General features: G+C 37.8%; 2 protein-coding genes and 2 long non-coding RNA genes across 10 annotated transcripts in view; 3 read left to right on the top strand and 1 right to left on the bottom strand.

Annotated features, from left to right (window-relative positions):
• Positions 1 to 230,594: 230,594 nt before the first annotated feature.
• Positions 230,595 to 523,653, bottom strand: LOC134734052 (uncharacterized). 2 transcript variants are annotated; one of them, XR_010117455.1, is made up of 4 exons: positions 523,267 to 523,653; positions 401,701 to 401,782; positions 344,564 to 344,665; positions 230,595 to 230,805 (listed from the first exon to the last, which is right to left on the bottom strand). It is a non-coding gene; the product is annotated as an uncharacterized lncRNA (long non-coding RNA). The 2 variants fall into 2 exon arrangements; XR_010117456.1 differs by lacking the exon at positions 344,564 to 344,665.
• On the top strand, positions 361,694 to 387,124 carry LOC134734053 (uncharacterized). 2 transcript variants are annotated; one of them, XR_010117458.1, is made up of 4 exons: positions 361,694 to 361,896; positions 380,343 to 380,514; positions 383,501 to 383,569; positions 386,833 to 387,124. It is a non-coding gene; the product is annotated as an uncharacterized lncRNA (long non-coding RNA). The 2 variants fall into 2 exon arrangements; XR_010117457.1 differs by lacking the exon at positions 383,501 to 383,569.
• DEPDC1 (DEP domain containing 1) lies at positions 522,789 to 552,448 on the top strand. Of its 4 annotated transcripts, none has more exons than XR_010117454.1 (13): positions 522,885 to 523,204; positions 525,931 to 526,196; positions 531,010 to 531,166; positions 531,583 to 531,701; positions 532,121 to 532,251; positions 533,923 to 533,970; positions 536,821 to 536,961; positions 538,009 to 538,860; positions 539,299 to 539,471; positions 541,574 to 541,750; positions 543,051 to 543,236; positions 543,955 to 544,189; positions 552,260 to 552,448. XR_010117454.1 is itself a non-coding variant. In XM_063625274.1 (13 exons), exons 2-13 carry the CDS (start codon positions 524,093 to 524,095, stop codon positions 544,093 to 544,095), a joined length of 2,421 nt encoding a protein of 806 aa, XP_063481344.1. In that variant the 5' UTR covers positions 522,929 to 523,204; positions 523,961 to 524,092; the 3' UTR covers positions 544,096 to 545,716. The 4 variants fall into 4 exon arrangements, 3 of the variants coding, with proteins under 3 accessions (XP_063481343.1, XP_063481345.1, XP_063481344.1); XM_063625274.1 differs by lacking the exon at positions 552,260 to 552,448 and adding an exon at positions 523,961 to 524,122 and having other exon boundaries at positions 522,929 to 523,204; positions 543,955 to 545,716; XM_063625273.1 differs by lacking the exon at positions 552,260 to 552,448 and having other exon boundaries at positions 522,789 to 523,204; positions 543,955 to 545,716.
• A 16,303-nt stretch (positions 552,449 to 568,751) lies between these two features.
• Positions 568,752 to 576,716, top strand: part of RPE65 (retinoid isomerohydrolase RPE65) — a 22,845-nt gene continuing 14,880 nt past the window's right edge. The window contains exons 1-5 of one of the 2 annotated variants that reach the window (XM_063625289.1): positions 568,752 to 568,999; positions 570,186 to 570,268; positions 572,002 to 572,152; positions 573,999 to 574,106; positions 574,210 to 574,351. In XM_063625289.1, coding sequence (XP_063481359.1) covers positions 568,989 to 568,999; positions 570,186 to 570,268; positions 572,002 to 572,152; positions 573,999 to 574,106; positions 574,210 to 574,351 — 495 coding nt within the window. In that variant the 5' untranslated portion in view covers positions 568,752 to 568,988. The remainder of the gene's footprint in view (positions 569,000 to 570,185; positions 570,269 to 572,001; positions 572,153 to 573,998; positions 574,107 to 574,209; positions 574,352 to 576,716) is intronic. The other variant, XM_063625290.1, reaches the window with a different exon arrangement.

Below are 576,716 nucleotides of genomic sequence, written 5' to 3'. Positions count from 1 at the left end.
TATGATTGAATTTACTTAGATTTTTATAAAACTTCAAAACTACTTTGTTTCTTCAAAAGAAAATATCCTAGCTTGTCTTCATATTTTCAAGTTTAAAATGTTATTTAACCAGAAGAACCTGATGTAATTTCTCAGTATGTGCAATTGTTATGGGACAACTGAAACCAAAATAAAGAATATAGAGTATTTGAAAAATCTGAATGATAACGTTTATTTAATTTTTAGATATACATTATTTTTAGATATGCATTGAATAGTGAATACATTCAATGCACATCTAAAAATTAAATAAAGATTGCCAACCCCTCATAGAATGTTTTAAAACATATAAGAAGGGGCCGGGCGTGGTGGCTCACGCTTGTAATCCCAGCACTTTGGGGGGCCGAGGCGGGTGGATCACGAGGTCAGGAGATCGAGACCATGGTGAAACCCCGTCTCTACTAAAAATACAAAAAATTAGCCGGGCGTGGTGGCGGGCGCCTGTAGTCCCAGCTACTCGGAGAGGCTGAGGCAGGAGAATGGCGTGAACCTGGGAGGCGGAGCTTGCAGTGAGCCGAGATTGTGCCACTGCACTCCAGCCTGGGTGACAGAGCAAGACTCCGTCTCAAGAAAAAAAAAAAAAAAAAAAATAAGAAAAATAACCTCAATCAATTTTCAGAAGTAAAACTCATAAGGCGACAGTGCAATAATACCAAAAAATCAACAGTATTCACACTCACTGTAACAAACCATTGTTTTAAAAATTGCCAAAGTATTAGAAAATAATTAAGTTATATTATTAGCTTTCACCATAGACCACAATTAATTTTGATGCCTTAGAGAATAAAATGTTAAATTATAGAATTGTAAAAATTAGCATAGCAAAGACGATTTGGGTAGCCTTAGCTTGTCGAATGACTTTCTTATGATAAAAGCAATGAGATAAACTACACTGAAAAGATTTTAGGGGAGAGGTCAACATGGCTGACTAGAAGCAGCTAGTGTGCATCACTCTCATGGAAAGAAAGAGTAGCAAGTAATTACTAGCTCTTCAGTTGCAACATTCAACTGGAACACATTAGGATTCATCAAGGAAACAACTTGACCTGTGGAGAACAGAGAGGAGTGAGACAGGACAGCCTCCCACTCAGGTGTGGCATGGAGCCAGGGGAGACTTTTCTATCTTGGGGAAGTGATGAGTAATTGAGTCCCCAGGGACAGACACTTCCGCCATGGACCTTTGCAACCCTAGGCTCAGGCGATCCCCTTGTAAGCTCACCCCTCTGGAACCTCCAGACTGACACAGAGAGCTATGTGGAGTCTGGACAGAGCCTCTGCTCAGGCACACATGGCGTCCCAGGAGCCTTGAATCCCCAGGCATCCTAGCATTAGCAGCTGCAGCTCCAGGAGTGGGAAAGTCAGGCTTTCTTGCACACCTTCAGGAAAGGGGCCAAATCCGGGGGGCTGAGCAGCAACAGACTGCAGTCCTCACCTCCCCTGCATCTCACAGGATAAGGCCTTCTGGCCTGAGTCTCCAGCCAACCCCATCTGGGCTCTTGGGCTGGTAGCAGTTCTCTATTTCCTTGGGATGGAGCTCCTAGAAAGAGAGACTGGTTACTATTTTTGCTGTCTCGCGGCCCTCCCCACTACAGGCTCCAGTGGTGATTAAGGAGTGGCACAGATCCCCAGCACAGCACAACCATCACACAAGAAAGTGGCCAGACTACTTTTTTACATGGGTTCCTAATCCCACTTCTCATGGAATAAGACCCCCTCGACCTGGGACTCCAGCCACCACCCACTGGGCATCTTGGGCTGGTAGCAGCTCTGTACTTGCATAGGAGAGAGCTTCCAGAGGGAGAGACTGACCTCTGCTTTTGCTGTCTTGCAGCTTCCACTAATATAGCCTTCAACCTCTGGAGATAAAGCAGTGATTAGGGAGTTACATGGATCTCCAGCACAGCATAGCCATTCCAGGGAAAAGTATCTGGACTATTCTTCACATGGGTTGCCACCTCTGCTTCTGCCAACGAGGCAGGGCCTCCCAACCTGGGCTCCAGCACAGCTACCCTGCTCTCACATGAACACTTTAGTCAGAGGTAGCTCTGCAGTTCTCTGAGGAGGAAATCCCCGTGACAATCCACAGCCACTCTGCCATTGCAGTTGCAGTGGTACCACCCTAACGCCCTTGGGCAAGGGAAAGAACAAAGGGTCTAGTTGCTGTGCTGCCACCTGCAGCACACTGCAGCCACTGTAAGATAGGAGTGCAGTCTCTCTTTCCTGTGAGCCCCCACTCTCCACTCTTCACCAGGTCCCCCACCTTGGGACTGGAGAATAGCCATCCCACACACCCCTGAGCCTACTATTAGCGGCTCTGTACTTCCTTGGGGAGGGGCTCCCAGAGGCAACTGATAGCCCATCTGCCACTGCCACACAGTTTAGCCTCTGCTGCCTTCAGTCTAGGGAAGAAACAAAGAGCCTGAGGGTTTCACTGGAGCTTCCAGCATGCCACAGTCACTATATGGAGAGGAGCCAGTCTCTCATCTTTGTGAGCCTTCAATCCTCCTGCTCTTTACCAAGCAGAGCCCTCAGCATGGGCTGGCAGAGAATCTGCACCACTCCCTGGGCACTCCCAGTAGGAGCAGCTCTGCATTTCCCTGAGGTGGAGCTCTCAGAGGCAACCGAAAGCACCATTGCCACTGCCACTCAGTGCTACTCTCCTTGCTGCCCCCAGATTGGGGAAGGAGCAAAGGCCCTGAGTGCTTTAACCAAATTTCTAGAAAGCTGCAGTTGCTCTAAGGAGAAGGCCAGTCAGCTTCAACCAGGTTCCACCCACCCACCAATTCATCACCAGGCAGGAACTTCCTGTCTTGGCCCACATCACAGCTGCCCCATCCCGGGCCAATCACACTGATTGATAGTGGTTCCACATCTCTTCGGGATGGAACCTCAAGAGACAAGTGAAAGACCCTCTGCCACAACCATGGCTAAGGTCCTTTCCCCTGCTGCCTCCAAGCTGGAAGGGAACATAAAGCCTGCTTCTGAATGACCTTATGGTAAATAATGAAATTAAGGCAGAAATCAAGATATTCTTTGAAACTAATGAGATTAAAGATACAATATAAAAGAGTATCTGGGATACAGCTAAGGCAGTATTAAGAGGGAAGTTTATAGCACTAAACACCCACATCAAAAAGTTAGAAAGCTCCAAAATTAAAATCTAACATCGCTACTAGAAGAACTAGAAAAGCAAGAGCAAACAAACAAACACCAAAGCTAGCAGAGGAAAAGAAATAACCAAAATCAGAGATGAACTGCAGGAGATTGAGACGCAAAAACAAATTCAGGAGTTTCTTATTTGAAAACATTAATCAAATGCATAAACTGCTAGCTAGACTAATAGAAGAAAAAAGTGAAGATACAGATCAATACAATTAAAAATGACAAAGGGGATATTGCCACTGACCTCACAGAAAATAAACAAAACAAAACAAAACAAAAACAAAAACAGAGACCATTTTGAATACCTCTCTGCATGTCAACTAGAAAATCTAGAAGAAATGGATGAATTCTACACATACAGTCTCCCAAGTTTGAACCAGGAAGAAATTGAATCTCTGAATAGACTAATAAAGGGTTCTAAAGTTGAATCAATAATAGAAAGCTTACAAACCAGAAAGCCCAGGACCAGATGAATTTACAGCTGAATTCTACCACAAGTATAGAGAAGAGCTGGTACCATTTCTACTGAAACTATTCCAAAAAATCAAAAAGGAGGGGCTCCTCTCTAACTCATTATATGAGGCCAGAATCATCCTGATACTAAAACCTGGCAGAGACACAACACACACACACACACACACAAAAATTCAGGCCAATATTCCTGATGAACATAGATGTAAAAAGCCTCAAAAATACTAGAAAACCAAATCCAGCAGCACATCAAAAAGCGAATCCATTGTGACCAAGTAGGCTTCATCTCCAAGATGCAAGGTTGGTTCAACATATGCAAACAAGTAAATGTGATTCATCACATAAACAGAACTAAAAACAAAAACCACAAGATTGTATCAATAGATGCAGAAAAGTCTTTGGATAAAATTCAACATTCCTTCATGTTAACAGCCCTCAATAAACTAGGCATTGAAAGAACATACTTCAAAATAATAAGAGCCATCTATAACAAAACCACTGCCAACATTATACTGAATGGAAAAAAGCTGGAAGCATTCCTCTCCAAAACTCTAACAAGAGAAAGATGCTCTCTCCTTCACCACTCCTAGTCAACATAGTAGTGGAAATCCTGACCAGAGCAATCAGGCAAGAGAAACAAATACAAAGCATCTACATAGCAAGAGAGGAAGCCAAACTATCCCTGTTAGAAGACAGCATGATTCTATATCTAGAAAACCTCATAATCTCTTCCCGAAGGCTCTTTAATCTGATAAACAACTTCAGCAAAGTTTCAGTTTACAAAATCAATCTACAAAAAATCAGTAGCATTTCTATACAACAACAACATCCAAGCTGAAAGCTAAATCAAGAATGCAATCTCATTCACAATTGCCACAAAAAGAACAAAATACCTACAGACACAGCTAACCAGGGAGGTGAAAGATCACTACAACGAGAATTAGAGAACACTGCTCAAAGAAATCAGGGATGACACAAGGAAATGAAAAAATATTCCATGCTCATGGATAGACAGCACGAATATTGTTAAAATGTACGTACTTTTCAAAGCAATTTACAGATTCAATGCTATTCCTATCAAACTGCTGAAACAGGAAAAGTTCCCTTGTCCCCCTCGCAGGGCATGTGATGGGGTTGTGGCTCACTTCTTCAGTGTCCTGTTGCTCAAAACCCCTAAGGTGAGCAGGCAGATGGGCAGGTCTTGGGAAGGGTGGACTCCGACCCCATGGCAGCATCTAGGGTTAAGTGTTTACAGCTCCTGAAGCCCCAGTGTGTGTTTTACAGTGTGCTCTTTCAGCTTAGCCATCCACAGGTGACTTGTATTGAATCAGCTCAATTAGACCTATTGCCTTACTGCAAGGACAGAGGGCTTTCTGTATCCCAGGTTCTTGCCTTAGTATACTGAAAATATTGAATCACACGTGGGTTTGGAGAATGAGTGCAAGGTTTTATTGAGTGAAGGTAGCTCTCAGCGAGGTGAGTGGGGAAGCTTGAAGGGGATGGAGTGGGAAGGTGGTTTTCCCCAGGAGTCGGGCTGCCCAGTGGCCGGACTCTCCTGAGACCACCCTCAGCTGAATTCCACTTCATCTGCATAGTTCTGCAGTGGATGGCCTGCTGGGGTCTGTCGGTGTGTATTCTGACGGTGTGTTCTCCCACCCCTCTGCTTCTCTCAACATCCAGCCACTTGTGTCTGCCCAGTAGGGTCTCGGGGTTTTTATAGGAATAGGATGGGAGCGTGGTGGGCCAGAGTGGTCTTGGAAAATGCAACATTTGAGCATGGAAACGGGAGTGCCTGTCGTCACCTAGGCCAGTGGGCACAAGCCCGAAGGTGGTGCCCTTGCCAGGACCCCGCCTTTCTCCTATCTAGCACTTCTCCGCCTCACTCCGATGTCACTACCAATGACATTCTTCACAGAACTAGAAAAAAAATTTAAAACTCATATGGAACCAAAAAACAGCCTGAAGAGTCAAGTTCTAAGCAAAAAGTACAAAGCTGGAGGCATCAGGCTACCTGACTTCAAACTATATTAAGGGGCTACGGGGCTACAGTAACCAATACAGCATAGTACCGGTACAAAACCAGACACATAGGCCAATGGAACAGAATAGGGAACCCAGAAATAAGTCCACACACTGATGACCATCTGATCTTTGACAAAGCTGACAAAAACCAGCAATGGGAAAAGGACTCTCTATTCAATAAATGATGCCAGAATAACTTGCTATTCATACACACAAGATAGAAACTAGATCCCTACCTTAAACCACATACAAAAATCAACTCAAGATGAACTAAAGACTTAAATGTAACATGAAAAGCTATAAAAACCCTGAAAGATAACCTAGGAAATACCATTCTAGACACAGGACTTGGCAAGGCTTTAATGGCAAAGTTGCCAAAACCAATTGCAACAAAACAAAAAATTGACAAACGGGATACAATTAAACTGAAGAGCCTCTGCAGAGCAAAAGAAATTATCAACAGAGTGAAAAAACTACAGAATAGGAGAAAATACTTGCAAACTATGCATTCAACAAAGATCTAATATCCAGAATCTATAAGGAACTCAAACAAATTTATAAGCAAAATCAAACAACCCTATTAAAAAGTGGGCAAAGGACGTGAACAGACATTTTTCAAAAGAAGATATACATGCAGTGTACACAAGCCTATGAAAAACGCTTAACATCACTAATTATTAGAGGATTGCAAATCAAAACCACAATCAGATACCATCTCACATTAGTCAGAGTGGCTACTAGTAAAAAGTAAAAACAAACCAGATGCTGCTGAGGTTACAGAGAAAAAGGGAACTCTCGTACGCTGCTGGTGGGATTGTAAATTGGTTCAGCCATTGTGAAAAGTAATGTGGCAATTCCTCAAATAACTTAAAACTGAGCTGCCACTTGATCCAGTAATCCTTTTATTAGGTATATACCCAAAAGAATATACATTTTTCTACCATAAAGACACATGAACACAGATGTTCATTGTGGCACTATTTGCAGTAGCAAAGACATGAAATCAACGTTAGCGTCTATCAGTGGTAGACTGGATAAAATAAAATGTCGTACTGTGGTACATTTACACTATGGAATACTCTCCAGCCATAAAAAAGAGTGAGATCATGTCCTTTGCAGGGACATGGATGGAGTGGGAGGCCGTTATGTAAAACAGGAACAGAAAACTAAATGCCACACTCTCACTTATAAGGGGGCGCTAAATGATGAGATCACATCGACACCACATAGAGGGGAACAACACACACTGTGGCCTGTTAGAGGGTGGAGGGTGGCAGGAAGGGGAGGATCAGAAAAATTATCTATTGGGTACTATGCTTATTACATGTGTAATGAAATAATCTGTATACCAAACCCCAGTGACAAGCAGTTTACCTATATAACAAATCTGCACATATACCTCTGAACCTAAAAGTTAAAAAGTTTTTAAAAAATACGTAATCTAATATTTTTGAATATCAAACATATCATAAAATTTAAAGGAAAACTGAGAGACACATTCGCACCAAATTTTACAGAATAATAGATTAATGTTATCTTTCATATATCTCTAGACAACTGTTAAGGGACCCTAATGTTTTTGTTTCTCTAATAGTGCATATCTGTTTCTTTTACCACTGTGTTTTTATTGCCTTTAATCATACTTAAGACTGTTTTCTCAACTATCAAAGTTCTGCTTGTTCTAAAGGTAAAATGCACAGAATTAAATATGTCTCTTCAGTAAAATGGCTTCATTATAAGATGACTCAGATGGGAAAATGAACTAGCTTCTGACCTGTATGTGCTATTTTTAATCTAGATGGGCTTATTTTATGCAGTCTAAATCAATATAAATCACATAAAAGGTCTCGTCTCTTGCAAGAGCATCATTTTCCGATCAAAATATATTTTCTGTCTCTATGAGAAGTAGCATTTCATCTTGAGAATAAAATTTTGATACCGTCTAGTATAGTCATAAAAATAACAGGTACAAATATGAACACACTTAGAAATGAATATCATTAGAAAGTGAATAATGTATAGTTGTTAAAAGGGGAAAATTCCAGGACTATTCACCTAGGTTTATATACATTTAATATAATAAACACATTTGTTAAATTAAACCCATACATCTCCATACATATATCTCCATATCTATATGAACCCATATATATGGATATTTATTTATTTACATATTTACATAATAAATATAGGTTGGTGTAATAATTATTGTGTTTTTTGCCATTACTTTCCATGACAAAAATTGCAATTACTTTTGTACCAGTATAGATGTATATATACACACACACATACATACACACACATATACATATATGTGTGTACGTATGTATAAAATTTGTAATTGTACCTACTTAGAGGTATTATTATTATTTGGGTAAAATTAGCTAATTAGCTTTCCTCAGAGAAATTCAAAAGCATATGTATTTTATTTTCACAGACACCCAATAATTATATAAAGAAATATGTCAAGTTTATCAATAAAGACATTAAACAAAAATATGAATTACCTTAATTTACTCATAAATTATCAAATCTAAAACTAATGCTCACTGTTACAAAGGATGTTAAGATAGACATGCTAATATATTGTTGATGTCAGTACAAAGAGAGAAAAGTTTTTCAGAGAGCAATTTTCCAAAAAGTCTTAAAAATACCCATACCTTTTGGTCTGTGTATTCTACTTCTCAGAATGTACACTATAGAAATGATCAAAAATTCTGACCAAAATGTACAAGCATGTCAATCAAATTATAATTTGTAATATTAAGAATAGAAATAATCCTACATTTCCAATAGTGCTATAAAATAATAAAATAAAGTACAGTCTATCTGTATGTTAGACAACTATATAGCATTAAAAATTACATTCTCAAAAAGTCTTATGTCATGGGAAGCTAAAACTATAAAGTTAATTGAAACTAATTATAAATAATAATGTTAACTGCATAATTTTGACTAACAAATTTAATATCAGCAATGTTTTTAGACTAAGTTTTATTTGTATTTGAATTTTTTTCTCAAAATTTTCATATTTCTCGTTTGGGATAGCCTACTTTTATTAATTGTCTTTTTCCTTTCTCTTTAGTCTTTAGGTACAGAGAGTTAAATTAATCTTATTTCTTAGTTCATTGCTATTATTATCATCAATGTATTTTATTTTATTTTTCCCTCAACTTCATTTCACATATGTACACGCATACATGCAGATATCTATATATGCATGTACATGTGTAAAATCTTAGGAACACAGGTATTGTTATACTTTTTTTTTTCTTTTTTTTTTTTGAGATGGAGTCTCACCCTGTCACCCAGGCTGGAGTGCACTGTCACGATCTTGGCTCACTGCAACCTCTGCCTCCTGGGTTCCAGCAATCCTTCTGCCTCAGCCTCCTGAGTAGCTGGTGCTATAGACACGTGCCACCACTCCTGGCTAATTTTTGTATTTTTAGTAGAGACGCTGTTTCACCATGTTGGTCGGGCTGGTCTCAAACTCCTGACCTCATGATCCACCCACCTTGGCCTCCCAAAGTGCTGGGATTACAGGCGTGAGCCACTGCGCCCGGCCTATTTTGCTTTTGTAATGCAACAAAATACAAATTTGTAAGTAAAAATGTAGTCTATTTTTTTATATATTTTATTTATTTTATTCTTTAATTTCTGTGGGTCCAAGCAGGTGTATATATATTTATGGGGTACATGAGAGATATTGAAACAGGCATGCAATGCGAAATAAGCACACCATGGAGAATGGGGTGTCCATTGCCTCAAGCATATTACACTCTTCAAGTTATTTTAAAATATACAATTTAGTTATTAGTGACTATAGCCACTGTATTGTGCTATCCAATAGTAGGCCTTGTTTATTCTTTCTGTGTTTTTTTTATATCTATTAACCAACTTCACCTCCCCCATATTCCGCACTAACCTTCCCAGTCTCTGGTAACCATCTTTTTACTCTCTGTGTCCATGAATTCAAATGTTTTGGTGTTTAGATCCCACACATAAGTGAGAACATGTGATGTTTGTCTTTCTGTACCTGGCTTATTTCACAACATAACAATCTTCAGTTCCATCCATGTTGCTGAAAATGACTGGATCTCCTTCTTCATTACGGCTGAATAATGCTCCTTTTTGTTTACATACCACATTTTTCTTATCCATTCATCTGTTGATGGACACTTAGGTTGAACCATCTTTGCATCCCCAGGATAAATCCCACTTGGTCATGATAAATGACCTTTTTAATGTATTGTTGAATTGAGTTTGCTAGTATTTTGTTGAGAATTTTTGCATCAATATTCATCAGAGATAGTGGCTTGTAGTTTTTTTTTTTTAATGTATCTTTGTCTGATTTCCATGTCAGGGTAATATTGGCCTGGTAGAACGAGTTTGGAAGTATTTCCTCCTCTATTTCTTGGAATAGTTTGAGAAGGATTGGTATTAGTGGTTTTTTAAATGTTTGGTAGAATTCTACAGCGAAGCAATCAGATAACAGGCTTTTCTTTACTGGAACTCTTTATCATGGCTTTCATCTTGTTACTTGCTATTTGTTCTGTTCAGGTTTTGGGCTTAATGGTTCAGTCTTGGTAGGTTGTATGTAGCTAGGAATTTGTCCATTTATTCTAGATTTTCCAATTGGCATATAGTTGCTCATAGTGGCCACTAATGAACCTTTGAATTTCTTTGGTATGAGTGGTAATGTCTCTTTGTTCATTTCTGATTTTGTTTATTTGGATCATCTCTTTTTTTTTCTTAGTCTGGCTAATGGTTTGTCAATTTTGTTTAACTTTTCAACAAACAGCTTTTTGTTTCTTTGATCTTTTGTATTACTTTTTCATTTCAGTTTTATTTATTTCTACTCTGATCTTTATTATTTCTTTTCTTCTACAAATTTTGGGTTTGGCTTACTCTTGCTTTTCTTTTCTTTTTTTTTTTTTTTTTTTGAGACGGAGTCTTGCTCTGTCACCGAGGCTGGAGTGCAGTGGGATGATCTCGGCTCACTGCAACCTCTGCCTCCTGGGTTCAAGCGATTCTTCTGCCTCAGCCTCCTGAGTAGCTGGGATTACAGATGAACGCCACCACGCCCAGCTAATTTTTGTATTTTTAGTAGAGATGGAGTTTCACCATGTTGGTCAGGCTGGTCTCAAACTCATGATCTCGTGATCGGCCCACCTCTCCCTCCCAAGGTGCTAGGATTACAGGTGTGAGCGGCTGTGCCTGGCTGGTTTTCTAGTTCATTAAGATGCATCATTAGATTGTTCATTTGAAGTATTTTTTCTTTCTTGAGGTAGGCAGTTATAGCTATAAATTTTTTTCTTAGTACTGCTTTTTCTCTATCCCATAGGTTTTTGTATGTTGTGTTTCCATTACTATGTGTTTCAAGAATTTTTTCAATTTCATTCTTAATTTATTCCTTGACCCACTGGTCATTCAGGAGCATATTGTTTAGTCTCCAGTATTTGTATAGCTTCCAACATTCCTCTTGTTATTAATTTCTAGTTTTATTCCATTGTGGTCAGAGAAGATGCTTGATATTATTTCAATTTTTTTGAATATTTTAAGACTTGTTTTCTCACCTAACACATGGTCTATCCTTGATAATAATTCATGTGCTGTGGAAAAGAATGTGTATTCTGCAGCATGGATGAAATGTTATGTAAACATCTATTAGGTCCATTTGGTCTACACTACAGATTAAGTCTGATGTTTCTTTGTTGATTTTCTGTCTGGAAGATTTGTCCAATGCTGAAAGTGGGGTGTTAAAATCTCCAGCTATTATTGTGTGGGGACCTATTTTTCTCTTTAGCTCTAATAATATTTCCTTTATATATCTGGGTGTCCCCATGTTGACTGTGTACATATTTAAAATTGTTATATCCTCTTGGTGAATTGACCCCTTTATCATTATATAGTGACCTTCTTTGTCTCTTCTCATAGTTTTTGTCTTGAAATCTATTTTGTCTGATGTAAGTATAGTGACTCCTGCTCTTTTGTTTGGTTTCCATTAACATGGAATATCTTTTTCCATCCCTTTATTTTCAGTCTGTGTACCTTTATAGGTGAAGTATGTTTCTTACAGGCAACAGATCAATGGGTTTTGTTTTTTCATCCATTCAGCTAGTCTCCATCTCTTGACTGCAGAGTTTAGTCCATTTACATTCAATGTTATTATTGATAAGTATGGACTTACTCCTGCCATTTTGTTATTTGTTTTCTGGTCTTCTCTTCCTTTTTTTTCTTTCCTTCCTGTCTTCCTCTAGTGAAGATGATTTTATCTGGTGATATGATTTAGTTTTTTGCTTTTTATTTTTTGTGTATTCATTGTATGAATTTTCATTTGAGATTATAATAAGGCTTGCAAATACTATCTTATAATCCATTATTTTAACCAGATAACAACTTAACACTATTTGCATAAACAAAGAAAAAGAAAACTAATAAAAACTCTATGCCTTAACTTTGTCCCCCAACTTTTTAACTTTTCATTGTTTCTACTCATATCTTATTGTAGTGACAATGTTTAAAAAGTTGTTGTAGTTATTGTTGATTGATTCATCATTTAGCCTTTCTCATTAGTATAAGAGTAGTTTACACATCGCAGTTACAGCGTGTTATAATGTTCTGTGTTTCCCTTTGTACTTACTATTACCAGTGATTTTTATACCTTCAGGTGATGATTTATTGCTCTTAAATGTCCTTTTCTTTATGATTGAAGTACTCCCTTCAGCATTTCTTGTAGGGCAGGTCTGGTATTAATGAAACCCATCAGCTTTTGTTTGTCTGGGAAAGTCTATTTCACCTTCATGTTTGAATGATATTTTCAATGGATATACTATTCTAGGGTAAAAGGTTTTTTTTTTTTTCCTTCGGCACTTTAAATATATCATGCCACTTTCTCCTGGCCTTTAAGGTTTCCACTGACAAATCTGCTGCCAGATATATTGGAGTTTTATTGTATGTTATTATTATTTTTTTCTCTTGCTGCTTTTAGGATTCTTTCTTTATCCTTGACCTTTGGGAGTTTTATTACAAAATGTCTCCAGATAGTCTTCTTTTGGTTAAATCTGCTTGGTGTTCTATAGTCTTCTTGTACTTGGATATTGATATCTTTCTCTAGGTTTTGGGAAGTTCTCTGTTTTTATCCCTTTGAATAAACTTTGTCCACTATCTCTTTCTCTACCTCCTCTTTAAAGCCAGTGACTCTTAGATTTGCCCCTTTGAGACTATTTTCCAGATCTTCTAGGCATCCCTCATTGTTTTTTATTCTTTTTTTTCTTTTTGTCTCCTCTGTGTAGTTTCAAATAGCTATCTTCAAACTCAATAGTTCTTTATTCTGCTTGATCAATTATGCTATTAAAGGACTCTGATGCATTCTTCAATATGCCAATTGCATTATTCTGCTTCAGGATTTCTGCTTAATTCTTTTGAATTATTTCAATTTCTTTGTCAGATACATCTCATAGGATTCTGAATTCCTTCTTTGTGTTATCTTGAATTTTTTTGTTTCCTCAACACAGCTATTTTGAATTATCTGTCTGAAAGGTCATATATCTGTGGTTCTTCAGGACTAGTCCCTGGTGCCTTATTTAGTTTATTTGGTGAGGTCATGTTTTCCTAGATGGTGTGAATGCTAGTAGATGTTCTTTAGTGTCTGGGCATTGAAGAGTTAGGTACTTATTGTAGTCTTCACTGTCTGGGCTTATTTGTAGCCATCTTTCTTGGGAAAACTTTCCAGATATTTGAAAGGACTTAGGTGTTGCTATGTAAGCAGTATCTGCTTTACAGGTCACCTCAAGCCAGTAACCCTGTAGTTCTTGCAGACTTGTAGGGGTACCGCCTTGATAGTCCTAGGCAACGTCCAGGAGAATTATCTGGATTACCATGCAAAGACTCTTGTTCTCTTCCCTTACGTCCTCCCAAACAGATAGCATCTCTCTTTCTGTCCTAAAGCTGGGAGTGCAATGACACAAGCACCCCTGTGGCCACCACTACTATGACTGCACAGGGTCAGACCTGAAGCCAGCATGGCACTGGGCCTCACCCAAGGCTGGCTGTAACCACTTTCTGGCTACTGCCTATATTCATTCAAGGCCCTGGAGCTCTATAATCAGCCAGTGGCAAAGCCAGCCAGGCCTGTGTACTTCCCTTGAGGGTAGCAAAGTCCCCCAGACTCTGGGTGGATCCAGAAGTTTCATCTGGGAGTCAAGGACTTCTAAGGTTTTTAAAGTCTACCTGGTGTTCTATGTTACTGCAGCTAAGCTGACATTCAAGCCACAAGATGCAGTTCTTCCCACTCTTCCCTCCCCTTATCAAAAGCAGAGGAGCCTCACCCCATAGCCACTGCCACCCTAGGCCACGAGGAGTACTGCCAGACTACCACAAACGTTTCCTTAAGGCCCAAGGTCTCTTAAGTCATCTTGTGGTGAATGTTTCCTCGCCTAGCACTCACCCTTCAAGGCAGTGGGCTCCCCTCTGGTCCAGAAAGGGTCCAGAAATGCCACCCAAGAGTCAAATCCTGGAATCAGAGACCTCAAGAGCCCACTTGCCGTTCTCTCCTTCTGTGGCAGTCTTAGTATTTAAGGTGCAAGACAAAGTCCCCTTTACTTTTCCATCCACTTTTCTCAAGCAGAAGGATTTTTGCCCTGTAGCCACCACAGCTGGTAATGTGTTGAGTCTCAACTGAAGCCAACAAGGCTCACCCACGGCTCCTGATGTTGTACCTGGGTATTGTTGCTGGTTATTCAGGGTCCAGGGGCTCTTTAGTTAGCAGGTAATGAATACTGCCAGGACTGGGTCCTTTCATTCAAGGCAGTGGGTTCCCTTCTGGCCCAGAGTGTGTCTAGAAGTGTCATCTGGGAGCTAGGGCCTGAAACACAGGCCTCACGACTCTTAACAGTGCCCTATCCTGCTATAAATTAGCTGGTATCCTAGAAGCAAGATAAAGTCCTCCCCACTTTTCCCTCACCTCTCCTGAAGAGGAAGTAAGAGGTCTCTTTTGGAACTGCATGCTGTGCAGCCTGGGGTTAGGGGAGGGGTAATGCCAGCACTCTCTTTTCTGCCCCAACTGGTGTCTTAGTATGTTCCACTCCTCCACTCCTCCAGTCCACCATCTCTGGGCCTAGTTCAGCACTGACTCACCTAAGCATTGCAGTCCTTATAGCCTAGACTGCCTTTAAAGTTTACTTGGAGACAAAGAGTGCTGTAGCCCTCAGTGGTAAGGTTTGTAGGCACTCAAGTTTGTGCCACTGGGACTGGCAATTCCCCTTGGCTGGAGCTGGTTTAAATGCTACCTCCATGGGCAGACATCAGCTCAGTTTGGTCCAGTTTTCCTTCCTGCTCTAACAGGACAGCACTGAGTTCAGTGCCTTAAAATTGCTGTGTTCTCCTGGGTCCAGAGTTGCTCTCCATACCCTGTCACCACAGCTAGGGGGTTGGGGAGAGGTAGTGTTGGTGACTAAGGACTGTTTTTTCTATCTCTTCAGTGCCTCCTTCAATGACATAAAGTTAAAACCAGGCACTTGAGTGCTCAACTGATTTTTTGTTCTTATGATGGTATCTTTTTTATGTAGATAATTTTTACTAGATGTCCTTACAGGGGTATGATTGGTGGAGCTTTCTATTACACCATCTTGCTTTGCCTCCTCAGTTTATTTTTCTTTATCTTAAACTATAGTGGAAAGATTTTAATAAAGTAAATTGAAAAAGTACATTATTCAGACTCAAGGATCAGGGTTTATGTCATTCTTCTTCTTTCCAGTTGTACTACTCTACTAGTCAGGGTTCTTGAGAGGGGCAGAACTAATATACTCATATATATATATATGAGTATATTAAGTATGTTAAGTAGTATTAGCTCACACTATCACATGGTCCCACAATAGACCATCTGCAAGCTGAGGAGCAAGGAATCCAGTCCAAGTCCCAAAGCTGAAGAACTTGGGAGTCTGATATTCAAGGGCAGGAAGCATCCAGCATGGGAGAAAAATGTAGGCTGGGAAGCTAAGCCAGTCTAACCTTTTCATGTTCTTCTGCCTGCTTTATATCCTGGCTGTGCTAACAGCTGATTAGATGGTGCCCACGCAGATTAAGGGTGGGTCTACCTTTTCCAGCCCTGTGACTCAAATGTTAATCTCCTTTGGCAACACCCTCACAGACACACCCAGGATCAATACTCGCATTCTTCAATCCAGTTGAGTTGACACTTAGTAGATTAGCCATCATAACTAACTTGGCCAAATCACTCAACTTCTCTGAAACTGGGTCTCCATATTTGTTAATCATGCCTGTAATCTTGAGGCCTGAGGTAGAAGATTGCTTGAGGCCAGAAATTTGAGACCAGCCTGGGAAACACAGTAAGACACCATCTGTAAAAACAAAATTCAAAAATTAGCTGGGAATGGTGTTGCATACCTGTAGTCCCAGCTACTTGGGAGGCTGAGGTGAGAGGATTATTTCAGCCAAGGAGTTCAAGGCTGAAGTGAGCTATAATCACACCACAGTACTCCAGCTTGAGTCACAGAGTCAGTCTGCCTCTAAAATATAAACAAAGAAACAAACAAATAAAGAAATAGGAATCATAACACTTATATCACAGAATGCTTGTATTGATCAAATGAAGTGCAGATGTTAAGCATCTACTACAATGATTGTCAGTCACATTATGAGTACTCAGTAGGGATTTTGAAGAATGAAATTTAATTCCAAATTTACAATACAGAACTTGATGAAATAACCTGGGTTTCTTAGGTTTCTTTGAAGATGAATGTTCTTTCTTTACATCCCACAATCTTAATAAAATGCTTTATAGAGAATAAAGATTTATTACCAGTCAACAAAAATAAAAACAGAAGCAGTTTGCTTCAAACAACAACTACATTTTATTTCTTTGAGCTAATGGCATTCGTATACACCTGAACGTTTTCTTTATGAGCTGGAATCAAAGAACTGCATTCTCCTGAATCAGCTGTCAATTTAGTGCACAAGATATTAATAAATATTTTCATTATGTCATGCCTATCTTGAAACAAACATATTTCACCCCCATTCTATTCTTCTGCCTTTTTTATTAGAGATAGATTTTCATTCATGGAGGAGTCAAATATTTCTCAAGAAATATTATGTATTTAATATTTAATTGCATTCTCTTCTGAGTATGCAAAAATTTTGCATGGTATATAACATTTTTTGAATGAGCATCTTGATTACTAGTATCAGTGGGTCACTTCTATGTATATGGGGACACTAATTCCTCACTCACATATCGTAAGTGAAAGAGAAGAAAGCCTTCAGCTATTCCAAATTATTATACGGTGTGAGTCATGACGTTCTTCCGTTAATAATTTATTTTATATGATAATTGCTATTCTTTTTAAAAAGTGAACTTTCGTGAAAAGAATATCACATTGAATTTTTAACAGTTGTGCTTATACTTTTCAGCTTGTTACCCAAAATTCATAAGCAGCCTGAGATAAATAAATGTCCTGGATGCCTCATAGTTAGGGAAGCAGACAAGATAAAGGATGGTCAACAGGCAGATAATGAGAGAAGGCAGGCATGAGATGTCAAGGAAATATATGTGTGTGTCAGTTTTGTGCGGGCTAGATAGGATCTTCATCCTTGCCATGACTGAACCTTATGATTTAGAATATATTATGTTTATCTAGAGTTACCTCCTTTACATAAAAGTCTGGTTTATAAAAAAGTATAAGAGAGTCATCAGTTTTTGTCCTGCAGTGTGGTTTCAGGATTCTACAGCCACCAACAATATTTCTTTTTTCCATTTTTTCCATTTCTCTCAGTGTGTTCCAATCTTTTTTATCCATTAAGAATGAGGGTGGTGGCATGTGCCTGTAGTCCCAGTTACTCCAGAGGCTGAGGAGGGAGGATTGCTTGAGCATGGGAGAGTTAGGTTGCAGTGAGCCAAGATCACAACACTGCACTCCAGCCTGGGTGACACAGAGAGACCCTGTCTCAAAACAACACCAACAACAAAAACTTGGAAGGCATCTAATTCTTGTAATATTAGTGTATAGTTCACAGTAATGTTACAGAAATAAGGTCAGGTGCCTTTCAAGTTTTTTTCTTTACTACATTCAACATACGCATCATACGCATCTTAAATGTATGTTCTGTTTTTTTCTCCTCTGACACTCTGACACCTAGAATAGTTCCTGAGATAAATGTCCACAATTGTTTTGATATTATATAAATGAAAAGTAGCTTATGTCAGAAGTTTTCAACTTTTTGGTCTCATTATCCCTTTATACTATAAAAAATTGACAGACCCAAAGAGCTTATATTTATTTTGTCTGTATAGCTATATTACTTACATTAGCAATATAAAACAAATATTAATTCATAAAAAGTACTACTTGTTAAAATAAATGTATACTTTCCAAAAATAGTGAGAAAAATGGCATTATTTTATATTTTTGCAAACCTCTTTGAAGTCTGGCTTGCTAGACGTTAACTACACTCTCATATCTGCTGCATCATCCAGTGAGTTCTAGTATGTAGTTTTAGCTGAAGTAAATGAAGAAAATCAGTTTGACACAGATGTGAATTGGAAGGAGAAGTACATATTTCAGCAGCATTTTCAAATAATTATATAGGCTGTTCTTTGATACCACACAAAAATGATATAAGTAGTAGTTTTGTCTAGGTTACTTGCAATGTAGAATCTGAAACCATGTCAATGAATTGTTACATTAAATTTCATTAGTCTAACTGTAGTCTCAAGGAATGTTTGACTCATGTCTGATGTTGTAACATCATGCATGGATCACTCGAAAAATATTAGTTGATATTTAATATTTAATGATTGATGTGGATCTTCCATAGACACATTTTATTAGATAATATCATCACTAAATCACATTTGTTAATATCATTACTGAACTCCATAGTAAAGTTTTTAAGTATTGCAAAGTTTAAAAGTTAATACTGATGGACACAAGTTTGCTAAAATCTTAATTTTTGCTAGAAAGCCCTAATTTTATCATTGACTACAAATACTGGCCACTGTTTTCTTCAAAATGACAGGCTCACTTTGTCCATTTTTCAGAAAATGTCTGCCAAATACATCAGTCTGAATAACCATAGTCGCTCTATTTCTGTTCTATGAGAAAAGCAGTTAGATCAAAACAAAATCACACAGTGCTTTTCCTTGATACAACTGTTGTACTTTGGTGTGCAGAACAACTTTACGTACATTTCCCGTTTTGTCACACAAAATATAAATAAGAAAGTACTCAAGGGTCAATACCTGATAAAGTTAGACATTGCTACAACTTTATCAAAGATGGTTTTATGTAAAACTGGCATTTACTAGTATGATAGAGATAAGTTACCAGTACACCTTGTTGCCACTGTTGTACTAGTAATTTTACTTCCCATATAACCTCATGATTACCTAATAAAGTTATTATGTTGAAATTCCAAAATGTACTTTTTGTCTTTTTTATAAAATTGTAGGGTTTATCTAGGAATTTCAAAATGACTTTTTTGATGACAAACTTAGAGAGACTGGGAGGTATAATTGCAGATAGCAGAGATAGTAAAAGAAACGCACTGAGAACAAACTGAGTTAATCCCTGAGAAAGTATATATTTATACTACCTTAGAAAATTCCAGAATACGTAAATATACATTCCATTAGCTATCAGATTGATAATGATAATGCCATCACACTACAGGTAGCCTCTGGAAAATTCCATGGTTACACTCGTAAGAAAATAAGAGTGAAAAGGGCAAATAACATTTTAGTGTTATGTAAATAGTTCTGACTGCACAAACTCCTTTAAAGAGTTTCAGGAACAGTTAGAGACTCCTACATCAAACTTTGAAAACTGCTGGCTAATATTCTTTCTAGAAAATTCTATAGGTTAGAAAATGCTACATTATGATGTGCTAAAATAAGCTTCCTGGTCCTAGTTTTTCCCTTTTTTCATGGTTAGAAATCCAGGGCTCTTCAAACCTGCATTGAAACCGAAAGAACCTTTTTAGTCCACCAAAAAGAACTGTGTATTACCACCTTCATTCAGTGCAAGAGCCAGCTGAGGTGAAGTCGCCAGAGGCCAAGGACAGAAGCCGGGAGTAAAGCATCACCACATAGCCTTCAATCACCAACGGTTTTGAATTGTTTGATCAGGCCATTTCTTACGGCCTTTTCATCTGTCATTTTTATGCCTCTCTGTTTCTTTTTTCAAGATTTTGTTTTTGTGTAATGTTGCTGGGTGTTCTGTCCTCGATTTCCTTGTCACACAAGTGAAGAAAGTGTTCCATCTGATGTGAAGCCACATGTCAGCACCTGTTTTCTGGACTGATTTGTTCATCATTTTCATTTCTGTTTGCCAACACTGCAGGGTCTTTTCTGTCAAGAGCAACAACACATCTGTGCTCTCTGTGCCTGGTATTCACTTTCACGGATGTCAAACTCCAGGGTCTGATGAGTGCCCTTGAGGTTCAGCCCATCACTTAAGGAGTGCTTCTGTTTCAATGCCCAGTTTTTTGGCTAACTGAATTTGTGGTTAAGCCTTGTTGAAATATCAAATTTGACTGTCTATTTGGGTGGATAATCTCATGGGAAAATGGAGGTAATTTTTCTCCAACACCGGGAGAAAATTATGCTCTTACCATATTTGCAAAAGGACACCTTGTTTTAGGCTCAAACATCAGTGTAATCCATTGCAATCCCATCTGACATAGCAATTATGTATTAAGACCCCGCCAGTCACAGGCATTGTGTCTACATTGCACTGAGATCTTTGAAACATAAGCAAAGGATTAAATTTGGAGACAGAGGTAACACAGAGAGATTGGAACTCCTCACTTGCCTAGTGCAGGTGACTTTAGGCTTTTGTGGCACTTTAGTAAGCATAGTCCATAGGTATTTTCTTTAACTATGGTGGTTTACAGCAATTTATGTTGAGTTAGGCAGAATATCTTTTATAATCATGCAGATAGTTTTTAACCGATGTGGCCTAAGTAGCTTTAAGCCTCAGGTTCCAGTATGCATGTAAGACTTTAACCTCAGCAGATCACTGTAAGGTTTGGTACATTATTTGAGTAAGTGTTGTTTTTATACAGGGAAGGGTGCAGGTGCAAATTGTAACAAATGTCAGCTGTAAGGGCTTAGTGTACTGGCCAAATGGAGCTGACCTTGAACTACATAGTACTCCTTAGTTTGTTATTGCAGGCAAGGTTAGAATAAAGTCACGCACATACAAGATATCTTAAATCATAAAAATATCAGACAAACCAAAATTGAGGGACATTCTAAAAAATATTGGGCCCTTTTCTTCAAAAATGTTAATGTTAATGTTATGAAAGAGAAAATGAGCCTAAGTATCTTTGCCAGAGTAAAGGAGAATAAAGAGAAACAAAAACTAACATGGTGGTTAATCTGGGATTGGATCTTGTGTTGAGAAAAAAAAATTTCTATAAAAGAAAACATTGCTTTAATTTAGAAAAAGTTGAGTATGGATTGTATATTAGACAATAGTATTGAATTCTAAATTTCCTGAAATTGATAATTTAACTGTAGTTATGTAAGAGAATCCCCTTGTTAGGAGATACATTATCTATTCTACAGTTTTTAGAAATAAAATGTATCAATTTTTACACTTTATTCTCAAATGTTTTCTCAAAATTAATGAATATATTATATATTTACATATAGATTGTGTGTGTGTGTGTGTGTGTGTGTAGAAACAGGAAGAGAAAGAAGAGAGCAAATGTGGCTAAATATTAACAATAGGCAAACCTAGATGAAGAACGTGAGAGTGTGTGTGTGTGTGTGTGTGTGTTCCCTGTAATATTCTTACAATTTTCTTTCTAGGTCTGAGTTTTTTAAAAAATAAATTGAACAATTGAAAAACAATCTCTTTCTCTTCCCCTAGAACGGCTTACTTGCCAGCCAGCATTGTAAAAAATTAATTGCTGTTTTTACCCTGTTTTTAAATCAAATATTTGGCAGGGATATGGGCCTAAAACTGGATTAGCAGTTGAGATGCCTCTGCTTCAGAGCCCTTTCGAGGTCCTAGCTTTAAATCTTTAGTGCCAAGCCTTGTTAGGTACAGTTACAACATCTTTGCCAAATTCAAGAATCACCCATCATTGCATGATTATAACTTGTAATGGATTTTTCCTTTTATACAAGTTCTGAACTTGATTTCAGTCAACTGAAGTGGTGCATCCCTGATAATGTGAAGGATTTTGTTCATAAACAAATAAAAAATGAATGTGCTCCCTAACTTTAAAGATAATATATTTTACTTGGTAAATGTATAGCATGAAATCAAAGAAATTCTGGCAAATTCAAAGGTACCCAAGATATTTAAACATATTGTGTTTCTAACAATCACATTTGCCTAAAAAATAAGGGAAGAACTGGATATTTAAAAATACTCTTCGGTATTCTCATTAGAACAGATGCACAGAGAAGTATCTGAGTAAATGAAGGGGAGTAAATGAACCTAAGCTAGCTAGCTTGAAGAAGAAATAAATTTCTTTAGGGTTTGGAAATGATAAAGATCTTAGAGGACACGTTATTCATAGAAGGAAAGGAAAATGAGATCTTAAAGACTAAGGGAGATATAGGAAAAAGGATAATCGTAGCCATATCTAGTTATTCTTATGGAGGGTGTTAGAAGAGAGAGAGATGCTGTTATAAGCAGAAAAAGGAATTGGAATCCAAAGTAAACAGCAAAAGAAAACATGCAAATTCTCAGTCTATCAGCTCCCCCGAAGGAATCAGGTTCTGGGGGACTACTAAGAAATATACTCACAAAGCTGCAATTCGAGAATGCGGAGTAAGAACAGTTACAGATACTACCTATACTCCCAAGAGATAAACTAGAAAGTTACAAATTGCACAGGATTGGGACGGAGATATCAGAAAGTCCTGTTAGAATACAGACTTTAAGAACGGCTGGGTGATCTTCAAGTTGTCAACAATATTGTGGTTAGCTTGCAGCTGCTGAGTGTGTCCTGAGAAAATTATGCCCCCAAATGTTGAAAATATAACTCTAGGGTAGACATAGCTAAGATAAGGCAGATTAAGAGGAGACAAGAAAGTCAAAAATAAATTGACATCAGACCTAGGCAAAATACTTGTCCAGTGAGATAATAATCTCTGGGCGATATTATCCAGCTCAGAGAAATAAGACTGAGAAGTTATATTTCTTCACCAGTTGCTTCGGTCTGCTCAGAATTCACTGACTTTATATATCTCACTATAGGACAATAGAAAAGATAAATAAGAGGAATATGTAGAAAATCAAATTTTTCTCTCTTTGGGAATGAGGAGAAGAGAAGGTAAAACCAAAGACAGCTTTTGGTTCCGTCTCACATTACACGTATTAGGGAAACTAAAAGACCAATCCAAGAAGCAGGTAAAGCTATTATGAACACAATTCAGCCCTTCCTAAAAGGCGTGTATAAAAGGCACATATGGGAACAATGGAGAAAAAATAAAACACTGGAAGCAAATCTCATTCCAGAAGCAGATGTAGCGAAAGAAACTTCCAAAACATTAAAAAATAAGAAAACAAATGATTTGATGATTGCAGAAGAGAGGTCTTTGGTCATCACTGGGTCCTTAGAGTAACAAGATTTCTTCCGGAATCCACCAAGCATAATTATCTATATGGAACAAATGTGATCAATAGGAGTGTCTTTCCAAGAAACAGGTTTCTGAGGTGTAAGAAATCCCACAGCAAGACTGTTAATAGCTACCATAAAACTTAAAATGCCTTTTCAAAGGTACCAAGAAAGCTGTCACTAAACTGACCCTATAATCATTTTAGTACTGGTACCAGAAACATGGGAGCCAGTGGTAAAATGAGAATTAATAAGTTTTGACTATGCTAGATGGAAAATAAAGATGACTGTGACGATTGCAATTACAAAATCTGCAAAATAATGTAGCAATGTCTCAGATATCATTCTTCACCAGCAGAGGACAGAATGCATAGATATGGTTTATTCTACCTGTGGTAATTCACATAATCTTAAAATGACTCTCCTTACAGATTTCTCCCTATTGAAGTTTTATTCACAACTTATGCTATTAGGACAACTGGCCTAAACTGCTTATCATTCAGAAGTGGCCAAACTAACAGAGAAGACAGATTCTCTGTCTTCACCCAATCTCAGATCACTTTGAGTCTATGCTTTAGGTTCTAAAATACTATTGTGACTCTAGAGGTTAGGAATACACTTTCGTTACTTGTCTGAAAAACTGGGACAGCTGTGGTCAAATTTTATTTTGTTTCTGCTTCTGGGCATGATTGAATGACTACTGGTCTAGGCATCCCACTATAAACAGCTATGGAACGGGACAAAATATATGAAATGGCAGTTCAGACATTCAACAAAAAGCAGCATCAGATCACGACCCCCACATAAGAGAAACATCAGGTAAGACCCTTAGTCACTCTGGCTTTTTGTCTGCAGGTCCCTGTCTGTACTGTAGCACAGGAAGACATGCCAGGCAAAGCACGATATTCTCACTAAGCTGGTAAGACAGATACCAGCGTTTGGTGATGATGAGGCAGATAGAATGCATGGGACATGATACTGAAGAGAAAAGTACTGTGCAGAATAGACGCACCACAAACTCACAGTGGTGCTCTAATGTCTTTGATCAAATATTCGCATATGAGCTGAGGAAGTCTCCTTAAGGGCTATTATAGAATGATTTCTAAGGAAATGTCAGCTGAATGGAAATTCTTGAGATCACACCAAAAGTAGAAGTTCCAGGCAGACAGAATAGAGACCTCAGCAAACACCCTGAATATTCAGATGATACTGCAGAATAGCAGTAGGGCCACTCTGGCCTGAGTGTAAAAGATACTCATGACCCACCTTACAGAACTTTAAAACATGCTTGAAAAGCACCTAGTTGGTTCAGAAAATTAACTGGATGCCAGATCAAAGTACAGCACTCTTTAAAAAAATATAACACAAGCCAAGGTTACTTATAACGTACTATCAACAGGAGCAAGAAAGCAAAACAAAACAAAATACTACAAATGCAAAGGAACGGGAATATACTACCTATAACTAGAAAAAAATTAGCAATTGGAAACAGACTCAGAGATAATAGAAATGTCAGAATTAGCAGGCAATGACTTTAAAAGAGCTATTACAAACAGTTTAAGGAATTAAAAGAAAAAAATGAACAAAACCAGAGGTAGGAAATTTCAGAAAAGAAATTGACGTCATGAAAAATGAAAATTCTAGAATTGAAGATTTCAATATTTAAAATAAATTAAATAGATTAGCTTTATAGCAGATTGTGTAATGCTAAAAAAGTCAGTAAACTTAAAGATAATAAAATATAAATTATCTAAAATTAAGCACAGAGAGAAAAAATGCTGAGAAAAGATTAACAAAATAAGCTCAAGCAGTTTAACAAGCGGGAACTGTACTTCCAGAAGAGACAGATTGTGGCATAAAAATTTCGAAAAAATAATGTCCAGTAGCACATTTTAATGAGGGATATCAAGCTACAGATACAAGCAGGTTACTGAATTCTAAGTACAATAAATAGAAAGCACACCATACCTAGGTAAATCATAGTAGCATTGCTAAAAAAAGATGATGAAGATTTAATTTTTAATCATTTAGCAGAAAATATATATTACATCAAGAAAAACAAAGATAACATTGACTGTTGAATTCAAGCCAGAAACAATTTAAGGAAGAGAAAAATGGAATGACACCTTTAAATGGCTAAGAGAGGAAAAAAAATAACTGCCAAGCAAGAATAAAATACCCTCTGCATGTGTTTTTAAAAAATGAAGGCCAATAAGTAGTTTCTCAGAGAAAAGGAAGCTGATGAATTTTTGTTGTTGTTGTTGTTGCAGCAGACCTGTACTACAAGACATGCTAAAAGTTCTTTAGTCAGAGGAAAAATGACATTAGAAGAAAAATTGGATATACACAAATTATTTTTAAAAATTTTAAATAGCAAATATATGGATGGATATGAAACATTTTTTACTTTATATTTTGATTTACTTAAATGCTAATTATCTGTATAAAGAAAAATAATACTAATTTAATGTGGGGATTATAACACGTCGAATAAACTATATGACAACAATAACACAAAGATGGGAGGAATGTAAACAAAAGTATACTGTTGTGGCCGAGTGCAGTGGCTCACACTGGTAATCCCAGAACTTTGGGAGGCTGAGGTGGGTGGATCACTTGAGGTCAGGAGTTCGTGACCAGCCTGGCTAACATGGTGAAACCCTGTCTCTACTAAATATACAAAAATTAACTGGGCGTGGCTGCTCACTCCTGTAGTTGCAGCTACTGGGGAGGCTGAGGTACAAGCATCGCTTGAACCTGGGAGGCGGAGGTTGCAGTCAGCCAAGAACATGCCACTACGCTCCAGCCTGGGCGACAGAATGAGACTCACTCTCAAAAAAAAAAAAAAAGAGTATACTGTTGCAACATCTTGCATAATATATAAGGAAATATAATATTAATTTATAGTGGACTGTGATAAATTGAGGATCCATATAATATCACTAAAACAACCAATAAAATATAATAAATAAAAATATAGAGATATATTTGATAAGCCAGTAGATGAAATAAAATTGAATACTGAAAAAATTCAACGAACAATACAGGTATAAAAAAAAGAAAAAAAGAAACAAAAGCCATATCAGATCCTAAGAAAACAAAGAGAAAATGGTACTTATAAATCTAATCAGATAAATTTTTATACTAAATGTAAATAAACTAAACACTCCAATTAAAATGCAGAGATTGTCAGGCTGTATTTTGAAAAGCAATACTTAACTAGATGCTATTTTAAAGAGACACACTACACACTTTAAATTTAAGCTCATGTTTTAGGTCAAGGTTCTCCAGAGAACCAGAACCTATAAAAATATATGTATATATAGATAGATAGATAGAGATATAGATAAGAGATTTGCTATGAGGAATTCACTTGCCCATTTATGGGGGCTGAGAAGTTCAATGATGTGCCATCTGCAAATTAGAGACTCGGGAAAGCCAACGGAGTAATTCCACTTCAAGTCTGACAGCCTGGGAATCAGGGGAGCTGAGGTGTCAATCCTAGCCCAAGTGCAGAAGACCGATATCTCAGTTAAAGCAAGCAGACAGGAAGCAAAAAGGGGCAAATTCTTCCTTCTTTCTTCCTTCCTTTGGCCTTTTTGTTTTATCGAGGCCTTCAATAATGGATTGGATGATGCCCATCCACATTATAGAAGGCAATCTACTTTATTGAATCCCTGATTTAAATTACTCTCGTCTAGAAACATCCTCACAGACACCCAGAAATAATGTACAGTCTGAACATCTTATGGTGCAGGAAAGTTGATACAAAATGTAATCTTCATAGCACACTTAAAGTATGAGCTTATATTTAAAGATACAGTTTAACCATAAGTACTTTAAATGTAAGTATGAAAGTAAAAGAATAATAAAAGTATATAGCATGCTAAAAGTCAGAATAAAAAAGGCAAAGTGATTCTGTTATTATCAGCAAAAAAATAGGGTCCATGATATCACCAGAATTTAAGGGAGATATTTAATAACGATAACAGGGTTAATTCATTAAGAAGACAAAAATCCAGCCTGAGCAACATAGCATTCGTGTAGTCCCAGCTACTCAGGAGGCTGAGGCAGGAGTATTTCTTGAATCCATGAGTTCAAGGCTGCAAGGAACTTTGATAATGCCTTTGCATTCCATTTGGGGTGACAGAGTGAAACTGTTTCTGAAAAAAAGGATTCTAAATGTGTACACATCTGATAATAGAACAAAATACGGGCAGCAAATACTGACAGAACTAAAGAAATAAAATGTCAAATTCAAAATTACAGTTGGAAATTTTTTGCTGTTTTCTCAATTGTTAGAGAAAAGTTGTCATAATTCAGTAAAAATGTAGAAAAACTGAGAAACACCACTGACCAACTCACGATAACTAACATTTTCAGAGCATTTCACAAGTGTAGAGTACACATTTTTTCAATTATACATGACACATCCTTCAAGGATATTGTCTAATATAATGCATCTTAAAATAAGCTTCAATAATTTTTAAATTAAACGGTACAAAGTATTTTTCTAACCATAACAAATTAAATTAGAAATCAATGAAAAAAAATGACATGCTAAAATTTATTGTGGGTCAAAGAATAAACCTGAAAGGAAATTAGAAAACATTTTGGATTAAATAAAAATAAAAACAAATCCTATCAAGATTTCTGGGAATAAGCTAAAGCTGAATATTTAGAGAGAAATTTACACCATCAAATGACTATGACATAAAATAATAAAGGTGTCAAATCAGTAATTTAATATCCACCTTTAAAAACTTTTAGAAAAAGAAGAGAAAATTAAATCCAAAGTAAGTAGAAGGAAGAACATAATAAAGACAAAAGTGAAAATCAATCAATAAAAAAAAAATCATCATGACGAAAATGTTTGGTTTATTGGTTCCTTGAAAAAAATCAATAAAATTAATTTAAAAACTTGCTACACTGACTTTTAAAAACCCACAAATTACCAATACCAGGATTGAAAGACAGAAACCAGCTCTAGTGCCTAGGGCTGCTATTAAACATATAATAAGAAAATATTAAAGCTGGGCAAGGTGGCGCCTGTCTGTAGTCCCATCTGCTTGGGAGGCTGAGGCAGGAGGATTGCTCAAGCCCAGGATTTGAGACCAGCCTGGGCAAGAAGGGAAGACCTCATTTAAAAAGAAAAAAAGACAAAATATAGAGAAAATATTAAGATAAATATATACCAATATAGTCAACAAGTTAGTTAAAATATAAAAATTATTCGAAAGAATGAAATTTGCCAAACCTAATTGAAAGAAAAACTGAATATGAATGGCTTAATATGTGATCAACTATACTTCTTATCAGAAATGTTCTCACAAAGAAAATTTGAAATCCAGATGACTTCACGGGTGAATTGTATTACACATTTTAGGGAGAAATAATACCAATATTACTAAATGTTTTCAGAAAATAGAGGAGGAAATTATACGTTCCATTGCTTTTCATGAGGCTGAATGACCCTCATTTCAAAACCAGAAAATACTCTTACAAGGAAAGTAAATTAGTGATTAATATTCCTTTTGAACATGCATGCACAAATATTTAATAAAATATTAGCACATTAAATACAACAACATATAAAAAAAGGATAATATATTGTGTCCAAGGAAATCCAGGTTGGTTTACCATTGAAAAATCAATGTAATTCAGCATATTAAATAAGAATAAAAGGGAAAACCCATATAATTATGCAATGGAGGCAGAAAAACATAATAAATCCTCTTTCACCACTTCTATTCAAGATTGAACTGATGATTATTGCTGCCGCAACAAAGCAAAAAAATAAAAGAGTCAAAAGTCCTATAGATTGTAAAGAAAGAAATACAACTATTGAATAGAAGAGCATGATGGTGTCCATAACACCATGGAATACAATGCAGCCATAAAAAAGGATGAGTTCATGTCCTTCATAGGGACATGGATGAAACTGGAAACCATCATTCTCAGCAAACTATTGCAAGGACAAAAAACCAAACATACCATGTTCTCACACACAGGTGGGAATTGAACTATGAGAACACTTGGACACAGGAAGGGGAACATCACACACTGGGGCCTGTCATGGGATTGGGGTTGGGGGGAAGGATAGCATTGGGAGATATACCTAATGTAAATGAAGAGTTAATGGGTGCAGCACACCAACATGGCACATGTATACATACACGTTGTGCACATGTACCCTAGAGCTTAAAGTATAATAATAATAAAAAAAATCTCAATGCATCTACAAAAAATACTAAATCTAATAAGTGAATTTAGCAATGTGATAAGATTCAATATTAATAAAATTAGAAATTTATAAATTTCTAATTTATAAAAGCTTTATTAGCAGCATACAAATGGAAAATAAAATTTTAGAAAATATTGTTTATAATAACAAAAACAAAAGTATGCTTTGAAATAAATTTACTAAAAGAATGCAAAACTTCTATATTGACAACTGCTAAACATTGTGAGGCAAATTTTAAAAAACCTATATAAATATACATGCTTGTAGATCAAAAGATTCAATAATGTTAAAATGTAATTTTTAAATATTGATCCATCGATTCAATACAATCTCAATAAAATTCCCAGCAGACTTCTAAAAATATAAATCAGCAAGCTAAATCTAAAGTCTAATTGGAAATTCAAAGGGCTTAGAATACCAACACAATTTTTGAGAAAAGAAAAAAGAGAACTAAGAATTGTTCTATTTAATTTCAAGATATTTTGCAAAGTCATAGTAATCTAGACAGTTTGATATTAGCAAAAAGATAAAAAATAGATCAATAAAACAGAATAGTCTAGAGATATACACATTTTTGTGTGGTCAATTCACTAAAAAAAGTAGTCAAAGCAATTTAATGTGGAAAGGAAAGTCTTTCAGCAAATTGTAAAAACACTACTGAGAAGATATAAATGAAACCTTTATAGATCTAAGTATAGACCCCAAAACTATAAATCTTTTAGGTGAAAATATAAGAATATTTTCATGACCTTGGGGTAAGTAAATAACTTTTAAATAAGGCACAGAAAGCAATAGCCATAAAAACCAATAACTTACATTTACATAAAAATTAAAATATCTGCTCATCAAAAGGCAGTATCAAGAAAATGTGTAGGCAAATCATAGAGTGTCATACAACAGTAAGTACATATTTGGGCATACACACACACACACACACACACACACACACATAGACATGTATATAAATACACATACTTGCATCCAGAGTATATAAAGAATCCCTACAAGTCACTAAAAAATAAAGTAACCCAATTTTAAAAAAAATGGTTTAAATCTGTAAACTTCTATCACAAAAAAAGATATGTGAACGGCCAATAAGTATATGAAAAGGAATTCATCATTATTCGCACATTAGAATAATTAAAATATAGGAGTCTGAAAACATTGTGAGAATCTGGAGCATCCAAGTGTCTCACACATTTCTGTTATAAACAGAAAATAATATAATCATTTTGGGAAAATTACATACAACTACCCTATATCCCAGTAGTTCTATTCCTAAGTATTTATTTGAGAGAAAGGAATATATGTGTCAACAAAAACACTTGTATAAGAATGCTTATAGCAGTTTTATTCATGACAGCCAAACCTGGAACCAGCCCAAATGCCTATCTACTTGAGAATGAATACATAAAATGATAATATATTTATAATCTACTAGTCACCAACTTAAAACATAGGAACTATTTAAAATATGCACCATATGTTGTCCTGAGAGATGTTGTGCTAAAAGAAAACAATCATACACAAAAGTATGCACATTATTTCTTTGATATCTTTTATGTGAAGTTCTAGAACAGGAAAAACTAACTTATGGTGACATAAATCAGAATATTGCTTGCTTTTGGAGAAAGGAAAGTGTGAGTGGACTTGGATGATACACAAGGGAACTTTTTGGGGTGATGATAGTATCTGTATCTTTTTAGGGGATGTGGATTACCTTGATGATAGCATTTGTCAAAACTCACAAAATGGTAATGCAAGATCTGTGTGTTTCACTTTATGTCAATTGTATTTCAGTAAAATATTTTTAAAGAATGAACTTCAGCAAGATATTTGATAATGATGTGTCTTTTGGCCAAAATTGAGATGGTTACACTATATTGCTATTGTCAGGTAGATTTGTAGCTAATTAAACTTCAACCATTGAATGATACATTAGGGTCTAACTGAAGTGAGAATAGGAGAGATTTGCCCCGTAGTTGTGTTACAATTTTATTTTTCTCTCCTTATTTTAAGAGTGTTTTGAGTTAATATATGGAATGCTACTTCTTATTTGAGATACGTACAGCTGAGAAATTTGACTCGTGTATTGGATGTTGCAATTGAAACAGAAAATGTTATTATGCAACTGCAACAGGCACTGTGAAATTTTAGAGACATAAAGCCTTACATTTACGAGGGAAAATATTTACCCAAGTAAAAGTAGGATCATGTCTTCATGCTATTCATTTGATAAAAAATATTTAATTGTCTATGCATTACTAGAAAACAAATCCTCCATATGAAATGAGTAAATATCTGATCTGTGAGGGAAAAAAAAAAAAAAAACAGAAAGGACTCCTCACCATAAAGTGAGAACTTGGTAGTTGGAAGAGTTTTTCAGATGTTATGATTTTTGTACATTGAATGAGAGATTGGACCAGATGATGACTGGGTTTCTTCAAATAGTGCTTTTATTATTCTGTGGTCCTGACATCTGGCTCAACTTTTTTTGTTTTTTGAGACAGAGTTTCACTGTTGTTGCCCAGGCTGGAGTGCAATAGCGCAATCTCGGCTCACTGCAACCGCTGCCTCCAGGTTGAAGCGATTCTCCTGCCTCAGCCTCCCGAGTAGCTGGGACTACAAGCGCCCACCACCATGCCCCGCTAATTTGTATAGTTTTAGTGGAGATGGGGTTTCACCATGTTGGCCAGGCTGGTCTTGAACTCCTGACCTTGTGATCCCACCACCTCGGCCCCGCAAAGAGCTGGGATTACAGGGATTGCTGCCTTTCCCCTTCCACCATGTGAGGACACAGGCATGCTCGGCCCTGCATCAACTTTTGATGAGTATACTCTGTGAATAACATAATCAGAGCCAAGAAAGCAATCATACCTTTTCTCTTTAAGAGTATAATCTGTGGCTGGGCATGGTGGCTCACATCTGTAATCCCAGCACTTTGGGAGGCTGAGGCGGGTGGATCATGAGGTCAGGATATCGAGACCATCTTGGCCAACATGGTGCAAACCAGTCTCTACTAAAAATACAAAAATTAGCTGGGCATTGTGGCATGTGCCTGTAATCCTAGCTACTCGGGAGGCTGAGGCAGGAGAATCTTGCACCAGGGAGTCGGAGGTTGCGGTGAGCCGAGACACGCCACGTAATCCAGCCTGGGCAACAGAGTGAGACTCCGTCTCAAAAAAAAAAAAAAAAAAAAAACAGAGTAAAATCTGTGACAATAATAACAACACTAAATGGAATTACACTAGATGTTATTATACACAGTTGAATTAAATGGAAGGAATCAATCTATCAACAGATAATATCAAATATTTATATTGAACAAAAGTACAAGAAAATGTGCATTTGTGAGGCAAGAGAAGAGAAAAGAAAAGTGGTCCCTAAATTTTGCATGTTGGAGGGAAGAGAAGGCAAAAACACTTGTGAAAGAGTTGCCTTCTACCTTTTTTGAAAGGCCCTAAGAATAAAATATGCATTATATCTGCCAGATATCATTTGATGTTGATGCTACACCCACCTTTCAAAGTTCTCCCTTTTACTACAGTGGCTAAAAAATGACAGTTAAAATGGCATTTAAAAAATAATGTTGGGGAACATATTTAATATTTGGGAGGTGGAGAAAAAAGAGAAAAGCCATAATTTTTCTGTAGTAGCAATGGGCAGACATGGAATTGAGAAATGGCAGATGTGAGATTTTGCTAGCAGGTTCCAGCTGTTCTCCTGAGAATGCCGCACCTAGACTTTTCAGGAAATTGAGATTATTGACAGCCCTTTTCTGCAATCCATTCTCTTATGGATCTCCTGAAAAGATAGCAGTGTTTCTCATGCCTTCACACCTCCAAAGTTTCCAAAGGTTATGTAAGCCTCTAATTCCCTGTATTAAAAGGGATTTCATGCCTTTCTTCATGCCTTTCTTGCAGTGGTGGCAGATCTCCCATATGCCTGTACCAATAAAGGAAGCTTTCTCCGGACTCTAATTCCCTGCATTAGATCCCTTATCACTTGACATGTTTAGTGCAGTTTCCTTACCAAACCCTGACTACTTCAACCTAAGAGAAGTAATATAAGTTTTAGAGTTTTTGCCTCCTATTATGCCAAACACTAAGCTGTTGGGTATAACTGTGCACTCAGAGATGATGTGACTCATGTTCTCATTATATTTTCATTTAGTGGGAAAATCAGGCAGTTTAAAACTGGCTCTAAGAGCATCTCAGGTGCTTCTAATGCACAGTGTTGAGAGCCACAACTGAATTTTTATGTTTCTTCTAAAACTGCTTTGCATCTTGAATTACTTATTTCTTTTGATGGCGTATAATGTGGTCTGAATGACTGTGTTCCCCCCAAATTCCTATGTTGAAAACCTGATCACCAAAGTGATGATATTAAGAGGTGAAGCCTTGGGGAGACGACTAGGTCATGAGAGCAGAGTGTCCAGAGTGGGATGAGTGCCTTTATCAAAGAGACCCCAGAGAGCTGCCATGTGAGGACATGGCATGTGAGGACCATGTGAGGACACAGTGAGAAGGCAAATTTGTTGGTTGGCTGAACACTCTGTGTTTTGGTCCTAAGTAAAATCTATTATTTATTTGCTCAATTGCTGGACAATTTGAAGAGTAGGAAAGATATAGAGAGGATGTTTGGATGTTAGTAAATATGATGAGTTCAGAAGAATGCCAGACACATTGTGTAGAACAGTAGAGATGGAGGCAATACTATTCGTGCTTGAAAGTAAATACGCCTCTTCTTCAGCCAGGCCATTATTATTGGAAAATTGAGTTGATTTAGTCAAGAGTTAAGCTGGATTTGGGTTTTGTTTTTGCTATGGCTACCCTCAGGGTACTATAAAATTCAAATTCCTCTGAGGCTCTGCCGTAATGTGTGTGCTCCACGCTGAACTTTCTGCCTTCCTGATTTGCCTATACCCTAGAGGGGGTCTCTTGTCACACTTTTGTCCTTTCTTGGTATCAGACTGCTATTTCTTGGTACTTGGTGCTTACTGAGCTGATGAGAGGGAGGTTCTATGCTGTCTAGTTCAACTAAATGGAAGTAGGCTTTGTGTGCCTGGACTTTGTGGTGGGATTTCCAGTGTTCTTGTCCCTCTTTCACATGGCAGCTGAACTCTGCCTATTTCTGTATGGGTCATGGGCAGGTTTTTTGCTCCTCCTCCAGTGGTAGGAGATCTCTAATAGTTTTATAGTATTTTAGATAGAGGACTGTTGCCTACTGCTTCCCCATGAGTAGAGGGTGCTTTCCACACTTCCTCCAGGAGCAATGAATCTTCACTCCTGTTGACAGGGTTTGTTGCCCTTTCTTTATTTAAGGCTTTTTCCCATTGAGAGAGGAATCTAAGCAGGGAATGGGGCTTCATGCCTTTCCTGCTGTGGCAGCAGATCCCCTTCTAAACATCTGCACCCTGAAGATAGCTCTCTCTGGACTACTCACCTGCTCCAAATCTACAGTGAATACAAACTTCTTTTGCCTCTAGGCTTCCCAGTGGTCTATACTATAGTGCTAGCCCACATTTTACTTACCAATCCATTCAAATTTTAGCTGATCCAAGCCAAAAGAACAAAGCTGAGGCATTCCATTACTCAACTTGAAACTATACCACAGAGCTACAATAACCAAAACAGCATGGTACTGGTACAAAAACAGATACATAGAAGAAAGGAACAGAATGCAGAGCCAGAAATCAGACTGCACACCTACAACCATCTGATCTTCAAAAAAACTGACAAAAATGAGCAATGCAGAAAGGACTCACTATTCAATAAATGGTGCTGGGATAACTGGCTAGCTATATGGGGAAGATTGAAACTGAACCCTTTTCTTACACCATATACAAAAATCAACCCAAGATGGAGTAAAGAGTTAAATGTAAAAATCAAAACTATAAAAACCCTGGAAGACAACCTAGGCAATACCATTCTGGACATAAGAATGAGCAAAGATTTCATGACAAAGATACCAAAAGCAATCCCAACAAAAACAAAAATTGACAAATGGGATCTAATTAAGTTTAAGAGCTTCTGCACAGCAAAAGAAACTATCAACAGAGTAAATAGACAACCTAGAGAATGGGAGAAGATTTTTGAAAACTCTGCATTTGACAAAGATTTAATATCCAGCATCTATAAGTAACTTAAACAAATTTACCAGAAAAAAACAAACAACCCTATTTAAAAGTGGGCAAAGTACATGACAGACACTTTTCAAAAGAAAGCATACAAGTGGCCCACAAGCATATGAAAACATCACTGATCATTAGAGAAATGCAAATCAAAACAATGAAATACCATTTCATACCAGTCAGAATGGCTATTATTAAAAAGTTAAAAAATAATAGATGCTGGAGAGGTTATGTAGAAAAGGGAACATGTATACACTGTTGGTGGGAGTGTAAATAAGTTCAATCATTGTGGAAAGCAGTGTGGCGATTCCTCAAAGAGCTAAAAACAGAACTTCCATTTGACCCAGCAATCTCATTACTAGGTATGTACCCAGAGGAATATATATCACTCTACCATAAAGACACATGCATGCATATGTTCATTCACAATAGCAAAGACATGGAATCAACCTGAACACCCATCACTGACAGATTAGATAAAGAAAATATGGTATATATACACAATGGAATACTATGCAGGCATAAAAAAGAATGAGAGAATGTCATTTGTGGAAACATTGAGGCCATTATCCTTAGCAAACTAATGCAGGAACATAAATCCAATTACTACATGTTCTCACTTATAAGTGGGAGCTAAATGATGAGAACTCAGGGACACAAAGAAGGGAACAATAAGCCCTGGGGTCTACTTCAGGGTGGAGGGTGGGATGAAGGAGAGGAGCAGAAAAAAAATGACTATTGGGTAGTACCTGGCTGATGAAATAATGTGTACAACAACCCCCAGTGACACGAGTTTACCTGTATAGCACACCTGCGTATATACCCCTGAACCCAAAATAAAGGCTTAAATAAGTTTCTATGGATTAACAATTTTAAATTTCCCACTCTAAGTAAAACAATTTAAGTCAACTATAAATAACATTATGGAGATTGCTAAAACAATTTCTGGCTGATTTCCTCCTACCTACTTGTGTAGCTGCTATATAAGTCTCCTATTGTCTTCCACTGATGATCTAGGCCCAGTGTCCCATCTGTCCTTGGATTTCAGGCTACTTGGTTTTCTTACAATTCAGCTACCTGATGGGTTCAAGAAAAGGTGTGACTTTTAATTTTTTCTCTTGCTTTTCCTTGTTTTTAGCATGGAAGCAATGCTTTTTCCAGCTTTCTGCATTCTAGGGTAAAGCCTATTCTGGCTTTAAAAAATAACTTATCCAGAGTTAGAAATAATTTGTAGTGATAAAAATAAAAATAATAATCTGTATGGTGGAAACCAGAGGCCTTAAGACTTAATATAGAGGAAACTGATGAAGGTCTCCCAGAATAATCACAATTAGTGAGCAAACAATGAAGAAAGGATTTGAGTTCATGTGGGAAAGAACATGTTAGTGGCAACCTTATGATATTCACGAAATATTTTCTTCCTTTACCAGGGACATCTAGGAAAGAACAAGATGTTCTGGTCAAAGTCCTTTTTAAATTACTAGCAGAAAGATAATACAGAAAGTCCTTACATATGAAAAACTTTAAGCAGAGTACATCTGGTATGTCTAGGTTGCAATTGTACATACCCCAAGAATTCATAGATATATGGGTCATAGATCACTGGAAGACATCACATAAACTAGATAATAAGTGAAGTATAAAAAGCACCTGTTCAATAACCAAAATGGCTCCTTCTATAACAAGCAGTATTATGGCTGTATTGCCTAGAACATAACGTTTAATAAAAACCGAACAGTTCCTAATGGAACTGTACTATTGTTTCAAATCTTTCCAAAGGCAATGAAACACATTGCCAATGAATTGCTATCACCCATATCTTTTTAATTACTAGCAAAGTTCAGTAGTGAATAAAATATCTGATTCTGGCAAGTCAGATTTTACAGGTCAAACCATTCTTTTTAATCTCAATAGGTATTTCTGATTTCAAAGTGCATACGTGTTCTACTGTCCAGTAATGCCTGGCATGTAATCATTGAGTCAAAATTCAGAATTTATGTCATTTTATCACACAAATTCTTCAGCCATATTTAGGCAGTTTTCATTTGCTCCTCATTTTGAAATAGTACCACATACTTGATGGTATGATCTGTGGCCAAAATTCCAGGAAACCAGAAATATCTGTGTAACACATACAAATAAAAAAGGAAAGAAATATAATGTCAAATAAACAACAGTATATTTTTCTTGCATATAAAGTATTCATGTTGGCTATTTTATGATAGACCTTTGATTTGCTTTCAGTAACAGCAGCCACAGAAAATGAAGCATTCTCCTAGGCACTTCTTCATTTATGGTTTTATTATGTTAAAGGTAATAGACACTAGAAACAATAATCTCTTTTGAATCTTGATCGGTGCTTAACATAGGCAAAGTCAACACCAGGCTTCACAGCCAGACCCTACCATCAGTGTGACCAGAATTCTGATATTAAACAGTAAAGCTTTTCATCAGAATTGGCTCGGGACTGAGCCTGAAAATTAAAGTTATCAATTTTATGAAGCAGAAGGAGGGGCTACTCAGAGCAAGTCCCGATGACAAAACTAAAGCCGAATGAAAACTTGATTAATTAAGGTACAACTAAAATTAAGATCTCCGTTTATATTTTACATTACTTATGCTTTTAAATAGGACCATTTGTTTCACACATCCATTGGTCTTGATTTCTTCAATTGCTCATTGTATTTAATATAATCACTTTGTCTTTAATAAATATTTGGTTTTAATATTGGATACATATAGTTCTCTATTGTTAAAGAAATATCATTTTTGTTATTCTTTTTTTGGGGAAAATAGTCTTGCTCTGTTGCCCAGTTTGGAGTGCAGTGGTGAGATCTTGTTTCACTGCAAACTTCACCTCCCAGGTTCAAGTAACTCTCGTGCCTCAGCACCCTGTGTCACTGGAATTACAGGCGTGCACCACCACGCCTGGCTAATTTTTGTATTTTTAGTAGAGATGGGGTTTCCCCATGTTGGCCAGGCTGGTCTCGAACTCCTAGCCTCAAGTAATCTGCCCACCTTGTCCTCCCGAAATGCTGGGATTACAGGCATGAGTCACAGTGCCCAGTCTGTTATTCTTGAAGGATTTTATTTTTACCTTTTTCAAACCAACTACTTGAATTGACTACATATAAATTTGGAAAGCTCTCTAAATTAAGCAAACTTCATGCCTTGTCTTAAGGCCATTTATTTCCAACCAATCACATACAGATACAGATACAGACATATGCCTTTATTTTAGAAACCCTCATAACTTGACCCATACTTTGCAGCCCCTGGCATCACATACAATTATTTTTTATATGATAAAATAAATCAGGCCATCCAAAACAAATCAAAAATGATAGATCCATTGGTATTGAACCTGTCTAGAAGAGCTTGAGAGTGCTGAGAGGGAAGAGATTTGGGAAAACAGAAGTGCAGCCAGGATTGTGAGTTTCAGTATTGTCTTGCTTCCCGGAGTGACTGTGCCTAGCTAAGCAAGCATAGTAATATTTCTTGCTTTCTTGCTCAGTGATAGGGCTTACCATGAGCACCCCAGGATGACTTTTGAGCAGTTTGTTTACCCAAAAGATAATAATCAGCCAATATTTTGACAATAGCTCTGGAAAGCAACCAGTTTTTCTCTGAATCAGAAGACCTTTTCAGTTGTCTTGAATAAAGTTCATATGAGGATCTTGTTTTATCCCTGATGCCTTTAATTGGTTTCTTATCAGATAATAGAAAGCTTGACACATTATATTTTTTAACTTCAGAAAGTTTTACTCAGAGTCTTTAGATAAAAATTAATTAGGTCATTAGAAAGAAATTACTAAAAACCACTGTGTTTCTATAGAAAATATAAATAATTTGGAACCAGAAGACCAATTGTTTTCTATTTGTTAGCTTTATGATCCCAAGTAAGTCTGCAAGCCCCTTAACTTCTCTGTCTTGCTTTTTTAAGTCTGTAAGATGGGAAGAAAATACCTGATTTGCCTATTCCATAGGGATGTTGTGAATATCAAATGAAAGAATGTGCACTGATATGGTTTGGCTGTGTCACACCAAAATCTCATCTTGAACTGTAGCTCCCATAATCCTCATGTGTCTTTGGAGGAACCTGGTGAGAGCTAATTGAATCGTGGGAGTGGTTACCTCCATGCTGTTCTCATGACAGTGAGTGAGTTCTCACAAGATCTCATGATGCATGAGGGCCTTTTCACCCCCTTCTCACTGCACTTCTCCTTCCTGCCACCCTGTGAAGAAGGACGTGTTTGCTTCCCCTTCCACCACGATTGTAAGTTTCCTCAGGCCTCCCCAGCATGCTGAACTGTGAGTCAATTAAACCTCTTTTCTTTATCAATTACTCAGTCTTGGATATGTCTTTATTAGCACGTGAGAACAGACTAATACATGCACAGAATTCCTGGTAATGGGAACATGTATAAATATGTTTGATTCATCCACTTGAGTATTTACACTATCCCTTGATCCATCACTCAATTTTTGATGCGTTCCTAAATTAGAGTTTTGCCCAATTAAATCATGTCTTCTCTTAGAGTAAGGATGGAAAAGAGATTTCCTCTCATATATCAACATGGTGATAGTGGCTGCCAAACATACTACATTGAGAAGGATTCTGAAGAAGTTTTAGGTCTAATAGAAATAAGTATTGTTAATAACTGGTGGTATCTCCCATGAGGATCAATATAGAAATACAAGTAGCCACAGCACAAATTTGCAAGAGCTTCTTTAAAGGTTGAGGCAGTTATTCCAATAAATCTAGATACGATTTGCCAGCTAAGGACCAACATTAACACAGAAACATAAAAGATTTACAGGACTTAGTATCAATCTCTACCACCTGGCCAAGACAAACCTGACAGTCTTTTTGAGGATAATTAATAATACAACCTCTTTGTATGAACTTAATAAGCCGATTTTAAAATTTTGAAACAGAAAAGGGAAGTTGAACACTAGAGTGATCTACTGTGATGCTTTAAAACGCAAGGTGAACTTGGGTCCTCTGACCAGCAAGGTAAGCATCCTCCATTTTGCTTCACTCAAAGACAGAAACTTTCCATGATAAGCGACTGTCCTTTAGTAAAGGGATATGAATAGATATGTGCATCTCCCAGTGAGAACCCCCTAATGTGTTGTCAGGGACCATGAAGAACAAATTCATATCATTGTTTTTTTTTTTTTTTTTTTACAATTTCAAATTATTGTTAATGTATGTCAAGAAAATCAATCCCAAGATATTGTCTGCCAATGTAATCATCTGAGGAAAAAGTATGTGCAGTTTTGACAATTAGCTCTTAAAATGAGCTATTAAAACATGGTACATGTTAATATAGAGACACATACGCTGTGGATTCTACCTCATAGATACAGACTGACTCCAAAGGTATGGTTGATACATTTTCCTTGCAAACATTTATTCATTCATCCATTTATTTATTCAACAGATAATATTTGAGCATTGACTGTGTGCCAAGCATTGTGCTGGATACTGGTAATACAAGAGTCTATAGGACAAGCGTGTTTCCTTATCTTAATGGGACTTACCTCCTAATAGAGAAACAGTCTGGTAATCACATATGTGGGACCTGCTACCAAGAACACAGTACTGTATTCTAAGAAGACCATAATAGAAAACCTTAATTCTGTGAGATTAGGAGAAGCTAAAGCTTAAAAGTTTCTAGTGACTAACAGGGTGGAAATACATAAATAATTTCTAGATGAGAGATCAGAAAGTGAAATGGTTAACATAGCTAACTGAGCCAGTCAGCCTTGATTTAAAAAACATAGACAGGTAAATACGTTACTTAGAAAGTGAATCACTTAAAGTGATAACTACATATTTGTGATGCTGGTATTTTCTTAATTTTCACCCACAACTAGGAAATTTTGAGTGTCTGCTTTCTAGATAGACTTCAGAAGCATAATCCTTTTGTCTGGATTCTCCCTCCCCATTGTGCCCCCACCCCTTTCGAACATGAGTCATCAAAACCATCATCTATAACAAGAATCTGAAACAGGCTTTTCACATTCCTATAGAATAATGTCAACTGCCCAGAAATCTAGCCACATATCCTTAAAATGCATACACATCATCAAAGAGAATTTAAAAACTTTTACTAGGGCAGCCTACATCCAAGGACTGGTTGACCTGGTAATAAAAAGACTACAAGTCGAGACAACTCTAAATGGGTTTTAGAGTTCCTTACAGGGTTAACTGAGATCTTCAGTGAGTTTGCCTCATAGCCCAACTTCTCCTTCTCTTCAATCCTGTTTTCTTCTCTTCCCTTCCAGAAGTGGCGAATCTAAGCACTGCTAAATCAAGCTCTTGCAAGGTAATCTCTGTGCTATAGACTGAAATATGTCTTCCCTAGATTCATATGTTGAAGGCCTAACCCTAAACATGGCTGTATTTGGAGATAGATTAAAGTAAATGAGATTATAAAGGTGAAATCCTAAACTGATAGGACTAGTGGGCTTATAAAAAGAGGAAGAAAAAGATTCTCTCTCTCTCTCTCTCTCTCCATGTGCAAAGACAGATGAAAGGCAACAAGAGCAAGCCAGAAAAAGAGTTATCAGAACTTGGCCATGCCGGCATCCTGATCTAAGACTTCAAGACTCCAGAATTGTGAGAAAATAAATTAGTTGTTGAAGCCACCCAGTCAATGGTATTTAACTATGGCAGCCCAAGCTGACTAACACACTTCACCTCAGCATCTGCTTCCCAGGAAACTCAACATGTGGTAGTCACTCTCTCACCACTGACTATAAGACTAGGATACAGTCACATGTAGTCACCATTGCCTATAGGACTAGGGTTATTTTTTGGACTCCAATGAGTCCAAGAAACAAATGGATTATATATAGAGAGATTCCAATATGCTTAAGTACTTTCTGAGTTAAAACTTGAGCTTTCTATTTAGAAAGCATCTTCTCAACCTGAATTACTCCAACAAGATAATTGCCTGGTGAGCACAAGGCTATTCATCATATTCATGATATGGAGAGACGGTGCTGCTGGTCCCTGAGTTTCTGGCAGGTGGAAATGGAGAGATTGTTATTTCCAGTACGTCATGTCCGCAGTGGTGCTGAATCACTTGAAATTCCAAACAGCTGCATTGTCTCCTCTAAGGTTTCTCACCATCAGAATGCAAGAAACTGCAGAGCTCTGATACAGGCAATAAGGAGAGCCCACTGAGCCAAGAAAACAACAAACAGCTTTGTAGAAGCCTCTGGAAATTTAGCATTTCCAATGAGAGCCTTGTCTGCTCTGAGAACTGTCCTTCACTCCAAAATATTAGGGATGGGTAAGGTATCTATGGGAAAATAAGAAAATCTGAACCTTGCCTTGTAATCACCACTTCCTCACTGAGATTTCTGAAGCAGATTTACACAGGGACCAATACCACAAACAGAAATAAAGTACCACTTCATCATTAAAGCTGGGCTAGCACCTGACACCATAATAAGGACTCTCTGGTGTTGGTAGATTAAATTGACTCAGATGACACTGGAAACTGAAGCAGTATCTCTTTCTCTATTCCAAACTCAAACACAGATTTTTACGTTGTATTTCCTTTAGTTAGAAGCAAGAGAAAAAAAAATAAGAGCGATCTGATGGAGCCTGAGCACATCCGATCATATTGCTGGCTTTATCTGGAAAGCCTTCTTCAAACAACGCTCCCTCCTACAGCCTCCAGAAACCTCCACTTGCCATTTAAGACTCTCCTGAGTGAAGAGTTTCTGATTTCCATGGGCAGAAGAAGTTACTTCTTACTTTGTGCCTTCCACCTTACTGCATGTTTCAGCCTCTTTATAATTACTTATTGGATTATTTGAATCACCGAATAGTGAGTTTCTCAGAGGCAGGGACCATGTCTTACTATGTCAGATTAATCTAACATAGGACCTGACAAAGTGCTGTATATCCAAGTACCTGAAATCACATGTCATCTAGCCCAAACCTTTCTTTCCAGCCTCAAATCTTACCAAACCCATCAGTTCTTCACTTACCCACATTACCCTGCTTTATCCACAACACAAAATTTTGACCTGCAAACATGATGTATATAGCCATACCCTCAAGCTTCCACTTATATAGTTTCCTATGCCCAAAATGTTCTCCTATCATGTCAAACTATCAAAAAGTCATCATCTGCCTCCAAAATCTTTATTAAATTTTTTTTTTTTTTTTTTTTTTTTTAGATGGAGTCTGGCCCTGTCACTCATGCTGGAGTACAATGGCACGATCTCGGCTCACTGCAACCTCCACCTCCCCAGTTCAAGAAATTCTCCTGCCTCAGGCTCCAGAGTAGCTGGGATTACAAGCGTGCACCACCACGCCCGGCTAATTTTTTGTATACTTAGTAGAGACGGAGTTTCACCACGTTGGCCAGGCTGGTCTGGAACTCCTGACCTCATGATCCACCACCTCAGCCTCCCAAAGTGCTGGGATTGCAGGCGTGAGCCACCGCTCCTGGCCTTAAATACCGATTTCTTCACCCAGTCTCCTCGTTGCTTTCACATTATCACAATTATTTCACATTGACCCCTTTTTTCCACAGGCATCATACTTTATGTTCATATAATACAATGGAATGCCTCTCAGGAATAAAAAAAAATGACTTGTCAATACTTGCAACAACATAGATTAACTTGAAAATTATGCCAAATAAAAGAAGCCAAGCACAAATGAGTGCCTCCCATATAAATCCATTTATATAAAATTCTAAATAATGGAAACTAATGTGTAGAGACAGAAGACAAATCAGTGGTTACCTGTGGCTGTGGGTTACAAAAGGGCATAAGAAAACTTTTGGCGTGATAGAAAATACTTGTTTTCTTGATTGTGGTGAAAGTTTCATGGGTCTATAAATGTGTAAAAATGCATCAACCTGCACATTTTACATATGTACAATTGACTGTACTTTATGCCTCAGTAAGGTAGGGGGAGAAACCCTCAGTGTTTCCCTATCACCAAAGAGTAAGATAAAATCTGTCACAGGATATCTGACCTCACTTTGGCTTCCTTGCCAGCCACTTTCTACATATATTTCGCTAGTAGGACTGAACTGCAGCTAATCCCTTAAACACTTCTCTTCTTTGTCACATGTTGGTCACATGCTTTGTCATATAGAATGACTCCTCTCCAGAAAGCTCATCCTTTCTCCTGTCCACCCAGAAAATAATTCTCTCTCAAAATTCAGCTCAGTGGCTGGTATATACAGTAGTTACTTAATAAGTAATTGTCTTGTGCATGATTGTGCTAAGGTGTCAACTCCTCTAGGAAGCCTACTTTGACCCTTTATGAATATCTCCTGGAGTTAGTCTTTCAGTAATTCATTAGTACCACTTCTCTTTTAAGTGTCTTTATTTTATTTTATTTTACTTTAAGTTCTGGTATACATGTGCAGAACGTGCAGGTTTGTTACACAGGTATATATGTGTCATGGTGGTTTGCTGCACCTATCAATCCATCATCTAGGTTTTAAGCCCCACATGCATTAGGTATTTTTCCTAATGCTCTACCTCCCCTTGCCCCCCACCCCCTGACAGGCCCCAGTATGTGATGTTCCCCTCTCTGTGTCCATGTGTTCTCCTTGTGCAACTTCCACTTATGAGTGAGAACATGCAGTGTTTGGTTTTCTGTTCCTGTGTTAGTTTGCTGAGAATGATGGCTTCCACCTTCATCCATGTCCCTGGAAAGGACATGAACTTATTCTTTTTTATGGCTGCATAGTATTACATGGTGTATATGTGCCACATTTTCTTTATTCAGTCTATCATTGATGGGCATTTGGGATGGTTCCAAGTCTTTGCTATTGTAAATAGTGCTGCAATAAACATACTTGTGCATGAATCTTTATAGTAGAATGATTTCTAACCTTTTGGGTATATATCCAGTAATGGGATTGCTGGGTCAAATAGTATTTCTGGTTCTAGATCCTCGGAGAATCACCCACTGTCTTCCACAATGGTTGAACTAACTTGCACTCCCACCAACAGTGTAAAAGTGTTCTATTTCTCCACAGCCTCGCCAGCATCTGTTGTTTCCTGACTTTTTAATAATCACCATTCTAACTGGCGTGAGATGATATCTCATTGTGATTTTGATTTGTATTTCTCTAATGACCAGTGATGATGAGCTTTTTTTCCTATGTTTTTTGGCCACATAAATGTCTTCTTTTGAGAAGTGTCTGTTCATATCCTTCACCCACTTTTTGATGGGGTTGTCTGCTTTTGTCTTGTAAATTTGTTTAAGTTCCTTGTAGATTCTGGATATTAGACCTTTGTCAGATGTATAGATTGCAAAAATTTTCTCCCATTCTGTAGGTTGCCTGTTCACTCTAATGATAGTTTTTTTTTTGCTGTGAAGAAGCTCTTTAGTTTAATTAGATCCCATGTGTCAATTCTGGCTTTTGTTGCAATTGCTTTTGGTGTTTTCGTCATGAAGTCTTTACCCATGCCTATGTCCTGAATGCTATTGCCTAGGTTTTCTTCTGGGGTTTTTATGGTTTTAGGTTTTACATTTAAGTCTTTAATACATTTTGAGTTAATTTTTGTGTAAGGTGTAAGGAAGGGGTCCAGTTTCAGTTTTCGGCATATGGGTAGCCAGTTTTCCAAGCACCATTTATTAAATAGGGATTCCTTTCCCCATTGCTTGTTTTTGTCCTATTTGTCGAAGATCAGATGGTTGTAAGTGTCTGATGTTATTTCTGAGGTCTCTGTTCTGTTCCATTGGTCTATATATCTGTTTTGGTACCAACACCATGCTGTTTTGGTTACCATAGCCTTGTAGTATAATTTGAAGTCAGGTAGCATGATGTCTCCAGCTTTGTTCTTTTTTTCTTAGGATTGTCTTGGCTATATGGGCTCTTTTTTGGTTCCATATGAAATTTAAAGTAGTTTTGTCTAATTCTAAAGTCAGTGGTAGCTTGATGGGGATCACTGAATCTATAAATTACTTTGGGCAGTATGGCCATTTTCATGATATTGATTCATCCTATCCATGAGCATGGAAGTTTTCTTTCCATTTGTTTGTGTCTTGTCATATTTATTGAGCAGTGGTTTGTAGTTCCTGAAGAGGTACTTCATGTCCCTTGTAAGTTGTATTCCTAAGTATTTTATTCTCTTTGTAGCAATTGTAAATGGGAGTTCACTCATGATTTGGCTCTCTGCTTGTCTGTTATTGTTGTATAGGAATGCTTGTGATTTTTGCACATCAATTCTGTATCCTGATACTTTACTGAAGTTGTTTATTGGCTTAAGGAGTTTTTGGGCTGAGATAATGGAGTTTTCTAAATACACAATCATGTCATCTGCAAATGGAGCAATTTGACTTCCTCTCTTCCTATTTGAATACCTTTATTTCTTTCTCTTACCTAATTGCCCTGGCCAGACCTTCCAATACTATGTTGATTGGGAGTGGTGAGAGAGCTCATCCTTGTTTTGTGCCGGTTTTCAAAGGGAATGTTTCCAACTTTTTCCTATTCAGTATAATGTTGGCTATGGGTTTTTCATAAGTAGCTCTTATTATTTTGAGATAGGTTCCATCAATACCTAGTTTATTGAGTTTTTGGCAAGAAGGGATATTTAATTTTATCGAAAGCCTTTTCAGCATCTATTGAGATAATCATGTGATTTTTGTTATTGGTTCTGTTTATGTGATGGATTACGTTTATTGATCAGTGTATGTTGAACCAGCCTTGCATCCCAGGGATGAAGCCGACTTGATCATGGTGGATACGTTTTTTGATGTGCTGCTGGATTTGGTTTGCCAGTATTTTATTGAAGATTTTCACATCGATGTTCATCGGGGATATTGGCCTGAAATTTTCCTTTGTTGTTGTGTCTCTGCCAGGTTTTGGTATCAGGATGATGCTGGCTTCATAAAATGAATTATGGAGGAGTCCCTCTTTTTCTATTATTTGGGATAGTTTCAGAAGGAATGGTATCAGCTCCTCTTTGCACCTCTGGTAGAATTCGTCTGTGAATCTGTCAGGTCCTGGGCTTTTTTTGGTTGGTAGGCTAGTAATTTCAGAACTTGGTATTGGTCTATTTAGGGATTCGACTTCCTCATGGTTTAGTCTTGGGAGGGTGTATGTGTCCAGGAGTTTATCCATTTCTTCTAAATTTTCTAGTTTATTTGTGTAGAGGTGTCTATGGAATTCTCTGATGGTAGTTTGTATTTCTGTGGGATCAGTGGTGATATCCCCTTTATCATTTTTTATTGTGTCTATTTGATTCTTCTCTGTTTTCTTCTTTATTAGTCTAGCTAGCAGACTATCTATTTTGTTAATCTTTTCAAAAAACCAGCTCCTGGATTCATTGATTTTTTGAAGGGTTTTTCATGTCTCTATCTCCTTCAGTTCTGCTCTGATCTTAGTTATTTCTTGTCTTCTAGCTTTTGAATTTGTTTGCTCTTGCTTCTCTAGTTCTTTTAATTGTTATGTTAGGGTGTCAATTTCAGATCTTTCCAGCTTTCTGATGTGGGCATTTACTGCTATATAATTCTCTCTTAACAATGCTTTAGCTGTGTCCCAGAGATTCTGGTATGTTGTCTCTTCTTGTTGGTTTCAAAGAACTTCTTGATTTCTGCCCTAATTTTGTTATTTACCTAGTAGTCATTCTGGAGCAGGTTGTTCAATTTCCATGTAGTTGTGCACTTTTGAGTGAGTTTCTTAATCCTGAGTTCTAATTTGATTGCACTGTGGTCTGAGAGACTGTTTTTTATGATTTCCATTCTTTTTCATTTGCCAAGGAGTGTTTTACTTCCAATTATGTGGTTGATTTTAGAATTAGTACTATGTGGTGCTGAGAAGAATAATATTCTGTTGATTTGGGGTGGAGAGTTCTGTAGATGTCTATTATGTCTGCCTGGTCCAGAGCTGAGTTCAAGTTTTGAATATCCTTGTTAGTTTTCTGTCTTGTTGGTCTGTCTAATATTGATAGTGGGATGTTAAAATCTCCCACTATTATTGTGTGGGAGTCTAAGTCTCCTTGTAGGTCTCTAAGAACTTGTTTTATGAATCTGGGTGCTCCTATATTGGGTGCATATATATATTTAGGATAATTAGCTCTTCTTTTTGAATTGTTCTTTTTATCACTATGTAATGCCCTTCTTTGTCTTTTCTTATCTTTGCTGGTTTAAAGTCTGTTTTGTCAGAGACTAGGATTGCAACCCCTGCTTTTTTCTTTTTTATTTTGCTTTCCATTTGCTTGGTACATTTTCCTCCAGCCCTTTATTTAAGCCTATGTGTGTCTTTTCAAAAGAGATGGGTCTCCTGAATACAGCATTCTGATGGGTCTTGACTCTTTATCTTTGCCAGTCTGTGTCTTTTAATTGGGGCATTTAGCCCATTTACATTTAAGGTTAATATTGTTATATGTGAATTTGATTCTGTCATCATGATCCTAGCTGGGTTATTTTGCATGTTAGTTGATGCAGTTTCTTCATAGTGTCATTAATCTATTTGGTGTGTTTTTGCAGTGGCTATAACCAGTTTTTCCTTTCTATATTTAGTGCTTCCTTCAGGAGCTCTTATAAGGCAGGCCTGGTGGTGACAAAATCCCTCAGCATTTGCTTGTCTGGAAAGGATTTTATTTCTCCTTCACTTATGCAGCTTAGTTTGACTTGATATAAAATTCTGGGTTGAAAAGTCTTCTCTATAAGAATGTTATGCTGAGCGTGGTGGCTCACGCCTGTAATCCCAGCACTCTGGGAGGTGGAGGCGGGCAGATCACAAGGTCAGGAGATCGACACCATCCTGGCTAAAGTAGTGAAACCCCGTCTCTACTAAAAATACAAAAAAATTAGCCGGACGTAGTGGCAAGTGCCTGTAGTCCCAGCTACTCAGGAGGCTGAGGCAGGAGAATGGCATGAACCTGGGAGACAGAGGTTGCAGTGAGCCGAGATGGTGCCACTGCACTCCAACCTGGGCAACAGAGTGAGACTCTGTCTCAAAAAAAAAAAAAAGAAAAAAAAGAATGTTGAATATTAGCCCCCACTCTCTTCTGGTTTGTAGGGTTTCTGCAGAGAGATCTGCTGCTAGTCTTATGGGCTTCTCTTTGTAGGTAACCTGACCTTTCTCTCTGGCTGCCCTTAACATTTTTTCCTTTGTTTCAACCTTGGAGAATCTATGATTATGTGTCCTAGGGTTGCTCTTCTTGAGGAGTATCTTAGTGGTGTTCTTTGTATTTCCTGAATTTGAATGTTGGCCCATCTTGCTAGGTTGGGGAAGTTCTCCTGGATAATATCCCGAAGTGTGTTTTCCAACTTGGTTCCATTCTCTCCATCACTTTCAAGTACACAATCATTCATAAGTTTGGTCTTTTCACATGGTCCCATATTTCTTGGAGGCTTTGTTCATTCCTTTTCATTATTTTTTCTCAAATCTTGTCTTCATGCTTTATTTCAGTAAGTTGATCTTCAATCTTGATATCTTTTCTTCCACTTGATTGATTCAGCTATTGATACTTGTGTATGCTTCATGAAGTTCTTGTGCTGTGCTTTTCAGCTCCATCAAGTCATTTGTGTTTCTCTCTAAACTGGTTATTCTAGTTAGTAGTTCCTGTAACTTTTATCAAGGTTCTTAGCTTCCCTGCATTGAGTTAGAACATGTTCTCTTACCTCAGAGGAGTTTGTTATTACCCACCTTCTGAAGCCTGCTTCTGTCAATTCATCAGTCTTATTCTCTGTTCGGTTTTCATTTGCCAAGTAGTGTTTTACTTCCAATTATGTGGTTGATTTTAGAATTGGTACTATGTGGTGCTGAGAAGAATAATATTCTGTTGATTTGGGGTGGGATTCCCTTGTTGGAGAGGAATTGAGATCATTTGGAGGAGAAGAGGCATTCTGTTTTTTGTAATTTTCAGCGTTTTTTCACTGGTTTTTCCTCATCTTCAAGGATTTATCTACCTTTGATCTTTGAGGCTGATGACCTATGGATGGGGTTTTTGTGGGGGTTTTTTGTTGTTGTTGATGTTGATGCTGTTGCTTGCTGTTTGTTAGTTTTTCTTCTAACAGTCAGGCCTCTCTTTGGCAGGTCTGCTGCAGTTTGCTGGAGGTCCACTGAAGATCCTGTTCACCTGGATATCATCAGCAGAGGCTGCAGTACAGCAAAGATTGCTGCCTGCTCCTTCTTCTGGAAGCTTCATCCCAAAGGGGTGCCTACCAGATACCAGCTGGACTTCTCCTGTATAACGTGTCTGTCGACCCCTGTTGGGAGGTCTCTCCCAGTCAGGAGTCACAGACATCAGGGACCCACTTGAGGAGGTAGTCTGTCCCTTAGCAGAGCTGGTGCACTGTGCCAGGAGAATTCCTCTTGTCAGAATAAGCTGCTCTCTTCAGAGCCGGCAGGCAGGAGAGATTAAATCTGCTGAAGCTGTCTGTAGCCACCCCTTCCCCCAGGGGCTCTGTCCCAGGGAGACGGTAGTTTTTTCTGTAAACCCCTGACTGGGGCTGTTACCTTTCCTTCAAAGATGCCCTGCCCAGTGAGGAGGAACCTAGAGAAGCAGCCTGGCCACAACCATTTTGCCATGCTGTGGTATATTCCACCCAGTCCACACCTTCTAGCCTCCTTAGCAGTGTCAGGGGAAAACCGCCTACTAAAGCCTCAGTAATGGTGGACACCTCTCCCCATCCAAGCTTGATTATCTCAGGTCGACTTCAGACTGCTGTGCTGGCAGTGAGAATTTCAAGTCAGTGGTTCTTAGCTTGCTGGGCTCCACAGGAGTGGAACCTACTGAGCGAGAAAACTTGGCTCCCTGGCTTCAGCCCTCTTTCTGAGGGATTGAATGGTTTCTGTCTCACTGGTGCCACTGGGATATGAAAAAAAACTCCTGCAGCTAGCTCAGTGTCTGCCCAAACAGCTGCCCAGTTTTGTGCTTGAAACCAAGGGCCCTGGTGGTATAGGCACACGAGGGAATCTCCTGATCTGCAGATTGCAAAAAAAAGTGGGAAAAACATCGTATCTGGGCCAGGTAGCACAGTCCCTCATGGCTTCCCTTGGCTGTGGGAAGGAGGTCCCTCAGGCTCCTTGCACTTACCCCCCTGCTTCTGCTCCCCCACCATAGGCTGCACTCACTGCCTAACCAGTCCCAGTGAGATGAATTGGGTACCTCAGATGGAAATGCAAACATCACTCACCTTCTGCATTGGCCTCCCTGGGAGCTGCAGACCACAGCTGTTCCTATTCGGCCACCTTGGCCCCTCCTCCAAGAACAAGATTATCACATGGCACCACTTCTATTTCTTGTACCTGTGACTGTCCTTTATTGCTTTATACTGAGTCCCAAGCCTATTTCCCTACTGGTGAACTCCTTGGAGGCTGTGGTAGCAGAATTTTAAGATGGCCCCCAAGATTCTTGTCCTATATGTGCACAAACCTTCTCCCAGTTCTTTAAATCCTAATCTAGGTGTTGCTGTGAAGGCAGTTTTGAAGATGTAATTAAGTCCCAAATCAACTGATCTTTAGATAGGGAGATTATCTAAATGGATTTGACCTAATCATTTCAACTCTTTAAAAGCAAAGACTTTTGTCCAGCTGGTCACAGAAGCTGAAATCATAGATTTGAAGCATGAAGGATTCATTGCACCATTGCTGGCTAGGAGATGGAGGATATCAAACAGCAAGAAACGTGGGTGGCATTTAGGTGCTGAGGGAAGCCCCTTCCTGACAGATAGCAAAAAAACTGAGATCAAAAAGATCAATACTTCAACCTGAGGAACTGAATCCAGCCAACAGCCTGAATGAGCCTGGAAGTGGATTTTTTTCCTAGCACCTCAAGATGAGAACTGAGCCTGGCTGACACTTTCATTTCAGCCTTAAGATACCCTGAGCAGGGAGCCCACTCATGCTGTGAACAGACTTCTGAACTATAGAACTATTAGTTAATATATATAGGTGCAATTTAAATCTCTAAATTTGCATAGATTTGCTACAAAGCTACATAAAAATAAAAGAGGGACAGAAATCACATCTTACATATCTTTATAGTCATGGCTTCTGTGTAATAAGTTCTCACACCTGTTTTTAAGAAAGAATGGAAAGAAGGATGGGAAGGAAGGAGAAAGAGAGGAAGAAAGGAAGGCAAAAAATACAAAGGAACAAAAGAAACAAAAAGAGAAAAACATTTTAGCCTCCAGAAGAGTGGCTCTCTACTTGAGCTATGCACTATCATCACATAAGGAGCTTTAAAAAATATTAATGACTGGGTCCCACCTTTAGCAATCCAGATTTAATTAGTCTAGGTGTGGCCTGGGCATCAGAATTTTAAAAATCTCCCCAGACAATCCTAACATGCAGCCAAGGTTGAGAACTACTACTGCTCTGGTCACTCTTACATGAGTTAATGCCTAGGAAACTGCAGCCCAGCCAGGACTTCTGTCGATCAAGACCCCTGTGGAGACTGGTTGGGTTTTCAAGGTCAACCTCTAGAAAGCTCTTAGTTCCTAACTGTGTCCTATTCCACAGTTAGCGCTTCATAGGATGTTAATGGGCCTCACTCCAGGAGATATTCATTCTTCTCTCCTTTCACAGGCTCCTTAGGTTAGGTTTAAGTCATAATCCCTTGGTATTTTAATAACTTTCCAGCTTCTTTCACATTACAGGATTCTTGGGCCCTGCTGATCACAAAATTTTTCTCTGCAAGATTCCCAACATCTATCCAAAGAGAATCAGAGCATCTTCAGTAATGCTCTGATTAGAAAAGGTGAATGTCATTATCTGGGTACTATCCTTATCTATCATCAACACCTACATATTTTTCTCAGTTTAAAAAAATTTAATTTAAGAGCTAATCAGAATTCTTTGAGGTACGGATATATAATGGAAAGAAAACTCTACTGGGATTCTGAGCTCCAATTCTGGTTCTGCCCTTTGTTAACTGCATAATATTGGGAAGATAGTTAAACCACTATCAATGGTGGTTTGTCATCACTAAAATGGAAGAGTCTATATTTAACTCATATAATTGATATTGGACTTTTTAGGCCTCAAAAAGTACCATCCTAAAGTATGATGCTTTGGCATGCTGAGTACTTTGAACTAAAGGAGGCTGGAAAGCATCAGAAGCAGCCTCAGAAGCAAAGTGTCTCTGATCTTTTCCTGCCTTCCTGTCTCCTGCCCCCTTTTCTCCCCAGAAGCAAGTCATAGAAACCAGAATTTCTCCTTTCCGAGGTGGATCATAGAAGCTAGAACCCCTTTCTCCTAAAGCAAGGCATAAAACATAGAAATATAATTTTAACCTTTCCCCATCTCTCTGTGTAGATGGCCACAAAGAAACTCTCTGACCTAAATTGTCTGACCATAGGTCATAAGACCTTCATTCCAGAGGGCTCCTACCCTATACCCAGGAGGAAGGAATGTGGCAGAGAGAGGCCAAGGAGAACATAAACGAAGAGGTCTTCTGGGTTCCCCACCCAAGTCTGTTATCATTAGGTCATACCCTTTTGGTCCAGTCACCTTTCTACATGGCTATCCATTCTCCATTGAATCAAAGCATAAAAATAGACATTTTCCCCTGGGTCTTTGGCTTTTCATTTATGCCATATGGAACTTTGATGAAATGAATTTGTCATGCTTTTCTCTTGTTAACATGTCTTTTGTTATAGGAGTGTTAGTTGTGACCCTTATGATAGATGAGGAAAAGTATCATACCTTTCTGTTTCTACAGACTCATAACATGATTATATGAAGGTTTTTTACAACAGCTTAAATGTGTGTGTGTGTGTGTGTGTGTATACACACATATATTCAGATTGAACAAATCCACTTGAGTATGTTTCTGGCATTTTACTGAGACTTTCTTTAGAAAAAATGTAAAATATTTTAATAAATGCTTTTCTTGGTGAGGTTAATGAGTAGAATGCTGTACTTAGAATTAATATATCATATATTTAAATGGTGCTAATTCTTAAGTCCAGTTGGCTTTTCAAAGATAGCAGGAAGAGGGAAAGGGGCTTCCATGTAAGTTTTAAACAAGTCTCTCATAGAGCATATTTTATGTGTTAGAAACTAGGGGAATATAGAAATTAATGATCTAATTAAATATGCAGAGTAGCCCTCTGAGGCAGGTATTTTTACTCCCAGTTTTGCAGATAAAAACATTGAAACAGGCTGGATGCGGTGGCTCACACCTGTAATCCCAGCACTTTGGGAGGCCGAGGCGGGTGGATCACGAGGTCAGGAGATCAAGACCAGGGTGAAACCCCATTTCTACTAAAAATAAATACAAAAAAAAAAAAAAAATTAGCCAGGGGCAGTGGCAGGCGCCTGTAGTCCCAGCTACTCGGGAGGCTGAGGCTGGAGAATGGCGTGAACCCAGGAGGCAGAGTTTGCAGTGAGCCGAGATTGCGCCACTGCACTCTGGCCTGGGGCGACAGAGAGAGACTCTGTCTCAAAAAAAAAAAAAAAAAATTGAAACAAAGATCAATTTGAGATTGGTCAAGGACATACTTTTAGTTAGTCATGGGCCTGAGATTTCAACTCGGGGCTCTTTGGCCTGCCAACAAAACCAACATACATGGTTTGGGTTCCACTCTTGCCTTGGGGAAACATCAAATTATAAATAAAAAAACTAACGGAACACCATCCTTGAGGCTAAGAGGGAGTGATGGCAACATGATGGAATAAAAAGTTGTCCATTTGTAATGTGAAATCCAGCAGGGGAAGATTTCAGCAGCTGGAACCATTGGCCAGGAAGGATCAGAGTTCCATGGGAGAGGTAAGAGAGAGGGTAGCTGAAAAGAAGATTGAATAGAAAGACCCTTAGAATGTGCTAGGTTATTTTTGCTGTTGTTGTCCCTATATATTATTGTTGTGTTTCTCAAGGTTGAGGGTGCAGCAGGATCCCTTAGAGGACCTCTCAAAACATAGATTGTGAGTCTTGCTCCGAAAGCATCTGATTCTGGGTCTGGGTAAGGCCAGAAGATGTGCATTTTTAACAAATTTCCACTGATGCTGATGATGCTAACCTGGGGATCAAAGTTTGAGAACCACTGTACTAGAAACACACAGCTATGTCTGACAGGACCAGCAGATCTCTTTAAACATCCAGGTCACTGCGAGATGGAGTAGAGCAGAGTTGAACAGTAGGAGCACTGCAGCTAGATTGTGTTGCTTTAAAGGCCACACTATCATTTACCAGATGGTTGATGTTGGGCAATTTAGTTATGTGTGCTCAGGATGGATAGATGATAGATGATAGATAGATAGATAGATAGATAGATAGATAGATAGATAGATAGACAGATAGATAGATGTATCCCAATTTATGACACATTGCTTGGAACACAGGAAGCCAAAAGCTAGTTATCATTAAGCATCATGTGTCAGGGGCATGGTGTGGGGGACACAGGGATGACCCACCCAAAACTCTCTTCAAGGAGCACTTGTTGCTCAGTTATACGGGGTGCTGCCACCAGGTACATTCCAGTTGCCAGTTGCCTCAGCTGCAGAGAGCCACTTCATCTAAGGTACTGGGCTCCTCAGGCAGCAACATCCAATGACTGTTGAGGCACAGGTAAAAAGGCATAGTCATTTCGGCCCAACACAGGACAATTCTGACAGTCACTTCAGGTCAGATCTTCCTGTGGGATCAGCTAAGACCGCTCAGCCTTCTCCTTTGCTTGGTCCTACTTCCTTCCTTTTCTTTCATGGGACTTGGTCCCAAGAACTCTCCCATCTGAACATACTACACACTAAACTACATCTCAGGGTTGGCTTCCCGGAGAACACAACCTGCATCATTTTAATCCCTTTGAGGCCAAAGATGTGAGACTTGGGGGAAAGAACACAATATAAAATAAACACTTAAAGACCAGTGCAAGAGTGTTGCATTTAATCATAACAAAATACCTATAAGGTCATTGTTATTATCCATGATACAGAGATAAGGAAATATATTTACAGAAAATCCAAACTCATATTGAGTAATGTTCATGAATTAAATCTGGGTGTGCCTGACTCTGAAGGTTGTGCTCTCATACAATGTACTTTTCTGCTCTATTTTTTTTTTTTTTTAATTAAAGAAAAATAGAAGCAGCATTTTTCACAATGCAAGAGACTTGGGGCTTGGAAAAAGTTTCCCAATTCAAGCAGGTGAAGCCCTGCCTGGAAACCTGCTACAACCCTTACAAGAGAAATTGTTCTTTAGCGACAGGAGACTTTGGTATTGACTGGTGTTAGGACCTGCTAAGTTAAGTAGTACCCTCTTTACCGCGGGCTCTGAGAAAGGAGGGCTCTGTTACTCATGAAGAGGTGACATTTGACCAGGACCCAGGATCCATGAAGTTTTTGAATAGCCATATGTCACTCACTCAGATCCCAGCATAAGACACATAGAAAGTACACTCCAACCAAATGCATACATTTTATTACCCTGTGGGACATTGGCCTCTGACTCTGTATCAGAACTGCAGCACTGCTGAGCTAAAGAGGACCAACTTTGGCTTACAGTGGGCAGGTATGAGAGGCCCAGATCAAAGGAAGACTGTGGCCCCTCGCTACCTTACCCCAGAACCACAGCCACACCTTGGGCCTCTAAACATTATCACTCCAGTGATGAGAAGAGACAATAGAAGATAAAACCGGAGAAAGAAAACTCAGAGTAAAACCCAAAATCTGGGGCACTTGGCTGAATCCTTTTCCCATTCCCCCACACCTTATCATAATAGTATAATCTATTTTTTTGATTTTCTATTTATTTTTCTGTTTATTTTTTCTATTAGTTATATAGTAGGAAGGCAATATTTCATACTTCCATGTAAAAACTCTGGGAAGAGAAAATAAAGAAATAATTCTTGGGGATGAGACCTTCCCTCCCCAGCAAAGAAAGTCCCTACATAAAACTGACCTTTTTAATCCCTTTGTTCAGTACACCAAAAATTCTACCCCCCAAACACCATAACCTAAGAATGTACTTGAACATCACTGTCCCATATTGGCACTTTTCCTTTGGGAGAAAAGAGATGGCCATTTCAATAACTCCTGGAAGACAGGAGCCCCACAGGTGACAGGCATAAGACATATTGCTGGCAAGTGACAACAGAGTCTCATTTTCTGAAGAAAAGCAGGTGTGAGTTGACTTCAGGGTTGACTTGTATTTCTGTTTTCATAGCACAAATACTCTTCTTACCTCCATCTTCCCTCCCTTTTCTCTCCATTATGGTTCACCTCCCTCTCTCACTTCCTCTCTTTCTTCCTTGCATTCATCTGTTATTTCTTCTTTCTTTCCTTATTGCCAGTTCCTTCCTTCCAAAACCATTAGATAAATATCTTTGAGAAGAAATACTGTGTAGAGGTTAAGACTAGAGTTAAAATAAGAAGAACATCTGCTTTACACGTTTAATATGGGACCCAGTGCAAATAAGTTAGACTGGGTGACCCTCAATTGCCTTATCTGAAAAATGCACAAGATAATTTTGGTACCTACCTCCATAGGTTGTTTGCAAGATTAAACAAGATAATATGCATAATTTTGTACAATGCCTAATCCAGAGAAATCAGTTTAACTCAGTATTTACTATCATTATTTTGAATATTAATTGTTAATATGAATAGAAGCAATAGTAGTGTTATCTTTTTTTTTTTTTTGAGATGGAGTTTTGCTCTGTTGCCCAGGCTGGAGTGCAATGGCGCCATCTCGGCTCACTGCAACCTCTGACTCCTGGGCTCAAGAGATTATCCCTGCTCAGCCTCCCGCATAGCTGGGATTACAGGCACCTGCCATCATGCCCTGTTAATTTGTGTATTTTTGTAGAGACAGGGTTTCACCATGTTGGTCAGGCTGGTCTCAAACTCCTGAACTCAGGTGATCCACCTGCCTTGGCCTCCCAAAGTGCTGGGATTACAGGCATGAGCCACCACACTTGGCGAGTAATGCTATTATTGACCTGACACTGGACTAGGCACTGATGATAAAAAGACAAATAAAACATGGAAGTGACTTTATGAAACTTCTTTCTTAGTCCTGCCCTAACAGCACTAAACATCACAAATGTCTCATGTGCAAAACAGGCTATTTTATAATTCAACAGTCATTCTCAACCCTTGTGCATCAGAATAACCTAGAATGCCTTAAGACTACCTTTACTTGAGCTCTGTATCTCCTCAGGACTCACCCCTGGAAATCTGATTCCATGGGTCTGGGGTAGAGCCAGGGACTGTTATTTTTAATAATTTCCATGAGTGATTATGATGGAGACTCACAAATGTGCCACCAGGAGTTGGCCAAACCAGTGTGGGTAATGAATCTAAATGTGTGGGTAGCAAATCTCCTTTAACAAGTTTAACACTCGGTTTCATTGTTGCTGTTTAAATCTGTAAGATCTTTGGTCATGAGGCAGTACAGTGTTATAGGCTTTGGCATGCAAAAGGCTAGGCTTGCTTTCTAGCTCTTATTCTACTAAGTTTTCTGTTTATCTATGAAACAGGAAAAAATAAGAATAGGATCTGTATCATAGGGTTATGATAAGGATAAAACAAGTGGCTGTACAAGGCGACATCAGAGAGGTAGGTAAGCTTCCATTTATCTAGCGTCTTGCAGGATATAGAATGCACTTGGATTTTACATTTTTGGTAATTATTATTATTACTACTACACCCAGAAGTGTGTGTATTAAAAGAATCAGAGATTCTAGCTGAGGAAGAAATAACCATGTTTTCACCAAAAGAAAAAGTTTGCATTTATAGCAATTAAATAATTCCCTCTAACAGTTTGACAAGGTAAAGAGGTGGAAGATCATAATTTAGAAAGTCCAGCTGCATTTCTTTAAAATCCGTTGACTGTATAAGTAATTTAAATATAAAAACAGGCATAGCAGTTCTAATCTACAATACATCCCCCCTCCAAAACCCCCTACACACATTGCCAGCCCACCTGTGTTTGGCACATTTCCATGGTAACTGTCATGCTATTTAACTGCTGGATTGTGTTGTTAATATGGTGATTTAACATTTTCCATGTGGGTTAAACTGAGTACAAAAAGCTGCTACTGCTTAGTCATGTAGGATAAATTTTATGGAATTCTCAATAGTTTCACTAAACCATGTTTTTTCATCATTTTAAAACAGCTTATTATTATTATTATTGTTATTTTTTGATGAAATCAAGAATCAGCTTAGAATGGTGCTTGAAATGCGCTTGTCTCCTAGGGGAATATTTTTTCAAAACCGCAGTCTGGCTTTAAGCATATTCTAACCCCTTAGAAAGAGGAGCGGGGGAGAGGGGAAAGAGGTGGTACAGTCAAAGGCCTGGAAGGAGGTGTCAGGATTGCAGATACAGAACCAAGAGTCTGACGCTAATGATATATGGATGGGAAAGTAGTTGAAAACATTTACCAAATGATAGTGATAAGACTGGTTATTTCAAAATCACCTGGGGAACTTTAAAAAAGTACAGAATCTCAGGGTCCATCTTTGCCTGTTGCAAAGATTCTAATTCCATTGGTGCAGGGTGAGGCTTGGAAATCTATATTATTTTAGAGCTTCCCAGGCTATTTCAATCTTCTCCACTTTGATAACACTGCCTTCCAGCAGTGCATACTAAAGTATGGTCCCCAGAACACTTGCATAGATAGGGTCACCCAGGGAAACTGCTAAAAATTCAGATTCGTGGGCTCCATTTCTATTCTAGTAAATCATAAAGACAGGCTACAGGATCAAGAATCTGAATTTTTAATTAGCATTCTCTGAGTAAGTCTTACAAAATTAAAATGATTTGCTGCAGAGTTGAATTACACACTCTGCTTTTAGATACAAGCAGTCGATTCCTACAGGATCCCCTCAGCCACCTCAGATAATTGTTCTTTTTAGATTTTACTACTAATTTCCTGACCAATAAGGAGATCCTGAGATCTACAAATTAGTAGCAAGTCAGCTACTTGGAGAGCCTTAGGGGTACCTGCAGCCAACGGATCACTTTAGACCTGAAAGTCCTGGATATGATGAAAAGTGCAGCGGCTCTGATGTCAGAGAGAACTTGACTTGAAACCTGGCTCTGCAAAACTTCCAGGCAGTGTAATCCTACCACAGTGCTAAAACACTCAACTGCCCAAAGCTTCAGGTGCAATATGTGTTAAGAAGGGAAAAATAATACCTGGTAACAGGGTTGTGTTACGAGGAAGCTGTCCCCTGTCGCACAGTACTGTACGTGGTCCTCAATATATAAGTGTAAAAGAGAGAAAGAAAGAGAGGAGGGAAAGAGGGGAGAAACAGAGAAGAGAGAAACAGAAAGGTAGGCACAAAGGCACTTTGGGGACCTTCGGAAATATAAAGACAGCAAAGATCATTAAGGAGACTTCATGATCTTTTTAGAAGATCATTATAAGAACTTTTTAGAAGAACTTAAGCAAAGATCATTTTAGAACACTCCATTGATGACATAGATATTGCATCCATCAGATCACAGAAGTTAGATGAAGACTCCAGCTAAGTCTAAGGCTGACTGAGAGAGAAGATATTTCACAAAGCTTTTCTCTGAACCACAGTACTGCAATGCTTTATCTAGGCCACCGCCTTCCAACACCATGGCAACACATATAACAAAACAGATTGGAGAAGAGGTTGCTGATTCTTATCCAGAGGGGTGGGAGTGCTTTGTCTCCTTAGCTACTCCATGATCCACAGCACTAACAAGAATATCCAGGCTTGAGATTTGAAGATAACAAGTTACCTTAATTTTATACATCAATAGGAAATGGCAGTAAGAAAATATACCTTCCCCTGGCTACAATCTGAGTCACAAAAGGCTCAACTGACCACAAATAAAAGTGCTTTAGCTAAGGTATTCTAAGTGATAAGGGGAACAGAGGGACAAAGTAAAGGGGAGAATAGGACCAACAAGAAATCTGTCTATGGCCATTCACAGCTATTCTGTTTCAGGAGATGATGTTAGTTTATGTGGGTGGGATCAGGGCACACATTCAAATATTTCCTGTCTCATTATGTTTCAGCTCAGAATATTATGAATAATATTTAAGAAGCATCATTTTGCCTCTGCAACTTAAACTCATGAATATTTTTCAAGGCAAGAATGAAGACAAATAAAATGTGTTGTTCCAGAAACAAATAATCTACATTCATTTTCTTCCTTTTCCAAGAACCCAGACTGAAAACTTAGGGCTTAGAAAGCACAAATCATTCCCTAGTTATTTGAATCTTACTTTGTAAAATAGCCTTCTGTTGTTTCATTCAGCAGGCATGTATAAAACATTAAAGACCTTAATAAATAAGTTTTAATAACTTATTTAATAAATAAATTAATTAAATAACTTATTTTAAAAGAATAAGTTTTAATAAATTATGGAGGATGTCTTTATTGAACTTAATTATAAGCAATTAGATTTATCTTACTCAAAAATTATTTTCTTTTTTTGAATTCCCTCTGAAAATAGCCTGGCCTAGCAATCTAGAAGAAACTAAACAAACATTTCCCTGTCAGAGGCCGTGAAAGAACATGCCCACGGAACTAAATAGCTGATCACTATGGCATTTCTGAGCTGCTACTCCAAACAAAAATGGATTATTTTTATATCACTGTCTCTTTCCAGGTTAGCAGGGCAGCATCACCTGGGAACGTTACAGATGCAGACTCTTAAAGGATCTATTTATAAGGCACAGATGCGCAGCCCAGGGAGCTCAGCAGTGTGGTCCAGCAGGGAGCGTCAAGTGCTCACATAATGCAGTGCAAATGGCTTCTTCCACCACCGCCCTCCAAGCTCCTCACACCCTATGTGGCATCTTCAGGGGGGAGATAATGGTAGGAGGGAAGAGTGCACATTTCCACTTAGAACAGCCCCCTCAGTCGACGAATTTGTATCTTGAACAATGAGCGCTGCCCTCCTCTGTTGTTCAGAGCCATGAGCAGTGCACAAGAGCTGGGAAGCTGGGGGAAAGCTCTGGATGGTGTGGGCTGCACTGTAGACAAGCCTGCTCACGCCCTGACTGCTGAGCATGAAAATTTATGTATTTATTACCTTTAACAATACCAACTTGTAATCTGCCCAAGAGAATTTTCTTTTGAAGCATACAAAGAGAGTTAGTAGACTCAGGGATACGATCTGTTCTTCAAGCACTGGGCTCCCTTTTATCCTGAGGATACAAAAGTTTCCTCTTTTTGAAAAATCTACATCGAAGTGGTGGAGTCTCAGGTAACTCCTTGGGTTGAAGTTACTGCTAAAGCTACTCAGGTAATCTGACTAATGATCACAAACATTGCCTTCTTGTCATGAGAGGGAAAAGGGAAGAAAAGAGCAGTTACAAAGCATCTTACCTCTCATTGGATAACTCTCGGCTCTGTCAGCTTGCTTGGTCACTCACGGTGAGTCACTTAACTTCCCTGGGCTTCTGACTCAGGGTTTATAAAATGAAAAACATAGACGAGCTTACTTATTCGTAAGGTTTGTTTCTGCTTTGAGATTCCATACATCTGTGTTCTACTCACTTATATTTCCTTACCCCTACTATTGTTCTATCATCTTGCAGTAGTGATAACAATGCCTTATTCGGTGTCATTGTGTATTATTTTATTTACACAGACACACACACACATATATATGAATATGAACTAGATGGGATAAGGGTGTCCTCATAATAGATGAGAAAGCTCAAGGTTTAGAGACGCTAAGCAATTTGTTCAAGGTCACGTGGCCAGTAAGTGACCGAGCTTGAATCGAAACCTGTCTGTTTATCTTCAAGACCTATATTCACAGTTTCCATGCTAGGTCACCTCTCTTTTTATAGAGTAGTTGGTACATGAAGTCTTTCTCTGTATAATGTCTTTAATGGACCAGGCCAACTGTGCAGACATGTTTCTATGGGCTGAGCAAAAAGAAATGGTATCAAACGCAGGCACAACTTCAACTGTTCTGATTAAGCCTTCACAGGGTCCACCAGGAGGATAATGATTTCCAATAGCAAATACAGTATGAGTATCAAAAGTGCTATATCTCTATCAAGATATTTCTGTATCTCTATATATCATAGATCTATCCTCTCCCATATCCCCCTGTTGTAGAGGCATTTGCAGCATTCTGGGGTAAAAGTTTGTTTTGAAAATTGATTTAGTAAATATTATTTTGTGAGTATATTAGCTAGCATGTAGATTATTTAGGAAATATATTAATGTTTGAACCCCAGAGTAGAAATTCAAAGCCAGTCATCTGAGAAGCAACAGCTTGACTATTACAAAAGAAACCACATTTTTTTAAAAGTCAAAGCTTCTCCTGTATAAAAGCAACTCAAGAAATATTTGAGTATTAATTTAAAAAAATACTTTAAAAGCTAAATAGACTTTTTCTCCCAATAGACAGAAGAAGCAACTGATTGAAATCTGTATTAACAATATTATACTTTGCCAGAGGATAAACATAGACTGCCCAGGACTAATGAGAATGAAATCAAGCTCTTAGCATTCATACAATAGATGAATTACAGTGCTCTGAATTCTGCTCTATTATCTATTATCCCCTGACCTCACCAGTTCTATCTCAATGCAGAGGGCAGCTCAGCATTTCTCCAGCCAGAAATATACACTCAATCTTGCAAGAGAATAAGTGAGTGAATTATTTCACAGAAACATTTAGTATATCAACATCACTGGATCCTTTTTAATATCTTTGTTGTCGCTCTTTTTCATTTTCTACTGCACTTGTACATTCTACAATGTTTAAGGACTAGATAACATTATTGGCCATTGGATTTCTCAATAAGAAAATATCTATTCTAGAAAATACCAATTTTAGAAAATATATCTTTCTAAACAGACCAAGAGAATTAAAAATGACATCTATGCTTTTATTTTTTTCATTTTCTTTATAACGAGGGAAGAATGTGCTAACCTGTAAGCTCTGTAAGAACAGGAACTTTTATCAATTTGGTTTGTTGATGTTTTTTAAATGCCTAGAATGATGCCTGGCACACAATAAGCACTCAAAGAATAATCAGTGGAAAGCTGAATAAATATATTATCAGAAAGATAGGCTTATTCCTCCTGAGTCATTTTATGCCCAGTAAGCAAGTCAGAGATTTACTACATTTGGAAACATCTTGCTGTATAAAAATAAAGAAGAATCTGCCTGACAGTTTCAGGTCCTGCTGTCAACAAATTCAAATGACCATACCACCCAGGTACTAATTCTTAAAAGTTCCAGGAATAGTAGACAGTTAGTTTCAGTGTTATAGTCTCTCTGCCAATACAGAAAGTAATTGGCAGTTTCTCTCAATAGAATACTATATCCAGACTCATTTAGATACAAGTAATAGAAGCCATTTCTACCAGCTTAAGGAAAATAAGAGTTTTTATTATTCAGTTCCAGAGGCAATTTGGAGCAAACAAGGGAAGGATAAATAAGCAGACATCATCAGGTTCTGGAACCAGAGCCTCTGTCTCTTTGGAAACGTATGGAGTTTAGTCTTATCCCTGTGCATATGCTTTTATTATTCTTTCTCAGTTGAGTGAGCCAAGTGCCTATTACAGTGACAAGCACATAATGGATATGGCTAAATGTTTTTCAGTGAACAAATGGATTGGTATCTTTTGGAGAAAAAATGGCTGCATCTAATGGCTTTTGATTTCAGTACTACTGATTCACTAACTTATTTCTTTGCTTCAGAATTTAAAATTCTTAGGAAATAATCTGGTTGAATCAATTCTGGCAATGCATTGACCCCTTCTGAGGTAGGGGTCTATCTCTTGTCTAATTAGCTTTTACTAGGGGACTAGGGTTAGTCCTATCGCATTAACAAGGAGGTAGACTCCCAGAAAATGGAAGATAGATTCCCAGAAAATGGGACATTGACTAAACGGATGTTCTACAAGGTGTCTGCTAAAATGGTGGTCAAGTGTTTGCAAAGATTACAGCAATAATTCCTGTCTGTAGGCCCTCTGCAGTATGACTTTGTTGTTCCTACCATCAAGAATGAGAATCTATTTCCTGCCCCTTATATCTGAACTGGATTTGTGACTTGCTTTTAGTAACAGAATTTAGGGGAAGTGATGGCATAAGAGTCTATAAGTCTAAGTCTCAAGAAGCCACAGCATGTTGTCATCATCATGTGAAGAATCCCACAGTTGTCTGTTGGGTACTGGGGTCTAGGGATGGGGGGAGGTTCCTGTTGTGAGCCAGCAACCATCATCAGTTATGATAGCAAGGCTGTGCTAGGCCTCCTGGCTGCAACTGAGCCATCAGGTGACTGCTGCCATATGAACGACCCCAAGTGAGATTATTAGAAGTACTATGGAAAAATAAATCACTTCAAGCCTTCAGGTGGTTTATTATGCAGAAATAGATAATTAATCCAAATTATCATGTACTTCAGCAACCTTCATTTTTCGAGTGGCCAAGATACTAAAAGTTGAATTCTGAATTTGTACTAAGGTTCACATTTGGAAATTACTACTTATTGAGGTCAGCCTGATTTTAAAAACTAAAAAATTAACTGGAAAAGAATTAAAATTATCCTTGGCACTTCAATAGAAAGAGACTTAGGTTTATATACCAGTTCCTATGCTTATTACCTTTCCTGATACTTAAGCTCCCTAGACCTCAATTTACCATTTCAATAGGAACAATAGTGTGTATATTTCAGGCAAGAATGTGAATGTCATCTACTACACAATATGCACAACCATTGTGGGGGTCCCGTGAAAATGAAATGAGATAATTTATATAAAATTTATGTAAAACGTGTGGTGCGATGTGTGTTCAGTGTAGGCATAAGCTCTATTTCTCAAATCACAATGTAAAGTCAATTTTTCTCTCACAGGATTTTAGGTACTAACAAGTAAGTGGAGAAGTTTTGGGGACACAGATGTGCAAAGAACTTTTAACCAAAAAAGCACATCTGTGTGTGTCCTTCTCTATACCCCCCAATAAGATGAATCAGCTTTGCCACTCCATCCCAAGATCTCTTTACAAAAAGAAGTGGCAGCCAAGCTGTCCTTCAGACAAATCACACCCAGACAGCAAATAGTGTAGCATTCTCCTGAGCTCTCTCCTGGGAAACTGTATCCCATAATAGACTCTTTGAAAAGTCTTTTGGTGATCAAGTTGGGAAATGCTTTCAAGTTTATCATCTCTGGGAGATTAATAATTATATTAGCCTTTAAAGGCCCTGAAAAATCCTGCAGTAAAAAACACACAAAAACAAAAACAGCAAACCTTGTCTAAACAGACATTTCCCCACTTGTTTTAAAAAGGAAGTTATTTTTACCCTTTAATGCCTTTTAAACATACCACAGAGTTAGTGTGTATCAGAAAACACTGTGGACACCCTAAGACCATTTTACAGAGGAGGACACTGATATCTCAGGGGTACAAAGACTTGCAGGCAGATCGCACACTTGACTCTGCACCAGCCAGTCCCTCATCTGCCTTCTTTGGTAAGGGCTTTCCCAAAAAATTCCTTTGGAGGCTTATCCTACACCCCATTTCTCCTCCCCTGTGTGGTCATTCTCTTGAAGCACATAATGGCCGTGGAATCCCTTCACAACCCTGCTCCACAAATGGAGCATCCTCATGAACAGAACAGCAATTTCATTTGGGCAAGTGCAGAGTGATGGTTTGGTTGGCTTCATCTATCTCTGTTAACGACCTAAGCATATTGCTGTGGCTTATTTATTACAAACAGGGCACAAAAGAAAACCACAGGCCTTCCTCGCAGTCTGGATATTTGCATAAGCCCTGAATCTCTCAGCAGAGATGTTTTCTTTGGCCCTGTTGAGTTTTTCTGAGCAGCCAGACGTGACAAGTGTGCTTAACCCGCTAGGGAAAGACTAGGAGGTATAGCTCAGGGAAGATGATGACAATCTTAGGGGACATCTGAGAGGCAGGACTGCCTAGTGGTTAAGACTGTGGACTCCACAGTCAGCCTCACCTGGGTTTGAATGTAAACGCTAGCCTTATCACCAGCTTGGGCAAGTTACCCACCATTTCTAACCTCTGTTTCCTCATTTCTGAAATGGTGGTAATAAAAATTTTTACCTTAGGTAGTCACTGAGAGTATTAAGCCATGCATATAAAATACTTAACACAGCTTCTGGTTCAGTAAATAATAGTTATTAGTACTAATGTTATTATGGGGGGTTCTAATTTTCTTAACAATATTTATTCATTCATGTAATTTTCTGAATCCTTTCCACATGCCTGGTGCAGTGTTAGTTTGTGAAGACACAGACAAAGGTGATACGCTACCTTTCTATTCAAAGATCTCACTTTGTAGTAAAGACAGAAAAGTCAACTGACAATGCCCTCAGCTGGTTGCAGTTAGTCTAGTAAAGGAAAGCTAACAGGAGGAGTCCACAAGGTCACAGACAGGGAAGGGTAGGCTTCAAGAGGCTGTGACTCTGAATCCTGGAGGATTAAGTGATTTCAGTATCTTGTAGAGAGCTGGCCACATAGACGATGTTTTATACCTAGTGGTCATGTAGAAAAGACAGCCGGAGTTAGGCAACTGTGAGGAGAGGCTAAAGCCACATCAGGGGTACAACCAGCTTAAGGGGCAGCATGAGGTCAAGGAGTGCATGACTGAAGCTGCAGGACGTTTCTTCATAGCCAGGACAGAGTGGAGATGAGGCTGGGCAGTTCATATGGTCTCTATTAGATAGATACTTTTACCCGATGCAGAAGGGCTTGGTGTTTAAATTAAAAGATGGTAAGACCATTACAGGGTTTTAAGCAAGGGCAGGGATGTACACAGAGTTGCTTTTTTTAAAAAAATTTTACTTTAGGTTCTGGGATACATGTGCAGAACGTGCAGGTTTGTTACATAGGTATACATGTGCCATGGTGGTTTGCTGCACCTATCAACCCATCATCTCGGTTTTAAGTCTCGCTTGCATTAGGTATTTGTCTTAATGCTCTCCCTCCCCTTGCTCCCCACCCCCAACAGGCCCCAGTGTGTGATGTTCCCCTCTCTGTGTCCATGTGTTCTCCTTGTGCAACTTCCACTTATGAGTGAGAACATGCAGTGTTTGGTTTTCTGTTCCTGTGTTACTTTGCTCAGAATGATGGTTTCCAGCTTCGTCCGTGTCCCTGGAAAGGACATGAACTCATTCTTTTTTATGGCTGCATAGTATTACGTGGTGTATATGTGGCACATTTTCTTTATCCAGTCTATCATTTGTGTTGGTTCCAAGTCTTTGCTATTGTGAATAGTGTTGCAATAAATATACGTGTGCATGTGTCTTTATAGTAGAATGATTTATAATCCTTTAGGCATATATCCCAGTAATGGGATTGCTGGGTCAAATGGTATTTCTGGTTCTAGATCCTTGAGGAATTGTCACACTGTCTTCCATGACGATGAACTAATTTATAGTCCCACCAACAGTGTAAAAGCATTCCTGTTTCTCCACAGCCTCACCAGCATCTGTCATTTCCTGACTTTTTAATGATTGCTACTGTAACTGGTGTGAGATGGTATCTCATTGTGGTTTTTATTTGCTTTTCTCTAATGACCAGTGATGATGAACTTTCTTTCATATGTTTGTTTGGCTGCATAAATATCTTCTTTTGAGAAGTGTCTGTTCATATCCTTCACCCACTTTTTGATGGGACTGTTTGTTTTTTTCCTGTAAATTTAAGTTCTTTGTAGATTCAGATATTAGACCTTTGTCAGATGGACAGATTGCAAAAATTTTCTCCTATTCTGTAGGTTGCCTGTTCACTCTGATGATAGTTTCTTTTGCTGTGCAGGAGCTCCTTAGTTTGATTAGGTCCCATTTGTCAATTTTGGCTTTTGTTGCCATTGCTTTTGGTGTTTTAGACATGAAGTCTTTATCCATGCCTATGTCCTGAATGGTATGGCCTAGGTTTTCCTCTAGGGTTTTTATGGTTTGGGGTTTTATATTTAAGACTTTAATCCATCTTGAGTTAATTTTTGTATAAGGTGTAAGGAAGGGGTCCAGTTTCTGTTTTCTGCATATGGCTAGCTAGGTTTCCCTGCACCATTTATTAAATAGGAAATCCTTTCTCCATTGCTTGTTTTTGTCAGGCTTGTTGAAGATCAGATGGTTGTAGATGTGTGGTGTTATTTCTGAGATCTCTGTTCAGTTCTGGTACCAGTACCATGCTGTTCTGGTTACTGTAGTCTTCTAGTATAGTTTGAAGTCAGGTAGCATGATGCCTCCAGCTTTATTCTTTTTTCTTAGGATTATCTTGGCTATATGGGCTCTTTCTTGGTTCCGTATGAAATTTAAAGTAGTTTTTTTCTAATTTTGCAAATAAAGTCAATGGTAGCTTCACGGAAATAACATTGAATCTGTAAATTACTTTGGGCAGTATGGCCATTTTCATGATATTGATTCTTCCTATCCATGAGCATGGAACTTTTTTCCATTTGTTTGTGTCCTCTCTTATTTCCTTGAGTAGTGGTTTGTTGTTCTTCTTGAAGAGGTCCTTCACGTCCCTTGTAAGTTTTATTCCTAGATATTTTATTGTCTTTTTAGCATTTGTGAATGGGAGTTCACTCATGATTTGGCTCTCTGTTTGTCTTTTATTGGTGTATAGGAATGCTTGTGATTTTTGCACATTGATTTTGTATCCTGAGATTTTGCCGAAATTGCATATCAGCTGAAGGAGTTTTGGGGCTGAGAAAAAGGGGTTTTCTAAATACACAATCATGTCATCTGCAAACAGAGACAATTTGATTTCCTCTCTTCCTATTTGAATACCTTTTATTTCTTTCTCTTGCCCGATAGCCCTGGTCAGAACTTTCACTGGTATGTTAAATAGGAGTGGAGAAAGAGGGCAACATTGTCTTGTGCCGGTTCTCAAAGGGAATGCTTCCAGCTTTTGCCTATTCAGTAAGATATTGGCTGTGCATTTTGAAAGATCATTTTGGCAGGAGTGTGGTGCTTAGATTGTGAAGTGGGAGCAAGGAAATGAGACTTGGGTAATGCCTAGCTGGGGTAAATGCTTCCCTAAGGAGCTTTTCCTGTGTCTAGGCAATATTAAATCTCTGCCAGTGATGTGTCACATACTTCCCATAGCCTATTATCACAGTAAGTAATATACTTTGCTCTTCTATTGGGCTCCAAGTACCAAAAGAGGATTAACTGGGACCAAGACACTTCTCTCTCCTTGGAATGCCTTGCAAGGAACAATTGCCCAAAAACGTTTGTTGAGTGACCAAAAGAATACACATTAGACAAATTTTATTCCACCTCTAGATGACTTTTTCAGCCAGAACTCCATCCCCATCAATGTTAACCAATTTCTTAATACCAAGGTATTGTCTCATATCTTAAACCAAAATAGAGACGCCAGATAAAATAAAAATGCTCAGTTACATTTTAATTTTAGATAAATGTTCAGTAATTTTTAGTATGTCTCATGCAATGTTCAAGATATACTAAAAAATCATTATCTGAAATTAGAATGTACCTGGAGTCCTGTATTTTTATTTGCTAAAGCTGGCAGTACTAAATCAGGCAAAAGCAGTAATGTTAATTATGTCATTCTGGAAACAGCAGATTTTTATTCCTTCCATCTATGACATTTTATTTTACCCACTTAACCCCAGGATTCCTGAGAGTCTCCCTCCTACTTTAGAGCTAGTAATGAATAACCGTGTTTCCAAAACTCAAATCTGGAAACATTATAATATGAGAACTAGAGTAAAGGCTATTTCCAAACTCCATCACTTACAAATTTTGTACGAACTTTCTGTGAATGTAACTTTTGTTGTTTATTAAATTAGGTTGATGTTTTTTCTTAGGGTTGTGACTGAGATTAGAAATAATACAGTGAAAACCTCACATGGGCCTAAAATATAGATGACTCATTCAATTAATATTTCCCAGGTGCATACTCTGTGCTAGACAGACACTGACAATCCTCCCTGTTCTCATGGAATTTAAAGTTTGGGGTAGCGATGCTTATATTATTAATATGGGAAGAAAGATTAGAATCATGGGAGCTTTGAAATATTTAGGCAACTTGATTACTATACCCTTGATTTTCCAGTACTCACTCTTGTCTTGTTTTTACTTAACTGTGTAAGTGCACACACACATACACGCATTCATACATATACATACATATATCATGGCCGTTAAAGAAGCTCAGGGGGCCAGATGTAGAGAAATTGGCCAAGAACCAGCAAAAGCAACAGAAAAGGCCACTGAGGACTTGTCAGTGGACACATTTTGGCACCTGACTTCTGATCTGCTTCTCCCCTTAGAGGGTGACATTACGCTGTTCAGGGATGTTTTGTGAACACCAATTAGCCCTGCCCTACTCAGGTCCTCCAGCCCAAGTGCCAAGTACAGAGCTATTGCAGCCTGAGTTTGGGGCTTCCAGGACTGGCTTCCAGGTGGCTCCAGCTCCTGGCAGAGGTGCTGGCAGTGCCTTTTGCATTACTTCTCAAGCAGCTGCTCTCATTACTGACCTGAGAGGCCAGCCTGCTCTTCTATGCCCTCTGAGGGCTCCCTGCACAATTTGGACCAAACCTGACCAAGGCAGGGAGCAAGCACCTTAACAGCTTCTGACCTACCAGCTGGTGAGGTCTCAAATGTGTCTTGTCTTAGCCAGGTGGATCAGGGAGCCCTGACATTATCTTGCCCTGGATCGGGTTCACAGTGTTCCATCTGTATTTCCGGTCTTCAGATCTTGTTTCCCGACATACACTTCATTTCCACTGCTGAGACCCTGAACACGAGCCACTATTTAGTATCTGCCTGTATCCCCTCACCTTTCTGGGCTCTCAACCCCACCATCCATGCGAATAACTGTCTTTTATTCTTAGCTCTTGCATGAATTATTCGTTATTTCCATTTTCAAATCTCACCACAAGCCTTATGAGATAATTATTTTTTTCCCTATTTGTAGATGAGAAGACTAAGGTTCACAGAGATGAATTAACTTGCCAAAATCACAGTGCTAGTTACAGATAACGAGGAATTAGGAACCAAGTCTTTTTAACTCCAAAGCCTAAATCCCTTTCCATTATGCCTAACTCGCCTTTGGCTAGGATAAACTTCTCCAAATTATGCAAACCACTCACATTAACAAAGCCACCACCAGTCTGATGTTGCATGTTGCCAGTAACTAGGATTCTAATTTCTATGCACTGTGCACCAGAGAGAACTATCTTAGGCTTGAGACTGGTTCTCTTCTCCAGGCCACTGTAGAAGTGAAATTTTACTTGATGACCTCCTGTGTTAGTCCGTTTTCACACTGCTGATAAAGACATACCTGAGACTAGGTAACTTATAAAGAAAAAGGTTTAATGGACTCACAGTTCCACAAGGCTGGGGAGGAGGACTCACAATCATGGTGGAAGGTGAAAGGTACACCTTACATGGAGGCAGGCAAGAGAGAAATGAGAGCCAAGCGAAAGGGGTTTTCCCTTATAAAACCATCCAATTTCATGAGACTTACCCACTACCATGAGAAGAGAGTATGGGGAAAACCACCCCCATGATTCAATTATCTCCCACCAGGTCCCTCCCACAACACGTGGACATTATGGGAGCTATAAGTCAAGATGGGATTTGGGTGGGAACACAGCCAAACCAAAATCACCTTTTTTTCTAGTAGTCCTGTAGCTGAGCCAGTACCTCCAGCTCCAGTCTTTCCCCTTCCCATTCTTAGCTCTGTCCATCCTGCCTGCTACTAAGATCCCAGCATATCTGACAGCAGGGCTTGCTAAGAAAGGTACATGCACGACTCTAAACTGGGGCTGGAGTCTAGGAACTGAGACTTGGCCTTGGCTGTGGGGCCCAAAGCCAGAGCAAAGAGCAGCAGAAGTCAGCTTCCTGAATGACAGTGGGCTGGGGAAATGAAGAGTCAGACTGAAGTAAAACTCTGACTCCAACGTGAGGAGCAGAGATGAAAACATGAGTTAAAGGCCTGAGAACTGCTGTGGGAAAATGAAGGTGGAGACTGCAAATGTAAAGAGGTAGACGAGACAGAGAGAACTTTCTTGTGGCACGGGCACAGTTTCACAGAAGGTTTGTGGTTTTTCCTGTTGCCTGTAAAATATGGCTCCATTTGCTTTTTCAAGTACCAAGAAATACAAAGCGGCAAAGGCCACAGAGGAGGTTTTCTTCGAGTCTAAGACAAATTTACCTCTGGAGGGGCAGAGGTGAAGGAATGTGCACAGCTTTTAGCTCTCATGTAGCCCAGGTCTTCCGTGGCTGCTGATGCTGTGATCAAATCCCTGAGTAACACAGCACTTTGCTCAGAAGCCTGCAGCACCAGCCTGCTGCCATCTCCCCGCAAAACAGGTGGGTTCTTGGAAGGGACAGACACAATGTACTATTAGTACTGTTCAGAGGAACATAGAAATTATGCCATGAAAACTTAATTGCCACTTTATTCAGTAATCAGCATTAACGTGGAGAATATTTAAAGCTACAACACATTCTGCGGCAGCCAGGAGTTAGGCAGCAGTGACTTCTGGAAAGCTAGAAAATTAAAACCTGTGTAGAACGAGGCTAACTGAGTTATTTCAGGCTGTCTTATAATAGGTCTGGGGAAGGTCCGTAGCATGTGATTGGCCAATCTAAAGGCATATTGAGACCACCCCTTTGACTTCCCTTCTGCAAATTCCTTCAGGTACAATTTGATTGAATTGAACCCAATTAATTCAGTCATGTATTCAAGGACATTGTGATGTATTATTGGGTATGAAAAAGTACAATGATGATTATAATCAGTATATCATGTAATCAGGAAAGAAAATAAGTTTGGTGTGATTCCTAACCGTTGAACCTTAGTGGTTTGGCCTTGAGCAAGTAACTTAATTTTTCTGAGCTTCATTTTCTAATCTTTAAAATGGGAATAAGCTTATGGGTCTAGCAAAGATATTGAAAGTATTAAATATAATCTTACATGGCATATTATAATGTTTAGCACAAACTAGACATTTCTTAAATGGTTTTTTACCAAAATGTAAGACATAACAAACAAACAAACAAACAGGAAGCAGTAGGTAAGAAAAGCAAAATTAAGATGCTGAAGAAGTTTAGAAGACATAGAAATGGCATTGCTTTGCAAAGGCAAGAAAGACTTAATGGAAGAGGTTATAGGAGGAAAAGTAGACCCTTTATAGGTGAGAAATTTTGAAAATTATAGCAGATGCTTAGGAATTAGCGGTCGAATAAATAGATTTAAAGCATGAAGGTTGGGGATTGTATTTCAGGCAGAAGAAACTAGTAACAAAGGCACAAGGTGACAATGTGAGATTTGATAAAGGAATAGAAAAAGGATTCGTTTGTCTAGAAAATAAAAAATAATTGAGAGAGAAGTGCAGGAAGTCAGAATAAACAGACTGGTCACATGTAATATGAACGTGAATGTCAATCCAACTTGCTGATTACTTGGTGCCATAGGGAGTGGAGGAGCCATTGAAAGCTTCCAAGCAAAGTGAAGTATATTTGGAGGTGTCAGTGGCGTGGAGGAGAGATTTGTGTGAAGGAAGATGAGAGGTGGAGATATTGGTAGGGGGCTGTTATCCCAATTGAGGCAAGAGACAATGAGACCTGAATTAGGATGATAACAGTGAGGATAGAGAAAAGTAGACAACGTAAGAGGCATTGTGGAGTGGAACCCACAGGAATTGGTAAGGAGCCGGATACAGGGAGCCAGACATGCTCTGTTTGAGAGTCCTATGAATGTCTGGTATGGTAATAGCAAGTAACCTAATTGCCTGAAAGTGGTGAGAGAATCACACAGAGAGAGAGACAGAGAGGGGTGGGGTAGGAAGGAGGGGAGAGAGTGAAAGAGAGCACAGACTGTTATGAGGAGACTGGTAACAAAACCAGAAAGAGCCCCACTGACCTTTAGAATTTAGCACTTTTGTGGCTAGGTCAGGCTATTCCCTTGGCTGGCTTGTTCATAGCCATTCTGGCTATACCTTCCTGGGCAATTTGCATTGCCAATTGGCAAATGCAGATTTGAAGAAGTTGAATTTGACTGTGTGCAACCCACATCTCCTAGAAGCCAGGTTTGGACCACTGAGCATTTGCCCTGTTACACATAACCTCTCCAAGGCCTCCCAATCAACACAGACCATTCAGTCAATCCAAGTGTGTAGACCACTCCCTCTCGAAAGGACAGAAGGGCCCACCCACCAAGTCTCACTCACAGCCTCCTAAGTGGAATGTTCGAGATAAGCAACTAGAAAATGAGAAATAAATATTAAAACTTTTAACTTTTAATGTAAAAAGAATTAAAGAGAAAAAAACGCTAACATCTAATAACTAGAATGAGACCAGCCTCCTGACTCGAGTCTGTATGTTGTTAAAAGTAGTACGTACTGGAGGTTAGGACTCCGTAACTGGAAAGATTGGCCATGGTGCCTGCACTTAGGGATTGCTTTTGGGATATTGCCACAAATTATCCTTTACACACGGTAGGTGTACAGAATAGAATATCTGGTATTAAACAAACGAATCCTCACAAAAATACCTGTTTGGCTTATATGATACTCACTGAGGAATTGCACAGGTGGAGATCATATAAATAATTTACGTAGTATTCAACTACAAGAAAATGGTACAACTAAGACTTCTCCCTCCTATCCCGTGTATGAAGCTTTCATTAACCACATCAGAATTTAAAAATTGATGCTCAAATCAGATTTGACAACCATTTGGTCAAAATTATTAAAATTTTTAAGAAAACTATTTGCATTCACTGTAATTAGCTATTATGATTTTCCTGGATGTACATTGTGCATGTGTTACCTATATTGTATGTGCCTGCTCATTTTATGTATGTGAGGATATGGATCTAAATATATGTATATATATATATATATATATATGTGTGTATGTGTATTTATTTTATGGAAATAGATGTAGATCATAGCTGTCAATAATTTGACAACTCTGAGGCACTGTAACTATTTCAAAATACTAAGATTGAATGTTCTGGAGAGAAGACATTTTTGGGTGAAAAATGGAGGTATGGGAATGACCTGGGTGGAGTGGACAAATGGAAAGAGGATATTTTTATTATTAATAGGAGGAGGAAAACATACAGAGAGGGAGGCTGGGAGCATTGAAACCAACTAAATCTCCTTTCTTGATTTTCCCAAGAACCCTAAGTGGCAAGGGTGGAATGACTCATTTGCTGGAGCTGAATCGTCTTAGCAAAGCTGCCCCTTGGCTAAAGAGCCACCAGCATTTCTCATGATGTAATGGTATCAAGGGCTTGGAAGGGAGCCCTTTAGTGGATGCCATTTCACACAGCATCTTATGCTTTTCTCTTCTCCTCCCACTACCCAGAAGCTGTTGCGATGGGCACATTTTTAGAATATTTAAAAATAAATTACAGTTAGTGGTAAAACACATAAGCCAGAGAAATGCTGGGCAAGTGTGTGCTTCAAGCTACACAGCCCAAGGCTGCTGAGTATAAAAATACTCTATGCCTCCCATTTGGCTAAGTGGGGCTTTAGCAACTGGTAATTTTTGCATGTCATAGTCACTGCTAATTGTTGAATTAGAACATCTGTCAAAAATGGGAATATTTTCTTTAGAACACAGAGCAGGGGAAATTAATGCTTCTCTAGTACAAGGCACATCACAACTGTGCCCACTGCTGAATGCAAATACTTCCTTATCCTGGTGATTTCTTACAAAAGGCAAGCTTCCTAGCTGCCTTCTGAACCACCCTCAATTAGAAGCCAGGCAGGGCATTTGCAGACTCTGCATATCCCAAGGACAAGGGCAACTTGCAAGTGTCTGAAAAGGTCAAAAACTGGACAGTGTATGATTTAATAAGATGCCTCTCTCCAACCAAGGATGTAGAAACTGTTCTGGTTTAGACTTGTTCCAGGAAACATGAGTTCTATTTCTAGCTTAACTCCACTGAGTTAAAGGATATTTGTGTATGTGACTTTGAGCAAGTCTCATAACCTCTCTGTGTCCCTGTTTTACTGTGTATAAAATGAAAGAACTGGACTAAACCAATGGTTTCCAAACTGTGAGGTCTTTAGAAGGCTAAAATTTCCTCATAACTATCTTGGGTGAGGTGCCTTATCTCTGAGGTGGTGGGATGAACAGGGGCTAGCTCCTCCCCTCCATTGTGATAAGTTCAGTTCTCCTTTTATTTATTTTATATACTGGGATTCAGTGTTCAACTAGGACAGGGAAATAATTTGACAGCTAAAACATTTAAAAGGTCACAAGGGTCCCTGAAGAGATCCACTATGATAAATCAAAGAGGTCCATGCAAAAGCTGGATCACTTAGCATGTTCCACATGTGACCAGACAAGAGCGACAGCATTTCCGGACACACTAGCCTGCTTACAGTTCTCAATCCCAGCTCTGCCAACACCCTCAGCTCAATACCTTCCATTCTCCCTGCCACAAATTCCTTCCATACCCCTTCAATCTGTGTTTCCTTTTCCCAACTAAAATTGCAAATGCCACAGGAAGCCATCCAGGCTACCCTACCCCATCTCTCACATCTGAGGACTTAAACCACTAATATGGATCTATCATTTACTCCCAGACAACCTTAGACGACTACCTTTAAGTCATGTGTCCCTACCAAGAGTGAAAACTTAACGGACGGGGTCAGCATTACACACTTTTGAATAATATCCCAGCATAGCCTAGTACTATAACTGGTACATGGCAAGATTCATGAGATTTTGGTATTTGAGTGACTGAGTAATTTCACTGAGTAATCAGACTTATAGGAGTAAAAACCAAATGAAATGTCTGATACCTTATGCGATCCAGAACCTAATTCTTTCAGCATTTACATACATAAAATATTCATCTATCCATCCATCCATTCATCCAGCCATTAAACATCCATCCATCCATCCTTCCATCCAACCATGTATTTATCCATCATCCATCCAGAAAAGTATTTATCAATCTTTGATCCACCTTAGACTTGCTTTTTTTCTTTTTTATTGCTGTATTTAATGAGTAACCAGATCATGCCCATATGAACCTCTCCTTCCATATACATATATTTAAGAAATCAATTCCCGCCTCTTCATCCCTCCTACCATTATCCTAGTTGAGGTCTGGTCATCAGGCTGCAATTACCATATTAGTCTCTTAACTTTCCTTCTCCAGTCTGGCTCTTCCCAAATTTATCCTTCATGCTGCCTCCAGATTGATCTTAATATAATATAAATACGAACATGTCATCTCCCTGCTTAAAACAGCTCATTTGTTTTCCATCACCTATAAATACAGATCAAAAACATGCTGCCTGTAGTAGGGCATGTGTCTAAGTCTTTTGGGCTGCTATAACAAAAGTACCATAAACTGCGTAGTTTATAAACAACAGAAATTTGTATCTCACAATCCTAGAAGCTGAGAAGTCCAAAATTAAGGTGCCAACAGGCTCAGTGTCTGATGACAGCCTACTTCCTGGTTCATAGACAGTGCCTTTTCACTGTGTCCTCACATGGCAGAAGGGGCGAGAGGTCTCATTCAGGACTCTGGTGTGAGGGCACGAATCTCATTTATGAAGGTTCTGCCCTCTCATGACCCAATCTCCTCTCAAAGGCTCTCTACCTTCTAATACCACCACTTTGGAGTTAAGATTTTAACATGTGAATTTTGCAGGGAAATAAAGATTCAGACCGTAGCAGCACAGAACACTCAACATAACCTGGCCTTTCTCTAATTTTCTAGCCTCATTGTTTGACCCTACCTGACATGTCCTATATTTACCAATACTGAACTGCTTTTTGCTTCCCAGTAAAAACCATACTGTTGGATGCTGTTACAGTTTTGCTCATTCTCTTGCCTCTACCTGCTGTAACTTGACTCCCTCATTCCACTTTGCTTAGGCAACTAACTCCTCCCCATCTTTCAAAAAGCAACTTTGGACTTTCTTTATCCAATTCATCTTTTCATAACCTCATGCCTTGGTGACACAGATGAGACAGATGAGACAGATGGCTCCTCAACTACTGTTATATACTGAGCATAAATCTAACTTAATGTTCGCTGAAACAAAATAAATACAAATATACATATGAAATACATAAATATAACATACATACATAAAACTATATATGTAAAACATAAGTAAATTTAAAGCTCTGTTAAATATAATATTTCTGTAGTGTTTTACAGGTGAGAAAGAACATTCATATCCATCATCTCCTTTGAACCTCAAAATATTCTGTGATGTAATAATGAGTGAGACCATTTGTTGAGATGTTCCTTAATGGTAAGTGATCAAATGACTTTTCAAAAATTATGAAGGGAGTAAGTGGCACATAGGAGTTCAAAGTTGAAAAGGAATGATCCTAGTACCGTGCATATCACTATGTGTGGTACACACAAGTGCTCAGGCAGTGTTAGCTGCTATTATCATCATTAGCAGGTCTTAGTATCCCACAATTCTCTCCCCTTCAACACACACACACTGATACTAACGTGGTCAGTCAGCACCCCACCTGGCTTGTTTAAGAGAGGAACGACTATTCCAGACCTCCACAGAACAGACTCATGGCCCAGAATTGCCTCAAAACCAAACCCGCAATTAGAAGCAAGGGTGGGAGGTGATTATTTTAAGGCCACACACTCCTATCCTAATTTCCTTAGGAGACGTTGGAGCTTTCTTACGGATATGCTGTTCTATGGATCTTTGTTCTGGTATTCCAGAACAGGCTTGGTTTTTCACCCCTCTTTTCATTTCTTTATAATTGGCTTGGAATTACATCTGGAAAGGAAAAATTTAGAGTGTGTATTTATAGCATATGGCTTTGAACTAGGTGTGTGTGTCTGTGTTCTTGAAAAGCAATGTGCATCAAATTCTGGTAAATAAAATCCTATTTTAAATGCCTAAAGAAGGTCCGTGTTTAAAAAACTCCTCTGGAAACTTATTTTGTGAAGTGAAAATTCACTCCCTCCTTCCCAATCTGTCAGTATATTTGGATTTTCAGATAAATTTCTTAATTGGTGTGTTCTAAATATACATGTTTAAAAATAAACGTTTATAGATTGCTTAACATGTATCAAGCATTTGTTAGTGCCAAGCATACGGCACCTCAAGGAGCTTATGTTCTACTGGGGAAGAGACAGTAAACTGTAATTGTACAAGTAATCAGTCAATTAATTACAAGTGGGTATGTGCAACAGAAGAAAGTACCAGGTGCTCAGGCAGTTTGTAAGAGGGAAATGTATCCTAGGTAAGGGTTTCAGAGAAGGCAAGAAGCTGTGGTGCACATGGAGAGGCGCTAGGGTAGCTTTGAGGCTGGAAGTGTGCATAAGTCAGATGGTGGCTTGGGCAAGACCTATAATGAAATGATGTCCTGATTTTATAATCCAAACCTTCCCACATGAGAAGAGGCAGTCCTTGACACTTAGCTATGTCTCCAGCTCTTTTGTCCTCCACTTACAGTGCCTGACTAATGCAGTCCTGGGAAAAGGTCCAAGGCAAATCTCACCGTCCCAGACAGTTCTATTATTTAAGCCTTTAGCCAACACCAGCATTCTTTGAAAGTGGCCTATGGGTTGTTATTAATCTTTTCCAATATTTAAATTAAAATCCACTCTTTTGAATCCAGGCAAAAAACATGATCAAAATTAATAAGTTGATTTCTTGAAAATCTGCCTCCTTTAAAGGCCAATTGTCTAGATCCTATAGTATATTTAGGGTTAAAATTTTTTTGTGGGCTAAATATCAGGACTCATAAACTGGCACAAGATTGATTTACTTATATATTCACTAATTTTTTCAGTTAAGGGGAGAGAAAAAGTAGCTTTTGTTGAATGACCATCATGGCAGATACTGTCTGTGGGCTCCCCAAGATCTTCCTCACTGTACCGCCTCCTTCTTTTGTCTGATAGAACCCTAATTGTTTTAGAAATCTGGTCATGATTCCCTTTTTGCATATAGGTCAGATCCTTCCTTGTTCCAGCCCAAGTGATGAATCATGGTAATTTTATTACCCTTGGCCATTGACTGATTTGCAGGGATCATGTGACCCAGTTGGGCCTAATGATCTGTACAAGAGTAGTCTGCTGAGGAAGAATTCTACTGATGAATGCAAAGCACAAGTCTCCTGAAGAGAGGACTTTTTAATTCTCTTTTTGCTCACCTTCTTGGAACTGAAGTGTGATGTTGTTCAAGTCATCTTGTGATCATGATATAACATTAGGATGAAAGATAATGTTCTAGGCTGGTAGAAATAAAAGAGTTCAAGTTTCTGTCATTATTACTGTGTAGCTGATTCCATGCCAACATGTATCTTCCCTGGAAATTTTATTATCAGGGCCTCATTTGCTATGGCCTGAATGTTTGTGTCTCCCTAAATTTGTACATTGAAATCCTACCCCTCAATGTAATGGCATTAGGAGGTGGGGTCTTCTGGGAGATGATTATGACATGGGCAGACAGCCCTCATCAATAGGATTAGTCCCTTATCAAAAGAGGCCCCGGAGAGTTACCTCGCTTCTTCTACCATGTAAGGGCACAGCAGGAGGTGCCACCTGTGAGCCAAGAAATGGGTTCTCACCAGACATTGAATCTGCCAGTGACTTAGTCTTAGACTTTCCAGGCTTTAGAACTGTAAGAAATAAATTTCTGTTGTTTATAAGCTAAAAATTACCCAGTCTACGGTGTTTTGTTATTGTAGCCTGAACAAACTAAGACACCATTTGTTTAAGCCACCTGGTTTCCTGTTATTTGCTGCTGAAAACATTTTTAAATGGCACTTCTACTAATTGCCAGCTATTTCACATGTTGTTAGATCCTTTCAACATTTAATCCTCACAATAACCATTATCTTTATTTTACAGATTGAAAATGAGTTTTGAAGAAACTGCCCACGTTTAAACAACTAGAGAATGATGGTAGAGACATTTCAACCTAATCTTTCATTGTATGAATTCAAAATCCAAGCCCTTTCCACTCTAAGATTCTCTTTTACGACAGTCAAGTCAAACTATTTTCAATTATGTAGTTATAAATTACACATGTCATGAATCCTTAAATTTTATGGAACCAGAATTATCCTGAAAAATATATGATTTCGTTAATATGATAAAGAAAAGCTCTTGCTTCACAGAAAAATAAAATAATTTAATAAAAAGAATCCAGAATATGACTCCCAACTATGTGCTGGACTTGGGTGATTTGGACCTACATGACTAGTTGGAGATAATAATGACTCCAACTTGATCAATATATTGTATAATTTTAATTCTATCAGCCCTGTGCTGAGTACATCCTTTATAGAAGGCAATTTTTTTTAACAACTCTCTAAGTAGGTATTATAATTACATCCATTTTGCTGATAAGAAAACTGAGACTTAGTGGTCCTAAAATAATTTGCTCAAGATCACACAAATTTATTGGGTGTATTGAATTTTAAGCCTGAATCCACAGTGCCTGCTCCCATCCTCTGTGTTCTCTACGGTTCCACACACACAATCACCCTCCTTCTGAGGAGCCTTAGTTAAGCAATCCCAGATACACTATTTCCTTAGAATGCATCTTTGCATTCATTAGTGCTAATGTTGTCAGGAAACATGATAAGCTGCATAGACATTACATGACATAGTGAAAAAGCATAGCCTTTGGAATCAGAAAGATTTGGGTTTGAGCCCTGATGCTGCCATTAGCTATATGACAATGAGGTAGTCATTTATGCTAGACCTCAGTTCCCCCATCTAGACACAAGGGATAATGATGTTACAATGCAGAATTATTTTGAGGGTCTAAAAAGGTGATAGAATTAAAGTATTCTCTCTTCCCATGTTCTCTGCAAGTGCTATAGCAACTGCATTATTTCGGCAGCACCAAAATACGGAAGCCATTTGCCTTTGTGTGTTCAAGATGTTACATACCATAGACTGGATGACTTACAAACAACAGAAATTTATTTTTTACAGTTCTGGAAACCGAGAAGTCCAAGAGTCAGGTGCCAGCAGGGTCAGGCTGTGCTGAGGGTTGTCCTTACGTAATGAAACAGTCAAATGAACTCCCTTGGGACTATTTTATAAGGTCACTGATTCCATTCACAAGGGCTCTACCATCATGACCTAATCACCTCCCAAAAGACTCTACCTCCTAATACTATCAATCACATTAAAAATCAGGTTTCAACATAGGAGGTTTGGGGGGACACAAATATTCAGACTAAAACGGTCTACCATGGCCCAAATTTTATAGCCTTCTCACATGAAAAATATGTTCATTCTATCTCATTAGACCTGAAAGTCTTAACTCTGTCCAGGATTGACTCAAAATTCTGAAGTCAAGAGACTTATCTAAATATCTTCTATATCAGTTATGGGTGAGATTCAAGGTACAATTCATTCTGAGGCAAATTTATCTCCATTGTGAGCCTGTGAAATCATACAAGTTATGCACTTCAAAAATACAATAGTGAGACAGGCATAGGATAGACATTTCTATTCTGGAACAGAGAGATTATAAAGAAGAAAGAAGTAACAGGTCACAGCTAAGTCCAAAACCCAACACAGCAAACACAATTAAATCTTAAGTCTCAAAAATAATGTTTTTTGACTCAATATGTCATCTTCTGGACACACTGGGGTGGGGGTTGGGCCCCCAAGTCTCTGAGCCCACTGCTGAGGATTGATGAGCTGAAATACAGGGACAGAAGCCTTGAAATTGCTCTCAAGATCATTATACTCTGGGTTTGTGATGGGAGGGGTAGCTCGAACTATCTCCAAAAAGCCTTTGGAACCATTCTTCCATTGTCCTGAGGAAAAGCAACTGCGTTCCTCTGAATCATACAAATCTCCTTGTCAAACAGTTGCTTGGACACCTTTTGTCTTCTCTTCTAAGCACACTTTCTTATTTCCTTCAATATTAATAGGCTAAGAATTTTCCAAATTTTTCTAAGTTGCATTTCTCTTTTGATTAAAAATACCATCTCTAAATCATTTCTCTCTTACTGTATTTTACCATAAACATTCAATAGAGGCTGAATGGCACCTTCAACACTTTTCTTAGAAATTTCTTCTACCGAATGTCATGTTTTATTGCTCACAAGTTCCATCTTTACAAAACACTAGGATACAAACTGAATTCACCCAAATTCTTTGCTTCCTTATAAGAAGGATCACTTTCTTCCAGTTTCCAGTAATGTTTCTAATTTCCATCTGAGATTTCATCAGAATGGCCTTTATCATCCATGTTTCTATCAACATACCGTTCATGACCACATAGGTAATCCCTAAGCAGGTTGATGCTTTTTCTCTACAGCTCTCCTTTTCTTCTAAACCTCACCAGAGTGACTCCTTTTGGTCTATTGACAACAATGTAGACTTTTTCTAGAAAGCACTTAAAAACTCTTTCAGCCTCTACCCATTACACAATTCCAAAGCCATTTCCACATTTTATAGGAACACCCTGCTTCTTGATATCAATTTCTATTTTAGTCCTCTCAGGCTGATATCACAAAATACCACAAACTTTGTAGCTTATAAACAATAAAAATTTGTTTTCACAGTTCTAGAGGCTGGGAAACCCAACGTCAGTGTGCCAACATGGCCAGGTTCTCGTGAAGGCCGTTTTCTAGGTTGCAGACTACTGACTTCTCACTGTATCCTCACATTGTGGAAGAGGCAAATGAGCCCCCTTGAACCTATTTTATAAGGGCACTAACTGTAGCTCCAGTAGCACAATCGGTTAGTGCATAGTTCTTATAAGGGCGCTAATCCCATTCACAAGGGCTCCAACTTTATGACCTAATCATCTCCTGTGAAACCTCACTTCTTAATACTATAACACTGGAGTCTAGGTTTCAGTGTGGAAATGTAGGGGGGACACAAATATCCAGACCATAGCGCTTTTCTTAGACATTTAAGGATCAAATAGCTTTTTTAATCCTGGAATTAGTTTGCATTTCTCCCTGAGGGTAGTTCAGTCAACTAAGTTTTTTACAGTTTTTGCCTCCAGTTTGTTAGAGGATCATTAGTGTTTATTTTGAACATATTTTTTGTGGGGTACATACGTTTATTTTGAACAATCAGACAAATAAAAATGGTGATGATGAATGAGTAGTGGGTGCTAAGGATAGGCTACCCCCCTGGTTGTCCATAGCTTTGTGCATTGTCAACTGACCCTGGTTGAATACATCAAATAGGGGCATATGTAGGTGTCTTGTGGCCTAAATCCATATTTTTTAAATGCCTGACAATGAGTTGACTGCAAAGAATCACCTAGGAACTTGTGAAGGTACAAATTCTAGGTATTCCACTGAAATTTTGATTTAGTAGTTCTATATTTAGACATCTCACTATTGAGAAGCATTTTGTATGATTTATTATCCAAACATACTTTGGAAATAATGGCTTAAATTATGACATTGCTTTTATTTCGCCCCCACTTCATCCTTGTTCTGGTGGGTGCATTTATGTGTATATATTACGTGTATATCTTTCTATATAATTATCTTATTTTTCTCCAACACTTTCTCTAGAAACACACTAGAAAGGCTGTATAAGGAGAGCAAATAGCATTACATGAATGAAAGCATTTACAAAATATCAGGGGATCAATAAGAAAAATGCCAACTGGACCAGCAAATCTGCTAATTATCCAATGTTTCCAATAAACAAATGACCCCTGGACACAGTATCGAGCTAAAAGGGCTACACGTTGCTTGTCTTCCCCAAAGCCCTTAGGAGTAATTGTATATAACCTTTTCACTAGCAGACAGCTGTTTATCTCTCGCTTGGGTTTTCTCCATGAAAGCATTATTCCAGAGTCACTGCTACACAAAGGATTTTTCACCTTGGCAACCAGAAGGAGTACGAGCTATGATGGAACTACAAAGAACCCCCATTTCAGCAAATCCCATAAATCCCTCAAATCCTTAACCTCTTCTTTTACACTAATTTCATTGTGGTCAAATTCCATTTTGCTGCAGAACCTTTTCTGAAATGAATTATCACAAGGTTTCCTAGCAGATACAAAATAAAAGCATAGCTGCTCTACTTGCAGCAATGAGTCGGGGGCAAAAAGTCTGCCTTTTCTCCTCAAGGCACCTCCGCAGATATACAGCCATGATCATGTTTTCCGTTATTTCACAGTATAGAAACAACTGTGGGGGACCCATCCATCTCAACCTGTCTTTACTTCCTTCCTGCAAAAATAAAACCACATGTCTAACAACATTGTCACCAGCATCCATCATTTTCCACTTCTGGGACAGTCTTATGAGCCTTAATTAATACCCTTTTCTTGTCCTTTAATGATGAATCTGACTTTTGTCACACTTCCAAATCCCTGCACTAACAAGTCCCCCAAGTCAGTGGCTCTTGAAGTGTGATCCCCAGAGCAGCAGCACCAACATGATGTCTTCAAAAGCATCCTCAGGCTTTACCCCAGACCTCGGGAGTCAGAAGTCTGGTGAGGGGGTTTCACCATTCCCCACTCTGTGGTGATTCTGGTGTGCACTGAAGTTTGAGTACCACTGCCCCAAATCACTCTCGGCACATGTCTGTCATATCTCACTAAGAAAGAGATGTTCCCTCAGCCCTGTGACTGACCTTGTCATGTGCTTATCAACACAGATTTGAGTTTTCCATTTACATTTGGTCTTTCTTCCTGGATTCTGACAGTTTCTTATTTACCTTCATCTCCATATTCCCAGGTCTTAGTACAGTGCTTAGCATATATTACTACTTAATAGATATGTTTGAATAAATTAAATAGATTTGTGGCCATTAATAGTTGCTATCCTCTCAGATCTCAGTTTTCTCTTCTATAATATGGAGATCATTCAATAATTGATCTTTTTGCCTTAGAGTATTGTAGTAACAATCAAGGTTAGTAATAAAATAGATATTAAAAATCTTCTGAGTAGCTAAAAGTACCACATAAATGGAGCTATCACTGTTCTTCTCTACCACACTCTAAGAAGAAAACACAAACACTGTTTTATTAAAACTGAAAAGGCAATTGAATAAAATTTGAAGTCATGTGGGTCAGACTTCTTCCCTTTTTATTTTCAAAATCATATTTTCCGTCTACCTGAAAATTCAAGAAAGTATGTGGACTCGTTTCTGGAGTTTCATAGCTCAGATAAAGATCACAATGCTGCAATTATTTCTCAGCGAGCACAAAGTACAGTATTTTTTCATCAAAATGAACCACCATATAAATGTTTGATGAAAAGAGAACTGCAAACTAGTCTCCCTTTGAAACATTAAGAACGCACAAACATTAAAAACACACACCCTAGGACTTTAGGTCACACTTCGAGGCTGGGGATAAAGACAGAAGCGGATCCTGAGTGGGAGGAGAAACTCCGGGATTTCCTATTGGCTTGTGCCGAGAGGGAGGACCCCCACAAAATGACCTGCTGCTGCCTCCAGAGCAGCCGTATCAAAGCATTGCCAGAGCAGCCCCCACACAGCTACTCTCTCTAAATAGTTCTGCTGTTGGTAACAACTCTGGTGAAATGAGAAGGTATGCTGCATTCCCTAATTCAGTTCAATTCTCTAAGTACTGATTGAGCTCCTAAGATGTGCTCAGCCAAGGCTGACCTATCTTGAAGCTAGGGAAGCTGATTGCTATGCTTCAACTAGAAATAGGAAAGTTTCTGCGTCCTAAATAGTCACCACCCCATTCTCCTCTTCACAAATATCACCTACCACTCTGCTCTGTCTTTCTGGCTATAATGCAGCATTTTCCAAAATGTATTTGATAAACAGATCTAAGAGATGCTCTAAAAAATTCACTTTCATGGTCCAGTTTGGGAAATAATGCAGCCTATACCTACTCTTGAAGATTCTTAATGTTTACTAACAGGAAGACTCCCAGAATGCCTGAAATAATAGGATCTGTTTAACTTTAGTGTAGTTTTCCATTTTGTTTTCCTGTAGAACTCTTCCTTCCCCCTTATTTTTTCCCTTTTTCTTATTTCTAGGTAATGTACCATAGTATACACTTCAAAACAGCTAGGCAGGGGGAAGTCCAGTTGTGTACCCAGGCAGAATCGAATCGAATCTTCCTTCCAGCTCAGCCATCTATTAACTTGGAATGTAGGTAAGTTCCTTAACTTCTAAGTCTCAATATCCTGTTCTATAAATGCAGATAATAATGGTCAGTCCATTGAGCTGTGAACTTAAATGCAGTAAAATAGGCAAAGCGACTAGCATAGGACAGGGTGCCAAATAAGAACCCCATTAGTGACAGTTATCTTTCCATTCCCTTTTCCCACAGGCAACAGTTTCACTCATTAGAGATTCATTTGACTTGACATTCATTTTAAAAATTCAAATAATTCTTGGAGGGATAAAGGGCTCCCTTATTGGAGTGTCCTCTGCTGCCTCCTGAAAATAAACATTTTTTCTTATCTATGTCAACACTGCAAGGACCAGCTCAAATGCCACTTTCATGAGGCATTGGCATCTCAAGTCCAAAGCGATTTCTCCCTTTTCCAATTTCTCCTGTCTTACCACAAATTGGATATTTAATTCATTTCACCTAATTTTATAGCTCTTACTGCAAACACTGCATCTCCTGGAGTACATTATTCATCTTAAGTGCTTGGAACAATAAAGACATTCAATAAATGATTACTGAATGACTTCAGGCTTACTTGAGTTATCCTAATTGAACTGCTTTCCTCGATTCACCTGGCCAAGATCTGTTATATTAAAGTAAAGGAGTCTCCTACTGAAAGAAGAAGGAGCAAGTTATAATGTGAGACAATTATGACCAGGCTAGGTGGAAGACTACCCAGGACAGGTAGTTTGGAAAAGTACTTAGCAATGTAACCTGCCAGATATCTGAGATGCATGGATGGGTGTAAATGGGGGGTGAAGAAGGAACACAGCAGGTAGAACATTGGGCTAATAGTGTACAGGTTGCCTCTTGGAAGCCTTGTCTACAGGGAGGCCCCATGCCCAGGATTCTGTCACATACCTGTGGAGTTGCTTTAAATAGACACAAGACAGAGCTTCACCCTCGAAAAGCTTATATCTAATTAGAAGACAAAGTTTCATTGACATGATAATCAGAGAAGTGGTGAATCTCTAACTGTGTGACCTTGGGCAAGTAATTTAATCTCATTGATTAAAGTGAGATTTCCTCATGTGTAAATTAAATATAATTGTACTGTCTTAGTCTATCCCTGCTGCTGTAACATAATACCTCCAGCTGGGTAATGTGTAAGTAATAGAAATATATTTCTCACAGTTCTGGAGGTTGGAAACACCAAGATCAAGGCACCAGACAATTCTCTGTCTGGTAAGGGATCACTTTCTGCTTTCAGGATGGCGTCTTCTTGCTGTGTTCTCACATGATAGAAGGGCAAAAAAGCGATGAATGCTCCCTCAAACCCTCTTATAAGGGCATTAATCTCATCCCTTATCGAGCTCTCATGGTCTAATTACCTCCCACAGGCCCCACTTCTTAATATCATCACCTTGAAGTTTAAGTTTCAACAATAAAATTTGGGAGGACTCATACATTCAAACCATAGCAAGTTCTTATTTCATATGTTTGTTATGAGTATTAAATGAGATAATCCACATGCCATGCTTAGAATGTTACCATATGGTAAGCATTCAGCAGATATTAGGTATTACTACATTAACATTGTATTGCAATTATGTATTTAATAATGTAACCCATATATCCCCATGTCTCACCTGCCAGCAAGTATAACTATGTGAAACTTACAAAAATATCCCAAAATGCAATGGTCCAAGATTTTATACTCTTGACTAATAGGAAATATTGTCTTTCTCCCTAATTCTACTCACTGAGAGTCCTTGGGCATGGGGAGAAATATGACCCTCACAAAGAACCTCCTCTGCTGCTTGCAGTTCTGTGGCCCTTCTGCTCCGAGGACTGCTCCTTCGGAGGTTCCTCTGCTCACTGAAGAAAAGAGGCCACTGCTGGTTCCCTTGAAGACCTTGTCTGGACTGCTGACCTTGGTGCTCTTCTCCCTCTCCAGAAAGCAACAAGTCTTCTGCTTCTGGAGAGGAGCAGATTATTTGGGTAAGAATCTAATCTAACCTAATGATGACATTTGTCTTGTACCACTGTCCTCTCCTTCATAGGACACTTGGACACTGAGTAAATTGGATATAATTTTACTGTCTTAGTCTATCCCTGAGTTTCAGAGGACCATCAGCTTCACACAGCTGCATCAAGGCTTTGAGTTTCATGGATTCTGGCAGGGAGAGATTGCAAGGGGACAGGGAAAGCTCTAACAGTTATTTTCCTTCATATGATTTTCCTTCATCATCATCTCTTTCTCTATGTGCCTGAACCCCATTGCTGGCCAGAGTCACATTCTGTCAGGTCTTTGGAGTCCCATGTGAACTCCAAAGATGGGCATCTTTCTCAGCATCTGCAAATTTTCTCTGACTGTTGGAAGGCTGGTGCCCAGAGCACACTCAAGACCCTAGTGAGTGTGATAGTTTACTCACAGGTCTGTCTATCAAAGTCCAATCTGACCCACATGTGGAAAATTGCCTGAGTCCCTCACTACAAAGTGAGCTCTGCAGAGGCAGGCATTATTATGTCTATTGAGTTTATGACTTAATATTTAACACCTGCCATAATACCTGGGATGCTGTGTGTAATGGCACAATAAACATATGAGAAAGGAAGAACATAGACAGGGAAGGGAAGGAGGAAAGAAAATCTGGTTGGGTCTGCTTTGTCCAGAAAGTCATTTTGGGAGAGGTGGGGCTTCAGTTAGGTCTAAAAGAATGATTTTTCTTTAATACAAAGGGTTATTCTGGTGCTTCATTTACATCTTTCTATATTCAAAGAATAGAAATAAATTATGTCCTTGAGTTGAACAAATTTCGTAGTGAAATTTGTGCTTGTAGGCGATTGTGCTTCAGAGTTATCTCCCTTGTGGCTTATGGCATATTCAGCTGCTGAAAGCTATTTATATCAACAATGCCTCTCCAGCCTCAGATGCAAGTGTGGATGCAGATACAGAGCAAAAATCGACTAAGAACAAATTTCACTTCACAAAATGTAAAATTCATTTGAGGATTCATTCAAAAATCATTTACTGAGCATTAGTGCGATGCCGACACTGTATTAGGCGTTGAAATATGTGAATGAAAAGGCATAAGGCCTTCCTTCAAGGAGCTTAGAGTATGAAACTAGAAGACAAAAAGGGTTATATAAGGGAAGCATGAACTAGTGAAGTAGAAACAGAGAGAAACAGAAACTAAATACGTAATAAAGACAGTCAAGGAGAGCTTTGTGAAGTTATTTCTCCAGCTGACTCTAAAGAAGGGCTGCAACACCAACAACAGCAAGAGACACATTTATGGTTCACTTACCCAGCAACATATTAAGAACTTGATAGGAATTATATTGATTCAACCTAACACTAGCCAGTTGAAGTCACTGGTCTCATTTTCTTTTCTTTTTTTTATTGAGATAGAGTCTCGCTCTGTCACCCAGGCTAGAGTGCAAAGGCATCATCTCAGCTCACTGCAACCTTCGCCTGCCAGGTTCAAGCAATTCTCCTGCCTCAGCCTCCCAAGTAGCTGAGATTACAGGTGCAAGCCACCACACCCTGCTAAATTTTTTGTATCGTTGGTAGGGATGGGGTTTCACCAGGTTGGCCAGGCTGGTCTCGAACTCCTGACCTCGTGATCTGCCCACCTTGGCCTCCAAAATCACTAGTCTCATTTTATGGATAAGGAAACTGGAACATTAGGGAATTTAAAGAATTTGCCCAAGATGCCATAGCTATTAAGTTGCAATACCAGGACCCAAGCCCAGATCTCATTGACTCCAAATTCCATGTCTACAGTCACCAGGAATTTTATCCTTGGTGACCTGGAAGAAGGTGTGTTATGATCAAATGAGGTCAAAAATAATAAAGCATGTGAGAACTTTATAGTTCTGAGGAGTAGTGCTGTGATAGGCCATCTTTTAATTTGCATTGCTCAAGCACAAACCCCACTGGACCAGTCATTATTTCATTGCCTGGTGAGCCAGGCATAACACCTAGAATAAAACGAAAACAAAAAATAAAAAGAATGCTTGGAAATTAAAGGCATGACAACAGAAATAAGACATTTCACAAATAAGTTGGCAGATAAAGTTAAGAAAAGATCCAAGAAAATAAAAAGATTAAAACTTTGGAAAATAGTAGAGAAAAAATACAAAAATCTGAAGATTGATTCAGGAAGGTGGTTAATAGGATATCTAGAAACAGAAAATTAGGAAAAAAAAGGATGAAATTAGCATTTAAAAAAAAGAAATTTCTCAGAACTGATGGACATCTGTTTCTAAATTGGCAGAGGCCACCCAAATGACCTGCATCAATGAACATTATCTTTTTAAACATTTGGCATCAAGCAAAAATCCTACAAGCTTATAACAGGAAAAAAAAAGAGAGACCAGATACAAGGCTTCAAAAATTATAATGTATCAGATTTCTAAATATCAACATTATGGGTTAGAAGACACTATTATTTTTCAAAATTTTGAGTAAAAATTGTATATTTTAAGTACGCAATTTTATACAGAACGAACATCAATCAAGGATAAGGTACTGAAAGATAATAAATTAGTTAACTTTTGCTGCATAATAATATTACTGCAAATTTATTGGCTTAAAATAACACACATTTATTATCCCACAGTTTCAGTGAGTCAGAAGTCCAGGCACAGCTTAGCTGAGTCTTCTCCAAGGTTAATATCAAGGTTTTGGCAAAGACTGGGTTCTTTTCTGGAGGCTTGATTAGGGATGGATCCACTTCCTCTTGTATTTTTGTCAGCAGCATTCAGTTTCTTGAGGAATGCGGACTGAGGGCCTCAGATTCTTGCTGGATGTTGGCCAGTGGCTTTCCTCAGTTCATTGTAACATGGCTTCTTCATGGGGCAGCTGTTCACAATTTGTAACTTTTTTCTTTAAAGCCAGGAAAGGGGAGGTCTTCCAGCAAGACAGGTACTACAATTGTATGTAATGTAATAACAGAAGTGAAATCCTGTCCTTCTTATGTACTCTATTGAATAAGGGGAAGGGAGTGTAGAAGGTATGGATACCAGGAGGTGGAGATCATGGGGCCATTTTTAGAGTCTGTCTGCCATTGTCCATCATCTGGGCCTCAGTGATTCATGTCCCTTCCCCATGCAAAATACATTCATTCCCTCCGAAGATCTCCAAAACTCTCAGCCTATTACAGCATCTATTGGAAGTTCAGAATTTCATTATATAAATTAAGTCCAGGCATGGATGAGTTTCCTTGGGTGTAGCTCCTCTTGATGCATGGATCTGCAAAACCAAACAGACAAGTTACCTTCCCCCCACACACTCCAATTATGGTGATGGGACAGGCATAGGATAACAGCTATAGACATTTTCATTTTAAAAAAGAGAACAAATAGTATGCAAGAATCACTGAATCACAGCAATTCTAAAAGCCAGCTTCACAAATGTTGGGAGTTTCTTGATTAGCTTTCAAGATCTAGGAATTATTTTCCCTGGTTTTGGACTTTTAGTTCTACCCTCTGAGTCAAGAAAAGTATAATAAGCATTTGTTACTCAGCAGTTATATTAGCCTGCCTCTTGCCAATAGAATTTAAGTGGTTAATAGCCTCTTTGTGTTTGACACTGTCCCTCTACCTTTCAGTTCAAGCTGGCAGTGGTTTTGCTGAAATAACATTTTCAAAAATGTTTAAATCTTCTATGGTCCACTCCATCAGGCAAAAGCCACATTTTTTTCAAGTTCTTCTGCACTTTGGATTCCTTCTGAGATAGGTGAGGGACAATACCCTTAATATTTCTAAATGCCATATGGTTTGATTGAGAGATTCCAAGAAGCATACTCTTGGTCTCTTTCAGGGGCTCCTTGTGTGGTTGAGTACTACTATGATCCTTTGATCTGAAGTTTTAATAAAAAATTGTATAGGCATACACTTGGATTTTTGTCGAAACTATACTTTTCTAACAGTGCTTGGAAGCCATCTCTTAATTTTAGTGTGTTTTGACATATGGAGAGGCTAAAATTTTTCAGAATAATCAATTTCTGTTTCTTTTTTGTTTACTGTCTTCCCTCACAGTATGTCTCTCCTCACACATTTTACCATAAGCAGCGTGAAGATACTAGGTTGAAACTTCAAGCCTTTGTTTGGAAATCTTAGCTAAATAAGTCTATTACTTACATGCTGTCCTTCCCAGATGACTGCAGGTCACAATTTCACTAAGCTTTCTGCCACTACATAAGAGGGATGCTCCTTTATCCAGTTTCCAATAATGCGTTACTCGCTGCCTCTGAGTCTTCACTGGCAGGATCCTTAAAGTCCAGATTTATAACAGTCTATCAATATTTCTCTGTTATTCTTCTCAAAATTCTTCCAGCCTCCATCCACAGCCAAGTTCCAAAGTCGTTTCCACAATTTTTAATATTCATTATAACAATACCCCATTTCCAGGTTCTGAAATCTATATTCATTTCTTTTGCTGTGTAATAATATTACCACAAACTTAGTGACTTAAAACTGTATATTTTAACTATTCAATACATTCTTTGGAGCTGAAGCTTGGGCATGACTCAGCTGGGTTCTCTGCAAGGCTATAGCCAAGGTGATAGCTGGGACTTTGTTCTCATCTGAAGGTCTGACTGGGAAGGATTTGCTCCCACATTCTCATGTTTGTTGGCAGCATTCAGTTCCTGCAGGATGTCAAAATGAGGACCTCAGTTTCTTGCTGAGTGTCAGCCAGAGGCTGCCCTCACCACCTCACTATGTGACCCTCTCCATAGTACATCTCACGGTATGGAAGCTTTTTTTTTTTTTTTTTTAAGCCAGTAAGAAAGAGAGCCTTCTAGTAAGACGAGTATTATGCATTACAATCTTATGTAATATAATCATGGAACTGACAATCCGTCATCTTTGCCATATTGTATTGGATAAAAGCAATCTTCTACATCCCCACCAATGCAAGGGCATGAATATCAAGATGTAGGAATAATGGCAGTAACTTAGAATCTCTCTACCATGGATATGCTCTATCAAAATGAATGTAGTAAATCAACAAAGATGAAGATACAGGATTCAGGAAACAGTGTATAAGTTAGAGGAATCCTAGAAGGAAAGTGAAAGGAAATCCCAGGGTGGCAGCTGTGCGGTAAAACCAGAATACAGATTGTCCAGATTAGAAAAGAAAAAGAGAGGGCTCCGGGAGGGATAGTAATATTAAAAGAAATAGGGCAATAGATTACCCTACCACTTTGACATAATTGAGAGGCATTTCATTGTTGTATTGGAGAGTTTGGTGATGAATTCATGGTACATAAAAAGAAAACTGAACAAAGAAAAGAAACAATTAGCCACTTCAGGAAAAATTAAAAGTTGAAGAAAGAAAATATAATGCTAGTACACCCCTTAGTTGAGGTATGAACAGAGTTGAGAGTCAGAATAGTAAACATACTACATTTTTGTTCGATCTAAATGGTGATAGAAATATACTCAGAGGAGGGGTGGAATAAAACTTGGGTGAGAATATGGTGACCGGAGGGAAGTGAGAACCCTAAGCCTCATCTTCCATGAGTTCAAAATGCATAAATAACCTCAAAACTGGAAAAAGCAAGAAACAATAGATAGTTAATTTTAGAAATATGGTATTAAATACCAGAAGAAACAGTGAAATGTGCATAAAGAGACTGTCCTCATGGAGTGAGAATCAGATGAAAGGATATTTAGAGACAGAAACTCCTGCTTTTCCATGATCAGCCTCGAAGCGCTAACTAACATTTTGGACAATATACATGTATTACTGAAATAAAAATTTAAATTAAGTTAAAAATTTCAACAAACAAAAAGAAAAAGAAATTGTGATTTAATATACCTCTGCAGAAAAATTTTAAGAAGCCTTTACAGAATGTAACTAAATTACCCTTCCCTCTTCCCCCAGCCCTATAGCATTGGTGGTGTTATCACTAATGAATTATACTGAGAGGAGGTTTGGGTATGAAGTGTTCTAGAACCTTAGCACAACTCACCAATGGGGAGCAGAGCATTCTAGGATTAGATGTAGCCTCAGTCACTCCAGATTACTGCATGGGCTGGAAAAATCAGGCTGTGAGGCTGGTGAGAGGAATGGCAGTTTTACAAAGCCAGGTGTTGGGGGCCCTCATCAATGGGAGAAGAGAGTTAGAAGAACTTAATTTTATAAGAGAATATTGTGGGGAGAAATTCCAGACTGTTTTTGGAAAGATTCCAACTGATTACAGAGTAACTTAGAATGGAATACAGATCCTTAAGAGAGGAATTATGTGGGAGCGACCCAGTGGTCAGAGTTCCCATGAGAAGATGTGAGATTTCAGAAAGAGTTCCAGTTCATGTGGAGTGCGGGGCAGAGAACCCAGTTTAAAAATACACTCCTCTGAAATGGACCAGAAGAGAGGAAATGCAAGTAGAATTCTACAACTCAAGAGATGACAGAGAGCCATAGGCGTTATCTTTAACTTATCAGATAGTTAAACATAAATCTTCAATCTAATACTAACCATATTGGAGAACCATGTTCTCTGTCCCTGCCTCAGTTAGCTCAGAAATCTGGGTAGACACTGGGCCCTGACTTACTGATTGAGTTCATCGTTCAGTGCAATTCTAGAGGACTGAACAGTCATGGCAGAAGGAAAAAATGTCAATTACATTTTCATTACATTCACTTACAGCAAAGTAGTAACACCAAGTGTCAGCAAAAATAGCCTGTATGTAGTGAGGGTGAAATATTTAAACAGCACAATCTTGGGCTTCTAGATTTAGAGTAAAGAAATGATCTTTGAAAATATGACATAAGGAGAAATAACAACTTATTTCTATTCAGCAGGTAGTTATTATTGGTGTGGTATTCAGTTTGGAAATAGATATTTCTCAACAGAAATATCAAGAATATTTGTAAAGCAACTCTTTCAGCAATAGCTAAAGGTAGACACTGGAATGGATAAGTCACAATGGCAATTACAGTTAAAATTCCAAATCCCAGAGTGGACAGGTCACGTAAGTAGAATTCACAAAAGAAGGCAGCTTATAAAGCCAATTTCTACCCTGCCATTTGTCCCCCATCCTGTTTAAGTCCCAGGACATATGTAATACAGGAGTTGAGAACACCATAGATCAACCTTGTAATGATGTCTTGAGACCCACTTCTCACAATGTATCTAGGCATCCCAGCCCATAACCATCACTACTTGTCAGTTTGAGAAATCATGCAAGACCCTGATCTCTGACACACCAATTGAACCTGAACCTGGAGAGATTATAATGGCCTTGAACAAAGTGAGATCAAACCTACCCAACCAAGCAACAGCGACAGCAGTTCTAATTAAAGGCCATTTGGAGAGAAGAGTTATGGCTGTCTGAGAAACGTAGGAGTATGCAGTGACAGGTCCATGTGCTACAAGGATCAGGAGAGATATTACCTTTACAGGGCTGCATGAGCTCCTGCTTCCGACCCAAATCCCCATTGGCAGGCCATGTTCTACAATAACCTGCTGCCTTTAATAATGCTCTTTCTTCTGTTGCTTTTAACTCACCGGGTACAGTGTCATCACAGAAAGGCAGAGAGAACAAGAAGCTGAAAATATCCTTTTAGAACATCAGCACTGATCAGGACAGATATTTTTAGTAAGCGATTGTCTGTCAAATCTGAGTCACATGGCATGCCACTCTAATGATCTGAGAGTTTGCAATTCCCTAAAAAGTGACAGCTGCAAATGAGAATTTACGTGGTACCACCAGGCAAGCAGAACATTGATCAAACCTATTGACAGGCTCTCTAATCAAAGTAAAGTGTTGGTGGAGATGCCGAGTTTAAAATCCTCCTTTCAGTGATGAAGGACTTTCTGGCCAGGCATTTTCAGTGTTAACATGGAAGATCCATTGCTATGTGACTCTGGCTAATGTCTTCAAGAGCCTGTCAGGCTTTTACTGTTTACTATATTTAAGATATTTTTCCTTCTTATAAATATGTGATGGCACAACATTTCAAAAATAAATAAAATGTGAATCGCTGCACATTGTTATGTGAATTTTTTTAAAAATTAAAATTGATATATAATAGTTGTACATACTTTTGAGATACAGGTGCTATTTTGATACAATGTGTAATGAGCAAATCAGGGGAACTGAGGTATCTACTACCTCAAATATTTATCTTTTTTGTGTGTATTCGGAACATTACAATTCTTTTCTTCTAGATATTTTAAAATATACAATAAGTTATTATTAACTATGATTTCCCTACTGTCCTACCAATAGTAGTACCTATTTTTTCTCTCTAATTGTGTCTTTGTAACCCTTAACCAACTTCTCTTTATTCTTCCCTTCCCACTCCCATTCTCAGCCTAAGGTAACCACCATTCTACTCTGTACCTCCATGAAATCCACTTTTTTAGCTCCCATATATGAATGAGAACATGTGATGTTTGTCTTCCTGTGCCTGGCTTATTTCACTCCCATAATGACCTCCATGAAATGTTAAATGGAAGTTCTTGGTTCATCTGTCTCATCTGTTATTGACAGGTGGCAGCAAGAATCAAAGGAGGTACCCATTCTCCCCAGTCCTGCTCCATGCCCTATGCCACCTTGCCCATGTGACTAGTCACCTATAGTCTTCTAACAAAGAGATCTTTTACTTTGGCTTCATATTATCCATGGAGACATCTTGAGGAGTACCCACGAAGAACCCGTCTGAGGCTACTTCTTTTTGGTAAAGATACAGTTGAACAAACCTTTCGAGAAGGCTTCTTAAACGAGTGAATAGTTTTGGTTACAAAGCTCTGTGCTGCATCTCAGTTTCCCTCAAAGGCATTAACATCAAGCTAGAATCATAATAGCAAATTTTCAGGAATGCATCTGAGCTCATCCTTTCTCTTGTTCTCTACAAGGACTGTTAGTTTATGGCTCCAATTTTATTATTAATATCTTTGGATCTTAAATCTGCTCAAAACCATGACAATCACTTTCAGATTTTTAACCAACTTCCTTTTCCTAACTTCAGACATTCTCTTGCCCTGTTGGGTCATAAACAGTCCTGTCCAGAACTCTGGTTTTCGTACTACCTCTCGTAAACCACTGTGCTAACTCCTCCTCAGAATTTCCATTACTAACTCATTGACCTAGAGCTCTGCTAAATCTCCTAGGATTAAACATATGTTTTCTGCAATTCTTATTACATGATTTCCTGGTTCTTCAAAATGCTTGCCTATTCACATCTATATCAGTATGGTATACTTGCTCACAATGGAAATAAAATTATATAGTATTTTCAACAGTGAAATTGTTCATGAATTCTTAGGTAATCACTTTCACGAAAAAAACGGGGTTGGAAATCTACCCCATAGTTTGCCAGTACTCCTGGGAAAACCTGAAATATTAGATAAGCACTCTGAACATAAATTTATATAAAGGAGTATAATTAACAGAAATGCTACAAAGCACATTTATTAACACTCAGTGTATAGACCATGTTTATATGTTGAAAACTCCTCATGATCTCTACTCTGTAAAGCTAATCACTTTACCTGAAAATACTTGTGCTTTCCTGGCTGGAAATTTGGAATCTACTTGCTGTGGTTCCCTGGACTCCAGTACAGACGCTAAAATCTTTCTTTTGCCAGATTTCTGAATGAGAAAATGTTTTGGAATATTTTACTTAATGTGTCCCTTTCCCACAAAAGAACATATACTGAATTTTGATTCTGGGCAGAAAACCCTCACTGATCTCTGCTTCAGCACTGATTTCTTAGCTCAAGGAATATTCGGATGCAATATTTAAAGATAGTATATTTCTTTGGAATCATAATAGCCATATTAGTGCTAAAATATTAGTGCAACAGATATCTGTTATTATTATGCCAATCCCTCATTCTATATCTAAGCACTGAGCCAGCTTTGAGCTTTACCTCAACCTTTACCTCTTCCTCAGCCTCAGTACTTCCTTGAGTCTTCCTCATTACTCTATCCCTAATGTTACCTCTTTTCTCCATTTCCTTGATTCCATGAAGGCATGGAATACTATTTCACTCCATGAGTCTATCAACTTGCAATTTTTCCTATTCTGTCTCTTCAGTTCCAACAGCAGAACACCATCATTCCATTAGAAAAAGGGGATCTCAGTTTGTTTTCCTACTAGTTCTTATATTCATTTTGGGCAATTATGGGAGACTTCCATTCTCTCCATGAAGAGTCATTTCTGGCTGCCTCTGAGCCACTCTTTCTCAATATTCCTCACCCCTCCCCAGGCCTCTCTCCCTATGGTGTCACAATGACATGTGTTGCCTTTCCCAAAAAAAGTAACTGTCATTACTGTATCCACCTTATTAAGCCAGGGTTTTGAACATTTACTTGAAAATCAAAGTTTAACATGAGGAATTCTAAGAAGGTAATGATTACATCAGTGATTTGAGAAGGAAAATAAGCAGAAGAAAGGGAAAACCCTCAATTAGAAAAGAACCAGTAGGGCCCCTAAAGTAATGAGGAGAAATCTCACTGTTCTGATATGTATCTATTTAGTCCTAGAACTCTTTAAGTAGTTCTTCAACTTGGTATCCAACGATGCCAAATCATTAATAGCTTTCTAAGGATAAGTTTCTCTGCAGTTTTGCATATGCTATCCTCCTGAGCAGAATTCTGCATCCCTGGCCTCACTGATTGAATATTTCCTTTGTTGTGCTTTGGACCTCTTGATAAGCCACCACATCCTATTTGAATATTCAGCACAAATGTCACCAATTACTTGGTGACACTGAAGCCAACTATTGCTTATTCCAACCGCCTGGCATATATCCCTCACCAATGCGGCACTCACCCCACTCTACTGAAGCAGCTTGTTCATTTGCCCATTAGGTGTGAGCTTTTTGAGGTCACAGACTTAATTGTTGTGTCCCAGCTTGTGGCACGGTGCATGACATGGAGCATAGGCTCAATAAATGAACAGTCTCCAGGAAATATTTTCAGCAGCCATCAGTCTGCATGACTCCTTCAGGTTCCCCTTCAACCTTCCAGTTACTTTTGAACCTTTTTTAAAGTCAGTATCTTAGTCAGCTTGGGCAGCTATAACAAAATACCATAGCATAGGTGGCTGACCAACAACAGAAATGTATTTTTTACAGTTCTGGAGGCTGGAAGGAAGAGATCATGGTGATACCGTGGTCAGGTTCTGGTGAGGGATCTCTTTCAGGTTGCACATAGCTGACTTCTTGTATCATTACATGGTGGAAGGAGACTGAGGTAGTTCCTTGCCTCTTCTTGTAAGGACACTAATCCCCTTAATGAGGTTCCACCCTCATAACCTAGTTATCTCCTAAAAGCCACATCTTCAAATATCATCATATTGGGTGACATTACAGGTAAATTTGTAATGACATTACAGATAAACAGACACACTGAGTTATAATAGGTAGAATTAGTAATGTCATACAACCTCAGACATCTGAAAAGGAAAATTAATACGGCAGAAAAATAAGATATCCCATTAGAAAAGAGATAAGAATATTGATAGGCATTTGGACTCATAGTTTCCTCTTACAGAGTAAGCTTGACATAGTCAGGCATCTTGATGTTTATGCTTGGTGGATATATAGGACATCTTCTGACTCAGCATGTTAATTCTAGAAAGACAAAAATCTTTCCAGAAAGATGACATTCAATAAATTCCTCCAATGGTCAAAAAAGGATATAAAGATAGAAGAAGCATCAACATAAAAATTTGCATTAAGAAAAAAAATAAAATAACTCTGCAGCTGGAAGGGAAAAATGCCCAATACAAATTCAAGTTTTTTTACTGTCTTTTATAGAACAAGACAGCCCTATACAAGTCCTCACAGCAGGACCACAGCTGGTACCTCTAGCAATGCCTGGGAAGCCTTCATTCTTTGTATTTTAAAAAAGCAGCTCCTGAAAACCCAGCCTCCATTTCAAGCAATTGTAATTGATAAGAACCAAAACATGTGAAATTTTATTGTTCATGAAATTGGTTTTTCAAATAAGAAGCCTCACGCTGCAGAGAGATCTCTTGTTTGTGACACAAGAGTCTTCAGAGAAAGTTGAATGAATGTACGTGGATGGAGTCCTCGTAGGTCAAAATGGTTACATTGTCTTGAATGAGGACTTGGCCCTCAACTGCTCTCATGGTATTTGCAAACTACCAGTGACAGATTTTAAGAAGACTATGCTATGGATGCTGAATTAGTGGACATTATGCTCACTGGGAAAGTTTACATAGGGTGATTTAAAGGGATGTTTCCAATACTGCAAACTTTCCTCTTGAAAAACAAGTATAATGTACTGATTGCTTTTTTACCTCAGGGATGAAAAAGAATCTGTGTAGTGAGATGTGGAGAGAAACCTAAAGAGAACAAACCTTTATAGGTTTGTTTTCTTTAAAGCAACAGGAGAAGAGTAGTTCAAAGTTTCTAAGCAGCTTCTAGACTTCAAACTAAAATGGAAGATTCAGTATGGTTATGCCTGCAACCAACTCAAGTTACTGAATTCATAAAATTACAAAATAATAAAGTAGACTTTTCAAGGATGTACCTGGGAAATTTTTTAACCCCAAAATTCTATTTTCACATGTGAGGAAATTGAAGTACCAAAAGGTTGCGACTTTTCAAGAAAGTGACAAGAACGCTAACACATTTTCTCATTATAATTACCATGTTTGCTCCACTATGATATATTCAGTTGCAGGCAATTACACTATTTCTCAAAACCTGGTAAGGTAATTAGATACATTACTTTAATAATTACACATACTGGAAAAAGAATCAAAGTTCTGGTTATAATGGAAAAGACTATCATACGTAACACACCTGTAACATAATCCTACACATAAAAGTTCACCTTTTAGTGAATTGTGAATGAAACATTTTTATCTCCATGTTTGCCTTTTGTAATATTTTTCAACTTCTTTGCAAACAGATTAGAGAAACAAGGTGCTATCTGCTGGGGACATTCATCCGAAAAGAACATACAATGACCAACACAGGATCAGGCATTTTGAATTTTTATCTCCCTGGACCACAGCCTCAATTATTACTGAAAATCATTGAGCATTTACTATGGTTCATTCCTCATTTCTCATCTCTTGCTTATTTCTCAACGTTTCTCTCAGGAAAGAGAGGTTCAGTGAATGTACTGGACCTTATCTGTTGGTTCTCAGTATTTATTCCCACTGCCTTTCATATAGTTCAGCAATTACAAGCTAGAAAACCACTTAGCACTGGCTGTCTCGCAAATAGGATTGTGTATGCAATTAGGTTTCTTTCAAGGAAATGTACTCATTCAAGATTTGGGAGGTGGAAAGCATGTGGGGGTCATTTCCCCAAAGTTCCAACAAATGTCCATGATGGAGATGACTGTACTCTTTGCTCTGGTGTTCCATGGGTGTGAGGCAGCTGTGACTGTGACTGCAGCACCAGTAGAGTCTTCATGGTTTTCACCTACAGGAGTTAGATCTTGCAATCAGTAGTTCACTAGTAGACCTCCTGACTTTGCTTCTCCATAGACCCTCCAATCATTTTATAAGCACCTAATTCCTTACATTAAATCCCTTACTTCTAGAAAGACATGGAATTGTTTCTTTTCCTTGCACTAACTCCTAATAGGGTAACCATGGGAAAGGGAAACCTTCCAGCACCTCAAATCCTTTGCCTGATTTATTTCCATAAATAAACCAGGAGACTGGAAAGGATGGGAGGAAGACATTGTCACAGAAGCCTGAACCATGGGCAGAGTCTGGATTGTTGAGAGAGGGCACAGTAATAAACCAAGTGCCTGGAGTGGGAAGGCAATTCCTAGTTATGTATTACCTACTGATTTTTGGATAAAGACTCAAATCCTTAAGATGGCCCATAAGAAAAGCCTTTGTGCCTTCTTTCCTAGCTCTGTGCTCTGTAGCCACTTGACTTTGTTCTGGGTCCTTGAACCATCTTGTCTTCTCCCATTTTAAAGAATTTGTAAATGCTCTAGGCTTTCACTGAAATACATGCCTTACCTACCACTCCCCTCTCTTCCCACTCCACCTTTTCCCTAAAGCCCTGCTGTCTGCACTGGTGCTCTTTACATACTCCATTCCTCCTCTTTTTTTCTGATCTCATTTCGAATTTCAATTCCTCAAGGAAACCTTGCCCTAATCCCAGAGAGCAGAAGAAGATCTTCCTGTATACATTTTATAGCACTTAACACAGTTTGTATTTGTACTTTGTGTACAGGTACCAGCTGTTCCCACTGCATTCTTTCTGAAATCCCAATCCACAGAATCATGAGATAAAATAGTAATAAAATGTTTTAGGCTACTAAGTTTTGGGATAGTTGTCTATAGCAATAGATAAATGGAAAAACTACCTCATAATAATTGTTTTGATTGAAAGATTTATTTGTTGGCAAGCACTGGTTGAATGAATGAATTTTCAATTAAATAGATACATATTAAAGTAATGAGTGTCCATTCTATTCCTGACAGATTAGCAGTGATAAGCAAGGTTGATCGTATCTATCACATTAAAAAGACTACAGCAAAATAATATTCTTAGATATCATTGGCAGAAATGTAAATTGGAACAACCTCTTGGAGAACGATTTAGAAATCTCTGTTAGAAGGCTAAACACCTATTTGCTTTAGTCATGCTAGTCTACACCTAGGAAGGTATCCCACAGACATACTCATATGAGTGCAGAAGCATATGCTTAAGTACATTGCCTATGGAGTTTTTTGTGACGGTAAAATCCCGGAAATAATATAAATGCCTATCAATAGAAGACTAGTTACATAGATTATGATATATCTATTAAATGGAAGAATTTCCCTTTATTGATAAGTGTGAAGTAAAACCTATAAGTACTGATATCAAATTATCTCTGAAATGCATTATTAAGTGAGAAAAGCAAGATGCAGAATATTACTCATTGTAAAAGAAATGTGTAAAATAAATGGATAAGTGGTTTGTGTATAAGCATACTATTTTTAGGAAGCTAATTAAGAAACTGGTGACATTGATTGCCATTGGGAGGTGGAGCAGGGGTCTGGAATAGTGGAAAATTTACTTTTCACTGAGCACACATTGCTACTGTTAGTTCTTTTTCCACATATGCTTGTTTTACCGTTTCAATTTAGAAAGACTCCAGCACCTTATTAATCAAAATTATCAACTGATACATAAGAGTACAAAAAGCTGTTATTGCAAAGACATCATGCTAGATGTTTTCTTAAACTCACAACAGTCATCCCTAACAAAGAACAGACAAGCTAAGGAATGTTTCCAGTGAGAAGAAACTATTTCTCTCTGGAATTCTGGAAAATTAGTAAACTTTAAGAGTTTTGCAACCTTATTTCAAGCCTCCTAGCTCTTAACTTTTGAGGCTCAGTTTTTTTTTTTTTTCCGGAATATAATTCAGAACAATGTTCATATAATCACACATCTTTACATTTGTTTGCAAGCAAAAGCCCAAAAGGACTTGCAGGCAGCATTGTGATGCTAGATTTGCCTGCAGCTTTCCCACTTTAATCAGAGTTAGCACCAGACAGGCTTCTTTTCAAGCATTTCTATTAGTGCACCACAGATTAATTAAGTTTTAAAACCTGGCACAGATTTCTTCACAGTTTTTTAAAAATTAAATTACCAGCAAATCCTTCCTTCGCCATTACCTGCCATTCAGTGTCTTTGTAAAAATAATTGGCTTTATAAATAATTCAGATCTGTCTATTATTTTCATGAGTAAATGCAAGATCTCCACAAAGCCTATTTGTATTGTCTATTATTTTCATGAGTAAATGCAGGATCTCCACAAAGACTATTTGTATTATTTATTTTTCAAAAAGCTAAAATGATTACTTGGATAAGGCATAGAGGGAAGAAAAACTTCCCTATTGAATTAATGTAATGCGAAGATCCAGAACTGAAAGCAATGATAAAAGATGTTTCTTGCTCTATTATTTTTGTTTTCATGCTGCTTCCTTCTCAATAATTAAAAAAATAAGTTACTCGAATCTGCTTTCTTTTTTAAAGAAACATAGTTGAAAGTTTTTTCCTTTCCTTTCTTGTTTTTAGTTTCTTTCTCCTTCCTTCTCTTCTCTCCTTTCAGTTATAACTCCCAGCTATAATATGCAATCACATCCTATTTTAATAAGCCTTGATTTAAATTCATCCTTAAAATTCTTTATTTCTACATGAAGTCTTACTCATGTACCAAAATTGATACTGAATGCATCCTTTTTCTAAGTTCTGACCCTCTAAAGTACTTTCCAACAGGATGATAAGATGTAATTCTATCATTTTCTGGCATATATGTTTTAATCATTTTGTGCCTACAAAGGTGGTATACTAGTTTTCTATTGCTGCCATAACAGATTACCTTAAACTTAGCTACTTAAACCATATAAATTTACTATATTATAATACCTGTAGACCAGAAGCCTGAATGGGTCTCACGGTGTGTGTTAGTCTATATTGTCTAGAGACACAAATAAAATTAACCTTCACACTGGGCTAAAATCACCGTGTCAGTAGGGCCGTGTTCCTTTCAGGAAACTCTAGGGGAGAATCTATTTATTTTATTTTTCCAGCTTCTGGAGGTTGCCTGCATTCCTTAGCCTGTGGCCTTTTTCTCCAACTTCAAAGCTAGAAAAAGTGGGCTGAGTCCCCACATCACATCTCATAAAAATTGCTTTTATTGAAAAATATATTTGTTGACAAGCACTTGTTGAAAGAATTAATGTCTAATTAAATAAATACATGTTAAAGTAACTAGTATCCATTCTATTCCTGACAGATGAACAGTGATAAGCAAGGTTGATCCTACCCATCACATTAAAAAGACTACAGCAAAATAATACTCTTAGATACCATTGGTGGAAGTGTACTCTTACCTACTCTTCTATTTCCCTCACCCACTTCTAAAGGCTTCTGTGATTACATTAGGCTACCCAGATCATCCAATATAATTCCCCATGAAAACTTAATTCCCCGTTGCTATGTAAGGTAACATATTCACAGGTTCTAGAAATTGGGATGTGAACATTTTGGGGACCATTATTCTGCCTCTCACAGGAGACGTTGCACCATGGAGAGTGCATGGGTTTCAGGCTCAGGTGAATCTATACTACAATCCAAGTGTACTCTCTCACCCAGTAAATGAGTTTAGCCAGATAACCTCTCTGAGACTTAGTTTTCTATTTGCAAAATGAATTAAATAATTTCTAAATTGTGATAGTTTTTGAGGACTAGGAGTAATATAAAATGCCTAGATTGTGGTAAAAAGAAAGTTAAGAGTGGCCATTATCATTCTTATCTATTTTTATTTGATCTTTACTTTTTTATGACATATATTATTCAAACGATATTTATTAATTAGTTTATTATCAGATTATCACATGTAGAGAATAGTGAGAAGGAGGTACAGAGAAACCTGCATGGTAGAAGGGAAGGTGATTTCAATAAGGTCAAGGCCCTACGTGGTGGGATTGATGCCACAGTGAGTAATCACTGTATTTGTATTGGCTACTTCCTGGGAATATAAGCAGAAGCAAAAACAAAAATAAAACAAATACTCATTCTGGGTAGCCCAGTTTAATTAAATATGCCACTTCTGGCTCTACTCAGTACCTTCTCAATTAAAGACACTCAGAGTTCACTTAGTCTAAGTGAGGGACTACACAGGCTACTTACACATTGCTTAAAAAATTATCTCAGACAAAATGGATGATATGCTTGACGATCATGTTGTGCTAAACTGTATGCTCCAAGAAGGCAGGGGTTGGACATGTCTTGTTCAATACAAATTTCCTGGCACCTTTTCAGGTACCCACCACAAAGTAGACACTCCATAAATATTTGTTGGATAAAATGAAAAGCAGTAGGCATAAAACCTGGATATTTAGTCCGTTTACCTGGACTGCATGTTTGTGAAGTCAGCTGGTATCTCTCAGTTGCTCAGTTGACCTCCGAAAGAGTTTGTGCTATTACCCTAAGTCCAAATTAATAAAAGTTTCATTATCAATAATACCTAATATATGCAGACACGACAAAAGTTTTTCCTGTGCTCTGTAATTAAGTCTTGCAAATCTGTGTAGCAGGTGTTCCTTTCCACATTTGGAAGCTGAGTCACTCATGGGTCAGAGAAGTCATTCAACGTGTTCAAAGTCATCCACCTTTTAATGGCAGACCTGATATTAAGCCTAGGCTTTTTTTGATTCAAAAGATCATGCTGTTTGACTTTTGCGGGCTTTTATGAAACAGATTTTTTTGAGCATTTGTGTTATGTGTTAAGCCTCTTGTAAGTGCTGGGAATATAAAGATGAAAATGTAAGACCAGGCCATATCCTCAAAAGTACAACTGTAACATGATGTGTTAACAGGTATATTAGCAGTATAAATATAGTACTATAGGGAGCACAGAGATGATAGCAATTATTTAGCATTCAGGGAATTAGAAAATTTTCTTCCTCCAAATTTTTGCATGTACCTATCCCAGTTCCCAGAACACTATTCCTTTTCTTATTGATAGCCTACCCTTGGATTTCGGTGTAAACATCACTCATACCAATTATTCCACAACACTGAAAGCAAACCTAAATATTTCTGCTCACTATTTCCAAAGTTATAATTTCTCTATAATTATTACTTAAATCTATTTCGTATGCGCCAGACATAATATCACATGTTTGACATGAAGGATCTCTTTTAAGGACTAAAACCATAGTAGAGATAAGAAAACTGAGGTTAAAAGTTAGTAAATGTCTCACAGTTACACAGTTGGCATAGAATGGAGCTAGTATTTAAATCTAGACAGTTTGTCTAGATTATCATACCTGCCAAGGTACAGATTACACAGTTATATCATTGCTGATTGATGGCCTATCTGTTCTAAAATAGAGAACAAAAGCTGTGAGAAAAAGAATCCGGCTTATTTTGCTCACCTGTGTATCTTTACTTCCTAAATTTATGGTTGAAGGTAATCTGGACCTTGAAGAATTAGATGGAATTTGCTAGAATTTGAGAGAGAAAGTGATTTTGACATCAGTATGATTAATTGATTAGTTTTAGAGTGAGTAGCAGCAAGGAAACCAATGCTACAATTACCCAAGTGATGCAAGCATTAACTAGAACAGGAGTCATCAAACATTTTTTTGTGGAAAGCCTGATTGATAACAAATATTTTAGACTTTGCAACTACACAGCTCAGTCATTGTAATGCCAAAAAAGCCACAGACAATGCATAAACATATGAACATGGATGTGTTCCAATAAAACTTTCTTAGCAAAAACAGTTGGCATACTCCCCTACAGGCAGTTGTTTGCTGACCCTGAAATAGAATACTGGTAATGTAACTGGAGGGTATGTGTTTTGAGAGTCTGTGGGTTATGCTGTGGTGGAAGTGAGTGAGAACTAGAGAAACATTTCAATGACAAAACTGGCAAGACTTATTGACTGACTAACTATGAAGAATGAGAAAAGGAATAGCTGAAGATAATCCTGATTTCATAAAGCCAAAGAAGATTAATTAGTTTAAAAGTCAAGAATAATAACATGAATTCAAAGTCCAAAAAAGTGAGTTTCATATGGAAAATAGCATCCGATAATTTCTAAAGCCCAGAATAAAAGTGAATAGACATATATATAGAAGAGCTCTGTCATGTACTTTTGTAAGCCCATTATAGGACTCCATTATTACCCATCCCAATCCTTATATTTGGTTACTTAATTCTGAAGTCATTTTTTATGATTCATATTTTCTTCCCATTCTTATCAAGAAGAGCACAAGCTAAACTGTTCAAGCAGTAAGTCACATAGTCCAGTTCACAATTTAATTCACCAGGAAAAATTCCAAAAAGGTACCTTTTAAGATCTTTTGGGAAACCAGTGCTTAAAGAAAATTTTCCTTTGAGTTTTCAACAAACTCACAAAATTATAATTTCTACAGATGAGATTTTGTCCCTGACTGAAGGTTTTCTATTTGGCACAGTGCAAAGAGGCAATCTAGGTATTAAAAGTTATGCCAAAAGATGAATTCATCCCACTGCATTCAAAGGTATCTTTAGAAAGAATATGAAAGATGGGCCTGGGTGAACACTCATTGGTTTTGATTTAATAGTTACACCCCTTTGCATTACACAAAGGCTCTTTTTGAAATGTTCCTACCACAAAATCTTATTTTATGATAGGAATTTGGGTACCAGATGGACTTTATGGATAATATTAATAAGCAGTACTTGCTACAAGTTATTTTCAAATTGATAGCCTGTACTGATATCCAGGTTTAAAAGAAAACACATTTTCTTCTCTATTTTTTTTAAAGGCAGTTGAACGAACCAAACAATGTGAGGAGCTTGATCAAACAACTCCCTTTTTTGTGAGATGTAGTGATTGTCCCGAAGCACATAGAAATAGGAAGTGAAGGGAGAGGCTTGCCAATAAATGCATCATCAGAATTTATAAATTGGCTTGGGAAGAAAGGGATGGAATATCAGAATCTAGTTACTTGTCATCAGTCTTTCGACTCTTACAAAAATATGAGTCATCCTCTCACATAACTCATATGAACTCTGAGTAGCAAGAAATTCTAGAAACTTAAAAGTGTCATTAGGGGAGTAAGGAGGACAAGCCAGGGCTGAGAACACAAAGTGGGCTATAGGGCTGTGTCCTCCCCAGACAGTAGTCCAGTTGATAGTTCTCAAATGGTAGAATAAACAGGCTTTTGGGAGCATTCAGCCATGATGTAGAAAAGACCAGATCTGGCCTTCGGAGAAGAGATTTGGTAAAGCCCAGGTCAGGGGTCAAAAGGGGTATACCCTTTGACAAGGACATAGGCAGCCCTGGTAGAAGGCCTATGGAGACAATCAAACAGCAAAGTGAACAGCCAACACCACAAAGATGGGCTATGGAAGGCTGGACATCACTGGTGTCATAGGTGCCTAGGATCTACTCCAGATGCACTAGGTACTGATGCAATGGCAATGAAACAAATCCATAACCCTGGTTCTTTACCCTTCACTCTGATGGTTAAGGCTGATGCCATAGTTAATGATTGATCAGTTGTGGCTTTTGAATAAGTTGAGAAGGCAAAGCCAACTCTCTTCCTCCTCTTTACCTTCAGTCTTGAGGAAACTGTCCAGTGTCTCTTTGAATTTAGATAATAGTAGTGGCTAACAAATATTAGTTCTTACTATGTGCAGACACTATTCTATGTTTTTACATGGTGCCTAATTCTTACAGCTCTACAGAAAACTATTATACCCATTCATAGCTCAGGAAAGTGAAATTAAAAGAAGGTTAAATGGTTCATCCAAACCTAAGTGGTAAGGCCTGCAACAAGAATAGTTAGAACATTATTGCTGCTTTCTAGAGGCCCACTCTACTCTGGATGCAGAATCAGTACATATTAGTCACCCAACAAGATGGATGCTGTGGTAAAACAACGAACCAACTCCATAGGAGGAGAGCACAGCTTTTCCTGGAGAGATCAGAAAAGACTTCTCAAAAGAAGTTGACCTTTGATCTAAAATGCCAGGCCTTAACCTCCAGTAAGGGGAGGTCCTGAAAGTGGTGGGAGCCCAAAGAGGTATTACCATGATGGTTGTCTGTGAATAAGGGGAACAATGATGTAGCTGGGAAGGAAGCTGAATCCTGGAGTTAGGAGAACCTGAACTGTTTATAAAACAGAAGGATAAAAGTCAAGTAGAAAACAACCAGGGGGCTTGTGTGAATAAAACAAGCACAAGGAATGGAGTGAGGGAATTCGACCCCAGAAATAAAAACACTGAACAAAAGATGAGATATTTCCTTTTGCAAAAATGTTATTTGTAGACCAGTCACTTTGCATTTTATCTAATGGTCACTAAAAATACTGCACCACACCAGGCACGTGGTTTTGAAGGTGAGCATGGCTTGACCTGGCATGAAAATGGTGTAAAGATATCCTACATCCAAGAAATAACATGTGCAAATGTGTCCAGCCAAAAAGTAATGTGATATGGTTAGTGTGCCATAGCTAACGAAGTAAGTATTTTAACAGAGCTTGAATAAAGTATATTAGTGAACATGGAGCCCCAGAGGGATTGGAGAGGTGGGTGTTAACCATAGCATGTTGAAAGGCCTTTATAGTACATTATGGGAGTTGAATATATTGCATATTTGCTTTCAATCATGGAATGCCACCTTCTGGTTTGCATTTTAGAATGTCATTCTCACAGCATTGTGAGGTCAGGGAACATACTGGAGAAGAAGAATTAAGATGTGGTTGCAAATGCCAGGCAAGCTAAGAGTGCACAAAGAGGAAGGAGTGATAGCATTTCCCTTATAGAAATGCTACTTACATGCTATTGTTTTATTTTTGAAGGACTTTCTCCTTAATCCTAACAACTACACTACACTGCAAGGCAGACATATAATAACATCAGTTCACAGTATTGAACCATTACCATGCCAAATACCAAATCTTAGAGAGGCATTTAAGCACATTAGTAAAATTTTCAGCACTTAGTACCTCTGAGTCCTAGAGAAATGTATCTCCCTAACGCTCAATTTTCTCATCTGTAAAACTGGAATGTTTCATAGTGTTGTGAAGAATAAATATTACATTAAAAGTACTTGGAACAATTCCTTGCACATAGTAAGCAGTCAAAAATGTTAGCCTTATCATGTTTAAATTTTGCAGTGTCTTTTATTACTCTTTTAGTATCATATTACAGATGAAGAAATAGAATAAAAGAGAATGTAAATAGAACTTGCTAATGGTAAAAACACAGCCTGTTCTGATTTCTGATCTTACTCGGGAGAGAAAGGGTGCATGATTTTCAACCAGCACAACATCCAATTTTATTATAATAGATGAGGAGCTGTGGATGAGGGGAATGCCATCATCTAAGACTTATCTATTAGTGGCTTCAATGAAAGCACTTCCCAAGCCAAACAGGGATTCTTCTCCTTATCTAATTCACTGCACTGCTTCTTGGAATCCTTTCACAGCATTTTTATCTTCCCTGACATTTAATTTGTAATCCCAGGAAACCAGAAACTTTCACATATGCAGTTGCCTAGGCCCTCAAAGCAGGGAACACTCCCTTAACTAGGCAACAGATATTTCCAGCAGAAACCTCAGTCAGTGAACATGGCAATATGCAGTGGGAATTCAGTGAAGCTTGCAATGAGTCAGCCAGATTTCTCCGCCCAGAGCTGTTCAGGGTTGATAGCGTCATGTAAACAGAAAAATCAAGCATGTAGGTTGAACACAATTATGATGAAGGCAGAGGCCTACACTCCATTAAAACTGTTGTTAGTTCAGTAGTATTGTCTACGTAATATTAATCATAAGAGTAAAGCTAGTTTTTAGGGTTGATTTTATATACTGTGTCACACAGGCAAGGCTCCAACAGGCGTGGTGATTTGTCAAGGTCAAACAGCTAATATACGAGTTTCCTATGGCTGCTGCAACAAATTTCCACAAACAGCAGCTTAAAACAATGCTAGTTACTTTTCTTACAATTCTGGATATCAGAAGTCCAAAATGACTCTTACAGGGCCAAAAATAAGTGAGTGTTTCTTTCTGGAGACTCGAGAGACCCTGTTTCCTTGCCTTTCCCATCTGCTAGAGGCTGCCTACATAGCCTGGCTCATGGTTCCCTTCCTCAGTCTTCAAAGCTCACAACTTCATCACTCTAACCTCTGCATTCATGGTCACATATCATAGTCTCTGTTAATCTAAAAACCACAAGATCCACACATTTAGAAAAGGAGATTTTATTTCTTGTAAAGGGTTGCAGCCTGCACATGGCCATTTCACAGAGTGGGAAGCATAGTCTCTGGCAAAGACAAGAGATGGCACTTCAAAGGAGGAGAGGTTAGGCTAGGAGCTTTATGATGAACAGATTGGCTACACATACATATTTAACAGGATGTGGGAGAAGCTCTGAATATTCAGGAAGGTGGTCCTGACACATGTGCGCTGAATAAACATGCATGTAACATACTTTGAGGTGGAGACTTAACACTTAGATACATGACAATTAGATCCTGTATGTCTAAAAGTCTTCTCAGAACACAAAGGCACTCAAGTGTGCAGCCTCTGTAAACTGACAAAAACCTGTCCATGGTCAGTGGTCTTCTAATAGGGAGAAAGTTGCTGTCCCTAATAGGGAGAAAGTCTCTTGTCCAATCAAAGATTTAGTTAGGGCTGGTGGGACAGGGGGCCCTCAGTTAGTCAGTGTCTAATGACTGGTAAAGTGGAAAGTTTCAACATTGCTTATTTCAAGGCCAGTATTTGTTTAGCCTCTTGCTAGAGAAAAAGGAAAAATTTGTGACAATTAGAACATAATTTATTCCTTAAGTGTAGGGGTGGATAACTTAACCCTTGCCTGGCATGGCCTTAGGCCCTGTTTGTAATTTGGTATCTGACTGCTGCAGAGTCTGTCCTGTCAGTCTTATGATCTCCCGTTTAACACTGTTTTCTCTAAACTCCAAAAGGGAGGGAGTATAATCAGGTGTGTTGGACCCTCCCATCCTGTCAGTTTTCAAGTTTTTTCTGGTGTCTTCTTAGCCAAGAGGGAGTTTGTACAGTTGGTTGGAGCTTAGAATTTTATTTTTAGTTACACCTGACTCTGGCTCTTTTGTCTTCGCCTTGCACTTATAAGGACTCTATTATTACATCGGTTTTATCTGGATAATCCAGAATAATCTCTCTATTTTAAGGGAAGCTGATGAGCCACAATAATTCCATGTGTTACCTTAATTACTCTTAGCCATATAATCTAACATAGTCACAGGTTCTGAGGATTAGGCTACAGATAAGTAGCAGGCCATTATTCTGCCTTTTACAGCTAGGAAAACTCCCCTACACATTTACTTAGTACAGAGATGCTCATGGAGGCAAAAATGAATGCAGCGAGACACTGTGAAAGTATGCCCAGCATTCGCTGGGGTGGTACACCAACTCCTCAGGCCAACAGTCCATTCTCTACTTGTCAGAACCCTACATACACTTGGTCACTCAGTTAAGGAAGCTCTCCATATCCACCTCTATAACTGATGCTTCTTCCTCTTTGCCTAACACAAGCCGTTATTCTTCTGTGTCAACTTTATGCCTTGTAGAAGAGACTAATCTACATAACTCTCCCAGTACTTTAAGATCTGCCATCCATTGCACTCCCAACTTTCAAGAGTTCAGCACAGAAAGTAATATTAAATGTCCTATTGAGTGGATCTACAAATCTACATGTTAAAGGTGGTGATGATGCCAAGAGTCAAATACTGTCTTCCAGGAGCATGATTTCCATTTAATATCCATTCAAGGAGTATTTCCAGAGCACTGCGTTCCTGGTCCTGTGGAGGGAGAAAGATAAGGGCACTCTCTACACTCATAGAACGCACACTGTGATGGAGGAGGGATACAGATAAACAAACTGCTCTAAATTGTTACATGTGCAGGGTCCATAAGAGTGTGAAGGAGAGGCATGTACTCTCAATCAAGTGATCTCTTAGGGGAAACTGTGTTTTGGTTCTGGTTTTGGTTTCCTCACTTGCAAAATGAGACTGGAATAAATTGGAGGATGCTATCGGGCCCTGGACATATTAGTCCATAGAGGGGAGGCCAAACATATTGGCCCTGTGTGGTGGGTTTTTCTTTTCTTTTTTTGAATGAACATCAGATGTGCTGGCAACATGGAGCCTATTTACCTCCCAGCAATGATCCGAGCTGAGATGTGCATACTTCCAGCATGTGCACGTGCTCTCCAATCACCATCAGCCACTTCACTTGCTATGGCCCCTCTTACATGGAAGTCAAGCATCAGGGGCCATTTTTCAGCAGGCAGTAGGTCACCTCACTCATTCACCCTTAGTATTAGCTCATACCTAATGTGACTCCCAATTTTAATGGCCTGGTTTTCTGTTTGCTTAATTGTGTGAATAAATCAACATACCAACCTCAACCTCAGGAATTTGGAAATACAGAGATAAATAATAAACATATCTTGCCTTTAAGACAGACAGTAAACAGAGGCCAATTATAACAAACCATTGAAACAGTGGATATGTATTAACAAGAAAGGAAGCATGAAACAAAGGACAGTTCTCTAAGGAGAAGACAGGCTTTACAGCAGGGTGGCATCAGGTAAGCAAAGAGAAAACAACTTTGCCAGTGCATTGCACACATTTGGATACAATGTAGGTTCAAAATAGGTGGTTGCTGAAGAGAATGGAGCTAAATTGAATTCTACAATGAGAAACCTGCATGTCAAAGGCAAAGAGGTGAATGATAACTTTGTGTTCTGGGAGCCATAATCATTTGACCAGGGTTGTAGCATAGAATTTACATTCAGAAGAAGGGAGAAAGGAGGCTAGGGAGACAGAAAAAAATTCAATAATTGAAATCTTGTGTGTCTGGTTGATGAGGTTTAATTTATTCTAAAGATGATAGGATACCATAGTAGGAGATTAAGCAGGGAACACATGGATAGATTTGAAAAGTTTTTCAAAAGGTCACTGTCAAGAGAATGAGTGATCAACATTAGGGGGTTACACCATAGACAGAGAAATAACTTGGGAGACTGTTGTGATAACCATGGTGAGAGAAAACCAATAGTTAAGATTTCTTTGTTGCAAATGAGAGACATTCCAAGTCAAATTCTGTTAATAAATAAGTAAGCTTATTGGCTCATGCAATGAAAGTAGTGAATTAGGGTAGGCTTTGAAGATGGATTGAAGCACCTGTCTCAGATCCATTTCTCTTTCGTTCCTGGGCTATACTTTATCTTCTGGCTGGTTTTCCTCATGTGGTGAATTAATTCAGGCTTTAAGTCTTCAGAAAATTTCCAGTAGTTTTCCCCTTGCATCTCATTGGTGAAATGGATTATGTGCTCTTCATCTAATCTTTTGTTCACGGGAATATGAAAAGCTAGGTTTAGGAACCACTCTTTGGGATAATGATGGTAGAATTGCCGTTCAATCAATCAGACCTATCCCTGAAGTTGGGGGTTGGATTAGGTTTTTCTGAATTATCCAGGTCATATACGGGAAAGGTGTATATGGGAATAACATTTAGATTACTATTGGGAACAGGAAAGGTGTTCTTGGGAGACAGTTATCAAGAGGTACTTTGAATGATAATGGTCTAAGTTTTTTTTTTTTTAATTTCAGGAATGAAGCAATGGAGAGGATAGTTAAATGTTAAAAGGATGGAAGAATTGAGAGATGGTCACCGATTAATTATGAGAGGTTAAAAAAATAAAGAAATTGAGAAAGGAGCCTCAACTTTCTGACATGGATAACTGGGATTCCTCAATAATGAACGTATTTTGAAGTAAAGAAAATGAGTCGACAAAGCCCTGATTCTTTGTTATTCAAGTGAGGTTTAGAAATAAGTTTGATGGTTGTGTTAGAGGACCAACAAGTTCATATGCCCACTGCATAATAACAGACCTGAACACTGAGGCAGCTGCGTTTACATCAGAGAAAGTGATTAATGATCTCAGGGTAGCTGAGGAGCTGGAAGGAGACCCTCAAATCCATCTCTCCAAGGAGTTTTGGGCTGAGGCTTTATTTATTATTATTATTATTATTATTATTATTATTATTATTTTGAGACGGAGTCTCGCTCTGTCGCCCAGGCTGGAGCGCAGTGACGCAATCTTGGCTCACTGCAAGCTCCGCCTCCCAGGTTCACGCCATTCTCCTGCCTTAGCCTCCCGAGTAGCTGGGACTACAGGTGCCCGCCACCACGCCCGGCTAATTTCTTGTATTTTTAGTAGAGGCGGGGTTTCACCGTGTTAGCCGAGATGGTCTCGATCTTCTGACCTCGTGATCCGCCCGCCTCGGCCTCCCAAAGTGCTGGGATTACAGGCGTGAGCCACTGCGCCCCTCTGGGCCGGAGATTTAAAGAGATTTATGGAGGGCAAGGGAATGAAAAATTAAGGCCATTCATTGGTTGGGGCAAGAGGGATGAAATCATCAGGATGTGGAAACTGCATTGTTTGGGTAAGTCAGCTTCTCCTTCCTTCAGACCAGCTGATGTCAGTAATTTCACTGGTATGCAGGCCTTGAAAGAATACCTCAAATGGATAAATTTAATATTTCATAATGTTTAGGTTGTTGACTATAAAGGACTTAAGGGGGGCTATAATCTGTGACAGGGCTTATGTGATTCTGAGGCAGTAGGCTGTGAACAACCATGAGGAAGCAGATCGGAGAGCAAGCTGACCTAATGATTAATGCTGAATGTGCTGAAAGCTTGGTTTATTTTGGTTTCTCCCCCTCCCTTCTTCTATGATAAATTTTATAAAATTTATAAGAATGGTTTCAGTTGAGTCCAGATCACAAAAGAGAAGATGGGATTGGAGGTAAAGATTAGGAGCATCATGAGATCACAGATGAGATTCCCCAACGACAGGACTATGATAAAAGCAACCTCTGAGCATGTTACAATAAAATTGTTCTTTAAAGACATGATTCTTACAAAAGGGCAACTCTCCCCTCAGGAATAAAAGAGGTCCCACTAGCCCCTGAGAGCAGCTACTTCAACCTCAAAACCAAGGAGTTCCAGCCGAGTGGTTGGGAGAGTTGATGAGCAGCTTCTTCGCCTCCCCTTAGTGCTCCTTTGAGGGAGCTAAAATGCATTACAACTGCCACTGTTGTCTGCCCTCTGGAAGTTTACAATGTGAGACAAATGTTCAGTCTATTTGGGACAGGAACTGTGTCTGAAAATATGCCCCTCACCACACAAGAGAAGCAATGGATTCTTAGTGTCCAGAAATAGAGGTCTGACTGAAATTTGACTTGTGCTTAATAATACATGGCTTGCCTTGTTAGGATATTAAATATTAGAGAGGTAACTCATCATTGCAGATTAATGAAGTCATCAAAATCATTTAGAAATAATTGCGGGCCTAATTTTAATTAGAAGTTTGATTGCTACTATTGAAACGAAATAAGAGAAATGCACACTCCTCACCCTTTGAATGTTTTTCCTATTGAAGCAACAATTACTGTGTCAATCTTTAGCTCATTAGTGGGCCTTTTCTGAGATTTACATTAGATGGTTTCCAAAGAATAGAGTATTTTAGGCAGGGAATGTAGTGTGGCAGGACTGTAATAAAAAAAACTCCTAGAATCAAAAGAAAAGATAGAAATATCATTTTCTGAATGTAAGCTAATATAATGCAAGAAAAATTGATGGCTTTCAAAGAAGTAAGATAAAAAAGTATTCTAACAGGTTGGGATATTTTCATCAGTTTGGCAAGGAGAAAAAGAAGTGCCCCTAAAATGGAAAGCAACCATCTAAAAAGAAACAAATATAAAAACTTTAAAATGACTGTCTTAAAGAAATGTTGTAGGTAGATATAAGTTGTTGGTTAGCATGTTGAAATGGGAGAGTTCCCTGACTCCCTCGTGGGACTTGTGACAGGAGTGTGACTCATTTGCTCACCACTGCTCACTCAAGCCCCTTATGGGAGGGGGAGCATGCAGACGGGCAAGTACAAGAGCTGAGGCAAGTGCTTTTGAGCTTCAGCCCCATGGTAGCATCTAGGGGTGTGTTACAATCAATGCCCTTTTAGCAGTTGCCATCCATGGATGGCTAAGTGTTAAACCAGCTCAGTGGAGAGTCTGGGTAACAGCCTTTTACACCCTGACTACTTGGTACCCAGGTCCTTGTCCGGTGTCCAAGAAGAATCAGGTCACTCAGACTCGAAGGATGGTGACTGAGGGGATTTTATTGAGTGGTGGAAGTGGCTTTCAGTGAGATGGATGGGGAGCTGGAAAGGGGATGGAGTGGGAAGATGACCTTCCACTGGGGTTCGGCTGTCTATGGTCAATTCCCCTCCAACCGTCCCTAGCCAAACTTCTCTCAACATTCAGATGCTCCTCCTCGTCTCTCCTTCTCTGCTGCTCTGCTCTGCCACTCTGCCACCCGTCTGCTCCTCTGTTTCTCTGCTTGTGGAGCTTGGGATCTATATGAGTAGAGGATGGGGCATGAGAGGCCAGAGTGGCCTTGGAAAAGGCAACATTGGGACAGGAAGACTAGGAATGCCTGTTTCCATCTAGAGCTGTGTGTTTCCAGGCTTGAGGGTGGGGCTTTTGCAGGGTACTGTCCTCTTCTACCCAGTATTTTCCTGCCTTCTGTTCTTATCCATGTGATTTCAGAAAAGATACACCAGAGACCAGGAAACATCATTTATCAAGTCTTATCCTCACACGGAAAGAGAGAAGAGAGAGACAGAGAAGGAGAGGCAGGTGGGAAGCACAGAAACAGATAAAGAGGCAGAGATTATGTGGAAAATAAGCATGCTGCTCAACAAAGTGGTGTACTCTAGAAGAATGACAGTTCTCTGGGTTCCACATGGCCTACTTTATTCATGTCTAACTAATTTATTTTGCTCTGATTTCATATTTTCCAAAAACTGTTGTATTTCTATTTGTTTATTTATTTAGAGACAGGCTGTTGCTCTGTCGTGCAGGCTGGAGTGCAGTGGTGCAGTCATGACTCACTGCAATCTCAACCTTCTGGTCTTAAGCGATCCACCCATCTTCAGCCTCCTGAGTAGCTAGGACTACAGGCCCGCACCACCAGGCTCTGCTGATTTTTAATTTTCTTTGGTAGAGATAAGGTCTTGCTACGTTGCCCAGAACTTTCATATTTTGAATTTGGCTTTTCAAGTATTCCAGGATATGGTGAGAATGAAAAAGGTCAAGAGGCATGATTGATTGCTTAACAAATATCACAATACTGTTCTAAGTATTTTGTTTGCACTACCATGTCTAAGGGTACTTAGATAGTAGCAATTCTGGTCACTAATTTTTTTGTGTTAATAAAAAATAAATGTGTTTTCTGAGTATGTCTTTGAGTTTATTTTCCATAAATTAATAACTAAATTAGTAAAATCAAAGATTAGGATAAGACATTAGTTTTCAAAATAATGTTATCATAACCCATTCTATATTAAAAAGAAAACAAAGAAATAAACTCAGTGGTCTGTCTTTCTCTTTGTTACTTCTTATTGCAACAAAGTGCATTTTATATAAAATGTCATCATTGGGCAATTTCTCAAATGATAGCTGGAATTTTTTGCAGGTATCCAAGAGCTTTTTGCAAAGAAAACAAATGGTTAACCAAGTTAATTTATATAAACAAAGAAAGGGGTATACAGGGCAGACACTACTAGTGCTGGCTGCCTACCAAATTACTCATTCTCCTCTGTGTTACTAAGAGACTTATCCATCTGGAGTATCAGTGTTCCCAGGCTACAAAACAAACAACAAACAAAATCCCAGCCTTCCTTGCAATTAGAGGTGTCCATGTTACACAGTTCTGGCCCCCCCAAAAAGAAAAGAAATGAATGGAAACATGCTAGACATTTCTGGAAATGTTATTTTGGAAACTTTTATTTATTCACTCCATTATTCACTTAGTTTTAAGTAAAGTATACACACTGTGGCTCTTTATTACAATCAGCACCTGCACAAATTTGTAATTCACCCTCTCCATAACTCTTCTCAGTGGAATTAGAATGATGAGGTCAAGGCCAGTGCATTGCACAACTTCGGTGGGCACTGTATTCTACTCAAATAGTGTGTTCTGAGGGCACCAACACTGTCTCTGGAAGAGGTTACAGCCTGATTCCACAGAACCAAACTGTTGTCTTACTTTATGTATAAATGTCTGCAAAATGTCATGGTTCTTTTGGAGAATTAATCAAATTGAGGTATATATTAAGGGAGAAGATATGTTGGATTTTCATAGGAGCAGCCTTATCATTATTCTGAAATTTCTCATCAAACACTAGCACTTGAATATTTTTCTTGTGATGACAGTCCCTTACTTCAGGTGGTTTGGCTGGTTCTCCATCTCCAAGAGTGCTTTGTCCTTTATAAATGGCAACAATGACAATGGTTTGAAAAAGCCAAGTTGGAGGGAACAATTAAGAAGATAAATCTGATGATTCTGCAACTATTCTGGGCCATCAATGGAGATGCAAACACGAACAATTTATCTCACAAAACAAGCTTAGCACAAATGCACACTGTGCCAACAGTCTTCCTCATTATAATTGATGGTAACTCTGTCCTAGTTGCTCGGGTCAGAAACAGTAATTCTTGACTTTTCTCTTTCTTTCACACTTCACATCCAGTCCAACCACAAATGATGTCATCACCAACTACCATTTCAATTTCCATGTAAGTTCTTCAGTTCTGGTTTTGCTTTCCTGATTTCAGATACAGCTGGAACCAGGGTTTGCAGGATCCCTGACGTTAGATAGTTTATGTTTCTCCTTCCTGCATTTACTCTGTCTCATGCCCTCAAAGCCAAAGAGTTTTAAACGGCAACTGGTTTGCATACTGACTTTCACTTTTTTTTCTTCCTTTGATTTTTGTTCTCACTAGCTCCAGTGAAATGTAAAATACCCTGGAATCTTTAATGCTCAATTCTAAATTGACAGGTGTTCTAAACTTGGAATCTAGTCTGTGTGGCACTTGAAATCTCAGCAGATGTCTCCTTTTATCACCTTTGTAGTGAAGATTACTATGATGACCAGATATAGAAAGTGCTGTCATCATTGAGCTGATTTCTTCATGAAAGTGTCTCTCTCTGAGAAAGATTGGACTGAGACATCACCTTACTTCCATGGTAAGGTGGGTGACAATGAGGCAGTAAACATTTTTATGGTGAAAAAAGTGTGTGTTCTTTTATAGCACCCCAGGACACCCAAAGGGCTAAATCCCAAAAAGGAGGTCCAAGTACTGATAACATCAGTCTAGGGGTTCAAAGAGGTACACCTTGCCTGAGGCATCCAGTTCAGCACTTGTCTGGCTAGAAAATTTACAGAAACAATTAAAATTCCCTGTACAATAATAGTCCCAAAACTTAGGACAGTAAAGATGAAATGAAATTTAGGGAACTTTTTATTTAAATACTTCCTTTAGTAGAACTACAGGCATAATGTTCCATGACCAGATTTACACAGCAATTTAGAGGATGATTTGGAATGAAAACTTGAAAAAAGAAAAATCGTTCAGAGCAATCTGAGCTGTGTGAAGTATATAAAATGTATCAGGCCCAGAGAGACAGGAGTGTGGGGCTTCAGTCATGTCACCTCCTCCCCCATGCCTGAGGGCAATTGTCTAAAATAATTTTGTTCCTGACTAGCTGTCTCACCCATTATCTTCATATTTCTGGAATTTCAGTTTGTTTTTTCTTTTTCTTTTCTTTTCTTTCTCTTTTCTTTTTTCTTTTTTTTTTTTTTTTTTGAGACAAAGTCTTGCTCTATTGCCCAGGTTGGAGTGCAGTGATGTAATCATAACTTACTGCAGCCTCAAGCTCCCAGGCTTAAGCAATCTTCCCACCTCAGCCTCCCGAGTAGCTGGGACTACAGGTGTGCACCATCTCACCAGGCTAATTTATTTTATTTTATTTTTTATTTTCAGTAGAGATGAGGTCTTTCTATGTTGCCCAGGCTGATCTCAAACTTCTGGACTCAAGTGATCCTCCTGCTTTGGCCTCCCGAAATGCTGGGATTATAGGCATGAGCAGTTAACTGTGCCTGGCCATGGAATTTGTGATACAAAGAATAATGTATAGCTCATCAATAGATCATGCTATTTTAATGCAAATTATTGGTAAACAGTTCTGGAACCGCCTCTTCTTTTTCATTAAAAATGCTTTCGATATATCAGAAAGCTGAACTTTGAAAAAAAAAAAGGAAATCCATTGATAACTGCTGTTAATTGGAGTATATATTTAGGACAACTTGACTCTATCCTCCCAGATTGCTGTCCAAAGCAGGGTCCAAATGAACTCTACTTATATTAATTTTTCCTCAGTTTCTTCTTTTTAGTTTATTGAGAGAATACAGATGAAGTACTTAGTTCATTGTCTGTTATTGCTAAGGCAGGGATCTCAGGAGGGAGCTGTCATGAGTTCAGACAGTTTCCCTCTAGAGCCTCGAGAACATGAAAATAGATCTTCAAAGCAGGCAGGCTGGAGTCACAACGTGGACAAGAAATTTCAGGGTTTGAAAAACTGTAATTAATCCCTAGAACCTAATGGGAACCCGAAGTGACTTGAGTAACCTGCTCTTAACCCAAAAGGAAATGATAATAGTAATCAATTGGCCAATGATTGCTATTTTCCAATAGTTTTTAAAAATGAAAAAAGAGATCCATATTCATTTTCATTTTATTTTTAGAACTAAAGAATTTGTAGCTTAATTGAAGGAAAAACATAATTTCATTGTTTAATGGCCTTGAAAAAAATTGCAATTTAACATTATGCTGTAATTGGGCTTTTTATACTGCATTTTCATAATCATAAGATATTTCTTTAGACTATCACATATAATAATCCTCTATTTTACACTGAAGAATTATTTACCTAAAGTAGTGTTAAATTAGACAAATGTTCTGTTTAAAAAGGTTTTTAGCATATGTTTCAGTTGTAGAAAATCACCTACAAATGAATATGTGAACTTTTTGCAGGGAATTACACTGCAATAATCATCGCTATTTAAACACTACTTAAAACTGGAAAAAGACTAAAGTCGTCATCATGTCTAGCCTCACTAACTTCAGTAAATTAAAGATTAGTGGCACCAATTTACAGTAACTACTGGGGTAATTGTTTACTACTTTTTACATAGTATTTAAGCCTGTTATATACTGTTAGTACATTTTCTATGAAGATCGAAGAGAGAAACTTCCCTTTGGTCTCAGCATCACGGATAGTTATATTTCTCCTAAGCAACTGGTTTGTTTCGAGAATAATAGTATCATTTTCTCTTCTTTCTTATTTGGAACTTCCATAAGAAGTTCCATATACAGCTTTCATCTATATACCCAATCATTTCATTTATATACCCAATCATCTATTGAGTTTTATTATGTATTAGACGTCCCCTTAGGCACCGTAGACACTCAAAGCAAGATTCCTGCCCTTAAGCACTCAAAATCGAATGGGGAGGACAAACCAGTAACTAACAGAAAATCCCTTTGCTATGTAAGTGTGAGAAGGCCAGAGAAGTTTGCTATGGGAGCCCTTGGAAGAGGAATCTGAGTCACAGGCATCAGGGAAGGCTTTTCGTAGGAGAAGATGTCTATACCAAACCCTGAAGAATGAATAGAAATGAGCTGTTAGAGAAGTTGGCGGAAAGTAGGGAGATAAAGAGAATAAGAATATTTACCAGGAAAACAAAATGGAGAGCACCAAACCCCAGAGGAAAGAGACAGCATGGAGTGTGGCTGGAGCAAAAAATGTGTGTGGGAGGTATTAATATGGCGGTGGGATAGTCAGGTTCCTAATGGAACTCATGCATCAGAAAAAGAGACTGGGGCTGGACTATCCTAAGGCAAGGGAGAGCCATTGCAGCTTTTCATTTTTATTTATCTATTTATTTATTGAATTTTAGGAAGATCATTCTGGTGTGAAAATTGGTTAGGTTGGGGATCAAGCCTGGAGCACTGGAAACAAATTAGGAGACTAAATCAGTTCTCAAAATCGAAGGTGAATGTCCTAACAATAGGAAGAGATTGATTGGAGACAGATTAAGGAGATGGAACCCGTAAAAGACATAGTAAGTAACTGGATTAAGGTTGATGGTGTAAATGTAATATTCTGTTATCCTGTGAGATTTGTAAGGAAGCCTGGTGTTCTGTTTGCATTTCTGTGTGTACAACTTGCCTTTTATTGCAAAAGATTTGAACTGAAGCTAGCCTCATTACTCCGAGTATCTGGGTATCTGTATAAAGTCATTTAGGTATTTTCAGAAGACCTTCTGACCCAAATAAAATATTGTCCACTTATATCTGAAATTCTACAATTAGAGCTCCATTCTTTTTTTTTTAGAGCTCCATTCTTTTTAAGCTACCCACTCTGCTTATTCAACAAAGCCTAAATGTCACTTATAATTCAAAGTGAATGAGTTTATTATCTCTTTTCCTGAGAAAATTAGAAAGAGCATTATAAGAGGACTTGCAGTAAAAGAGCAGTGGTAGTAGGGGTTGGGAAGGAAGTATACGACCCGCAAGGAGAGGCTAAGGACACAGAAAGAAGCAGGTGGAAGGTGGGCTTTCTTAACCAGTCTCCCCTCTCCCGCTCTTGCCTTGCTTCATCCTGCCAACAACCAGAAACTGCAGGCATCATGTTAAAACATAAATTAGATAATATAACTTCTCTGCTCAAAAGACTTGAATGGCTTTGCTGTTCATTCTGACTAAAGCCAAAGTAGCTTCCAAGATCCTATAGATCTATTACACCCTACCCCATGCTGTTACTTCTCTGAATCTTCTGTCATCTTTCTTTCATCCACATGCTGGCTTTCTTGTTAGTTCATACACCCATTGAGCATTCCTGTGTCAGAACATTTGCTTCATCTCTCCTCTGTTTAAATAGTCTATCCCTAGAGAGACAATTGCTTGTTTCTTCATTTGCTTAGTCTTTACCCATATTTAATATTCTTTATTGAGGCCTCCCCTCATCATTTTATTTAAAGTATGTTCCTTTCTCCACACTCCCTACTTCATTCTTTCTGTAATTTACCACCATTAACATACTACCCATGCTACTCAAGTATGTTTTTTTTTTAATTGTCTGACTCTCTCGCTGGAATGAAATCACTTTGTTGCATCCCTAGATGTATACCACTACCAGACACACAATAAAGGTTAATAAATATTTATCAAATTTCACCTTACCAAAGTCTAGCTCTGTGGGTCAGGAAGTATTTGCAGATGGAGAAATAAATAGAGTATCACCAAGTAAGCCAGTAATAGAGTTGGAACAAGGGCACAGTTCATTCCTGCTATGTGACTTTTACCGGAATACTACATGAGTTATATAGTCATTGTCATTCTTTCCCCATCTTCTTACTTTATATAAAATTCTGGTTGGAACGGGTCATCTGGAGAATTCAAGTCAGGATTCTCTTTAGCTCAATATATAGGCAGATTTCCAGAAAAATTCCTTCGTATACTATTTCTTTTTTCTCTAATGTCCTTTTCTCAAACGTCCTGTGCTGGCCACACCAAGCATGCTCTGTTAACTTAGCTTTGCCATTCTCCAGGTACTGAGAAGAATCTTGCCAAGGGACTCACCTGGGGTGAAACCTTTTCGTGCTCTTCTGCCCCTAATATCAGAAGTGATTGGTCTCACTGACCCAGACTTTGAGTTAGGATTCAAAAATTATTTCCCCCATTTCTGTGAAAAATGCCACTGGATTTTTGATACGGACTTCACTGAGTCTGTTCTATAGATTTCTTTGGGTGTTAAGGGTATTTTAACAATATTATTTCTTCTAATCCATGAACAAAAGATATCTTTCCATTAATCGGTGTCTTCTTCAATTTTTTCATTAATGTTTTCTAGTTTTTCGTGAACATATCTTTTGTGTCTTTGGTTAAATTTATTCCTAAGTATGTTTTTCTTTTTGATATTGTTGTAAGTGAGGTTTGTTTTAATTTCTTTTTTTGAATTGTTTGATAGTAGTGTAAAAAATGATATTGATTTCTGCATGTTGATTTTGTTTCTTGCAACTTTACTCAATTTATTTATTAGTTCTAATAGTTTTTAATGGTGTCTTTAGAGTTTTCTATATATAAGGTCTTATCATCTATAAACAGATAATTTTACTTTTTTCTTTCTTTTTTGGATGCCTTTTATTTATTTTTCTTGTCTAATTGCTCTGGCTAGGACTTCCAGTACGATGTCAAATAGAAGTGGTAGGAGAGGGCATCCTTACCTTGTTACTAATTAAAAGAAAAGCTTTCAGTATTTACCCACTGATTATGTTAGCTGCAGGTTTTCCATAAATGGCCCTTATTGTGTTGGGGCATGTTCTTTATACACCCTTTTTGTTGAGAGTTTTTATCATGAGTAAATATTGAGCTCTGTTAATGCTTTTCCTGTGTCTTTTGAGATGGTCATGTGGTTATTTTTCATTTTGTTAATATGGTGTATCATATTGATTAATTTCCATGTGTTAAAACAAACTTGAATCCCAGGGATAAATCACAGTTGGTCATAGTGTATAATTTTCTTCATGTGCTGTTGAATTTAATTTGCTAGTAGTATTTTGTTGAGAAATTGTGCATCTATGTTCATTAGATATATGGTTCTCCTGTGGTGTCTTTGGCTTTGTTACCAGAGTGATGCTGGCCTCATAAAATGAGTTTGGAAGTGTTTTCTCTTTTACTGTTTTATAGAAGAGCTTAAGAAGAATTTTTGTTAATTCTTTAAATGTTTTACAGGATTCAGCTGTTAAAACTAGCAAAGTTCTGGGTTTTTCTTTGTTGAGAGGTTTTGTTTGCAGCTTAAAGCTTAATAACAAATAAGTTATTAGTCTGTTCAGGGCTCTTATTTCTTCTTGATGCAGTATTGATATATTGTATGTTTCTAGGAATTTATCCATTTCTTCATGATTATATAATTTATGGCATATAATTATTTATAAGTCTCTTATGATCCTTTTTATATGAGGCATCTGTTGAAATATCTTCTTTTACATTTTTGATTTTACTAATATGTCTTTTTTTCTTAGTTATTCTAGCTAAGGATTCAAGTAACTTGCAAGTAGTTATTATCATTCTTATTTTGTAAATAAGGAAACTGAGTCTCAGTAAAGTTAGTTCAATATCTGGCCATGCTATGTCACTTTCAGTTAGCAAAATGGAATCCACAGTGAGTAGCTCAGTAGAAAATATTTAATATGGAGAACTATTCTCAAAGGGGTTGGCAGAGCTGAAAAAGCAAATAAGAGGTAGTGAAGCAACTCAGAATTCAGGAATAGCAAAAAGCCACCATCAGCCCTGGGACTACAGTGCAGGAACTATAAACTACAAAGAAGATGGACTCCGCTGCCCAAGGACTCCCTGTAGCAGAAAGAGTGGGAGAGAAAGAAACCAGCTTTCTTCTTGTTTCACTTTTCAGTTCTCTTCCAGTGCCCTCCATTGGCTGATCCTAGCTAGCATACAATTGGCAAAAGAGCTTGTGAAATGCAGTTTGATGAAGTCAGTGACCTGCAATACAGAATAGAGCAGAGAAAGTACAAGGAAAAGATCGAAGAGCAAATAGGCTAGTGACCAGAATATCAAACAGGGACTCACAGCCAATAAGTGGCAAACCTGTGATTGAAACTCAAGTGTTTATACTCAGAAGACACATGTATACCTTGACTGTTTAAAAATGCTATAGTGTCCTTCAAGTGAACATAACTCTTTTTTTGTATGTAGTATATCTTAACTTTTTCCTTGTTTCTACTTTTTAAAAAACTGTTTCGCTCATAGGATGAAGAGACTGTTAAAAAGGGGACAGAAAAATGATGGGATACCTTGCTGGCACCTTTCCGGATACTTCCAGGTAAACATTAAACAATGGTGTGGATATCAGAAAATGACACTACTATAGTAGCAAGCAGCCAAGCATAGTATTGGTGAGGACAGGCTTTATTGTTGGACAAACTGGCTTTGGAATAATGTGACCGATCACACTTGCTTGTCGCGTAATCTTAGGATACAATTATGTAAATTATTTGATCTTCAGTTTCCTCATCCATAAAATGGGAATAATAACATGAACTGTTCATAGTTGCATTCATAGTGGAATTTATGAGAGATAAATTAAAGTATCTATCATAAATAGTTTCAATTTACTCATATATATATACATATACATACACATATATATATATAGTCACCTCATTATAATAGTGACTATTATATAATAGTCACCTCATTAAGTTCCTGATGTTTACTAGTGGTCAATCAGTGGCAGATACTGTTGGTGTCATGTCATGCAGTGTGAAAAGACAGCTAGAATTTGAATAGAATAGCATGCAGTTCAGAACATCCCACACTTCCTTCAAGGTAAAATTCACAGGATCCAAAAGTCAGTATTTTTGTGCTAGATCATCTCCCTCAAGTGTCATGCTACAAATTCTTGAATTTTGACAAATTTGAAAAAAAAACTTATTTTAGACACTAAAGTTTCAAATATTCACTTTGATTCACTCTAGTGATAGTACTTTGGAATAATTTCATCATTCGTAATGAATCCTCAGTAGAAGATGAATTTAAAGTGATTATATTCTAATGGAATAACGTGGCAGTTTATATAACCATATTCAAGAGGTTGTCAAGAACTTGGATCAATTTAGATTTATTTTGCTTTTTTTTATTTGGAAATGGAATGCAATATTATCTAAAAATTCTCACCTAGGGAATGTAAATTGGTTCAACCATGGTGGAAGACAGTGTGGTGATTCCCCAAAGGCTTAGAACCAGAAATACCATTTGACCCAGCAATCCCATTATTGACTATATACCCAAAGGAATATAAATTATTCTGTTATAAAGATACATGCACACATATGTTCATTAGAGCACTATTCACAATAGCAAAAACATGGTATCAACCCAAATGCCCATAAATGATAGACTGGATAAAGAAAATGTGGGGCATATACACCAGGAAATACCATGCAGCCATAAAAAGTAATAAGATGATGTGCTTTGCAGGGGCATGGATGGAGTGGGAAGCCATTATCCTCAGCAAACTAACACAGAAACAGAAAACCAAACACTGCATGTTCTCACTTACAAGTAGGAGCTGAACAATCAGAACACATGGACGCAGGGAAGGGAACAACACACACTGTCAGGGAGTCGGTAGGGAGGGAGAGCATGAGGATAAATGGCTAATGCACGTGGGGTTTAATACCTAGGTGATAGGTTGATAGGTGCAGCAAACCACCATGGCACACGTTCACCTACGTAACAAACCTGCACGTCCTGTACGTGTATCCAAGAACTTAAAATAGAATTTAATTCAATTTAATAGAATTTAATTTAATAGAATTTAATAGAATTAAATTTAATTTGAAAAAATACGTATATATGTATGTGTATATATAGACATATACACATATATGTATATATGTATATGTCATACATGTGTGTATATGTATATGAATATGTATTTAAAAAAATAAATTTTTTTTTCAAATTTGTCAAAATTCAAGAATTTGTAGCATGACACTTGAGGGAGTTGATCTAGCACAAAAATACTGACTTTTGGATCCTGTGAATTTCACCTTGAAGGAAGTGTGGGATGTTCTGAACTGCATGCTATTCTATTCAAATTCTAGCTGTCTTTTCACACTGCATGACATGACACCAACAATGTGTGTGTGTGGTATATATAGATACATGTATATGGAATATATATATATGTATATATGGATATATACATATCCATATATATGTATATATGGATATATACATATCCATATATATGTATATATGGATATATACATATCCATATATACGTATATATGGATATATACATATCCATATATATATAATTAAAAAGAGCCATTCCGGAGCCATGGCCTAAGATTTTCCAGACTGGATCAATAAAACAAGCCTCAACAAGTTCTTAAAATCTTAAATAAAATATTCTCGCCTAAATATGTTTCCACTGCTTTCTCATGGCACGGAATTTCCTAAGATAGATAGTAGATATGTGACTGTTTGTAAGAATAAATTGACAGATACAGTTTCTCTTAGCTTAACGCTGATATAAATTTAATTTGAATGTGGATAAGAAGTAGCTGTTGGAATTCCCTGGAACCACTGAATTCACGTCTGATTCCAAGAAAACAGAAGCATCATTATTAATTTCCTATTGTTTGAGACATGTATAGTCTCTTCATCACCATAAATTATTTTGCCTTTAGGCATGCTGTTGGACATAATAAATAATTTCCTTTTTGCCATTCTGCCTTGCATCTGTTAACAAGTTGAGCTGAATCCACACACCATTTTTGGCATATTCACATGCTGACCAAACTGTAACTTCCCCTTTGTTCACCCCTGAGCCTATCTCTCACTACCCATCTCTCTACTACCAAATACTTATCTCTCACTCTGAGGGCACAGATATACCAGTTCAAAGAAGAGAGAGACACCAGAGAAGAAAAAGCAAAAGTGAAAGGGCATTTCCCAATATCCGGAGTAAAGCTAGTCCAGGCTTCACACCCATGGCTTTCAAAAGTTGCAACCTCAAATTAGTAGGAACAGCTTCTGCACCTGTGTTCCTTCACCAAAAGGAGAACTTCAAAGTCACCTGAAAGGTCAGAATGTTCCCACTTTTGGTTTTTCCTGTTATTAAATAAAGTAGCTGAGAGCTGGGTCTGTGGTTAACCAGGACCACTGCTGTCCCCTCAAGAAAGGACATAAACAAATAGCCAGAAAGCCAGCTGGGCACAGTGGCTCACACCTGTAATCCCAGCACTTTGGGAGGCCAAGGCAGAAGGATTACATAACCCAGGAGTTTGAGACCAGTCTGGGCAACATAGAAAGACCCTGTCTCTACAAAAAATTTAAAAAAATCTGGGCATGGTGGCATGCCTATAGTCCCAGCTACTAGGCAGACTGAGGTGGGAGGATCACTTGAGCCCAGGAGTTGGAGGCTGCAGTGAGTTATGATCACGCCACTGCCCTCCAACTTTGGCAACGGAACGAGTCCCTGTCTCTAAGAAAAAATAAATAAGTAAAAGAGTCAGAAAATAGTTAACACCTCATAAAGCAGTTTCTCCCCTTCTCCCCGTTTTTGCTGTAACTCACAGTTATTGCTATAACTGGAGTATTCATTTTATTTCCCTCCAAGTTCAGTGTACTAATATAACCCTATTAACCAGACAGAAGTAGGATACTGCACTAGACTCCTGTATATCTTTCATTCATTCAGAAAATATTTATTGAACAACTGTTGTATGCTAAGGACAGTCTTGGTTTCAGTTACCAAAACAGGTAGAAGTCACTCCTCCTGCTGAGTTTACATTCTGGTGGGAGAAAGAGACGATAAGTAAGATAAATAATATATAATATGTTAGATGATAACTGTGGTGGAGGAATCAAACAAGAAGGTATATAAAGAATATTAAAGGTAGGGAGTATATCCAACATCTTATTAAATGCCAGTGTCACCCTAGGGTTTATGAAAGCTCTTGAGATTTAACTGAGAGTCATTCTCATGATATAAACAATTAATATATCAAGGCTTACAAAAATGACTCCACTCATTTGAATAGTAGAAGTTTGACATTTAATTCATAAGAATTTTCAGGACCATGTACTGGCTTATTTAATAATATAATTCTATCTTTAATGATAGATAACAGGGTCTTGATTATGACTAAAAAGTGTTCATTCTTTTTTTATTTTTTTTTTTTATTTTTGACTGAATTAGAATTTTTTTATTATACTTTAAGTTCTAGGGTACATGTGCACAACGTGCAGGTTTGTATACATGTGCCATGTTGGTGTGCTCTACCCATTAACTCGTCATTTACATTAGGTATATCTCCTAATGCTATCCCTCCCCCATCTTCCCACCCCACGACAGGCCCTGGTGTGTAATGTCCCCCACCCTGTGTCCAAGTGTTCTCATTGTTCATTTCCCACCTATGAGTGAGAACATGCCATGTTTGTTTTTCTGTCCTTGAGATAGTTTGTTCAGAATGATGGTTTCCAGCTTCATCCATGTCCCTACAAAGGACATGAACTCATCATTTTTTATGGCTGCACAGTATTCCATGATGTATATATGCCACACTTTCTTAATCCAGTCTATCATTGATGGACATTTAGGTTGGTTCCAAGTCTTTGCTATTGTGAATAGTGCCACAATAAACATACGTGTGCATGTGTCTTTATAACAGCATGATTTATAGTCCTTTGGGTATATACCCAGTAATGGGATGGCTGGGTCAAATGGTATTTCCAGTTCTCGATACTTGAGGAATTGCCACACTGTCTTCCACAATGGTTGAACTAGTTTACAGTCCCACCAACAGTGTAAAAGTGTTCCTATTTCTCCACATCCTCTCCAGCACCTATTATTTCCTGACTTTTTAATGATTGCCATTCTAACTGGTGTGAGATGGTATCTCATTGTGGTTTTGATTTGCATTTCTCTGAAGGCCAGTGATGATGAGCATTTTTTCACATGTCTGTTGGCTGCATAAATGTCTTCTTTTGAGAAGTGTCTGTTCATATCCTTCACCCACTTTTTGATGGGGTTATTTGATTTTTTTTTTTTTTTTTGTAAATTTGTTTAAGTTCTTTGTAGATTCTGGATACTAGCCCTTTGTCAGAAGGGTAGATTGCAAAAATTTTCTCCCATTCTGTAGGTTGCCTGTTCACTCTGATGGTAGTTTCTTTAGCTGTGCAGAAGCTCTTTAGTTTAATTAGATCCCATTTGTCAATTTTGGCTTTTGTTGCCATTGCTTTTGGTGTTTTAGACACGAAGTCCTTGCCCATGCCTATGTCCTGAATGGTATTGCCTAGGTTTTCTTCTAGGGTTTTTATGGTTTTAGGTCTGACATTTAAGTCTTTAATCAATCTTGAATTAATTTTTGTCTAAGGTGTAAGGAAGGGATCCAGTTTCGGCTTTCTACATATGGCTAGCCAGTTTTCCCAGCACCATTTATTAAATAGGGAATCCTTTCCCCATTTCTTGTTTTTGTCAGGTTTGTCAAAGATCTGATTGTTGTAGATGTGTGGTGTTATTTCTGAGAGCTCTATTCTGTTCCATTGGTCTATATCTCTGTTTAGGTACCAGTACCATGCTGTTTTGGTTACTATAGCCTTGTAGTACAGTTTGAAGTTGGGTAGTGTGATGCCTCCAGCTTTGTTCTTTTGCCTTAGGATTGTCTTGGCAATGCGGGCTCTTTTTTGGTTACATAGGAACTTTAAAGTAGTTTTTTCCAATTCTGTGAAGAAAGTCATTAGTAGCTTGATGGGGATGGCATTGAATCTATAAATTACCTTGGGCAGTATGGCCATTTTCATGATATTGATTCTTCCTATCCATGAGCATGGAATACTCTTCCATTTGTTTGTATCCTCTTTTATTTCATTGAGCAGTGGTTTGTAATTTGCCTTGAAGAGGTCCTTCACATCCCTTGTAAGTTGGATTCCTAGGTATTTTGTTCTCTTTGAAGCAGTTGTGAGTGGGAGTTCACTCATGATTTGGCTCTCTGTTTGTCTGTTATTGGTGCATAGGAATGTTTGTAATTTTTGCACACTGATTTTGTATCCTGAGACTTTGCTGAAGTTGCTTATCAGCTTAAGGAGATTTTGGGCTGAGACGATGGGGTTTTCTAAATATACAATCATGTCATCTGCAAACAGGGACAATTTGACTTCCTCTTTTCCTAATTGAATACCCTTTATTTCTTTCTCCTGCCTGATTGCCCTGGCCAGAATGTCCCACATTATGTTGAATAGGAGTGGTAAGAGAGGGCATCCCTGTCTTGTGCCAGTTTACAAAGGGAATGCTTCTAGTTTTTGCCCATTCGGTATGATATCTTTGGGTTTGTCATAATAGCTCTTATTATTTTGAGGTATGTCCCATCAATACGTAATTTATTGAGAGTTTTTAGCATGAAGGGCTTTTGAATTTTGTCGAAGGCCTTTTCTGCATCTATTGAGATAATCATGTGGTTTTTGTCATTGGTTCTGTTTACGTGATGGGTTATGTTTATTGATTTGCATATGTTTAACCAGCCTTGCATCCCAGGGATGAAGCCAACTTGATCATGGTGGATAAGCTTTTTGATGTGCTGCTGGATTTGGTTTGCCAGTATTTTATTGAGGATTTTTGCATTGATGTTCATCAGGGATATTGGTCTAAAATTCTCTTTTTTTGTTATGTCTCCACCAGGCTTTGGTATCAGGATGATGCTGGCCTCATAAAATAAGTTAGGGAGGATTGCCTCTTTCTCTATTGATTGGAATAGTTTCAGAAGGAATGGTACCAGCTCCTCTTTGTACCTCTGGTAGAATTCCTCTGTGAATCAGTCTGGTCCTGGACTTTTTTGTTGGTAGCCAAAAGTGTGCATTCTTAATCAGTAGGCTGGCCAGTTCTGGTCAGTCTCAGTCCTCCATTCCAATATGACTCCTGAGGTCCTAGGCGGTGCTCCTCACAGTGACCTTATTCTGGCTGGATCTGCCCAGATATATGACTTACTTGTGGGCCTGATAGAATCCTGCTTCTTATGAGCTGTTCTGTTCAAATGGTGCTTAATGGCTCATGATGGAAGCTCTGTCTTTATCAGGGTGCAGTAGCATATTATGAGTTGTCTATCAAATGGTTTGTAATCCATTGCAGCAGATGACATGACTTTTTTATTTAGAACACTCAAGGTCTGTATTGTAGTTTTTTAAACCACAGCTTGCTATAAACTCCACATAGCATTTTTTCTCATCATAGATATCAATAATGCTATATGAACTATCCAGACATACGGCCCAATGTCAGGGCTGCCTACATTGTATCCTGTATCAAGTGCTGAGGGCTTTATTGCTCTGGGCTCATTAATAGAACCATATTCTCAAGTGTGGAATATGTGCTTCTAGAACCCAGAAATGTCTACCCAATGTTATGATTCCCTCTTAGTTGTGAAAATTTCAAAATAAAATAATTTGTTCTTTAATGTGAGGGGTTTTGCGGCATACCCTTGAATCCTGAACCTCTAAAAATGTCATTAATTTGGCAGGATGCTTCCTAAGATTTCTCTTCCACTCTCTGAAGTACCTCTTGTCAGGCCTCTGAGCCCAAGCCAAGCCATCGCATCCCCTGTGACTTGCACATATACATCCAGATGGCCTGAAGTAACTGAAGATCCACAGAAGAAGTAAAAATAGCCTTAACTGATGACATTCCACCATTGTGATTTGTTCCTGCCCCACCCTAACTGATCAATGTACTTTGTAATCTCCCCCACCCTTAAGAAGGTTCTTTGTAATTCTCCGTACCCTTGAGAATGTAATTTGCGAGATCCACCTCCTGCCCCCAAAATATTGCTCTTAACTTCACCGCCTATCCCAAAACCTATAAGAACTAATGATAATCCACCACCCTTTGCTGACTCTCTTTTCGGACTCAGCCCACCTGCACCCAGGTGAAATAAACAGCCATGTTGCTCACACAAAGCCTGTTTGGTGGTCTCTTCACATGGACACGCATGAAACCTCTAAGGTACTTTCCACTTCTTTCTTATTTGATCCCATAAACATTATGCCTCTGATTCACTGAACTACAATGATATTCTGTGGAATGTTCAGACAATCCAGATCCCTTTGGATTATATTATGACAAGCCCAGTGAGTTAGCATAGCCCTGGGGCAAAACCATATGTAAAATGTTCTCCATCCCATGTGAATGAAAATTGCTTCTGTTCCTTCCTCCTGATAGAAATGGAAAAGAATGTATTCGCAAGATCAGTGGACACATTTAATGTCCTGAGGCAGCATTAACCTGCTGTAGCAAAGATACCACATCTGGCACAACAGCTGCAATCGGAATAATTACTTGTTCAACTTTATGAGAGTCCACTGTCACCCTCCAAGACCTGTCTGCTTTCTCAGGGCCATTGTGGTGTATTAAATGGTGGATTAACAGGATCAGCCCTGGCTGGGTGTGGTGGCTCACGCCTGTAATCCCAGCACTTTGGGAGGCCAAGGAGTGCGGATCACGAGGTCAGGAGTTTGAGACTAACCTGGCCAACATAGTGAAACCCTGTCTCTACTAAAAATACAAAAAATTAGCTGGGCATGGTGGTGGGTGCCTGTAATCCCAGCTACTTGGGAGGCTGAGGCAGGAGAATCGCTTGAACCCGGGAGGCGGAGGTTGCAGTGAGCCGAGATCACTCCATTGCACTCAGGAACTCTTCCTCAGGATGAGGTGGTTGTTGTTTCGTTTTAATTATCTTTCTTGGAGTGAGGGAGTTCCTGAGCCTTCCAATTTGCTTTCCCTCCTAGAATAACTATTACCCCACAGGCCAAGGAATTAATGTGGCTTTTTAAGATGATCTAAAAACATATAGTCTACAATATAAGCTCTCTTTTTATGGCTTTTTCAAATATGCCTTCCAAGAAATAATTTTCAATAGTCAAAATTCTACTGGTTAACAAATATTTTAAAATGTGAAAATGTACTCTTACTAATAATCACTTCACCAGCAATGACAAGAATATGGTAAAAATGTGCACTTTTGTGTTGCTGTTTCTGGAGTTGCTATGTTGACACAGGACAATTTGCAACATATGTCAAGAATTTCAAAAATATTCCACCTTTTGAACTGAACTTCCCAATTCTAATTATGTATCCTAAGGTAAAAAATAATAAATATAATTATACTTAAGAACATATGGATTTCAGTATTTTTGAAATATTACTTACATATTTTCATTACTTAAACAATACAGACTAAGAAATACGTGATTCTAATAAAACAAAAAATAGAGAAAATATAGACTGGGGGAGGTATGTAAAGTTACATCAGCCAAAATTTCATTCCCCAGAAATAATCATTGTTAACATTTTCTGCCTGATTCTTCCAGTTGTTTTCCAAGTGATCAGAAACATAAATATATGCAAAAAATAGATTATCATAAAATAACATTTTCTTAATATTTTTTCCCATTTACAAATAATAATTCTCCTCAATTCTGTGATACCATAACATATAAATGTACATCGTTTTACTTAGGAACCACATGGCTTTCTATTATGAGACCATGCCAATATGTTTTTTAACAATCTAGCATTGCTAGACATTTAGGTTGCTTTCAACTGTTCATGGTTTATATACAACAGAGATGAATATCTATCTGTACATACCTATGGATACTTCTTTAATTGCATGCTTAGAATAAATACAAGGAATTCAATTTCTTCTTTCTTTTTTTATTTTTATTTCAATTTTTTTGAGACAGGGTCTTGCTCTGTCACCAGGCTGGAGTGCAGTGGCACGATCATGGCTCACTGCAGCCTCGACCTCCTAGGGTCAAGCAATCCTCCTGCTTCAGCCTCCTGAGTAGCTAGGACTATATGAGTGCACCACCAGACCCAGGTAATTTTGAAATTTTTCTTTTGTGGAGACAGGGTTTGCTAGGCTGACTAGACTGGTTTCCAACTCCTGGCCTCAAGCAACCCTTTCATCTTAGGCTCACAGAATGCTAGGATTATAGGTGTGAGTCACTGTGCCTGGCCCAATTTCTTTTAAGTACCCAATATTTAGGGTCTTTGATATATATATATATTGTTATAGTATCTTGTAGGGAAGTTATATCAACTCCTGTAAGTGCTTGGAAATACCTATTTCCCCCCAGTTCTGACAGCACAAGATGTTACTAGTGTTTAGATAAAACAACATATTTTAAGTACATGTCTTTTGTTACTATATGAACATTTTAAATGTTTGTCATCTTTTCTCTAGTGTATCATCTATGCATCAAGCTTAGACAATTTTTCTTTTTTTGTATTTTTAATTATTGATTTCTAAGAGCTTTTTAGATAGTTTGATTTGTCATATTTCCATCAACATTATGTATGTATGTATCCATAATTAAAAGCAGCTTTTAAATTCTGTGCATTTAAATATACTAAATATTTTCTTTGTGACTTCTGCTTTGTTTCTCAGAAATTCCCTTCTATACCAAGATTATATAATAATTCGCCCTTATATTCTGCTAGCCCTTTTAGATACCATTTTAAATATTAAATGATCAATCCATCTGGAATTTATTTAGAAAAAAGTTAAGAAGGGTAATCTAATTTGTGTTTATTTTGGGGTGATGGTGTTCAGAACATTATTTTCATTTGCCCACTACTTTGAAATACTATCTTTATCAGATTCTAAATTTGAAATAACTGGAAATAACTTGAATATCCCATAGTAAAAGATAATTAAATGAAACCAACAAAATATTGGGCTGTAATTAAATACAATGTTTACAATGAATTTTCATTACCTTTTTCTTATGTTGGAGGAAAGCAAGCAATTAAATTCTAGAAACAATAGGCTTAAAACTGTATTTTTTCATATATTCAAAAATTTACTTCTAGGGAGAAAAAGGACTCCCCAAAATATACAGCAACAATATTTCTGTGTGTTAAGAATGTGGCAGAATGTTCCCTGCTTCTTTTGGCCTTTCTGTATATTATAATTTTTTAGATGAGTATGTTCCTCTTGTAATGGGAAAAAAAAACTTACATTTTATTTAAAAATATGATAAGCATACCTAGTTGTATTCTCCATCTTAAGGGCAAAATATCAAGAAAATGTGAATTAGAGGGCCTGTAGTTTTCAGCAAAAGAAGGAATACAGGCATTTTGGTTATCTCTTTTACCACTATGAGAGCTTCCATGCTAACTGGCTATTTGGGAGGATGAATGAGTCAGCATTCTCCAATGCAGGTCGGCACCTCTGAATCTTCTCCCCCAAACCCCACAACCATTTATCCTAAAGGCTCCCATTTCAGTTTATTATGGCAAGCTCCAATGCTTGCCCAAGGTCTGAGGGGGTCAATTTGCTGTGGAAAATCGATCAGGCATCATCGTTCCTACAGAGTACTTAAATTCCAAGGGAGCCTTAGACGAGGCTTATACAGAATTGTTCACAAGGTGGCTTTTAAGGGGTATGTGCTTTGAGAAATTGTCAGTACTGGAACTTTATTGATTGATCTGAGCAACAATTCACTGAAATTGCATAAGGTACTTGTACAACTGTTAATGTCGTGAAGAAAAAGAAACACGTAACTAGGCCAGAGAGAAAATACCTCTTGAAGGGGATACAGCATTCTGTTCTACCTAGAAAATGTGAGGAAAAACCCAATGCTGCTGTGTAAATTACATTGTATAAGATGTTTTTCCTTTTCTTATTTCTCCTTAACACTCTTTCAGAGCTTACACTTTGGAGAAGTAGTGAAGTGGCTACCAAATTCTCACATTTATTCCTGGTCCTCAAATTCACCCACTTCTCTACTCCGTTTGGAGAAAGAGTAACCACCATATACAGCAACCAGTGGAGATTCTCACTCTCAAGGCTCTCGCTGGGGAGACAATAGCTCAGTGATCCCAAAATGAATGTTCCCTTTGCTTTTTTAATTTATTTTATTTTTTTTTTGATACAGAGTCTCGCTCTATTGCCCAGGCTGGAGGGAAGAGGTGCAATCTCGGCTCATTGCAACGTCTTTCTCCCAGATCAAGCATTTCTCCTGTCTCAGCCTCCTGAGTAACTAGGACTACAGGTGCCTGCAACCAAGCCCGGCTAATTTTTTGTATTTTTAGTAGAGATAGGGTGCCGAGTCAGGGAGACCCTAACCCAGCGGCTCTAGAAGAATTAAAGACACACACACAGAAATATAGAGGTGTTGAGTGGGAAATCAGGGGTCTCACAGCCTTCAGAGCTGAGAGCCTTGAATGGGGATTTACCCACGTATTTATTGATAGCAAGCCAGTGATAAGCATTGTTTCTATAGATTATAGATTAACTAAAAGTATTCCTTACAGGAAACAGGGATGGGCCAAAGCAAAGGGACGGGCTCTGGCTAGTTACCTGCAGCAGGAGAATGTCCATAAGGCACACATCGCTGATGCTATTGTTTGTGGTTTAAGAACGCCTTTAAGTGGTTTTCTGCCCTGGGTGAGCCAGGTGTTCCTCGCCCTCATTCCGGTAAACTCACAACCTTCCAGTGTGGGTGTCATGGCCACCACGAACATGTCACAGTGCTGCAGAAATTTTGTTTATGACCCATTTTGGGGCCAGTTTATGATCAGATTTTGGGGGCCTATTCCCAACCATAGGGTTTCACCTTGTTGGTCAGGCTGGTCTCGATCTCCTGACCTTGGGTGATCCACCCACCTCGGCCTCCAAAAGTGCTGGAATTACAGGTGTGAGCCACCACCCCCAGCCCCCTTGCTTTTTTTCTACATGACTTATCCCATCCTAACCAGGTAGCAGGATAAGAGAATGACATTTTCAAAAAGGCATATCCACAGTGATACAGAGCCCAAATTAAATTAGAGTAATAATTTTTTAAAGTACGAATCTATAAGAATTATCAGTAAGTGTAATGAAAAGCCACTGCCTATATCTGCAAGATGAGCAGAAACAATGATTGGCTCCTAATAATAGGCCATGGAAAAGGAGAAAAAATAAGAAACATGAAATAGGTTTCTTTCTCCTGAGACTCTAATAGTCTTGAAATGAAACAAAAATTATGATGAATCTAGGTGGCCAGGGCTCATGCTGTAATGTTTGTTAATATTTTGAATGTCACCTCTGCTTTTAATGTTGCAGAAACTGTGCAAGGTACTTTTCATACCCAAGGAAAGTATCTTATCATTTTACAAGATCTTACTATTGTCCTATTCTTGCTCAACGACACACAGCTACTTAAGTATATAGATGGAAAAGGATTTTCAGTTAAAGATGTGCACTGAATGTACATATTTACTTTCAACCCCTTCCAAAACTCCATTAAACTGACAGTAAAGAAATTTTTAGGCATAATCACAAACGATAGGGAGACAGGCAGAGAGGACATCAGCAGCAAACTCATAAAGTCTAAAAAACAAATGGATGAGAGGTCAATATTTGGGAGATTTGAAAATACTAAACCATAGGCTGATGGGGTGAAAGTTAAAAACCAAATCAATTTGAGGCTGCAGAATTCCCAGTAGGTTCAGGAACTGGTAATATCAGTACTCTGAAAGAGGGAATGAATAGGGCTACAATTACAAAGACTAGTTGAATGTCTGTGTAGGAATCAACTATAAAAATCAGGCTATGTCCATGCACGGTAGCTCATGCCTGCAATCCCAGCACTTTAGGGGGCTGAGGTGGGTGGATCTCTTAAGCCTAGAAGTTTCAGACCAGCCTGGGCCACATGACAAAACTCCATCTCTATAAAAAACACAAAAATTAACTAGGCATGGAGGCACATGCCTGTAGTCCCAGTTATTCGGGAGGCTAAAGTGGGAGGATCGCTTGAGCCCAGGAAGCAGCTTGCAGTGAGCCAAGATTGCTCCACTGCACTTCAGCCTGGACAACAGAGTGAGACTCTCTCTCAAAAATAAAAAAAGATCAGACGGTATTCCATACAATCCATACAATTAGGTAACTACTTCTTCCTTCCTCTGACAAGAATCAGAAGATTTATTTTCCGAAAATGTAAAAACAGTCTTTGTGATGTGGCTCACCCAACAGAATTCAGACTTGATACATTGCATTGAATAAAGGAAGTGCATTTGGATGCTGAAATCCTGAACATTTTTCCCCACTGTGCTTCCAAACTTCTGGCAACCAGTCCTTGACCATCTAGGCAGGAAATTAGTAGCAACCTCCCTGAGAATCTGCTGATCCTAAGAGAAAAGTCTTAACAATATTAACATTGATGTATCATCAACTGCATGACCCAGCCAGGTCAATTTAGTGAAACTCACAGTCAGTAATGCCTATCAGCACATTTAGAGCCTTCAATTAGTATTTTTAGTCATGGATGATCCGATGTCTAATAGTTCATACAGTAAGGGAAATACTGTTACATGAAGTTGTAATCCCCAATGATGTGCAAATGTGTATTTCTCTCTCTCCTGCCCTCTCTTTTCATGTGTGTGTGTGAGTGAGATGTGTAGTGGGTACAGAAATAAAAAATACTTTTTACTGTACAGTCAAATGTGTTTAAAAGTCCATGCTGTAACTTCATTGATAATAACCACCAAAAAATTGATTATAAAATCCTGGAAAAATCAGAGTCAATGCACGTAGAAGAAAACTAAAATGAATTATGAATGAAAGACCCTTACTATATTCCGAAAAACTATAATTATATTAATGAAGTACATTACACACAAAAAAGGAACACTTATAATACCCAAAATAGTCCTTGGAAGTTAAGCAGAAGCATCAAGATTCAATAGCAATTTAGAACTTCATAAAACAGGAGGAAGGAAATATAGAAGAAATTTCCCAGAAAGCAAAGCAAAATAATTAAACTTTATTGATCACAACTTTAGATGTGTTGTCATTTAATCCTCACAACAATCCATAAGCTGAAAAGACTGAACTTTATAGCTGAAGAGACTGAAGGACAGAATGTTTAAATAACTTCCAAGTGTTCACACAGGTAATAAGTGGTAGACTCACGACCTGAAACCAATTTAATGCAATCCTCTTTTGCAGCCCAAAATTATATTACTGTTTCTGTTCTGCTCCTGATTTTTCTTTCTATTAATACACTTTTAAAAAGTGTTTTGTGACTGCTTCAAATCTTTTTCAGATGTAGATGGGCTATAAATGCATTCGGTAAGTAAATACACTGAGCTAAGCACCATATGAGACAATGAAGAACAAACGAATAAGCCACTATTTCAGTTTTTACTTGCATGCTTACTTCTCTCACTGTATCTAATTCTTAAAGAAAATAACTTATTTTGATCATCCGAAGTTCACCATACAACTTTTTGGACGTAGTAGATGCTCAGAAAATTATTTTAAATCAGTTGAATATTCAACTGGGATAAAATCTGAGATTTTAACCCAGAAAAGATTAGTTGTTACATCATTTCCTTCCTCCTAAAACCAGCAAACCTCATCCTCAAACATCCTCAAAGCCCCCGATGTCTCTTTGGTGCCTCTTGACTATGCAGAGCTCAGACCTTTTATTTCCTTGCCACACACACACACACACACACACACACACACACACACGCACACACACACACACACAGAGAGAGATGGCTTTTGGAAATCCCAACAACAGTGGTTTCCTCATCTAAGCACCAGAGATGAATGTGTGCCCATTAAGTCCTGGCCCCCAGACATGCAGGTTAGTCCCAGTTGGATTCTTGCTACATCTTCACGTGAGAGACTTCTACTTCTTGCTTGCCCTCAAGGACTCCACTCATTCAGGCCCACCTCCCTGGCCAACTACCACTCCTACTTAATTGAACTTGGCAGGTGGCTAGTTAGTCCCCTGAATGAAGACTTTATGTATTTTTCCCACGTGACTGTCATCCTGCTGGGACTCTTCCTGTAGATGGAGGGGCTGCAGTTCCATTATGAATATTTTCTTATTTTTATGGAACACTGGTTGCAAAAATAAAGTGGTAAGGTGGTGATTTGCTCAAAATGCAGGCTTTAAAAGGCCACTCCAACAAAAGCCCTGGGGGAGAAGTGAAGACTGCTCTGCCAGGATCTAGTGCAAGCTACTTACCTTCATATGACTCAGTTTCCCTTCCTTAAATAAGGCAGTTGGACTAAAAGCATGATTATATACTTCATACTTCATGCTTCAAAGCCCTAGGGTTTCACTACGGTACCTCAGTGACCATCCAAAGTAGAGGGCTGAAGGAGGCTGAGAAAGTAAGGCTCAGTGGCTTCCATCCCCGCATCAGTGTGAGAAATTCTGTTAACAATTTGCAGAAGGTTTTATCTGCCAGAAGAAGGTTCTGCTGCAAAAGAAAGCAAAATGAGAAATATCAGATTCCATAATCTCTAATATCCTTACTAGTTCTTTCAATGATTCTATAATATGTCTCTGGACATAGTAATCATAGCATTTTAAAATTGTCCTTATTTGGAAATAACAAAACAGAACTTATTTAGCTTGTGTATTAGTCTGTTTTCATGCTGCTGATAAAAATATACCTGAGACTGGGCAATTTGCAAAAGAAAAAAGTTTAATCAGATTTACAGTTTCGTGTGGCTGGGGAAGCCTCACAATCATGGTGGAAGGCAAGGAAGAGCAAGTCATGTCTTACGCGGATGGCGGCAGGCAAAAGAAAGAACTTGTGCAAGGGAACTTCTCCTCCTAAAACCATCAGGTCTCATGAGACTTATTCACTATCACAAGAACCACATAGGAAAGACTTGTCCCAATGATTCAATCACCTCCCACTGGGTACCTCCCATAACATGTGGGAATTCAAGATGAGATTTGGGTGGGGACACAGCCAAACCATATTAGCCTGTCATAATATTTTTCTCTCCCTTTCTTCTCTCCCTCTCTCTCTCTGCCTCTCTCTCTCTCATTATTCCCTTGTGTTTTAGGTGACCCATCTTAGCGTCAGGCCTATTCAACTGATGTCCTCAAATGAGTGCTGCTAACCTGAGTATCCAAACAGTTATTTCAATTTATGGTTGCATATCCTAAGATAAAATTCCTTAACTACAGAAAAAAATGTGTTTCAATTTGAGATTATAAGCTAAAGCAGTGTTCATTGCAAATGACTGAAAATGCAACAGGGAAGAAAGAGAAAAAAAAAAAGCAAGAGAAGTATTAGAAAGTGAGAGATGGAGGAAGTTAGCCTTACTGAGCATCTACATTGTGCAGATCTGTGCCTTATTAGAACTTCTTATCATAACCTTACACATAAGGAAACTGTAGATCAACAAGATTAAGTAAATTTCCCTAAGTTCCACAACATGCAACGAAAACGTCCAGGATTTGAATCCAACTTTGGAACACTCTTCAGCCCACATTCTTTCTTCTCCTTACCTCAGTTTGTATGTTACTAATAAGCACCACACATTCCAAGCCAAATGGCTTCACTGTGACCCTGCTGGTTGCCTTTTACAAAGATATTTAGAAAAATGTTTATTCAGGGTTACCCACTGGCTCCGCTTCTTTCACACAGCTGTCAGTTTTCTATCTCAAGCATTCATGTGCTCTTAATAAGCAATCTCCAGTCTCTCTCACGGTTTACCAGGACCTGTGTTCTTCCCACTCTCAATTATACCTCCAGCTCAAAACTCCCTCCTGAGTCTTTGTCAGGAGGTTGCCACCTGAGTGTCTTAAGACATGTATGTCACATTCAATGAATTTGAACGAAACCTCATTATCTCTTCCCAAATTTCCCCAAACCAGCTTTTCTGCCATTCCCCATCTCAGTTAACAGAAAACCATTCACCAAGGCAGAAACAATCAATCAGCTTTGACTCTTGCCTTCTTCAGTCTTTATATCCAGCCACCATCAGTTTCCAGCCAAGCAACCTCCTCTCTGTCTCTTTTTTCTTCATATCCTCAATTCTATAGCTTGGTGGAGGTCAATTCCTTTCTCTCAGTGTATGATAGCATCCAGCTCCTTTTCTCTCATTTTTTTTTCATTTAGTTCAGTTTCTAAAAGCAAAATTGATTATATTCGATCCTCGTTTAAAACCTTTCAAATTAACCATCCACTACTTGAAACTCTCTCCCCTCTTAGTCTTCAGGTGACACAGAATTTCCGGTTTCAACTTCTATGGCAACTTTTCTTTACTTATTCATTGGCTTTATTTATTTTCCCCCTTAATTGTTCTCTTCTTCTTCTTCTTTTTTTTTTTTTTAGAATTTTTCCTCTTTGTTGTTTACTCTTCTTATATATCTTCTCCTTTTGCAAGGCTGCAACTACCATCCATATGTTGATAACACCTATATCTTTATCTACACCCCTGATATCTCACCAAGGCTCTAAATCCATATTTCTTTCTACCTACTGAGCTCATGATTTTTCTCATAAAACCCATTCTTCTGGGTGATCATTCTCTCTCCACAATGCCACAAGTTATCAACTCCCCAAGCATAAAGAAAACGTTAACCCTCCTCATCTTACAGTCCCAGAAAGAAACTAGTCATCTACTACATTCAAATGTCCCTTAGGAAAGCCTGTAAATTCTGACTCTTTTTCTCATCCTTTCTGTGATTGTCTCTGTTCAGATCTTTACCTTTTTTCCTGATATATGGAAACTACTTCTCTGAATATTCCCTTTTACTTCTATTTATCTAATCTACTGATTCCAAAATTATCTTCTTTAAAAACACTGGCATAGCTCAACGATATGCAAATGTGTTTCCAAACCACCACAGTAAGGCAAATATTGCAATAAAATGAGTCCAGCGCAGTTTTTGGTTTCCCAGGGCATGTAAAAGTTATGTTTACACTATGCCATTGTCCACTGAGTGTGCAATAGCACTATGTCTAAACGACAACGTACATGCCTTAATTTAAAACCACTTTATTGCAAAAAACAATGCTAACAATCATCAGAGCCTTCAGCAAGCTGATGCTGGGTCTTACCACAGTGTTGATGTCTGCTGGACTGATCAGGGTGGTAGTTGCTGAAGGTTAAGGTGGCTGTCATAATTTCTTAAAATTAAACAACAAAAATTTTTCTGCAACTATTGACTCTTCCTTTCATAAAAGTTTCCTCTGCAGCATGTTATGCTGTTTGACATTTTAGCCACAGTATAATTTCTTTCCAAATTGGAGTTCATCTTCTCAAACCCTGCTGCTGTTTTATTAATTAGGTTTATGTATTACTCCAAATACTTTGTTGTCATTCTGACAATGTTCATATCATTTTCACCAAGAGTGGATTCTATCTCAGAAAACTATTTTCTTTGATCATCCATAAAAAATAATTCCAGTTCCATTCAAATTTTATCATGCAATTGAAAAAATTCACTTACGTCTTCAGGCTCCACTTCTCATTATAGGTCTCTTGCTATTTCTACCACATTTACAGGTACCTCCTCTACTGAAGTATTTAATTCTTCAAAGTCATTTATGAGGTTTACAGTCAACTTCTTCCAAACTCCTGTTAATGTTGATATTTTGACCTTCTCCCATGAATCACAAATGTTTTTAATGGCATCGAGAATAGCGAATTTTTTCCAGAAGATTTTATATCTACTTTACCCAGATCAATTAGGGTCACTATCTATGACATCTATAGCTTTAAGAAATATATTTCTGAAATTATAAAACTTGAAAATCAAAATTACTCCTGATCCATGGCCTACAGAATGGATGTTTTGTTAGCAGGCATGAAAATGACATCACGTCCTGTACATCTTTATCAGAGCTCTTGGGTGATCAGTGTCATTGTCAGTGAGCAGTAATATTTGGAAAGGAATCCTTTATTTCTGAGCAGTAGGTCTCAACAGTGGGCTTAAAATATTCAGTAAACCATGCATCAAAGAGATGTGCTGTCATCCAAGCTTTGTTTTTCTATCTATACAACACAGGTGGAGAAGATTTAACATAATTATTAAGGACCCTAGGATTTTGAGAATGGTAAATGGGCATTGGATTCAACTTAAAGTCACCAGTTGAATTCACCCCTAGCAAGAGGGGTCAGCCTGTACTTTGAAGCTTTGAAGCCAGGCATTGATTTCTCTTCTCTAACTACGCAAGTGCTCAGTGGCATCTTCTTCCAACAGAAGGCTCTTTTGTCTGCATTGAAAATCCATTGTTTAGTTTAACCAGTTTTGTCAATGTTCTTGGCTAGATCTTCTTGATAAGTTGCTGCAGCTTCTCCATCAGCACTTGCTGCTTCACCTTGCACTTTTACATTATGAAGATGGCTTATTTCCTTAAACCTCATGAACCAACTTTTGCTAGCTTCCAGAGTTTCTTGTCACATCCTCACCTCTCTCAGCCTTCATAGAATTAAAAAGCACACTTCTCTGAATTAGGCTTTGGCTTAAGGGAATGTTGTGGCTGGTGTGATTTTCTATTCATACCATTCAAACTTCCTGCATATTGGCAATAAGGCTATTTTGCTTTCTTATCATTTATGTGTTCACTGAATTAGCACTTTTAATTTCCTTCAAGAACTTTCCCTTTGCATTCATAACTTGGTTGTTTGACACAAGAGACCGAGCCTTTGTCCTATGTGGTCGTTAGACATGTCTTTCACACTAAGTTTAATCATTTCTGATTTTTGATTAAATGTGAGACATGTGGGAAACTTCCTTTCACTTAAACACTTAGAGACCATTGTAACATTATTAATTGATCCAATTTCAATACGGTTGTTTCTCAGAGAATAAGGAGGCCTGAGGAGAAGGAACGAGATGAAGAACAGTCATCAGAGCAGTCAAAACACACACTACCTTTGTTGATTAAGTTTGCCATCTTTTATGGGTGCAGTCCAGGGTGTCCCAAAACATTACAATAACAACATCAAAGATCACTAATCACAGATCATAACAGTTAATTTTTAATAACCAAATATTACAAAGTTTGAAATATTGTGAGAGTTACCAAAATATAACACAGAGACACAAAGTGAGCACATGCCATTGGAAAAATGGTGCCAATATACTTGTTCCTTGATGAGTTGCCACAATCTTCAATTTATAAAAAATTTCTGCAAAGCACAATATAATGAAGTACAACAAAAAGAGGTATACCTGAAGTTACTAAGAGTCAAAATTCTATCCTTGAGAAACTGAGTGATTATAAATTTGAAAATAAGCATTCAATTATGTTATGTTTTCTCTACTTATTAAGGCAAGGTAATGGTTACTAAATTTTAATTTAAAAATTCAATTACCTAGGTGCTCTGAGCTTTCCAGTTGACAGATATTTTATTGGATGTGACTTACATAAAGTTACAAGGCATATGTAGCCATCACTGGCAGCAGTAAAACTGAGTCATGTAGTGACCCAAACCACTGAATATTGATTTCTTGAAAGGCAGTGTAGTGAATTGATTACAATCAGGGTTTCTGGATTCAGCCGGCTAGTGGTTGCATTGTTTTTTCTACTTGCTGACAACAGGACTGGTGCATACAGCTTTAGTAAGCCCCAGTATTTTTATTTTGAAAGGGAGGATAACATCCCTTCTTACAAGGTTACTGTGAGAATTACGTGCAATATTTCATGTAAAGCACCTAAAACAGTGCCTAGTACCCAATGCATACTCAATAAATGTTAGCTTTTTCTGTCTTAACAAAGTAAATCATTCCTTTATCCAACCATGTCAGGTGCTGTGTTAGATTCTGAGAACAAAAATCAAGGACTAGATTTTTTTCTATGATATGCTAATAATCTAGTGAATACAATAAAAAATACACACTAATTTCTGCTGTACAGTTTGTTAAGAATTTGATTCTACAAAACACTGGAATAATTCTTTAAAAAGGAGTTAAATAAACCCTGTAGAGGTGGTGGTGCTTAGAGGTAAAACTTTTAATTATTCATTTAATGATTATTTGTTAAAATCTTACTATGTGACAAAACTTGTAGTAGAGGCAAAAGATAAAAAATTAACAGAGATGGTTCCCAACCTTAATAACATCTCGATATAGTAAGAGAGATAAACATACAATGACACAAATTACAATATGCCATGGTGAATGTTTTGATTAAAAAATGAGTAAAATACTGCAGGGTGTTATGCTTAACTCTGGCAGGAGTGTCCAGAGGTGATGTAACAGTTTAGCTGTGTATAGAACTATAAGCAGGAATATGCCTCAAAGGGAGGAAAGACTTCAAGGCAAAAGAAACAATGCCTGAAAAAGAACCATCCGAAAAAGGTTTATACAGAGGCAGATCTACCACGTAGCAGATGAAGCGTAAGTTTCAGAACCTACAATTTAGATATGCATCTTCCATTTCTCCAAGTGTTATTCTCCAAGGCAGTAGAAATAAACAGAAAAACAGGACACCTGCTCCTGGTGGCGGTGCTGATACTGTAGGTGGGATGACAGGCTTCCATTACTACTTCTATCTATGTCTGGTTCCATCAGCAGCCAGCCCCCAGTGTACCTCAACAATCATCCCAACCCTATCTTAGATTTCAACGAAACAATAACATGCTGCTGTGCGTCATCATGGGGCCACTACCATCTAGCTTATGGCAAACTGGTCCCTCAGATTCCCAGGATCATGATGGTGGAACAGTATGAGAGTGGCAGGTGGTGCTGAGGCAAGCAAAGATCTCTCTCTGTTCTGCTGGACGTAGGGAGAGCAAATGACTGGGGTTCTTTGTAGGCTTGTTGCTGAGCCAGAAATGCATTTGAGTAGAACCAAAAAGAAAATTACAGATGAATACTACCAAAAATTGAGTCTTGAAATTGAAAAAAATTCTTCTACTCTGTCAACAAGAAACAAACCTAGATTAACAATGCCAGAGGAAATTCAGAATAACATTATTATTCTACAGAAAGTATTAAATATAATAGCACATAAAAAAACTATAAAAAAATTTTTACAGCCTTAAAATTTAGATAAATAGGTATTAAAAAGCTTTGTCAGGACATTAGTTAATTAAAAATGTTAATTGTCTGGATTTTTTTTTATAGTTGTGGTATTTGTTAGCTTTAAAAAATTTATAATTTATCATAATTATGTGTTTATAATTTTATTTTCATAACAAGAATCCCTCACTTTACACAAACAACTGGACTCACAAAAACTAGATTCCTTCCTGATTTGCAGCAACTCAGTGTGAAGCAAGGTGACTGGCATTATTTTGCTAACAGCTAGAAATCAAAGGTGACTTATAATCCTTTGGGCACATACCCAGTAATGGAATTGCTGGGTCAAATGGTATTTCTAGTTCTAGATCCTTGAAGAATCGTCACACTGTCTTCCACAATAGTTGAACTAATTTACATTCCCACCAACAGTGTAAAAGTGTCCCTATTTCTCCACATCCTCTCCAGCACCTGTTGTTTCCTGACTTCTTAATGATCAACATTCTAACTGGCGTGAGATGGTATTTCATTGTGGCTTTGATTTTCATTTCTCTAATAACCAGTGATGATGAGCATTTTTACATATGTCTGTTGGCTGCATAAATGTCTTCTTTTAAGAAGTGTCTGCTCATATCCTTTGCCCACTTTTTGGTGGGATTGTTTGGTTTTTTTCTTGTAAATTTCTTTAAGTTATTTGTAGATTCTGAATATTAGCCCTTTGTCAGATGGGTAGGTTGCAAAAATTTTCTCCCATTCTGTATGTTGCCTGTTCACTCTGATAATAGTTTATTTTGCTATGCAGAAGCTCTTTAGTTTAATTAGATCCCATTTGTCAATTTTGGCTTTTGTTGCCATTGCTTTTGTTGTCTTAGACATGAAGCCTTTGCCCATGCCTATGTCCTGAATGGTATTGCCTAGGTTTTCTTCTAGGAATTTTATGGTCCTAGGTCTTACATTTAAGTCTTTAATCCATCTTGAGTTGATTTTTGTATAAGGTGTAAGGAAGGGGTCCAGTTTCAGTTTTGTGCATATGGCTAGCCAGTTTTCCCAATACCATTAATTAAGTAAGGAATCTTTTCCCCATTGCTTGTTTGTGTCAGATTTGTCAAAGATCAGATGGTTGTAGATGTGTGGTGTTATTTCTGAGGGCACTGTTCTGTTCCATTGGTCTATTTATCTGTTTTGGTACCAGTACCATGCTGTTTTGGTTACTGTAACCTTGTAGTATAGTTTGAAGTCAGGTAGCGTGATGCCTCCAGCTTTGTTCTTCTTGCCCAGGATTGTCTTGGCTATGCAGGCTCTTTTTTGGTTCCATATGAAGTTTAAAGTACTTTTTCCCAATTCCGTGAAGAAAGTCAGTGGTAAGTTGATGGGGATAGCATTGAATCTATAATTTACTTTGGGCAGTGTGACCATTTTCACGATATTGATTCTTCCTATCCATGAGTATGGAATGTTTTTCCATTTGTTTGTGTCCTCTCTTATTTCCTTGAGCAGTGGAACAATGAGAACACATGGACATAGGGAGGGGGACATCACACACTGGGGTCTATCAGGTGGTGGGGGGCAAGGGGAGGGATAACATTAGGAGAAATACCTAACATAGGTGATGGGTTGATGGGTGCAGCAAACCACCATGGCACAACCACCATGGCACGTGTATACCTATGTAACAAAACTCCACGTTCTGCACATGTACCCCAGAATTTAAAGAAAAAAAAAAACCCATGAAGAAAAAAAAAAGGAAAAAAGAAAATGCCAGTATGTGCAATAAGTAGGTTATTTAAATTAAAGTATATTGAGGTGCTGACATGGCCCTTTTTCAAGTTTCCCAAATGATTTTTATGTACAACCAGGATCAGAATCCCCACTGACATACGTTATAGTAAATGTTAAGTTACATAAACTCAGTCTTAATCTTGCTTTTAGTCTTTCCATCCATAAAATTGGTACAACGGTAGCTTTGTGTAGAAAAGTTTGAAGACTTTAATGCAGTGGTGGGTGTAAAATTGTTTAATTGTTTAGCACATTGTCACATAGCAAATGGTGAATAAATAATAGTTCATAGAAAAAAAAAAAGAAGTCAAAGGTGAATTCTTTCCCCCTGGTAACTTCCTCCTTTTCTCCATGGGATTTCTAATCAAAAGAGCTGAATAAAAGACAATAGAGAAATGTATATACATATATATATATATATATATATATATATATAAAAACACATACACACAGAAACACCCATATATAGGCATAACATTTTTTTTTTTTTTGAGATGGTGTCTTTCTCTGTCACCCAAGCTGGAGTACAGTGGTGTGGTCTTGGCTCACTGCAACATTTACCTCCCAGGTTCAAGTGATTCTCTTGCCTCAGCCTCCTGAGTGGCTGGGATTACAGGGGCATGCCATCATGCCCTCTAATTTTTGTATTTTTAGTGGAAACGGGGTTTCACCATGTTGGCTAGGCTGCTCTCAAAATCCTGACCTCAAGTTATCTGCCTTCTTTGGCCTCCCAAAGTGCTGGGATTACAGGCATGAGCCACCACACTCAGCCTAGGCATAACTCATTTTATTGTGCTTCATGGATATTGGATTTTTTCACAAATTGAAGGTTTGTGGCAACTCAGTGTGAAGTAAGGCGATTGGCATTATTTTGCTAACAGCATGTGCTCACATTATGTCTCTGTGTCATGTTATGGTAATTCTCACAATACTTCAAACTTTTTAATTATTATTACATCTGCTTTGATGACCTTTTATCAGTGACTTTTGATGTTACTATTGTAATTGTTTTGGGACACACCAAACAACACCCATAAAAGACAGCAAACTTAATCCATAAATGTTGCATGTGTTCTGCCTGCTCCTCCCACCAGCAGTTTCTTGTCTCTCTCTCTTCAGGCCTCATTATTGCCCAAGACACAACAATATTAAAATGAGGCCAATTAATAATTCCACAATGGCCTCTTAAGTGAAAGAGAGAGTCTTACTTCTCTCCCTTAAAAGCAAGAGCTAGAAGTGATTAAGTGAGGAAGGCATGGTGAACTGAGATAGGTCAAAAGCTAGGCCTCTTGCACCAAACATTAAGCCAAATTGTGAATGCAAAGGGAAAGTTCCTGAAGGAAATTAAAAGTACGGCTCCAGTGAACAAACAATGACAAGAAAACAAAACAGTCTTATTACATTTATGTGGAGAAAGTTTGAGTGGTCTGAATAGATCAAACTAGTCACAACATTCCTTTAAGCCAAAACATAATCCAGAGAAAGGCCCTAACTCTTCAATTCTATGAAGGCTGAGAGAAGTGAGGAAGTGACAGAAGAAAAACTGGAAGCTAACAGAGGTTAGTTCATGAGGTTTGAGGAAAAAAGCCATCTCCATAATGTAAAACTGTAAGGTGACGCAGCAAGTGCTAATAGAGAAGCTGCAGCAGTTATCAAGATGATCTAGCTAAGAACATTGATGAAGCTGGCTAAACCAAATTGCAAATTTTCAATGCAGACAAAAGAGCCTTCTATTGGAAAAATATGCCACCTAGGACTCTCAGAGCTAGAGAAGAGAAACTATTGCCCAGATTCAGACCTTCAAAGTACAGGCTGATCCTCTTGTTAGGGGTGAACTTAGCTGGTGTCTTTAAGTTGAGGCCAATGTTCATTTACCATTCCCAAAATGGTAGGATCCTTGAGAATTATGTTACATATTCCCTGCCTGTGTTTTAGAAATGAAACAACAAAGCTTGGATGATGGCACATCTGCTTGCAACATGATTTACTGAATATTTTAAGTGCACTGTTGAGACCTACTGCTCAGAATAAAGGATTCCTTTCCAAAGATGACTGCTCATTGACATATGTCTTGTCACCCAAGACCTCTGATGAAGATGTACAAGGAGATGAATGTTATTTCCATGCCTGCTAACACAACATCCATTCTGCAGCCCATGAATCAAGAAGTAATGTTGGCTTTTCAGAAATACATTTCTTAAAGCCATAGCTGTCATAGGTAATTATTCATCTAATTGATCTGGGCAAAGTACATTGAAAACCTTCTGAAAAAAATTCACCACTCTAGCCATTAAAAATATTTGTGGTTCATGGGTGGGGGTCAAAATATCAACATTAGGCCAGGCATGGTGGCTCATGCCTGTAATCCCAGCAATTTAGGAGGCCAAGGCAGGTGAATTGCATGAACTCAGAAGTTCAAGAACAGCCTGGGAAAAATAGTGAAACCCTGTGTCTACCAAAAATATAAAAAAAATTAGCCAAGTGTGGTGACGCACATTTGTAGTCCCAGCTACTTGGGAGTCTCAGGTGAAAAAATTGCTTGAGCTCAGGGGATGGAGGTTGCAGTGAGCCAAGATCATGCAACTGTACTCCAGCCTGAGCAACACACTGAGGACCCATCTCAAAAAAAGAAAAAAATCAATATTAAGGGGAGTTTGCAACAAATTGATTCCAACCCTTATGAATTGGGGAAGTCAGGACTACAGTGGAGGAACTGACTGCAGATGTATTGGACATAGCGAAAAAAAAAAACAAAACTAGAATTAGAAACAGAGCCTGAAGATGTGACTGAAATGCTGCACTCTCATGATAAAACTTGAACAGAGAGAGTTGCTTCTTATTCATAAGCAAGGAAAGTGGTTTCTTGAGGTGGAATGTACTCATGTTGAAGATGCTGTGAACATTGTTGAAATGACAAGAAAGGATTTAGAATATTACATAAACTAGTTGATAAAGCAGTAGCAGAATTTGAGACAATTGACCCCAATGTTGAAAGAAGTTCTACTGCGGCTAAAACACTGTCAAACAGCAGTATGTGCTACAGAGAAACCTTTAGTGAAATGAAGAGTCAATCAATGCAGCAAACTTCATTGTTGTCTTAAAAAAATTGTCACAGCCACCCCAGCCTTCAGCTACCACCACCCTAATCAGTTAGCAGCCATCAAATTGGAGGCAAGACCCTCCACCAGTAAAATGGTTACAATTCACTTAAGTCTCCAATGATTGCTAGCATTTTTTTTAGCAATGAAGTATTTTTAATTCAAGGATGTACATTGGTTTTTTATACATAATCTCATTGTACACTTAATTGAATACCATATGGTGTAAATATAACTTTTACATGCACTGGGAAACTAAAACATTTGCCTGATTTGCTTCATTGTGATATTCACTTTATTGCAGTGTTCTAGAACCAAACTCTCAATATCTCCAAGGTATGCTTGTATTGTTCCACACATGGTTACAGGAAAACATATTTGGATATCAGAAAACTGGAGACAGAATTGGATGCACTCAGAAGAAATGATCTAAGATGCTGCAGATTCTAAAAATTGTAACACACAAAAAGCTGCTCAAAAAGCTCTACTCACTCTGGATATGAGAAAACTTGGGTCATTTATTAAGTTAAACATAAAATGTTAGCATCATCAGTCCACTGAACACTGCTCTTTTAGGTCTCACTTGCTCACTTACACACTCACTGCTGCATTTCATTGCCTTTTTCTCATTCTCCATTTCATGTCCTTCCCACAAAGGCAGCATTTTAATGTATTTGTCCATTTTTTAAAAAGTATTCTATATACCCAAAGGATTATAAATCATGCTGCAATAAAGATGCATGCACACGTATGTTTATTGTGGCACTATTCACAATAGCAAAGACTTGGAATCAACCCAAATGTCCAACAATGATGGACTGGATTAAGAAAATGTGGCCACATATACACCATGGAATACTATGCAGCCATAAAAAAGGATGAGTTCATGTCATTTATAGGGACATGGATGAAGCTGGAAACTATCGTTCTTAGCAAACTATCACAAGGACAAAAAACCAAACACCGCATGTTCTTACTCATAGGTGGGAAGTGAACAATGAGAACACATGGACACAGGAAGGGGAACATCACACACCGGGGACTGTTGTGGGTTGGGGGGAGGGGGGAGGGATAGCATTAGGAGATATACCTAATGCTAAATGACGAGTTAATGGGTGCAGCACACCAACATGGCACATGTACACATATGTAACAAATCTGCACATTGTGCACATGTACCCTAAAACTTAAAGTATAATAATAATAAAAAAATGAAAAAAATCCTATTAATACATATTGATTTCCTTTAAGTAAAGACTTTAATTCCCAGTGGAAAAAAAAAGTATTCTTTTCAAGAAAATATTGATGTTTTGTCCTCATATATTTTAAATTCACATAAAAGGGCCAGCCACAGTGGCTCATGCCTGTAATCCCAGCACTTTGGGAGGCCAAGGTAGGTGGATCACCTGAACACAGGAGTTCGAGACCAGCCTGGCCAACATGGCAAAACCTTGTCTCTACTAAAAATACAAAAATTAGCCGGGCATGGTGGCACACACCTGTAATCCCAACTACTTGGGAGGCTGAGACAGGAGAATTGCTTGAACCCAGGAGGCAGAGGTTGCAGTGAGCCGAGATTGCACCACTGCACTCCTGCCTGGGTAACAGAGTGAGACTCAAAAAAAAAAAAAAATTCACATAAAAGTTATTTTATTAAATAGTTCGTTCTTTTCACTCAGCACTGTGCCTTTGTGATCTACCTACATTACTCTGTGTGCCAATCTGCTGTTTGTAACACTTGAATGGTTCATCATAACGTTCATTCATCGTATTTTACCTCCCCATTCTCCATGTTGCAAGCCTCTGTATTTCTCTGTAATTCTCTGCATTTCCTCCAACTCTCTGCAGACACAAATAACCTGGAGTGAACATCCTTTTTTCTACCTCTAATGGATCTATGTAAGAATTTTGGGGGGACATAAATGAAAGTGAGTGATGGTCTTCAAAGAGTGCTTAAAGAGCCTCATGTTTGTTTTTGACTCACTAATGAATCTATAATATTTAGAACAGTACATATTATACAGTGGTGCTCAATAATACATTTAATTTTGTTTCCAGTCTGCTTAATATCTAATATTTGCTGAATGGATGAATTAATGAATAAATAAATACAAAATAAATGAATATCCTGGCCTTGATGATATGGGAAGGGTAGAGAAGGGTGGGGTCCCTGCCAAGGGCTCCACCCTTGGGCTTGTGCCCTTGGACCTAAGTGAGAACAGGCACTCCTGTTTTTGTGCCCAAATGTTGCATGTTTCAAGACCACTCTGGCCTGCCACACCCCCCATCCTGTGCCCATATAAACCCGAGAGAACTTAGCAGGCACACACACAAGTGACTAGATGTTGAGAGAAGCAGACACCAGCAGATGCCAGCAGGCCATCAACAGTGGGACAATGTGGAATTCAGTCGAGGGCAATCAGAGGAGAGTCTGGATACTGGGTGGCCCAACTTCAGAAGAAGACCACTTTCCCACTCTGTCCCCCTTGTGTCTCCCCATCCACCTCACTGAGAGCAACTTCCACCACTCAATAAAACCTTGCACCTATCCTCCAAGCCCAGGTGTGATCTGATTTTTTCTGGTACACTAGGGCAATGACTCAGGACACAGAAAGCCCCTGCCCTTGCAATAAGGCAGAGGATCTAATTGAGCTGATTAGCACAAGCTGTCTGCAGATGGCATAACTGAAAGAGTACACTGTAATGTTACGGGTGGCTCTGTGTTCTTAGAGCTCCCAAGATGGTGGTGGGCCGCTCCCAACATGGTGGCAGTCACTCCCAAGATGGCGGCAAGTCTTTTGTTCTCTGACCTGGGGTTCTTGGCCTTACAGATTCCAAGGAATGAAAGCTTGGGCCATGCAGTGAGTGTTACAGCTTGATTAGAAGCTGTGGGTCACAGAAGAGAACCGTAGAACCCAGCAACTAGTATTCAGCTTGATTAGGATGAACCCGGGCACTTAGCTGTGCAGGAACAATGGCAAGCCTTTAGCCCAACTGGGAGTGGCAGTGGGTACCTCACTGGATCCGGAGCGCAGCAGACACCCAGCCGGATCCAGAGGGGTAAAAGTCAGTGGCGGGTCTGCAATGGTGGCCAACAGCAGTGGTGGATGGTGAGGGAAAGCTCAGCTTGAGCTGTAACAAACACGGACCAGAAGAATGTGCAGTTACAAGATTTAACAGAGTGAAAACAGAGTTCCCATACAATGGGAGGGGACCCAAAGGCGGCTGCCCCGCAAAGGGGGTTGCCACTCCCAGCTCAAATGCCTGGGGTTTATATGTCAATTATTGTCCCTCTCCCTGTGCTCTCAGATGATAGATGATTTGACTATTTCTTTACCTCCTGCTTTTAGCCTAATTTGTATTTTAGTGAGCCCTCTTTACTACCTGATTGGTTGGGTGTGAGCTGAGTTACAAGCCCCGTGTTTAAAGGTGGGTGTGCTCACCTTCCCCAGCTAGGCTTAGGAATTCTTAGTCGGCCTAGGAAACCCAGCTAGTCCTGTCTCTCAGTAACATACACCCACTGAGGCTTCGGGAGCTGCAAACACTCAACTCCAAATGCTGCTGTGGGGTTGGAGCCCAAAAAATGCTCCCCATGACCTGCCCATCTGCATACTCCCCCTAGGGGGTTGAGCAGTGGGGCACCCAAGAAGCGAGTCACACTCTTGTTGCACGCCCTTCGATAGGGATAAGGGAACTCCTCCCGTTTCAACTGGGGCCTCACCTGGGATATGGGAAAATGACTGCAAATACAAAACTGTAGGATCTGCTTCTTTTCCCAAACCCTGCCACCTCTCTCTCTTTCCTGCAGGTTAAAAAAAAAGCTCTGTTTCCCTTTACAGAGGCTTAACCACCCTAAGTGGGTTGGTCAAAACCCCTAGACTTCATATCTTTTCTCTCTTTCTCATGGTTTGAAATGGTTCTTATCTCTTCCTTTATAATGTTAAGAGTTTTGCTACAGGCTGCACAATGTTACTAAGTAAAATGAGCATATGGCTCAGCCACCAAAGGTGCAATCAGATTAGTCTTAGAAGTACCATCTCTACCTCCACCCTGACAGCCGGAGGCACATGGTTCAGGGTACCTTCCCTTACCCTCTCTCCTCCCAGCTCAGGTATCTGGGCATGTCCATAGCATGCAAAAGCCATGCCCAACAGCCACAAGGGATGGGAAAGAGAACTGTAATTACCACCAGGACCCCACAAAGCTGACAGGTGGGTCCTTCTTGCCCACAGTGCCAACAAAACTTTTCTCCACCGGCCAAGGAATTCAACCTGGTCTGAATGGAGGGAAGGATACAAAGATTAAAGAGATCCACTTGCATTAAGCAAAGGGTTCTTCTCCCAGGACCTCTCTCTTTTGCCCCTTTGTTTTTCTCTTTTTTCTTTTCTAAGTGAGAGGGCTCCCCCTCCCCAGGAATCTGATTCTGATAGGAAAGTTAATGGAACAACCCCTGCTGGCTGATAGCTGCAAATTCAGCAGGGCTCATTTGAGACACTCTAAACAAATACAAACAAGCCCTGAAATACTTTTTCAGTCCCAAGCTCGATTCCAAGCTTCAGGCTGAGTCCCTAGAAAGGAAAACCAGGTCTGAGGCATCCAAAGCCAGGCAATAGGCACAGTGTAAATGGGCAGGACCAATTCTTGCTGACTGAACCCCCACCCCATGGAAAGAGTTCATGCTCCATGGCATAAACAGGCCCATGGAACTCAAAGATTGTCAAAGCAGGGGGAGATGGAGACACCGGTCAGGGCAGTTAATTCCTATTCTCTAGGGTTTCCTGCTTCATGAATATATATCACATTGGTACCTATGGCCAGCACCTGCCAAGATCGCCAGGACTCAGGGATAAAAGAATGGCAGGGGAAAGGAGGACGCTCATGTTCTCTCTCCATCACACTCTGAGTTTTCGCTGAAAGAAGGAAGGGAAGTGAGGGATGCTTTTATTCCCTTTCTTTCAGAATGAGCAGCAAGCTCTCTTCACCACCCCCAGTTTGTACTCCTCGGGAGTTTATCCTGAACCATTGAGACTGCTTTGACCCTCAGAATCTGGAGGAAAAACATCTCGTAGGCCTCTGCACAAAGGTTTGGCCAAATTATGATTTACAGCAAGAACTGGCTTGGTCTCAGGAAGGAACCATTCGTTTCAATACTATCCAGTAGCTGGAAATTTTCTGCAGACATGAGGACAGATGGCCCAAGACCCCATATGTGCAGACTTTCTATACCTTGTAAGGCAATCCAGACCTTTGCTGACGGTGTAGAATTGATCCAGCCCTCCTGTTTGCCATCTCAGGGAAGACTGCAAGTGGCAAGCCCTGGGAATTAAGGATACGAGTCCCAGAGGCACCCCTGGCAGAGGAACCAGCTCCCTCCAGCCCTGCTTCTCTGGGTCTACCATGACCTCCCTACTCAGCTTCAGCCTCTCACTTGCATCCTATAGAAATCTTCATCCTAAACAAGCCCCAGTCTCACTCTTGCCCTTGCAACAGATGCCCAGTGAATTTGGGCCCAGTAAGGTCCAAGTTTCCTTCTCCCTACAAAACTCAAAGCAAATTAAGAGGGAACTTTGCAAGTTTTCAGATGACCCTGATAGATCTATAGAGGCTTTCCATAATTTCACCCAAATATTTGAACTCTCCTGGAGAGATGTTATGTTACTTTTGACTCAGACCCTGACAGACACTTAAAAGCAGGCCGTTCTGTAAGCAGCAGAGAGATTTGGGGATAAGCTTTACATCACATGTAGTTTAAGGGAAGGGGCAAATATTATCCAATTGGAAGAGAAGCAGTGCCAGTCAATGACCCTAAATGGGATCCCAGTGACAAGATGGAAGACTGGAAGAGGCGACACTTTGAGGTGTGTATATGGAAGGCTTACATAGAACTAGGACCAAGTCTCTCAATTATACTAACTTGTCCATGATTGACGAGGGATTTGATGAAAATCCTACTGCCTTCCTGGAAGCTAAGATAGGCCTTGATAAAGCATACCTAGCTATCTCCTGAGTCAGTAAAAGGACAGCTAATCCTAAAGGATAAACATTACTCAGGAAGCCCCTGATATCAGGAGGAAGTTGCAGAAACGGGCTCTGGGGCCAGATGGTACATCAGAGGACCGCCTGAAAGTGGCCACCTTAGTCTTTTACAACAGACAAAGGGAGGCACAAAAAAGAGGCAGAAGTATTAATGGCCCACAAACTCCAGAATTCCCAGGGTACATCAGTTAACTGCTAAAGATATGGCAAGAACAGTTATGTCTCTTCAAAACTTTAACCACTCCCATACAAGGTTTAATTTCTTTCAACAGGGCGAAACAGCTCGGAGTAAAATGTTGTTGTTAGTATATTTCACTTCTTATCTCTGTGATCCTTGGCACTAAATTCTTTCCTTGTATAATACACGTTTAATCCATGCATACTTAACCTGACTGTCATTTTCCCCAAAACAACCCCCCGTGTCAGCAGAAAGTAGCTAAGACCAGTCGTCATCCATGTTCTAATGGCAGTTAGATGTACCTCTTCAGAGACGGGAAATGACACGAGAGAGGGGGCAGGAAAGTGCTGGGTGGAGAAGGGCAGCATCCTTGGCTAGGGCTCCACCCTCAGGCTTGTGCCCACAGACCTAAGTGAGAACAGGAACTCCTGTATTAATGCCCAAATGTTGCATTTTCCAAGACCACTCTGGCCGGCCATGCCCCCATCCTGCGGCCATATGAACCCAAGAGAACTTAGTGGCACACACGCACAAGCAGCTGGACACCGAGAGGAGCAGAGGAGCAGAAGAGCACATCAACAGACACCAGCAGATGCCAGCAGGCCATCGATATGGAATTCGGTAGGGATGGTCGAGGAGAGTCCGACCACTGGACGGCCCAATTCCAGGAGAAGACCATCTTCCCACTCCATCGCCCTTCTGGCTCCACATCCACCTCACTGGAGCAAATTCCACCACTAAATAAAATCTTGCACGTATCCTCCAAGCCCACCTGTGATCTGATTTTTCTGGTACATTAGGGCAAGAACACAGGATACAGAAAGTCTTCTGCCCTGGCAATAAGGCACAAGGTCTAACTGAGCTGATTAGCACAAGCTGCCTGCAGATGACAAAACTGAAAGAGCACAATGTAACACATGCCCACTGGGGCTTCCGGAGCTGAAAACACTCAACCCTAGATGCTGCTGTGGGGTCAGAGCCAAAAACACTCCCCACAGCCTGCCCATCTGCATGCTCCCCTAGGGGTTTGAGCAGCAGGGCACCGAAGAAGTGAGCCATACCCCTGTCACACTTTGTGACCTGTGAAGGGGATAAAAGAACTCCTCCCATTGTATTGAGAGCTGGCATTCCAGCAGTGAGAAATAGGAAATAAACAAGTAAACATATATATAAGTGATAAAAAGTATGAAGGAAAACAGGGAAGAATATTTTTCCAAGATGGTGGATTGGAAGCATTGCTAACATGCCTCTTCCACTTGGAAAGACAAAATACTGTTTAGAGACTCATGCTGTGAACTTTTATTCAAAAAGCAACACAAGAACGTCACAGGAAAACTGAAATCACAGAGCCTTTGAAAGAATCAGTAGGCTGCAGCCTGCACTGTGAGCCAGGAGGAAAACTGTGAGTCTCCAGTGTGTCAGCAGAGGAGAGACTGACTCTGGGATACACATTTCTACTGAGGAATCTGGCAATCCAGGCCATGGTGGAAGGCCTTAACCCTACCCAGCACTGGAGCTGACTTAGTGAGCAGTGGGAGTATATGAGGAGTGGCATCAGAATGTACACTGCACACACTGTCAGAATTGAGTGAGGATAAAGGGAAGCCATTCCTGATGCTACCTCACAGGGAACCTTGTGGAAGTTGGCCACCTAATTCAGGCGGTAGACATAGGTTGAGAGAAGCTCCTAACTGAGATATGCAATATAGTCTTCAGTGGGGATGAACTCCTCTGGCTAGAAATGGACAAAGGGAAAGTGTACATACAGGCACAGAAGCTGGGCACCCTTGCTATGTGGGCACCCAGAGAGGAATGTGGCCTGCAACTGTGGTTTCTGTCCTGGTGAGAAAAGCTTATAGTCTGGGGCAGTTTTGAACTCTGAGTGCAACTGCCTGGAACCTAGCTAGCTACTGCTAGTGTAACACTATGGGTGTGAGATCTGCCCTCCCAAGTGCATGGGAGCTGGGTGGTGCTTACTGCTGCCTGCTACTCCCCATTCTCCATGCAGATTTTTCTGTACAGCAAAGGAAGCTGTGCTCCTCCTGGAACATTACCACAGTGGCCAGAGAACTTCCCTCTGATTCCCACTGCAGCCCCTGCTTGCATCCAAACATAGAGACCAGAGCACAGACTTGTCTGGCCCAGCCTCTACCTGGCTTTGCCCATCCATCCACCTTGATAGCTTAATATAAAGGACAGAAAACTTTGGGAGCTCCATGTCCCTGTCCATTGCCTGAGACACGAGAGTACCTCCCCTGGGAAACATAAGGCAAGCACAAATCCCACCAGTACCAATGCAGCTGATGCTCTTTTGCAAGTGCCAGTTTCTGACTGGAGGTCAAGTGACACAGCCCATGACAGCATCTGTAGGCAGAATAACACAGCATCCAAGAAGAAAAAAACGTTTTCGTGACCAACTCTTACCATTGCCTGCATCACTCTGGTTAACCAAGAGGTCTTGTCTGTCCATGTGATCAGTTCAGTACTCCTACAACTGGTGTTTGAGAAGGCCAACAAACTAAGGTTATTTATAACCAAGGAAATTTCAGAGTCTGCGTCACCACTCCTGCACCATCCCCATCAGAGCTGGTGCTGGTGCCTGCTGCTGAGAGACATGAGGACAGGTCACATCACCGAATCCCTTGCAGATATTCCCTAGCACCACCCTTGAGTGTGGCAGTCCCACTAGATGGCTAGACCCAGAGGAGCAGCAAGATTCACAGTAGTCTGGCCTTCAGGGGGCTCCTACTCCTAGGGGATGAAAGAGTGCACCACATCAAGGGAGCACCCCGAGAGATGAAAGAATTCATATGGCAGGTTTTGAGTCTAAGAACTTTCTGTTTGTGGGAAGTTTCTTTCAGCAGAGACACAGGTTCAGTGCTAGGCTCAGTAGGGAAAGTCTGCAGCTCTACCCCAACAGTCAGGTAGCCCTCGTGCTTGTGAAAGGTATTAAAGAAAAGGACTTCTTCCCATCAGCCACCACTGCAGACAAAGCTGAGGCTTCTCCTATGGGAGCTCAGCATGGGTGCACCTGTAAACAGCATTTCTGGAACACTTCATGGTGACTGCATTCCCATGGACAAGTGCCTTCCAGGTTCAGGCTTGCACAAGGAGTAGAATGAAAACAGCGAGTGAATCCTACACTGCAACTGAGTATCAAATAGATACAATAAAAAATGATAAAGAGGATACCACCACTTAGCCAGTAGAAAAACAACCATCAGAGAATATTATAAATACCTCTATGCAAATAAACTAGAAAATCTAGAAGAAATTGATAAATTCCTGGAAACATACATCCTCCCAAAACTGAATCAGAAAGAAATTGAATCCCTGAATAGACTAATAACAAGTTCTGAAATTGAGGCAGTAATAAATTGCCTACCAGCCAAAAAAAGCTGGATTTACAGCTGAATTCTACCAGAGGTGCAAGGAGAAGCTGGTATCATTTTTTTCCTATTCCAAACAATTAAAAAGGAGGGACTCCTCCTTAACTCATTTTATGAGGCCAGCATCATCTTGATACCAAAACCTGGCAGAGATACAATAAATAAAGAAAACTTGAGGCCAATATCCCTGATGAACATTGAAGTGAAAATCCTCAATAAAATACTGGCAAACGGAATCCAGCAGCACATCAAAAACTTATCAATGATTGAGTGAGCTTCGTCCCCAAGATGCAAGACTGGTTCAACATATGCGAATCAATAAACATAATTCATCACATAAACAGAAATAAAGACAAAAACCACATGATTATCTCAATAGATGCAGAAAAGGCCTTAGACAAAATTTGACATTCCTTCATGTTAAAAACTCTCAATAAACTAGGTAGGTACTGATGGAACATACCTCAAAATAATAAGAACTATTTATGACAAGCCCACAGCCAATACCATACCGAAAGGGCAAAAGATGGAAAGCATTCTCCTCTGCTTGAAAACTGGCACAAGACAAGGATGCCCCCTCACCACTCCTATTCAACATAGTACTGGAAGTTCTGGCGAAGGCTATCAGTCAAGAGAAAGACATATAGTGTATTCAAAAAGGAAGAGAGGATCTCAGACTGCCTCTGTTTGCTGATGACATGATCCTGTATCTAGAAAACCCCATCATCTCAGCCCCAAAGCTTCTTGAGCTGATAAACAACTTCAGCAATGTCTCAGAACACAAAATCAATGTGCAAAAATCACAAGCATTCCTATACACCAACAATAGACAAGCAGAGAGACAAATCATGAATGAACTCCCATTCACAATTGCCACAACAAGAATAAAATATCTAAGAATACAGCTATCAAGAGAAGTGAAGGACATCTTCAAGAGAACTACAAATCATTGCTCAGGGAAATCAGAAAGAAATAAACTAATGGAAAAAAAAATTCCATGCTCATGGATGGGAAGAATCAATATAGTGAAAATGGCCATACTGCCCAAAGTAATTTATAGATTCAATGCTATTCCCATTAAACTAGCACTGATGTTCTTCACAGAATTAGAAAAGACTACTTTAAAATTCATATGGAAACAAAAAAGAGCCTGTATAGCCAAGATAATCCTAAGCAAAAAGAACAAAATTGGAGACATCATGCTACCTGACTTCAAACTGTACTTCAAGGCTACAGTAACCAAAACAGCATGGTACTGGTACCAAAACAGACACATAGACCAATGGAAGAAAATAGAGAACTTAGAAATAAGATCACACATCTACAACCATCTATCTTCAATAAACCTCTCAAAAACAAGCAATGGGGAACCTATTTAATAAATGGTGCTGGGAGAACTGGTTACTCATATGTAGAAAATTGAAACTGAAACCCTTCCTTACAACTTAAACAAAAAATAACTCAAAATGGATTAAAGACTTAAATGTAAAACCCAAAACTATAAAACCCTAGAAGAAAATCTAGGCAATACCATTCAGGACATAGGCATGGGCAAGTATTTCATCATGAAAATGTCAAAAACAATTGCAGCAAAAGCAATAATTGACAAATAGGATATAATTAAACTAAAGAGCTTCTGCACAGCAAAAGAAAATATCATCAGAGTGAGCAGACAACCTACAGAATGGAAGAAAATTTTTGCAATCTATTTGTCTGACTGAGTAAGGTCTGATATCCAGAATCTATGAGGAACTTAAACAAATTTACCAGAAAGAACACATACAACCCCATTAAAAAGTAGGCAAATAACATGAACAGTCACTTCTGAAAAGAAGACATTATACGGCCAACAAACATGTAAGAAGAAGATCAACATAACTGATCATTAGAGAAATGTAAATCAAAACCATAATGAGACACTATCTCACACCAGTCAGAATGGTGATTATTAAAAGGTCAAGAAACAACAGATGCTGGTGAAGCTGTGGAGAAATAAGAACACTTGTACATTGTTGGGGTAGGAATGTAAATGAGTTCAACCATTGTGGAAAACAGTGGTGATTCTTCAAAGACCTAGAACCAGAAATACCATTTGACCCACAAATCCCATTACTGGATATATACCCAAAGGAATATAAAATAGTTTACCATAAAGACACATACACACGTATGTTCAGTGCAGCACTATTCACAGTAGCGAAGACATGGAGTCAACCCAAATGCCCATCAATGATAGACTGGATTTAAAACTGTGGTATATATACACACCATGGAATACTATGCAGCCATAAAAAGGAACAAGATCATGTATTTTTCAAGGACATGGATCAAACTGGAACCCATTATCCTCAGCAAACTAACACAGAAACAGAAAACCAAACTCTGCATGTTCTCACTTATAAGTGGGAGCTGAACAATGAGAACACATGGACACAGGGAGGGGAGCAACACACACTGGGGCCTGTCAGGAGGAGGAAGAGCATTAGGATAAATGGTGAATGCATGCAGGGCTTAATACCTAAGTGATAGGCTGATAGGTGCAGCAAACCACCATGGCTTACATTTACCTATGTAACAAGCCAACACACCCTGCACATGTATCCCAGATCTTACATAAAATAAATTGAAACCACATCAAATATCTTCTTACACCGTGGTAGAATAAAACAAGAAATCAATTCCAAAAATAACTTTCAAAACTGTACAAATCATGGAAATTAAGCAATCTGTTTCTAAATGATTTGGGGGTTAACAATCAAATCAAATGGAAATTTTAAAAATCTTTGAAATGAATGATAAAATTGACACAAGTTATCAAAACCTCTTGGATACAACAAAAACAGTGCTACAAGGAAAATTTTTAGCGCTAAATACCTACATCAAAAATTCTGGGCCGGGTGCGGTGGTTCATGCCTATAATCTTAGCATTTTGGGAGGCCAAGGTGGGTAGATCGCTTGAGCCCAAGAGTTTGAGATTAGCCTGGGCAACTGGTGAAACCCTGTTTCTAAGAAAAGTACAAAAATTAACTGGGAATGTTGATGCACACATGTAGCCGTAGCTACTTGGGAGACTGAGGTGGGAGAATTGCTTGACCCCATGAGGCTGGGGATGCAGTAAGCCATGATTATGCCACCGCACTCCAGCCTGGGAGATAACGTGACACCCTGTCTCAAAATAAAATAAATGTCTGAAAGATCACAAATTGACAATCTAACATCACACTTCAAGGAATTACAGAAACAAGAACAAAGCAAACCAAACCAAAGCTAGCAGAGGAAGAAGAATAACAAAGATCAGAGCAGATCTAAATAAAATTGAAACCAAAAAAAAATACACAGGATCCATAAAATGAAATGTTCGTTATTTGAAAAGATAAACAAAGTCGATAGACCATTAGCTAGATTCACCAAAAAAGGAGGTAGAAGATTCAAATAAGCTCAGTAATAATTGAAAATGAAAACATTACAACCAACAGCACAGGAATACAAAAGATCAGTTGAGACTACTGTGAACACCTCTATGCAAACAAACTAGAAAATGTAAAAGAAATTGATAAATTTCTGGAAACATGTAATTTTCCTAACTTGAATGAGAAATAAATAGAAATTCTGAACAAACCAATAACAAGCAGTGAGACTGAATCAGAAATAAAAAATTTGCCAACAACTACAGAAAAGCCCAGAGCCAGACAGATTCACCGCTGAATTCTACCAGATGTTCAAAGAAGAATTGGTACCAATTCTACTCAAATTATTGCGAAAGATTGAGAGAGAGGGAATCCTCCCTAACTTATTCTATGGATCCAGTGTCACCCTGATACCAAAGCCAGTCAAGGACATAACAGAAAAAGAAAACTGCAGACCAATATCCCTGATGAAAATAGGTGCAAAAATCCTCAACAAAATATTAGCAAAGTAATCCAATAGCATATCAAAAAATATTTACCATTATCAAGTGGGTTTAATCCCAGGGATTCAGGGATGATTCAACAGGCACAAGTCAATAAATGTGATTCATCACATAAACAGAATTAAAAACAAAACCATAGGATCATCTCAATAGATGCAGAAAGAGCATTTGTTAAATTTCATCTTTGCTTTATGATAAAAACTCTCAACAAACTAGGCATAGAAGGAACATACTTTAAAATAACCCACAGCCAACATAATACAGAATGGGAAAAAGTTGAAAGCATTCCCCCTTAGAACTGGAACAAGACAAGGATGCCCACTTCCACCATTTCTATTCTACGTATTACTGAAGTTCTAGCCCGACCAATCAGGCAAGAGAAAGAAATAAAGAGCATACAGATTGGAAAAGAGAAGGTTAAACTATCTCTGTTTGGCAATAACATGATGGTATGCCTAGAAAACCCTAAAGCCCCCTCCAAAGGAATCCTACATTTGATAAATGAATTCAATAAAGTCTCATGTTACAAAATCAATGTACACAAATCAGTAGCAGCACAATACACCAATACCAACCAAGCTAAGAATCAAATCAAGAACTCAAATCCTTTTACAATAGCTGGAGAGAAAAAAACAACTAGGAATATACTTTTTAACCAAGAAGGTGAAAGATCTCTACAAGAACTACAAAACACTTCTGAAAGAAAACATGGATGACACAAATAGAAACACATTCCATAATCACGAATTTGAAGAATCAATATGAAAATGACCATGCTGTCCAAAGCAATCTACAGATTTCAATGCAATTCCTATCAAAATATCAACATCATTTTTCACTGAGTTAGAAAAAATAATCCTAACATTCATTTGTAACAGAAAAAAAAAAAAAACCCTCAATAGCCAAAGCAATCCTAATCAAAAAGAAGGAATCTGGGCCAGGCACACTGGCTCATGCCTGTAATCCCAGCACTTTGAGAGGCAGAGGCAGGCAGATCACCTGAGGTCAGTAGTTTGAACCCCTGGTCAACATGGTGAAACCCCATCTCTACTAAAATTACAAAAATTAGGCAGCTGGTAGGCACCTGTAATATCAGATACTCAGGAGGCTCAACCTGGAGAATCCCTTGAACCCAGAAGGTGGAGATTGCAGTGAGCCAAGATTGCACCACTGCACTCCAGCCCGGGGAACAGAGTGAGACTCTGACTCAAAAACAAAAACAAAGCGAAACAAATGAACAAACAAAAAAACAAATCTGGAGGCGTCACATTGGTTGACTTCAAATAATACTACAAGCTTATAGTAACCAAAATAGTATGGTAGTGGCATAAAAGTAGACACATAGGCCAGTGTAACAGAATTGAGAACCCAGAAATAAAGCCAAATACTTATAATCAAGTTATCTTTGACAAAACATATAAAAACATAAATTTGTAGAGGAATGAAACTGGATCTCTATCTCTCACTACATACAAATATCAACTCCAGATGGATTAGAGACTTAAATCTAAGACCTGAAACTATAAAAATTCTGTAAAATAAAACCTAGGAAAAACTCTCCTGGACATTTGCCTAGGCAAAGAATTTATGACTACGACCACAAAAGCAAATACAACACAACAAAAAAATAAATCGATGGGACCTAAGTAAACTAAAAAGCTTCTGTACAGCCAAAGAAAGAACCATCAGAGTACACAGACAACCCACAGAAAGGGAGGAAATATTTGAAAACTATGCACCTGACAAAGGACTAATATCCAGAATCTACGAGGAACTCAAACAAATCAGCAAGAAAAAACAATAATCCCATTAAAAAGTGAACAAATGACATGAATAGACGTTTCTCAAAAGAAGATATGCAAATGGCCAACAAACGTGAAAAAAAGTTCCACACCACCAATCGTCAGGCAAATGCAAATTAAAACCATAATGTGATAACACCTTACCCCAGCCAGAATAGTCATTATTAAAAAGTCAAAAAACAATAAACATTGGTGTGGATGTGGTAAAAATGTATGCTTTTATACATTACTGATAGGAATGTAAATTACTAAAAACTCTATGAAAAACAGAATGGAAATTTCTCAAAGAACTAAAAGTATATCTATCATTTGATCCAGCAATTCTGCTACTTGGTATACACCCAAAGGAAAAGAAGTCATAATATCAAAAAGACACCCTGCACGTGTATGTTTATTGCAGGACAATTCACAGTTGCAAAGACATGGAACCCACTTAACTGCCCAACAACCAATGAGTGGATACAGAAAATGTGGTGTGTGTGTATATATATGTACATATATGGATATATATCCATATATAATATATATGGATATATATCTATATATAATATATATGGATATGTACACATATGGATACATATACATATATATACACACGTGTGTGTGTATGTATACATATATATATATATTATATATATGCACCATGGAATACTACTCAGCCATAAAAATAAATGAAATAATGTCTTTTGCAGTAACTCGTATGGAACCAGAGGCCATTATTCTAAGTGAAGGAACTGAAGAATGAAAAACCAAATGCCACAGGATCTCACTTATAAGTGGAAGCTAGGCAATGGGTACACAAAGGCATACATAGTGGTCTAATGGACATTAGAAACTTAAAAGGGAGGAGGGTGGGAGAAGGATGAGGGGTAAAAAACTACATATTGGGTACTATTTACCTATTCAGGTGACAGGGTACTAAAATTTCAGACTTCATCATCCATGTAACTAAAAACCATGTGTACTCCTAAAGCTATGGAAATATAAATAAATACATAGGAATATGGAGAAAGAGAGGGATAGAGAGCCTACTTTAAATGTGAGGTAATGAAAGGCCTACTTGTTGAGATGATATTTGATCAGCGACTGGAATAAAGTGAGAAAGGGAGCAAGGTAGGTGTCCAGGACAAACGCTTTTCAGACCAGGGGAGGAGCAATGAAATGCAAATGCAAAGGCCTGAGATGGCAGTACTGTTGGTATGTTTAAGAAACAGCTCAGAGGCCCAGCACAGTGAAGACAGATTAGAAAAAACAAGGGGGAGAATGGTAGGAAACAGACCACACAGGGAACTGTAAACCCTGTTAAAGACTTCAGGTTTTTATCTCTATGACAGGAAGCCATAGGAATGTTTAAAGAGAGAAGTCATATTATCCAATGGGTTTGTAAAGAATCACTATAATTGCTGTGTGGAGAATAGACTGTAAGGGAGGGTTATACTCAAAGCAAGGAGATGAGTTGGATGCTAGAGCTATTTTCCCAGTAAGAAATGTTTGCATAAGGAGGAATGGTAGAGGAGGTAGGAAGCAAATGCATTCTGGATACACTTTGAAAATAAAGCTGTGTTGGAATTGATGTGAGACATAACAGAAATAATTAAATTGAGGATGGCTCCAGAATGTTGGCCTAAGTTGCTGGTAAGGAGGAATGTCACTTACTGTGATCAGGAAGAAGCATAAGTAGCAGGTTTGAGGTGGGAGTTAGATCAGAAATTTGATTTGGAATAAGTAGGCAGTTAGACATATGCATTAGATATATCAGCACCAGGGAAAAAGTCTTGCCTTGGAGTTAATGGTGTCCTCCACTAACTGCAGGGGATACATTCCAAGACTCCCAGTGGATGCCCAAAACCGCAGACAGTACCAAACCCTGTATGTATGCTTTTTCCTATGCATGCATACCTATGATAAAGTTTAATTTATAAATTAGGCACAGTAAAAGATTAACAGCAATAACTAATAATAAAATAGAACAATTATAACAATATGCTGTAATAAAGGTTATATGAATGTGCTCTCTCTCTCAAAATATCTTATCGTGCTATACAGTGATTAATTGAAACCATGGAACTTAAAAGCACAGATAGAGGGTACTACATGTACACATGTGACAGCCATTCTTATATATAGTTTTTAATTTCTGGGACCAAATGAGATCACCTGTGATGTGAGTATAGACAGAATTGATTAAAGTGCCCTGGAGCACTCTAAGGTTTTAGAGATTGCAAAGATGGAGGATTTAGCAAATGAGACCTAAACTTCAGTACCTCAAAATGTGATTACATTTAGAGGTAGGGTCTTTAAAGAGGTGATTATGTTAAAATGAGGTAATTAGGCTACATCCTCATTCAATCTGACTAAGGTCCTTATGCAAGGAAGAAATATGGACACAAACAAGTACAAACGGAAGATCACATGAAGACACAGGAAGGCAGCCCTCTACAAGCCAAGGAGAGAAGCCTCAGAAGAAACCGACCCTGCCAATGTCATGATCTCAGAATTCTAACCTCTAGAATTGTGAGAAAATAAATTTCTGCTGTTTAAGCCACCCAGTTTGTGGTACTTTGTTGTTTCAACTCTAGGAGACTAATAAGATTGCCCGTTGTATTTGGCTATGTGGTGGTCATTGGTGATCTTGAAATGAGCAATGTCAGTAGACAAATTGGCACTAAAGCCTGAGCAGGGTTTATAACACCGGAGAGGAGATGGCATAATTACGGTGCCAAAGATAGGTTTTCAAAGGAGATAGATTGTATTTCAGCATTTGACAGCATTGCTAAGTGCCCAGCTATTGAATGGGCTGCGTGGAGGGGTAGTGATTCTGTTGAATCAAGAGCAGGGTCTGGAAAATTTGTTGTGTCATTAATTCATTTTTTATCCTGAAATTCAGATTTTCTTACTGGGACCATTATGAAAGGAAACTAACCTAACTAGTCAAATTCCCATTATCTGTCTTTTTATCCAACAAGAGTAAAGACTGTGAGGAGATTCTGTTTTCTCAAATGTTCTGACTAGTCGGGCTCTGATTAATTACCTTACATGGAAAGAGACAATAATTTCAAAGGCCTCTTATGTGACATTGAGGTAACTTCATCTTGGCTGATTTTCAGGTTTGAAAAGGTTAATTTCTAATTCCCTTTATGCTCTCTGTATGCCAGAGGTTCATTATGTCAAAACAGAAGCTTGCTGCTATATAAAATTTTTTAAACATGGCTTAAGAGCGTAGTCTATGCTGGTGGATCAAGTAATAATTTAGAATCAGAACAACTCTTAGTTGGCTTGTTCATTCTAATAAGCCACATTTGTTGGCACCAAATTCCTTAGAAGCAGGTAAGGGGATCCGAGTTATGCCTGTTTTACTCCCCAGGGTTCAATTATGTGATATGTCAAGAATGTCCCCCGGGTTGTAGAATGATGCCTTTCACTTCCACCATTAATCTCTTTCAGAGGACTTTTTGAGTCAATCAAAGAAGAATGCTCCCTTTCTCTTGGTGGAGTCCAACTCAAATATCACACTGCTCTGCTGCTGGCCAAAGGTATGGTAATAAAGAAAATGGTAACAACTCAAAAATTTTAAATAGCACATCACATTTGCAGAGCACTTTCACAAATATTATATGGGAAAGTGTGGGCTGTCTGGGTACCCAGAGTAAAGAACCGAGGTCTGAAATTAGGAAATATTTCAAACTTGCCTAGCATTAAATTTCCTTCCTTTGAAGCTCAGGAGAGTGCTTTTATATCTCACTGATAGGATGCATTTCTGTATGTATAGATAGTGCCATTCGGTGTCATCTCACATTCCCTCATATCTTGTAGCATTTTACAGTCCTTATTTCATGATTAGGGTATAGTCTGAGAGTCTGAGCTGGGGCTCTTAAGATTTAATGTACTCTTGGTGGTTTGTTGGGGTGAGTTTCTGTAGATATAAGCAATATTCTTCGTAGGTGGGGGTCAGTGGTGCTCACTTCCATGCAAGGAAGTTTAAATTGCTGATTGGACCATGATCTAAAGGCTTGCAATTCACTGGAAGAGGCCCTGCAGCTCTGAACTGGGAATGCAGGTAGAACACGAAGGCAAGTTCCTCTACATCTGCTAATAAACCCTAACCCCAAACTGACTCCACTGTTTTGTTCTAGAATGTGTTACTATGATGTAGGTAAAAGCCTAAACTGAGAGGGTCTGGTGAATATTGTTGCAATTTGAAGGGTCCCAGAGGACCTTTAACTTATGTCAATAGTTATCACAGTTGACTTCCTGAGGCTGAGCTTGAGATATTTCACCACTTGTTTGAATGATTTATGGCCTCCATAAAATCTACTTAATGTTACAGCTTGACTGGTCTCTGGAATTGCACGGAGGTCACAGTTATAAGAAGGACAGGAGTAGGGATGATCACATGCCTTTAAAACCTCATCTTATTCCATAGAAGAGGTTATTGCTCAAAACAAGAGCTGTCATCACTATCTTTACCAATTCTCCTGTGAGTTCCTGTGAAACTGTCTACTTTCCCCGACAGTGCGGCACAGGTGACGTGAACACATCATCACTATCTTTACCAATCCTCCTGTGAGTTCCTGTGAAACTGTCTACCTTCCCCAACAGTGAGGCACAGGTGACGTGAACACATCATCACTATCTTTGCCAATCCTCCTGTGAGTTTCTGTGAAACTGTCTACTTTCCCCGACAGTGTGGCACAGGTGACGTGAACACATCATCACTATTTTTACCAATCCTCCTGTGAGTTCCTGTGAAACTGTCTACCTTCCCCGACAGTGAGGCACAGGTGACGTGAACACATCATCACTATCTTTGCCAATCCTCCTGTGAGTTCCTGTGAAACTGTCTACCTTCCCCGACAGTGAGGCACAGGTGACGTGAACACAGAGCACAATGAGTTAAAAGCACTTTTCTCAGTGTTGTCTTCATGATGCGCATGGAAGGATGTTCAATGCAGAGCTTTGGAGTCAGAAGCCTAGATTCCAATCCAACTCCTGTAGTTACCACCTGAATAATTTATCTATTTATAAAATATTTATTTAAACAAAGCCTCAGTTCTTCTAACTTCAAATTGAGGACAATGATGGGACAAAATATTTGTAGAATATTGTAGAGAAGTGATTAATACATAATTGACACTTAATGCTAGTTGTTTCCTTATTCTTTCTCTATTTAGATGAACATTCTGTAAAAATCCATTGAGAGAGAATAGCTACAGATTCCCCCAAAACTGAGAGGAGCAAAGAAAAATTGGTTATAATAAATTTCATACTCAGAGAGTCTTTGGTGGGAAGTAAACTTAAACATTATCTGCAGATTTTCTGAGAGTGAAATTTGTTATAATCAATGTTTTTGCCCCTTTCAGTCTTTCTGGGATATGTAGCTATTCTTTCTTAGTGGATTTCCACAAAAAGTTATCTAAATAATCTAACTACAACTATTACTGGGATGTTGATTTTTTTCAAGTCTACCATTTGAAATAATGCTCTCAACAATAGCCAGACCCCAAAACACTTGAAGAAAGAACTGACATGAATGTTGCCCAGTGAAAATCAGGTGTATTCTAGAACAACCCTGCTCTAAGTTCATACTTCATATTGCCTACCTACTGTGTCTGACATGAGATGATAAAATAGTGGTAAAGATTTGACTTTTATGTGCTATACAACAGTTTATACAGCTTTTTTACTTGTTTATTTTTTCACAAAATAGTCTTAAGAAACCTCTAAAGTAGTCAAGGCAAATAATATCACTATTCTCATTTTAGATTAATAATACCAACTTAGAAAGTCAAAGTATCCAGCCATGTGTAAGTATTGGAACCAGGACCCAAATTCAGGTACAGCTGATATTCAAGCTTAATCTTTTTTCCACTTACTGAGTTGCCTTAGAGTCAGTTAAATCCCCTAAGGGTTTTTTCTCACATGAATCACCATTAAGTTAGGTTTCCGACATTGAGAATTTATGCAGGAAAATTCTAAACCCAAGTGTAAAATATAATGTGTATCCCTTCTAAATTTCATCCTGATAATTTTGAACATCACTGCCGTCTAGGAATATCTTTGGTTTTTGTGTCCAAAGTATTTTTTATCCTTCTTAGCTATTTTTTAATCTACAGATTTGACAAGCATGTCTGTTATGCCTTCACCCAGCCATTGAAAGTGCTATCCCAAAGTAAAGATATGTGAAAAAAAATCCTCCAGCACATCCCTTAATAAACACTTCAAGTTTGACACCATCTATTCATCAACATGGAGTATAAATTAGTAGTTAAGTTATATATTCCAGAGTCAAGGGACAAAAATTTTATTCCTGGGTCTTCTACCTATGGCAAGACATTGAGGGAGTAACTTCAACTTGTCTAAATACTAATGTCTCTTACCTGCATAATGGAAATAAAAAAGAAGATTATGCTCATTTGAAAAATAAACAAAATGATGTTATAGATGACAGCATCATGACTAGCACATAATCAACTTTTTAAATATAATGGCTGGTGATATTTTACACGTAGCCTAGTTTTGAGCTCACGCTATTTCATAATATGTATTTCATCTGGAAGGTCTGATAAAACTGGAAACGTATCACTCAATCACCTTCAAAGATGGACCTGCTGCCCAGCCACAAGGGGAGCAGTCAGTAGACTGCAGATACCTCCAACTTTCAACTCCTCCAGGGTTTGCCTCAGCTGCAAAGCCACCTTGCCATGGTCATGCCCTTCCAGGACAGCCTACGTGAAGTGACTGGACGTTGGAGATTATTAAGGTCTAGCCATTTTGGTTCAATGTGGGATAATTTAACAAGCAATACTTTTCCCAGAGCTTCTGATGAGAGAAGTCCTGCATTACAGTTTGGCCTCTCCCTCTACCCAGTCTTGCTTTCTCTCTCTTTCACATGTGTTGATCCCTACATTTTTTGAGGTGTTTTTTTGTTTGTTTGTTTGTTGAGACAGAGTCTCACTCTGTGGCCCAGACAGGAATGCAATGGCACATTCACAGCTCGCTGTAGCCTCAACCTCCATCCAGGGATACAACCTCCTTCACCTCAGCCTCTGAGTAGCTGGCACTACAGGTGCATGGCTACCACGTTCAGCTAATTTTTATAGTTTTTGTAGAGATGGGGGTCTCACCATGTTACCCAGGCTCATGTCAAACTCCTGGACTCAAGCAATCCTCCCACCTTGGCCTTCCAAAATGCTTAGATTACAAGCATGAGCCACTGTGCCCAGACAACCCCTTTATCTTGCACCTCAAATTCTTTGTCAGCATCTGCTTCTGGGGCTTCTGTGGGGCCATCCTGTGACAGAAAATATTGTGGAATGTGTAGCTGAAGTTAAGTTATATTGAATCTGCTCTATCTGTTCTGTTTCCCATTTCAAATAAAGAAGTAAATGAATAGCCAAAGAAAAATAGTTTTGTTTAACTTGATTTGTACTAAAACATCCATTTCTCTTACTTAGAGTTACCACTTCTTTTTCCAGGAGCCAGCAGTGCAATTGTTGAATGTTTCTTATAACCTTTCCTCTTCCATTCCATTCCCCTCTCCCTGCCCAGGTTTAGACCTTCATCCTTGTATTAGTTTGGTAGGGCTGCCAGAACACAATATTACAGATGGAGGGGTTGGGAGAGGAGCTTAAACAACAGAAATTTATTTCCTCACAGTTCTGGAGGCTGGAAGTTTGAGAGCAAGGTATTTGCAGAGTTGTTACTATTCTGAGTCTAAGTCCTCCCTCCTTGGCTATTCAATGGCTGTCTTCTCCCTATATTTCACATGGTGTTCCCTCTGTGCATGTCTGTGTCCTAATTTCCTCTCCTTATAAAGATACGTGTCATGTTGAATTAGGGCTCACTCATATGACCTCATTTTACCTTAATTAACACTTTTGAAGCCCTATCTACAAAGTCACATTCTGAGGTACTGGGGGTTAGAACTTCAACATATGAACCGAGTGGGGAGACATAACTCAGCCCCTAATAGTTCTATATTTTAGGCAGCCTCAAAGATGGCCTCAATGACCCCTGCCTACTGGCATTCATATCCTTGTGTAATCTCCTCCTCTTAAAATGTGGGCTGGACCTGGTAAATAGCTTCTAATAAGAATAATATGACAAAATTGATAAAAGATCACTTTCAAGATTAGCTTACAAAAAATAAGCTTCCTCTCTGGGTACCCTCTCTTGCTCTGAGGAAAGTTAGCAGCCATGTTGTGAGCCACTCTATGGAGAAACTCACATGGCAAGGAACAGATGTTTGTAGCCCACAGCCACCAAGGACCTGAGGCCTATGAACAGCCCTGCAAAGGAAATTGGAAGTGGATCTTCCCTAAGTCTTGCAGTGATTGCAGCCAAGGCCAACAACCTGATTTCAGCCTCATTAAAGATCTTGAGACAGAAGCACCTGGCTTAATCATACCAGGATTCCTGACTCATGGGAACTGTGGGATAAAAAATATTTATTGTTGCCTAAATGCCCCACTTAAAATATACAGAATTGCAGAATGGATAAGAATTCACCAACCAAGTATCTGCTGCTTCAAGAGACTTACTTAATGCACAAGGACTCACATAAACTTAAGGTAAAGGGGTGGAAAAAGACATTCTATGCAAATGGACACCAAAGGCGAAAGGAGTAGCTGTTCTTATATAAGACAAAACAAACCTTAAAGAAACAGAAGTTTAAAAAGACAAAGAGGGACATTATATATAATGATAAAAAGGCCTTGTCTAACAGTAAAATATCACACTGCTAAATATATATGCACCTAACACTGGAGCTCCCACATTTATAAAATAATTACTGCTAGACCTAAGAAATGAGATAGACAGCAACACAATAATAGTGGGGGACTTCAATACTCCACTGACAGCATATGACAGGTCATCAAAAAAGAAAGTCAACAAAGAAACAATGGATTTAAACCATACCCTAGAACAAATTGACTTAACAGATATTTACAGAACATTGTACCCAACAACCACAGAATATATATTCTATTCATCAGTGTATGGAACTTTCTCCAAGATAGACCACATGATAGGCCACAAAACAAGTCTCAATAAATTCAAGAAAACTGAAATTATGTAAATGCTCTCTCAGACTACAGTGGAATAAAATTGGAAATCAACTCCAAAGGGAACCTTCAAAACCATGCAAATACATGGAAATTAAATAACATGATGCCAAATGATCATTGGGTCAACAATGAAATCAAAATGAAAATTGAAAAATTTTTTGAAGTGAATAATAACAGTGGCACAACCTATCAAAGCCTCTGGGACAGAGCAAAGGCAGTGCTGAGAGGATAGTTCATAGCCTTAAATGCCTTCATTGAAAAGTCTGAAAGAGCACAAATACACAATTTAAGGTCACATCTCAAGGAATAACAGAAACAAGAACAAATCAAACCAAAACCCAGCAGGAGAAAGGAAATAACCAAGATCAGAGGAGAACTAAATGAAATTGAAACAAAAAATATTATAAAAGATAAGTGAAATAAAAAGCTTGTTATTTGAAAAAATAAATAAAATTGATGGAGCATTAGCATGACTAGCCAAGAAAAGAAGAGAGAAGATCCAAATAAGCTCAATTAGAATTAAAATGGGAAATATCACAACTGACACCACAGAAATACAATAAATTATTCAAGGCTACTATGAACACCTTTACATTCATAAACTAGAAAACCTAGGAGAGATTAATAAATTCCTGGAAAGATACAGTCCTCCTAGCTTAAATCAGGAAGAATTAGAAATCCTGAACAGACCAATAACAAGCAGTGAGATTGAAATAGTAATAAAAAATTACCAACGAAAAAATAGTCTAGGACTAGATAGATTCACAGTTTAATTCTGTCAGACATTCAAAAAAGAATCAGTACCAATCCTATTGACACTATTCCACAAGATAAAGAGGAAATCCTCCCTAAGTCATTCTATGAAGCCAATATCAACCTAATATCAAAACCAGGAAAGGACATAACAAAAAAAAGAAAACTACAGACCAATATCCCTGATGAACACAGATGAAAAAATCCTTAACAAAATACTAACAAAATCCAGCAGTGTATCAAAAAGATAATCCATCATGATAAAGCGGGTTTCACATCAGGGATACAGGGATGGTTTAACATACGCAAGTCAATAAATGTAATACACCACGTAAACAGAATGAAAAACAAAAATCACATGGTCATCTCAATAGATGCAGAAAAAGCATTTGACAAAATCCAGCATCCCTTTATAATTAAAACCCTCAGCAAAATCAGTATACAAGGAACATACCTCAATGTAATAAAAGCCATCAATGACAAACCCACAGCCAACATAATACTGAACAAGGAAAAGTTGAAAGCATTCCCTGTGAGAACTGGAACAAGACAAGGATGCCCACTCTCACTGCTTCTTTTTAACAGAGTACTGGAAGCCCTAGCCAGAGCAATCAGACAAGAGAAAGAAATAAAGGGCAATCAGACAAGAGAAAGAAATAACGTTTGACTACCGCTTCGGTAAAGAGGAAGTCAAACTGTCACTGTTTGCTGATGATATAATGGTATAATCAGAAAACTCTAAAGACTTCTCCAAAAAGCTCCTAGAACTGATAAATGAATTCAGCAAAGTTAATGTACATAAAATTAATGTACACAAATCAGTAGCTCTGCTATACACCAACAGTGACCAAGCTGAGAATCAAATCAAGAACTCAATCCCTTGTACAATGGCTGCAAAAATAACACAAATTAAAATATTTAGGAATATACCTAACCAAGGAGGTGAAAGACCTTTATAGGGAAAACTACAAAACACTGCTGAAAGAAATCACAGACAACACAAACAAAGGGAAACACATCTCATGTTCATGGATGGGATGATCAAATCAATATTGTAAAAATGCCTATACTGCCAAAAGCAATCTACAAATTCAATGCAGTTCCCATCAAAATACCACCATCATTCTTTACAGAACTAGAAAAAAAATTCTAAAATTCATATGGAAGTAAAAAATAGCTCACATAGCTAAAGCAAGACTAAGCAAAAAGAGCAAATCTGGAGGCATCACATTACCTGATTTCAAACTATACTGTAAGGCCATAGTCACTAAAACAGCATGGTACTTGTATAAAAATAGGCAACTAGTCTCTGATAAAATAGACCTTAACCAAACAAAGATCAAAAGAGACAAAGAAGGCCATTACATAATGGTAAAGGGATCAATTCAACAAGAAGAGCTAACTATCCTAAATACATATGCACTCAACACAGGAGCACCCAGATTCATAAAGCAAGTCCTGAGTGACCTACAAAGGGACTTAAACTCCCACACAATAATAATGGGAGATTTTAACACCCCACTGTCAACATTAGACAGATCAACGAGACAGAAAGTTAACAAGGATATCCAGGAATTGAACTCAGCTCTGCACAAAGTGGACCTAATAGACATCTACAGAACTCTCCACCCCAAATCAACAGAATATACATTTTTTTCAGCACCACACCACACCTATTCCAAAATGGACCCCATATCTGGAAGTAAAGCTCTCCTCAGCAAATGTAAAAGAACAGAAATTATAACAAACTGTCTCTCAGACCACAGTGCAATCAAACTAGAACTCAGGATTAAGAAACTCACTCAAAACCACTCAACTACATGGAAACTGAACAACCTGCTCCTGAATGACTATTGGGTACATAATGAAATGAAGGCAGAAATAAAGATGTTCTTTGAAACCAACGAGAACAAAGACACAACATACCAGAATCTCTGGGACACATTCAAAGCTGTGTGTAGAGGGAAATTTATAGCACTCAATGCCCACAAGAGAAAGCAGGAAAGATCTAAAATTGACACCCTAACATCACAATTAAAAGAACTAGAAAAGCAAGAGCAAACACATTCAAAAGCTAGCAGAAGGCTAGAAATAACTAAAATCAGAGCAGAACTGAAGGAAATAGAGACACAAAAAACTCTTCAAAAAATTAATGAAACCAGGAGCTGGTTTTTTGAAAAGATCAACAAAATTGATAGACTGCTAGCAAGACTAATAAAGAAGAAAAGAGAGAAGAATCAAACAGATGCAATAAAAAATGATAAAGGGGATATCACCACTGATCCCACAGAAATACAAACTACCATCAGAGAATACTACAAATAACTCTATGCAAATAAACTAGAAAATCTAGAAGAAATGGATAAATTCCTTGACAAATACACCCTCCCAAGACTAAACCAGGAAGAAGTTGAATCTCTGAATAGACCAATAACAGGTTCTGAAATTGTGGCAATAATCAATAACTTACCAACCAAAAAGAGTCCAGGACATGATGGATTCACAGCCGAATTCTACCAGAGGTACAAGGAGGAACTGGTACCATTCCTTCTGAAACTATTCCAATCGACAGAAAAAGAGGGAATCCTCCCTAACACATTTTATGAGGCCAGCATCATCTTGATACCAAAGCCTGGCAGAGATATAACCATAAAAGAAAATTTCAGACCAATATCCTTGATGAACATTGATGCAAAAATCCTCAATAAAATACTGGCAAACCGAATCCAGCAGCACATCAAAAAGCTTATACACCATGATCAAGTGGGCTTCATCCTGGGATGCAAGGCTGGCTCAACATACGCAAATCAATAAATGTAATCCAGCATATAAACAGAACCAAAGACAAAAAACCACATGATTATCTCAATAGATACAGAAAAGGCCTTTGACAAAATTCAACAACGCTTCATGCTAAAAACTCTCAATAAATTAGGTATTGATGGGACATATCTCAAAATAATAAGAGCTATCTATGACAAACCCACAGCCAATATCATACTGAATGGGCAAAAACTGGAAGCATCCCCTTTGAAAACTGGCACAAGACAGGGATGCCCTCTCTCATCACTCCTATTCAACATAGTGCTGGAAGTTCTGGCCAGGGCAATCAGGCAGGAGAAGGAAATAAAGGGTATTCAATTAGGAAAAGAGGAAGTCAAATTGTCCCTGTTTGCAGATGACATGACTGTATATCTAGAAAACCCCATCGTCTCAGCCCAAAATCTCCTTAAGCTGATTAGCAACTTCAGCAAAGTCTCAGGATACAAAATCAATGTACAAAAATCACAAGCATTCTTGTACACCAATAACAGACAAACAGAGAGCCAAATCATGAGTGAACTCCCATTCACAATTGCTTCAAAGAGAATAAAATACCTAGGAATCCAACTTACAAGGGATGTGAAGGACCTCTTCAAGGAGAACTACAAACCACTGTTCAATGAAATAAAAGAGGATATAAACAAATGGAAGAACATTCCATGCTCATGGGTTGGAAGAATCAATATCGTGAAAATGGCCATACTGCCCAAGGTAATTGATAGATTCAATGCCATCCCCATCAAGCTACCAATGACTTTCTTCACAGAATTGGAAAAAACTACTTTAAAGTTCATATGGAACCAAAAAAGAGCCCACATCGCCAAGTCAATCCTAAGCCAAAAGAGCAAAGCTGGAGGCATCACGTTACCTGACTTGAAACTATACTACAAGGCTACAGTAACCAAAACAGCATGGTACTGGTACCACAACAGAGACATAGATCAATGGAACAGAACAGAGCTCTCAGAAATAATGCCGCATATCTACAACTATCTGATCTTTGACAAACCTGACAAAAACAAGCAATCAGGAAAGGATTCCCTATTTAATAAATGGTGCTGGGAAAACTGGCTAGCCATACGTAGAAAGCTGAAACTGGATCCCTTCCTTACACCTTATACAAAAATTAATTCAAGATGGATTAAAGACTTACATGTTAGACCTAAAACCATAAAAACCCTAGAAGAAAGCCTAGGCAATACCATTCAGGACATAGGCATGGGCAAGGACTTCATGTCTAAAACACCAAAAGCAATGGCAACAAAAGCCAAAATTGACAAATGGGATCTCATTAAACTAAAGAGCTTCTGCACAGCAAGAGAAACTACCATCGGAGTGAACAGGCAACCTACAAAATGGGAGAAAATTTTTGCAACCTACTCATCTGACAAAGGGCTAATATCCAGAATCTACAATGAACTCAAACAAATTTACAAGAAAAGAACAAACAACCCCATCAAAAAGTGGGCGAAGGACATGAACAGACACTTCTCAAAAGAAGACATTTATGCATCCAAAAAACACATGCAAAAATGCTCATCATCACTGGCCATCAGAGAAATGCAAATCAAAACCACAATGAGATACCATCTCACACCAGTTAGAATGGCGATCATGAAAAAGTCAGGAAACAACAGGTGCTGGAGAGGATGTGGAGAAATAGGAACACTTTTACACTGTTGGTGGGACTGTAAACTAGTTCAACCATTGTGGAAGTCAGTGTGGCGATTCCTCAGGGATCAAGAACTAGAAATACCATTTGACCCAGCCATCCCATTTCTGGGTATATACCCAAAGGACTATAAATCATGCTGCTATAAAGACACATGCACATGTATGTTTATTGCAGCACTATTCACAGTAGCAAAGACTTGGAACCAACCCAAATGTCCAACAACGATAGACTGGATTAAGAAAATGTGGCACATATACAGCATGGAATAGTATGCAGCCATAAAAAATGATGAGTCCATGTCCTTTGTAGGGACATGCATGAAACTGGATAACATCATTCTCAGTAAACTATCGCAAGGACAAAAAACCAAACACCGCATGTTCTCACTCATAGGTGGGAATTGAACAATGAGAACTCATGGACACAGGAAGGGGAACATCACACTCCGGGGACTGTTGTGGGTTGGGGGGAGGGGGGAGGGGGGAGGAACAGCATTAGGAGATATACGTAATGCTAAATGACGAGTTAATGGATGCAGCAAACCAACACAGCACAGGGATACATATGTAACAAATCTGCACATTGTACACATGTACCCTAAAACCTAAAGTATAATAATAAAAAAAAAATAGGCACATAGACCAATGAAACTGAAGAGAACCCATAAATAAAGCCAAATACTTACAGCCAACTGATGTTTGACAAAGCAAACAAAAACATAAAGTAGGGAAAGGGCACCCTATTCAACAAATGGTGCTGAGATAACTGGCAAGCACAAGTAAGAGATTAAAACTGGATTCTTATCTCTCACCTTTTACAAAAATCATCTCAGGATGTATGAAAGACTTAGAGCTAAGACCTGAAACTATAAACATTCCAGAAGATAATGTCAGAAAAACCCTTCCAGCCATCAACTTTGGCAAAGATTTCATGACCAAGATCCAGAAAGCAAATACAACAAAACAAAGCTAAATTGGGGGACTTAATTAATCTAACAAGCTTCTGCACAGCAAAAGGAACAATCAGCAGAGTAAACAGATAACCCAGAGAGGAAGAAAATCTCCACAATCTATATATCCAACAAAGTACTAATATTCAGAATCTACAAGGAACTCAAATTAGCCAGAAAAAAAACAAACAATTCCACCAAAAAGTGGGCTAAGTTCATGAATAGACAATTCTCAAAAGAGGATATACAAATGGCCAACAAACATATGAAAAAAATGCTCAACATCACTAACGATCAGGGAGATGCAAATCAAAACCACAATGCAATACCACCTTACTCCCACAAGAACAGCCATAATCAAAACACCAAAAAATAACAGATACTGGCCTGGATGTGGTGAAAAGGGAACACTTTTACACTGCTAGTGGGAATGTAAACTAGTACAACCACTATGGAAAACAATGTGGAGATTCCTTAAGGAACTAAAAGTAGAACTATCATTTGATCCAGCAATCCTACTACTGGGTATCTAGAGAAAAAGAAGTCACTATATGAAAAAGATACTTGCACATGCATGTTTATAGCAGCACAGTTTGTAATTGCAAAAATATGGAACCAGCCCAAAGGCCCATTAGGGAACTGTAATATATATGTTTATATATACACACAATGGAATACTACTCAGCCATAAAAAGTAATGAATTAATGGCATTTGCAGGAACCTGGATGGGATTGAAGGCTATTATTCTAAGTGAAGTTACTCAGGAATGGAAAACCAAACATTGTATGTTCTCACTTATAAGTGGGAGCTAAGCTATGAGGATGCAAATGCGTAAGAATGATACAATGGACCTAGGGGACTTGGGCGGAAAGGGTGGGAACACACTGAGGGATAAAAGGCTACAAATTAGGTTCAGTGTATACTGCTTGGGTGATGGGTACACCAAAATCTCACAAATCACCACTAAAAAACTTATTCATGTAACCAAATACACCTGTTTTCCACAAACCTATGGAAATAAGAAAAAAAAAAAGCTTTGCTGTTTCAAACCACTAAATTTTGAACTAGTCAGTTGTCCAGCAATGGATTGCTAACATATTATCTCTCCTCTCTTACCCACATAACCACAAGAGCCTTCTAACTCATTACCGTACCCATAGACTCTCCCTAGTACATCTTTTATACAGTATTAGAAGCATTTAGGCAGAGATCAAATTGTGTTTTTCCCAAAATTAAACATTATATACCAATTCCTACTTGTCTATTAAATAAAACACAGGCTACATATGGCTTTTCAAAATCTGATCTCAATCTATTTTTACAGTAGTATCTTCCCTTATGTCATTTACAAACCCTACTATTCTCAAGCCAGAGCCAAACAACTTCTCATATTTTCTATTTTATGCTGTCTTCTCAATTGGAGATATGGATATTCATCTTTATCTCCTATCAAATTTCTTCTCTTTCAAGGGAAATTTCAAATGCCACATATTTGACAAATGAACACCAATGAACTCCCATGACAATGAATCTCCCCTCTTCTCTGTGCTTCTCCAATGCATTCATTGTATCTCCAATGTCTATTTTAAATGGCCTTTCATTATAGGCTAGGATTTCTATAAGTGTTTCTCTATGTGAAGGTACTACCTAATCAGACAAATTTTATCTTACTCTTCTATCTTTGTATTCCCAATAGTGTATCTTACTCATGGTAGATGCTCACCAGTAAGTTTATCCAATTAATCCTAAAATTATTTCGGAAATAGATTTGTCTACTCTTTGCTCTCTGGAGTAAAGTGTTACAGCATCCCATAGTTCACTCATTTTATATTTACATAGGAGCTCCTTGTCGCCCTATTAAGCATAAGATTTATTTCTCTATTCTACATAGCCTAGGAGTTAAGAAAGGCCAAGTGGAAACAGAAGAGAAGTGTAGATTGAAACGGTAGAAGAAAGATCACAGGAAATAAAGATTTTTTTCATCTAATTTCTTTCCAGGAAAGAAATAAAATTACAGGGAGTTTAATGTAACATAGACTTGAGTACAAATACCAGGGTTGAGACTTTTAACTTCAGGTCCTTTGGCTTCAGGTTCTTCAACTGGTAAAATAAATATAATAATAACAATAATAATAATAGTATGTTCCATGTAACTTTTTGAAGATGAAATAACACAACCTGTTTGACATTTCATAATGATGTGTGTTTTCACCTCACTTCTCTGCATGGTCCTGCAACTTCATTTCATTTCCAATTGCTTAAAATCCTGTTCAATAACAACCAAAGGAGTTTAATAAATAAGTGGGAGGAAAAGAAAGACTGTAAGGGAAAGTGGGAAGAAAGAAGACAGAGGTTTGAGAAAGAGAAAAGAGAAAAATATGAGGAAATAATGAAGTATGGACAGATTTTTAGAGTTACTTATTGATTTTACATCCTCCAGCATGCCATAAAGACTCTTCAGAAATATGGAGAATTATCCCAGATATAACTACTCATAGTGAATTTGTGCTAGTGAAGTAAGTAAACCAGCATCAAATCTTTTTACAGCCTATTGCAGTTTCAAGAAACACACTGTAACTATTTTTTTCAAAAGAATCTGGAGTGGTGGATTTAATCCGCCAGCTAATTTCCTTGATTTCATGGAGCCTTAAATCAATGCAGTACACATCACATTTCCCAGATGCTTCACCGCAATTTTCAAGAAAATATCCCAAGCTTTATACTTTAAGGCGCTCCCAGATAAATATTCCAAGTGCATCTTCCCCTACAAAGGTGGATTGAGCTCGGTGCCCTGAAGCTGTGCAGTTCTCAAGAGAGCAAATCATCAGTATTTTGGTGCCTAGTTTGAGGAATATGAAGTGAGAAATGACTATAGGTATAGCTTTAGGCTCCCCAAGCCACCCTATTCTATCTTCTCTGCTGCGTGTCACACTACACTATTGAATTATTGCTCTTTTTTTTTTTCACTGTGACCTCAGAATTTTTTCACCATAAAATAGACTATTCTGTTTAAATGGCACATTCCACTCTAAAAATGGAAAGCTCAGAGAAATATGCTATTTGAAGAATCATAAAATTGACATTTTTAAAAAACTCATTTCTCCTGCCACAAGCACAAAATCTTCAAGATGATCATGGGAAAAATATTCTTTCTCATAAATGAAATAGCATACTTACCTTTTTTTATGGATGAGAAGCTTAAACAACTTATAAGCCAGAAACAGATATTACATGGAGAACATCAGAACGGAGCTATAAATTCCAATGCTAAACCCATTATATTTCATTAAGAGACATCATAAATTGGGGATATCTTATCTGTAAAAGATCAACAGCAGTCAGGCAGTTTTCTCAGAACCTACATCTCGTTGACACTACCTAAACTCCTAACAAGAGGGCCAGTCTGAGACAGACCAGTCAGAGCAGACCCAATGAATCCTGAAGTCCAAGAAGAAACTCATTTAATGCATGACTGAAAGACTGTCCTAAAAGAGACAAAGAACAGCATCGACATAACACAAGAAACAAACAGCTTTCCCAGAATAAGCAATTATTTCTTTTGGTCTTCTATATTCTAGCCATACTCCCAAGGAACTTGGTCAAGTTTTCTGAACTTAGGTTGTTAATAATTTATATTCCTAATCCATATCTTAGTCTTTTAGAATAAAAATGCAAATTTTACAATAGGTCTGATACTCAAGGATATGTACAACAGGTGTATGCCTATTATTAAAATGTTGAAATACATTTTTTCTTTTTTCTTTTTTTTTTTTTTGAGACAGAGTCTCAGTGTCACCCAGGCTGGAGTGCAGTGGCTCTATCTTAGCTCACTGTAACCTCCGCCTCTCAGGTTCAAGTGATTCTCATACCTCAGCCTCCTGAGTATCTGGGATTACAGGTGTGCGCCACCACACCTGGCTTATTTTTAGTCGAGACAGCATTTCACCATATTGGCCAGGCTAGTCTCAAACTCCTGACCTCAAGTGAGCCACCCACCTCGGCCTCCCAAAGTGCTGGGATTACAGGCGTGAGCCACTGCGCCCAGCCTGAAATAATTTTTATGGCTTAATAATGAACTCCCGAGCCCCTAGAGTGTCCCAATCACCATTGTGGCCACTGTGGCCTCATCCCCAAAAGCCTCTGAATTTTCCCATATGCCAGCACCTGAAGGGCTACTGCCTGGCATCACACTGGGATGTGCCCCACAACACTGTTTCAGCACCTTATTACTGATGTTCTTTCTGATTCGTTCTTGGCTTTTATAGCTATGCATATTAAATAGTAGCCATGTTTAAAGGATCCCAAAAGAAAATGGAAACGAATTAAGTGGGTAGGGGTAGTACAGTAAGAGGTAATGGAAAATGTGGGGACTTGGACAGTTTCTACCCCTTAATGAAGATGTTGCTGTACAGCTGTAGAAGATTGTTGCCATGTGGGCGTGTAGGTCTATGGTGCTTAATCTTCTGATGCTTCAAAAGAAGCTAAAAATTGTGATTTCAATGAGAAATCTCCCAATTTCTTAAAATTGAAAATCAATACAGATGTTTGCAAAATACACTGTGGGCCAAACCAAAGCAGATATGGTCTATAGGTCATGAGTTTGTGACCTCTGCATTAAGCATCTAAAGTTTTCATGGGCTTATTAATCTTTTTCTAATCTGTCATTCTTGAAACAAGCCAGAAGTAAAAATATGGCATACTCAACTATACAATTATGTAATTTCAAATCACAACTTTGAAATAACTAAATGAAATTGATAATCATATCAAATTCCCCTTTTGCATTTTAGATTTTGCCGAGTATGGCCAAGTACATTATCTCATATTTTCCTCATAAGCAGGGTAAGTGTTATTGCATGTTTTTCACAATTCAAGAAAATTAATCCAGAAAGATTATGGAAACTGCCTAACATCACCCACATGCACGGTTGAACTGGGTCTTGAATTGAGCACCAGTGGATTTATGCCTCCTAAACTTTCTTTAAATTATCTACCCTACCCTCAAATTCATTTATTCTAGGCACAATCCCAGACAATTATCCCAGAATAATTTTTAGATCCTGTTTTTAACACTCATTTGAAATTGTCCTTTTATACACCTAAATCACTTCTTAAGGGGCAAAAATATGTTGGATTATTGTTCTCAATTTTTTAATAAAGTTTCACATCAAGCTCTTTACCATGTGACTGTGTAAGGCTTCCCACTATGGTCAGAGTACATTTACCTGATCAACTGATTTTGGGCCTGGCCAAGTGAATTTCTCTTATAAAAGGACAGGGGAGGAATTGACATTGAACCAGTTCCTAGCTGAGGGCTTAAGAGGCATTCTGTGCTCCTTCTCTTGAGCTTCTATAATCTGGTATAAGAGGAGCCTGTCCCAGTTCTCCTTTGCTCCTGATTCAATGCCAGATGGAGCCATGTGGAGCAGACCCAGAACTGACCTGCAGCCTGGAGTCAAGTCCTTCCTAATTCAGCCAGGATCAGCAAAACTCCATACATCCCACTGATTTATGAGTGAGAAGAAGAAATATTAGTTGCTATAAGGTATTAGGATGAGGGAGGGTGTTTGTCATGCAGCATTGTGGCCATACCTGACAACCACAGTGTTACAATCATCCTAGTGTGAATAGTAATTTCCATGCTTAGACCTTTGACAATTCATCTCGACAACAGGAAAAATTTTAGAAGTAGCTGAATAAAAGGAATGTATGTTTTGGAGAATGATATTCTTTTAATGTCTAGACTACTACTCCTAAGACAATTAGATAAGACTCTGAGTAAAGAAAATAGAAAAGAAGAGCATGTTTTCATTGGAATGTAATGAAATTGAATATCAGCTGATTAATGCCGTTTGAAAACAATGGTATTCAAGGGTTATTGCTGATCCAGACCAGATCAATCACTATTAAGAAAATACATTTGTGAATTTTCTAGTTTGCCAAATAAAAACAAAACAATGCACTTTGTATTCTTTACTGTTTGAGATTCCATATGAACTTTAGGATAGGTTTTTTTTTAAATTTCTGCAAAAACATCATTTGAATTTTGAAAGACATTGTGTTGAATGTGTAGATGTTTGGGGGTAGTATTGACATTTTAACAATATTAAACCTTATCCATTAACACAGGATGTGTTTTTATTTATTTATGTCTTTGATTTATTTCAGCAATGTTTTGTAGTTTTCATTGTACAAGTCATTCTCCTCCTTGATTAATTCCTGATACGGTTTGGCTTGGTGTCCCCACCCAAATCTCATCTCAAATTGTAATCCCCACATGTCAAGGGAGAGACCTGGTGAAATGTGGTTGGATCATGTAGGTGGTTTCCCCCATCCTGTTCTTGTGATAGTGAGTGAGTTCTCATGAGATCTGATCCTTTAAAAGTGTTTAGTAACTCCCCCCTCGCACTCTCTCTCTCTCTCTCTCCTGCTGCCATGAGATGAGAAGACATGCCTTACTTTTTTTTTTTTTTGCCTTCTGCCATGATTGTAAGTTTCCTGAGGCTTCTCCAGCCATGGGGAACTGTGACTCAATTAAACCTTTTTTGTTTGTAAATTACTCAGTCTCAGGTAGTTCTTTATAGCATTGTGAGAATGGACTAATAACAATTCGTAACATTTTTTCAATGCTATTTTATTTAGAATTGTTTTTTAAGTTTTTTCATACTGTTCCTTGTTAGTATATAGAAATGCATATGATTTTCCTTTGTTGCCTTTACATTCTGCTACTTTTATAAATATGTTTATTCGTTTTTACAAGTTTCTTGTGGAATCTTAAGGTTTTATACATATAAGATTATATTATCTGTTAACAGAGATAATTTTACTTCTGTCTTTCCAGTTTGAATTGCTTTTGTTTCTTTCTCTTGCCCACTTTCTCTGGCTAAAAGATTCAGTATTATGTTTAATAGAAGTAGTGAAATAGGCATCCTTGCCTAGTTCCTGATCTTAGAGGAAAAGTTTGTTGTTTGCCATGGGTTTTTCATATACAACTTTTATTGTATTGAGGTAGTTTCCTTCTCTTCTGTGTTTATTGAGTGCTTTTATCATGAAAGGGTGTTGTAGTTTGTCAAATACTTTTTCTGCTTCAATTGATATGATCAATCATGCGGAGTTGTTTTTGTTACTTCATTCTGTTAATATGGTGTATTACATTGATTGATTTTCATATGTTGCACCATTCTTACATTCAGGAATAAATTTCACTTGGTCATGGTGTGTAATCTTTTCAATATTCTTCTTAATTTGATTTAATAGTATTTTGTTAAGGATTTTTGCAACATTTATATAGGATATTGACCTGTAGTTTCCTTTCCTTGTAACATCCTTGTCTAGTTTCTGTATCAGGCTAATGCTGACTGATAGAGTGAGGTAGGAAGTACCTCCTCTTCTTCAATTTTTTGGAAAAGTTTGAGAGAGATTGGTATTAATTATTTAAATGTTTGGTAGAAATCACCAGTGAAGCCATCAGGTCCAAGGCTTTTCTTTGTCAGGAGATTGTTTATTTTCTTACTTTTGGTCTTTTCAGATTTTCTGTTTCTTTATTATTTAGTAGGTTTTTTCTTTCTAGGAAACTGTCCATTTTATGTAGGATATCAATTTGTTGATGTACAGTAATTCATACTATACACTTTTAGATGTTTCTATTTCTGTAGAATTGGTGACAATATTCCCACTTTCATTTCTGATTTTGGTAATTTGAGTCTTTCTTTTTTTCATAGTTCCTGTAAGCAAAAATTTGTCAATTTTGTTCATTTTTTCAAATAAGCAACTTTTGGTTTCATTTATTTTCTTTATTGCTTTTCTATTCTCTATTTTGTTTATCTTTGCTCTAATCTTTATAATTTTCTTCCTTCTGCTAGTTTTGGGTTTAGTTTCTTCTTTTGCTAGTTTCTTACATTGATTTAGCACTGTTTTCAATACATTATATAAGTTTTGGTATGTTACTTTTCATTTTCATTAGTCTCTAAGTATTTTCTAATTTCCCATGTGATTTTTTCTTTGATCCATTGGTTGTTTAAGAGTGTGATGTTCAATTTCAACAAATTTGTAAATTTTCCAGTTTTTCTTCTGTTATTGATTTCTAACTTCGCAATCTTATGGTCAGAAAAGATAATTGTATGATATCTTTTTTAATATATTAGGACTTAATTTATGGCCTAACATATGATCTATACTGGAAATTGTCTCATGTCCTCTTCAGAAGAATGTATATGCTGTTGTTATTGGATAGAAAGTTCTGTATAAGTCTGTGAGAGCTATTTGATTTATTGTGTTGTTCAAGTCGTCTCCTTTTTAATCCTATCTGGTTGTTCTTATTAAGGGTGGGATATTGAGGTCTCCAAGCATTATTTCTCTCTTTAATTCTGCCACATTTTTCTTCATAAACTATGGTGGTATGTTCCTAGGACTATAAGTGTTTATAGTTAGTATGTCTTTTTGCTGTATTGAATATTTTGCTAACATATAATATCCTTCTTTTTCTCTAAGTTTATTTTGTCTAATATTAATATAGCCAATCCTTCTGTCTTTTAGTTACTATTTGCATGGAATATCTTTTCCATCCTATCACTTTTAATTTATACATGTATTTGGATCTAAAGTGAGTCTCTTGCAAATAACATATAACTGAATCATTTTTAAAATTCATTCTGCCAATTTCTGTCTTTTGATTGGACAGTTTAATATCTATTTACATTTAAGAGCTTATAAGGAAGAACTTAATTCTGTCATTTTTGATTTGACTTTCATATTTCTTACACTTTTTCCCCCTGCATTACTGTCTTCTTTGTGTTTAGATGATTTTTTTCAGTGGAACACTTACATTTATTTCTCATTTCTCTTCATGTATATTCTACAGCTACTATTTTCTTTGTGGTTACTATGGGGATTATATTTTACTTCCTAAATTTGTAGCACTCTAATTTGAATTTATATTAGCTTAACTTAAATATTGCGCAATAATTTTCTTTCTTTACATCCCCATTCTCACCCTTTTGGTTGTTGATATCACAAAGTTACATCACTATATCTTTATACATTGTGTATCCAAAAACACAAACTGTCAATTTTTGAAAAATACATTAGCCTTTTAAATTATGTAGAAAACAAACTGTAGCTAACTGTATTAGCTTTGGACTAATAATCTTTGCAATGTATTGCTCTCTCAAATTGTATAAAAACTAGAGAAATAAACTCCTGTTACGTTAACACTAGCTTTTATAATTGTTCATATATTTACCTTTATTGAGATCTTTACTTCTTCACACAGCTTCAAGTCACTGTGTAGTGACCTTTCATTTTATCCTGCAAGACTCCCTTGATAATTTCCTGCAGCAAAGTTCTCATGGTTACAAACACCCTGGCTTTTGTACTGTTGGGAATGCTATAATTTCTCCCTCACTTTTGAAGTACACTTTTTCCAGGTGTAAGATTTTTAGTTGACATTCTTTTTACTTTTTACAGATTGAACATATCAGTCTACAGCCTTCTGGCTTCCAAATTCTCTGGTGAGAAATCTCTGATATTCTTATTGAGTATCCCTTGTATATGACAAGCCATTTCCCTTTCATTGCTTTCAAGATTCTCTCTTTATCTTTGTCTGTCAAAAGTTTGATTATTATCTATCTCAGTGCAGATCGCCTTGAGGTTATCTTACTTGGAGCTCATTGAGTTTCTTGAATGTTCTTATTCCTGTCTGGCATCACATTTCAAAAGTTTACAGCCATAATTTCTTCAAATATCCTCTTTGCCCCTTTCTCTCTCTTATTTTTTGTCAGCTACAATGTATGTGTTGGTCCAGTTGGTGGTGTCCCACAGGTACCTCAGGCCCTGTTCACTTTTTGTCAATCTTTTTTTTTTGTTCTGCTCCTCAGATTCAGTAATTTCTATTTTCTTATATTCATGTTCACCCATTTCTTTCTTCTGCCTACTCACATCTGCCTTTTAGTCCTTCTAGTAATTTTTTTATTTCAGTTGTACTACTCAGCTTCACAATTATTTTGTTTCCTTTTAGGTTTTCTATCTCTTCTTTGATATTTTCATTTTCTTCATACCAAGTTTTCTTGACTTTCTCCACATCTTCCTTTAGATCTCTGAATATCTTTAAGTATATATTTTTTCATTGTTGTAGGCTGTGACTGTGCCAAGGATCAGGATTGTTCAAATATATCTGAGCCTGTTTCTTTCCCTGGGCATGCATGGCCACTTTCTAATTTCCTTCATACATGTAATTACCTTTGAATGTTTTAGTCTTTAATTTTTGACTTCTGAAGGGGAAAAAGAGAAAAATAAGGGTGAGAGGAGAGAAGGGTGCTGGACCCTTAAATCCCCAGAGAGGAAGGGGCATGCAACAATGGAGGAAGGTGCAAAAACAATAGCTCCCTGCATCTTTATGTGCACTTCCATGATCAGAAGCAGCAGTCATTAACCAAACAACAGATACCCAATATTTGGAGGACAAGGTGTTTTTGCTCACCCTGTCTCTTTCAAGCTGTTCCTGGAACGTGTGCACAGCTATCTGCCACCAGGTTGGAGGGGATAGGTAGCTACTACTGTGCTAAGAGAGAAAATTAATCAAAATTAACTACAATTTACTGTCCAAGCTTTCCTCTGAAATTTGCAAGCTTTTAATAGGCTCCAGATCTCCAAAATAATTACATTAGACAAATTATGCAAATACAATTGTTGTCTGGGTGGAGAGACAAATTTCTGATACTTCTTACTCCATCACTTTCCCAGAATTCTATCTTTTAAAAGATAACATTTTACAGACTGCCTTAAACTAAATAATAGCCAAAAAAAGTCCCAGGAAAGCATCTTGGCTAATTAAATAAAACATTGAGTAAGTCACCTTTTCAATTAACACTTTCTTTGAGGTAAACTATCAAATGACTGAGTAACACATTCTCACCCCCAGCTAGAAGAGTGTGAATCCTGGCAGCTGGAATATTTCTCATTCTCAATAATTGGCTCAAGACATGAAATTTTTTTAAATTTGATATGTCTTCAGAGAGACACACATTATCAGTGAACTACATGAAACCATGGATTTCAATTGTTGCTTTGCATATCTAGTATATCTGCTGGCTTTTGGAATATGAAGAGGTCATTGCCCTTGGTATTCCAAATATGTATCACCTATTTTTGAGCTCAGAGTAGCAATGGCATTCTTGATTTACCCATTTTGAAAAACCTCAGTGAGCTCAGTTATATTCCCTGGTCAGGGCAAAGGGAGTTCTCACAAAGTAAGTGCTACCATATAATCTAAGCACTTGTCATCTATTTTTTTAAAAGAATTTGAAAGGAGTAGAATACATATAATACTAAATATTTATTGTTTATAATTTAGGAGACTTGGAGTTGCAGGGTGTGATATGGAGGTTGAAAATTAAGTGCTAATCTTAGTTCAAAAACCAGTTTTATTCATACGCTTCTCCCTCTACTTTATTCCTAAATTCAGGCACCAAATATTAAGGATTCTTTCTCTCCCTCTCAGAACTATCACCCATATAAAATTTTGTATCTCCACCTCACAGTCTTTTGGTCACTGGCATTGTTCATTTCCCAACTATCTCTGCTACCATTCCAATTCATTTACCACATTGCCTCCAAAGTTATCTTTGTAAAACCTAAACACGCTTCTACAAAGTTAGCTTTGTAAAACCTAAACATTTCCCGATGTAAAAAAAAAATTTGCTTCCTTATATCAAAAAGTATCAATTCCAAAGTCCATACCTTGTTATATATGGTCATTTACAATTTCGGCTCCATCTATCTTCATTGTAGATTCTAAATTTCTACTTCATGCATACTATAGTTATCACACTATGGCTGGCATCATGATTGTTCAACCTGGAGAGATGTTCAGGATTATGTCCTCAGAAGCATCTCTTACTTGGTTTAAAGCTGTATTATTGCTGTCTTGAAATTCTTAATAATTCTGCCTTTGCAGGGGTTGCAATCGTAGTCTCTGATAAAATAGACTTTAAACAAACAAAGATCAAAAGAGACAAAGAAGGCCATTACATAATGGTAAAAAGGGATCAATTCAACAAGAAGAGCTAACTATCCTCAATATATATGCACCCAATACAGGAGCACTCAGATTCATAAAGCAAGTCCTTAGAGACCTACAAAGAGAGTTAGACTCCCACACAATAATAATGGGAGACTTTAACACCCCACTGTCAACATTAGACAGATCAACAAGACAGAAAGTTAAAAAGGATATCCAGGACTTGAACTCAGCTCTGCACCAAGCAGACCTAAAAGACACCTACAGAACTCTCACCCCAAATCAACAGAATATACATTCTTTTCAGCACCACACCACACGTATTCCAAAATTGACCACATAGTTGGAAGTAAAGCACTCCTCAGCAAATGTAAAAGAACAGAAATTATAACAAACAGTCTCTCATACCACAGTGCAATCAAACTAGGACTCAGGATTAAGAAACTCACTCAAAACCGCTCAACTACATGGAAACTGAACAACCTGCTCCTGAATGACTACTGGGTACATAATGAAATGAAGGCAGAAATAAAGATGTTCTTTGAAACCAACGAGAACAAAGACAACATACCAGAGTCTCTGGGACACATTCAAAGCAGTGTGTAGAGTGAAATTCATAGCACTAAATGCCCACAAGAGAAAGCAGGAAAGATATAAAATTGACACCCTAACATCACAATTAAAAGAACTACAGAAGCAAGAGAAAACACATTCAAAAGCTAGCAGAAGGCAAAAAATAACTAAGATCAGAGCAGAACTGAAGGAAATAGAGACACAAAAAACCCTTCAAAAAATCAATGAATCCAGGAGCTAGTTTTTTGAAAAGATCGACAAAATTGATAGACTGCTAGCAAGACTAATAAAGAAGAAAAGAGAGAAGAATCAAACAGACGCAATAAAAAATGATAAAGGGGATATCACCACTGATCCCACAGAAATACAAACTACCATTAGAGAATACTATAAACACCTCTATGCAGATAGACTAGAAAATCTAGAAGAAATGGATAAATTCCTGGACACAAACACACTCCCAAGACTAAACCAGGAAGAAGTTGAATCTCTGAATAGACCAATAACATGCTCTGAAATTGAGGCAATCATTAATAGCTTACCAACCAAAAAACGTCCAGGACCAGATGGATTCACAGCCGAATTCTACCAGAGGTACAAGGAGGAGCTGGTATCATTCCTTCGGAAACTATTCCAATCAATAGAAAAAGAGGGAATCCTCCCTAACACATTTTATGATACCAGCATCATCCTGATACCAAAGCCAGCCAGAGACACAACAAAAAAAGAGAATTTTAGACCAATATCTCTGATGAACATAGATGCAAAAATTCTCAATAAAATACTGGCAAACCAAATCCAGCAGCACATCAAAAAGCTTATACAACATGATCAAGTGGGCTTCATCCCTGGGATGCAAGGCTGGTTCAACATATGCAAATCAATAAACATAATCCAGCATATAAACAGAACCAATGACAAAAAACATATGATTATCTCAATTGATGCAGAAAAGGCCTTTGACAAAATTCAACAGCACTTCATGCTAAAAACTCTCAATAAATTAGGTATTGGTGGGATGTATCCCAAAATAATAAGAGCTATCTATGACAAACCCACAGCCAATATCATACTGAATGGGAAAAACTGGAAGCATTCCCTTTGAAAATTGGCACAAGACAGGGATGCCCTCTCTCACCACTCCTATTCAACATAGTGCTGGAAGTTCTGGCCAGGGCAATCAGGCAGGGGAAGGAAATAAAGGGTATTCAATTAGGAAAAGAGGAAGTCAAATTGTCCCTGTTTGCAGATAACATGATTGTATATCTAGAAAACCCCATCGTCTGAGCCCAAAATCTCATTAAGCTGATAGGCAACTTCAGCAAAGTTTCAAGATGCAAAATCAATGTGCAAAAATCACAAGCATTCTTATACACCAGTAACAGACACAGAGCCAAATGATGAGTGAACCCCCATTCACAATTGCTTCAAAGAGAATAAAATACCTAGGAATCCAACTTACAAGGGATGTGAAGGACCTCTTCAAGGAGAACTACAAACCAGTGCTCAATGAAATAAAAGAGGATATAAACAAATGGAAGAACATTCCATGCTCATGGGTTGGAAGAATCAATATCGTGAAAATGGCCATACTGCCCAAGGTAATTTATAGATTCAATGCCATCCCCATCAAGCTACCAATGACTTTCTTCACAGAATTGGAAAAAACTACTTGAAAGTTCATATCGAACCAAAGAAGAGCCCACATCGCCAAGTCAATCCTAAGCCAAAAGAGCAAAGCTGGAGGCATCACGCTACCTGACTTCAAACTATACTACAAGGCTACAGTAACCAAAACAGCATGGAACTGGTACGAAAACAGAGATATAGACCAATGGAACAGAATGGAGCCCTCAGAAATAATGCTGCATATCTACAACCATCTGATCTTTGACAAACCTGACAAAAACAAGAAATGGGGAAAGGATTCCCTATTTAATAAATGGTGCTGGGAAAACTGGCTAGCCATATGTAGAAAGCTGAAACTGGATCCCTTCCTTACACCTTATACAACAATTAATTCAAGATGGATTAAAGACTTAAATGTTAGACCTAAAACCGTAAAAACTCTAGAAGAAAACCTAGGCAATACCATTCAGGACATAGGCATGGGCAAGGACTTCATGTCTAAAACACCAAAAGCAATGGCAACAGAAGCCAAAATTGACAAATGGGATCTAATTAAACTAAAGAGCTTCTGCACAGCAAAAGAAACTACCATCAGCGTGAACAGGCAACATACAGAATGGGAGAAAATTTTTGCAATCTACTCATCTGACAAAGGGCTAATATCCAGAATCTACAATGAACTCAAACAAATTTACAAGAAAAAAGCAAACAACACCATCAACAAGTGGGTGAAGGATATGAACAGCCACTTCTCAAAAGAAGACATTTATGCAGCCAAAAGACAGGTGAAAAAATGCTCATCATCACTCGCCACCAGAGAAATGCAAATCAAAACCACAATGAGATACCATCTCACACCAGTTAGAATGGCCATCATTAAAAAGTCAGGAAACAACAGGTGCTGGAGAGGATGTGGAGAAACAGGAACACTTTTACACTGTTGGTGGGACTGTAAACTAGTTCAACCATTGTGGAAGATGGTGTGGCAATTCCTCAGGGATCTAGAACTAGAAATACCATTTGACCCAGCCATCCCATTACTGGGTATATACCCAAAGGATTATATATCATGCTGTTATAAAGAGACATGCACACATATGTTTATTGCGGCACTATTCACAATAGCAAAGACTTGGAACCAACCTAAATGTCCAACAATGATAGACTGGATAAAGAAAATGTGGCACATATACCCCATGGAATACTATGCAGCCATAAAAAATGATGAGTTCATGTCCTTTGTAGGGACATGGATGAAGCTGGAAACCATCATTCTCAGCAAACTATCACAAGGACAAAAAACCAAACACTGCATGTTCTCACTCATAGGTGGGAACTGAACAATGAGAACACATAAACACAGTAAGGGGAACATCACACACTGGGACTTGTTGTAGGTTGGGGGGAGAGGGGAGGAATAGCATTAGGAGATATACCTACTGTTAAATGATGAGTTAATGGGTACAGCACACCAACATGGCACATGTATACATATGTAACTAACCTGCACGTGGTGCACATGTACCCTAAAACTTAAAGTATAATAAAAAATCATAATTCTGCCTTTGAATATGTGTTTTGGAAATGAAGTCTAGTGGAATAATGGAGCACATACATGAGCAGAGGAGACAGGCACACTATGGATGTCTGAAGTTCATTGCTGCTGCCTCTGCAAATGTTTGTGATGCCCCATGAACACAGAATTCCATGGACCCACAATGCATGAAAGTTCAGCAGCACTCTAATCAAATACAATATATTTGTGACAACTAAAGCTAAGTAAGTGGTTTCTTTAAAAGACTTCAGAGCCTACACTTTTTGTGTTAGCAAGAACTTCCATTGAATGCAGAAATATGCTAATGTCATTCTAAAAAACACAAATGATCAAGTAATCTTGTCATATCTTTTTTTATTCATGTTACTTCCCTATATTAAGCAGCTACTTATTTAACATGATGACATAGAAGGAAGGGAAAGATAAGACAACCTATAGTTCTTTTTCCTTTCAGTTCTTTCTACTCGTCAGTAAGCTGAAGGTGGAGAGTGTTGATATAATATGCACATATCAATATGTGAAATAGAAACTGTTGCATTAGTTTTGTATAGAATTTCCACTCTTATGTAAGAATAAAATACATATGTATGTATTTTCCATGAAATAACTGTATAATTTTGGCTTATGACTTAAATGCTCTTATATTTGCATTTAAAACTTGCATGACACAGTATAAAGACGAATGGGAAAATTTAAACTAATAATTTGAATGTTTAGGTTTTTTACATAGGAAGATGCTAAATAGCAAATAAGGGATTAACCAACACTACAGATATACCTGTAGGAAAAAGTCTTTCACTAAGAAAATATATTCAAAAAATTGGACTGATACTCCAGATAAACATGAAACATGAAAAAAATATAAAAGTTTTAACAGAATTTCTCCTGCATTTTTTAAACAAAGGGGCTGGCATTTTTATATTTTCACTGAGCTTTGCAAATTATATAGCCAGCCCTGCATCACACTTCTTGTTCTTTCTTCAAAATACTAAGCTCCTTTCATAATATATTCATTCTTCTACCTGAATTGCTCTACTCCTAAACCTGAGAACTCCTACACATTCTTCAAAGTCCAATGCAAATGTCACCTTCTCTGTGAAACTTTTCCCAAAGCTCCTAGAACAAAGTTGATCATTCCCTTCCCATTATAGACTGTGAGGCCTTTGGAGGGAGGTCCTAGGAACAATTACAATATTTATTACATAAGTGTTGGGTTAAAAAATTATTGGATGAGATGGTGGTCAAAGATGACAGGTGAGAAGGGGCTTAAATTCTATGATTTGCATTAGAATCCTACACTCATCTAGAGATGACACTGCTTTTGTCACTTGAGCTCACACTGGTTGCCTAATAAAAGTACTTGAAATTTAAAACAGTTTTCTGCTTATTGAGTCAAGACCTGTTTATCTTTCCCTTTTGAGATAAGAGTATGACTCATACAGCTAAAGGTGATCTTATTTCCAGCCATTAAACAATGTTAATTTCATGGGCTACAGAGAGAAGAAGCTTATGCAAATGAATATGGTTTTGTCTGCACACAGCTTATTAATATGAATAGACTAGGAATTCATGATCCATAGCCTTCCTCAATAGGCATGATTCAGAAGGTCAAGGTTATTTTTTTTCCTGAAAAGGAACTCATATTAATATGCAGGTAACTTCTCAGGTGTGTAGCCTCAGGACCACTCACATTCTAAACAGCTCATTCTACTGTATAAAAAGTCAATGAACTAAAGAGCAAATATTAAAAGGAAATCTAAATATGTTTGTGTAATCCCACAGAATTCAGAGTGGGAACTTGATCTGACACTCCTAACTCATTCAAAAGCATGCCAAACATATCTACTCTAATGTGTAACACTTCTGAGCATGGAAATGCAATTTTTCACTGTGAAAGATGATGATATTTCTTGCACTCATGAGAAACCTTAATAGTTTCCATGCATCATTGGCACACATAAGTTATGGATCTTTCATGTTAATATCTGGACAGTATATAATATAGAATATATTCATGAAGAACAAAATGAAAGATCACTTAGCTAAAATAGGTATTTATCATGTTTGAGTTGTGCTCATCCTTCTTTGTATAAAGCCATTTTTCCTAGAGAAAATATCATTAATTTAGTGTCCCTCAAATGCCAGATTTGTATGGTTCCTCCAACAGTGGGGTAAGGCAGATTGCTTCTGCTCTGATATGGTTTGGCTGTGTCCCCACCCAAATCTCATCTTGAATTGTATTTAATTCCCACGTGTTGTGGGAGGGACCAAATGGGAGATAACTGAATCATTGGGGTGGTTTCCCCCATACTGTTCTCATGGTAGTGACTAAGTCTCAGGAGATCTGATGATTTTATAAGTGGTTTCCCCATTTGCTTACCTCTCATTTTCTCTCGTCAGCTTCCCTGTAAGATGTGCCTTTTGCCTTTCACCATGATTGTGAGCCCTCCCCAAGCTACGTTGAACAGTAAGTCCATTAAACCCCTTTTTCTTTATAAATTATCCAGACTCAGGTATGTCTTTATCAGCAGCGTGAAGATTGATTAACATATGGTCTAATCTGGTGTCCCTTGAAATTAAATTGTAAATGTGTAAGGTACTTGTTAGGTTAAGGCCCTGAAACATCAGGTTATATATAACCTGAGAAATGCGTGGGTGTCTAAATGAAGATCTACTTTTGGGTCTCAGCCTAGCTATGGTGCTATTCTAATAAATCAAGATTATCACTGCACTTCCAAAATATGAAAGTAGGAATTCTTAAAATTGGAAGAAGCATAGGTCCATCTTTCCAGCCATGTTGGAAATCTCTTTTTTGTCAGCATTAAAAGTATGAGACAAAGTAAGAAAATACTAATGAATAAAACATCAAGGAATTCACATACAATCCATAATAGTGTCCTGCTAATTCTCCATTCAAGGTATCTTTTTCATCTGTTTAACTTCTCTTCATCTACATTCCCCAAAACATAATGGAGGTCACCATGAAATCACATCTGGATTCCTTAAGCATCCCCTTAACAGTCATGGCTGTAGAAATCCTGCTTCCAATCAGTTTTCCACACTACAACCATAACGCTGTTTTGGTCAATTGCTTGCAAAGCTTAAAGCTTTGCAGCGGGTTTTTCATAGTTCTTAAAGCCCAAAACACTAAACATGTCTTAGGAGACCCCCCTGACTCCTAGTACTGATTCTCGAGCCTCAGCTTCTACTATTTTCTCTCAGTCTCATCTTTGTTCTTTAATGTTTAGTCCTTTTGAACTCTGACCCCAGATTACCATTCTTTCCATTGTGATTTGGCTAACTCTTACTGAGAATATAAGTCTTAAAAAAATGATGATAGTGCAAAGAATTTCTAAATTCCATATTAGATCCTCAGGATATGAGTGCTATATTACTCTATATTTCCCCTTCCACAATTTTCACCATGATGGGAGTTCTTTGTCCAATGTCTGTATTTTCTACTTTCTTAAAAATCTGTGAGAGTAGAGATATATCTGGCTTATGCAGCACTCTATAGCTAGGGTCTAACAGTATTTGGCAAATAATAGATGCTTGATGTTTGCTAAGTTCATAGAAAATCAAGGTTAGAAATGCTTCTTGGAGTCTTTTAAGTTACTTAGCCTTAATTACTAATAATCCAGTTAAGGCTAAGTAATTTATTACCTAAACGTATTGAGTAGGGGATGGACAGTGACAATGAAAAGAAAGAAAAAGATATCACAATTTTACTTATATAACTTGGATTTGGTCACCTTATTTCCCTACACTCTTCTTTTTAATTCATAACGATGACACGGGGATCATGTCACTGACTGTTGGAACTCAGTTATTAATGTGTAAGAGTGGCCAAAGCTATGAGTTTTAATATCAGCCCCAAAATATTCATAGTAGAGGCTTGAAAACCACAAATTTAATATCCCTCCTTGATTAACCTCTGTTGTTTTTCTGTATCTGTCATGTCTATTTATAGACATAAATCTTTATCCATGTTACTATAGATATGAATATATGCATATTTTTCACCTTCTTCATTATGTTCTATATTCCCAGGCAGTCATCAAGCTAGGCATCAATACACAGAGCTTTCATTCTTTGTCATAAACCAATGATTCTCAAATGCTTTCCTATACTCTTCTCACTGTCAGACCTAAATATTCAGCTGCCTACTAACCATCTCCATTCAAATATTCCATAATCATCCCCAACCTGGTGTGTTCTAAACTATATTTATTACCTTTATTGTTTTTGAGGAGAATAGAGAGGATGACATATTAACCTGTTTGTGGTTAATGGTTTATATAAAATTCATGAAAATTGTTTCTCTGTAACATTTAACATTAAATATCTTTTGGCTATGCACTGATGAGAAAATAAGGCAGGACAAGACAACACACTTCAAACCAGATCAGCGACAAGCACTATGCCCTAAGAGCCAAACTTGAGGTTACTAATACTTTTCACAGTTGGATAGCTGCAGGAAAAAGATTACTATGAAATGATTTGAAATCACCAGTGGCTCCATAGATACCACAAGGCAACATTTATGGGACAGAGAGATGTTTGGAGTAGAGATACTTTCATGCATCCTAGGAGCAGAAGATCGAGCTAGATAAAATTGAGGTTCAATTACTGGAATTCTACTGAACCCTCCCTTGCTGAATGTCCCTCATGGTACCTGTTTGAGCCCTCTCTTGTCTGTTTTCTCCCACTAAAACGGTGGCTCTTCTTTGTCCAATCTGTCCTATGGAACCCTTCTTAGACCTCTTTTGTCCAAACCTTCCCTTGGAGAAGGCTCCTATCACCCTAGTGATGACATGGGCATCGTCATTAAACTAACTTTCAATTTTTGATCAAATTTATCATCTTCATTAATAATAACCTCATTGCTTATGGCCGGGTTAGGGAATTCCTGAGCCAAGCATCTTCCCTCCCATCAACTGCCTTCTTGTATCCTAATTAATTAAAAATAATTATTTTCACTAAATTCAGAAACCTACAAGACATCTTAGATATACTCACTCTTTACTCCTGGCCCATCTAACTAGCAACAAAGTTATGTTAACTGTACTTCCTAAATAGTTTTCCACTACCATTATTTCAGTTCAGGATACCATCAAATCTCACTTGCATAATGTCAACAGATTTCTAAATGTTCTCCTTGTATCAAGTTTCTTTCTATTTCCAACCCCATCTATTATTCTCATCCTATTCTCATTTACCTTGGCATCAAAGTGATCTTTCTGAAATTCAAACTTTACCAGATCACTCAATTACTAAAAATGTTTCAGTGGCTCTTTTCAAAATATTCTATGTCTTGGCACATAAAGCCCTTATTAGCTAACTCCAGCACAGGTCCGCTCCAGCCCCATGGCTTAACATTATTTTGTCCATATTCTACATTCAAGGTGCACCAGGAACTGTGTTCCGCCCATCTATGAATTCCTGAAGCTATATTTTGGAAGCCCTGGATATCTTACTTTTATTAATGAAAATCAATTATATAACCAAAGGTAAAAGAGTCTCAAAATAAAAAGAAAAGGAATATTCAATGAGCTGACTTCTAATCAAATATCTGACTATGTTAAGAGAATAGCCCAAAGCCAAGAAAATTGTGTGTGTGTGCGTGTGTGTGCATGTTTATTTTTAAGTGGAAAAGTGGAGGAGCTTTTTAAATTTGAATATATAAAGATGATGTTTGGAAAAATATGACAGAAATTTTTGCACATTTTGTTATAAATTCTATTTCAAACTTCAACTTCAAAGGGAAAAAAATGTTTGTAAAAAGTAGAAACAGTATTTGGTCTAAAACACTAATTGAAAAAATACCAGTATTTCTTCTGAACTGAACATAGAAAAGGTAATAGTTAAAAAGCCTAAAAGCATTCCCTAAAATAAATCCATTTTAATGCAATTTTACAAGCCTATGTTATTCTTAAAGTCTAAATGGAAGCCTCAATTTTCTTTATTTATTAATGAATTCGAAATATTCAAACTGGCTGTTCTTCCTATTGAAAAGTGCTAGATAGCCAGATGCTGACCCATGGATAACTTAAAAAAAAATGAAACAAAAGCAAAAGAAGAAACTGTTAGCTTTTCAAAAAAGGGTATGGGGGCCAGGCACAGTGGCTCACACCTGTAATCCCAGCACTTTGGGAGGCTGAGGCCGGTGGATCGCCTGAGGTCAGGAGTTCGAGGCTAGCCTCGCCAACATAGTGAAACCCCGTCTCTACTAAAAATACAAAAATTAGCCGGGCATAGAGGCGCAAGCCTGTAATCCCAGCTACTCGGGAGGCTGAGGCAGGAGAGTCGCTTGAATCTGGGAGGTGGAGGTTGCAGTGAGCTGAGATCATGCCATTGCACTCCAGCCTGGGCTACAATAGCGAAACTCCGTCTCAAAAAAAAAAAGGGTATGGGACTCTTAAGAGTAGCATTGCGTTTCAAGAATTTAATCCAAAACACATACATTTCTCTGAGTTGTTCAAAGGATGGTGTACCGCTGTCTATGGAGATGTGTTTGCCCATCTTTTTCTCCATTTTATAAAGTCTAATCTTCTTATATATTATACAACATCTGTGTCTTTTTCATGCTATGTAACTTCCGCAGAGCTCATACAATGTAATTAATACACACAACTAGGGCAATCTGGCTTCTGCAGAGCATAAATTAGACACTCAATACATGCTTGTCAGTTGAATGAGGCACTCCATTTTAAATGCTGCCCCTAATTCATTGGTTGGCTCCCTACAGAACAATTCATTAGTCTCTTTTTTTATTTCTTAAAATATTTATCTTTATTTCTATCTGCCATGTTCCTAGCCAACTGGGTACAAATATGTCTGGACAGAGATCTCACACCTTATAGCTTATGCTATTTCTGCCGCCTGGGATGCCTCCTTAACCACACCCATGTCACTCTTCCTAGTGGAAAACTAGGCTACATCTAAGTGTCACTCTAAACGCTGACACTTAACTGAAGTGCTCCCTGTTCACTCTAGTTAATAATACTTTCTTCCTCATCCAAATGCGTATTGTATTTCATTTGCATCTCTCATGTGGTACTTTTCTCTTTCTATCTTCCATTCTAATTTTTTTAGCTTATCATTCTTTCTAGAATACAAACTCCTTACATATAGGATCCACATCTAAGTCACTGTTGTTTCACAATTTTCTTGTTCAGTGCTATTTAACTATAAATATATTTTTTAAATGATGCTTTCTACCCATAAGAGAACCCGTTGAAGGTCTTTTAACTTATAGTTTATATACGATTTTAATAAGCTTGATATGAAGGAACAAGAAGTAGGAAAATATAAAAAGCAAACACAAGCCTCTCTAAATCACAGCTCATCGGAGTCACTGGTATGAAAACAAATAATCTTTATATATCAGAGGATGTTAGTAAGATGCAAGTCAGAGGAATAACTGATGTGCATAAAATATACCCTGAATCTTAAATACTTTAACGTGCTATTTACTATTTATTAATAATACCTTATTTATTATGCAATTATCATAATTCAATAAATTCACACAGTAAGATAACTTTTAATAAATTACTAATAACTATTACTAACAATACCTTATTCACTAGTTATAATAATCCAATAAGTTTTTAGGGAGCTTTAACATTTACAAAGCATTTTTACATCTATTATAAAAGTCTTCACACTATGGCTAAAAAATGCATAAATATCAAGCCCACCAGATTTTGCAGAAGAAAAAGCTGAAAGTCAGTGGGTCAAGTTAGATGTCCCTAGGTTACACGCTAAAAAGTGGGAAAGTCAAGGTTGAATTCTTAGTGTGGTAACTCTGGGAGTGAAACAGACTGAGTTCTCCCTGCCTATGAGACACTGAAAAGAGGGAAACAAAAATAAATGAACAAGCAGTGTGTCGTGTTGTTTTAATGGAGAAAAATGATGAACAGAGAGCAGAACCTTTTGAGATAAAGTGATCAGGGAAAACACCGTGGAAAAGGTTATTTCTAAGCTGATGCCTGAATCATGGGAAAGAGCAAAGCATTAAAACAACAAAAACAGGGAAAGGGCATTCAGGTATAGAAACAGGCTTGCACAAAGGCCTGAAAATGAGAAATTTCAGCTTTTTTCCCATGGCATAAAATATCCTTTATGAAGTGGCTTCCAAGTACTAATCACATGCCAGCTGCTCTTCATCCCTTCTAGCCCTCACACTCAAAGACATTCTAAGAATTTCCTGCACTACATCTTCCTTTATGCTTTTGCAGATACTATTCCCTCTTCCAGCCCTCTCTATATTGAAAACAAATATTGCTTCTCAAAAACTTTTATCAGGGGGACTTCATTCTTTCATCTTTAACTATATCCCTCACTCCAGTCTAACTAAACGTGTCTCTCCCATATATTTTAAAAGCGCTCTCATTTTTTATTAACAGCTTTAATGAGGAATAATTTACATAATGTAAAATCACCTGTTTTAAGTATACAGTTCAATAACTTTTAGTATATTTACAAGAATTTTACAACTATCATCACAATCTAATTTTAAAACATGTCCATCACTCAAGAAAGAAATTTCATGTTCATATACAGTCCCTCCCCATTCCCACCCCCAACCCTATGCAAGCACTAACCTCCTTTCTGTTTCCGTAAGATTTACCTTCTCTGAACATTTTACATAAATGGAATCATATATATGATATGTGCTCTGCATGTCTGGTTTCTTCCACTGAGCAAGTTTTTCAAGCTCATCTCAGCTGTACATATTTCAGTACTTCTTTCTTTTAATTGATGAGTAGTATTCCATTGCATGGATGTACCATATTGTTTAAATATTCTCCAGTTGATGGACATTTTTGCCATCCAGGTTTTGTCTGTTGTGAATTACACCGCTGCTTTATTTTCTCTTTGTTTCTACACATCTATCTCCCCCTATTGGACTGTGAGCACCATTACAGCACGCAGCACAGTGCAACACTAGTCTCAGCAACTGCTGCTACTGTTACAGAGAAAACACTCACAGGTTTGCCGAACTCTGAGCCCAGATCCCCCTCTTCAAGATGGAGGCTCTCACAGTCCTCTGAGGCTTACCTACCAGTTGCTCCCCAGGGATTGCTCTTTGGTAGGAAGCTAATTTGCACAAAGAATACTCCCAAGGAGCAGCCTGAATCCAGGGACTGATCTATGTGAGGATGCAAAGACCTGAACCCTTGCCTCCATTCAGCACATCTCTTCAGGGCATTCTAGCCTCATAGCATCCTGTGGGATCTGCCGAGGCTTCGGTTACCACCAGAGCCCAGTCACTCTCCTCCTACCTAATCCTGCCTGCCTTGTCCTCGCCTCCAACTCCACTGTGTTATGGCTAAGAGCACTCCCTAATAAAACTTCTGAAAGCAAATCTGAGTCTCAAAATCTGTTTCCTGGGGAAGCCTGGTCAGCTTGTGGCATGCAATAATATATTGCCCCCTTTTACGTGGTGAGTTCAGACAAGGAAGTTAGCTATTAAGGATATATAAACTTCAGTACCCCTTCTTTAATCACAGGCAGTGTATAGTCTGTTGTTTGTGGTATAGCTGCAACCTAGTGTACCCGGAATCAGTGGGTTCTTGGTCTCACTGACTTCAAGAATGAAGCCGTGGACCCTCGCGGTGAGTGTTACAGTTCTTAAAGGTGGCGTGTCCGGAGTTCTTTCCTTCTGATGCTTGGATATGTTCGGAGTTTCTTCCTTCTGTTTGGTTCGTGGTCTCGCTGGCTTCAGGAGTGAAGCTGCAGACCTTCGCGGTGAGTGTTACAGCTCATAAAGGCAGTGTGGACCCAAAGAGTAAGCAGCAGCAGCAGCAGCAGCAGCAAGAGTTATTGCAAAGAGTGAAAAAACAAAGCTTCCAAAGAGTGGAAGGCGACCCGAGCAGGTTGCCACTGCTGGCTTGGGCAGCCTGCTTTTATTCTCTTATCTGGCCCCACCCACATCCTGTTGATTGGTCCACTTTACAGAGAGCCGAGTGGTCTGTTTTGACAGGGCACTGATTGGTGCGTTTACAATCCCTGAGCTAGACACAAAGGTTCTCCACGTCCCCACTAGATTAGCTAGATACAGAGCGTCCACACAAAGGTTCTCCAAGGCCCCACCAGAGTAGCTAGATACAGAGTGTCGATTGGTGCATTCACAAACCCTGAGCTAGACACAGGGTGCTGATTGGTGCGTTTACAATCCCTGAGCTAGACAAAAAGGTTCTCCAAATTTCCACCAGATTAGTTAGATACAGAGTATGGACACAAAGGTTTTCCAAGGCCCCACCAGAGTAGCTAGATACAGAGTATCCATTGGTGCACTCACAAACCCTGAGCTAGACACAGGGTGCTGATTGGTGTATTTACAATCCCTGAGCTAGACACAAAGGTTCTCCAAGTACCCACCAGACTCAGGAGCCCAGCTGGCTTCACCCAGTGGATCCTGCACCTGGGCTGCAGGTGGAGCTGCCTGTCAGTCCCGCGCTGTGCGCCCGCACTCCTCAGCCCTTGGGTGGTCGATGGGACTGGGCGCCGTGGAGCAGGGGGTGGCGCTCGTCGGGGAGGCTCTGGCCGCACAGGAGCCCACGGAGGGGGTGGGAGGCTCAGGCATGGCGGGCTGCAGGTCCCAAGCCCTGCCCCGCGGGAAGGTAGCTAAGGCCCGAGAGAAATTGAGCGCAGCGCCGGTGGCCGGCACTGCTGGGGGACCCAGTACACCCTCCGCAGCCGCTGGCCCAGGTGCAAAGCCGGTCATTACCAGGGGCCGGTAGGCGCTCCAAGTGCGGGGCCCGCCAAGCCCACGCCCACCCGGAACTCCAGCTGGCCGCAAGCGCCGCGCGCAGCCCCGGTTCCCGCTCGCGCCTCTCCCTCCACACCTCCCTGCAAGCTGAGGGCGCCAGTGCAGCGGTGGCTGAAGGGCTCCTCAAGTGCCGCCAAAGTGGGAGCCCAGGCAGAGGAGGTGCCGACAGACAGGGAGGGCTGTGAGGACTGCCAGTACGCTGTCACCTCTCACTAGTATGTATTATCTAAGTTCTATCTGACCCTTCAGGATGTTAATCAAGTTTAGCCTGAGGCTGCCTCGTTATATAAGTTCGGCCTCAAGGTTTTTCTGTGTATCATGAACTATAACAAGTAGAGATGTAAGCCGACTTCAGCCCACACCTTTGCCAGTCACTGAGTTTTGGCCAAATGTAGCCAACTGTTCAAACCAGGTTCAAATAAGGCAAACGCCAACCGGTAACCAATCCAGCTGTGTACCTCACTTCCCATTTCTGTACATCATTTCCCTTAATTTTTTTCTAGAAATCTTGTTCCATCACGTGGCTGCAAAGGAGTCTCTCTGAATCAGCTGTGATTCTGGGGGCTGCCCAATTAGCAAATTGTTCATTGCTCAACTAAACTCCTTTAAATTTAATTCAGCTGAAACTTTTCTTTTAACAAGAATAAGATCAACTTAACCCCCTTCCCATTCTTTGCTACTTGAACATCAAAAGCCATATTCAATATTTCTACAAATTATTGAGTAGGAAAAGGAGTTCCTCAGGCTTCCACTCTGCATTTGATTAGTTTACGGACTTTATTGCCCTACCTACCGTCTTTATTTTGAAGTTTATCAATCTAAACAGACCCCTTCCTCAGTATTTGCAAAAGTTAGACTTATTGTTGAGTACAGTAGATTTTGTTGACTATATGAGGACACAAAGAAAGGGTTTGCACTTTAATAAAACCAACATTTTCAGTGGAGTACTAGACGTCACTCGTCTTAAATTTTTGTTTGTTCTTCCTATGATGAATTTTGCCCTGGTCACTTCATTCCAAGGAGTGTGTCAACCTCATGCCACCTCACTGGTTTTTCTCATTCTCCGTGTCTTAATGACTTCTCACTCACTTTTCTTTCTTTCCCATTTCCCCTTTCTCTCAGGACCATATTCCTCTCAAATTTTTTTAAATGTAGTTAGTAAAGCTCTCTGTTGCCTTTCTACCCATTCACTCGGAACTCATTTGTATCCCAAATGGCTTTCAAGTCTTTTTCGTTAGATAGCTTTCTCCTAAAAGGAATTCTTGTGCCAGCCATTAAGATAACGTATTTTTTATTTTTACTATGTAAAGATGCATAATTCATTGTAGAAAAAATACTAATACATTTGTTATTTAATATTTCTGATTGAAGAATTATGCTTCCTTTCTGAGTTCTATACAGTTGGCACTATACAGACAGGGCAGACTGTCTAAAATGTATATTTAAGTTTTGGATAAAAGTACTGTGTCAAGGGTCTGCAAGAACACCCTCTGGCTTGATAATTCGTTAGAAGACTCACAAGATTCAGAAGCTGTTATAGATGCATTTTACTATGGTGGAAGGATTCAGGTTAAAATCAGCAAAGGAAAAAGGAACATGGGGCAAAGTCTGGGAGAAGCTGAGTCCACGCTTCCTGGTGTCTCTCCCAGTAGAGTCACACATGGATACACATAGCTCTCCACGAAACGGTGAGTGACAATACATGTAAAGTGTTGCTAACCAGGGAAACTCACCCTAGTCTTGATGTCCAGGGTTTTTGTTGGAAGTTAGTTACTTAAGTATGCAACATCTGCGTGACTAGCTTACCTAAGCAGACTCCAGACCGTCAAAGTAAAAACAGGTGTTCACCATAAATCACATTGTTAGCATTACTATCTGGTCAAACTGGTAAAGCATGCCCCAAGGCCTTAGGCATACAAAAACACTTATCAGGCAGGCATCAAGCTGAGCTCCCATGGACAGCCAGGACCCAGCCTGAAAAACCGGATTTTGTTGGGAATATAGAGAATTTTAGCAACCCAGTCTGTTAGGACATTAATAGATACTATGATGACTCTAGCATATTATTTCTAGTGTCACTTCTTGTATCCTATTCATTACATTTATTCACTCACCTCGGCATTATGATAGGGTGTCTCAGAAACGTAGCTCCAGCCAGTCATGCAGTATGTGTCACTATGAATCAAAGTCTTTCAAAGAAGATACTGGGAAACTTCTTAGCTTCACATCTGTTCCACAGCTGGGAATAACCAGACATTCTGAAGATTCCCTCGATGGGTATACAGAACTAGATGTTGTCCCCATTCTGGGAAAGAGGTTGCATGAGATCCCAGCTGATCCTATTATGAACGTACCTATTATGTATCCTATTATGTACCTATTATTTACCAAGTACCTATTATGTATCCTATTATGTTCCTGTTATGTACCTACCTATTATGTATCCTATTATGTATCATGTAGAGTCTTCTCTACCTGGTCCTGTCTATTGTTTTGTCCTTTTGTGCCCATCATGGTTAATCCCACCAGCACTAGGGAAAATATTGAAGCATTACAAAGTGGAGAAGAGTGAGGAAGTAAATCAACTCTTTTTCAGAGACACCATGCTTTGTACTATGTAACACTGAAAAATAAGGTTAGTATCTCCTCAGAGGCCACTGAATTTGCTAGGACTGTAACCTGAGAAACTGTCTACATCCACTACTCTTTGTACAGCAGATTGTTAAAACTGGCCCCTGGAAAAGGAGGGCAGAGGCAAAAGCAAGCAGCAAGTACTTCCTGCTAACATAGCTAATAGACCTGCCACTCATTCAGGGTTGCATTTGGTAGAATCTGTCCTTCTTTGTCCCTTTCTTCTTTCCCTGCTTTCTTTCTTCTTTCCATTACATTCCTCCTTCCTTTTATTCCTTTCCTCCACCCCTCTCTCTTTCTCCTTCCAGCCTTTCTTTTCTTCTGTTAACAAATAGTCACAGAACTCTACTAGGTCTCAAAAGCTGTACTCTGCACTAAGAATCCAGGAGTAAATGAGGGCAATAGGGCCACTGCCTTCATGAAACTTACCGTTTCACAAGAACCAGCTTTCTAATGCGTAAAAACTTCCATGACCAGCCACTCTTCACATCTGAACACTTGCTTCACTCTCCTGGCTACTCTCTGCTCACTGACCACTGATTCCATCTTAAAGCCCAGTACCTCAAGCCACACTAAGAGTTCCTCCTTGCAGGGCCTCACAATTCACTCTTCTGCTCTGAGCCTCAAGTGTTCTGCATCCTCTGTTGTAATACTCTTTCCACCCAAACCCTTGCCCTTGCTGTGGTTTCTTCTATTCATCCCTCAGGTTTCCTCTTAGTTCTAAAGCAGGGAAGCCTTCTCTGGCTATCCTCTGAGATCAATGCTACTTCTCAAACACCTCCATGCTGGCATGTGAAAGCCACAGGCATAGCAGCTGTCATTTCAAGCTCCATGCCTGAGCCACACAGGGAAACCTTTCCTATGACACATCAGATACACCCACAGGAAGCCATCCCTTTGAATTTTTCTAATTGTAGAATACACTTGAGTAATTTCTGCAGCAAATGAATGCTCTGTCAAGAATTCGAAGGAGAATGTAAAACAAAGAATCAACATCTCACTTCTGCTACTCTGAAGGAAACAGGGTTTCTCTATCTTGTTGTTAATCCTTTGTTCCCCATTATTCCTTCATTCAACATTCAATAATTGTTTAACTCTATTGTGCCCCCACATAGACATGTTTTCTTCTCGGGGACTCTCACAGTCTTCTTCTTGGCCATGGTATTAGATTCCTGTTTTGCTACTGTCACAAATTACCACAAGCTTCATGGCTTGAAACAACAAATTTATTTTCTTATACTTATGGGAGTCAAAAGTACAACGCAGGTCTCAATGGGTTAAAATCAAGGTGTTCGGGATGTGTTCCTTCTGGAGGCCCTAGGGGATAATTTATTTCCTTGCCTTTTCAGCTTCTAGCAGCTCCTTGCGTTACCTGACTTAAATCCTTCCTCCTTCTTCAAAGTCAGCAGCATAGCATCATCAAATCTCCCTGCTCCCTGCTTTTATTGTCACATCTCCTCTGTCTTATAATGACCTTTGTAATTATGTTAAATCCATCCAGATAATCCAGAATAATCTTCCTATTTGGAGACTCTTAATTTAACCACATCTGTCAATTCCTTTCAGCATGTACGGTAACATATTCATATGTTCTGGGGATTCGGACATAGACATCTTTGGAGGACCATTATTCTATCTGCCTTAGCCATAAATGGTTTCCTCTGCAGCCACTAGAGACATTCTTTCTACTTCATATCAGAAATGTCTTTAAATTACTTGATTCTGCATCCCTCCTGTATTAAGCAATGATGTGAACTGATCTTGGTATGACTTTAGTGTGTCAGTTTGGGTTTTTTTTTGTTTGCTTCTGGTTGGTTGGCTTTTTCCCTGACTCATTGACCTTGCTACTAACATCCTTGTTATACTCCACCACTAACTGCACCCGGAAGCCTGGCGTTTGGTGACCACATGTATTGCTCTAGTTGGTGTTGGGGGTAAGGAGAGCCTCTCTCCAGTAGTGTTCAAACTATTATAATAGGCTTCCAAGCAGGGCTACCTTGTTCTATCAGTCTCTTGGAACACCACTTATATTATAGTGCTTTTATTCTCCGTTTGCAATCTAGGAAGGCAGGCTTAATTTTTAATCCTGGCTATTCCATGGATGTGCTGTGTTACTTTTGGCAAGTGAATTATCCTTCCTCTGCTGTATTTCTCCTCACGTGTAAAATGTATATAATAATATCTACCTTCAAGATTTTTTGTAAAAATCAACTGAGGTAACACTTGGAATGCTCCTTGTGGGGTACATAGTAGAGGCTGAAGGAATTACATTGATTTTCTGTGACACTGATATGCACAATACACACGTGGAAGAAAACACGGGGGATTCAGCTGGAAAAGTAAGATAAAACGAGGTTGTAAAAGGCCTTGCATGACCAGATAAGGAGGTAACGTGGTACCTGGAATCAAACTCAGAGCCTTTTCATGAGCAGACCAGTCTTGGGTGTCCTTCTCTTAAAGTATCCTTTCCTCTCTTGGCCTCAAACAGTTTCTCAAATCTCACTTTATACCAGAAGTCTTTGGTGAACATTTGAAAACTGGCAGCCAACTCCTACTAAAAGCACAATTCACAAGTGTCTGCTTTCTCTTTCTCTCAACACCATCTACAGGATGCCCTGATATTTTTGTCCTCTAAGTAATGCCAGACAGTTTGGCCTAAGTAGATTCTTGGTTTCACAGGCAACTGATAGCTCCTAGCCCTACAGGAGCTTCTTATGCTGAGCAAGAAGTTGATTAAATTTACACTCAGGTGGTAGTACGTTATTTATTTACTTAGTTATGTATTCATTGGTGTTACCAAACATTAAAGTAATTTTTAAAAAAGACTTCTGCAGACCTACTCCCCAGTCCCTATCCCTTCATAACACAAACCTTAGATCTAAAGGCTTGAAGGTGAGAATAATAAATCTAACAACTTTTACAGAACACTAGTGTCTTGAATTTGTGCCTCCTTCATAGCTTTAACCTCAAATACAATCAGTTTGCAAGTCAAAACAAGATTTTAGCAACTGCCAACTCATCTTGGCATCTGAAAAATCAAGCTGTGTTCTGATGTTTGCTTCATAAATTAGAACCAACAATAAAGTTTCTGGAATCAGGGCTTAAGTGGCAATTTTGTTGATGATGCATGATACAGAACAGAATGCATTTTGCTCGGCCGCACGGAGCTGCCTTGGCAAGGCTGGCAGCAGTAGGGCGTTTTCTGTGTGGGATGTTAGCTAAGGTTTGCAAAAAGCCACCAATTATATACCTTCTGAGTCAAAGAGATGCTTTTCATAGCCATTTATGTACTTTAATGCTAAATGGCCAGAATTCCAGGGGTCATCAAGGACAAGATGATCTGAAATAAAAGTAATAATTTCTGTCCCATTCCAAATTACACAGATAACTTGCATAGGACCATATCAGGGGCAACTACTCTCATAAGCTTTGGGGTAAGGAATTAATTTATCATTGTTAAACCTGTGTCAGACACCCAGCAAATTCCCTAAGTTCACTTAGGTAACTACAAAGCTGAGACTGATTCCTGATCCATTCTTTCTTTTCTGGCTACCTGGTTCCTGTCTGGGAATGTAATCACTCATTTTTCACCTTTAACTACCTCAACCTGAACCTGCTTGTCTGCCCAATAAGACCTCATTTGTTCCTTTTCATTGCCAGCTTTCTCCAAGGATGCTCATGCTCAAATCTTTACTTCATTCCATTATCGAGTCTTATAATCGAATTTCCATAGTTTCACACCCCAAAATTAGCCTCTGAGGACCTCTAAATAGTTCCTTTTGAACAACTCAAGGAATATGTGTCATTTCTGTAATTCAGAACTAGGAACCAGATAAATAGGATTTATTGTCATTTTTACCTACTCTAAAGACATCATTGTTCCCTAGAGATGAGAAAACTGTTTACTGCTACTTTTGATGACTGCTATCCCCACTCTCCCCTTTTCTAGAAAAAATACAAGTAGAAAGCAATGGACAAAACTAGAACTTATTCTAGAGTTAAAATTGATACTGGATGAAACAGAAAATTTTTATGAGCACCATACCTTGGCTAACCTGAATATCACCACACCCACATGTGCAATTTCTCAAAGGTAGAGAGCAATCCTTACCCCTTACCTCCAATTTGGTGCCTAAAATTGAGGAGATCGGCAGCAGCTATCTTGTGATACATCAGCTATATCAATCATTTTCTAACGGCATATCCCCTGCCCTGCCCTGCCACAGAAATAAACTCTTATCCTGGATTTTTCCTATCCATTATACTTCTGAGAGCAGGATCATCCAGGAATGGGTTAAATGCTTTAAATACATGGCATTGTCTCTTACCAAAGGGTATCACTTCACAGTGAAAGTGGGGAGGAAATAAGCTGATGTCCTTTGGGGCTCACTGAAATTATTAGGTAGCCTATCATCCAAAAACACAGCTGTCGGCCGGGCGCGGTAGCTCACACCTGTAATCCCAGGACTTTGGGAGGCCGAGGCAGGCGGATCACGAGGTCAGGAGATCGAGACCATCCTGGCTAACACGGTGAAACTCCGTCTCTACTAAAAATACAAAAAATTGGCCGGGCGTGGTGGCGGGCGCCTGTAGTCCCAGCTACTCAGGAGGCTGAGGCAGGAGAATGGCGTGAACCCGGGAGGCAGAGCTTGCAGCGAGCCAAGATTGTGCCACTGCACTCCAGCCTGGGTGACAGAGCAAGACTCCATCTCAAACAAAACAAAACAAAAAACAAAAAAACGAAAGAATAGCTGTCTTTACTTTGAACCAGTGACCCACTTACGGTGCTGTTTCTTCCATAGCCAAATTATACAGGTCTAAGAATCAATCACTTTCAAATTTTGTTTTCCATACCAGTAAATCTAAACCCTGGTGTCCTATAGATTTTAGTGACCGAGAAAATGACATCTCCACTCAGACACATAGTAATACTTAGACCAAATAGTAGTTGAAATTGCCATGTGAACATTTCTAGTTTCTTGGACCACTGATTGAACCACTGAGAAATAGTCCCAGTATTGCCCAAATTGATAAAACTAAATATAAGGAGATAATTGGCTTCTGCTATATTCCATATGCCAAGAGGGAGTAGGTAGATTTCTGGAACTCCAAGACTTAGAGGGCAACTTTTTTGTATCACCATATCCAAAGGAAAAGGTTAATGGAAAATGACCTCAATTTCATATTGGCAAGACGGCCAAGAACTCAGACCCCACAGGAACGAAGATCACATCTTTTGAATAAATTCTCTATACGGCTGAGGTATTATCTAAAGGCTAAAGAAATGCAGGATATGTGGCAGTAAAAATACTGGTCCCCTCTCTTTTTTCTTTTTAAACATGAGAATAATTAATGTAGTCATTGCCAGCTTAATAGTATCCTTTTATCCCACTAGTATATATTAGGTAAATTACTGGTGGTTTTAGCTTCCATTTAATTTACAGATCATGAAAGGGTACGGGGTAACAGCTATATGTGAGTGATACAGGTAAAGGAAGAATTAGCATCACCTGGACTGTGTGGAGGATGTAAACAAAGGACTTTAGGGGGTCTTCATGATATCACAACCACTGAATTCAGGGACTCTATATGAATTTGAATTTCTTACTATAGATAAGGTAAATGCAGTTGTATGCATGATTACTGGATCATGTGAGAGGCTGGCATCTGTAGAACTATGAGGAAGAAAGCCAGCTCAGAAAACTTTTTAGCCACCTAATTTGCACGCAATCTATTTTAATTATCTCTAAGCAACCTACAAGGTCCAACCAAATTAAACACCCTTTTAGAAGAAGGCATTATAATGCTTACGTATTAGGTACAATGAGAAGGAAAGGAGAAAACATCAAAAAGCACTAGTTACACCTTGCTTCATCTCATACCCTTGGTCCCAAGGTAGATTTCCCTGATCTGTGTATTCCCTGATCTGTTGCAGCCTGCAACAGATTGATCACAATGACCCCTCTAGAACCAAAACTTGACTATTGTTTAGACCCTGTTATCAGTTGCTTGTTTTATGAAGAAAGTGGAAAAGGTTCAATTTGGGTCTTAGAGTGTCCTCTCAAGATGTACTTTGCAGCAACCATACCTGGATGAGGCTTTCCTGAATGTACCCCTCACTGCTCTCAGCTCCTGACCATTAGAAAAAAAAAAAAAAAAGCTAGCTTATCATTCTAGTATCTTTCTCCCAAGGTGGGAGGCTTTTCTTTTTAACTGGTTCAAGTTCTTTATCTTACATACAGATTTGGCAACATTGAAATCAAAACATCTCTCTTGCCAGATCCTGCTAAGCAGCTCAGAATCCTCTTTATCTATTGTATATTTTAAACAAAAATATTAGCATAGCTGCTGCTTCTCTCTTTCTCAAGGAGTTGTAGATGAGAAATGTAACCACATTCTTCAAATAGACTGTTGATATAGAGGCTGTTTTTACCATTCCTTCCTCTAGCCAGGATGAAATGATTAGAAACTTACTCTGAGGTAGGAAGGGTGTGAGTGGATGAAATCAAAGGGTGGTGTATACTGAACAGGACGCTTGAGCTGGCTGCTGTGCCCAGCCTCCCTCTTCTGGCTGTAACTGCACTGCCCAGGCTTCCTGTTCTGGGAAGCAGATATAACCTCTGTAGACCAGAAGTGGCCTTATGACCAAAAGGCAGATAATCCGCAAGCCAATTAGAAAAGTATTTCACAGCCTGCTAGCAAAGATGAGTTGAGGCAATTCACTGTTAACCCATGGAAAACAGAGCTGAAAGAGTAGGCGGAATTTGCTGGTCAGGAGCAAAGTGATCAGCAAGCATTTGGAGCACAGCAGAATCCTGAGTAGTAGAACAAAAACCCTCAAACTTCTGCGGCTATAAGCCCATGATGTACACACAGAACAACCCCTGATTTAGACACAATGCAACACAATGAGTTACTTGACCTTCAGAATTCTACGTCTTGATTTTTTGGATTGCTCATGTTCCTAATCTGTGTGTATCTTTATTTGAGAAATCTTGAATTGAATGGATTTATATTCTATGCATTAAAGAAGTCTAACTGAATAGGTGCTTTAAAAATTCAGTTCAGTTCAACCCATATTTATTAAGAACGTTCTAGGTTCCAAGCTGTGTCCTAGATACTGCAGATACAATGATAAATTGTTCATGAAAGCTTCTGCTTCCAGATTTCTCACTGTCCAGCACGGGAGAGAGAAAATTTCTTCATTGTATTATCTTTCATATTCAGGGCTGTATCTTAGGCCTTGTATCATGTATTAGTTAATTTTATCTTCACATAAATTCCATAAATAAATTGTATTCTCACTTAACACATTGTGAAAAGAAGTTCTGAGGGATTAATTTTCTTACCTAAGACTACAAAACTGGTAACAAGCAGAAAGATAATATAACCTTAGTTGTTCTTATTTAAAATTCAAGCCAACCTCAATACTCCTTGCTGCCTCCCTCACAATAACGACTATTTAATGTATGTTCTATGTTTGACTCCATTTTATCTTACTTAAATATTACAAGGAAGTCTTACTATTCACTCCCACCTTATAGATTTTTTTAAAATTATATTACAGAGGGTATAATATAGATGGCAAAGTGACATGTTTAGTGGAGTTATGGCCAAAACCGAGACACATGTGTTTGAAAAGAGTGGTAGAATAGTAGGGAGAAAGCATAAAAGGGTACCATCACCATCTAGTTCCTGTCTTGAAATGTTTCATCTGTGTTCACTTGTACCTAATTTAATTGAAAATTAAAGTAAGGGCCTGTATCTTCTTATAGGTATCCTATAAATAACTTCTTAGGTATCCTATAATCTACATGAGTAGTCATTTAATTGAATTACAATTCTGAATAGACAGAAGAGTTGCCTGGTAAAGACATCCTACTATACTTATCCTAGGAAGAAGCCTATTATCCTAATTCAACCTGCCAGTGCTGAGGGAGATATCAGGTTAGTATCATTCTTTTCTGTTTCATCTCAAGGGAAACTGAAGCATGGAACATTGTCCAGAATGTATATGAATCCATAATACAACAAGAACTAAATCAGAGAAACTCTGGAACCCTACCCAGAAATTTCAACTAGAATGCCTCATGTAAAATTGTTATCAATGTCCTAACTGAATGTTGCAACATTACAGCACAGAGCATACACTACCCTCATAATATAAAATTGCAGCACCCTTATGTGGTAAGTAAGAGAGGCTCTTAAAGCTCTCAAAGTAGGTTGAGAGTCAGTTCTAGGGTTGAGGCAGTGCCTCAGGGGACAGCAATATTATAATGCAGTGTTTTCCAGAGTGTGTTCTAGAAAAAAACTCAAATTAGGTTTTACAAGAAAAGGTCAAATAAATATAGGAATTGCCACATGTATAACTCCCTTTGAATATTTACACTAGCATACAAAAGAACTTTGAGAAACCCTGCAGAAACCCTGCAGTACAAGAATATGCCAAAAAGATATGTATCATTTTTCTTTGTAAACAATGGAAACAGGCTTTGGTTAACTTAACCAAAAAGAATTTTTTTGGAAGGATATTGGGCAGATTGCTCATGGATTCTACTTGGGAATGAAGAAGTCCTCTAGAAGGACAAGGGCCAGTCAAGGCTCATTTAGGCATTTTAACCAAAATTTATGGATTTTCTTTAGGCCACGTCTGTCAGATAACATGGCTCCAGATTTCTTCCCCCTTCCATTCCCATGTTTACTTTACTTGACTAGAGAGTCTGGCTGGCTTATTGAGGAATCAAAAAAAAAAAAAAAAAAAAAAAACACCTCTGCCTAGAATATGTCACTGGATTACAGTTCGACCTCAAGCAAATCACTACATGAAGTGATTACTATGCATAATGGACAAAATTATTTCAACAATTGTTTATAGCTCTAGTATAATCATCTAAGTTGAATTTTAAGCCTTTAACATTTCTTGATGGTCTTAAGAAACCCCCCGAATGTTTCTTTGATTATTTTACCGAATCTCTTTTTAAACTGTGCTGCACTGTGAGGCAGTTTAGTTTTATTTTTCTCTGTAGTGTTTTCTTTGGGAAATCTGAAATGCGGTCAAAATAAAGCAAAGAGGGACTTGACCTCTAAAATGGAAACTTTTCACTAAAAATTCCTCTTACTATAAAAACCAGTAACAAAAAGTAAGTGAAAAAACAAAGATGGAACTTTATTTTACATACTGATTCTAAGTCCCAAAACTATATGCTTCCGTAAGCTGGCCATGCCCCAGCATTTGCTTGCTGTCACACATGGTGAAAAGATTAGTTGCTTTTTTGGCCAGTTTAGGCTTAATATTCCCTATAAAGCTCTAATGAAAAAAAAATTGTAGGCAGAAAGAAGGAAGCTCTCTCTTCAACTTCTCTTTTTTACCCTCCCAAAAGGAATATTTGTCATGTTTCAAGTCACCAACTGAGAGGCATTTACAAACTATAGGTTATTGTGCATTAAAAATGAAATAAATAGGCCGGGCATGGTGGCTTATGCCTGTAATCCTAGCACTTTGGGAGGCTGAGGCGGGCGGATCACCTGAGGTCAGGAGTTCCAGACCAGCCTGACCAACATGAAGAAACCCTGTCTCTACTGAAAATACAAAAATTAGCCAGGTGTGGTAGCACATGACTGTAATCCCAGCTACTCGGGAGGCTAAGGCAGAACTGCTTGAACTCAGGAGGTGGAGGCTGCAGTGAGACGAGATCCCTCCATTGCACTCCAGCCTGGGCAATAGAGCAAAACTCTGTCTCAAAAATAAATAAATAAATAAATAAATAAATAAATAAATAAATAAATAACTGTGGTTCTTTTCTTTTCAACTTTTATCCACACAGTCATTGCAACAAAATGACCCATGACCTTTTTTTTATTTGCCAGGAAGCTCAGCCATGCCTCTGATGTTCTCTGTCTCCTGTACTCTTTCTGTATCTTATAAGTTTTTCCCTGTTGCCATACATGTTCTTATCTCTTTCTTCTTTCTATGCAGATAAAGACAAAAGAAGACCATGGCCTTTTCCCCTGAAAACAGACCTAAGGTTACGTAAGATTCTAATATTAGGATAGGTGGTAGAAATAGGTTGCCCCCGAGTCAAACAACCCACTCTAATAGAGTTTACAATATTTCTACTTGGAAGATTGGATTCAACCTACTAACAGTGAGCTATGAATTTGTTTCCCTTTGCTGTGATTTCTGTATGAAATACGATATACAGAATGATGTCATTCTGGTTCAGAATTCTAAAATGGATTTGGGTGTAGTCATTCTAAGAAAGACTGCCTGCACAACCTGCAACCTTGAAAAAAAAAAAACAGTAACTTGGTTGAACCATTTAACTGAACGAAACTGCCACAACCACAACATCCTGAAAAATAGCTGAATTTCACCAGTGCTGCAAGTCTTGAATAGCAAAAACCAATGAACTATGGACTTGTGTTTAAGCCAGTTGCCTTTGTCAATAATAATTATTTCAAAATAACTTATGTAATCACCCTCTGCTTCCTTTTAAAAATCCCTGTCCCACTCTGTCTCTTCAGAACACAATTTGGCTTCCAGCCAGATCTATGTCTCCCAAATTGCAATTCCTAACTCCCCAATAAATGGCTTGTCTTATTCATTTGCAGTCTGTTCTTTCACCTCTTCTTGGTTGACACTTATTTGTATATTCATGTCTTCAAAAATACTTATTAATAAAGTACACTAATGTGAACTAGGAGATACAATAGTATAACAAAAACCTGACTATTGACCTTGGAGTGCTTGAAATTATATAGAAGACTCAAAAATCAACCCTATATGGAAAGATAATATTTTGATAAACAACCAAGTTTATTTTTTTTTTTTCTCAAAATTATCCTTTTTGTCCCGGGAGAGGATTAATCAGCTTGAAAAAAAATAGTAAGCTGAGTTTCTGAATGGCTTTTTTAAAAGCTAATTACAGGAATAATTGCCTTGAAAGCCAGTGGGAAGAGGCTTAAAATGAAAGCTTGACTCTGAATATCAAGAGTAGGCAATATATTAAGGAGGTGGGCGCAAAGTTTATCCATAACTTTCTATTAGAATGGCATTCAATGAAGTTGACGGCCATACCACTCTATATGCACCCGATCTTTTCTCATTTCAGACGAAAAGCATTTAATAAGAAATATTTTCTGTAGTCCCAGCTACTCGGAGAGGCTGAGGCAGGAGAATGGCGTGAACCCGGGAAGCGGAGCTTGCAGTGAGCCGAGATCGCGCCACTGCACTCCAGCCTGGGGTGACAGAGCGAGACTCCATTTCCAAATAAATAAATAAATAAATAGGAAATATTTCCACTTTTTTTTTTGCCTGGAAATAGGAGCTTCCGAACTGAAGGAGAGAGCAAAAGAGTAACCCTGTGGTTATTATGGATTGCACAGAAAGGGCCCCTTGACTCTGCTTCCTCTGAGGCAAAACCACAGAAAATTAGGCTAGAGCATGATCTCCCTGCCTTTGTTGCATCCTGGGAAGAAGGCAAGACTTGCAGGGAAGCCGGAATCTACATGGCACCACAACCCTGTGGCTGAGTAAGATGTCTAGGAAAATGGGCCTGCAGGCAGCCTCACGGAGTGCAGCAGACTCTAGTGGGATATTGGCTTAGTCCGTTCCGGTTGCTTTAACGATATACCACAGACTGGATAGCTTATAAACAACAGAAATGTATTTCTCACTATTCTGGAGGCTGTGAATTCCAAGATCAAGACAGATTCAATGTCTGGAATGGACCCACTTCCTGGTTCATAGATGGTACTTTATTACTGTGTCCTCACATGTTGGAAGGATTGAGAGGGGATTTCTCTTCTTTAATAAGGGAACAAATCTCATTCATATGGGCTCCACCCCATGACATAATCACCTCCCAAAGGCCTTACTTCCTAATACCATCACCTTAACGGTTAGGATTTTGATATATCTTGTGGGGGCACCAACATTGACCGTAGCAGAAATAGAAAATCAACTAAGTTTGAAAGCAACCTTCCTCACTCCCAGCCCTTGCCAACCAAAAGAAAATCAAGTCCTAAAATCAGTCCAGTAGGTCTCCAGGGTAGGATTGAAACAGGACAGACAGCATGGATGTCCCAATAAGAGATTATTGCAGGATCAGGAGTAGCAGCAATAAATTCCAGCATAAGTAGGAACAAATTGATCTCAGCACAGGTTACAGAGACTAGAGAACCATGGTGAACAAGGTATCCCTTTCCCTCTCAGATCAAGAACTCATTTCCTCCTGGGAAAAGGGAAGGAGATGGGGGAGAGAAGGCCCTTAAATTGAAAGAATAGTACTTTTGTGAAAGGGACTAAAAAAAGTTGTAAGAAGATTGTAGCAAGATTTAATTGCACCACAAATGGAAATGGAATCCCAGGAGCTAAATCCTGTTGGACAGAAGTGAAGGAAATTATGTCTTTGTACACATTTGTACTTTGTAACTGTGAACATTCATAATAGCACAATTTATAATTACAATATAATATAAAGGTACTATAAAGAAAAAGTATAAAGTGTCATGCCAGTGTACAATAGGTCTTGTCTGGGGTCTATGAAGTGGTTTCATGCACTCTAGCATTGACATTTGGGATGAGATTTGAAGGATGTATGGCAGGTATGCAGGAAAATAGAAGAACACTTCACACACATGGAACAGCAAGTGCAAAGTCCTCAAGACAGAAAGAAGTATGATATATCATTGGAAGAGAAAATCAGCCCAAGAGGCTGTAAGATGGAGAACCTACAGAGGTACAAGAAGAAAGCAAGACACAAGGGTTGGGGAGGAGGAGCAGGAACCAGATCCTGCAGGAACTCTTAAGCCTTATTATGCATATTGCTCTTTGTGCTAAGGATGACCCCTTGAAGTATTCTAAGTGTGAAACTGATCCAATTGAATTTATGTCTTGTAAGTAGTACCCTATCAAAATATGAGAAATGGATTATAGGTGGGTAATGATAAAGGCATGGAGGCTGTTTGGGGGCAAGTGCAGTGGGGTAGGGATGAGATGATAGAAAAGGACAGGAATAGAGGTGAAAAATGCAGATACATGTGAACAAAATTAAATGTTAAAAATCAAAAGGAGTAATTGAAATGAATTGCAAATAGGAGTTGGGAAAATGTAGAAGGATTCTGTCCTTGACATTAACATTGACATTGACAGCCATGTTTGAACATTCTTACAAACCTTAGTATTAATACTACCAGAATCCTATTATTCCTTTTCATGCATATGACAGTAATCCTGAATATCTTCCTGAATATTCTGAATATTATCCTGAATTGCTGAATCCTGAATCATCCATCAATCCTGAATATCATTCATGAATTATGCTTCATCTGACTTCCTAAAGATAATGGTTTATAGTTCAAAGTTTAAAAAGCAGTTTATCTAAAAGAATGCTTGAAAATTACTGAAGCTAAAATTAATCAATCATCCTACATTTAAGCAAGCAATTTAAAAACTTGTTTTCAATTTCCAGGTTATTTTTAAGATGTAAAATGACAATTTCCATTGTACGTTTCTCTTCTACTAAGGATAAAGTAGTCCACACGTACACATACAAACCTTCAAATATGCAGTTATCACACACAGAAGTAATTTATTGCCATTTTCCCCTTAGCTTTCTCCTTGGTTTCACTTAAACTTCTCATTTGTTTACTCAAACTTTAAGAATATAAATATGCTCAAATGGAGTAAAATACTGTACTTCTTTTCAATGTTCAGGAGGTGGAATATGTACTTTGAGAACTTCTTTCTTTTCGAAGTGGTAAAGTAGACACATCTGTACATCTGTGGGGTAACAAAGAGACACACATTAAAAATTCTGTGCTTGTCTAGACCTAATCAAACCCATTTCACAGTAGGTGTTAAATGCTTCTAATTAAAGTATTTAAGAAATTTTTAAAAACTCAAGAATGGTAGCAAAATGTAAACATTCAAAAATCAAAATCTTTGTTTTCCCCAGGTTCCACTTTGGTCTCCATAGTAACAGGAATACTTACTGGCTTGATTCTCTCCTAATTGATTACATATATATACACACACACACACACACACACACACGCACGTACAAAATGTGTATATATATATAGAGAGAGACAGAGAGACAGAGAAAGAGAGAGAGAGAGAAGAGAAGTATTAGCAGAGGAAACAGGCTGTCTAATCTATATTCTTTCTTCTCCATGCTTCCCCACATCTCTCTTCTTTCTCATAGCCTCCTAACCAAAATAGATTGATCTTTTCCAGGTGGCATTAACATTTCCAGGGGACTCTTCAGTGGGTATGATGGACTGGAATGAGAACGTGAACTGCTTCTCACAAAGGGGATAGGCTACAGAATTTGACACATTATTATGTCATTTGCCAAAATGGGATAAATTGCAAGACTTCCCTTCCATTAGACAAGATAGACACCCTCCCTTTTATTTAAGCTAAAGTATTGCCACCTGAACACATTTATCTGAAGACAGCACTGCACAGAAAGGCAAAGATGACTCCATAGAACAGGTCTGTCTGCTTTCATTCATGGATGGTAGTTAGGAATTAAAAATTAATCTCATCACAAAGGCTTTTTCCATCTCACTCCTTCAATTCTTTCTCATTGCTTCACCTGTGCCTCACTGCAACTCCTTTTTACAGTTATACAAAAGGCACACCCTTGTAAGTCCTCCTCAACTTCATTTTTCTTGATCTCAAACCAGGAAAAAAATTAAATATTTATTTTCCCAGTGTTCTATTTAGACAAAAACCACTATAGAAAAATGAAAAAAGAAAGATTAAAGAGACTTGAGAGTGAAACAAAAAAGTGAAATAAAAATCAAGGCTTGAAGCAATAAGGCACAGAAGTTTAATTCACCTTGAGGATCATTCATTTCAAAGCTCTAGTGAATTTTCTAAGACTGTAGTATATAGTTCTATTCTTCCACAATATTAGAGTGTTAAATGCAATGCTATCATAGGAGCTGATGACTCAGAGGATTTGTTTGTTTATATAAACTGTTTATCAGAGGAAGTGTTTGGGAGGTATGTCTTATTCTCATCTGAACTCCAGATTATTATTTCACCAATCTCAGTTGTTATACAAACTTCTGATAGCAATTTATTGGATGTTACAGAAGCAGCCACTTCCCTTCACAATTTTGTAGAAATATAAAAAAGTACTTTGTTTTCACTGTTTAGTCATTATAATTGCTCAAGTTTATTAATGGTATATGGCTTCACTCTATCTTATTCATTTATCAGGTTAAGCTAGATTATAGTGTTGTAATAACTCCAAAATGTCAGTCACTTAAAATAACATAAGCTAATTTATTGCTCATGGCACATATTTAGCTTGATTTGGTAAGGAAGACTTTGCTCATGATAACTGTTCAGGGCCCAAGGCTGATGGAGTTCACCACTTTAGGATGCTACCACCGCAGAAAGAAGTTTGAGGGACTCCATGGTAAGGGAAAGAAGAGATAGAGAATTAAGCACCATATCATTACATGATTCATCCTGGAAGTGATACTGCATACTTTTGCTCATATTTCATTGGCTTTTAAGTGGTAGACAAGTAGAAATCAAGGAAACCCTAGAACTGACAAATATTGATAATGTCTACATCATCCCTTCTTCTCCAGGTTAAGCTATTTGGGGCTGTACCTCATAGACAGCAGGTCCTAGGTGGCTCACATGATTCATGTCCTCTGGTGTTCATGCCCTATATAACCCTTCAGGCCTCACGTTTGGGCTGGACCTGCTGATATGGTTTGGCTGTGTCCCCACCCAAATCTCACCTTTAATTGTAATAACCCCCACATGTCAAGGGTGGGGCCAGGTGGTGATAATCAAATCATGGGGATAGTTTCCCCCATACTGTTCTCGTGGTAGTGAATCAATCTCAGGAGTTCCGATTATTTTATAAATGGGAGTTCTCCTGCACAAGCTCTCTCTTGCCTGGTGCCACGTAAGACATGTCTTGCTACCCCTTCACTTTCCTCCATGATTGTGAGGTCTCCCCAGCCATGTGGAATTGTGAGTCAATTAAACCTCTTTCCTTTATGAATTACCCAGTCCCAGGTATGTCTTTAAGAACAGGGTAAGAACAGACTAATACACCTGCATATTAGTTTGCCAGGCTGCAGTACCAAAGTACCATAGAACGGATAATTTAAACAACAAAAATTAATTTTCTCACAGTCCTGAAGGCTTGAGGTCTGAGATCAAAGTGTTGGCAAGGTTAATTTCTTCCGAGACCTCTGTTCATGGGTTATTAATACCCATCTTCTCCTTGTGTCTTCACAGGGTTGTTCTTCTATATATGGCTGTGCCTAATCTCCTCTTCTTATAAGGAGACCAGTCATATTGGATTAGGGCCTACCATAATAAACTCATTTAAACTTACTTACCTCTCTAAAGGCACTATCTCCAAATTTAGTCACATTCTGAGGTACTGGGTGTTAGAGCTTCAACATGAATTTGGGAAGGACATAACTCAGCCCATAACAGCCTGTGACATGTGTCTAGCCAGTAGAATATGGCAAAGGTGATGGGGTCCTGTGGATGTAATTAAGTCCCAAATCAGTTGATTTTCATTTAATCAAAGGGAAAATTATTCTGGACGACACTATGTTAATCAGACCTAATCCATTAAAAGGAAGACTGGGCTTTTTCTAGGAAGAGAAACTCCTCTCATAGCCTTCATGAAGCAACCAGCCATGTGTCAAAGAACTGCAGATTACCTCTAGGACCTAATGGCAACTACCAGCCAATAGCCAGCAAAATTCTGGGGCCCTCAGTCATACGGCTGCAAGAAAACTAATTCTGACAACAACCTGAACTAGCTTAGAGATGAATTCTACCCGTTTGGCCTCCAGACAAGAATTCAGCCTTGCCAGTGCCTTTGTTATAGCTGTGTAAGATCCTGGGCACCAACTGAATTGTGTTCAGGCTCCTGACCTGTGTAAACTCTAAGATAATAAATATGTGTTTTTTAGCTGCCAAATCTGAGATGATTTGTTACTCAGCAATATAAACTAATACATGGCAGTAGTGACTTTGTTCCCATTTGAGGTGTAGCAATCTGACAACTTGGAAATCTGATTTTAGACAATAATTTACTCAACTTTAAACTGTTCCAACGTGTGTGTGTGTGTTAATAGTCTCATTCTTAGTTCCTGTGGTATGCCTCTAACATTATTTTCCCTTTGCCTCATTTTTCTTTCCTAATGTTCATTATCTTTATTTTTTAACTTTATTATTAATATTATTTTTGATTGACAAATATTAACTGTATACATTTATGGGGTACAATGTATTGCTTTGATATATGTGTGCAGGAGTAGAATGATTTAATCAAATTCGTTAACATATTTATCACCTCATTTACCTATCATTTTTATAGTGAGATTTTAAATTTACTCTTAGTTATTTGAAATATGTAATACATTATTATTGACTATAGTCATCTTGCTGTGCATTAGATCTCAAAACCTATTTCTCTTGTTTCTCCAAAACTTTGTAGGCTTTGATCAATAACAACTTCCCATTCTCTCCTTCCCTACACTCTAGCCTCTGGCAACAATTGTTCTAATCTCTACTTCATAAATTAACCTTTTTTGATTCCATATGTAAGTGAGCTCATGTAGTATTTATTTTTCTGTGCCTGGCTTATTTCACTTAGCATAATGTCCTCCAGCTTCATCCATCTTGTTGCAAATGACAAGACTTCTTTTTTTAAGGCTTAATAATATTCCATTGTGTAAATATAGTCATGCACTGCATAATGATGTTTTGATCAATGACAGACCACATATAAGATTGTGATCCTGTAAGATTAGAATGCTGTATTTGTGCTGTAACTTTTCTATAGTGAGATATGATTAGATACACAAATACTTACCATTTTGTTACAATTGCCTAACGTATTCAGTATAGTAACACGCTCTAAAGGTTTGTAGCCAAGGAGATATAGACTATACCACACATCCTAGGTGTGTAGTAGGCTATACTCTCTAGGTATAAATACACTCTATGATGTTTGCATAACAATTAAGTTGCCTAACACCATCTCTCAGAATGTATCTCTGTTGGTAAGTCAAACATGTGACTGTATGTCACATTTTCTTTATCAATTTATACACTGATGAACATTTATGTTGTTCTCATATCTTGGCCATTGTGAACAATGTTGCAATGAACATGGGAATGCATGTATCTCAACATGTTGATATTATTTGTTGTATATATTTAGGTGCTCCACTATTGGGTACACATATATTTACAATTATTATGTCTTCTTCATGAATTAACCCCTTTATCATTATGTAAGGACCTTCTTTGTCTCTTTTTATACCTTTTGACAGTCTTTTTTGTGTGGTGTAAATATAGTTACCTCTCTTCTCTTTCAGTTTCCAGTTATGTGGAATATTTTTTTCCATTTCTTCATGTTCATTCTTATGTGTGTCTTTATTAGTAAAGTGAATCTCTTGTAAATAGCATATGATTAGATATGGCTTTTAATCCATTCAGCCACTCTGCATCTTTTTGTTAGATAATTTAATCTATTTACATTCACAGTAATTATTGATATGTAAGGACCTGCTACCATCATTTTGTAATTTGTTTTCTGTGTCTTTTGTTTCTTTCGTCCTCTCTTGCTCTCTTTCTTTGTGGTTTGATGGTTTCCTGTGGTGGTTTGCTTTGAATCCTTTCTTTTTATATTTTGTGCCACTACTATAGGTTTTTTCTCTGTGGTAAATATGAGGCTTACATATCCTCAAAACAGGCTACCATAAGCTGACAACAACTTCACTTTAATCACCTACAAAAAATTCTACATGTTCACTCCCTCCCTCCCAATCTTATATGATTTTGATGTCAAATTTTACTTTTTTGTGATTTGTATCTCTTAAAATGTGTTGTAACTATAGCTGTTTTTAAAAATTTTGTTTCTTATTTTTCCTAATAGTGATAAAATTTCTTTATACACAACTCTTAAGAGTATTAGAGAATTCTGAGTATTACTATGTATTACACTATTGACTTGTTTACTTTTATATGTTTTTGTTATTAATTAGCAGCCTTTCATTTCAGCTTGAAGGACTACCCCTAGCTATTCCTGTAAAACAGGCCTAGAGGTCATGGACTCCCTTAGGTTTAGTTTGTCTGTCTGTGAAAGTTTTATTTCTCCCTCATTTCTGAAGGGCAGTGTTGCTTGGTAAAATATTTTTTTCAGCACTTTGAATATATGATCCCACTCTCTCCTGGCCTATAGGGTTTCTCCTGAGAAATCTCCCAAAAACCAAATTAGGGCTGCTTTGAATGTGATATGTTTCTTATGCCTTGCTACTTTAAGTATTCATTGTCTTTAATTTTTTATAACTTGTTTGTGATATATCTGGTGAACTCCTCTTTATGTTGAATTTGATTGGTGATCTCTGAGCTTCCTGTTTCTTGATGTCATCTTTCCCCAAATTTGGGACATTTTCAACTATTATTTATAAAAATATGTTTTCTAGGCCTTCTCTCTTTTCCTTCATTAATTCTTATTATGAGAAGATTAATTTGTGATGGTGTCCTACAATTCCTGTAGGCATTTTTATTTCTTTTTTGAAACAGAGTCTCACTCTGTGGCCCAGGCTGGAGTGTCGTGGCCAAATCTTAGCTCACTGCAACCTATGTGTCCCAAGCTCAAGTGGTCCTGTCACCTCAGCCTCCCAAGTAACTGGGACTATAGATATGCCTCACCACACATGGCTAATTTTTCTATTTTCAGATGGGTTTTTTCTTTTTTTTCTTTTTTTTTTTTTAGTACAGTGGCACAATCTCCACTCACTGCAAGCTCTGCCTCCCAGGTTCACACCATTCTCCTGCCTCAGCCTCCCTAGTAGCTGGGACTACAGGCGCCCGCCACCACACCTGGCTAATTTTTTGTATTTTTAGTAGAGACGGGGTTTCAGCATGTTAGCCAGGATGGTCTCCATCTCCTGACCTCGTGATCCACCTGCCTCGGCCTCCCTAAGTGCTGGGATTACAGGCGTGAGCCACTGCGCCCGGCCTCAGATGGGTTTTTTCTTCATGTTGCCCACGTTGGTCTTGAACTCCTGAGTTCAAGCGATCCACCTGCCTCTGCTTCCCAAAGTGCTGGAATTAGAGCCATGATCCCCTTCACCTGGCCTACTCCTTTTTCTTTTTGCTTCTCTGATTGTATAATTTAAAATCTCCTGTCTTCAAACTCATTGATATTTTATTCTATTTGATTAGGGGCTTTCTATTGAATTTTCAGGTTATTGTATTATTTATCTCTATGATTTTATTTGTTTTTCTTTCAATTATTCTTTTTATTTCCATGTCAAACTATTGTTCATGAATCATTTTCCAAGTTTAATTTAATTTTCTACCTGTATTTTCTCATACTTCCCTGAAGCTCTTTAAAATATTTATTGTAAATTATTTGTCAGTAATTTTATAGATCTCCATTTCTTCTTGGCAGATTAATAAACTTTAGTAGTTTCTTTTGGTGATAGCATATTTCCCTGATTTTTCATAATTCTTGTGTTTTTATTTTTATACCCCAGCATTTGAGGGGATGGCCACCTCTTTTGGCCTTTGCAGGTGTTCTTTGTTGGCAATATATGTTTACAATTTAGTCTACCTTGGGATTCTGGATGGACCAGCTGGTAGCAATCCCACACATGCAGGCCTTGGTGTCCGGTTCTCTAGTTGGGCTGGGTCACTTCCTATACTCAAGTCAAATGGTATGGCTGGCTGCTCTATGGTCCATTGAGACCACTGCCTGTACTCTACCATCAGGTGGGACTGCTGGCTGGACTCTGCAATGGTCTTTGATCAGGCGGAGCTACGGGTTGTTTTCCCTGGCTTAATGGTACTGTTGTTTTAAATCTATACTTGGGCAAGGCTGTGTGATGGGTTCCAAGGCTGGATGAGGTCTCTGATGTTGCTGTTCAGCCATACAAGATGGCCAAGACCAGAGGCCATTCTCCACAGACATGTTTAGACTTGGGCTTGCCTTCTGACCTAGGGTAGGCTTAAGCAGAACACCAAGGTTTTGTGGAGTCATTGCTCTGCAGCTTGGGTTGAGCAGGGCCAGATGCTCCCTTCATGGGTAATCATTGACCTGCAGTTGCCTTCCGGCTTTGGGAAGACTTAACAAGATCATATGTGCTTACTTGGATCACCTCTCCTTCAGTCTATTTGGACAGAGCCAGATGTTCACTCTGTGGGTAATTGTTGACCTGCAATTGCTTTCCAATCTGGGCTGAACTAACGTGAGCACCAGAACTTAGTTGGGTTATTTTTCTGTCATTAAGATTGGACACTGGGCAAGACCAGATGTTCCACCCATGGGAAATCACAGACCTACAGTTGCCTCACGATCTATGGAAGAGCACCTGGACTGTGTGGAGAAGATGAATAGGGATTTGACCCTAGAAAACCCATGGACCATGTTTCCTGCAGCATAATACTGTGGCTGGCTTCTCTGGTGTGGCATCTCTGTTGGCTGGAATACAGAGGAACCACCAATATCTATGTTTTGTCAATGTGACTCCCACCCCTGTTCTTTGTTTCTAACTGAACCCAGGTGGCCTGGCCCTGCCAGATTCCCAATGTTTCCCATGGGACAAGACTGAAGTAAACCTCCTGTAAAGGTTCCCAGAATGGTGGAGAAGATGGATATCTGCTTCCAACTCACTTTTCCCACTGTAGAAACCATGGGTCCAGGGGAATCCTCTGTAGAGCTCTGCAGGCTTGAGGTAGTGATGGCACGGTCAAAGAAACTCATTCTCTTGCTGTTCAATCATAGGTTTTTACTCTGTAGTCTAAGGGAATGTCTGAGTCTCACTCCCGAATTCTAGGCTATTTATAGTAGTATTCTTGCCTGTGGATAGTTGCTTGTTTGATTTGGGGGCCAGTGGGGAGGGGGTGAGGAGTAAGTGAAGCTGGAGAATTCCTATTCTGCCATCTTGCCGATGTCACTCTTATTATCTAAGTTTCTGTGTGTGTGTGTGTGTGTGTGTGTGTGTAACAAAGCAGTTTGTGTATTCTTAAATAAACCCTGTCACTAGATTGTCATGTAGCATTAGATAAGCAATTTGATTGCAACTCCCTCTCTCTCTGTTTTTCCATACAGCTAGTGGAAGCTGTTAAACAAGGCTTGTTGAGCTTCTGGAAAGAATCAGCTTTCAGAAATTGCATCTTGCTACCTAACTGCCATTTCAAGATGGCATGGAATCCAATATTCATTGAGCATTAGTAGAGGCTGTACTTTCAAGGAACTGGCTTTAGATTGTAAGGAGTGTCAGCAAAGGATGAAATAATGTCACAACTGATGTTTTGGGAAACTATAGACCTATAAAGTTAATGAGGTATTATTTATACATTTAATAAAAGGATTTTAGACTCTTAAAGCAATGCCTGGCATAATAAGTGGCCAAATACATTTTTTAAATATATGAATGGGCTTTAAATATAATTCTTTAGAATAGTCACCCACTTATTCAGTAAATATTTCTGAATGCCTATGACGTGTAAGCCCTGAGCTGTGTGCTGAAAAAGTGTCATGAAAGAAAGAAGGAAATAACTGTTTAAGGCTATGATGAAAATCAGGAAGGTTTAATTTTTAAAAAATAGATTTTAAAAAAATGAAGAGAAAGCTGTCAATTGAAGTTGAGGTGGAGAAAGGTAGTTGGGAAAGAAGGAAAAAAATTCAATGCAGAGGACACCACAGGAGCAAAAACTGGGAGGTGTGAGAGTGACTGATTTGTCTGAGATTGGGAGTCATCCCATATGTTAGCAGAAGTGTCTAAAGGAAGGAACCATAACTAGGAGCTTTGAGACCAGATTTTATTCATAGACAGATTATGTTTTGACTGTAAAATGATTGCTAAAATTGTGAATTAGCTGTCACATTGAAAAGAGCTTGAAATAATGCACAGCCCATATATGTGTTATGTATAAGTTTGCTGGTATTATTGAAAAAAATAAATTACAGGTAAAACTCTAAATTTCTGAAAGATCAAAACTATGGAACCATGGGAACAGTTTACTGGAATAGCTCCTTCAAAGAGGGCATGCTGCCTCACAGTCACCACACACTATATGCACCATTCCTCAGTCATGCTCCAAGTCATGTCAAACATTTACACCATTCATTTGGTCCCCGCAGGCGTTTGAGCTTTGAGAACACTGGTCAAGCACTCAAGTTCAGGGTCTATCACTAACACAGCATGTGCTTATATGTCATGCTGAGGAGTTTAAACATTTTCATAAAGACAATAGAGAGCTATAAAAATGATTGTAGTTCAGGGAATAACACCATTTTATCTATGTTACATTAATACTACATTTAACCATATGAATTTGTCTCTTTTTTTACTGGTCAAAAACAGCCAAATATCAGCAATTTGCTTTGGTTCTAACTAATGCAAGCATCATTTTAGTTACATGTAGTAAATGTACTAGAAAAGAGAAATGAGGAAAAATTGAAGGTAGAAAAACTAGATAAGAAGAAATTACAATGACTGATACAAAACAATGACAGCCCAGATTTGGCTAATGTGAGATAATGGCAGTGGAAATGAAGCAACACCATAATTCCCTTAGACAGCTTTCCTACTACCTAGAATTTCGTACATCGTATTACATAAAATTATCTGAAGAATAGTCAAAGTCTAGAGGAGAAGACAAGTTTTGCCTTCATCCTTGTAGCTACTGAAAAGTACAAATAACAGCAATAAAACACATTATTTTAAAAGCTGAATTCAAATGACACTTTTCCCAAGGATGTCCAGATATTTATAAGCCATTAGCTCATAAATGAGAGGACATCTTACATATATTAGACAGCTGTTTGCCCACTCTCTGCCTCATTTTTCTTATCTAGAAGAGAAATAATAGCATCTACTTAAAAATATATTGTAAGGATTGAATGAATTAATAAATAAAAAGTGGTTCAAATATTGCTTAGCATATAGCAAACACCCAATAAAAGTTGACCATATTATTATTACCATTATTTTTAGCAATTTTGTTAATTTACATATGAGAAAAATTAATGCATAGAGAAAAAAAGTAATTGATTTGAGCTGTTCCAGGGAATCAATAATGAAGTCAAAACTAGGATGTAGTGAAGAAGTCCTGAGAATAGTGAGAAACAAGAATATAGGATTGAAAGATGGAAAGTCCCCATGAATATGAAGCGTTGCTGTAGTTGGAGTTTACAAAGGGTATTAGCCATAGAGATATAAGGTGGTGGTGCTTAGACAGTATATAAACTTACACCTAAAAAGGTGCTACAGTTGTTGGTAATGACAAGATGTAGGGTATGACCATGATAGTGTGTAAAGTAAAGCAGAATAAAATTATTAGAGAAGATTTCAAAAGACTGAAAAGCCCCATGGTTTTGTGATGGTCATTACTGCATGTATTGAAATTATTAAAGAAGTAAAAAAGGGTTAGTGTTGGAAAGTGAAGATGATGCAGAAGCTAAAATCTTTGAGAAATGACAGGAAGTGACCCAAGAAATGGAATAATGAGTGGTATAGTCTGAAGACATCTAGTGGTTTTGTGAAGGATAAAGAAAAAATGGTGTGAAAGTAGAAAAAGAAATGTGGATGCCATCTACTCTCTTTCCAGAGTCTATATAACATGAAAGTTTTGGGAGATAGAACAGCCTGTGATTGTGAGGAATGTTGGGGAAACATCTGAGAAAAGCCAGGTTTTTGTTAGTGTAAGAGGACAAAAGAAAGGCTAACAAAACAATTCGAGGTAAAAGATTTTCTGATGATTAGTTTTAGAGAGGCCCAGGAGAGTTTCAGGAGCCAGGGAGGTTTTGGAGAAATGGAGGGTGTGGTATTTTAAATGTTTGTGTCCCTTCAACATTCATGTTGAAACTTAATCCCCAATGTAATAGTATTGCACTGGGGTCTTGAGTTGGTGATTAGGTCATAAGAGTCAACCCTCATGAATGGTGTTAGTGCTTTCATAAAAGGGCTTGAGGGAGTCTGGCCACTTTTTGAACTTCCACTATGTGTGAAGACACACAGAAGGTGTCTTCCATAAGAAACAGCCCTCCTCAGACACCAAATTGGCTGGCATCTTGATCTTGGATTTCCTAGCTTCCAGAACTGTGAATAATAAATTTCTATTATTTATAAATTACCCTGTCTAAGGTATTTTGTTATAGTAAACCAAATGGACTAATACAGAGGGTTAGAAACTGAGTCAGAACCACTGGGGATTAGAGTCTTGGGTAATGAGGTTTGATTGTGGTTTTCTTGGGATGACTGACCTGATTTGGGATAAAGGTTGTAAGGAGATTAGTCCTGAAGATCCCAAGGAAGACAGTGATGAAGAAGCTATGAGTACACAGGAAACAGAAATATGGGTCAGGGGAGATATTTTCCAGAGCAAGAAGAGTTCTTGGCCTTTCCTTAATTGCTGATAATAAATGTGAGGTATCCTGCTGAAAGATGGTCTTATTTCAAATAGAGGCACTCTTTTCTCTCCAGTCAAATGGCACTCTGCAAGGCAATAGTTCTACCCCAAGCAAACTATATTGCTCTTGATTTTTAGGATAGCCTACTTAAAATAAGGATCTGGACCAGTCTTATGTGCATTCTCAATAGTGGCCAATTCTCATCCTTTGAAAAATTTTAGAAATGTCCAGGCCTTCAGGTTAAGAATGTATTAGTCCGTTCTCATGCTGCTTAATAAAGACATACCTGAGACTGTGTAATTTATAAAGGAAAGAGGTTTCATTGACTTACAGTTCACCATGGCTGGGGAGGCCCTACAATCATGGCAGAAGAGGAAACAAACAGGTCCTTCTTCACATGGCAGCAGGAAGAAGAATGGGAGCTGAGTGATGGGGGGAGCCCCTTATAAAACCATCAGATCTCCTAAGAACTTACTCACTATCATGAGAATAGCATGGGGGAAACCACCCCCATAATTCAATTACTTCCCACTGGGTCCCTCCCACCAAACTTGGAGATTATGGAAACTACTATTCAAAATGAGATTTGGATAGGGACACACAGCCAAACCATATCATTCTGTCCCTGGACCCTCCCAAATCTCATGTCCTCACATTTGAAAACACAATCATGACTTCCCAATAGCTCCCCAGAGTCTTAGCTGATCCCAGAATTAACCCAAAAGTCCGAGTCCAAAGTCTTATCTGAGACAAGGCAGGTCTCTTCTGCCTATGAGCATGTAAAATCAAAAGTAAGTTGTTGCTTTCTAGATACAATGGGGGTACAGCCATTGTGTAAATATACCCATTCCATAAAGGATAAATTGGCCAAAACAAAGGGGCTATAGAACCCATGCAAGTCTGAAATTCAATAGGGGAGTCATTAAACCTTAAAGTTTCAAAATGATCTCCTTTGAGTCGATGTGTCACATCCAGGTCATGCTGATGCAAGATGTGGGCTCCCATAGCCTTGGGCAGCTCCACCCCTGTGGCTTTGCAGGGTACAGCCCCCCACCCCAATTACTTTCACAGCTGGCATTGTCTGTGGCTTTTCCAGGTGTACGGTGCAAGCTGTTGGTTGATATACCATTCTGGTGTCTGGAGGATGGTGACCCTCTTCTCACAGCTCTACTAGGCAGTGCCCCAGTGGGAACTCTGTGTGGGGGCTCTGATCCCACATTTCGTTTCTGCCCTGTCCTAGCAGAGGTTCTCAATGAGAATTCTACCCCTGCAGCAACTTCCTGCCTGGACATCCAGGCCTTTCCATACACCCTCTGAAATCTAGGCAGAGGTTTCCAAACCTCAATTCTTGTCTTCTGTGCACCCGCAGGACTAAAAACCACATGGAAGTTGCCAAGGCTGGGGGCTTGCACTCTCTGAAGCAATGTCCTGAGCTATACCTTTGCCCATTTTAGCCATGGCTAGAGCAACTAGGATGCAGTCCAAAGGCTGCACAAAGCAGAGGTGCCCTGCACCCAGCCCAGGAAACCATTTTTCCTCCTAGGTCTCAGGGCCCGTGATGGGAGGGACTGCTGTGAAGCTCTCTGACATGCCCTGGAGACATTTTCCTCATTGTCTCCATGATTAACATTTGGCTCCTCATTACTTATGTAAATTTCTACAGCCAGCTTGAATTTCTACCCAGAAAATGGGTTTTTCTTTTTCTTTTGCATCATCAGGCTGACAATTTTTCAAACTTTTATGTTCTACTTCCTCTTGAATATTTACAAATGTTTTAGAAATTTCTTCCACCAGATACCCCAAGTCATCTCTCTCAAGTTCAAAGTTCCACAGATCTCCAGGGCAGGGGAAAATGCTACCAGTCTCTTTACTAAAACATACGAAGAGTCACCTTTGTTCCAGTTCCCAACATGCTCCTCATCTTCATCTGAGACCACCTTAGCTTGTACTTCATTGTCCATATCACTATCAGCATTTTGGTCAAAGCCATTCAACAAGTCTCTAGGAAGTTCCAAACTTTCCCACAACTTCCTGTCTTCTGAGCCCTCCAAGTCTCTAGGACGTTCCAAACTTTTCCACATTTTTCTGTCTTCTGAGTCCTCTAAGCTGTTCCAGCCTCTCCTTGTTAACCAGTTCCAAAGTCGCTTCCACATTTTTGGGTATCCTTATAGCAGTACCCCACTCCTGGTACTAATTTACTGTATTAATCTGTTTTCATGCTACTAATAAAGAGATACTCGAGACTGGGTAATTTCTAAAGGAAAGAGGTTTAATTGACTCACAGTTCAACATGACTGGGGAGGCCTCAGGAAACTTATAATCATGGCAGAAGGGGAAGCAAACATGTCCTTCACATGGCAGCAGGAAGGGGAAGAATGAGACCTGAGTGAAAGGGAAAGCTCCTTATAAAACCATCAGATCTTGTGAGAACTTACTATCACAAGAATAACATGGGGGAAACTGTTCCCATGATTCAATTAGCTCCCACTTGGTCCCTCCCACACACTTGGGGATTATGAGAACTACAATTCAAGATGAGATTTTGGTGGGGATACAGCCACACTATATCAAAAAGCACCCTTATAATTTGTTTGCACATCTATCTCTATGCTTGATTATGAAATACCTGCATTCAAAAAGCATATTGTAGTCATATCAATAGCCCTAAGTAACTAACAGAATGTTTTTGTTGAGATATTGTTGCTGAATATTTTAATATCTAAAAGGCTTTTACCATGTCTATGTAATTGCCTGTTCTATCATTAAAAGTACTTTTGTTTTAATGTTTTCTAATAAGGATAAAATTCTTCACAGAATGCAAGGCAATGAATATTCAATTGAATTCAATATATATTAAATACTTGTTTTATAAATGAAACACTGCTATGCACTAAAAGGAATATAAATATACAGAAAACATTGTTTCTCTCCTTGAGAAGCTAACTTTCTAAAAAGAGCATTAAAATCGTAATCCAAATTAATCAGTCTAGGCAATTATCATTTTGGAATTGTTTAATGGATTCATTGCCCATGAGAATCACAGCATCGTTTATATCCATCCTTTGAAGATAAACTTGATTTTTGGAAATGTAGTAATATCAGGGTGATGATGTCTAGTAAGGCATTAAGAACTATCTCCATCTGCAGCAGTATCCCAGCTGCATGGTTGGTGAGCATTGTGCCAGGAAGGTTTTGGGAGCTATGTTATAACACCACCAACAAAAAATCCCCTCTTACATTTAAATATTTCATATACAATTTTTAACAGAAAAGGAAAAGAGAGGCTAGGTTTCTCCTTGTAATATACATGCTATTTATGGACTGTGTTATACATAAAAATACACACGCTCTAATAATAACTTCAGTAATTTTTTGAGTCCTACTGAGAAGTGAGTGCTTTGAATGCTTGACAAAAAGAAAAGAAAGGAGTTTGGCAAAAAAAAAAAAAAGTTAACAGAAAACACACCTCGGCAGTGGGAGTCAAAATAATACAATTTACATGATCCTGGGAAACGGGGGGTTTCTAAGCAGCCACCAATAACACTACATATATTAGTCAGACTGCCAGCACCCTGGGGAATTATCAGTTTGTTGATAAAAAAAAAAAAAAAAAAAGACCACTGCCTTGAAAGTAACTTAAAATTGCTGTGTGGGCAGGGTGATGAATGATCACCACAGATTCCTGCCCCCACAGCTTTTTAACAGGACTTTATCAAATGCAACTCTGTGTACAAATATGCTTTATTTTAAAAATTCTCAGCCATGGAGAGGTCTTCATACTCCTGGAATGCAGAACCCATGTGCTGACTCTGTCTCCCTTATTTGTTGGACAGAGTTTGAGGCAAAAGTGATCAGCTCACCAAAAGTATTAACTGTGTCAGGGAAGAGCACAGAAATGGATAAGGTTCTGGGGACCTCATTTTATGATGTACACTCGAAAGAAGTATACATGGTTCTCAGGTCATGTATGATCTGAGAGCAGGGTTGCATGTCCATTGGAACAGTTTTGTCAGCCAAAGCCTATTTCTTTCTAACAATGCTAGACTGGTCACTCTTCATTCAAACTATATTCTTCAAGCATCTACTATGTGGCAGGCATGCAATACAGTGCCTCGGATAGTGCAGTGAATGAGGTGGAAGTGGTCTCTTCCTTACAGACCTTCCAGTCCTATAGTAATTCAAGGAACTGAAATATGGTTCAGTTCTGATAACTGAGCACTCTGATAATGTAAACACATGGTTTTAAAAGAACTCACAGAAGAGGCTAACCCAGAAGTAAGGGTCAGAAAAAACCATGAAAGAAGACAGTAAAATCTGGAATCAGAAAAATAAGTAAACATTAGCATAATAGAGAAGAAAATAGGGAGAGGCACTATTACCAGGAGAGAAAACTGCACGGACTTGTTAACTGTGAGTGCTGAGACAAGTTATATTACCTCTGGCGTGGAATAATCACTTTAGAATGCTCATAAAAAGAATTAGCACTTTGTATGGTTTTCTGGGTCAAAACTAACAGGCTAATCCCCTTCTTATTAAGTTCTAATCATTGTATTAATTCCAAAAATCTAATATTTGAAAACTTGCTTCCTTTCTTCTTTTGAACCTAAGAGAGTCCTATGTTACGACAATCCCACCACTTTCTTAAGAAACCAATAGACATGGCCTTACAAGCCTTTTCCAGTAGAGTTCTCCGAATCAGGTATCTCTGACAAAGTGCCATCATCACCCACTTTAGAAAAACCAGGGTCTCTAAAGCTTGTGTGGCCAAAAGCTTCCCAGCCTTACTGGACAAATCTCTTGTTTAAACCTTCAGGTATCTGGAAGCCTTCAGCTGTCTCCGAAAGAATGCCCTCTAACAAACATTTACAAGGTATACTTTCCAAAATATAGAACCTGAAGCATATTAAGCCTCTAGATCTAACCACTTATTTACAGGAAATACAGGGGATAGAGTAATATTTTATAAGACATCATGAGAATCCAATCTTGAAGATCTAGAATGTGGGAAAGTGCAGGACGAACGATCCCATTTCTTTGCTAAGTAAATGTTTAAGAAAAAATAAAGGAGGAGAAATCTATAGATCAAAACAATCTTAAGAGACATATCAACCAATTCAATGTGCAGCTTTTCATAGGACCCCGATTTAAACAACAAAAACAACTGCTGAAAAAGGACAACAAAAAAGTCAATCATGAAAATTCAAATGCTGAATACTTGATGATTTTAAGAAGCAATCAATTCAAGGGGTGTGAGAATGAGATTGTTGCTACAAGCCTTACGACTTCTTATATTTTAGATATAATTACCAAATTATGTATAATTAAAATGATATGTGGATCGTCTTTAAAACATCTAGTGGTAGAAGGTTTACAGAGAAACAAAATTAGCCATAAATTAATAATTGTCAAATTGGTATCATGGCTATGTGAGAGTTTATTATTTTTTTTTTTACTTTTGTCTGTATTTGAAGTTTTCTATAATAAAAAGTCAAAATTCCCTCAAATATAAAAATGTCTTTAAAAAGTCGGATGTTGATTCCCTCAAAATCTACTGGACCAACACCACAGTCTTTCTCAGAGACTTTGCAAGTCAATGGTTGTTAAATGTTTTTGCAGTAATAATGAAATTGACGGCATTTCAGTAGTCTGAATAGGTGGAATAAAACTGAGTATCTGCAAGGGCAGCACCATCATCACCTGGGAGCTTGTTGGAAATGTAGAATCTCAGGCCCCACCTCAGACCTACTGCATCAGAATCGACATTTTAGCAACCGTCCTTATGAGGGATATGCCCATTAAACTTTGGGGCTCAGTAGGCTGGAGGTCAGGGAGAATTCCATAGCATTGCTTTAAACTAAAGTCACAGTGCATGGGTAAAAGAGGAAGAGAAAAGAAGCCATTATGTATGAAATCGTGCAATTTACATAACAGATGTTATTTTATTTGTTTATTCAACATATATTTATTGAGCACGTGCCATGTGTAGGGTACTGTTTTATGTGCTGAGGACATTACAGTATATAAACAAAAATCCTCGACCTCATAGAATTTGCAGTATAATTCTAACTAGCTAACTCATACTGAGTGCTTAATAAGTATTAAGAACTGTTCTAAGTCCTTGATAGTCATAGCTCACAAGAAAAAAAAGTTTAGTAACTGAAGAAAATGTTCAAAAATCATGATGCTAAAACATGTTATTAAACATTGAGCAGGCCAACCTAACCTTATAAGCAGAGTAGACTAGCATTTCAAATCTATTATACTCTGTACCTCTTCCCTTATGCTTGGCATAGTAGCCCAGGATGTCTTAACTTCTACACACTACACTCATGGCATTCTGTTCATTCTTGTTCCCCAATTCCTAGAATATTCCCTGTGGCCCAGTTTCACCAGAAGTCACACAAAAGTGGAAGGAAGAGAGAAGACATGGTTTGAAATATACTCTGTGATTGGTACCTTATATAAAAAAAAACACTCATTCAAATTCTCAAAACAATGCTAAGAAGTAAATATCTCTAACATTTTACTGGAAAAAAAAAATTCATCGCTTAGAGAAATTAAGCAACTTGTCCAAAGTCACAAAGCTTCAAGGGTTAAGTCCCTCTAGACTCAAAGTCCAGTGGTTCTCAAACTTGATGTATATTAAAATCACCTGGAAGACTTATAAAAACACACACCTCCAGGCCCATCCCCAGGGTTTCTGAGTCTGTAGGTCTGGGCTAGAGCCTGAGAATGTGCGTTTTTAACAAGCTCCCAGGGGATGGTGGAGCTACTGCTCCCACTTTGAGAACCACTGCCTTAGTACATATTTGACCTACTTTAGAGTAAGTCTGCATTCTCCACCATGAAATGGTCCTTTAAATATTTTAGAGCAGCTATTATTTTTAATTTGTGTAATTTTAAGAGGTACAAGTACAGTCTTGTTACAAGATCTACTGCATAGTGGTAAAGTCTGGGCTGTTAGTGTTACCATCACACCATAATGCACGTTGTACTCCTTAAGTATTTTCTCATCCCTCTCTGCTTTTCCACCCTCCCACGCTTCTGGATCTCCCATGTCTATTATTCCACAATTTACGTCCATATGTACACATTATTTAGCTTTCACTTATATGTGAGAACATGCAGTATTTGACTTTTGTTTCTGAGTCGTTTTACTTAAGATAATGACCTCCAGTTCTATCCATGTTACTGCAAAAGATGTGATTTCAATCCTTTTATGGCTGAGTAGTGTTCTATTGTGTGTGTATGTACACCACACTTTATCCATTCATCTGCTGATGAACACTCACAATGATTCCAAATCTTTGCTATTGTGAACAGCACTGTGATAAACACACTAGTGCAGGTATCTTTTTGATATCATTATTTCATTTTTTAGAAGATACCCAGTAGTAGGATTACTAGATTGAACAGTAGTTTTATTTTTAATTCTTTGAGAAACATCCATACTGTTTTCCAAAGAGGTTGTACTAATTTACATTCCCCCAACAGTATATAAGCATTCCTTTTTCTCTCAATCCTTGCCAACATCTGTTATTGTTTCACTTTTTAAAAATAACCATTCTGACTGGTATAAGATGATATCTCGTTGTGGTCTCAATTTGTACTTCTCTGATACGCTTAGTAATGTTAAACACTTTTTCATATACTTGTTGGCCATTTGTATGTCTTCTTTTGAAAAATGTCTATTCATGTCCTTCACCCACTTTTCAGTGGGGTTATTTTGTTGCACTTATTGTTGTCCAGTTATCTGAGTTTTTTTGTGAATTCTATATATCAGTCCCCTATCACATGTATAGTGTCCAAATGTTTTCTTCCATTCTGCAGGTTGTCTGCTCAATTGGTTGATTCTTTCTTTTGCTCTGCAGAGACTTTTTCATTTAATTAAGTCCCATTTGTCTATTTTTTGTTTTTGTTGCTTATGCTTTAGAGGTCTTAGTCATTTTATTGGTTAGCATAACAATAAAAGTTACAACCAATATACTCCACAATGTAGAATGCCTCAAACACGAGAAGGGTTTATTTCCCACTCATGTGTCAGGCCAATTCAGGTGTTCCAGGTCAGCATACAGGTGCAGCTCCTCTCCAAGTGGACATTCAGGGACTTCAACTAAAGGAATCACTGAAAATTTCAACATGTGGTTTCCAAGATCTGTGATCATCTCCATTTCAGCCAACCAGAAGGGAAAAAAAGTATGGAGACAAATGAATAGAAATTCTGTGTGAGAGAGGCCCAGAAAGGCACAGGGTACACATTACTTTTGCAAAACAAAATCACATAGGCACACCTAGATGCATATGAGGTGTAACATGTACCATAGCCTTGTGCCCAAGAAGAAGAGAAATTGGATTGTGGTGAGCATCTTTCAGTCTTTGTCACACAACTCAGTTCATTCCCCTGTCTCTTTTTCCTATTATCTTTGCCTGCAGTGAAAGAGCCTAAATTTTTTGGGCAACAGATATTTATTAATACATATATGGTAGTCACTATGTTGGATCCTAGGGGCTTTTACAGCAGTAAATGCAATATGATTTCCTGAAGCTTAACATGTGCCTAAGACTTTACATTAAATGATGAACACAATTATTATAACAGCAATAAAGAAGCAATATAGGTTTTAATGGGATCCTGACATACTTAGGGACCAGGGTAGGGGTGGGTGTGAAGGCATATAATACAAGATTTTCCTGAGGAAAAACTGTTTAAAGGAGATGCCTGAAGAAAGAATAGGCATTTGCTGGGCAAAGATTGGAGTGGGAGGAAGCCAGGAAAACATTCTGTTCCAAGTAGAGGAAATAGCGTCTGAAAGAGTCCCAGAAAAAAAAAAAAGCATGAAACCTTTAAGGAACTGAGAAAAGGCCAATGTGGTTGTAACAGGAGAGTGATGAGGAGGATGGCTCAAATCGGGCTGCTAATGCAGGCAGAACTGCGTAGGCAACGCTAAAGTTGATTCACTCATCTAAGAAACATTGAGTGAGTGCCTCTCATGGTTTATGTTTTTGGTTAGGTGCTAGAAATACAGAAGTGTACAACACAAACAGAGTCCCTAACCTCACAGAGCTTACAGCTTAATAGGCAATACTTCAAACAAATAATTACCTATAAAATGAAATAGCGTAATTTATTTTAACGACCATATATTAGGTTGGTGCAAACGTAATTGTGGTTTTGCGTTGTTGAAATTTGCTGTTTGATATTGGAATACATTCTTAAATAAATGTGGTTATGTTATACATAATTTTAACGCACATTTCTCACTTTATATTTTTTTGCTAATGACATTACTGGCTGTTCATTTTATATTTATTTTAGACTATGAAAATAATGTTAGACAAAAAGCAAATTCAAACGAATTTCTTATTCGAATTCAAAATGGGTCCTAAAGCAGCGGAGACAACTCACAACATCAACAGCACATTTGGCCCAGGAACTGCTAATGAACGTACAGCGCAGTGGTGTTCAACAAGTTTTGCAAAGGAGACGAGAGCCTTGAAAATGAGGACCATAGCAGCTGGCCATCGGAAGTTGACAATAAGCAATTGAGAACAATTATCAAAGCTGCTCCTCTTACAACTACACGAGAAGTTGGTGAAGAACTCAACATCGTCCATTCTATGGTCATTCAGCATTTGAAGCAAATTGGAAAGGTGAGAAAGCTCAGTAAATGGGTGCCTCATGAGTTGAGTAAAAAATAAAAGAAAAATGTTTTGAAGTGTCTTCTCTTATTCTACACAACAACAAGGACTCATTTCTCGATTGGATGTGACATGCAATGAAAAGTGGATTTTCTACAACAACCGACAATGAAGAGCTCAGTGACTGGACTGAGAAGAAGCTCCAAAGCATTTCCCAAAGCCAAACTTGCACCAAAAAAGGTCATGGTCACTGTTTGGTGGTCTGCTGTCGCTCTGATCCACTAAGGTTTCTGAATCCCAGCAAAACCATTACATCTGAGAAGTATGCTCAGCAAATCAATGAGATGCACCAAAAACTGCAACACCTGCAGCCAGCATTGGTCAACAGAAAGGGTCCAATTCTTCATGACAACACCCAACTGCACATCACACAACCACCACTTCAATAGTTGAACAAACTCAGCTACAAAGTTTTGCTTCATCTGCCATATTCACCTGGCCTCTTGCCAACCGACTACTGCTTCTTCAAACATCTCAACAACTTATTGCAGGGAAAATGCTTCCACAAACAGCAGGATGCAGAAAATGCTATCCAAGGGTTTGTCAAATCCTAAAGCACAGGAATAAACAAACTTATTTCTCATTGACAAAAAATGTGTTGATTGTAATGGTTCCCATTTTGATAAATAAAGATGTGTTTAGTTATAATGATTTAAAATTCACAGTCCAAAACTGCAATTACGTTTGCACCAACCTAATATGATAAGGACCTGGTGGCTTGAGAGCATTTTAATGAGGGAGCTAACATAGTCTGAAGCTTAAGGAACGGCTTCCCTGAGAAGTTGATCAGAAATTAGACATGAAGAATGATTATGTTTATAAGGGAAAAGTTGTTCTTGTCCCCATTTTACACCTGAGGGACAAAACAAATGCTTAGTACATGACTAGTTCATGGCAGAGCAGATAGTTGATCTGAACCTGTCTGAGTCTAGGTTCTCTGATCTTTCCATTATCCCAAGCATGTAAAGGTGCCACAGAAGACAAAATAATGGGACACATGCCCTATTTTAAAGAACTTTAGGGATCATAAAACTAACATACATGAAACAAACAAAAATAGTTCTAATATTATTTTTCAATTCTTTTGTGATACAGACTGAAATAATCAATGCTGGCCCAGAATGTGACATGCCTCAGTAGACCCAGAAAGAGTGAAAAGAAGAATGAATGCATTTATTCTGGGAGCAGGAATTCTATTGTGCAGATGTTTAGGTACAACTATTCAACCGGCTACTAATCCAATGAATGCTACTTTTATCCAGCCAGTGTTTCTCCATCTGGTCCATCAGCCCATCATAAGAATCTGTCAAATGCCTTTCTGAAATGCAGATAAATGTCAGGATATATTTTACATCTTCCTTTATGTGAACCTGCTTCACTATTCCTCCAGTGCTATGGGAACCCCATGGAGAACAAGAAAAGTCAACCATTAAGGTTAAGCAACTGAGCAAACAAAGACGTGTTCCTCTAAGGCTGACTGTTTGTCAAAAGCGTTGCTGAAATATTGCCTTGTCACAACTAACCAAGTGTGGTCTAGCAAAAAGACACATAGGGCTGGATACAGTGGCACCGTGAATTCCCATATGAGCTCTGTCACTACTGGCATAATCATTTATTGGACTCATTCTTCTCAACAACGCAGAAACGGGTGAGGAAATCAATCAGTGAATTTTATTCATTCAATCAGCCAACATTTACTGGGAACATACTCACAGTCAGCTATTGACAGTTATTGAGGATACAGAGCAGAATAAGTCAAGGTCCTTTCTCTTGAGGGACTCATATATTCTAGCAAGAAGGGCAGACATGAAGTGGAGAATTGTCTGTGAAAAGCTAAATTTATGGAGAAAGAAGAACATCATTGATCCTGCATAAAGGAATCAGAAAAGCTTTCACATAGGGGATAACATTTACCACGTCTTAATCAAAGAGTGTGAATCTGAAAGTGGATGGAGGGTGTATAGAGGGCTATAAGAACATTCCAGGCAGAGTATACAGAGGTGTGAAAGCCTGATAGGCCTTTGCCATATTCAAGAAATAGTGAGAAGACTGGCATGGCCGGAATGGGTTGGGGTTGGGGTAACTGTCCAGAGATATAGTTGGAAGGGAAGGTTGTGCTGATATAGTCAAATATTATGCTAAAGTGTTCATATCTGATATGGTTTGGCTCTGTGTCCCCACCCAGATCTCATCTTGTATTGTACTCCCATAATTCTCACATGTTTTAGGAGGGACCTGGTGGGAGATAATTGAATCATGGGGTCAGTTTCCCCCATACTGTTCTCCCAGTAGTGAAAAAGTCTCATGAGATCTGGTTTCATCAGGGGTTTCTGCTTTTGTGTCTTCTCTCATTCTCTCTTTGCCTGCCACCATCCATGTAAGACGCGACTTGCTCTTCCTTGCCTCCCACCATGATTGTGACATTTCCCCAGCCACAGGGAACTGTAAGTCCAATTAAACCTCTTTCTTTTGTAAATTGCCCAGTCTTGGGTATGACTTTTTCAGCAGCATGAAAATGGATTAATACAATGGCCTATCCTGAAAGCAGTGGAGAAGTATTGGAGATTTTTACGGCAGAAATGACATACTAAGATTACATTAACTTTGACAATGAGATTTCCATATGTTTGAATCAATCCAAATATAATCAATGTCATCAAACTGGCATAGAATAACAAAAGAACTTGACTGCTCTATCACTTATTAGCAATGTGACCTTGAGTAATTAACTTAGCCTCTCTGTAAGGCTTCTTAAGCATAAAATGGGTATAACAATAGTTCACATTTTATGTACACCTAGAATTGAGTATGATTTCTGTAAATATTAGTTGTGGTGGTTTTCTAAATCTAAAGCTATTATTATGATTCATGGGCACCTGCTTTGTATTATTATTAATAACAGTAACACCAACAGTAATAATAGTTATGTTTATTGGGGGCCTACTATATGCCAGGTAACATTTACATTATTAAATTTTAATTTCTATAATGTCTTTAAGGGACAGATATGGTAATTCTTATTTTATAAATGAGGAAAATGAGGTTCAGAGACTCTAAATAATTTGGCCCACAGGCAACAGAGTCAGTATTTAGTGAAGCCTGAAATGAAAGTACTTGTTCCATTCTACCATGCTGTTTCTTGGCTTAGATAAATGACATATTCCTCCAGTTACCTGAGCCAAAGACATTTTTGAGGCCATAGTTTAATTAGAAGACAGGAACGCTGTGCCATGAGGGCTAAAGGTAATTCTATCTTTTATTCTTTTACTTGCTACTGTATGGACGACTAAAAAGGCAAAGATTCTTTACCACAAAAGTTGGTTCATACCTTCTCCTGACCTGTTTACCTCCTGACCAGATGTTCAGTGTCTGTATTTCCACTGCCTTTTGCATTTTTCCTCTTTCACGCAGCAAGTGCACAGCACAAATCTAGCACCTTGGACCATGTTGTGTTTTGGGTGAATGTAATTTGGGTGAATAAAAGTCTTACTACCCTCCACCCACTTCTCATGTCTTCTGTTGGAACTTGATATTCAGGCACAAATGAGAATGTCTGTCCATGTTTGGGGACAGTCAGGAAAGAAATTCTTCTGGGGCCCCTGTTACTGAGCCTTATAACTATATACCCTGAAATTTTAGGTTCCTGAGCTATTAAAAATACCTATTTGCTCATCATTTCAGAATCATTTCTATGAAGACTTCTCGTTAGGAATCTTCAGAGAGGAATAGAGTGAGTGGCAGGATTAAGGTGTTATGAATATCCCATTCTGAATCCACAGAAATTAGTGCCAGGAAGACGGACCAAGAACTCCAAACTTCTGTCTTTCCGATGGTGTTCATTTGTCGAGTGGCAGTACGGCACAGTGACAGGAGCATTGGGCATTGTGGTTAAAGGCACTGGCCTGGAGTCAGACAGGATTTGAGTTTTACTTTTTTTTTTTTAACTGCATCATCTGGGGCCAGTTATTTAACTTTTTAAAATTAATTTTCAGTTTCTTCATTTTAAATTGGAAGAATTATACTTACTTTGCATGATTGTTATAAAAACTAAATGAAATAGGAGATATGAAGTGCCTAGAATAGTGCCTGACACCCAGAAGGTACCCAATAAGTGGACGCATCCTGCCTTAATTATTACATATTAATTACGTATTTTCTCTGACTACAGTGTTCATATTTAATCAAAAAGTGGGCAAATCTCCATTCCACAAGCTGCTACTGTGAAGACAGACACAACTAAATGATTTGAAAGTATTATTTATGAAAGACAAATATAACATGAGTTATCCATTGTTTTCCTTTTGAATTATTTATGAAGTGTTTGATAACAGGAATTCAGATCAGTCTGAATAAAAGCTGTGAGTTGATGTTTGCTGCATCATACTGAAAAAAATTGAGTAGCTTGAGAAAACATTATTTCACAAAGTGCATTCTCACTTAATGATTTAATCACTAAGGATACATGTTAACAATCACTCTAAATAAGCTCTTGAAAGAAAAATATGCTGCTTCTCACTACCCACCCAACAATCTGTAGCTTGGCTTTTTGGAAGTAAGTGATCATTTAGGAAAAAAAAAAATCAGCTTGTAGCAAAAGCCCAGGAAATATGGAAAAGAAAAAGGAAAGAGCCTCAAGTAATGAACTGAAAGTAGGGACCAAAATATAGCGTGGATTCCCCTTCCTAGATGTCCATAACATCCTTAGGAAAAAAATACTCTCAGGGGAACTATAAGCAGATTTATTTCAGATTTAGCAAATATCATAGACTTTTATCCACCATTACCCCCGCTACACAAAAGGTAATTAAGGCCCAGAAATATTAAATAAGTTGCTTAAGGCTATGCAACTAAAAATGGTGAAGAGGAAACTCTGAAGAAATCCTCAACTACGACTTTTTTCTTTTTTTTTTTTTTTTTTTTTTTTTTTGGTGTGCTGCTGCTTTTACTAGTCCTACACAGGAGCTGGCATTTAGCATCATTTCCATTCTAGCTGGAAAAGAAATTTAAACAGCAATAATGTTACCTATCAGTTCATAGTTCCCATAAATTATATCAATACTCTTAGAGAATTTTCTAAGATTCTGATCTCCTTGAAAAAGGGAATTGTGGCAGAAAGTATTGCCCAGCTGTATATTAATAATAGCCACCTGATCCTACCAACAAAGCCTTGAATTTCTTCAGAGGATGAGTTGCAAGTACCCAGGGGTAAGTGAGTTTACATGAAGCTAGTAAAGGTTACATTGAAGCTAGTCAGGTCCCCTCCCTTGCATGACTACAATGGAGCTACTAGCCATGACTCCAGTGAAGCTAGTCAGAGCCCCTCCCTAGCATGGCTGCTTGCAAAAGCATATGCGGGGCCCCTAACAAACTGGTGTTTGGAATTTTGTATTCTTTTACTTAAAGAACCTTCAAGTTTTACAAAGACTGGATCCACCCATGTGCTTAGGAATGGTGGGCCCTTGGCCCAGATCTAAGAGATGAATCATGATTGATATAAGCCAATCAGAGAAATATTATTTTTCTTTGCCAGTGGTTTGCTCTAGAGAAAGTCTGCTGACAGCTTCTGGAGATAACATTGCTTCAGGATAAAATAAAGAACTATATAAAGAAAAGGCTTTTCATACCCTCTACCCCAACATCACCCTCTCTTTTCTTTCAGACCTTGTTGTGTGATGCTTTGAGCTATGTAAACTATCTTAAAACCATAAAAAAATGACGAGACTAACGCACAAGCCAACTGGTCACCCTGATATAATTGGGTTGCTGGAACAATCCTGGGACTTCTCATCACCAAATTCCTTGTAAATAATGGATCTAGCCATTCCTTATGAATATAACCACAATTTGTTTGTTGTCCATTCAGCATTTGATGTATGTTTGGGTGATTTCCAGTTTATGGCTATTATGAAAAAAAGCCACTATGAGTTAGTCTGTGTGTAGGCCTATGTCTTAATTTCTGTCAGGTAAATAACTATGTGGTAGAATCAATGGGCCTTATGGTAAGTGTATGTTCAACTGTATAAGAAACTACCAAACTGTTTTCCAAAGCGGTTGTACCATTTTGCATTCCAACAGCAGTGTATGAGAATTCCAGTTGCTCCATTTCCTTGCCAATACTTAATACTGTCAGTCTTTTTAACTTTAGCCATTCTGTGATATGATGGTGATTCCACTCATTATGGTTTTAATTAATCTTTCCCTAATTACTAATGATGCTGAGCATTTTTCTTAGGCTTATTTGCCCTTCCTATAGCCCTCTAAATATTCAGGTTCTATTCTTTTTAGAAACATAAATGTTGTTTATATAGCCTGATTGCAAATTCTTTGTCAGATATATGTTTTGCAAACATTTTCTCTTGGTATACATTTACCTTTTCATATTCTTTTTTTCACTATTAATATTTATTTATTTATTCATTTAATTTCAATAGTTTTTGGGGAACAGATGGTGTTTGGTTACAAGGATAAGTTCTTTAGTGGTGATTTCTGAGATTTTGGTACACCCACCCAAGCAGTGTAAACTACACCCAGTGTGTAGTCCTTTATCCCTCATCCCCACTCCCACCCTTCCACCCAGGTCCCCGGAGTCCATTATATCATTCTTATTCCTTTATGTCCTCAGAGCTTAGCTCCTACTCATAAGTGAGAACATACAGTGTTTGGTTTTCCATTCTTGAGTTACTTCACTTGGAATAATGCTCTCCAACTCCATCCAGGTTGCTGCAAATGCCATTATTTCATTCTTCTTTATGGCTGAGTAGTATTCCATTGTTATTTGATTATACATATAATGAAATGCAAATCAAAACCAGAATGTTTTGCAGTGCAACTCAAAACCACAGTGTAATACCACCTTACTCCTGCAAGAATGGCCAAAATTCAAAAATCAAAAAATGTTGCCAAGCATGTGGTGAAAAGGAACACTTTTACACTACTGGTGAGAATGTAAACTAGTCCAACTACTATGGAAAAAAGTGTGGAGATTCCTTAAAGAACTAAAAGTAGAACTACCATTTGATCCAGAAATCCCACTACCGGTATCTACCCAAAGGAAAATAAGTCATTATATGAAAAAGACACTTGCACAAGCATGTTTACAGCAACACAACTTACAATTGCAGAAACACAGAACCAGCCTCAATGCCCATCAACCAGTGAGTGAGTAAAGAAATGTGATACATATAGTATAAATACTACATTATATATAACGTAATAAGTATATATAATATATATAATGTAGTAATAGTCCATTGTATCATTCTTATGCCTTTGCATCCTCATAGCTTAGCTCCCACATATCAGTGAGAACATACAATGTTTGGTGTTCCATTCCTGAGTTACATCACTTAGAATAATAGTCTCGAATCTCATCCAGGTCACTGCAAATGCTGTTAATTAATTTCTTTTTATGGCTTGTGTAGTATTCCACCATATATATATGTATATATATATATATATATATATATATATACCACAGTATCTTTATTCACTCGTTTTTTGATGGGCATTCTGGTTGGTTCCACGATTTTGCAATTGTGAATTGTGCTGCTATGAACATGGGTCTACAAGTGTCTTTTTCATATAAGGACTTATTTTCCTCTGGGTAGATACCCAGTAGTGGGATTTCTGGAGCAAATGATACTTCTAGTTTTAGTTCTTTAAAGAGTCTCCATCTCCACACTTTTTTCCGTAGTGGTTGTACTAGTTTACATTTCCACCAGCAGCATAAAAGAGTACCCTTTTCACCACATCTTTGCCAACATTTTATAATTTTTTAAATTATGGCCATTCTTGCAGGAGTAAGGTGTTATCACATCGTGGCTTTGATTTGCACTTCCCTGATCATTAGTGATGTTGAACTTTTTTTTATGTTTGTTGGCCATTTATCCACCTCCTTTTGAGAAATGTCTGTGCATCTCCTTAGCCCACTTTTTTATGGGATTATTATTTGTTGTTGTTGTTCTTGCTGATTTGTTTTGAGTTCCTTGTAGATTGTAGATATTAGTCCTTCATTGGACGAATAGTTAGTGAATATTTTCTCCTACTCTATGGGTTGTCTGTTTACTCTGCTGATTATTATTATTATTATTTTGCTGCGCAGAAACATTTTAGTTTAATTAAGTTCCATCTACTTATCTTTGCTTTTGTTATATTTTCTTTCAGGTTCTTGGTCATGAACTCTGCCTAAGCTACTGTCTAGAAGAGGTTTTCTGATGTTATCTGCTAGAATTTTTATGGTTTCAGATCTTAGATTTAAGTCTTTGATCCATCCCGAGATGATTTTTGTATATGGTGAGACATGAGGATCCAGTTACATTCTTCTACATGTGGCTTGCCAATTATCCCAGCATCATTTGTTGAATAGGGTGTCCTTTCCCCACTTTATGTTTTGGCTTGCTTTGTCGAAGATCAGTTGGCTGTTGGTATTTGGCTTTCTTTCTGGGTTCTCTATTTGGTTCCATTGACCTATGTGCCTATTTTTATACCAGTATCATGCTGTTTGGTAACTAATGCCTTGTAGTTAGTTTGAAGTCAGGTAATGCAATACCTCCAAATTTATTCTTTTTGCTTAGTGTTGCTTTGGCTATGTGGGCCCTTTTTTGGTTCCATATGAATTTCAGGATTTTTTTTTTTAGTTCATGAAGAATGATGATGGTATTTTTATGGGAATTTCATTGAATTTATAGACTGCCTTTGTCAGTGTGGCCATTTTCACAATGTTTGTGTCTTCTATGATTTCTTTCAGCAGTGTTTTGTAGTCTTCCTTGTAGAGATCTTTCACTTTCTTGGTTAGGTATATTCGTAAGTATTTTAATTTATTTTATTTTTGCAGCTGTTGTAAAAGGGGTTGAGTTCCTGATTTAATTCTCAGTTTGGTCACTATTAGTGTATAGCAGTGCTACTAATTTGTGCACATTGATTTTGTATCTGAAGCTTTATGGAATTCATTTATCAGATATAGGAGCTTTTTGGATGAGTCTTTAGGGTTTCCTAGGTATATGATCATGTCATGTCACGGTGAACAGTGACAATTTAACTTCCTCTTTACTGATTTGAATGCCATTTATTTCTTTCTCTTGTCTGATTGCTCTGGCTAAGACTTCCAACACTATGTTGAATAGGAGTGGTGAAAGTGGGCATCCTTGTCTTGTTCCAGTTCTCGGGGGAATGCTTTCAACTATTTCTCATTCAGTATAATGTTGGCTGTGGGTTTTTCATACATGGCTTTTATCACCTTAGTATGTCCTCTCTATGCCAATTTTGCTGAGAGTTTTAATTTTACAGGGATGCTGGATTTTGTCAAATGCTTTCCTGCATCTATTGAGATGATAATATTATTTTTGTAATTCTGTTTACATGGTGTATCAAATTTATTGACTTGCATATGTTAAACCAACCCTGCATCCCTGAAATGAAATGCACTTGATTATGGTATATTATCTTTTTGATATGCTGTTGGATTCAGTTAGCTAGTATTTTGTTGAGGATTTTTGGCTGTATGTTCATCAGAGATATTGGTCTGTAGTTTTTTTGGTTATGTCCTTTCCTAGTTTTGGCATTAGGATAACACTGGCTTCATAGAGTAATTTAGGAAGAATCCCCTCTATCTTTTGGAATAGCTTCATTGAGGTTGGTACTAATTCCTTTTTGAATGTCTGACAGAACTCCACTGAGAATCTGGACTTTTTTGTTGACATTTTTTTAATTACTGTTTTAATCTCACTACTTGTTATTCGTCTGTTCAGGCTTCTGTTATTTTCTGGTTTAATCTAGGAGAGTTGTATATTTCCAGGAATGTATCCGTCTTCTCTAGGTTTTCTAGTTTGTGTACATAAAGGTGTTCATAGTAGCCTTGAATGATCCCTTGTATTTCTGTGGTATCAGTTGTAATATCTCCCATTTAGTTTTTAATTGGGCTTATTTTCTTGGTTAATCTCACTAATGGTCTATCTATTTTGTTTATTTTTTCAAAGAACCATCTTTTTATTTCATTTATCTTTTATGTTTTTTTGTTCCAATTTCATTTATTTCTGCTTTGATCTTTGTTATCTCTTTTCTTCTGCTGTGTTTGGGTTTGATAAGTTCTTCTGTCTCTAGTTCCTTGAGGTGTGAGCTCAGATTGTCTATCTGTGCTTTTTCAGACTTTTTGATGTAGGCATTTGATACTATGAACATTCCTCTTAGTACTTCTTTTGCTGTATCCCAGAGGTTTTCATAGGTTGAGTCACAATTATCATTCAGTTTAAAGAATTTTAAATTTCCATCTTCATTTTATTATTGACCTAAAGATTAATCTGGAGCAGATTATTTAATTTTCATGTATTTGTATAGTTTCGAGGTTTCCTTTTGGAATTAATTTCTAATTTTATTCCACTGTGGTCTGAGAGAATACCTGATATAATTTCTATTTTCTTAATTTATTGAGGCTTGTTTTGTGGCCTATCATATGGTTTATCTTAGAGAATGTTCCATGTATTAATAAATAGAATGCATATTCTGCAGTTGTTGGGCAGAATATTCTGTAAATATCTGTTAAGTTTATTTGTTCTAGGATATAGTTTAAATCCATTGTTTCTTTATTGACTTTCTGTCTTGATGACCTGTCCAGTGCTGTCAGTGGAGTACTGAGGCCCACCACTATCATTGTGCTGCCATCTACTGCATTTCTTAGGTCTAGTAGTAATTGTTTTATAAATTTGAGAGCTCCAGTGTTAGCTGCATATATATTTAGGACTGTAATATTTTCTTGTTGGACTAATTGTTTTATAATTATATAATGTCCCTCTTTTTCTTTTTTAACTGTTGTTGCTTTAAGGTCTATTTTGTCTGATATAAAAATAGCTATTCCTGCTCGCTTTTGGTTTCCATTTGCATGCAATATCCTTTTTCCACCCCTTTACCTTAAGTTTATGTGAGTCCTTATGTGTAAGGTGAGTCTCTTGAAGACAGCAGATGCATGGTTAGTGAATATTTATCCATTCTGCCATTCTGTATCTCTTATGTGGAGCATTTCATCCATTTACATTCTATGTTAGTATTGAGATGTGAGGTACTGTTCTCTTTATCATGCTAGTTGTTGCCTGAATACTGTGGGGTTTTTTTTCATTGTGTTATTGTTTTATATGCTCTATGAGATTTATGCTTTAAGGAGATTCTATTTTGGTGTATTTTGAGGTTTGTTTCAGGAGTTAGAATTCCTTTTAGCGTTTCTTCTATGCTAACTTGGTAGGGGTGAATTCTCTCAGCAATTGTTTGTCTAAAAAAGACTATCTCTCAGCCGGGTGCTGTGGCTCATGCTTGTAACCCCAGCACTTTGGGAGGCCGAGGTGGATAGATCATGAGATTAGGAGCTCAAGACCATCCTGGCTAACATGGTGAAACCCTGTCTCTACTAAAAAAAAAATACAAAAAATTAGCTGAGTGTGGTGGTGGGTACCTGTAGTCCCAGCTACTTGGGAGGTTGAGGCAGGAGAATGGCATGAACCCAGAAGGCAGAGCTTGCAGTGAGCTGAGATTGTGCCACTGCACTCCAGCCTGGGTGACAGAGTGAGACTCCATCTAAAAAAAAAAAAAAAAAAAAAAACTGTCTCCCCTTCATTTATGAAGCTTAGTTTCTCTGGATACAAAATTCTTGGCAAAACAAAATAATTATTTTATTTAAGGAGGATAAATATAGGACCCTAATCCCTTCTGGATTATAGAGTTTCTGCTGAGAAATCTGCTGTTAATCTGACAGGTTTTCCTTTATAGGTTACCTGATGCTTTTGCCTCACAGCTCTTAAGATTCTTTTCTTTGCCTTGACTTTAGATAACCTGATGACTATGTGCCTAGGTGATGATCTTTTTGCAATAAATTTCCCTGGTGTTCTTTCAGCTTCTTGTATTTGGATGTCTAGATCTCTAGCAAGAGCAGAGAAGTTTTCCTGAATTATTCCCTCAAATATGTTTTCCAAACTTTTAGATTTATCTTCTTCCTCAGGAACACCAATTATTCTTAGCTTTGGTCATTTAACATAATCCCAAACTTTTTGGAGGTTTGTTCATTTTTTAAAAATTATTCTTTCTTTGTCTTTGTTGGATGCAGTTAATTCAAAAGCATTGTCTTCAAGCTCTGATGTTGTTTCTTCTACTTGTTCAATTCTATTGTTGAAACTTTCCAGTGTATCTTGCATTTCTCTAAGTGTGTCTTTCATTTCCAGGAGTTGTGATTGTTTTTCCTTTATGATATCTATTTCTCTGGAGGCTTTTACATCCATATCCTGTATTTTTTAAAAAAATTCTTTAAGTTGTTTTTCACCTTTCTCTGGTACTTCCTTAAGTAGCTTAATAATCAACCTTCTAAATTCTTTATCTGGCACTTCAGAGATTTTGTCTTGGTTTGGATCCATTGCTAGAGAACTAGTGTGATATTTTGGTGGTGTTATACAACCTTGCTTTGTCATATTACAAGAATTACTTTTCTGCTTCTGTCTCATTTGGGTAGATACTTTCAGTGGAAAAATTTGGAACATAAGAGCTGCTGTTCACATTCTTTTGTGCCACAGGGTGATCCCTTGATGTGGTGCTTTCCCCCTTACTCTAGGGATGGGGCTTCTTGAGAGTCAGACTGCAGTGATTGTTACTGCTCTTCTGAGTCTAGCCACAAAGCAGGGCTACTGGGCTCCATGCTGGTGTTGAGGAATGTCTGCAAAGAGTTCTGTGATGTGATCTATCTTCAGATCTCTCAGCCATGGATACCAGCACCTTCTCTGGCAGAAGTGGCAGTGGAGTGAAGTGGACTCTGTAGGAGTCCTTGGTTGTAGTTTTGTTTTGTGTACTGGTTTTCTCAAATGCTGGTTTGCACATGAAAATCAATTGTTTTAGTATCATTTATTGGGTCTTTTCAAGTCCATTACTTACCTTGGCAGTTATGTAAAAAAATCAAGTGAAGTTGTCACATGGGCAGACTTAGGACCTTTGGTTAGCCAGGGTGTTGCAAGTGATGGAATTAGCTGTTGTTTTCTCTTTCTTTGGAGCAGAGTTCTGTTATGAGTTGCTTGAATGGCTTGAGTTAATTGGCCTCCATCCAGGAGGTGATGCTTTCAAGAGAGCACCAGCTGCAGTAGTAGAAAGGGGATATAATCTTGCCCTACATTGGCCAGGATAACTACTCAGGTTTCTCAGGCAATGGGCAGGGCCATAGAGCTCCCAGGAATTTATGTCTTTTGTCTTCAGCTACCAGGGTGGCTAGAGAAAAACCATCAGGTGGGGGCAGTGTTAGTTTAGGCAGGTCTGAGCTCAGACTCTCCTTGGGCAGATCTTGCTGTGGCCACTGTGGGGGATGGAAGGGTGGTTCTCAGACCAATGGAGTTATGTTCCTAGCTGGGTTATGGCTGCCTCTGCTGCATCATACAGGCTACCAGGGCAGTGGGGGAATGCCAGCAGTGACAGGCCTCACCCAGCTATCATGCAGCCAGCAAGTCCGGTCTCACTCCCACCATGCCCCATCAACAGCACCCAGTTTATATCTAGGCAGCCAGCAAGCAGAGCTGAGATCTTGCCCCAGGCTACAAGCCTCTCCACTGAGAAAGCTAGCAGGGATCTCATGTCTTGCCCCTCCCCACCTGCCCTCATCTTTGGCTTGGCAACTGTGCTCATATCTCCACTTCACCTCCCCTGATCCATGAATTCTGCACAGGAAAATTCAGGCTCAGTTGAAATTATTACAAAGTTCAGCTAGACGCTTATTTAACCCTGTGACCCCTCCCCAATTCCACTGGCTGCCTTCCCCAAGGACTCCATGAAATACGGCCAGGAATGGGTTCCTTGGGCATGAGCTGGGGACCAGTAGTGACTCCAGGGCTCTTCCCACTGCATCTTCTACTTTTATATTTCGCTTGGCTCTCTAAGGCCATTTCAGTTCTAGGTAAGGTTAAATCCTTCTCCCATGATCTGGATTTTTAGGTTTCCCTGTGAAGATGTGTGTTTCAAGGCAGACTTTTCTCCCTGTCACTTTGGGGACTCACAGTGTTTTGGCTCTCTTGTGGAGGTCGCAGGGGCAAGCTACATTTTTCAAAGGGTCTGTGAAAGGGTCACTCAGTTTTTCCAGTATTTTCTTGTGGTGGTTCTAGAGCAAAAGTTCACAATGTGAGTCTCCTCACTCTGTTCTGTCCATCCAAGTGGGAGCTACGTGTTAGTCCTGTCTCCTATTTGCCGCTTTTCCTAAACTCCCACCTTTTCATACTCTTAATGGGATCTTTTGGAGAGTAAAGTTTTAATTTGAAAGTTCAATATATTATTATTATTCTGTTGTGCTTTGTGTTTTTAGTATCCTATTTAAGAAATCTGTGCCCAACCTAAAGATACAATCTTTTTTCTGCTATAGTTTATTCTATAAATGTCATAGTATTTGCTCTTAAATTTGTGTCTATAATCTATTTCAAGTTCATTTTTATAAAGTGTTAATAGGGATAGCTTTAGGAGAGATATCTAATACTAAATGACGAGTTAATGGGTGCAGCACACCAACATGGCACATGTATACATATGTAACAAACCTGTATGTTGTGCACATGTACCCTAAAACTTAAAGTATAATAGTAATAAAATTAAAAAATAAAAATAAAAAAATAAAAAAAATTATTTGTTTGCAGATGAAAATCCAATTGCTTTGGTATCATTTATTGAGTATTCTAAACCAGTCCATTAATTACCTTGACAGTTTTGTAAAAAATCAATTGACCTTATAAGCATTGTCTATTTTCAGACTTTCTAGTTTGTTCCATTGACCTACATGCCTGCCTTTCCCCATACCACACTGCCTTGTTTGCTGTACTTTAGTAATAAGTTTTGCACTCAGTAAATGTTCTCCAACTTTGCTTTTTGTTCTTGTTGTTTTCTATTGTAATTCCTTTGCATGAATTTTAGACTAAGCTTGTCAGTTTTTACAAAGAAATCGTACTGAAATTTTGATTAGTACTGAATTGAATCTATAGAATACTTTTTTTTTATTATTATACTTTAGGTTTTAGGGTACATGTGCACAATGTGCAGGTTTGTTACATATGTATCCATGTGCCATGTTGTTTTGCTGCACCCATTAACTCATCATTTAGCATTAGGTGTATCTCCTAATGCTATCCCTCCCCCCTCCCCCCACCCCACAACAGTCCCTGGAGTGTGATGTTCCCCTTCCTGTGTCCATGAGTTCTCATTGTTCAATTCCCACCTATGAGTGAGAACATGCGGTGTTTGGTTTTTTGTCCTTGTGATAGTTTACTGAGAATGATGTTTTCCAGTTTCATCCATGTCCCTACAAAGGACATGAACTCATCATTTTTTATGGCTGCATAGTATTCCATGGTGTATATGTGCCACATTTTCTTAATCCAGTCTATCGTTATTGGACATTTGGGTTGGTTCCAAGTCTTTGCTATTGTGAATAGTGCCGCAATAAATATATGTGTGCATGTGTCTTTATAGCAGCATGATTTATAGTCCTTTGGGTATATACCCAGTAATGGGATGGCTGGGTCAAATGGTATTTGTAGTTCTAGATCCCTGAGGAATCGCCACACTGACTTCCACAATGGTTGAACTAGTTTACAGTCCCACCAACAGTGTAAAAGTGTTCCTATTTCTCCACATCCTCTCCAGCACCTGTTGTTTCCTGACTTTTTCATGATGGCCATTCTAACTGGTGTGAGATGGTATCTCACTGTGGTTTTGATTTGCATTTCTCTGATGGCCAGTGATGATGAGCATTTTTGCATGTGTTTTTTGGCTGCAAAAATGTCTTTTTTTGAGAAGTGTCTGTTCATGTCCTTTGCCCACTTTTTGATGGGGTTGTTTGTTTTTTTCTTGTAAATTTGTTTGAGTTCATTGTAGATTCTGGATATTAGCCCTTTGTCAGATGAGTAGGTTGCAAAAATTTTCTCCCATTCTGTAGGTTGCCTGTTCGCTCTGATGGTAGTTTCTTTTGCTGTGCAGAAGCTCTTTAGTTTAATTAGATCCCATTTGTCAATTTTGGCTTCTGTTGCCATTGCTTTTGGTGTTTTAGACATGAAGTCCTTGCCCATGCCGATGTCCTGGATGGTATTGCCTAGGTTTTCTTGTAGGATTTTAATGGTTTTAGGTCTAACATGTAAGTCTTTAATCCATCTTAATTAATTTTTGTATAAGGTGTAAGGAAGGGATCCGGTTTCAGCTTTCTACATATGGCTAGCCAGTTTTCCCAGCACCATTTATTAAATAGGGAATCCTTTCCCCATATCTTGTTTTTGTCAGGTTTGTCAAAGATCAGATGGTTGTAGATATGCGGCATCATTTCTGAGGGCTCTGTTCTGTTCCATTGATCTATGACTCTGTTGTGGTACCAGTACCATGCTGTTTTGGTTACTGTAGCCTTGTAGTATAGTTTGAAGTCAGGTAGCATGATGCCTCCAGCTTTGTTCTTTTGGCTTAGGATTGACTTGGTGATGCGGGCTCTTTTTTGGTTCCATATGAACTTTAAAGTAGATTTTTCCAATTCTATGAAGAAAGTCATTGGTAGCTTGATGGGGATGGCATTGAATCTATAAATTACCTTGGGCAGTATGGCCATTTTCACGATATTGATTCTTCCAACCCATGAGCATGGAATGTTCTTCCATTTATTTGTATCCTCTTTTATTTCATTGAGCAGTGGTTTGTAGTTCTCCTTGAAGAGGAGATCACATCCCTTGTAAGTTGGATTCCTAGGTATTTTATTCTCTTTGAAGCAATTGTGAATGGGAGTTCACTCATGATTTGGCTCTCTGTTTGTCTGTTATTGGTGTACAAGAATGCTTGTGATTTTTGTACATTGATTTTGTGTCCTGAGACTTTGCTGAAGTTGCTAATCAGCTTGAGGAGATTTTGGGCTGAGACGATGGGGTTTTCTAGATATACAATCATGTCATCTGCAAACAGGGACAATTTGACTTCCTCTTTTCCTAATTGAATACCCTTTATTTCCTTCTCCTGCCTGATTGCTCTGGCCAGAACTTCCAGCACTATGTTGAATAGGAGTGGTGAGAGAGGGCAGGCATCCCTGTCTTGTGCCAGTTTTCAAAGGGAATGCTTCCAGTTTTTGCCCATTCAGTAAGATATTGGTTGTGGGTTTGCCATAGATAGCTCTTATTATTTTGAGATACGTCCCATCAATACCTAATTTATTGAGAGTTTTTAGCATGAAGGGTTGTTGAATTTTGTCAAAGGGTGAAATTGTGGCAATAATCAATAGCTTACCAAACAAAAAGAGTCCAGGACCTGATGGATTCACAGCCAAATTCTACCAGAGGTACAAGGAGCAACTGGTACCATTCCTTCTGAAACTATTCCAATCGATAGAAAAAGAGGGAATCCTCCCTAACACATTTTATGAAACCAGCATCGTCCTGATACCAAAGCCTGGCAGAGACATAACCAAAAAAGAGAATTTCAGACCAATATCCTTGATGAACATTGATGCAAAAATCCTCAATAAAATACTGGCAAACCGAATCCAGCAGCACATCAAAAAGCTTATACACCATGATCAAGTGGGCTTCATCCCTGGGATGCAAGGCTGGTTCAACATATGCAAATCAATAAATGTAATCCAGCATATAAACAGAACCAAAGACAAAAACCACATGATTATCTCAATAGATGCAGAAAAGGCCTTTGACAAATCTATAGAGTACTTAAGGTAAAATTGGCATCTGAAAAATATTATGTTTTCTGATACATGAACATGATATATATCTCTATTTAGGTCATCTTGAGTTTCTCACAGTTGGTTTTCAATGGAGAAGTCTAATACATATTTACCCCAAAATATTTCATATTGTTCAATGCTGTAGCCAATAATATTTTTACTTTAATTTCCAATTGTTTCTTTTTACTATATAAAAATACAATTGATGTTTGTATATTGATCTTATATCCTACAAATGGGCTAAACATAATTGTTAGTTCTAGTAGCATTTTTGAAAATGCCTTCTGATTTTTGGCAGAGACCATGATATCATCGGCAAATTAAGACAGTTTTTATTTCTCCTTTTTCAATCTCAATGCCATTTATTTCTTGTTTTTTTTTAATACATTAGCTAGGACCACAAATACAATATTAAATACAAGTGGGGAAAGAGGATATTCTTGCCTCACATGAGAAATAATTTATATTTATTTATTTGTTTATTGAGATAGGTTTTCACTTTGTCACCCAGGCTGTAGTGCAGTGGCGTAATCACAGCTCACAGCAGCCTTGACCTCCAGGGCTCAAGTGAACATTCCACCTCAGCCCCCCAAGTAGCTGGCACCACAGGCACACATCACTATGCCTGGCTAATTTTTAGTAGAGATGGGGTTTTGCCATGTTGCCCAGGCTGGTCTCAAACTCCTGAGCTCAAGTCATCCAGTGGCCTTGACCTCCCAAAATACTGGGCTTCCAGGCATGAGCCGTCATGCTCAGGCAGAATTTAGTCTTCCATCATAATATTGGCTATAAGTTTTTCAGAAATTTTCTTTTTCAGGTTGAAGTAGTACTTTTCTGTACCTAATATTCTGAGGATTTTTACTGTGAAAAATGTTGAATCTTTTAAGTGCTTTTGTTGGATCTATTGAGATGATACTAGGATTTCCCTTTCTGTCTCTTAGCATAGCAAGTTCCAATGACTGATTTCTGAGTGTTAAACCAATCATGTATTTTGGTGAGAAATTCTACTCGGTCATAAAATATTATCTTTTGATACATTTGTGAATTATATTTGCTAAAATCTTGTTAGGAATTTTGCATCTATATTCATTAGAGTTATATATTGTTGCTATGTCTCTGGTTTTAGTATCAAAGTAATACTGGCTTCAAAGAATTAGATAGAATTTATTCCCTCCTTATTTATTTTTTGACAGAGTTTACGTATCATTTATATTATTTTTCTCTAAATGTTTGATAGAATTTACCAGTGAAACCATCTGTGTGCACCGTTTTTCTGTCAGTAAATTTTTAATCAAAAATGTAATTCTTTAACAGAGATTGGACTGTTTTGTTATTTATTTTTCCTCTGTAAGTTTTGATAGATTATGTTTTTCATGGAATTTGCCCATTTTTCCTACATTTTCTAACTTATTGACATAAAGTTTTTGCAACATTCCCTTACTATTCTTTTAATGTTTCTAGAATATATAGTGATACCAACTCTCTCATTCATGATATTGGCAATTTTTGTCTTCTCTCTTGTTTTCCTGATAAGTCTGGGTAGGGAATTATCAGTCTTATTAATCTTCTCAAGTAACTAGCTTTTGGTTGCACTGATATTTCTCTATTGATTTTTTGTTTTCTATTTCACCGTTTTCTGTGCTGATTATTTCATCTGCTTGGTTGGATTCCATTTGCTCTTCCATTTATAATTTCTTTAAAGTGGAAGCTAAGATCATTGACTTGAGTACTTTCTTCTTTCCTAGTATAGACATTTTGTGCTATAAATTTCCCTCTTAATTCAGCTTTGGTGGCATCCACAAATTTATTTTCATTCAGTTCAAGGTATTTTTAAATTACGCTTTTGATTACTTTTTAGTTCGTGGGGTATTTAGAATTGTTATTTAGTTTCCAAATATTTGGGTTTTTTCCAGATGTTTTCACTTTATTGATTTCTAGTTTAATTTCACTGTGGTCGAAGAACATAGTTTGTATGACTTGAATAATTTTAAAATTTATATAGACTTGCTTTATGGCCAAGAATATGGTCTATGTGGGTAAACATTCTATGTTAACTTGATAAAACAATCTATTTTGCTGTTGTTGGGTGGAACATTCTATAAATGTCAATTAGTTCAAATTCGTTGACAGTGTTGTACAGATTTTAGACACCTTTACTGATTTTTGTCTACTTGTTCGATCAATTATTGAGAAAGGGGCACTGGAATATTCAAGTATAACTGTTGATATGTCTGCTTGTCTTTGCAGTTCTATCAGGTTTTGCTCTGTGTATTTGAGTGTCTAGGATTGTTGCATAAACCTTTAGGATTGTTATGTCCTCTAGATGAACTGATCCCTTTATTATTAAGAAATGATCTTCTTTTTATCCCTGGTAATATACTTTGCTTTCAAATTGACTTTGATATTAATAGAGCTACATAAGCTTTCTTTTGATTAGTGTTAGCAAATGTATTTTTTACCATCTTTTACTTTTTTTTTTTTTTATTTGAGAGGGAGTCTCACTCTGTCACCCAGGTTGGAGTGCAGTGGCGTGATCTGGGCTCACTGCAAGCTCCACCTCCCAGGTTCAAGCCATTCTCCTGCCTCAGCCTCCTGGGTAGCTGGGACTACAGGCACCCGCCACCATGCCTGGCTAATTTTTTTTTTTTTTTTTTTTTTTTTGTATTTTTAGTAGAGACGGGGTTTCACCATGTTAGCCAGGACAGTCTCGATCTCCTGGCCTCATGATCCGCCTGCCTCGGCCTACCAAAGTGCTGGGATTACAGGTGTGAGCCACTGTGTCCGGCCCCATCTTTTACTTTTAATCTTTTTCTGGCTTTCTGCTTAAAGTGTTTTGCTGACAGCATATAATTAGGTCTTTCTAGTTTATCCAAATGTCAATCTCTACCTTTTAATCAGGATATTAAGCCATTCACATTTAATGATAATATTTATATGATGATGTTTAAACCTACTTTAATTTAACCATCATAATTTCTTACTATATAACAAGAACCTCCTGCCTTGCCATCTCTGAACAACAAGCCTAGCTTAGTACAATGAGAAGATGCTGAAATGGCAAAGGTTTGTGTTAAAGGTCAGCTATTCCAAAGAATCTGAGACAGCAGCCCCAATCTTCAATGAACTTGAGGTACATGAGAGTAAAAATATCCCAGATAAAATCATAGAATGAGAAAAAAAATAACTAATCAGAAGCCAAGTTATAGTTCCATAAATTACCAGTCTTTACTTATTGTCTACCATAAATATCTATTCTGGGAATACAATAAATTTCATCAGTAGAGTACATTCTGAAACACAGGATTTGTATCTTCATTTAGAATTTTTTCGTAAAATTCCAAGTACTTTGAATCCTGTTTCCTTGCCTCTGATTAAACTTTCCTATACACACAAACATATAAAATGTGTGTATGTCTTTAGAAGAAAGAACATAACTTAATATTATCACCCACAAATAAGTAAAATTCAGTAAGAAAAAAATAACTGGGGACAAACTTAGAATAGCCCTAAACTTTTATTTTTTCTAAAGGTAGGAAGCAAATAATATTTTTGAAATGATTTCCTAATAGATTAGGTATTTTTTTATAATTAATGCAAGGAATATCCCAGCTGCCAGGAGCTTCGAGTATTAGTAGAAGGTCTTAGGTCAGATGGAAAAGGACACAGTATCTTTAAGACACTGAGAATTTTCTCTAGGGGGCTAGTAATTTTGAAAATATAAAACCAATACTCTTCTCAGGATGTATAGTGAGTCTTGTAATGTATCTCATATCTTCACAGGACTAAAAGTGGATTAAAAAAATTAAAATTCCAGACAAAGCAGGAAAGTCTTATTGAACTCTATGATGTCACATGACAGTGTAGATTGATTAACTTTCCTCAATGAATTGATTCTGTAGAAGCAAAAATCTTATGAATCAAACTCATTATATTTTATCATAAATAGATACAAATGTGTATATTCTATGATTTTAAAAAGTAATACTGATAATTCAGAGACGTTATCAAATACCATTCAGAAAATATCCTTGCAGAAAAACTGAGAATAGATGTGGGTGGGGAGTATGAGTGTGGCAGGATAGGGGATCCCAAATATTATATTATCTCTGATGGGAGAGAGAGAGAGACCTGGAGAAAATCAGCTGTAACTGGCTCCATCCTGAAGTTGTCATCTTTTGGCAGAGTTACAAGGATGTCTTTTCATTGCAATGTGCAACAGAAAAAAAAGAGTCCTCTGTTAATAACCGTGGTGACAGTGATCTAATGAAACGCATAGAAGCAGCAGCTTGCAAAGGAAACAGTCACCAAAAAAGAAGACTCCATCTTCCTTTGTTATTAAATAGATAATACATGCACAGAATGGCAGAGTCAATTGACTTCCTTTAATAAACAAAATCTATTTGATGGGTTGTGGTAAGACAGTGTATAAAGTCAGATAAAGCAGCACCAGATGAAAATAAACCCAAAAGATATAATTTCTGCCCAGGACTTTTCATACAGCCACAGGTCACTTATGACTCATTGTTTGATAATATGTACATCCTCTCCAATGCATCCTATTAATTCTTCTTTTGAAAATTTAATCCCTATCTTGGAGATTACAAACCACTGTCATCGTAGTTCACCAAAAAGATATCAGACAAAATAGCACCACCAAAGGTTAGAAGAGATAGAGCTCTTCAAGGACCCAAGAGTCACCATGACTCTGAGGACATGTTTCTAATCACTCTGGAAATAAGAAGGAACTACACAGTACAAAGCTCTACTCAATACTACTCAGTAGTTCTGCTTCATTGCTCCCAACAACCCTGTGTTTCAGATCTGCCACAATACCAGCCAATCTCTAGATATACTGCAGATACACTTTCCAGCTTCTCTGCCTGTATAGATACTACTCTCTTCATAAGAAGCCCTTTGTCTTATCCTTCAGCATGCAGCTCACCTGTTAGATCCTCTCTGACTCTCCCACTTTGCCCCCACTCACACCATTGAATTCTTCTGAGCTGCTTAGTTTGTACTTAGCTCTCACAGAAACTTACATTGCAATTGCTTGCTTTGATAGCAAGTGTTTCACTTTTAAAGTGGTTCTTGTTTAATATATTTATGCTTATTATATGCATACATCTTTCCACAAAGATGTTGAGGTGGCTTATCATAAAAGAAACTGACATCAAATATTTACATAAAAATAGAAAACTGGGACCAGAGAAAAGATGAATATAAAAATGTCAAATCTAAGAACAACAAAGTTGTCCTGCTGAGGTTTCAACTATTTCTGTGAGCTTCTTAGAATCTGCTGTAAAAAGATTCTCATCGGAAAGGAGGAAACTATTATTTCCCTTGGTTCTTCAAGGGAAACAAAATTATTCCCAACAGACACATAAAACAAAATTCAGTGTAGCAGATTATATGTAAAAGATCTTTGTCTTAGTCTATTTTCTGCTGCTGTAATAGAATAACTGAAAGTGAGTAATTTATCAAGAAGAAAAATGTACTTTACTTATGGCTGTGGAGGCTGGGAAGTCCAAGCCACAGCTAGTGAGAGCCTCCTTGTGATGAACAGTGGAAGGGCAAGGGAGCACTCATGCAAGATCAAGAAAGAAAGGGGCTAAACTTACGCCCTTTTTTAAATCAAGAATCCACCCCCAAGGTAACTAACCTGCTCCCAAAATAATTATCTCATCAATAATTAATCCACTGATGAGACCAGAGCCATTGTGACCTAGTACCTTTTAAAGTTTCCAGCAGTGTTGCATGGGGGATTAAGCTTCCAGTACCTAAACTTTGGGGGACATATTCAAGCCATAGTGACTTTAGTCCACAACAAAGGCAATGTTCTTGACATGATGGACCATAATATCTCAAATGAATTTCAAATTATTGTTTCTTATCTCTATATTCAGCATAAATAGAGTTCACAAGTTTAAAATGCAACATGGTGTTGGTGATTCTACAATATTCTGAATCACGGTAAGCTAACAATTAGCCTTCTGATAATTTAGTTTGCTACAAAAATAAAAATCTTGTAGGGCCAATATTTAAAACAGGTTTGCCTAAGTACTTTCTTCAGGCGTTCTCTTACTAACAAAAGTCAGAGCTCACTAGACAAGCATTTTCAACACTGTGTGGGTATTTTCTTAATTAATGGGAGAGTGAATTGGAAAAATAATTCCAGAAGCACTATTTTAAACAAAATTAAACTCATTCATTTTCTATTTGAATTCTCAGGTAAGTAAATTTGCTAATATTCATTATAAATTCCCAAGCAGATATTATAGTTTATTGCAATTCCCAAGTTTATGTGACACACAAATGACACAAATGAATATGACATGAAAAGAATCTTTTTTTTATATATATACCTTGTAACACTTTTGCCAAAGGTGTCTAAGGTGACTAAGCTACAGAGTAATGTGCATTTAAGGAAAGAAAATATCAAGTTGTTACATATCTGCCTAGGTAACTAACACTGTACCTGAAACCACAGAAATAAAAATTTTAAAGGTAGCAACTGCAGGTTAGGAAAGAAAACCATAATTATATGTCATACATAGAATGAGTTTAGAGAGAGAGCATCATGCTGAGGCCTCACAACCCATACTACTATATAACCAACACTGATATAGCTCTTACCATGTTCCAAGCTGTGTTCAAAGTGCTTTGATTAAGGCAACTCACTTAATTTTCCCAACAACCTTCACATGGGTTCTGTATCTCCATCTAGCAGATGAGGAAACTGAGACATACTGAAGTTAAGTAACTTGCTCAAGGCCACACAGCTATGAGCTGGGAAGCTGGAATCTGAACCTGGGCATTCTAGTTCTAAAGTCTATGCTCTTAACTACCAAGGAAAGTATGAAAAGCCTGGACCAAATGATAGGATAACTTGGCAACTTGGCTTTAAAGCTAGAGCTGTAAAGAGAAATAGGTGGTCCAAAAGACAGAGTCCAATAGGTGAAGGAAATTCATAAGTGGTTTACACTGTCATCAACTAGAGAGGTAGACTACAGGCAATATTTGAAACCTACTGGGAAGCACTGTCATATTCCAAGAGACCATTCCTTTGTGGCCACAGACATCTGGGTTCCAAACCTGTCTGACTTCAATAGCTAGAGAAACCTTTATAGGTCTCAGTTTCCTAATACATAAAATGGTGATATAATAGCCCACTCTGGAGAGCTGTTTTGAAGATGGAAAAATTTGGGTAAAGCTCTTCACATGGTGTCTGACAAAAGCTGGCACTCACTGGAGCACGGCTATCATCATCAGTCAGTCCTCGTGAGGGAAGCTTGTTTGGCTCCATTTTGTAGATCAGGAAAGTATAGAGACAGATTTCAAATAACTTGTCCAAGGTCACACAGCTCGTGAGAAGAGAACAGATTAATACCCTGCTCACTTGACTTGAAATCCAGTGTTCTTAGCTCACTGGACCACAAAAAAAAAAAATGATGCTGCAGTTCCTAGTCCATTTGCTGCAATAACCTAAAAGACAGACAGCATTAGCAAAAGGCAAAGGAAAGAAGAAATATACTAAGGAGAGAAGATCAATCTGTTAGAGAGAAAAAGGTGAAGAAAAAGCTGTGCATGGCAAGAGAGAAAAATCTAGAGCTGATAAAGAATTCATGACCATGAAGAAACATTTATAGAAACTCATGCAGAAGGCCTTGTGAGGGTTCAGAGAGAATCCTGATGTGATAAATGGTTCCTCCGCTCCTGGTGTGAGTTTCTATCCAGCTGCCTACACACTGATATTCAGATTCAGGAGCCATTCTTTCTGTAAATGATTGTAGTTCACTTCCAAGACTTTCCAGAAAAACTTTTACATATGTGGAAATAGACTGGAAATAGCCAAATGATTCTCCTTGCAGGAATTCACCACTCAGTTTCAACAACAGCAGCAGCGCTACAGTTTAGGGAAGAATGACGGTCTTTTCCCCTTGACCCAGGATTTTAAAAGTAGCTGAAGGACTTTTCCCTAACATCTCTCCATGCAAGTGCCACTGAAAGTACTAATTTAGAGAGAAATACTTTTGAATTTAGCCTAAAAGATAGCTGCTTCGTCATAGCCATACATTTCTTCTTTTTCTTTTTATTTATTTATTTATTTTGAGATAGTGTTTCACTCTTGTTGCCCAGGCTGGAGTGCAATGGCGCGATCTCTCAGCTCACCGCAACCTCTGCATCCCGGGTTCAAACAATTCTCCTGCCTCAGCCTCCCAAGTAGGTGGGATTACAGGCATGCACCACCACGCTTGGCTAATTTTGCAATTTTTAGTAGAGACAGGGTTTCTCCATGTTGGTCAGGCTGGTCTCGAACTCCCGACCTCAGGTGATCCACCCTCCTCGGCCTCCCAAATTGCTGGGATTACAGGCGTGAGCCACTGCGCCTGGCCTTAGCCATACATTTTTTTCTAAATTGTTGCTGGGCTGACCTAGCTTCAATCCACTAGCCACAAGCTAGAATGCAGAAATATTCCTGAAGCATGCATTTCTTTAGGCCAGACATATTTTGGTGGAAATCGATGATTCTTTGAAAAATCTCTGGGATGCTTAAAATTTTCCTAAAGAATTGCACTGTGGTGCTATTCTATACATTTTCAAAATCACATTTACAGAAAAGTGGAGGAAGGGACTGATAATAATACAGTTAACAAGCCTAAACTGGGTAATCAACATTTTTAAAAAAAGCAGACAGTTGAAATCAAGTAACTTCGAATTAGTAAATGTCGACGTTTTTCCTCTCCAGAGTGATAAAGAAAGGGAAATTTCTAGCTTCAAAAATGCATAAATAATTTTGTTGATAGATATATCATGACGATGATGATTTACAGAACCTACTCAATTAAACCATATTTATTGTTTCAATAATGTTGCTCGTAAAATAACCTAAGCTTCAGTTACCTCTCTGTAAAGGTGATGGAGGATAAGAGGAGGTTGGCTCTCCAGTTCTAAAAGTCTATCATTCAATCCCAACTGACAGACAAAAAGGAACTCTATAAAATTAACTGGCATCTGGAGGAACACACAAAATAACCCTGGGAAAAAATATTATAAAGAAACAGTTGTACTTTTTCTTAGCCAAATCTAATCACTCTTATTTTTTTTAAGAAAACTTTATTTCCACTGTAAAAGTATTTGTAGGCCGGGCGTGGCGGCTCACGCCTGTAATCCCAGCACTTTGGGAGGCCGAGGCGGGCGGATCATGAGGTCAGGAAATCGAGACCATCCTGGCTAACATGGTGAAACCCTGTCTCTACTAAAAATACAAAAAAATTAGCCAGGCATGGTGGCAGGCGCCTGTAGTCCCAGCTACTTGGGAGGCTGAGGTAGGAGAATGGCACGAACCCGGGAGGTGGAGCTTGTCGTGAGCCCAGATGGCGCCACTGCACTCCAGCCTGGGTGACAGAGCAAGACTCCGTCTCAGACAAAAAAAAAAAAAAAAGTATTTGTAAATATTCAGTTCACTAAAAAATAAACATGTCAATGAAAATTAAATTCATTGAGTTTTGCTAAACATATTGATATTTTTATTTTGTTTTATTTTCGAAAATAAATTTTAACATTTGGGTTAAATTTTTTCCTCAACATTTTTATATGATTTCATCTGTGAATAAAAAAAAGTTTTAAACAAAGCTATATTTATCAAAGTACAAAAAAAGATTGTTAATTTTTTAGTACAATCAAATTAATGCCTTCAGTATAAATACCAATGACATCATTAATCTTATAAAATAGCCCTGTTAAAATGACATACTGTTTTGAGTTTCTCAAGTGAAAGGGTAGAAACAGTCTCCAACTCTCAGGAAACTCTAGGATAAAAAGTGAGGAAAAGAGGGAATATTCATTCAAGATTTTTCATCGATGGCATTCTTCAAGCAAAATAGGTCAGACTTCTCCATATTCTGTTTAGAACCCATTGTCTAAAATGAGAAGAGAAGGAGGTAGGCCAGGACTGAATTGTAGACACCACCATGTGGAGTCTGTCTTCCTAGGTCTGAGTAATACATCTAAAGTGCAATTTCCAGGGTCAGCTTTCTCTACTCACTCCTTCAGCAAAGATACCTTCCTTTCACTAGACCCCCATGATGGGCAGATATCTCAAATCTGTAAGCAACTATTTGCAGTTCAAGAGAAAGTGAAACCCCTCTCACCTAAAGTTCTTTCCTACATACATAGCCCTGCTATGGGTAGTACAATTACATACTTTGACACTCTATGACATTAAGTAGTAAGTCACCTCTTTAAGCTTTAATTTTGTCAAATAATAGTAAGAATTGCATAGAGGCAAAGCGAAAGTTAAATGAGGTCATCCATGTGCTTGACAAAATGTTGGGTACATAATAAGAACTCAGTTAAATATTAGTTACTATTATTGATAACATTTGTGTAGGAAAGCACTTCCTAAACTCTACTCTATAAAAATCTATACCTGTAAATGATTATTGCAACATCCTTGCGAGGTAGAGCTTGTCACTTAAACCCTATTTTATGGATAAGGAATTAGAGGCTTAGAGAGAGGTTATATAAATTATTAAATTTAATGTAGAAAAACAAAAGGCAAATAGGTGATACAATAGGAACCCAAACCCAGGTGTTTTACTCTATAGGCCCCAAACCCTTCTCATTACCTGATTTTATGAGATCTCTTTGTCTTTCATTGACTTTGAGCTATCTTACAACTCTGAAAATCATACATAACCAGTAACAATGCAAATAATACTTATCAATAAATACCCAAATGGATTTTGACTGGTATAGGTGCATTTATTTTTCTTCTCTCCTGGCAGAAGAAACCAGTTTTGTATTTATTAAGCAAATTCATTTAAGCATTCTATTGCCTATAAATATTTCTGCTCTTTGGATTCTCCTTTGAACCAGTTGTAACATCTTACCGGTTTCCTCACTAATTAATCAGTTAAATAAAATCACTGGCATATGTTCATTTTATTTTTGTGGAAGAGGGGAAGTCATGCTGTTAATTTTTGTTTGGTTGGTTTTTAATTAACCTTTAATACAGGGGAGATTTTGACCAATTCTCATATCCTCCTTGGAGCACAGGGGAAGCCTTCCTGGGGAGTCACCAATGTGCAAACTTTGGTAGCAGAAAGATGACAAATATGGAGCTTGATTCTTAAAATGTGTAAACTGTTCTCTCTTAGTAACTCTAGAAAACCATAGTAACTTTTATTCTTATAGGTCTCCACTGAGAAACAAATTTAGGCTTTTGTTCCACAGGTTCAGAGAGAAATAGCAGCGAGACAATCAGAACAACTTAATGAGATCCCATTGGCCTTCTCTCTTAACTTCTCTCCTTTCAATCCCACAGTGTTTACAGAAAACAGAATGATCGCTGCATTAGCATTCATCTCTACCTTGGCTCTTAACTGACCCTACTCACAGCCAATCACTTGGAGTAACTTTGCCTTTTCTAAAGTCTAGCAACCTGGATGCAAACAGAACAGAGCACCCACTGTAGATTCATGCTCCCTTGCAAACCCAGGACAGAAAATACTGAGCCCTCAGAAGGCAGCCCTTCTCTTTTCAGCCTTGCAGTAGGAAAGGAAACCCTGCTCTCTCCCCACTTCCATGGTGCTCCATTCCATGCTTCATGTTGTCCACATTCCAGGAGGGGTGTGGAGCCCTTGTACTCATTTATAAGGTGGGGAAACAGATGGGGCTGGCTTAATTTGCAAAGACAACTAGTTATCTTATAAGTACAGATGGAGTAAGTAGCACAATTATTACCAAAGAACTGGGCTCTGAGGCTGCCAGATGGTTTGGTAAAAAAAAAAAAAAAAAAAAGAAGAAGAAGGCTGGCTGCCAGATTTCACAGCAGGGACCATCCTGCTCCCGGGATATTGAAAATCATACAAATTTAAATCACCCTGGCTACTTCTCTAGTACTCTGTTTCTCCACAAATCTAGCCCTTCTCTATGGCTGCATAGGAAACAGGAAAAAGTCTGATTACCAGCTGATCAGAATGGCACATGAACAGGCTTCCCAAAGGTGAACGTGAAAAAAGGGAAAGAATGCTTGTCCATAATAGAGGTGGTGTCAGAAATCTGCTTTTTCAAAAATAAAAACTAAGCTCTAAAAGGGGCACACTGGTGCAAGGTAAAGAGACTGTGTTCTTTGTTTTGTTTGTGTGTTTCCCAAGTCCAGTGCTTACATTTAGAGCTCTGCCTTTCTTGGCAGTCTCCCCAAAATGAGATCTTCCTGACTCTCTACTGAGGCTCTGCGCTGAAAGCTGTGTCATTGGTATCTCCTGGTTAAGTTCACTCAAAGTACCAAGCTAATTAGTCTGGCAAAGTAAAGAAACATTTTTAAAAAAGAGAAAGTTAGTCTGCACAAACTCCAGATGGTTGATTAAGCAATCTGAGCCCTGTGGCTAATTTTATCGTTTCCAGGGAGGACAGGCTTCTTCATCCTGCACCAGCTCCTCTGTGGATCACATCCATTAACGGTGATGATGGAGAAAGGCTTCTGAACAGCAACTGAACCTTGAAAGTTAATAATCCCACAGTACTTTTTTCTTAATGTTTGTTGTAGGTGCTATTCCTTTCTTCAGTTTGCTGTCCCAAAGGGTTAGCTGTGGTTATGTGAGGGTCTGAAAGTATATACCTGCACTGTGGAAAGCCATGAACACCAGAATATTCTAGGATCATGTTCTTGTGAGACTGGAATCTGGAAGGTTTTATGATGTGGCAGGGCTGGAACTTGATGCAGACATTACAGAATGATTGTCAAAGATATTTTACATGTCTCAAAGCCTTTCATTCTTGTCTTTGTTTTCTAATCTTAGGTTCATTTGGGGAAAGCATTTAAAACTTATTAAGTGAGCAACTGCTTCCTTCTCATAAACCTCTGCATACTGGCTTTTTCATTCAACAAGTGTCTATCAACTCATCTTCCTGTACCAGGGACCTCTGCCATGATAGAAATACAGTATAGCCATGCAATTTGATGCTAAAAGCAGAAAGATCAGTGTTTGAATCCCATCTCCATATTTACTGGACAAATAAGCAAGTTAGTTTACATCTCTAGTCTTTAGTTTCCTCAGTTATGAAATGAGAATAATAATAGTACCTACTCCCTCTTGCCGTTATTACAATATTCAAGGCCAAGATACAGCATAAATATAGTTAACAAAGTATCTAGCAGGCAGAAGTCACTCAGTCATCAAATAAAAGATTTCTTTGCTATATGTAAGTTCCATCTGACCTCCTTCCATCTTTCTCGCTTCAAAAAATTATAAACTAAATGTCTTGAGGGTCTATTTAGCCCAGTATTTTTAAAGTTGTCTGTAGTTCATTATTAGACCAAGAGAATACACTTGACCAATGTATTAGTCCATATTCATGCTGCTAATAAAGACATACCTTAGACTAGGAAGAAAAATAGGCTTAATGGACTCACAGTTCCATGAGGCTGGGGAGGCCTCACAATCATGGCAGAAGGCAAAAGGCACTTCTTACATGGTGGTGCCAAGAGAGAATGAGAGAGAAGCAAAAGCAGAAACCCCTTATCAAACCATCAGAACTTGTGAGACTTATTCACTACCATGAGAACAGTATATGGAAAACCACACCCATAATTCAATTGTCTCCCACTGGGATTATGGGAGTACAATTCAAAATGAGACTTGGGTGGGGACACGGAGCCAAACCATATCATTTCCCCCCGGCACCTGCCAAATCTCATGTACTCACATTTCAAAACCAATTATACCTCCCAACAGTCCCCTAAAGTCTTAACTCATTTCAGCATTAACTCAAAAGTCCACAGCCCAAGTCTCATCTGAGACAAGGCAAGTCCTTTCTACCTATGAGCCTATAAAATCAAAAGCAAGTTAGTTACTTCCTAGATACAATGGGAGTAAAGGCATTGGGTAAAGGTCATTCCAAATGGGAAAAAAAATGGCCAAAAGAAAGGAGCTACAGGCCCCATGCAAGTCTGAAATCCAGCAGAGTAGCCAAATCTTAAAGATCCAAAATGATCTCCTTTGATTTCATGTCTCACATCCAGGTAATGCTATGCAAAAGATGAGTTCCCATGGTATTAGGCAGCTCCACCCCTGTGGCTTTGCAGGGTACAGCCTCCCTCCCAGCTGCTTTCACAGACTGACATTAGGTGTCTGTGGCTTTTCCAGGTGCACCATGCAAGGTATTGGTGGATCTACCATTCCGGGGTCTGGAAGACAGTGGCCCTCTTCTCACAGCTCCACTAGGCCCCAGTACGGCCTCTGTATGGGGGCTCTGACCACACATGTTTCTTCTCCACTACTGTAGCAGAGGTTCTCCATGAGGGCTCCACCCTTGCAGCAAACTTCTGCCTGGGTATCCAAGCATCTCCATACAGCCTGTGAAATCTAGGCAGAGGTACCCAAACCTCTATTCTTGACTTCTATGCACCTGCAGGCTCAATACTAGGTGGAAGTTGCCAAGGCCTGGGGCTTACACCCTCTGAGGCCATGGCCCAAGCTGTACCTTGGCTCCTTTTAGCCATGGCTAGAGCAGCTGAGATGCAGGGCAACAAGTCCTTAGGCTGCACACAGCAGAGGGGCCCTGGGCCTGGCCCATGAAACTGTTTTTTTCTCTTAGGCCTCTGGGCCTGTGATGAGAGGGGTTGCCGTGAAGATCTCTGACATGTCCTGGAGACTTTTCCCTATTTGGCTCCTCCTTACTTATCCAAATTTCTGCAGCCAGCTTAAATTTCTCTGCAGAGAATGGGTTTTTCTTTTCTACTGCATTGTCAGGCTGCACATTTTCTGAACTTTGATACTCTGTTTCCCTTTTAAAGTTGAATGCCTTTAACACACCCAAGTAACCTCTTGAATGCTTTGCTGCTTAGAAATTTCTTCCACCAGAAACCCTAAATAGTCTCTCTCAAGTTCAAAGTTCCACAAATCTCTACATCAGGGGCAAAATGCTGCCAGTCTTTTTGCTAAAACGTAACAAGAATCACCTTTGCTCTAGCTCCCAACAAGTTCCTCATCTCTATCTGAGACCACTTCATCCTGAATTTCATTTTCTATATCATTATCAGCATTTTGGTCAAAGCCATTCAACAAGTCTTTAGGGAGTTCCAAACTTTCCCACATTTTCCTTTCTTCTTCTGAGCCCTCCAAACTGTTCCAACCTCTGCCTGTTACCTAGTTCCAAAGCTGCTTCCACATTTTTGGGTATCTTTTCAGCAATACCCCACTTTTGATAAAGACATGCCCAAGATAAAGACATGCTGATAAAGACATGCCCAAGACTTGGAAGAAAAATAAGTTTAATGGACTCACAGTTCCACGTGGCTGGGGAGGCCTCAAAATCATGGCAGAAAGCAAAAGGCACTTCTCACATGGCAGTGCCAAGAAAGAATGAAAGAGAAGTGAAAGTCAAAACCCCTTATCAAACCATCAGATCTCGTATGGCGAAAACAGCACCCACGATTTAATTATCTCCCACTGAGTCCCTCCCATAAGATGTGGAATTATGGGAGTATAATTCAAGATGAGATTTTGGTGGGGACATGGAGCCAAACCACATCAACCAGTAATTGTCAAGGAAGGAAGCATGATTTTAAAATTTGGGGGAGCAATTTTGCTGTTCTAATGTGATCTTTCAAAAAAGTATAGACATTGAAACATATTGTTTTTCTATAATTTACTTTGTTAATACTTCTTTATATTTATTATATCTGTTAAGGTAAAATATTGATTTTATAAGAATACACAAAATTAAGTTATATTACCTAAATTTCATTTAAGGATAATAAAGAGAGCATTAAATATATTTGTTATAAATAGGATGCCTTAAGCCTGGTAAAACTGAAAACAGTTAAACCATATGTTTCTTAGCTAAATTCTTTTCATTGTTCCTGCTTTCATATCTGTACCCATGTTTTCTAATGTCCTTATTACATTTCAACTTTGTTATCCAGAAACCAAGATTCTTGAATTAACTTTTTTGATCCATCCCAACACCCAAACTGGACCCTGGCATTGCCTGGGAAGCTGAAGGGCAATCTCACCCTGCCTCACACTTGCTCCACTTATGATCACAGCACAAAATACTCAGGTCTATCCTCCCCAGAACTTTACTCCAGGCTATTTGTGCCTCCTCCTCTTTGGCTCATTTTTCCTCTGCTAACTACATGCCCCAATATTTTCATACCATACATTCCAAAACACTAACAAATTTCTTACACTTTCTGTGGTTCTGAATGGGGCACTTCTGGAACCCACTGCTCCCCTCTGCCATGGTGACCGTTCCTTCTCCTTATACCATGCAATTCATCAGTCACATGATTATTCTCTTAGCTCCTCAATGCTAATCTCACCCTCTCAAAATTTAATCTTCTTTTGGAGTTGATGTCCCAGTAGATCACCCTCACTCCTTGTTGGTGCTGTCACCTAATGTTGTCCCTGGCATATCTCACACGTTCTTTGTGTAGCAAGATAATTATCTTCCTTATTTCCATTATTTTTTCCCACCATTCATAATTTCCTATATAGTTTACACAAGGACAAAACAGATATAGATCAAATGAAAAAGTCAATTGAAATGTCTGAAAGGAGACATAAAGTCTTAAAAGTGATAGCTTTTTCAGCCAGGCTGTTGAGAAAGAGAAATGTTATTGAATTCTAAAAGCTTCCTTTAAATATGAAGAGACACACTCTGGTCAGCATAAAGCATAGAGTTTATAACACAAGCCAGAGAGCCTAAGCTTATGGAAACTAAAGAAATAGAGATGTCTTATGCACAATTGCTATGAAGGAAAAAACAGGGTTCTATAGAATAACAGACTTGCCTAATTTAGATTGGAGGGACAGGGAAAACAACTTAGAGGAAGTAACCTGAGATGAGAAAGAATTGTCAGTATTATTCTAACTAAAATTTATGTTAAAAAGCCTAAGTTATAAGCTAAGTGGACACTGGAGAGTGCTGAATGAAAGGGATATCAGATTGAGGAGTCAGTGGGAATTTGAGGACCATTTATTCATTTACTCAACAAATACTTCTAGAGTGATTTCTGTATGCCATGGATTGGTCTATGTATTTAAGATCCTGTAGTGAGCAAAACAGATAAAAATCCGTGCTCTCACAAAGCCTATATTTTGGTGACAAGAGATGGCCAATATACAAAATGAATTAGTAAATTATAGAAAATATAATTCTAAGGAGATAAATGAGTTCAGGAAGAGAGAAAGAGAGTATGGGTCACTGTTTTAAATAGGACAACTAAAGAATACCTCATTAAGAAAGAACATTTTGAACAAAGACCTAAAGGCAAGGGAGTTAATAACAGGGGAAATCTGAGGAACTATGTCCTAGAAAGATAAAGCAGCAAATAAAGAGACTAGGAGTTGAAGGAAGATTCTGTGTGCACTATGAAGCAAAGAAGCCAGTAAGGCTAGAAAAGATGCACATGGAGGAGAGAGGGGATGAAGTTAGGGAGGTAATGGAAGAAAAATCATGCAAAGCCTTATAGACTGCTGTGAGGACTTCATTTTTCTTTTTCTCTGAGTGAAATGGCAAGCCATTGGAGGGTTCAGAGCACAGAAGTGCCATGATCTGACTAATGTTTAGACAAATCATCTTGGCTCTGTGTTGAGAGAATGGATTTTAGGTATAGGTAGGAAGACCATGTAAAAGATTATTGCAACAATGCAGGTGAGAAATTGATGGTAGCTTGGATCTGGGTGGTAGTAAAAGAGATTGTAAAAACTAGACAGATTTTAAAACACTATTTTGTGATATGGTAGATGTGTCTTGTGAGGAAAAGAGAGAAGTTTAATGACTCCAAGTTGGCTTTGTTTGTTCCCTTTAAACAACTAGAAAAACAAGGTCACTATTTTGAGAGTGGAATTGTAATTTACTCAGTTTGAGAAGACTTGGTTGGAAGGGGTTTAACAAGCAAGAGTAGTATGAGGCATGCCAAGCTAACTATGACAAGTAAACATCCAGTGGAGAAGTTGTGGCAGCAGTTAGATAAAGCAGTCTGGGGTTGAGATGAGAAGACAAGACTGTAGCTTTAAATTTGGGAGTCATCAGCATCTGGATGATATTTAAATATGTGATATTCAGTGAGATCCCTAAGGATGTATGAAGGAAGGAAGGGCTGAAACTTGGGACATTCCAAAGAGAGACCAGCAAAGGAACCAGCAAAAGCAGTTGATGCTACAGAAGAAATGGACAGTGTGTTGCACTAGAAGCAAAGTGAAGAAAATGCTTCAAGATGGAGAGAATGAATTACTGTTCAATTGCTTAAGACTACTTAAGTAAGAAGACTGAAAACCAATCATTGGTTCTACAACATGGAGATGATCTTTTATCTTAAGAGGGTAATTTTGTTGAAATGATGGGTGCAGAAATTTCAATGAAATGAACTTCAGAGAGAGAGGGAAGAGGAAAATTGCAGACAGAAAGCTTAGAGAACCCTTTTAAGAAGTATTCCTGTGAATAGGGATCTGAAAAGTGACACTAGCTAATAGGGATCTAAAAAATGAGGCTATAGAGAAAAATGGGGACAAAAACAACAGCATTTATGCCAACTAATTAGAATGAACTAGTTAAAGAAGAAAAACTGATGGTGCAGGAGAAACAACAGAGAACTGATAGGGAAATGTTCTTAAAAAGAGAGTGTGAGTAGACAGTAGGCAGAAGTGTCAACCTCTGGGTGGAGAATAGACAATTCATCTGTGGGAAAATGAGAAGGTTGAGCACATGGGTAAGGATATTGCAGGTGTGAAGGTGGGAACTTGGGGAAGAGCACATATCTTATGTTTCCTAAAAAATGTGTCAGTATCTCATGAGCAGGACCACTATGGATTCACCCTTCATAGTGCCAAAACTTCACATAATAGAACCCCAACAAATTGATCTTTAAGAAGAATAAAATGCTACACGCTATATATACATAACGAACACACACATACACACACGTACGCTGTATCTGTGTGTACACAATTCATCCTTCCCACAACTTCAGCAAAGAACAATATCCTAAACTGCCCTATGATTGTTAAACACCAAGTTCAAGTGTACAAAAAACTCTGAAAAAGTTACATAGCCTTCTCCCTATGTCCTCATATTTTAATGACTTGACACTTTAAGCTTGCCTCTTACACAAAGTCATTTTTATTTATGAAATAAGCTTTGCAAAGCAGACTCCAAATCTTGTCACATGTAATGATAGCTCTACATTGTTTTAAGATAATCAAAACTGAGTCCACATAATTATTTATTTATTTAGCATTTGCCCTGTCTATTGTCAGTTGAAAATGGATTGGATACTTTTTAATTGCTTGGCCAACCAAGTAGGAAAATTAAACCAAATACATTGGCTCAATCAATTTAGGAAAAATATCTAATTTTCCAAACGAATAGGTCGACTTCTGTTTCTGGAAGTCTGGCAACTGGATACCCTAATGGACACTCCCACTGTAAAGAACTAAAAATGCTGGAGAAATACATTTTAAAATTTGTCATGTATCAGTGAACTAGCAAGTAGGAAAACTCAGAAATAACCAAAAGCAAAGTGAAATCAGCTAAGCTGAGCCACAGAACCTGAGCTTTGTCCATGAACTTTGTTTTTCATGGACACAGACATTGGAGGACAAGGCTTGGGGTCAATCTATAATGTAATAGAAGACCACGTCATTAAATCAGGGATTCTTATGTAAACTAGGGTTTCCAGGGAAAGGAAAACTAGAGATTACCCTCAGGGTCTTAAAAGGAAAACTGATTCCCTTGAACTTTTGCACTGAGTGGATGGGGATAAAAATTTCTCTTGATAATTTGAGACCTCAAACTGGTCTTTATAGGCTGATATCACAATACAGATAATGTGAAAAATCTTAAGCTAAGAATTTAATTATAAGTTGAGCTCATATTTGTAGTATCTTCAGGTGCCTGAAATAAGCAAACACAAATCTTCTTTGAGGAACATACTTCCATCACAGATCCCAAAGAATTATTAGGAATAAAGTTTTAAGAAATATTACTATAGTCTAAAATCATCTAACTGGCAAGAAATAAGATACTATGAGGGTGAGCCACCAAAAACACAAGACAACAAAATCAGAACAGAAAAAATTGTAACTTGAAAATATCAAATTTAGACAATAAAGTAAGTATATATTCTATATGTAAAAAATAACATAAGAAATAAAAATATGAAAAAGAGTAAGAGGCTAGGTCAGTGTGGTGGACTAGATATTCTGAAGGGTCTCCCACTATAAAATAACAAGTCTCCCACTAACTATAATTTTTATACATTACAGGTTTGCAGAAGATAAAGGAAATTCCCAAGCAAAAACAGTATCAAAAATATTAGTTAAAGTAACAGTCATGAGTGTTAAATATATGCATAATGCAGAGTGGTCATCAGTGCAACTGCCAGTTATTGAAAGACTAATCTTTGAGATAGCAGTTAAGTTGTTGGAGCTGAATCTGAGTCATCGGGAAACTCAATGGAAAGGATCAAAGAAGTTCAAAGACAGAAGATTCCTGTTGTTGTCAGATGAAGCAAACATTAAATCTCTGAATGAAGCAATAATTAATTTTAGCTCCTATTGTTTAGCAGAGATTAAAATCAACTAAGACTGGACTCAAAATCAAAGAATAGCAAGTACATATGAAAACATTATAGAAGGGTAATAGCCAATAGCACAGTGATAATCAAATGTAGATCTTAGAGAGGCATATAATGTTTAATAATTATGTATGATATTTTAAAAAATAAACAGTGGAATAAAAATGATGAGTATGCAATAGGGATTATCCCACATAATTAGGTAGATTTAAAAATTAATAGCTAGAACAATTGTGTTAGTCTGTTCTCTTATTGCTATAAAGAAATAACTGAGACTAGGCAATTTATAAAGAAAACAGGTTTAATTCAGCTCCTGGTTCCGCAGGCTGTATAGGAAGCATAGTGGCTTCTGGTTGGCTCCTGGGGAGGCCTCAGAAAATTAACAATCATGGCAGAAGGTGAAGCGATAGCAAGACGTCTCACATGGAGTGGGCAGGAGCAAGGAAGTGAGGGGAGAGGTGCTACACACTTTTAAACAACCAGTAACTCACTATCACAAGAACAGCACCTAGGGGATGGTGCTAACCCATTCATGAGAACACCACCTCTATGAGCCAATCACCTCCCACCAAGCCCCACCTTCAACACTGGGGATTACAATTCAACATGAGATTTGGGTAGGAACACAGATCCAAACCATATCAACAGTATATAATCATTATTTTTTTAAAGGGTAATGGTTGGGGTTGAAAAGCACATTATCTACAGCTGAAGAGATAGTTAGAAGCAATTGAACTGAAAAATGCAAAATAGACAGGGTATAGAAACTAATAAAGAGAGATTAAGATATATGGAAGACAGAATGAAAAGGTCTAACATGAAGCTAACTGCAGGTCTAGAAGGAAAGAATAGAGAAAATAAAGACACAATGGGTGATTTTAATGGCTTATTGCTTTCTGGAACTGACAAAGGGAATGAATTAATGATACATGAACCCCACTTACTATGATGAATAAATAAAGGAAAATCCACATCTAAAAACATTGTACTGAAACTGCAGAAAATCAAAAACATAGAGAAGATATAAAAAGAGTGAGAAATAAAAGACAGTTTACCTAGAAAGGAAAGACAGTTAGGCTGATACCATGCTTCTTAATACCGACAATGGAAACTAAAAATCACAAAATAATATATTCAAATTGCTGAGAGAAAATGGCTATCAAGTCCTACTTTTGCATCCATAAAATCATAATTTTTAAGAATAAGGGACAAATAAATCTAGCACATGATTTTTTTAAGTATTTTTATGCAACATTCTTATGTTAAAGGATATCTAACATGTATTTTACTAGAAAAGGAAATTATCCCAGGAAGAATTTCTAAGATCTAAAAAAGCATAATAAGCAAATAAATTTATAAGCTTGTATATAAATCTCAAACACAAAATAACATATATATCAGGATAGTAATAAAGTGTTTTAAGGCCCTTGGATTACTTGGGGAAGAAGTTAAGTACTAACTCCTGAGTTTCTTAGGTAAAGCATGCACAGAAACATTTTAATGTTAACCACAAAAAGGTAGTAATAGGCTATATAATTTCCACACTAGTAGAATGGAGAAAAAAAGGACAGAAAAACCAACAAACAATAATGACAACAAAACTCAATGATAAAAAACAAAGGCCAGAAAATAAAAAGAAAGATGCTGGGAATAAATTAAAATAAGTGAATACTCATAATAAATACAAATGAACTACAGATGTCATTTACAAGAACCAGAGTGCAGAATTTAAATAAAAAAAAACACTTTATGCTGTTTAAGAGAAGTACTAAGAACATAAGGACAAAAATAGTTGGAAATGTAAACATGGAAAAAGACACCAGACAACTCTAAACAAAAAGCACAATAATATAATATTAACAGACAAAAAAGATTTTTTAAATGCTTTTATGAATTGAACAAATTACTACATAAAAGTAGGTGATTCAGTTCCCTAGGAAGATATAATAACATTAACCCAATTCATATAATAAATAATTCTCAAATTATGCAAATAAATTTTGATGAAGGAAGAATGGACAAATCCATCATTAAAATGGAAAGTTCCAATACAACTCTCTCAATTGAATAAACAACCAAAAAATAGTGAAGATACTGAATATTTGAAAAACACAATAAGTTTGAATTATTGGACATAAGTTCTTATTTACATGATTAAAGAATACACGTATTTCTCAGTGCACCTGAATATTTATAAAAATTGTGGCATAAAGCAAGTATCAAAGAATTTGCATCATACAAACTGCTCATACATCATAAGTATCTTAAAAGTTAATTTTAAAATTCTTAAATTCTGTGTTGGAATTCAAAATCATGCTTTTAAATAGCTTATGAATTAAAGAAGAAATTATAAATGTAAATGTACAAGAATTAGACAAAAATGAAGATATGATATTGACATTTATGAAATGCAAATAATATATTACTTAGAAATCTGTAGACTTAAATGCTTACATTAGAAAAGCAGAAGGTATGTTAGAACAAAAGATGAAATAAATTTGGGTGCTCGGTCTATTGGTAAAGGACAATTTAGGCCAAAAATGACAGAGAAAATAATGAAAGATTGTATTACAGAATTTATTAATTTTATCTGTTGTACATTACAGAAGAATTGAGCCAAAGCCATTTAGGACATTTTCTATAGACACTAAAAAAAAGTCAAAAATCTGGCAAATCTCAATTTAAATTAACAATCCATTATGTGTGTATTAATATTAAAGGCAGCTGGCCATAAAAGAACAACATAGATTTTATAAAGTATCAGGACTTACTTAATTGCATAAATATTGTTTGTCTCAAAGTAGTTACACCTAATATAAGGAATAATGAAACAGTGATTGCTTTAAAAAATAATGTGATGGGTTTCAGCTTCTGGAAATAGCTGAATAGATCCTAACAAACAAAACCTCCTGCCAATAACAACTATAAATTCTGGACAAAATATAACTTCAGTATCCATAAAAAAGAACGAGATCATGCCTTTTGTGGGAACATGGATGGAGCTGGAGGCTATTATCCTCAGCAAACTAACACAGAAACAGGAAACCAAATACCACATGTTCTCAGATATATGTGGGCGCTAAATGATGAGAACACAAGGACACATAGTGGGGAGCAACACATTGGGGTTTGTGGGAGGGCCTGGAGATGGGAGGAGGGAGAGGAGCAAAAAAGATAACTATTAGGTACTGGGATTAATTCTCGCGTGATTAAATAATCTGTGCAACAAACCCCCAAGAAATGAGTTTACCTATGTAACTAAGCTTCACGTGTAACCTTGAACTTGAAATAAAAGTTTTCCAAAAAACTTCCTGGAGGCACTGGAGAATGAACAAAAGCAGGCAGATAATGGGTAAGAGGAGGGGCAAATTGTTGGAGGAAGGGAATAGCATAAGCGAGTTTTCCTTTTTAATAGAAATTTAGGAAACTGAGGGCAGGCCCTAGTCAGTTTAAATGGGGATATTGAAAAAAATACACTGTTTTACTAACATGATGAACCAGGAATATGATGCTTATAGCGTAATATACAGAGAATACACAAAGATTGCAGAATTCATAAGATATTTTTAAAGGAGATATGTTGATGAAACAATCATACAAAAGTAGCATTGATTGTTATGGACCTACTAAATATTAAGCATTGTGAAAAAATACCAAGTTAAATCTGGCACTGGTTCTACCCTCAAGCAGCTTATGGTACGTAATAGATTACTGATCAGTCCTATCGATAAGGCACAGATTAAATTCTGTGAGCTTTCAGAGGAATAGATCAAACAAGGCTTTGGACAGATGAAAATCTGAGATGTCCTAAACGATGAAAAGTTTTGGATTTTGTAGAGAAAAGGGGAAGGGCATTGCAGGAGGAAGGACCAGCATAAGGAAAAGCTGAAGCAGTAAAAAGCAACTAGGAGACTGGGAATAATAGGTAGTAAAATGGAATAGCTAGACTTGAGGATAAGTGAATGTTAGTAATAGGAGATTGTTTTGATAAGGCAGTTCATATCACTAAGAGCTTTTAATACCAACAACAAAATGTGACCAAGACGCCCCCATCTCTTGAAACCCTAACATCCTTAAAAATTAACCGCTAGAAGGGAATCTTTAATTATTATGATTTTTAAGGAACTCATATCTCTAAGAAGAGAAAAAGGTAATAAAGCAGTTATGATTTAGGTAAAGATGTAAAAGAAAAAATTGTTATTAGATTTCAATCATACAAAAGTATACAGTCTAGTAATGAGTGACATTAGGAAGAAAGAGTTACATATATAAAGAGGAAAATTTTTAAAAGATATAGGAGGTATGAACTAGAGGGCACAGACCTCTTCCAAAATCTTGACCAGAAACATGAAACAAAGAGAAACATTGTCCACTCAAGTCTGAGAGCATGTGATAGGTTTGTTCAACATGCGCCTTGTACCTATAGACGAGAGCCAAGGAGAGAGGGAAAGAAAGCAGGAGAAAGAAATAGTCCAGTGTACCAGGAAATGAATCATTCCAGAGAAAATAATCAAATAGTATAGAAAAAAAAAATTTCCCTCAGAAGGCTTACAAGATAGTGCATAATTTAGGTCACCTAAACAGCCTGAATAATCCACATCTGATGTTTTCAGGTGCTTTCTGGTTATTGCTGCAGATGTCACTCCTAACTAAAAGCACAATAATATGTTTGTTTGTGGGGTACCTACATGTTAATGCTGCCTACTCAGTCTCTTTCTTTTTTATGTTCATTACTACAGAGAAGATACCTCTTCTGTAAGGCATCCCAGAGAGTTTTGTTTTTACACACACACACACACACACACACACAGAGTATTGTTCTGGGGGTGTTACTGCTACTGAACAGGGCAGTCATGACAAACAGAGCATATGATGACTGATAAACACTGTCTAATGGAATTACCTCTCAAGAAGTTGTGGGTAATCTAATGAAACTGTTTGTTACACACAGTCCAGGCACCTCCATGGTGGCACGATGCCCAGTTTTTCCATTGCCAGGAAACATCCATTCTCAGGGGTGGGGGAAGGAAGGGATCTGGTTAGCAAGGTCTGCTGATTTTCTCCTCTGTCTCAAATGCCTTCTCTTTGACATAGATATTACTGTAACTTCAGGGATGCCATTAGGGGATAACAGATATGTATCAGCAAAAGAAACTGTGATCACCTTTTTCCGAAGACTAAATCAAACAAAAATCAACAACATACACAAAGAACCACACACACACAGACATATAGTCTGTGCCTCTCTAAGTTACCCAGAGATCTCCATCTAGAGAAGGCAGTGTGGTGGGTCTCTGCCTTCACCTGCCATCTAGTGCTAACATAAAATGATTGTCTTTTATTTTGTGTTTAATTTTAGAAAGATTTTCTTAGCTTGCAAGATTTAATTCGAGAGCCTCCTCCTCTATTAAGCCATTCTAAACCTGTGTGTGTCCATTTATGGGCAGACGGACATGTCCCCCAGTTTGCGCCCTCTATAAATACATTCACTCCAATTGACAGAATTTTTTTTTTTTTTTTGAGACAGAGTCTTGCCCTGTCACCCAGGCTGGAGTTCAGTGGCACCATCTCAGCTCACTGCAACCTCCACCTCCCAAGTTCAAGCAATTCTCCTACCTCTGCCTCCCAAGTGGCTGGGATTACAGGCGTGTGCCACCATGCCTGGCTAATGTTTGTATTTTTAGTAGAGATGGGGTTTCACCATGTTGGCCAGGCTAATCTCGAACTCCTGACCTCATGATCCACCCACCTTGGCCTCCCAAAGTGCTGGAATTACAGGCGTGAGCCACCGTGCCCAGCCTTAACAGACTTTTTTTTAATGTCAATTACCTACCTGCCTCCTTGGATATCTCAATGTTATTCACATTTTGACAACATGAAACAAATAAATACAACAGGAAACCATAGATATCATGGTTCACATGTAAACAGAACACCACTTGAATCCCTTTTACCTGCTTTGTCCATGTGTCAGAATATATCATTAATCGATGTTAATGAGTTCAACTTTAATTTAACATTTATTGAGTGCAGTCCTAGGCACAGTGCTAGCAGTAGAGATTCACCAATCAGTGAAACACAATTTCTACCCTAAATGAGCTTAACAGCTAGTGGAGAGTTGTAAGACAGAGAGGTAACACCATAAGGGCAGATACTTTGTTATTGTTTAGGTGGTTCACTGATCCATTCCCCAAACCTAGAATAATGTCTGGCACACACAAGGTGAATGAATGAATAAATGAGGAAAGTACAGGAGGCTGTGACGGTGCATTGGAGAGGCAGGACTGGACAGCTCACCACTGCTATACCTTCAGAATGTCACTCTGCCTGCTGGACTGGCCTTGCTCTGTGTCCCTGAAACCATAGTCTCCTCACCTTGCACCATATACTAGCATTCAATATTTTTAGACACCTGTCCTGCTTTGCCCCTGAACACTAAGCATGACTATGCCTACAATGTTACTGAAGGTACAGTACCATGATGACAATGATTATCAGGGAAAATTTGATAAGTAATTATCAGCTTGAAAGCAAAAGGCAGCATGACACAATGGTTTCTACCACCTGTTTATTATGTGCCAGGCTTGAGTCATAGCCAAAAGTTTCAGTAGGTAGCGAAGAATTAGAGTACTTCATCATGTCTGCCTATGAGCTCTGTTTATCGTTTTAGTACATTTATTAATATATTAATACTTGGGGTTGTATATTATAGAAGGGAACAATTTCCTTCTTGTATCCAAATTCCTTTGTATCCTGCAAAATAGGAAGTATTGAGAAGAAAGCCTCTGCTATTCCCTACACCACCTCACTTACTTTTTCCATAGGAAAAAATCATGAATTATTTAACTAAAGAGATTGTTAAAGAAGAAGTATGAGTGCACGTAACTCTACCCCTTTTTTGGCTCTCTTTGGAGACAGCTTGCCCCTAGGATGTACACATTCTTACTTCCTCGAGGGTGAAAGGTTACTCAGGCTAAGCAGGCTCTGTTCTTAAAGGAAAACATCGAAGTCTCTACCTTGTAACAATGTAGGTTAGTAACCTACCATAAAATCCTATGAAGATTACTGAGAGCCCATTTGAACCTCAGATGTAAATTAGATTCTCCATTAAATTTTAGTGGGAATTGGTGGATGATTTGACCCTAAGTGATGTGAACCCCCCAAATCTGAGACAGTTCTCAGTTAATTTAAAAAGTTTATTTTGCCAAGGTCAAGGATGCACACTTGTGACACAGCCTCAGGAGGTCCTGACAACATGTGGCCAAGGTGGTAGGGGTACAGCTTGGTTTTACACATTTTAGGGAGACATGAGACATCAATCAAAATGTATAAGATGTACTTTGGTTCAGTCCGGAAACAGGACAATTCAAGGTGAAGGCGGGACAACTCGAAGTGGGGAGGGGGCTTCCAGGTCATAGGTAGTTAGGAGAATTTGGTTGCATCTTTCGAGTTTCTCCAAATGAGGCAATCAGATATGCACTTATCTCAGTGAGCAGAGGGGTGACTTTGAATAGAATGGGAGGCAGGTTTGCTCTAAGCAGTTCCCAGCTTGACTTTTCCCTTTAGCATCCTGATTTAGGGGGCCCCAAAGTTTATATTCCTTTCACAGTGACAAAAGTATCTATTTGTCATTTTTTTCGGAATGTGGAGAGGGGAGTATAATTAGTTAGTTGGCTTCCTTAGGATCCCAGTGCCAATGACCAAGAAACTAATATTAACTGAGCACTTACTATATACAAGCAGTTAATGCTGGGTAATGTTTATGTAATTTGATATTCCACTATTTTCCAAATGTAGAAACTGAGGTATAGAGGGATTACATGGGTCCAAAGTCACATAACAAATCTAGGGCAAGTCTGTATATATGCAGAGGCTGTGCTCATTCCTTTATACCACTGTGCCTTCTATTTTTCTAATGTGCTAAAAACATCACTTGGCATATCATTTAGCTTAAGAGGCTGGGAGCAGGAGGGGAAGAAAAAGAATATTATATAAGAACTATATTAAATTTGAATTTGTGGGCAAGAAGTTCTGGGACAAATAATGATCCTGTCAGGCAAAATAGATCATAAGGTTTTCATTGAATTTTATAAAATAAAAAGGGTAATTAAATATACTTGAATAATAGTAATATGTAGTGAAATGCATATCAAGAATTATAAATCATAGTCATATTTATTTAAAATACCTTGTAAAAGATTCCATGTCTTTGAGGACATAGGTGTTTAAATCCTAATTTGGCGCCCCAACCCCTAAGCTAAATTAAATAAACTTGCTTGATAGGGTGACAAAGTAAGCTAATATGAAAGAGCTCAAGTACATTTCACATCTGCATCTACAAAAATGCAGTAAGTCTTAGACACTGCTGGCAGAAGTTTTCACATGCACTCTTATGCAAAATATTACATTAATAAACAGTAATGAGTAATCTAGCTAACTCCACTTTAGCTAAGAAAAGGATGAAAGGAGTTTAAGAAAGAATAAAACCAGAAGATCAATGTAGCTTGAAAAAAAAAAATTTTACCAGCCTATACACTTGAGAACTTCCTAGGTACTACATGGTGGTCATCTTACTTGTTTCATGTAAGTCACAACAAAGAAGTTTGTTGTTTTGCAGAATCATGTTCTATCACTTAACTGGTTGGCATGGCTATGTGGAAGGCATTCTCCATTGCAGGATTTCAGATCTCATTTCTTACAAGACCTGAGAAAGTTATCTGGAAATTGCAGTCTTTTGCTGATCATACCTTTCTTGAAGTACCTCCTCCTCTCTGCTCACAAGAATAGTGACGCTCACTCCAAGTAGTTATCAGGTGAAATAGAAGAGCCTCTGAAATTTATCTATGCAAACTTTTCTTATCAAGTATATTTTTAGAAAATCTTTAAAATATTTGTTCTTGAAAATTATTGGAAAATTCCATCATACTTTATAAGAGTAGACAATGTTTATCATCTAATTTTCTAACGTAAAAAGTAATCATTATATTCTGGCATTTATGCTACCTCCTTATACTACTCATCTTCTGCAGGAATAAGCATTCAAGTGATACTGTATTATAATAATAATACATTAAATCATTTCAAGTGAGGGCAGATCAAATTTGTTTGTTTTCCCCACAACTTCACCCTCCAGCAATATTTAATTTAGTAGTACCAAACGCATTGGCATGCTCAAATATATCTAACTATATCTATGTTTAATTTTTATGGCTTTACCTACGTGAGAATGTGTTAATTCAGATGGCATATCACTATATGCAGACAGTGGTATAATTATATGATATCACAGAATATTTTATATACATTCTTAAATGCATTATCAGCAGTAAATTAGGTATGTTGGTTAACAATATCTGTGAAAATACTTCATAACAAAATATCTCAAAAGTTTGTGGCTTAAAACAACATGTGTTTATTGTTGCTTAAATGTCTGTGTATTGGCTGGAGATGAGTTGGTGGAGCTGGGCTCATGGGGTCGCTCTGCTCCACACTGACAGCAAGTAGTCCCTGCCTGTTCCCTGTGCCTTTCACCTTCCTTGGAGTATCAGGCTGTCCAATCCATCTACTGCTCACAGTGAAGCACAAAACAGAAGAAATCCTACAAAGCCTCTGGAGATCTAAGCTCAAAGGCGATTCCATGTTGTTTCTTTCTCATTCTATTAACCAAAACAAAGCATGTGGCTGAACCTAAAGTGAAAAGGTGGGAAAGTAGTTTTCTCTCCATTAGTGGGAGGAACTGCAAGGTCACATGACAAAAGGTGTTGATACAGGCAGCAATGAGGCCAACCATGCACTCATCTATCAACATTAGGTATTTCTTAAAATTCAAAGCTTTCACCGTTTGACATTGCAGCCCTAGACCCCCTCAAAATGGCTACATTAATCTATTCAATAAGTTTATTAATGTATTTAGTTCCTACTATGTGCCACACAAAACTCTTCGTTCTGGATGTTCAATAGGATATGAAACAGACAAAACTTCCCATGCTCATGAAATGTACATTATAATTGAGGAAAGAGAGGAAGAGAGCCCTATTAACAATGCAAGAGAGAAAGAAAGAGAAAGAAATGACTTGGATATAAGCAGTAGAACAAAAGAACAAAAATGAATCCAATCAAATAACTCGAGCATGAGGCTTAAAATCCCTGGGCCATGTCAGTATTATCACACTTCTGTCTTGGCACCAATGGTTCTGAGCACAATTCTCCCCTCTACCACTTACCAGCTGTATGATCTTGGGCTACTTATTACCCACTCCAGGACCCAATTTCTGGAAATAGAAATAATAAGTATGACTCTGTTGTTTCTTGACATTTTAATAATCGCCTTTCTGATGGGCATGAGATGGTATCTCATTGTGGTTTTGATCTTTCATTTCTCTCATATCAGTGATGTTGAGCTTTTTTCATATGTTTGTTGGCCATGTAAATACCTTCTTTTGAGAAGTGTCTGTTCATATCATTTGCCCACTTTTTGATGGGGTGATTTGTTTTTTCTTGTGAATTTGTTTAAGTGCCTTGTAAATTCTGGATATTAGACCTTTGTCAGATGGGTAGGTTGTGAAAATTTTCTCCCATGCTGTAAGTTGCCTGTTTACTCTGATGCTAGTTTCTTTTGCTGTGCAGAAGCTCTTTAGTTTAATTAGATCACATTTGTCAATTTTGGCTTTTGTTGCAATTGTTTTTGGTGTTTTAGTCATGAAGTCTTTCCCCATGCCTATGTCCTGAATGGTATTGCCTAGGTTTTCTTCTAGGGTTTTTATGGTTTGGGGTTTACATTTAAGTCTTCAATCCATCTTGAGTTAACTTTTGTATAAGGTGTAAAGAAGGGGTCCAATTTCAGCTTCTGCATATGGCTAGCCAGTTTTCCAAGCACTGTTTAATGAATAGGAGATCCTTTCCTCATTGCTTGTTTTTATCAGGTTTGTCAAAGATCAGATGGTTATAGATGTGTGGTGTTATTTCTGAGTTCTCTGTTCTGTTCCATTAGTCTACATCTCTGTTTTGGTAGCAGTACCACGCTGTTTTATTTACTATAGCCTTGTATATAGTTTAAAATCAGATAGCGTGATGCCTCCAGCCTTGTTCTTTTTGCTTAGGATTGTCGTCTATACAGGGTTTTCTTTGATTCCATATGAAAGTTAAAGTAGTTTTTTTTCTAATTCTGTGAAGAATGTCAGTGGTATTTTGATTGGAATAGCACTGAATCTATAAATAGATGCTGATGAGGCTGTGGAGATATAGGAACACTTTTACACTTACTGTTGGTGGGAATGCAAAAGTTCAACCATTTTGGAAGACAGCATGGCGATTCCTCAGGATCTAGAACTAGAAATACCATTCAACCCAGCAATCCCATCACTGGGTATATGCCCAAAGGAATATAAATCATTGTACTATAAAGACACAAGCACTCCTATGTTATTGCAACACTATTTACAATAGCAAAGTCATGGAACCAACCCAAATGCCCACCAATGATAGAAGGGATAAAGAAAATGTGGTATATTTACACCATGAAATACTATGAAGCCATAAAAAGGAATCATGTCCTTTGCAGGGACATGGATGAAGCTGGAAGCCATCATCCTCAACAAACTAACACAGGAACAGAAAACGAAACACCGCATGTTCTTACTCATAAGTGGGAGTTGAACAATGAGAACACATGGACACAGGGAAGGGAACATCATACACCAGTGCCTGCTGTGGGGTGAAGGATGAGGGGAGGGAACTTCGGGGACAGGTCAATAGGTGCAGCAAACCAACATGGCATACGTATACCTATGTAACAAACCTGCACGTTTTGCACATGTATCCCGGAACTTAAAGTAAAATAAAACAAAAACAAAAACAAACGAACAAAAAATGTATGACTCTTATTTACCACTTTGCAATTAGTTGATCATAACTAAATAATCTGGGTGGGTGAAATAGTAGTAAAGTAATTCACCACACCTTGGAGCTTCAGAGTAACTGTAATCTTGCTTTTGCAACCAACTCAAGGGGTAATATAGAGAAATTGACCCTTCTGTACTAGTTTACCACACTGTAAAATGGGACCAAGAATGCTCCCAGCATAAAACGTAGCTAATAAAAATGGAAAATAGAACTTAAGAGTGACACAAACTTTCAGGAATCCAGTGTTACTAATAATAATTTTATAGTTGTAGTGATTAAATTTCTAGAGAGTGATAATAAAGCCAAGTATTTTCTGCATTGTGTAAGTAGGCTTCCAAGTTGGAATTTAAAAAGTTATAAGCTCAAATAAAATAAAAACTTGTCTTTTATTGGCTCAGTTTAATAACCATTTTAGTTATTTTTGTTAGCTCAGCCAACAGATAGATGTTAATAAAGATAAAAGTGTCTCCATAGAAATAGCAACAAAAAGATCCCCCTTGTAGTTTTAAAGAAGTAATTGAGACAAGGGGTTCATTGGTTCTGGGTTCAAGTCTCAGCTCTACCACCAACCAGCTGCATGACCTTGGGTAAGTTTTTACCCACTTCAGGACTCAATTTCTGTAAATTAAAATAATAAGAGCAACATACAGTTATTGCAAAGACTAGATGTGGGTAAAATATATTACCGTTTGTGTTTACTATCCTGCCTAAATCCTGAGGAAATAGTTGCAAAAGTCCAGTTAGAGAATAATAATAATAGCTAACATTTACTGAAGGCTTTTAGATGCCAGGTGCTGTGCTCAGCACTTTGTAAGAATTATCTCAGCAAATCTTCAAAATACCCTCATGGGAACACTAGGGATTGAATTTTACAGATGTGTCTTAGAGAAAGTTACCACCTTGCCCACAGGCCTTTGGCTGGCATCTAGCAGAGCCAGGCATCAAATCCACATCACCTTGCCTTCTAAGTTCTTGTTCCTAGCCACCATGACGTACTGCCCTCTCTTTCTCCCCAAAAATGTAGTGATACTGGCCAGTAAAGGAGAGTGATTCAGATGACAAGTAACTATTTTTAGATAGGCACTTATTCAGTTATTTAGTAACTCACTCAAAAAGCTGTTTTTTAAAAAAAAATTTAAGTACTGTTATATGTCAAAAACATAAAGATGACCAGGATTTAATTTCTGTCCTTGAGACACATTTTAGGGAATTACAACCGTTGCAAGATAGTTGGTATAAAATTTAGCAGGAAACTTCATAGACAAAATGATACTTGACACATTAACTGGATTTTTTGCATAGAGATAAGTCAGTACCTTTGAACAAATTGTATATGAAATGATCATCTTCAAGCCCATGAGAAGAAAACTGTAGCAAGTTGACTATCTAACTTGCAGAACTGTAATCAGAAAACTTGTGCCACAGTTGTTGGTCCTGCTGTAAGCACTAGATCAGAATAAATTGCATCTGTAATATATGCTCTTTTGTTCTTAATATTTATATTGATATAGCCATTCTAAAACCCAGCCATAGCATCTGGATTGGAACTTCATAGTGCGAGACTCAAATTTTACATGGCTCTGTGTACACCTGGGTTAATATACATGGTAAGCATTACTAATGTTCATCAATATCCAGTTCTTCTGCCACTGCAGACACAAAGACTGCACTTCTGAGCTTCAAGGGGAGACATGTGACTCATTACAGCCAATGAAAAGGGTAGAAAAGACATGTATTTCTCCTTTCCATGTTGAGAAGCAAAAAGCCTGTGAGATTTCTCCAGGATCTCTCTTCCCCCACTATCACGGCGTTGGAGGCCACTTGTTCTTCTGTTGTAGCCGAAAGTAGATGGAGCTTCTGTTAGCCTGGGCTACTAAAAGAATAATAAAACTTTCTTATGCTATGACTCTAGGATTTGAAGATTAATGTCCCTTAAGCATAACCTAACTCTGACTAACACAATATAAATCCCCAGAGATATACATTATTAACAATAATATACAGTCAGACTAGTAATTGGTATGGAAAAGTATACTTTCTATATAGAAAGAATAAACAGAAAGAAACACAGAAAGACGGAGGTATACTGAAGAAATTTCAGATCTCATCGAAGCCTTGAAAAATCAAATCATTTCAGACAAGTTTTCCTTATGGTAGGTTTTTCAATATCTCTTTGGGTAGAATATAATTCTGGGTAACTAATTAATTTACTAAATAAATATGTATTGGGTTATTACCATATGCAAGTCAGAGAGCTAGTGTCAAGGATAAAAGAATAAACCAGAGACAGTGCCCACTCTCAAGAAGCTTAAAGTCTAGATTGGAATGCATATAAATAATTAAAAAATTACAATTCATTATAATAAGAGCAGTATTAGGGAAAGTATAGAGAATCCATAGCAAGGGCATTATTCCAGACTGAGGGGCTGAGGGAGGCTGGGACCTAAGGGATAATTGTGAATTAGGCAAGCAGATTGTGATAGGTTTAGGAGCCACCTTAATGAAAGTGATATGATTGATGTTTGTATTTTGATAATAATAAAAGTGGATACGTCTCTTACTAAGTGCCACTCACTGTATTAGAGTCAGGGTTCTCTGGAGAAACAGAACCAAAAGGTTCTGTGTGTGTCTGCACATGTGTGTGTATGTGTATGTGAAGGGAGAGAGAGATTTATAATAAGGAAGTGGCTCATGCAATTATGAAGATTGACAAGTTCAAATTCACAGTGTGGGCTGGCAGGCTCAAAACCCAAGAGAACCAATGGGACAGTTCCAGTCTGAAGGCCAGCATGAAGACACCTAGAAAAGCCAACAGTGCAGATGAATTCTGAAGGTTGTCTACTGGAGAATTATTTATTATATGGGGGAAGATTGATCATTTAGTTCTATTTAAGACTTCAATTAATTGGGTGAAGCCCACCCTCATTATGAAGGGTGATCTGATTTACTCTACTGATTCAAATGTTAATCCAATCTAATGTTAAAACCTACCAACTTAAATGTTAATTTCACCCACAATTACCCTTTCAGAAACACCCAGAACGATGTTTGACCAAATATCTCGACACCCCGTGGCCCAGTCAAGTTGAAATATAAAATCAATCACCACACATATATAAGTTAATGTAATTATCACAGCAATCCTCAGAGTAGGCATAACTGTTACCATCCCTATTTACAAATGGATAGATTTTCCAGAAAAATAAGTGGAGATGAAGATTACAAACTGAAGGAGTTTAGTAAGCCATGATACAGAGGTATAAAACAGTAATTCAGAATGACTAAAGTATCATCTAAATGTAGTGTTGGTAACAGTGTAAGGAACAGGAGGGAAAGAAAAGGATGAAGCTGAACTTTCTTCTCCTCACCTAGAGAGCTCCTCTCCCAGGTGGGCAGTGTTCTGACTTGTTTTGGGCCTTCCATCAAAGTTCCTCTACATGGAGAGACCTCCCCTGACCACCTGGATTTAGGCTGAACATTACCTTTACTCCCCATCTTCTTTCCTATTTCATATTTAACAACCATATTACTAGTTGATAAACTGTATGGTTTGCTTACTTAATATCTTGCTTATTGTCTATCTCTCTCAACTAGAATATAAGCTCATTGAAGGCAAGGATTTCTGTCTGTTGGAATCTGCCTGGTGCTACTTTCCCAGCATTGAGAATACAGCCTGGAACATAGGAGGCATTCATGAAACAATGCTGAATGACACTTTTAGTTTTATTCAATTTTATTTTTATTTTTTAAATGTAATTTTATTTTATTTTAAATTTCGGGACACATGTGCAGGATGTGCAGGTTTGTTATGTAGGTAAATGTGTGGCATGCTGGTTTGCTGCACCTATCAACCCATCACCTAGGTATTAAGCCCACGTACATTAGCTATTTATCCTGATGCTCTCCTTCTCCCAACTCCCATGACAGGCCCCAGTGTGTGTTGTTCCCCTCCCTGTGTCCACTTGTTCTCATTGTTCAACTCCCACTTATAAGTGAGAACATGTGGCGTTTGGTTTTCTGTTCCTGTGTTAGCTTGCAGAGGATAATGGCTCCCAGCTACATCCATGTCCCTTTTATAGCTGAATAGTAGTCTATGGTGTATATGTGTCACATTTTCTTTATCCAGTCTATCATTGATAGGCATTTGGGTTGATTCCATGTCTTTACTATTGTGAATAGTGCTTCAATGAACATACATATTCATGTATCTTTATAATAGAATAATTTATATTCCTTTGGGTATATACCCAGTAATGGGATTGCTTGTTCTAGGTTTTTGAGGAATCGCCACAGTTTCTTCCACAATGGTTAAACTAATTTACATTCCCTCCAACAGTGTAAAAGCGTTTCTAATTCTCCACAGTGTCACCAGCATCTGTTAGTTCAGGACTTTTTAATAATCACCATTCTGACTGGTGTGGGATGGTATCTCATTGTGGTTTTGATTAGCATTTCTCTAATAATCAGTGATGTTGAGCTTTTTTTCATGTTTGTTGGCTTCATGTCTTTTTTTTTGAGAAGTGTTTGTGCGTGTCCTTCACCCACTTTTTTTGGGGGTTGTTCATTTTTTCTCTTGTAAATTTGTTTAAGTTTCTTGTAGATACTGGATATTCGATCTTTGTCAGGTAGATAAATTGCAAAACTTGTCTCCCATTCTGTAGGTTGTCTGTTGATACTGATGATAGTTTCTTTTGCTGTGCAGAAGCTCTTTAGTTTACCTATATCACATTTGTCAATTTTTGGTTTTGTTGCAATTGCATTTGATGTTTTCATCATGAAATCTTTTCCAGTGCCTGTATCCTGAATGGTATTGCCTAGATTTTCTTCTAGGGTTTTTATAGTTTTGAGTTTTACATTTAAGTATTTAGTTCAACTTGAATTAACTTTTGCATAAGGTATAAGGAAGGGGTCCAGATTCAATTTTCTACATATGGCTAGCCAGTTTCCCTAGCACCATTTATTAAATAGGGAACCCTTTCTCCATTTCTTGTTTTTGTCAGGTTTGTCAAAGATCAGATTGTTGTAGATGTGCAGTCTTATTTCTGAGATCTGTATTTTGTTCCATTGGTCTATGTGTCTGTTTTGGTACCAGTAGCATGCTGTTTTGGTTACTGTAGCCTTGTAGTATAGTTTGAGGTTGGGTAGCATGATGCCTCAAGCTTTGTTCTTTTTGCTTAGGATTTTGTTGGCTGTGTAGGCTCTTTTTTGATTCCATATGAATTGTAAAGTAGTCTTTTCTAATTCTGCGAAGAATGTCAATGGTAATTTAATGGGAATAGCATTGAATCTATAAATTATTTTGGGCAGTATGGCCTTTTTCACGATATTAATTCTTCCTATGAATGAGAATGGAATTTTTTTCCATTTGTTTGTGTCCTTTGATTTCCTTAAGCAGTGGTTTGTAGTTCTCCTTGAAGAGGCACTTTACTTCCCTTGTAAGTTGGACTCCTAGGTATTTTATTCTAAGTCCATTCATGATTTGGCTCTCTGTTTGTCTATTATTGGTGTATAGGAATCCTTGTGATTCTTGCACATTGACTTTGTATTCTGAGAATTTGCTGAAGTTGCTTATCTGCTTAAGGAGCTCTTGGACTGAGATGATGAGGTTTTCTAGATATAGGATCATGCCATCTGCAAACAGAGACAGTTTGACTTCCTGTCTTTCTATTCGAATATATTTTATTTCTTTCTCTTTCCAGATAGGACTTTCCAGAACTTCCAATAGTATTTTGAATAGGAGTTGTGAGAGGGGGCATCTTTGTCTTGTGCCAGTTTTCAAGGGGAATGCTTCCAGCTTTGCCCATTCAGCATGATACTGGCTGTGGGTTTGTCATAAATGGCTCTTATTATTGTGAGATATGTTCCATCAATACCTAGTTTATTGAGCGTTTTTAACATGAAGGGATGTTGAATTTTATTGAAGGCCTTTTCTGTGTCTATTGAGATAATCATGTGGTTTTTGTTTTAAGTTCTGTTTATGTGATGAATTATGTTTGTTGATTTGCATATGTTGAACCAGGCTTGCATCCTGGGGATGAAGCCAACTTGATCATGGTGGATAAGGTTTCTTTTTGTTTTTTGTTTGTTGTTTTTTTTTTTTCTGAGATGAAGTCTCACTCTTGTCCCCCCGTCTGGAGTGCAACAGGGTGATCTCAGCTCACTGCAACCTCAGCCTCTCGGGTTCAAGTGATTCTCCTGCCTCAGCCTCCCATGTAGCTGGGATTACAGGTGTGTACCACCACCCCCAGCTAATTTTTTGTATTTTAAGTAGAGATGGGGTTTCACTATGTTGGCCAGACTGCTCTCAAACTCCTGACCTCAGGTGATATGCCCACCTTGGTCTTCCAAAGTGCTGGGATTACAGGCATGAGCCACTGCACCTGGCCCATGGTGGATAAGCTTTTTGATGTGCTGCTGGATTTTGTTTGCTAGTATTTTACTGAGGATTTTTGCACTGATGTTAATCAGGGATATTGGCCTGAAGTTTTTTTCTGTTGTATCTCTGCCAGGTTTTGGTATCAGGATGATACTGGCCTCATAAAATGAGTTAGGGAGATGGCTCAGTCTCCTTTTCAATTGTTTGGAATAGGTTCAGAAGAAATGGTGCCAGCTTCTCTTTGTACCTGTGGTAGAATTTTGCTGTAAGTCCGTCTGGTCCTGGGCTTTTTTTTTTTTTTTTTTTTTTTTTTTGGCTAGTAGGCTGTTAATTACTGCCTTAATTTCAGAACTTGTTATTAGTCTATTCAGGGATTCCATTTCTTCCTGGTTCAATCTTTCCAGGGGAGGGGGAAACCTATATGTCCAGGAATTTACCCATTTCTTTCAGATTTTCTAGTTTATAGAGGTGTTTATAGTGTTTTCTAATGATTGTTTGTATTTCAGTGATATCCCATTTATCGTTTTTTATTATGTCTATTTGATTCTTCTCTATTTTCTACTTTATTAGTCTAGCCAACTAGACTAATTTTATTTTTTAATTTAATGTAATTTATTTAAAAAACAAATGTATTTGAAAAAATAGTAATTGTATTTTACTAATAACTTATTTTTATATTTTATTAGCTTTTATTAATTTTTTTCAAAAAAGACAGCTCTTGGATTCATTGAGTTTGAAGAATTTTTCATGTCTCTATCTCCTTCAGTGCTGCTCTGCTCTTGGTTATTTCTTGCCTCCAGCTAGCTTTGGGGTTTGTTTGCTCTTGGTTTTCTAGTTCTTCTAGTTGTCATGTGAGGGCGTCAATTTGAGATCTTTCTAGTTTTTTGATGTGAGCATTTAGTGCTATAAATTTCCTTCTTAACACTGCTTTAGCTGTGTCCCAGAGATTCTGGTACATTTTCTCTTTGTTCTCATTGGTTTCAAATAACTTCTTGATTTCTGCCTTAATTTCATTATTAACCCAGGAGTCATTAAAGAGCAGGTTGTTCAATTTCCATGTAGTTGTGTGGTTTTGAGTGAGTTTCTTAATCTTAAATTCTAATTTGATTGTGCTGTGGCCTGAGAGACTGTTATGATTTCAGTTCTTTTACATTTGCTGAAGAGTGTTTTACTTTCAATTATGTGATCGATTAAGTGGCATGCGGCACTGAGAAGAATGTATATTCTGTTGTTTTTGGATAGACAGTTCTGTAGATATCTATCAAGTCCACTTGATCATGAGCTGAGTTCAAGTCCTAAATATCCTTGTTAATTTTCTGTCTTGATGATCTGACTAATACTGACAGAACCTCCCACTATTATTGTGTGTGAGTCTAAGTCTCTTTGTAGGTCTCTAAGAACTTGTTTTATGAATATGAGTGTGCCTATATTGGATGCATATATATTTAGAATAGTTAGCTCTTCTTGTTGAATTGATCCCTTTACCATTATGTAATGTCCTTCTTTGTCATTTTTAATCTTTGGTGGTTTAAAGTCCGTTTTGTCAGAAACTAGGGTTACAACTCCTGCTTGTTTCTGCTTTCCATTTGCTTGGTAACTTTTCCTCCATCTCTTTATTTTGAGCCTATGTGTGTCTTGGCATGTGATCTGGGTCTCTTGAATACAGCACACCAATGGGTCATGACTCTATCCAGCTTGCCATTCTGTGTCTCTTATTTGGGGCATTTAGCCCATTTCCATTTAAGGTTAATATTGTTCTGTGTGAATTTGATCCTGTCATCATGATCCTGGCTGCTTATTTTGCAAACTTGTTGATGTAGTTGTTTCACAGTGTCATTGATTTTTGTAGTTCAGTGTGTTTTTGCAGTGTCTGGTAACAGTTTTTCCTTTCCATATTTAGTGCTTCCTTCAGGAGCTCTTGCAAGGCAGACCTGGTGGTAACAAATTCTCTCAGCATTTGCTTGTCTGAAAAGGATTTTAGTTATCCTTCATGTATGAAGTTTAGTTTGGCCAGATATGAAATCCTGGGTTGGAAATTCTTTTTTTTAAAGAATGTTGAATATTGGCCCTCAATCTCTTCTGGCTTGTCAGGTTTCTGCTGAGAGGTCCACTGTTAGTCTGATGGGCTTCCCTTTGTAGGTGACCTGGCCTTTCTCTCTGGCTGCCTTTAACATTTTTTCTTTCATTTCAACCTTGGAGGATCTGAAGATTATGTGGCTTGGGGTTGATCTTCTCATGGAGTATGTTACTGGGATCCTATACATTTCCTGAAGTTTAATGTTGGCCTGTCTTGTTAGTTTGGGGAAGTTCTCCTGGATGATATCCTGAAGTATGTTTTCCACTGTGATTCCATTCTCCTTCTCTCTTTCAGGTATCCCAATCAGTAGTAGGTTTGGTCTTTTTAGATAACCCCATAGTTCTTGGAGGTTTTGTTAATTCCTTTTCATACTTTTTTCTCTAATCTTGCCTGCCAGTGTTATTTCAGCAAGATAGTCTTCAAGCTCTGAAATTCTTGCCTCCACTTGGTCTATTCAGCTATTGATACTTGTGGTTGTATTGTGAAGTTCTTGTGTTGTGTTTTTCAGCTAGATCAGGTCATCTATGTTCCTCTCTAAATTTGTTATTCTGGTTAACAGCTTCTTTAATGTTTTATCACGTTCTTAGCTTCTTTGCATTGGGTTAGAACATGATCCTTTAGCTCAGCATAGTCCATTATTATCCACCTTCTGAAGCCTACCTTTGTCAGTTCTTCCATCTTAGCCTCAGCCCAGTTACGTGCCCTTGCTGGAGAGGTGTTGCAATCATTTGGAGGAGAAGAAGTACTCACACTTTTTGAGTTTTCAGCATTTTTTATTGATTCTTATTTTCATGAGTTTATCTAGCTTAAATATTTGAGGCTGCTGACTTTTGGATTGGGTTCTTGTGGGGACTTTCTTATTGGTGCTGTTGTTGCTTTCTGTTTGTTTTTCTTTTAATAGTCAGGCTCCTCTTCCATACAGCTTCTGCAGTTTGCTGGGGGTCCACTCTAGACCCTATTCACCTGGGGCCCTTTCACGCCTGGAGGTGTCACCAGTGAAGGCTGCAGAAGAGCAAAGATGACTGCCTGCTCCTTTTTTGGATCTCAGTCCTAGATGGGCACCAACCTGATGCTAGCAGGAACACTCCTGTATAAGGTGTCTGGTGACCCCTGTTGGGGGATCTCACCCAGTCAGGTGGCACAGGATCCAGGACTCACTTAACAAAGCACTCTAACTGCCCCTTTGCAGAAAGGGTGCACTGCATAGTGGGGAATCCCACTTATCTGAACTGCCCAGTTTTGTCAGAGCCAGCAGGGAGAAAGACTAAGTCTGCTGACCTGCAGAGACTGTGGCTGCCCTTTCCCCCAGGGGCTCAGTCCCAGGGAGATCAGAGTTCTTTTCCTAAACCACTGGCTGGAGTGCTGAAATTCCTGCAGGGAGGCCCCTTACAGTGAGGAGGGTTAGGTCAGTGTCTGGCGTAAAGAGGCAATCTGGCCATGATCTGCTACAGCCACTGTGCTACACTGTGAGGAATTCCTCCCTGATTCTGAACCAGCCAGCTTCCCTAGCACTAGCAGGGGGAAAAAATGGCAGACTGGAGCTGCAGTGATGGCTATATCCCCTCCCTCTGGGAGCTCAGTTATCTTAGGCAGCAGACAGCCACAATGATGGCTGCTGCCCCTCCTCTGGGAACTCTTTTAGGTAGACCTCAGCCAAGTGGTCACTGAGAATCTGTACAGCTCTGTACTTGGGACCCAAGGCCCTGGTGGTGTGGGTTCATGAGGGGGTGGGAGTCTTTGACCACAGCTGTTTCTAGTTGGCCATCTTGGCCTTATTCAATTTTATAAATGTGGAAACAACATGGAGTTTAGTGTCTTGCCCAAGTTCATAAAGTTAGTAAGTGACAAAGGTGAAATTCGAATCAGGCGGTTTGTTTTAGATTCTATGTCTTTAATCACTTTATTGTACTCTCTTCCTGAAGCCTTCATTTAGTTGGGGAAAAGGAAAACAAAGAAATAAAGAAATGAATATAGATTATAAAGTCAGGTGGTGATACATCTTAAAAAAGCGGGGGGAGAAATTTGCAAATCTAGGCAGTGGGCAGTGGTGTCATTTTCCTATGGACCAGCCAGAGAATTCCTCTCTGATGATTTTTATTAGTCCATTCTCACACTGCTATAAGGAACTACCTCAGACTGGGTAATTTATGAACAAAAGAGGTTTAATTGACTCAGAGTTCCACAGGCTGTATAGGAAGCATAGTTGGGAGGCCTCAGGAAACTTACTTACAATCATGGTGGAAGACGAAGGGAAAGCAAGCATATTTTACATGGCTAGAGCAGGAGAGAGAGAAGTGGGGAAGTTCTACACATTTTTAAACAACCAGATCTTATGAGAACGTACTCATTATTACGAGACTAGCAAGTAGGAAATCCACTACCATGATCCAATCACCTCCCACAAGGCCCCTCCTCCAACACTGAAGTTTACAATTAAACATGAGATTTGGGTGGGGACACAAAGCCTATCCATATCATTCTGCCCCTGGCCTCTCCCAAATCTCATGTCCTTCTCAAATTTCAAAACATAGTCTTGCCTTTTCAGCAGTCTCCCAAAGTCTTAACTCATTCCAGCATTATATTAAAAGTCCAAGTCTGAAGTCTCATCTGAGACAAAGCAAGTCCCTTCCACCTATGAGCCTGTAAAATCAAAAACAAGTTAATTATTTCCAATGTACAATGGAGGTATAGACATTGGGTAAATATTCCCATTCCAAAAGAGAGAAATTGGCCAGAATAAAAGGGCTACAGTCTCCATGCAAGTCCAAACCCAATAGGGCAGTAATTAAATCTTAAAGCTCCAAAATGATCTCCTTTGACTCCATTTCTCGTATCCGGGGCACACTGATGCAAGAGGTGGGCTACCAATGCCTTGGGTAGCTCTGCCCCTGTGGCTCTGCAGAGTATAGCTCCTGCAGCTGCTTTCACAGACTGACATTGAGTGCCTGCAGCTTTTCCAGGTGCACAATGCAAGCTGTCAGTGGTTCTATCATTCTGGTGTCTGGAGACAGTGGCCCTCTTCTTACAGCTCCACTAGGCAATGCCCCAATAGGGACTCTGCATGGGGGCTCCAACCCCACCTTCCCTCTCTACACTGCCCTAGTAGAGGTTCTCCATGTGGGCTCTGCCCCTGCAACAGAATTCTGCCTGAACATCCAGGTGTTTCCATACATCTTCTGAAATCTAGGCAGAGGATCCAAACCTCCACTTTTGCTTTCTGTGCACCCACAGACCCAACACCATGCAGAAGATTGCACTTGCTGAAGCAAGGGCCCAAGCTGTACCTTGGTCCCTTTTAGCCATGGCTAAAACTGGAGCAGCTGGGACACAGGGCACCATGTCCCAAGGCTGCACAGAGCAGCGGGGCCCTGGGATGGCCCACAAAATCATTTTTTCTTTCCTAGTCTCCAGGCCTGTGATGAGAGGGCCTGCTGTGAAGGTCTCTGAAATGCCCTTGAGGTGTTTTCCCCGTTGTCTTGGCTATTAACATTTGGCTCCTCTTTACTTATGCAAATTTCTGCAGCCTTGAATTTCTCCCCAGAAAATGGATTTTTCTTTTCTACCACATGGTCAAGCTGCAAATTTTCCAAACATTTATGCTCTGCTTCCCTTTTAAATATAAGTTCCAATTTCAGACCATCTCTTTGCAAATGCATATGAGCATATGCTACCAGAAGCAGCCAGGTCAAATCTTGAATGTTTTGCTGCCTAGAAACTTCTGCAAGATACCCTAAATCATCTCTCTCAAGTTCAAAATTCCATAGATCTCCAGAGCAGGGACACAATGCTGCCAGTGTCTTTGCTAAAGCGTAGCAAGAATTACCTTTACCTAGTTCCCAATAAGTTCCTCATTTCCATTTGCGACCACCTCAGCCTGGACTTTACTGTTTATACCACTATCAGCATTTTGGTCACAACCATTCAACAAGTCTCTAGAAAGTTTCAAACTTTCCCACATTTTCCTATCTTATTCTGAGCCCTCCAAACTGTTCCAACCTCTGCCCATTACTCAGTTCAAAAGTCACTTCCACATTTTCAGGTATTTTTATAGCAATATCCCACTTCTCTGGTACCAATTTTCTGTATTAGTTTGTTCTCACACTGCTATAAAGTACTACCTGAGACTGGGTAATTTATGAAGAAAAGATGTTTATTTGACTCACAGTTCTACTGGTTGTCCAGGAAGCATGGCTGGAAGGCCTCAGAAACCTTACAATCATGGCAGAAGGCAAAAGTGAAGCATGCATGTCTTACCATAGTGGAGCAGGAGAGAGAGAGAGAGAGAGTAAAGGGGGAAGTGCTGCACACTTTTAAACAACCAGATCTTCTGAGAACTCACTCACTATCATGAGAACAGCAAGGGAGAAATTCACCCCCATGATCCAATTACCTCCTGCCAGGTCCCTTCCTCAGTATTGAGAATTACAATTCAACATGAGATTTGAGTGGGGACACAAAGCCCAGCCATATAAGGAGCTATCATGTGAACAACAGCAACAACAAAAACACACCTGAATGAAGACAGAGAGCAAGCCATACTCTCACACTAGTTTGGATCACATGTATAGACCCTGGAGTCATTATCACTATAGTGGTGTGAGAGAAAATGAGATTTCTGGGGTTGAGACTGTAAAAAAGAGGAGACAAGAGGACCAAGAACCAAATCCTGGGAAACACTAATATTTAAGCAGGATGAATAACGATGACCAAGAGACAAAAAAGGAGGAATCTCAGCAGAGACAAATGGCCTGCTAGTAACCCAAGAGCAGTGTTTCCCCCAAAATGGACTCAACATTGTCAAACATTAAAATGATACCACTAAACATAGCCAATGAAGAGAATGCATTGATTTTGGCAATTAAAAGAACTTGCTAGGGGACAGAGTACTGTGAGTCAGTTTAAGATGAGAGAGGGAAGAGTATATATGTCTAAGGAAGGGAGGAGACAATTGAAAGTAAACTTGAAAATGCAAGAAAGAAAATGATAGTGCAAGTTCTAAAAGATGCTAAAAGCTGGACTGGAGATTAAGAACCCTGGTAGAGGCCTCAGACTGATGAGACAAAAAAAAAAAAAAAAAAAAAAAACTCTTTGTGTTGCCGTGTGGTAGAGTGATTAAAGTTAGACCAGGATTTGAGTGGTAGTTTCTCCATGTGATAGCTGTTTAACTTCAGCAAATTATCTGTATATTAGTCTGCTTGTGCTACCAAAACAGAATATCACACAGAGTAGGTGGCTTAAACAATAGAAATTTATTCCTCACAGTTCTGGAGACTGAAAAGTCCAAGATCAAGGTGCTGGCCAATTCTGCTCCCCAGTAAGGGATTACTGTACCCTAACATGGCACAGAAAGGGGGAGAGAGAGAGAGAGTGAGAGCGAGCAAGAGCGAGTTCCCTGGTGTCTCTTCACGTAAAAACACTAATCCCATCATGAAAGGGCCCCACCATCATGACCTTGCCTAAATCTAATTACCAGCCAAAGGCCCCATCTCCAAATATCATCAAGTTGGGAGTTGGGGCTTAAAGATATGAATGTGATAAATTTGGGTGGAACGCAGAGTGGGGGAAAAATTTAGTCCATAACAAATGCTCTGTGTCCTTATTATAAAATATGAATAGGAATAGTACCTATTTCTAAGTGTTGTGAGGATTAATTTATGTGAAGTTCCTGGCAACAGTGAGAAGTCAATAAATATTATAGTGTTTGACATTGTTTTGCCTCTGAGATTAGAAGGAAGATAATCATAAGGTACATAGTCAGGGATGAGTATATGAGAATGACTTGGAACATTAAAGTAACTACCCTGGGGGCACAAATGTGCTCAGTGAAGTTGGAGGCAGCACCATGAGCTCAGGTGGTAGAGGTCATCTCCGAATGTGGGGCATAAGAGAGAAATAAAGTTTTGAAATAGAATGTATGTGGAGTGGGAAAGGAATTCTACTAAATGGTGATGAAACCCCAGCTGACCTTGCAAAATTCCTCCAGCACATCTGAGAGTCACTTTGAAATATCAAATTGAACATCTCCCTTCTCTCAACAAAAAGACCCAAGAGATGACCTTGGGAGGCTGAGTAGGTCTGACTCTCTGCAAGAGAATTGGGTCATCATTTTAACCTCATGGAGTTCAGTAACCTCATAACTTAGTTAAAAAGAACGTATGATATGTGAGAACATAAACAGAACAATAGTATATCATGTCACCTATAGAGGGTGACCATATCTTATACTTTCCTTTCTCTTTCACCTTTCTAAGGTCACACATAAGAACCAGGAAAAGAAACTGTATGTCACTCACCTATAACAATTTTTTCTACTATACCAGACCTGTCTTCCTTACCAACACCTTTCACCTCATTTATAGCCCTCAGTGCATCGTGCTCAGCATTTGAGGTGCCTGTCAAGAGAAAGGAAGTCATTTCCACTCTGCCCCCTAAAGAGTCGGGGGCTAGGGGTAACCCCACTTTACCTATATGGACCGGGCCAAACCCAGCAAGATAAAATTATGACTGATGTTGAATATGATAGTGAGAGAACACTTTAAGCAAGACATACTCTGTGCCAGGAAGTGATCTAAGTCTGTTACATGCATTATCTTCATGTATCCTCTCAACAACTCTCTGAGGAAGGTACTATTATTATCTCTATTTTTTCAGTTGAGGACATTGCAGCAATCAACAAGAGAAACCTGGCAGCTACGCTTCATTTCTAATCGCCAGAAGGAGTCTGGAGACCAGAATAGTTGAGCTCTGATGGATCCAGCAATTTCCATCCTGACGCCAATGCTCGATGGATTTGACTTTGGGCTTCGAAGTACACAGAATATAAGGTAGTATAAATATATAATTACCAAGGTTATTCTGTGAGCCTTCAATCCATAATCCCTAGGTGGGATCTAATTATCAATACTCAAATGAAGAGAAGCCAGCAGGAGTTAGAAATTTCCCTCAAGACCCCACTCCACCCTCCCCATCCCCATATACAACTCATGAATATGTGACCTGCTCTCAGATCCACCTGAAAGTATAAAAACACATGCGTTGATTTGCTGGTAAAGCATGTGGATGTTGAAGTTTTCTGACATTCAGGCAGTTAACCCTCCTGTTAAAAGTCCTCACACTACAACAGCCTGAGGCACAGTCAAAGAAAATGTCAGTGATATCCAGAATGCTCAAGTGAATAAATAGGCTTCTCTGCAAGTCCCCAAGAAAGAGCGAGCTAAGCTTAGTAACAACACAGCGGGAATTTTGCAGTATTTGTCATATTCATTGCGGGGATATTCTTATCATCATATCCAAGAAAGGGAGGTCTTTGGGTGATCATTCTTCTGCCCACCTAGATATTATTAATAAAGAGACCCTCAAAATGAAGCAGGGATAACAAATGTAGAGATAGACTTTCGCTTTCAATTTTTAAAGTTTATTGTTGAGACTTCTGGTGGTCTCTCTCTCTCTTTCTCTCTCTCTCTCTCTCTCTCACACACACACACACACACACAAAGATGAACAGTGAAACCTTCTTTAAATAATCACTCAATGAGGCAGATAAAACTGACTGCTGGGTAGGGATGACTAAAAAGCCTAACTAAAGATCAAATCCAATTTTACTAGAGCCTATATATGAGGATGCTTTAAAATTCATGTCTTCACTGGAAAATCAGTTGACTGAGGCTCCCTGGTGCAGGATTCTGTCTAAAAATCTTCTCATAAGGTACAAAGCTGGTGATCATGCTGGTCTGTTTCACCAAGCACATCTGAAGAAATCAGATTCTGTGAATCTTATTTTAACATGTCCACAGTCTTTAAAGATTTGAAGGGTTTTTTTTTCTCCCCTTAATGCAATTATTGAGAAGCTATCTATCTGAAGCTGCACTTCAGCAAAACTGTGTTTCTCTTAAATTTTGATCAGAAGATTCACTGTCAAAAAATCTGTATTTTCAACTATGCACACAGGAAAGCATTACATTCAGTGTATTTATTGCTCTTCTGGGAAAAGGAAACATCTAATATGGTATCAAGAAGTGTATCAATATACAACATGAAAATAGGAAGTGGATAAAATTAAAGCACACATCAGTTGGGACTTAAATACGATAATAGGTGCTTTCAAACAGTTTCATGATTTGGCCTGGAGGGATGCAGTCCACTTAGCCTACATTAGTACTAACTTAATTCAAAATAGAATATAGTACCAGTTTTTTTTCTTTAAGAAAAGTGACATTGAATGAATTAAACTACATTTTAAAAAAGAAAACCAGATAAGCCAAAAGTGTAATTGGACCTTTAAGACAATTTTACAGTTTCTGGAGAGTCTCAGCTATTTTGGACTGTGACAGGCAGCTGGCATAGCAATGCAAAGCATGTTTCAGTTCATTTTTCTATTGCTTCTTCCTTTCAGAGGATAAGCTGCCAAGAACAATTCGAGGTGCTTTAATAGAAAGCTTTTGCTATCACATTATCTATGGACCATTTCAGTAACTGGAGCTGCTTAGGCAAAGGAACTGCCAATCCATAGACTTCACTCAATAAGAATAAGAGCAAAACATTGCTAGAACCAGGTTTCAAACCCTGAAATTTTATTTCATTATTTCATTGAAAGATGGCTTTGTTCATCAACACTTACTAAAATATGATGGGAGGAAATAGGAGGAACCATCTTCCTCCCTGTTCTCTCTTCAGTCATCTTGGCTTATGAGCCAGACTGGCTGAGTCTGAAGCTTGTTCTGCCACCAAAGAGCTGTGTGGACTTGGACAACTGCCTTAACATCTTTTTGTCTCCATTTTTTCATATGTTAAAGAGACCTCTAATTGTACCTACAGCATGGAGTTTTTGGAAGAATTAAATAGGTTGATATTTGTAATGCACCTAAAATAGTGCACAGCATATGGTAAATATTTAAAGTGTATTGGTTGACATTACTATTATTATCTACACAGGCTAAATATGTCCTCCCTATAAACCCTCAGACTTTCCCAAAGCTTTACATATCAGCAATATTACATGACATTAAACCCCTATCTCTCCAGGGCCATGATATTTCCTAGGCTCTGGGTCTGCATTGTGGTGTGCCTGTCTCCATGCTTCACCTTCCCTTGTCAAACATGCACTTCCTTCAGTTTCTGCCCCAGTCAGTGGTGTCATCATCACCTACTGTCCAAGAAAAAGTCTTTAAAATTATTCAGTATTTATTGCACACTCACATTGTGTTTAACTAGTTCTGTTAACAGCTAGTTAATCATTGGTAAACAAGATAGAATTGATCTCTGACTTTAAGGAATTTATAGTTCTGAACCATTATCCAATAACAAGTATGACTAATGATGCAAAAAATGAACTGAAGAAGGTGTGTGCACTGGGAATGTAAGGTGGAAATACCTAACCTAGTTTGGAAGGTCAGGAAAGCCATTTATTCATCCATTTATTTAAATGATATTTCCCAGGCACTCTCCTGGGTGCTAAGGGTACAGAAAAGAACAAAAGTTCTTGCCCTCAGGAAGCCAGCATTATGGTGGAGGGAGACAAGCAAATAAATATTTAGTATATTAGATGGAAATAAATCCTATGAAAAAAATATAAGCTAAGTACAGGAGATGAATGGGAGAGGTTGCTGTTTTATATAGATTGCTCAGAAAACTACCTCTCTGATAGCGTCACATTTGAACATAGACCTGAAGAAAATAAAGAAATGTGGATACTTGCAGGAAGAACCTTTCAGCAGAGGAAACAGCAAGGGCAAAAGGTCCTGCATCAGAAGTAGGCTTGATGTGCGTGAGGAATAGGAAGAGGCTGGTTTGGAGGAGACAAATTTAGGAGTGGATGGGGAGGGGATCAAAGAGGTGGAAGCACCCAGGAGCCACAGATGGTGAACTTCTGTAAGGAATTGGCTTCTCTTCTGAGTGAGACAGAGAGCTACTGGAGGTGAAATGATCTAACTTACATTTTTTTTTTTTTTTTTTGAGACAGAGTCTCGCTCTGTCGCCCAGGCTGGAGTGCAGTGGCGCGATCTCGGCTCACTGCAAGCTCCGCCTCCTGGGTTCACGCCATTCTCCTGCCTCAGCCTCTCCGAGTAGCTGGGACTACAGGCGCCCGCCACCACGCCCGGCTTTTTTATATTTTTTAGTAGAGACGGGGTTTCACCGTGGTCTCGATCTCCTGACCTCGTGATCCACCCGCCTCAGCCTCCCAAAGTGCTGGGATTACAAGCGTGAGCCACCGCGCCCAGCCCCATTTTTAAAAGTGATGTAAATTCCTCCAATTCTGTGCCTTGAAGGTAAGGTGGACACAGGCAAGAGTGAAAGCAAATTGGTCAGTCTGGAAGGCTAGTGCAATCATCTCCAGGAAGAAATGATGGTAGCAGTGGAGATGAGAAGACACCAGATTTCAGATATATGTTGGAGGCAGAATTAATAGGATTTCATTAATGAGTCGGTAAAAAGTAATAAGAGAGAGATAACAGGGTTTGAGGGCTCAGCAACTGAAATAAAGCTTTAAATAAAAACCCTTGTACTATGACCTTATTTGGGGTTATTCTTGTATCTGGACAAAAGTGTGGAGGAAAGATGGAGTTAGGGAAGATGATGGGGGATGGGGATAAATTATAAGGAAGAGGACAGGAATCACAACTTTGCTTTTGAACATGTTAAGGGTGAGATGCCTATTAGACATTAAGGCTTTGCATTGATAAAGAGATATTTAAACTTCCACCTTGAGGATAAATAGGAATTAGCAGAAGGGGCAATAGGTGGGGTAGACAGCGTTGGGAACAGCGTTCCAAGCAGGAGCAATAGTAAGCCCTCAGAGTAAGAGACTTGAGCTCCAATTTTGACTCTTCCTAGCCATATAATCTTGAACAACTTAAAACAGGGGTAATAATACTTTTCCCACGTAACTGTTGTAAGAATTGTAGAAGGTATTGTTTGGGAAAAGGCCATTAAACTACATTTTAAACCTTGTAGCATATCTTAAGCCCCTGCTCCACAGATATTGGTAACTACCATCTATCTTCAGATCCAGTTACAATAACAGTTCTAGAAAGAGGGTCCAGGAAAAAGCAAGGATTCCTACTAGACTGCTATTTTCTCTGTGTTGCTGTGACAGACTGACAAAGCAAGCCTGATAAAATGTTCTCTGTGCCACCTCGTGATGACACAGGGCCAGGCCTAGACTTACAGTGATTCTGTGAGGAAGATGACCTCAGATGTTCACATGAGACAGATGTTTGAGGGACGGCATAGTGCTACAGTGGCACAATGTTCATCCTTGTTTCAAATATTTGGTCCTTTTGTCCCCATAAGTGCACTTATGGTTCTAAAGCCACATGCTTAGAGGACAAAAAGATTTTTTGAATCTTCAGGAGAATACTGAGCACTTCCCTAACACTTGTTTCCAATTAGAAGTTTCTCCATAAGAATATCACATTAGTGGTAACTATTTGTACTTGCATTCAGGTTCCCCACTCCCTAGACTTTTGGCCTTCATATAAACAATGACTCCACTAACACATTCAACAAGCACGTATGAGCCCTGGCTATTTGTCAGGCACTGGATGGGTATCAGAAATACAGTCGTAATATACTTACACTGCCTTGAAGGAATTTTTGGTCCACTGCAGGAAATAAAGAGGTTAAAAAAAAAAGTGTGATGAGCAACACAGCAGCCCCAAAGAAAGCCACTTATGCTGAATAATCAAGGTAAATAGGATTTAGGAAGAAACTGATATAACGGCTGAGATTTCAAAGATAATAAAAAATTAATGGGAGAAGCGGTGTGAGGGAAGAAAAAAAAAGATGGAGTTCCAGGAAGAGGCCTTTTGCAAAGGCTCAAATGTGAGACATGAGAAACTATAGGGTAAAAAAGTGCAGTGCGGTTGGAGAACAGAACATTATGAAGAAATGGAGTTGGTGGGGAGGGTGCAGGGGGCAGAAGGGAAGGATGAGACTGGCAAGAGAAGCATGCACCAGGTCATAAGTAGCTTTATCAGCTATGCTAGGAAGATTGCATTTTCTTCTTAGGGCAAAGCAAGCCATGAGGGATTGTAAGCAGGAAAATTACATGGCATGATTTTTATTTTATAAAAAAAATTATCATTAATAGAAATAATGTACTTGACTCACAAAATAAGACTAGAGACCAAGATATCAGTGAGAAAGGTAAGCTAATATTTCCAGTATGTGTTGAGAGGTGTGCCTAGTATGATGGGAAATGAGAAAGCAAGGACCGGAGCAGTGGAAATCAGAAGCATTTTACTGAAAAGATCACAGAGGTAAATATAGTAGGATGTGATGACTAACTAAATATGGATGGCAAGGCAGAGGGAGCACTAGGTCCCAAGGTATCTGTCTTAGACAAATTAAGCAAAAAATAGTGCTATTTAACAAGATGAAGAACAGAATATAAAGAGTGGGTTTACAGGGTCCGGGGCCCCATTAGATCTCAATGTATAAAATAATTCTTCTCAGGGTTCTTTCCAATGACAGAATTACATATAAGCAGAGCTACTAACAGCTACTATATCCTCTGTTATGGCCTTAATTGTATGGCCCCCAAATCTTTATGTTTATGCGCTAATCGGCAGTACTTCATAATGTGACGTTATATAGAGAGGGGGCCTTAAAGAGGTGATTAAGTTAAAATGATGACATCAGGGTGGAGCCAAGAAAGCCGAATAGGAACAGCTCCAGTCTACAGCTCCCAGCCTGAGCTACACAGAAGACGAGTAATTTCTGCATTTCTGTTTGAGGTACCAGTTTCATCTCACTAGGGAGTGCCAAACAGTGGGTACAGTACAGTCGGTGAAGCGCACTGTGTGCGAGCCGAAGCAGGGCAAAGCTTGCCTCACTCGGGAAGCGCAAGGGGTCAGGGAGTTCCCTTTACTAGTCAAAGAAAGGGGTAACAGACGGCACCTGGAAAATCGGGTCAGTCCCACCCTAATACTGCGCTTTTCCAATGGGCCTGGAAAACGGCACACTAGGAAATTCTGTCCTGCACCTGGCTTGGAGGGTCCTATGCCCACGGAGTCTTGCTGATTGCTAGCACAGCAGTCTGAGATCAAACTGCAAGGCGGCAGCGAGGCTGGGGGAGGGGCGCCCGCCATTGGCCAGGCTTGCTTAGGTAAACAAAGCAGCCAGGAAGCTCCAACTGGGTGGAGCCCACCACAGCTCAAGGAGGCCTGCCTGCCTCTGTAGGCTCCACCTCTGGGGGCAGGGCACAGACAAACAAAAACTCAGCAAGAACCTCTGCAGACTTAAATGTCCCTGTCTGACTGACAGCTTTGAAGAGAGTAGTGGTTCTCCCAGCATGCAGCTGGAGATCTGAGAATGGACAGACTGCCTCCTAAAGTGGGTCCCTCACCCCCGAGCAGCCTAACTGGGAGGCACCCCCCAGTAGAGACAGACTGACACCTCACTCGGCCCGGTACTCCTCTGAGACAAAACTTCCAGAGGAACTATCAGACAGCTGAATTTGTGGTCTCATGAAAATCCGCCGTTCTGCAGCCACCGCTGCTGACACCCAGCCAAACAGGGTCTGGAGTGGACCTCTAGCAAACTCCAACAGACCTGCAGCTGAGGGTCCTGTCTGGTAGAAGGAAAACTAACAAACAGAAAGGACATCCACACCAAAAACCCATCTGTACATCACCATCACCAAAGACCAAAAGCAGATAAAGCCACAAAGATGGGGAAAAAACAGAGCAGAAAAACTGGAAACTCTAAAAAGCAGAGCATCTCTCCTCCTCCAAAGGAACGCAGTTCCTCACCAGCAACGGAACAAAGCTGGACGGAGGATGACTTTGACGAGTTGAGAGAAGAAGGCTTCAGACGATCAAACTACTCTGAGCTATGGGAGGAAATTCAAAACAATAGCAAAGAAGTTAAAAACTTTGAAAAAAAATTAGACGAATGGATAACTAGAATAACCAATGGAGAGAAGGGCTTAAAGGAGCTGATGGAGCTGAAAGCCAAGTATCGATAACTACGCGAAGATTGCAGACGCCTCAGTAGCAGATGTGATCAACTGGAAGAAAGGGTATCGCTGATGGAAGATGAAATGAATGAAATGAAGCCAGAAGGGAAGTTTAGAGAAAAAAGAATAAAAAGAAATGAACAAAGCCTCCAAGAAATTTGGGACTATGTGAAAAGACCAAACCTACGTCTGATTGGTGTACCTGAAAATGACGGGGAGAATGGAACCAAGTTGGAAAACACTCTGCAAGATATTATCCAGGAGAACTTCCCCAATCTAGCAAGGCAGGCCAACATTCAGATTCAGGAAATACAGAGAACACCACAAAGATAATCCTCCAGAAGAGCAACTCCAAGACACATAATCGTCAGACTCACCAAAGTTGAAATGAAGGAAAAAAATGTTAAGGGCAGCCAGAGAGAAAGGTCGGGTTACCCACAAAGGGAAGCCCATCAGACTAACAGCTGATCTCTCGGCAGAAACTCTACAAGCCAGAAGAGAGTGGGGGCCGATATTCAACATTCTTAAAGAAAAGAATTTTCAACCCAGAATTTCATATCCAGCCAAATTAAGCTTCATAAGTGAAGGAGAAATAAAATACTTTACAGACAAGCAAACGCTGAGTGATTTTGTCACCACCAGGCCTGCCCTAAAAGAGCTCCTGAAGGAAGCACTAAACATGGAAAGGAACAACCAGTAGCAGCCCCTGCAAAAACATGCCAAATTGTAAAGACCATCGAGGCTAGGAAGAAACTGCATCAACTAACGAGCAAAATAACCAACTACCAACATAATGACAGGATCAGATTCACACATAACAATATTAACTTTAAATGTAAATGGGCTAAATACTCCAATTAAAAGACACAGACTGGAAAACTAGATAAGGAGTCAGGACCCATCAGTGTGCTGTATTCAGGAAACCCATCTCACGTGCAGAGACACACATGGACTCAAAATAAAGGGATGGAGGAAGATTTATCAAGCAAATGGAAAACAAAAAAAGGCAGGGGTTGCAATCCTAGTCTCTGATAAAATAGACTTTAAACCAACAAAGATCAAAAGAGACAAAGAAGGCCATTACATAATGGTAAAGGGATCAATTCAACAAGAAGAGCTAACTATCCTAAATATATATGTACCCAACACAGGAGCACCCAGATTCATAAAACAAGTCCTGAGTGACCTACAAAGGGACTTAAACTCCCACACAATGATAATGGGAGATTTTAACACCCCACTGTCAACATTAGACAGATCAACGAGACAGAAAATTAACAAGGATATCCAGGAATTGAACTCAGCTCTGCACAAAGTGGACCTAATAGACATCTACAGAACTCTCCACCCCAAATCAACAGAATATACATTTTTTTCAGCACCACACCACACCTATTCCAAAATTGACCACATAGTTGGAAGTAAAGCTCTCCTCAGCAAATGTAAAAGAACAGAAATTATAACAAACTGTCTCTCAGACCACAGTGCAATCAAACTAGAACTCAGGATTAAGAAACTCACTCAAAACCACTCAACTACATGGAAACTGAACAACCTGCTCCTGAATGACTATTGGGTACATAATGAAATGAAGGCAGAAATAAAGATGTTCTTTGAAACCAACGAGAACAAAGACACAACATACCAGAATCTCTGGGACACATTCAAAGCAGTGTGTAGAGGGAAATTTATAGCACTAAACGCCCACAAGAGAAAGCAGGAAAGATCCAAAATTGACACCCTAACATCACAATTAAAAGAACTAGAAAAGCAAGAGCAAACACATTCAAAAGCAAGCAGAAGGCTAGAAATAACTAAAATCAGAGCAGAACTGAAGGAAATAGAGACACAAAAAACCCTTCAAAAAATTAATGAATCTAGGAGCTGGTTTTTTGAAAAGATCAACAAAATTGATAGACCACTAGCAAGACTAATAAAGAAGAAAAGAGAGAAGAATCAAATAGATGCAATAAAAAATGAAAAAGGGGATATCACCACTGATCCCACAGAAATACAATCTACCATCAGAGAATACTACAAACACCTCTATGTAAATAAACTAGAAAATCTAGAAGAAATGGAAAAATTCCTCAACAAATACACCCTCCCAAGACTAAACCAGGAAGAAGTTGAATCTCTGAATAGACAAATAACAGGCTCTGAAATTGTGGCAATAATCAATAGCTTACCAACCAAAAAGAGTCCAGGACCCGATGGATTCACAGCCGAATTCTATCAGAGGTACAAGGAGGTACTGGTACCATTCCTTCTGAAACTATTCCAATCGATAGAAAAAGAGGGAATCCTCTCTAACACATTTTATGAAGCCAGCATCATCCTGATACCAAAGCCTGGCAGAGACATAACCAAAAAAGAGAATTTCAGACCAATATCCTTGATGAACATTGATGCAAAAATCCTCAATAAAATACTGGCAAACCAAATCCAGTATCACATCAAAAAGCTTATACACCATGATCAAGTGGGCTTCATCCCTGGGATGCAAGGCTGGTTCAACATATGCAAATCAATAAATGTAATCCAGCATATAAACAGAACCAAAGACAAAATCCACATGATTATCTCAATGGATGCAGAAAAGGCCTTTGACAAAATTCAACAACCCTTCATGCTAAAAACTCTCAATAAATTAGGTATTGATGGGACGTATCTCAAAATAATAAGAGCTATCTATGACAAACCCACAGCCAATATCATACTGAATGGGCAAAAACTGGAAGCATTCCCTTTGAAAACTGGCACAAGACAGGGATGCCCTCTCTCACCACTCCTATTCAACATAGTGCTGGAAGTTCTGGCCAGAGCAATCAGGCAGGAGAAGGAAATAAAGGGTATTCAATTAGGAAAAGAGGAAGTCAAATTGTTCCTGTTTGCAGATGACTTGATTGTATATCTAGAAAACCCCATAGTCTCAGCCCAAAATCTCCTTAAGCTGATTAGCAACTTCAGCAAAGTCTCAGGATACAAAATCAATGTACAAAAATCACAAGCATTCTTGTACATCAATAACAGACAAACAGAGAGCCAAATCATGAGTGAACTCCCATTCACAATTGCTTCAAAGAGAATAAAATACCTAGGAATCCAACTTACAAGGGATGTGAAGGACCTCTTCAAGGAGAACTACAAACCACTGCTCAATGAAATAAAAGGGGATACAAACAAATGGAAGAACATTCCATGCTCATGGGTTGGAAGAATCAATATCGTGAAAATGGCCACACTGCCCAAGGTAATTAATAGATTCAATGCCATTCCCATCAAGCTACCAATGACTTTCTTCACAGAATTGGAAAAAACTACTTTAAAGTTCATATGGAACCAAAAAAGAGCCCGCATCACCAAGTCAATCCTAAGCCAAAAGAACAAAGCTGGAGGCATCACGCTACCTGACTTCAAACTATACTACAAGGCTACAGTAACCAAAGCAGCATGGTACTGGTACCACAACAGAGACATAGATCAATGGAACAGAACAGAGCCCTCAGAAATGATGCTGCATATCTACAACTATCTGATCTTTGACAAACCTGACAAAAACAAGAAATGGGGAAAGGATTCCCTATTTAATAAATGATGCTGGGAAAACTGGCTAGCCATATGTAGAAAGCCGAAACTGGATCCCTCCCTTACACCTTATACAAAAATTAATTCAAGATGGATTAAAGACTTAAATGTTAGACCTAAAACCATTAAAATCCTACAAGAAAACCTAGGCAATACCATTCAGGACATAGGCGTGGGCAAGGACTTCATATCTAAAACACCAAAAGCAATGGCAACAAAAGCCACAATTGACAAATGGGATCTAATTAAACTAAAGAGCTTCTGCACAGCAAAAGAAACTACCATCAGAGTGAACAGGCAACCTACAGAATGGGAGAAAATTTTTGCAACCTACTCATCTGACAAAGGGCTAATATCCAGAATCTACAATGAACTCAAACAAATTTACAAGAAAAAAACAAACAACCCCATCAAAAAGTGGGCAAAGGACACGAACAGACACTTCTCAAAAGAAGACATTTATGCAGCCAAAAAACACATGCAAAAATGCTCATCATCACTGGCCATCAGAGAAATGCAAATCAAAACCACAATGAGATACCATCTCACACCTGTTAGAATGGCCATCATGAAAAAGTCAGGAAACAACAGGTGCTGGAGACGATGTGGAGAAATAGGAACACTTTTACACTGTTGGTGGGACTGTAAACTAGTTCAACCATTGTGGAAGTCAGTGTGGCGATTCCTCAGGGATCTAGAACTAGAAATACCATTTGACCCAGCCATCCCATTACTGGGTATATACCCAAAGGACTATAAATCATGCTGCTATAAAGACACATGCACAAGTATGTTTATTGTGGCACTATTCACAATAGCAAAGGGTTGGAACCAACCCAAATGTCCAACAACGATAGACTGGATTAAGAAAATGTGGCACATATACACCATGGAATACTATGCAGCCATAAAAAATGACGAGTTCATGTCCTTTGTAGGGACATGGATGAAACTGGAAAACATCATTCTCAGTAAACTATCGCAAGGATAAAAAACCAAACACCACATGTTCTCACTCGTAGGTGGGAACTGAACAATGAGAACTCATGGACACAGGAAGGGGAACATCACACTCCGGGGACTGTTGTGGGTTGGGGGGAGTGGGGAAGGACAGCATTAGGAGATATACCTAATGCTCAGTGACGAGTTAATGGGTGCATCATAACAACATGGCACATGGATACATATGTAACAAACCTGCACATTGTGCACATGTACCCTAAAACCTAAAGTATAATAATAAAAAAGAAAAAAAATGAGGACATCAGGCTGGGCCCTAATCCAGACTGACTGGTGTCCTTATAAGAAGAGAAAGTTTGGATACCCAGACATCAGACATATGTGTGCAGAGGACAGATGATTGGAGGACAGAGAGAAAGCAGGCATCTGTAATCCAAAGAAAGGGGCTTCAGAAGAAACCAAACCTGCTAGCACCTTGCTTCTGATGATCTAGCCTCCAGAACTGTTGAGAAATACATTTCTGTTCTTTGATCTCCCAAGTCTGTGGTATTTTGTTTTGGCTGCCCTAGCAAATGAGTGCATCCTCTAATCCAGTGCTTCTCAAACTCTAGGGTGCACAGGTATTACACGAGAATCTTATTAAAATGAAGAGCTGATTTGGAAGTTTGGGAATGAAGCCTGAGATTCTGGATTTGAATCAGCTCCTGGGTGATAGCCATACTGATGATCAGGACCACACTTTGAGTAGCAAGACTCTAAATGAGTATTTCTCTGCAATCAAAACCACTGTGAGAATGGGAGTGGTGGTTCATGCCTGTAGTCCCAGCACTTTGGGAGGCCAATGTGAGTGGATCGCTTGAGGCCAGGAGTTTGAGACCAGCCTGGCCAACATGGCAAAACCCTATCTCTACTAAAAATACAAAAATTAGCCGGACATGGTGATGCATGCCTATAATTCTGGTTACTTGGGAGGCTGAGACACAGAATCACTTAAACCTGGGAGGCAGATGTTGCTGTGAGCCGAGATCGCGCCACTACACCCCAGCCTGGGTGACACAGACAGACTCTGTCTAAAAATAAATAAGTACACAAACAAACACTATGAGATACCACCATACACCTGTTAGGATTGCTGTTATCGAAAGGACAAGAGATAACTAGTATTGGCAAGGGTGGAGAGAAAAAGGAACCTTTGTACCCTGTTGGCGTAAGTGTAGATGATATGGTTAGGCTTTGTGCCCCCACCCAAATCTCATCTTGAATTGTAATCCCCATGATCCCCACATGTCAAGGGAGTGGTCAGGTGAAGCTAATTGAATCACAGGGCTGGTTTCCCTCATGCTGTTCTTATGATAGTGAGTGACTTCTCATGAGATCTGATGGTTTTATAAAGAGCTCTTTCCCCTTCTCTCAGCAATTCTCCTTCCTTCTGCCTTGTGAAGGTGTCTTGCTTCCCCTTCACCTTACATCATGATTGTAAGTTCCCCCAGCCATGCTAAACTGTGAGTCAATTAAATTTCTTTCCTTTATAAATTACCCAGTCTCGTGCAGTTCTTTATAGCAGTATAAGAACTGACTAATATGGCAGACTTATAGGGCCATTATGGAAAACTGTGTGGAAGTTTCTAAAGAAATTGAAAATAACACGACCATATGACCCAACAATCTTTCTTCTGGCAATAAACCAAAAGGAAAGGAAACATGACCTCATAAATATATCTGCACTCCTATGTTCATTGCAGTATTATATAGGATAGCCAAGACATTGAAACAACCTAGGTCTCAGTCAATGGATGCATGGTTAAAGAAACTGTGGCATATATATATATATATATATATATATATATATATATATATATATAAATGATATAATATTATTTAGCCTTTACAAAGGAGGAGATCCTGCCATTTGCCACAACATGGAGAACCTGGAGGATATTACGTTAAGTGAAATAAGCCAGACACAGAAGGAAAAATATGGCATGATCTCACTTATATGTGGTATATTTTTTAAAAGGTCAAAAGTATAGAAACAGAGAATAAAACAGTGGTTACCAGGGTCAAGGGGGAGAGAGAAAATGAAGAGATGTAAGTCAAAGGATATAAAGTAGCCACTATGTAAGACGAACAAGTCACAGGTGAAAAGATCTAATGTACAATGTTGAGGACTATAGTTAATAACAGTGTATTGTAGTCAGAATTTCTGCTAAATGAGTACATTATAGCTGCTCTTGTCACATGGGAAAAAGTAGGTAACTATGTAAAGTAATGGAATTTTTCATTTGTTCCACTTTTGGAAATATATATAAATATATATATATATATTTATATATATATATTTATATATTTTTTATTTATAAAATAAAATATATATATTTATAAAAACAAACTATATATATATAAACAAACTATATATATATATAGTTTGTTTGTTTGTTTGTTTCCCCTTGAGATAGGTCTCTGTTACCCAGGCTGCTGTGGCGTGATCACGGCTCACTGCAGCCTCAAACTCCCCTCAGCCTCCAGCATAGCTGGGACCCCAAGCACATGCCACCAGGCCTAGTTAATTTTTCTTTTCAGTGGAGAAAGCGCTCTCTCTATGTTGTCCAGGTTAGTCCTGAACTCCTGGGTTCAACTGATCCTCCCGCCTTGGCTTCCAAAATTCTTGGAATGATAGGTGTGAACCACCACTCCCAGCTTTACTATATATATATATATTAAAACATCAAGTTGTATACCTTAAATATACACAATATTTATCATGAAATATAAATAGAACTATAAATACAAATAATGTGTTTGTCAAAACTCAGTCCAGGGACTCTCTGTAGCTGAATCACCTGGGGCCCTTCCTCAGCAGACAGATTTCTGAGCCCAGGCTTTTTAAATCAAAAACTCTATGACAGGAGGTGGGTCCCAGGGGTGCATATTTTTAACAAGCTCACTAAGCAATTTTATGCACACCAAAATTTGAGAATTATTCCCCCATACCATCTCTAAGTACCTTAGGCAATTCAGTCCATTGCTCATCTTCCACCTTGTCATTTTCCCCTTGAAAGCTGGAACGTGCTTTGGGGACACCGGCCAATTCAACAACACAGACCCAGAGCCTCTTGTGGAGAGGCACTGCCTTTAATGTTTGGGAGGAAACCTTGTCAGAAACTGACACTTGAAGTTAAAAGCAGTTCACGTATTTATGGGTTACAGTGTGACATTTCGATATTTGTATACAATGTGTAATAATTAAATTAGGGTAATTAGCATATCGGTCACCTCAAACCTTTATCATTCCTTTGTGTTATAACCTTCAAAATCCTCTCTTCCAGCTATTTGAAAAATTATTATGTGTCAGTTTTACATAAATATATTTTTTAAAAATAAGTAAATAAGCAGCTCACAGATACAAAAGTAATTATAGACAACCTCCCAGGCTTTTAAGCAGATGCTTTTGCATATAAAAAGTGGAAGTTGAGGCACTAAAACCTAGAGAAAAAAATAACAATAATTCCAGGTTTCTTCTGAGGAATACAATTTGCTTAATTAACTGAGGTTTCATAGCCTCCTGGAGGCTTGAATTCACAGGGATCTCCCCAGACACTAAGGCAACTCTGGAAATAATGGTAAGCACGATTTGCCTGCCAGCCAGATCCCCCTGCCTTGATCTACATTCAGCTTCCCCCAGCCCCTCAACTATCTTCTGCTCTTTTCTGAAGTCCACCTCTCCATTCCCAGTTCTCCCTCCCCACAGCCCAGGTTGCTTATCTGGGCACATTCTCAGACAGACTGTCCCCTAACAACAGAAAGGCATGATGTTGTATGGAAAGGCTGGTCTTGCTGTCAGGAGCTTTCTCCTCTACTCCTTTCTCCACCGAACCCCCAACACCACTCTCCAGGCCTTTGGACTCCTCAAATACATCTGTTCATCTATCCAGCCCTCAGTTTCTTCCATGTAACAGAAAGCTGAGTTAGATTATCTCTAAGTCTCTTTAATCAATAAAACAGTTTTAATCTTACAAAATGAATCAGAAAGAAGCTTTGGATCTATTGCTGAATTACTTTTTTGCTAGTTTCATTTGTAAACCTGAAAAATTCAACTCACTTTGCCACAATCTCTTACCAGTCAGATTGAACTAGGAATATATTGGCAGACTGCCTCACATTTACCCTACCAAGTCTTGATGAGTGACTTCTTTCAAGGTCAATGTTAGCCCATCCAGGCCTCAAGACTTTGCTTGCTTTCTACCCAACTTACTTTGTAGGCATGGGAGACGGGGGAGCACAGACCCATTTCCTTGCAATGTCCCAGGACTCCATAATCCCAAATGAGGAGAACAGAGAAGTGATTGTTTAGTGGTTTGCAAATTCCTGGCACCAGCTCTGGGATAAGGGATTGGTGTTGCTGACTACAATATGCTCAATCTCCCCTTAGCTGGGACAGTTCCTATACCCCTGGTTCTTGACGAGTAACTAGGTAATAGCAATCAAGGGCCTCTATACCAGTAAGCCTGCACATGTCCCTTAGCTGGGACAGTTCCTATACCCCTGGTTCTTGACGAATAACTAGGTAATAGCAATCAAGGGCTTCTATACCAGTAAGCCCGCACATGTCCCTTAGCTGGGACAGTTCCTATACCCCTGGTTCTTGACGAGTAACTAGGTAATAGCAATCAAGGGCTTCTATACCCGTAAGCCCGCACATGTCCCTTAGCTGGGACAGTTCCTATGGGCCTCTATACCAGTAAGCCTGCACATGTATTTCAACATAGTGGTGAAGTCCAGGATTTGGAGTTAGAACTTGGTTCAGATTTAGGCTTTTTTACTTCCTTGCATGATTTACCTGACTGCCTTGAGTCTGAGTTTCCTCCTTTGTGAAATGGAGTAATCCTTCCTTAGAATTATCAGGAGAATTACATGAGATTATACATAGATCACTAGCAGGGTAAGGAGAAAATAACAATTGTTAAATAAATAAAGGGTTAAAAACTCTCATTTTCCTCATCATAAAAAAGGACTAAGCTAGGCTCTTTATTCCAAAATGTCAAATCCCTAGGATTAAGTTGACCTAAACATTATAACTATTTTCAGCAAGGAGGCATCTTAACACTTCAAAGAACAACCCCCGTCTGAAAGTGCAAGGTCTGCTGAATGGAAGGTACACCTAAAACCCTGATGTGGACATTCTGTGCTTGGTTTGTGTGTCTGTAACAGGGAGAGCAGTACTTTTCCCTTAATGAGCGCTTCCACAGTCTAGGGACACAGGGGGACCATTAGAATTTTCCTCTGCAAACTGAACAAGGCTCACGGTTCCATAGTAACCACAGATGAATAATTCAAACTGAGAAGCTTACAAAATGACAATTTACCTAAGGATGTTTTTATAGCCCCTTATGCTGTAATTCTAATGAAAGGGCTTCTCATCAAGGCTGTTATTATTCCAGGAAAAAAAAAAACACACACTCATATGCACACAAATACACACACATACACACCCTATTTCCAGTATTTTCTCAGTAGAGTACTATCAAAAAAAGAGAATATTTATAAGTAAGCAGTGTTAACTTCCCTCCCAGTACTTGAAATAGAGCTTCATTTTTGAATTACAACACATCTGAGGCATAACTAGAGAGAGTGAGAGGAACCACTGCAATCAGCAGAATCCCTGATTATACTTGTAATGACTGTCAGAAATGTACCTGTGGGCAAAAAGGGATTCACATTAGCACAAAACACACACAGCCACTAACCACTTGCTTTCTGCTAGAAAGGCATATCCACAAACCTCATGAACCAGAATCGCCTGGAGAAATTTTTTTTTTAATTACAAATTTGAACCTGATATCCCTAGGATTTGCCTCCTTTTTTGTTTTTTTATTCAATCCTTAATTTGAAACCCTTAGAATTTCTCATTCTATGTATCTGAGACAGAGTCCAAGAAGCAGTATTGTTGTTTAGAGCTCCTCTTGGATGATGTGTAATAAGATTTGGCAGTCATTGCTTCCCTAATCTGGTTACACGTTGCGCTGCCTGAACTAGGAATGACTTCCAGGTTAGGAAGAATCCACTCTGAATCCACAGTGTCTTCCATTAAAATATGTCCCTAAAGCATGGGTGGAGAAAAGGTATCTATATATCAAAAATTTTCACTTTAAATGCTAAGATTCATTCAAAGTCCATTCTTAAAATTTGAAATAATCAGAATTCAATTTTCTGGATCACTTGATAAACCAGAATTTATTCCTTTAAGAAAAAGAAGCAAACGTTAAATATAAAAACATATAAAGATTCCATTGTAAAGAATCAGCTTTGGAGGTATGGTCCAGGGTTTGTGTCGCATTTGCTTTCAGCTCTTAGTGTGAGGGATTATCAATTCATTAGCATGTTGACCTTAGGGCACTGCAGGACTCTGAATCTTCAAAGCAGTGTTCAGTTATGTTTACCTCACCTTGCTAATTGTTAGGCCCGAAATATTAACACTCCTCTCTATGGCAGACAGCCTTGGACTCCCAGTCTTCCAGAATGCCCAACACCAAGAATGAACCTCCTGTGCCTGAGGTGGTTTAAAAGATGAAATACATAGGCCACCGACAGAGTAATCAGAACAGTGGTACAAATATAGAGCTAAGGTTCTTTCTACCACTTCAAAAAATAAGGACTGGATTGTTTACTGGTGATAAAATAGAGTAACTACAAGGAGATTTGGGATACATTTTGATATAGAAGTTGTATTCATGATTAATTGGTCATGACAAAACAGGATTTTAGAATAAGAACACAGGAAAAGGTAATAGAATTGACTTGAAGGTCAGCTGTTAGTAATTGACACCAATCTAGTCTGCATCAGGTCCTATGCTACTTAGGGAAGAGAGGAAAACATAGATTAGATAGTTGGCAACATAGCTGGTTTTCTAGTTAAATCTTAGTTATTCATAAGATGTGAAGGAGGTCTCTGTCAGATCTTTCACCCCTCTCCTCTTATTTTATTCACACATTATAAAGTAGCTGTTTTAATCTCTGTTTTACAGATGAGAAAACTGAGGCTCAACAGCATTCAGTAACTTTCTCATCATGAAAACACAAGTAACTAGCAAAAATGGAACTAGAGCACTTCTCTTAGTTCCTCAGACACCTTCACGTCTTTCTCTCTTGATACATTTTTTTTCTTGATTCTATTAGTAAAATGTGATTGTAGCTTCATTCAGTGATTATTTTCTAGTGATTTTCTCTTTTACTAATCCATGAATGCCATGGGGACAGAGATCTTGTCTGTTTTATTCTCTATTCCTTACCCAGAACCCAGCACAACACTTAACCTATAATAAACTCTCAATGAATATTTGCTGAATGAACGAATAAAGGCCCACTGACTCCCTAGAAAGAAGATGCTTTCTTCTCTGACATTCCATTCTCTTCCATAACCCATTCCCACCCTTAGGATCTCCAAATAACCCATCTAGTTTCATTCTTAATGCATCTTTATTTTATTTTATTTTTCTGTTATTACTTTATTTTATTGAGACAGAGACTTGCTCTGTCGCCCAGCCTGGAGTGCAGTGGTACAGTCTCAGCTCGCTGCAACCTCCACCTCCTGGGCTCAAGCAATTCTCCTGCCTCAGCCTCTTGAGTAGGTGGGACTGCAGGTGCCCACCACCATGCCAGGCTAATTTTTGAATTTTTAGTAGAGACAGAGTTTCGCCATATTGGCCAGGCTGGTCTCAAATTCCTGACCTCAAGTGATCCGCCCACCTCAGCCTCCGGAAGTGCTAGGATTACAAGCATGAGCCACCATGCTCGGCCCTAAGTCCATCTTTATTATCAGCAAGTTGGAGAAAATTATTCAGGTTTGCTTTTCATTTTTCATTTGATCGTTTTAGTACTGTGTAAATAAAACTCTAAAGACATATAAAGAACTAGATTGTTTCTGAATTTTCCTGGTTAAGATGTAAAACCATGGAAGACCTTGAGAGAACTACTTCAGTCAATGTGTTAAGAAGCTGACCACAGAACCATGGTCTAGACAAAGGAGTACCCTGACATCTAGATCTTTTAGTCTTCCCCAAAAGCACGTCCTCTAGAATTCATTCTGGGAATCCCCCTCTTTTCTCTAGTTGGACATGCATGTCTACCTACAAATAGCTTCTAATTTTTTTCTCCCTCTATTTTTTAAATCATGTTTATACAGAAGATGCTTTTTCTTCCTTTTTAGGGCTTCTGAAGATCTCTTCCAGGAAGCAGTGAGGAATTTCCACGGCATAGCTCCTCTGCCAGCTCATTTCAGTTTGAATTCCTCCTCCTCATACTGCAGCATTTTTGTTGTCTTCGTGAAAACGCTATTTGGGGTTCTTATTCAGGTTTTCTACCTCTGTGTTTCAAGGATTGTATCTTTACACTTATGCTTGATATGCAGACTTTGCACATTTTTCATCTCACACTCGATCCCAGGTGAATCCGTGGACAAAAATATATTTGGACATCTTATTTCCCTTAGTTACAATCAGAATAGCTAGTTAATCCATCTGTATTGGCTTTGAAGCTTTTGGCATTTGTTAAATAATAGAAATTTGGGTAAGGATGGTAACGAATCTAAAGATTTGACTGAACTATTCTTAACACTTTATATGCTATCATACATTCACAATCCATCTCTTAAATACTTTGTTTCCTTAGATGATTTGAGAAGCTAATTTTTACCTTTCTGTTTTTAAATCACATATGTTCATATTTTCAAATGCATTCTCTCAAGTTGCTTGCATAATTGAATGTTCTATTATGTGTTTGTGCAAAACATATTCACCATTTAAAAGGGCATTTGGGTGTGTAGAACAGTTGCTTTAATTTTCGCACAACAATGAAAATCAACAAAGTATGATTTTAAACTGAATAGTATACATTTTATATAATATTTACTGAGAAAATTAAAACTTTGGTACTCCTGTGAAATGATAAAAGATACTTTCAAGAATCTTTATTCAGGGCTGCTATGTGCCAGACATTATCCTAGGTCCTAGAGACACAAAGATGAGTAAGAGCAAACTTCTGTGCTTAAAGTACACACTAATGCGGAAAGATAGAACCTTGCTCTAATAACTGACATACAATCTGATATAAGCTGTGACGGAGGTATGAAAAATACAGAAAATTCCATGTTCATCTGAAATTAGCCGTCTTCAAAATTAACAGGATCCTAGACTTAAGATATTTCTCCCGTAGTACTTTTTCTCCTTTAACCAAATACTGTCCTAGGAAGAAAGCATTTGGGTGGCAGAAGTGTTGCCTAAGAGGAGGATGACTTAGCCAACATTCTCATTCTATTTCACAGTTTTATCAAACTATTAGTAAACACCCATTAGAATTAATTCAAAGCAAGGGAGTGGGAATAAATGAAATCATGGTGAAGAAGACAAATGTTGTAAATTCTAAAATCTTAAGAAAATTATTAAGCCTCAGAGAAAACTCCAGGCAATTTAAAACCTCACAATGGCATCCACACAGATGCTACAGTTGATGTGTCTTTACATGGGATTGTGACAAGGTAGGAAAAGGAAAACTGCTCAAAATTGAAAGTGTAAATATAGAAAAGGAAGGCTGCTGGAGGGGGCGAGAAGGAAGAGAGACTGCGGTGTCCTGAGAGGATAAGGTTTGCATTAGATGATATGCAAGTCAACAAGAATAGAACTAAGAGAAAACAATACTTAGTCTGTCATGAGAGTCCTAAAAAAAGCCCAGGCATGGAAAAAGTAAAAACAAGAATATCTGTGCCAGTGCTGGACTAAGATGGGAATGAACCAGAAGAAGGAGGCAGAGAAAATGCTCCCGTTTTCCCAGAAGCATTGTCATTCTTTCTTTAAGGTGTAAAACCTATTAGAGCACACATCTTTTGAGGTCACATTGTATGTGAAACTCTCTACTAGTTACTACGGGATGGGGAGGAGGGAAGAGGAGGGTTTGGGGTGGATGGCAGGTATAACATTCCAAAGGAAATGGTCCCCTTGCTGGGTGCACTATTATTGGCAAAATTTGCTGCACTGTGATTGAGATGACTGGCGATTGCCAGCTTTGAGGTCTGCAGAAGGTTTATAGCCCTCCATTTGTACTGTAATTCACTCTCCAGCACTTCCAACAAACCCTGTATTTCACTCTCCAACTACTCTGGTTTGACCTAGAGCCCAGGAATAAATGCAATTATGGTGGCTGTTTAACTTGCTGGTCATTTCTTTCCATCCTCCCTGGTCCATAGCAGCCTTCGTGTCAAATCCCAATCTGACTATTAAGGAAATCAGCATCTCCCTTTGCAGTGGCTGATGGTGTCAATCTAGGAACGCTAAGGACTGCAGGATAAGAGAACAAGTGACAGGGCAGAATTTCAGAAAAGTTCAGCAGTCATTCAACTGTCAACCTCCCTTACAGAAAATCAAAAATGACAATCAATTCCTGAGAAAGGGTATAATTTCCCAAACCAGATAAAAAGACAATGCCAAACTGAAGAACTACAGTAAAATCTCAGGAGGGTTTCTCCGTCTCTCTCTCCTCTCTCTCTCCTTTCTTCTCTCTCTCTCCTGTCAAGAATTTTCTCATATCCAGCTACTGCTGTGGGTTGCAAGTGAATGAGTTGAAAGTAGCTTTTAATTAAAATGAGAGGGTAAAAAAGGGACGTTTTGTTTGTTGTCCCCCAACTCCTTCTCATGTTTCAATGTTCCAGGTCTGCAAGACAGCCTGGCTGTCAGCCACTCTGCTATATCTTTGATAACCTCCCTGCAGTCCCAAGCTGTTAAGGTTTCTATAGTAGCAGCACCATATTGTACTTTTTAAAATTGTTTGTCTTCCCTAAAGACCTTGTGTCAGTGAGGGTCGGGGACAATCTTTTATCTCTATATCTTCAGGTCCTGCCACAATGCTTGGTATAAAGTAAACTGGCAACAAGCATTTGCTGTATGAAGTAAGTGAGACTTTTCATGTTTTACCAAAACAGAAAAAGGATATTCTCTCAAAATTCTCATTTATATTCATTTGTAGATCAAAGCTGTTAAGTAACAATTTGGGGAATAATGAAAAGAGATGGCCTTTCAATCAATACAACCTGAGTACTTAGCCTGGATTCAGATTATAACCTGGCTACCTCTGGGTAAGTTCCATAGTGTCTCAGAGTCTGAGTTTTCTCATATGGAAAATGGGGAAGATGAGATTTAGTCATATGGTGATTATGACAATTAAGTACATCATGTACAGAAAGCGTTTGGGACACCATATCAAGCACATAGTAAGCACTACAGAAATGTTCACCAATATCAGAATGCCCAGAGCAGTATCTGGCACAGGGGAGGAGCTGAATAAATGGTAGATTATTCCCACATAGATTTACTTATATGGGTGCACTGAAGACAAAAGATGTTGTCTTTTAAAAATGTGCATCAGACTGGGGGAAATAAGATATTTTCTCTACAAAGAAAATATAAACTGGTGATGAATGCCGTGATCCATGCAGAGTGGTCTGAGAGTCCCATTTTATCACTGGTTGCCCAACAAGGTTAGTTTTAATTTGATGCATGAGAAGGAATTTTTTTACAACTTGCTTTGGGGTATTTTAGGCAAAGATTTAGTACAAACCTTAACTCTACTTGTGCCTGTAGAGATTTATATTCTGCTTTTAAAGTCAAATCATTTAGGATCAACTCCATTGCATATATTAGAAAATAAATACCCCATAAATACACTGTCACATCTATCCAGCTCCCCGGAAGCTGGAAATAACCATGAATTTTTGTTGTGCTTTACATTTTCCAGAAATGGCATATATAATAAATAAATAAATAAATATTTGAATGGCAAATCAATACAATATAACCTTGTCATAAGAGACTTTCTTGCCCATCTTGAACAGGCTGTCAAAAATACAAAATTGCCACTTCCTTTTGCATACCAATGTAAACTGCAACATGATCTATCCCACGGATGTAAATTTTGAACACAACTAGAAGCCTGATGATACATCATATTCACTTTTTAAATAATCTCCATTTTAAATGAAATATACATCCAATTAAATGACTCCATAAAATATATAAAGGATTTATGTGCATATGGTCTCTATACTGATAACGTAGAAAAGAATTAAAATTTACTCAATGTACAGACAAAAAATAGATTTAATTTTCATTATTGGTGACACCATTTGATAATAACCATAATATATGTTATTTAATGAGTACCTCTAAGATGTTGTCTGTAGCTGTAGACTCATTTATTGCTTACAACAACCTGAAGAGGTAGGCACGGTCACCTCCATGTCACAGGTAAGGAAATTACATTCTTATAAACATTCTGTTTACCAGCTGTTCTGGCTTGGTCAACAGGCAAGTTTTATACCAAATCCCACAAATGTAGATTTGAGTTCTTCTCCTTTTCACTGATCAAACCTGACCTGTGCACTGTCTTTATCCTCTTCTTCCTGGGGACAACCTTACTATAACACTGAAGCCAACTGAGGTCCAAAGTAGCCAAAACAACACAGTGACTCAAAATATTTTAGGGAAAGAGTGATGGAGTAAGTCAAATCCACTTCACCACCACTCTCTTCCTCATAAAGATTCATGAAGAAAAAAATAGCTGTGTTCAAATAGCTAACAAATTGGCAATGGAAAGCACATTACACCTATTCTACTGAATGCCAAATGGAAGAACTATGACCACGGGTACATGCTATAGAAAGACAATTTAACCTTAAAGGCAAGTTTTAGCCCTTTCCTTCTAACAGTCAGAGCAATTAGTTCACTTGCTGGCAGTTTAAAAACAGAGACTGATAAACAACAAACAACCAAACTAACACCTGCTTCAATGATGTAGGACTTTAGTATCAGCTTGTTGATTTTACTGGGCAACTTTTAAGGCATCCTCCAACCCTGAGGTTCTATGATATTTCCTTCTGTGTTTTGGCATAGGGCTTGGGGAGTTCCAATGTTATACTGCACTTTAGGTCAGCAGCTACCTGGTGCTCTCTGTTAATTTAAGTTCCTTTAGAAAAATAGCCAAGATGGAAGAAATTTGAGAAGCTACCCCTAGACAGACCCTGAACAATCTCTAATTCACAGAATGGCAGTATTTTGCCTACCTGACTTATAAACAGCCATCATTTATTCTTGCAGATGACTTGCTGCAAGTCATCTTTTCTTTTGTATATTTTTTTATATTTCTTTCACATACATGAATGTATAAGGTATAAGACTTTTTCTTTCTCCTTTAGCCTCCAGTTCTTTCACATCTCTTTATCCTCAAACCCTATCTCAGTGATGCTCAGGTCCAACTAGCCCTTTACTCATTTGGAGTGCATTATCCAACATTTCAGAAGATCCTCATCCTCCGGCCCCACCTTTACACCTTTATTCTTCCATGCAGTTCTTACTGCAAACTTTACTGTGGAGAATACCCATGTTGTTCTTATTAGAATTAGTAATGATTATGGCCCAAGTACTGTTCTAAGTTCTATCTCATTTAATTCTTACTCCAATTCTGTAAGTGTTGTCTTTATCCTTCATTTGAGGGGAAAGATAAAGGAAACTGAGGCTCAGAGTGGTGGAGTGACATGCACAAGATCTCGATGTTAGTGACAGTGTGAGGGTCTGCTCCCAGGGCACTCTTCACCACTATGGCACCCTGTTTTGCTCCACATGCCTTCAACCTACCCTTTTCCACCATGAATATCTCTCTCTCTTGGTTTTCCCTCTCTCATTTCTTCCTGTTGTCTGGTCTTCCTTCCAAAGCTTTCTCCTCCCACTGCCTTAATGACATGTCTCATTTCTGTATTTTCTGTATACATCCATCTTTGATCTTTTCCATTTTCAGTCTCACTTTCCCTGGCCCATTGCTCTCTTCCAACAACTTTGCTTAGATCTCTCCAATTTACTGCCAACATTCCAGAAATCATATTGGGAAGGAATTACCTCTGTTTCTTTGGCATCATCTCCTGGCCTGAACTTGTTGGCATCTATTAGAATTTGCTCCCCACCCCACTTCACAGCACTGCTAAATTTATTCTTAATCTATCTCCCTTTCCTAAGTGGGCTTCTTTATCACTGCATTGATGCTCTCAGCCCTGTTCACTAGCAATGCCTTTGACAACTCCCTCAGCCCTCCTATTCCATTACTCTCCTTGTCCCTAGGTCTGCTTCTGCTTTTCTGATCTCTCCTATCTCCCTCTCAAGCTCTTTGTCCTCTCATCATCATCTAAAAATAACCATTCCCCAAGGCTCTGTCCTTGACTTTCTTTTCTCCTCTGTTTGTCTTCTTTGGCTCACCAGTCTCACCCACTAAAAGAGTTTAAAATCTCTATGCCATCAAATCTCATTTGTGAAGGTTAGAACCAGCTAGGGCCTTTCTTTATTGTGACTCCTTGACCTCAAATGTGAGGTCTTCAAGTATGTCAGGCATAGTGAAATGGGGAAGAGTGGATTCCCTAATTAATAATAGGTCTTTCCAGAACTAAAAAAGGAAACAATAGCATTGAGGAGAGCTGAAAGAGAAAGAAGAAGAATCCCTGAGAAAAAGCTCTAGTGAGAGAGAGATGGATACAGATGAAATATAAAACAATATATAGCCCCAAAACCATTTTTTGGGGAATCAAGAGAGTAGCAAGATTTTAGTCAACTTTTGTAGCTCAAAATTTTTTGATCTACTCACCAAAAACTCATAGTGATTATCTGAGGAAAGCGTGAAAACCTCCAAATCCATTAATCTACACAAAAATTTTAATAAAGTTGGAAATAATTAGAGAAAAGGTAGGGAAAGCTCAGCTAAAAAGTGTTTGGGTGTATTATAAGAATAATGATAATAATAAAAACAATGCTGCATATATTAATAGTGCTTGGAAGTTTATATATGTATATTATGCATACATATACATTATATATGTTTATATATGTATATTATGCATATACATACAATAATATATACATTATATATTATTTCTTTATGTAACATGTATATTATATACAGTCTACTTATGTATATTTGTTATATTGAAAAGTTGTAATACTGCAAGGAAGTTTTGTTTATCCTATTTAACATATAAGGAAAATGAGTCTTAGAGAGTTCTTGTGGCTGACAAGTAGTAGAACTGAAATTTAAAACAAGATTTCTCTGTTTCCAAAGCTATTTCCATTATGACAAAAACACTTAAATGCGAATTCAAGAGTCAAAGTGTATTTTAAAGAAAGGCAGGCCAAGGATAAATGGAAATACTAAATAATAAAAAACACAGACTAGGCAAATAACTCACTCTGTCATAGGTCTTAGGCCTTCTGATTTTCAGAGCCACTTCTCACTCTTCTATTCTTCTTCTCTTTCATATTTAAGAAATACACAAGTAGATATGTGCTTTCTAACATGGGGAAGGAGAGATTAAAGAAATTTAGGAAATGTATTTAGAAAACTAAAGACATGCTGTGATTTATCAATCTTTTGATTCTTATATTTCTTGATTCTTTTATTTCAAAGACATGATTATTGTCTTTAAAGACAATAATTATATCTTATTCAAACATTTGTTAATACAACAAATATTTACTAAGCACCTGTCCTAGGCAGAAAAAAAATACAATATTGACAAAGTCAGGTACTTGCCCTCATGACACTTATATCGATCCTGTTTACATTCCTCAGACATTACATTCTTCAAAAATCATTCTCAGAAGCCACCTGTTTTAGCTCAAAACAAGGCAGGTAGATCTGCTTTCATGTCATAACATTCTGTGAAAAAAATCTTTCACTGTGTTCCATGCATAAGTGTTACGATGATGCGAACTCTTTTCCTTCCAAATTATAATTAACTTGAAGTTAGGGCCACAACTTATTAAATTTGTACCCCAAGTTCATTCCACAATGACAGGCACATGAGAGAAGGCCAATAAATCTTTTAAAAATTGTTGAAAAGAAAAATTATTGGAGTTTTATTTTCAGAAATACAGTATGCTAAGGACCCAGATAGGTCATCTTGTTGAAATCTATTTAAAATGACAGAACGTCTTCAAAAATCATCTTTATCTACTAATTAACAAAAACATAAGGAATATTTGGGTTAAAAACAAAGTCAAGCAGGAATCTAGGGAGAGAAGATGATTATTTAAAATAGTTTTTGCTTGAGAGTATTTACAAAAACAGGAAATTAAGCTTTGGTTTTTCCACCCTATGAAACTTGAGGCATAGGAATAAAAATTCTAAGACCCATTCAAGGTACAGATTCTAAAAGACGATCATCCCACTTTTAAAAAGTAATCACCACTCCCAGGTGGCAATCCGGCCCCACGCTCCCTCCCTCTCTGCCTTTCATTCCCAGCTGCCAATATCATGGAAACTTTGAAGCTCAGTAAAGAAGAGAAATCCATTGAGAACAGTCTGTAAAGGTCCATACTGGTATCTACATCCAGACATTGGAAGGGAAAGAAAGAGAAAAAAGGGTGGAACCAAGATGGCCGAATAGGAACAGCTCCGATCTACAGCTCCCAGCGTGAGCAACACAGAAGACAGGTGATTTCTGCATTTCCAACTGAGGTACAGGGTTCATCTCACTGGCGAGTATCAGAAAGTGGGTGCAGGACAGTGGGTGCAGCGCACCGAGCATGAGCTGAAGCAGGGCGAGGCACTGCCTCGCCCAGGAAGCACAAGGGGTCAGGGAGTTCCCTTTCATAGTCAAAGAAAGGGGTGACAGACGGCACCTGGAAAATCAGGTCACCCTCACCCTAATACTGCACTTTTCCAATGGTTTTAGCAAACAACTCACCAGGAGATTATATTCTGCGCTTGGTTCGGAGGGTCCTACATAGCTTCGCTCATTGCTAGCACAGCGGTCTGAGATCAAACTGCAAGGTGGCAGCCAGGCTGGGGGAGGGGCGCCCGCCATTGCCCAGGCTTCCTTAGGTAAACAAAGCAGCAGGGAAGCTCGAACTGCGTGGAGCCCACCACAGCTCAAGGAGGCCTGCCTGCCTCTGTAGACTCCACCTCTGGGGGCAGGGCATAGCCAAACAAAAGGCAGCAGAAACCTCTGCAGACTTAAATGTCCCTGTCTGACAGCTTTGAAGAGAGTAGTGCTTCTCCCAGCACGCAGCTGGAGGTCTGAGAATGGACAGACTGCCTCCTCAAGTGGTTCCCTGACCCCCAAGTAGCCTAACTGGGAGGCACCCCCCAGTAGGGGCAGACTGACACCTCACACGGCCAGGTACTCCTCTGAGACAAAACTTCCAGAGGAATGATCAGGCAGCAACACTTGCTGTTCGCCAATATCTGCTGTTCTGCAGCCTCCACTGCTGATAAACCCAGGCAAACAGGGTCTGGAGTGGACCTCCAGCAAAATCCAACAGACCTGCAGCTGAGGGTCCTGACTGTTAGAAGGAAAACTAACAAACAGAAAGGACACCCACATCAAAACCCCATCTGTCAGTCACCATCATCAAAGACCAAAGGTAGATACCACCACAAAGATGGGGAAAAAACAGAGCAGAAAACTGGAAACTCTAAAAATCAGAGCACCTCTCCTCCTCCAAAGGAACCCAGCTCCTCACCAGCAATGGAACAAAGCTGAATGGAGAATAACTTTGACGAGTTGAGAGAAGAAGGCTTCAGACGATCAAACTACACCGAGCTAAAGGAGGATGTTTGAACCCGTGGCAAAGAAGTTAAAAACCTTGAAAAAAAATTAGATGAATGGGTAACTAGAATAACCAATGCAGAGAAGTACTTAAAGGACCTGATGGAGCTGAAAACCACAGCATTAGAACTACATGTCGAATGCACAAGCCTCAGTAGCCGATGAGATCAACTGGAAGAAAGGGTATCAGTGATGGAAGATCAAATGAAGAAATGAAGCGAGAAGAGAAGTTTAGAGAAAAAAGAATAAAAAGAAACAAAGCCTCCAAGAAATATGAGACTATGTGAAAAGACCAAATCTACATCTGATTGGTGTACCTGAAAGTGACAGAGAGAATGGAACCAAGTTGGAAAACACTCTGCAGGATATTTTCCAGGAGAACTTCCCCAATCTAGCAAGGCATGCCAAAATTCAAATTCAGGAAATACAGAGAATGCCACAAAGATACTCCTCGAGAAGAGCAACTCCAAGACACATAATTGTCAGATTCACCAAAGTTGAAATGAAGGAAAAAGTGTTAAGCGCAGCCAGAGAGAAAGATCGGGTTACCCACAAAGGGAAGCTCATCAGACTAACAGCTGATTCTCAACAGAAACTCTACAAGCCAGAAGAGAGTGGGGGCCAATATTCAACATTCTTAAAGAAAAGAATTTTCAAACTAGAATTTCATATCCAGCCAAACTAAGCTTCATAAGTGAAGGAGAAATAAAATACTTTACAGACAAGCAAATGCTGAGAGATTTTGTCACCACCAGGCCTGCCCTACAAGAGTTCCTGAAGGAAGCACTAAACATGGCAAGAAACAACCAGTACCAGCCACTGCAAAAACATGCCAAATTGTAAAGACCATCAAGGCTAGGAAGAAACTGCATCAACTAATGAGCAAAATAACCAGCTAACATCATAATGGCAGGATCAAATTCACACATAACAATATTAACCTTAAATGTAAATGGGCTAAATGTTCCAATTAAAAGACACAGTCAGGCAAATTGGATAAAGAGTCAAGAGCCATCTGTGTGCTGTATTCAGGAAACCCATCTCACGTACAGAGACACACTTAGGCTCAAAATAAAGGGATGGAGGAAGATCTACCAAGCAAATGGAAAACAAAAAAAGGCAGGGGTTGCAATCCTAGTCTCTGATAAAACAGACTTTAAACCAACAAAGATCAAAAGAGACAAAAAAGGCCATTACATAATGGTAAAGGCATCAATTCAACAAGAAGAGCTAACTATCCTCAATATATGTGCACCCAATACAGGAGCACCCAGATTCATAAAGCAAGTCCTTAGAGACCTACAAAGAGAGTTAGACTCCCACACAATAATAATGGGAGACTTTAACACCCCACTGTCAACATTAGACAGATCAACAAGACAGAAAGGTAACAAGGATATCCAGGAACTGAACTCAGCTCTGCACCAAGCGGACCTAATAGACATCTAAAGAACTCTCCACCCCAAATCAACAGAATATACATTCTTTTCAGCACCACACCACACCACACCTATTCCAAAATTGACCACATAGTTGGAAGTAAAGCACTCCTCAGCAAATGTAAAAGAACAGAAATTATAACAAACTGTCTCTCAGACCACAGTGCAATCAAACTAGAACTCAGGATTAAGAAACTGACTCAAAACCACTCAACTACATGGAAACTGAACAACCTGCTCCTGAATGACTACTGGGTACATAACGAAATGAAGGTAGAAATAAAGATGTTCTTTGAAACCAATGAGAACAAAGACACAATATACCAGAATCTTTGGGACACATTAAATTTCCCTCTACATGTGTAGAGGGAAATTTATAGCACTAATTGCCCACAAGAGAAAGCAGCAAAGATCTAAAACTGACACCCTAACTTCACAATTAAAAGAAGTAGAGAAGCAAGAGCAAACACATTCAAAAGCTAGCAGAAGGCAAGAAATAACTAAGATCAGAGCAGCACTGAAGGAAATAGAGACACAAAAAACCCTTCAAAAAATCAATGAATCCAGGAGCTGGTTTTTTGAAAAGATCAACAAAACTGATAGACCGCTAGCAAGACTAATAAAGAAGAAAAGAGAGAAGAATCAAATAGACGCAATAAAAAATGATAAAGGGGATATCACCACTGATTCCATAGAAATACAAACTACCATCAGAGAATACTATAAACACCACTATGCAAATAAATTAGAAAATCTAGAAGAAATGGATAAATTCCTCGACACATACACCCTCCCAAGATTAAACCAGGAAGAAGTTGAATCTCTGAATAGACCAATAACAGTCTCTGAAATTGAGGCAATAATTAATAGCTTACCAATCAAAAAAAGTCCAGGACCAGATGGATTCACAGCCGAATTCTACCAGAAGTACAAGGAGGAGCTGGTACCATTCCTTCTGAAACTACTCCAATCAATAGAAAAAGAGGGAATCCTCCCTAACTCATTTTATGAGGCCAGCATCATCCTAATACCAAAGCCTGGCAGAGACACAACAAAAAAAGAGAATTTTAGACCAATATCCTTGATGAACATAGATGCAAAAATCCTCAATAAAATACTGGCAAACCGAATCCAGCAGCACATGAAAAAGCTTATCTACCATGATCAAGTGGGCTTCATCCCTGGGATGCAAAGCTAGTTCAACATATGCAAATCCATAAACGTAATCCAGCATATAAACAGAACCAAAGACAAAAACCACATGATTATCTCAATAGATGCAGAAAAGGCCTTTGACAAAATTCAACAACGCTTCATGCTAAAATCTCTCAATAAATTAGTTCTTGATGGAACACATCTCAAAATAATAAAAGCTATCTATGACAAACCCACAGCCAATATCATACTGAATAGCCAAAAACTGGAAGCATACCTTTGAAAACTGGCACAAGACAAGGATGCCCTCTCTCACCACTCCTATTCAACATAGTGTTGGAAGTTCTGGCCAGGGCAATCAGGCAGGAGAAGGAAATAAAGGGTATTCCATTAGGAAAAGAGGAAGTCAAATTGTCCCTATTTGCAGATGACATGATTGTATATCTAGAAAACTCCATCGTCTCAGCCCAAAATTTCCTTAAACTGAGAGGCAGCCTCAGCAAAGTCTCAGGATACAAAATCAATGTGTAAAAATCACAAGCATTCTTGTACACCAATAACAGACTAACAGAGAGCCAAATCATGAGTGAACTCCCATTCACAATTGCTTCAAAGAGAATAAAATACCTAGGAATCCAACTTATAAGGGATTTGAAGGACCTCTTCAAGAAGACTACAAACCACTGCTCAATGATATAAAAGAGGATACAAACAAATGGAAGAACATTCCATGCTCATGGGTAGGAAGAATCAATATCGTGAAAATAGCAATACAGCCCAAGTAATTTATAGATTCAATGCCATTGCCATCAAGCTACCAATGACTTTCTTCACAGAATTGGAAAAAACTACTTTAAAGTTCATGTGGAACCAAAAAAGAGCCCGCATTGCCAAGTCAATCCTAAGCCAAAAGAACAAAGCTGGAGACATCATGCTACCTGACTTCAAACTATACTACAAGGCTACAGTAACCAAAACGGCATGGTACTGGTACCAAAACAGAGATAGAGACCAATGGAACAGAACAGAGCCCTCAGAAATAATGCCGCATATCTACAATTAACTGATCTTTCACAGACCTGACAAAAACAAGGAATGGGGAAAGGATTCCCTATTTAATAAATGGTGCTGGGAAAACTGGCTACCCATATGTAGAAAGCTGAAACGGGATCCCTTCTTTACACCTTATACAACAATTAATTCAAGATGGATTAAAGACTTACATGTTAGACCTAAAACCATAAAAACCCTAGAAGAAAACCTAGGCAATACTATTCAGGACATAGGCATGGGCAAGAACTTCATGTCTAAAACACCAAAAGCAATGGCAACAAAAGCCAAAATTGACAAACGGGATCTAATTAAACTAAAGAGCTTCTGCACAGCAAAAGAAACTACCATCAGAGTGAACAGGCAACCTACAGAATGGGAGAAAATTTTCGCAATCTACTCATCTGACAAAGGGCTAATATCCAGAATCTACAATGAACTCAAACAAATTTACAAGAAAAAAACAACCCCATCAACAAGTAGGCGAAGGATATGAACAGACACTTCTCAAAGGAATACATTTATGCAGCCAAAAGACACATGAAAAAATGCTCATCATCACTGGCCATCAGAGAAATGCAAATCAAACCACAATGAGATACCATCTCACACCAGTTAGAATGGCCACCATTAAAAAGTCAGGAAACAACAGGTGCTGGAGAGGATGTGGAGAAATCAGAACACTTTTACACTGTTGGTGGGACGGTGAACTAGTTCAACCATTGTGAAAGTCAGTGTGGCGATTCCTCAGGGATCTAGAACTAGAAATACCATTTGACCCAGCCATCCCATTACTGGGTATATACCCAAAGGATTATAAAACATGCTGCTATAAAGACACATGCACACGTATGTTTACTGCGGCACTATTCACAATAGCAAAGATTTGGAACCAACCCAAATGTCCAACAACGATAGACTGGATTAAGAAAATGTGGCAGATATACACCATGGAATACTATGCAGCCATAAAAAAATGATGAGTTCATGTCCTTTGTAGGGACGTGGATGAAGCTGGAAACCATTATTCTCAGCAAACTACTGCAAGGACTAAGAACCAAACACCACATGTTCTCACTCATAGGTGGGAATTGAACAATGAGAACACATGGACACAGGAAGGGGAACATCACACTCCGGGGACTGTTATGGGGTGGGGGGAGGAGGAGGGATAGCATTAGGAGATATACCTAATGTTAAATGACGAGTTAATGGATGCAGCACACCAACATGTCACATGTATACATATGTAACAAACTTGTACGTTGTGCACATGTACCCTAAAACTTAAAGTATAATAATAATAAAAAAAAGTAATTACCAAAGGGCAACACTCTACTGCCCCCACTTCAACAGATTACAAAAACAAAATATTGATGATTTTAGAACTTGGTGTCAGTGAATGAAAAGCTATCTTCCTTGAGAAATTGTAACCAAGATTCGGACCTCATATTGTAGTCTGAGGACATACTGCATTGGTGGTAATAAAAGCTTCAAGCCAAAGCTTTGTTGGAAGTAGTCTTAGACTGGTAAAGCCTCCAGATACCTGGCTGAAGCAAACACCAATTATATATGGAGCAACTCACTTTGATCCGATACCTCAAAAAATCTCCACAGAAAAAATGTAACTGATGATCAACAGCTAGTAAACACCCAAGAGCATAAGTACTGTGAGGCAGAGCCAAGCAGAAAAAAAATAACAAAACCAGACCCAAACAGAATTTAAATACTAAAATTAGCAGAAATAATATATTGATCACTATGTTTAATATGTTTAAAGAAATTAAATAATAGTTTGAGATTATTAGTAAAGAGCTAAAGAATTTGAAAAATAACTTTTAAAACTTCCAAAAATTAAGATATACTAGAAAATAAACACTAAAGGAACATACTTAAAAGTAGGTTATACTTAGCAAAAAAGATAGTCAATTAACTGAATAATAGCATTGAAGAAATTGTTCAGAATACAACAGAGAGGGGGAGATAGATGTCAAGAGACATGAATGATAAAATGGGAACATCTAACACAACTTAATGGAGTTGTAATAGAAGAGGTGAGATAGCATCAAAGGCAATAACTGAATAGATAACGGCTATGAACTTTTCAAAACTAGGGGTTTGTAACTATGACAAATTCAAGAACCCAAAAGATCTCAAGCAAGAGAAATATAAGCTATAGAATGTTAAAAGATCTTACTCAGCCAGAGACGAAAGGCAGATTGCATTCAAAAGAGCATCAATTAGACTGACAGCTGTTTTCTCTTCAACCACAGGGAAGCAAAACAGTGAATGATATTTGCACTATAAAGATAGAAAATAACTCTTGTCTTAAATTATCATAGCAAAATAACTTTCATGAATGGGGAGATATAAAGACATTTTAGAAAAATAAGAAGTTTAAGGTTTACCACCAACAAACTTTCGCTAAAAAATATGTAAATAACATAATTCCGACAGAATTCTCAAAATACAAGTCTTAATTTCAAGAAGCAATGAGCAGCAAAGAAAGTGGTAAATATCATAAAAATTCTAAACAGACTTTGACATCCTAAAAAATACAACTTGTAATGTTTTAATATAACATTAAAATATATGACAACAATAAATGCAAAAAGGGCAGTTGATAAAATTCAATATCCTTTCATGATAAAAAAAACTCTCAACAAATTAAGTATAGAAGGAACGCACCTTAATATAATAGAGGACATATATGACAGACTCACAGGTAACATCATACTCAATAGTGAAAAGTTGAAAGCTTTTCCTCTCCTATCAGTAACAAGACAAAGATGCCTACTCCTACAAATTCTGTTCAACATAGTATTGGAAATTCTAGTTCAAGCAATGAGGCAAAAGACACAATAAAGGGCATCCAAACTGGAAAGGAAGCAGTTAAAATGTCCTTGTTTGCAGACAACATGATCATGCATATAGAAAACCCTTAAGGACTCTACCAAAAAACTGTTAGAACTAATAAAAAGAATTCAGGACAGCTGAAGGATATAAAATCAACATACAAAAATCAGTAGCCTCACTATACACTAGTAATGAACTATCCTACAAAGAAATCAAGAAAACAATTGCATTTATACAATATTTACCAAAAAAATTAAAATACTTGGTAATTAATTTAACCAAAGAACTAAAAGAACTATTCACTGAAAGCTATACAACATTGATGAAGGGAATTAAAGAAGGCACAATAAATAAAAAGATATCCTGTGTTCATAAATTGGAAGAATAAATATTGCTAAAATTCCCATACTACCAAAGCGATAGAAAGATTCAATGCAATGCTTACCAAAATTCCAGTCATATTTTTCACAGAATTAGAAAAAACAATCCTAAAATTCATGCAGAACCACAAAAAAACCCTGAATAGCCCAAAAAAGACATTGAGCAAAAAGAACAAAGCTGGAGGCATCACACTCCCTGACTTTAAAATCAACTACAAAGCTTTAACCATAAAAGCATGGTACTGACATAAACACAGACACACAGACCAACAGAACAAAATATAGAGTCCAGAAATAAATCCACACATTTATAGTCAAATGATTTTTGGCAAAGGTGTCAAGAACACACAACGAGAAAAATAATGTCTCTTTAATAAATGGTGCAATGATAATTACATTCATGCAGAAGAATGAAATTGGACCCTTATCTCACACCATAGGCAAAAATCAACTAAAAATGGATTAAAGACTTAAATATAAGACCTGAAACTGTAAAACTCCTAGAAAAAAAAAAAAATAAGAAAAAAGCTCCATGACATTGGTCTGGGAAATGGCTTTTTGGCTATGAAGCCAAAGCCACAGGCAAAAAAATAAATAAATAAATAAAATACAATAAAATAAAGCAAACAGATAAATGGGATTACTTCAAACTAAAAAGCTTTTGCACAGCCAAGGAAACAACAGTGAAGAGACAACCTACGGAATAGGAGATAATAATTGCAACCCATATATTTGATAAAGGTTTAACATCCAAGACATGTAAGAAACTCAAACAACGCAATAGTAAGAACAAACAAAAAACAAATAATCCAATTAAAAATGGGCAAAGGATCTGAATAGATAGTTCTCAAAAAAAGACATACCAATGTCCAACAGGTGTATGGAAAAAATCACTAATCATCAGATAAATGCAAATTAAAACCACAATGTGTTAGCACCTCATGGCTATTAGAATGGCTGTATCAAAAAGACAAAAGAGAACACGTGTTGAAGAGGATGTGAAGAAAAGGGAACACTTGAACATTGTTGGTGGGAATGTAAATTACTACAACCATTAAGAAAAACAGTATAGAGGTGCCTCTGAAATTTAAAAAAGAAAGAACTACCTTATAATCCAGCAATCCCACTACTGGGTATATATCCAAAGGAAATGAAACTAGTATATTGAAGAGGTATCTGCCTTCGTAGTTCATATTGCACAGTTGCTAAGATAAGGAATCACTCTAAGTGCTCACTGGCTCATTGACAGAAAATGGATAAAGAAAATGTGGTAGATATACATAATGGAATACTATTCATCTTGAAAAAAGAAGCAAATCCTGCCATTTGTGACAACATGAATTAACCTGGAGGACATTATGTTAAATGAAGTAAGCCAGTCGGAGAAAGATAAACACTGCATGATCTCACGTATATGTGGAATGTAAAAATGTTAAACTCACAGAAATAGAAAGAAGGATGGTGATTACCAGAGATTTGCCAGAGTGTTGAGGAGATATTGGCCAAAGGATACAAAGTTTCATTTAGGTAGGAGGTATAAATGTAATCGATCTATTGGTCAACATGGTGACTATTAATAACAATGCATTCTTGAAAATTGCTAAGAGAGTAGATTTTGTGTTCTCACCACAGAGAAATGGTAAGTGAAGTGATGCACATATTAACCAGCTTGATGTCACCATTTCACAATGTGTACATATTTCAAAACAACATGTTGTACACAATGCGTATGTACAATTTTTATGTCAATTTAAAAAACTTTAAATAAATAAAATATAGCCAATAATAATATATAAATTGAGAGAGGGTGAATGAACTATTCAAAAAACAAATTAATGTAATGTTCCACAAAATATGCTATATAGAGAGTAAAGGAGGAAACAGTTGCATTGCATATTATGAGCCTAGGATAACTTTGATAATAAAACCTTAAAATGACAGAATAAAAGAGGAAAAAAAAGACCAATTTTGCTTATGGACAAAGACATAAACATCTGATACTAAATTTAATATCGAAACTAAAAGATAGTACAAGAAAGAAAACATAAAGAGTAATCTCACTCAAGAAAATAGATTCAAACATCCTAAACTAAATATCAGTAAATTGAATTTAGTAATGCATTAAAATATTATATTTAGCTTACTAAATATTAGTAATATTATTTTCCTAATAGGCTGGGCTCCTATTAGAAGTACACAGTTTATTATTTTTTATATAACCTAATGTAATTCATCACATTTGGAGAAAAAAATGATTATTATAATTGAAGCAGAAAATGCCTTCAATAAAATTCAAGGATAGACTTGTATTTCCAAAGTTTGTTAGAAAAAGGTGAAATTTTTTGAAAGCATTCCCTGTAAAAATCTGAATAAAACTAGGCTGCCCCTTTCACCACTTCTATTCAACATCATAGTGAAGATCTAAATCATCCCAGTAAGGCAATGAAAAAATTACTGTTTTTTTATTAACTTAAGGCACAAATTTTGTAAAACTTTTTTTGCATTTTATAATCAATGGCATCTTAGAATCAATGACAAATGCTAATATTCTATTAGAATGGAAGAAATAACCTGTAAATAATAAGAAATGTTAGAAAGTTTTTATGTAGAAAACTCAAATGATAATAGCAAGTTTTAGAACTGAAAAGAGTTTAGCAAGGTACTAGATATAAAATCAGCATTAAAAAAGATAATCATACACTAGCTGTAGTGGCTCATTCCAGTAATCCTAGCACTTTGGGAGGCTGAGGCATGAGGATCACTTGAGCCCGGGAGTTTGAGACCAGCCTGGGCAACATAGGGAGATCCTATCTCTACTGAAGAAAAAAAAATTAGTCAGGCGTAGTAGTGCAGTACTTGGGAGGCTGAGGCAGGAGGGAGGATGGCTTGTGGCTTGTGGCTTGTGGCTTGTGCCTGAGAGTTCAAGGCTGAAGTAAGCTGTGATCGAGCCACTGCACTCCAGCCTGGGTGATACAGCAAAATCCTATCTCAAAAAAAAAAAAAAAGACAATTTTATTTCTATATAGTGGTAATAACTAGTTAGAAAATTCAGAAGAAGCCAGATGCAGTGGCTCATGCCTGTAATCCCAGCACTTTGGGAGGCTGAGGTGGGTGGATCACATGAGGCCAGGAGTTCAAGACCAGCCTAGCCAACATGACAAAACCCCATCTCTACTAAAAATACAAAAATTAGCCTGGTATGGTGGTGCATTTTTGTAGTCTCAGCTACTCAGGACACTGAGGCACAAGAATCACCTTAACTCAGGAGGCAGAGGTTGCAGTGAGCCGAGATCGTGCCACTGCACCCAGCCTGTGCAACACAGTGAGAGGCTGTCTAAAAATAAGTAAAGAGAAAAGAAAATTTATAAGAAATGACACAAAATATAAGGTATTTATGAAAAACTAAACTAAAAATGTGTGAAACATATATAGAGAAAATTATAAAACTTTGTTGAAAGACTTTTAAGAGTCTCAATAAATAAAAATGTATATCATGTTCATGGACTGGAAAGTTCTTATCAATATCAATTAGATTCTAGTTCTCCCCAAATTAAGTTATAGATTCAATAGAATTGTTATTAAAATTTCAACATTTTGTAGGGGGATGTGTTGTGTATCTGTGTGTTAAACTGTTCCATTACTCTGGCTGCCTGAGAAACCACCTGAAAATTCAATGGCTTAAAACAACAGCAATATTTATTTTATTCATGAATTTGGGCTGAATTCTGGGAATCTCTTATTTCTGCTCAACTAAACATCCCAGCAGTTGTAACTGCATAAAGGAGGAGGTTAGGATGTCTGAAGCTTTTCTTTCTCATATGCTTGGCACCTAAACTGAGGGCTGGAACAGTTGATGTTGGAACAGCTGGGGCTTCTTGGGCATCTCTCTCTATTTCTATACATTCTTCCAATGTGATCTCTCATCACCATTGCTTTAGAGTTGCCAGATATTTTACACCTCAGCTCTGGATTCTTGAGGTACATTAATGGGACAGGGAGCCAACTGGAAGCTTAAACAGCTTTTATGACTCAGCCTTAGTAGATTTACATCACCTTTGTCATAATCACAGAGCTACTCAGATTCAAAGGGTAGGAACACAGACCACATTCTTGATGAAAGAGTGTCAATGTCAGGTTGTAAAAAGAGCCTGTAAGATGAAATAAATTAATGGTGCCAGCTCTGAAAAATGTAACTTCAATAAGATCCTATAATTGTTATGGAAGACCAAAAGGCCCTAATTAACCAAAATATTTTTGAAGAAGAAAATGCCAAGACTTATTATAACGCAATAATGCATTGTGACAGGAATAGATAAATTGACCAAGATAACATAAAGATATGGGCTACACACACATGAACATATACAAATATAAACATATGTATATTAAAAACATGGAACATATGTTATGTGTGCATATATATATGTATATGCATTCTTGGCTCACTCTTGGCTCTGTGTTTCTTCATTCATTTGTTCATTTGTTCATTCTTTCCTAACCGGTACATATATATAATGATATGGTTTGGCTGTGTCCTCACCCAAATCTCATCTTGAATTGTAGCTCCCATAAATCCCACGTGTTGTGGGAGGGACTTTGTGGGAGATAATTGAATCATGGGGGCAGTCCCCCCATGCTGTTCTCATGGTAGTAAATAAGTCTCAAAAGATCTGATGGTTTTATAAGGAGTAACCCCTTTCAGTTGGTTCTCATTCTCTCTCTTGCCTGCCACCACGTAAGACGTGTCTTTCGCCTTCTGCCATGATTGTGGGGCCTATCAAGCCACACGGAATTGTGAGTCCATTAAACCTCTTTTTTCTTTATAAATTACCCAATCTTGGGTATGTCTTTATCAACAGTGTGAAAACAGACTAATACATATAGGTATGTGTGTACACATACACATATACATACATATGTACACACACATACCCATATATATGCACACATATATACCCATAAATATGTGTTAATATACATGTACATATACATACATATGTACACACACATACCCATATATATGCACACATACATACTCATATATATGTGTTAATATACATGTACATATATATACATATGTACACACACATACCCATACATATGCACACATACATACTCACATATATGTGTTAATATACATGTGCATATACATACATATGTACACACACATACCCATACATATGCACACATACATACTCATATATGTGTGTTAATATACATGTACATATCCATACATATGCACACATACATACTCATATATGTGTGTTAATATACATGTACATATACATACATATGTACACACACATACCCATACATATGCACACATACATACTCATATATGTGTGTTAATATACATGTACATATACATACATATGTACACACACATACCCATACATATGCACACATACATACTCATATATGTGTGTTAATATACATGTACATATACATACATATGTACACACACACCCATACATATGCACACATACCTACTCATATATGTGTGTTAATATACATGTACATATACATACATATGTACACACACATACCCATACATATGCACACATACATACTCATATATGTGTGTTAATATACATGTACATATACATACATATATCTCTTGGTCACTTAATATGTACCTGGCTCTTCTACTGATTCCGTATATTCACTAGTAAACAAAATAGAAAAAAGTTTTTAATCTTATGGGATTTAAATTCAAGTGAATGGAAACAGAAAATAATAATATAAATCATAATTAAATTGATTATTTGATATGTTAAAATATGATAACTGCAGTAGGGAAAAAGAGATAATAAAAGTATCAAGGATCTAGGTATCAGTTAAGCTTCTGAAGGTCACCCCAGTCAGAAGACAACTGAAAGATTTGAAGCAGATGAGAAAATGTGTAGTGATTTTCCTTGGCATTTAGCAATGGTGGTGAAAATCAGTCACCTGACAAGCCTTAGGCTCATCATAATGTTTATCCTTCCAAAATGTCAAACATTTGTTCCCTTGGTCCTAAACAACAAATTGTGTTGTAGTGGAAAAAGTAAATGTTTTAGAATTAGAAAGCCTTAAGTCCTTGTCTATCTCCAAAACTTACTGGCACCATATTCCTAGGCAAGTTTCCTAACTCCCTTCACTTTAATTTATGAATCTGCAAAAAGAAGAATGTAATATATCCCCTTTTATATGCTTCGGCTTGCTGTTAGTTTTATCTGATTGAAGTAGATGTATAATTCATCCTGTTTTATACTACCTTTATGCTTACTGAAGACATTTTCAGAAAAAAATCTAGCAAACATAAAAGCAGTTCATAAGTAAAGTTGTAGGTGAAGAAGGTAAATGAAACTATATTCATTGCTTAATTATGATAAAAAACATAATGCTTGCCTTATTATTGCATTCACTTAGATTACTAAGTGCCTACTGTCCATTCTATATCCTAGATATTCAAAGATTAATTAAAATTTATTCTTTCTTTCATTATTTAGAATTTAGAAAAGAGGCAGAGCTATAGTCAATGATAATGTAATGTGATAAATTTTGGAATTGAGTAGTACTAGACTGACAATGTAAGTACAGAGAACTACCAGAATCTGTCTAAGAGGGTTGGATAAATGTTTCCAAGAGGAGGTAAACATATGAGTTATGACTTAAGGTACAATCATAAGTTCAGCCGACTGACACACAGAAAAATACATTTTAAAGGGGAAAGCAGATGCAATGAAACCAAACCATAAGAAAGCTTAACTTTTTCAGGGAACTCCAGGCAACCTTTTCTGACAACAGCAAAGGGTGTAAAGGAAGGTCAACAGATGAAGACAGAGAAATCAGTTATGCCCATATCCTGGGCACTGTTGACTTTCCTTATGCATGGTGTAAGGAAATGACATGGTCAATTTTTCAGTAACGCTCTGCCACTCTGGTGATCATATAATCAAATGATGAGACTGGAATGAGAAAGATAAGAGGTAAATGCTAATAGTTCAAGTGAGACTTTATGAAAGCCTGAATTAATACAGAGGAGCAGGGTTAACTGTAATCAGGGATGTGCATAAAAGATGCTTAAGAGGTAGAATCAGTGAGTCAAGATGGATAAATTCTGGTTGATATTAATTTAGTTAAGACATGTAAAGATGTTCATTTAAGTATGATGAGACCAAAGACTAAGGATCTAATCATGAGAAATGCCAGTGTTAAAGGAAGAAAGACAGAGAAAAAAAACCCTGAGAAGTCTGAGTTAAGCTAATGTGAACTTTAGAAGAAATATCAATAGGTAGAGGTATCATAAAAGCCAAAAGAAAAGAAATATTCAAGAAAAAGAGGTCAAACAAATCCAAATACCAAAAATTGTTCACTGATTTTTCTAATTTATAATGTGTATTAATGAGGTTTTAAATTATAACCCAAATCAGATGAGCTTAAGCAAAACCAGTATAATTCACATGGCTGATACATATGGAATTAATGCTGGAAGTTTAAACAATCTAATCAATATGGTGACTCTTCATTCAGCCCTGCTTTTTTCTGTGCTGATTCTGTCTTGCCAATTGAAAGAAAGAAAAAATTGTCTCTCATCTCTCTCTCTTCCAAGCATCTTCAATCTTACATTCTCTCAAAACTAAGTCCTATAGAAAAAAAATTATTCTTAGCAACAATCCTTTCAAACAATCCTTACAAATCTTTGTAACTGAGTCTCCACAGGTCTAATTGGCTTGGCATTTTGCATAAGCCTATTGCTGAAATAACCAGTTATCAATTAGACATTATTTGGATTGGCTGAGCTTCACTGATATTCCTTCCTTAGGCTGACTGACTCATTGGAATGTATGCTCCATTAGGGCTAGAACAGAGATTCTAGAATCATACCTGACAGTTAAGAAGTGCTCAGTATATAATTGTTAAAGTTTGCAGTTCCAGCTATGGCAGATTGTCTTGTATCAGACCAATTCAATTACCAAGGAAAACTATGAGGACTGGAAAAATATTGATTGAAAATTTAATATTTTCACACATACACACACACCCCAGAGAGTTTTCTAAGCATCTTCAGTGGTCAAGATCCCATAGAGAAGAGAAAGACAAAGAGGTAAGACCTATATTGAACATCATTTTTTTCAAGTTATTTGCCAATTCACAAGTAGAAGTTAATAGGCCAAGAAATTAAGGTAACCTCTCAGAAGTCTTATAAAACTGGGAAGACAGATGTTGGAGTTCAGAATCTACTATGGTGAAGAAACCCAGTAAACACCTCAGACTTTCAGCTGATGCCCCTGAATAGCTACACCTTAAAATAGGTGTACAGTAGAAAAATACCAGGAATTTTTTTAAAACTAGTCAATTTCAGCTCAGACATACAAAGAGTTTTGAAATTGTCACTCCTGTCACTTGAGCTAATTGATATTTATACAACACTTCATTAACAACAGCAAATACGCATTCTTTTTTTAAGACTAGATTTTATTTTTAAACAGGTTTAAGTTCACACTAGAATTAAGCATAGGATACAGAAATTTCCTAGATCTCGCCTGTTGCTCCAATACACACAACCTCCCTGACATTTCCCATCACAGTGAAGTGGACTTCTTATTTCTAGCACATACAAAGAAATATTTGAAAGAGATAATTGGGTCAGGTGCAGTGGCTCAGGCCTGTAATACCAGCACTTTGAGATGCCGAGGCAGGTAGATTACAAGGTCAGGAATTCAAGACCAGCCTGGCCAATGTGGTGAAACCCTGTCTCTATTAAAAATACAAAAATTAGCCAGGCATGGTGGCATGAACCTGTAGTTCCAGCTACTCGGGAGGCCAAGGCGGAAGAACCGCTTGAACCTGGGAGGTAGAGGTTGCAGTGAGCCGAGATGGCCCCACTGCACTCCAGCCTGGGTGACAATGAGACCCTGTCTCAAAAATAATAATAATAAGTAAATTATAGTAAATAATAAAATTTAAAAATAAAACCAATAGGAGATATCACTACAATCCTATCAGAATGACTAAAATAAAAAATAGTACCCACATCAAATATTAGGGAGGGTGCTGAGAAACTAGACCATTCATACACTACTGGTTATAATATAAAATGGTACAGCCACTCCAGAAAATAGTTTGGCTATTTCTTTAAAAACTAAACATGTAACTACTATACAAACCAACAATTGTACTCCCAAAGAAATAAAAATGTATGTTCACACACACCAAAATACTGTACAGAAATGTTTTTATCAGCTTTATTTGTAATAGCCAAAAACTGGAAACAACCCAGATGTCCTTCTGTAGGTGAACAGTTAAACAAAATGTAGTACACCTGTGTTATGGAATACTACACAGAAACAAGAAGGAACAAGCTATTAATACACGTAACAATTTGAATGAATCTCAGAGAATTATGCTGAGTGAAAAGGGTCTCAAAAGGTTAGATACTGTATGATCTCACTTATATAGTTTTCTTGAAATAACAAAATTAGAGAAGTGGAGGGCATATTAGTGGTTAATAGAGTTAAGGAGGACATGAGGGCAGGAAAGAAGTGGGTGTGGATATAAAAGAGATTTTTGTGGTGATGGGAATGTCCTGTATCTTCACGGTACCGAGGACAGTATTCTGATTGTTACATTATACTATGGTTTTGCAAAATTTTATTACTGGAGGAAACTGAATAAAGCATGTATGTGATCTCTCAGTATGATTTCTTATAACTGGATGTAAATTTATAATTATCTCAAAATAAAAAGTATATTAAAAATAAATAAGTTACTGTTGAAGTAGTAAATGGAGTGGTGCCAACACCCCCAAATTACATGGACTAGGAGTGAAGAAAGGATAATTCTCTAAAAAAAATTATGGTGGCATTACTAGAAGAATGGGGAGTGAATGCTGTGTGCAAGCAGACAACTGTACAACATAGAAAAGCATCATAAAATATTATGTATTCTAGTCATTATATGTCATTATTTCATATTTTCATCGTTTTATTATCAAGGATTTGAGAAAACAAATGTGATTTGTCTTGTTTCTATCAATGGCAATCCTGAAATTGCACACTTTCTGACATAGTTCTTAATTATGCTTGGGAAAAATATACTACTACTTCAGTGAAGATGAGAATGTTTCTGGAGATGGGAGAATAAAATGAATAAATTAGATACACAAACAGCATCTTCCCATTGACCTCAAATATTTTATAAATTAGAGTTGGGTGAAATATCTAAAATCAGACCACAGTGATAGAGTGTATTAGTCCATTCTCATGCTGCTATAAGGACATACCCAAGGTAATTTATTAAAAAAAAAAATGCCAGGCACGGTGGCTCACACCTGTAATCTCAACTCTTTGGGAGGCTGAGGTGGGCAGATCACAAAGTCAGGAGATTGAGACCATCCTAACACGGCGAAACCCCATCTCTACTAAAAATACAAAAAATTAGCCAGGCGTGGTGGCGGGCGCCTGTAGTCCCAGCTACTCGGGAGGCTGAGGCAGGAGAATCGCTTGAACCCGGGAGGCAGAGCTTGCAGTGAGCAGAGATGGCGCCACTGCACTCCAGCCTGGGTGACAGAGCAAGATTCCATCTCAAAAAAAAAAAGAGGTTTAATCGACTCACAGTTCCACAGGGCTGTGGAGGCCTCAAGAAACTTACAATCCGGCCGGGCGCGGTGGCTCACGCTTGTAATCCCAGCACTTTGGGAGGCCGAGGCGAGCGGATCACGAGGTCAGGAGATCGAGACCACAGTGAAACCCCGTCTCTACTAAAAAATACAAAAAATTAGCCGGGCGCGGTGGCGGGCGCCTGTAGTCCCAGCTACTCGGAGGCTGAGGCAGGAGAATGGCGTGAACCCGGGAGGCGGAGCTTGCAGTGAGCCGAGATTGCGCCACTGCACTCCAGCCCGGGCGACAGAGCGAGACTCTGTCTCAAAAAAAAAAAAAAAAAAAAAAAAAAGAAACTTACAATCCTAGTGGACAGGGAAGCAAACATGCCTATCTTCACATGGCGGCACAAAGGAGAAGAGCCAAGCAAAGGAGGAAAAGCCCCTTATAAATCATCAGATCTCGTGAGAACTCACTATCAGGAGGACAGCATGGGGGTAGCCGCCCCCATGATTCAATTGCCTCCCACTAGGTCCCTCCCACGACATGTGGGGATCATAGGAACTACAACTCAAGATGATATTTGGGTAAGGACAGAGAGTCAAACCATGTCATGGAGCAACTAGCCTAATACGTTCTTAGAAGTTGTCATTACAGTATTTAAGGTTCTTTTTTGAGGATGCCCTGCCGCTATTTTCCCTGTGCTCAAATTGTGTAAGTCTCTGTCGGCTATGGATGAGAATAGAAACCTAGGGAAGAAGAAATCGGCCAAGTTAACCATTAGCATCAACAAGCATTATCTGCACACTCAGAGAGGGCATGGCCCTGGACTGTTGAAGAAGCAATCTAAAGCAGAAGTTCCTTTTTGGATTCACCAAAGGCATTTGAACTGCCTGTGAACATGGAAAACATTACTATCTTAGACCACTGAGGAGAGTGTGGCCTGTTTTGAGTGAGTCATATTTTTAACTGGATATGTCACTTTACACTACAATAGTACCACATCTAAGGATCCACTGCAAGATCAACAAAGCAATAGGACATGCTTTTTAGTGAGGAAATCCATAAGTGGTTAATTGGCAAAGTAACTCGTAAGGTGCCTTCCTAATTTAAGATTCCACAATTTCATAAATGGTGCTAAATATTAATGATAATGAAAGCTCACATGTATGTGGTGTTTTATGGTTCAAAAAGCGCTTTCACTTCAACAATTGCATTTTATTCTTATAATGAGCCCTATGAGGTATTCTTTCTCTTTAACCTATGAAACACCAAGGTTTCCAGAAGTGAAGTAACTCCAGAAGATTATGCAGCCAGTCAGTGGTGGCATGTGGACTTGAACCCAGGTATAACTGTGTACAAATCTCTAGCTTTCTGCAGAGATCAGATTCCAGTGCCAGAGATGTGATGTAAATCAAGTATTTTCTTGCAAAGAAATAAATTGGCTCTAAGTTCTCTTATCTACAATCCAATTATATTAAAAAGTGGCTTCATTATAAATCTGAAAACTGTACACTCAGGGGATGGTAGTCAGAAGACCCTCATTCATTCAATTGCCAGCAATAGCATTACCTGTGTTTATTTTTTATGGATTCTTTCACAGACCTCAGACACATTTACAAAGCATATTAATAAAGGTGCCTGACAGTAAGGATTACAGACTCAGCATATAAAACAAAAGCAAACAGAGTGGATATGTACTCATAGAGATACACACACTCACACACACACACACTCACATACTCCTGGCATCCGAATGAAAAGACACTAACTCCTGACTTCCAAAGCCAGATATAATGGTTAATAAGTAAGATGCCATTTTCCTAGGAAGCATACTTTGAAATGGGAAGATGGAATGCTTTTCTAAAGTCTGCAGAAGGCCATTTTTCAAAGTTAAGATAGTTCTCCACGTATGGTTCTCTCTAAAAAAAAAACCAAAAACTATTATTGATAGCTTTTTTTTTTTCTATAACAAATTGTGTCTGGCACTGAACTAGGAGAAATTTACATATGTCATGCCTACTCATTACAAAAATACTATAGGATTGGTATTTTCATCCACATTTAACGGAAGTGTCGATTAAGGTTCAGAAAGGTTAAAATTACAAGCCCAATATATTTCAGCTATAACTGGGACTCCAGCCTAGACAGGTTGAATTCCAAAGTCCGCTTCTTTTCTACCATATCATAATACTCCAATTTGATTTTATGGATATGATCACCATCTTTTTCCATTTCTTGTTATAGGTAATTGACTAGTATTAGGAATGGCAAGGATATGCTGTTACACCGCTTTTCTATCATTTGATAGTAGAAGGAAGGGAAAAGTTCTTTTTCTTTGAGAAGATAATCGTTCAGATACCCCAAATGGAAACAAAGCATCATCTATACAATATAGTCTTGACATACGGATAAACTTAAAAACCTATGAAGTAGAACTGAGAACCAAATAACCCCCACCTCATACATTTATGGCCAACTGATTTTTAACAAAGGTGCCAAGTCCATTTCATAGAAAAAGCATAGTCTCTTCAACAAATTGTACTGGTACAATTGGAAAACAATTGTATAAAATAATGAATGAATCTAGGCTCCTACTTCATGCCATGTAAAAAAAATTAATTCAAAATAAATCACAGACCTAAAATTAAGAGTTAAAATTATAAACCTATTACAAGACACATAAGGGCAAATCTTCACAAGTTTGGACTTGGCAATAAATTCTGAGATTTGACACTAAAAACACAAGCAACAAAAGAAAAAATAAATAAACATTCCTCCTAAAAATAAAAACGTGTCTCAGAGGACATTACCAAGAAAGTGAAAAGACAACCTATAGAATCAGAGAAAATATTTGCAAATCATATATCTGACAAGGTTTACTATCTAGAATATATAAAGCAAACTTAAACTCATCAACAATAAAGCAAACATCCCAATCAAATAAAGGGCAAATTACTTGAATAGACATATCTCTAAAGAAGATATACAAATGGCTAACAAGCATATGAAAAGATGTTCAACATCATTGGTCATTAAGAAAATGCAAATCCAAATCACAACGACATGTTATTTCACACTCACTAGGATGGCTGTTAACAAAAAAAAAATAGAAAAATAACATGTGTTGGTGAGGATGTGGAAAAATAAGAACCTACATACATTTCTCATGGGAATGTCAAATAGCACAGCCACTGTGGAAAATAGTTTGATGGTTCTTTAAAAGGTTAAACAGAGAATTTCAATATGACCCAGCAGTTCCAGTCCCAGGTATATACCTCAAAGAATCAAAACTGGGTACTCTAATAAGTACTTATTTCTGATTCTTCATAGCAGCACTATTTGCAATAGTCAAAAGGTAGAAAAAAAAACAAATGTTCATCAACAGAAGAGTGGATAAGCCAATTATGGTATATAAACACAATGTAATATTATTCAACCATCAAAAGGAATTCAGTACCGATATATGCTACAACTTGCATGAACCTTGAAATATTATGCTAAATAAAAGAAGCCAGACATAAAAGATCACATATTTTATTATTCTTTTTTATGGGAACTGACAAGAATAGGCAATTCCTTACAGCTAGAACAGAATTAGTAGGTTCCGGGGGATGACAGTAGGAGAAAATAAAGAATGATTGTTATTGAGTAGAGGGTAAGGGTATTCTGAGGTGATAGAAACTTTTGGAACTGGAGAGAGGTAGTGGTTTCACAAAACTGTGAATGTATGTACTAAATGCCACTGAATTGCATGCTTTAAAGCGGGTAATTGTATGTTATGTGAATTTCACTTCAATTTTTTTTTTAATTAGCCACTCTGAGCTCAGTCTTGACCTCAAACACCTCTGCTACATTTTTCCTGAGATAAGCTTGAGTAGGCTTTGATCTCCATGTTTATTGCATATTTTCTATTTGAATTTCATGAATCCCCTTGTTCGCTACCATAGCTAGTGCTCAAGGAGATCAAACACCCCACTCCATTTAGGTGCTGTATATTTAAATAATATTCAAAATGTGCATCTTTACCTAATAAAATATCCTTATATCATCAGTCTTTTAATCTGATATTTATTTTCTAAATTTTGAACTTTGCTCCATAAATATTAAGAGAAAAGCTTTGATAATCAAATATCTTGATTTCTTCAGAGCCCTGGGAAAATGACCATCCTCAAAGAGAAAAATATTAATATCAAATTGATTTTGTCAGCATTTAAACTGCACCATAGAAAAACTATGAAATTTCATTTCGACTAGACCAAAACTTTTTGCAATTATAAAATAAAAGGTTCAATGAAGAAAACTGAAAAAGTTTAGAAATATTCATCATATTAGCAAACAGCAGCATTACACTATTGTTAACACATTGGCATTAATAAAGCTAAGGGTTACACAATTTTCATGGGCTGACAGGTGTAGTGCAGAGCTAAACCTGGCCTTGGAATCCTAATAAACCTTTAAAATTCAGGCTATGTCATCTTTAACATAAGAGATGATGTGTGTGAAAGCTTTTCATGAAAATACAGTAATTTCCCCTTATCTTCTGCTTTGCTTCTGTGGGTTCAGTTGCTTGTGACCAACCATGGTCCAAACATATGAAGATATTTTGAGAGAGAGAGAGAGACCTGATTCACAAAGCTTTTATTACAGCATATCATTATAATTATTCTATTCTATTATTCTTGTTGTCAATCTCTTACTATACCAAATTTATAAACTAAATTTTAACATAGGCATGTGTCTATAGAAAAAAACATAGTATATATATAGTTTGGTATTATCTGTGGTTTCAAGCATCCACTGGAGGTCATGGAACATATCCCCTGCCAATAAGAGGGGGCTGTTATACCTCCTCAAACCACTAAAGTATAAAATATTATTTACATGCTCCTGTAAAACTGATGGTAAAAAAAGAAACAACAATTAAAGCTTCTGGGTTATGTAATAGCATTTTTAACAAGGATATTCATTCATCCAACATTTATTGGATTTGTTATTGGTAAGTGCCATAACAGGCACCATGGATGAAGAGATAAATAAGGAAGCCTTTGACCTCAAAATGTTTTCAGTATGATAAGTGCTACAACTTAAAGACCAGGTGGAGTCAGAGGGCTGATGGAATATGATGCATATGAGGGAAGGGAGTGGCAGATCAAAGAATGCTTCCCCAGAAAAGCATTTTTATTCAAAGCATCACCTCAGGCCTGAGAATGGGTATTGGTTAGGCAAGTCAACAAAAATTGAACTAAACCTCTGGCTGAGAGTGAATCAAGTAAAGGCATTGAGTCAATACATATATTATATGGGGAAAAAATGCAAGTATTTCAACAGAACAAAGAATACTAAGTAAGTATCAAATCATGAAGGAGATCAGGTGCCATGGTAAGGAATATATCCTTCATCTTGAAGACATTTACAAAGAAGCAAATGTTTTAAACACATAAGACCTTATAATATTTACTGTTAAGTATATAACCTGATTACAGTATGACACTGTAGATTGGAAAGACCAGTTTCCAGTAATATGGGAGACTAGATAGTAGACTAGATGTGCAATAGAAACCCTTCTAGTACACAAATTTAAGTTACACTCTTAACAATGACTATTGACATTTAAATTACATTTTTAATAATTGTGTGAGCTGTCAATAAAAGGGAAACTAAGGCCCAAAGTGTCAAAAGATCCTAATGCATTAATATAGATGAGCTCTGTTGCCTTGTTCTCTCAGGGGGTTTGGAACATCTTATCCTGAGTACTTAGGAGCCTGGATATTAACTGGCCAGCCACTCATACTATCAGGAACAAGAGAAAAAAGTTGGTGCCCAATGAATGTAGAAGGTTGGACTAGTAACCCTCAATGAAACAAAAAATCCCAGAAGAGAGACATGATCAGATGATAAGCTAAAAGATCACAGTTAAAAATTCAGGAAAGTTTCTCTTCAGTTTTAGTTTTTGGATAGAGAGGAGAAAAATCTCCCCTATAATTCCTAACCAGCAATAATTGAATTTTTTAACTTGAACTCATACAACTTGTGGGGTGCCTCTTCCCTCAAAAGGTTAAAAGTATAATTTTAAAGTCACCCTCATTGGTCATACAACTACAACCAAGTGAAAGGAAATGCAAATCCCCTATGACATAATGCACTTTATAAATAGGTCAAGGAATTCCCACAGATGAAATTCCCAGGAAATTTTCTAATGGTGAATGAAAATCAAAAACACCAAGGAAATAAATAATTATGAAAAGGATTCTGCATAAACTGAATAATAAATTATATAATAAACTGAAGAATCAAAGTCACAAAATCTAAAAACAACTGAAATATCAAACACAATATATAAAATATGTTTCAAGAGGTAAAAGAAACTAAAGTATCACAAAAGAAATAAAAGACTATCAAACATGACCCAAACAAACTTGAAGAAGGACTAAATAGAAACCCTGGAAAAACGACTTATATTAATTGAAATTTACAAAACAATAGACAAGTTAACCAACTAAAGATAGAAATCATAAATTAAATAATCATTAAAAATAAAGATTTCAACACAGAAAGGGGGCAAGATGGTATATGTGAAAGAGACATTAAGATACATGGAGGAAAAAGGAGAATATCCAATATATCTAATCAGAGTTATAGAAAGAAAAGACTAGAAAGAATGAGGCAAGAGCCATATTAGAAAGAGATATTGGTTGAGTCTTTTGCATCTGCCTATAATGAAAATGCATCTATCAGACCAATCCTTTGGTTCAGAAGAACTATAGTATCAGATATATTAGTCCATTCTCACACTGCTATAAAGAACTACCTGAGACTGGTAATTTATGAAGAAAAGAGGTTTAATTTGCTCACAGTTCTGCAGGCTTGACAGGAAGCATGACTGGGAGGCCTCAGGAAACTTACAATCATGATGAAAGGTGAAGGGGAAGCAAGCCCCTCTTACCAGAGTGGAGCAGGAGAGGGCGAGAGCAAAGGCGGAAGTGCCACGCACTTCCGAACAACCAGATCCCCTGAGAAGGAACTCGCTTTCAGAACAGTAAGGTGGAAGGCTGCCCCCATGATTCCATCATCTCCCACCAGGCCTTTCATTTCATGTGGGGATTACAATTTGAGATGAGATTTGAGTGGGGACACAGAGCCAACCCATATCATCTGATAAATAAAACAAAAAGCTGTTTAAAACCATCAGCAAGCAACAAGGCAGCTAGGACATTAAGTGCCAAGGTCCTAGAAAGAAGAAAATTCTTGTTAAAAGTGAGCTTGACATATTTAAGCTGATTTTTCCTCTCAAGACATTTGCCGACTTGTAAATATCTACAGGTTAAGAATAGGCTGTGGCTCGGCCTGGCGCCGGGGCTCACGCCTGTAATCCCAGCACTTTGGGAGGCTGAGGCGGGTGGATCACGAGGTCAGGAGATCGAGACCATTCTGGCTAACACGCTGAAACCCCGTCTCTACTAAAAATACAAAAAACTAGCTGGGCGTGGTGGTGGCACCTGTAGTCCCAGCTACTCGGGAGGCTGAGGCAGGAGAATGGCGTGAACCTGGGAGGCGGAGCTTGCAGTGAGCAGAGATCGCGCCACTGGACTCCAGCCTGGGCGACAGAGCGAGACTCTGCCTCAAAAAAAAAAAAAAAAAAAAAAAAAATTAATAGGCTGTGGCTCAAATCAGAAAAGATGAAGTAGCTGGGCTAGATTTACACTTCCTGTTAAAATTAACAGACAAAATACAAGAAAAAATGGCTTTCAAGACATTAAATATTAGAAGGTAAAGAACAGTAACCCCTGAGATACGTGAAACAAATGGAGTGACATCTACAATTACCCCAGTTTACAGCATTGGGAGAATTTCCAGGCTGTAGCCAAGGAAGGGATAATCCCAGCAGAGTTTATAAACTGTTACCAATTTGATAGTAGAGAAACATTATTTTAATTTTGATTTTTTTATCATAAGTGAAATTAAATATTTTATATTTAAGAACCATTTTAATATATTCTTCATTAATTGTCTGTTCATGTCTTCTGCCAGGTTTCTATAAGATCTTTTTCTTCTCAATTTTTTTTTTTTTTTTTTTTTTTTTTTTTTTTTTTTTTTTTTTTTTGTGACGGAGTCTCGCTCTGTCGCCCAGGCTGGAGTGCAGTGGCGCCCTCTCGGCTCACTGCAAGCTCGGCCTCCCGGGTTCACGCCATTCTCCTGCCTCAGCCTCTCCGAGTAGCTGGGACTACAGGCGCCCGCCACTACGCCCGGCTAATTTTTTTGTATTTTTAGTAGAGACGGGGTTTCACCGTGGTCTCGATCTCCTGACCTCGTGATCCGCCCGCCTCGGCCTCCCAAAGTGCTGGGATTACAAGCGTGAGCCACCGCGCCCGGCCTTTCTTCTCAATTTTTAAAAGTCCTTCATAAATTAGGAATCACTTCCTTTTATAATACTTGAGATATATATTATTAACACATTATTTTATTTTGTCATTTAACTTTAATTTGTCATACGACACTTTTTATAGTTAAATGTAGTCATTGTTTTTCCTGAATCTGAATTTTGAGGCATAGTTACAAAGTCTTTGCCTACACCAAAGTTATGCAGGAATTTATTCCCATTTTCTTATAGTACTTACATGGTTTTATTATTTTACATTACATCCCTTATCCATTTGGAGTTAATGCTTATGTAAAATGAATATAAGGATTTTATTTTACTAGTTTTTTCTCAATGTCTATTGTCAATCCAATAGTCCCAGAAGCATTTATTTAAAAGTCCATCTTTGCCAAGTAATTTGAGATCTCACCTTCATCATAAACCAAATATCCGTGTGACTTCTGTGTCTTTCTGTACTTCCCATTCCATTCCCCTGACAAGTCTATTCATTTAGCTACCAGTTGCACATTGTTTTAACAAGGGGTTTACAGCATGTTTTAATATTTGGCAGGGCTCTTGTAGTTTTTCAGTGTTTTTCAGCTATTCTTGCAATATTTATTTTTCAATAGTAGCTTTCGTATCAATTTTCGTAACTTCATAAAAATTTGCTATTTTTATTGAGATTGCTTTAAATCTATAAATTAATTTGGAGGGAACTGACAGCTGCATTATAGTAACAGATTCTGTTTGAAAATAAAAACCATCTTTCCAGCTGAGGCAGGAGTATCGCCTGAGCCCAGGAGTTCAAGACTAGCCTAGACAACACAGTGAGAGCCTATCTCTACAAAACAAAAAATATATAGAAAATTATCCAGGCATAGTGGTATGCACCTGTAGTCCCAGCTACTCAAGAGGCTGAAGTGGATGGATCGCCTGAGGTCAGGAGATCCAGACCAGTCTGGGCAACATAACAAACCCTATCACTATTAAACAAATAAACAAACAACAACAACCACCAATCTTTCCATTTGTTTAAGTCTACTTTTGTATCTTTTAAGATGTTATAAATATTTTCTCATATAGGTTTGGTATACTCCTTGTTAAGTTTACCCCCATTACTCCATCTCCTTTGCTACTATTGTAAATAGAGCCTCTCTAATATTATGTCCCCAACCTGCTTATTGTTTGTAACGTAAGGTCATTGATTTCTACAGGTTAATCCTATACCTGCTATCTTACTGAATTATTTTATTAAGTTAGCTCATTGAGTCTCTAGTATTTCACAGGTATACTATTATATCATCTGCAGAGACACTTTTAATTCTTATCCAATTATTACAACTCTAATAGGTTCCACTTCTCTAATTTGATTTGCTAATACCTTCAGTATAATGTTAAATATTAGTGAATGTAATTAGCATCTTTGCCTTGATGACCTTGAGGTGATTACGCCTCTAGATACATATATATCTATATCTCTATATATAGCTATATAAAAATATAGATATCTATATCTATATCTCTATATATAGCTATATAAAAATATAGATATCTATATCTATATAAATATATAGATATAGATATCTATATATAAATACATATAGATATATATCTAGATATAGATATCAATACCTATATATTTATATCTATATCGATATATAGATATCGATACCTATATATTTATATATAGCTATATAGATAGCTATATATAAATATCTATATATAAATCTATATATAAATATATGTAACTATAGATATAGATATAGATATCGATATCTATATAGATCTATAGCAGCACTTTGAGATGCCGATGCAGGTAGATTACAAGGTCAGGAATTCAAGACCAGCCTGGCCAATGTGGTGAAACCCTGTCTCTATTAAAAATACAAAAATTAGCCATGCATGGTGGCATGAACCTGTAGTTCCAGCTACTCGGGAGGCCGAGTATTGATATATATCTACATCAATCTACATCAATATATCTACATCTATATATAGATGTATATCTACATCAATATATCTACATCTATATATAGATGTAGATATATTGATGTAGATTGATGTAGATATATATCCATATATATCAATATAGATGTAGATATATATCGATATATATCTATATCAATATATAGATGTAGATATATAGATATATATCCATATCCATATATAGATGTAGATATATAGATATATATCTATATCCATATATAGATGTAGATATATAGATATATATCTATATCCATATATAGATGTAGATATATATCGATATATATCTATATCCATATATAGATGTAGATATATATCGATATATATCTATATCAATATATGGATGTAGATATAGATATTTATATATAAATAAATATATCTATAAATGTAAATATATAGAGATACATAGATATATAGAGATATATATAAAAATATATATAGATATATAGAGATACATATAGATTCATATATTTGTTTTAAGAAAGTATTCATCAATTTTGTTTTTCTCCTTAGATCTATTAATATGATATATTGCACTGATAGATACTCAAATATTAACCAAACATGCATTCCTGGAATTAACTCTACTGGGTCATAATGTACTTTATTTTCTTATTATGGTGTTGGATTCTGATGGCTAATATTTTATTTAGCATTTTTGCATTGATGTTTGTGCACTGCATTGATCAATAATTTTATTTTTTGTACTGTCTTCACCATATTTAGGTATTAATGTTATATTTGATTCATAAAAAGAATTTGAACATTTTCCTTGACTTCTTATGCTCTGAAACAATCTATGTAGTATTAGGACTCTCTGGACTTTAAATGTTTTGTAAACTTCCTTTGTGAGGTTGTTTCTTGATAACAAAGTTGTTTCTTGATATGTTTTATATGAAAATTGGTTTATTTAAACTTTCTATTTCTAATAGGTTCAATAAATTAATACAGAGTATTTCTTTAGGAAATCATTCTTTCATCTACTTCTTCAAATATAGTTGCATAAATGTCAACAGCATAGTCTTTTGATTATTTTAAAATTTCTTTCATTCCTGTGACTACTTACTTCTTCCTTGTCATTGTCTTGTATTGCATATTTGGGACTTATCCCATTTTGGGAAATTGAATAAGTTAACTAACAATTTGCCTATTTTGTTAATTTTTCCTAAAGAATCAAGATTTGATTTATTAATTAGATAAACTGACTTTCATATTTCTACATTGTTAACTTCTGCTTTTATCTTTATTATTTTCTGTCTTAACCTTTCATTTATTATTCTGTGTATAGCTTCTTGAGCTGGGAACTTAATACATTTATTAAGTATTCAAACCTATAATATTTTTCTAAGTGTTGTTGATAGAAGTAATTTTCAATATTTAGGTGAAAGGATATTTTTATTTTGTTATTGCATTTTAGTTTATTCATTATGACCAGTGACTGTTGTTACATTTACAAAACTTTCTGATACTCTCTTTGTGACTTAATGCAGAACTGATTTTGTAAATGTCCAATGTGCACTTGAAAAGAAGTTGGATCCTCTGGTATCAGTATCAGTATCAGTAGATATATTTCCTTAAGATTTAACTTATTTATTACTTTGTTTAGGTCATATGTATCTTACTTATATTTTTATTTCTTGATCTGCTTGGTACTTAGATTTGGTGTCTTAAAGTTGGCCTTTATTAGTTTGTTTCTAGCTGTGTCTAATTACACTCTTGTTTTAAAAAGGTAGATTCTGTGTGATTTTGTGCATAAATATCCATAACAGTTATATCTTCATTATGATTTATGGTTATCAGAATTTATAACTACCCTTAATTTTAATGTTTAATACTTTCCTTCTCTTGAATTTTACTTTATTGACATCAATATTGCAATCTGCTGAGCCTTTTTTTATTGCTTCCATTTGTCTGGAAATCTTTGCTCCTTCCTTTATAACATTCTTTATAAATAAATTTTTTTAGGTTTCTCTCTTGTATGAAGCATATAGTTGGGTCTGCTTTATGAGTCAAATTTAAAATCTCTTGATACCTGGTTAAACCTATTCACATTTATTGATATGAGTGATCAATTTTAGTGTTACAAATATTATGTGTACTATGTTTAGTTTCCATGATTTTTATATGTATCATGTGTTTCTCTTATTTTTGTTTCTTTGAGAATTTGGAAATATTTATATTTTATACTTACATAATTGTTAAATATTTGTGGGATTCTATTTCTTATTTAATCTTTACTCTCTGGTTTGTTAGTTTGTTTTTAGTGATACTCTTTGATTTCCATTAAACTGCTTATATACTAATCAATGAGCTTCTTGATTGTATATGTTGCTTATATTATAATCAATGAGCTTCTTGATTGTACATATTGCTTATATAATAATCAATGAGCGGCCGGGCGCGGTGGCTCACGCTTGTAATCCCAGCACTTTGGGAGGCCGAGGCGGGCGGATCACGAGGTCAGGAGATCGAGACGACGGTGAAACCCCGTCTCTGCTAAAAATACAAAAAAATTAGCCGGGCGCGGTGGCGGGCGCCTGTAGTGCCAGCTACTCGGAGAGGCTGAGGCAGGAGAATTGCTTGAACCCGGGAGGCGGAGCTTGCAGTGAGCCGAGATTGCGCCACTGCACTCCAGCCTGGGCCACAGAGCGAGACTCTGTCTCAAAAAAAAAAAAAAAAAATCAATGAGCTTATTCTGTTTATTCCTTACCTCTTTCTTTTCTTCCGTTAGCTACATTATTTTTCCTTTCTAAAAGCATATAATATTTACATATGACATATTGACATATTCACTTCAACCTCAACCTCACGTTTCTTAATCTTACTTATATTTAAAACTAAATCATTTCTTTTGCTGGAATTTTCTTTTATTTATTTTTTGGTTGAATGAAGTTTATTCTCTCAAAGTTTGCCCAAAGGAAAATCAAGAATACAATATGCCTCAAGTTATTACATGTTTACAACTATTTTTATATAGCTTAAGAGACAACTTAAATGGATATAAAATCTTTGGCTCATACTTTCTTTTTATGATTTTCCTTGAAAATAATATTCCTTTGATACTTTGATTTACATTTTGCTTTTCCTGAGGCCATGAGTTTTTTCTTTACATTTATAACTAATTGTTTTACTAAAATATGTATCAGGGTTAATAATTTGGGGACAATTTTACCAAGTACCTGCTAATTCTTTCTTTCTTTCTTTCTTAATTTTTTTTTTTTTTTGAGATGGAATTTCACTCTTGTTGCCCAGGCTGGAGTGCAACGGTGCCATATAGGCTCACTGGAACCTCTGCCTCCTGGGTTTAAGAGATTCTCCTGCCTCACCCTCCCAAGTAGCTGGGAATACAGGCACCTGCCACCATACCCAGCTAATTTTTGTGTTTTTAGTAGAGATGGGTTCACCATGTTGGCCAGGCTGGTCTCAAACTCCTGACCTCAAGTGATCCACCCACCTCAGCCTCCGAAAGTGCTGGGATCACTGGTGTGAGCCACCACACCCAGCCAGTTTCTTTTAATACATAGACATGGATCTCATTTTACTTCAGAAAACATTTCTTGTATTAAAGTTGTAAATATTATTTATTTGTCAGTGTTGAATTTTCCATCTTCAGGGATTCCAGTTATAATTATGTTGGTTCATCCTTGCCTGTGTTAATTTAAAAACTTTATCTCTGACCCTTTTCACTTTTTCATTATCATTTTCTGAATTTCTTTAGAATATCTTAGTTTTTTTTTTACATCTATTCTATTCTTGATTTCCAAGATTGATCTTGAAATCAGTCTTCATTTCTGATATGATTTAACCTCTTTTTAATTTTTCCTGAATTCAATCCATTCTCAATTCATTTCTTTTTGTTGTTTGTGTTCATTTTTGTACATAGATTTGGAATATCTGATACAAGATCTTTCTTCATGTGTTCGTTTAAGGATGTATGCTTCAGTATGGAACTATGCATTACAATTTTCTTCTCCCTTCTGGTTGATCCACAGTGGAGGAATGGCATTTTCTTCACCTGAAAAACTTACATTTAAATGTTGTATTTGCTTTTTCTTATGCTGTTGCTATGGTTTGAATGTTTGTCTCCTCCAAAACTCATGTTGCAATTTAATCTCCAGTGTGGCAGCAGGTGGAGGTAGAAACTTTAAGAGGAAATTGGGTCATGAGGGTCCTCAAGAATGAATTAATGCATTAATGGGCTATCACAGGAATGGGAGTAGAGGCTTTATAAGAGGAGGAGGAGATAACTGAGTGAGCACACCCAGCCCCCTCACCGTGTGATGTCCTGTGCCGCCTAAGGACTCTACAGAGTTCCCACCAGCAAGAAGGCCCTCCCCAGATGTGGCTACTAAACCATGAGCATCTCCCCCTCCATAACTGTAAGAAATAAATTCCTTTTAAAAAAAATACCCAGTGTCAGGTATTCTTTTATAAACAACAGAAACTGACTAAGACAACTGGTTGTACTTCTGAATTTCTGTGAGCAGGCTGACAGTTGGGTGGTTTTTAAAATACCTAGTTTAAGACCACTTTTCTGTCAGTGTTACAACATGTAGTTTCTTTAATAGATAGCTGTTTCAGCAGGGAAGAAGGAATGAAGTGTTATGGCCTCCAATTATTTGAATTTTTATTTTGTCTTGCAGGATCATCCATTCCTCTCTTGCTCTTTTTCTCTTTAGGATGCAGTTTTCAGAGGAAGACTTTTCTCTCCTTTTTACTCTCCTGTTCTCAAAGTGTTGCCTTTCTAAGATTGCCTCCTAGAGGCCTCCCTCATCTTCAAGTAACTTTCTTATAGTCAGTGCTCAGATTTATTAGAACCTTCTTTCAGCATCTCCTCTCATAAATTGAATTCTTCTTTGTATAGTTAATTTTAGTTCAATTATAGGTCTTTTATTTCCCTCTTGTTTCTTGAACAGTTTTTCTCCACCCACCTTGCAAAGGCTTATATTGGATATGTAAAAAGTACCTCCAGTAAAAATTAATATTTACTTTTACTACTTAATACAATTTTGAAGTTTGTAATTTCTCTGACTTACAATTATATTCAATGTATGAGATTTATGTGGTTACATTTGTTTTCCTGCTTTAGAGTTCAGCACACTACGGTTCCCAAGCCAAATCTGGCACATTATCTGCCTGAAATAAAGTTTTATTGGAACATAGACACACTAATTTGTTTATTAATTATTATGGCTGCTTTCACACTACAACAGCAGAGTTCATTAGTTGTGACACAGATGCTATGGCCCAAAATCCTCAATTATTTATCCTTTACAAAAAAACAATTTACTAACCTCTGCTTTATTTGATGTTTATTTTTGGAAGATGTGTTAAAGACCTTCAAATTTAGGTGCATGATGTTAACGTGACTATCTATATATCCCCTTAGAGAAGTTAATTTTAAGAATTTAAACTTATTAAAATATAAGCCCTTAAGAATTTTACAATAGATATGCTAAAACTAAGCAATACTACATTTTTCTGATAGTAGATGATATAAGTAATATTTCTAAATACCTACTGTGAGATAGGCAGTTAGAACTTTGAATGTATTATAATATTTCATACAAAAACTCAAGTAAATATTCATTATTATTTCTCTTTCCACAGATAAGGACAATGGTGTCCAGAAAACTTGCTTACTTTGTTCAAGAACTTTTTATTGATAAATAGAAGAATTGATATTCCAGCTTAGGCCTCTCCAGTTTCAAATTATGTGTTCTACCAGGCTTCGTCTGCTAATTCATGAATGTGAATTAGGCAAATTACACAACTGGTTCAGGTAAGTCTTAAGAATGCTAGATGCCCTTTAAGAATATTACGCTTTTTTCTTCTGTTTGAACTTGTATTATCCCTAATTAATTTGAACAATTTAATTCCACACTACGCACTCCCAACCCCTGTTTTTATTTCTGTGCCTAACTTTCATGAAGGATAACTGTATCTACATGAAGGAGCACCAAGCTGAGTATTTTCAAAATATAAATGTAATAAACACATCAGGAAAATTGTATTAATACACTGGGGACCAACCCATCCTTCTAACCAGAGAACTATCAAATTTAGCTTCTGCTTTGGTCTAAGTGCAAGACTCTGAAAGCCAGAATAATTAAAGATTTGAAGTTTTCTTTTTGTGTCCCACATCACCAAGCCTCACAAATCAATGAGAGTAAAAATGGTACATACATGCAAACACACATACATACACACACACATACACACACATTACTGACTTGTAAAGCAAAGCATGGTTGCCCCCTGCTCAGAGCTTCTGGAACTGAGAAAGTAGAAGGCTTAGACTGTGCCTCCACAAGAAAGTAATCTGAAGCAAAATGTGCATGCAGAGCGCCCTGAGGAGCTCTCCAGCGTCCTTGATAATATACACTTTCCATGTGAAAACCCTCAGTCCTTCACTTCACCTCAACTTAAGGAGGTGCTCCCTGAGGCTGTTCCTTTCATTACAACCAATAAACCACTGAGTCCATTCTTACTGCACAAAACAATTTGACATAGCGGAGAATTTGACATAGAAGAAAATCTAGTTTTTACACCAGTTGACTACTACACATGCAAGGACTCTCTCTAAGCAGACAGGGTACCTCTGGCTAAGAACTCTTATTTTTAAATGATGTTTTAGGAATTCAGAAGGTGTGCATAATATCTTGCTTCCTTGCTTCTTCCAAAATTATTTTTTCTATAGTAGTCTTTGCACAGATACTGTTTTCAGAAACTGCTACTCAGGATATGTTTTGGTTGAAGTGGAAAGGTTAAAGAGACCTCACAGACCTGCAGTTTCAGGATGGCAACTTATTCCTATAAATAAAGGGCGTGACAACAAACTGAATACTTTCCATTTTTGAAAATTCTTTTTGATTGTGGAGTTCACAGGTGACTCAAACTCTCTAAAAAAACTTGAAATAAGACTGTTCACACACATACAGCAAAAAAGAGAGAGAGAGACACTGAGTATTTGAGTAACATCTGTCTAAATCATTTTAACAATGACAACTACAATCCCAGTGAGCACATCATAATATTTTCTAAATTTATAATTATGTTTATAGTGATTCAGGGAGTCATACTACTTTTTCCAAAAGCAACACTGATGAGCTCAGAGAAATACATTTGAGACAATATGCAACATCTCTATTGTTTTTACACCCAGTGGACACCCCCTTGAAACCATCTTTGGCAGATTACTCTATATCACCAGTAAATAAAACAAAGGGCACTGTTTAACATTGGCACAGAGGTGGCTGATGGGAATTGTGGTATGTTCGAATGGCATATTGAAGTAGATAGTCCTTGTCCCTTTTCATAAGAAAGTCCCCAGTTGAAAGGTAAGTACTTTGAAAGCTGATGAAAAACACTCGAGCCTCTATTACTAAGTGAAAACAAAAAATCTTAACACAAAATATTAAGCTGTCAGTTCTAAAAGAAATGTACCTCTCATGAGGGTATAACTTTCAATTAGAGGATGGTTTATGCACTCTGAGACTGTGCTCGACTAAGAATGCTAAGTGGGAAGTATTGATCAGAAAGTTACTCTATGGGAAAAGATGAGAGGAAGGCATCAAGTTAGCTGGTAGAATTAGAAGGAGTTATGTAGTAAATTCAGAAGGAGACATTCGGTTTAGACAAACTTTAGGGAAGATAGAGTCAAAAAAGGAGAGAAATCCAGCTGTACTTTTTAGTGAGTTGCATTTTTTTTAAACTATGGCAGTGAGGGTAGCTGTGCATATAATGAATTTCGTACTAGATAGATATAAGCATATTGTTCAAAGCTGCACTGAACATATTCCTTTTTCAGATATTTGTGAAAGGGGAATCTCACCTAATGATAACGGGAATAAAATTTTTAAAAATGCATGCAATTAAAATAAGTAATAAGTGAGACAACCTCACAAGGACAAGTAGTTTCCACCATGGGAAGATTTGGGAAAGAGTTTGTATCCCTGACAAAGGAATAGGCCATTTAAAAAACTGACTTATGTATGAAAAAAAAGATTATAAAATTTTAGCTTGTGTGTTTTAAGAAGCTTCTAGCTTCTGCTGACATTTTGTTTCTCCTGCTACTAGTCAGAAGTAGGGTTAATAATTCGTATATTATGTATCCATGTTGTCCCATCTAATCTATTTCTACTTTGCTGCTTGGAAATGATCCCTAGAAATGAGAAATCCGGGGCGGAGAAAAGACAGACATACATGTTACTGTTGCTTTGAATAAAGTTCAAGGCAATATCTGTAGCCTGCTGCCTGGACTTACATTCATCCAGATTTGAGCCAAGACAGGAGGCAGAGAACAGACTCAACAAAATATTAGCAAAATATCACACATAGGTTCACAGGACAGTCTATTATTTTTTACAAGTCAGACATGACTGCAAGTCCTGATTCTGCTATTTTTTTACGTAGGCATCTTTGTCAAATTACACTTTATCTCTAAGCCTCAGTTCACTCATCTTTGTAATGAGGGCAATAATTATATCATCTTCCAAGTGGTTGTACGCATAAAAGAAAATAATGTAGTTAAAGTTTCTATAACTCTATACAAACTTTTGTTGTTATCATTACAAACTTTAGCATGTACTGCATATAGCCCTCATTTTGTACTTGAGCATATGTTTTTAATTCCATAAATTCAGGAACCATATCTTACCCTTCCTTGTCAATGCATATATGGTTCCTATGACATTTTTGAGGAAATAATAGAGAAAAAGAGAAGTGGAGGAAGTTTTTGATTGATATCTCCAATTTTTGTTCAAAAGAAAGATATGCTATCTAGTAAGACCAGGAACAAGAGAACTAAGGAGAGAGATGCATACTTGCAACAATCGGTGAGTCAATAGGAGAAGGAGTGAACCACAGACAAGTAAAAGCATTGGAAGTGGTACTAAGGGCTCAGCTTGGGTTAGAGAGCATAAATTTGCATGTAAATCAGCCCGGGAATTGAAGGTGAGAAAGGAAAAGGCAGATCATTGAAGGGGCACTGCCTGAAGAAGATGTATAAGTAGATGGCCCTGAAAGAATCTCCAAGTGTCCCACATATTAATCTGGTTTGGGCAAAAGCATGCGAGACTTACTTTTCTTCTCATGAAAGTGACAAAGAGAGCAGGGTGACTGGAAGAGTCTCAAGAATATAATGAAGAATGAGGTTAGCATCAATGACTGTTGAAAGACAATGGACATAAGCAATAGATATGTTACAGAGGCCACGGCCTAACAAACAGGCTAAGTGACCAGTAACCCAATGGATACTATCAATGAACAAAAGATAGCCACAGGCAAGACCACCCTTAGAATTAAGACCTCAATTGTGTATCTGTGTGTAAATTCTTATCTCATAGAATGGCTGAGTTTATATGGAAGTAATTAGATTAAGTTACTTTCCATTAGGCAGATTCTAGGCAGCAAATGAGCTTATTTATTAAAAGGAAAAAACTTACGTGTTTACTAAGTGAAGTAACTATGAAATTTGTTTTCACTTTACAAACATTAGTTTTAAAGTGAGATAGGCTAGATTGAAATCTCAGCTCCATTACATTGTAGCTGTGTGACCTTAAGCATATAATGTAATACCCCTAATCCTGAATGTTGCCATGTGTAGAAAAATAACTTGTAAGCTATTTAGTGAAAAAAAAAAAAATGAGCCTCTGGGGGCTCGGACTAGGGGAGCCAGGTAACAAAGGGAGCTAGCTCAGTTGCTCTGCTAAAGAAAAAAAATGAGAATTCAGAAAGTAGAACAAAAGAATAAAGACAGAAAATGCAAATAAACATCATGGCAGGAGGTGGGAGTCTCACTTTGAGACTTTTAGGATTGGGAGAACTAACAGTGAGTAAAGTCTCATATGCACACAAATGCCTTTGTATGAATAGTTTGTGTGATACTAAGTTCATTAATTCAGCAAACGCAAGATAGAAAAGTGCAAGACAAATAGAATGACACAAATAATCCTTAAAATCAACTAATTGGGTGGAAGTAGTTGGAAGCCACAGAGAAGTATAAGAGTGTAAGTTTCTAGCAATAGGCAAAGATTCTAGAGAAGTTTATATTTACACAACATATAAAATAATGGGTTTATGAAATCATTTCTATAGCAATAACCCCCATCTCCAATCTCTTAGTCTTCTCTATTCTTCTTTGTGGTAAGAGTACACTCTTTGTATTTTTTATTTGTGTATTGTCTGTTCCTCACAAAAAACGTAAGTGCCATGAAAATAGTTTTTCTTAATCACTATCGCATCCTTGTAGATTACAACAGTGCCCAGAACGTCAGTATTGAATGACTGAATGGATGATTACATATGTAGATCTTGAGTTGCAAGAAGAAGTTGGCTAACCTCTGAATTACACATATAAATAATTATAAAACAAAAAGCCCACCAACACTGGCTGATAACATGGGAAAACATGAGTTAGAGGACGGTGAAAGGGAAAGAAGGATGGAAGGAGATGTACCATAGAAAATTACCAACAGGAAGAGAGGATTGTGGGTTGGCAGTGGAGTAGATGGTTCTTCCATGGGGAATAGAACTCTTTTAGGGTAGTTCTATCCGTCAGCTATTATCACTATAACATTGCGTACCAATTCACCTCAAAACACAGTTGCAAGTAACAATAGCAGGTGAGCTGATGTTCCACAGATCTAGACTGCACAGCTGAACTGAACTGCAGGCCATAGGTTCATTTCAGGAATGCTCAAAGTATTTCCCATTTTCCTGGGACCAGTAGGTCATCTGATTTATATTTTTTCGTTTGCTTAATTTTATTTTTTATTTTGTTTGTTTTTTTCTTTTTTTGATTCATATTTTTTTAAAGGAGAAGATGAAAGCTCAAAACTTAATCAGAATCATGAAATAGTCTTCCGGCCTACACTTAGCATCAGCACACTGTCTTTTCTGTCAGCGCTCCATTGGCCAAAGCAAATTACCTGCCCAGGCTCGACATCAGTGAGGCAAGAAAGTTGAGGTTATGGAGGTTAAGGGAAGGCAGAGGAAGTGTAGTGAATATTTGCTGCATGATAATTTAAACTTCCATAGGACACTGGCTGATAATCACAAATCCAAAAATCTTTTTTTTTATTATTAAGTTCTAGGGTACATGTGCACAACATGCAGGTTTGTTACATATGTACACATGTGCCATGTTGGTGTGCTGCACCCATTAACTCTACATTTACATTAGGTGTATCTCCTAAAGCTATCCCTCCCCCTCCCCCCACCCCACAACAGGCCCCGGTGTGTGATGTTCCCCATCCTGTGTGCAAGTGTTCTCATTGTTCCAAAATCTTAATTGACAAATCTCAGACTTGACAAAGGTTTATTTCTTACATTACAGTTCATTGTAGATCAGTGATGAGGAATGTTTCTCCATAGTCATTCAGTGACCCAGGGTTTTCCATCTAATAACTGTTCCATTCTCTTTACTCCATCCTTCAAAAATGTACCATCCAGTAGAATGGCCATTATCCATATGTGACCCTTTAGCACTTGAAATGTACATGTAGTCTGGATTGAAATGTGCTTATAAGATAGACATTGAATTTTGAAGACTTGGTATTAAAAACCAGAATATGAGCTATCTTTTAAACAATTTTTATATTGGTTACGTTTTGAAATAATACATTGTGTTAAATAAGTATATTATTGAAATTAATTTTATCTGCTCGTTTTTACTGTATTTATTTATTTATTTACATTTATTTATTTATTTATTTATTTATTTATTTATTTATTTATTTTTGAGACAGAGTCTCCTTCCGTCTCCCAGGCTGGAAAGCAGTGGTGCGATCTTGGCCCACTGCAACCTCCACCTCCTGGGTTCAAGCAATTCTCCTGCCTTAGCCTCCCAAGTAGCTGGGATTACAGGCACATGCCACCACTCCCAGCTAATTTTTTGTATTTTTAGTAGAGGTAGGTTTTCACCATGTTGGCCAAGCTGGTCTCGAACTTCTGACCTCAGGTGATCCACCTGCCTCAGCCTCCCAAAGTGCTGGGATTACAGGCGTGAGCCACTGCACCTGGCCCTTTTCACTGTTTTTAATATGACCACTGGAATATTTTAAATTATATATGTGTTTGCTTTATATTTTTTTATCAGATAGCACTGCTCTAGAACCAGCCACTATACCAGAAAAATGAAAATAATGCTGAAGGGACTTTAACAAAGATTTTGGGGACCAGCTGGGAGAGGGCATTCATCATTCTGCTTGTATTCCACTGGCCAGAACTATCTAGGTGCAAGGGGACAAAGAATGTACTGGATCCAGGAAGAAGAGTGGAATACAAATACTCATGATCACTTTAATTCCTCATTTGCTATCTTGCCTTCAGCATCTGAAAGTGAATTTCTTTCTATAAATACAGAAAAATAAATAAAGCTTTGGATATGGGCCAAGATGTTGCATCACAAAAGAGAAATGAAATAGAGTGGAAAGCATAATGGAAGATCCATTATAATTGGGGAAAAATTGTTAAAGAGAAAACAATGAAGGCACCCATCTAAGTCGTAAATGACCCAGGCTCACAGGGTAACCCAGACGTTAAGGACTCAGATCTCTGGCTGTGAGATTACTATTCTTCTCCCCCTTAGGTTTTTTGGTGGTTTTTTTTCCAACCCCAGTGGTTAATTTGATAGACAATGAGAACAGGGATATTGCGAAACATTTGCTATTTATATGTAACCTCCAGATTCCATTTTTTATTACATAAATACATAAAATATACTGTATTTTGTTTTGTATCTCTTAAATTTTCCCAAATAAGCTTGTATTAAGAATGCTGGTGAGATTAGGCTGTGGCTTACATCAGTTGTCTACAGCATCAGGGTTTTAGGAGCAGGTAGTAAGTGAACAAATACAATAATCTTAAGTTTGCGATTTGGTGGACTCATGGGAAGAGAATGCCTATCATTAGTGTTTATATAACTACCCAGAGACATGATTTGCACATCCTAAACTACCTCTGCTCTATAGTTTTCTTCTTAATATAATTTTTGTGAAGTTTTCAAATCTTCTAAGAAACATAATTCTACAGTATCTATTTCAGCAGAGTATACCGCAAAGACACCCTGTTCTTGGTGAATCTGCAAGTTTGTCTTCACCTGTTCTGTGCTGCCGTCTTGCTGTGTTGTGTTAACATTACTCTCAAACCATTTTCTAATGACTGGAGATGGCCATCGGCAAACTAATGACTACTCCTCCACCAATCTCCTCTCATCTATTCTTTGAGAAACAGACAGCAGCTTTTTTTGTTTTTGTTTTTGCAGCTATCTCAATACAAAATTAACATTGCTTGTGAATCATAACCTTAATTTCTTTGTATTCATCTGACTGGTCCATTCAAAAACACATTTTCTTTAGTGTGTAGTATTAGCATATTATTCTAATCCCTGGGCCTTTCCTATATGGTATGAGGAGCATGTTTTAAGAGTTACCCTGGTCTCTAACTCTCTACTTCCCTCTCTTGGATAAAAGAACAATTCCATTTGGCTGGTAAGACCTAACCCTTTTTCTTCTGGCAGGAGAAATAGATGATAGATAGATAGATAGATAGATAGATAGATAGATAGATAGATAATAATAATAATAATAATTATTATTATTATTATTATTATTATTATGCTAGATAGATAGATACCCTTATTACTTTGTGATAGTTCCACAAACCTAAAGCATATTTCATAAGTCAGAACAATTTTTCCAAAAGACTCTATATTAAGTTTAATACATTAATTCCTTTAACAAATATTTAAGTGATGATAATGTGCCAAACACTTAGGCACTGGGGATATGGCAGTGAACAATATAAAAGTTTCCTTGCCTTTATGGAGCTAAGAGTCTATCAGAGAAAATTAGAAAATTAAACAAATAGTTGGATCAGGTGTCACAACAGAGTTAAGGCAGGTTGTTTTCCAAGGAAGAAACATATAACTAAAAGATTAAAGAATGAGGAGATGGTATGTTAAGAGACAGAGAACAATGTCCTAGTCAGAAGTGCAGCATGTGTGAAGGCCCAAGAATAAGAGAGAACATCTCAGGTTGAAGGAACTACGTGAAACATATTTGAACAGAAGGGTGGTCCACAAGGGAGGAGCAATGAGACAGGAGTGCACAGTGGTGACCCAGAGGAAGGAGAGGTAAACTCTGCTTGGGGACAGAGGACAAGCCATGATAGCTTCATGGGAATTAAGTTTGATGTGCAACTTGACCAAGATAGAAGCAGTTTTGCAGGTAAAGGAAACAATAGTAAGGGGAAAGGCTCATGGATATGAATGACAAGTAACTTATCCAAGTGTGTCTAACTAGTATGCGACAACTCCAGGGCAGCTCCACTACAAAGTCTATGCTCTAATCCCATAAACAGTTTTGAGGCCATTTTAGGGCATCAGTAAAACATGTAGAATCAAAGAGCCCTGTATCAATTATTGTTCTCCAAAGAAACAGGACCAAAAGGAGATATGTAGATATATACAAGGACATTTGTTACAAGGAATTGGCTCATGTGATTATGAAGGCTAAGAAGTCCTGTGTGATCTGCCGTTTGCAAGATGGAGTCTCAGTAAAGCTTTGGTGTGGTTCCAGACCAAGCCAGGGCAGGCAGTCATGTCAGCTGCTGTTGGAGTTTGAAGGCCCAAAACCAGGAGCACAGCTGCCCAAGGGCAGGAGAAAATGGAAGCCTTAGCTCAAGCAGAGGGAGCAAATTCCTCCTTCCTCCATGTTTTTGTTCTATTTAGGCCCTCCAACAACTGGATAATGTCCATCCACCCTGCTGAAGGTAGACCTTCTTTACTCAGTTTACAGATTCAAATGCTAACCTCTTCCAGAAACACCCTCACAAATGTGCCACAAATAATGTTTTACCAACTATCTCAGCATCCCTTAGCCCAGTCAAGCTGACACATAAAATTAACCATCAGAAGCCCTGAAGTAGCTGGTGTGTCTTTTGACCTAATGATAATCTGGCTTTGCTTAGTTCCTTATCATTTACAATGCACTTTCCCATTTAATTTTCACACTGGCCACTGAGCCTGCTTTTCTTAGGCACATATTACAGATATAAAAACAGAACCACACGTGATTACCCATGGTCACACAACCAGTGAATATTAAGTGAAACCTAGACCTGGACCTTCATATGTTAAAACATTGACTCTTTATATTAAGCAACACTAAAAATTAGGTCAACATTAAATAACCCAGCAGACACAAATTCAGGACTAATAGAGCTATGGACCCTATAACACCAAAATAGTTGTAAGTTTGAACACTATCAAAGACTCCTAATTTCTGCCCCTTTGTCTATCGATAAACAAGAAGCAAACAAACAGAATTGTTGCTCACATCAGAAGCATAGAAATTTACTATCTTATAGAAATCCTTCTTGTAAGATAAAGGAAAAGCAGTGCATTTATAACAGTGCTCTGAAGGTAGTTGAAGAAATAATTTTAAGTTGCACCAGGTATTACCAAAGAAGTGAAATAATGATTAGTCATATCTGCAACCTTTACAATAGAGAGCACTGAGGCCAGTTACCTGCTGTTTACCTGCTGCTTATTTTTAGTATGTTCTAGTCATTTGGCTATGTAGTCAATATTTTTTAGCAAAAACCTAGAGTGAGTCCACTACATGAGGGATAGTGAGGGAATAAAATAATGAGTCATTGTCCTTGCATAAGAATCCTTTATAATTCAGTGGAGAAGAGATAGTATCTAAAGTATATAGACAGAAGCAATAATTAGAGCAGATTGATTCCAATTATAGACTCATCAGAGCCAAATGGGGTTAACCTGGAACAATATCATCAAGAAATCAAAGCTTGACTTGGTAACATTTATTCATGCATCTCTCCTTTATAGGTTAATGAAGGCAGGTTTTTAGAGCTAATCTCTGGAATAATAAAAGACTCAGAGTTTCTGTCACTCACTAGCTCTCAGAAGTTGAACCTGTTACTCAGGCTTTCTATATATCAGTTTCTTCCTATGAAAAATAAGGTTAATAACAGTACTGACATTATTGGGTGAAGATTAAATGAGATAATGCAAATAAAATGCTTAGCATAGTGTCTGGCAAAATATAAGCCATTAATATTCTTTATGTAATATTTATTGGAGATTTAATAGGTACCAGCCACTCACTATATGGCAAGAATACAAAGATGAATCCAAGAACACTGTATTGCTAAATCCCCTGCCAATAATTTTACCAAGGTAATTTTCAAAGCAGAAATAACTTCCATATTCACGTTTCCATGACTTGTAAGCTAGTCATGAGTTCTACCAAATTCCTCAAGTGTTAAGAATAAGAATGATTCAATGTTGAGAGGGCAAGTGAAAGAACAGCCTTAAATTAGACAATTTCAAGGAGGATAATTAGTCTTACTGTTCTTATTAAAAACATAAAGCAGTCCCTCCTGCCGCTCATAAACACATCTCTCATAACTGGTGGCTTCTAGTACCTAGAAAATTACTGGTTTAGAGTTTATACTGTTTAAACAAGACTAGTCTTTGTGAAGATGTATATAAGCATAGAATAGGAAACCACCCATTCACAATAGCAAAGACTTGGAACCAACCCAAATGTCCGTCAATGATAGACTGGATTAAGAAAATGTGGCACATATACACCATGGAATACTATGCAGCCATAAAAACGGATGAGTTCATGTCCTTTGTAGGGACATGGATGAAGCTGAAAACCATCATTCTCAGCAAACTATCGCAAGGACAAAAAACCAAACACCGCATGTTCTCACTCATAGGTGGGAATTGAACAATGAGAACACTTGGACACAGGAAGGGGAACATCACACACTGGGGCCTGTCGTGGGGTCGGCGGGGAGGGACAGCATTAGGAGATATACCTAATGTAAATGACAAGTTAATGGGTGCAGTACACCAACATGGCACATGTATGCATATGTAACTAACCTGCACATTGTGCACACGTACCCTAGAACTTAAAGCGTAAAAAAAAAGAAATACCTAATGTAAATGATGAGTTAACAGATGCAGCACACCAACATGGCACATGTATACCTATGTAACAAACCTGCACGTTATGCACATGTACCCTAGAACTTAAAGTATAATTTTTTAAAAAAAAAGAGGAAAAAAAGAATAGGATACCACCTTGAACTAAAAAGTACAGTTGTCTTAAGTGCTTCTCTGCTACATGGTTCTTCCTCACTGAAGCAAATGGGTATATGCAAAACTAAAAGATAATCCCCTAGTGGAAAACAAAAGAAACCCCAAGTGTGATATACGCTAGGCCTGTTATTTATATATTTTTGCCTATATGGAGAATGTTCTTTGTTTATGTTTATGTAGCAATATTGGAAAAGCATATGTAACACAAGAAAACTAACATAACCCATAGTAGATCTCAGTGCAGATATAAGGAAGTTTGAAGCCAGATGTATGTCAGTGTAGGAAAACCAAGCTAAGAAATTTTCCAACAGACATTTTTCTTATTCACTCTCTCAGATCTATCCTAAAACTACCAATCAAAACCTTTAGCAAAGAGGTCAATATTTTTAACAATACCCCTGGGAATCATTATAAACATACACAGACTAGTACTGGATCACAAGTATTTATTGGATATGCATAAATAAATACATAACCCTTATTACCCCATATTTTCTACAAACACTTTTTCCACTTTTTACAGGTGTTAACTCATTTAATCCTTATAGCTGTCCTACGAACTGAGTTCTATTATTATCGCATTTTACAGATGTGAGACAGGCACTGAAAGAATGTGACTTGCCAAAGCCCATCAAGTAGACTTCAATTCCTCATGTGGAGGTAACAATGATCACAAACATACCAACAGTGCTTCACTGTTTACAGTGTGATCTTGATTATCATTCTTCTATCTGAACTCTTAAAACACCACTGAAGTTAGTAGCAAAGTTATAAGCGCGTTTGTTATATAAATGAAGTTACTTCAGAAGTCTCGCAACTGAGCTCAAACCAGGCCTTCTGACCATGTTCTTATTTCTTTCCATTCTGGTATCAAAAATTCTTTTCAACCCTATTGTTCGAGAATCCTATGAAGTTGCAGAATACTTTTTTTATATATACATATATATGTGTATGCATATGTATACACACACACATATATATACATATATATATATATATAATCAAGCTCTTTTTGTGGGTATATTACATATATTTTAACTCATTTAATTCTCACAATTCCATGGGTAAGTTCTATCTAGATAAGAAAACTAAAGAACTGAGAGATAAATAATTTGTTCAAAACATAGTAGGATTAGGATTCAAACCCAAGTAGCCTGACTGTAGAGACTGTGCTCTTAACCATTACGTTATCTGGTCTCACAGAAAAAAAAAATCCTAAATGGTATTTATTAAAAAGAAATAAAAGTGTAAGTTTAAAATAGCACTTATGACTTGAAACACCACTTGGAAAGTAAAGTTAATAAATCAATCAATAAGTATCTATTGAACATTTTCTGTGGGCAGGCATTATGATAAGCACGGCTGAGAATAGAAATATAATAAAATATTTTTATATTTTAGGAAAAAATGTAAGCTATATCCCTCTTCTCAAAAGAAGTTCATTCTAGCTATGGAAAAAAAATATATATAAGTCATCTTCAACAAAATTTAAACAATCATGTTCATAACATAATAAATGCTATAAAAATTGCTAAGATATGGAATATAAAACCCAACAAAAGGAATTATTTGGAGGGAAGTCCTATTACAACTTAAACCAAAATAAAAATAAAAGTTGGTTCTTAAAGAAATAGCATCCATTTCATATAAAAACATACAGAGCACAATTTAGCAATAGATTTGCCCTAAATCTCATTAATCCTTTTATTAAAAGTACATTACTTTGTATTTGAGATCTACATTTGAAGCAACAGAGAAAAAAATAAGAGGTAAAAAGTGTCTGATATCTTTTACATAGACCTAAATTCTTTTAAACATCTGATTGCTGAAGAATTGTCTACATAATTTAATGAGATGCTTAATTGCTACATAAGACCATTGCTGCATTATTTCTTGATGAGAACAGACTTTATGTCTACAATATTGATGAGAATACAATGCAGTACAGAACATCAAAAGACTATGTGCAACCTTAGTCTAGTCCTTCCCTCTGGGTAAAAATTATAGGCGTATATGCCTGCTCTTCCAGTATACTTCTCTTGATAGAGTTTACAGTAGAGAATCATGATAAGTAAAGGTCCATTAGTAACAAAAATAAAGGCAGGGTGGCAGTTAAACTGAACATCATTAGCAAACATCACACTAATTACTCATTTTGTTATTAGTGTTAACTGTGCTGCCAGTTATATTTGAAGAAGAAAATGGCAATGCACACAGAAAAATTCAAACCACACTGAAACAAAATTAAAAAGAATTACACTTGGGCATGGAAATCCACTGTAAAGAAGAAAACTTCTGTGTTAGGAAGCAAATAATCTGCAAGAGTCTTTTGCACCAAAGGAATTTTTTTCATGTAAGAAACATTCAGAAAACGTGTACTATTATGCTAGACGCATAGAAACGTGAGAAAAAGAGACATAGTCCTCAATATTTAGGTTCACATTTATTTAAAAAAAACACATAAAGAAATAATAGTATTACACATTGTGTTAAGCATTATAATAAAGATTGGTTCTTCATATGGAAACGTGTGAAACTTAAGAGGAAACAACTAATCCTCTCGAGAAATTAGAAAAGGCGTAAATGAAGAGATGACTGTGAGTAGCATATAGAAACCTGAGCAAAAAATAAGCACATGGAAAGAAAGCAAGCAGGGAAAATGAAATCCTGGAATTACACCAGGCTTTTCTCCTATGCAAAAGAAAGTTTGTTTGCAAGGTAAGTGACCAAAACAGGTGAGATTTCCTCTTTAATAAGAAAACATTTCCTTTGAAGGGCTGATTAATCCTGTCTAACATGCTGAAACAGCTCTGTATTAGCAAAAATCTTGAACCTTTCCCTCAAATCTTCAGATTGGTCAAAACTCTAGTCCTTTAGAAAGTAGAAAGGATTAAAATGCTGTTGGTAAAATTCACAGATGAACTGATAAAATGAAAATAGGATTAAAAAGTACAAATTCTTTGCTAGAAATTATCCACAGCAGGTATACTGAATGCTATTTTTATTGTGATGCAGGTCACAACCCTGCTCTTACTGCAAGGACTTCTGTGTTTGGACTAGTCAGAATCTCATTTTTTTGGATAAATGTAGAATCAACAATCTTCAGGATGGTAGTTTTCCTACCCAAAAAAATGCAGAGGTCTCTCTAAAGCAGAGACCTGCATGTTTAATCAAAATGACTCAGCCTGGGCAGCATAGAGAGACCGTGTCTCTACAAAAAAAATAAGAATAAAAATAAAAATAATTGAGCCAGGAGCGGTGGCATGCACTTGTGACTTCAGCTGCTCAAGAGGCTGAGGTGTGAGGATCACTTGAGCCCTCAGAGGTTAAGGCTGCAGTGAGCCATGATTGCACCACTCCCCTTCAGCCTGGGTGACAAAGCAAGACCCTGTCTCCAGAAAAAAAGAAAAAAAATGACTCACCCTCTTCAAAAGCAAAGGAGGCTGACAAGTGACTGTAGAGGGGAACAAATATTAAGGAAAAGGATCAGACTGTAATTCTCTGAGGACAACCCCTCAGCTCCATGATATGCAAATCCCCTATGGGCACCTAGAATTCAGAGGGCATTTCTCCATCAAATGTATACTAATGAGTCCTGCAAAGATTCTCATACTCTGGACATTAGTCCCTTGAGCAAATCTGTCTGGGCAGTTGAAGTCACATAGCATATTTATTAAATCAATTTTTAACAGACCAGATGGTGTTATTGTTGACAAAAACAAATGATCCAGTGATTTAATAGAACATAAGAGATACAGATTTTTTTCTTTTATCTCCCAACTGCCCCTGGAGTCCTGCTTTTGAAAATAAGATACACAAGGACAAATAATTTGATACTTTCTCTAGTTTCACAAACTACTAAAGAAGAGTGGTCTGAGAGACAGATGACAAGGTGACAATCTATTACCAAAAAAATGAAGAAAAACTCCCAGAAAACTATATTTGACGTTTAAAGCTTTAAAAAGAAAATGCCCTTCAGGAATAATTTAGTTGAAAAATGTGGATTGTTTGCTGAATTTCATTCTTCTTATTTTATGACGACAAAACCAGCAACTTCCCCTTAATTTTGGGATACTGCTCCATTCACATCTCTTACTTTCTTTAATATAGAATAGGGTAAGTCTCTTTTGAACATCTCATCTCTTCCTGTCACCCACCCTTAGATTGATAGCAAGAAAGGCAATGTGCCTTAAAGTGAAATGGTCTCTGACCTCTTCCAAATCCACCCTCTTGAATAGAATAGAAATCATTAGGTTTTATGTTTGAGCATTGACCTTCATATTTTTGAAAAGTGAAAAAAAAATGCCATTTTTAAAGCAGTCAATAGCTTTCCTATTTCTCTAAATATTAAAGATTCTGCTCATCTCTAAGAGAAGAACACATTTTCACTTTAGGATAAGACAGTTTAAAATACAGTTTGGCTAGGTAAAAATAAGCAAGGAACCCATATGGCATGAAAAGCTGTGAATTATTAAGGTGCTCAGGCACTTTCCATGGACTGTCATTGGGTAAGTATTCATTGCCAGTGATATTTCAAATATCTAGAATTTTTTTCTTCTTTAGGATGCTGTTTTTCCTTTCTGAGGGCCTGAATTCAAATAGGAAGTGGCAAGATCTCTTCAAGATATTCCAGCTGAGCAGTAGAGCAGTCTTTACAACATGGTAGAAAGCCAGACCCTAAGGAGAGAGATGGCCAGTAGAAGACTTCTTGTGGAGAGTCTTAATATATGAGTCTGGGAACCATTATGTATAGTAGATCAGCTAGTTTTAAATTATTTTCTTCATTGTTGCTTCAGTTACTATGGTCACATAACAGATTGCTCTCACACTAATAAACATGTATAATATAAAGCAGCCATTTATTTTGCTCTTAGGTTTTATGGATTAAGAAGTCCAACAGGGTACAACAGAGGTGGCTTGTCTATGCCTTATAACGTCTGCGGTCTCAGATGGAAGACTCAAAGATGAGGAAGTGCAATAATCTAAAGACAGCTACCCTCCTGTGTCAGGTAGTTGATGCCTGCTGCTGACTGATGGCCTCTCTTCTCCAAATGGGCCTTTCCATTAAGTCTCTCCAACATAGTGGCTTCAGGGTCATAGACTTTTTTCACAGCAGCTCATGATTCCAAGGACATATGTCCTTAAACAGATAAAGAATGAAAGAAACAGTTTGAGACGAGGGGAGTAAAGGATTATACCACCTCCTTTGACCTAACTTCAGAAGTCACAAAGCATCATTTCCACTGCATCCTACGTAATAGAAGCAAGTCAAAAAGGACTCATTCAACAGAAAGAAATATACTGGCCCCCACCTCTTGATGGAAGAGTGTGTCAACATTACTATAGCAAACGCATTTTAAGGTGACTGCACCGAGACACACACTTACGTAATTCATTCTCCTTGAAAGTAGAACCAGAGACTTGCCTCTAAACTGTAAAGTATGACAAAAACCTTGATTAGATTATGTTATAAGATAAATGTGGTGTTATGCTGCACCCTTAATTGGGCTATGTTTTATGGAATGAATCTTTTTCTTCACTCAAAATTCAAATGTTGAAACCCTAACCCCCAATGTGATGGTATTTGAAGGTGGGTCCATTGGGAATGATTAGATCATGAGGTTGGAGACTCATTATGAGATTAGTGTACTTATAAGAACAAACACTGGAAATCTCTATTTCTTTCTCTCTTTCTCTCTCCAACGAGTGATAATACTGCAAAAACGAGGCAGTCTGAAAGCCAGGAAGAGAGCCCTTACCAGAAACCAACCATAGTGGCACCCTGATCTTGGACTTCTGGCCTCCAGAAGTGTGAGAAAATAAATTTCTGTCATAAAGTCACTCAATCTATGGTATTTTGTTATGACAGCCTAAGCAGACTTGTATGTTATATAGCAAAGATGATGTGATGTCACTGCCAGGATGATATGCCATATAAGACTCATCTTGACAGACTGGAAAGGAAAGTTCTCCTGGCCTTCAAGAAACAAGTTGCTTTGATGTAAACTGCCTGTAGATAGGTTCATATGTCAAGTAACTAGGTGGCTTTTAGGAACTGACAGCCTCAGGCCTAGAGTTGCAAATTATAGAGGGAAAAACCTGATCAAGCTTGGAAGTGACTTCTTTCCATCCAAAACCTCCAAATGAGAACGTAGTCCAGGCAACGCCTTGATAATTGCCTGGTGAGATCCTGAAGCAGAAAACCCAGATAAGCCATGCCTAGATTCTGATCAACAGAAACTGTGAGAGATAATAATGGGTATTATTGAAACCACTAAATTTTTGGTAAATTGTTATTCAGCAATAAAAAACTAATACAATCACATCACATGAAGAACATGTAGGATGGGGTGGCCATCTTAGGAAAATGCAATCTGCCCTAACTGTTCATTCTTCTTTGTCCATCCATAAATCTTCAGTAACCTGAGATGGACATAGCAGCTCAGGCTCAATTATGCAGTGGGAAATTAAGGAATGAAATTGTGTCCCCGCTTGTAGCAAAGTAGTTTAGAGGAGAGTAACAGCATAGGAAGAACCACTCCCAAGATCCCAGTAAGTAACTTGCAGAACATTGGAGCAAAGGTCCACAGCCAGAAAGCTGGGTGAAACAGCAAACTACATCCAGACAGCTTTGTGGAATATGTGAAGTAAACATGTTCCTCAAGAATTCTAGAACATGTCCTAGAATTCTTGAGGAACATGTTCACTTCACATATTCCACAAAGCTGTATCTACAACCATCTGATCTTTGACAAACCTGTCAAAAACAAGAAATGGGGAAATGATTCCCTATTTAATAAATGGTGCTGGGAAAACTGGCTAGCCATATGTAGAAAGCTGAAACTGGATCCCTTCCTTACACCTTATACAAAAATTAATTCAAGATGGATTAAAGACTTACATGTTAGACCTAAAACCATAAAAACCCTAGAAGAAAACCTAGGCAATACCATTCAGGACATAGGCATGGGCAAGGACTTCATGTCTAAAATACCAAAAGCAATGGCAACAAAGGCCAAAATTGACAAATGGGATCTAATTAAACTAAAGAGCTTCTGCACAGCAAAAGAAACTACCATCAGAGTGAACAGGCAACCTACAGAATGGGAGAAAATTTTCGCAACCTACTCAACTGACAAAGGGCTAATATCCAGAATCTGCAATGAACTCAAACAAATTTACAGGAAAAAAACAAACAACCCATCAAAAAGTGGGCAAAGGATATGAACAGACACTTCTCAAAAGAAGACATTTATGCAGCCAAAAAACACATGCAAAAATGCTCATCATCACTGGCCATCAGAGAAATGCAAATCAAAACCACAGTGAGATACCATCTCACGCTAGTTAGAATGGCCATCATGAAAAAGTCAGGAAAAAACAGGTGCTGGAGAGGATGTGGAGAAATAGGAACACTTTTACACTGTTGGTGGGACTGTAAACTAGTTCAACCATTGTGGAAGTCAGTGTGGTGATTCCTCAGGGATCTAGAACTAGAAATACCATTTGACCCAGCCATCCCATTACTGGGTGTATACCCAAAGGATTACAAATCATGCCACTATAAAAACACATGCACACGTATGTTTATTGTGGCAGTATTCACAATAGCAAAGACTTGGAACCAACCCAAATGTCCAACAATGATAGACTGGATTAAGAAAATGTGGCACATATACCCCATGGAATACTATGCAGCCATAAAAAATGATGAGTTCATGTCCTTTGTAGAAACATGGATGAAACTGGAAACCATCATTCTCAGCAAACTATCGCAAGGACAAAAAACCAAACACCGCATGTTCTCACTCATAGGTGGGAATTGAACAATGAGAACACTTGAGAACACATGGACACAGGAAGGGGAACATCACGCACTGGGGACTGTTGTGGGGTGGGGAGGAGGGGGGAGGGATAGCATTGGGAGATATACCTAACGCTAAATGAAGAGTTAATGGGTGCAGCACACCAACATGGCACATGTATACATACGTAACAAACCTGCACATTGTGCACATGTACCCTAAGACTTAAAGTATAATAATAATAAAATTTAAAAAAAAAAGAAAAAGAAAAAAAAGAATTCTAGGACATGATTAGAGTTGGGAACCTGGTAAAATGGCAGGACTTGTGATTTCAAGTGTATTTGAGAATCAGACTTGTTATTTGGGTGGTGAAGGGGAGTGTAATTTCTAGACTATGGCAAAGTCTGTAATGCATGGGTCACATGTGTGTGGCATAACAAGACTAGACTTATTAGAATGCCCCACTTTTTACACAAATCATGGATTTTTTTCCCTTCTTAAATTCAATTATGTTTAGTTTAATCTTTTGTTTATAGTTTGCTGACAACTCAAGAATTTAAATCCCTTTTCAATCCAATATGTCTGTATATTTAGAAATAAATATTTAATAAACATATGCTATGAACTTGGCTAAAAGTACATAGACAAGACTGTCCTCGTGGGGAAACCAAATATATTCATCAAACACAATAAAATGCAAACATATGCATTTTTTCACAGTTCCTGTTACTTTACCCAGACAATTTTCTTATTGCATTAAAACAAATAAAAAATAGAACCTTTGTATTTTCTATTTGGAAAAATATAATAATGATGATGATGATCATAAAAGTATTAAATGTTATTAAACATATTTTGTGGCCAGACACTGCTAAACTTATATGCATTATCTCTTTTAATCCTCACAACTCTTTGAGGTAGATACTGTTATTTTCCAAATATTATGGATGAGAACATTGAGAATTAGAGACTGCTAAAATTATCTAAGTGGCCCAGTAAGTAATACAGATAAGATTGAAGCCTGTTCTGTTTGATTTCAAAATTCATATTTTTAACTCAACCATGCAATGTCTTCTTTTCATACTTAGAATCATGTAGATGAATATGAAATCTTCAGAGTCATTTAATCTTACTGCTCTTCTAAGATTCTTTTCTAAGTAATTCATTAAAAAAATGTTCTCAGAAGAAACTTGCAAGGGTGTGAAGCAGGACAGGACAGAGGAAGAAATTAGGCATAGATGTGGTTTCAGGAGAATTTCAGTCATAGCCTGGTCCTCTGGGGGGCTTTTATATCAGAGCTGGTCTTTCCAACAGCAAGGTTACTGGGCTGTTAGACCCCCACATCAGGCAGTCATTGGCTGCCTGGAGTTAAGGGAAAGCATATAGGGAGAAAGAGGGGAGAGGGCTAAAGGCATCTCCAGGGAAGGTGGCTTCCATCAGCTTAGGAAAAGCCACAGAAAAAGAATGCAGGTGTGTGTAATTAGCAGCCAACACCTGCAGCAGCCAGGGTTGGTTTCAGGGCCTGCTAAAGGGCAAGGCTCTAACAACATTGATAAATCTCCCAAGTATTTAGCCAATCCCTGCTCGAATAACTTCAAGTGAGGAAGAACGCCCTATAACTCCCTCTCCTCCACCCAACAAAGTAGTCCATTCCAATCCTCAGAAACTTGCTTAGAAAATTCTTCCTTTTGTTGGATGTGGGAATAATAAAGGGAGGTCATTCCAAGACAGCATATGCAAAGGCACAGAGTGTAAAAGAGCATGATGGTCTATGTTGTTCTATAGCTAGTACTACGTTTTGTGGTGGTTAGAACTTAAGGTGTGGAAGTAGAAAATGAAAAAGATGAGGTTAGGAAGATGGTTATAGGCAAGATCATCAAATAATGAAAGACAAACTTGCCTCACTAAAAAGTTGTGATGATGGCACAAGGTACAACTAAATGAGTTTTAGCGGAAGAGACAAACGATAATCTCTTTTAGAAAGCCAACCTGCCAGCAATAAAGAGAGCAACCCTACCTCGTTCCTTTCATGTTGTGGGCTTTCACATCTATGTTTTCTCTGGACTTCTTCAAGGACAGGATGCTCACATTGTGAATGCCTAAAACAATAAATGATTGTGGAACTGAAATGAAGTGAACTCATCATAAGTAAGAGAAGCCATTACAAAACCCCTGGTGAGATATGTCACAGGTCTCAGTCAGGAGACAGCAAGCCATAGCTCACAGGCCTAATCAGGCCCACTACCTGTTTTTGCAAATAAAGTATTATTAGAACACAGCCACAACAGTTTGTTAACATATTGTCTATGGTTGTAATCATACTATAACAGCAGAGTTGAGTTGCAACAGAGACCATATGGCCTGTAAAACCTAAAATATTTAGTATTTGGCCCTTTTCAGAAAAGGTTTGCCAATCCCTGGTCCACAGTAAAGCAGTAGTAACATATGTGAATAGGTAAGAGAGATGGAAACGATATTTGGGAGCAAAAACCAATTGGAGGAACCACTACTCACTCCTCCTAGTTCTATTTCTTCATGCCATGTAGGCATTAGAGGACATTATAAATATATATGAAGGCTTTCCGGCATTCCACAGCCTCTTTTGACAATTTCTACTTATTCTGTCACATTTAAATTAAATCATCATTTCCATAAAGACCCCTACACTCTGAAGAGCTCATAGCAGAGTACACTCACTCCTCCTAGTTCTATTTCTTCATGCCATGTAGGCATTAGAGGACATTATAAATATGTATAAAAGCTTTCCAGCATTCCATGGTCTGTTTTGACAATTTCTATTTTCTATTTATTCTATCACATTTAAATTAAACCATCATTTCCATAAAGACCCTTACACTCTGAAGAACACACAGCAGAGTCCACTCACCACACAGGCCTACCGATCCAAAACAGGATCAGTACCCCATTCAGTCCACTTAGAATGAGATCATCCTGCAATAATGGGACAGTATCAGCCCTGTGTCCCTTACATAAATCTGCTAAAATGCCCCCGACTTTTAAATCACTGTGACGCTCTTGTTTTCACTGCAGGCCTTCAGAAGTGGCCTAAATCTTTTTCACTTCATTAAGCAGCTCTACACCAAAGTCCTCTAAAAACTTTTCATCAGAAAATTCCCCATAAGGCCTAAAACTTCTTTTCCCATATCAATGTGGTTGGAACATAAAAGATTGCAATTCAAAGAAAAAGTAAAGAACTGTCATGGTCCTTTTTGTTGGTGTTAATCTCTGAACAGCAGATTTAGGACGACTATTTTTTTCTAGTTCCTGGTTCTCCACTTCCTGTTTGAATATCCACTACAAAGTGTCGGGAAAATGTATTTATAGGACACAGTGAGCCAGTTGCTAGGCCTTTTGTATAGGACTTGAAAGATAAAGGCAAGTTCCTGTCTCTTAAAAAAAAAGTAATCTGCAGCCATAGAAACATCTAATCTTAGTCATAGCACCAACACCCCCACATGGGCCAAAAATACAATTCAGAATAAAAGTTGCTTATAAAAAATGGATTTTTAAAAATCACACCTTGAATAAAAAACCAATAAGAAAAACTTTTCCTACTTTCCAGGGAGGAAATTAAGAAAAACAAAACAACAAGTGGTGTGCTGGTATTTTTATATTTGAAGATTATTTGCCTCAAATATTTAGTTGCTGTCACTATTTGGAAGAAAGCAAAGTTTAGCCCTATCATGCACAATTCACCAAAATAATTTTCAAATTAATGAAAAATTTAAACGTGAAGATAAGCACAATATACAGAACTAGAGGAGAATATAAATTGCGATGTCTCTGGCTTTAGAATGGCAAAGAGCATGAGTCAAGATAGAGTGTATGAAAGACTAAGTGATGCCTTTAATATACAAAATCTGTCTTTCTCTGAATATGTCAAAATAATATTCAAAATTATAAAACAAGTAACCAACATGGAAAATGTTCCAATGAGTCTGACTACAAGTTTCTTCCTTTTTATTCTGTAAGAAGCAACACGTGAAGATACAATTTTAAAAACTATTTATAGAATACAAAGTCATTCATGAAGGAATACCAAATGGCCAATATTAAATATATTTTAAAAATCATTCTTGCACATAAATAAACTAAAACAGCAATAAACTATCTTTTTGCCTGTATTTTAGCAAAAATGTTTTATTTAAAAGAGCACACAAATTTATTAGTTAAAATGTTTTTGGTTGTGAATAACAAAATCACTTCAAATTAACTTCATGAAAAATGAGTGGACTCTCAAAACTTTTCAAATTCAGAAGTAGATTTGTTTTTAGGCATGATTTAATCAGTGATCCAGCTCCAGTTCTAATACTTGAGATCTGTTCTATCTATCTGCATTGTGCTTAAGGTGGCTACCATTATGGAGGCAAAATGGCCAGCTCCAGTAATTCCAGGAGTCAACTTCTTAGCACGTCACTGGGAAAAAGTGTGTCACTTTTCTCAACCAGTACACTCCTGACATCCGTTCTGATGGGATAAATTTAGGTCATGTGACCAATTCTTAACTAATCATCACATCCAGGGAAATGGCACCTTCCAATTGGATTAGGTCTGTGTTAAATACTCGTGCCTGGATCAATCACTGTAGAAAGGGAGGTTGGCTTAAAGTATTTAGGGCCATCCTTGGCACCAAGATAGGGTAAATCCTCTTCAAATTATGTAATGGAGGAAGGAAAAAATAGCTGCACTGAGGCTGTACAGAGAAGCATGCACAGTTAGGCACAGTGGTGAAGCAATAAATTATTTCTGTGTATGGAAAAATTGGACTATACATATAAAAGCCTTGAAAATATGTGTACCACGTTTGTCCCAGAAATATCAGATCTTGAAATTTATCCCAAAGGAATTATTACTGTTCATTACAAAGATTTATCTTTTAGGATGATTTAGGGTAGCTGAAAATCAATGCTTGACAATGGAAAAATAAATAAATTATGACACATGAATACAATGCTATATTATGCAACCTTAAAATATAAAATTCCAAAAAATATTACTAACAAGTTAAACTGTTTAAGATATGCTAAATGACTGAATTCAGGTCACAAGAAATTATTCTATTTTTATAAAAAGAATATACACATATGTGTAGTCATTGAAAAAGACTTAAATATATCAAAATATAAAGAGTTATCTGCATATAGTGGAATTGTGGATAGATTAATTTCCTTTTTATGACCTTCTACATTTCATAAATTTTATTCATGCATATGAATTATTCCAGTAATGAGAAACATTCATATTCAGTTTTTAAAAAATAATGAAACAAATCTACATTTTTTAAAAATGTGATGGGGACTATGACTTTAAGAAAGTATTCATGAAGAATTCCAAGAGTCCACAATTGCAAGTTGAGAGGAAGCCCACATAAAAGCAGAGCTCTAGGAATGAAATCTTTAAATAACCTGCTTCTTATCCCTGGAGGAGCACCAGCATTCACACCAACCTTTAGTTAAGCACCCTTAGCCCACGTGAGAACCTATGTGCTGACTTCAACCGTAGTGACTTTCCTACCCTCTGAAAAAGGGCTTTGGGTAAACAAAGAGCTATCAAACCTCACAAGAAGGCTTTCCACCTCCCTGAGGAATCCCCTTTTGAGAATAAACACAAATACTCATTTATAGATCTGTGCAAGTGATGGCTAATGGCCCAAAATTGCGCTGTATATAGCTCCATCTGCACTGTATGTAGCTTCAACTTTCATGTAAGTGATCTAAAGAGCAAAAGTTGGTGTGGCCTATGTGAAAATGTATGTGCACTGAGCTACAGGACTAACCATCTTAATTGAATTGAATAATTTTTTAAAGCTAAAGGATAGCTACATTTATTGGTTTCATTTATTAGATATATCATAATATAGGCAACAGACCATAGGAGGAGAATATGCATCACTTAAGGGAAAACTGCAGGGTTGAAATGTGTATAGCACTGGATGATGCGAGATGACTCCACACATATATGCTCTCTGCATACAGTTGATCCTAACTCCATTGCTGTAGAATAAACCCTATTCTCCAGCAACGTAAGACAGAATTACCTCAAGTGAAGAAAAGGGGAGAGAAAAGCAAAAGGGATGAAGGCAAAGTTTGTTCTTTTGATTTCTGATTTAAGGGAGGACTGAGTGCAAAATTCAAAGCATTCTTTTATTCAACATCCAATTAATATTTGTTCAGCATATAAAAGTTAGTTAAATGAACGAAAATCCCTGCCTTCATGGAATATACATCCTAGTGGATACGAAGGCTATGTACAAAGTCTAAAGAAGCTTCTTTGGTTTTGGTTTTTGTTTTTCTGTTTTTTGTTTTTTGGGTTTGGTTTTGTTTTGTTTTTGTTTTTGTTTTTTTGAGACAGAGTTTTGCCCTTGTTGCCCAGGTTGGAGTGCAATGGCGCGATCTCAGCTCACTGCAACCTCCCCCACCCGAGTTCATGCGATTCTCCTGCCTCAGCCTCCTGAGTAGCTGAGATTACAGGAATGTGTCACCATGCCTGGCTAATTTTGTATTTTTAGTAGAGACAGGGTTTCATGTTGGTCAGCCTGGTCTCGAACTCCCGATCTCAGGTAATCCACCTGCCTCGACCTCCCTCTTTCCTTAACATTAAGTGAGAATGAAAACAGAGAATTGAGTGTCTGAGAGAGGCAAGGCAGGACTTAATGAGAGATATGCTTGGCTAAGATGAAAGCTTAAAAAGCTTATTTTGTCTGAAGAGGAAAGGAGAAAGGCAAATTTGCTGTAAAAGCCTAACCAGAAATTTATCTTTGGTTCTCCCTTCTATTGCCCTCACTTAATTACTGGGCCCTCTTTTTTTGCTCCTTAATACCAACCATTCATTTAGATCCCTCTAGTCAATAGTGTAAGAAAGAATTAGGCATGTTGTGTATTTGTTCTCTATGGGTTGTGTTGTGCATATCAGCATCTGACCCATGCTGGAGACTATTAAGGGAGGAAGGGATGAATGCCTGGATGGATGGATGGATGGATGGATGGATGGATGGATGGATGGATAGATGGATGAATTTTTGCAGGGGACATAGCTTAATAAGTGAAAAAATAAGTGAATGAAAAAGTAAAACAATAAATGAAGGAATTAACAAAAGAATAATTAGGTAAAGCAGGGGAAAAGACATAAAGGTGCCCACAGAAAGCTTATGAAGTCGAAAAATGGTGAATATGAGAGTGAAATAAAAAGAAATAATACCGTAAAGATGTGACTGAGGTGACAGAATTGGGGGGGAGGAACAATAAATAAAATTGTAGAGCTAAGTCTCAAGGAAAAGGGAAAAAAATCACAGCGTGCTTAAAGATGAGCAGAGGAGCCGGGGAGAGGTTAGAGGATCAGCTCTGACTGCAACCTTGAATCTCCAGGCAGTGAGAACTTTTCTGCTTCTGCAAGCAACAGGCACTGAGGGCTTCCCTGAAAGTGGTGTTAGGTATTCATGCATTACAGGAACGCATAGAAATATTATAAACTCTTGTTAAGATCTCAAACGTTGTGCACTTCAAGTTGAGATAAAGTATAGTTATTCAGCGGTAGCCTTCATTATTATTTGACAAAAATGTATACTCTTAAATATTGAAAAAATATAAATAAAAAATTGAAATTACCTACAATATCCCACTTTCAGAAATAATATTTTAAGAGCTTTATATTCTTTAATACACGTGTATGTGCATATATATGTGTTTAGTAAAATACTGATTTAATCTATTTAATTAAATTAGTTTAATATATTTAATATTTTGATAGTATACATTATTTAAACAGCTCGATATTATCTATATGCTTTTACATATACACACAAAAGCAAACACTTGTTTATTTTATTTTATCTTATTTTTGAGACAGAGTCTCACTCTGTCACCCAGACCAGAGTGCAGTGGAGTGATCTCGGCTCATTGCAGCTTCTGCCTCCTGCGTTCAAGCAGTTCTCCTGCCTCAGCCTCCTGAGTAGCTGGGACTACAGGCATGTACCACCACGCCCAGCTTTTTTTTTCTATTTTTATAGAGATGGGGTGCTGGGATTACAAGTGTGAGCCACCGCACACAGTCATGTATATGTTTTTAACCTGCCTTTTTCACTTAAATATACTGTAAATATTTCTGTGTTAGGAAACTGCCTGTGGCATTATAATATTGTGTCACCATACTATTTTATCATATTAATGTACCATAATTTATCAATCAATCCTTTATTGTTGGAAAATTAGTTTTTTTCCCAATGTTTTGTATTTAAAACAAAGTAATTTGGTTATATTTTCATTCATACTGTTTTATCCTATAGAATAAAGTGCTACATTCTTATGGCTTTATCATTGCACATTGCTCCTGATTATATCATTATTATAAAATCCTTGTGCTGAAATGGCTTAGTCAAATCAAATTCAAAATGCTAAGGCTTTTGATGTGCATATCAATCACAATGTCTTCAGTTGCCATTTACTGAAAAAAAAAAAAGCCTCAATCAATGGAAAGGCTTAAATAAAGCCTTTTTAATGTATCTCATAAGCAGAGTCTAGAAATAATTCAGGTCACAGAATTGGTTTTCTCCAGTAGCTCAACAATGCCACCAAGAACTCTGCTTGTTTTGGTCTCCTGCTCTGCCTACAGTGATATGAGCCTCACGGATACAAAATGGGCTGCAAATTACTCTTAGAAATACACTTTTACTCCTTGAGGTTCAGAGAATAAAACACATCTTCTCCAATTCTCAAACAAAAGGCCTAAACTTCACGTTGGATGAATTTGGGTCATGTGCTCATCCCTGAGTCAACTGCTTTAGCAAGGGAGTTAGATGGTGTCATCAATAGTCCCACAAATATTATGAGTTCAAGTTTCCTCCAGCCTTCACTAACATTGAGAATTGATCTTTAAAAACCACAATAAAATCAAAAGCTGCCAACTTGATAGGTAAAAGGAGTAGACCATTATTCTCTTCTTTTTCTCTTTTTCTTCCCTTTCTTCCTTCCTTCCTTACATTCATCAGTTTAAACTTTTCAATGGTGAAAGCCTGGACTCTAAAATCACATGGTCTATATTTGCATTTTGGTTCTCTGCATAGAGTTGTGTCATATTAGATAAGTTAGAGAAATTCTCTGCAAAACAAGAATAATAATAGTAAAGCCTCCTCCTTGGGGTTCTCATAAAAATAAAATAAAATCGTAATTAAAAAACTAGTAAATGTTAGGTCTTATTAAAAATTATAATATTATTTTCATAATTAAATTATTGTGAATTACATATTCATTCCTCTGCTCATTTTTCTGTTGGGAGTAGTCATTTTAATAGTAAAAAGAAGGCTTTATTTTGTTGTTTGAAGTATTTATTTTCTTATTTAAGACACGTATATTTCGGTACTCATATTTTCTTCATTCGTTAAAAGACAATGCCTACAGACCCTGGCCATGAGTGTCTGAAAAACTAGAAAGAGTAAAAAAATCAATCATTGATGAGAGGGTGAGAAAATATTGGCTTAAATATTTTTGAACAAGAAATCCCTTTCCATCTCCCAAATACTTTGCAAATGAGGCACTGGTGTTAACATTATAGCTCCCTGGAATCTATACTAGACTTTCTTCACTATAGCGTTTCAGATAAAAGTGCCAGCTATGATAGTTAAAGGAATGACTAATGCCAAAATGAGTCACTAAAAAGACATTACAGGGGCTCACACCTGTAATCCCAGCACTTTGGGAGGCCGAGGCGGGCAGATCACCTGAGGTCAGGAGTTCCACACCATCCTGGCCAACATGATGAAACCCTGTTTCTACTAAAAATACAAAAATTAGGCGGTTGTGGTGATGCATGTCTGTAATCCCACCTACTCGGGAGGCTGAAGCAGGAGACTAGCTTGAACCTGGGACATGGAGGTTGCAATGAGCCAAGATTGTGCCACTGCACTCCAGCCTGAGCGACAAGAGTGAGTAATAAACATTATTTGTTAGACTTTTCACTAGTTCTAAAAATAGTTAACTGTAAATCTCAGCCTCTTATAAATATTTTTAACAAATAAACGGAATGTTTTAGGGGAAAATATACATAATGAAAGAAGCTTCCCATTCACAAGTTATGAATACTCCTGACATAGGAGGACTAGCTTAGTTTACAGAAACCTTATATGAAGCCCTCTCTCTAACTGGGAATAGAAATGACGATTTTTAGTTTGTTCAACATGCAGTGTGGTTCCTGTCTAAGTGGTGTTATTTCTGGCACCCTGATGAGCCACTGTTAGGATTGGTGAAACAGGATCCAAGCCCCCTTCTTCCCTTTCAGATATTTTCTTCCTCCGGCATTGGTTAGGAAAAAGAGCCTCTTTCTTCCACTTTAAACTATCAGTTCTTTGATTCCTGACAAGTAAGTCCTATTGGAAACGAACTTGTTTTAGCTGTGCCCCTAAAATCTCCCACCCTGCCACCTACATGCATACCCCAGCTACATTTCCAATGGGTGTTATTCAACCCTCATCCTTCCTTATGCCTCATGATATATAAATGGTGATTATGAAAAGCTCTCTATTGTGCAAATGGTCCTTATTATCTTAAGTTTTTTTTAAAAAAAAACCTGTCTTTTGAGAAAGTGGGAAGGTGTGCCCTGTTCTCCAATATTTGGCAGTGTTCATTTTAACTGAATCACTTGTTAGGGCAAAATTGCTATAACCTATAATAAATGTTAAGATTGTCGGATGCATACTTATACTGAATTAATATTTTATAGCTCCTCAGCCCTGTGTGGGTTGGCTGTTCTACTGGAATGCTCTAGCACCATGGAAACGCTGGGAGATATTTTCTCTTAATTGTAAGAATGTTTGACAGATAACAGTACAGTACCATGGAATTAAAGTTTATTGCTGATGAATTCTGATTACTTTATAACCTGATTCTATTAGATGAGGTTTTGTTTTTGTTTTTCTTTTTAAGCATTGAAACACCTGTCCTTGTCCATAATCACTTTTTTAAAAAACTTAGTAATTGTATTATCTATATAATTATCATCAGGTAGAGAAAGATACCTAGTTTTTTTAATTAAAAATTATCTCCAATTTTTTAAAGCCCAACCTGTGAACTATGAATAAAATCTTTTTAGATAAATATTTCTTTAAAGAAAAAGAAAGAATCCTGCTAACATCTTTCTATGGCTAAACTATAATTTTAGTCACAATTATGTTAGCCTTAAATTCTAATGCTAAAAGATATTGGGAATTAGCTAGAAAAAAAATGTGTGATCCTAAAAACAAAATATATGTGTATTATGCATTATTTGTTATTTATGTCTAAGAGAAACAGACTGTGCTTCCATTCTTCCAGTCCAATGAAAAAAATTCTTATTTTTCTAAGCTTAAGACCTGTGAACCAGTTGACTCAGTCTTACCCTAAAACACTTTTGGCTCTTGTCAGTCGAGTTTATGATGGAAGCTAAGCATCCTGATCCTTAGGCAGAGCTTCATGGAAGAACAGGTAACTGCTGGGCTTGTTCTTTCTTGTTTGTCTCTTTTCTCAAAATCACTTCAGAAAGTCCAAGAAGCTGCTTATAGTCAACTAATTAAAACCCTTTATTTTGTTCCTTCATGGTGCTGTGAAAAGCAATGGGAGGATTTCTCTCTGAGCTCTAAAACAATTAAGTCTTTTATTCATCATCTGCCCTCCCCTTGGGTCCCCCGTCAGCACCTGTCTTCGCAGATCTGGGAAGTGGAGAGTAGCTACGAAAGCAACACTCAAAATATCCAGTTGAAGATTGGTGGAGGAAACACGTGACCACCCTAAAAATGTTTCTCCTACCAAGAGAGTTTACTAAGGAAAGAGATTTTTTTCCAGTTGGGAGTAATTGGAAAGGTTTGTAGCAAAGAAGACACTTAAGTAGGATGTGCACTTGTGCTATGGGAGTAGCAAACCCAAGGTGGAAGGAGAAACTAAGCAAAACGTGGTAGGCAAAAAAATTGGTCCCTGGAAGTGTCTATATCTGAACCCCTACATTACCTTACTGGGCAAAAGGGACTTTGTAGAGTGATTAAATTAAGGGAATTGAGATGGGGAAATTATCCTGGATTATCTAAGTGGGCCCTAAACATGGTCACGGTCATGATAGTTCTAGGAGGGACACAGGAGTGTGAGTCAGAGAAGGAGACAGGAGAACAAAAGCAGAGGTCAGAGTGATGCAATTGCTGGAATGTGGGTGGCCTCTAGATGCCAGAAAAGGCAAACAGACAAATTCCCCACAGCACATCCAGAAGAAACACAGCTCTGCCAACACCTTGATTTTAGCCTACTGAGGCCCGTTTTTGGCTTCTGACCTCTAGAATTATAAGATAATAAATTTGCATAATTTTAAGCCCCCAAATTTATGTGTACTGTGGTTGCAGCAGCAATAGAAAACTAATACAAAAAAGTAAAATGTGGGCTATTTATGAAGAATATTAAATACTTCAGAGTAGACAGTGCATAAGGACATTCAGTGGAGGAAAAGATGGGAAGAATAATCACAAACAAGAATAAGGATAACATTTTGTTGTCCACTTAAAGTGCTTTCATAGTCATTGTTTTAAAAATGTGATTCCCTTAACAACCTTTTAATCCAGGCATTATGATACTCTACAATTTCAAGATGAAGTAGCTCTGGCTCATGGAAGCTAATTGCTTTGCCCAAGTTCACAGTTCGGTAAGCAGTAGAATTGGGCAGCAGCCAAGGTCTCCCAACTCCTCACCTCTTTCCCCTGCAGCACGTCACTCATTCATATCAGGGCAACTAATTTTAGAAGGGCTTCAATGTCAGGCCAAAAGGTGTAAAGTTTATTCTCCAGCAATAAATTAAAGGTTTTTAAGCATGGAATGACATAATTAATTAATATAACAGCATAATATAAAGTACTTTAGAGAGGGGTAGATAAAAATCTAGAGATAAATTAGACTAAAAGAATAATCCAGGAAATAGGAAAAGAAGGCCTGAACTAAAGCCAGCCAACAGAATGGAGAGAAGTATACTGTCTGATACAAGGTGGGGAGGGGGTGGGGGCAGGTGGAGAGAGAAACAAGAATTCATCATTTTGATTATTACCAATGAAAAAGTTATGATTTTCTAATATGTGCATATCTTTTGGACAACAAATTAGTGTACATTTAAATGGGATTTATAGATATAAATTATGATTTCCAAAATAAAAATTAAGCTTTTATACCTACATCAGACTATTTGACTTTTTACCTTTCCACTTCAGAAGATGGCAAAATTTTTGCTTAAAAAGATGAATCCCAATTCCATATTTTTATAGTAATCCCTGACTTATTTTTGTCTCATGGAGGTCAACTATCTGATCACCAGTGAAAATTGAGAATAAAAAAGTGCCACTCTGTTATTCTCACAGTAATGGCCATATACTTTCTAAATCATCACCTTTCTGACAAGTATTTTTTGACCCCATCCATCTCTCACTCTATTACTTGTTTTCTATTCCTTTTGTATGCTGTTGTTAAGCTGCAAAAAATACCTTTGTGTGGATGTCCTTCTTATATATCTGAAACATTTGCTGCTGCATTATGACATATTTATTGCTGGTATTCATCTGTCAGTTCTCATCGTGCCCATTTTTCAATATTTGATTGCCTTTTATGACCTTGATTCCTAGAAGCTTTCATTAATTTTTTTCCCTTTTACTTCAAAGATTTCAGAATTCCGATACTGCCATGGTAGGCTGAATATTGGCCCATCAAAGATGTTCATGACCTAATCCTCAGAACCTGTGCATATGTTACCTTACACAGTAAAAGAAATTAAGATTGGGCAAATGTAATTAAGTTAAGACTCTTGCTATGAGATGTTAGCCTGGCTTATCCAGGTGAGTTCAATGTAATCACAAGTGTTCTTATAAGTGAAAGAGAGAGGCAGAAGAAAAAAGAAAGAAGGAGACAACAGAAGCAGAGATCGGAGAGGAGTACAGATGTTATGTTGCTGAGTTTGAAGATAGAGGAAGGGTCCATGAGCCAGGGAATGTAGGGAGCTTCTAAAAGCTGAAATAGGCAAGGAAACACATTTTCCCCTAGAGCTTCCAGGAAGAACACTCTGGAATAGGTCCTGTGGTCCCATTTTAGACTTCTGACCTCCAGAACTATAAAACTGTTGTTTTAAGCCACTAGGTTTGTAGTAATTCATTACTGCAGCAATAAATAACAAACATATTGGCCCAACAGCAAAAAAAAAAAAAAATCCCAAATGTCTCATCTTTTTTACATTTTCAAGTTGAGATAAGAAATTAGAGTACCTCAAAAAAGTACTCTTAAATGGTGTCTCATCATTCTAATTAATTATTAGCTATTACTGTCCTTCCTCAGTCACAAAAAGCAAACATTCTCACTAATTGTTTCATCTTGCAATGTCAGTTTTGAAAAACTGAAAACCGTAATCTGTTTCATAACCATATAAGAAATAAGTAATTTAAAACCGATTCAGAACTTCGTACGTGGAATCACCAGCCCTGTGTGACTGAAAACTATTCATGCCTTCTGATCTAGAAGAGTCATTTAGAAAATTTTTATGAGTTTAAGAGAAACACCTAATGTAGATGACAGCTTGATGAGTGCAGCAATCCACCAGGGCACATGTATACCTGTGTAACAAACCTGCACATTCTGCATGTGTACCCTAGAACTTAAAGTATACTTTAAAAAAAGTGAAATTAAAATGTTTTTAGTCAAATAACTGAAAATAATCATTTTCAATAATTATTTCAATAATCATTTTCAATAATTATTTCAATAATCATTTTCAATAATTATTTCAATAATCATTTTCAATAATTATTTCAATAATCATTTTCAATAATTATTTCAATAATCATTTTCAATAATTATTTCAATAATCATTTTCAATAATTATTTCAATAATTATCAGTAACTGCTATAATTAAAAATGATATCAAAAGTTTTAATATTATAAAAGTGATATATTAGGTAACCCACACTTCCTTCAATATTATTCAAAATAAAATCCTGCATTCCCTTGATTCCAACACAAAAGAGCAAGATCTAAAGTTTACTTAGAATCATTTCTGATCCCAAACTGCTAAGAGAAAAAAAGGAAAAGAATTGGAAAGCAAACATGAGAGTGATGGACAGGTAGGAGAAGAAAGATAAAGAGAGGCATGATGATCACATTCAGATTCTCAGAAATAGCTTGATCTAAAAGTAACATCAACTTCTATTTACTCCTATACTCAACAAAAGGGAGATACGGAGTAGTACAACACAAACATTCCTATAGACATGTATAGCTTGGAAGTCTTGAGGAGTAGAGTGGGATAAATCTTAACAGTTTTCAAAAGCTAAGGAAAACATTTTAGTGAAATACCATTACCGTCTTTCACTTTTATCTTCACATTGTGCCAGCTTCACCCCATCTCTCTCCATATCTCCCTACCTCTCACAATAAGGACAAAAGGAAAACAGAAAAAAATTAGCATGTCTTGCATGCCTATTAATGTCAGAGAAAATGCAAGATTTTTTTTTTTTGAGACAGAGTCTCACTTCGTAGCCCAGGCTGGAGTGCAGAGTGGTGCATTCTTGACTCACTGCAACCTCCCCCTCACTGGTCAAAGCGATTCTCTTGCCTCAGCCTCATGAGTAGCTGGAGCTACAGGCATGTGCCACCACAATTGGCTAATTTTTCTATTTTCAGTAGAAATGGGGTTTCACCATATTGGCCAGGCACTTACAAAGAGATGGTTTGGAACTGGAGCTTATGTTTAAAATGGAAACAGAACATGAGAGTTTGGAAAATTTGCTGCCTGATGACACAATAGAAAAGAAAAACCCATTTTTCTGAGGAGAAATTTAAGCCAGCTGCAGAGATTTGCATGAGTAATGAGAAGCCAAATGTTAATCTCAAGACAATGGGGAAAATGTCTCTAGGACATGTCAGAGGTCTTCACAGCAGCCCTTGCCATCACAGGCCTGGAGGCCTAGGAGGAAAAAATGGTTTAATGGGCTTAGCCCAGGGCCTTTCTGCTTTGTGCAGTCTTGGGACTTGGTGCTCTGTGTCCCCGCTGTGGCTAAAAGGGGCCAACATAGAGCTCAGGCTGTTGCTTCAGAGGATGCAACCACAAAGCATTGGCAGCTTACACATGATAGTGGACCTGTGGGTGCACAGAAGTCAATAATTGAGGTTTGGGAACCTCTGCTTAGATTTCAGACGATGTATGGAAACACCTGGATGTCCAGGTAGAAGTTTGCTGCAGGGGTGGAACCCTCATGAAAAACCTCTGCTAGAACAGTACAGAAGGGAAATGTGGGGTCCGAGCAGTCCCCACTGGGGAACTGCCTAGTGGAGCTGTGAGAAGATGGCCACCATCCGTCCTCCAGACCTCAGAATGGTAGATCCACTGACAGCTTGCACTGTGTGCCCAGAAAAGCCACAGACACTTAACGCCAGCCCATGAAAGCAGCTGGGAGTGGGTGGGGGGTGGGCACTGTACCTTACAAAGCCACAAGAGTGGAGCTGCCCAAGGACATGAGAGGCCACCTGTTGCATCAGCATGACCTGGATGTGAGATATGGAGTCAAAGGATGTCATTTTGGAGCTTTAAGACTTGACTGTCCCACTGGATTTCAGACTTGCCTGTGGTCTGTAGCCCCTTCATTTTGGTCAATTTCTCCCATTTGGAATGGGAGCATTTGTTCAATGTCTGTACCCCCACTGTATCTTGGAAGTAACTAACTTGCTTTTGATGTTACAGGCTCATAGGCAGAAGGGACTTGCTTTGTCTCAGATGAGACTTTGGAATTGGACTTTTGGGTTAATGACAACTATCACCTTACTCAGTAAGAGGAGGCTCACTCGGCATCGAGAAATTGATGTTAGGTAAATCTCAGCATTCAGATCTACAAAGTAGGACCTACTGATTCACCCAAAGGCAGAAGCAGGGTTTGAAACAATACAGTCTGAATTTGGAATAATTAAATCTGTCATGCACAACTGTGCTTTTAATTTTCAAACATGCTTTTCAACGAAATTTTATGTTACATAATCCCAAAAGTTAATTTCTCTAAGTTCACCTAATTGGTGAGAGTTACAGTAGGTAGGAAGCTACTGACAGAAAGAACCTCATACAAACTGTCTCCAACCAGAGTCTCAACATGATGGATCTGTGTTTCCTGTGATGCTCCTCTGGCCACTATGGCTACATGCAACCCATATGGTTCACAGATAAAACACAATACATATTGCTTTATCCTAGATCTGTTTGCTTCAGCAACCAAGCCCCCAGTAACAAAATTGAGGGTTCTTTTGCACTTCTTTCTTTTGGCTCAGGCATACGTTCATGTGCAAAATACACAAAAGCTTATTATGTTTTTGATTAAAGCTTCTAATTTGGGCAATGCAAGAGCTAAACTTGGATACTGCAGAACACATCCATTTTGTTCCTACCAGTCTTTTAAAATGTGTGTTAATGTATCCAGCACTTGTGCCACAATAAAAATAACTTCACATGAACCTGTAATACCTCACAACTTGAGAAATATGACAACAAAAAAGTTCATGAGAGTCACATGTGTTCTGGTGAGAATACAAAAGAAGCTACTAATTAGGAAAAACAAAACCACCATCGATGGAGCAGCTGCAGTAATTTGCTGTGCCTTTCTGGCATTATGGGAAACTGAATGCATTATCACAATCACTTTTCACAGAGTAGAGACGCTTCATTAGCTTATTCGTTTCCCCATAAATTCATCCACATTAGACTAAAGAGAAGAGTTCACAAATCTAAGGTTGAAATGCTGAATTTCAGAAATAACGTTTGAAAAGTATCCTTTAATGGATTTTGAAAACAACCTTTTTGAATAATTTTCAATTACAGTCACAAAGTGTTCAATTGTAATGTTCCCTTTTCCTTGATGAGGATTCAGGAAAGCTGCTATTTCACTTGCCGAAATGTGGTAGAAATGTAGACTTGGTTGGCAATAAATAGAACAAGAAAATGGGGAGTGAGGTGAGAACAGAGGAGAGAAGCAAAGTTGCCAGCCAAACAGAAATATTGAGTTTATGATACGGGTCTGAGAGATGTAAAGAAACCTAGCCAAAATTCGGCAGGACATAGCATTGCATTCTCTTGGGATGTGAGCAGTGGGGAGGGTAGGGGAGCTGAGGGTACCAGATTCAGCAGCCCTGCTCTGGAATGAGAGGGTAGAAGGACCAAAGCCAAAAATGGACAACTCTGTGTTCAGAGGACAAATTTGGACAAGTCCCACCCAAATCTGGTCATACAGAACTCCTCTCTTCAGACACAACAAACAGAGTGACTTATAAGCATGGACTTTATTTCTGGTTTTAGAAGTTATTACTATGTCCAGAGGAGAAGCAACAGTTCACCCATTCCACCATACAGAGAACTGCACTCTCTGGGTGCCTGCTATTTTCCCATGTAAAAAGAAATCCTTGTTAAGTTATAGGGTATTGCACACATAATTTTAAATGCAATTATATTATTTAAGACTAAAATCAAGCTCAGGATTGAGTTTCACCATTTCTCCTCCTCCTTGACTGGTAGGCCTTATGGAAACCAGCCCTGGCCAGCCAGTCTTGCACAGTTGGCTTGGAGAAAGAGCATCAGGCCTTCCAACAATTGCTTTCAACAAATAGTAACTGAGCATCTGCTGTGTTCCTACCCAAAGGGAATGAGGCTGAAGGCTGTTTATGGAATATGGTGCATAAGGCTGATTTCCAAGGCTGAACCAAATAAGTTTATCCAAAATAGGTAGTCAAACAAGGGCATCCTGAGACCATTGAGAGCTGAGGTGCAAGGGAACAAAAGCTAATCTAAATGAATTTAGTAGACAGTTGTTAATGCCCATCGACGGGCAATTACCTGCTCTTGGCACATTCTCATAGATGTATCAGTGCCATTTGAAGGAGCTAGAATGTGGTAATAAATTACACTATTTTTTAAAAGCAATAGGCTTAAATAGGCAGCTTATGATATAAAGTAACCATTTGAGCCTATGTACTGCATACCCACCTTCCTGCATTCCCTTTGAAAGGATCAAAGAAACATAAATATTAGGAAAACATCTGTACCAATGATGGGAATCAGCAAGTGTCAGGAAACAAACCTTTTTTGCTGTCAGCCACTGAAATTTGGGGGACTTTGTTCCCATAGCATATTGATATGCTATTTTTCTAATTATAAAATGAATACAATCAAGTAACATATAGAAATGTATGGAAATGGGTTGGCAGTTTATTCATCAAATTAATCACAGTGGTTAGCTTCAGAGAAGTAAAGAGAATAGTGCTGAGGATGGTGGATAAAAGGGACTATTTCTTTTTCTTAAAAAAAGACGGCCGGGCGCGGTGGCTCACGCCTGTAATCCCAGCACTTTGGGAGGCCGAGGCGGGCGGATCACGAGGTCAGGAGATCGAGACCATCCTGGCTAACACGGTGAAACCCCGTCTCTACTAAAAATACAAAAAATTAGCCGGGCGAGGTGGCAGGCGCCTGTAGTCCCAGCTACGTGGGAGGCTGAGGCAGGAGAATGGCGTGAACCCCGGGGGGCGGAGCCTGCAGTGAGCCGAGATCGCGCCACTGCACTCCAGCCTGGGTGAAAGAGCGAGACTCCATCTCAAAAAAAAAAAAAAAAAAAAAAAAAAAAAAGACTTAAATACAACAACATGGTAATTGCTAATTTAAGTTGTCAGTACATGAGTATTTGCTATATTATTCTCTGTAGTGTACTATATTTTTAACATCTTGAAATTAAAAATAAACACAATTATAAACATGCACTGAAGATAATTGGGGAATGTATAAAAAGCATGGAGAAAATTAAAACCACGTATAACCCCACCACTAAGAGACATAATTCTACCAACACTGAATATAGATATTCAGTCAATATATATACATATACATACACATACTATTTTTACTAAAAAAGTTATAAAGACTTAGACTTATTGTACAGTGTATGTCCTGATTTCACATAACAATTAAAATTTTTATTATATTAAATATTATTTTATAACACGATTATTTTCTCTCAAGAAAAATCTTACAAAGCAGAAAGTCAAAGTTTCTATTTCCCTCCATCACATAATGTTATCATTTATCTATTATTTCTCAGTCTGATGAGTGAAAAACATCGTCTCCTTTATTTCGTGTTTTTTTGATTACCTGTTGGATTGTACATTTTTTCATGTATACATTACATTGTAATGCATACAATTCTGTACACTTGTCGCAGCCATCTGCCCTATTTGCCTGCCTGTAACTCCCTTTTTAAGGAGGAACTGCCTCTCTCCTTTCCTACATGGTTCTGATGGGACTGACACTCAAGCTGCCTTTGCCCACTCCACTTGCAGGAATGAGCATGTAATTCAGTGAGATCCTATCCTCCTAAAGGCAGTAATTACTCTAGGGGCTGGGCCTTTGCCCCAGTGAACACCAATCAGAGCATCTCCCTGAGATTTAACTTTTGGATTCTGGGAGATGGTATGGGACAGGGCATGGCCTTCTACTTCCTCAGAATTCATGAGGGGTAAAATGATGAGCACCACAACTGTTTGTAAGCATCTTTCCCAGCTGCATTAAGAGCCAATGAGGCCCACACACACACACAAAAGAAGAAGACAGAGATGGAGACAGCAAATAAAAGCGCAGCTAGCCTTTAAACCCCTTCATGCAAGCACACCTTCAGCCAATCTACTCCTGAAATTCTCCGTACTTTCTTTGATATAGATACAGATCAGACATGCTAGAGATAGAGATACAGAAATAGAGGTAGTCTTGTCATGTAGTCTAGTTTGTATGAACTTTCTTCCCATCAGGATTTCGTTACATGAAGGGTGGAGTCAGGCAAAGCAGGTGAGTCTGCACAGAACCACAAATATTTAGGGGATCTGCATTTATTACAAGAATCGAAAGGAGTTGCTATAGGTCTGAAATACCAAAAAGTTGCTGAGCACAAATTCAAACCAATCTTTTTTTTTTTTTTTTTTGGAGATAGAATCTTGCTCTGTCGCCCAGGCTACAGTGCAGTGGCGTGATCTCGGCTCACTGCAACCTCCGCCTCCTAGGCTCAAGTGATTATCCTGCCTCAGTGTCCCAAGTAGCTGGGATTACAGGCATGTGCCACCAGGCCAGCTAATTTTTGTATTGTTTTTAAGTAGAGACAGTGTTTCAGCATGTTGGCCAGGCCGGTCTCAACCCCTGACCTCAGGTGACCCGCCCGCCTCAGCCTCCCAAAGTGCTGAGATTACAGGTGTGAGCCACTATGCCCGGCTTCAAACCAATCTTTTTTCTCTGCAATCCAAAACAATTTTCTTATTATAACATGCTTCGTACTGCATACACAAGGCTCTTCCAAAACCCTTTCCAGATTTTTCCTCCAAAGTCTAACAGCTGCCTCTGTTTATTATTCACTTCATTAACATAGCCTTTTTAAATTCTGGTAGAACTGTATGAGAAAGGGGCCTCTCTCAGGATTGTCTTATAGAGCTGTGCATTGTACAGTCCTTAGAGATCTCCCTTCTTACAGACCTACGTGAATGATGCCCTCAAGAAGTTCAGGCACAGCATCCCTAACCCCATTCGTGAGGCAACTAAGGGGGAGCCAGACACTGCTCAGTCCCAGCTATGCCCCCGCTTCATTTGTGCAAATGCCAACTCTGTTCCAGGCTCAGTGCCACGAACAATGTTTTGTGGCCACAAGAAAGTAGATATTCTGTGTCTTTTTCTGACCTTCCTATCTTGCCACATTGTCTTCCTGAACCCTACATGTTTCCATAAAATTAAAGACTTAACACATTCTTTTTTTTTTTTTCTAATAAAATTGAATGCATTTAAGGAGTTCTGGCTATACAGAGTCTCTTATCCTCTTACCTATTTTTCAATATATTTGCTTTTTTCAATATACTTTTGTTTGCTTTCTGTTTTATTTTGTAACATTCACAAGTTTTAATTTATACATTGCCAATGTGCTTTTCTTTTATTGCTTCTCCTTGAGTTGCTACACCTAGAGAAACCTTTCTTAACTTAAAATCTCATAAATATTTAGTTGTGTTCTGTTCCAGTACTTTTTAATCAGCACTATTTTTTTCATTTTAATGCATCTAGAATGTAGCTTTTTAAAATCATATGTGGATGTACTCTCTCCAAAGACCTAGTAATGGTTGAAGAAGTTAATGTGTTATTGTTAAGTAAAGGAGCCTCTAGATTGATTTTGTATTAACTGGCTCACATCCTCAATATAGGCTTCAGTAAAGCCCTCGACATTCTGCTTGGACTTTTATAGACCAAAAGACCCCTAAAGATGAAGGATCCAGGTCAGCAGCCTGATTCACTGAATTTTAGTTTGGTTCTGTATCCACACTTCACTGCATTCAGACATTTTCTCCATTTTACATGGACTAAGGCCTCACCTAAGCTAGGAAGGCAGCTTCATCATTGATGTCACTTAGGCATTAATTATTTTCCATAGACTATGACTCTGTGATTATAGCACTTAGACACTGCTGCTTCTACTTGTAGAATGCTTTATTACTTTCATTATGGCTGTTGAATTCCTTGATTAATTTTATTCTCAAATGTGCAAAAAAGGGGAAATATACTGCCCAGACATACAAGCCCAGGTGTGGTACTGTGTGTGTGTTACGTATGTGTGCGTGTGTGTGTGTATACATGCATAATTGAAAGTTATTTTAATTATATGTTTATTTTATTTTAATTAATTTAATTACAATTCATTATAATTTTAAACGTCTAACATCTAAATACCAGCATGCTTATTTCTGGTGTCATAAACTTTACTCTCATAAATATGGTTTAGGTGATGCCTGCTTTGTCAATCAGCAAGTCCTCTTGCTGTGGGCTACACACTGAGGGGAGCTACATGAAGGAAAATGATAACTGCTGAACTATAAGAACTCACAGTAGAATGGAACTATCAATACTAAGAAAGAAACAAGCAAAAAAAGACAAATCTCAGTAACAGCAATCTCAAAAAATATATAAAAATGCCAGCTACAAATTAACAAGACATGGGCATAGGAATGATTTTAACAGTTAATTTCATATCTAAACATCTAGGAATTGAGAATCCATGACGTGACTAGAACTTGAAACATTTGCATCTGTGTATGGGTCATAATCATCAGCTGGTTCTCTTGAGGATCTGGAGGAACAGACTATCTGGTTTCCTTAAGACTTTGTGTTAATATCAAATGAGGCACAAGTTCTCAAAACTGGATAAATTATAAAATGTATGTCCCTTCTTCCTTCTTCTAGTTATCTCTTTTGCCATTGGCATGTATTAATTTATTTTTAAACATTGTCTTTTTATCAAATGTAAAATTAATTTATAATATCTATAATGACATAAGTTCTATCTTAAGCATTGAAAATAAAGAGATGAATGATTCAGTCCCTTCCCTTATAGAGTTCATAACTTGATGGAAGGAGAAACATAAGCAAACAACTGCAGTATAGCATGAAAAAATGCTACCAATCTGAAGAAAGATTTTCTAGAAAAGACAAAAGAGGCCTCTGAAGGAGGTGCTACACAGACTGAAATATTAAAGATGAATAAAAATCTGGAATCTGAAGTATGATTATTGTGGGGAGGTGTATGTGGTTTGAGGAAAAAGGTTTTAGTCCTGGTGCACCATCAGTGAGAAAAGCACCATCAAAATAAGTAATGATACATTGTGTTTTCATAGCTCTTTTCAGGCTTACAAAGCCCTTTCTTGTTACCCACAGCCACCAATAACAATGGAAATGAGGCAACAGAATATCAATCTCCAAATTCAAAACCAACTACCAGCTTCAGCCACTCCAACAGGGTTCTTAGAAAGAGAGCATATGCACCTGGCAAATACGTGGTATTTACTAAAAGCCAGGGCTATGTCTTAGATCATTGAGTTATTTTTCTACCTGAGGGAATTGGATAGAGCCACAAAAATACCTTTGAAAAACCAGTGGTGAAAAAAAACAGTGGTGCACACTGGTTTTCATGCTGTGTGCACTAAGGCCTCAGTGTTCTCAAGAAGAACCATACCACGGGACAATGAGCAGGCAGATGTCCCAGCCCTCATCCCATGGTTAAATAAATTGCTTATATATTGGTTTATATATTGGACTTCTGCCTAAGATTTTACTTGTAAATATTCTGTTTACTGGATAAAACAAAAGAGAGAGAAAATGTAAAACCATTGTCCCACTCCCCTATGTATTGACTGCTTCCATTTTTGTAAAGGGTATCTGGAATACTCTTGATCTCTAATAAAACTTAGAAAAATATCTAGAAATAACAACAGAAAAGCATGTAGTCACATATAAGGAAAACCCACCAGAACAGTTACAGATTTCTCAGCAGAAACCTTACAAGCCATGAGAGAATGGGATAATATATCCAAAGTGCTGAAAAAAAAAGTCATCCAATAATACTATACCAAGCAAACTTAACTTTCATAATTGTAGAAGTAAAGACTCCCAGACAAGCAAAAGCAGGAAATTCATCACCACTAGATCAGCTCTACAAGACATGCTCTAAAGGGTCCTATACCTAGAAGCAAAAGGTCAATATCTACAATGATGAAAACACATGAAAGTATAAAACTCACTGGTGGAGCAAATAACACAAATAAGTAAGAAAATGGAGTCAAATGGTGCCACCAAACCGTGAAGGTAAACAGAGAGAAAGAGAGATAAAGGAACAAAGGGTCTACAGAGCAACCAACAAACAATAAACAAAATGACAGGAAGAAATCCTCACATATCAGTGGTAACCTTGAATGCAAATGAATTAAATTTTACTTTAAAGATATAGACTGGCTGAATAGTTTTTAAAAAACATAACCCAACCAAATTTTGCCTATAAGAAACTCACGTAGTCTGCAAAGACATAATAAACTAAAAGTAAAGAGAGAGAAAAAAAGTGTTTCATGCAAACAAAAACCAAAAACAAGCAAGAATAGCTATACTTATATCACATAAAATAGACTTTAAGTCAAAAACAGTAAAAAGAGACACAAAAAGATCTTACATAATGATAAAGGAATCAATTCAGAAAGAAAATATAACAATTCTAATGTATAGGCACCCAGCACTGGAGCACCCAGATATATGAAGTAAATATCATTATATCTAAAGGGAGAGACAGACTCTAATACAATAATAGACACTTCAACACTCCACTCTCAGCAGTAGATAGATTATCTAGACAAAAACTAAACAAACAATGGATGTAAGCTGCACTTTAGACAAAATAAAACTAACATTAGGAGCATTCTAACAGAACCATTTTATAGAACATTTTATCCAACATCTGCAGAATACATTCTTCTCATCAGCACATGAAATATTCTCCAGAATAGATCACATGCTAGGCCAAAAAACAAGTATCAAGAAATTTTAAAAATTCAAAATCATACCAAGTATCTCCTCGGAACATAACAGAATAAAACTAGAAATCAATAACAAGGGGAACTTTGGAAACTGTACAAATGCATGAAAAATAAACAACATGCTTCTGAACAACTACTGGGTAAATAAAGAAATTAATAAGGCAGTCAAAAAATATCTTGAAACAAATGAAAATGGAAACACAACATACTAAAACCGAGGAAGACAGCAAAAGCAGTGCTAAGTGGAGAGTTTATAACAATAAATGTCTACATCAACAAAGCAGAAAGATTTCAAACAATCCAGTGGTGTACCTACAGGAAATAGAAAAGCAAGAACAAACCAAACCTAAACTTAATAGGAGGAAAAAATAATAAATGTTAGAGAAGTAAACAAAACAGAGACTTAAATAGATACAAAGAATCAACAAAACAAGACGTTGGTTCTTGTATACAATTAATAAACTGCTATCAAGACTAACCAAGAAAAAAAGAGAGAAGGCCCAAATAAATAAAATCTGAAATAAAAAAGCAGAAATTACAACTGATAGCAAGAAATGCAAAAGATCATCAGAGACTAGTGTGAACAACTATATGCTAACAAGCTGGAAACCCTAGAGGATATGGATAAATTCTTGAAAACATACAACCTACCAAGATTGAACCAGGAAGAAATAAAAAAAAAAAGAAAACCTGAATAGACTAATGTGAGTAACAAGACTGAACCAGTAACAAACAAAAAAAAAAGTCTCTCCACAAAGAAAAGTCCAGGACCAGATGGTTTCACTGCCTAATTCTAACCAAACTTACAAAAAAAGAATGAATATCAGTTCTCCTCAAACTATTCCAAAAATTTGAAGAAGAGGAAATTCTTCCCAACTCATTCTATGAAGCCAGCAACATCCTGATACTAATACCAGAGATCCAACAACAACAAAAAAGCAATCTATCGAAAAAAAAAAAAAAAAAACTATGGGCCAATATCCATGATAAACATAGATCCAAAAATCTTCAATAAAATACTATAATAGCAAACTAAATCCAACAGCACATCAAAAAGATAATACACGATGATCAAGCGAGATTTATCCCAAGAATGCAAATATGGTTTAACATATACAAATCAATAAACATGATACATCACATCAACAGAATAAACAACAAAAACTATATGACCACAAAAAAGCATAAAATTCAACATTTCTTCATGATAAAAATACTCAACAAACTCAGCCTAATGGAACATACCTCAATATAATAAAGGCCATATGTGACAAACCCATGGCTAATCTATCAAATGAGGAAAAGCTGAAAGCCTTTTCTCTAAGAACTGGACCACAACAAGGATGCCCACCTTCACCACTCCTATTCAACATAGGACTAGAAGTCCTACCCAGAGCAACTGGGCAAGAAGAAAAAAATAAAGTGTCTCCAAATTGGAAAAGTCAAATTGTCTCTCTTTACAGATGACATTATCTTATACTTAGAAAAATCTAACAATTACACCAAAAAACCTTTTAGATCTGGTAATCAAGGTTAGTAAACTTGCAGGATGCAAAATCAGCATACAGAAACAAGTAGTGTTTTCATATGTCAGTAATGAACTAGCTGAGAAAGAAATTAAGAAAGCAATCTCATTTACAACAGCTACCAAAAAAAAATACCTAGAAATAAATCTAGCCAAAAAGGTGAAAGACCTCTACAAGGAAAACTACGAAACACTGATAAAAGAAATTTAAAAAGACACAAATGGAAAGATATCCCATTCTCATGGACTAGACAAACTTATATTGCTAAGTTAATCATACTACCAAGAGCAATATACAGATTCAATGCAATCCCTATCAAAATAACAATGACATTTTGTATACGAAAAGAAAAAAAACATAAAATTTTTATAGAACCAGAAAAGAAAAAAAAATCATAAGATTTGTATAGAACCAGAAAAGAAAAAACTAATCATAAAATTTTTTATAGGACCAGAAAACAAATATCCAAAGCAATCTTAAGCAAAAAGAATAAACCTGGAGGCATCACACTACCTGACTTCAAATTATATTACATAGCTATAGTAATCAAAATAATAATAATATTTTTATGCCAAAATATTGACATAAACACTGACACATAAACCAAAAGGGCAGAATAGAAAGCCCGGAAATAAACCCATGTTTTTACAGCCAACAGACTTTTTACAAAGGCCTCAAAAACGTACACTGGGGAAAGGACACCCTCTTCAATAAATGGCAATGGGAAAAGTGGGTATCCATATGCAGAAGAGTGAAACTAGCAGCCTATCTTTCACCATATACAAAAATCAGTTTAAGATGGATTGAAGACTTAAACTTAAGATCAAAAAGAGAGGGCCTGGAGGGGTGGCTCATGCCTGTAATCCCAGCACTTTGGGAGGCTGAGGAGGGCAAATCACAAGGTCAAGAGTTCGAGACCAGCCTGGCCAACATGGTTAAACCCCATCTCTACTAAAAATATAAAAATTAGCTGGGTGTGGTGGCACATGCCTGTAATCCCAGCTACTCGGGAGGCTGAGGCAGGAGAATCGCTTGAACTTGGAAGGCGGAGGTTGCAGTGAGCCAAGATTGTGCCACTGCCTGGCTGACAGAGCAAGACTACATCTCAAAAAAAAAAAAAATCCAAAAGAGAAAGAAATAGTGGAGACAATCCAGATCATTGGTCTAGGCAAAGACTTTATGGTTAAGACCTGAAAAGCACAGGCAACAACAACAAGAAATAGACAAATGGGACTATATTAAACTAAAAAGTTCTGCACAGCAAAGGAAACATCAAAGTGAAGAGACCATCGGTTGAAGGGAAGAAAATATTTGCCAATTATTCATCTGACAATAGACTACTATCCAGAGTGTACAAAGAACTTAAACTACTCAACAATAAAAACGCTGTTGAGGACATGCATTGAAATATATATGTAACCACATGGGGTAGCCTGGAGAATGTTCTGAGGCAGACTGCTCTCAGGCTCCAGAGTTGTACACTTTGGTTCCTTTTGTCCCAGGGGCAGCCTCCCCAGTGTACTGCACCACCCATTCCTCAGGCACAGGATACTGCATGAGCTAGGGTGCTGGGGATCCTGCAGTGTCGTACCTCTGCTACACTCTGGGTGGATGTGAGGAGATGTCAGTGGGACTTCAGAGATATGGAGACACAGGGGCTGTTGGGCCCTAGGGCAGGATGCGGTCTAGTGCACACTGGGCTGGGCTCTCAAAATGGTGCTATGCTGCAAGCTACTTAGGTCTCAGGGAGTGTGCAGGACCCACTGTGAGCTACCTCTCTGGAGAAATGCCATTGTGCGATCTTCATGAAGTTCCCTATGCTATTCTCAGGGCCCACGAGGGTCTAGGGGCTCTCGCATGGCTAGAGCTGCAGGGGTCCATAGTGAAAATATGGACCACTAGAATCTCTCACCCATCCTTTTCTTGCACTGGGGAGTCTCCAATTGCAGCCAACCCAGCTGCCTGACTTCGCCTTTCTTCTCTTCCTTAGGTGTTTCCTATCACTTCTCTGTTGAATTCCATTGTTCTTTCTTAGATGCTCTAATTGAAGTGCAATTATCTACTCACTAGTTTGAGTCTTCTTTGTGGAGGAGGGAAGAGCCAGATGCTTCTAGTCAACCATCTTGAAGCCCTGTTAGTCCAAAAGTTTTATCAACAAAATCCACAGAGCAATCCAGAACAAAACCTCCTTAGCCACTTTCGCTTTTCTACACAAAACAAACATTTTATTTAAACCCCAACATATAATACCAATAAGTATTGCATAGAGATCTACAGTAATGAAGTAGAACGTTTAAATAGCTAACTGGAGAAAGTTGATAATTATTTTATTCTCTTAGCTAAAAAATTAATTTTTGTCATTATTATGAACATTAGAGTTATCATATAAGAGAATTTGGAAAAAGTAGTGCCCCATATTCAAAGTATGATTAATGCCCAAGAAGCAGTATTGAATGGAGATTAAATGTGTACATTAGGTCAGATCTTGGTTTAAATCTCAACTTCAAATGGGGAATCATGGGAAAGTTAGTCTCTCTGAGCCTCAACTTTTCTCTACAATAAAATGTACAGTTCCTTCCTAAGGTTATTGGGAAGAATAAGTAGAAATATGAGATGGAGCAGCTAATAGATAATAGATAATAAATGGTAGGAATGTATTAAGTTCATTATAGTTGATGAATTGTGCAATGTTAGCTATTCCTTTTTTTCTAGACCTTGACAAAAATTTTAAGTGTTAAACTATTACCAATCACTTTAGAGTCCACTCCTGAAACAAAACATCACATTTAACCAGGCAAGAGTTCATTTTATATGATAATATTTCACAGTTGTGCTTTAATGTATTTATTTAGATTCTATCAGTCAACAACTCTTCACTTTCCCTATCTTCAATCTGAAATACTTCAATAAAATGTATCCTTTTATAGCTGTATGTAACAACATTAACTCTTTGCTACATTATAAAATGACAACAATAAAAAGATAAAGTTTTGAGTTACCCTAGCATTGTACCTTCTTATTACATCATTGGTGGAACCAATAACATGATTTATCTTAAAAGTTCTTCTTCAGGAAAGTAATTAGAGCATCCAATTCCTAAGAAATAATCAATTTTCCTGTAACACAAACTCTCAGATATTTTATAGCCTCTCATTTGCCACCTTTCAAGTTAAGAAAACATACAAATAAAAGGAAATAATTAGTGTATGTGACATAGTACTCATTAAAGACTCTGAGAACACGCTCCAGAATGTAAAGAAGAAACAATGAATAAGAATTAAAAGAACTGGAACATGATTTCACCTTCACCATTCATCAGCTTTGGCCACTTAAGCTCTCGGAGCCTTTAATTTTTCTTATCTGTATATTGAGAAGAATAATATATAACTCACAAGGTAATGTGAAAATTAAATGTAAAATGCCAAAGCTGGTGCTCACATGTAGTAGGCCCTCCAAAAATTTAAATAAATAAATATAAAAAAAGAAAATGCCTGAAGATTCTCTGCAGTTATCTCTCCTCCCCAAGTTTTACGAAAGAAAATTAATTCTGTCAATCAAAGCATTTCCTAAGAGCACTAGTGTTTTAATAGGTTTAACATAAGAACTCTTTTTCAAGTGAAACTTTATGTAGAAGGATAAAATGTCATATATTAAATGGTCAGAAGCAGAGCACTTTCTTACAATCACCAACCCACCCATCCATCCACCTACTAAATATCATTGTCAATAGGTGTCAGGCATGGTGCTAGATGCTGGGAATACAAAGAATGACATTTGGCTCCTGCTCTTAAGGAACTGGCATACAACCATATCTAACTTCTTCTCCTGGGTGAATGTGACATGCTGGTTGGTGCAAGTAGAGGATCATGGATGGACACACAATAACTAAGGTCAGGTGTAAAGATACACGGAATAAACTGTTGGCTGCAGACTCAGCATAATACAACACAAGGTCAGATTTGAATGATGCTGCTGGGAGCAAGAAACAGTTTGAAACATCACATGCACAAGGACAGGTAGAAAACAAGAAGTAGTTCCAACAGGAAGGCTCAACTCTAAAGTCAAGCATGGCAAAACAAAAATATTGTCTGTCCAAAGGCAGACAATGGAGAAATCTCATGTGGTGGTAGTTTACTGGAGAGGGGTTATAATTCAAGGGGTACGGATGCCTGAGGATTGGGTAGAAGTAAATGGCTTAGAGCAAGTTTGAATAAGGAGATGATGACCATACAGGAAAAAGATATTCAGTGAAGTAATAATATGTGAAATTGTATGATACAAGGTTCAGTAAGGCACCACATCCTAGGAGAAACATTGATTATTTATAGTGCCTTCAGAGGAAGGAACTGCATGAGGAAATGGTGCAGATATGATTTCATGCTGAGAATATTTGCAGCAACTGGGCTTATGCAGCCTGAAGAAGAAAAGGTTTAAGGGTGCTATGATAGCTACAGTGGACTAAATGTATGTGTCCCCGAAATTCATATGTTGAAATCCTAATCCCTAATTTGATGGCATTAGGAGGTGGGGCCTTTGGGAGGTACTTAGGACATGAGGGTGGAAGCCTCATGAAAGGGATTAGAGTGCATATAAAAGGGACCCCAGAGAAATGCCAAGTGAGGGCACAAGGAGAAGATAGCAGTCTGCTGCACAGAAGAGGGGCCTCACTGGAACTCAACCACACTACATTGTGATCTTACAGTTCCAGCCTGAAGAACTGTGAAAAATAAATGTCTGGAGCTTCTGAGACACTCTATCTGTGGTACTTTGTTATAGCAGCCTAAACTGACCAAGATGATAGCTGACTTCAAATATGTAAATGGCTATTGAGCAAAGAGGAAACACTTCCGAGTAGCTCCGCAAAAGCCATTCCCAGATTTTCAGTGTGATCTCTAGTCTCTTCTGAGACCCAGACCAATATATGTAACTATAATCTGCATTGTTAATTCAGGCTGTCCACTTGACCTTTAAACATAATTGCCTAAAACTGATTGTGTTACACTTCCCACCAGGACTCCTTCTTATTCTAAAATCTGTATCCTTTTTTTATTGGCATCTCCATACCAAGACAGAACCCTGAAAATCATTCAAGGTGCTTTCTCTAGTAACTCTGCATCAATGTAGTTACGTCCCCTAGCTTCTCGCTGGTAATGTCAACATTCAGGCTTCAGCATTTCTTACCCATGCAACGACAATAATCTACAGGGGGTCTCCCCAGCTACAAACCTACCCTCTTGCAATTAATCTCTGCACCAAAATATTTTTTCTAAACAACAGCTATGGATCCCTGTTGCCTAGAAGCCTTGCCAGTGCACATAATACCAGGGCCTATGGGCAGGGTATGAACAGGTGTTAGGAGTTTCTCAGTTACAGAAGTTTGGGAAACAGAGTTTAATAAAAATCTGTCTTAGGTATCACAATCAACATCAGTATACTAACATCTGAGGAGCCTTTAAGTAAAAAAGAAATTACTTAAATGTGTATAACCAAGGTTTCTTTTTGACAACTTAATCCCTCTTAGCTTTTTAAAGAGTTGATATTCCATAGAATATATTTCAGTGACTGCTGGACTGTAAGATGAAATCTCAACTCAGTATTATGGCCTGTAGAACCATTCATAAGTGGTTTTCAACTTTATCTACTAGTGTATTATTAATTACTCAATTCAGCAAATATTAATTGAACTGCTATGATGTTATGTGCTAAAGATACAACAGTGAGCAGCTAGACATGGTACCTGTCTTCAAGTATTTATTTATAATTTCCAAAAATGGCTGTCTTTTTATTTCTTCAAGCCTTTGCACATACTCTGCCTACTCCCCCGAATATCCTTCCTCTATCTTCACCTGACAAACTCCTCTTTGTTCTTCAGTTATTTACTCCCTGAATTGTGAGGTCCTTGACCATAGAGCATATCTTATTCACTTTTATTTTCTTATGCCTAGTGCTGTACCTGACACCTAGTTCTAGTCAATAGATGCATATTACATTAATAAATGTATAAATGACAAGATAAAATTCCTTCATTTTAATATTCAATAAATCAGTTAAAAATTAAAACATGTTCTTGTAATAGAGTGTTTGCAAATTTAAAAAATAATGTATTACTTGAAGTAAATGTTTATAAGTGTCTTTTAAAATTTTTATCTTCTGACTTCTTATCATAGTTGTTTGGCATAAATTACAGGTACAACTGTCATAGTCCTAATTGTACATGAAATACTAATTTGCAAGAGTTTTAAAATTTTATGTTACATGGAAATGGAAGTAAAATATCAATTAAAAACTACATTTAAATTGTAAATAATCTCATCTCAGGAAAACACAAATATACAGTAAAATCATTATTTTATCACTAACATAAACTCTAGGTCACAGATGTTCACCTTTTCACATTTCATAAGCTTGATGAAGCTAAGAAAAACTGGCAGAGATTGCCAAGAGTTGAAGAGTCAGAGAACTAAGAGGTTTTTTTTACACTAAAAACAGTGAATATGTTAGTTCTTTATAGCTCAAGTATGGTTCAAACATTACCTATATCTGTTACAGTCAAGTGCCAACAAGTGGGTCATTTTGGTGAATAAATTTATAGAGAAAGGCCGGGTGCGGTGGGTCATGCCTGTAATCCCAGCACTTTGGGCGGCCGAGGCGGGCGAATCACGAGCTCAGGAGATCAAGACCATCCTGGCTAACACGGTGAAACCCCGTCTCTACTAAAAATACAAAAAATTAGCTGGGAGTGGTGGCAGGCGCCTGTAGTCCCAGCTACTCGGGAGGCTGAGTCAGGAGGATGGCGTGAACCCAGGAGACAGAGCTTGCAGTGAGCCGAGATCGTGCCACTGCACTGTAGCTGGGTGACAGAGCGAGACTCTATCTCAAAAAAAAAAAAAAAAATTATAGAGAAATATTTATATACCAGTGAAGGTAAAGAAAAAGACATGGTATAAATGGAGGAAAGTAAACTTGAAGATAGGAAAGGGTCTAGAAATTGACAAAGGGCTGGTAAATATGGAAGCTAAGTCATTGATACATGAGGTCATTATACCATTCTATCTACTTTTTTGTATAATTTTTATAATAAAAAGGCAAGAAGGGAGAAATAAAAAATTAAACAAGTAAAGGAAGGAGGGAGGAGAGAAAGAAAAGAATAATATATTGGGGAAAGGAGAAAATGAAACCAGGCACAAAAAAAGAAAAATATATTTTTCCAACCTGGACTTCGTAATGGCAACGTTCTTGTTGGCCCATGATTCAGTATATTTGATCATTTGGGTCCTTTTTTAACATAAGCATGTTTTTATGATAATTATTTATTGAACATGTATTTATAAGTCAGGGGCTTTACATGTATTATCATAGTTGGTCCTTGCATGAACCCTATGGTTGGTACTACCCATGTTGAGAGATGACAAAGTGAAACTTAGAGATAAGTGACTTGCCCAAGTTCTCACAGTAGACAAGTGTCAGTGCTGAATTTCAAGCCAGGAATGTGTGACTGCAGAGGCAGAACCATCATGCACTGTTATATGTTGCATAAGCAGCTCATCTGCGCACCTTGTGTTGGCTTATATTGTGATTCAGGTTGATCCAAGGATATCAGGGTAAAGTGTTTTGGAATAATTGGGATGCGCTAGAGCTAGATTGTCCACTAAAATATACTTCATAAGAGGGACCATTTTTCTTTTCGACTTAAAATCCATTTATAGATTTATGCACCCAGGAGAATGTTTTTAATGTTATTACATTTATAAGCATGTTGATATCTGTTGCAGATATTCTACGAAACAATATCTTTTACATGCACAGTAACTACATATATCAGTGCAAAAATTAAATGTGTCAGTAATACAGCACTACTGTACATAAGTGACCTTCAATTATACTTTGAGCCCCCATTCCACCATATACGGGTGCCCACATTTTCAGATAATTTGGGTTCTTTCATTTTATCTCCAAGCTATGTCTACATTCCAGGGCATTTCTTTAGTGAGAGCAGAAGGGAGCAGTGAAACAGCATGTCTAATCCTTGAATGTCATCAAAACTACATACTGGCATTCCATTAGATGTTACTGCCTAGTGTTCAATCAGCAGTACACATGGATCATTGCAGCTTTCTTCCATTTCCAGGTCACAAGGCTTCTCCAGGTCTTGTTTACTCTCTCTCAGTGGCTGCCCTATCCTTCTCAAAAGCTACTTCACTCTTCTGGGGCAATAAGAAACTCAGAGGGGCTATCTAAAGGTCTCCTGTGAAGATTCCTTAAATAACTAAAAGTAGAACTACCATTTCATCCAGCAATCCCACTAGTGGGTATCTAGCCAGAGGAAAAGAAGTCATAATAAGAAAAAAGATACTTGCACACGTATGTTTATAGCAGTACAATTCGCAATTGCAAAAACGTGGAACCAATCCAAATGCCCACCAATCAACAAGTGGATAAAGAAACTGTGGTAAGTCATATAATTATTTCATTATATATTACAATGTAATAATAATAGAAATAAAGTGCACAATAAGTGTAATATGCTTAAATCATCCTGAAACCATCCCCCCTCCAAGATCCATGGAAAAATTGTCTTCCATAAAACTGATCCCTGGTGCCAAAAACATTGGGGACCGCTATACTAGATAATGGACATTACAAAATTTTGTTTGCTTCGTGTGCTGTACCCAGAGATGAAGGCTCTCTGGGGTTCCTGTACATCAGCCCAACTGCCAGCTTTTAGACCAGAGTCGAGGATAATAGTGCACAAGGTCACTTCACAGAGTTGCACCAGCCAGCTTCTAAACTCTATTGTGCCACCCAACTCAAGAAAACTTTTCTAGTCTTCAAATGGGTGAAATATTCGCTCTCATTGATAATGTACTCTTCTGAATGTGCTGTTTTTCCCAAGAGTCTATGTTTTAGACAAGTGTTTGATTGTTTTTTATATGCACCTAGTTGTTCTCCCTTTCCAAAGTAGTGAAAGCAGGATCTTCAGCTGTTTGGGTTGGGTAAAGGTCAGCGGAAATTTAAAAAAAAAAAAACTACAAGGGTAAAAAAATCTTAGTTAATACCTCAAAATATTGCGCACCATGCATACACATGAAAAACTACGCTTTGGCCAGGCATGGTGGCACATGTCTATAACTCCAGCACTTTGTGAGGCCAAGGTGGGAGAATCTCTTGAAACCAGGAGTTTGAGACTGGCCTGGGAAAAATAGCAAGACTCCATCTCTAAAAATAGGTATATTTTGCTTTGTATGTAAAAAAAAAAAAAAACACTGTTCATTTATCACGAAACTTAGAAGCACATTATATTCTTAAATTTAATCCAAGATCTTTCTGTAGATGGTAGAAAAGAACTGTAGAACAGAAAAACTAGAATTTAGTAACAGTCTTAACATGGAAGTGATATATGGTGTCATGATATGCTAACCCATTCTGCTGCTGTATGGTGTTCCTGCTGTGCTAGTCAATTGTGGAGGAACTTGGGCATGCATACATGAATATTGCATGCATTAAATGTTTTAATTATTGAATGCTTGATATGTGTGGATTACTTTGCAAAGAACTAGTAATATAAAAATAAATTATAAAGAGAATGCTGGCTTTTGCTCTGTGATATAGAGAACTGGAGAGAGTGTTACTCTCATTATTATAATAAGAAAATAGGACTGAATTAACTGCAATTGTATGACGTTTTCCCAGTCCAAGAGAGATAGTATTTCAGAACAACCAACTGACCCAAAATCTGTGAAGATACAGGCACCTGCGGAAAGAGAAGAAACGTGAGCAGTCAAATACCTGGATAAATGCAATCAGACATCAATAGAAATAGTTTACCAAAAATAGTTAATTTGTAGGTGAAAGGTATGTGCAGACTGGTAGAGAGAGTTTCAAGCCTGTAAACACTTCAGAAGTGAAAAGAGTCAGCTCCCTTGCAGGCTCCTTCCCAATGAATTTAATGGGGCAGTCATAGAATACACAGAAATGTCCCTTAAAAAGTCTCTATTGTGTTTCAGACCTGGGAGAGAGGAAGAATAGCCATGCTAAAGAGGTAAGAAACCCTATACAGACCCCTCTTTCCTAATTTCTTTATGGAACAAAAGTCTTAGTCTGTGAGAAGTTGGGCAGCAAACACTGCCCCCCTCAGGACAGTAGTAAAACTGATTGCAGGTGGAGGAAAGAACAGAAGGGAAAAAAATCTCTGGAATTCCTGTTATATCAGCCTAATCCCCAGATCTTAGTTCAGGGATCCAAGAATCAAGGACACAGTGCATGACTAAGAATAAAACTTAATTTAAATAGAGAATACTGCCCATATTGCCCCCACAGCCCAGCACATCGAAAATAGCAAAAGCAGATTACTGCTGGGAGAGGTGCAGGAGAGAAAAACAGAAGGCAAAGAAACACTTTCTGAGGCACAACATAAAAGTACACCTTACAGCTTGTGGTCTTACAGACATTGCTGTGGTAAATCAACGTGACTTTAAACACAAAGCTGTCGCTAGAGTATTTTAAAGTCTACAGTGCCCTCTGGGTAAACAAAAAACATTAACCCTCAAACCCAGACAGATTCCTGATTATATTAACTCAAAACCCCACAATGAAGACCTACAAGTACAAAGGATGTGCCCATGTTGGGGCATAAAAATTATTTATCTCAATCTCTACTCTCCAAAATGATATATTTGGCTTTTAACGAAAAAATACAAGGCATAGAAAAAGGCAAGAAAAACACTCCTGAAGTACAAAACAATCATCAATATCAGATTTGGCTATGACACAGACATTAAAGGATCTAAGATTAATATGTTAAAGATTCTAATAAAAAGTTGGCCTCATAAAAATCAGGTGGGAAATTTGAGCAGAGAGATGAAGACTACAAGAGAGAATCAAGTGGGAATAATTAAAGAAACAAAAGAAAAAAAAAACAGGAACAAAGATGAAAGCTACCTTCGATGAGCGTGTCAGTTGACTCAACACAGCTGAAGAAAGAAGCAAAGAATGTACAGATGGGTCAACCGAAGTAACCCATACCAAAATACAAACAGAAAAGGATAGTGAGGGTAGGGAACAGAACTAAACAGTTGAGAGATGTGGAACGATGTAGAATAGTTTAATACGTAAGCAATTAAAGTCTTAGAAGAAGAAGAGAGACCTGAGAAATAGCAACGAGGAGCATGACAGAGCAGTTTTGTGTTGAGAAACGTCATTTTTGACCTTTTGAGAGCCCTGTGGAAAATCAAATGAAACAGTGCAAGTATCTAGTTACGAGTTCAATGCTTATTCCTCCGATTTACCTTTATTTAGAGCTGTAAATGCAACCTACGGTACCAATAATAGAGTCTTAGCAATAGAAACATTTGAAGTCTTCAAACACCAATACCATTAATCCTCACTCCTCCAATGAAACAACCTGGAAATATCTACTCCAAATTGCAGAAAATGCGTTTAAAAATTCAAATACTTTGCCTTATTAATATATCAAAAATATTTTTATATCTCTTTGAACAACGTAAATAATGACATAGCTAACTCTATCATTTGCCTAGATAATAAATGTTTACTGAGCACCCACTGTGTGTCAAGCACTATTCTGGGTATTAAAGATTTAATATTTTTATGGACAAATGTCAGCAATATATATTAAGTGGAAAAAGTGCCAAAAGATCGTATCAACTTTTATGTGTTATATGAAAGACTGAATATTTCTAAGACAAAAAAAATTCGTTCTTCATGGAGCTCATGTTCTAGGGGTGAGTGTTGAGACAGAAAAAAATGATTAGCACCTGTAATCCCAGCACTTTGGGAGGCGGAGGCAGGTAGATCACCTGAGGTCGTGAGTTCAAGACTAGCCTGGCCAACATGGCAAAACCCTATCTCTATTAAAAATGTGTGTGTGTCTGTATATATATATATATATATATATATATGTATATAATATATAATATATGTATATAATATATATAATATATGTATATAATATATAATATATGTATATGATATTATATATGTATATAAAAATGTATATATATATAAAATTAGCCAGATGTGGTGGTGGGCTCCTGCAATCCCAGCTTCTTGGGAGGCTGAGGTACAAGAATCACCTGAACCTGGGAAACAGAGGTTCCAGTGAGCCAAGATCGTGCCACTGCACTCCAGTCTGGGCAGCAGAGCGAGACTCCATCTCCAAAAAAAAAAAGAAAAAAGAAGAAAAATGATTAGCTAAATTGTATATTCACAGTGTATTAGAAGATAATAAGAGCTATGAAGAAAAATAAATCAGGGTAAGGATGATAAGGAATGCTGGAGAGGAGGGAGATGCACAATTTTAAATAGAGTGGTTAGTTAGGTCTTATTTAAAAAGTGATATTTGACCAACAACCCTTGCAAATATACCTAAGGGAAGAGCCTTGCTCATATAAGGAAGAGCTAGGGAATAGCTCTGGAGACAGTATGCCTGAAATATTAAAGGAAGAGAAAGCAGCCCAGTGTGGCTAAAGTTGAGTGGACAAAAGGTAGAGAAATAGGACATGACCTTGAAGAGGTGGCATGGGGTCAAGACCTTATAGGACTGAGCAGCCATCGCAAAGAGTTTGGTTCTTATTCTGCATGAGAGGAGGGCTAGTGGAGGATTATGAGCAAAGGAATGACATCACTTAGCTTGTATTTTAAGAGAATATCCTGTCTTCCATATTACAAATAGAAGAGGCAAGAATAGAATCATACAAGCTAATTAGAAGGCAATTGAGTAATCTAAGAAAGAAATTTTGATTACTTGTGCCAGAAGGGGAGAAATGGTCAGATTCTCGATAATTTTCAAGTTAGAGCAATCAGGATTTCCAGACAAATTAGATATAAGATACAACAGAAAGATAAAGATAACTAAGGTTTTTACCTAAGCAACTGAAAAGATAGGATTACCCTGAACTGAGATGGAGAAAACTGTAGATGAAACAAATTTGGAGAGGAAGATTAGACATTCCCGTTTGAACATGTTAAGTCTGAGATGAGTATTAGACATCCAAGTGAACATCTCATCAGCAATTGGATTTCTAAGTCTGAGGTTTGGAGGAGACGTCTCATCTGAATACAAATGGAGAAATATCAGTATACAGTATATATTTAAATCACGCACTGAATGCATTCACAGACGACATAGGCGTGGAGGAAATGGCAGCAAGCTTTTTCTGCTAAGGGCCAGAGAGCAACTATTTTAGGCTTTAAGGACTGTAGAGCCTCTGTTGCAAATAATGAAATCTATCTATGTAGCTCAAAAGGGACCATAAAAACACATAAATAAATGGGCATGGCTGTGATTCAATAAAACTTTTATTTATCAAAACAGGCACAAACTGGACTTGGGACCATGGGCCTTAGTTTGCCAATTGCTGATCTAGGTAAACAAAAAAAATCAAGTACTGAGCCCAGGTGCGCAATTTTAAGTCAGAGAGGAAAAAGAAAAGGAACTGGCATAGGAAATTGAAAAGAAGCATCCCGGGACATAGTAGAAAAACCAGGAAAATGTCCTGTTTGTGAGCAAGAAGTGAAGCAAGTATTTGAAGGAAGAATGATCAAGTCTATCAAATGCAGCTGACAGTTCACATAAAATGAAGACTGAGAATTGTCAACAAGATCAGGCAAGAGCAATGACAAGCATGGTTTTGATAAAGTGACTGGGGGCAAAAGCCTGACTAAGTGGGTTCAAGATTAGACTGGCAGGAAAAGACAAAAAGATATACTCTTGCTAAATATACAATTAGCTAAATGTACATTTAGAAATATTTTAGAAATATGTAAAAAGACATTTTATATTTAGAATTCTGTAAAACTCTTGCTGGAAGTTGTGCTGCAAAAGAAGGAAAAGGTAAAGTTGAGAGTTTTAAGCAAAATGAGACAAAAACAGCCTATTTTTATGTTGTTGGGAATGACCCAATATAAAAGAAATAATTGTCAGTGCAGGAAGAGGAGGTGGGAATTGCTAGGGCCACATCCTTGAGTAGGAAAAAGTAATGAAGTCTTGCATACCAACTGTGAGGCCATTCTTAGATAAAAGTGGGACAGCTCATTTCTAACAACAGGTGGCAGGCAAGGTATATGAGAATTTGTGGCAGGTTGTTAAATCTGATCATGTAAAGTTTTCTGAAAGTGAACAGCTGAGAGTGAAGATGGATAAAGAAAATTTGGAGATTTGAGGAAAGAGAGATAGTATAAGATAGCTAACTCAGAAAGTGGAAAAGTGATTGGATGGGAAAGTCCAGTGATCGACAAGCAGCATTAGACGTCCAGTCCACTCACATTCACATTATGAGTTTAAAGTGAAAAGAGTCAGCCATGCTGTTTTCATTTTTTGTCTGCTCTGCTCATCTATAGAGGAGCAAACAACTCTATGCTAGATTTAATCAGTGTTAGAGTTTCACAAAAGTGTATGACAGAGAGAAAGGCAAGAGAATTAACTCTAGATGAAGGGGGATGACTATAATGAAGGAAAACAGCAATTAAGCTGGGTGAAAAGGAAAAGGACACCATGAAGAGGTGAGACAGTGGAAAGGTGGCAAGATCAAAGGATTGTAGGTTCCAGGGGGTAGAAGGATGGTTAAGTGGGGAGAATTAGATAGAGTAACCTGGAAAGAGAAGAGGTACTAATCAAAGAGTGGGGTACATAAAATTAGGATTATAAGGCGACCACAATTACCAGTAATGACAAGACCACTGCCTGTTTATCAAGTCCCAGACATTCTTCCAGGCGCTTGATATGCAGTCATACATTTAAATTACACAGAATACTGATGAAGCACTTAACATGAGCAAGCATGATAAACCATTGCAGCCCTGAGTAGAGAGGTAATTAATGACTTTTCTTCCCCATGGCAGTCCGTAGTTTTCTTCTGAGGCAGATCATCACTGTTCCTTTCTCATATAACCTTGGATAGGCAAGGATACCTTTCTGGAAGATTCCTGTAAATCTCTAATGAAGGTAGTAATCACTTAGCAGTTTATGTAAAACTGCCTGCTTTTTAGGGCTTCTTCTGTTATTGTGGAGGGTAATATTTATAATACATTTATGAACAATGAAGGTATATTCTCCAGCAAGGGTACATTGCCTACATGGTGATAGATTTAATCACTTTCCCTTAGGAAGAAAGAAATATATTTTAAATCTTAGAGGAAAACACAAAATTCAACAAAATAATCAAAAGGGTTGATGGCATATTATACATATACTGTTGATGCTCACTGTGAATGTGATGTTTCACATTCATGGATCCAACTAACTGTAGATAGAAAATATTCAGAAAAAAATGATGGTTTTTGTCTGTACTGAACATGTATAGTTTTTTTCCTGTCATTATTCCCTAAACAATACAACAACTATGTATATGGCATTTATATCTTATTAGGTATTATAAGCAATACAGAGATGATTCAAAGTACATAGGAGGATATGTTTAGGTTATATTCAAATATTTTACTATTTTATATTAGAGACTTGAGCATCCATGGATACCGTGGGGGTAGGGTCTTGGAACCAATCCCTGATGTATATTGAGGGATAACTATATATATATATATGATAATTAACTAACTATATATATGATACATATATACACCATATATAATATCATTATGACATATATATCATTATATTATGATATATTATATATACTATATATAATATCATTATATATGATATGTTTAATGCCATTAATGATTTAGTTATTTTAGAATTACTAAAGTTTTTCTCCAAACTTAGCAAATTTCAGAATAATGTTTACTTCTCAGGAGATTATCTGGCATTTAGTTGGAACTCACCATGTATTAGCTAAACGAATCAACAAAAAGTGAGACTGCCTTCTCTTAGAAACAAGTGACCTCCTTCCAACATTTAAGGTTTTTTTTTTTCGTTTTCCTTTTCATATGAAATTTGTGAGACAAGGCTTGTTTTTTCCTTTTCCCAGGACTATGCTTACACAAGTTATTCTCCAACTCACATTAGGTAACAACCTTGCTTCATAAATACAATACTTTCAGAACTATGCTATTTATAGTCCCTTGGCTTCAAAAGACATTTACCCCTTCATTAATTCATTTCTTTTGGTCCCAGTCCTCACCCTTTATAAGATGATGTGTAACAGGGACAAAGCTTCCCCTGCATTGTGCATGCTCCTGAGGAAGCCAAGAGCCTGGAAAGCTATACTTCATACACTAAGGTGACGCCAGCCAAGCTCTGGCAAGAGAATGATTGAACATTCTCAGATTAATTTCATGGCTATTTGTTCCAAACCAGAATCACATCAAGCACCAGCCTCCAACTTGAAATTGCATCACTTTGTCCTTGCTACCCAGGTAAGGGCAATGAAAAAAGAGCATATTCCCCACCTCATAATGATAAATAATGACTTTTCCCTTCACACTGATATGTATTTTACAACATCATGGGAGACGTCTAATTACCAAACAAAATGATAAGATATATCAAGACACAAGCAGTCTAGATTAAATTCACAAGGAATAGGCATTTGCATTTTTGCCATCATTCAATATCACTGCAGTAATAGGAAAATGGCAACCAGAAGCTGCATAATAAATATAACATTAAATAGTCATTTGGATTGTAAATAACTTAAAAATTTAAACTAACCAGCAAAAGAATGTAAGAGAAGGGTACAAATGTGTTTGGCTAATAATAGAGAACTGACAAGCAGAGTTAGGGGGAAAAATAAAAGGAAGGTTTAGCATTAAACTGAATAAATAAATGCTGAGGGGTCCACAAGAACCGAAGAGGGGCATTTGCTTTTAGGAATATAACTGAGCAAATTTGGCTTTCACAAATTTTGATCTGTACTTGTTCGGGTAGACTAACATTATGTACTCTGCAATGCAGTCATTCTTATAATCACATTTTTAAAATTACAATAATATTACTATAAGCATAAGGGTGGTTTTTAGCATTTGGAGGTTTTCCTGATGGTGAACTTCTTTCTTGTTTTAGGCCTGCATGGCTCATTGAGCTGGGTACAGAATTGAGATTTTGAGTACTGCAGATTCTTGTTTATTGAGATTGGACTAGTCATTCCAGTATCAGTAAAATGGAAACGGCAGTAATAACTTGTCATAAAGGGAGCAGTGGCCAAAACAAGTTAAAAAGAAGAAGGTTGAAAGCATGGGGTACAGAACAAGAATCAACATTCACTGAGTATCTGCCAAGAACCAGGCACCATCTAACAGAATTGGAAAAAACAGCTTTAAAGTTCAAATAGAACCAAAAAAGAGCCCGCATCGCCAAGTCAATCCTAAGCCAAAAGAACAAAGCTGGAGGCATCACGCTACCTGACTTCAAACTATACTACAAGGCTACAGTAACTAAAACAGCATGGTACTGGTACCACAACAGAGAAACAGATCAATGGAACAGAACAAAGCCCTCAGAAATAATGCCGCATATCTACAACTATCTGATCTTTGACAAACCTGACAAAAACAAGAAATGGGGAAAGGATTCCCTGTTTAATAAATGGTGCTGGGAAAACTGGCTAGCCATATGTAGAAAGCTGAAACTGGATCCCTTCCTTACATCTTATACAAAAATTAATTCAAGATGGATTAAAGACTTACAGGTCAGACCTAAAACCATAAAAACCCCAGAATAAAACCTAGGCAATACCATTCAGGACATAGGCATGGGCAAGGACTTCATGTCTAAAACACCAAAAGCAATGGCAACAAAAGCCAAAATTGACAAATGGGATCTAATTAAACTAAAGAGCTTCTGCACAGCAAAAGAAACTACCATCAGAGTGAACAGGCAACCTACAAAATGGGAGAAAATTTTCGCAACCTACTCATCTGACAAAGGGCTAATATCCAGAATCTACAATGAACTCAAACAAATTTACAAGAAAAAAACAAACAACCCCATCAAAAAGTGGGCAAAGGACATGAATAGACACTTCTCAAAAGAAGACATTTATGCAGCCAAACAACACATGAAGAAATGCGCATCATCACTGGCCATCAGAGAAATGCAAATCAAAACCACAGTGAGATACCATCTCACACCAGTTAGAATGGCCATCATTAAAAAATCAGGAAACAACAGGTGCTGGAGAGGATGTGGAGAAATAGGAACACTTTTACACTGTTGGTGGGACTGTAAACTAGTTCAACCATTGTGGAAGTCAGTGTGGCGATTCCTCACGGATCTAGAACTAGAAATACCATTTGACCCAGCCATCCCATTACTTGGTATATATCCAAAGGACTATAAATCATGCTGCTATAAAGACACATGCACACGTATGTTTATTGCGGCACTATTCACAATAGCAAAGACTTGGAACCAACCCAAATGTCCAACAACGATAGACTGGATTAAGAAAATGTGGCACATACACACCATGGAATACTATGCAGCCATAAAAAATGATGAGTTCGGGGGTGGAGTCAAGATGGCCAAACAGGAACAGCTCTGGTCTACAGCTCCCAGCCTGAGCGACACAGAAGACGGGTGATTTCTGCATTTCCGTTTAAGGTACCGGGTTCATCTCACTAGGGAGTGCCAAACAGTGGGTGCAGGACAGTCGGTGCAGTGCACAGTGCGTGAGCTGAGGAAGGGCGAGGCATTGCCTCACTCAGGAAGCACAAGGGGTCAGGGAGTTCCCTTTCTTAGTCAAAGAAAGGGGTAACAGATGGCACCTGGAAAATTGGACAAGTCCCACCCTAATACTGTGCCTTTCCAACGGGCTTGGAAAATGGCACACCAGGAGATTGTGTCCCGCACCTGGCTCAGAGGGTCCTATGCCCCCAGAGTCTCGCTGATTGCTAGCACAGCAGTCTGAGATCAAACTGCAAGGCGGCAGCACGGCTGGGGGAGGGGCGGCCGCCATTGCCCAGAATTGCTTAGGTAAACAAAGCAGCCAGGAAGCTCAAACTAGGCGGAGCCCACCACAGCTCAAGGAGGCCTGCCTGCCTCTGTAGGCTCCACCTCTGGGGGCAGGGCATAGACAAACAAAAATTCAGCAGGAACCTCTGCAGACTTAAATGTGCTTGTCTGACTGACAGCTTTGAAGAGACTAGTGGTTCTCCCAGCACGCAGCTGGAGATCTGAGAATGGACAGACTGCCTCCTAAAGTGGGTCCCTGACCCCTGAGCAGCCTAACTGGGAGGCACCCCCCAGTAGGGACAGACTGACACCTCACTTGGCCAGGTACTCCTTTGAGACAAAACTTCCAGAGGAACTATCAGACAGCTGAATTTGTGGTCTCACGAAATTCCGCTGCTCTGCAGCCACCGTTGCTGACACCCAGCCAAACAGGGTCTGGAGTGGACCTCTAGTAAACTCCAACAGATCTGCAGCTGAGGGTCCTGTCTGGTAGAAAGAAAACTAATAAACAGAAAGGACATCAAAACCAAAAACCCATCTGTACATCACCATCGTCAAAGACAAAAAGTAGATAAAACCACAGAGATGGGGAAAAAAACAGCAGAAAAACTGGAAACTCTAAAAAGCAGAGCACCTCTCCTCCTCCAAAGGAACGCAGTTCCTCACCAGCAATGGAACAAAGCTGTGCAGAGAATGACTTTGATAAGTTGAGAGAAGAAGGCTTCAGACGATCAAACTACTCTGAGCTACGGGAGGAAATTAAAAACAATAGCAAAGAAGTTGAAAAATTTGAAAAAAAATTAGATGAATGGATAACTAGAATAACCAATGGAGAGAAGGGCTTAAAGGAGCTGATGGAGCTGAAAGCCAAGTATCGAGAACTATGCAAAGATTGCAGAAGCCTCGGTAGCCGATGCGATCAACTGGAAGAAAGGGTATCAGTGATGGAAGATGAAATGAATGAAATGAAGCAAGAAGGGAAGTTTAGAGAAAAAAGACTAAAAAGAAACGAACAAAGCCTCCAAGAAATTTGGGACTATGTGAAAAGACCAAACCTACATCTGATTGGTGTACCTGAAAATGACGGGGAGAATGGTACCAAGTTGGAAAACACTCTGCAAGATATTATCCAGGAGAACTTCCCCAATCTAGCAAGGCAGGCGCATTCAGATTCAGGAAATACAGAGAACACCACAAAGATAATCCTCCAGAAGAGCAACTCCAAGACACATAATTGTCAGATTCACCAAAGTTGAAATGAAGGAAAAAATATTAAGGGCAGACACAGAGAAAGGTCGGGTTACCCACAAAGGGAAGCCCATCAGACTAACAGCTGATCTCTTGGCAGAAACTCTACAAGCCAGAAGACAGTGGGGGCCGATATTCAACATTCTTAAAGAAAAGAATTTTCAACCCAGAATTTCATATCCACCCAAACTAAGCTTCATAAGTGAAGGAAAAATAAAATACTTTACAGACAAGCAGATGCTGAGTGATTTTGTCACCACCAGGCCTGCCCTAAAAGAGCTCCTGAAGGAAGCATTAAACATGGAAAGGAACAAACAGTACCAGCCACTGCAAAAAGATGCCAAATTGTAAAGACCATCGAGGCTAGGAAGAAACTGCATCAACCAATGAACAAAATAACCAACTAACATCATAATGACAGGACCAAATTCACACATAACAATATTAACTTTAAATGTAAATAGGCTAAATGCTCCAATTAAAAGACACAGACTGGCAAACTGGATAAGGAGTCAAGACCCATCAGTGTGCTGTATTCAGGAAACCATCTCACGTGCAGAGACACACATGGACTCAAAATAAAGGGATGGAGGAAGATCTATCAAGCAAATGGAAAATAAAAAAAGGCAGGGGTTGCAATCCCAGTCTCTGATAAAATAGACTTTAAACCAACAAAGATCAAAACAGACAAAGAAGGCCATTACATAATGGTAAAGGGATTAATTAAACAAGAAAAGCTAACTATCCTCAATATATATATGCACCCAAAACAGGAGCACCCAGATTCATAAAGCAAGTCCTCAGTGACCTACAAAGGGACTTAAACGCCCACCCAATAATAATGGGAGATTTTGACACCCCACTGTCAACATTAGACAGATCAACAAGACAGAAAATTAACAAGGATATCCAGGAATTGAACTCAGCTCTGCACAAAGTAGACCTAATAGACATCTACAGAACTCTCCACCCCAAATCAACAGAATATACAGTTTTTTCAGCACCACACCACACCTATTCCAAAATTGACCACATAGTTGGAAGTAAAGCTCTCCTCAGCAAGTGTAAAAGAACACAAATTATAACAAACTGTCTCTCAGACCACAGTGCAATCAAACTAGAACTCAGGATTAAGAAACTCACTCAAAACCACTCAACTACATGGAAACTGAACAACCTGCTCCTGAATGACTATTGGGTACATAATGAAATGAAGGCAGAAATAAAGATGTTCTTTGAAACCAACGAGAACAAAGACACAACATACCAGAATCTCTGGGACACATTCAAAGCAGTGTGTAGAGGGAAATTTATAGCACTAAATGCCCACAAGAGAGAGCAGGAAGGATCCAAAATTGACAACCTAATATCACAATTAAAAGAACTAGAAAAGCAAGAGCAAACACATTCAAAAGCAAGCAGAAGGCCAGAAATAACTAAAATAAGAACAGAACTGAAGGAAATAGAGAAACAAAAAACCTTCAAAAAATCAATGAATCCAGGAGCTGGTTTTTTGAAAAGATCAACAAAATTGATAGACCACTAGCAAGACTAATAAAGAAGAAAAGAGAGAAGAATCAAATAGATGCAATAAAAAATGAAAAAGGGGATATCACCACCGATCCCACAGAAATACAATCTACCATCAGAGAATACTACAAACACCTCTATGCAAATAAACTAGAAAATCTAGAGGAAATGGATAAATTCCTCAACAAATACACCCTCCCAAGACTAAACCAGGAAGAAGTTGAACCTCTGAATAGACCAATAACAGGCCCTGAAATTGTGGCAATAATCAATAGCTTACCAACAAAAAGAGTCCAGGACCTGATGGATTCACAGCCGAGTTCTACCAGAGGTACAAGGAGGAACTGGTACCATTCCATCTGAAACTATTCCAATCGATAGAAAAAGAGGGAATCCTCCCTAACACATTTTATGAGGCCTGCATCGTCCTGATACCAAAGCCTGGCAGAGACATAACCAAAAAAGAGAATTTCAGACCAATATCCTTGATGAACATTGATGCAAAAATCCTCAATAAAATACTGGCAAACAGAATCCAGCAGCACATCAAAAAGCTTATGCACCATGATCAAGTGGGCTTCATCCCTGGGATGCAAGGCTGGTTCAACATGAGCAAATCAATAAATGTAATCCAGCACATAAACAGAACCAAAGACAAAAACCACATGATTATCTCAATAGATGCAGAAAAGGCCTTTGACAAAATTCAAAAACCCTTCATGCTAAAAACTCTCAATAAATTAGGTATTGATGAGATGTATCTCAAAATAATAAGAGCTATCTATGACAAACCCACAGCCAATATCATACTGAATGGGCAAAAACTGGAAGCATTCCCTCTGAAAACTGGCACAAGACAGGGATGCCCTCTCTCACCGCTCCTATTCAACATAGTGCTGGAAGTTCTGGCCAGAGCAATCAGGCAGGAGAAGGAAATAAAGGGTATTCAATTAGGAAAAGAGGAAGTCAAATTGTCCCTGTTTGCAGATGACATGATTGTATATCTAGAAAACCCCACTGTCTCAGCCCAAAATCTCCTTAAGCTGATTAGCAACTTCAGCAAAGTCTCAGGATACAAAATCAATGTACAAAAATCACAAGCATTCTTGTACACCAATAACAGACAAACAGAGAGCCAAATCATGAGTGAACTCCCATTCACAATTGCTTCAAAGAGAATAAAATACCTATGAATCCAACTTACAAGGGATGTGAAGGACCTCTTCAAGGAGAACTACAAGCCACTGCTCAATGAAATAAAAGAGGATACAAACAAATGGAAGAACATTCCATGCTCATGGGTTGGAAATCGTGAAAATGGCCATACTGCCCAAGGTAATTGATAGATTCAATGCCATCCCCATCAAGCTACCAATGACTTTCTTCACAGAATTGGAAAAAACTACTTTAAAGTTCATATGGAACCAAAATAGAGCCCGCATCGCCAAATCAATCCTAAGCCAAAAGAACAAAGCTGGAGGCATCACGCTACCTGACTTCAAACTATACTACATGGCTAAAGTAACCAAAACAGCATGGTACTGGTACCACAACAGAGACATAGATCAATGGAACAGAACAGAGCCCTCAGAAATAATGCCGCATATCTACAACTATCTGATCTTTGACAAACCTGACAAAAACAAGCAATGGGGAAAGGATTCCCTTTTTAATAAATGGTGCTGGGAAAACTGGCTAGCCATATGTAGAAAGCTGAAACTGGATCCCTTCCTTACATCTTATACAAAAATTAATTCAAGATGGATTAAAGACTTAAATGTTAGACCTAAAACCGTAAAAACCCTAGAAGAAAACCTAGGCAATACCATTCAGGACATAGGCGTGGGCAAGGACTTCGTGTCTAAAACACCAAAAGCAATGGCAACAAAAGCCAAAATTGACAAATGGGATCTCATTAAACTAAAGAGCTTCTGCACAGCAAAAGAAACTACCATCAGAGTGAACAGGCAACCTACAGAATGGGAGAAAATTTTTGCAACCTACTCATCTGACAAAGGGCTAATATCCAGAATCTACAATGAACTCAAACAAATTTACAAGAAAAAAACAAACAACCCCATCAAAAAGTGGGTGAAGGACATGAACAGACACTTCTCAAAAGAAGACATTTATGCAGCCAAAAAACACATGCAAAAATGCTCATCATCACTGGCCATCAGAGAAATGCAAATCAAAACCACAATGAGATACCATGTCACACCAGTTAGAATGGCCATCATTAAAAAGTCAGGAAACAACAGGTGCTGGAGAGGATGTGGAGAAATAGGAACACTTTTACACTGTTGGTGGGACTGTAAACTAGCTCAACCATTGTGGAAGTCAGTGTGGCGATTCCTCAGGGATCTAGAACTAGAAATGCCATTTGACCCAGCCATCCCATTACTGGGTATATACCCAAAGGACTATAAATCATGCTGCTATAAAGACACATGCACACGTATGTTTATTGCGGCACTATTCACAATAGCAAAGACTTGGAATCATCCCAAATGTCCAACAACAATAGACTGGCTTAAGAAAATGTGGCACATATACACCATGGAATACTATGCAGCCATAAAAAATGATGAGTTCATGTCCTTTGTAGGGACATGGATGAAACTGGAAAACATCATTCTCAGTAAACTATTGCAAGGACAAAAAACCAAACACTGCATGTTCTCACTCATAGGTGGGAATTGAATAATGAGAACTCATGGACACAGGAAGGGGAACATTACACTCCAGGGACTGTTGTGGGGTGGGGGGAGTGGGGAGGGACAGCATTAGGAGATATACCTAATGCTAAATGACCAGTTTATGGGTGCAGCAAAACAACATGGCACATGGATACATATGTAACAAACCTGCACATTGTTCACATGTACCCTAAAACCTAAAGTATAATAATAAAAAAAAAAAGAAAAAAAATGATGAGTTCATGTCCTTTGTAGGGACATGGATGAAACTGGAAAACAGCATTCTCAGTAAACTATCGCAAGGACAAGAAACCAAACACCGCATGTTCTCACTCATAGGTTGGAACTGAACAATGAGAACTCCTGGACACAGGAAGGGGAACATCACACTCCGGGGACTGTTGTGGGGTGGGGGGAGTGGGGAGGGACAGCATCTGGAGATATACCTAATGCTAAATGACGAGTTAATGGGTGCAGGAAATCAACATGGCACATGGATACATATGTAACAAACCTGCGCATTGTGCACATGTACCCTAAAACCTAAACTATAATAATAATAATAATAATAATAATAATAATAATAATAATAAAAAGCAAGTCACATACAAAATCTTAGCTTATTCCACAACAATACTACCTGGCTGGTCTTAGTATAACCCATTTTGTGAATGAGGAAAATGAAATTCAAAACAGTTAAGTAACTTGCCAAAAGTCACACTGTAGGAAAGAGACGGGACATGAATTTGAACCCAAGTCTATGTAAACCCACAGGCTTTTTTCTTTTATTCTTTTAATTACCCTGTATGGTCTTATTGGCCTATGTGAGAGCCATTATAGACCACAATTTTAAAATGTAGATGTTACAGGCAGGTTCAGGTTATGTTTTGTATACCCAGTGTGTCTTAAAGTATCTGGAACATAGTATGTACCCAATGAATATTTGTGGGAGATAAGGAAAAAGATAACCAATCTGGCACTCAATATTAAACTATTTCTGGTAAAACTACATAAAAAAACAAAGTTCATTTTCAAAAAGTAAAATTAACCACAATATAAAATGAATACATGTGCCAAGGATTTTATTTAATTCACTAAATAATGAAGGAACCAATAAGATGTTACAAATGGCAAAAGCTGAAAGAACTACACATATGTAGCACATGAGGAATGGTGAAATACATTTGCTTAATAGATGAAAGCCTGGTTAATACTCATAGAGCAAGTATCAGCTGCATTTCAAGGGGATATAATTTGTATTTCCACAGACAAGAAATCATTTGCATTTCTATCTGTATTATCAACCTTATAGAGTTGTAAAATAGCTTAAAGACCATAGAAACACTGGACAGAATCCCTAATAGTCTTTTCTTCCCCATTTCAATCTTTCACAACTTTTTCTGACAAATTAAGATAAAAAATATAATATGGAAACAAGAATACCTTCTGTTTTACAAAATAGTATCCCAAAGGTTTGACTCAAAGAATAGCAGTGTTTTTCTCTTTATTACTTTTAACTTGTTAGAAACCATTGATGACATATGAAACAAAAATACTTACCATCTAAATTTCCTGTGAGACTAGAAGACTTCTAAGATACCATAAAATCAAATATTTTTTCTAAAAATTTGAATATGCAAAATTTAAGCAGCAGAGAATTCTAACGCCAGAACTAAAACCAGAATTCTGCTGGCTCTCCCTGCTAAATATCCATGCTCCTACTGCCATATTCAACCATTGACAAATAAAGCAAATAAAGGTCATATACACTTCTATGTTTGCTGATTGGAGCCTGTCATCTTCAACTTTTTTGTTTGTTTGTTTTGGTGTATTGCTCTACTTATCTTTCTTCTTTTTTTCTTAACATCTCTCTCCCTTTCTTTCTTCAGAGCTTATTATGTATGCTGCTTAGGTCTATATTTCTAAAACTGGAATTTAGTACAAACATATGAATTACAAAGAAATATGCTTTATCAGTGATGTTTCAGGAATGCACAACATCCAGAGATTTAGATATATTTTTACTGTTACCTTAGAGCCTGAAGTTAATGCCCAAATTTTTAAACCACTTAATTCTTAAATATCATTGCCACTGGCTTACAACTTGTTTTGACATCATTCCTTGTATGGATGGTGCATTAATCTCCCTGTCCATACATATTTCCTTGTCCAAAGATCAACATTGCATACTCTAGGTAGTGCATTACATCTTTCAAAATTAGTTAGCAATTTATTGCTGGAGAATGATTAACAAACATAAGAAAATATCTCCTCTGGGTTCAGGACATATAAGATAAATTAAAAACCTGGTTAAGCATGGGATAAAATTCACATACTTAGCATGAATTTTGGTGCTAAGTTGGTCTACTCTGGCTTTCTAGCTGAGACACAGGAATTATGTAGGTGATAAAAAAAATCCCAAAATTATGGAAGGAGCTTCTGTTCATCTGTAGTCTAGAAAGGGACAAACCATGGCCAGCACACGTCAGCACAACTCTGACAGTTATGCATGGGTGGCAATTTAAGGGCATTTGTAGCAGCTGCTAGAGTGCTTCCCATCCAGGATTTTGTTATGCTGGTTTTGAAAAGACACTATCAAACTTTATGCCAGCTATTACATTAGGCTGTTGGCAGCAGAAAGTTTATTCTGTCCTAGAAAATAGTAGGAGCACAATAGAAAGAGGCTCTTCTCCTCATTTCACCACAGTGCCCTCCTTAGCATATCTCCAGCTTTGTTGATGGAAGTTTATCCAGATTGTTGGGAGAAAGCTACTTCAAGAGTGTTTTGACTACACACAATAAATGGAAACAGTGAAATTCTGAATAACTGAAAACCTGGAAAAGAAATCATAGGAACATTATTTTTATTTCCATAAAATTTATGTCCAGGAGGTACCCAAAAAGGATTTAAGATGATTCAAAATTCATTCAACTATCATTAGGATAATTATAAACATGATATGGTCTCCCCATGAAGAATTTAGTAGAAAGAGAGGTCAAAAACTAGTTAAAGTACCAAGGGAAAGAAGAGAAAGGAGTGATTAATTCTCAGAAATAGTCCTAGAGGGCTTCACAAAATTAATCTGAACCTGGAAGGATACATTTAAAGACAAAGAGGAAGAAAATCATTTCCAACTTCTCCTTAAACGGCATACTGAGGGAATTAAATGTAGTTAGCTATGTCAAGAAAAAGGATGCTTGATAAAGAGCAGGGGAAAGGGAAGCTGAAAAAGAATGGGGCATATAATGCCTCAAATCAAAACAGCAGTATCATAAAGGGCATTGAATACCATGATAAAGGCTTTATACTTAACCTCTTGGTGATAGGGAGACATGAAGAGTAGAAAAACAGGTGCGGTATCCAGAAATCAGGTACAGAAAATATTTTCTTTTCAAATTGTAGTATTCATTTATTTTTAATGGTATATATTTATTTTTTTATTACTATACTTTAAATTCTGAGATACATGTGCAGAATGTGCAGGTTTGTTACATAGGTATACATGTGCCATGGTGGTTTGCTGTACCTACCAACCCATCATCTGCATTAGGTGTTTCTCCTAATACTATCCCTCCCCTAGCCCTCCACCCACTGACAGGCCCCAGTGTGTGATGTTCCCCTCCCTGTGTCCATGTGTTCTCATTGTTCAACTCTCACTTATGAGTGAGAACATATGGTGTTTGGTTTTCTGTTCTTGTGTTAGTTTGCTGAGAATGATGGTTTCCACCTTATTCTATGTCCCTGCAAAGGACATAAACTCATCCTTTTTATGCCTGCGTAGTATTCCACGGTGTATATGTGCCACATTTTCTTTATCCAGTCTATTATTGATGGACATTTGGGTTGGTTCCAAGTCTTTGCTATTGTGAATAGTGCCACAATAAACATATGTGTGCATGTGTCTTTATAGCAGCATGATTTATAATCCTTTGGGTATATACCCAGTAATGGGATTGCTGGTTCAAATGGTATTTCTGGTTCTAGATCCTTGAGGAATCACCACACTGTATTCCACAATGGTTGAACTAATTTACACTCCCACCAACAGTGCAAAAGCATTCCTATTTCTCCACATCCTCTACAGCATCTGTTGTCTCCTAACTTTTTAATGATTGACATTCTAACTGGCATGAGATGGTATCTCATTGTGGTTTTGATTTGCATTTCTCTAATGACCAGTGATGATAAGCTTTTTCTTATATGTTTATTGGCCGCATAAATGTCTTCTTTTGAGAAGTGTCTGTTCATATCCTTTGCCCACTTTTTGATGGGTTGTTTGTTTTTTTCTTATAAATTTATTCAAGTTCTTTGTAGATTCTGGATATTAGCTCTTTGTCAGATGGATAGATTGCAAAAATTTTCTCCCATTCTGTAGCTTGTCTATTCATTCTGCTAATAGTTTCTTTTGCTGTGCAGAAGGTCTTTAGTTTAATTAGATCCCATTTGTCAATTTTGGCTTTTGTGCCATTGCTTTTGGTGTTTTAGTCTTGAAGTCTTTGCCCATGCCCATGTCCTGAATGGTATTGCCTAGGTTTTCTTCTAGGGTTTTTATGGTTTTAGGTCTTAGGTTTAAATCTTTAATCTATCTTGAGTTAATTTTTGTATAAGGTGTAAGTAAGGGATCCAGTTTCAGTTTTCTCAGTATGGCTAGCCATTTTCCCCAGCACCATTTATTAAATACGGGCTCCTTTCCCCATTACTTGTTTTTGTCAAGTTTGTCAAAGAACAGGTGTTATTTCTGAGGCCTCTGTTCTGTTCCATTCGTCAATATATCTGTTTCAGTACCAGTACCATGCTGTTTTCATTACTGTAGCCTTGTAGAATAGTTGGAAGTCAGGTAGCATGATGCCTCCAGCTTTGTTCTTTTTGCTTACAGCTATATGGGCTGTTTTTTGGTTCCATATGAAATTTAAAGTAGTTTTGTCTAATTCTGTGAAGAAAGTCAATGGTAGCTTGATGGGAATAGCATTGAATCTATAAATTACTTTGGGCAGTATGGCCATTTTCATGATATTAGTTCTTCCTATCCATGAGCATGGAATGTTTTTCCATTTGTTTGTGTCCTCTGTTATTTCCTTGAGCAGCAGTTTGTAGTTCTCCTTGAAGAGCTTCTTCACAACCATTGTAAGTTGTATTCTTAGGTATTTTATTCTCTTTGAAGCAATTGTGAATGGGAGTTAAGTAAGTTGTATTCTTAGATATTTATTCTCTTTGAAGCAATTGTGAATGGGAGTTAACCCATGATTTGGCTCTCTGTTTGTCTATTATTGGTGTATAAGAATGCTTGTGATTTTGCACATTAATTTTGTATGCTGAGACTTTGCTGAAGTTGCTTATCAGCTTAAGGAGATTTTGGGCTGAGACGATAGGGTTTTCTAAATATATGATCAAGTCATCTGCAAGCAGAGGCAATTTGACTTCCTCTCTTCCTATTCAAATACCATTTATTTCTTTCTCTTGCCTCATTGCTCTGGCCAGAACTTCCAATACTATATTGAACAGGAGTGGAGAGAGAGGGCATTCTTGTTTTGTGCTGGTTTTCCAAGGAAATGCTTCCAGCTTTTGCCCTTTCAGTATGATATTGGTTCCGGGTGTGTCATACATAGCTCTTATTATTTTCAGATATGTTCCATCAATACCTAGTTTATTGAGAGTTTTTAGCATGAAGGGGTGTTGAATGTTATTGAAGGCCTTTTCTGCATCTGTTGAGATAATCATGTGGTTTTTGTCATTGGTTCTGTTTACATGATGGATTACATTTATTGATTTGCATATGTTCAACCAGTTTTGCATCCCAGGGATGAAGCCGACTTGATCATGGTGGATAAGCTTTTTGATGTGCTGCTGGATTCAGTTTGCCAGTATTTTATTGAGGATTTTCGCATCGATGTTCATCAGGGATATCAAGAAAGGATTGGATAATGGTACCAAAGGCCACAGAGTGATCACAGAAGGAACATTTGTATTTTGCTTCTCAACATCTTTAAAAGACTTTTTTATTTGGGGGAGGATTTCTGCTTCATGTGAAGTTCAAAGGACCATGTCCCCACTAGAGAAGCTAGAACATGCAGGGTTCATCAAGACAAGTGGCCCAGACTCAGGCAATTGGATGTTCCACCCAGGAATTTGAGTCTCAACAGAGGTTGGAAACATATACAGACACTTAAGAATTCATAGTCAGTGAGTGTGAAAGGGTCCAGTATTCCTCAGCATTTAACTGAGGTGTGGTTTGGCCATTGGTCCTGTTAGTTTCCTTTGTTCCTTCTCCATTATCAAATCCTTGCTCCACAGCATTCTTTTTGGCTCTGTGAGCTACTCAAAGTCTTTCTCAGAAATTTCTTTTCAGTTTATCTCAGCAAGAGGCAGTTTCTATTGCTTATATCAAAGAACCCACACCAATACCAAGGACTGAAAGTAGACTTTGGTTTTGTTAATTCTTGGAAGAGCATTGGTTTTTGTACTGATAGAAGTTCCAAAACACCAATAGGGGCAGTAGCCAGACTTAACTGAAGTATGGATTTATGTTGTGAGGAAAGTGGATCCACAGATATAGACCCTTTTTTTCAGTAATTTGGAAGTAAATGAAGAAAAGAAAACAGTAAAAGCCAGATTTGAAGGAAATCCTTCTTTTTTATTCTTTAATAAAAAGGTTTACATACTTCATAGGCAGAATAATATGGTGGTTAGAAAGGTATCAATTTTAAGAGTTAATATTTGATCACAGGACGTTCCAAATAAAGAGTCAGAAAATGAATTGTTAGAAGGCTCTTATAGAAAAGTCAGTCTTTAAATAATGTAAAAGACAAATAAAGATAAATAAAACTTAGTGGTTCAATGAGAGGAACTTTGAGAGTTTTCACACCTGTTAGAATCTATTTTATCTATGAAATAAAATAAAAGAGAAGTAGAACTGTATCTCAATTAAGGAAAACGGAAAAAGATTAGAACAGTTACCAAGAAAAAAAATAACTACTTACTAAGCGTGTGAAGAAAATGTTTGCAAAACACAACATATTGAAAAATAAATACATCATACAATAAAAATATTTTATAATAATGCAGTCATATTTTTCATATGGCCATTTCTTATGAAATTTCATGACCACACTAGTAAAACAACCCAAGGAAAGATTCTGCAGGGAGATAAGATGTCACAGTCTATGCATAGAGATGTCATATTTTTAAAAATTTTATTTTAGACTCAGAGGTACATGTGCAGGTTTGTTACATGGGTGTATTGGCTGAGAAAACCTACTTGGTACCATGTTGACTATTTTGGTGATGATCATTGTACCATGTTGACTATTTTGGTGATGAGTTCATTAGAAGTTCTCAATTTGGACTTCTAATGAATTCATCACCAAAATAGTCTACATGGTACCCAATAGGTGGTTTTTCAACCTTGCCCACCTCTCCCCACTATTGATGTCCCCAATGCCTATTGTTTCCATCTTTATGTCCATATGTACCCACTGTTTAGCTCCTAAATATCAGGGAGAAAATGTGGTATTTGTTTTTTTGTTTTTGTGTTAATTCACTCAGGAAAATGGCTCAGAACTGCATCCATGTTGCTGCAAAGAACATGATTTTATTCTTTTTATGACTGCACACTATTCCTTGGTGTATAACTACCACATTTTCTTTATCCAACTCACTGTTCATGGACATCTAGGTTGATTCCATGACTTTGCTATTGTGAGTAGTGCTGCAATAAGTGTACAAATGCAGGTGTCTTTTTTATAAAACCATTTGTTTTCCACTGGGTAAATAAATACCCAGTAGTGGGATTGCTGGGTTGAATGGTAGTTCTATTTTTAGTTCTTTAAGGTATCTCCATACTGTTTTCCATAGAGGCTGAACTAATTTATATTTCCACCAACAGTGTATAAGTGTTCCCTTTTCTCTGCATTCTTGCCAACATCTGTTGTTTTTTGACTTTTTAATATTAAGTATTCTGACTGATGTGAGATGATATTTCAATGTGGTTTTATTATGCATTTTTCTGATTATTATTACAGAGAATTATTGATGTTGAGCATTTTTTTCATATGTTTTTTGGTTGTTTATATGTCTTCTTTTGAGAAGTGTCTGTTCATGTCCTTTGCACACTCTTTAATTGGGTTGTTTTATTTCATGTTGATTTGTTTAAGATCCTTATATATTCTAGATATTAGTCTTTGCCAGAAACATAGTTTGCAAATATTTACCTTTCTGAAGGTTGTATTTAATCTGTTGATTATTTTGTTTTCTTTACAGAAGCTCTTTCATTTAATTAAGCCCTATTTGTCAATGTTTGCTTTTGTTGCAATTGCTTTTGAGGTCTTAGTCAAAAATTATTTGTCTATGCCACTATCCAGAAGAGTTTTTTCTAGGTTTTCTTCAGGATTTTTATAGTTTTAGGACTTACATTTAAGTCTTTAATCCATCTTGAGATAATTTTTGTATATGATGAGACGGTAGGGGTCCAGTGTTTTTCTTCTGCAAGTGGCCAGGCTTTTTTCCTAGCACCATTTATTGAATAGGGTGACCTTGCCCCAGTTTTGGTTTTTCTTGACTTTGTCAAAGATCACTTGGTTGGAGGTGTGTGGCTTTATGTTTTGGCTTTCAATTCTGTTCCATTGATCCTTATGTCAATTTTTGTACCACAAACATGCTGCTTTGTCAACTATAGTTGTCAACTATAGTTACTACAACTATAGTTTGAAGTGGGGTAATGTGTTGCCTCTCACTTTGTTCTTTTTGCTTGGATTGCTTTGGCTATTTGGGCTGTCTTTTCTTTCCATATGAGTTTTAGAATTGTTTTTTCTAAGTCTGTGAAAAATGATGTTGGTAATTTGACAGGAATTGCTTTGAATCTGTAGATTGCTTTTGGTGGTATGGTCATTTTAACAAGATTGATTCTTCCAATCCATGAGCATGGAATGCTTCAACATTTTTTTGTGTGTAATTCATGATTTCTTTTATCAGTATTTTGTAGTTCTTTTGTAGAGATATTTCACCTACGTTGTTAAATATATTCCTAGATTTTTTTGTGGCTATTGTAAATGGGATTGAGTTGTTGATTTGCTTCTGAACTTGAACATTGTTAATTTGATAAACATACAATAATTTGTACATTGATTTTGTGTCTTGAAACTTTACTGAAGTTGTTCATCAGGTATACGGGTTTGGGGGAGAAATCTTTAGAGTTTTCTAGGTATAGGATCGTGTAATTGGTGAACAAAGACAGTTTGACTTCTTTTTCTATTTGGATGCCTTTTATCTCTTTCTCTTGCCTGATATGCTCTAAGACTTCCACTATTATGTTGAATAGGAGTGGTGACAGTGGACATCCTTGTCGTGTTCTAGCTCTTAGAGGAAATGCTTTCATCTTTGGTCCATTCAGATTTATGTTGGCTAAGGGTTTGTCATAGATGGTTCCTATTATTTCAAGGTATGTTTCTTAGATGCCTAGTGGTTGAAGGTTTTTGTCATAAAGGAGTGTTGTATTTTAGCAAGTGTCTTTTATGCATCTATTGAGATAATCATATGGTTTTTGTTTTTAAGACTGTTTATGTGGTGAAACACTTATTGATTTGCATATGTTGGACCATCCTTGCATTGCAACAATAAAATCCACTTGATTGTGGTGTGTTCTCTTTCTCGTGTTCTGTTGAATTCAGTTCATTTGTATTTTGTTGAGGATTTTTATATCTATGGTCATCAAGTGCATTGGCCTGTAGTTTTCTTTTTTGTTGTTCTTGCTGGATTTTGGATCAGGATGATACTGGGTTTCACAGAATGAGTTAGGGAGGAATCCCTCCTCTTTGGTTTTTTAGCATATTTTTAATAAAATTGGTACCAACTGTTTTTTGTACATTGGGTAGAATTTGGCTATAGATCCATCTGGTTCAGTGCTTTTTTGGTTACTAGATTTTATACTGATTCAATTTCATAACTCATTATTGGTCTGTTAAGGATTTCAATTTCTTCCTAGTTCAATTTTGGGGGATTGTGTGTTTTCATTTCCTCTAGATTTTCTAGTTTGTGTTCATGGAGATGTTCATAGGGTTTCAGAGGATATTTTGTATTTCTGTTGTAATGTCACCTTTGCTACTTCTGATTGTGCTTATTTGGATTTTCTCTTTTTTTCTTGGTTAATCTAGCTGGCAGTCTGTCCATTTCGTTTATCCTTCCCAAGACCAACATTTCATTTCATTGATCTTTCGTGTGTTTTTATGGTCTCAGTTTCATTTAGTACTGCTCTGAGCTTCATTATTTCTGTTGGATTTAGCTTCATTATTTCTTTGGATTTAGCTTATTCTTATTTTTCTAGTTCCTTTAGGGGTGACATTAAGATTTCTGTTGAGAAGTTCACTGTCAGTCCGATGGGTTTTCCTCTATAGATAATTTGACCCTTTTCTCTAGCTGCCTTTAAGGTTTTGTCCGTTTTCCCCCAAGGGATCCTATGGGAATCTGATGACTATATGCCTTGGGGTTAGTCATCTTGTACAGGATCTCGCAGAATTTCTCTGAATTTCCCAAGTCCAGATGTTGACCTCTTAGCAAGATTAGAATTTTCCTTAATAATGCCTTCAAGTATGTTTTCTAAGTTGCTTACTTTTTCTTTTTCTCCCTCAGGAATACCAGTAAGTCAAAGGTTTGATTGCTTTACATAATCCCATATTTCTCAAAAGTTTTATTTTTCAAGATTATTTTGTCTTTATTTTTGTCTGACTAGGGTTAATTTGAAAGACTGGCCTTCCAGCTCTGAAATTCTTTCTTCTTCTTCTAGTCTATTGTTAACTCTTGCAACTGTATTTTGAAATTTCTTTAGTGGTTATTCAATTTGTGCAGTTCTAGTTGTTTTTTTCTTAATATGGCTACCTCATCTTTTATATCCTGAATCTTTTTCTGATTTTTTTTTGTATTGGGTTTTAGCTTTCTCTTGGCTCTCTTGAGTCTCCTTGCATTCCATATTTTATTATCTGTCATTTTATTGTCATTTAAATCTGGTTAGGAGCCATTGCTAGAGAACTAGTACAATCTTTTGGAGGTATCAAAACACTCTGGCTTTTTGTACTGCTGGAGTTCTTGCACTGATTTCTTTTCATCTGAGGGAGCTATCACTTCTCATTTTTGAAATTGCTATCATTTTGAAGAGACATTTATTATTTTTTATTCCTCTTAAAGGTATGGCTGTAGTGTATGTGGTATATGATCGTTTGGTTTCATTTCTGGGTGTTTTCAGGGAGCCAAAGTTCCATATAGGTTCCATGGTTGTGAATAGCTTCTGCGTAGTGGTTTTCTCAGTTTCTGCTTGTTGTAGTAATGTATTGGCTGTAACAGCTGATATCCTATTTCCTGTGGGGCTGAGGGTGTGGAAGTACCAGGGGGCTTATCTCATGGACTAGCACTGAGCCCTTCTCATAGCAGATTTTTTTTTTTTGGTAGTACAGCTCAGGCTGCAGTACAATAGATGGTGTTTAAAAGCTGGCAAGTAGACTGGTGTCTACCAGAAGCACCCTCCTGGACACAGGAGTGGCAAGAAGAGATTTTGAGGTGCACTGATATCTCAGGGTAGTGGGCAGGAGAGTTGCACCCACTCCTCATCCTGAGACAACAGGAATGCAGTCTCTTTCCCTATCATGCCCCTGTTTCAGGGATCAGGATCTTCATTTCATAAAGACTTTATCCTTTGGTTTCTGGCTGCGGTGTGGCTGTGGGCTGTGAGTATGGCCCTCTGACAAACTACTGCCAAAATGCCATCAGAGGAGAGTCTCTTCCTCCAAGTCAAATCAAGAAACTCTGCAATTCGTCTTTCCTCCTTCGCTTTGATGGTGCTACTCACTGTAAGGAGGAGGATTTGGGCCCTAGCCTTCATGAAACCTTAAGTGGCACAGGGTTCACTTTGAGTGGCAGTTGAGCCACCACAAAAAGTGTGAAAAATGCTGTGACCAAGTATGTGCTCACCAGCCCCTGGCAGGAAGAACCACTGCTGTGTCTGAAATAGTGTAGGACAGGGGCAGATGACCCCCTCTCCACATTCATTCCCAGGCATCGGTGCTGCCTCTTTCAGCACTTAGTGCCAGACTACATTTCCTTTGTCCCAAGAGGAGGCTTTGGTGGCCTGTATTCCCTTGTCCCTTAGGGTCAACCTATGCCAAGGGTTAGCTCTCCAGATATCCCACAGCTCCCCAGAACCCACCAGTCTCCTGTGCTTGCCAAAGTCAGAGCAGGTTGTGGGGTATGTTTTCAGGGGAGCTAGTGGAGCAGCGTCTCAAGGGTGGAGAGTCCCTGGACAGGACAGTGTCACACTATGGGTGCATGACAAGTATGGTGCCCCACCATCTCAGCTCAGGTCTGAGGGCAGTGTGGGCACAACTGTTTAGGCTAGCCACCTGGGTCTCTATCCACAGGCAGTTCTCAAATCACCACTGCTAATGTCACCCTTGGCCATGAGAGCAGAGGGTCTCCCCAGTAGTTTGGCTGTTAGGAGATTGTGAGGGGTAAGGGGAGCAAAGAAACATTCCCACCCACCCTTTTCTCAGGGCTTCAAGTTCCACAGGGATCGATCTCGGCCAGACCCCTGCTGCTTTCCTTTGCTGTATCATAGCATCTTCCCATGAACACTCTGACGGGTCCTGGCTCACTTCCCTCAGTTTACCACTCAGAATTTGTCCATTCACCAGTAACTTTGATCTTCTTTCTGAGGAGAACTGGTTTTCAATGTTCCTAGTCAGCCATCTTGAAAACAAGAGGACCAGAAAAAAACTAAGCATAGCGTTTCCTTGTCATCTAATCTCTTAAAAGATAGAACTTAAAACATATAGAATAGATGAATTATATATACCTTATATCATAATATTTTCTCTTTACTATAGCCACTTAGAAAATTCCTACACATTCTCCACATATCTGTGCAAATGTGACCTCCTCTCTAAAGACTTTTTCTGCCTTTAAAGACAGAATTTATCTTTCTTCTCTAGTGTCTCTGTGGCACTACGTTAAGAAATCATTATAATTTTTATCACATAGTGGATCATAAATAAGTCTACCTCCTATAATATGGCATAAATACACTCCCTGGAGATAGGGATCACATGTTATTCATTATGGAACCCCAATATCTAAAACAGCATCCAAAACATACTAAGAGCTCAACAAATGCCATTTGTGTTGATTGATGGCTAGATGAATGTGTAGATTAAATTTTATTAAATACTACTTCTCTTAGTAAAGTGACTGATAGGATTTAACTAGTTCAAGGCTGCGTGCTTGAAAAGGACTTAGAACACAGATTCTCTGCAGTTCACTGCAGGATGTCCCATAGTGACCCAGTAGTTTTGTTCTGTAAAGTTTTGGAAGATGTATTATAGGATGTTCTGTTTGCTCATATTAAGAATAATAAAATAGTGCAACTTAAATTAGTAATATTATAAATATGACTAACATCTTGGACAATAACTTTATATATCATATAGAAATACTATATATTCTACTTTTGCTACAGTGATTTCTGCTTCATATTATAAATAGGCTTCCAAAGAGTGGAAGACTCTTAACTTCTATATAGGAGAAGTTTTGGAGTAGCACACTGGTTGCATGAGGTGTGCTTGTGTGGTGGGCACAGGGTAGGTTCTAAAAGACTTGCCAGAAGCTGTGCCTGCATTCCAAGCATGCTGTTTTTACATAAAATGTGTGCTTAACGTGGGGTGGTTTGGGAAAGCTATTGTAAATTTGAATGAATATTGCCACATCTTCATACTCATGGTTAAAAAAATAATCACACTTTGGAGGCTATCACTTCCATAATCAAGAGCTTTAGTACAGCAATATGCTAATACATTAAATAAGTCCATCTTATCTTTATCTTAAATCTTTTAAACTAAAGGAAGATTGTGTACCTTAATGCATTTTCTGCAGCTATAACAGAATATTACAAATTGGGTAATTTATAAAGAAAATAGATGCATTTGGCTCATTGTTCTTGAGGCTTGTAAGTTCAAGAGCATGGTGCTGGCATCTGATGATGGCCTTCTTGCTGCATTATTCCATGGCAGAAGGGAAAGTGAAAATGTGACACAGAGAGAAAAAGGTGGCTGAACTCTTGAGATAACAAACCTACTCCCTCAATAACACCATTAAACCCAGCAAGAGGGTGGAGCCTTCATAGCCCAATCATCTCTTAAAGACTTTGCCTCTTAATAGTATTCCAGTGACTATTCAGTTTCTGATCAGGAACTTTTGAGGACAATATTCAAACCACAGCATTATGGAAAAGTATAAAAACATATTGACTACAATATAATTACTCTGTGTTATTTATAATGTAATAGCTGAGTCAAGTACAGTTTTCTGTGCATCATTAGCATATTAGCTTCATTATATCCTACTTAATTAAAATTGCCTGTTTACTTGTTAGCCTCCCCCACTAGGTTATGAGCTCCTTGATGTAGAGACTATGTCTTTTTTATCATTTTCTCCTTCATGCTTAACATAGTCCTTGGTATTTAGTAAGCATTGAATAGTTTTTTTGGACTGAACAAATGCTTATGAGGTAGATACTCTTCAACAAGTAGAAAAAGGTCAACATTTATTTTTTAAAGTAGATATATGTTATGTGAATCTTTACTTGGCCTTCCATTTGAAGACTGAATCCATTATTATCTAACTCTTTTCTCATATTACTATTCCTTTTTTTTCACTATGGCATTTTTTCACCCTTTTATCTTATTTAATAAGTGTCTGGAATGTCTAACAAAAATATTAGGAAATTCTTCAAAGAAGACATAAAAATGGCCAACAGGTATATTAAAAGGTCTCAACATCATTAATCATCAGAGAAATGCAAATTAAAACCATTGAAAGACTACGTCCATTACAATAGCTATTATCAGAAAGACAAATGATAACAAGTGTTGGCAATGGCGTGGAGAAAAGGGAACACTTGTAAACTATTAGTGACAGTATAGATTGATGCAGCTAGTATTGAAAACATTATGCAGATTCCTAAAGAAATTAAAACTAGAACTACCATATGACCTCACAATCCCTCTTCTGGGTATATCCCCAAAGAAAATGAAATCACCACCTCATAAAGATATCTGTGTTCTCATGTTTATTGTAGCATTATTCACAGAAGTAAAGAATTAGAAACAACCTAAGTGTCTATCAGTGGATGAATGGATAAAGAAACTATGGTGTGTGTGTGTGTGTGTACGTGTGTGTGTGTGTACTTGTGTGTGTTTATATGCATGGGTATATGTATACATACATATACGCTTGCACAAAACGGAATACTATAAAGCCTTAGAAAAGGAGATTCTGCCATTTGCCACAACATGGATAAGCCTGGAGAACATTATGCTAAGTGAAATATGCCAGACACAGAAAGAAAATATTGCATGGTCCCACTTATATGTGGAATCCTAAAAAGAGAAAGTCAAATATACAGAGATAGAGACTAAAATAACAATTGTGGGGTTAGGGGAAGAAATGGGAAGATATAGGTTAGAGGTTACAATGAAGCAGGTATATAGGATGAACAAATGTAGAGAGATGATGTACAACATGAGGACTATAATTAATAAATTGTACTGTATTTGGGATTCCTGACAAAATGAGCGGATTTTAGCTGTTCTTGTCACACACACTCAAAAATAGAGAAGTATGTGAGATGATGGATATGTTAATTTGCTTCTCAATAGTGACCTTTCTGCTATATACATGTATTCTCTTACATCATGTTGTACATCCTAAATATACAAATAAAACTTATTAATTTTTAAATTAATCAATAAAAATAGTAAATTCAAATGTTTTTTCCATCCCTTTCTTGATAAAAATGCTATAGTAACAGAGAAAAATTCATTACAAACGGCATACATTGGAAAAATAAATGATTGCTATTTAATGTCTAGATTTAAACAACACAAAATTTATAGTCATAAAAGTCTATACAATTGTCATGTCATGGTGGCTTCAGGACCCAAATAAAAACTTGGGATCAAAGTCAGAAATACCACAATCTGAAATCATAACCAGCAAAAATGAATATAAAATGGGAGCACTTAACCATCTGCAGAAACAGCGTATACAGTGAGGTTCTTACTCCCCTCCATACCTGGAATAGTGCTTCTCAGGGAGCTGACATTTTAATGCCCACTAAAATGCCACAGCATGGGCAATGACCAGTGTAGACTACCTGCAGGCAAATTTCCCATGGGGAATGTAATAAGGAAGCATTCAGCTTTATATCTACTTCTCTTCTGAGACCAGTTATTGTAGTAGGTTCCCCCAGAGCATAATCAGTTCTAGCTGAACTGGTAAGAGGCCATTTCTAAATCTACAAAGCTTAGGAATGTATTCTGGACCCATGGTGACTACACTGATATTCAGACTCCTGTAAGCTCAGTCTAAATCTTTCCACAAACCTCTTTTACCACCTTAACTGGATGAGAAGCGAAGCGTCCCCTGAGAAAATAGCTGCACGGAGCATGGAGCCAAAGCCCTGCCGAGAAAAGCCTGCCTTCTGAAGTCACTACCACACCGTTTGACAAGACGGCAAAGGGCTTTATTTCCTCCCTCTACTAAACCTATTCATTATAAAACTGTTACGGAAAACTACACTTCTGGGAACAAAGTAACTAGAAATCCTAATTGTCTAAATATTTCAGTAAGTCCATGGTGGTCATGAGGAAAATAAATAAGTTCTGACTGGTTAAACCCACATTTCTCAGAGTACAAAATGTAGCTTGCTATATTTCTTCAACATTTTTTTTTTATCTGTGGGACAGATTGTGACTGACTACAGTATTCAGCAGACAAACTACATTTCATAATTTTATCCTATGACTCATTCTCTCAACAAGATGGTCGCCTCCAGACAAATGAAATGGTTTGAATTCAAGCAAACAGAAGCTTCATAGCTTCCACATTATGCTGAATATAAAAGCAAACAAGCTCTTTTTCTAAGGGTCCTATAAGAAGCTGCTTTGAAGGGATCCTTAGACGCACTTGAGAAACTAGATGGCCATCTGTTCTGGATGATGCAGAAGTAATGTCTGCATGCAAATAGAGGGTCACACTAAACAAATTCCAAGTTGACTTCTAATCCTAAATCTGCTATAAAGATTGTGTGGAAGACAATCAATCTAAGTGTCATTTAAAATTTCTTTTCTTCAATATAAATATCTACATCAGCTTACAAAGAAACAAATTATGTTGGTCAACCCAATTAAAAGGGACAGTAATTAGAAAGACAATGCCCAAAACAAGATTCCCCTAGAACAGGGATGATGAGAATGTTCCTGACAAGCAAAGATCTGTTTCCTAAAGAAGAAATGGCAATTCTCCTCAGGAAACACTGGCATCGACGTTTCCTGCTCTTTAAAAATAACATAAATGTGTGGGAGTCTTTTTTCTTTATGAAACTAATGTTTTATTGTTAGGTCTCCTTGGAGAAATATAATTTTTTACAATTTTAACTGACATCTGAAATCTATTTTTGTGTCTTAACAAGAGAAGCAACACTACCATCGTGTGGCTAAAGAGATTAAATTCTTTTTTTTAAAGTTCCAGTCAGGGATGAAATTTAAATTCACAAATTAAAGTTCTAACCAAATGTACATTTACTTTTGTATCACTTGGATAATTAATATTCACATCTCTCATTAAATAATTTGTAACTTAGCCAACTTCTTATAATAGAAGCAAAATTTATGTGAGAAAGAAAACATGTTATTAATTCTTCTCATTTAAGTTACACTTTTAACAGTGGTTTCTGGTTTCCTTGTGCAATACCAGTAAAACAAAAGAAAACATGTAAAAGCCCTGGAAAGTATCAGATTTTTCTGCAACAAGGCAGTAATACATACTTAAAACAAACAAATAAGCAAGCAAGCAAAGAACTCCAGGAAAAGGATAAAAATGAAAATTTACAATATTACTTTATTTTATAAAGTACTTTCACATGCATTATCTTAATCCTAACAACAACACTTTGATACAGCTATTAATATTCCCATTTTACTCATGGGAAAACTAAGATGAAAAGATAACAAATAATTTACTCCCAATTAGTTGATTCAGCGCGAAGGTGAGACAGCTCACCTGTCACTTACTTTGTGTCAAGATTCTTATGAGGCACTAAGAAAAAATTAGTCCTTTCCTTTTCCAGCCCTGCAAATACTTTGTCCTAATTTCTGTATAGCACTTGCCACAGTTGAGTGCTTTCTCCCTCAACTGGAAGTAGAATCCTTGAATTTGGTGATATTAGTTCATTTATTTAGTATATAGTATTGAAATATTATCTACTCATAATGCATGCCCTGGAGTGACATTCCAAATACAGCCTTCTCTATATTAGTGGTTTTTAAAGCGCAGATCCAGAATCTGCAGCATCATTATCACCTGGGACCTTGTTAGATATGCAGATTTGAGACTCCTCTACAGAGCTATTAAATCAGAAAAGCTGAGGGTGGGGCCAGCAATCTGTTTTAATATGCCCTCCAGGTGGTTCTGATGCACCTCAGGTTTGAAAGCCCCTGCTCTACCCAGATCACCAAGATAGATACCATTGCGTGCAGCCCAGATCCACCTGCAGGGCTGAGGCATTTGTTCCACCAGCTGCTATGAACCTTGGCAACTGAGTTTTTCTCGGAGAAATTCCCACACAAAAAAGAATTCCCTCACCCAAAGCCACATACGAACATCACCTGTTCCAGGAAGCCCTCTTTAAACAATATGCTCTTCTCCACGTGAGTTGAGAGTCCCAGAGCATTTTGTTGGTTATGCCATCATAACCTGGCACTTAAATGGCACCTGACAATAAATATTTATATTTATTTAACAAATATTACTCATCACAACATATTTAAGTTGTCTGTTAAAATGTCTACTGATTACCTTCCTCTCTGGGCTGTCAGCTGCTTGAGGGCCAGGACAATACCTCATTCATACTCTAGTGTCCAGTGCCTGGCACACTGTCTGATCAGTGCTAAACAAGTACTAATTGAATTAATAAACATTCTACTTTCTAGGGATTCAAAGATGAATGAAATATGAACCCATCAATGAGAAGCTCAGAATCAAGTTGGAGAAAGAGGCATGTTAACAAATTGTGGTACAATAAGATAAATATTACAAAAGAGTTAAGAACAAACTGTATTGCACCATAAATAATACCATGCCTTTTCATTTATTTTAATCCTGCCTATCTTTTGCATTTCAGCCCAAGAAGACAGGCCTATCCTTTTTTCTGGATTCCTATAATATATACTCTTTGCTTCCACGTATTTGGCCAGTGCTGAATGTGTGTTGTCAATTAGCGTTTTATGTAGCTACCCTGCCTGCCCATATAAGTTGCAAACTTAGGTCAGGAAATATGTCTTTGTATCTCCAGTACCAATCCCAACAATTCAAAAATTGTCATACAGTCATCAATTTAATGAATGCCTATGGAAATACAAACAAAATTACTCCTGTTTAGGTAGAGTTCCCTGGAAAACAGATTCTGAACAGAGATTTTCATGCCGTAGACCTACTAGGGTACATTCTCTGCAACAACACTTGTAACAAGGTGGGGAAAGTAAATCAGGCAGAGGAAGAAATTTCACCGTAAGGCTGCTGTAATGGAGGTCTCATATGATCCTATAAGAAGCTCTGGAGCTGGGATGGCCCTTCAGAGTTGTCCTATATTGAGATCTGGGCCTTTGTGTCTCACATCCACTGGATGCAGGGTGTCCCCAAGAAGGGGTGTTAACCTTGGATAAGACAACTGCCTTCTGCATAGGTACTAGCTATGAGCCATCAGACAACACTCCCAGCAGCTGCAAGAATAGATATTTAGCTCCAGAAGAGAGGATCTGGGCAGTGCACCCCTGTAGTATTATCAGTTCTTTAGTTGTGAGGAGCTTATATAGGTGGGGAGATGTATTCACTATCATTTGTACTTTGCTTAATGCTTAATGTATTGAACTCACATTTCTCTTAAGCAAATTCTGAAAACCAGGTTGGCTCAGTAATTTAGATGATAACTACAAATTTTACACAATAAATTTATTTAAATAATTTAAACTGCTATTATTATGGCTGATTCTTCACTTTCCTTTAAACAGTAAACAAACATACACAGATCCAAACATAAAAATCTCAACTTTGTTCAGTATACTTAATTGGATATAAATCGTCAACACTACAGATATTATTTACTATTTTCATACCTTCCAGAGTTATTGCTTTATTTATATTGCTATTTTCTTACGATTTCTGAAGCATTTTGATTCCTTCCCAAAGAGTAATCATATCAGGTTTTAGGAGCCAGTTGGGACATATAACCTGTTTGCTTAGTATAAGTAATTCAAATGAACTACTGGTCATTAGATAGAGGCCATTTCTAAAGTGAAGATTTACTTGTTAAGACATGAATTTTTAAATTTCTGTCAGTTGGTGTTAATTATCAGAACTTAGTAGCTTTCCCAAAATGATGGATTCTTTTAATTTTGCATGGCCGATAGACCCTAACTCATTGTCTTTTTATTATGATATATCAATATGGTCATTTTGTATTTTCAATGCATGCACTTACTATGAATGTTTTATTATAATTGCCAGAACCACATATACATTTCATCTCATGAGACATAAGGAATTAATCTGCATAGTTAGCTCTCCTAGTCAGGCTATTTGGCTAACTTGTCATTTTGGAACATCATGCTGAACTTTATTTACAATAAGGAGTCTTCAACCCATGAATATAGTACTGTTTATCTTTTTCTATATTCAGTTATTATTTAATAATGTCTTTTAATAAGGTCTTGTATTTTTCTCCATAGTAATCTTAAACTTTTTTATTATATTCAAAAACACTATTGCTATTGTAAATAATATCTTCTTAAACTACATTTTCTAATTAGTTGTGAGATTTAAAAACAAAATTGACAATATCAATATTCTAACTTGAAGCCTTATAAAACATTAATTTTAATAATTTATCTCTAGATTTATTTGTTTACATAGATAATAATATTGGCTGCAAGAATTTAGTTTTTCTCCTATGTATTCCAAATGTTATTCTTCTAATTGAAATGACTGGTAACTAGTTAAATGTTAAATTAAAGTGGTGATATCAGGCATCCAAGTCTTGTTCTTGATTTTTAAAAAATTATCTTAGAAGTGATGTTTGGTGTAAATTTTTGTAGATACCTTTATTAGGATAAGGAAGCTCTCATCTATAATTTGCTTTCTGAGAGGTTTTTTAGACTATTGGTGTTTAATTTTTTATTATATTTTATATTTTGAGATGATTACATCATTCTTGCTCTTTAAATTATTCGAGTAAAATACTTTGATTTTCTAATTCTGAACCTCTACTGAATTCCTAGAATAAATCCAATTCAATGATGATGGATTACCTTTCGATAAATTCTATCCACTAATATTTGTTTATGTTTGCACATTTCTATGTGAAATGGGCCTAAAATTTTTTCTCATTTTCTTTTTCATTTGGTATCAAGGTCTTACCAATCTCATAATATCAGTTGAGAAATGTTAGATGTGCCAATAATGCCAAATGTAGATGTGCCAATTGTTTTATACATATTTAAAACTAGATATTAAGTGCATGTGAGTCGAGTACTGTATTTTCATAGGGAAGAAAAACTGTTATCAAGGTATGCTGGGTTTTTTTTTCATAATGCTCTGTCTTAAATTCTGTTTTGTCTGATATTTAAGTAGCAGGCTGTTTATTTGAAAGGTATGAATCAAGGTAAAATAGATAAGAAATTCCAAAGCAAAAGGCATACCAACATCTAGATTTTAAAATGATGCACTGAGAACTAGTTTTACATATCTAAAGTCATTTGCATGCAAAGAGTATCAAAACATATCAAGAGTGACAAGTAGGTATGATTTAATAAGGATGATTTTGAAGTTATTCAATACACTGCTAGGAATCCACTCCCCTCATCTCACATTAGCCACCACAGGCAGAAAAGAAAATATGTTGGAAACAGTTCTTCATGAATATTTCATGTTTCTACATTCATAGATATTAACAACCTATTCACTTCATGACTAATTTTTCAGAAATATTTTCAAGTGGCCCTGAAAGAAAAGAAACAGAGATTCACTCTGGAACAAATTTATTTACATTTACGAATAATAAAGAGAGACATCTTTCCTGGAGACATCACAGGATAATAGAGATGCCTCCCTCCTCTCCCCAGAGAGTTTTGCTCATAGGCTAGGGTAATATAGATAATGTCTCTCTCCAGAGAGGATAATGAGTTTGAGTTTGTGGGTTTGTTAGCAATCCCTTGTAAGACTGCGGGTTTACCTAAGATCAGTGTTCCTCAGTTTTGAAGCAGACCCACTGTGGATGTGGAATCTACCTGGATCCACCTCCAGATAACCCCCTGGGGACTTGAAAGAAAAGGAAAACTCGTGTGAACATGAAGGTCATTCTGGCTGCTGTGCTGTAAATAACAAACTCTAAATCTCTTCAGATTCATTGCGTGCTTGTCAGCCAAAACTATAGAAGTCTAGCAAGACAAGCTGGCATCTGTCATCACACTGCTGTTTTGAAACTATTTGAGAGGAATTTCATGTCTGCTAAAGCTAAAGGAGGCTACGGAAGCTTTAGCAACTTGTCCTCTACCAAAGATACCTAAATCCCAGAGATCATACATGAAGTTGATGACTGGAATATCAGTATGAGATCATTTTCAAAGACTCCTAGCCAAGAGTGTTCATTGCTAGGATAAGATGACCCTAACAGAAAGGAAATATAGAAAGTATCATCAGGGGCACATTATGAAAGGGTATTATCTCAAGAAGAGCCATTCTGCACTAAGAAATTGTAGTGAAATGGGAAAAACAAGTTTTCAGAGAAGCCATGAAAGGGTTCCAAAAGAAAAACACTCAGGTCTGAATATTAGTAAGGCCTAAAGAATCAATTTAATTTAAAAATTACTCAAACAAGAATTTAGATATCTCCTTTTTTTCTTTTCCTAGTCTAACACACCTCCTACCCCAAACACTACCCAATTACAATGAAACCTTTAAACAAATACAGAAGTGTTAATTAAGGCTTGGAATGGAATATGTTTTCCAACTCAACATAATCTTAGAATTATTTCCTACGATCAAACACAAAAGTCAGTGGGCCTAGAATTCCATTGAGCAGCAAAGAAAGGACTAATGTACTCTAAACTACTGAACAAGTTTGAAAAAATAAGTTACAAAAGTGTTGGCTTCATAATTATATTTCATGAGTACTGATTGTTCAATATCCCATTATATGAAAAGAATTCAATTAGATTTCATTTAGTTTCCATTTGCCTTCTACAGCTTTTCTCAACTTTTTTTACTCTAGTCTGAAAATCTTTTACCTAAATGATTGAGTCCATTTACACTTCTTGTTTTGTAATTTATTTTACATTTTTGTGATTTTAGTTTTATCGTCTTTCTCATGTTCTTTTGTATTTGTTGAATTCATTTATTTAATTTTTGTTTTTGAACTTATTCTACTTTTTCTCCTGTGCTAGTTTTGAAGTTAGGTTATCAGACTATTTCATTTATTTTAAAGGTCACTTTAGAAATTTTAACACCAAAATCTAGAATTTAAGGAATCAACATATAAGCTTAAAATTCTTTAACTACAATCATTATCTCTTGATTTCCATTCTGTTGTTCAGTCCTTCATTCTACTGTTTTAGTCTTTTTGAAAATGTTCTAGTAATTTAAACTTTTTATAACCTCAAAAATGAGATACTATTATATTATTATATGTACTCACATTACTAAATTTACCTACATTTACTATTTTCTTTTGTCATAATTTCAGGTCTCTATCATTAGTTTTCTTATGAATGAAATATATCTTTTAAAGATTTTTAGTGAGATCTAAATGACAGTAAATTTTTTTATATGCCTGAAAATTACATGGTGGCAATTGTTTTCTCTGAAATCTTTGAAGATTTTATTCAGTTGTCTTATGGCTTCTCTTGCTACAACTGAGAAGTTTGTTGTCAGATCAGTTATAGTTTGTGTGTAAAAAAAAAGTATATATTCTTTTATTTCTAGATTATTTGGTCTCTTTATGTTTTTCTGTGTTTAATTTTTTAAGATCTATCTTCTAGACCTCTAAGCTATTTAGCTTACCCATTTATAATATAAAATATCCAATTATTCACTTAAAGAAATTTGTCTGGCTTTTTAAAAGAACTTTATTTATTTATTTATTTTTTTAAATTAGAGACAGGACCTCTCTATATTGCCTAGGCTGGTCTCAAACTCCTAACCTCAAGTGACCTTCCCACCTCAGCCTCCCAAAGAGCTGTAATTACACATGTGAGCCACCATGCCTGGCTGGCTTTTTTAAAAAATATAATCACTTTTATACATTCTTGTTTTGTTAGTCAAAAATATATGTGTTATTTATATTTGAATAATATATGAGTTGGTGTATAAGTCTGGAATCACAATTTTCTTATTTTGGGATTTTTTTTAAAGTATTGCACCATTGTCTTTATTGAGTGTTTAGCAGTGCTAAGAGGAAATTTTATAGCACTAAATGCCTATATCAAAGTTAGAAAGATCTCAAATGAACAATCTAATATTGCACCTAAAGGAACTAGAAAAACAAGAACAAGCCAAACCCAAAACTAGCGCAAGAAAAGAAGTAACTAAGATCAGAGCAGAACTAAATGAAATTGAGACCAAAAAATATATATATACAAAGAACTAATGAAACAAGCAGTTGGTTCTTTGAAAAGATAAACAAAATGGACAAACTGCTAGCTAGATTAACCAAGGAAAGAAAAAAGAAAAGATTAAAATAAATACATTTAGAAACAATACAGGTGACATTACAATAAATACCACAGCAGTACCATCAGAGGCTAATATGAACATGTCTATGTTGGTAATTGGTTTGTCTTCCATAATATAATCCATCCATTTAACATAATACTGAATGAGCAAAAGTTGAAAGCATTCCCCCTAAGAGCTGGAAGAAAACAAGGATGTCCACTCGAACCACTCCTATTCAACATAGTACTGGAAGTCCTAACCAGAGCCATCAGGCAAGAGAAAAAAATAAAAGGTGTCCAAATGAGAAAAAGAGAAGTCAAATTATCTCTGAATTCACCAGTGACATGATCGTGTACTTAGTAAACCCTAAAGACTCTCCAAAATATTCATAGACTTGATAAAAAAAAAATTAGTAAAGTTTCAGGATACAAAATCAATGTACAAAAGTCAGGGTCGGGTGTGTTGTGGTGGCTCATGCCTGTAATCCCAGCACTTTGGGAGGTCCAGGCAGGTGGATCACTTGATCAGGACTTCAAGGCCAGCCTGGCCAATATGGTGAAATCCAGTCTCTACTAAAAATACAAAAATTAGCTGGACATGGTGGTACACACCTATAATCCCAGCTACACAGGAGGCTGAGGCAGGAGAATTGCTTGAACCCGGGAGGTGGAGGTTGCAGTGAGCCAAGATCACACCACTGCACTCCAGCCTGGGCAACAGAGCGAGACTCCATCTCAAAAAAAAAAAAATTAGTAACATTTCTATAAACTAATAATGCTCAATCTGAGAACCAAATCAAGAATGCAATCCCATTTAAAATAGCCACACACAAAAAAACAAAATACCTAGGAATATATTTAACCAAGAAAGTGAAAGATCTCCACAAGGAGAACTAAAAATACAGATGAAAGAAACCATAGATGACACAAACAAATGGAAAAACATCCCATGCTCATGGATTTGAAGAATCAATATTATCAAAATGACCATACTGACTAAGGCAATCTACATATTCAAAGAAATCTCTATCAAATTTCCAATGTCATTTTTCACAGAATTAGAAAAAGCAATCCTAAAGTTCATATGAAACAAAAATGATAGTAGAATCAGAATGACCAAAGCAATCCTAAGAAAAAAGAACAAATTTAGAGACATCACATTGCCTGACTCCACATGTACTACAGCCTTATACTATAGTCTTATACTACAAGGCTATAGTAACAAAAACACATGGTACTAGTACAAAAATAGATATATAGGTTAATGGAACACAATGAAGAACCCCAAAATAAAGCCACACACCTACAACCAACTAATCTTTGACAAGATCAACAAAAATTAAAAATGAGGAGAGGACACTCTATTCAATCAATGGTACTGGGAAAACTGGCTGGCCATTTGCAGAAGAATGAAACAGGACCTGTACCTCTCACCATATACAAAAAATAACTCAAGATGAACTAAAGACTTAAATGTAAGGCCTAAAAAAGCCCTAGAAGAAAATGTAGAAAAAACTCTTCCAGTTATTAGCATAGGCAAATAATTTTTGACTAAGACCTCAAAAGCAACTTCATGAAAACAATAATTGACAAATGAAGCTTACTTAAATGAAAGAGCTAATGCACAGCAAAAGAAACAGCAGATTATATGGACAACCTACAGAAAGGGAGTAAATATTTGCAAGCTATGTATCTGAGAAAAGACTAATATCCAGACTATACAAAAAGCTTAAAAAAATTAACATGAAATAAATAACCCCACTAAAAAGTGTGCAAAGGACATAAACAGATGCTTCTCAAAAGATGACACACAAATGGCCAGCAAATTTATGAAAAAATGCTCAACATCAATAATGTTCAATAATAGAGAAATGTAAATTAAAACCACAATGAGATACCATCTCACATCAGTCAGAATGCCTATTATTAAAAAATCAAAAAACAACAGATGTTGGCGAGAATGCAGAGAAAAAAAAAGGGATGCTTCTATATATATAGTGGGAATATAGATTAGTTCAACCTCTGTGGAAAACGGTAATGGAGATTTCTCAAAGAACTAAAAGTAGAACTACCATTCAACCTAGCAATCCCACTACTGGGTATCTACCCAAAGAGAAAAAAGTCATTTTATCAAAAAGATACCTGCACTCACATTTATCACAACATTATTCACAATAACAAAGTCATGGAATCAAACTAAGTGTCCATCAATGGTTGACTGGACAAAAAAAATGTGGTACACATACACATTGGAATACTGGGCAACCATAAAGAAAAAAGAATGAAAGAATGTCTTCTGCTGCAGCACTGATGAAGGTAGAGACAATTATCCCAGTGAACTAATTCAGAAACAGAAAACCAAATACCACATGTTCTCACTTACAAGTGGGAGCTAAACAATGGGTACACATAAATATAAAGATGGAAATAAGAAATTAGGGATTCCAAAAAGGAGGAGGGTGAGAGTGGGCCAAGGGTTGAAAATCTACTGGGTTTAATGTTTACTGTTTGTGTAATGAGTACACTAGAAGCCCAATCCCTAACAGTACACAGTATACCCATGTAACAAATCTACACATGTACTCCCTGAATTGAAAATAGAGCAAATTTTTTAAAATAGCCCAAAGGATGGGGGGATGAAAGTATACAGTTGTAAAAATTTTATACTGTTTATGATGTGATATAATATTGCTTGAAGGTGAACTGTGATAAATTAAGAATGCACATTTTAAAATCTAGAACAGCTGCAAAAAAGTATAGCTATTAGATCAACAGGAAAACAAAATGAAAGATTAAAATAGATTCAATCTAAACAAAGACAGTAATTGAAGAAAAAAAAGAGCAAATCCCACAAATAGGAAATAAATAGCTGATAGACTTAAACCCAAACATAATGAAAATTATATTAAATATAAAGGGTCTTAACAGCCAATTAAAATACAAAGATTGCCAGAATGATTTAAATTCTCATATAGATTTTTATGATGACAATATGTCTTGGAATATGGTATGACTTTTTAATTTATTGATTCAAATCTTTTAGTTCTAAAAACATTTCTTAAACTATTTTTAATCTATTCAATTCTGTTCTTCAAAGTAATTATAAATAATTGAAATATTCTTTGTCTCTCTTCCTTACCCATAAATTTCTCTCTAATCCTGTGTTTTTTCCTACCGCTGCTGTAACAAATTACCACAAATTTAGTGGCTGAAAACAACACCGACTTATTATCTACAATTCTAGAGGTAAGAAGTCTGAAGGGGGTTTCACTGAGCTGCAGCCAAAGCATGGGTGAAACTCTGCTCCCTCCAGAAACTCTAGAAAATAATCCATTTATTTGCCTTTTCCAGCTTCTAGACCTGCATTCCCGACATTTCTTGGCTCATGGCTTCTTCTTCCATCTTCAAAGTCAACAGGGTACCACCTTTAAATCTATCTCTGCTTTGTCATTACATCACCTTCTCCTTTTCTGTCTCTATGGTCAAATATCTCTCTGCTCTCCTTTTATAGGAACACTTATGGTTACATTTAGAAATCTCCAGGATAATCTCCCATCTCAAATTTCCTAATTTAATCACATCTGCAAAGTCACCCTTACTACATAAGGTAATATTCACAGTTTCCAAAGATTAGGACTTGGATATCTTTGAGGCTATTAATCAATTTCCCACAAATCCATTTAAATTACTTGTTAATTGACATTTCAATTTGCTTGATTCTCCCAATCTTACTGTGTTTTCAGTAGTTTTTATTCTTTTTTTATTATTCATATTTGATCTTCATTTGGGAGATCATTGTATTTTTCTCATCAATTTCTCCTTAAGGTCTGAGCTTATGGATTTTTTTAATTGTTATGTAATATTTAAAACCTTTACAAATGAATGCTTTTATTTTAAAATATGTTGGCAAATTCTTTGAAACTCATCAGAAATTGGAGCCTAATTTCCCTTTCTCTGAATGTGGGTTACATTTGTTGTCTCATTACTTACAGTTAGAATATGACATAATCAAGCAGAAATTGGTAGTCGAGGGGAGAAAAAGATTATAACAGAAGACATATTATGTGACTTTTGAGGCTATATCATTGTATGATTTTACCTTGTGGCCTTTTAATCACTTGCCATGGAGGAAGCCAACTACCACATTGCCAGGATACTCTGTCAGCTCAAAAGATGCCTGCATAGGGAGAAACTAAAGCCTCTCACTAATAGCCAGAACCCATGATTAGCCATTTGAGTGGGTAACCTTGAAAGCAGATCCTTCAGCCCCATTTAAACCTTCAGATGACTGCAGTCCTAACATCTTGACTGCAACCTATTCATGAATTTCTGACCACAGAAACTGTGAGGATAATCAATATTTATTGTTAAGTCACTAAGTTTTAAAGTAATTTGCTGTGGAGCAATAGATACCTAATGCATAAATGTAACATATTATAAATTAAGAAGCATAACAATATGATATACATCCATGAAATATCCACCAACTTAAAACCAGTCAATTGCATCTGAGGTGTTGACAGCACTGTTTCTCTCTCACTCTGACTTATCTATTGACTGTTTTCTTAAAATATGGCACATGTATAGGATCCCTCTTCTAGTTTCACCATATGTGATTTTCCTCTGTGCTAGTCTTAATCCAAGAAAGCATCTTTAGGAAGCCCAATCACCCTACTCCTCTTGCTTAAAACAAGGAATCGATATTTTCCCTTGGGTTATAGCACCAATTTTAAAGAATTGTGCTGTATTGAATTTCTTTCCTTTTTTTTTTAAATGCCTTTACTCTTCAAAAGACCAGCTTTTCAGAACTGTTATATGAAAGCTATACTCTAAGGAATGTGTTAGCTTCTCAATATTTTAAGACTTTGACAATTTTATCCATATATTACAGCAAATAATTAAAAGTTGCATTCCTGAACCACTACATTCTCTAGTTTCCTTCCGCCCACCCAGTCACTAACCACTAACAATTTCCTCACAGATCTTTACTTTCTCATTACTTCATTGACTTTCACTGATGGTCAGTATAATAAATGATAAGTGAAAAAAACACTTTTGCATTTCTTCTAAAGATACTCCTGATTTCATTTACTATATTTACATGTATTTCCTATATGTTAATTATTCTCACCCCAAACATTTGAATTGATAAGTTTATCTTAGGATTCAAGGCCAAGGAGGGAAAAATGGGTTTCCAATGAACGAGTATGTAGTCTTTAGTAACAAAAATTATATATTTCAGAGTTTATAGAAGTGGGATTCGTGTGCATATATTTCGTGTCATCATTGAATTTAAGAAAAGTAGAAGAGAAGATTTCATAGTAGATGTACTAGAAAGAAATGGAAGATTGAGTCTTCAAAAGAGAGCAATTAGTAAAAGATTCATACTGTTAACAAAAAATATGTTTTTTCAGAATATTGTTATTTATAAGTGTATAGGCCTTTTCTTGATTAATATTTTTTTGTAATAAGGAAGGTATGAAACCAGTTCTAAATCTGTACATCATGTTTCTGGCTCCTCCCATTCCTTTTAATATTCTCAAATCGAAATGCACAACAGCAGCCCTAGATAATGGTGTCGTCTGCACACTTTCGGTAAGTCTTTTCACTTACTGCCTTTTCATCTTATGCCCTATTTTTGGAGGGGGAAGGAGAGGAGAAAAACTATAGAAAGAGATAGGTATATAAGCATGCCAAACCCAGAAGAACCTGTGCCATAGTAGTCAGTAATACATTTGTGTTGTAAACAGCCATTTAATGTCAGTAAACATCCAAATGTACTCCTATTTTTGTTTGAATTGTACTTAACTTATACATTTCTTTTTTTAATTTCCTACTTTTATTTTAAGTTTAGAGGTACATGTGCAGTATATGCAGGTTTGTTACCTAGGTAAACATGTGCCATGGTGGTTTGCTGCACAGATCATCCCATTACCAGGTATTGAGCCCAGCATCTATTAGCTATTCTTCCTGATCCTCTCTCTCCTCTCACCCACTGACCCTCCAACAGGCCCCAGTGTATTGTTCCCCATTATGTATCCATGTGTTCTCATCATTTAACTCCCACTTATATCTGAGAACATGCAGTATTTGGTTTTCTGTTCCTGAATTAGTGTGCCTCCAGCTCCATCTATGTCCCTGCAAACGACATGATCTCATTCCTTTTTATGGCTGCATAGTAGTATTCCACGGTGTATATGTACCACATTTTCTTTATCCAGTCTATCATTGATGGGTATTTAGGTTGATTCCATTTCTTTGCTATTGTGAATAGGGCTGCAGTGAACATAGGCATTCATGTGTCTTGATAAGAGAATGATTTATATTCCTTTGGGTATATACCCAGTAATGGGATTGCTGGGTCAAATGGTATTTCTGTCTCTAGGTCTGTATTAGTCTGTCCTCACACTACTAATAAAGACATTCCAAAAACTGGGTAATTTATAAAAGAAAAGGGTTTAATGGACTCACAGTTCCACATGGCTGGGGAGGCCTCACCATCATGGCAGAAGGTGAAGGAGAAGCAAAGCCATGTCTTATATGATGGCAGGCAAGAGAGCTTGTGCAAGGGAACTCCTGTTTATAAAACCATAAGATCTTGTGTGACTGATTCACTACCACAAGAACAGTATGAGGGAAACTGCTCCCATGATTCAATTATTTCAACCTTGCCCCACCCTTGACACATGGGAATTATTACAATTCAAGGTGAGATTTGGGTGGAGACATAGCCAAATCATATCATTCTGCCCCTGGCCCCTCCCAAATCTTACATCCTCACATTTCAAAACCAATCATGACTTCCCAACAGTCCCCCAAATTCGTAACTCATTTCAGCATTAACTCAGAAATCCTCAGTCCAAAGTCTCATCTGAGACAAGGCAAGTCCCTTCCACCTAGGAGCCTGTAAAATCAAAAGAAAGTTAGTTACTTCCTAGATACAATGGGGGTACAGACAATAGGTAAATACAGCCCTTCCAAATGGGAGAAACTGGTCAAAACAAAGGGGCGACAGACCCCAAGCAAATCTGAAATCCAGCAGGCCAATCAAATCTTTTTTTTTCTTTTTTTATTACACTTAAGTTCTAGGGTACATGTGCACAACATGAAGGTTTGTTACATATGTATATATGTGCCGTGTTGGTGTGCTGCACCCATTAACTCGTCATTTACATTAGGTGTTTCCCCTAATGCTATTCATCCTCCAACCCCTACCCCACGACAGGCCTCGGAGTGTGATGTTCCCCACCTTGTGTCCATGTGTTCTCATTGTTCAGTTCCCACCTATGAGTGAGAACATGCAGTGTTTGGTTTTCTGTCCTTGCGATAGTTTGTTCAGAATGAGAGTTTCCAGCTTCATCCATGTTGCTACAAAGGACATGAACTTATCCTTTTTTATGGCTGCATAGTATTCCATGGTGTATATGTGCCACATTTCCTTTATCCAGTCTATCATTGATGGACATTTGGGTTGGTTCCAAGTCTTTGCTATTGTGAATAGTGCCGCAATAAACATACGTGTGCATGTGTCTTTATAGCAGCATGATTTATAATCCTTTGGGTATATACCCAGTAATGGGATGGCTGGGTCAAATGGTATTTCTGGTTCTAGATCCTTGAGGAATCGCCACACTGACTTCCACAATGGTTGAACTAGTTTACACTCCACCAAAATTGTAAAAGCATTCTTATTTCTCCACATCCTCTCCAGCACCTGTTGTTTCCTGAGTTTTTAATGATCGCCATTCTAACTGGTGTGAGATGGTATCTCATTGTGGTTTTGATTTGCATTTCTCTGATGGCCAGTGATGATGAGCATTTTTTCATGTGTCTGTTGGCTGCATAAATGTCTTCTTTGAAAAGTAACTGTTCATATGCTTCATCCATTTTTTAATGGGGTTGTTTGATTTTTTTCTTGTAAATTTGTTTAAGTTCTTTGTAGATTCTGGATATTAGCCCTTTGTCAGATGGGTTGACTGCAAAAATTTTCTCCCATTCTGTAGGTTTCCTGTTCACTCTGATGGTAGTTTCTTTTGCTGTGCAAAAGCTCTTTAGTTTAATTAGATCCCATTTGTCTATTTTGGCTTTAGGGTAGTCAAATCTTAAAGCTACAAAATTATCTCCTTTGAACTCCATGTCTCACATCCAGCTCACACTGATGTAAGAGGCAGGTTCCCATGGTCTTGGGCAGCTCCACCCCTGTGGCTTTGCAGGGTACAGACACCCTCCTGGCTGCTTTCATGGGCTGGTGTTGAGTATTGGTGGCTTTTCTAGGCACATGGTGCGAGCTGTTGGTGGATCTACAATTCTGGGGTCTGGAGGTCAGTGGCCCTCTTCTCACAGCTCCACTAGGCAGTGCCCCAGTGGAGACTCTCCGTAGGGGCTCACACCCCACATTTTCCTTTTGCACTGCCCTAGCAGAGTTTCTCCAGGAGGGCTCCTCCCTTGTGGCACACCTCTGCCTGAACACCCAGGCATTTCCATACATCCTCTGAAATATAGGCAGAGGTTCCCAAACCTCAATTATTGACTTCTGTGCACCTACAGGCCCAACACCACATGTAAGCTGCCAAGGCTTGGGGCTTGCACCCCTCTGAAGCATTGGCCTGACACAGGGCACCAAGCCCTGAGACCCCACAAAGCAGCAAGGCCCTGGCCACAGCCCACAAAACCATTTTTTCCTCCCAGGTCCCCCAGCTTGTGATGGGAGGGGCTGTGGTGAAGACCTCTAAGATGACCTGGAGACATTCTCCCCATTGTCTTGGTGATTAACATTTGGCTCCTGGTTACTTATGCAAATTTCTGCAGGCTGCTTGAATTTCTCCTCAGAAAATGGGTTTTCCTTTTCTATTGCATTGTCAGGCTGCAAATTTTCTGAACTTTTATGCTCTGCTTCCCTTTTAAACATAAGTTCCTATTCCAAACCATATCTTTGTGAATACAGAAAACTGAATGCTTTTAACAGTACACAAGTAACCTCTTGAACACTTTGTTGTTTAGAAATTTCTTCTGCCAGGTACCCCAAATCATTTCTCTCAAGTTCAAAGTTCCACAAATCTCTAGGGCATGGGCAAAATGTCACCAATCTCTTTGCTAAAACATAGCAAGAGTCACCTTTGGTCCAGTTTCCAACAACTTCTTCACCTCCATCTGAGACCACCTCAGCCTGGACCTTATTGTCCATATCACTATCAGCATTTTGATCAAAGCCATTCAACAAGTCTCTAGGAAGTTCCAAACATTCCTACATCCTCCTGTCTTCTTCTGAGCCCTCCAAACTGTTCCAAGTTCTGCCTGTTACTCAGTCCCAAAGTCACTTCCACTTTTTCAGGTATGTTTATAGCAGCAACCCACTACCTGGTACCAATGTACTGTGTTAGCCTGTTCTCACACTGCTAATAAAGACATAACCCATACTGGGTAATTTATAAAAGAAAGATGTTTAATGGACTTATAGTTCTGCATGGCTGAGGAGGCTTCACAATCATGGCATAAGGTAAAGGAGAAGCAAAGTCACATCTTACATGGTGGCAAACAAGAGTTCTTGTGCAGGGGAATTACCATTTATAAAAACATCAGCTCTTGTAAGACTTATTAACTACAATAAGAACAGTATGTGAGAAACCACCTGCATGATTCAATTATGTGAACCTGGCCCCGTCCTTGCCATGTGGAAATTATTACAATTCAAGATGAGATTTGGGTGGGAACACAGTCAAACCATATCAAGGTCTTTGAAGAATCATCACACTGTCTTCCACAATAGTTGTACTAATTTACACCCCCACCAACAGGGTAAAAGCATTCATTTTTCTCCACTACCTCACCAACATCTGTTGTTTTTTGACTTTTTAGTAATAGCCATTCTGCCTGGTATGAGATGGTGTATCTCATTGTGGTTTTGATTTGCATCTCTCTAATACTGGTGATGTAGAGCTTTTTTTTCATGTTTGTTGGCCACATACATATCTTCTTTTAAGAAGTGTCTGTTCATGTCTTTTGCCCACTTTTTAATGTGGTTGGGTTTTTTCTTGTAAATTTGTTTAAGTTTCTTATAGATGCTGGATATGAGACCTTTATCAGATACATAGATTTGACAAATGTTCTCCTACTCTGTAGGTTATCTGTTTACTCTGTTGACAGTTTCTTTTGCTGGGCAGAAGTTCTTTAGTTTAATTAGATCCCATTTGTTAATTTTTGTTTTTGTTGCAATTGCTTTTGGCATCTTCATCATGCAATATTTGCCCATGCCTATGTCCTGAATGGTATTGCCTAGGTTTTCTTCTAAGGTTTTCATAGTTTTGGGTTTTACATTTAAGCCTTTAATACATCTTCAGTTGATTTTTGTATATGGTGTAATAAAGAAGTCCAGTTTCAATTTTCTGCATATGGCTAGCCAGTTCTCCCATCACCATTCATTAAATAAGGAATATTTTGCCCATTGCTTGTTTTTGTCAGGTTTGTTGAAGATCAGATGGTCATAGGTGTGTGGCCTTATTTCTGGGTTCTCTATTCTGTTCCATTGGTCTATGTGTCTGTTCTTGTACCAGTACCATGCTGTTTTGGCTACTGTATCCCTATGGTATAGTTTGAAGTCAGGTAGTGGGATGCCTTCAGCTTTGTTCTTTTTGCTTAGGATTACCTGGGCTCTTTTTTGTTGCATATGAATTTTAAGGTGTTTTTTTTTTTTCTAATTCTGTGAAGAATATCAATGGCAGTTTGATAGAAATGGCACTGAATCTATAGATTGCTTTGGGCATTATGGCCATTTTCATGATATTGATTCTTTCTATCCATGAGCATGGAATGTTTCCCCATTTGTTTGTGTCCTCTCTGATTTCCTTGAGCAGTGGTTTGTAGTTAACCTTGAAGAGGTTCTCCACTTCCTTTGTTAGCTGTATTCTTAGCTATTTTATACTCTTTGTGGCAATTATGAATGAGAGTTCATTTGTGATTTGGCTCTCAGCTTGCCTGTAGTTGCTGTATAAGAATGTTAGCGATTGTTGCATATTGATTTTGTATCTTGAGACTTTGCTGAAGTTGCTCATCAGCTTAAGAAGCTTTTGGGCTGAGACATTGAGGTTTTCTAAATATAGGAACATGTCATCTACAAACAAAAGTAGTTTGACTTCCTCTCTTCCTACTTCAGTACCCTTTATTTCTCTGGCTCTGGCCAGAACTTCCAATACTATGTTGAATAGAGGTGGTGAGGGAGGGCAACTTTGTCTTTTGCTGATTTTCAAGGAGAATATGTCCAGCTTTTGCCCATTCAGTATGATATTGGCTGTGGGTTTGTCATATATGACTCATTATTTTGAGGTATGTTCCATTAATATCTAGTTCTTTGAGAGTTTTCAACATGAAGGGATGTTGGATTTTATCAAAGGCCTTTTCTGCAGATACTGAGATAATTATGTGGTTTTTGTCTTAGTTCTGTTTATGTAATGAATCACATTTATTGATTTGCATATGTTGAATCAGCCTTACATACTGAGGATGAAGCCTACATGATTTTGGTGGATATGCTTTTTGATGTGCTGCAGGATTTGGTTTGCCAGTATTTTGTTGAAGATTTTTGCATTGATGTTCATTAAGAAAACTTAAGTTTTCTGTTTTTATTGTATCTCTGCCAAGTTTTGGTATAAGGATGATGCTGGCCACATAAAATGATTTAGGGAGAAGTCCCTCCTTTTCAATTATTTGGAATAATTTCAGTAGGATCAATGCCAGTTTTTCTTTTACCTCTAGTAGAATTCAGCTGTGAATCTATCTTGTCCTGGGTCGCTTTTTTTTTTTTTTTTTTTGGTTGGTAGGCTATTTATTACTGCCTCAATTTCAGAACTCATTATTGGTCTATTCAGGGATTCAATTTCTTTCTGGTTCAGTCTTGGGAGGGAGGGTGCATGTGTCCAGGAATTTATCCACTTCTAGATTTTCTAGTTTATATGCATAGAAGTGTTTATATTACAGTATTATCAGATGGTTGTTTGTATTCGTTTAGGGTCAGTGGTAATATCCCCCTTATCATTTCTGATTGTGTTTGACTCTTTTATCTTTTCTTTTTTATTAATCTAGCTAGTGGCATATCTATTTTATTAAATTTAAAAAAAAAAAACCCAGCTGGATTCATTGATTTTTGAAGGGTTTTTTCATGTCCCTAGCTCCTTCAGTTCAGCTCTGATCTTGGTTATTTTTCTTGTCTTCTGCTAGCCCTGGGTTTGTTTGCTCTTGGGTCTCTAGTTCTTTTAGCTGTGATGTTAGGTTGTTAACTTAAGATCTTAAGTATTTTGATGTGGGCATTTAGTGCTATACATTTCCCTATTAACACATCTTTAGCTATGTCCCAGAGATTCTGGTATGTTGTTTTGTTGTTCTCATTCATTTCAAAGAACTTCTTAATTTCTGCCTTAATTTCATCATTTACCCAAAAGTCATTCAGGAGCTAGTTGTCCAGTTTCATGGTATCTGTATGGTTTTGAGTGAACTTCTTAATCTTGAGTTCTAATTTGATTTTGCTGTGGTCCAAGAAACTTTGAGTTCAAATATTTTTGCATTTACCGAGGAGTGTTTTACTTCCGATTATATGATCAATTTTCAAGTAAGTTCTGTGTGGTGATAAGAATGTATATTTTGTTGTTTGGGGGTGGAGAGTTCTGTAGATACCTATGAAGTCCACTTGGGCCAGGACTGAGTTCAGGTACTGATAGCTTTGTTAATTTTTTGTTTCATTGATCTGTCTAATATCCTCAGTAGGTTGTTAAATTCTCCCACTATTATTGTGTGAGAGTCTAAGTCTCTTCAAAGGTTTTTGAGAACTTGCTTTATGAATCTTGGAGCTCCTGTATTGGGTGCATATATATTTAGTATAATTAGCTCTTCCTGTTGAATTGAACCCTTTACCATTACATAATGCCTTTCTTTGTTTTTTTTTTTTTTTTTAAATCTTTGTTGGTTTAAAGTCTGTTTTGTCAGAAACTATGATTGCAAACCCTGCTTTTTTTCTATTTTCCATTTGCTTGGTACATTTTTCTCCATCCTTTATTTTGAGCCTATGTGTGTCTTTGCATGTGATATGGGTGTCTTGAAGACAGCATACCAGTGGGTCTTGATTCTTTATCCAGCTTGCCATTCTGTGTCTTTTAACTGGGACATTTAGCCTATTTACATTTAAGGTTAGGATTATTATGTGTAGATTTGTTCCTGTTATCTTGATGCTAGTTGGTTTGCAGACTTGTTTATGTGGTTGCTTCAAAGTGTCATTGGCCTGGGCACTTCAGTGTGTTTTTGTAGTGGCTGGTAACAGTTTTTCCTTTCCATACTTAATGCTTCCTTCAGGAGCTCTTGTAAGGCAGATCTGGTGGTAATGAATTCTCTCACCATTTGCTTCTCTGAAAAGAATCTTATTTCCCCTTTACTTATGAAGCTTAGTTTGGCTGGATATGAAACTCTGGGTTGGAATTTCTTTTGTTTAAAAATGTTGAATATCGGCCCCCAGTCTTTTTGAGCTTGTAGGGTTTCTGCTGAAAGGTGCACTGTTAGTCTGATGTGCTTCCCTTTGTAGGTGACCTGGCCTTTCTCTCTGGCTGCCCTTAACATTTTGTCTTTCATTTCAACCTTGGAAAATATGATGATTATGTGTCTTGGGGATGATCTTTTCATGGAGTATCCTACATGGGTTTTCTACTTTTCCTGAAGTTGAATGTTGGCCTGTCTAGCTAGGTTTGGAAAGTTCCCCTGGATGATATAGTGAAATAGGTTTTCCAGATTGGTTTCATTCTCCCATCTCTTTCAAGTACCCCAATCAGTGGTAGATTTGGTCTCTTCACATAATCCCATATTTCTCAAAGGTTTTGTTTATTCCTTTTCATTCTCTTTTCTCTATTCTTGTCTGCCTGTCTTATTTCAGAAAGACAGTTTTCAAGCTCTGAGATTCTTTCCTCTATTTGGTCTATTCTGACATTAATACTTGGGATTGTATTGTGAAGTTCTTGTAAAGTGTTTTTCAGCTCTATCAAGTCAGTTATGTTCCTCTCTCTATGGGCTATTTTAACTGTCAGCTCCTGCATCGTTTTATCATGATTTTTAGCTTCTTTGCATTGAGTTACAACATGCTCCTTTAGCCCAGCGAAGTTTGGTTTTATCCACATTCTGAAGGCTACTTCTGCCACTTCATTCATCTTAGCCTCAACCCAGTTCTGAACGCTTGCTGAGAAGGTGTTGCAGTCATTTTGAGGGAAGGGGGCACTCTGACTTTTTGAGTTTTCAGCATTTTTGCACTGATTTTTTTCTCATCTTTGTGGGCTTACCTACCTTCAATCTTTGAGGTTGCTGATCTCTTTGAATGAAATTTTGTTGTCATTGTTTTTGTTGTTTGTTTTTCTTGCAACAGTCTGACCACTGTTCTGCAGGGTTGCTGTGGTTTGCTGGGGGTCCACTCCAGACCCTAGGCTGGTACCTGAAGGTATAACCAGGGAAGGCCACAAAACAGCAGCCTGCTCCTTCCTCTGGAAGCTCCATCCCAGGGGTATACTGACCTGTTGTGCTCAAACACACTTGTAAGAGGTGGTTGGGGACCCTGGTTGGGAGGTCTCACCCAGTCAGGAGGAACACGATAAGAGATCCACTTAAAGAAACAGTCTAGCTGTGTTTTGGTAGAGCAGCTGTACTGTGTTGGCAATCCCTTCAGCCCCCCATTGGTTTGGGCTCTCTAAGGCCCGCAGTGTGGACCAGTTGAGATGCTCAAACAATAAAGATGGTGGCCCACCCCACCCCATGAGAGAAATTAGAATTGCATCCCAGGGAGAAATTAAAACTCTGTTGGCCATAGAATACCTGCAGGAGTGGCAAGAGGCCCCAGCTAGGAGGATCCACCCTGTGAGGAGGAGAGGATGGAGTCTAGTTTAGCAGCCTGGCCACCCCTTGACAAAACAGCTGTATCTGCTGGGAAGCCACCTCTTTTCTGGTTGGCTTGGACTCTGCAAAGTCCACAGGCTGGAATGGCTGAGTTGTCCAAACAACAAAGTTCTTGGCCCACCCCACACCCTAGGCAGTCCATCCCACGGAGAGATCAGAGCTCTGTTTGTAGAATACAGGCAACTGGGGCTGGCTGGAGGCCCCAGATGGGAGGTCCCGCCTAGTGAAGAGGAATGGATCAGGGTCCAACTTAAAGAAGCAGTCTGGTAACGTTCTGGCAAAGCAGCTCCACTGTGCTCAGAGGAACCCTTCCTCATCCAGACCATCTGGACTCTCCAAAGCCTGCAAGCTAGAATGGCTATGTCGACCAAACAGCAAAGATGGTGACTGCCTCTCCTTCTGGGGGCTCCATCCAGTCTCAGTCAGGCTCCACTTTGTTGCCTGCAGCTGGTTGGAATTTCAAGCCAGTGGGTCTTATCTTATGAGGCGCCATGGAAGTGGGGCCTGCAGACCAACGCTGCTCAGACCCCTGGATTCAGTCCTCTTCCTAGGGGTATGTACGGACCTGCCTTGCCTGAGTTGCAGTCCCTTGTTGTTGTCAAAGACCCCAGAGCTGGAATATGTAAAGCTCCTGGGTCTCTGTATGTGCCTGAGCAGCTGTTCTGCCAAGACCATTCAACTCTGTGTGTCAGACCCAAGACCCTGGTGGTGCGGGCTCATGAAGTGTTCTCCTGAACTGAGGATTGCAAAGGTTTGTGGGAGAAGCATGGTTTCCCAGGGCCACACATTCACTCACCAGTTCCCTCGGCTGGGAGTGGGGGGTTCCCCTGGCTCTGTGTTCCTCCTGGGTGGGCCATCACCCCACCCTACTTTTGTTCATTTTCTGTGGGTGAAGTTGTTTCCCTGATCAGTTCCAATGTGAGTACCTGGATATTTCAATTGAAGATTCTATATTCACTCACCCCTTTCATTCCTCTCCATGAGTGCCATGCACCACAGCTGCTTCTAATTGGACATCTTGCCCTGGTATCTATACATTTATTTTTCTAGTTTTATATTTTTATAAGAGCCACAAACATAAGAAGTACATACTTTATAAGCTTTATTTTAGTTCCATTTAAGTAACATTATAAGACAAGTGGCTTGCCTCGACCTTATGAATTTATGAACATATTTTTCTTTTTCCCCAAAGTATTGATATTGATCATTGTTCTTTCCTCTTTGTCTAGCTGCTAAAAAGGTCAGAAATAAGTTTTATAATCAATTGCCACTCCACCACAAATAGTTCTCTGTACAGTTTTCTTCTTTCTTCCTTATTATGTCTCCATTTATTTTTCTTTGGTAAGTTGTTTTTACCATATCATATTTGTTTTTTCATAAGCTGTCTAATATAGTTTGGATATTTGTCCCTGCCAAAATTTCATGTTAAATTGCAATTCCCAGTGTTGCAAGTGGGGCCTGGTGGGAGGTGTTTGAGTCATGGGGACAGATCCTTCATGGCTTGATGCTGTCCTCACCATAATGAGTGAGTTCTTGCAATATCTGGTTGTTGTAAACTGTGGCACCTCCCACACCCCAGTCTTTCTCTTGCCTCTGCTTCTGCCATGTGACATGCCTGCTCTTGCTTTGCCTTTCACCTTAAGTAAAAGCTCCCTGAAGCCTCCCCAGAAGCTGAGCAGATGCCAGTGTCATGCTTGTACAGTTTGCAGAACCATAAGCCAATTAAACCTCTTTATTAATTATTCAATCTCAAGTATTTCTTTATAGCAATAAAAGAACAGCCTAACACACTGCCTAAAATGAATTTTTTACATTGACAAAGTAAAAACATTCAGTAAGATATACACAATTTTTTTTTTTGAGAAAGGATCTAGCTCTGTCACTCAGGCTAGAGTGCAGTGGCACAATCTTGGCTCCCTGAAACTTCTGCTTTCTGGATTCAAGTCACCCTCCCACCCTAGCCTTCCAAATGGCTGGGCCTACAGGTTCACACTACCACATCCAGATGATTTTTGTATTTTCTGTGGAGATAGATAGGGTTTTGCTATATTATCCAGGCCAGTCTCAAACTCTTTAGCTCAAGTGATCCCCCAGCCTTGTCCTCCCAAATTGCTTGGATTATAGGTATGAGCCATTGCACCCAGCCTTCAGGTAGAACTGTCTGCAATGCTGGAAATGTTCTATATCTGCACCATCCAATATGGTAGCCACTAATCACATGTGCCTACCGAGCACTTGAAATATCGCTAGTGTGCCCGAGGAACTGAAGTTTTAATTGCATTTAATTTTAATTAATTTAAATCTAGATAGCAATACCTAACTGGTGGCTACACTATTGAACTGCACAGCCATAACATTAAAATAATACCATTTGCACTTAAGTGATTTTTGTCCTCCCCATAAGATGTAAACCTTTTGTGAAATTTTTATATTTTACCTAATGCCTTAAGAACACCAAGGCAAGTTTATAAAGGTTTAAATAAAAACTAAGATAGTATATCTTTGTTCATGAAAGACTATAAAACCATCAAGCATGTTGACTTATTTTATTCTTAATGCAAATCAATACACCATTATGAGTTTCTTTATCTATAAAGTCCAGATATGATATGATAGATACTATAGCTCACAAATATATGTTAAAAACTGATAATAATATTTTATTACTGTACCGGAGACATGGGAAAAGAAGTAGTATACAGATGGTAACATTATTACATTATGACCTCTCATGTAGCTTGAGTGATGAGTTAGTTAATGGCCATAATATTAAACAATTTAATAAAACTTTTGGAGATGGCTAAATTAAATGGTTTAGTGGCATAATGTTGAGTTTAGAATTAAGCAATTGAATAAAACTATAAGAGAGCTTCTGTAATCAAGCCAGATTTAAGCAACATCTGATTCACATTTATAGAATAATAGCCTTGGTGGTAAGCTAATTTAAGGAAAGTAGGTCCAGCTGTATATTCATTAGAAAGAAGATGCTCTCTCTAAAACATAAAGCCACACACACACACACACACACACGAGAGGCAATCTAGTAAAATATCCATTCGTTTAAGGGTATGTAAAAACAGTCTTAGCTCCATCCCTGACTAAGCAAGTTCATTTCCCTTCCTTTATTTATGTGCTGGTGCCTCAGGAAAATATAGGGGAACAATAGCCTTACATTTGCCTTGCATATTTGATGAATAGATTGTGAACATAAGCATAGTGATATGGAGATGGGGGATAAGGTGTGTTGCACATTTTGGATGATGCATCACTTCAATTTATTGAGATGAGACCTTGGGAACCTTTCAAATCATATACTCTATTTCCAAAAGACAATATGTTATCATTAAAGATAATGTTATATTTAAGCAGTTCCAACTTATTTGCACTTACTGACATTAATAAATGCCTGTGAAATTCTTTTAATACCTTAGCAATTTCATAAGATGCTTTCGAATGCAGGTTTTAAAATGTTTACAAATCTGTGGTGAGGTGCTCGTTATTCCTCATTGTATTCTGTGGCAGGACACCATGTAGTATATCACAAAGAAAATGAGCTTTACGTGCCACACGAACTTGAAATTGAGCCTCAACTCTTACAACACATAATTTTTTACTTAGTAATGCTACTTATTCACGTCTGTTTTCTTATCTGTAAAGTAGGCATTGTAAAATTTACCTGTGTGATGTGAAAGATTAAATGAAAAACATACATATCGCGAGGACAAAAAAACAAACTCCGCATGTTCTCACTCACAGGTGGGAATTGAACAATGAGAACACTTGGACACAGGAAGGGGAACATCACACACCGGGGCCTGTTGTAGGGTGGGGGAAGGCGGAAAGGATAGCATTAGGAGATATACCTAATGTAAATGACGAGTTAATGGGTGCAGCACACCAACATGGCACATGTATACATATGTAACAAACCTGCAGGTTGTGCACATGTACCCTAGAACTAAAGTATAATAAAATATATATATATATATAAAGAAAATACACACGAAAGCGTTGTATTCTACAATATGCCTTAGTATTATGCCGCAATTATAATTGGGTTAAAATGGCAAAGATGAGGAGCATGAAATCATAGTAGGAAGCTTTTTGAGTAAGGCTCTTTTCTTTCAGCATTATACTCTTGAAATTAACCCACAGTTGTGCATATCATTAGTTTGTTACTTTTTGTTACTGGGTAGTATTCTATTGTATGAATGCACCACAGTTTATCTATTCATCCTTGTTGACCATTTAGGTTGTTTCCAGCTTTTGGTGACTATGAATAAAACTGTAGAAATAAAAGATAAAAATTTCATTAAAAAAAGAAATAAACGATAAATATGAAAAAAAGAAAGAAAAACATACATATTTAGCACATGGAATGACATAGATGTTTATCAATGTCTTCTTCTTTATTAATTCTGAAATCATGTATTGTTTGTTCTGCCTTTCATCCCTGGCTGTGCATGCCTCATCCTCTGTCTATACTATAATCTCATCTAATGAGTCTATCAAAAGAGAATGATTGAAAATCCACAAGACAGCTTTGAAGAGAGAACATTTCAGTCACTTTCAAGTTCGTTTTTGGACTGTAATCATGAATCAGAAAATGATAGCACAGGGGCTAAATTCAGCCTGAAGACTGTGTATGGCCCACGAGCTAAGAATAGGTTACAATGGGGAAGAAGGAAAGAAGAAAAAAAAATCAAACAAGGAAAAACACGGGGAGGAGGAATAGGATGAAAAGAAGAGGTAAGAATATGTGAGACTGTATATCCTCAAAAAAAAAAAAAACCTAAAATATTTACTATCAGGCCCTTTAAAGAAAGAAAAATCTTGTCAACTTCTGGACTGTATCCTGAAGTCTTTGTGATTGGAGGCCTCCTCTTGTTATACAGCATTGAGAATTCAGCATAATTATCTATAAGTAAATAATAAAAACCTACACTTGTAAATAATTGTGTTTACTAACAATAAATAAATCAAAGGAAGATTAAAAGTATAACAAATCTGTGATTATTTTTAGATATTAGTAAGAATAATTCTTAGTTACTTAGAGTCTGAGTTAAAATTAAGTTCATTTGAAATGCTGCATAAGTTACTGGAGGGCTTCCAGTTTTGCAACCAAAAAGCTCATTGTGTTACACATTATTTGAATATTGCGGTAAAGAAAGTGAACATGCTTAATTAAAATGTCTGAACTGTGATATTAGTAGTTATTTATTGAGCTGTTATTTCAGAGCTTTACAGGAAATACAATTTATATCTTAGGCAATAAAACTCCAGCATTAAATTCAAACTTCCAACTACCTCTGACTCCAGCAGAAATTTAACTTTCTTGACAAACCCAATTTATTTTCGTAAATTCAGGCATATGGAAATGAGCCCAGGACTGTATTAGTCAAAATTATCAAACCGTGAGCAAGAAATTTAATAAAAATTAGGAATATAATTCACAATATTGGTGGTCTTAAGTCGTAAGAGTTCTGATGTTCACTATGTGAATATACACAGGCTGACTATTCAGTCCACAGCCCATTTTCTGGGAAATGACTCACCACATACAAGTGTGAGGCCCCTCTGGCCCTATATGTCCCATATGATCCTGTCAACCTGGCCATAGCTCATTTAAATGCAATCAGTCAAATCTTCCTTCTAGAATTGGGTTTCAGATACATTAATCTCTCTCTTAGCTTAAGCTCTTATGGAGCTGAAGGAGGGCCGCTTTCAGCGCATGCATAGAGAAGTATAAAGAAAAAAGAAACTCTAAACAAGGAAAAATTCAGAAGGTTCATAGAGCAAAGCCAAGATAGACCATGACATCCCGTATCTACAGAGGTCTGCATCACTGCCTTGCCAGCTACTGACTTTTCTGTTTATTTCTCACCCCTCATGAAGGCCAGTGATTTTCCTGCTCCCTGCTTGTGTAAAATACTCTGGATCCATATGTAGTAAAATATGTTTGCTCCACAACACGACTCCCTAGAGTTTCTGATTCACAGGCCTGAGGTGGGGCCTGATCATTTGTATTTCTAAAAGTTTACAGGTGATTCTGCTATGTGGAGAGGGGACCACACTCTGAGAATCACTACCCTAAGGTCATGTATGTGTCTTGGATTGGAGTTAGGGGATGAGGTGATTACATAGTTCAACAAATTAGGGGGAAAAAAGGACCTCTTGTCTTCAGTTCTAGATAATTCTAGTTCTGTGATGTTAATTGTTTTCTAGTTCTACGAGGTTAATTTTCCAATCATCTAAGTACCCCTTTGTAGACTAGTGTTTCCACTCCCTCTGCAGTAACATGGGACTCCAGGAACTAAGTGTCCCAAGCCATGACTTTCAGTGGTACCACAATCCACTCAGCCTTATTGAAGAACAATCATTCCAAGAATTATGAGAATTAGGAGAATAAGATGTTGGTCCCTATTTTTACTCCCAAAAAGATGTCCAGCATCTGTGACACCCAGCCTCAAAAACTCTTAACATTTTCTTTTTCAGCATGGATCACTTTCATTGGAATCTTTCCCAGTCTCCTATAGTCCTAGCTACTCAGGAGGCTGGGGCAGGAGAGAGGATTGCTTGAACACAGGAGTTCAAGGTTTCAGTGAGTTGTGATTGCACCACTGCACTCCAGCCTAGGTGACAGAGCAAAACTCTGTCTCTCTCCAGAAAAAAAAAAAAAAAAAAGGATATATATATACACACACACACATATGCACACACACACACGCATATATTTATGTAAATTTATGTGTACATATATTTAGATAAAAAATGTAAATTTTTATGTGTACATGTATAACTTTACATAAATACATAAATATATACATAATTTGTGTATATATGTATAAATTTACATAAATATATGAACATTATTAGGGCCACTCCAAGACATTGGAATGCGCTTATGCAAGTGAGGGGGCCTGAAACTATACTTCCTTTAATTGATGATAAATCTACCACTGCATCTTCTTACTAGCAAGAAGAGGAGTTAACACGATTTTAGAAAAATGAGTAATATGCAAAAGGTGTATTCACTAGAATCAAGGAGATTGAATACAACTTCTGGGTTCTTGATTAACCCCTGTATGACCATGGCTAATGCACTTGACTTTAGTTTTCTCATCTCTATTATGAGACTGATGGCAATAATATCTCCCAAAAGACAGAATTCAAAAGAGTGCAATTTTTAAACTATAGAGCAGGCTATCGAATGGATGTGTCCCCCCAAAATTTATAAACTATAGCCTAATTTCCATTGTTATGGTATTACAAAGAAGGGCCTTTAGGTGGTGATTAGGGCATGAGGTGGAGCCCTCATGAAGGGATTAGTTATCTTCTAAAAGGGATCCCAGTGAACTCTCTCAACCCCTTTCCAACACTTGAGAACAGAGCAAGGGCCAGGCACAGTGGCTCATGCCTGTAATGTCAGCACTTTGGGAGGCCAAGGCAGGCAGATCACTTGAGGTCACGAGTTCAAGACCAGCCTAGCCAATATAATGAAACCCCATCTCTACTAAAAATACAAAAATTAGCCAGGCGCGGTGGCAAGCACCTGTAGTCCCAACTACTCAGGAGGCTGAGGCAGGAGAATCACCTGAACCCCGGAGGCAGAGGTCACAGTGAGCCAAGATCACACAACTGCACTCCAACCTGGGCAACAGAGCGAGACTCCATCTTTTTTTTTTTTTTTTTTTTTTTTTTTTTTTTTTTTTTTGAGACGGAGTCTCGCTCTGTCGCCCAGGCTGGAGTGCAGTGGCGCTATCTCGGCTCACTGCAAGCTCCGCCTCCTGGGTTCACGCCATTCTCCTGCCTCAGCCTCTCCGAGTAGCTGGGACTACAGGCGCCCGCCACTACGCCCGGCTAATTTTTTTGTATTTTTAGTAGAGACGGGGTTTCACCGTGGTCTCGATCTCCTGACCTCGTGATCCGCCCGCCTCGGCCTCCCAAAGTGCTGGGATTACAAGCGTGAGCCACCGCGCCCGGCCGAGACTCCATCTTAAAAAAAAAAAAAAAGAGAGAGAGAACACAGCAAGAAGAGCAAGAAGATCACCATCTATGTACCAGGAAGCAAGCCCTCACCAGACACTGAATCTGTTCACACTTTGATCCCAACTTCCAGAAATGTAAGAAATAAATATTTGTTGTTTAAGCTACCCAGTCTATGGTATTTTTGTTATAGCAGCCCAAATGACTAAGATGGAGTGCTTTGTAAGTGTTTATAATTATTTTTGTTAATAGTGTAAGCACTACCATTAGCATGATTAGTAGTACTAATAATCAACTTAAAGTTATAAAAATTGCTTTTGCCCTTCTGCACTCTTAGCTTCTAGTCTATACAGTGTTTTCTCCACTGTGGCTAACCTAGATAAAATTAAAGTATAGCAAGATTACAGTCTTGCCATATGTGGACTCCTAGCACACATTTATCCTTTTCCAGTGAGGAAAAGGTTTCCCTGGTAACTTGCCTTTCTAAGCCCACTCCCGATAAGCAATTGGCTGAGTTTGACAGTTGTTTCTTTAGTAATCTCTGTAAACTACTAGCAATTTTTTGAACATGACTTCTTAAAGAGGTTCATGTCATTTTTCCGTTCTAGGCATTGGAATGAAGTGCATTAGAACAGAATCATCTGATTATTTATGTTTGCATTTTTAATAAAAACATGTAGGGATTTGCTCATATCAAGTATTCTTGTTAATGTAACTAAATGCTGCTCATGGCTGATCTCTCAGGTATTATCAATCTACTTGGGAACCTAGTAATGTTCCCAAATTTTCTAAGGAATTATGAAACACAGCATTCAGTACTTTTTATTAAATTGTATTCATATTTATCTGAACAATTAAATTTAGATTTAAGTTTTCTCAGAGTACGTTGCTTAAAAATAAAGTTTTCAGAAACTGAATTTTAGAAAAAGAATCTGGTATTTAAAATGAATACAAAACTAAAAAAATCACTTAAGTGCAAAAGGATCATTTTAATGTGATTTGGGGAAGAATGAACAAAAATAAAAATATTTATTGAACTGTACCTTTTAATAATTCTGAGTAGATTTGAGATCATTTCATAATCACTGCATTACAGCAGAACTCTCTACAGAAACACAGTAATGTTTTAAATTTATCCCCAGAGTTCTCATAATTATTTAACTAATAAGTAGAAGATGAAAACAAAGCATCAAAGTATAAACAAACAGAAAATAAACACAATGGTATTAAGGGGACCAGTTTAAGAACTTTCCTTGTTGTAAGGTATTAAGATGATGATAGCAATTTCTCAGGGTGCACGTTTCCTGGATTACGTTTTGTCTATCTATTGTGTACCAAAGAATTTATGATCAACTTTTCTACGTATTACATTTGGCTTTTCATTCCCTCATTCATTCAACAAATATTTATTGAGTAGAAACCATTTTGCAGCTGCTTTGTTAGATATTGGGTATATAAAGTTAGAATGAGAAAACAATTTTCCCGTATCTCTGGTATTGACAATTTAATGGAGTATAACAGAATGTTCATATGGGATTTTGTCCTATTTTAAAAATCATTGTGGAAGTTCAAAACTATATACAAAACATACCAAAAAATGCATCATAAGCTTAGAGAGTCACCAGGAGTTGGGGCCAGATACATATGTATTTTTAGGGACTAATGAGAGGCACTAATCCAAGAATTTTTTCTACCACATCCAATGCTCATTCTTGTGATAGTCAAAAGACATACAAGACTGTGAGGTAAGAAAAAAAAGAATAAAAAAAGAGAAAAAAGACAAACAAAAAAAGTAAAAGAAAGGAAACTGTGAGATAGGAGAGCACATGGCATTTTCAGAAGCCCAGTGTCCAAGCAGGAAGACTCTTCTTCCCTTCTCAACAGAAGCCTAAAGGAATGCTTCTCCTTCCCAACTCCACAGGAAATAGGAAGCTTCATGAAGATCACTTATGCAATAGTAGGATTTCTGCAAGAAAAGCAGAGCATTTTGTTCTCTAGTTGTATACTTGTGGAACCAGCAGACTCACTCATCTGCCCCTTGGTCACCGTGAGTTGAGAAAAGAGAAGGAAGACAAGGGTAAAAGAGAGGGAAGCAGTGGGACTGTCCTTATACACTTAAAGCTGGGGCAAGCAGACACCTCAGAGATAGCTGAGTTTGAGCTATCTTGCAGGAACTTCTCCCAAGAGGGACCCCAGCAGCAAGATGCTGTGAAATAAGGGTGAGAGGAGAAGGAGGACAATACCAAACCAGAGCTAGATCTCCTATATCAGATAATCAGCAGGAAACTTGACCAGGGCCCTCCTGTGCTCCATGACAGAAATGACCAATGTGAGCTACAGACTTATCATCAATTAACAAGTAACCACTTCTACTCCCAGTTCAGAAAGGAGAAGTTTGCCTGTTCTCTCTCCTTCCTCTCCACCTGAACCTAAGAGAGGATCTAGCACCTAGAAGATAAAGGGGGCTGGGGGGAACTCTACTCCAGCTGCTGAAGACATGAAAATTCTAACTAATCTTTGAAGAGAAAAGAGAGCTTTAAATGGAGTTTGAGGCCAAAGTCATAAAATATATAAGGGTAAAGATTAAATATTGAAACAGAATTGCTCTAATAACTGAAAGAACCTGGAATATTAAAGAGCCCATTCATGATTCCACTAGGCAGAGTGAATGGCGTTGCTTTTTCCAGAGTTTAGGCCAAGTCATGAGCAAAGCTAACAGTCACAGAAATAGAGATAAGCAGATGCATTGTTTTGAAAGATAGAAGCAGGCCTGGACCCCAAAAAAGGGATCTGAACTGAAAGTACAGACTTGGAAGCTCTCAGCTCTTCAAAATAATAACATTGATAAATAATGCTATTAGCAAAATATAATATTATTAACAGTAACAGTTAACATCTATTAATCTCTTACTACTTGACTGGTACTTTACTGAGAGTTTTGTATGAATTATATAATTTAATCTTTCACACAATCTTATGAGGTGGGTCTGAAAAACCAACCACTTTGGGCCCATTTTACTTAGAAGGAAAGGGAAAATTTAAAGAATTTAAGGACCTTGCTTCACTTCCTAACAGAACAGGTATCTAAAATAGTTCTGACTACAATGGCCACATGCTCAATCCAATTTATTAAACTATCTTCTTAACAATTTATCTTTTTTTTTTTCTTAACTGGGTTTGTTTTAGGGAAGGGAAGTGGAGGACATGAGAAATTTATTCATTTTATTTTATTTTTTCTTCCAACTTCTATTTTAGGTTCAGGAGGTACATGTGTCGGTTTGTTATATACGTAAATTGTGTGTCGCAGGGGTGTGGTATACAGATTATTTCATCACCCAGCTACTAAGCATACTACTCGACAAGTAGTTTTTCGATACTTACTCTCCTCCCACTCTCCACCCTCATGTAGGCCCCAGTGCCTATTGTTCCCTTCTTAGTTGCTTTGTTAGATTGTATACTCAATGTTTAGCTCCTACTTATAAGAGAGAACATGTAGTATTTTGTTTTCTGTTCCTGCATTAATTCGCTTAGGATAATGGTCTCTGGCTCCACCCATGTTTCTGCAAAGGACATGATCTCATTCTTTTCTATGAATGTGTAGTATTCTATGATTTTATGTACCACATTTTCTTTATCCAGTCCATTATTGTTGGACATTTAGGTTGAATCCATGTCTTTGCTACTGTAAATAGTGCTGTAATGAACATACGCATGCTTGTGTCTTTACAGTAGAATGATTTACTTTCCTTTAGGTATATAATCCATAAGGGATTGCTGGGTCAATTGTTAAATTCTTTGAGAAATTTCCAAACTGCATTCCACAGTGGCTGAACTAGCTTATATTCCCACCGGTAGTGAATAAGCATTCCCTTTTCTCCACAACCTTGCCAGTATCTGTTATTTTTTTTTACTTTTTAATCTGACTGGTCTGAGATGGTATCTCATTGTGGTTTTTATTTGCATTTTTCCAGTGATTAGTGATGCTGAACATTTTTTCATATGCTTGCTGGCCATGTGTATGTATTCTTTTGGGAAGTATCTGTTCACATCCTTTGCCCATTTTGTAATGCGTTTGCTTATTTTTTGCTTGTTGATTTGTTTAAGTTTCTTATAGATTCTGGACATTAGAGCTTTGTTGAATGCATAGTTTGAAAATATTTTGTACCAGTCTGTAGGTTATCTGTTCACTCTTGATAGTTTCTTTTGCTATGCAGAAGTTCTTTCATTTAATTAGGTGCACTTGTCAATTTCTGTTTTTGTTGCAATTGCTTTTGTCATCTTCATTATGAAATTTTTGCCAATGTTTGTGTCCAGAATGATATTTCCTAGGTTTTCTTCCAGGGATTTTTATGGTTTTTGAATTTACAGTTAAGTCTTTCATCTATCTTGAGTTGATTTTTGCGTATAATGAAGGAAGGGGTCCAGTTTCTATAATCTGCATATGACTAGCCAGTTAGCACAGCACCATTTATTGAATAGAGAGTCCTTTCTCCATTACTTGTTTTTGTGACTTTGTTGAAAATCAGATGGTTGTAGGTATGTGGCTTCATTTCTGGGTTCTTTAACCTGTTGCAATGGTCTGTGTTGTTTTTGTACACGTACTATGCTGTCTTGGTTACTGTAGCCTTGTAGTGTAGCTTGAAGTCAGGTAGTGTGGTACCTCTGGCTTTATTCTTTTTGCTTAGGATTGCATTGGCTATTCAGGATATTTTTTGGTTCCATATGAATTTCAGAACAGTTCTTTCTAATTCTGTGTAAAACATCATTAGTAGTTTGCTAGAAATAGCATGAAATCTGTAAATTGCTTAGGGCAGTGTGACCATTTTAACAATATTTATTCTACCTATCCATGAGCATGAAATGTTTTTCCAATTTTTTTGTGTGGTCTCTGATTTCTTTTGGCAGTATTTTATAATTCTCATTGTAGAAATCTTTCACCTCATTAGTTAGCTGTATTCCTAGGTACTTTTATTTTTTGTGGCTATTGTGAATGGGATTGCATTCTTGATTTGGCTGTCAGCTTGCATATTGTTGGTGTAAAGGAATGCTACTGATTTGTGTCTCCTGAAACTTTACTAAAGTTGTTTGTCAAGAATAGGAGTCTTTTGGGGGGTCTTTAGGTTTAGTAAGTATACATCATGTCATTTATGAACAAAGATAATTCAACTTCCTTTTTTCTTATTTGGATAATTTTATTTTTTTCTCTTGCCTGATGGTTCTGTCTAGGACTGCCAGTACTATGTTGAATAGGAGTGGTGAGAATGGGCATCCTTGTCTTTTCTAGTTCTAAGATAAATGCTTCCAGCTTTTACTCATTCAATATGATACTGGCTGTGGGTTTGTCATAGATGGTTCTTATTATTTTGAGGTCTATTCCTTCAGTGCCTAGTTTGTTGAGTTTTTAACATGAAGGGATGTAGAATTTTATAGAAAGCCTTTTCTTCATCTATTGAGATAATCATGTGATTGTGGTTTTTGTTTCTGTTTATGTGGTGAATCACATTTATTGATTTTTGTATATTAAAGCAACTTTGCATCCCAGGAATAAAGCCTACTTGATCATGGTGGATTATCTTTTTGATATGCTGCTGGATTTTATTTGCTAGTATTTTGTTGAGGATTTCTGTACTTATGTTCATCAAATATATTGGCCCCAAGTTTTCTTTTGTTGTAGTTGTTGTGTCTTTGCCAGGTTTTGGTATCAGAATGATGCTGAGCTCATAGAATGAGTTAGGAAAGAGTCCTTCCTCCTCAATTTTTTGGAATATTTTTAGTAAGATTGGCACCAGCTCTTCTTTATACATCTGGTAGAATTCAGCTGTGAATCTGTCTGGTTCAGGGCTTTTTGTGTCAGTATGCTTTTCATTACTGATTCAATTTCAGAACTCGTTATCGGTCTGTTCGGGCTGTCAATTTCCTCCTGGTTCAATCTTTGGAGGTTGTATGTTTCCAGGGACTTATTCATTTCTTCTAAGTTTTCTAGTTTGTGTGCAAAGTGGTGTTTTTAACAGTAACTGAGGGTTTTTTTCATTTTAAAATAAATATGGTAGTACAAAATAGTATTATAAAAGATTGTGGATGCTTGGATAAGCAGTGGTTAGGAAGTAGAAAAGCATCATATTTCCTATATTAATCATGATTTAAAGACATAATAAAATCTTAAAATTAAGCAACTGAGTAATTGAGTAACAGAATAGAAATCGCTTTCAGTGAAAAAGCTAGTCCATCATTTTCAGTTTTAGACCACTAATTATAGAGTATTCTTTTTATTATTATTATTACACTTTAAGTTTTAGGGTACATGTGCACAATGTGCAGGTTTGTTACATATGTATACATGTGCCATGTTGGTGTACTGCACCCATTAACTCGTCATTTAGCATTAGGTATATCTCCTACTGCTTTCCCTCCCCCCTCCCCCCACCCCACAACAGTCCCCAGTGTGTGATGTTCCCCTTCCTGTGTCCATGAGTTCTCATTGTTCAATTCCCACCTATGAGTGAGAACATGAGGTGTTTGGTCTTTTGTCCTTGTGATAGTTTGCTGAGAATGATGATTTCCAGTTTCATCCATGTCCCTACAAAGGACATGAACTCATCATTTTTTATGGCTGCATAGTATTCCATGGTGTATATGTGCCACATTTTCTTAATCCAGTCTATCGTTGTTGGACATTTGGGTTGGTTCCAACTCTTTGCTATTGTGAATAGTGCCGCAATAAACATACGTGTGCATGTGTCTTTATAGCAGCATGATTTATAATCCTTTGGGTATACACCCAGTAATGGGATGGCTGGGTCAAATGGTATTTCTAGTTCTACATCCCTGAGGAATCACCACACTGACTTCCACAATGGTGGGACTAGTTTACAGTCCACCAACAGTGTAAAAGTGTTCCTATTTCTCCACATCGTCTCCAGCACCTGTTGTTTCCTGACTTTTTAATGATGGCCATTCTAACTGGTGTGACATGGTATCTCATTGTGGTTTTGATTTGCATTTCTCTGATGGCCAGTGATGATGAGCATTTTTTCATGTGTTTTTTGGCTGCATAAATGTCTTCTTTTGAGAAGTGTCTGTTCATGTCCTTCGCCCACTTTTTGATGGGGTTGTTTTTTCTTGTAAATTTGTTTGAGTTCATTGTAGATTCTGGATATTAGCCCTTTGTCCGATGAGTAGGTTGCAAAAATTTTCTCCCATTTTGTAGGAATTATAGAGTATTCTTACTTACTGCTTTCTATTAGTAATAGATGGTTTCATGGTAATAAATGCAACATAAATTTAGCTCTTTATGATTCCTTATGACCTCTTGATTTTAAAGTTGACAAATCTCCTTAGATTACAATGTTTGTAAAATATTCCATGTATACAGGAGTCAAATGCTATCCAAAGTATTTATCTCTCCAAAATTGCCCCCACTCAACCACAAATACACACAAAGAACCTATAGGGGTACAATCCTTATTTTCTTTTGTATGATAGTACAATCTCACTCTCTCTAAAGTGGCAGATAAGGTTGCCTTTTGTGAAAAAGTAAAGTATTGCAGTTCATGTCATGTTTCTTCACTTATTCTACAGCATTTATTGATAGACACAATATGGCCTTTCATGGAAACTACAGTCCAAAGGGCATATATTAACACTTGAACTCATTGAATTCTTGAGACTGTGTCCATTCAAGCACAACCTGGGCAACTTGAGTAGTTCTTCTTTAAGTACTCCATTTAATAGAAGCCCACCTACTCATACATTTTATAACACCCAGGTTCTCCATCAGAGCATCTAGGACCCCATGTGCTGTCACTCACAGAAGTCTGAAGTTCACCTGCAAATAACCTGAAGTAAATTATCATGATCCCAAATCCTTTTGTCCATGATTATGAAAATATTTAGTTATACCACCACCTTTCATTCTTGCTCTTTCTCTCTTGAAGGCTTTGGACTCTATAGGCTGGTCTACACTCTATTCATCACCATTGGCCAGCCAAACAAGATTGTTTTTCTCTTACTATGCTACAGAAGAATATTCAGAAATTAACTTGAAGGCATGCACTCAGAAATGTAACTTCCAATGACAAGAGGAGGAAAAGAAAACAAAAGTTATCTGAAAGGAAGCTAGCAGAGGAATTAAAATAATATATTCTACACTTCAAAGCCATGGTGATTTGTCTGGAAAAGTGAGGATAAAATGAGTAATGAATTTAACAGAGATGGTATTTATATTTCACAAGGGCAGAATGATCCCTAAAGAATAAGAAATGTGGAAGGAACGTGGAAATAAAATGGTAAGACAAGCAAATATATAAATGCATCTGCTGTCAGACAAGATAACAGTGAAGGTAAGCTGTTAACAGATGCCATCAAGAAGCATTGTAATATGATTGGCCTAGGAGACAATATACATATAAAATAATTTATTAGTAGTTGACAGTGATGCATGAGAACACTAACGTTTCTTTATGATTGATCACTGTTTTTATTCATTTGTATCTGATCAGACTTGTGTATTAATTAAAACCTCAGCATTATTTAACGTAGAGAAAAAGTATAAATTTTGCTGGGCACTCACTCTTTAGAAAAGACAAAGTAACCTTGAAGTGGGACCACAAAGCATCACGATTTACAGGCTACAAGTCTCAGGGGAGGCCCTTATACGGAGTTTCTCACAAGGCAAAAAGTGTTTCTAACACTTCTTCACGTGTTTGATTCATACTCGGTGTTGAGTATTATCCTAGGCCTTCTTTGAGCTAAATGTCCCTCCAGTATACCTCCACAAATCGTATACCTCTCTTATCAGAGCAACAATTAAACCTTATTTTATTGGCTTGTATTTCTTGCTAGACTGTAACTTGAAGTGAAACTGTATTTTCCTGACTAACATAGACCCAGATCTAACAAAGTTACCAGAACATAGCAGGCAGTCAACAAATATTTATTGAAGTAATGAAAGGGCACTTAGATAGGATTGATGACTTAAAAAAGACTAAAAAATATCTAGTTTTTAACTAGATTTCTTTTAAGAAATTTGTCATTTCTTGATAGGCACTCCTAAAGAATCTTAAAGAGGACTGATGTTATGGCCCCTAGGAAATGTATGCCTATTAGAAGCTTAGGCTTCTCGGAAGTAGACATCCGACCTAAATACATTTTCATTATGGTGACAGAGAAAGGCAAATATGCTAGACCCATTTCTATCCAAGCCTGATTCTCAGAGTCTAGCAGTTCATTTTATAGTGTCCATGATACCATGTTTCCTATATTTAGAATTACTTCTAATAACTGAAACCCAATAAGACTAAATTCTCCAGTGTGCAGTGAAGATAGAATTACATTAAAAGTTCATGAGCTTTCAAGTGCCAACTGCAATACAACCCCATTGCACTTGCTTATAACTGTACCATAACCATGTTTTATGAAGAGATAACCTATAAATAAGTTAGCATTTTGATCATTATTTGGTACATATGAACACTTTATTTTTCCCCTCTATTTTTTAATAGTTAACATATGCCTTGAATAGTAGTTTTTCAGTTATAAATAACTTCTCTTAATATAAGACTAAAAAAGATTTCTAGTCCTTGTGTCTGATTATCCAAGAATTTCATTGTGAATAATTTTACTTTTAAATTTATTTTCAAGTATAAAAATGATCCTATTAATTTTAAGGAAAAAAGAAACAAGTATAGTAACACACAAAATGTTATACATTACATTTAAATTTTTAAAGAACAAACACTACTAAAAAGGTTGGGATGATTTGATTGATAGGGTATTTTTGTACTGTGGTTATTACTTTTGCTACATAGTGTAACAGTTTTATTATTTCTGCAGAAACACAGAAGCTTTTTTTAAATTTTGAATTATTCAAACACAAAGATCTACAAATAAGAATGTAGAAAAATGTAAAAATATTTAAAAAATCAATTACATACTGAGCCTGCAGCAAATACTATGAAAACTAAACAGCAATGTGAAGAAGATTATTTCTTTCAGGATAACAAAGAGCAATTAGCTTAATATCTAGAAAAGGAATTTTACAAGAGAGAAATTCAATTTTCCCTCGTAAAAAATTATTGTCAAAACATTCATTTAAAAATTCTTAATTTGATAAGTTATGATATCCTCTCACTCAATAATCAAACAACTATTTATTAGTAATTTACTATTGAACCTAATACAGGTATAAAACCTGAACAGAATGCATCCAGCAGCTGTTTGAGAACTCTGAAAAGTAAGTGGCAAGGAGACTGGGAAGAAAATCAGATATCAAAGTACCACTGAAAGGGCAGTGAGTTTTAACTTTTATTTTACTCTAGCATCTCTTGTCCTGGACTCAATTCAGCAGGAAATCTGGAAATAGTATGTGATTGTAAACAGATAAAGTGCCAGGAGAATTCCTCCAGTTCTGGCTTAAGAAGCTTAAGGAGTGGAAAAGCAATCTCCCAACACTCAGAGAATGCAGGAACTCCATTTTTTTTTTATTATTATACTTTAGGTTTTAGGGTACATGTGCACAATGTGCAGGTTTGTTACATATGTATCCATGTGCCATGTTGGTGTGCTGCACCCATTAACTCGTCATTTAGCATTACGTATATCTCCTAATGCTGTCCCTCCCCCCTCCCCCTACCCCACAACAGTCCCCAGAGTGTGATGTTCCCCTTCCTGTGTCCATGAGTTCTCACTGTTCAATTCCCACCTATGAGTGAGAACATGCGGTGTTTGGTTTTTTGTCCTTGCGATAGTTTACTGAGAATGATGTTTTCCAGTTTCATCCATGTCCCTACAAAGGACATGAACTCATCATTTATTATGGCTGCATAGTATTCCATGGTGTATATGTGCCAAATTTTCTTAATCCAGTCTATCGTTGTTGGACATTTGGGTTGGTTCCAACTCTTTGCTATTGTGAATAGTGCCACAATGAACATACGTGTACATGTGTCTTTATAGCAGCATGATTTATAATCCTTTGGGTATATATCCAGTAATGGGATGGCTGGGTCAAATGGTATTTCTAGTTCTAGATCCCTGAGGAATCGCCACACTGACTTCCAACAGAACCAAAGACAAAAACCACATGATTATCTCAATAGATGCAGAAAAGGCCTTTGACAAAATTCAACAACGCTTCATGCTAAAAACTCTCAATAAATTAGATATTGATGGGACGTATCTCAAAATAATAAGAGCTATCTATGACAAACCCACAGCCAATATCATATTGAATGGGCAAAAACTGGAAGCATTCCCTTTGAAAACTGGCACAAGACAGGGATGCCCTCTCTCACCACTCCTATTCAACATAGTGCTGGAAGTTCTGGCCAGGGCAATCAGGCAGGAGAAGGAAATAAAGGGTATTCAATTAGGAAAAGAGGAAATCAATTGTCCCTGTTTGCAGATGACATGATTGTATATCTAGAAAACCCCATCGTCTCAGCCCAAAATCTCCTTAAGCTGATTAGCAACTTCAGCAAAGTCTCAGGATACAAAATCAATGTACAAAAATCACAAGCATTCTTGTACACCAATCACAGACAAACAGAGAGCCAAATCACGGTGAACTCCCATTCACAATTGCTTCAAAGAGAATAAAATACCTAGGAATCCAACTTACAAGGGATGTGAAGGATCTCTTCAAGGAGAACTACAAACCACTGCTCAAGGAACTCCATTTTTTTTTCTTGTTCTCCATTCTCTCATGTCCCTGCCCCCAAGCAATCCAATAGTGGCTCAGAGACCATGGCCGAGGTAGCAATGGGAGGTACAAGAGCTGAAAACTCGGAGGAAAGCTTTCATTTCCAGTCACAGGAACTGTAATTAAAGGAAGTAAGGTAATTTTTCCCCACCCTCTTTGAAATGGTTTGGCCCTGTGTCCCCATCCAAATTTCATATTGAATTGTAATCCCCACATGTCTAGGGAGGGACCTGTAATGCCACAGGTCAAGGGAGGGAGGTGATTGGATCACAGAGGTTGTTTCCCACATGCTGTTCTCATGACAGTCAGTGAGTTCTCAAGAGATCTGATGATTTTATATGTGTTTGGAAGTTCCTCCTTTGGCCTCTCTCTCACCTGCAACCCTGTAGGACATATCTGCTTCCCCTTCCACCAGAATTGTAAGTTTCCTGTGGCCTCCCCAGCCATGCAGAACTGAGTCAATTAAACCTCTTTTCTTTATAAATTACCCAGTCTCAGGCAGTTCTTTACAACAGTGAGAACATGTACTAACACACTCTTATTATCTTGTTGCTTTGTACCAGATGTGGAGAGAGTCACAAGAAGTGCGTGTCAGAGTGGAGTAATAAAGATACGGTAAGAGGACTAATGAGGGGAGCCCCAGGAAACAGGAAAGTACAGGAAAGAGTACAGATACAAAATCTTAAAATCTTGAAATAAAATATAGTCGATATTTGAACAACAAAAGATTGAACTGCATGAGTCCACACAGTGGATATTTTTCAATAAATACAGTCAGCCCTCTGTACTGGCAGGTTCCATATCCACAATCAAACATGAATTGAAAGTACAATATTCATGGAATGTGAAACTTGAGCATACAAAGGCCACCTTTTTGTGTCTGAGGGTCCCACAGGGCTGACTGTGGAACTTGAGTATGCACAGATTTTGGTATCCATGGAGGGGTCTTAACCAATCCTCTGCAGATAGGGAGGAATGATTATAGAAAATATAAAGAAGAACCAGATGGATATTTTAGAACTAAAAGATACAATAACAAATTTTAAATCTTACCAGATGGGCTCAGCAGCAGAATAGAGAGGACAAAAAAAAAACTAATGAAGATAGAGCAACAGAAATTATCATCATCCCCCCTTATACAAGGTTTTGCTTACCCATGGTCAACTGCAATCTGAAATATTAAATAGAAATTCCAGAAGAAACAATACACAACTTTTAAAACATGTGTGGCTCTGAGTAGCATAATGAAATCTCACACCATCCCACTTTGTCCCAATCAGGACATGAAATCATCCTTTATCAAAGCATATCCATACTGTGTATTCTACGTGCCCATTAGTCTCTTAGTGGCCATATTTGTTGTCACATCAACTGTTGTGGTATAGCAGAGCTTGTATTCAAGTAACCCTTATTTACTTACTATTGTCCCCAAGGTACAAGTAGTAATGCCAGCAATTTGGATATGCAAAAGAGAAGCCATCAGGTGCTTCACTTAAAAGGTTGATAAAAGAAAAACAGTCGAATTAAATCTGAAAGAGTTTAATTGAGCAATGAATGCTTTACAAATTGGAAAGCATCCCAAGCCAGGGTATGCTCAGAGACTTCAGCATAGCCCTGCGGTGGAAGAAGATTTATGAACAGAAAAGGAAAGTCACCTACAGAAATCGGAAGTGAGGTGCAGAAATAGCTGGATCAGTTACTGCTCGGTGTTTGCCTTATTTGAACATGATTTGAATAGCTGGCTACATTTGATAGGCCAAAACTCGGTGATTGGCACAAGTATAGGCTATGGTCTGTTTACATCTCCATTTGTTATAGTTCATGATGTACAGAGAACCCTTTAGGCTGAGCTTAGAATATGTAAGGACACAGCTTTAGGCTAAACTTGATTTAATAAGGTGAAAGTTTTCAATTTAATAAAGAAATGAAATAAATCGTATGCCAAGATTACTAAGATCTACAATACGAATGAATGTTCTATTTGTGAAATTGTAAAGAAGGACAAGGAAATGTGCACATAGTCTATACAGGGTTTGATACTATCTGCCTTTCGAATATCCACGAGGGGTCTTGGAACATAACCCCTGAGGATAAGGGGGAACTATGGTATATGATCTGAAAAGCAGGGGGAAGATGATTGAGAAAGTTAAATAGAACCTCAGGAACCTGTGGTGCAATATTGAAAGAACTAATATTTGTGTTATTTTAGTCACAGAGACAAGAAAGAATATGTTAATTTTTAAAACTTTGAAGAAATAAGGACTGAAAATGACCCAAATGTGAAGAAAAGACGTTAAGCTACAGATTCAAAAAATTCAGCAAACCCAAACAGAAAAATAACAACAACAACAAAAACATCATGCCCAGAGCCATCCTATTCCAACTGCTGAAAACTAAAGACAAAGAAAGTATCATGAAAAAAGCCAAAGAAAAATGATGTATTACTTATAGGGAAACATTTATTCTAATGACTGCAGCTGTCTCATTGAGGCCAGAAGGAAGTGAAACAACATTTATAAAGGGCTGAAAGAAAATAATTTCAACCCAGAATTCCATATTCAGAGAAAATGTCTTTTAGGAATTAAGATAAAATATTCTCAGATGGATAATAAACTAAAAAATGTGTTGCCAGCAGATCTGTTCTAAAAGAATTGTTAAAGGAACTTCAGACAGAAGGAAAATAATACCCAAAAGATGCCTGTAGCATCGAGAATGAAGGAAGAACAACAGAAATGTTAAGCATCTCAGTAAGTATAACAAAGTCTTCTTGTCTTCTGTAGTTGTTTAAAGTGAATCTGTTTTCTTTAGTACAGGACCCAATTGGAGACACTGGTTATTTTACCAAGGCTTTGACTGGAATGGCATATTTTCAAGTGTAAACAGACTGCTTTAAATAATCAAAGGTGACTTATAAAGTCAATAAAAGCCCCTTGAGAAAACGGGCCTCATGAGTTGTCTGCGCAGTCCCTGTACAGGGTTCCTGACCTGTGGTAAGCAAAGAATGTCACTTTCTGACAGGTTATCTTGTTTCCTTGAGAGGAGAGCAATTTATCCAACTCATACACGTATTCGCAAGCACAGATAAATCCGTGGCTGGGCTCAATGCTTTGAAAAATCTAATATGAGATTCCTTATGGAACAAACTTCCATCAAAGCCAATTTAAAAAGAGCCTATGTGGCAAATAATTTATTCTTGCTTTATGCAAATAATCAGGCCAAATATAAGACTAAAACTTATTTCACAATAAATTGCTCCTACTATGATTTTGTCTCTAATAAATTTGGGGAATTAGAAAAAGAAAAATCATGTTTCAAAATAAACTATAGTGCACTTGTTACTAGGTTCTGGCCTTGCCTAATGTTTTTTTAATTTTTATTACTTTCTATAAATTGGACAGAATTCTAAAGTTTTTCCTGGCTGCAAGTTCTCAAAATAATATATTACATTTTTTCCTTCTTTCTTTTCCTGTTTTTGTCATTCTTCCTGATTTGAAATCTCTAAAAATTAAACTGAGAAAACTGGAACTAGACAACTTAAACTTCAGAAGAAGATAACAGCAACATATATATATGTTGCACACACACACACATACATATATATATACACACACATACATATAGATACACACACACATACATATATGTACACATACACACACTTACATATATGTGTGTATATATAGATACATGTGTGTGTATATGTATAATATATATATATAATATACCATTTCATACCTTCCTACTGATGTATGGACTTGAGAATAATACGGCTTTTATGGGTTTTCCAGGATTGCTCTCCCTTTTTTTGTTCATTTGTAGTTTTATTTCTCCCTTCCTCCTCCTATTTTTTTTTCTTTGTAGGACATGAGACTGCACAACCTGTTAATAATGAGCTTTTCTAACAACATAGACCTTTCTAGGAATAAACCATCCTAGCCATGAGAGATGAGACAAAACTCAAGACCACAGACTCATTTTCTTCTAAAATGTTTTCTCTGAAGATTTTAAAAAGAAAAGGAGAGAGAAATTCGAAAGAAAAAAAACCTGGGATCCCAACTCACTATGCCAAAAGGAAAAAAATTACCTGAAAGCTGAATCATGCAAGAAGCTACCTTTCCTTTTGTTCCTAAACAAATATCTACAGTAAAAGTTTAAAAATCTTCACAGAAGGCCGGGCGCGGTGGCTCATGCCTGTAATCCCAGCACTTTGGGAAGTGGAGGTGGAAAGATCACCTGAAGTCAGGAGTTCGAGACCAGCCTGGCCAACATGGTGAAACCCCGTCTCTAATAAAAACACAAAAATTAGCTGGGCGTGGTGGCAGACACCTGTAATCCCAGCTACTCGGGAGGCTGAGGCAGGAGAATCACTTGAACCGGGGAGGTGGAGGTTGCAGTGAGCCGAGATCGCACCATTGTACTCCAGCCTGGGTGACAAGAGTCTTATTCATAATTCGTATTCCCAAGCCTAAATCAAGAGTAGGCAATACAGAAATAAATAAATAATAATGAGAGAATAGAAAAGTCTTCCTGGAGATGAATGAAAAACTGAGCATAAAAGAAAATTAAATAGAAGCTCAGCTGGAAGAATTCTCTCAGAATTTGAAGAAAAAAATAATAAAAGGAAACTTATAGAAGGAAGGACATCAGAAAATTAAGATAGATCCAGAAGATCAAATAATTAATAATAGTTTCAGAAGCAGGGAGGACAAGAGGCAGGAGCAATTTAAAAGAAAAAAATTTAAAAAAAAATTTAGACCAGACAAAATATTAGACAAAATTCATGAAATAAGTCTCATAACTAGACATAGCATGGTGCAATGGCTAACTTCAAGGATAAATAAATTTTACAGACTTCAGGAATATTTTATTAAAGGTTACCTAGAAAGGAAAGACAATTAGATTATATTCCCTATATATAAAGTTTCCCTTTTGTGATGGATGAAAAAATTCATCCATTCACCAAATATTTATTAAATTCCTACTATGTGCTGTTTAGGGGCTGGAGATAGAGCAGTAATCAAACTGGATAAAGTCTTGGCCATGGAACTTATTTTCTAGTGGGAATATATGAATTCCATGGGCAGAATGAGGAAAGCCTACTAGAATAGATAATTTCTGTCTAGGTGGAAAAAATTTGTCTCACTACATATAATACAGGGTACATGCGATTCATTTTCTTTTTTTAAAATTTTTTTATCTCCATAGGTTATTGGATAACAGGTGGTGTTTGTACATGAGTAAGTTCTTTAGTGGTGATTTGTGAGATTTTGGTGCACTCATCACCCGAGCAGTGTGCACTGCATTCTATTTGTAGTCTTTTATCCCTCACCCCCTTCCCACCCTTTCCCCTGAGTCTCCAAAGTCCATTGTGTCATTTTTATGCCTTTGCATCCTCATAGCTTAGCTCCCACTCATGAATGAGAATATACAATATCTGGTTTTCCATTCCTGAGTTACTTCACTTAGAATAAGTCTCCAATTTCATCCAGGTTATTACAAATGCCATTGATTCATTCCTTTTTATGGCTGAGTAGTATTCCATCATATATGTATGCCACAATTTCTTTACCTACTTGTTGATTGATGGGCATTAGGTTGGTTCCACATTTTTGCAATTTCAAGTTGTGCTGCTATAAACATGCATGTGCAAGTATCTTTTTCATATAATGACTCCTTTTCCTCTGAGTAGATATCCAGTAGTGGGATTACAAAATCAAATGGTAGTTCTACTTTTAGTTCTTTAGGGAATCTCCACACTGTTTTCCATAGTGATTGTACTAGTTTACCTTCCCACCAGCAGTGTAGAAGTGTTCCCTATTCATCGCATCCACACCAACATCTATTTTTTTTTTTTTTTATGGCCATTCTTGCAGGAGTAAGGTAGTATCACATTCTGGTTTTGATTTGCATTTCCCTGATCATTAGTGATGTCAAGCATTTTTTCATGTTTGTTGGCCATTTGTATACCTTGTTTCGAGAATTGTTTATTCATGTCCTTAGCCCATTTTTCGATGAGATTGTTTATTTTTTTTCTTGCCAATTTGAGTTCATTGTAGATTCTGGATACTAGTCCTTTGTCAGATGTATAAATTGTGAAGATTTTCTCCTACTCTGTGGGTTGTCTATTTACTCTGCTGACTTCCTTTTGCTGTGCAAAAGCTCTTTAGTTTAATTAAGTGCCAGCTATTTATCTTTGTTTCTATTGAATTTGCTTTTGGGTTCTTGGTCATGAAATCCTTGCCTAAGCTAATGTATAGAAAGGTTTTCCAATGTTATCTTTTAAAATGTTTGTAGTTTCACGTCTTCAATTTAAGTCCTTGATCCATCTTGAGTTGATTTTTGTATAAGGTGAGAGATGAGGATCCAGTTTCATTCTCCTACATGTGGCTTGCCAATTATCCCAGCAGCATTTGTTGAATAGGGTGTTCTTTCCCCACTTTATGTTTTTGTCTGCTTTGTCAAAAATCAGTTGGCTGTAAGAATTTGGGCTTATTTCTGCGTTCTCTATTCTGCTCCATTGGTCTCTGTGACTATTTTTATACAAGAACCATGCTATTTTGGTGACTATGGCTTTACAGTATAGTTTGAAAGCAGGTAATGTGATGCCTTCAGATTTATTCTTTTTGCTTAGTCTTGCTTTGGCTATGTGGAATGTTCTTTGGTTCTGTATGAATTTTAGGATTCTTTTTTCTAGTTCTGTGGAGAACACTGGTGGTATTTTTATGGGAATTTCATTGAATTTGTAGATTGCTTTTGATGGTATGGTCATTTTTACAATATTGATTCTACCCATTCATGAGCATGGGATGTGTTTTCATTTGCTTGTGTCATCCATGCTTTCTTTCAGCCATGTTTTGTAGTTTTCCTTGTAGAGATCTTTCTTCTCCTTGGTGAGATATATTTCTAAGTTTTTTGTTGTTATTGTTTTTATTTTGCGCAGCTACCGTAAAAGGGGTTGAGTTCTTCATTTGATTCTCAGCTTGGTCACTATTGGTGTATAGAAGAGCTACTGATCTGTGAACATTAATTTTGTATCCAGAAACTTTGCTGAATTATTTTATCCGTTCTAGGAGCTTTCTGGAAGAGTCTTTAGGATTTTCTAGGTAAACAATCATATCATCAGCAAAAAGTGGCAGTTTGACTTCCTCTTTGCCTGTTTGGATGCCCTTTATTTCTTTCTCTTGTCTGATTGCTCTGGTTAGGACTTCCAGTTCTATGTTGAAGAGAAGTGGTGAGAGTGGGCATCCTTGTCTTGTTCCAGTTCTCAGAGGGAATGTTTTCAACTTTTCCCCACTCAGTATTATGTTGGCTATGGGTTTGTCATAGATGGCTTTTATTATATTGAGGTATGTCCCTTGTATGCCGATTTTGCTGAGAGTTTAATCATAAAGCGATGCTGGATTTTGTCAAATGCTTTTTCTGCATCCATTGAGATGATCATGTGATTTTTGTTTTTAATTCTGTTTATGTGGTGTATCACATTTATTGACTTGTGTATGTTAAAACATCCCTGTATCCCTGGCATGAAACCCACTTGATCATGGAGAATCATCTTTTTGATATGCTATTGGATTCGGTTAGCTAGCATTTTGTTAAGAATTTTTGCATCTATGTTCATCAGGGATACTGGTCTGTAGTTTTCTTTTTGGTTATGTCATTTCCTGGTTTTGGTATTAGGGTGATACTGGCTTCATAGAATGATTTAGGGAGGATTCCCTCTTCCTCTATCTTGTGGAATACTGTCAATAGGATTGGTACCAATTCTTCTTTGAATGTCTGGTAGAATTCTGCTGTGAATCCATCTGGTCCTGGACTTTTTTTTAAATTACCATTTCAATCTCACTGCTTATTACTGGTCTGTTCAGGGTATCTAATTCTTCCTGATTTAAGCTAGGAGGATTGTATCATTCCAGGAATTTATCTATCTCCTCTATTTGAGGTTATTTGAATTTTCTCTCTTCTTTTCTTGGTTAATCTTGCTAATAGTCTATCAATTTTATTTATCTTTTTAAAGAATCAGCTTTTATTTCATTTATCTTCTTTATTTTTTTGTTTTGATTTCATTTGGTTCTGATCTGATCTTGCTTATTTCCTTTCTCTGCTGGGTTTGGGTTTGGTTTGTTCTTATATCTGTAGTTCCTTGAGGTGTGACCTTAGATTGTCTGTTTGTGCTCTTTCAGACTTTTTAATGTAGGTGTTCAGGAATATAAATTTTCCTCTTAGCACTGCCTTTTCTGTATCTCAGAGGTTTTGATTGGTTGTGTCACTATTATTGTTCAGTTCAAAGAAATTTTTAATTTTCATCTTGATTTCATTGTTGACCCAATAAAGAATGCAGGAGCAGTTTAGTTTCCATGTATTTACATGGTTTTGAAGGTTCCTTTTGGAGTTGATTTCCAGTTTTATTCCACCGTGGTCTGAGAGAGTGCTTTATATAATTTTAATTTTCTTAAATTTATTGAGGTTCATTTTGTAGCCTATCATATGGTCTATCTTGGGGAAAGTTCCATACGCTGATGAATAGAATATATATTCTGCAGTCGTTGGGTGGAATGCCTTTTAAATCCATTTGTCCCAGGGTATAGTTTAAATCCATTGTTTCTTTGGTGACTTTCTGTCTTGATAACCTGTCTAGTGCTGTCAGAGGAGTACTGAAGTCCCCCACTATTATTGTGTTGCTTTCTATCTCATTTCTTAGGTCTAGCAGTAATTGTTTTATAAATTTGGGGGCTCCAGTGTTAGGTGCATATGTATTTAGGATTGTGATATTTGCCTGTTGGACAAGGCCTTTTATCATTATATAATGTCCCTCTTCATCTTTTTTAACTGCTCTTGCTTTAAAGTTTATTTTGACTGATATAAGAATAGCTACTCCTGCTCATGTTTTGTGTCCATTTGCATGGAAGGACTTTTTCCACCCCTTTACCTTAAGTTTATGTGAGTCCTTATGTGTTAAGTTAGTTTCTTGAAGGCAGCAAGTAGTTGGTTGCTTATCCATTCTGCAATTCTGTATTTTTTCAGTGGAGCATTTAGGCCATTTACATTCAATGTTAGTATTGAGATGTGAGGTTCCATTCCATTCATCATGCTATTCATTGCCTGTATACCTTAGTTTTTTTTTTAATTGCATTTTTGTTTTATAGGTCCTGTGAGATTTATGCTTTAAACAGGTTCTGTTTTGATGTGTTTCCAGGATTTGTTTCAAGGTTTAGAGGTCTTTTTAGCAGTTCTTATAGTGCTGGCTTGGTAGTGACAAATTCTCTCAGCATTTGATTGTCTGAAAAAGACTGTATCTTTCCTTCATTTATGAAGCATAGTTTCACTGGATACAACATTCTTGGCTGATAATTGTTTTGTTTGAGGAGGCCAAATATAGGGCCCCAATCCCATCTAGCTTATAGGGTTTCTGCTAAGAAATCTGCTGTTAATCTGATAGGTTTTTCTTTACAGGTTACCTGGTCTTCTGTCTCACAGCTCTTAAGATTCTTTCTTTCGTCTTAACTTTAGATAATCTGATGATAATGTGACCAGGTGATGATCTTTTTGTGATGAATTTCCCAGGTGTTCTCTGAGTTTCTTGTATTTGGGTGTCTAGGTCTCTAGCAAGGCCAGGGAAGTTTCCCTCTATTATTCCCCAAATACGTCTTCCAAACTTTTAAATTTCTCTTCTTCCTCAGAAATGTCAATTATCCTTAGATTTGGTTATTTAACATAATCCCAGACTTCTTGGAGGCTTTGTTCATACTTTCTTATTCTTTTTTTTTTTTGTCTTAGTTGGATTGGGTTAATTGAAAAACCTTGTCTTTGAGCTCTGAAGCTCTTTCATCTGCTTCTTGAATTCTATTGCTGAGACTTTCCAGAGCATTTTGCATTTCTATAAGTGCATCCATTGTTTCCTGAAGTTTTTATTGTTTTTTAATTATGCTATCTATTTCATTGAAAATTTCTCCCCTCATTTCTTGTATCATTTTTTGGATTTCCTTAAATTGTGCTTTGCCTTTCTCTGGATTGCCCTGATTAGCTTAATAACGAACCTTCTGAATTCTTTTTCAGGTAAATCAGGGATTTCTTCTTGTTTTGGATCCATTGCTGGTGAGCTAGTGTGATTTTTGGGGGATGTTAAAGAACCTGGTTTTGTCATATTACCAGAGTTGGTTTTCTGATTCCTTCTCATTTGGGTAGGCTCTGTCGTAGGGAAGGCCTAGGGCTCAAGGCTGTGGTTCAGATTCTTTTGTCCCATGGAGTATTCCCTTGATGTAGTGCTTTCCCCCTTTTCCTAGGGATGTGGCTTCCTGAGAGCCGAGATGTAATGATTGTTATCTCCTCTGGATCTAGCCACCCAGCAAGTCTACCAGGCTCTGGGCTGGTACTGGGGTTGTCTGCACAGAGTCGTGTGATGTGAACTGTCTGTGGGCCTCTCAGTCATGAACACCAGCCAGCACAGTATTTGGGGTGTCTCCCGGGTCCTGCAGGAGCAATTCACTTCCTTCAGATGGTCTATCAATTCTCTCAGCTTTCCTGATTTATTCCTGCAGTTATTCTGGAGCAAAAGTTCACAGTGCAAGCCTGCACATTCTGCTCTTTCCATCCAAGTGGGAGCTGCAATCTAGTCCTGCCTCCCATCCACCATCATCTCTCCAGCTATCTGAATTAAGTTCTGTGTGGCTTGGGATGCCTCACAATCATGGCAGAAGGTGAAAGGCACATCTCACATGGTGGCAGACAAAAGAAGAGAGCTCATTTTCTTTTGCGATACTCATTGTATCACAATGAGTAGATTAGGTTAGGTTCAGCTAGAAGAGCAAATTAACAGAGGCTCATATTTCTTTCATATATAAGTCCACAGCTAGGCAGTTCATGGGCATTACAGCATCTCAGCTGCACAGTCTTCAGAGATCCAGGCTCCTCCAACCCTACACATTTACCCTGTACTTTCCCTCCCATGACACACACACATACACACACACACGTACACATACACACACACATACACATACAGACATAGCCCCCAGTCAGGATTTGGGGAATCCCAGGAATCAGCATTTTAACAGGTATTGCAGGAAATTCTAAAACATGTAGTTTGTAACCCACTCTGAGAAATTCTAATGTAGGAGAATTAGGAAAAGGATGATAAAGTGACTCTCACAGAATTGGTAATGAGAGGAAATAAAATGACTTCCAAGATTTAAACTATGCAATCGATGAATAAATTGTTAAGAGCAAAGGTATGCAAAGTTACCTTAAAGAAACTCAGACCACTCACATTTAACAAAAACCTAACTTTTGAATATTTTATCATCTAAAGACACTATAAATGTGAAAGTGGATGGTGCAGAGTGAATCCACAGCCACAGTGGATTATTAAGGTACTATTAAGCTGTGGCTACTTATATCAAAGGCTGTATGTGAGATGATTTTCAACTTGGAGAGCTGGGCAAAAATAAATTTTGGCTTCCACAGTCTCATCTCCATTTCCTTCTGAAAGGAAAAAGAAAAGAAAAAGGAAAATCCTGGGACAATGTATCATAAAGCCAGGTAAGAAACAGTTAACATTATTTTGTAACATCAATCATTTTACTTTTCCTTAACATAAGTGGAAAATTGAGTAGATTGTTCCTGTTTACCAAGTGTGTTTTGAAAATTCCTACCCACTGGTCCTGGTAAAAAATAGATGTGTTTCTGCCTAAATAACCCAAATTAAGGAAAACTCCACAGACCTACACTACCACTCCCTGAACATTTTCCTTTATCTCTTCTTTTTACTGCATCCTATCCTCTTAAACTGCTATTTAATTTCCAAGTGAATTCTTCCACAGCTTCAAATCACTCAAGCAATCTCCTACTGTACTAAGGGATTCTTAGCATCAAATAGTTTCAGACTGGTGACAGGGTATTTATTAAAAGCGTCAAGTCTGTGCTTTGCCAAGGAGACCTAAGACTGAGTAAGTCTCTTCAACTCTCAGAATGTAGTTTTTGTCATTTGAAAGTTGACTTCTGTTAAAGATTTATTTTCTAAGATCCCAGTGAAATTTTAAGTGTATAATCATGATCCAAACATAACCAAGATTCTTATACAGTGGTAGAGTTTAAGGGAAGCAATTTGACAAGTTGTATACAACCTTTCCCAAGCCCCACATTGTATGTACTTAAGAAAGTCTACCTATAATCCATTTTATTACCCAATTGGGGGATTCTGAATGATCCATTTTACTGCACAATTAAGGGGTTCTGAACCTACGTTTTAGCACTTCAGAGAATCATGGCCCCTGCTGAGAGAGAGAGGAGAGACAGCAGAGAGAAAAACTGAGACATATATCCATCAAGCTGCTTTGCCTTCTAAGCTAACTGCTGAAGATCCTGTAGGGCCAGGCAGAAAAACCGTGTTTTCTTGTCTTTTCAAATTTCAAATTTCCTTAAACCACAGGCTGGACTCAACTAAACAGCTCATCCTCTCTGAGCACGAAAACAGGACTCCGTGACTCCGCCTCGCCGCAGAAGGCAGCAGGGAGAAGCAGCGCCAGGGAAACCCGAGCCTGTCCCACCGAGGCGGTCCCAGGCCAGCCCAGCCCACCAAGGCCTGCGCCAGCTACCGGAGCCCCAGGACGCAGCCGAGCCTCCCGGGCCCCCGCCGACTCCTTCCCGAGGCTGGCTGTGGCGTCATGTGACCCGCGGCGCGGCCAATCCGCGCAGCCCTCGATGCTATTCAAATCGGCGGCGGGGCCAACGGTTGTGCCGAGACTCGCCACTGCCCCGGCCGCTGGGCCTGAGTGTCGCCTTCGCCGCCATGGACGCCACCCGGCGCTGACAGACCTATGGAGAGTCGGGGCGTGCCTCCCGGGCCTTATCGGGCCACCAGGCTGGTAAGACAGCTCGGAAAGACGGGACCGGTTGACGGCAGTCACCACCGTTCGCAGTTTTTTACCTTGGTCGGAGGGATGAGTCCCGGGATCCCTGGGTTCAGGGAAAAGGCTGGCGAGGAGGAGTAATGGGGATGCGACCCTGGCCGGACTCACCGCTCCCTCTGTGCTGAGGGTCTGGGCCTCGGGTCGGAGAGGAAGCGCCGCGCGTATAGGCCGCTCCAGACTCGCTGTGAGGAGCAACTCCTGTGCCTGGCGTGGCCGGCGTCCCCTGGGGGCGCCTTAAAAGATTCCGATTTGGCCGCTCACCTCGCCTGATTTTCTGCCCGCCTCAGAATGAGGGAACCATTGGGAATGAGGCCCAAAGCTTTGTAGGCTTAGGTGGGGGGCAAGCCCGAATGTAGCAATTTTGTTTATTGAACCCATGGAATTTAACGCAGGATGTAGCGGCCGAATAGCACTAGGATAACAGCTGCCTGTCTCAAAACGGTATTTCCGAGTTCCCATCAGTAACCACTGCTGGTGGTCCCTGAATTTGCTCGTGCAGCACTCCTAACGCGTTTTGTGCAGTTGGGTCTTCGGTTCTATAGGATACTGTGGTGCTGGTTATCGACGTTAGGTGAGTCCCCTACCTTCTGCCAGCCTGCTTCCACATTGGTAAAGGTTACTAATACATGCTAGCCTTAAGGGGTTTCCCAGGAGGATGCTGTTTTTGAAAGTGTGTTGTGATCTGCAGAACAACAAGCATTTTCCTCTTAGGAATGCCCTTCAGGCGAGCACGTATTATTAGCCCTACTTTACCAGTGTGCACACTGAGGCTGACAGACGTTAAATGCCTTCTAAAGTCACATCAACAGCAAGTGGCAGAGCTAGAATTCAGATCTTCCTGGTATGGCGATCTTACATGGATTCTGCTACTTGGTAAGTTATTGGCTATATTTATCAATATGAAGGATAGAATTTAGGACAGGAAGGAACCTCAATCAGGTAGTCCTGCCACATTATTTGAAACCCATTAGATGAAAGTAGTATAAGCACGCTGAAAAAGAAAACATGCACCAAATGCTTACTAATACTTCACATATATTACATCATTTTATCATTACAATAAGCTCACTGGTTAGGTCCTTTTGTCCCTGTTTTGTGGTTAAGGAGATTGAGGCATAGAGATTGAAGATAGGCCCCAAAAGTCATAAACAATATTGGTAGAGCTAGAGCTGGGAAACCAGCCCTACTACTCTTAATTCCAGAGCCTGTTCTTAAAACCACTACCCTGTACTGCATCTCAGGAAAGCCATTCTGTACTCTCCCTTAGTACAGAGACCCTTTCTGTCATTTTTATTACTGTGTCCTCAGGCCAGTACAGAGTGAGCAGCTCAGTATCAGTTTCTTGGGTAAATAAATATATAAAGTGGGAAAGTGTGGAAAGAAAACAATATAATCATCCAGTTTTCAGCCCTTAAATTTGGTATCGGGGCCACATAGGTTAGAAAAGCAGTAACATAGTTAGTAGTGGCATAATGGGTTGCAAATTAGATTTGACCACTAACGTAGGATTTTTCTATTAAAAAGTGATGTGTTTATTCTATACCACCATCACCTCCATGCTCCACCATTAGAGCTGTCATAAATATAGAAGTTTGGCTGATTTGAGGACAGTTTAGAAAATATCAATATCTTTGCAAAATGTACATGTCACAGTGTTACTAAACATGCAGTGGACTTTACAGCTTAATTTATCCCATCTGTTCTATGTTCACTACAGGAATCTTCACAAAAGAGATGCTATAGTAAATACATAAGCCATTTTTCATGTTAAAGATATTTCACCAGTAAAACTATTGCCTGCCATAAGTTTTGTTTGGCCAGCACAGTAGTTGAGAGTACAGGTTCTAGAGCCAATCACACCTGGGTTTGAATGCCTAGGTTCATCACTTAGCTGTGTGACCTTGGTCATTTTATTAATCTCTCTGTTTTCCTTCTGTGAAAAATGAGAAATTAACAGTACCTATTCATAGAATTTGGGGTAATCAAAGTGAAATAATGAATGTGAAGCACAATGCTACCAACATTAATATTAATTGAAGTAAAAAAACAGGGATAAATGTTTTCTCTATTGATTGTAGTTCTTCCTTATTTTTAGGTTTCTTAAATAAGCTCAGGATCTTAAATAAGATCAGCCAATGAAGTGCTTCTAATAAAAAAGCTATTACATAAAAATGTTACTACAGCACTAGAATTAATAAAAAGAAAGCACAGTAAGATATAAATTTTTATTTTTTGAGACTGAGTTTTGCTCTTGTTGCCAAGGCTGGAGTGCAATGGTGCAATCTCAGTTCACCGCAACCTCTGCCTCCCTGGTTCAAGCGATTCTCCTGCCTCAGCCTCCCGAGTAGCTGGGATTATAGGCATGCGCCATCATGCCCGGCTAATTTTGTATTTTTAGTAGAGACGGAGTTTCTGCATATTTGTCAGGCTGGTCTCAAACTCCCGACCTCCGGTGATCCACCCACCTCGGCCTCCCGAAGTGCTGGGATTACAGGCATGAGCCACTGCGCCCAGCCAGATATAAAATTTTATATAGCACAAATAAGATGAATGATTCTTCGAGACTTTTTATGATGTAATCAGATGTGAATTAAAGAATTGTCTTTACCTAATGTACTTCAAGTCAATATGAGATTTGATTTTTCTTCGATTTTTAAAAAATATTTTCCTTCTTTTTACAGTGGAATGAAGTTACCACATCTTTTCGTGCAGGAATGCCTCTAAGAAAACACAGACAACACTTTAAAAAATATGGCAATTGTTTCACAGCAGGAGAAGCAGTGGATTGGCTTTATGACCTATTAAGAAATAATAGCAATTTTGGTCCTGAAGTTACAAGGCAACAGACTATCCAACTGCTGAGGAAATTTCTTAAGAATCATGTAATTGAAGATATCAAAGGGAGGTGGGGATCAGAAAATGTTGATGATAACAACCAGCTCTTCAGGTAACGAACAGATATGTAACTGTAAAGCTGAATTACTGTAAAGTTTTACCTCTACTTATATTATACTTTTACTATTAACAGCAGCTTCTTCAAAGAAGTTTTATTTCTTTGGAAAACTATTAATGCTGTTAGTTCAACTAAAATCATTTAGAAAAATTGTAATGTGAAAGTTGATTGCTACAAAATTTAAAGTTTTTAAGTGTTAGATAGCATATAAAATTAAGTAGGGAATTGGAAGGGAAGTAGTGAGGTATTATCACTTCCGCATATTCTGAACGCTTTTTAACATTTTAAGGACATATTACTGACCTTTAGTTGCACAGTTTCTAGATTATAAGTTCACAGATCCTTCCCTTCAAACATATAATTTAATTTAAGAATACATGTAATAGGATAATGGCAAATCTTACATAACAAATAACAGGACCAGGTGAGGCGGCTCATGCCTGTAATCCCAGCACTTTGGGAGGCTGAGGTGGGCGGATCAACTTGAGGCTAGGAGTTTGAGACCAGCCTGGCTAACATGGTGAAACCCCATCTCTACTAAAAATACAAAAAATGAGTTGGATGTAGTAGCACACACCTGAGACTGAGGCGTGAGAACTGCTTCAGCCTGGGAGGTGGAGGTTGCGGTGAGCTGAGATTGCGCCACTGCACTCCAGCTTGGGCGACAGAGCAAGACTCTGTCTCAAAAAATAACAATGATAACAGAAGAAATATACCACAGGTTAAAGAGAATATTAAGCAGTTAAGATATAACAGAAACTCTGTTTGATGGTTTACATATGTGTTCTTATTTAATGGCTATAGTAGCCAAGCAGAGTAGGTATTAACCCCTTTTAACAGATGGGGAAACTGAGGCCATGCTTCAACAAATCTTGTTCTGTCTGCCTGAAATGTTTTTGCACTGAGACACTGTACACAGTTGTCAGGCTAGTAAACTTACACATTTCTTTTAATCTCAGCTCCTTTATAGCCTTTTCTGTGGAGCTTTTCTGACTCCCACAGGTCAGCGTAATTGCTTTTTCTCTTATGACCTACGGTTCTCTGTTATATAGCCATTAAACTAGGCCTGTGGAATGTAATGTCCATGCTTTTTTCTTTCTACAACATTAGGTACTTTTCAAATGAAATGTCTAAGAATTTATTGTTTCCTATGTACCAAAAATGATTTATTTCATACAAGTAAACTATAGTAACAATCATATGAATAATCCATTTTGTATAGCACTCTACAAATCTCTCCTCTCTTAACTAGTCCTCAGTTATCTTTGTGGGCTCCTTTACTGCTGCTCATCCTTTAACTCTCCCATCGTCAAGTTTCTCCCCTTGTCCTTACTTCGCCTTCTCCCTAGGCAATCTCATGCCATGTCTTCACCTACTTTTCTTAAGACTTTCAGGCCTCTCCTGAAATATCTTACCTGAGCCTTTGGCCCATTTTTTTCAACTGCCTCCTGGAAAGGTGCTTCAAATATACCATATAGAAATATGACTATCACTCTCTAACCTAAATTTTGTCTTCTTAGGTTTCCTATCTGAATAAATGGCATTGCCTTCCTTATAGTTACCTTGATTCTTTCCCTTTCTTCTCCTTTAAATATGATTTAGTCTATTGTGCTGCCTAAGTAGTTCTCTGATCTGTACACATCTCTCTCCAAGATGAATCTTCTTTTTGTTAGGCTATAATTCTTACCTGGATTTCTCTTTATTTGTTTTGCTTTTGTTTTACCTGGATTTCTGCATAAATCCTCAACTAGTTTCTCTGCCCCTAGTCTTTTCTGCCTCCTGGGCTCAAGCTATCCTCCCACCTCAGCCTCCCAAGTAGTGGGGACTACAGGCACACACCACCACACCCAGCTAATTTTTGTATTTTTTGTGGACATGGAGTTTCACTATGTTGCCCAGGCTGGTCTCAAACTCCTGAGCTCAAGGGATCCACCCACCTTGACCTTCCAAAGTGCTGGGATTACAGGCATGAGCCACCGCACCCAGCCTCTCCTAGTCTTTTACGATGGTAACGAAACTATAAAGTACGTAACAATAAAGTTTACCAAAAATGTGTAAGACCTTATTGGAGAAAAGTATTAAATTGTATTCAATAGAATAAATGGAGAAAGATACCCTGTTCATGAATGAAAATACATAGTACATGTATATACAAGTCAATTCCTCCCAAAATGAAATAGAAATTCAGTGCATTTTCATTCAAAACTTCAATATAGTTTCTTTGTGGAACTTGATAAGCAGATTCTAAAATTCATTTGGTAAAAGTCTTAAGAGAATTTTGAAGACCAAGGTCAGACTTCTGAGGTCTTCAAACTTTTGAGGTCACTACAAACTTTTTGAATAAATTTGATGTATGGGGCCAGGCAGAGTGGCTCACACCTGTAATCCCAGCACTTTTGGAGGCCAAGGCAGGAGGATCACTTGAACCCAGGAGTTCGAGACCAGTCTGGATAACATAGGGAGACCCTGTCTCTACAAAAAAAAAGAAAAATTAATTAGCCAGGCATGGTGGCATGTGCCTGTGGTCTCATCTACTTGGGAGGCCGAGCCCGGGAGGTTGAGACTGTAGTCAGCCATGATCACACTACTGCACTCCATCCTGGGTGAGAGTGAAACTCGGAGAAGAAAAAAAAATTGATATATGGTAAAAGATACGATAAAGTGAAAAAACACCAAACCACATATTGTTTATATACATTTATTAAAAGTATAAAAGAATGGAAAAGAAATACAACTATAGGTTTATTTTATGAAACTGTAAGTTTATATTTTACTCTCCCTTAGGAAGAGGGAGATAGGAATGAGCAAAGACTTTCATTTTTTTTAAAAAAGGAGTTAATTACACTCCCACCAACAGTATTTAAACATTCCACTTTCTCTGCAACCTTGCCAGCACCTCTTATTTTTTTATTTTTTAATAGTAGCCATTCTGACTGGTGTGAGATGGTATCTCATTATGGTTTTGATTTACATGTCTCCAATAATCAGTAATATTGAACTTTTTTCATGTGCTTGTTGGCCACATAATATGTCTTCTTTTGAAAAGTGTCAGTTCATGTCCTTTGCCCCTTTTTTAATGGAGTTGCTTTTAAATTTGTTTAAGTTCCTTGTAAATGCTGGATACTAGACCTTTGTCAGATTCATAGTTTGCAAAAATTTTCTCCCATTCCATGGGTTGTTTGTTGACTCCATTGATAGTTTGCTTTTGCTGTGTAGCTCTTTCATTTAACTATATCCCATTTGTCAATTTTTGCTTTTTTTGCAATTGCTTTTGGCATCTTCATCATGAAATCTTTGCCCGTTCTAATGTCCAGAATGATATTGCCTAGGTTGTCTTCCAGGTTTTTTATAGTTTTGGGTTTTACACTTAACTCTTTAATCCATCTTGAGTTAATTTTTGTATATGGTGTAAGGAAGGGGTCCCATTTCAATCTTCTGCATGTAACTAACCAGTTATCACAGCACTATTTGTTAAATAGGAAATCATTTCCCCCATTGCTTGTTTTTGTCAGCTTTGATAAAGATCGGATGGTTGTAGGTGCATGGCCTTATTTCCGGGCTCTCTATTCTGTTTCATTAGTCTATTTGTTGGTTTTTATACCAGTACCATTTTGTTTTGGTTACTGCAGGCCTGTAGTATAGTTTGAAGTCTGGTAGCCTGATGCCTCCAGCTTTGTTCTTTTTGCTTAGGATAGCCTTGGCTATTTGGGCTCTTTTTTTGGTTCCGTATGAGTTGTGGACAACAGTTCAGTGATTCATTAAAATCCTAAAACCAGAATTACCATTTAACCTAACAATCCCATTACTAGGTATATACCTTAAGGAATATAAATCATTCTGTCATGAAGACACATGCACACGTATGTTCACTGCAGCACTATTCACAATAGCAAAGACAAAGAATCAACCTGAATGTCCCTCAGTGGTATACTGGATAAAGAAAATGTGTACATATATACACCATGGAACACTATGCAGCCATAAAAAAGAATGAGATCACGTACTTTGCAGGAACATAGATGGAGGTGGAGGCAAACTAGCTAAGGAACAGAAAACTAAATACCACATGCTCTCACTTACAAGTGGGAGCTAACTGATGAGAACACATGGACACATAGAGGGGAACAATAGACACTGGGGCCTATTGGACAGTAGAAGGTGTGAGGAGGGAAAGGTTCAGGAAAAATGACTAATGGGTACTAGACTTAATACTTGGGTGATGAAATAATCTGTACAACAAACCTCCACAAGTTTACCTATATAAGAAACCTGCACATGTACCCCTGAACTTAAAAGTTTAAAAAAATTAAAGGAGAAGTCTGGCAAAATGTCAACAATTGCATAGGTTGCCAGTTACATACATGGGTATTGTTTTATTATATCTTTGAAGTATTTTATATTAAAATAAAAGGAGGCCAAAACATTACAATCAAAAGCAGCAACAGAAATTAAGTTCCAGAAATTAGGACAAATACAAACAAAAGAGGGAATGTACAAACTAGGTAACTCATCAATTTAGAAAATGTAGCATTCTAGAGCCATTTTGTGTGTGAGCAATACCCCTCTACCAGAACTGACCCTAACAATAACCCTGGATTATCCAGAAATAAAGTTAAAATATACACAATATACTAAAGAAAAAAGGAACCTCTTTTTTAAAGGTTTAATGGGAAATTTATTCATCTAGAATCTTTATTACTTGGTAGTATTAATAAATCAGGCCCTTTATGTGAATTTTAAAGTAAATAGGCTCTAAAAATTTGTTTCTAATCTCACATTATTTAATTGCTTATTGTTTTTAAACCAGATTTCCTGCAACTTCGCCACTTAAAACTCTACCACGAAGGCATCCAGAATTGAGAAAAAACAACATAGAGAACTTTTCCAAAGACAAAGATAGTATTTTTAAATTACGAAACTTATCTCGTAGAGCTCCTAAAAGGCATGGATTACATTTATCTCAGGTAACACATCCTTTTACTAATTACTAGTTTAAATATAATTATGATGTACTCAGTAATAGAATCATTAAAAGTAAATGATTCTTTAATATTTAAAGCCAGAACTGAAACCTCCTAACCTACATTACATTCTAAAAATGTATATATAAAATTGTTTGTAACCCATAGAAAGAGTAATAAAAATGGTAGTGAGACATAATTGAAAATAACAGTTATATAATTTAAGTGTGTTTTGGTTTAAATGGATTTGAGGGTGGTAGGGACAACTGCAAAATTAAAAACTCCATTACCATTTACATTATTTCTTCAGGAGACACTTTATAGCTCCACAATGGACTGATAGTAATAGAATTATTGTTGCTTTCAGTATTTAAAAAATTTGAGCATAACAGATTAAACCAAAATAATCCTTTTTTCAGGAAAATGGTGAGAAAATAAAGCATGAAATAATCAATGAAGATCAAGAAAATGCAATTGATAATAAAGAACTAAGCCAGGAAGATGTTGAAGAAGTTTGGAGACATGTTATTCTGATCTAGTAAGATAAAATTAAGCTTTAATGAAGTTTCTGAAGTGTTCTGATTATTAATTTGACATTTTCATCAAAATATGCAAATGAATCAGAACAGATTAATTCTCAAAGCTTAGAATGCAACCTGTATATGTGTTTTTAAATAAATACTCTTGTTATAGCTCTAGTAGAGTAGAAACTGAATGTTTTGGTATGATTCACCTTTTCTTTGAATCAACATTGTGGCCATAGTTTGGGATATATATTGGAATCCTTTTAAGATTATTGAGATAAATATATTTGAAAGGGGATACTAAATATAAGTCTTAGAAATTTGGTTAAGAAAAATAAAATATTCTGATGGCTTTGTTTACTAGTCATTCATTCATATGTATAATCTATCCTATTTATGAAGAAAAAAAGTTAATATTCTTTCTTCTATTTAGCCTGCAAACCATTTTAGGTGTGCCATCCCTAGAAGAAGTCATAAATCCAAAACAAGTAATTCCCCAATATATAATGTACAACATGGCCAATACAAGTAAACATGGAGTAGTTATACTACAAAACAAATCAGGTTGGTATTAATAAAATAATTGGAACTTTTAAAAACTTGCCAACAAGGTTGCAGCTATAGTAGTGTAAAGAGAGACCCAAATGTTGAAAATAGAATACTTTCATGGAGCATCAGAGGGGCTATCATAAGTTCTGTAGTAATAACAATGGAATAATTTTTAAGTGAGTATTATTCATGCTAGTATAAGAAATATTTTATCTGCTAAGATAGATTCATGCATGGTATTTAAAAAATGACAAAGTTAAGCATCCAAAAGGTATACAAATATAAGAAAAGTTTTGATTAAGCACATTTTTGTTGAGGGCCTCCAACGTGTCAGACATTGTGCTAAAGATTAATAAGTAAGATAGAAATGGTCCATACTCTCATGAGGCTTACATGAGTAGTTATGTACAAATTAACAGAAGTCGAACATATATACAAAACTGTAATAACACAACAAAATAAGCTCAGACTTTCAAGATGAGGATTCTAAAGGGACTGGCTTTTTTGTTTTATATATTTATATAGTTGATTGATTTCAGATTTAGATACAAAAATCAGGGAAATAATTCAAGCAAGATAGATGTATTAGAAAACTTAGATTGTGGGAAAGGTATTCATAAATCTCTCAAAATTGTAGCTAATGTTTTATGATAAGTTTCTGGCTGTGGAATTAACTGACATATATTACTTTGGTTTTCTTTTTATGGGCAAGAACTTTGAGTTTTTAATTGTAGGAGCAAAAGGTAAATGTTAAAACTGATGAGTTTGCTATGTGGCATATGCATGTGGCTGTAGACCAGTCCCTTCTTCCATTACCTAAAATAATATGGTTAACAATATATTCCCTCATTTAAGATTTCTATTCTTTGTAACCCTGTGTAAAACAAATGCTATGGCCAGGCACGGTGGCTCACGCCTGTAATCCCAGCACTTTGGGATGCCGAGGCGGGTGGATCACGAGGTCAGGAGATCGAGACCACGGTGCAACCCCGTCTCTACTAAAAATACAAAAAATTAGCTGGGTGCGGTGGTGGGCGCCTGTAGTCCCAGCTACTCGGAGAGGCTGAGGCAGGAGAATGGCATGAACCCGGGAGGCGGAGCTTGCAGTGAGCCGAGATCGCGCCACTGCACTCCAGCCTGGGCGACAGAGCGAGACTCCGTCTCAAAAAAAAAAAAAAAATGCTAGATTTCTATGGAACATACTTTATTTAGTGTCACTTGAAAGATTTTTAGCAAACTTCACTATAAAAGCAGCATAATAATGAGATACAGTTCATTTCAATCATAGGTCTCACCCAAATCAGTAATATTCAAATAGCATAGCAATAGGCAGAATAGAAACAGGGATGAAGAAAAGATAGTGGTAATAGATAAAAATGAATATGGAGTTTATATCTAAACACTCCCTCAAAATAATCCTCAATTTGGCAGTATTTAATTGTTATATGTAATATGAATCAAACTCAGAATCTCTATAATTGTTTCAGACTTTTTCTATTTTAAAATACTGATTTGATCCTGTGTCTTATTAAACATATAATACTTTTTAATCCTGGTAATACACACATATACAAGTGTAACATGTATGTGTATGTGTATATATATATAATTGCACATAAGCGTGATATGTTGAAATATACTATCATAAAAAATGTATGGTTTACTTAGTAATTTTTTTTTGTGTAGATGACCTCCCTCATTGGGTATTATCTGCCATGAAGTGCCTAGCAAATTGTAAGTTAAATGTGTGTGTGTGTGTGTGTGTGTGTGTGTGTGATATTGATAGTATTTAACAAGAACCAAGGAAATTTAATAAAGTCCTGATAAAATTAAAGTATATCATTTCTCTTGATATATAAATGAAAGTCTAGTGGAATTTATTATATTTTGGAGCCCTTAACTTTTTCTGTTAAGAAAGGTGATTTTTTAATTCAAGCCTATTATTTATGGTTTAGTTCATATATATTATAAAGTCATAGCCTAGAGGATCTCAGAGGATTTTTTAAGTGCCTCAGTGAGGCTCAGAGTTCAAATGGCTTGAACTCCTTGGGATTTCTGTAGTGTAGAAGCATAGAATACTAGATATATTAATGTGACTTTATGTTATGAAAAAAAAAGATCATCTGTCATTGTATTAGTTTGTTCTCGTGCTGCTATAAAGAAATACTTGAGACTGGGTAATTTATAAAGCAAAGAGGTTTAATTGGCTCATGGTTCCACAGGTTGTTTAGGAAACATGGCTTAGGAGGCCTCAGGAAACTTACAACTTACAGTCATGGCAGAAGGCAGAGGGGAAGCAGGCATGTCTTACATGGCTGGAGCAGGAGGAAGGTTGTGTGCAGAGGTGGTACACGCTTTTAAACAACCAGATCTTGTGATAACTCACTCAGTATCACAAGAACAGCACCAAAGGGGAAATACATGCCCATGACTCAGTCATCTCCCACCAGGCCCCTCCTCCAACACTGGGGATTACCAATTTGGCATGAGATTTGGGTGAGGACAGATCCAAACTTTATCAGTCACTAATCCAGAAATTTTTTTAGCATTTAATTGATCGAGCTTTTTCATAGTGATCAGTGATAATTGATTTTTGTAACATAAAACCCTAGTATGAGTACAAAATCCTAATTGCTTTCAAAGTTAATTTTTTAAATATACAAAGATATAAGCTAAATCATCAAAAGCTAAATTATGTTTTAGTAGTTTTAGTTACAAGTATAATTTTCTAGTTCATACAAAATTAGCATTTTCTAAAATGCTAACAGGGTTTTATTAATGTTCAGGGTAACTTTATATTCCTTTGTTGTCCACTGGGTGTCAAGATGATAAAATGACATTGAATAAATAGCAATAAAGTAAATACATTTAGAGAAACATTTTATTTATCAAATTAAGATAAAAATCTTTATTATGAACTTAAGACTTGAATTTGTCTCTCTACTTTCCAAGTATAGTTAGCTATTCTTCTCTTTCATTCCTTTGCTCATGGTTAAGAATTCAGATAGGCATACTGACAGGGATTTCTCTGACATCTGGTCTTTAGGGATTGTGTCTTCCTTCTCTTTTCAGTCTATGTAATACCTAAATGATACAAATTATATAACTTACTGGATTCCAAATTAGCAACAATGTATTTAGCCAGAGGCAGAGTTAAGACTTACTTTACTTGTTATTCCATCCCCCAGAGTAATTCTGTGAGATGTAGGAATTAGTAATCAGTATACCATCCCAATTTTTCCAACAGAGAAAACCAAAGCTTGGAGTATCTTCTTTTAGTGCAAAGGAGCTACAGCTCAAACCTAGATTCTCTATAAATTCTATATTTTTAATATTTTTAATTCCTGTAAACATGTATTTTCTGTCTTAGAGAACTTTCTAATGATTATCAAATCTTTTATTCCACATACTATTTCTTATGTCCTTAGAAAAATATCTGTTTTGCTCTGTTGTTAAGAGTGTGTGTGTGAATTGTTTTCTTTAATTCTTTTTCAGTGTGCGCTCATATTTGTGTGTCCATACAAAAGTTTGGAAACAGAGAAGAAATATTATTTGGACTTGGGAAGAGAAACATTTTAACTTGAAAGATAGTATAATGGCTCTAAAACCTAGATGCATACCACAGTCATCTAGGTATTTAGCATACCATACCACTAAAGAGACTCTCCAGAGATTCTGTAGGTCAGGAATTAAAAAAAAAAAAAAATATATATATATATATATATATATATATGCCTCCAGAAGATTATTATAGTGAAGGTTCTCAGGTTAGTGTTTGGAAAACACTCAATTAGTGAACCAGAAGCAAACATTTCTAGGTCAGTAAATTTCTGGCCCCGCCTTCATGGATTATGGTCTCTGTAGAGGAGTTTGTATTTTTAATAGGCACATTGGATGATTCTGTGATGTAATCCATGAACCACACTTTAAATGTTGTTGGAGCTTTAAAAGTCCTGGGCCTTGCTCTTATTTTACACTGCTCTAACTTCTAATTCAAACTTTGCTAACAGTCTTTTTCATCTTGGGCAAGGTACTCTCAGCCTCAGTTTTCTTATCTATGAAATGAGATAAAATCTTATTTTTGAGGAAAACACAAATGAGTAGGTATGATTATTTCAATAGTTGTGTCAAGCTTAAGAAACAACAATGTAAAGATATTTAAATTCATTAAGGTTATGCTTCATGTCAGACAAAATATATTCATGAAAATGTAAATTTACAAAAAGACAATTTGAAGGAATTATTTGTGTTGTCCAAATATTCTTTCCTTACAAAATGAATTACAATAAAATCTTATTAAACTAAGCTTCCCTGATGCTTTTAAAATGATATTAAAATTTTGCTTTATGTGTGATTTTTCAGGTATACAAATGTTAAAATAAAACAAAATACTAGCAATTGACTGCTTCTAGTGGAAAGATAATGAGGAATAATGAGATATACCCTTTAAATTTTTGAACTGTAGCAGAATTTGTTGTTAAACCTAGCTCCTTCATGAAATACAGATTTTATACTTTTTATATTTAAAAATTGTATTTAAATTAAAATATACTTTACTTTTTTCTCTTGCCTTCTACTTCTTAGGGCCAAGAGGCAATGATATGAATAATCCAACTTATGTTGGATTTGAACGAGATGTATTCAGAACAATCGCAGATTATTTTCTAGATCTCCCTGAACCTCTACTTACTTTTGAATATTACGAATTATTTGTGAACATTTTGGGTATGTATGGATTTTACTGATTTTAGTTCATTTTGTTAAAGTTTTCAAATTTCTTATAATTTAGAAGATCTAAAACCATAAGTAAATATGAAGATGGCAGCCTACAAATTACTTTAAAATTCAGTGAAATAAGATCCCCAGGTTACTCATACTTCCGCCCAGCCAGCTACCAATTTGGGACTTCCCTCAACCCCCTACCAGATTCAATAATTCACTACAATGATTCACAGAACTCAGAAAAGCACTTTACCTATGACTATTAGTTTATTATAAAAGCTAGATCTCAAGAATAGCCAAATGGAAGAGTTACACAGAACAAGGTATGTGGGTGTTGGTGGCACAGAGTTTCTCTACCCTTTCTAGTCATGCCGTGATCCCAGCACATCCATGTGTTCACCAACCTAGAAACTCCCTCAGCCTGCATGTTTTAGAGTTTTAATTGAAGTTTAATTACCAAGGCATGACTGACCAAGTCGTTGGCCACTGTTGTCAATTGAACTCAATCTCTAGCCCCTTTCTCCTCCCACAAGGTTGTAGTTGGTGATGAAAATTCGAACCATGGCCAGCCCTCAGTTACCTTAGCATGAACTCAGATATGCTGAAATAGGCTTGTTATGAGTAACCAAAAACTTCTATCACTCAGGAAATTTCAAGGGTTTGTAGGAGCTCCATACCAGGTACCAAGGACAAAGATCAAATATATGTATTTTATTATACCACAATTATATTTATGAGGTTTCTAGTACTTACAGACTGAGAACAGATTTTTTAAACATATTCTGGCTCAATCCATTTAATTAGGCTGTTGAAATAATTTTTTAAAGTTATATTACAAGTGGGAAAACCACTCATCTGTCTTGCACGTTTGTAACCGAATGTTGCATGTGTCCTATTTAAGTGGCTTCTGAATTAAGCAACTACTGTGTATACTATACTAACAATATATACTATAGTAATGCTTTATTTTTTAACTTTACTATTGTTTTTGTTTTATTTTTGTCCACTGTCAAACAGTTGCATCTTAATTTTTGTTTCATTTCCTGGTAGTTGTTTGTGGCTACATCACAGTTTCAGATAGATCCAGTGGGATACATAAAATCCAAGATGATCCACAGTCTTCAAAATTCCTTCACTTAAACAATTTGAATTCCTTCAAATCAACTGAGTGCCTTCTTCTCAGTCTGCTTCATAGAGAAAAAAACAAAGAAGAATCAGATTCTACTGAGAGACTACAGATAAGCAATCCAGGATTTCAAGAAAGGCGTGCTAAGAAAATGCAGCTAGTTAATTTAAGAAACAGAAGAGTGAGTGCTCATGACATAATGGGAGGAAGTTGTCATAATTTAATAGGGTTAAGTAGTATGCATGATCTATCCTCTAACAGCAAACCAAGATGCTGTTCTTTGGAAGGAATTGTAGATGTGTCAGGGAATTCAAGTAAAGAGGCATCCAGTGTCTTTCATCAATCTTTTCCGAACATAGAAGGACAAAATAATAAACTGTTTTTAGAGTCTAAGCCCAAACAGGAATTCCTGTTGAATCTTCATTCAGAGGAAAATATTCAAAAGCCATTCAGTGCTGGTTTTAAGAGAACCTCTACTTTGACTGTTCAAGACCAAGAGGAGTTGTGTAATGGGAAATGGAAGTCAAAACAGCTTTGTAGGTCTCAGAGTTTGCTTTTAAGAAGTAGTATAAGAAGGAATAGTTATATCAATACACCAGTGGCTGAAATTATCATGAAACCAAATGTTGGACAAGGCAGCACAAGTGTGCAAACAGCTATGGAAAGTGAACTCGGAGAGTCTAGTGCCACAATCAATAAAAGACTCTGCAAAAGTACAATAGAACTTTCAGAAAATTCTTTACTTCCAGCTTCTTCTGTGTTGACTGGCACACAAAGTAAGGCTGTTGCTTTCAATGCATGCAATATTAACTTTTAGTGTTTACTAACTCTGTGTTTTGCTTACCTGGCTTTTCTTCCTTGATGTTGCTTAATTTTTTTTCCTCCAAGAGGAATTATTATAAAAGACTTTTGTCTGTGACATAACCAAGATTTATTCTATTTACCTAAAGCACTTATTTTCTTTTTTGCAATTTCATTTATTCTGAGTCACTTTATTTGTAATAAGTGAAGAATTTTAATACTTAGAAATAAGTTGTAAAGAAAATAATGAGAATCTTACCATGCTTTAGAGGAATGTAATTTCTAGAAATAGTTAAAAGAAATGAAATACTAAGATATTATTTTACCTTCTTTATATAGTTGTATATACTGGTAGTATGAAAGCAACTAGTGTCATTGATGATTTTGGGGGGGCGGGTATTTTTGTATTCTAGGTTTGCTGCAACCTCATTTAGAGAGGGTTGCCATCGATGCTTTACAGTTATGTTGTTTGTTACTTCCCCCACCAAATCGTAGAAAGCTTCAACTTTTAATGCGTATGATTTCCCGAATGAGTCAAAATGTTGATATGCCCAAACTTCATGATGCAATGGGTACGAGATCACTGGTAAGTTGATTTCTTATGGAAAGAATAAGTCTGATTCATAAACCAAAATAAAAAACCAGACTACGTAAAAGTACTACTCAAGTGATGTCTTAGTCTTAAAGTGCTAGATTCTTAGGTTGGAAAGGCTCTTTAGCCTTTCTTAGCAGCAAAATTTTGGTGTATTAATCTTTTGTGCACACTCTGTTATACTTTCACATGCTGGTGTTAATCTTGACTAAGGACTTTGCCTGCTCATTCATCCTGAATCACTTCAGAGTGATTGACCAGTCAGACCACGTTATGTTGCCTCGTGCCAATTGTTTGGTGGATAAGGAAGAGGAAATGTAGGTACTGTTGAAAGCTTAAGGAGACTATCACTGTGGACGCAGAGAACTAATGGAACTTAATACAGTAAGTCAGTGTTTCAGAGATATATAGTAATGGAAAAGTAGGTCATTGTGGACAAGAAGTTGGGAAGCACTATTGCCAAACAGCCTTAGGCTCCTTGTGAAAATGAGGACAAGGGCATTTATATGCAGATAATTGATTGGAAATGAACTCTTGAAATAATATCTTTAATCTCTCTCTTTTTTTTTAAGTCACCACTTCCTCAAAATGCAACTTCAATTTACAAGAGGTTCTTATAGCAAGGAATCTGGAGTTACGCTTTCTTCCACTCATTATTAAAGATAGTTCTTTAACAATGACAGACCTAATATAAAGAAGAAGAATTATTCTTGAGTAATTATAGCACTATTAAAAAGCATAGGAAGTTTATAGAGGAAGATGTTTTCAGAGACATGACTGGGAAGATGATAATTTTGGTTTTGCACTTTTAGGATTTGAAGTCATAGGACCTCCAAGAGAAATTGAAATTTATCCAACAGAATGTTGGAAATATGAGCCAGGTGAAGAAAGATCAGGGGGGATGCAAATTGTTTTGGTCATTTACATAGGCATATAGTACTTGAAGCTATGAGAGTGGATGAGCTCTACAAAGCTAAGAATGTGGAGAAAGAGCAAAAAGCTGAGGTCTGAGCCATGGAAGGAGACAGGAAACCCTGACTGATGTGTAGGAATAAAACTAAAAATCTATCAATTCTATAAATATTCTGATCATCTACTATGTGTGAAATATTTAAAACAGAATTCTGATTTCTAAGTATTTTAGAATGAGGTGTGTGTGCGTGTTACAGTTAGAGGGTTGCATAGATATAAGTGAGAGTAACGAGAGTAATAAGTGAGAGTAATCAATTTTATCCCAGGATTTGAAGATCCCATAAGATGGAATTGAAAAATGTGTGTTTTAAATTGCTGTCTAAAGAATGACAGAATAAGCATTTTTAAAAACCATTTTCCAGCATTTCAAAAGCTAAATGGCATCAGCTTTGTAACCACTTATGAATAGAAGTGTTCTATATGTTACACATTCTCCTGGTTTGTGTTCTTTTGTGGGTTTCATTTAATGTAATTAGTTATTGTTCTCTGACAATCTTTAAGCTTAAACAACATATATATGTGGTATTAATAGAACCTATGGTGTTTACTGATAAAATTGTGACAAAATTGTAGAAAAATCAAAGCCTTTTATAATTCTTGGGAATTACATTAAGGATATACTTTTTTTTTTTTTTTTCTGGTTACACAGGATCACACTCTGTTACCCAGGCTGGAGTACAGTGGTGTGATCACAGCTTATTGCACCCTGGAATTCCTGGGCTGAAGAAATCCTTCTGCCTCACTCTCCCAAGTAGCTGGAACCGCAGGCATGCACCATCATGCCTGGCTAGTTTTTTATTTCTTTGTAGGTATAGGGTTTCACTATGTTGCCCAGGCTGGTTTCGAATTCCTTGCCTCGAGTGAGCCTCTCACCTCAGCCTCCCAAAGTGCTTAGATTACAAGCATGAGCCACCATGCTCAGCCATGGAAAAACTTCAAAAAGGATTTAAGTATAATCAAATTCTTACATTTCTAACTGTATAAATCATTGTTCTCATTTTTAAACTGAGGGCTGCTTATCACTTTATCCCAATACTTCACATAATGCTACCTGGAAATTACTGATATTCCAGTTTTTATGCAACCTTAGCTTTTTAAGTTCACATATTTTAATGTTTTTCTAGATGATACATACCTTTTCTCGATGTGTGTTATGCTGTGCTGAAGAAGTGGATCTTGATGAGCTTCTTGCTGGAAGATTAGTTTCTTTCTTAATGGATCATCATCAGGAAATTCTTCAAGTACCCTCTTACTTACAGACTGCAGTGGAAAAACATCTTGACTACTTAAAAAAGGGACATGTAAGTATTGTGAGTCTTAAAATTCTCTGCAATAGTCAGTTGCAAGTGGCAAACTCATCTCAAAGTAGCTTAATCAAAAAGGGAGACTTTATCAGCTCCCATAAACAACCTCTGAAAGTCAGGAGTGTAGACAGAATCTGGGACTCAAATAGCTATATGACTCTTTCCATCCCTCCATCTCTTATTTCTGTGTTGATCCTGCGTTTGACAATGGCTCCTGGGACTCCAATAGCCATGTGACTCTTTCCATCCCTCCATCTCGTTTCTGTGTTGATCCTGTGTTTGACAATGGCTCCTTCACATGATGAGGCATGTGGCTAGTTGAAATTCATGAGTTAGAGCCTTACATTTGCAATTCGAAGGAAAAAGAGCCATTCCTCCATCTCCAATTTTAAAAGCTCTGGATATAGACTCTTAGCCTAGTTGAGGTTAAATATGCATCGTTTAGGTTGTTAAGAGTGAGTAGGATGGAGATAGGGCCTTACTCTGATTGGTTCTACACAAATTAAAGGAGAATTTATTCTTCACAAAAGGTGAAGGTAGAGGGGGTAAAATGGGAAGGAACTATTAGAAGAAGGAGAGAAGGAATACTGAGCAGCCAAAGTAACAGACATCTACTGTATTCCGTCATTGGCTGCCCAACATGTTTATGTCCCATACAGACATCTACTGTATTCTGTCTTTGGCTGCCCAACACGTTTATGTTTTTCCATACATACCATTCTAATATTGCCCTGGCTTATAATTATAACTATCTCCTAGAATTTCTCTCTTATCAGAAGATGTTAGAAGCTCTGCCTATGTGCCTAGGCCTCAAAAAAAAAAAAAAAACATGAAAACTAAATATATTTCATTTCAGTAAATATGCTGACCATCTACTACCTGCACTGTCAGAACATTAAAGCCTTAAAATGAATTAGGATAACACTTAGATTGTTATTTTATAGTTAAAAGAATAAAACCCATAGTTAATGGCAATAATTATAATACCTATCTTTAATGCTTATTGTGTGCTGAGCCCTTTCTATATATTTTGTTATGTAATTTCCATTTTAATGATGAAGAAACAGACCAAGAGAAGTTAAATGCATTGTTGAATGCTACAAACCAAGTAGATTATGGAGCTGGGGTTTAGAACCTCCTGACCTACACACCTCTACTGCATAATACATGGTTTTTTTAATGTGCTGAATGTTTGATTGGTGGTAAATCAATAGGTGCTAGATCCCATCAAAAGAATACTTTATCATATAAGAACATGACCAGAATTAACAGAGTTACATCATTTTGTTCACTACAGATTGAAAATCCTGGAGATGGACTATTTGCTCCTTTGCCAACTTACTCATACTGTAAGCAGATTAGTGCTCAAGAGTTTGATGAGCAAAAAGTTTCTACCTCTCAAGCTGCAATTGCAGAACTTTTAGAAAATATTATTAAAAACAGGAGTTTACCTCTAAAGGAGAAAAGAAAAAAACTAAAACAGGTAAGAGAATGAGCAAGTTCTCAATCATGTAAATATTTTCTAATGTGCTGTTCCTGGTTGTTAATAACATTTAGAAGCTACTTTCTTATTTTAATATTTTACATTTTCAGTTTGAGGTATATAGACCATATATTATGATGACTTGTATATGTGCATTAACCTAAAACATGTCAGTACCTACCTGAATTTGCTCTTTATCCTGAATTTTAAAATAATACCAACAATAATAATATATACTCTCCTTTTTCACTAGTATTTTGTATAATCATAGCTTGGATTAGCCTGGGAAAGCAATTATAAGGTATGGATATGTATCTTTGAGTGACTTATCACTATGTTTTAGAATTTTTAGCTCTGAAAGCCCAGTAGCCACATGATTTTGGCATGTGTAATTCTAAGTCTGAAACACTGAAAGACATATGAATACTAGATGCCTATGCCCTTCATAGGTTTTACCAGTGGGAAAGAAGATCCGGAATTTAGGGAGAGAATTAACATCAGAAGAGAAAGAATCCTAAAATGTTAATGTTAATGAGATCTAAGAGACCTTATAGTATTCACATGAGAAGAAAGAGGAAAAGGCAAGGTTAAAATGAAAGGATACTAATCTCTATAATACTTCTTTGAGAAAGACACTGAATTCTTATAAAATGTTGAGCACTGCTTCAGCTTGGGAAATAATGTTAAATACCTTATAATTTCTCACCTCATTTTTAAGTTTCAGAAGGAATATCCTTTGATATATCAGAAAAGATTTCCAACCACGGAGAGTGAAGCAGCACTTTTTGGTGACAAACCTACAATCAAGCAACCAATGCTGATTTTAAGAAAACCAAAGTTCCGTAGTCTAAGATACTAACTGAATTAAAAATTATGTAATACTTGTGGAACTTTGATAAATGAAGCCATATCTGAGAATGTAGCTACTCAAAAGGAAGTCTGTCATTAATAAGGTATTTCTAAATAAACACATTATGTAAGGAAGTGCCAAAATAGTTGTTTATCAATGTGAGACTCTTAGGAAACTAACTAGATCTCAATTGAGAGCACATAACAATAGGTGATACCAAGTACTTTTTGTTTTTAACACAGCTATCCAGTAAGGCTATCATGATGTGTGCTAAAATTTTATTTACTTGAATTTTGAAAACTGAGCTGTGTTAGGGATTAAACTATAATTCTGTTTTTAAAAGAAAATTTATCTGCAAAAGTGCAAGTTCTGAGATATTAGCTAATGAATTAGTTGTTTGGGGTTACTTCTTTGTTTCTAAGTATAAGAATGTGAAGAATATTTGAAAACTCAATGAAATAATTCTCACCTGCCAAATGTTGCACTCTTTTATATATTCTTTTTCCACTTTTGATCTATTTATATATATGTATGTGTGTTTTAAAATATGTGTATATTTTATCAGATTTGGTTTTGCCTTAAATATTATCCCCAACTGCTTCAGTCATTCATTTGTTCAATATATATATTTTGAATTCTAGTTTTCATAATCTATTAGAAGATGGGGATATCAAAGAAGTATAAGGCAATCATATATTCATTCAAAATATATTTATTTAGCAACTGCTATGTGCCTTTCATTGTTCGAGATATGCGGAGACAATGATAAATAAAACATATAATCTCTTCCATAAGGTATTTATTTTTTAATCAAGGGAGATACACCTATCAGATGCTTAAAATAATAACACTACCCACTGAAATCAGGGCATATAGAATCATTCAGCTAAAGAGTGACTTCTATGATGATGGAACAGGTCTCTAAGCTAGTGGTTTTCAAACTGGTGCACATTAGACTCACCCGAGGAGATTTAAAACAGCCTATATGCCCAGGGCCTAACTTATACTAATTAAATCTGAATTTTGGGGATGTTGTATAGGGATTAGTATTTTTTTTTTAATCTAGGTGATTCCAATATTCAGCCAACTGTGAGAATCAATGGCCTAAATGCTTTTTATAAACATTTTTATAAGTGTCAAGATAATGGCACATTGACTTTATTTTTTCATGGGAAGAAAATGCCTGCCAAGCATAAATGACTTTCATCTTAAAACAAGGTTCTTCAGGTCTGCTTGATTGTCTTGGTACAAACTTGAAGCAAGTTGCCTTCTATTTTTTACTCCAAGATTGTTTCATATCTATTCCTTAAGTGTAAAGAAATATATAATGCCTGGGTTGTAATAAAATCTTAATATTTAATGACTATTCTCATTTCTCAATGTAATTTCATACTGTTTCTCTATAAAATGATAGTATTCCATTTAACATTACTGATTTTTATTAAAAACCTGGACAGAAAATTATAAATTATAAATATGACTTTATCCTGGCTATAAAATTATTGGACCAAATTGAATTCTTTCTAAGGCATTTGTATACTAAAACTTTTATTGTTTATACATATAGATATGTAAAATGTGGATTATGTTGCAAATTGAGATTAAAATTATTTGGAATTTTGTAACAATATAATTTTGCTTTTGTGTTATTGACAAATATATAAATAATAAAGGCAGGAAACTCATTTGCATTAATGTACATGCAATTGAGATTACAAAATACATGGTACAATGCTTTAATAACATAAACTCTGCCAGTCAGGTTTGAATCCTACTATGCTATTAACTAGCTATTAAACTCAGACAAGTTACTTAACTTCTCTAAGCCCCAGTTTTGTTATCTATAAAATGAAGACGATAATAGTACCTCTCTTTAGGATTGCGAGGATTAAGTAGGATAATGCATATAAAGTGTTAGCACAGTGTCTTGCATAGAATAAGCACTCTATAAATATTAGCTTTTACTAGAATCACCTAAGATTATAGCACTAGAAGAGATCTTAGCAAAAATGTGCTCCTTTCTGTTGCTTTGGACAGACATGAACCAAAACAAAACCACGAACAATTGATGAGTCTTATTAACTATCTTTTCATTATGAGACAAAGGTTCTGATTATGCCTACTGGATGAAATTTTTTAATCTAGTCAAGAGGGAAAATTTGATGAGGAAGGAAGGAATGGATATCTTCAGAAGGGCTTCGCCTAAGCTGGAACATGGATAGATTCCATTCTAACATAAAGATCTTTAAGTTCAGATATAGATTAGTTGACTGGTAGGTTTGGTGGTAGTTGCTTTCTCGGGATATAAGAAGCAAAATCAACTGCTACAAGTAAAGAGGGGATGGGGAAGGTGTTGTACATTTAAAGAGAGAAAGTGTGAAAAAGTCTAATTGTGGGAATGCACAGGTTTCACCAGATCAAATGATGTCTGGTTATTCTGTAAATTATAGTTCTTATCCCAGAAATTACTGCCTCCACCATCCCTAATATCTTCTAATTGGTATCATATAATGACCCACTCTTCTCACGTTATCCAAACAGTCATGTGGCATTTAGTAATGGAACGTACATAGAATTTCCAACTGACTTACCTTTCTGTCGTTGGGAAACTTAAACTCTGAATCTTCTCATCTATACAATGTGAATTAAAATATCTACCTAGCTGAGTTGTGATTGTAGTGAAAGAAAGGCAATATATTTAAATCTTGAATTTAGCAAGCCCATGTTCGATTTTTATGTCCTTTCCTCTTGCCTTGTATTGAGTTTAAGATCTCTACTGATTAAAACTCTTTTGCTATCAAGTTTCTTTTCTTGTATCTCACAATATATTTTCTACCCTATCAGTGGTAATATTTTTTACCTCGTTTTTGGTGAAATTAAAGATGGTTATGGAATTTTATATCCTGGTAATCTGTACCACCAAGAGATATACCCTTTTATTTTGAAAGTGAGAGAGAGAGAGAATGTGTGTGCGTGCATGCGTGTGTGTGTGTGTGTGTGTGTGTGTGTGTGGTGTTATTGTTGAAGAATTTCCGGGAAAGAAATGAAGGATAGCTAGTTTTAATATTAAATTAAATTGAAAGAGAATCGTTTCACCAAAATAAATTTAACAGTTCTAAATACAGTAAGTACAGAAACTCAGACTTATGTATTTACTCAGAATTAACTTTTATTAGGAATGCTTTGTTTTCTCAGAACTGGGAGAAACATATATGTTAGTTGTTTTTATGTCTTCTGAAAACCTCTCAGAAGTGTAGTGAGGAAACAGAATTTATAAGATAAGTGAAAGTATTGTTCGACTTTTGCTCATTATAAAAACTCACAATTTTTCTACCAAAGCCTACCTTCATGTATATTAGTGGACTTCCAAATTGTCTCTTCTATCATACGCAACTAGGAAATGAGATAAAATACATGAAACAACTTTTTTCAAACATTGGACTACGGGTAATGCAGGGCTGTGATCCCCAAGAGGGAAAACAGGTGATGAGCCTTGTGATTGCCCCAGATAACTGCCTGAAGGCAGTTACCAGCAGAGGAACCAAAATAAAGCCCAGTGGTCTCACTGCAATTAAGAAACCAAAGATGACTGAGTTCAGAATGACTCAGGGAGCTGCAAAGAAAAAGAGCTCCAGAGATCTGCAGAGTAGTCCTCCCTAGAGGTTTTCGTTGAGTATTAATTAGCATGGGGTAAAGGAAATGACTTGAGTAGTATATAACAAAGCCAAGGAAAGAATGATTGGAAAGCAGTAAACAGTTCCTGGGTCTCACAGGGCTAAGAATAGTTAACCCATCAGCCAAAATGGAGAGAGCTTGTCATACAGGGGACATTGGGTGGCATCCTCAACATGGTTGTGCTTTAGTAAGTAGGGCCAATTTAGTTTTAGAATAAAAGCTCTATGGATTTACTCTAACATTTAAAAGCGAGCCTTAAAATGTTCAAATTGGTCTTCAAGCACTGTGTGCCAGGACAAAGTTTCCGACTCAAGAAACAGAGCAAAATCCAGCATTCAGCAATGTAAAAATCACAATGTTGATCATCCAATCAAAAATTACCAGACATGCAAAGAAACAAAAAATATGACACAGAGTCAGGAGAAAAATGAATCAATCAAAACATACCCAGAAATGGTAGAGGTAATGGAATTAACAGGCAAACTTCCAAGGAGTTATTATAATACTCTAGGATAAAAAGGAAATCAGAAATAAAGTAATAGAAATGGAAGACATTAAAAAGATCCAAATAAAAATTCAAGAAATGAAAAATGCAATATCCAAATTGAAAAAAGTACATGGAATGAGATTAACAGAAAATTAGATACAGCAGAAGAGAGGTTGGTGAATTCAAAAATATCAGTAGAAACTAAAATAATATATACAGAGAAAACAAAACTGAAAAAAAATGAAAGGAGCCTCAGTGAGCTGTGTAAAAACATGAAACATTAACATGTGCAATTGGAGGCTGAGAAGGAAGGGTAAGAACACAAAATTATTGGCCAAAAATAATGACTAATTTTTTTCTAGATGTGATGAAAAACATAAACTCACAGAAGCTAAAGTAACCTCAAGCAAAAAAAAAAAAACAAAAAAAAAACATAAAACCACACCAAGGCACATATAATCAAGTTGATGAAAACCAGTGATAAAAAGAAAAATCTTAAAAGTAGCCAGAGACAAAATATATACAGAGGAACAAAAAGTAAGAATGAAGGTAGATTTCTTGTCAAAAACTATGCAATCCAGAAAACAATTGAGGGATATGTGATTGTAGATTTGCTAACTTGGCTGGGAGTTGATGTCAGCTTCTTAGGACTACTCCTAGCTTTGTCTTAGATCATGTTCCCCACAATACTGAGACAAATATTTGTGTTTATGAGGTTTACTTGGGAATGACATTTGTAAGAAAGTGATGGAGGTGGGATGGGGCAAAAGAAAAAATTTAACCACGATGCAATTGCAATAAAGGCCTCAGCTGATCCCATGGGGGGTCCGGGAGCTGTGATGACTTTTCAGAATTGTCCCAAATTAAGAAATGGGGCTGGGTCTTTTACCTTCATATAAACCAGTCAGTGGATATGGGCTGATCCTGGGGAAGAGATGTAACCTTGGTAACGTAGTTCCCTTTAGCCAAGCACAGTTCCTAAAGAGGAATGTAGCCAATATTCCTGACAGCTGGAGGAATAAATGACTCAACTCTGAAAGGATCTGTGCAGAACACCCCACATTCACTACAAGGGACCCCTAGCATTAAAACTAAAAAAAAAAAAAAAAAAAAAATGGTTTGTGTTAATGTGTAAGAGACAGAAGGAATGAGAACAATGGTTTTGATTATTTTAAAATTTAATATTTATTGATTATTTCATATTTAAAATATATATATATATAGATGATTTGGAAATGAAAGTTTAAATCACCTATAATCTTATCCGGATATGACCCTATGAAAATCTTGGAGTATTCTATCTCCATAACTTTATATCTCTTAACTACTCAGGAAAAAGTAGCTTTTTGTCTTCTAAAGCTTATATGATGAGCTAGGGTTAAAGATTTAAAATAACTTTTCTTAAATATTCATGAGGCTGGGCGCGGTGGCTCACATCTGTAATCCCAGCACTTTGGGAGGCCGAGGCGGGCGGATCATCTGAGGTAGGGAGTTTGAGACCAGCCTGACCAACATGGAGAAACCCTGTCTCTACTAAAAATGCAAAATTAGCCGGGGGTGGTGGCACATGCCTGTAATCCCAGCTACTCGGGAGGCTGAGGCAGGAGAATCGCTTGAACCTGGGCGGCGGAGGTTGCAGTGAGCCAACATCACGCCATTGCACTCCAGCCTGGGCAACAAGAGCAAAACTCCCATCTCAAAAAAAAAAAAAAATTCATGATAACACTAAAAATACAGTGATAAAAGACCTGCCATTTTTGTTTATTACATACAATGTCTCAGACTTTTGTATTCATGTGTTTTCATTAGGTTTCTGATTTATAACTTGGAAATTCCTGCATTCATCTTTAGACCTTAGCAGTCTCCATCTGTCTTCTGATTCCTCAGTAATCTGATTTGTCAGGCAGCACCTTATGCCCAAGCAAACAATCTGAATCTCTTTCTTTTCTCCAACTTAATGGATCTTCATGTGTCCCATCCACACAGGCTTATATTCTGCCTTTTACTGGATAGACATGCTACTGAGCATTACTCTACTGGTTCATTAAAGTGAAAATTAAATTTCAACATCAACCATAAACCGGAAGGAATTACACGAATTATAAATTACTCAAATATTGGTTGAAATTTAACTTTTGGAATCAGCATTGGATAATTTCTAAAGTAATTCTTTATGCATTTTTTTAAGTGACTCTCAGGCAGCACTGCCATCTGCAGGCCTCCTCTGATGCAGCTCTTTTTAGTTTATGGAAATCTCTTCTTAAAAGGGATTTGGCTCTACTAAATATAGCTTTATAATGTCAAATACAAAGTGATGTTATTCACAAATTTTAAAAGGGTGAATTTACAGGTACAGATCTCTGATAGAAATTTTTTAACCACTACGCTAATATTGACTGTCTATAGTTATAATCAAAATATCACACATAATGCACAGCATCTGGAATATATATGGAATGAGCATGGATTTTGGGGATCACACAGAACTGCATTCTTGGGGCTCTTACTTACCAGCTGTGTGAAACCTTTAAAATGTTACTTAAACTTTCTGAGATGCAGGCTTTTTATTTATAATATGGGGATAATATTTTCTTCATTACATGTTTGAGAGTTCAAATGACATGTATAAAGTGCCTAGTACAGAATGTGCATACAGTATGCCTTCAATTGATAATAGTGCCCTTTTCCTTGAATTTAAAACAGAAATATCTGTAGACCATTTATTGCTTTTGTGCCCAGAAAATTTAAAAGTTGTGAACATATCATTACCCTTTTAGAGAAAATAGAGTATGAAGGAACTGTCTTCCTAGAAAATTTATCCACCTCTTTTCATTCTGACATCCTTTAAAATTTAGCTATAGATGTATATGTTATTACCTGCATAGAATATTACTGTTAGATAGTTATAAGAAATTGATAGGCCGGGCGCGGTGGCTCACGCTTGTAATCCCAGCACTTTGGGAGGCCGAGGCGGGCGGATCACGAGGTCAGGAGATCGAGACCACGGTGAAACCCCGTCTCTACCAAAAATACAAAAAAAAAATTAGCCGGGCGTGGTGGCGGGCGCCTGTAGTCCCAGCTACTCGGAGAGGCTGAGGCAGGAGAATGGCTTGAACCGGGGAGGCAGATCTTGATAAAAATGTTGGGCTTACAGTAGCCTAATCTTGTGTATCTGCTAGGAGCAAAAGTTCAGTATTCACTAATTCAGTATTTGCAGTGACTTTATAGAACATAACTTCTACAAATAATGAGAATCAGTTGTATTACCATATGTTTACAAAACTGGAGGTATCACGGTTGATTTGTTTTTCTTAAATATTTCTATATTTTCCAAATTTATAATCATGAATATGTACTAATTTTATGACAAGGAATAAAGCTTTTAAAAATAGAGACACTGTTTGTGATACTATAGTATGAGTAAAAAGTAATTACGTAGCAGTCAGATCTAGGTTTGAGTCACCATTCTGCCACTTACTACCTATGTAGTGTTACTACCTATGCAACTTTGGAAAAGTTGTTTAACTTTTCATAAGCTATTTCCCCATTTGTAAAACCAGGATAACACTATGGGACCTTATTCTGAGGATTAGAAACAATATAGCTAAATTATCCAGCTCAATATTTAGCATACAATGGACATGCAATAAAAATGCAGGTATGAATATTATTAACTTTCTCCTAGGATTAAACTACAGAAAAATCTAGCCTCAATGGCTCACACATCTTTGGGAAATCATGACTTTTATCCTAGTTATTATCCCCATTCATAAGCACAAATTTTACAGACTCAATGCCTCAGCTTCTCATCCCTTATGTTCATTCTATCTTTTTTTTTTTTAAGACAGACAGGGTCTCACAGTGTTGCCTAGGCTGCAGTGCAGTGGTACAATTATAGCTCATTAGTCTCCAACTCCTAGGCTTAAGTGGCCCTCCTGCCTCAGCCCCTGTAGTCACTGGGACCACAGGGGCACACCACCACGCCTGATTAATTGTTGTTTTATTTTTCAGAGAGGTGGGGTCTTGCTGTATTGTCCACTCCTGGCCTCAAGTGATCCTGCTGCTTCAGCCTCTCAAAGCGATGGGATTACAAACATGAGCCATCACACCCAGCTTATCAACTGTTTTTGAGTGTTCATGATGGGCAGGAACTATACTAATGTTGATTAAAATAGACAAGGGTCTTGCCTTGGTTCTTGCCATGGGTTGAAACATGTAATTTAGACCTTTGTAGGAGAACTATAGTGATTTTGACTTCCACTTATATACCCCTTTGAATACTGGGATATAGGGTTAAGACAATTAACCATAAAATATAGCATATTCTAAAAAGTGCTTCTTTTTCAAATCAAGTCCCATCAAGTATTTGCTCAGGGACCACCCCAGTTGTTTGTTCTTTAAACTGCTTAATATGTGTGGCATCGGAGTGTTTGATTTTCTTTCAAACAATAATTCTCCAAAGCATGTTCCACACGTTCCCTTCCTTTGAGAGTTCATGACATTCTCCTCTCTCTTTCTGACAACCTGGGCAGATTAACATAGCAATACACTTACCCTAGGTTAGTCTGCGATGGTCAACAGGGCCTGACTAGTGTACACATTTAACATTTCTAAAATGAAAACTATTTCTAAAAGGAGTTTTTGAGAATAACTGAATTCATATCCCAGTTACATTTAATAAGGTTAATTTAACTTGAACAGAATTAGTGACAGAATTTATACTTCTAAAACTAAACTACACAACTGGAAGTTCCCCTTGGCCTCCCATACAGGGAGGGGTAGCAGTGTGTTTCTGTGTTTCTCCTTACTTCTGTGTTTCTCTGCCAGTCATGATCTGCCCACCTGTGTTGCCCTTTTCCTTGGTGTAGGGGCATTTGAAGTGTCACTTCCTGTGTTCTCATATTTTGTCCAAGGGGCAGAAAAATTCTCTCCACCTACGGCCCAGTGTCCTGTTGCTCCCATGAACAGAACAGTTTGCTCCCCTCTCCCGTGGGATGCAGCCCTTCTGCATTTGTCTATTTGATCTTATCTCAGCTTTTATGTTGCGTTCCGTGTCTCTCTACCTTACAGTATCATGTCCTCTCTCTGCATGTTCTCTTCTGCTTCAGTGCTCCACCATGTTGGAAAGACTATTTACCTTTGGGAAATGATTTTATTTTGCCACCAGGAAACCACTTCTTTCCCCTAGTGTTTCTTCTCTCACACACCATGGATCCCGAGAACAGGATATAACAAGTAGATTTTCTTCATTCCAGAACATCCTGGGCCATAGCTACACAGCAGGGATCAAAACAGGCACACATCAAAAGCAACCCTGCTGAGAAATGCGGCCCTGAGGCTTCAGCGCCTCAGGCTCATTATCCTCACTGCCCGAAAGTCATGTATATCTCATCTCATCTTTCCCTTGTCTGCTGTTCCTTCTCCACACCCAGCAGAGATCCACTCTTTACTAAACTTTCTTAACAACTCAAGACAAAAACTCTTTCCCCTTCTCTTCCCCGCTTCTTCCTCTCCTAATTAACTGATAAACAATTTCAGTGATACTCACATGTTCACTTAACATTTCTTAAACTCTTACTTTGTGCCAGGTACTATGCTAAGTGATGGGGCTAGAAAAATGAATGACACCTTCCCTGCTCTCAAATAGTTTTTCAACTAATGGAGCAAGACAGGCAACACCTAAACAGATCTATATAGTGTGATGAAGTTGGTGGTAGAGGCAGGCACAGATCTTTTGAGAGTAAATGGGAGAGGCCCCATTTCTGAGACAAGGTGATGCCCTAGCTGAGTATTTTGCCAGACCAAAGGGTGTAGAGATGTAGGGAAGGGGAATGGGGGTATATGGCCTGGCAGACAGCTGGAAATTACAAGGGTGAGAATAGCAGAGGTGTTCCGAGGTGGGGAGGGTAGTAGAAGAAGGTCAGGATTGCTGAACTATGTATTTGTAGTAGGGAATTACTGGAGATAGGGCTAGGAAGAAAGAACATCACAGAAATTCATTTGAGTCATATTCAAGAACTTCAACTTCATCCTGTACAGATGAGCTTTATGGCCAGGTGCAGTGGCTCACGCCTGTATTCCCAGCACTTCGGGAGGCCAAGGCAGGTGGATCACCTGAGGTTAGGTGCTCAAGACCAGCCTGGCCAACATGACAAAACCTCGTCTCTACTAAAAATACAAAAATTAGCCCAGTGCATTGGCGTGTGCCTGTAGTCTCAGCTACCGGGGAGGCTGAGGCAGGACAAACACTTGAATCTGGGAGGGCAAGGTTGCAGCGAGCCAAGAACACACCACTGTACTCCAGCCTGGGTGACAGAGACAGACTCCATCTCAAAAAAAAAGAAAAGAAAAGAGAAAAGAAAAATGAGCTTTACTAAAATATAACCTCCTTTGGTAGGTAGAATAATGGGGCCCCAAATCAGTCCACATCCTAATGTCCAAAACCTGCGATTATGTTACCTTATGTGATAAAATAAAACTTTGCATAAGTGATTAAAGTAAGAATTCTGAGATGAGGAAATTATCCTGGATTATCTGGATGTACTCAATATAATCACAAGAGTCCTTATAAGAGGAAAGCAGGAGGATCAGTCAAAGAGAGAAGGTGTGGAGACAGAAGCAGAAATCAGAGAGGAGAGAAGATGCTGTGCTGCTGATTTAACACAGGGAGGAGGGTGCCACAAGCCAAGGACTATAAGCAGCCTCTAGAAACTGGAACCAGCAAGAGAACATCTTATCTCCCAGGGGCTTCAGAAAGAGTTTGTTGTGACAGATGCTGGGAATTTGCCAGATGGACAAGGGAAGGAAGGGAGGTCCAAGCAAAGGGCTAGATGGGGTGAAGAAAGGGAAGCCTGAAACTATTCTAGACTTCTGAACTCCAGAACTATAAGATAATAAATCTGTGTTGTTTTGAGCCACTTAAATGTGTGGTAATTTGTTACAGCAGCAGTTGGAAACTAATACATTCTTTGAGAGCAGTTTTTGTTTTGCTTGCTGCTGTGTCTCTAGTGCCTAAACAGTGTCCGGCACATAGAAGACACTCAATAAACATTTGTGAAGTGAGTGAGCGAGGGAGGACTCACAATGAGGAACCCACAGAGAAAACTTGAGGCCTAACTACTGAGTCCTCAGTGCATGGCATGTGACTGTTTTGCCCCACCATCTTGACCTAATGTGCTTTTCCATTAGCATTCAAGGTCATATGCCCGGGAATAAGTGAACACACAGGACAGATAGGACCCATCTTTCTGCAGAATCAATTTGTCATAACATTTTGGAGAAGAAAAAGGATGTACTCATATAAACATAGTATTTTATGGGGTAGGCTATAGGAATTTTTAAGAAACTTCAAAGAAATGTGGTCCCTCCTGCCAGTAGCTTCTGGCTATGGTCTTAAACATGGAGCATATTTTGGTGAAGAGAGCTGAGAAGCACGTGCATACTGTTAATGATGGGAGAATCCCCACTCAGGCAGAGCTGCTCTCTTTAGCTCTCCACATGTCATTCTCTTCTGTCTTATAGAAGAGTTTCTGAGCATTTTTCTTTACTACGTTTCCAAAACTGATATTCATTTGCTATGGTTTGCCTTTTTTATTACCCTGCTACCACCTTGTAAATCAAGGTTTACAATGATCTATATGATCTTTTACAAATCACTTCACCTCTTTGGGTCTTAGTTTCTTCACCTGTAAACCGAGTATTTTCCACCAAGAGATCTTTAAGGTCTACCTCAAATTTTAAATTATATGATAATATGTTCTATAGGATTAGTTAACTGCTAATAATAGGTGGCTCAGAGCAAAGCAAATATTTATTTCTTAATGCCTGTCCCTTATTTTTAATTATAGTTTGTATCAGGTAACTATGTTTGCATTAAACAGCCACCCCAAAATTTAGAGACTTAAAAATAATGAACACTTATTTAGCTTACAATTCTGTAGGTGATCAATTTCACCTGGAATCTGAAGGGCAAGTTTTCTGGTCTTGGCTGCTGTAGAATGGCCTCAGCTGAAATGTATCATTTCTGCTTCATGTGGTCTCTTATTCTCTAGCAGTTTACCCTGGGCTTTTTCTCAAGACAGAGGCAAAATCTCAAAAGATAAAGTGGAATTGTTCAAGGCCTGCAGAAGATTAGGCCTGGAACTGGTGCACTGTCCCTTCCACTGCATTTTACTGGCCTAAGGAAGTCACATGGCCAGCCCAGATTTAAGAGTTGGAAAAACAGACTCATCTCTTGATAAGAGGAGTTGCCCAGACACGTTGCAGAGAGCATGGAAACAGGGAAAATATAAATTTGGGCCACCATTGTTGTCAATCTTCCCCATTGTCCAATGATTTTTTTCTTTCTTCCCTCTAGTACCTTAGCTACTCTCATTCTTAACTGACAATAATAATAATAGCTAACAATTTACTGAGAACTTGTTGCCAGACACTATTTTTAGCACTTTACATTAATAATTTATTTTTTACAAGAATTATTTGAGGTACATACAATTATTCTTGCTATATTACAATGAAGAAACTGAGGCACAGAAAGGTGAAACAATTTACCTTTGCACCAGGAAACAAAAGGCCTCAGAGGATAAACTATGTGATGGTGATGATAATTTAATGGCAATCTCTGGATCATCTGAGAACATGAACACCTTTACAGAGCTCCTGTCACACCAAAAGAAATTTCTTTTCCACAAGATCCAGAGGCTAAACCACTTGAGGAAGTGAAGTTGTCCTATCATTGTTAAAGAGATATTTGTACATTTACCATCTCAGCCAGAAAACAAAAACAAAATAACAACGACAACAACAAAAGCCCTTTTCAATCATTCGTAATGGGAAGAATTCCTCTGCACAAGATTTCCTCACCATCTTTATGGAATCCGTTTTAATTTCAGCATTATGTATCAAGTGACAATGGTGCTGGGCACTGGGCATATTAAGATCCACAGGGACTTGGCGTTTGACATATTAAACTCAACTGATTAGACGATTCTAGACGAAGCACCAAATAGGAAAGTCTAGAGCAGTGAGCCTGTCCTCAGAGTCACTAACGTCACCCAACAACGTCAACTTTGAAGTCCTCTCTGTCCAATAAGTCCAAGATCCTCTGCCTTTATGTCTGATCTGCTTCTGTTTAGAACTTGCCTTTTAAACTTTTCCTTCTTTGAAACAGCCATCAATACACTCTACTGTGTCTGCCCTGTTTCAGTTAGCTCACATATCCTACTCTAGTGCTTTCCAACCTTGCGTCATATATTAAAACACACCTAAAGAGTCACAATCTTCAGGAGGGAACCTGTATCACTAACAAGTGCCCCGGTGCGTCTTATAATCATGTAGATTTGGTAAATCCTGCCATACCTATTAACTAGATTGACTTTAAACACAGTCTAATTCTGATGGGCTTAACTGGGTCCTAAAAGCTGGGTTCGTGAAAATTGGTTTCCGTGGTGAGAAGTAAACTTTGCCTGGGAACTCAGCCTGGGCATTCTGTTTCAACATGTTGGGTATAGCCCAACCAGGAGGAAAACCTAGGGTTCCCATTCCTAATAATTAAATGTAATGTGGAAAATTGCTATCTGGTATCCATATAGGCTACACATGGGCTGTTGGAAATAAACATTCTCTGGTGGCAGAAAAGAATAAGACTGATAAATATAAAAACAAATATGCTCTAATATGCCTAAAATCTAGTTGCTCTATGCTATAACAATGCCATTTCAATTTTGACTGAATTGAAAGTAAAAGTAATGAGACTCCTCAGGTTTTTACTATAGGTTAGATTACTAATCTTTTTGAAATTTAATATCCCAATTTGTAAAATGGGAGGTTTGGATGAGATTATCTCTAAACTCCTTTAAAGACAAGAATCGTGGATTCCAAGAGTCAGTTTAGTCAAACAAAATATAACAAGTCATGGATATGACGAAAAGTTTATTGAATTGATTGCAGTTTTACTATACTGATTAATTAATATGATAAAGACCAATAAGTCCATCTGTTTCTACAAGCCCAGCTAACATTTTTCATTTAATCCAAGTTTGGATATGGAAGAGAAAAGAAGGAATTCCTTATCATTCCTTCACTTCTCGTTCCAGACCTGAAAGGGTCCCGTGCTCCAACAATTGTTGAAATAGTGCTCACCTATTTCAAAGTGCAGGAATTCCTTCAATGCCCTTCAGAAAATGGGCTGGGCATGTTGGCTCATGACTGTAATCCCAGGACTTTGGGACGCTGAAGTGGGGGGATCATTTGAAACCAGGAGTTCCAGATCCGCCTGGGCAACATAGAGAGATCCCCATCTCTACAAAAATAAAAATAAACAAATTAGCTAGGCATGATGGCATGTGCCTTTAATCCTAGTTACTGGGGAGGGTGAGTCAGAGGGATTGCTTTATTCTAATAGTTTGAAGCTGCCATGGGTTATGATCACCACTGTACTCCAGCATGGGCAAAAGGGCAAAATTCTGTCAGAAGAAAGGAAGAGAGGAAGAGAGGAAGGGAGGAAGGGAAGAAGGGAGGAAAGAAAAGAAAGAAAGGGAGGGAGGGAAGGAAGGAAGGAGCCACCCTGCTTCTTCTTCTACCCCATTTCAAATTTTAACTTTACTGATTATTTCAAATCTGTTACCATCTGCTAATTATGAATTTTGCAGCCATAATAATCTAAGGTAGATCTGTTGAATGTAACAGTTGAAATGTAATTTAAGTACAATTGGAACCTTTCTAAATCCAGTTGTTAAAGGAATTCCTAGTTAAACAAAACATCTCTAATTAATGAATGCAAAAAATAATAATTTTGGTATTCAAAAACTTGTCCTCACAAAAAGAAAGGAAATAGGAACTTCATAGTAGATTATTCAGACAAAAAATAAAGTGTTCATTTAGAAGTATGAACATTAACAATCACAGTGTTTTTTAAGGCCAAGATTCTTTGGGTAATTACCTTAACTGCACACAGCCTGTGCAGATATGATTAACTTAGCTAAAGAAAGATTATGACGGATTTACAGTGGAAAAAAAATTGCTAGCAGATCTGATTGAGTGTGAATTTCTGCACTTACAGATTGATGTCAGAGAATGATATTGTAGCAGTTTCATGAAATATTTCACAGCTTTAATGCACATTTTTGTGCTGTTATCAGCAGCTGCAAACTAATCATCACAGCCTGCATGGTAAACTATTAGAATCTACTAATCTGCCCACCACCCAGCTTTTTTTAATCTTCATATGCAAGATAAGCAGATGCTGGAAATAACTAATTTAACAAGTCTGATTTAAGCATCCTTAATAGATTATTGTCTGCTATTTTACCTTTTCATAATTACATTTGATGTCTTATCAAATGTTTGACCAAACGTTTAATTATAAAATAAGATTAAAGCCTAATAACTTACACATAACCTTACCACATTTTCTCTTATATGTGACTTTTCTCCTTCTCCTGTGTGTTCTTGTCCTATTTTATCGTTTGCATACAAGGACCTTCAAAATACAACTAATTCTGGCAGAGGTTTTCAAATCGAACTCTCTTTTACAGACTTGATTGGAATTTAAGGTATTGAACATGACTTGAATAGCTTGGCCTGAGCTAAAACATTTTATTCCATAGATATTTTTTAAAAATAACCTGCTTGCCCATTCTCTAGAATAGCCCAAGTCCATCCATTTGGTTATAAAATACCCACTTTGCTGAACAGGCAGTTTTAGAGGACACCTCTTGGGAAATGGGAATTCTCTTTATAAACCATAATAATAACATCCTCATCAGATATAGATATTTCTATGGAGAATGGCTTACCTTTTCTTTTCCAGCTTGCCTTTCAGACTCATTTTACTGTTGGTGAATTAGCCTTGAGAAGGATACATGAGGTACTGTTCATTCATCCATTTATTCATTCATTTCTAAACATTATTCGGGATCCTAGGGACAGATACAATGATCCTGCTGCCATGGACATGGTACACAATTAGTTGCTTTCCTTTTTTGCCTCAGCATTTTTTGCCACATAGCTGTATTGACCATATTGTGAAGTAAGTACTGAATAATACACAAGTAGACACATAATTAGCTTCTGTCTTCTTTGAATTTAGTGGATTCAAATAAGTGAATAACTGTTCACTTGTTTAAATGTGAAGGCAAAAGAACTGGAAAAAGAAAGTCACCACTAGAAGATTATTATTAGAACTTTAGAAAACATATACGGAGACTTAACATATTATAACACACCACCATCAGTGGGGTTTGAGAATGAATGCACTGGCCATTCAGTTGAGAGATGTCAGGGCAATTAGCTAAAAGTAACCAAAAGACTCATTTATCCAAAATAACTTCCTTGACCATCAATTTTGATACAAAAAATTCATACTGTCCATTTACCTATTCATTCACTGATACCTACTATATGCTCTGTACTGTGCTAGACAATGGGAATAAAAGACTAAATAAGATACCCTGGTCCTGACTCTAGAGAAGTTTACAAACTGGTTGGAGAAAGAGATGAATACACTGCCAGTTACAAAATAATGTAACAAGTGCTATAACAGGGACAGCATAAGGCTATAATGTAACACAAGTCATATGTTGTGTATTTTTTGGTTATATTGTCTGTTGCCTCACTAAGATGAAGTTTGATTTTTTAAAAAAGGACTTTGTCTTCTAATTCACTGCCATATACATAGTATATGATAGGAAAGTCTACCAGTAGTCTTTCTTAGGTTTCTTACCTCCTATATTATTTAATTTCCACTACCACCATATCATACCTAATGGTTTTACTCATGAAACTTTATCGTCTTATTTTCTCATATCTGAAGATTCATAACATAAATTCTTCCCACCCCGACACACTGTTCTATATGAAGGTCAGACAGTTCTCTGAAATTATTTCAAAACAAGTCTTTATCAATTTATGAACTTCAGCTTCCAACTAAGATTGAGCACCAGGGACCATAGTTGGCCTCTGCCTAAAATAATTTAAAAATAAAACAACAGTGTTTAAGATACAAGACATCAGTGAATAAAGAACAATAATCGTTAAACAAGGTGAAAGCCATCCAATTGCAACATCTTAGTGTTATAAAAAGTTTCCAGGCTGTGATATGCAAGAAGTGAGCATACATAAAGCCAGGCAACACACTTTTTTTTTTTTTTTTTTGAGACAGAGTCTTGCTCTGTCCCTCAGGCTGGAGTGCAGTGGTGCAATCTCGGCTCACTGCAAGCTCCACCTCCTGGGTTCACGCCATTCTCCTGCCTCAGCCTCCCGAGCAGCTGGGACTACAGGCACCCGCCACCACGCCCGGCTAATTTTTGTTTTGTATTTTTAGTAGAGACGGGGTTTCACCGTGGTCTCGATCTCCTGACCTCGTGATCCGCCCACCTCGGCCTCCCAAAGTGCTGGGATTACCAGCGTGAGCCACCACGCCCGGCCGGCAACGCACTTTCGAAGTTGAGGTGATGAAGCTGAGAATCTAGAAAGAATGAGGTGACTAGGATTTACTTATTAAGTAATGAGTTGTACAATACAGTGACAAATTAACAGGGGCACTACTCTCAAGAAACTCTCTAGGTAGGGAATCAAACATAAAAACAGATAATAAATACACACTGGTAAAAAGAAAGATAAATATAAGTGTGGACATTCAGTCCATCTATTAATAACTCTCTCCTATTAGGAAGCCTATTCTTTATTGTCTGGGAAGGCCGCCCCCAAGCAATCTAGTAATTCCAAAAAATTCCATAAACTGGCTCAGCACACCCAGAATTCCTAATGCTATTAGAATAGCTCTTTGTCTGATACCTACAGTAAGAGGTTAAGTGATTTTAATCTACGCTTGAGGTTCTTTGATCAAATAAACCAGTTCTCTGGTCCAAAGAGTCAGGGAGAAGGGTCTCTTTTCCTAGAAGACTTCAGCCGCCCGTTCTTAGCATTTGCACTGACTGTCATGACCTGAGAACTTCCAAGTGTACCATAGACCTTCAATAGCTGAGCCACCATTAATCCAATACGGCTGACCCAGAATCCTCTTTTGTGCTTTTTTTTAGTGGGTGTGAATCAAGAGCTGATTAACTAAAATCAGAGTGCAATCAAGATTTTGAGTAAAATATTTCAAATTCTTTTAAAAAAAATCATTAAGCACTCATTTATAAACAAAACTTTTACTCTTGCCTGCTCAGTTCATTCAGGCAGCTTTTCTAGTGGGCCTCTACTAACTTAGTCAACCATCTACAAGTTTTAAACTCTTGTACTGATGCCCTGAGCATAATGAAGCAGAAGTGCTGCAGGAAGCCTGCTGCCAGGCTCTACCTTTTCAAGATATCAAATGTCAAAACATATCACACCCAAGTCAGAGACCACAAGTAATTTTGATGTTTATTACTCACACAGGCAGTGAAAGGCAAGAGGGATTCTCTAAACGAGGGATGAAACCCACCAGCAAGAGGGCACTCTGATGTCCACTAGAGGAGGGGAAATAGAAAGATACGTGGCCAGGGCTAGCCTTAGGTCCCTCTTCCCCATGACATTTTTAAATGATGCCAAGGCAGACTAAGTTCTGGCAGTGGTGGGGAGACAAGAGGAGCAGGGAAGGTTGCCTTGCATGTGATTTATGGGTGTGAAGCAGAAGTGAGTGCAAAGCTCTGCTAGTCCCTCCATTTTCCCCTGTGGGAACAGGTGGCTGTCTCCAGTTTCCACCCTGACAGATAGTGAACAGTTTAGCCAAATATCAATGTGCTAGGCATGACAATTCTATTTCTGTATGATAAGCAAGAAAAGCAAGACAGACATGCTAACAAGTGAAATAATATAATGTGATCTGGACATATACGAGTTTCAGAAAAACAACAAAGGATACCATCCTGTCTGAGGCATTCCAGGAAGGTTGTACTCTATCAGGGTTATGATAGACACTGGGAATTTGACAGACGGACAAGAGAAGGAAGGGAGGCCCAAGCAAAGGGCTCGACAAAGCGAAGGGAGGCCTGAAACAATATGCAATCCATGAGAGACAGTGGCCAGCTTGGTCCTGCCAGAGCACAAAGGAAAGGGGAAAATGGCAGATGATGGCACTAAGAAGCCAGCAGGGGACAAGATGGGCAGGATCTTATAGCTGTGCTAAAGTGATTGGACTTTATTAAGTTCTGTAGACCTCTTAAAAACCTCAAGGAAGGAAGATGGTCAGATTTTCCTTTAAAAGAATGCCTCTGGCAGTATGGTTGGGAATGAGTTGAAGAGAGATTTCAACACTTCCCAGCTAACTTTCCAGCAAGACAGCTGGGAAGCCTCCAGGATCATCTGTCTATAAGGAGTACTAAAGTACCATTGAGCATGTAACGAAACCAAGAAAATTATATTCGCTAGAACTTCTATATGTGGATGGAAGAAATACTTATAAAATGTAGGCTCAGAAGACTTTGGGTCAAATCCTACCTCTACTGAGAAAGTTCCTTCAGGGTAGGGAGCATGAGGGCTGCTATCGGGGAAGGAGCAAGAGGGACAAGTGTCTTGGAGAAGACGAATGTCTTACAGGCTTCTCACATCTCACGTTTAACTGAGAATTCGTAATATACCCATTTCCCCTCAGCCATTTCTCCCCTAGTCCTGGAGAATAGTTTGACAGTCATTCAACTGCTCATTCTAAAACCCAGAAATCGAATTTGGGTCTCCCATGTGCTAAGCTGAAAAAATGCTTTCAATTCTACATCCTTCCCTGTTTTCATGACCTCTGCAGTGTGACACTGCAGTCCTTCTCACTGAAGACTACCAAGGTAAAAGCTATTTTCACCCCCCTTGAAGTCTAAGCTGGCCACATGACTTGTTTTGGCTAGCAGAAAGTGGTGGAAGTGACAGTAGATCAGTTCTGAGCCTAGGCCTTAAGCGGTTTCTCCTGTTTTCACTTGCTCTTTCATCTGTCATTGCCAGGAGAATAAGCCCTGGCTGGCCTGCTGGAGAGGAGAGGTATAGCAGAGCCAAATAACCTCACTTATCTCTGCCAGTATCTAGACAGCAAGGTAAACTCCAGTTATGAAAGCAAATCAAGACATATTGCAGATATACCTAGCCAACCACCCCAGAAACTTACTCTTGTGTGACACTGTTTGCTGTCTGGCTTTTATGCTACGATGTCAGCAATAGACACATGATGATCTTTAGCTCATTTCCTTATATCCCATATATATTGACCTATCACGTGTCCTATAATTTCTACCTACAAAACATATCTCAAATCTTTCCATCTTTTTTCCATATGCATTGCTCTACTGTAATCTAAGCGCCATCATCACCTCACCTGAAATGAACTGCCAGTTTCCCGACTTCCTTTCTAGACACTTACAATCCATTCTTCAAATATCAGTGGGAGTGATTTTTTCCCAAAACATAAATCAGATCCCTCAGTCATTCCCCTGTTTAAAGCCTTGAATATCTTCCCAGAGCTCTCAGAACTCAATCCAAACTCCGCACCATGACCTGCAGGCCCCAGTTGATCTGCCTAATATCAGGATGAAAAAGCAGCTTTTATAATACCCTCTAAACCAGTGTCTTCAAAGAAATGTGGAATCGGTTTCTATTTAGAAATCTCTGCAGAAAGCTGTTTTGCTATTTTAATTCATGGAATATTATTTTGGTAAATATACCAAAGTATATCAAAATAACAGTTTCTTAGGCAGACACAGAAATTGGACATAAAGATCTGATGTTACTAAAAGACAAAAAATTAAGGTGGGGGAGGAATAAAAGAAGAGGATGAAAAGAAAAGTAACAATACATCGGGGATCCGGTGTATCACACTGAAACCACAGAAAGATAAAGTTAGACCAAGAAAAGAGGTCTACATTTGAGGCTATAGGAGCAAAGAGGTCAAAATCATGCTTTGAAAGGATGTGGACATCTGATCTTTAACTTCACACCAATGGCAGAATTGGAAAAAAATGGGTTACTTCTGAGGTAGGAAGTATTAGCTAGAAGATTAGACACTCTCAAACTTCCTGAGAATTGACATTAATAAGCATTACTTAATATTCGTATGCAATACTTCTGGCTAAAGAATGCTTTTGCATATTTTCCCTGTCTTATACCTGAGGAACTCAGGGTTCAATGAAATTTAATACACAGAAATTAGTTTTCATCCTGAATTTCTCCAAGCATACTAATTTGATGATTCATCTAGCCTATGAGTTTGTGAGCGTTCATAGAATGAATTGCCATGATTTGTACTTTTAAAAGAAATATCCTTCAAGAAGCTGACTTCTAGGATCTATACGTTGAAGCATAAAGGATACCACAGATGCAAAACAATGCAAAAAGTGCTAAAACCAGTTGCTGTTCCTAAACAATGTGGTTATAGTCCCAGAACGCCAAAGGCAGCACAGGGATATCTAAGAAAGGCACTTGTTGCAGACATGGGCACCAGTAAGACCGGATTCTCATCTCCCCGGAAGTGGTGTTAAATGCAGTTTGTTAATGCTCTCTCTCAACTAGTATACGCTTTCTTTCCGACACAGACTTCTCTTTCAGCCTCTTGTAATGCGAGGGGAGAGGTGAAAATTTTTAAAAGCTGCTGGGTCTTGATATTAGTGGAATTTCTCTCCAATGAACTGACAGTGTACAGGTATGACAACATGGCCTGTAGCTCTTCTCGAAGAGAAGAGACTGCTGAGAAAATAAAATCCAACAAAAATGCTGCAGGAGAAAGTCTTTCTAACATGCTCATTCCTCTGCCTTCTCTCACTCTGCATCTTTCCCTAGGAATGCCACCTCCATCTTTTTTCTGTCAACACTGAGCGTATCCTTCAGATGCTAACTCATTCAGCCTCCTTATTAGGCTCTCAAATGATTACAGGCCCCGGGTATCTTCTCCTTCAATAAATAAATTCAAATCACAATCAGAATTCATTTCCTCTGTATCCCTGAAACATCACACACACACACACACAGTGTGCATTATCTGAATGAATTGTACCAGAAACCAGAAACCTCCTGGTAATCCTTTTTTATGCCTTTTATTTCCCCAACACATTTACCAGTCTCAGAGTTAGATTAGGCCTCCTCTGAAGTATCTCTTGAGTTTGACTATTCGTACCCATCCCTCAGTGTACCTGCTTACAACAGCTATCTCCGCTTGTTTGATCTGTGCCTCTCTTTAATTTGTCTTGCCCAAATCTCCTATTCCAGTATATTATCCACAATGCATTCTAAGTCGTCTTACTAAAATGCAAATCAGATTATGTCACTCCTCTGAATAAAATATTTCAGTGATTCCCCTTTTCTCATGACAAGGGTCTGGATTTCTGTACATGGTTTATGATGTTCTTTTTTTTTTTTTTTTTTTTTGAGATAGTCTCGCTCTGTCGCCCAGGCTAAAGTGCAGTGGCATGATCTCGGCTCACTGCAAGTTCCGCCTCCTGGGTTCAGCCCATTCTCCTGCCTCAGCCTCCGGAGTAGCTGGGGATATGGGTGCCCACCACCACGCCCGGCTAATTTTTTGTATTTTTAGTAGAGACGGGGTTTCACCGTGTTAGCGAGGATGGTTTCAATCTCCTGACCTTGTGATCTGCCCACCTTGGCCTCCCAAAGTGCTGGGATTACAAGGGTGAGCCACTGTGCCCGGCCTAGTTTATGATGTTCTACACAATCTGGCCTATGATTATCTCTAGTCCAGTTTCATCTCTAGCTATTTTCCCACCTTATGTTAGCCTCTAGACTTTTACAAATTATACGAGCTGTGCCTGAACACTCTTCTACCTGCCCTTTGACTAGCTAACTTTTATATATTTATCCTGTCTCAGCTTAGATACTTCCTTTTTCTCCTGGAGCTTCCTAATGCCAGTACCAATGTTCTTCCTGGGTGGTACCACAGCATCCTACGGTGACGAGGAGGAGGTGGCCTAGATCCTTCCTTTTCTGGGTAAAGGGTGGAAGCAGTGTGGATTCTTTACTTGGTGTGTTCTGATATCCATGTGTCACTATGCACTTGTTCTTTGTATCTTCACATCTCCTCCTGTTGCATTTTAAAGCACCTTCATAGTATATGGTTTTGCCTAATAAAGCATTCTCATAGCAAAAAAAAAAAAAAAAAAAAAAAAAAAAAGGTATGGTATTGTGCAAATAAGTGCTCACTCCAAATTAGCGGTATATGTATTGAAGTTTAATATTGTGTTTGTGATACAGAAGTATTTGCTTTAATTCTAAATAAAAATTTATATTCTTTTATTGCTGGTTTAAGAAGATTTGGATTATCCTTGCACTTTGAGGAGAAGTTTCTTATTTGAAGTATTTTGGAAACAGTCAGGTCTTTTAACGTGGAAAGAGAGATATTAATCTCCCCTTCTATTACTCTCCAAGATCCAACAAAAGTGATTATACCCCCCAAAATATGATGGTAGTATCTTACACTACCATCATTTTATAGGCATAGGGCTCTTAGCTGCAAATAATGGAACTAACTCTAATAAAGCAGAATGCAAATACTTTAAATATTAGGGAGCTAACAGAATCTCTGGCATGGCTAAAGGATGGAGCTTGGAGGCTACCCAGCCAGTAACAATGTTCCAGGCTCCACTGTCGAATGGAGACACTACAACTGCCTTGGATGGGCAGAGATATTATGGATGCTTAGCCCCAGGTGCTACCACTAGGACTTCTCCCACTGTCCCTAACGGGTGGAACCCATCACATGCCTATGCCCTCACTGTGAGGAAATGAAGCTACTGTTGTATATCTTGGGAAGCACTTGGATTAATCGTTATACAGTTTTGTTGAAGAAGACCCCTAGGGTAAGTGGCCATAACTACTCACTAAATTTAAAATTGTTAATGAGTTTCTCAAAAAAATATTAAGGTTGTTAGCTGGTATAATATACATCTTTCCTGTTTTCCAAGGACTTCTTTGGGCAGTACCTTGTCTGTGCTGGCAAACAACTGAGACTTAATGAAAGAATATGGAGATATGAATGAATTAATGCTGTATACTCTCAGGGTGCCAAACATATACCAGTGGACAAGAAGATGAGGCAGAGAGCAGACAGGCATTAGTGACAAGAAAAGATATGCAGAATTTCATTCTCAGCAAATCAAAAGTCCTCAACCTGGTTGGAAGAATATTGGCACCGAATGGTATCGATAAGGTTCCTATAGAGGGTTAGAGGTGCATAACGTGCTTCCATAACATTTTATACTTCTCCAGTCTTAGCACTAATCAAATATTGTTGAATAGTTTGTTTACTATAACTCTTACAGAGTTGTAAGATCTGTGAAGACAGGGACAGGGACAATACCCATTTCTGTCTGGTTCATAGGTGGTATGTAATAGAAATTTTTATAAATAAGTGAGTTAATGAATGAGGGTGAGAATGAAGGCACAGAGGCGTTAGGGGGAGGTGGGCTCCAGAGAATGGTGCCAAGGTCCAGTGGGGTGACTAGGATCAGCTCAGGCCTGACGCTGGCCACTCCCACCTAGCTCCTTTCTTTCTAATCTGTTCTCATTCTCCTTGGGAAGGATTGAGGTCTCTGGAAAACAGCCAAACAACTGTTATGGGAACAGCAAGCCCAAATAAAGCTCAAGCATCAGGAGGATCTGAGAGCTGAAAGCAACTTCTGTTCCCCCTCCCTCAGCTGAAGGGGTGGGGAAGGGCTCCCAAAGCCATAACTCCTTTCAGGGGATTTAGAAGGCATAAAAAGGCCCCTGGCTGAGAACTTGCTTCTTCATTCTGCAGTTGGTACCAGAACTCTGGATCCTGAACTGGAAGAAAATGTCTATCCAGTAAGTATCTCTGGGAGACTTTTTTTAAACACCTTCATGGATTCATGATAAATGTGCTATTTCAAGGGCTCCTGAAGAGAAGGCATTGATTAATGACCTGTTTAGGAAAGACCCTTAAATTTTGGTGGGGAAATTTTTTCCTGCTTATGTATTAAAGCAACTAGCTAGAATTCAGGTCCAAATTATGGGGGGGTTGTGTGACTTAGCCCGGGATTTGGAAGCAGTCTTGAATATGGGGATTTCAGACAGACTCGGGCTCCACTTCTTGCCCAGTCATTACCTAGCATGTGACTTTGGACAAATTACCTAACTTTTTAAGTCTAGCTTTTCCCGTATATAGAAAGATGTCACAATAGCTTTTACTCCATTATGTTACTGTGAGATTTAAAAGAGCTAATACCATGCAAAGTTCTTTTTATGGTACGTAGGACATAGTCATTGTTTAGTAAAAGGTAATTATTATAATTGAGTCTGGTCAGAGATTCCACTCTTGGAAGTTATAACATGAAACTGAACAGAGGAGGTAGAAAGTAAACAAAAATATAGAACCTGAATCTCCTGGTCTGACTATGATGAAAAAGTACTGTAGGTCTTGGGGACTGGTAGAGAAATGAGATGATGGGGAAAAATTATGGCATAATATGAGTGAATAATGAAGGATGAGGTACCTGACCCAACAAGCTGTCATCTCCCAACCCCTAGGAAGGACATAAATGAGTCTCTCCTTGAGGCAAGAAAATCAATGATGCAGTGAGCTGAGCATGTTGTAGGGTGGGAGAATACTGTGGGAAGGACCCTGTTTAGACACAAATTTCAGGAAGTGAACTGATGGCAGTAGGATTGATTGATTTGTCTTCAGAAGTAAGGAAAAACTGCAGAAGACAGGGTTAAGTTCACTGTGACCATTGACATTAAAAGAGAGGTCATTTCTCTTGACATCAGAGCAGTGTTCTGGGACCCCCTTCCATACCTGAGTCGTCTTCCCCACCCCCAGCCTCACGTGCTCCTCCCGCCCTCACCCCTGCTTCTCCTCCCACCCCCAGCCCCACACAGCTGACACTAGACTGGCAGGAGTGAACTGGCTTTGAACCAGCCCTAGAGTGCCTTTTCTCCTGCAGCTCTGCCTCTATCTCTGCAGACTTTGAGCATCAACATGGGCTTCTTCCTTATTCTTCCACCATTCCAGGGTTGAGCATCCTGCTGGTGGTTACAAGAAACTGTTTGAAACTGTGGAGGAACTGTCCTCGCCACTCACAGCTCATGTAACAGGTTGGTCTCACCCATCTTGAAGCCATCCTCTTTTATGTCAAAGTCTGTCTTCTCTGGCTTCCTATTCTTTGGCGTCTCTCAATGCAGACTCCCCCGTGGGTCACAGGGAGAGGGATGAGGTGGTTTGGGCCTTTTATAGCAAGAATCCATTTTCTTTCATTCGCCTTTACTTTATTTCTCTAATGTAGAACGCTACCTAGTTGGAATTCCCTAAGGATCAGGATTACACCGTTGTCATCTTCAAACTGTCAGTGCCTAGCTCAGTGCCTGGCACATAGTTAATGTCCTATAAATGTCTGTTCCATTGGTCTCTGAATAAATGAAGGCCCAGTGACAAGCACCTGGGAGGATTAAAGGGTGGTGGATTTCATGCCCATTTTATTAGAGGAATGTTGGTTCTGCTGGGAGGCAGACGTAGATGCTAACCTAGCTCTATCATTTCACTGTCTGTGAATCCTCTAAGTTACTTAAACGTTCTGAGCCTCAATTCCCTTACCTACAAAAACCCAAAATTTACCTCATGAGGATGTTGTGAAAATTAAGTGGAGTAATGTAAATAGAATGATTCACCCACTATCCAACACAAAGTGATCAATAGACAGTAATTATTACTATCAGTATCATTATTAGTTATAGGAAATAATCCATTTGCTTGAAAAACTTCACTGGTAGGAATCAAGGAAACACTGTCAATCACTGCCCTTCTCAAAGGATAAACCTACCTGGGTTTTTTTTTTTTTTTTTGACACGGAGTCTCGCTCTGTCGCCCAGGCTGGAGTGCAGTGGCGCGATCTCAGCTCACTGCAAGCTCTGCCTCCCAGGTTCACGCCATTCTCCTGCCTCAGCCTCTCCGAGTAGCTGGGACTACAGGCGCCCGCCACCACGCCCGGCTAATTTTTTGTATTTTTAGTAGAGATGGGGTTTCACCGTGGTCTCGATCTCCTGACCTGGTGATCCGCCCGCCTCGGCCTCCCAAAGTGCTGGGATTACAGGCGTGAGCCACCGTGCCTGGCCCTACCTGGGTTTTTAGGGACAAACCTAACTGTGAAAGCTTAGAGGACTTAAGGACTACCTTGGGTACCCCACATTTTGCAGATGAGGACACTGAGGTCCAGAGATGACATGTGAGCTGATCCTCAACCAGAAGTCAGGTCCCTGATAGCCAACCCTGTGGACTTTCTGCTACAGCAGATTGACTTTCACCCAAGCAGTAGCTCACACTCACAGAGGTATAGAGCTCTAGATTTTAAAGAGCCGGGATTCCTGTTTTTTCATTTACATAGTTTTTTTTCTATAGACACATCTTTTTAAAATACATTTATTCTCACTCTTAATCCATCCTTCTTCTCCTCACTCCACTAAAATATATCAAGAAATTTGAAAATCTTCTTAAAAATGAGATGGCAAAAGGCAAATGGATTGGTGTTTGGGGAAATCTATTAGGTGGAAAGTCCCAGTCCTCTCAAGATGCTTCTCCCTCACTCCTTCCAACCCTTTATCCACACTCTGGGGCATCTCCACGTTTCCCACGGTGTGATCTCCTAGTGAAGGTGAGTCAAGTCAGCAGACATTTTGTAAGTGCTGTCCAGCACGAGGGCTGGAAATGAAAATCACTGCCAGCTCTGTGAGGAAGAAGCTGCCCAATCAGGCTGCTGATATACTCTGCCTTACCAAGGACAAGCCCAGCCCAAGGCAGGGATAAGAAGCAATGTTCTGTCTCCCCTTCATCACAGGCAGGATCCCGCTCTGGCTCACCGGCAGTCTCCTTCGATGTGGGCCAGGACTCTTTGAAGTTGGATCTGAGCCATTTTACCACCTGTTTGATGGGCAAGCCCTCCTGCACAAGTTTGACTTTAAAGAAGGACATGTCACATACCACAGAAGGTAAAGCAGCACTCCATGCCACTCCTCCTCCCCACAGTAGGGCCTAGCTCGGCTCCTCCTCTCATGTGAGTTTTAACCTCTGAACCCAGGAGGCAACCTATATACCCACTTTCTTCTCACAATGTACCTGGGCCGGTGTGCCTGCATGGATACGAGGGAACATTATCGTGGAATAAAGGAGAAGCTAAAGCCTAGGGCTTTGGGGTCCAACATGCGTGGCTTTAAACCCTGTATTCAACAGGCATGACTTGCCTAGGAGGGTAACCTTGGCAAGATGTTGACCTCCAATTCTTGGTTTTATAATTAGTAAAATGGGAGAAACAGTAGAATCTACCTTATACATTCATTACAAGCATTAAATGAGGGCGCAGTGTCTAGCACACACAAAGCACTTCATAATAATAGCTATTGTGATGCTTGTTGTTATTATTATTAGACCATTAGCCATCTTGATTGCTTTTTCTTTTTATAAAATTGGAAAGGCCACTGGGAGGGGGTGGGGGATTGCCACAAAGTAGTGAAGGAAAAAGCATGTCATAGTGATACCAGAAAGAGTAGTTTTCTGAAAACCAGAGATTATTGCTCAAAGCCTTGAGCCCTAAATCATCATTCCAGGAAACCCCCGTTAATGAAGTATTAACAAATACTTTGTCTTCTACTTTCATGTTCAAGCCTCTTAGTGGCTTTGTTGACCACCACAGATTTCAGGCATTTTGAAAAGGCCTGTAAAGAAACAGTGAAAGGGGACTTGAAGCAGGACAACTTGCACGATAATAGAAGAGAAACAGATGATGTCAAGCAGAAATGTAGCCATGAGAGCTTAGTGTGGAGTTCAGATAAAGCTTCCTATACCTTCGACACAGCAGGGTACTCTTTCTTCTTCATAAAACTGCGACCGGGCGCGGTGGCTCACGTCTGTAATCCCAGCACTTTGGGAGGCCAAGGCGGCCAGATCACTTGAGGTCAGGGGTTCGAGACCAGCCTGGCTAGCATGGTGAAACCCCGTCTCTACCAAAAATACAGAAAAATTAGCCAGGCATGGTAGTACATGCCTGTAGTCCCAGCTACCTGGGAGGCTGAGGCAAGAGAATAGCTTGAACACAGGAGGCGGAGGTTGCAGTGAGCCGAGATTGTGCCACTGCACTCCAGCCTGGGCGACAGAGCAAGACTCCATCTTAAATAAAAAAATAAATAAATAAATAAATAAACAAACAAATAAAATAAAAGTACAAAATCAGATTTTAACTGGCTCTCCATACCAGAAATCCTGGGCAAAGTATGCTATCTACTCTAAGATACGGTTTAGCAGACCTGTCTAGGCAAGAGATGGAATTCAAGTATACTTAATTCTTAAAACAAAATAAATGTTAACATTGAAGAAAAACATAAAAGGAACACAGGGAGACTGAGAAGAATATAATTCAGCACACCATGTCTGGAATTTTCCCAGTAAGTTTAGGTTGATAGGTTATAGGTGATGGGGGTGGGGGGTCCTATGTGAACTTCCCCCAGGGCTGCATGGTGTGATACAGAAAGTTCATGTTGTCCAGCTCTGGCCAACTAGGATTCTAACCCAGCTTGGCCACATATGCCAGCCACTTAACTTCTCTGAACCTCAATTTCCTCATCTGTGAGGTTTAAAAGATAAAAATGCAAACTCAAGGGACATTGTGTCTGCCCTGCTTGGTCACCCCAAGAAAGTGAGCTAATAAAACCCTTTATTCTTCATGTTGTGCATTTATGATTGTGACTTGATGAGGACACATAGAATGACCATTCTAAGCTCCACATGGGCTGTACGGGTTGCTCCTGTCTGTACCTTTCCTTATGTTTCAATGTCCTTCAGGTTCATCCGCACTGATGCTTACGTACGGGCAATGACTGAGAAGAGGATTGTCATCACAGAATTTGGCACCTGTGCTTTCCCAGACCCCTGCAAGAATATATTTTCCAGGTTACTGAACCCAAACTGAATGTTACTCAAGACATTTTACATTAGCCCTTTTTCTCTCATGGCTTGAAAATTACTGGACTGAAAAGTTCATTTGTTTCTACAGGTTTTTTTCTTACTTTCGAGGAGTGGAGGTTACCGACAATGCCCTTGTTAATGTCTACCCGGTGGGGGAAGATTACTACGCCTGCACAGAGACCAACTTTATTACAAAGATTAATCCAGAGACCTTGGAGACAATTAAGCAGGTGGGACACAGTGCTAGGTGATGTTCAGGAATTTAGAATTTGGAACATAAAATTAATTCAACATAAATTATTCATGCTGCGAATGTATGATTCTGACTTGATGAGGACACACAGAATGACCATTCTAAGCTCCATATGGACTGCACTGATCGCCTCTGTCTATGATGCTTTCCTGCAATTGGTGCAATTTGGTGAAAAGAGCCAGATTAAGTTTCAAATCCTAGCATTGTCAACAATGACTAGCTATTTGACATAGGACAAACATTGTTTCTTCATCTATAAAATTTTAAACACTTACATGGATTGGAGAAAACCCATAGAAAATGCCTAACATATTCATTCATTCATTCATGACACAAATATTTATCGAGTGCTTTCCATATTCAGAATTTATGCTAGATGCAAGGGATAGATCGATGAGTAGGATAACATGGTCCCTGCCTTTCATAGCTTTTATAAGCCAGCATGAACCTGGTAAATACTAGGTGCTCAAAAAATTATAGCTACTGATACTGAAAATCATGCTATTTATGGTTCTAGGCAAGTATGTTGCACTAATTTGCCCCTTCTTACAGGTACTTCTTATTAGAAATAAAGCTATATCTCGAATGAAATAGCATAGAACAAAATTTCAGCAATATTTGGAAGTGACAAATTTTACTGAGAACTTAGGGAATCTCAATGCAGCAGTCCTTAGATACACATTCTGAACCAATATTTACTAAGATACACCTATTTACAAGGCATTGTTCTTGTCTCCAGGGGGCTTAATGTCTAGGTGGGGAAATCAAATATGTAACTGTAATAGGACAAAGAATATGATGAGTCTTTCAAGAAGGAAAATCTTTTAAGAAAGCATAAATATGAAAGGAATTTCTTCTGGAAGTAGTTGGCAATGCAAAGTGGGACAGGTGAAAGAAGGTTTAAAGGGAAAGGCTTTGGGCTGGAAGTTGAAAGAGAGGTATGACTTCAGTGAATTTAGAGAAAGGATATGCTAGACGGAAGGGGTAAGGTGATGAAAGGCATGGAGGTAGAAGGTGTTCATGAAAACTGGAAAATAATCTCCTCTGACTAGACTTGCAGCATTTCTCAGTGGAGGTACTAGTATGACATTAGGCAGGGGGTGACTCATCATCATGGGGACGTCCCACACATGGGAGAGGTTTGGCATCCCTGGCCTCATCACTAAACACCAGTCATGTTTTCAATCACTGTGCAAACCCAAAATGCTCCTGACATTTCCATATCTTCCCCTGGGGGCAATAACACTCCCAGTTGAGAACTAGTTGCCTAGAGTAGTTAATGCCAAGGGGAATAGTGAGACACAGGGTAGGATGAAACTAAAAGCTTGAATAATTGGCTAAACATTTGGAATATGTTTTTTAGCTAATGGGAAGCTACTGAAAGTTTTTGCTCAAAGAAGTAGTATGAGTAGGGCTATACTTTAGGAGGTTTATTTGGGGAGCCATGTATGAGCTGTATGGGAAGGCAAAAGAGTTACAGTAGAGCTGGTAGACCAAGAGGTGAAAATGAAGGCCAGAACCACAAATGCAGTACTGGTAAAAATAAGAAGAAAAAAATAGTCTCAACATTGAATCTCAATAGCACAAGCTGATCTATAATTCTCAACAGACTATTTACTACGTCTTAACATATACTCCCCATAGCTCTTTCTTGTTTATACTGTGTGTGTGTAACCACGTACAAGTGTGTGTGTAGCTCCTTTAGAGAAGAACAAAAGCTGAGTTTCTAAATCATTCACTTGACTTTGATAGGGAATCTGTATTACAATTACATGATATTTTAACTAGAAATATAGAAGCTATGGCCAGGCGCGGTGGCTCACGCCTGTAATCCCAGCACTTTGGAAGACCGAGGCGGGCAGATCACCTGAGGTCAGGAGTTCAAGACCAGCTTTGGCCAACATGGTGAAACCCCGTCTCTACTAAAAATACAAAAATTAGCCAGGCATGGTGGCAGGCGCCTGTAATTCCAGCTGCTTGGGAGGCTGAGGCAGGAGAATCGCTTGAACCCAGGAGGCAGAGGTTGCAGTGAGCTGAGATTGCAACACTGTACTCCAGCCTGGGTGACAAGAGCAAGATCGTCTAAAAAAAAAAGAAAAGAAAAGAAATATAGAAGCTATGGTATGGCTCCAGAATAGACTTTATTAGGAGTCAGGTTCCACTGTTACTAGTACTGTAAAATGTAATTTTTAAAATGTGAAATTTTTGATTGCTTACTATTATTAACCAGTGCCTTTGCATCCAGGCTGATTCCCTTAAATATAATTTATTTAAGGCAGCAGTAGCAATTTTTTAAAATATAAATATAAAAGTATTATGCCACCTAGGGAATCCATAACTTC

The sequence above is a fragment of the Symphalangus syndactylus genome, chromosome 12 (genome assembly GCF_028878055.3).
Source record: "Symphalangus syndactylus isolate Jambi chromosome 12, NHGRI_mSymSyn1-v2.1_pri, whole genome shotgun sequence".
Lineage (NCBI taxonomy): Eukaryota > Metazoa > Chordata > Mammalia > Primates > Hylobatidae > Symphalangus > Symphalangus syndactylus.
Note: the sequence above shows the minus strand (reverse complement) of the source record. Positions and strands in the feature narration are given on the sequence as shown.

Bases quoted from the DNA above. Each gene is read 5' to 3' on its own strand.
- DEPDC1 (XM_063625273.1), top strand. From the start codon at position 523,157: ATGGAGAGTCGGGGCGTGCCTCCCGGGCCTTATCGGGCCACCAGGCTG. The intron at 531,167-531,582 runs GTAACACATCCT...TCCTTTTTTCAG, and splicing joins ATGGATTACATTTATCTCAG to GAAAATGGTGAGAAAATAAA. The intron at 532,252-533,922 runs GTTGGTATTAAT...TTTTTTGTGTAG, and splicing joins TATACTACAAAACAAATCAG to ATGACCTCCCTCATTGGGTA.